The sequence below is a fragment of the Eptesicus fuscus genome, chromosome 14 (assembly GCF_027574615.1).
Source record: "Eptesicus fuscus isolate TK198812 chromosome 14, DD_ASM_mEF_20220401, whole genome shotgun sequence".
In the NCBI taxonomy this organism is placed as follows: domain Eukaryota; kingdom Metazoa; phylum Chordata; class Mammalia; order Chiroptera; family Vespertilionidae; genus Eptesicus; species Eptesicus fuscus.
In genome coordinates, this window is record NC_072486.1 from 55,151,209 (window position 1) to 55,638,795 (window position 487,587).

At 42.2% G+C, this 487,587-nt stretch overlaps 3 protein-coding genes, 1 long non-coding RNA gene, 1 other non-coding gene and 2 pseudogenes across 7 annotated transcripts; 4 read left to right on the forward strand and 3 right to left on the reverse strand.

Moving 5' to 3' along the window:
- Nucleotides 1-75,367: 75,367 nt before the first annotated feature.
- LOC129151538 (U2 spliceosomal RNA) lies at nucleotides 75,368-75,554 on the forward strand. Its single transcript, XR_008558197.1, has one exon. It is a non-coding gene; the product is annotated as a U2 spliceosomal RNA (small nuclear RNA).
- Nucleotides 75,555-100,635: 25,081 nt separating this feature from the next.
- LOC103294103 (transmembrane protein 258-like) lies at nucleotides 100,636-100,864 on the forward strand (annotated as a pseudogene).
- A 59,907-nt stretch (nucleotides 100,865-160,771) lies between these two features.
- Nucleotides 160,772-312,987, forward strand: LOC129151491 (uncharacterized). The gene is made up of 5 exons (XR_008558175.1): nucleotides 160,772-160,788; nucleotides 216,884-216,981; nucleotides 242,369-242,476; nucleotides 309,778-309,911; nucleotides 312,797-312,987. It is a non-coding gene; the product is annotated as an uncharacterized LOC129151491 (long non-coding RNA).
- Nucleotides 231,151-278,995, reverse strand: AKR1D1 (aldo-keto reductase family 1 member D1). 2 transcript variants are annotated; one of them, XM_054726587.1, is made up of 9 exons: nucleotides 278,903-278,995; nucleotides 265,165-265,332; nucleotides 256,480-256,596; nucleotides 249,916-249,993; nucleotides 246,009-246,131; nucleotides 241,720-241,829; nucleotides 240,826-240,991; nucleotides 237,644-237,726; nucleotides 231,151-231,761 (listed from the first exon to the last, which is right to left on the reverse strand). In XM_054726587.1, exons 1-9 carry the CDS (start codon nucleotides 278,993-278,995, stop codon nucleotides 231,719-231,721), a joined length of 981 nt encoding a protein of 326 aa, XP_054582562.1. In that variant the 3' UTR covers nucleotides 231,151-231,718. The 2 variants fall into 2 exon arrangements, with proteins under 2 accessions (XP_054582562.1, XP_054582564.1); XM_054726589.1 differs by lacking the exon at nucleotides 246,009-246,131.
- On the reverse strand, nucleotides 307,135-353,243 carry LOC103294105 (aldo-keto reductase family 1 member D1). 2 transcript variants are annotated; one of them, XM_008150492.3, is made up of 9 exons: nucleotides 353,099-353,243; nucleotides 339,037-339,204; nucleotides 335,638-335,754; nucleotides 329,881-329,958; nucleotides 324,507-324,629; nucleotides 314,929-315,038; nucleotides 313,321-313,486; nucleotides 310,587-310,669; nucleotides 307,137-308,155 (listed from the first exon to the last, which is right to left on the reverse strand). In XM_008150492.3, exons 1-9 carry the CDS (start codon nucleotides 353,189-353,191, stop codon nucleotides 308,113-308,115), a joined length of 981 nt encoding a protein of 326 aa, XP_008148714.3. In that variant the 5' UTR covers nucleotides 353,192-353,243; the 3' UTR covers nucleotides 307,137-308,112. The 2 variants fall into 2 exon arrangements, with proteins under 2 accessions (XP_054582561.1, XP_008148714.3); XM_054726586.1 differs by lacking the exon at nucleotides 324,507-324,629 and having other exon boundaries at nucleotides 307,135-308,155.
- LOC114234777 (small nuclear ribonucleoprotein G-like) lies at nucleotides 323,192-323,512 on the reverse strand (annotated as a pseudogene).
- A 17,095-nt stretch (nucleotides 353,244-370,338) lies between the features above and the next one.
- CREB3L2 (cAMP responsive element binding protein 3 like 2) lies at nucleotides 370,339-483,829 on the forward strand. Its single transcript, XM_008150493.3, has 12 exons — nucleotides 370,339-370,794; nucleotides 437,868-438,084; nucleotides 453,704-453,879; nucleotides 455,330-455,417; nucleotides 459,616-459,800; nucleotides 462,358-462,504; nucleotides 463,494-463,552; nucleotides 465,117-465,185; nucleotides 476,840-476,939; nucleotides 477,174-477,300; nucleotides 477,671-477,887; nucleotides 479,645-483,829. Exons 1-12 carry the CDS (start codon nucleotides 370,693-370,695, stop codon nucleotides 479,718-479,720), a joined length of 1,563 nt encoding a protein of 520 aa, XP_008148715.1. The 5' UTR covers nucleotides 370,339-370,692; the 3' UTR covers nucleotides 479,721-483,829.
- Nucleotides 483,830-487,587: the final 3,758 nt, after the last annotated feature.

Below are 487,587 nucleotides of genomic sequence, written 5' to 3' on the forward strand. Positions count from 1 at the left end.
CCGTCCCTTTGTCGGTGTGACAAGCGATGCTGCTCCACGCTCCTCTTCCTGCCAGATGATAGAAGAACGGCCATTAACCCTGACTGAGATGCTACCGAGCTCTCGGGAGAGGAACACCGGGACCCTGCGCCCGGACCAGCCCAGCCCAGCTACCAGACCCCAGAGGACAACACCACAGGAATCCCTAACTAAGCTTGTACCCGCAGCTCAGGAATTTGTGCGAGTAATAAAAAAGCTGTGTGATTTGCAGCTGCATATGTTTCATGTAGTGTAATTCCTCCGGCAGTTAATTGAATTATTTTGTGTATGCTTAAAATTTAAATTAAAGTTTCTGGTCCCGCTGGTCCTAAGCCTGCCACTTGGTCTTGCTTTCGTAGAGTAGTCTTTTCACTAGCAACTACTTGAATGTCCCACACCTGCACGGTTAAAGTTTGTCTCAAGGGACGCCTTATATTCTATCTGTGTAAACACACTCTATACATACACCCTTTCCCAGGATCTACTTGGGACATCAATGTTTCTCTCTTTCTCTTTCTCTCTCTTCCCTCTCTTCCTCCGTTCCTCCCACCCACCCCCTTCCACATGGAAAAAAATAGCCTCAACTCCTCCAGTAAGGATTTAAAATTATTATTTTTTTAATGTTGTTTTTTTCTACGTGGCCAGATCTGGCCCACAAACACCATGTTTTCACTTAGAAAAAAAGAGAAACGAAATTTTCATCAAGTACTGCGAAAGTTGAACACTCATTTCCATTGGCAATATGTTGTTACAGGGCCATACCTAGTTTTCAGGGAAGCCGGGAAATGTTCTCTTTAGTGAAGCAGTCCTGTAACCTTCTAAACTCCTCAGGACTGGAGATTCTATTAGAAAAAGGATAAGGGGAGATTGGATGGGCAGTAGGGGTGGAAATTAGTAATCTGACATATGATTGTTTTTAGCATTTTTCTTTGAAACCCTAGATTAAATTCCTAGAATTGGACTTCTTAGAGCAAGGATTGCACAATTAATATCTTCATATTTATTGCTACACTGCCCTTTAGAAATAAATTCTATTACACTCCCACCAATGTTGTATGTGAATGGCAATTTCCCTACATCTTTGCCATTATTCTGGTTAATCTTTGCTAATCTGAATGTTCTAAAAACGGTAACTCATTATTTACTTTATTTTTATTTCCTTGATTAATGCTTCGAAAGTACATATCTTCATATATTTAGAAGCATTTGCATCTTTTTCATTTGTGATGGCCTGATCATAGTCTTGGCCTACTTTTCTGTTGGGTATTCATCTTTTTTCTTACTGATTTGAAAAGGACCATTGTTTATCACACACCATATGTTGCAAAGATTTTTTCCTACGTGTCATTTGTCTTTTAATACTGGGGATTTATTTTTTCTGCTAGACAAAAGTATTCATTTATTATGTAGTCAAATTTTATCATTTTTTCTTATGGCTTTTGATTTTGTGGCATATTCAGAAATGGCTTCCATCCAAAGATGATAGAAGTATTCACCCACATTATCTTTGAAGGTATACTTTTTAATAAGTAACACATTCATGTTGTTTAAAAATAAAAAGAGCTCTGGCCGTTGTGGCTCAGTTGGTTAGAACATCATCCCATACACCAAAGTTAAACATATAATTTAAACTTTAAACAATCAGAAAGCAACTTTAAAAAGGTGTCACACCATTATGCATCTATATTTTATAATCAGTTTATCAAATTCTATTATTTAAAAAATGAAATTATGTATTTTGGACAGGAAACACATAGGCCTGATGCAAATCTCAAAAGTGTATATGTGCAGCCCTGCCAGAGTGACTCAGTGGTTAAGCGTCAACCCACGAACCAGGAGGTCATGGTTCGATTCCCAGTCAGAGTACATGCCCCGGTTGGGGGCTCCATCCCTTGTGTGGGGTATGCAGGAGGCAGCCAATCAATGATTCTCGCTCATCATTGATGTTTCCATCTTTCTTCCTCTCTAAAATCAATATAAAAAAATAGTTTTTAAATGGTATATGTGCATTCTAGAAAGCAGTACTGGCAGATGGCATGTAGATGCCAATCACTAGCAGAAAATTAATTTATGACCCTTATGTCCTTAGTCTGTGTCATGACCATTAATTCTATTTTTTGTTTCTACCTCTATTTTTCTGTCTTATTCTTATCAGAGTTAATTGTATAATAATTGTATTTCTTTCCCCAGTGAAGTGTGGGTTTGCCAGGGACAGTGTTTGTGTTCACTTCTCTTTGTCATCTGGTGCCAAGAATACAGCCCAGAGCCTTGGGACGACACGAAGGGGAGAGAAAGAGTTGATTTTGATGAGAGAGAAGGTGAGCTAGATTAAGACAGGGCTCCACTTTTTAGCTGGAAGCACTATCTGCCAATAATTCATCAAAATAACCAACAAAAGGGAAAGAGGAGAGGCACCCGCCATATTTTTTCTAGGCCTTTTAGAAAACATGGAGTTATTCCTTTGGCCACACACATGCGAATCTACAAGAAAGGTGATATTGTGGACATCAAGGGAATGGGCCCTGTTCAAAAAGGAATGCTCCACAATGTTATCATGGCAAAACTGGAGGAGTCTACAGTGTCACCCAGTATGGGGTAGGCATTGTGGTAAACAAACAAGTTACGGGCAAGCTTCTTCCCAAGAGAATTGATGTACAGACTGAGCATATTAAGCACTCTAAGAGCCCAGATAGTTTCCTGAAACCTGTGAAGGAAAATGATCACAAAAAGAAGGAAACCAAAGAGAAATCACCTGGGTTCAACTGAAGTATCTGCCTCCTCCACTCAGAGAAACACACTTTGTGAGAACCAATGGAAAGGAGCCTGAGCTGCTGGAACCAATTCCCTAGAATTCATGGCATGCTAAGTGTAAAAAAAAAACACAAAAAACACGAAAGACCTCTAGCCCTGGCAGGGTAGCTCAGTTGGATTGTCCTGATACACCAAGGTTGTGAGTTTGATAGTCAGGGCACATATAAAAATCAACCAATGAATGCATAAATAAGTGGAACAAAAATTGATGTTTTTCTCACTCTCTCCCTGCCTCTCTCACTAAAATCAATAAATAAAAATTTGACAAAAATCAAAGACCTCTGTACTGTTAAAAAAAATGACTGGATGCCAGAAGAAGCATTTATTTTGTATATTTTTGTCACTTAAATTATATAAACAATCGTCAGCCTCCTAGGAGAGACTTAATTTATACTGAGGCCAGTCATCCCTGCATTCCAGGAAATCTAATGCAATTTTGCTTTAGTCATGCAAATGCAAAGGTAAGAACTTTTTAGAATGGAGTTGAGGTCCACAAGCTAAAGTGCTCTTGGTAACTCTAAAACATTTGTTTTGATGCTGAGCAGTATTGTGTATTTGAATTTTGTGTTTCCTTAATACTCTCACTGAGTGAAAGGTTTGTTTCATAGATTGTGTATGCTCATACAGTATTACTTTGTACTCAATATACTCTTAAAAATAAAGTTACACACACACACACTCACCCTTTATCACTAAATGAAAGCTAAACAGAAAAGTACTTCAAAACATGAAAACACACACAATACAAATGTCAAACATAGCACACAATTCAGATTTGTTCTACATGATATTTTTACTAAAAGAGAATTCAAGTGAATTGGTGAGTGGGTCTTTTTCTAAAACCATCATGTCAAAATATTGCCACTTATAGAATACTAGAGGTCCAGTGCACAAAATTTGTGCATGGAGGGGGGTTGTCCCTCACCCCAGCCTGTACCCTCTCCAATCTGGGACCCCTCAAGGGATGTCCAGGACTGCTGGCTCCCCCAACTGCTTGCCTGCTTGCCTTCCTGATTGCCCCTAACCACTTCTGCCTGCCAGCCTGATCACCTCCTAACCACTCTGTTTGCCCCTGAACTTCCCTCCTCTGCCGGTCTGGTCACCCCTAACTGCCCTCTCCTGCAGGGTTGATCACCTCCAATTGCCCTCCCTTGCAGGCTTGGTCCCTCTCAACTGCCCTCCCTTGCAGGCTGGGTGCCTCCCAACTGCCCTCTCCTGCTGGCCATCTTGTGGTGGCCATCTTGTGTCCACATGGGGGCAGGATCTTTGACCACATGGGGGCAGCTATATAGTGTGTTGCAGTGATGATCAACCTGCATAGTACTCTTTTATTAGATAGGATAGAGGCCTGGTACAGGGGTGGGGGCCAGCTGGTTTGCCCTGAAGGGCATCCCAGATCAGGTGGGGTTTCCCTTGGGGTGTGGGGTGGCCTGAGCGAGGGGCCTGTGATGGTTTGCAGGCCGGCCACGCCCCCTGGCAACCCAAGCAGAGGCCCTGGTATCTGGAATTTATTTTCCTTCTACAATTGAAACTTTGTAGCCTGGAGCAGAGCCAAGCCTGGGGCTCCCTCCGAGGCCAGCAGCCATTTGTGTTGGGGTTATAATTGAGACTTTGTTGCCTTAAGCGGGTGGGCCCGGCCAGGGTGTGCGGAATGCTTTGCTTCCCCTGTTGCCGGCGGCAACCCTGGCCTGCTCTCTCAAGCTCCATTCTGCCGCCATTTGTTTGAATTTGTTTACCTTCTATAATTGAAACTTTGTAGCTTGAGTGGAGGCTTAGGCCTGGCCAGGGCAGGCGGAAAGCTTGGCTTCCTCTGTTACCTAGGAAACCATGCTCTCTGTGGCTGTAGCCATTTTGGTTTGGGTTAATTTGCATACTCGCTCTGATTGGATGGTGGGAGTGACTTGTGGGTGTGTCAGACGTATGGTCAATTTGCATATTTGTCTATTATTAGATAGGATTTATTCAAGTATGCTTTCAAGTGAAAAAACACACACATTATACTAAAAAATAAGTTTCAGGCCTGGCCAGCGTAGCTCAGTGGTTGAGCATCGACCTATAAACCAAGAGGTGATGGTTTGATTCCTGGTCAGGGCATCTGCTCAGGTTGCTGCTGGATCCCCAGTGTGAGGCGTGCAGGACGCAGCCAATCAATGATTCTGTCTAATCATTGATGTTTCTATCTCTCTCTATCTCTCCCTTCCTCTCTGAAATCAATAAAATCATATTGATTTGAGTTGTCAGAAAAGTGGTATTGTGTTAAAAAGTTGTAAATTTTAACTATGGGTTAAGAATGATAAATACAAAAAGATTTAGCCTGATGTGTTGAAAGTTCATTATAAAATCTCCAACAATTTACTGGTAATAAAGTCTGTTAAATGTTCCAGCCAAGTCTTAGCTAGCACCATTGGGAATGGAATGAAGTGTGCATGCCCATGCTTGGGAATCAAGCAACAGGACAGAAGGGGAGATTACTTATAACCTCTTAGATTAGAAGGTAATGAGACATCGTAAAAGCTTCTAAAGAGAAAACCAACGAACAGTCATATATAATGGACTAAGTGTCAGAACAGAATCAAATTTCTCCAAAGCTACAATGGGGAAAAGCCTTCAGAATTACGAGGAAAAATTATTACCAATAGTCAAAATGTTTCTTTATTATTCATTTGAATTTTTAAAAGATAACATTCCCATTATGCTGCACACCTGATACTAATACAAAATAATATTGAATATAAACTGTAATTGAACATTTTTTTTAAAGTTTAAAGCTGCTATAGAATTAAAGGAAAATATAACATTGGTTTATGGCTTTATGATTATAAGTATTCTTGACTCCTCTCCAGTCTAAAAAGTAATCTCTTAGGAACACTGTTTCTTCCTTATTTTTAATGTTATATCATAGCAAAGTGTACATACTTTAATGCCTTGATGCTTAGAAAGTTGAGGCCTTTCTTGACTAGCCCTGTTCCTCTCATACCTGCTCCCCAAGAATAATTTATTCTTCCTTGCAGAACTCCAGTGTCACTTACTTTGTATTAAGGTTTGTCTCCTCATTAGCTTGTGAGGATCAGAAGCTCAGTTTAATCATCTTATTACACCCGCTTGCCCGCACAGGACCTTGAACATGGTAGGTGCTCAATAGCTGTATGTTCAATGTCGCTACACCTTGAGTAATCTTACATCTTTGAAAATCTTTCTAAAAACTTTTCCATTATTTCAGATTGCCTCCCCAACACCACTCTTAATTCAAAGCGAAAGGAGGAAAAGTTGTTTCAAAACCATGATTTTCTATAATTTGTTGCATAGGAAAAAAATTTCATGTTGAAATAATGAGGTCCAATTACACTTCAATCCCAAGAATATTCCACTTTTCATTTAAGTATCAATCATTAAGATAAATAACAGTTTATTACACTGAATTCATTATTCATTGCTCATAAATATTTTAATTGAATCACTTCAGATGAGATTTGGTAACAAAATATGAAATTTGAAGTTTTGCTTCCTATTGAAACAGTTGAATTCAGAACATTTTAAAGCATCAAGTATGGTACTTCTCCCCCACCCCACCTCCGCCCAAATTGTACAATGAATGAATTCAGTTTTTCCCTTACACTGGTGAATATCCATTCCTTGGAAATGGAAAGCAATATACATTTAGCTCCTCTAAAAACCCGTAGTTGCTGCCTCCTATTTCTTTCTTCCCCTCCCCCTCCCCCCACTCCCTCAAATACAAGCAAAAGTTTATTTAGAAAGTCCCAGAGATAGAAGTGAGCTTTGGAAGAAGTGAGCCAGCTGGGCTGTGTGGGCTCAGGAAACAGGTTACAGAGACAAAAGAATGGCCTTGGAGCTTAGGAAAAAGAAAGGCAAAGAAAATACACCTGCGGGAAAAGAGATGGAAAAGGTGCTGGCCTGAGAGAGAGAGAAAGAGAGAGAGAGAGAGAGAGAGAGAGAGAGAGAGAGCCGGAAAGAATGGAGTAGGAAGAGGCACTGGCACACTCAAGAGAGAGAAAGAGTCTGCTCCTATTTATTTTTATAGACGCATAATATTATAAAATTATTAGTACACTGATTGGCAGGAGTATAAATCAGTTCAATTTGAAATATGTAGCAAAACCTTAATTACATTTGTGCATTTGACCCAAAAATTCTACTTCTAGGATTTTATTTAATGAAAACTAGCATGCATGAATTTAAATAATTGCATATGTACAGTTTTTTAAAATCATAGCAATAGTTATAATAGCCAAAAATGTAGAAACAATCCATAAGCCAGTACTGAATTTGCTTAAATAGTGTTATAACTATGCATTGAAATGCTATGTAGCCATTAAAAATTCTCTTGTCAGGAAAAAAAAAAAAAGGAAAATGTTTCGTGTAAGTAGGTGAAAAACCAAATTACAAAAGAATGGAAGAGGAAGTTTTAGAGATGGTCTATGCTTCCTGGGTTTTTGTCTCGCTTATAGGAATGAATTCAAACAAGAGACAGTACTAAGTAGCAGCAAAGCATGCAAGAGTTTAGTTGCAAGAAAGGAAATACAGCCCTAACCGTTTGGCTCAGTGGATAGAGCATCTGCCTGCGGACTGAAAGGTCCCAGGTTCGATTCCAGTCAAGGGTTGCAGGCACATACCCAGTAGGGAGTGTGCAGGAGGCAGCTGATCGATGTTTCTCTCTCATCGATGTTTCTAACTCTCTATCCCTCTCTCTTCCTCTCTGTAAAAAATCAATAAAATATATATTATAAAAAAGAAGAAGAAGAAAGGAAATACACTCAGATATAGTTCGAGTGAGCAAGTAGCCTAGCTGGCCGAAGGTGAACCAAGTGCCCTGCTTGTTTTGGCATTTGAAATTTTATTCCCTGGAGTTGGGTGGTGCAAAAATACCTTCTCAGGTTTCAAGGCTGCCCCACCCGGATGTTAAGCTATGTTAGACCACATCCTGGAGGAGGTTTCAAGTCTCCCCTGTTTTCACTTGGGTCTGCTAACTTTTGGTTAACTCTTATTTGTCATGTCTCCCACTTCTTCCCCCTTGAACTTAGCCATCAATCTGACTCATGTCTGTCTAGCTATCTACTCTAACAGAAGGAAGGACCTGGAAGTCTATATACCAAAAGGTTTCAGTGGTCCTTTCCTGAGTGATAGTGCAGGTGATTTTTATTTTTCATGTGTTTTTCTGCTTTTCCAGGATTGGAGACAATAACAAGTTTTTGTTTTATTAAATCAGGCAACAGATTTTAATAAAAAGTCAAAGCAACTCAGAGTCAATCCTAATATAAACTATGGACTTTAGGTGATAATGATTTGTCAATGTAGGTTCATCATTTGTAACAAATGCATCCCTCTGTTGGGGATGTTGATAATAAGGGAAGCTATGCATGTGGGAGTAGGGGGTGTAAAGGAAATCTCTGTTCTTTCTGTATTTTGCCATGAACCTAAAACTGCTAAAAAAAAAAAAAACTCTATTAAAATAAACATAGATAGACAGATAGATAGATAGATAGATAGATAGATAAGAAAGAAAGGAGGGAGATGGAATTCAAAGCATTAGTACTGGTGTTGAGCAAAGTAATAGGTTCAGTAACTAATCTCCAGATTTTGTTAATCAACTTTATCCTTCTTCTTTCTTCTTACTCTTCCACTCTCTAAATCTTCATTATAATATTAGAACTATATAAGTAGCTCACATTTATATAGCTCATTAATTTATAAAACATTTTACTATTTAAGAGCAATACAATTGTCTCAAATTTGAGAAAGAAAAAGTGGTTTAGAGTAGAAATTTTAAAAATCTTTTTTGTTGTTGAGAGTATTACAGAAATTCCCCTCTCTCTTCCCTCTCCCCATTACCCTCATCCACCTGGATCCCACCCCACCTCTCAGGCTTTCACCACCCTATTGTCTGTGTCCATGGGTAATGCATATATGTATATAAGTTCTTTGGTTAATCTCTTCCTGACCCTGAGATTCATCAGTCTGTCCCATGTTTCCATGCCTCAAGTTCCATTTTACTCATCAGCTTATTTTGTGCATTAGATTCCTGGTTTCTTTATTTTGAATTTTATACTCAATTGTTGATAAATGCTTTTGTTGTTCATATTTTTTTTCTTTTTGTTAGTCCTCACCTGAGAGTATTTTTTCCCCACTGATTTTTAGAGAGTGGAGGGAGGGGGAGAGACAGAGAGAGAGAAACATCGATATGAGAGAAACACATCACTTGGTTGCCTTATGCACATGCCTTGTTCATATTTTTAAACAGGGCTTTTTTTTTCTTTTTTTTTCTTCTTCTTCTTAAAGAAGACCCTTCAACATCCTACCTAATAAAAGGGTAACATGCTAATTGACCGTACCTTCGCTATGCCCACAGCCAATCAGGGCACTATGCAAATTAACCAAGATGGCGGCCCCCACATGCTGCCCCGCCCCCCATCGCTGAGCGGCTGACAGAACCGGGCTGGCGGGAGGGGAGGGGCCTCCCGCCGCTCCGAACCCTTAGCGGCTGACGGAACCAGGCCAGCAGGAGGCGCCCAGATCGCTGCTGGTGGAGCGGGGCGGGCAGTGCCTGCCCCGCACCGCCGCTGCCTGGGGCCAAGCCCCGACCCTGAAAGAAGGTGGAAGATGGTGGCCAGAGCCAAGGCCTGGGTCCCCCCGGTGCCAGCGGAAAACTGGTGCAGGCAGCCAGGTGAATGAATGTCTTGCACGAATCTTCGTGCAAACGGGCTTCTAGTTTCATATAATACTGGCGTGGTGATGATGAACTCCTTTAATTTTTTCTGGGAGGCTCTTTATCTGATCTTTATTTCTAAATGATAGCTTTGCTGGGTAGCGTAATCTTGGTTGTAGGTCCTTGCTTTTCATCACTTTGAATATTTCTTGCCACTCCCTTCTGGCCTGCAAAGTTGCTGTCGAGGAATCAGCTGACAGTTGTATGGGCATTCCCTTGTAGGTAACTAACTGCTTTTAAGATTCTTTCTTTGTCTTTAACCTTTGGCATTTTAGTTAAGATGTGTCTAGGTGTGGACTTCTTTGGGTTCATCTTGTTTGGGACTCTCTGTGCTTCCTGGACTTGTATGTCTATTTCTATCACCAGGGAGAGGAAGTTTTCTGTCATTATTTCTTCAAGTAGGTTTTCAATTTCTTGCTCCTTCTCTTCTCCTTCTGGCACTCCCATGATGCGAATGTTGGTACATTTGAAGTTGTTCCAAAGGCTCCTTAAACTATCTGCATAATTTTGGATTCTTTTTTCTTTTTGATCTTCTGATTGGGAGTGTTTTGCTTCCTCATATTCCAAATCGCTGATTTGATTCTCAGTGTCCTCTACTCTACTGTTGATTCCCTGTAAATTATTCTTCGTTGCAGTTAGTGTATCCTTCATTTCTAATTGGTCCTTTTTAATGTCTTTAATGGTCTCACTAAGTTCCATGAAATTCTCACTAACTTTCTTGACATTCTCACTAAGTTTCTTGAAGCTTTCATTAAGTTCCTTGAGCATCCTTATTATCATTGTTTTGAACTCTGCATCTATTAGTTTGCTTGCTTTCATTTCATTTAGTTCTTTTTCTGGAGATTTCTTCTGTTCTTTAATGTGTGACATGTTTCTTTGTCTCTGCATTAGGGCTGCTTCCCTGTGTCTGTTTCTATTTATTAGGTAGAGCTGCTAAGTCTCCCAGAATTGGTAGAGTGGCCTTGTGTAGTAGGTGTGCTGTAGGGTCTAATAGCTCAGCATTCTTATTCACTTAAGCTGGGCACTCTAGGTGCACCCCTATGTGGGCTGTGTGCATTGTCCTGTTGTAGTGGAGCCTCACTGGGAGGAATTGACTCCCAGGCCAATTAGCTGTGAGGACCAGCTGTGACTACAGTGGAAGAGCTGCTATGCAGAAGCTAACCCTATGGAGCAGGACTTGCTTCAGTGGGGCTTTGGTGTTCACCGAATCTGCCCCTTGAGTGTGTCACTTGTGGATGTGGTAGAGTTGTAATCTAGTGTGGTTTGAAGCTGTCCACTGGGTGCTCTGGGGCCTCCTGGGAGGGGCAAAGTCAGCCAATGCCTGTGCCCTGCCTAGAGCCACATGGCATGAGCTACATAACAATCTGCCGATGGTTGCTACTTGTGTTGGGCTTGGAGGTGCCCAGGAGAGGCCAAGCTCTAAACCTTAGCAAGCTGCTGCTACTGCCAGTCCTGGGACCACTTATTGAGAAGTATGGGACACATTGAGTTCAGCTTCTGCTTGTTTGAGAGATATTATGAAAATCTGAAGCCTGAGCCAGAACAGGCCGTTCATATGGAAAAGCTATAGCAAATAGCTTTGGTGGGCTGGAAATTGGGTGGGGCAGGACTCTGGGAATCACCAGGGTGGGGTGAACAATGTGGGCCAGGTTGATGGAGACTCAGATATAGTGCCTGCCAGTAAGCTCTGTGAGGGGTAGGTACCAGCACTTTTGTCTGGGAGAAAGCTGCCCCTGAGTTCTTGCCCAAATGCCAGACAATTTCGTTCCTTCCTGTATATTCCTGGATCTTTCAGGCTGCTGCCCTAGAGTTGGAGCTCAGAAGGAGTGAGTTCAAGTAAGTTCATGTGTGGGCCCTTTAAGAGGAACTGCCTGGGACTCCAGCAGGCTATGTGCCACTCAGCCACAATCCTCACTGGTTTTTATAGCCCAAAGTTATGGGGACTTTTCTTCCCAGCACTAAAACCCTGGGATTGGGGTCTGGTGTGGGACTGGGGGCCCTTGCTCCTCATGGGAAGCCTACTCAGTCAAGATATCTCTCATGATAAAAAACACACCACACATGGGTATTGGATGAGCCCATTCCGTGCCTCCTCCCCTCCCACCAATCTCAATGTGGTTTCTTCTTTAATTCTCTAGTTGCAGGGCTTCCATTCAGTTGGATTGCACGCAGTTTTTTTTTTTTTTTTTAATATATTTTATTAATTTTTTACAGAGAGGAAGAGAGAGGGATAGAGAGTCAGAAACATCGATGAGAGAGAAACATTGATCAGCTGCCTCTTGCACACCCTCTACTGTCAGGAGCCAAGAGTTGGTCAAAGGATTAACTCTGACCTTCAGTAAGTTACTGAAACTAGGCCCACTTCCTCTTGCCTGAGGACAAAGCATTCCTTCTGTAGCCGCCCTTCGACCGCCACACCCTTTATCTATAGTCCGCACCCTTTACGACTTTAGCCGATTATCTAGGTCAGCCCCCACCCCTCCTAGGCATCCACCCTTCTAGAAACCACATATAAGGAACGATGTAAAAAATAAAATTTCGAGGCTTGATCAGAAACCCCTTTGTCTTGCCTCCATTCTTTGCGTCCCTTGTCTGTCTCTCATTCTCTTAGGTGCGCCGCCTCGGTACCCCCGTTAGAAGACCCCGCTGGCCAGGGCACCCTACTGGGGATGTCCCGCAACCAAGGTACATGCCCTTGACCGGAATCGAACCTGGGACCCTTGAGTCCGCAGGCCAACGCCCCATCCACTGAGCCAAACCAGTTTTGGCTTGCAGGCAGTTTTAAATATTGGTTATTCTATGTTTTAGTTGTAATTTTGATGGGCTTGTGAGTACCTGTATTTACCTACACTGCCATCTTGGTTCCGTCTAGAAGTTTCTTTTGTTTTAATAATTAAATCACTTTCTGGGAAGGATCTAGCATTTCTGAGAAAATGTTTTGAGCAATTTTCTGGTAGACTTGGATGAAACTAAGAGCCTCTTTAGGCCATGACTCCTTGGAGAAATGACTATCTCATATTTGAGGCAGGAAATATATAAAATGATTCTAAAATATCTTGTCTTAGAAAGAAACAAAATTATGAAAGACGACTGTGGTCACATTGAAAGGATTCAGTGAGAAGGCTTAAAAGGCTAATTCCAATGTAACCCTGATATTTGGGGGGCTAATCTGAATCTGTGCTAGCAAGCCCAGTGTACATTCTTGATAACCTATAATTAAGTCACTGCCTCTTTCCCAGAAACTGGTCTTGCAAGATCTGTTACCTAAATAAAGAGGTCATAATCTATGGACAAGTGCACAGCCCTGGAGTGGGGTGGGGGTGGGGGGGAGAGGGGAGGGGGTTATTAGTGCTGGCACCAGGCCAGACCATTAGATATGGTCTCAAGATCCCCAACACCTGGGGCCTTTTTTGCAAAGCCTGCGAAAGGACCAAAAGCATAATCCATATTTGAGGGACAAAGACACCAGAAAGATATAAAAGAGAAGCTCCCTTCATGTTACTTGGCTCAGACTTGGGAAGTTATTCTGCTGAATCCACTGGTGTAATAAACTGTGTAACTCCATTTCTCTAAAGCATTGCTTGGTTTTTCTCCGGTCTTCTGCAACATCAGTAACCAACTTGAGGGGACTTTCATTGACCAAAGTGTTAATTTGGACATCAAGAAGAAGAATGATAACCATAATGAATTAAACATATCACATGTGTGAAAATTCAAGTGTCCATATATAGTCAACACAAAACTACATTGATTGTCACTGAAGGATGCCAGAGAACCAACTTATTTGCCCACTAACAAAAAGTTATTCTGCCTCTCACATAAGAACTGTACCTCGGGAAAACCATTTGGGAAAATTCTTCTTTACAAAAGAATTCTAGGTTATAAATATAAAAGAATTGATAAAATTGCAACATCACCACACATCCCTTAGTAAAATAGTAAAATTTAAGAAATGCCTGGTTGGCATGGCTCAGTGGTTGAGTGTCGACCTATGAACCAGGAGGTCATGGTTCAATTCCTGGTCAAGGCACATGCCTGGGTTTCATGCTCAATCCCCAGTGTGGGGCGCGCAGGAGGCAGCCGATCAATGATTGCCTCTCATCTTTGATATTTCTATCTTACTCCCTCTCCCTTCCTCTCTGAAATAAATAAAAATATATTTTTTAAAAAGGAAAGAAGAAAAATGATCAGCAATGGCTGCTAAAACCATTGGGTGAAAAGTTGGCAGGAAACTTTATAATGAGTGGATGAGGCCAATGGCACAGAAACCAAAGATCAATCTTACCATCAAAAAAAGAGCATTAGTTATTATAAGCCTCTTGATGCTCAAAGTCCCTTTCCTTTGTCTTGTTGCTTAGAGACATATACAATACCACCAATAAAGTATTTTAGGCGGGGGGATCAGACTTGAATCTGATTAAGCCCCTAAATCTCACTACCAGTTTATTGGAAATTCAGAAAAGTGAAGAACATGGAGGCAGGGAGAGAACATGGAAATGCAATTGGCAAAATCCAGAAAATGGGAAATTCTATACAAATACAAATAAACTGGGTGTTCCAACATCAACAACAAAATAAGGGAAAGAGAGAGGGAGAGAGAGAAAAGGAGCAAGAGAGAAACTATAAGTTAAAGCAGACTTAAGAAATATATCAAACAAATATAATGAGAAGACCTTGTTTGTATCCTATAGAACAAAACAATTGTAAAAAACAAAAATTTATGAGGTGATTGAGGAAGTTTGGACACTGACTAGATATTATATGAGTTAATAATATTAAGGAAGAATACTTTGAGCGAGAAGATGTGTTAGAAGTTCATCTTAAGGGATATCTTAGAAGGGATATGAAGTTTCTATAAGGGATGAAAAATTTCCTTTATTCTCATAAATTCTCCATCTGGTTTGCAAAATGAACTAACAGATTAAAAGGAGAAAAGGCATATAAATTCATTTGATGTTTAAAAGTTTTAAGTAGAATAAGGAGACTTCATAGAGAGAAGGAACCTCCCCCGCCCAGACCACCCCTGCCCCAAAATGGCAAGGCTCGGAGGCATTTATACCATTTTGTACAAAGTGGATACATTTAAGGAGAAGCAACAAGACCAAGAAAAGGGACTTTGAGCTTCAAAAGGTGGCCTATTAAGGGAAGGCAAATATGTGGGAAACTAGTGGTAAGTTAGAGCTAGTTAGTAAGGTTTGTTTGTACAGACTCTTTCAGTGGCATCTTGTTTGGGGTGATAAGGTTGTTATGCTCTTGCTTCAAAGGGGGAATTTATGGTATTTTCTGGAAGATAGGGGGATAGCAGCTCACTCTGTCTCTGCTTTTTCTCAATTGCCTTCAGTTCAAAATAATCTTTATGCCCCAGTGGCATATTTGGAGGTGGCATAGTCTGATCTATATATCTATAGGTGAAATCTGGAATTCACTTTAAAATAATCCAGTTTTGTAGGGGGAGTAGATAGAAGTACACACAAGTAAGAGTGATTATGTGTTGAAGCAAGGTACTGGGCCATTATACTATTCTCTTTAAATTGTATATATTTGAACCACAATAAAAATCTTTTAGCTTTTCTGCCATGTGAGGGTGGAACTAGAAGTTTGCAATTTGGAAGAGAGCCTCTCCCAAACCATGCCAGAGTAATGATTTAGGATTTACACCCTTCAGACCGTGAGAAATACTTTGCTTTTTTTCCTTTTAAAAAAAAAAATATTTTATTGATTTTTACAGAGAGGAAGAGAGAGAGATAGAGAGCTAGAAACATCGATGAGAGAGAAACATCGATCAGCTGCCTCCTGCACACCCCCCACCAGGGATGTGCCCGCAACCAAGGTACATGCCCTTGACTGGAATCAAACCTGGGACCTTTCAGTTCGCAGGCCGATGCTCTATCTACTGAGCCAAACCGGTTTTGGCGAGAAATACTTTTCTATTTTTTATAAATTAAAAAATGTTTAAGCCCTAGCTGGTTTGGCTCAGTGGATAGAGCATCGGCCTGCGGACTGAAGGGATTTGGGTTCGATTCTGGTCAAGGGCACATGCCTGGGTTGTGAGCTTGATCCCCAGTAGGGGGCGTGCAGGAGGCAGCCAATCATTGATGTTTCTATCTCTCTCCCTCTCCCTTCCTCTCTGAAATCAATAAAAATATATATATTTTAAATGTTTTAAAATAAAGAGCCTTTATAGGTATTAGATTTCCCCACATAGTCCTGCCTGGGTTGCTGAGTTGGTTAGAGCACTGTCTCTATAGCCACAGGTTGTGGGTTCAATCCCCAGTCAGGGCATATATCAATGAATGCATAAATAAGTGAAACAACAAATATCTCTCTCTCATAAATAAAAAATAATAATAATTTTAAAAAATTCTCCACATACTTTTGTGAAGACTAACTTGTACATTAGGGACCTGATAACCTGTATTCAGATATTTTTCCTTATACTTAGTCTACAAATGTTATCTAGCTACCTAGTCTTGTTTTTAAAAAACATGCCTGTGAAAGAAATCTATGAACTGACTTGCTTTAGATTCCTTTGAGCAGGATGGAAGGAAACTTTGACAATGCTTACAATAAATTGTTGCCTTGACAATTATTTTAATAACCCTGAGAGATCAGTAGTATAAGTATTAGTATTTTTTAGATGAGGAAACTGAGATTCAGAAAAGTTGACTTTCCCAAGGACAGAGAACTCTACTTGAATAATTAGAAGAATGATTAACAGAATCCAGGTAATGTAATGGGTAGCTGAGTGCTAGTTCTTTTGCACCAATTGCTTTTCTATTACCTTCTGAAAGGTGGATGGAGATGTCCAAGATTTCAAGCCCATGGAAAACAAGGTCTCTATGCTGTGTGTATTAGGCATTTTCTTTCTTACCTTGATTCTATTCATTTGACTTGAGGTGTACACAGTGAAAGAACAATCTTCCTCCTACTCTTTGTAGATAATTCTGATATATGATTATTGTATTATAATATCACACTACTAGAGCTTTATTATGGGAAAGATCACTTCATGTATGAGAGACTACTAGTATTTATTTTAAGGCCACTTAATGCTATTCATTTAGGTGAAAATAAATCTCTCAGACTGGATGTAAAAGGAACATGAAGTTCCGGCTTGTAAAATATGACATCTCTTCTTTGTCAGCCAGATCACTGATATTCCATGAACTCTGCTTGTTCCCATCCTGTAAGTCATTTTATAAATTTTAGTCTTTTTTAACTCTATCTCAGGAATATCAGGAAAGGTTTTTGTCCATTTTTGCTACAGAGAGTGTGGGAACCCTAATCAGAGTACACCGGATGGTCAAGGCCAAGTTGTCATATGCAGGTATAACAGCAAGGACACAGTAATCTTACTGTACAGGTGTACATTTCTATAACCCAAATATTGATGTCATTATTTGGCAAGAAGCCTCTTTTGTCTAAGTTGGTGTAAATAAGTGTTACTAACCAGCTGGTAGAGGGCTGCTGTGTGTACAATGGCTCCTATATTTGCTGCAGATACTTTGTGAGGCTACTTTGTACAGCTGCCTTTGTAAGATACTTTGAAAAATTGCTTTGTCTGATGGCTCCTTGTTAGCAATGGCTACTTGGTCAGCAATAAAGTTTCTCCTACATACCTACCAGTATGACTTCTCATGTCTTCTCCGTCTAATACCCAGCGTCCATGGGGGTATAGCCCCTAGCAGAGAAGAACCTGTGATCCCACAGACAGTTAATGTGGAAGCAGTGTAACCCTGTGGGTCAGGATGATGGTAACTATAACTGGAACCATAAGGAAAGTCATAACCCAAAGGGAAGCTAACACACCACTTAATTTGGCAACACCAAATTCATTAGGTAGGACATGGAGAATGAGATGACCTAGATTGTTAATAGGCTTTCTCAGTGAGCTCTTTTTAACTTAAGAAGACTAAAACATGCCATTTCTGTAGAAAGAACAATAATGGGACTTTCAATCCATCAACAAATATTTTTTGTTGACAGTATCAGGTCAATATTCTCAAATTAGATCTCTAGAAGCTGGAAGGAAACATATTAGAATAAAAGTACAGTAAAAACCTTGTTCAATTTACAAAAGATGAGGCCAAGAAAGGGAGAGCTTCAGCAAAAATGTAAAAGCCACTTCTCCACAACCAAGGCAAACAGATTATCTTCCAAATTTTAGTGCAATAATTCTGACAAGCGACTGTTGAGTTTGAAGCTGAAGCAATGGGAGAATTAGTACTTGGAAGAACTTCAAACTGAGTTAATCAGTGTTTGAAAAGATTAAGCAGTGGAGATGATGAGAGAGGGAGAAGAGTAAGTTAATAGCTCTAAATCCTCATTTATCATTACTGAAGTCACTAAGTAACATCTAAAATGGATAAATGATCAAAACATGGTATTATGAAAATAGCCAACCTATATTAAATTAAGTATTAATGTGCCAAGTATAGTTCTAAGTTCTTGACATGTAATAATTCACTTACTCTTGTCAATTATCCTATGAGGTAGATATTATTATATGTCTTTAAGCACACTATTTAAATCAATAAAGGTAACTACTAACACAAAGAGCTAAGAGTTGAAAAGTCATTTCCTCTGGAAATGGGACTAAAAGGTAGAGAAGAATGGGGACGGGTTCCACTGTTTCTCATTCAAACTTTTCTGTAGTATTTGATTTAAAAAAATATATTTTTATTGATTTCAGAGAGGAAAGGAGAGGGAGAGAGAGATATATAAACATTAATGATGAGAGAGAATCATTGATCGGCTGCCTCCTGCATGCTCCCTACTGGGACTGAGCCAGCAACCCGGTTCATAGTTTGACACTCAATCACTGAGCCACACTGACTGGGTTATACTATTTGATTTTTAAAAATTATTTCATATATATATATTCATATTGCAGGTCTGGATGAGTACCTCAGTTGGTTAGAGCATCTTCCCAATATGCCAAGGTTGTGGTTTAATCCTGGTCAGGGCACATACAAGAATCAACCAATGAATGCATAAATGAGTGGAACAAGAAATTGATGTTTCTCTCTCTCTCTCAAATGAATTTAAAAATTTTTTTTGCTCTCTGCTCCCCATGTTCATCAGATAGCTGTGTCTTCTTGCACAGTACTGTTACAGAAAACTGGAGAAGAACAAAGCAATACTTAGAGAGATGGAGTTACATTTATTACGCGTGGGTCCAGAGGAAAATGTCTCTCAAATTCTGGGCCCCAACATGAAGGAATTTTCCCTATTTATATGTTTTTACCTTCTTTGTCTCCCAAATATGGGGTGTTTCCAGCCCCTTTTGCAAGTTCTTAAAGAGCCCGTATGTACTGGGCCTTGAGACCTCAACCAGAGGCCTGGCCTGGCACCAGCACTGATAACCTTGTCTGGGGAAGGTTTAATGGCCTCTCTGAAGTGGGAGTAGTCTTAGCAAGCAAGAATTTACAGAAGCCAAATAGCACGGTTAAAATTTCAAACAGCAGTTTTTACATAAGATGGATGCTTCAGTACCACCTGCAACCTTGAGACACAATGGTGGTCAAAATTGACCATATTGGGCACCTGGTCATCAGAGCTGCTTTTAACACTGGCAAAGTGGATATTGTTGCTATCAATGACCCCTTCATTGACCTCATCTACATGGTCTGCAACAGTCAAGACTGAGAACAGGAAGCTTGTCTCACTGGAAAGTCCATCTCCATCTTCCAGGTGTGAGATCCCTCCAACATCAAATGGAATGATGCTGGTGCTGAGTATGTTGTGGAGTCCACTGGTGTTTTCACAACCATGGAGATGGCTGTGGCTCACTTGAAGAGTGGATTCAAGAAGGTCATCATTTCTGTTCTTTCTCAAAACTATAGGTTAAATCAGTGGTCGGCAAACTCATTAGTCAACAGAGCCAAATATCAACAGTACAACGATTGAAATTTCTTTTGAGAGCCAAATTTTAAAAACTTCTTCTAACGCCACTTCTTCAAAATAGACTCGCCCAGGCCATGTATTTTGTGGAAGAGCCACACTCAAGGGGCCAAAGAGCTGCATGTGGCTCGCGAGCCGCAGTTTGCCAACCACTAGGTTAAATCCTTCCTCTTTCTAGGAGAATACTCTTCCTAGTTTTTTGTGTCTCCTGGTGTTATTTGGCTTATGGCAGCCTAACTCCAATCCTCTATCTTCACATGGCAGTCTCCCTGTTTCTTCACACCATCTTCCCTGTATGTATGTGTATGTCTCTGTTTCCACATTTCCCTCTTTTTAAAAAAATATATATATTTTTTATTAATCCCACTACTAGGGATGGAGCCTGCAATCCAGGCATGTGCCCTGACCAGAAATCCAACCGTGACCTCCTGGTTCATGGGCTGACGCTGAACCACACTGGCAGGGCCCAAATTTCCCTCTTTATAAGGACACCAGTCATATTAGATTAAGTTGCACCCCATTTCTAAATAAGGTCACATTTGAGGTACTGGGGACTAGGGCTTCAACATATTTTATGAGGGGGTTGTAATTCAACCCATAAAAAATTAGTATGTCATATGTAGAAACACACAGAGAACACTATCATACATATAAACAAACTCAGGGAAGCAGCCCAAATGCAAAGACAAAGAAACATGTCACAAATGAAAGAACAGAACAAATCTCCATAAAAATAAACTAAATTAAATGGAAGTAAGCAAACTAATAGATACAGAGTTCAAAACAATGATTATAAGGATGGTCAAGGAACTTTTTAAAAATATATATTTTTATTGATCTCAGAGAGGAAGATAGAGGGAGAGAGAGATAAAAACATCAAAGATGAGAGAGAACCACTGATAGGCTACCTCTTGCATGCCCCACACTGAGGATAGAGCCCTGAACCCAGGAATGTGCCCCACCCAGAAATCAACAGTCACCTCCTTACCTCCTGACCTCCTGACCTCCTGCTTCATAGATCTAGGCTCAACTGCGGAATCACACCAGTCACACTCAAGGAACTTAATGAGAGCTTCAAGGAACTTAGAGAGAATGTCAAGGATCTTACTAAGAATTTCAGGGAACTTAGTGAGACCACCAAAGACATGAAAAAGGGCAAGTCAGAAATGAAGGATAGCCTGGCTGTTGTGGTTCAGTGGTTGAGCGTTGACCTATGAACGAGGAGGTCACAGTTTGATTCCAAGACACATCATACTTAAAATGCCAAAGGTTAAAGACAAAGAAAGAATCTTAAAAGCAGCAAGAGAAAACAGTTACCTATAAGGGAGCACCCATATGACTGTCAGCTGTTTTCTCAACAGAAACTTTGCAGATCAGAAGGGAATGGCAAGAAATATTCAAAGTGATGAAGCTGATTTCTTAACAGAAACTTTGTAGATCAGAAGGAAGTGACAAGAAATATTCAAAGTGATGAAAAACAAAGACCTACAACCAAGATTAGTCTACCCAGCAAAGCTATAATATAGAATTGAAGGTAAAACAAGAAAAAGCTAAAGGAGTTCATCACCACCAAGCCAGTATCATATGAAATGTTGAAGGGTCTTCTTTAAGAAGAGGAAGAAAAAAAAAAGAAAAAAAAAAAACTGATAAAAATATGAACAATAAAGTGGCAATAAATGCATATCTATCAATAATAGAATCTAAAAATCAAAATAAATAAATAAGAAATCCAATGAACAAAATAAACTGATGAGCCCAGCCATCATGGCTCAGGGATTGAAATTAATAAAAATATATTTTAAAAATAAACTGATGAATAAAATAGAACCAAAGGCATGGGAACATGGAACAGACTGACAAATCTCAAAGGGAAGGGGGAGAAGGGTGGGAAGAGATTAACCAAAGAATTTATAGGTATAGATTAACCAAAGAATTTATATGCATGGATACCAACAATAGGGTGGTGAAGGCCTTGGGTGGGTGGGATCTGGGTGGATGAGGGCAATGGTGAGGGGGTGGGGGAGGAAATGACATCATACTCTCAACAATAAAGAAGAAAAATAATAACAATAATAATAAAAACAAAGAAAACATAGGAGAAAAACTCTTTGACATTGGCTTTTGCAATAATTTCTGGATGTGACAGAAAAAACACAGGTAACAAAAGTGAAAATAGGAAAGTGGGATTGCACCAAACTAGACAGATTCTGCATACCAAGGAAACAAATCGTCGCAAGGATAAGGTAACCTAGACTGGGAGAAAAATATTTGCAAACCATATATCTGATAAAGTATTAACATCAAAAATTTATAAGGGATCCCTACAATTCAATAGAAAAAAACCCACACAAATTATTTGATTTAAAAAAAAGGACACAGGAACTGAACAGACATTTTTCCAAAGGAGACATACAAATGTCCAACATACAAATATGAAAGGTGATCAACTTTACTAAACGTCAGGGAAATGCAAATCAAAACCACAGTGAGATATCACCTCACACATGTTGGAACGGCTGTTATCAAAAACAAAACAAAACTGCCCAGCCAGCATAGCTCAGTGGTTGATCATTTACCTATGAATCAGAAGGTTGCGGTTCAATTCCCGGTCAGGGCACAAGCCCAGGTTGTGGGCTCAATCCCCAGTGTGGGGCGTGCAGGAGGCAGCCAAACAATGATTTTCTCTCATCATTGATGTTTCTCTCTCTCTCTCCCTCCCCTCTCCCTTCTCTCTGAAATCAAAATATTGTGGAGGATGTGATGCACAGGGAACCCTTGCACACTATTGGTAGGACTTGGTGCAGCCACTATGGAAAACTATGGTGAGTCCTGAAAAAAAAAAAAAAAGAAGTGCTAATGGAAGACAGACACACCGTTGCACCTTATAATGGCAATAAGAGCATATGGTAGCATTTGCAGGTACATATAGCAGAATCTGTAGGGTAAGCCTGCACATTGAAAGTGGCAGTAAAGCCTGGGAGCCACCAACACTGAGAGCAGAGACTTTCCACCAAAAGAGTTCCTTCTACTTAAGGAAAAGTTTTATTTGCAAAGATTTCACAAAGGATTTGTGATCACAAGAAAGATTACAGTATCTAGGGCACTTACTTTAACAAGAATAATGAAAAAAGGAAAATATGATCACAGGTATCTTAATGGACATTTCTAAGTATTCCAGGCTCATGCACTTTCCAGAAACACCCTAAGTAAAGAAAGTATAATCATAAATAATGAAATCTATTCACAGTGATGTTTTTTTTTTTACCAAACTCTATGAAGACTTTGAAAAGCCATCAGGGATTCATTGGCCCTAGAACATAGTAAAATTTGTTTTAACTTATGTTCCCTTTGGAGTTCAGCTTCCTATATTTTTACTTAAAAATATAAACTTGCCCTGGGTGGGTGGCTCAGTTGGTTGGAGCATCATCCCATACACCAAAAAAGAGTTGCAGGTTCGATTCCTGGTCAGGGCATATAACTAGGTTGCCGTTTCAATCCCTTGTCCGGTGCCTATGGAAGGTAACCAATTGATGTTTCTCTCTCACATCAATGTTTTTCTCTCTCTTCTTTCCTCTCTTTCTAAAAATCAATAAAAATAGAAACATATCCTCCAGTGAGTATTAATATATATTTGCCCCCAAAGAAAAAGCCTATCTTTTATTATAAGGATTGAAGGAATTGAAATATTCATCTGAAATAGTAATACAACAGAAAATCCTACAATAACAACCATAAAAAAAAAAAAATCTTGCTATTTGTGAAAACATGGATGGACCTTGAGGGCATTCTCCTAACTAAAATAAGTAAGGCAGAGAAAGACAAATACCTGTTAACGTAAAAACCATTGAAACCTGTAAAGAGTTTTTTGTGAGTTTATTTGAGCCAAACTGTCAACATATGCTGGGAAATGAATTGAAATAATGCTCCAGAGAATGGCGGGTTACATCTGTATTTATACATTGCCATCAAAGGAAAGGGACGTAGGTGGGTTACATGAAGTCCATTGGTGACAGACTAGAGAGGTGGGATGAAGCAAAGTTGGAGGGGGGGAGGGGCAGGGAGAGAATCCCTGGGATTGGATAAAAAGTAAAATGATGGACACATACTTAGGTGGGTGCAGGAACAATTAACATGATAATGAAGGAATTTGTGGTATCTGTACTGGCGCCCACCACTTTTGGTTGTGCCCCAGGGGGTCCAGAAAAAGGGAAGTTACAAGTTACCCAGACATTTCAAGGGTATGTTATTATAGATGCAAAAAGACAGATAGGCTCAGTTAAGGTAAAGGTTGACCTTGTCAGTGAAGATACAAGCCTAGGACGTAACTGCTCACCATAACTACTTTTAGTTAAAGTTTGATTTCAGGCCATCCTTTGTGGTTACTTTATGTCTCTGAGTCTGTAAAACTGCTATGCAGGCCTTCCCTGATCTTGTCAGGTTAGCATGTGGCCCCTTTCGTCCACATACCATGTTGCAGAAGAGCAAAGAAAACCAAGGACGCTTCAAAGAAGAGGAGGGACACTGTTTAATACACCGGCGGACTCAGGGAACAGCCGTCCAAATCTGAGTGAAGGAACATGCATGGGGCTTTCCTTTATATCTCCCTCCCTGTGGTCTTTGTCCCGCAAATATGGATTATGCTTCTGGTCCTTTTCTCGGGCCTTGCAAGAAAGCCCCCAGGTGTTGGGGGTCTCCAGGCCATATCTGATGGTCTGGCCTGGTGCCAGCCGTTAATAACCCTCCCTCTGGGGCAGTGCATGATCCACAGCCCCATGGCCTCTGAAAGCCGGTTCTGCAAGACCAGTATCTCGGAAGGAGGCAGTGACTTAATTATAGGTTATCTGGCATGGGTTCAGATCACTAGCCTCCAAATATCAGGATTACATTGGAATTAGCCCCTTTTAGCCTTCTCAACCATACGATCTCACTTTTATGTGGGATCTACTCTCCCGACCCAAAAAAAAACACAAAAAACAAAAAAAAAAAAACGGAAACCAAGGCAATAGATTCAGAGAACAGATTGGATGAAGGTTGCCAGAGATCGGATGGGGGAATGCAGCATGGGAAAAATGGGCAAAAGGTATGAATTTCCAGTTATAAAATAAATAAGTCACAGGCACGTAATGTACAGCATAGGACTATAGTTAATATTGCATTGCATATTTGAAAAATGCTAAGAGAGTAGATCTTAAAAATTCTCATTACAAGAAAAAAATGTGTAACTGTCTATGGTGGTGATGTTAACTAGGCTTATTGTTTTCGTTTTGAAATATATACAAATATCAAATAAAAATGGATTAAAAAAGAAATGTCCATTGGTCAGGTTACAAGAGATATACATAAATCTGTCCAGGCACTACTTAATTCAATAAATTTAGAATCAACTCTCTGTGAGAATCACAAATAGAAACGTTTTCGTGTTATGGAAAGAGTATGCACCTTAAGAGTCTGAAAAAATGGTTTTAATGCACTTCTAGCTTGGCAGATTGAAGCAGGAATTTTAGAGTAATATAGGCAGGCTTAGGGACTTTTTAGAATTGGGGTCCATGGAAAAAACACAGGGCCACAAACTGGGAGAAGGTACATTTCCATAACACAAGGAAGCCAGATGCAGTTACATCTCCATAAGACAAGGAAGCAGCAACAGGTATATTTCCATAAGACAAGGGAACTGGAAGTAGCCAAGAAAGGTCTATATTTACAAAATAAAGAGAAGGAAGCCCTTCACTCAGAAGGAGAAGAAGAAAGCCCAAAGGGAATAGGAAAACAATAAGGAAGGGGGGGGGAGGGAAGGTAGAAGAACCTCACATATCCCATGTGAGGTTCGACCTTTGAGCCCAGGAGTTACTACAGTAACCAGTCTAAGGGAATAATGACCAATCAGAGGGGATGTCAAGGCACCAGGATCTGCAGCCTTTATAAGCCGTAGGGAAAAGGAACTCAGTGGGACCTTTTCCCCGCTCCCTACTTGGGAGTCCATTCTGTGGGACTCTTTCCTCTCAGCACGTGGGAGTCTGCACTTGTTCTTCAATAAATCTCCACCTTTGCTATACCACTTTCTGTCCGTGGATTCATTCTTTGATTCCGGCGGACAAAGAATCCAGGTTCCAGTCCAAAAATTCGGTATCAATATCTTTTGGTAATATGATTCCTGGAGAATAACTGAGTTTCCGTTTTCTTATTTACCTTGAGAAACCAAAATATTTTCCAACTCTAAATGTCAATGATTCTAGTCATTTTAAAAATATTGCATTTGATGCTTAATTTAGAGTATGCCAGAAAGAGGTGCTCTATCTTTATCAAAGCAGATAAACTACTAAAATTGGAGTTTGTTCATGCACCCAAATGCCTCGAAACATTGAACAATTATAAAGTTTTTATAGCTGATGAATAGTAAGTGAGGGCTTTACTTCAGTAAGAAATTTTAAAAATTGCTAAATCTCTTCCTTTGTAGCTCTGATGGAATGCAGAATACAGAGTATATAATTTAATATACATAATAATCTTTTGGACAGCTGGGAAATCTAAAAGAGATTGCATTTTTATTCTTGTACATGTAATTTACTCAAGAGTGGATTATTTTTAAATTGTATGTGTTTGAAGGAATTTAGTTATATCATAAAAGATGAAACAATAACATATGCCTTGCTCTACAAGCTTTTGAAAAATACAGCAGACAATAAGACACTTTACTGCAGGATTAACAGTTCTCTTTTTTAATGCCCCACAACCATCTGTCCCATATTTTCTAGGACAGACCTGGTTTTAATATACTTACCAGTCATCTCCGTAAACTTGTATAATTCTTTAGGAAACAGAGTAACTAACAGAGGTAGAACCAATATCCTGACAAGTGGGAAATGAACAAACCAAGTTAGTATCCATTAAAATAAAAGCATACATATACATAAAAAGACAAGAAGTCAGAAGTGACAGTTACAGGTTTAGGAAACAACTTGATAGTTTACAGGAACTCATGCCTGCCTATTAAGTGCCCACATATAATACTGTTATAGATCTAGGAGCTACAGAAAATGAGCACAAATTCTATTCAGCCTCCCCAAATATCCGGACACACTTTCTCAAATAGGCATGGTTCTACCTCTGTTAGTTACTCTGTTTCCGTCCATCTGTTCTGGTAATTGCTTTTCCTTCCTCATAATTGCCAGTATCTGGACAGGCTTATCCTGTTTCCTCCGGATGGTGTTTTGTTTGGAGTCAGTTCCTGATTCCTCTTCCTGTTCCCTTTCATTTACTCTTATTTGGCTTCTCATTTGCACTACATAATTTCTGTATTATCACACACACACACACACACACAATTTCAGGAAATTGAGAACTCAGTGGATAGGGGAGTGACTGACTAAGTGCTTTAAATATATCATGGGACCCAAGTTGTTTACCTATCTACAGCAATAACAATTGATACAATTTTACCTGAAAAGTCACAAAACAGGAAAGAAATTAGCAAAATTTCAACTCACTCTAAGGAAAAAGGCGACTCATCTATAGCTCTGGGGATGGGAGGGAGGAGTCACGGTAAAAGACCAAGTCCATATAGGGGCCATTGAAAGACAAGTTGCCTGCCCTAGCTGGTGTGGCTCAGTTGGCTGAGAGTCATCCTGTGCACCGAAAGGTTGCCGGTTCATTTTCGGGTTAGGATCCATCCCTGGGGTGCAGCTCAGTCCCTGGTAGGGGGTATGCAGGAAGCAGCTGATCAATGTTTCCCTCTCATATCGATGTTTCTTTCCCTCTCCCTTCCTCTCTCTCTAAAAAAAATAAATAAATCTTTTTTTAAAAAGAAACTACACCTAGCTGGCATGGTTCAGTGGTTGAGCATGGACCTATTAACCAAGAGGTAACAGTTCGATTCCTGGTCAGGACACATACCCAGGGTTGGCTCAATTCCCAGTGTGGGGTGTGCAGGAGGCAGCTGATCAATGATTCTCTCTCATCATAGATGTTTCTATCTCTCACTCCCTCTTCCTTCCTCTTGGAAATCAATAAAAATATATTTTAAAAGATACTTGAAAAAATAAACTACTTTGGTACTAAATCAGTCAGTCTAGTTTGGGAAATCTTACTTAGCATATACCAAGGAGTTTAAAGCTTAAAAATTCATGTTTCGATGAGGATTTAGGATGTCAAGTGCTTTCAAACAAATTGCAGCCAAGGCATTGATTGTCTTCTGTTCTGAACTGTGCTTTCAAGGATGTTTGTGTAGCAATCTGCCTTGGAAGACAGAGATAGTGTCTTCCTTCAGAGCAAAGGACAAATTTGCTTACTGTTGGGTGTAGTAAAAATAACGTTTCCTTCTAGAGCACAGGCCACATGTGCTTATGCAGTTGTGACCCCTTATCCATTTTCATTTATCATGATTTCAACTACATGCAGTCTGCGTTGGTCTGAAAATATTAAATGGAAAATTAGCCAAATTCACAATTCATAAATTTGTTAATTCTCTCCCAAGAATACTTTTTCCATTGATTTTTTTTTTCTTAGAGAGAATGGAAGGGAGGGGGCGAGACAGAGAGAGAAACATCAATGTGAGAGAGACACATTGCCTGGTTGCCTTTGGCACACGCCCCAACTGGGGATTGATCCTGCAACTGAGGTAAGTACCCTTGACCATAATTGAACCTGTGACCCTTCAGTCTGCAGGCCAATGCTCTAACCACTGAGCAAACCAGCTAGGGCCAATTCATAAGTGTTAAGTTGCACAACATTCTGAGTAGCCTGATGAAATCATGCCTTTCTGCTTCATCTCACTTGGGATATGAATCATCCCTTTGTTCAGCACAGTCATGCTGTATATGCTCCCCACCCATTAGTCACTTAGCAGCCATCTTGATTATCACATGGTCTGAACACAAGCCCTAGTGATACTGGCAATTCGGATATGCCAAAGAGAAGCACAAAAATGCTTCCTCTAAGTGAAAAGGTGAAAGTTCTTGATTTAAAAAGGAGAGAGATCTGGGTCTGGGTGAAGCCGGATCCTGGGTCCGGGAGAGGCCGTGTGCCCCTGGATCTGGGTGAGGCAGGGTACCTGGTCCGGGTGAGGCCGCGCGCACCTAGGTCCGGGTGAGGCCACGCGCCCCTGGGTCTGGGAGAGGCCATGTGCCCCTGGGTCCGGGTGAGGCCTTGCGCCCCTGGGTACGGGTGAAGCCGGATCCTGGGTCCGGGTGAGGCCGTGTGCCCCTGGATCCGGGTGAGGCTGGGTCCCGGGCCTGGATGAGGCCACGCGCCCCCTGGGTCTGGGTGAGGCCATGTGCCCCTGAGTCTGGATGAAGCCGTGCCCCTGGGTCCGGCAGAGACCAAACCAGAGGGAGTCGGACCTCCGTTACCACCATTTGTCCACCATCCAGAGCTGAAAAGTCAGTGCTGACATGTACACATAAGGAACTGGTGGACATTGAAATTGGGTCTCAAAAGAACTGTTGGTCCAGAAAGAAACTCACTACAGACTGATTCATTTGCCTGTCAGCATAACTATTATTGCTCGTATAACATTCAGTTCTTATAAGTATATCTCTAGTGACACATGATCTCGCTCATCTGGGGGAAATGATGAACAACATAGACTAATGAATAAGAACAGAACCAGAAACAAGGAGGCATCGATCGGACTATCAGGCCTCAGAGGGAGGATAGGGGAGGGTCGGGGGAGGGGGGAGAGATCAACCAAAGGACTTGTGTGCATGCATATGAGCCTATCCAATGGTTAAGTTCAACAGGGGGTTGGGGCATCCGTGGGGAGGGGTGTGGGATGGAAATGGGGGGATGAGGACAAATATGTGACACCTTAATCAATAAAGAAATAAAAAATAAAATTAAAAAATTAAAATTAAAATAAATAAATAAAAAATAAAAAGGAGAGAGAGAAAAATCATATGCTGAGGTTGCTAAGGTATATGGTAAAAACAAATCTTCTGTCCATGAAATTGTGAAGGAAAAAGGAATTCATGCTAGTTTTGTTGTCACATCTCAAACTGCAAAAGTTAAGGCTACAGTGTGTGATAAGTATGTATTAAGCTGGAAAAGGCATTAATCTTTATCATAGGTAGGTATACATAAGTAAATACATAGTACATATAGGTTTTGGAACTATCCATGGTTTCAGGCATCCACTAGGGGTCTTGGAATGTATTCCCAGTGTATAAGGAGAGGATACTGTAGTATTGTCATGCATTAATTAAAAAATCCTTGTCCATCCCCTAAGCTAAAAATGCCTTTCTTATAAAGCAACCTACTACAAGTACAGGTGTAAATTGGCCCTTGTATCACCTTTGGGAAAATGGTGCAAAAATGCCGTTACTCTAGCTGCTGCTCTTGCTGTGAGTAATAAACTATCCTTCATTTCTTACAAACCATTCGCTATCTTTTACCAGTGTCATGTCTTCTATAGAATCCATGAAACCAGCATTGTAACCAAACTCAGGCTCAGCTGCGTGCTGCAACAAAAGCCATACTTGTGAGACGAGTGCTGGTGGAAAGGAAAGAGGTTTATTTGTGTGCTGGCATCTCGGAAAGATGGGGGAACTCTTGTCCTCAAAAACTCATTTTAATATCTCAGTGCAGGAAAATATTTTTGTAAGGATGGAGAGGGAAAGCAGAACAAAGGGATCAGGGAGAGGGCTATGGATGCGTTGTCTTTCCCAGAGGTAAAGGGAGGGGGAAATGAAGGGGAATTTGAACATGCTGCTTCTCCCGAGAAAGAGAAGGGGGAGTATATGGAAGGGAAGGGGCTGGTGCTATCTCTCTTAAAACAGGAATTTGTAAATTTATGGCTGATACTTGAGGGTTTTCATGGCTGATGCCAGTAGCCCTCTCCCCGAGAGCAGGTTGTTCTAATCCAGTGGTCGGCAAACTGCGGCTCGCGAACCACATGTGGCTTGCGAGCCACGGTTTGCCGCTCTGTTGACTAATGAGTTTGCCGACCACTGCTAGACTAAATGTTACCATGTACTTGGAAGCTGTGAAGATTAGGCAATTGTGGCATATTGTGTGCAAAGAGGTAAAGGGTAGTATATGACAGTGGTTGGCAAACTCATTAGTCAACAGAGCGGCAAACCGTGGCTCACGAGCCACCCACAGTTTGCTGACCACTGTTCTAATATATTGGGGGGGAAAAAAGCTAGATTAAAAGTGAAAACATAGGATTTTTATTTACACACTCTAAGGAAAGAGAGTTGGCTATAGCCTTGATAGAATCCTATCTAATAAAAGAATAGTATGCAAATTGACCATCACTCCAACACACAAGATGGCTGCCCCCATGTGGTCAAAGATGGTTGCCCCCATGTGGACACAAGATGGCCACCACAAGATGGCCAGCAGGGGACGGCAGTTGGGAGGGACCAGGCCTGAAAGGGAGGGCTGTTGTGGGCAATCAGGCCAGCAGGGGAGGGCAGTTGGGAGGGACCAGACTGGCAGAGGAGGGAAGTTGGGAGCAAACAGGCTGGCAGGGGAGCATTTAGGCATCAATCAGGCTGGCAGGGGAGTGGTTAGGGGGTGATCAGGCTGGCAGGCAGGTGAGCAGTTGGGAGCCAGTAGTCCTTGATTGTGAGAGGGATGTCCGACTGCCCGTTTAGGCCCGATCCTAGGATCGGGCCTAAACGGGCAGTCGGACCTCCCTCGAGGGGTCCCAGATTGGAAAGGGTGCAGGCTGGGCTGAGGGACACACCCCCCCATGCACAAATTTCATGCACCGGGCCTCTAGTCCTATATAATAAAAGAGAAACATGTAAATTGACCGTACCTCCGCTATGCTCACCAGCCAATCAGGCGTGTGTATGCAAATTAACCTGACAAAATTGGCAGATTAATTTGCATACACAGGCGCTGGGCAGAGAACAGAGTGGGAGAGCTGGTGGAGAGTGGAGCAGCTTGGGGGACTTGGCTCCCCAAGCCGCCAGATGGAGAGCAAAGAGCGAGAGTTGGTGGCTTGGAGAACTTGGCAGAGCAGGAGGCCGTGGGATGGAGACAGAGCAGGAAGGGAAAACCAAGAGCACGGGGAGCACCAAGAATTCTGGGAGTAGTAGTTCTGGTGGCAGCCCCAGGACTGGAAGCAGAAGCCCAGAGCGTGGGGAGCACCAGGAATGCTGGGAATCGTAGTTCTGGTGGCAGATGGATCTCCTAGACACTAGAGCAAAGTGAGCCTGGAGCAAGTTACTGTTGCATTGGGAGATGGAGGGAAAGCAAAGGTGAGAGACATAAGTAAAATCAGAGTGTCTAGGAAAAATTAAAGGGAAGATATCCTAAAACTTCCAGGAAATCTCTACCAATGAAGCAAAGAAAAAAAAAAGCCTCTATTATTCTGTGAGCAACAAAGCAAAGTGGGTTGGGGTCTCAGACAATTCACTCATATGATTGCAAAGATGGACAGAAACTCCCAGATTGGAGTGGGCTCCCAGATTGGAGAGGGTGCAGGTCAGGCTAAGGGACCCCCCCCCCCCACCCCCATGCATGAATCTTTGTGCACCAGGCTCCTAGTGTAGAATAATTGAGATATTAAATTATGGTTACAACATGTAGAAGAAAATCTCAGAATCCTCTAAAGTTCTTGATAGGGGCTCAAGCCCAGATATTAAGATTATGTGGGCCCCTGATTCAGGGGAATTGTGGTTGTGTGTGGAACTGCCAAATGCAGAGCTAAAGGATTTCAAAGTTTTTATTTCAATGCAGTCTAAGAAGAACTGTTCTTGGAGCTCAATCTCTCATGAAATGGACACACAAGACTCCAGGCAATGCCAGTCCTCTGGAGTTGGCAGGGTATGTGGCCTTGTGGTAGTGGTGGTTGGAAATCCCAGTAACCAATAAATATATGTAGAAGAGATCAGATAGCTTTGTAGGCTTCTGCGTGGAGAATTCACTGGTGTTGCTGTCCTACAGTGTCATAGAAATTCTTGGCATTTCAGTTTGTGGCCTCGGAGTGGGTCAATAATCTCCAGATTCTTCTATTTATAGCTGCATGCTCTGAGCCCTCTTGGTTTCTTAGAGAGTGGACTAAGCTGTAGATTGCTGGGTTCCTTTTTTGAATAGCAAGGATGAGGCAAGCAGCCACACAGGTCAGATACTAGAGCAGAAGTCTGAAAAAATTTTCTGAAAGGATCAGATGTTAAATATTTCAGTCTTGTGGGCCATATGATTTCTGTAGCATGTATAAAACTCTGCTATTGTGGAGCAAAGCAGGCATTGACAATACAAATGGGCATGGCTACATTCCCATACAATTTTATTTACTGAAATAGGGAGCAGCTAGATTTGAACAATGGGTGGAAGTTTGTTGAATCTTGCACTAAAATATTGTTATATGTAGGGTGACTTCATTAGTGTGTGACTTGAGCAATCACTTAAGGCCCTGAACTCAGACGAGCCCTCTACTTGGTTTGATGCTCTACTGTCAAGGTCTTCAAATTCTTAATTTTAAACAAGAGTCTCCACATTTTCCTTTTGCCCTGGGCCCCACATTACTTTGGAGCCAGTCCAGGTTATATGTAATCTTTTTGCTATTATATTGCGGCAGGCATGAACAAACCAAATCAATCTGAGATTCAGAGGATAAAACTATGAAATAAGGTTAGATGTAAGAGATCAGATAAGAGACAGAAGTACCTTAGAGATAAAATGTTTTCTGATCTAGAAGTAAAAAAAGAAGAACCTGGCTTTTATCTTATCAATAATATTGGCATGTATAAAGAAAGGATGAGTTTGTCTGAGGAATGGCTACTTAATGATCCATTAGCAGTATTATGGACTACAGTTAAGAACTGTGGTTAAGGATTTAATGTGCAGCAAGAATCTGTTGCTGAAATATCAAACCCAATGCCAACAGGTATCTAAAATGCATCACTTCTGGCCCTGAGTCTAAGTACCATAATTTTACTTATAGTTTCTTACACATTTCTCTGTAAGAATTCAACAATGAGCTGGTCAGAATAGCCAGTCCTTTTGCCAGTTAAATTTCTCATTGCAGTTAATTCCAACAGCATTGTTGTTTACATATTAATCTTTTGTTACTTCAATGAGCCCATGCTCTGGGCAAATTGATAAAATTCAAATAAAGACCCACCACAAAAATGATGACTTCAGGGATGAGGGGTAGGTGAAGGTGGACAAGGGAGGGGTAAATGGGGACATCTGTAATAGGGTCAACCATAAAAATAAAGTTTAAAAAATGATGTCTTCACCTTAGCTGGTTTGGCTCAGTGGCTAGAGCACTGACCTGCGGACTAAAGGGTCCCAGGTTCAATTCTGGTCAAGGACACATACCCGGGTTGTGGGCTCGATCCCCAGTGGGGAGCGTGCAGGAGGCAGCCAATTAATGATTCTCTCTTATCAGGGATGTTTCTATTTCTCCCTCTTCCTTCCTCTCTGAAATGATTAAAAATGTATTTTAAAAATGATGTCTTCAACAAGGCAATGTCAAAAATCAGCCATTAGTCAATATCCTCTTCTTCATTACATGGCTTCGTTTAGTTTTCACATTAGGCTTTATCTAGGCAGTGATAATGATGTTAGAAGAATTAATGAGCCAGACTTCCTAGACACAAGTGGGAAAGAGGTTCTTGCGATATCTTCAGAAAATGAATTTTCCAAGATTCGCATTAGAGGATTGGGTATGGAAGATTTTATTGGCATGGCGTTACATTTCTTGGGTTCCAAAGTACCCTGCCCCTTGAGCCAGTCCTGAAAAAGTTGCTGCTGGGAGTTTAGCAAAGCCAGAAACAAGGCCAGTGTCCAGAGTTTCTATTCCATGTTGTAGCTGGGTGTAGTTCAGCTTTTAGACCAGGTTAAAGTTTATTAGTCTAAAGCCGTGCGCCATGTGGGCACAAGAGAGTGTGCCCCTGCAACTGGAGTCACAGGAAGAATGGCTCCTTTGTCTAGAAGTTTATATATTTCAATTTTGCAAGCTTACAGTGACCATATCCATCTTGGCCAATTACTTGTTTCCAGGTGTGATTGATGGGCAAGCATTTTCCCATGCCACTCAGATCTTACTGGGCATGCATCTATCTTGTTTTTCCTTTTCTCTTTTGCAGTTAAATGATAATCAGGTGTCAGAGACAGCAAGAGCACTGCTCAGCACTGCTGCTCTGTGTTGCTCTGAGTCCCTATATTCTTCTAAATTCTTCTTGACTATGCCAGAGTAGGTTCCTTCTCAAACCCTACTCATTGCACTAACTGCTGGGTCTGAGCCCCTCTGCCTAGGGATTGGACCTTCTTGGATGCCAGGTCTTAGACAGAGAAGCCATGAGAAGTTGTGGGTATGTAAGAATGAGTATTGCAGAAGCCAGTGGCCATTTCGCCATCAGACAAAACAGTCCTTCACAGCAATCCCATCTAGGCAGCCGCACACTGGCTGGTAAATACGTATCTTTCCCACACAGTAGTAGCAGTCTCTGTGCCCACAGTTATTCTCTGAGCAGCCGCACGCTGCCCCTAGACCTATAGCTTTACATAGTAACAGTACCTGAGCTTTCCCTTAGAGCTCCAGCCTCAGTAGCCTCTGCAGCCTCTCTGGCTCAGCAGCTTCTCCTGTCTCCCCTGCCAGGCACACTGGCTGGGCTCTGTAACCTCACATAGTAACTACTTCTGAGCTTCTCTCTCAGCACACTGGCTGGTTAACATGGTAGCTATATATGAGCGCTTAGCCTTACATCATAGCAGTACCAGCTCTCGGCTCCGTCTCTTCTGTATCTCGCTTCTCCAGCACATTCTAGCTGGTCAGTACCATGTATTATACTCCTTAGACAAAGAAGGCTAGTTGCCAACAATGACACAAGTCATTTGTCTACAGAAGGGCACAGTGTACCGTGAGCTCTCTGCGGCCTGGCAGCTGTGTAGTTTTCAGACATTCTGATTATGATTCCCATGATCAGAGCGGCCTTGGCCATTCCGACATACTAACAAGGCCTTCACACTCTAAGTGGCCTTGGCTGTCTGGCAACTCTGGTATGGTTCCCACACCAGGTTATTACAACAGCATTAATAATCCATTAAAAACCTTTACACGGGGAAGTTGTATGGTTAACTCTTGATCTCCTAATAGTTTGAAAGAAGGAATGGATGTAGGCAGACAAGTGGGATTGGGGGAGGGGCGGGCAAAAAGGAAAGTAAGGAGAAAACTGAGAAAAGGGCTGATCAAAAACATTCCACCGTATCTGGATATTATAGTTTATAGGAAACCTGTAAAAGTTAGTCTTTCTATTCAGCCTAGTGGTAGAGGGTGTAGGATTACCACACGTGTACCCTTCATCTCACCAAATCATCAGAGTGTGAAGACAGGCTGAAAGTTAATTTTTTTCATATGTGGTGGGTTTTACCAAGGACAGTTAAGATTTAGAACAGTATACTTTAATTACGGGGAATGATTACTTAAAGACATTTGATTACTATTAAATACATTCCATAAGATCAATGTATAATTTAAAAAAGAAAGTGTGCTTTTGACTTTAATAGCTGCAAATTTCTGCTAAAGAAAGAAATCAGAAGAATCTACTAAAATCCAAACTTGGGTAAATAAGATATGGAAAGATGAGATACAGATTATACAACCTATGAGGGAAGGCGGGTGGTGAGGGGGTAAGAGATCAACCATAGGATTTTTATGACTGCATACGAGCAAAACCAATGAACACAGACAGTAGGGGGGTGAGGGCTTGTGCTTGGGGGAGAGGGTGGCAAGGGAGAGGTCAATCGGGGGGGGGGGGGGGGGAAAGGAGACTCATGTAATACTTTAAACAATTTTTTTTAAAGATAAGATAAAGACAGACTTATCATGCATGAAAACACATTTGCAATTTAAGTTTCTCATTTTTTTTAAAGAATAAAGGATGAATTTTATAAAAGATCAAAATTTTAAAGGCAATTTAAAAATAGCTTATAGCCTGGCTGGTGTGGCTCAGTGGTTGAGCATCGACCTATGAAGTAGGAAGTCACACTTTGATTACGGGTCAGGACACATGCCCGGGTTGCTGGCTCCATCCCCAATGTGGGGCGTGCAGGAGACAGCCAATCAATGATTCTCTCCCATCATTGATGTTTCTATCCCTCTCCCTTCCTCTCTCTGAAATCAATCTATATATATAAAACCCTAATATGCAAATAAAGCGAACGGGGGAACAACTGAACAACCGAACAACCAGTTGCTATGACGTGCGCTGACCACCAGGGGGCGTGCGCAGAACATGGCAGGCTTCTCTCTCAGCACACTGGCTGGTTAACATGGTAGCTATATATGAGTGCTATAACATGGTAGGCGGCAGAGCGTGGAACATGGTGGGCGTTGAGCGCGGCAGGATGGTGGAGCAGGTGAGGGGGGGCACCAGACTAAGGCGGGGTGCCAGTCACTGTTATTAGGACGAGATTCTGGTGGTTACTGGTACTGAAAAATCTTTGCTCCCCTGCGCCGCAGTCCTGCCTGGCACTCACACCTGCTGCCGGCGTTGGCCCCACTGACACCCGCTACTGGTGCTCAGCGCTGGGCCTGACTGCGCCATCAGAGGGTGTGAGCGGCGGCTGCCCGCCCCAATCTCCCCTCAGGGCTTCTCCACCTTCCCCTGCTCCTGAGGGGCGATTTAGGCCGGCAGCTGCTGCTCGCACCTACTGACGGCACCAGCCCGTTTGCATCTGCTGCTGGAGCTGGCCCCAGTCGCTCTGCACCATCAGTGCATGGGAGCGGCGGGAGCAGGACTGCCAGCAGAGGGGACTGGGGGCTGCAGGAGGGGCCAGCGGCAGCCTCGTGGCCCACAGTTTCTTTTAAGGTGCACAAATTTGTGCACTGGGCCCCTAGTAAAAATATAATATAAAAAAACTAAACCAAATGAATTTTACATAATACTGGACAAATACAAGTTATAAAAAACAATATTGCTGAAATTTTAGTTCTTAAACATTTTTATAAAAATACAACTAAATATTTAAAAATTGAAAAAACCTTTTTTTCTACCTTCCTATGTTCATCACTAGGATAATGCAAATTAAACTAACAAAGCACAGATTAATCGAAAAAAAGCAAGAATTTTTATTAATTTTTACATGTATGGGAGTTTGCAGGAAAGAAGTAAAACTCAAAATGTGGTTAGACTCAGGGGCTTATATACCCTTTTGATAAAAGAAAGGGGGTTGGGTTTCAAGGGATGATAAATTGTGGGGAAATGATGAGGAAATATATGGAGGAACTCATAGGAGATAAGGGTTATTTTAGTAAGGTTTGTTTATACAAACTCATCTTGGGTTTAAGTCTCTGTCTTGAATAAACGTTGTATTTGTCTCCCTGGTAAAGGTTGGGGGTGGGGCTTTCTCAAAGGGAAATTTATGCCCTCCTTTTAGACAGATGAGGGGAGGGCAGAGAAATCTCCTGCTTCTGTTGATTCTCTATTGCCTTCAACTCAAAAGAATCCTCATGCCAAAGAGGCTTATTTTGAGGTGACTCCTCAGGTCAATGCAGCCTGCCCTGATAACCAGGTTTAATATTCATGATAGGAATATTCAGAAGAAAGATCGCTCTGTAGGCTTTGCAGATACGGAAAACTTTTCCTCAGTTGTGTATTTAAGAGCATGTAACTGGGCTGGCAAAAAAATTCTTCTTGAATGGCAAGACTAATTAGTAGGTTGCATGGGATGGAGAATGCTACTAAAGCTCAGTCCAGTCTATGCTTTTTCATGTTAAAAAAAAAAAAAAAGCATAGCCCTAACCTGTTTGGCTCAGTGGATAGAGTGTCGGCCTGTGGACTGAAGGGTCCCAGGTTCGATTCCGGTCAAGGGCATGTACCTTGGTTGCGGGCACATCCCCAGTGGGGGGTGTGCAGGAGGCAGCTGATAGATGTTTCTCTCTCATCGATGTTTCTGGCTTTCTGACCCTCTCCCTTCCTCTCTGTAAAAAATCAATAAAATATAGCCGAAACCGGTTTGGCTCAGTGGATAGAGCGTCGGCCTGCGGACTCAAGGGTCCCAGGTTCAATTCCGGTCAAGGGCATGTACCTTGGTTGCGGGCACATCCCCAGTAGGGGTTGTGCAAGAGGCAGCTGATCGATGTTTCTCTCTCATCGATGTTTCTAACTCTCTATCCTTCTCTCTTCCTCTCTGTAAAATATCAATAAAATATATATTTAATATATATATATATATTTATATATATATAAATATATATATTTTTTTTTTTTTTTTTAAAAAAAACATAAAATTTATTAATTTGTCAACATCCTGTTTTGGATGATTCCTGAGAGGAAAGTGGAAATTGACTCATTCACTCTTTTTTTTTTTTTTAATATACTTTATTGACTTTTTAGAGAGAGGAAAGGAGAGGGACAGAGAGCTAGAAACATCGATGAGAGAGAAACATCGACCAGCTGCCTCTTGCACACCCCCTACCTGGGATGTGGCCTCAACCAATGTACATGCCCTTGACCGGAATCGAACCTGGGACCTTTCAGTCCGCAGACCGACGCTCTATCCACTGAGCCAAACCGGTTTCGGCTCATTCACTCTTTTTTAGAAAGTTCTTGATTATATTTTAAGCAGTTTCATTCAAATATAATTCACAAACTGTGCAGTTGACCCACTTAAAGTTACAGTTAAGTAGTTTTTAGTGTATTTACAAAGTTGTGCAACCATCACCACAATCTAAGTATAGAACACTTTTATCAAACCCAAAAGAAACCCAGTGCCTTTTATTACTGGGACCCCAATGGTATTTTTATTTTTTTATTTATTTTATTTTATTTTTTGTGTGTATGTGTGTTTTGTTTTGTTTTTTAGTCCATCTGCCTATGTGCACTGGCCCAAGAAACATACAAAGAGGTGTTTGCAGTATAGAAGGAAAAATAGTTTAATATTGAATTGGCCAATATGGAGGTGGGGAGCTTATGCCCTAAAGTCCTGCTCCCCAATGACGTGTAAGTTACAGATTATATAGGGGAAAATCACAAGACACCATGAGTTATGAGTTATGCTGGGAACTGACTGGCTGCAGATAAGGTAAAGGTAGTAAATCATTTCATCAGGTCTTGAGGACAGCTCTAAGGTCTGTTCCCACCCACCTCTGTCTGATTTCATGAGAAAGTAGCCAGGGTTGTTTTTTTTTTTTCCCCAAATTTAGGGCTCAGGAGCTAAAACATAACTAAGATTAAGATGTTGTCTTTTTTTCTGCCAGAGGTCTAGACATTGTGACCATTAGCCAGATCCCTGCTACTGTCTTCTGCTGCCATGGTGGTTGCTGACAATCTTGCAGAAAGACTAGGTCTCTGAGGGTTATATAGAGAGAGGGAAGAAGATGATTTCTGGAGCTAGAAGTTAAAACTGAATTTAATCAAAGGCATAGGGACCCTCAGTTTTACTTTTAGCAGTCACTCTTCATTTGTCCTCAATCCCACCAGACCTAGGCAATTACTAATATATTTTCTATCTTTATAGATTTGCCTATTCTGGACATCCTATTTAATAAAAGAGTAATATGCAAATCATCACTCTGCTACACTCACAAGCCACACCCACCAGCCACGCCCACTAACCAATCAGAAGCAATATGCAAATACACCCAACCAAGATGGCTGCAGCCTCGAAGAGCGGCCATGGTCAGAACTGGACGATTGGAGCTGAAGATCGGAGGGGAAGATTGGAGCCAGCTGGTGTCCCCTACAGGCTATTGGAGCCAGCTCGGGTCCCCTGCAGGCGATTGGAGCCAGCTGGCGGTCCCTGCCAAGGGCTCGAGCCTCAAACAGAGGCTTGCAGCATTGGCTGGGGGTGGGGCCGGGCCATTGGAACCAGCTGGGTCCCCTGTGGTGATCGGAGCCAGCTGGGGTCCCTGCCCAGGGCCCAAGTCTCAGCCAGAAGCTTGCAGCCTTAGCTATGGGTGGAGCCGGGCGATAGGAGACAGCTGGGGGTCACTGCCCAGAGCCCAAGCCTTGGCCAGAGGCTTGCAGCCTTGGCCGCTGGGGCAGAGCCTGGTGATCAGAGCGAGCTGGGGGGTCCCTGCCCAGAGTCCAAGCCTCGACCAGAGGCTTGCTGCCTTGGCCGTGGGTGGAACCGGGCGATTGAGCCAGCTGGGGGTCCCTGCCCAGGGCCCGAGCCTCAAACAGAGGCTTGAGGCCTTGGCCAGGGGCGAAGCCAGCTGGGGGTCCCCTGCCAAGGGCTGGAGGCTTTAGGCCTTGGCAGGGGCAGAGCCGGAGATCAGATGAGATAGGTGTGAACAACAGAGGAAACACCTTTTCTGACTGCTCATTGGCTAAGCTCCTTGTATGCCACTGGTAATATTCTTAGTAACTTGGGTATAAGAATCCAAAAAGGTGATCTAGGGCTTTTCCACCACACTCCTGGGGTAAAAAACGAAGGTCCGCTGCTGGAGGGCTAAGAAATGTCATAACCTGCCCTACACAGTTTGGCTCAGTGGATAATGCCTAGGTTTTCCAACCGCAGAGTCCAGGTTAGATTCTGATCAAGGGCATGTACCTAAGTTGCAGGCTCCTCCCTGGCTGGGGCCCAGGTCAGGGCTCATGCAGGAGGCAACCAATCAAAGTATTCCTCTCACTTTGATGTTTCTCTCCGTCTTTCCCTTTCTCTTCCACATTCTCTAAAAGTCAATGGAAACATATACTCATGTGAGGATAAAATAAAGAAAGAAAGAAAGAAAGAAAGAAAGAAAGAAAGAAAGAAAGAAAGAAAGAAAGAAAGAAAGAAAGAAAGAAAGAAATCCATATCCTATGAAAGACACATCTTGAAAATGCCTAAAGAAAGTTGTCATTTTTTTCTTGGTGAAGGGACTGGAGTCCGTGTTGATGAAAACACCTTGGTGGCTGCGGTGACTGGCAGTGGCTGCAGCAGTGGGGTGATGGGGCTGGTGCCTTTCCCTGATCAGCCCGGTTGTCTCCCACAAAGGGAGGCCAGACTGCGGCTTAGGCCCGCTCTTCCTAGGAAGAGTGGGCCTAAGCCGTCAGTAGGACATCCCTGGAGGGCTCCCAGTATGTGAGAGGTGGCAGGCTGGGCTGAGGAGACCCCCCCCCCAGTGCACAAATTTTGTACACCGGGCCCCTAGTTTTATATAAATGGAATTATATGTTACATTGTCTTTTGTGACTGGCTTCTTTTGTTGTATCGCAAATCAGCGAGCTGGACAAAACGCCTAATGAGCCAATTAGTTAGGAGTCCTCTTTATTGTGAGCAGGTTCAGAGCAGATTACCTCTGTCAAATTCTGAACAAACACAAGTAGGAGTATTTCCTTTTTATATCCTTCTAGTTCTTTGTGTAAGACAGCTTGTAACCTTGAGTATATATCATATCTAATAAACACCTGTCATATCTATACAGACAACTTGTAACCTTGAGTACATATCATATCTTTATAGACACCTATAACCTTGGATGAAAAAAAACTTGGCAGAATATGTGAATTAATATCAGTATCAGTGTATCAGCCCCTTTAGATGGCTAGCTTGCAAGATCAGACAGTTAAGTTTACCTTTTCTATTCAAACAAAAAAAAAAAACAAAGTTATTTTACAGTCTAAAAATAACAGAGTTGACCTACAGAATAAGAGACTGTCTAAGAATAACAGAGTAGTTCAAACTGCAGTTTCAAACAGCAGTTTTCCAAAGGAGGGATTACTATGCTTCACTTTTAGCATGATGTTTTCAAAGTTCATGTACACTGAAGCATATATCAGTACTTTATTTCTTCTTGTTGACAAATAATATTCCATTTTATGGATATACTATATTTAATTTATCTGTTCACCAATTGATACATGTTTGAATGGTTTCCATTTTGGCTTTTATGAATAATGATGCTATGAATAGTTATACATAAGTTTTTGTGTCGACATATGGTTTCATTTATCATGATAGATACCTAGAAATAAAATGGCCGGGTCATGTGGCAACTCTATGTTTAACAATTTGAGGAACTACTGCCAAGACCATTTCCAAAGGAAGTTGGTTATTTTACATTCTTATCAACAATGTGTGAGGGATCCAATTCCTCCACACCCTTGCCAAAACTTGTTATTATCTGTCTTTTTTTGTTATAGCCATCCTAGGGGTTTTGTGTGTCTTGGATTTGTACTTCCCTGGTAGATAATGATATTAAGCATCTTTTCATGTATTTATCGGCCATCTGTATATATTCTTTGGAAAAATATCTTTCAGGTCTTTTACCTATGTTTTAAATTGAATTATCTTTTTTTTAAATCCTCACTTGAGGATATATTTTTATTGATATTTAGAGAGAGAGGATAGGAGAGAGTGAGAGAGAGAGAGAGAAAGAGAGAGAGAAACATGGATATGAGAGAAATATCAATTGGTTGCCTCTCATATGTATCCCAACTGGGTATTGAAACTGCAACCTTGGTGTGTGCCCTGACCAAAAATTGAACCCACAACATTTTGGTGTATGTAATGATACTCTTGTATATTCTGAATACAAGGACCTTCTCTGATTTATGATTTACAAATATTTTCTCCCATTCTATGAGTCATCTTTTGTCTTTCTTGATGTGTCCATTGTAGCACAAATGTTTTTAGTTTTGATGAGATACCTATTTTTTGTTGTTGATGGTAATTTTGATGTCATACTAATACCTGAACAGCAAGCCGAGGTTCATCTCGGGATCGTGTCTCACGAATTCAAAGAATGAAATTTCGGACCAGAAGAATTAAGGAAAAGGTGTAGGATTTATTCAAGCAGATGCAGACCTCTCACATGGGAAGGGGGCCCAAGAGAGGGGTTTGCAACAAAGCACACTTGTCTAGAGGTTTTTATCCATCCTGAGCCCACTCTTTATCTGTGTCACTCTCTGATTGGTTCTTTGACTAGCAACAATTTCAAAATCCACCGGGTGTTCCCCCTTTTTCTTTCCTCTTCCTCCCCTTCTTTTGCAACATTCTGCACTTGCAAGATAAACATCCTTGTCTCATGACATCCTGTTTTTCTGCAAGACAAACATTTTGTAGTTTCAGCTAGCTCCAGCTGTCACGTCCACACTTCCTTCTTCTCTGACCCCTTATCCTGTCTGCCTAATTTATCTGTAGCTCCTCTCAATATTTATAAAGGCATTGTCTAATCCAAGGTAAAAAAATGTATCCCTATATTTTCTTCTCAGAGTTTTATAGTTTTAGGCTTTATATTTAGGCCTACAACCAAAACAGTGTGGCACTGACATGAAGATAGACATATAGATTATTGGAATAGTACTGAGAGTCTGGAAATAAACTCTTCTATTGACAGATAATTTTTAACAAGGGTTCCAAAATAATTCAATTGAGAAGATTTTTCAACAAATTGTGCTGGGACAACTGGACATTCATATATAATTGAATAAATTGAGCTTCTTTCTGATACCATATAAAATTAATTAATGCAAAATGAATTATAAATCAATAATAGTCTATTTTGTTATATGGATGTGTCATATGGTCCCTTATTATAGACACATTTTTACTACAATAAATAAAAGTATAAGTTTTTACTATTACAAGTAATGGTCTTTTATTGTGGGAACCTCTTTCACATCCCACGTGGTTCAGGGTTCAGGTTCAGGGTTCGGGTTCTGGAGAAGGCCCCACACAAATGAAAAGAGACTAGAAAACCATTAATTTGGGAAATGGGGACCAGGCGGAAGCCCAACTCTAGTGGGAGGACTATGCTTTGCTTTGGCCTTGCCATCCCTTTTATCCAGGTTTGGGATACACCCATTGCCCTTAGGCAGGCAATTACAGGAACAGGCAGATTATCTTATCAGTAAGGATTTACATGATTATTTGGTGGGGAAGTTGCCTCAGTTACCATTGTCTTAATTAGATAGGAAGTGGTTGGCTCTGACCTTTCAGAGCTTAAAGGTTGACCAGCCTTCCAGGTTCCTTGTCCACATCTTTCTATTAGTGAGACAATGATCAGTTTCTGGCATTTTATATAAACCTATGCATTCGTTTCTTTTTATTACTTGAAAACATTTTTAATAGCTAAATAATAGATGTGCCATAATCGATCATCTCTCTATTGTTGGAAAATTAGCTTGTTCCTAATTTTTTAAAAATTTATCTTTATCTTTATTGTTGAAAGTATTACAGAGGTCTGCTTCCCGCCCCCCCCCCCCCACCATTGACCCTCTCCTCCCTGCACCCACTGCTCCCAAACCTTTGCCACACTATTTTCTGTGTCCATGCTCTATGCATATATGCATATACATTCCCTAGTTAATCTCCCCCACCAGCAGCACTTCCAAAACCACCTGCCCTCAAAATTCCTCAGTTGTCCATGGTTCTATGTCTCTGGATCTATTTGGTTAATCAGTTTATTTTGTTCATTAGATTCTGCATATGAGTGAGATCATGTGATACTATCTTTCTCTGACTGGCTTATTTCACTTAGCAGAATACTCTCCAGGTCCATCCAAGCTGTTACAAAGGGTAAGAGCTCCTTTTTGTTCCATCTCCTTAACCTACCACCAATGTAACCCTCTTTACAGCTTCTCCTTTGGTTGTAATGTAAAAAATAAGCTGCAAAATTGCCCTTTTGTTGTAGAAGACCAAAGAAAACCCAAGCAACACTTTAAAGAAGAGGAGGGACACTGTTTAATACAAAGGCGGACTCAGGGAATAACTTTCCAGATCTGAGTGCAGAAACAAGCATGGGGCTTCTTTTTATATTTCCCTGTGGTCTTTGTCCCGCAAATATGGATTATGCTTCCGGTCCTTTTCTCGGGCCTTGCAAGAAGGCCCCCAGGTGTTGGGGGTCTCCAGGCCATATCTGATGGTCTGGTCTGGCGCCAGCATTCATAACCCCCCCTCCGGGGGAGTGCACTGTTCACAGTATCAGGTTCTGCAAGACCAGTATCTGGGAAGGAGGTAGTGACATCATTATAGGTTATCAAGAATGTACACTGAGCTTGCTGGCATGGGTTCAGATCATTAGCCCCCAAATATCAGAGTTACATTGGAATTAGCCCTTTTTAGCCTTCTCAATTTTATGGAGCATTTTCTTAATCTGCTGAGATTTTGCTTACTGGCAATTGTTATCAGTTTGGCTCAAATAAACTCTCATATGACTTTTTGAGGTTGAGAGTTCTCTTTTTGATAGAATGAATATTAAAGTTTTGTAGAAGATAACTTTAATTAAAAGTTTATTAGGATTACTTAAACCTCTTACCAGGAATGCTAATTTATTCCGAGAAGGAGATTTTAAAGTAGAAATTCTGGCCCGGACCCGCTTTGGGAAATTTTGTCTTTATCTCTTTCTTGTTATTTTCTCTCTATTCTCAATTAAACCTACTCAAAGGAAAACAATTCCAGGCAGAAGTCACCTACCTGAAAGGGAAATCCATCAGACTGGATTTAGATTTCTCAAGTAACATTTGATGACAAAAAATTTCAAGAAAGTGATACGAAATTTTTGGACTGGATCCTGGATTCTTTGTCCGCCGAAGTTGAAGAATGAATCCACGGATAGAAGGTGGTATAGCAAAGATGGAGATTTATTGAAGAACAAGTACAGACTCCCTTGTGGGGAGGGGGAAAGGGTCCCACAGACTTCCTGTTTCCATGGTTTATAAAGGCTGCAGTTCCTGTGTCCTGATATCCCCTCTGATTGGTCAATATTCCCTTCCGAATTGGTTATTATAGTAATTCCCAAGTCTCTCCTCCCTCATTGCCCTCCTACTCCTTCTGGGCTTTCTTCCTCCTTTATCTTGTAAATATAGACCTCTGGGCTATTTCCAGTTCCCTTATGCAAATGTAACTATTGCCTCTCCCTTGTCTTATGGAAATGTAATTGCACCTGGCTTCTTTGTGTTATGGAAATGTACCTTCTCCCAGTCTGTAGCCGCATGTTTTTTTCCATGGACCCCAATTCTAAAAATTCCCTAAGCCTGCCTATATTCCCCTAAAATTCCTGTTTCAAAAGGATTGTCTCTCCTGCTCGGTAGTATTTTGTTGTTGTTGGTTAAAGCAACAGGAGTACATTCTCTTATGTGCAAATAACCTGAAACATCTCCTAGAACCTTTCTTAAAGAAACAAACAACAAAAAATTCAACTCCATTGTATGAAAATAAATGTAAATACTTTATTTATATTGTTTATATAATAGGTTGTTTAAAATAACTTTCACTCTGCTTTTCTGAGCTCTTGGCTGAAAACCCTTGTAATAAAAGACAGATTAGCTTGGCCAGTGCGCTCAGTGGTTGAGCATTGACCTGTGAACCAAGAGGTCACAATTGGATTCCCAGTCAGGGCATATGCCTGGATTGTGGCTTGATTCCCAGTAAGGGGCATGATGGAGGCAGCTGATCTATGATTCTCTCTCATCATTGCTGTTTTCATCTCTCTCTCTGAAATTATATATCTATATATATATATTTCTTAAAACTTAAAAAAATTAAAAAGACAGATTAAAAGAGAAAAATTAGAAGTTTATTAACATGTATACATGGTTGATAGCCAGGAAAACTGAGAAACTATGAGATGGCCCCCAACATACTACCTTAAGTATCAGGTTTAGCTAAAGACAAAAGAAAGATGTTAAGGGCAGGAGATTATGAGGAAAAGCATAGTGAAGAAGGGTTAGGTTTATTATGCAGATTTACTTTTCTACTGACAAGATTCTCTTGCAATTTAGAGTCAAACTTCTCTTCCTTGTAAGAGAGGAAGACACTCACAAATGGAGATTTCCTTTATGAATGTACATTTCCCTTAGAAAAGGGTAACTTCTTTCTTTTCAGAGCTTCTCACGTGTCTGCAGTTTCTAAAAATAATTAGCTCAAAATAATTCTTATGCCAAAGAGTATCAGCATATTCTAATACTCTTCTTCACAAACCAGCCAAATTAGATAATCCAACAATAGGAAGAATAATCAAATGTAGAAAAGACATAAATGGGGAAATGAGGGACTGTGAGCAATTAATGCATTTATCCATTGAACTTTGTCTAAATAATCATAAAACCAAGTGTGTGTTTGATATTTGAAAGAAATGTGAGATGGATGAAAGTAGGTAGGGATTATCATAGACTTTGTTTACCATCATATCCTAAAAAAGATGGTATAACCAAATAAATATTTGTTGAATCAATGGAAAAATGCTACACAACATAAAATAATGGCATATAGTTATAATGAACTGAGACAAAAATTTCAGAGCATACTGAAAATGGGAGTGGTAAGAATATGTTTTTATTCTGAGGAATTGATAAATGTAGTATTTTTATGTAGCTGGTTTATTGAAAGTAACACTTAAAAAGCTTTTATGCAGAAATGGGTTTGTCCCCTTTAACAGCAGAGAAAGGTTATCTTTCTTGAAAAGAGGCTTAGAAGAATTCTGATATTAAAAATTCTCCAGCCCCACCAATATCTGCCCAAATGTCCCCATCTCATGTCTCAGGATCCTAGTCCTTCCCCATCAGTCTCCTGGCTTCTGTGGAAAGGTCTAGCACTGCAACGCTGCTACTCTTACCGTGAGTTCCTGGCTGTGGTCTTTGGCAGTAACTTGTGAAGGAGGTGGGAGACTCCTCAATGCTGTCATGGAAGCTTTCTAGTTCTATACATTCTTAGTTGCCTATGAATAGCTTTTCATTTCTCTGGCACCAAAAGATGCCAGCTGACTTCAGCATCTTTATCATCATTGTTGTTGTTATAATAACTAAGTATGTAAGCCACTAGATCTCCCAATGCCTTTCCCTTCACCTGGATTCATCCTGTTAAAAGATAAACAAAGGCAATATTAAAAATGTGAAGAATTTATTTAAGCAAAAATCGGGCAGTGCCAAATCAGCTCTCTACCCACAGGCTCCACGGAAGAGATGCATAGAGAAAAAAATGCTGAAGCAATGATACTGAAAGGAGTTTTTAGTAGTGAAATAGGCAGGTTTAGGAAATTTTAGGAATTAAGGGGTCCATGGAAAAAGCACAGGCCTACAGAGCTGCAAAGGGTACATTTCCTTATGACAAGGGAGCTGGGAGCAGCAAAGGGTACATTTCCATAAGATAAGGGAGCTGGGAGTAGCAGAAGGTACATTTCCATAAGATAAGGGAGCTGAGAGCTGCAGAAAGGTACACAATTACAGAATAAAGGGAAGGAAACCCCTCATTCGGTGAGGGAAGAAGAAAGCCCAGAGGCAATAGGGGAACAATAAGGGAGAAGAAGAGGAGAACCTCACCTACCTCACATGAGGTTTGAGCTCAGGAGTTGCTATAGTGACCAAATCAGAGTGGGATATTGACCAATCAGAGGGGATATCAAAGCACAAAGATCTGCAGCCTTTATAAACCAAAGAAAAGGGACTCAGTGGGACTCTTTCCGCTTCCCCACGTGGGAGTCTGTACTTGTTTCTCAATAAACTACCACGTTTCGTCTGTGGTTTCATTTTTCAACTCCACCAGGCAAAGAGCACCGCAACCATCCTGCCTAGGGGAACACCTCGCATTCCAGTTCAATTTTCCCGTATCAATACAAATTTATTTGATTGGCTATTTGTGATTGGCTGTCCTTAGCATTTTGATTTCACAGTCTTGAGGCATTTATAGGCTTAGATTTGGGTTTGCTTCTATAGGTTGTTCTGACATTAGATATACCTTAGTCTAATGGCCTCCTTATTTAATTTAATAATCTCAACCTATCACTGGTGATAATTTGAGTCACTGGTGCCAGGGTGATGCAGAGGAAGTGCCTGCCTGTCTGTATAGCCTGGGGATCAATAGGGAAGCACATGAAATCTTGGAAAGTTAATTGGTTAGTTTGAAGAAGCTCCTGGTTAAATCCTCAGACAAAGAGTTCCCTTGCTCTTGTTTCCCCCTTGCTCTCTCTTGTTTTCTCTTGCTCCATGACCCACACTCGTCTGTGCATTCCCCTGTTCTCTCTCCATAGCCATGTGGCCTTAAGCAGCCGCATGGTCCATGACCATGCAAACCCCACACACAATGGACTACAGTTGGAAAAGCAAGTTAAGCTAGCAAGATGTTGGACTGAACTGTACTTTAATATGAAACAGAAATTCCATAATTCTGGCCCCGCTGAAGGCAATATTGGACTTCTTCCATGGCGAGTTGGACAGAGATGGGACCTTGGAGGGGAACCCCCTTAATTTTATACCATCAGTAAAACTTTCCATAAAACTCCATCCTCCGATGGGGACCTCAGGAAATTCCTTTCCTCATGACACTCCAAGATTTTCACTTCCACCAATAGCAGTGACTCTGAGAGGAGTTAGAGATAAGCTAGGCAGATAGGGTGGGGTGTATGGGGAAGAAAATGTGGATGTGACTTCAAGGCCAAGGTTCAAACTGCCAGGATGTTTATCTTGCAAGTGCAGAATGCTGCAGAAAGTCTAAAAGAAGAGGGAAGAAGGAAGAGGGAAGAAGGAGGAGAAGCACCTACTGGGTTTTAAAGTTGTTGCTAGGTAAGGAAGATAGAAGGAGCCAATCAAAGAGTGACTCAGATAGACAAAGAGCGCTTCATGGTGGATATAAACCCCTAGGCAAATAAGCTTCAGTGCCAACCCTCTCTTGAGCCCCCTCCCCATGCAGGGAGTCTGTATCTGCTTGAATAAACCCTACACCTCTTGCTTAAATCTTATCGTCTGCAATTTTATTCTTCCACTTCATGAGACACAATCCCGGGAAGAACCTCAGCTAGTCATTTGGGTATGGGCTCTACACAAAATCTGCAGGAACCCAAGCTACTTCTACTTTTCTGTATCTAAAGGATGTCTGTGAGCTCATAATCAAAGATGAAACCCCAATAGATCCATTCATATTCTGGGCAGCAGGGTGGAGGGAGAGGGGAAGAATGGACAAAGCAGAAGTTCCAACTATCTTTTAAGGTAACCTCTTGAGAGTTGTCATTCAATACTTCTGATAATCTAGTGGCTAGAACTTAGTCACATTGTCACATCTACTTGCAAAGAACCACAAAAAATACAGATATTTTCCCCTTGTATTTTGGTTGCCTATGTGGCCAGCTGAAAATCTATGACTAAGTTAGAAGATCAGAGTGTATACTGAGAGGTAACCAGCAGTCAGTCTCAGCCACAGCCAACACTTCACATATTTCCTGGTGTAACTGAGGCAAGCTAGAAAGAAGTTAGGGAAAAATGCCAACAAGTGGAATGAGGAAGTAGGAGCCTCTCACCAGAGCCCCCACCTTCAGGTATGACAGAAGAGAAAACACTTTATGGCAGAAAACCCCTGAGGTGGTTGTAGAGGTCAACAAGAATAAGGACTGACTAGAACCAGATCATTCCAAGATGGAGGAAAAATTGACCAGAGAATGACCCCAGAGCTCATTATACCATCATTATAATGAAAACTGTCACTGGAAGTAGAAGTCTTGTTTTACCACCTGACCAACTTTACTAAGGAATTTGAGTACCTGACACAGTCCTATGACCTGACCTGGCACGACATCTATGTCCTCCTGTCCTCCTTTCTAAACCCAAGGGTAAGGAGCGCATCTGGCTAGTAGCTCAGGAGCATGCCGATACCCTCCATAGACAGGACGTGGTGGCCAACACAGTTGGCACTGATGCAGTCCTTCAAACTGACCTGAGATGGGACTATCATATTAATTCTCCATGGCACTGGATCATAGCCATATAATCATTGATCTTATTGCTGGACTCAAAAAGGCTGAACATAAGGCAGTCAACTAAGACAAACTTAATAAAATCACTCAGGGCCTTGACAAAAACACTGCTTTCTTCCTCTCCCACCTCACTAAGGCCTTACAGAAATTTACCACCTTAGACCCCACCTCCCCAGAGGGAACCTTTCTTCTGAACATCCATTTTATATCCCAATCAGTTCCCAACATATCCATAAACTTTGAAAAATAGACACAGGTCCGAAACTCCTAAAAAATACCTAGTTAACCTGGCCTTTAAGGTCTTTAAAAATAGAGATAAGGAGACCCAAATCCAAACACAAAGGTGAAAAGAAAAAAAAAAAAGTTGAGATCATGCTAAGGCTAAGGTCCAGAAGGAGGCCTTTCAGCTCCTTAGCTGCTGCTCTCACAAACCCCAGACAAAGTGCTGGTCCTCCAACCAAGGGTAAGTCAGGGGCTAAGCCTCCTCTAGGCCCATGTGTCTCATGCAACAAGGAAGCACATGGGGCCAAGTCCTACCCAAATCTGAGACCACCCCACCTGGGGCCTGCCCAAGGTACAGAAGGGAAGGCCACTGGAAATCAGACTGCAGTCTGGCCCCCCCAGATTGGACCTCAGCCAGTCTACCAAGGTCGCCCCCTGGATCCGGTTTAGAGCTTCCAAACCTCCTGGGACTGGATACTGAAGACTGAAGCTGCCCAGGCTCTGACAAGGCCCCAAAGACTTAAATCACCAGAATAGAGCCTTGGGTAATGATTGTGGTGGCAGGTAAGCTGATCTCCTTTTTTTTTTTTAATTTAATAAATCTTTATTGTTCAGATTATTACAATTGTTCCTTCCCCTCCCCCCCCACACCCATAGCTCCCCTCAACCCGGTTCCCACCCCACCCTCTGCCCTTACCTTCCCGCCACTGTCCTCATCCATAGGTGTACGATTTTTGTCCAGTTTCTTCCCGCCCCCCCCCCACCCTTTTCCCCCACCCCTTTCCCCCCTGAGAATTGTCAGTCCACTCCCTTTCTATGCCCCTGATTCTATTATATTCACCAGTTTATTCTGTTCATCAGATTTTTTATTCACTTGATTTTTAGATTCCCTTGTTGATAGATATGTATTTGTTGTTCATAATTTTTATCTTTACCTTTTTCTTCTTCATCCTCTTCTTAAAGAATACTTTTCAGCATTTCATATAATACTGGTTTGGCGGTGATGAACTCCTTTAGCTTTTTCTTATCTGTGAAACTCTTTATCTGACCTTCAATTCTGAATGATAGCTTTGCTGGGTAGAGTAATCTTGGTTGTAGGTTCTTGCTATTCATCACTTTGACTATTTCTTGCCACTCCCTTCTGGCCTGCATAGTTTTTGTTGAGAAATCAGCTGACAATCGTATGGGTGCTCCCTTGTAGATACTTAACTGTTTTTCTCTTGCTGCTTTTAATATTCTCTCTTTGTCTTTTGCTCTTGGCATTTTAATTATGATGTGTCTTAGTGTGGTCCTCTTTGGATTCCTTTTGCTTGGGGTTCTCTGCGCTTCCTGGACTTGTAAGTCTATTTCTTTCACCAGGTGGGGGAAATTTTCTGTCATTATTTCTTCAAATAGGTTTTCAGTATCTTGCTCTCTCTCGTCTTCTGGCACACCCATAATTCGGATGTTGGTATGGTTGAGGTTGTCGCAGAGGCTCCTTACACTATCTGCAAATGTTTGGATTCTTTTTGCTTTTCCGGTTGAGTGTTTTTTGCTTCTTTGTATTTCAAATCTTTGACTTGATTCTTGCGGTCCTCTAATCTGCTGTTAGGTCTCTGTATAATGTTTTTTATTTCAGTCAGTGTTTGTTTAATTTCTAGTTGGTCCTTTTTCATATCCTCCAGGGTCTCGCTAAATTTATCGGCCTTTTCTAGGAAATTCTTGAAAAACCTTATAACCGTGGTTTTGAACTCTAGATCCAGTTGTTTGCTTTCCTCCATTTCTTTCATTCGTGATCTGTTTCTTTGTCTCCGCATTTTTGCTGCTTCCCTGAGTTGGTAGAATAGCTTTGTGTGCTAGGTGTCATATAGGGCCCAGTGGCTCAGCCTCCCCAGTTACCTGTGGTGGAGACTCTTGGTGCACCCCTTTGTGGACTGTGTGCACAGCCTTGTTGTAGTTAAGTCTTAATTGTTGTTGGTATCATTGGGAGGAATTAACCTCCAGGCCAATTGGCTGTGAGGATCAGCTGTGTCTACGCTGGGAGAACTTCTGTGCTGGAGACACCCTTATGAGACAAGACTTGCAAAATTGAAAAAGCCTCTGTGCTCAGTTTGGATGGGGCGGAGTCTCAGGGCTGAGCAGACAGCCTTGGCTTCCTGTCTGCCCTGCCCTATGAGGCCTCTGGGGTCAGTGTCCCTCGGAAATCGCTGCAAACACCTCTGAGAGAAAGCCCTCCTCGAGTTTCGCCCACTGCCAGACAGTCCAGTTTCTCTCCAAATGAGTCTGGGTTCCCAGAGTCTCGCCAGAACTGGAGTTCAGCGCAGTTGGGAGCTTTCATCTCCCTTCCGCTTGAGGAAGCCAGCCGTGCAATCAGCAGTCAGTCCTCTCCGTGTGCGCGCCTCTGGACCTCTGCCTTCCACAGCTCCCCTGAGTCTCATTGTGCTTTTCTCTTTCCTGACAGTCCAGATTCCCCCCGTATGAGGCTGGGTCCCCAGGGTCTCACCTTGAACTGGAGTTCAGTGCAGTGGGGAGCTTTTGTCTCCCTCCCGCTTGAGAAAGCTGGCCACACACTCAGCCACCAGTCCTCTTAGCATGCACGTGACTCCGTACCTCAGCCTTTTGCAGCTCCTCTGAGTCTCAATGTGCTTTTCTCTTTCCTTCTAGTTGTATAATTTCCACTCAGCCAGCTTTCCTGTGGTTCTGGATGGTGTCTGTTTTGTCTTTTAGTTGTAGTTTTGAAATTGTTGTGCGAGGCAGCAGTTTAGGTGTTTACCTATGCCACCATCTTGGTTTCTCTGAGCCCCTGTTCTCCTTTTTAATTTACACTGGGGCCACTATTTCTGCCCTCCCTGAATTCATTGGGACCCTTGTCCCCTTCTTGGTTTCTATTGTGGGGATTGATGGATTAGTCTCACAGCCATTAGCTACCTCACCTCTGCACTGCTTCTTACTAGACACTCCCTTTATCCACTCTTTTCTTGTTCTACCTCGGTTCCTGACCCCCATCCTAGAGAAGGATATTCTCTCCACTGTGGTGAATTTATCACCTAAATTTCCCTTGACACTTCTTCCCATTTCAGCCTCAACCTTCCTCTTCCTGACACCCACCTTCCTCCCTAAAGCCATCCCCAAAGACTAAGGTGACCAGATTTTAACATTGGTAAAGCGGGACACCATTGACAGGGGCGGGGGGGAGGGGTATTCTTTTTTTTTAAAATATATTTTATTGATTTTTTTACAGAGAGGAAGAGAGAGGGATAGAGAGTTAGAAACATTGATGAGAGAGAAACATCGATCAGCTGCCTCTTGCTCACCCCCTACTGGGAATGTGCCCGCAACCAAGGTACATGCCCTTGACTGGAACCGAACCTGGGACCCTTGAGTCTGCAGGCTGACACTCTATCCACTGAGCCAAACCAGTTTCAGCCCCGGGGGGGGGGGGGGGGGGAGGTGGGCAGTTCTTGATTAAAAATTTGATCTATATCGTAATCGCTTTTGGTTTTTTTAATAAAAGGAAATTCACTTCTTAGATCATCGTTGAATTTGTATCCTCTTTTCTTACTCATTATGTTAAAAATCTAAAAAAAATAATTTAAAATTATATTATAAATTATTATATACATATTGCTTAAAAACAGTAAGTAGGTACATAATTACATGAACATATTTTATTGTTAGTTTATAAATTAAATTAATTTGATTGTTATAAAGTAACTATATTTTAAAAATTATTTTAATCCTATATTTCTTTCTAAATAATAACAATACTAACTTGTATTATTTTTCCTCTGAATTTGCCGTAACGTAAGTCATAAGTGTCACTTTCAAGGCCGGCGCTAGACTTTTTGCTGCCACTATAAAATATAAATAATACGAGTACTGTCTGCGAAATTCAAGAAAATTTATGTATTTATGAAATAAATAAATAAATTACTTACCTAAATTATCTGAATAGCTGATTTGTAATGACATCACTTGTTTAACTAGCTTACTAGCACGCAGTACGATGTGTATCGTCTGAGAGACAGTTACAAAATGTTTTCGTCGTTGCCAATCCCAAAAAATGCCATTGTTCATTAAGTCCAAACAATGGTGGTCGAATTCTAACAACTCATCAACAATGTGAACTTTGATAAGCAGTTCTCGATAATCAGTTCTCAACAATTATTGTTATTATTAAAGTTTAACATTATAAAATTAACAAAAAAATATAAAACTCATATCCTGGCTAAATAGCCACATGGCTGCCGAAAACCGTATATTCCCTTCCCGTTCTCCTGCCGTTCCCTAGCGTGTCGTGCATTCTTTCCAAAAATCAGGACTTTTTTAAAACGCCGCGGGACAACTGACAAATTGTTAAAAATCGGGACTGTCCCGCCAAAAGCGGGACGTCTGGTCACCTTACCCAAGACCCCTCACTGGCCGACCTTGTCATATAGAACATCTCTACTCCCTCTATCACAACTCATCACCAATTCATTTGTATTCATCACAAAGACCCTACTACTTTCCCTTACAAACCTCAATACCCAATCCCATTAGGGCAGAGGTTCTCCAGCCCATAATTAACAGAATTTGACAGTCTGACCTCCTAAAGGTCACCAATTCTCCTTACAACACTCCCCATTCTCCCTGTCTGCAAAGTGGACGGCTTGTATTGCCTAGTCTAGAATCTCTGCATCATCAATCAAGCTGTCTCCCCATACACCTGGTAGTCCCCTAACCCTTACACCCTCCTCTCTTTAATCCCCACTACCACCACCCACTATACTTTCTAGACCTCAAAGATGCCTTTTTCTGTATTCCCCTTGAAGGAGACTCCCAAAACGTATTTGCTTTCACAAGGGCAAACCCCGACACCATACATCACAGAAACTAACCAGGACTGTTCTGCTACAAAGATTTAGGGACAATCCTCATTTATTTGGTCAGGCCAGTAAGCCAGGACAAGTAGAGTAAAAAAACTGAGATAGTTAAACAGCAGTTTGAAGCCATCTAGAAAATGTAGATGCCAAGCAGTCTATAGCCAGCTAGTAAATCCCATCTTCCCTAAATTAAAGACACTTAAGAGCAAATGACTTGCACTATTACTCCCCAGCCAGAGGGTAAATAGCTTAAATCAACCTACTCAAGGAGACAGATAGCAGAAATCCAATTAGTTCCATTTACTGACAACACCCAAGGACAAATGAATTTAAGAGAATAAACCTCATTTTGGTATATTAAAACAATTTAGTAAATTATACATTTTCTTCATACCTTCTCCCTCCAGAATTTGGCAATCCTATTTTAAAAATATATATTTTTTATTGATTTCAGAGAGGAAGGGAGAGGGAGAGAGAGATAGAAATATCAATGATGAGAGAGAATTATTGATTGGCTGCCTCCTACACACCCCACACTGGGGTTTGGGGATTGAGCCCACAACCCAGGCATCTGGCCTCCTGGTCATAGGTTGAAGCTCAACCACTGAGCTACACCAGTAGGCAAGAATTTGGTAATTCTTAATGAGTGAATCATGGCAATATATTTCTTTGCTAGGCATCAATAAAACCAGCTTTCAATTATTTTATTATCCAAAATTTTGACTGGAATGTCATGTCTGAAAAAGATGTGCCTGGACTCTGGGAACCACCAGAAAGCATCCTCAAAACTGATCAAAGCTAATCAAAAGCCACTTGCAAGAAATGGCCTGGTAACTTGCATGATCATGTGGTTCTGAGGAGGAAACTGGTCTTGCAAGGCATGTCAGGCCATAAAACCTGTGAACAATGCACTGCCCTGGGGGGGAGGGGCGGGAAGAGTCATTATTGCTGGCCCCAGGACAGATCATTGGATATGGCCTGGGGACCCCCACACCTGGGGGCCTTCCTGTAAGCCCATGAAAGGGGACAGAACCATATCTGCAAGACAAAGACCCCAGAAGGTTATAAAAAGTGAAGCCCTCTGCGTGTTTCTTCACTCTGATTTGGAACTTATTCCTGGAGTCCACCAGTGTTAATTAATGGGGTCCCTCCCTTTTTCTAGGAAGCATGCTTGGTATTTCTTTGGTCTTCTGCAACAGTTCATAGCAATCTTTCCAGGTAAGGAACTAAGGTTGCTTTTCTGAGAGATGGCAAGGAAGGAAGCTCAAGACATTTTGGGGACAGGAGAAACCAAGATGGCGCCATAGGTTAAACACCTAACCCGCAGCCGGGCACAACAATTTCAAAAATACAACTAGAGGTCAGAACGGTCATCGTCCAGAACCACAGGAAAGCTGGCGGACTGAAATGCCCACAGCTGGGGAGAAGGAGAAGGCCACGGGGACAGTCGGGGGAGCCGCAAAAGCCTGAGGTATGGAGAAACGGACGGAGACACGAGCACGCGCGCCTGCGGGGAGGATGGAGCCGGAGAGGAAGGGGCGGCTGACGGCCTGGCCGGCGTTCACTGGCAGGAAGGAGATAAAGGCTCCGGATTGCGCTGAGCGCCGGCTCCGACTGCACTGAACCCCGTTCCGGGCGAAACCCTGGGAAGCCAGGCGCAGGCTGGGGGAATGAATCTGGGCTGTGGGGCGCAGGCACAGAGGTGCGGCGGAAGGCAGAGCTCCAGAGGCGCGCGCAGGAAAGGGTGCAAAGGACGGACTGTTGCCTGCGCCACTGAACTGCCCTAGCGGGAAGGAGACAAGGCCTCCGGACCGTGCTGAACCCCAGTTCCGACTGCACTGAACCCCAGTTCCGGGCGAAACCCTAGGAAGCCAGGCACATGCTGGGGGAATGAATTTGGCCTGTGGGGCAGAGGCACAGAGGAGCGGCGGCTCCAGAGGCGCACACGGGAGGGCGCGCAGAGGAGGGACTGTTGCCTGCGCCACTGAATGGCCCTGCTGGGAAGGAGACAAAGGGGCCAGACTGCGCTGAGACCTAGTTCCAACTACATTGAAACCCAGTTCCAGGCAGCGGGCGAAACTCCAGGGCGCGTTTCTCTCAGAGGTGTTTGCAAGGAATACAGAGGGACACAGACACAGGAGCCTCATGTCTCCTGCACAGCAACTCTTCCTATATAGACAAAGAGGGTCCTCATGGACAATTGGCCTGGAGGACAATTCCTCCTAGTGACACCAACAACAATCAAGACTTAACTGTAGATACTCACTCAGTTTCGCAACTGCGCCGCCCCCGCAGGCCGCCCGGCCCGGGGCACTGGGGACGCCGCGGCGGCAGCGGCGCCCGGAGCCCGGCGGCCGCCCAGCGCCCATCCCCGCCGCGAGGCCCCCGCGCGCCTGGTTCTGCGGCCGCGCGCCCCGCACACCGGACGGAGGCCCGGGCGCCCTCTCCGTGCACCTCCCGGCGCCACTAGACCTCAGTAGAGTTGACTGAATTCAAGGGATTAAGAAGAACAAATTGGGGAATTCGAAAAAGATGACGGCGGAGGTGAAGGCTGATGTGTTGCCTCACATGGCAGTTTCGGAAATACAACTGGAACATGGACTAGTGAGGGTGGCGACTGCTGCTCGCGTCTCCCCAGACCGGGCGGCTGCTCCTCTCAGTCAGCACCGCAGCCGGGGCCATGGGCTCGTGGGCGCCGCAGCAGCTGCTGTGGCGGCGGCCGCGGACTCGGCGCAGCGGCTCTCTGTGAAGGAAGAGACCATCTTTCTGCAGGAGGGGCGCATCCGCGCCACCGACCTGGCCGAACTGCGCAGTGAGATCCTCGAGGCCCCGGAGGCTGCCAACACCAATTTGGAGGATTCTTAGGAGTTCTCATCTTACATTCAAGCCCTTTAAGCCATTTTGACAGAGGAGAATCAAGAAGGCGGCTAAGTTAAACAAAGGAACTGCGAACTCCACCGCGCACAGCAATTTCAGGGGCACGAATGGAGGACAGAGCCTCTGCCATCCAGAACTACAGGAGAGATGGCTGAATGGTAGATTTATAGCTAAGAGGGAAGAGGAAACCAGCGAATCGGAGGGGATGAGGTGTGGAGGCGCGTGGGTCTGGTTGGTGGCGGGGGAAAGGGGCTTTTGTTCCAAACCTAGGGGAGATTAGCTCTCCATCACACTGAAATCCAGCTGCTGGGGACCCGTGGGAGACCCAGATGCCTGCGGGGAGAGGCGGGACTCTTGCGGAGGTGCCAAGCACCCCTGGGTCTGGGGGAGGCCGCGCTCCCCTGGGTCCGAGTGAGGCCAGGGGTCCATAGATCCAGGTGAGGCCTCGCGCATCTAGGCCCGGGTGAGCCCAAGTGGCCCTGGGTCTGGGAGAGGCCAAACATCCCTGGGTACGGGTGAGACCATGCGTCCCTGGATCCGGATGAGGCCTCGTGCACCTAGGCCCGGGTGAGCCCAAGTGGCCCTGGGTCTGGGAGAGGCCAAGCGTCCCTGGGTCCGGGTGAGACCATGTGTCCCTGGATCCGGGTGAGGCCTCGTGCACCTAGGCCCGGGTGAGCCCAAGTGGCCCTGGGTCTGGGAGAGGCCAAGCGTCCCTGGGTCCGGGTGAGACCATGTGTCCCTGGATCCAGATGAGGCCTCGTGCACCTAGGCCCGGGTGAGCCCAAGTGGCCCTGGGTCTGGGAGAGGCCAAGCGTCCCTGGGTACGGGTGCGACCATGTGTCCCTGGATCCGGATGAGGCCTCGTGCACCTCGGTCCGGGTGAGCCCAAGTGGCCCTGGGTCTGGGAGAGGCCAAGCGTCCCTGGGTCCGGGTGCGACCATGTGTCCCTGGATCCAGATGAGGCCTCGTGCACCTAGGTCCGGGTGAGCCCAAGTGGCCCTGGGTCTGGGAGAGGCCAAGCGTCCCTGGGTACGGGTGAGACCATGTGTCCCTGGATCCGGGTGAGGCCTCGTGCACCTAGGCCCGGGTGACCCCAAGTGGCCCTGGGTCTGGGAGAGGCCAAGCGTCCCTGGGTCCGGGTGCGACCATGTGTCCCTGGATCCAGATGAGGCCTCGTGCACCTAGGTCCGGGTGAGCCCAAGTGGCCCTGGGTCTGGGAGAGGCCAAGCGTCCCTGGGTCCGGGTGCGACCATGTGTCCCTGGATCCAGATGAGGCCTCGTGCACCTAGGTCCGGGTGAGCCCAAGTGGCCCTGGGTCTGGGAGAGGCCAAGCGTCCCTGGGTCCGGGTGAGACCATGTGTCCCTGGATCCAGATGAGGCCTCGTGCACCTAGGCCCGGGTGAGCCCAAGTGGCCCTGGGTCTGGGAGAGGCCAAGCGTCCCTGGGTCCGGGTGCGACCATGTGTCCCTGGATCCGGATGAGGCCTCGTGCACCTAGGCCCGGGTGAGCCCACGTGCCCCTGGGTCTGGGAGAGGCCAAGCGTCCCTGTGTCCGGGTGAGACCATGTGTCCCTGGATCCGGGTGAGGCCTCGTGCACCTAGGCCCGGGTGAGCCCAAGTGGCCCTGGGTCTGGGAGAGGCCAAGCGTCCCTGGGTCCGGGTGCGACCATGTGTCCCTGGATCCGGATGAGGCCTCGTGCACCTAGGCCCGGGTGAGCCCAAGTGGCCCTGGGTCTGGGAGAGGCCAAGCGTCCCTGTGTCCGGGTGAGACCATGTGTCCCTGGATCCGGGTGAGGCCTCGTGCACCTAGGCCCGGGTGAGCCCAAGTGGCCCTGGGTCTGGGAGAGGCCAAGCGTCCCTGGGTCCGGGTGCGACCATGTGTCCCTGGATCCGGATGAGGCCTCGTGCACCTAGGCCCGGGTGAGCCCAAGTGGCCCTGGGTCTGGGAGAGGCCAAGCGTCCCTGTGTCCGGGTGAGACCATGTGTCCCTGGATCCGGGTGAGGCCTCGTGCACCTAGGCCCGGGTGAGCCCAAGTGGCCCTGGGTCTGGGAGAGGCCAAGCGTCCCTGTGTCCGGGTGAGACCATGTGTCCCTGGATCCGGGTGAGGCCTCGTGCACCTAGGTCCGGGTGAGCCCAAGTGGCCCTGGGTCTGGGAGAGGCCAAGCGTCCCTGGGTCCGGGTGCGACCATGTGTCCCTGGATCCGGATGAGGCCTCGTGCACCTAGGTCCGGGTGAGCCCAAGTGGCCCTGGGTCTGGGAGAGGCCAAGCGTCCCTGGGTCCGGGTGCGACCATGTGTCCCTGGATCCAGATGAGGCCTCGTGCACCTAGGCCCGGGTGAGCCCAAGTGGCCCTGGGTCTGGGAGAGGCCAACTGTCCCTGGGTCCGGGTGAAGCCAGAGCCTGGGTCCGGGTGAGGCCGTGTGCCCCTGGATCCATCCGGGTGAGGCTGGGTCCCAGGCCCGGGTGAGACCACGCGCCCCTTGGGTATGGGTGAGGCCACGTGCCCCTTAGTCCGGGTGACGCCGTGCCCCTGGGTTCGGCCGAGACCAAACCAGAGGGAGTCGGACCTCCGTTACCGCCATTTGTCCACCATCCAGAGCTGGGGGGTCAGTGCTGACATGTACACATAAGGAACTACTGGACATTGAAATTGAGTCTCAAAAGAACTGTTGGTCCAGGGGGAAGCTCGCTACAGACTGATTCATTTGCCTGTCAGCATAACTATTATTGCTCGTCTCACATTCAGTGCTTATTAGTATATATCTAGTGACATATGATCTCGCTCATCTAGGGGAAATGATGAACAACATAGACTGAGGAACAAGAACAGAACCAGAAGCAAGGAGGCATCGATCGGACTATCGGGCCTCAGAGGGAGGATAGGGGAGGGTAGGGGGAGGGTGGGGGGAGGGGGAGAGTTCAACCAAAGGACCTGTATGCATGCATATAAGCCTATCCAACGGTTAAGTTCAACAGGGGATTGGGGCATGCGTGGGGAGAGGGGTGGGATGGGAATGGGGGGATGAGGACAAATATGTGACACCTTAATCAATAAAGAAATTTAAAAAAAAAAAAAAAAAAAAAAAAAAAAGACATTTTGGGATTTTCAAGAACATGAGGAATTCACCCAAGTCTATAGGTACTGCAGGTAAACCTTTTCCCCGACCTGCGGGGTCTTCTAACCGGGGGTACCGAGGCGGCGCACCTAAGAGAATGAGAAACAGACAAGGGACGCAAAGAATGGAGGCAAGACAAAAGGGATTCTGATCAAGCCTCGAAATTTTATTTTTACAGCGTTCCTTATATGTGATTTCTAGAAGGGTGGATGCCTAGGAGGGGTGGGGGCTGACCTAGATAATCGGCTAAAGTCGTAACTATAGATAAAGGGTGTGGCGGTTGAAGGGCGGCTACAGAAGAAATGCTTTGTCCTCAGGCAAGAGGAAGTGGGCCTAGTTTCAGTAACTTACTGAAGGTCAGAGTTAATCCTTTGACCGACTCTTGGTTCCTGACATCTCCTCCCTCTCTGTTTAAGAAACGGGAGTGGGCATTAATCGACCGAGGAGACATTGACCTGGTTCCTCCCGTGGGCTTTGCATACCCACCGTGTGTGGCTCTTGACATCTTTTGGGGAGGAGAGGCAGAGCCATTATTTTTATCGATGTCAACCTCTATGCAAACCAGGTATACTCTCAGGGAAATCCAGAGGAGGTTGGAAAAATATCCCAACCTTCCCTTGCAATGCTTTGCTCTGCACCCGGTTCGATACCCATACCTCTGGCTCTGGCTAGAGCGTAGGTAAGCATCCCTCTGGTTAAGATGCTGTCCCCGTAGGGAAGGAGCGAGTCTGGGTCCGGAGGTGCTCGTGCTCTTGGTAAACCGAGCCCCACCTATCAGCCATTTCCAGGCGTTGATAATGAATCTGAATGGGTTTTGCTAAAGCTGAATCTATTTGCTGATTTACGAGGTCGGTTATTTTTCTAAATGCCCAAGGGCCAAATGTAAGAATGAGGAGAAAACCAACAAGGGGACCAAGGATGGGGAGGAGGTAGGGGAGGAGTCCATTCTTGACGAGGTCTTCTTGTAGCTTCTTGATCTTGTCTCGGACGATGCCAGACTTGTTGGCGTAGAAGCAGCATGGTTCCTGTAGAGCCAAACATATCCCTCCCTGTTCTGCCGTGAGCAAATCTAACCCTCAAATGCTTTCCTTGGGGGCCTTCCACACAGTGGAAGGGATTAAATCCTTTCATGTACTTATAAATTGCTGCCAAACATTCAAAGAATTAATTTGTAAGTTTGTGATAACTGTACAATATGCTGTTGTAAAATATCAAAAATTATAATGAAATTATAAAATATCATGTAAGAATATTCTTTGTTCTAGGCCATGGCAATTCAATCTCAAACTGGCTATCAATTTCTTTTTGTATAGAAACGGTTTTAACCAGTTAAAGCCTGCTAATAATTTCTAAAAGTCATTTCTACACCTTCTGAGGCCTAATGCATTGGTTATCAATTACAATCTGTAAGATATTTGAAGGAAGCCTCTCTATTTCCTTCCAAAATAACTTTCAGGTTACAGAGTTTCATTTAAGATTCTTTGTCTTTCTTTTTATAACAAGCAATCAGTATGGTTACAGTTTGAAAGACAAGCCTCAGGCGACTAGCTAGCTACATTACAAGTACTCTTACAGTAAGGCTGACTACTAATTTACTTTCAGATTTAACATTTTAACAATAATCTTAGTTTACACTGTAAATACTAGTGAAAGAGAATTTAAAATTTTAAAATTTCTCCTTTTCATAAATTTAGAATTATATTTTTAAGGTATCCTCTTAAGACAGAGGGATCATGGGAAGGCTTCAGTAACTTTCTTAGATTTATTTAAATTGCTTACAAAGACATTGGCTTATTTAAAGAAAGGGGTTGGCCTTTGTTATTTCAAGATGGCGGGCAGTAACCACATGGCCAGAGGGGCAGGCAAGATGGCGGCTATCTCACAAGCTGCAAATGTTGCTCCTCCTCTAGCTTAATTAAGAATGCAGGCGGCAATTACTTTACATTCTTAAAAATGGCTATTGGCGGGAACTTGCCTCCCAGAATGCTGGGGGAAGGGTGACTACACCTTCCTGCATTAACAAGGGCATAGCCAGTCTTTATCTGGGCTACTTTATTTTTATATTTTTCAACAATTTTGAGTTTCAAATCCAATTACAATTGTTTTAAGGCATTTACTTTGGATAAATTTTGTCTTGAAGACCTTAAGGTTAAATTTTTATGGAAATGCCAATCTGCTGCTGGAACTAGCCTGTTTTTTCTTAGGAAAAAAGGTTCTGGGTTTTTCATTTTTGTAGCCTTTTCATGGTTAGAAAGACTTAAACTTTCAGAGCTTTAAATTTTAGGTAGCAAAATTAAATACTTAGCATTTCTCAAATCAATAATACTTTTACATTTTTAAGGAGACATTTCAAATAAAATATAAGGCATATTCAATTAATTAACTTATATCATCTAGACTTCATACTAGGCATACTCAGATCAACATTTCATTATTTTAAATTTCAATACATTTAGATCATTTAAACTTAAAAGTTTTAAATTTCTAGCCAATAGGCTTGGCACAAAGAATTTTTCCTGCTGAGGAAGTCAAGAAACAAACCCATAGCTATTCACATGTAAACTTGCTTTCTACTTCCTGGTGGTTACCTGCCTCTGGGCGGGAAATTTCAAGAGAGCCTTGGGAAGCCTGCCTATATCTCTTTCCCCGGTTCATCTCTTTCCCCGGTTCATCTCCGCCATTTTTAAGGCCAAAACAGTCTCGGGTTTTTATTCTGTACACAGCAAAGAGTTAAGTTCAGCTCAAAACTATGCGCACTCGTTTTTAAACTGGCCTTTTCCCCTTACATGTGCATAGAAATCCTGGATGCATTTATGAATTCGTAAAAGCTTTAAGTCATTAGCTGGAAAATAAATAAAGATGGCGAAGATGAGGCCTTTCAAAGTGGCTTTCTTGGGGAGTGGCGTCCATATTGGATCGCCACGTGTCTCCCTTCCCCCACCTCCTTCTTAGGGGGAAGATTCAGTAATGGTCTGGCATCTTTTTTTATTTTATTTCTTTAAAGAAAAAGATTGGCAGTTGCTGATCTTCCGGGGAGAGTTTATCATCTAAGGGGGTCTTTTTAAACCTTTAGGGATTTTCTCTGGGTCAAAAGTCTACTCTTTTCCATCGCTTTGAATCGATGGTGCCCACTAGTGGAAACCAGGGACATGTTTCATGCCTTTCTTTTTACCCTTACTCCTTGCGTCCTGAGGGACTCCTTGAGCCCACCGAGGAATTCCTTGTGAGAACAGAGAGGTGCCCATGTTGATGTGGGAGCTTCTCAATTTTTTGCCTCCTCCGCGTAAGCCTCTGGGACGTATAAACCCCGTGCCAGGTCAGCCCTGAGTTTCCGTTGCCTAGGACAGTTGTCTCGTCAACAATCTCTGTTTGCCCAAAGGCCCCTGCTCACGTATCATAGGTCGGGATGTATAAGCCCCATGCCAGGTTAGCGACCACTAAGACAAAATGAGCTCAGGGTTTGCGAAAGACGTGACGAGGAACCAACCAGAGACAAGTTACTCCTCAGGGTGATTCAGAGTTCTCGCTCAGCCAGATCGCGGTACCCTTAACACTTCCCGGATCGGCGAGACGAGTGCTTATTAGCGGACTGGAGGTTGAATCAAGAAGCTCAAAGTGTAGGAAATCCATCAAAGGGCACAAAAACTCATTCTCACAAGGAATTCACTCTTAAATCTTGTCTGAAAAAATCATCTGCAAAACTCAACTGCAATCAGATCATACTCACGGACGGGCAGCTCCGCGGCGATCAAGGGACAGAGTCTTCACTCGCGGCGTTCCGCGGCGACTCAAGAGGCGAGTCTTCACTCACGGAATTTCCGTGGCGACTCAAGAGGCGAGTCTTCACTCACGGAAGTTCCCTGGCGACTCAAGAGGCGAGTCTTCACTCACGGGAGTTCCGTGGCGACTCAAGAGGCGAGTCTTCACTCACGGGAGTTCCGTGGCGACTCAAGAGGCGAGTCTTCACTCACGGTGCATTCCGCGGCGACTCAAGAGGCGAGTCTTCACTCACGGTGCATTCCGCGGCGACTCAAGAGGCGAGTCTTCACTCATGGGAGTTCCGTGGCGACTCAAGAGGCGAGTCTTCACTCACGGAAGTTCCCTGGCGACTCAAGAGGCGAGTCTTCACTCACGGGAGTTCCGTGGCGACTCAAGAGGCGAGTCTTCACTCACGGGAGTTCCGTGGCGACTCAAGAGGCGAGTCTTCACTCACGGTGCATTCCGCGGCGACTCAAGAGGCGAGTCTTCACTCACGGTGCATTCCGCGGCGACTCAAGAGGCGAGTCTTCACTCACGGGAGTTCCGTGGCGACTCAAGAGGCGAGTCTTCACTCACGGGAGTTCCGTGGCGACTCAAGAGGCGAGTCTTCACTCACGGGAGTTCCGTGGCGACTCAAGAGGCGAGTCTTCACTCACGGGAGTTCCGTGGCGACTCAAGAGGCGAGTCTTCACTCACGGGAGTTCCGCGGCGACTCAAGAGGCGAGTCTTCACTCACGGTGCATTCCGCGGCGACTCAAGAGGCGAGTCTTCACTCACGGTGCATTCCGCGGCGACTCAAGAGGCGAGTCTTCACTCACGGTGCATTCCGCGGCGACTCAAGAGGCGAGTCTTCACTCACGGTGCATTCCGCGGCGACTCAAGAGGCGAGTCTTCACTCACGGTGCATTCCGCGGCGACTCAAGAGGCGAGTCTTCACTCACGGTGCATTCCGCGGCGACTCAAGAGGCGAGTCTTCACTCACGGTGCATTCCGCGGCGACTCAAGAGGCGAGTCTTCACTCACGGTGCATTCCGCGGCGACTCAAGAGGCGAGTCTTCACTCACGGTGCATTCCGCGGCGACTCAAGAGGCGAGTCTTCACTCACGGTGCATTCCGCGGCGACTCAAGAGGCGAGTCTTCACTCACGGTGCATTCCGCGGCGACTCAAGAGGCGAGTCTTCACTCACGGTGCATTCCGCGGCGACTCAAGAGGCGAGTCTTCACTCACGGTGCATACCGCGGCGACTCAAGAGGCGAGTCTTCACTCACGGTGCATTCCGCGGCGACTCAAGAGGCGAGTCTTCACTCACGGGAGTTCCGTGGCGACTCAAGAGGCGAGTCTTCACTCACGGGAGTTCCGTGGCGGCTCAAGAGGCGAGTCTTCACTCACGGGAGTTCCGTGGCGGCTCAAGAGGCGAGTCTTCACTCACGGGAGTTCCGTGGCGACTCAAGAGGCGAGTCTTCACTCACGGAAGTTCCGTGGCGACTCAAGAGGCGAGTCTTCACTCACGGGAGTTCCGCGGCGACTCAAGAGGCGAGTCTTCACTCACGGTGCATTCCGCGGCGACTCAAGAGGCGAGTCTTCACTCACGGGAGTTCCGTGGCGACTCAAGAGGCGAGTCTTCACTCACGGGAGTTCCGTGGCGACTCAAGAGGCGAGTCTTCACTCACGGGAGTTCCGTGGCGACTCAAGAGGCGAGTCTTCACTCACGGAATTTCCGTGGCGACTCAAGAGGCGAGTCTTCACTCACGGGAGTTCCGTGGCGACTCAAGAGGCGAGTCTTCACTCACGGAAGTTCCGTGGCAACTCAAGAGGCGAGTCTTCACTCACGGGAGTTCCGTGGCGACTCAAGAGGCGAGTTTTCACTCACGGTGCATTCCGCGGTGACTCAAGAGGCGAGTCTTCACTCACGGGAGTTCCGTGGCGACTCAAGAGGCGAGTCTTCACTCACGGGCGTTCCGCGGCGACTCAAGAGGCGAGTCTTCACTCACGGGAGTTCCGTGGCGACTCAAGGGTGTCCGGCCGGACCGATGTGCAGATGTTCCCTGGAGAGCCGACTCTCGTGCCCCATGTCTGGGCGCCATTGTTTCCCCGACCTGCGGGGTCTTCTAACCGGGGGTACCGAGGTGGCGCACCTAAGAGAATGAGAAACAGACAAGGGATGCAAAGAATGGAGGCAAGACAAAAGGGATTCTGATCAAGCCTCGAAATTTTATTTTTACAGCGTTCCTTATATGTGATTTCTAGAAGGGTGGATGCCTAGGAGGGGTGGGGGCTGACCTAGATAATCGGCTAAAGTCGTAACTATAGATAAAGGGTGTGGCTGTTGAAGGGCTGCTACAGAAGAAATGCTTTGTCCTCAGGCAAGAGGAAGTGGGCCTAGTTTCAGTAACTTACTGAAGGTCAGAGTTAATCCTTTGACCGACTCTTGGTTCCTGACAAAACCTGATGGCAACTAGGAGGCACAGCTTCTTTGCCCTGAGGGACTAATTAAAAGCTCAATCATGAGATTCCAGCAAAGCAGGTTTTTTTTAAGAACCGAATGTGAGACGAGCAACAACAGTTATGCTGACAGGCAAATGAATCAGTCTGCAGTGAGTTTCTTTCTGAACCAACAGTTCTTTTGAGACCCAATCTCAATGTCCACCAGTTCCTTATGTGTACATGTCAGCACTGAATTTTCAGCTCTGGATGGTGGACAAATGGTGGTAATGCAGGTCCGACTCCCTCTGGTTTGGTCTCGCCCGGACCCAGGGGCACGGCTTCACCCGGACTCAGGGGCGCGTGGCCTCACCCGGACCCAGGGTCGCGTGGCCTCACCCGGACCCAGGATCCAGCTTCACCCGGACCCAGGGGCGTGTAGCCTCACCCAGACCCAGGGGCGCGAGGCCTCCCCCAGACCCGGGGGGGCGGCCTCACCCGGATCCGGGACCCAGCCTCACCCCGATCCAGGGGCACACGGCCTCACCTGGACCCGGGATCCAGCTTCACCCGGACCCAGGGGCATGCGGCCTCACCCGGACCCAGGTGCGTGCGGCCTCACCCGGACCCAGGATCCAGCTTCACCCGGACCCAGGGGCGCGTAGCCTCACCCGGACCCAGGGGCGTGCGGCCTCCCCCGGACCCAGGGGGGTGGCCTCACCCGGACCAGGGACCCAGCGGGGCTTCGTCCTCTTGATCCCAATTCCTGTCAGTCAATTCCCTCGGCCATTTTCTCAGAGCTCCGGGGCGGCTGCCGTGGAACTCACTGGGCAGCGGGCTCGGCGAAGCTCCGGTGCGCCCGGTGAGTGGCGGCAGGCTGGTCCGAGGTCGTTGCGGCGGCACTCGGGTCTGCAGCGGTGGCCGGTGGCCGGGCTTGTGCACCTGGCCGCTTCCAGAGTGCTGAGATTCTCGAAGGACTCGGGGGTCAGCAAGCGCGCGGTCTCCCACCCCATGTCTCCCAGGGGCTCGTCTGTTCGTGCTCGGCAGCAAGTGGAGCCGTCCCCTCAGCTGGAGACCGCCGGGGGAACTGCGCTGAGCACGTTCCAGGCCGCCATTGTGTTGCCAGAGCCGTAGTTCTTAAAGTGTGTTCTTTGGCTCACCGGCATCAGCATCATCCCGCATACCCCTCTCTTTTATTCTAGTTGTAGAGCATCTGCTCAGCCAGCCCTCCGGTGGTTCTCAAAACAGGTTTTTAAGAGCCTATATAATCAATTGCTATTCTTATTGTGTTCATACAAACAATCAAGCCAAACTGTAAGTAGACTTCATGCAGTGAATAAATTGGTCTTAATTTGGCTCTTTAATAAAAATAAGGGTAATTTTAGGGGGAAAAATGTATTTCAATAGATTCCATATATGCAGTTATGAACATCAGAGTTTAGTTCATTATTTCAAAGTTTTATTTCTCACCCATCAACTAACCTAAACTGAGAAGGAAAACCCCTATTTTATAAAACTACTGTTTGGAATTCTCTGCTGTTGTTTTAGACAGACTCTTATTCTAAAAAAATAACTTTGATTTCTAGCCTGCTTGAATAATGAGAAAGATAAACTTAGCTGCCTGACCTTGTAGGCCAGACACTAGATATGCCCATAATCTGAATACCATGCCAGGTGTACTTTTTAATTGGATAGAACTTTGTTGTTTTCAAGGCCAGCAGCGAGATAACCATTAAGTGCACCTAATAAAAAGGGAAGTTCTGCTTGTAGCCTGGCTTAGAATTTGAATGCTCTAAGCCCACCTCGGTGAATAAAGTGCATCTCTCCAAACTCTCCTGCATTGTTTGATTGATCCAAATCTCTGTAACATAATTAGTTCCTGAATATTTTTTCTAGTTTTCTTAAATATTTGGCTACAACTCTCCAAAGTAATGTCTCTTTCCTTCCACCAGAGCATTTGTCATAATTCTTGTTGTTCTTGCTTTTGCCCCAATAATACTAAAATTTACAAAACAGTTTGTTTCCACCAGGTCACAATCCCTACTTATACTCAGGAAATACCACCCCTAGACACCATCACAACCTCATTTTGTGCCCAGGCCTCATGGTCCCTCTGACAGAAAGCAAAGATTGTTTTGCTTTGAAGGAAAATGTTGCCCCCTTTCAGCAGGAAGCAGCTATAGAAGAGATCCATGCCCCTTTTTCTCTGAAAGAATTCAGTGCCAAAAGTCCTTGAGGAGGGAAATGTTAAACAAATCCTCAGCTTACAGGGGAGAAAAAACGAGGCTGGAATGTCAGGCACATTCTGTACCTTTCCCCTGCCCTCCATTATACCCCACCTGGAGCTCTCACCCTCCCTGCATTTTTCCTGTTATTCTCATTACAGGTTTCACAAAACATGATCAATGGCTTTCAGTTTCCAGTAAACTGCCTCAGTAGACCGCTTAAATCTGGCCTCCTACCCACTAGTTACTCTGACCTTCACAGGAGGCACATAGATCCCCGCTCCCCCTTCTCAGGCCTGCTTGCACCATTTTGTGGCTCAGCCCACTTGGTTTCCAGGTGACCAACAAATTGATAATTCTTTACCACTTTTGGACTTGTGCTTTCTTCCTTTGGTGACCCTAATAACAATGATGCCAGAAGCAAGATCTCAACTGCTGCTGAGAATGATAGTTTAGCAGTTTTGTTTATGCATTTGAATTTAAGGATAGAACTAAGAAAGAATACTTGAGGTTGGGAGAAAACAAAGCAGGGATTGGATTATAGGATAGTTAATAAGATTATGTGCTTTCTTGAGGATGTTTAAACTTCTGAGGAGTCTGAAAAGAGCATTTCAAGGGTGTGTTAACCTAGATGGACATGAACAATGGACAGGGCTTGCTTAAGGCAAAGATAAACCTTTTACTGAGAAATTATATGCCTGGGGCATGACTACTCACCATGACTTGCTTAGTTAGGAATTTATGATTACATCATCCTGTGAGGTTACTTTTGGTCACTGGACTTGTCAGATTTGTTATAGAGCCCCTCCATTTAGAAAAAAAAATTTTAATTGATTTCAGAGAGAAAGGGAGAGGGAGAGAGAAACATCAACAATGAGAGAGAATCACTAATTGCCTGCCTCCTGCATGCCCCCTACTGGGTAGGGAGTGAGTCCACAACCTGGGCATGTGCTCTGACCAGGAATTGAACTGTGACTTTCTGGTTCATAGGTCCATGCTCAATCACTGAGCCACACCATCTGGGCTATAGCCCCTACCCCCCCCCCCTTTTTTTTTTTTTTGCCCACAACCTCACTACCCAGATTAGCTGAGTCAATAGATATGGGGTGGGAACTAGAATCTATATTTAAACAAGTTTTTCAGATAATTTTGATGCATATATTTATAGTTGCACTATCCAACAAAAAACTATTGTGAGCCATAGGTAATTTTAAATTTTCTAGTAGTCATTTTAAAAAATGAAAAGAAACTGGTACCATTAACTTTAATAATTTATTTTACTTAATCTAATATATCCAAAACATTATGATTTCAACATGTAATTGCTGTAGGTGTCCGGAATGGCACCAGGTTTTAGAGCGATGGGGTCAAACTAGACCTGGGTTCAGCAACCTTGGTACTTGAGTTATGGCTAGGAAAGAATTCAGAGCCAAGACTCAAACTATAAGGAGACATCTATGTATATAAAAGGCTAAGTGACCGACCGTCCATCTGACCGACCGACTGGCCGGTACATATGATGCACACTGACAATCTATATATATTAAAGGCTAATATGCTAAGTGCCCCTCTGCCCATCTGACCAGTTGCTATGACACTCATTGACCACCAGGGGGCAGACGCTCAACGCAGGAGCTGCTGAGCTGCAGTGACTTGGCAGTGGCGGTTCTCTGGTGACACACCACAAAACCAGAGTAGAGGGAGCACACTTCCTCGCGGAACCACACAATTTCACCTTCAGCTGTGGGTTATCTTATTGCTGGGGCACTGTGGGCCCTGAATCTGGTTTGCTGCACACTTGTGTTTGCATTCCACACCCTGTACGACAGCAACTTTGCAGAGTGCCCTTTCACACTCTGGGACCCCTCTGGGGATGTCAGAAAGCTGGTTTTGGCCTGATCCCTGCAGGCCAGGCCGAGGGACCCCACCTGTCAGAGGGACCCTGCTCACTCCGTAGATGACTCCCTTTGAGCCATGGTGCCACCCCAGGTGTGGCCGGCTGGGGAGGGACCGCAGGAGGTTGGCTCCAGGGCGTGTCTGGCCCATCTCGCCCAGTCCCACCCCACTGGCCACCTTCTAATTAATTTATTTTCTTTTCTTTTTTTTTTTAAAAAAATATATTTTATTGATTTTTTACAGAGAGGAAGAGAGAGGGATAGAGAGTTAGAAACATCGATGAGAGAGAAACATCGATCAGCTGCCTCTTGCACACCTCCCACTGGGGATGTGCCCACAACCAAGGTACATGCCCTTGACCGGAATCGAACCTGGGACCCTTGAGTCCGCAGGCTGACGCTCTATCCACTGAGCCAAACTGGTTTCGGCTAATTAATTTCTTTTCAATGTGCACAAATCCGTGCACCAGATCATTAGTTTAAAAATAAACATTGACTTGTGCATGTGCGATACATATAAAGTTCTCACTGGCACCAATTGCAGGCTTGTGTTTCGATCTGTCATTGTTAGTCATGAATTTGGTTGTTTTTGTTGACATTCAATGTGAATCACATGGTGATTTATTCATCAACCGTCCGACCAACCGACTAGCTGATACATATGATGCACACTGGCAATTTAAAAATAAACAGTGACTCGCTGGTGCCAAGCGCATGCATGTTTTAATTTTATAATACTATATTACATATACTATTTTGGCATGTAATTTTTTGCAGTAATGTAATTACCACACAAATCTTTCTTCTAATTTCTTGAATCTGTGCACCGGACCACTAGTTTATTTATAAAATCACAGAGGTAGAAGTAATTTGTAGAAGAAATGGGCTGAGGAAACAAGTTATAGAGGCAAAGGAAGGGGCTCTTGGAGCTTGCAAGAGAGGGAGGTAATGGTAATGTGCCTGGGAGGGGGAGAGGGGAGAGAAAGGGAAAGGGAAAGGGAAAGGGAAATGGAACTGTTTCCAGGAGGGGGAGTACACTGGTCCTCCATTCTAAGGGTTTTTTTTTTTTTTTTTTTTAATGTATTTTATTGATTTTTTACAGAGAGGAAGGGAGAGGGATAGAGAGTTAGAAACATCGATGAGAGAGAAACATCGACCAGCCGCCTCCTGCACACCCCCCACCGGGGATGTGCCTGCAACCAATGCACATGCCCTTAACCGGAATCGAACCTGGGACCTTTCAGTCCGCAGACCGACGCTCCATCCACTGAGCCACACCGGTCCCGGCCATTCTAAGGGTTTTAAAAGTGGAGATTTTAGGGAGGTCCCAGGGGAAGATCTTATTAGATCTTATTGGCAGCTTTCCAGGTGTGTCCTTTCAGGGTCTAGGTCTCCACTGACTGATTGGTTGGGGCAAGGGCAGGGGATCATTAACCATGGGGTTGCTTGTCTGGTTTTGCTGCTTTTCTGAGCCTGCAGCTGAACTACAACTGAGGCCTAGATGTTATCTCTAGGGAAGAAAGGTCAGGGGGTCCAAACCACATGACCAGTGATATGCTAGGGGAGGAAAGGTCACTTTGGGGGGTGGGGTCCCAACCTACAATTGTCCTTTGCTAGGCATCCAGGAGTTTCTTCCCTGTTGACCTTCTGTACCTGGCCCATCATCCTTGCTCTGCTCATGTCTGTCTGCCATAATCAACATAAAAATTTGTTAATTAGATATTTCGCATTTTTTTGGTACCAAGTCCTCAAAATTTTATGTGCCCTTTACACTTACGTTACATTTCAATTTGACCAGCCGCATATCAAATGCTCGATTGGCATGTGTGGCCACAGCTTTTATATTGGACTAGAGGCCCGGTGCATGAAATTTGTGCATGAGGGGAGCCCAGCCCAGCCTGCACCCTCTCCAATCCAGGACCCCTTGAGGGATGTCCAACTGCTGGTTTAGGGCCTAAACCGGCAGTCAGACATCCCTCTCATAATTCTGGACTGCTGACTCCTAATCACTCACCTGCCTGCCTGCCTGGTCGCCCCTAACTGCCCCACCCCCTGCCGGCCTGATCACCCCTTACTGCCTCTGCATGCTGGCCTAATCGCCCCTAACTGCACCCCCTGCTGCTCTGGTCGCCCCCCAACTGCCCCCCCCCCGCTGGCCTAGTCACCCCTCACTGCTCCCCCTGCCAGCCTAATCGCCCCCAACAGCCACCACCCCCCCCCCCCCCCGCCGGCTTAGTCATCCCCAACTGCCACACCTCCCCCCGCCCCCCGCTGGCTTGGTTGCCCCTCATGGCCTGTTGTTCAGTCATTTGGTCGTCCCTCACTAACCTCCCTGCTGGCCTGGTCATAGGCAGCCATCTTGTGAGGGCGTGAGGGTTAATTTGCATATTACCTCTTTATTATTTAGGATAGGGCATGTATAGAGAATTAGACAACACTAGATTGTAACTATGGAGGACAGAGACTGCATTTCATTCCTATATTTGCAAAGTCTAGCAAAGTACCCAGAATATAAACAATGTTCAAGAATATATTTGTTGGTTGGTCAGTTAGTCACTGTAGCAGGTTGGACTGTAATCATACGAAGCCTTGTACCTATGGTTGTGACTGTGGCTTGAGAAAAAGCCCTAGGTTTTTCTGAGGTATTCAGAAATCTCCTAGGGCCATTAATGGGTAATCTTTAGTATTCTATTCAGAATCACTTCAAAGGCTCCGATGGAGGAGGGACTCACTTCAAAGGCTTTAAGAGGGAGAAATAGAGCAAGTTAGGAAAGTTGGTTGCCAAGACAACCTTCTCAGGATTGAAAGAGGACAATCAAACATTGCAGACCCAAGCTTGGTATGCCTGCAATCTCTCCTTTTGTTACATACTCTCATTTTGCTAGGCTATAAGGAAGAATAGTTTTGAAATGGCTATTTAAGAGTGTAATTTGGAGCCAGAGGGTCATGTGGCACTAAAAGTGTTTTAAGTGCAAAAAGAAGGAAAGTGGATTGCTTCTCCATTTTGGCTCAGATCAAATGAAGTGTTTGTTCTTATCAGTGAATATCTGATAGGTCCTCCACCTGAGGACAACCTTTTACATGGACTTTTGGAGCAGGGAGGTGGAATAGGCGCTTGCTCAGTCCATTCCACTATTGACCCAACATTGCAATACTTTCGGGAGAGTGTGTGTGCATGCACGCGCACACACGTGCACGCGCGCACACACACACACACACACACACACACACACTCTCAGGAAAATTGGCAACCTGAACTTGTGCCCTGATCAGGAATCAAACAGGTAACCTTTTGGTGCATGGGATGATGCCTAACCAACTGAGTCACAGTGGCAAGGGCAACTTTTTCCTAGTATTTTGATATGTTGATTTTATCCTATACTAAATTCATAGATCTATTTCACCACCCTATTGTCTGTGTCTATGGGTTATGCATATATGCATATATGCATACAAGTTCTTTGGTTGATCTTTACCCATCCACCCACCCTCCCCTGACTTCTCTCTGAGATTCCACAGTCTGTTTTATGCTTCTGTTTTGTTTGTTTTTGTGGTTAATCTTCACCCGAGGATATTTTCCATTGATTTTTAAAGAGAGTAGAAAGAGGGGGAGACACAGAGAGAGAAACATTGATGTGAGAGAGAGAGCCATCAATTGGTTGCCTCCTGCACACACCCTGACAAGGGCCAGGGATCAACCCTGCAATCTAGGTATGTGCCCTTGACTGGAATTGAACCTGGGACCCTTCAGTCTGCAGGCCGACACTCTATCCACTGAGGTAAACTGGTTAGGGCTTATGCCTCTATTTTGGATATATATTCTTCATAAGTTTATTTTGTTCATTAGATTCCACATATGAGTGAGATCATGTGATACTTGTATTTCTCTGACTGGCTTATTTTACTTAGCATAATAATCTCTAGGTCCCTCCATGCTGTGTCAAAGGGTAAGAGATCCTTCTTTTTTACTGCTGCATAGTATTCCATGGGGTAAATGTATCACTGCTTTTTTTTTTAAATATATATTTTTATTGATTTCTGAGGAAGGGAGAGGAAGAGAGAGAGAGAAACATCAATGATGAAAGGGAATCATTGATTGGCTGCCTCTGGCACACCCCCCACTGGGGACCGAGCCTGCAACCTGGGCACGTGTCCTTGACCAGAATTGAATCTGGGACCCTTGAGTCCAAAGGCTGATGCTCTATACATCGAGCCAAACCGGCCAGGGCTACCACTGCTTTTTTATCCATTCATCTACAGATGGATACTTGGTCTGTTTCCAGATCTTAGCTATTGTAAATTATGCTGCTATGTACATAGGGGTGCATACATTCTTTCTGATTGGTGTTTTGGGTTTCTTAGAATATATTCCTAGAAGTGAGATGACTGGGTCAAATGGCAGTTCCATATTTAATTTTTTGAGGAAACTTTATACTGTTTTCCACAATGGCTGCACCGGTCTGCATTCCCACCAGCAGTGTACTAGGGTTTCCTTTTCTCCACATCCTCACCAGCACTTGTCATTTGTTGATTTGTTGATGGTAGCCATTCTGACAGCTGTGAGGTGATACCTCATTGTCATTTTAATTTGCATCTCTGTGATGATCAGTGACTTTGAGCATTTTTTCATGTCTCTTGGCTATCTGTAGGTCTACTTTGAAGAAATATCTATTTAGGTCTTTTGCCCATTTTCTAATTGGATTGTTTGTCTTCCTTTTGTTATGTTGTATGAGTTCCTTATATATTTTGGATATTAACCCTTTTTAAGATGTAGCATTGCCAATATGTTCTCCCATACAGTGAACTCCCTTTTCATTTTGTTGATGGTTTCTTTTGCTGTACGGAAGCTTTTTAATTTGATGTAGTCCTATTTGTTTATTTTCTCCTTAGTTTCCTTTGCCCTAAAAGACGTATCTGTAAACATATTGCTACGAGAGATGTCTGAGATTTTGCTGCCTACAGTTTCCTCTAGGATTTTTATGGTTTCATGACTTACATTTAAGTCTTTTATCCATTTTTGAGTTTATTCTTGTGTATGGTGTAATTTGGTGGTCTAGTTTCATTTTTTTGAATGTACCTGTACAATTTTCCCAACACCATGTATTGAAGAGACTATCTTGACTCCATTGTGTGTTCTTGCCTCCTTTGTCAAATACTAATAGAGCATAATGGCTTGGGTTGATTTCTGGGGTCTCTGTTCTGTTCCATTGATCAATATGCCTGCTCTTATGCCCATACCAGCTGTTTTGATTACAGTGGCTTTGTAGTATTACTTGCTATCTGGAATTGTGATCCCTCCAACTTGGTTCTTCTTTCTCAAGATTGCTGCGGCTATTCAGGGTTATTTTTGGTTCCATATAAATTTTTAGATTATTTGTTCTATATCTGTGAAATATGCATTGGTATTTCAACAGGGATTGCATTGAATGTATAGATTGCTTTGAGTAGTATGGGCATTTTAATGGTGTTAATTCTACCAATCCATGAACATGACATATTCTTGCACTTGTTTATGTCTTCCTCTATCACTTTTGTCAACATCCTGTACTTTTCAGAGTATAAGCCATTTACCTCCTTGGTTGAAGTTATTCCTAAGTATCCTAATTTTTTTGTTGTTTTAATGGTAAATGGGATTGTTTGTTTGGTTTCTCTTTCTAAGAATTCATTATTGGTGTATAAAAATGCCATCTATTTCTGGATGCTAATTTTGCATCCTGCTACATTGCCAAATTCATTGATTAAATCTAGTAGTTTTTTGGTAGAGTCTTTAGGGTTTTTTATGTACAATACCACGTCATTTGGGAATAATGACAGTTTTACTTCCTCCTTTCCAATTTGGATGCCTTTTACTTCTTCTTTTTGTCTGATCGCTGTGGCTAGGACTTCCAGTACTATGTCTAGTAAGAGTGGTGAAAGGGGACATCCCTGTTCCTGTTCTTAGGGGAAATGTTTTCATTTTTGCCCATTGAGTATGATATTGGCTGTAGGTTGGTCATATATGGCCTTTATGATATTAAGATATGATCCCTCTAGGCTGACTTTGCTAAGAATTTTTAATAAAAAATGGATATTAAGTTTTGTCGGATGCTTTTTCTGTGTCTATTGATATGATTATATGATTTTTGTACTATTTATTTATTGATTTGAAAATATTGTACCAGCCTTGCATCCCTGGAATAAATCCCACTTGGTCATGGTGTATTACCTTTTTAAAATATTGCTGGATCCAACTTGTAATGTTTTCTTGAGGATTTATCATCTATGTTCATCAGAGATATTGGCCTGTAATTCTATTTCTTTGTGTCTCACTATCTTTGTGGGGTCCTCCTATGCACGTAGTCAAACTAATTTTTCTCCTTTTAATCGGTCTAATGTTAATTTGATTATTAGATATGCCAAAGAACCTAAAAGGGTAGGAAAAATTTTTCCTTCTCTACATAGGTATCAATCTCTTATGGCTTATTTGTATGATCAGTTGATGAAAGGGTTGCAAAGAGGAAGGATGCCCTGACCGGTTTGGCTCAGTGGATACAGCATCGGCCTGCGGACTCAGGGGTCCCAGGTTCGATTCCAGTCAAGGGCATGTACCTTGGTTGCGGGCACATACCCAGTAAGGAGTGTGCAACAGGCAGCTGATCGATGTTTCTTTCTCATCGATGTTTCTAACTCGCTATCTCTCTCCCTCTCTGTAAAAAATCAATAAAAAATAATTATAATAAAAAAAAAAGCTAAGTGAGATACCACTAATGGAAAAAGTGGGGTATTGGGGCTTTTTTTTTCAGTGTCAGGTTCCCCCCCACATACACATCTCCAATTGATCTTCCCAGCATCCAGAATGATGAGAAATAAATATTTGTTGTTAAAGCCACTCAGTCTATGGTATTTTTGTTATAGTGAAGCATGGTGGCAGTCATCTTGGGTAGAAACTGCAGTTTAACTTTAACCCTGCTGTTTTGGCTTCTGTACGTATTTGCTTGCTAAAACAATAGAAAAGTTATTTTGATTTTCTGAACTTATGTATGCTATCCCAATCGATTGAATACTCCATGGATGGTGGTTTGAATATCCCATTGATTGTGGTCTCACTGGTTATCGAAGCACATTCTTCTGTACCTGGAGACCTGGACAGCACAATTACCCTAAATTGCCTCAGTGGCTCCAGATAATGTGTTTCCGTTGATTCAGTGGTTGACTCAGTGATCCCAAGACCCAAAACTATAATTAATCTTTATAGATAACTAACTTGCTCAATTTTGCTTCTGTAACTGCTTTGTGCAAACCAGGTTCCTCATTCCAAATCGATGTAATTGATACCTTTGTGATATTCTGCCTATATAAGCCTGATGTAGCCAGCATTTCGGGGTTGTGAGATTTGGAGTGCTTTTGCCCCCTCGTAACCGCTGGCTTTTGAATAAATGACTCCATAATTCGACTTGATTGAGGCATCTTTTGTGAGATTCAGGGTTACACTACAACATTAGCAGCCTGAGAAGACTAAGACAGAGAAATGGATGTGGCTGATACCACCTCTTCTCCCCTTTTCTCTTGAAACCAGAACTGATGTCTAGAGTCCTGGCAACTATTTTTATTTTTAAATTGATTTCAGAAAGGGAGGAAAAGAGAGAGAAACCTCAATGTCAGAGAGAAACATTGATTGTTGCTTCTTGTAAGCACCCTGACCAGAGATCAAACCTGCATTGAACCCACAACCTTTTGGTGTATGACAGGATGCTCCAACCAACTGAGCGACACCAGCCAGGGCCAGGCAAGTATTTTTTAACTTTGAATTATGCACAAAGAGTATTTCAGGACATTGGCCTAGACTTTAATGCCAATACTCCTTATCTCCAAAATTTTTGTGTGGAAAAAAACATCCTATTGAGTCACTGTTGGTTAAGTGTTCTATAATGTGCACCCCCAAAAATAGATAATTACTAGAGATAGTACAATACTATATAAAGCAATAATTTAAAAATACAAATCATGAATTAAACTGGTTTCCTGCCTACATAATTTCAATAGATTTTTTTAAACAGGTATTTGCAAGAGTTGATGTCCTATAAGAACAAATATAAATTGCCACTAAGATTTCACTTGAAGACTTAACTATGAAGACCTTACTTACATGGTATTGGTGGTAATAATTTTCATTGAGTTATCTGAGGTAAAATACTAAAAGGATTCACAGAGTTAAAATACAACCTCAAGAAATACTGTATTCTTGCCACTGTTAGATGGAGAATGAAACAAAATTTCTTTGAGTGTTTTTTTGAACTGGTTTCAAGTTTTAAAAGCCCTTCATCCCAAGATTATACTAAACATTTGCCTGGATTAAAAAAAACACATTTTTATTGATTTCAAAGAGGAAGGGAAAGGGAGAGAGAAACATCAATGATGAGGAAGAATCATTGATTGGCTGTCTCCTGCAAGCCCACTACTGGGGATTGAGCTGAAACCCGGGCATGTATCCTTGACTGGAATCGAACCCAGAACCCTTCAGTCCGCAGGCCGATGCTTTATTTGCTGAGCCAAACCAGCTAGGGCTGGAATTTTTCATTTTTATAGTTTTATTGTATATTTTTATGTTTACCATTTTAATCTGTCCAGAATTAATTTTTAATTGTAGTGTGAGGGTGTGAGAGAGAGAGATTAAACTTTGTTATTCCAACACAGACAGTGTCCCCAACTGCATATTGGGTTATTTATCATTTCTTCATTTGCTTGAGCTGCCACCCTTCATCACTCAATGGTCTTGTATATGTGTACATGTATACAGGATTGGGCAAAAATAGATTTACAGTTGTGAGTATGGAAAACACAGTTTATCTTGCCTTATTATTTATTAATTGTATTATTTTCCATAAGAATAACTGTAACCCTACTTTTGCCCCACCCTGTATGTTTTTTTGCTAAATTTGGAAAGTTTTCAGACATTATTTCTTTGAAAGGCAGCTATGCTCACCACTATACCACCAACGCCGACTATTATTTCTTTGAATATTTTTTTCAGCTCCTCATTCTTTCTCTTCTACTGAGGATACAGTAGTATTTGTCTCACAAGGCTCTGTTTTTTTCCTCCCTCAGTCTTTTTCTCTTTGCTGTTCAGATTAAGTAAAATCTATTGGTCAGAATTCAACTTTCTGATTCTATCCTACTATTGAACTCATCCAATAAGTTTTTATTTCAGTTATTATATTTTTCAGTTTTACAGTTTTCATTTTTAAAAAAGAAATTGGTGTCTTTTAATGTATTTTTTTAATTGAGAAAGGGAGAAGGAGATAGAAACATCAATAACAAGAGAGAATCATTGATTGGCTGCCTACAGCACAATCCTTACTGGGGATTAAACTCAAAACCCAGGCATGTGCCCTGACTGGGAATCGAACCATGACCTTTTGGTTCATGGGTTGACACTCAAACATTGAGCAACACTGGCTGGGCTCTTGGCTTATTTTTGTGGGCTGTGGTTCCAATGACTGTGAGTGTCCCCGCCACGTCCCGCGTGGTTCAGGGTTCAGGTTTAGTGTTCGGGTTCTGGAGGAGGCCACACACAAATGAAAGAGACTAAACAATAAAATATAAACTTGGGCCGAAACCGGTTTGGCTCAGTGGATAGGGCATTGGTCTGCGGACTGAAAGGTCCCAGGTTTGATTCCGGTCAAGGGCATGTACATCGGTTGTGGGCACATCCCCGGTAGGGGGTGTGCAGGAGGCAGCTGGTCGATGTTTCTCTCCCATTGATGTTTCTAGCTCTCTATCCCTCTCCCTTCCTCTCTGTAAAAAATCAATAAAATATATTAAAAATATATATATAAACTTGGGAATTGGGGGTCAGGTCGGAGCCCAGCTCAAGAGGAAGGACTCCGCTTTGCTCTGGCCTTGCTATCCCTTTTATTCACATTTTGGGATACACCCATAGCCCTTAGGCAGGCAATTCCAATAATAGCCAATCAGCAAGAATGTACATAAAACTAAAAGGTGAAAGTTGCTTCAGCTACCATTGTCTCAACTAAACAGTGGGTGCAGAGCTCTGACCTTTCAGAGCTCAAGGTCTTGTGGACGAAAGGAGCCACATGCTAACCTGACAAGCTCAGGGGAGGCCTGCATGGCAATCTTGCAAACTCAGAGACCTAAGAAAACCACAAAAGATGGTCTGAAAATTAAATATTTAACTACAAACAGGTTATAGTGGGCAGTCATGTCCTAGGCCGATATTTTCCCTGATAAGATCAACTTAGATCTTTACTGAGCCCATTTGTCTTTTTGCTTCTAAGATAACCTATCTGTGAGATTTCTGGGTAACTTGTAACTTCCCTCTTTCTGGAGCCCCTGGGGCACAACCAAATGTGGTGGGTGCCAGGACAGATACCACAAATTCCTTCATTATCATGTTAATTGTCCCTGCACTCACCTAAGTATGTGTCCATCATTTTACTTTTTATCCAATCCCAAGTGTTTCCCATCGCTTTGCTTTATCCCACCTCCTTAATCTATTACCAATGAATTTCATGTAACCCACCTATGTCCCTCCTTTGATTGCAATGTATAAATACAGATGTAACCCGCCATTCTCCGGAGCATTACCTCAATTTGTTGAGGTTCTGCTTCCCAGCATATGTCGACAGTTTGGCTCAAATAAACTCACAAAAATTCTTTACAGGTTTCAATGGGTGTTTTTTGTTAACAGTCTCCAGCCTTCTGGGTTCCTTGTCAACACCTCTCTGCTAGTGAAGACAACGGGCGACTTCCAACAAATGACAATTTAGTTTTCCGAACTCTTGCAGTGCTATTCTGGTCTCCTTAGTGAACCTGGGGCTGCTGGGACTCCTGCAGTTCTCACTGCTGCCTCCTGCTGGGACCAAATACCCTTCTCTGGTCCCAGTGTGGCTAGGAGGAGATACCAGCAGGCCCCTAATGGGGAGAGCAGTCCCTGGGTTGCCTGATGCTGGGGTGGGGGTGGGATGGTTCTGCTCAATCCTGCTGCTCCCACACACAGGTGAAGGGCACTTCTCTGGGCCTACCTTGCTTCTGGTGGGAGGCGATGAATGGCAGGACCCACTTCCACGCTCTGCGCTTCCAGATGCTGGTGGTGTTCCCACCTGATCTCCATTGTCGGTTCAGAGCCTACCCGAGTCACCATGAGCCAGGGGTGTAAAGGAGGCAATGCTTTGCCTCTATTCATCTTCGTTTTTTTAGCTGAGACTCTAACAAAAAAGCAGAATAACAAGAGAAAAACAGGTTTTTGAACTCATGCAGCCCACATCACATGAGAAACCTAAGCCAAAACTAACTCAAAATGGCAGCTTAGAATTCCAGCTTAGGTAGCATTCGCAACAAAAACAACAAAATTGTCAAGAAATGACAGGAGAGTGGAAATCAGTTCCAGGCTTCCAAGGGCCACAGCTGGGAAGCTAAATATATGGGAGGGACCTCATAGGGTGAGGTTTGTTGGGGATTCCTTTGGTGCCATCTCCAGGCTGATAAGAGTCTGTCTTCAGTAACAGGAGAATTTAAATCTTGCCTTCCCGCAGATAAGGGGGAGTTTTTTCTGCCTTTGCTGTTTCTTAATTGCCTTCAGCTCAAAATAATTTGTATGTCAATAAGGCATGTTTCAGTTTCCTTCAGGAGAAAAGAGGCCGGGAAATGCCAGGCCGAGTTGCCTTCTATTGGAAAAGGAAGAAAGGGAGATACCAGCCTTGTCCTTCAGTCCCCCCCTGACAGCCCTCATGGTGCCAGCTGGATTAAGGTGATGGGCGATCCTCCCGGCTGGGTGTCTGCTGAGCTGCCCATTCCTGGTCCTTGGGCCAGAGAGAGCATGTTTTCTTGGGGCTTCTTTTTGCTCTATGCCTGTTAGTGGTCACAGTCTCTCCAGCACTTTAGTTTGAGATATGTGGAAGACAAAAAAAGAAAACCCAGGGAACTCACTGCCTTATTGTTCCTTAGTTCTCAAGTCCCTAGCCAATGTGCCTTCTTTTCCCCATCTTTCAGAGTCCTTTTAGCATTGTCTGTTTTTATGGTTTTTGCTTAGAGGGGAGGAAGCGGTGCATCTAGGGCATATCTTCTTGAAGTTGCACCTTAGGGTTTGGCTGGTGATGCGGCTGTGAAAGAATTCACAACTGACAGAAGAGATGCAGAGAGAAAGTTTATTTTACTTTTCAAAAGAGGAAAGGGCCAGTGTATTGCTAATTTTGTAAGAAACAAAAAAAAGCAGCTTTTAAAGAGTAATGTCTGCTACATGACAAGGAAGGGAGGAGGATTTGGGGCGGAAGTTAGCAGACATCAGGGCAGGGGTCTTGAAAAGTTATAGTTTGTTTGCTTTCTAGGAGATAGTCCGGCAGATGTCCTAGGGAAGTGTTCTAACAGTATTTTCCCCAAGCCTGTAAAACATGCTTCAAGCAAAAATTGTGAAGAATTCAAAAAGGCTTGCTTGTTTGAAGGGGAGGAGGGGAGGGAACTTTGTACTAACTAGAGACTCCTTGGTGTGAATTATCCCTGAATTCTGAAAACAGCAGGGAGGAGGGGGAATGTAGCCTTGAGAGTAGCTTATCTTGTCTTGCAGTTTGAACAGAGGAGCTAACAATCTTGGGGTTTAATTACCTGGTGCTTCTTACAAATTGTGGAAGGCCAGAGTATAGAAAAAGAAAGGTCCTTTTTTCTGTCCTTACCACTTTTAAAGTCAGCTTTGATTTCTTCCAGCTCCTTCTCACCAATATTATCAACCTGTTGGATATAAATACTAACCAATGGAAACAAGGAGAGGGAGGAAACGAGGCAGATACATCCTCCCTCTGTTTACCACTGTGGACAACTCTGATGTGCAGTTTCTCTCTGCAAACCTTTTGGTCTTCCATGATCTGTGAACAAGGGCTGCCAAGCAATCTTCTGTCTTCTTGTGGCTTGTTTTGAGGCAATGGGCAGCATTGCACTAGTGGCTAGCTTCCTTTCCTTCATCTGCATTTTGCATCTACCAAAATGTTACCAGCCCTCTAATTCTTGCCTTGGATACTGTTTTGTTTGGAGGCCTTGTATTTAAGGTGTGACCTGTCATCATGGCTGCATCTCACTTTCAAGCTATGTGGAGGGTATATAGGTGTCAACTGAACTCTACATTCATTTGTGGAAGTTTTGAAAGTTTAACTTCATTTTATAATATCATGTGTCATATTCCTGTGAAGAGTCCTAGGAAGATCCTATGTTTTTGTAAAAAACACATGTTAAGCAGTATGTTAAGTGCACTGTCCCTTTCCATTCCAACTTCTGTTGTGGAATTGGCGTGGAAGAAAGGACAGCTGAACACTCAGAGGTATCAGGAAAGAGAACCTTTATTCAAAGCAGCGCTGCTGGCTCAGGGGTTTCAAAGATCCAAAGCCTGAACAACTTACACAATGAGATTTCTCCTTATATATATTCCTGAGTTTCTTTGTTTCCTAACTACCGGGCTTCTGTGGTGGACTTTCACAGCCCCACCTGAGTCCGTCAGAATGGGGAATTTAGATTGTATCTAAATGCCTAGCCTGGATGGCGCCAGTGACCTCGCTCTAGCTAAGCTGTTACATCCTTGGTTTATGGCTCTTGTAAATTGGGAGTGTTTAGGTAAATAGATCTTGCAAGACCAGATAATTAAGGAAGGGGCAGTGACTTGATTGTAGGCTAAGAAGAATGTGCATTAGGATACTGATTAACTAGGTACAGAGTCAGGCTGCTAGCCCCCTACATTCTTTCACACTTGTTTTCACAGTAGTAGCATTGGAGTGGCTGTGGGCATTTTTGGAATCTGGCCAAAAGGGAAATGAGCTGGGACTACATTTATGTTGCGTTTAATGGGATATATTTACATGTTTTGTAGTCTATTCCATGGTTATTAATCAGTACCCTGATGTAGAAGTGAATTTCAGGAATTCTGCCCACTGTGCACCCCACCTGGTCTCCTTTCTTCCACAGGTGCAGGAGCAGAGCTTGTATCACAATATGAATGTGCACAATGGGGAACAACACTGGAAACACACGGGTAGTTGAGGACAAGCAAGGTTTGAAGTGCATGGAGCCAGAAGCTAATCTCGGGAAATTATTCCAAATATCCAATGTATAAAATGATAGGTGGATAATTTAATTCTCATTAACACCTAGTCAAAACCATGAATATTTAAATAATTTTTATTAATTATGTTGGAGAAAGATCAAATTATTTTCTTTTTCTGTTGATAAAAGTTGTATCACAAAGATATTATTATAGAAAGAAGCAATTGAAACATATGCAGCCATATATATTGAGGATCTTGTGCTGGCTGGAAAATCTGGAAATAAGAAGTAATTTTATTTTTGAATGTAGCAAGTCCTGGATCCTTTTTTTCCTCACCAGGATCCTTTATATTTCTTCTCAGCATCCTTAAAAACTGAACAGTTCCCTTTTAAGCTGACCTCTTTCTAGCTGTATCTTATAGGCAGCCAATAGAAGGTAAGTGGCATTTTCAATATTCTACCTGGACATCTCCTTAGCTAGATCATAAAGTATATTAGATACATTTTCTATTTTCCACATTGTTGCAGGCAAGAGTGTGTTCAATTTTCTGCTCCTCCTCCAGCTTTCAATAGCATTTCTTCACTTCATGGGTAATAAGCCCTCACTGGCTCTTGCATCATTCACCAATCATCTCCTCAGGGATCTCCCAGCCTCCTCCTGCTGCCCAGTCTTAAAGCCAAATGCTGTGTGTTTTAGTTTTTTATTAACGACTGCACTTCATGATTGAATAAAAAAATTCGTTCTGGTGATCCATTGCTGTGTAACAAGTGAGAACTGCAAAACTCAAGGCACAGATAACTCTGTGACCCTCCCACACTCCAACTAAGAGACTTGACCCAGCTCTGCAAGGCTTCCAGCAGCCGAAGGCCTCCTCCTGTCCTTGGGATAGCCCCTTAAATGTCAGCCAGGAAAAACTCAAGGCTGCCAAAAGAATTGACTGTTTCTTCCAGCTAAAACCTGATGACTGGCACCTGTCCTTCCTCTGCTTTGCACATTTGCTTTAGAAAAGTTGCAATTGTAAATCCTTTGTCTGTCCCTTTGAATTGCACTTGTTCCTCTGCAACCCAAGAATGTCTTTCCCAAGGACTTGGGAGACATTCCTTTGAAATGCACTCATCAAGGATAGGGCCAGTGAGAAGACAGGAGGGCTCAGCTGGGTGAGTCTGGCTTGGGGTCCCTCGTAGGTTGCCCTCAGTCAGTGACTGGAGCTGGAACAGCAGGGCCTGGAGCAGGTGGGAGCTAGCCCAGCAAATCTCCTAATTCCTGCTGTCTCAGAGTCTCACTGTGCCGTCTCTCTGCATGGACTGGGCTGGTCCTCAATGCATTTGGACTGCTGTCAGGGCAGCTGCAGACTTCAAGGTCAAGTATTCCAATGAGCAGAGCAAAAGCCACAACGTCTTTTCTAATCTAGCCTTGAAAGTCAGGCCGCATCCCTTCCACTGAATTATATGTAGAGTATGACAAATGTTCCAAGTGCAAATCAGCCCAGAGTAAGGGGAAGAAAAAGCAGAAAAGCAAATGCTAGTTCATGATGGGAAGAGTGTCAAGGTCACATTGTAGATGAGCCCCAGGAATGGGAGATAATGTTGTGACCATTTTGGAGAAATACAATTTGCCACAATTATCTACTCTTAAGCATTCAGATTTAATATGCTATAGTTTTTATATCCATAAATAGAAATACTTTATTTTCTATTGGAACTTTAGATTATCTCCCTTATTTGTGGGAGCTTACAAAATTGTAGGCATTTGTCCAAGTCTATAAAGCTGGGAGAAATAGGCCTTATAGTCTTTATAAACAGTTAGAAATCTGTGCTTTTGCAACCTTTCTTACCCAATTCATGCTCTGTGCAACTACGATTGCCAAAACCACCTTCATTGTTAGTTCTACAGTCAAACCCAGGGACTTCAGCCTTCTGAGATTTTATTGTTTTTCACATTTAAAAAATTAAGTAATAAAAGTTGGTAGTAATAAAAATTAATAACATTAGCCCTGACCGATATGACTCAGTTGGTTGGGCATCTTCCCATTCTCCAAAAAATTGCCAGTTCAGTCCCCCATCAGGACACATAGCCAGTTGCAGGCTTGTGCTTTTTAAAATTGCCTTAATTGGATTTAATTTATGTATGATGTGATGGACAAAAGCCTAGAGTATCAGATGCAGCTGTCGGATCCTCATACAGGATGGAGGTCCTATCTTTTCCCATCTCCATCTGTCTGCCATACCCTAGACTCCCAGTATCTGACTTTTCTTTTTTTTCCGGCCGGGGGGGAGGGGCCCTGGGCAGTTGGCAGGCTGGCTCCACCCCCTGTTCGAACTCTGGGTCGAGGGGACAATTTGCATATTACCTTTTATTATATAGAATTATTTTTTATCTTTATTGTTGAAACTATTACATGTCCCCTTTTTTCCCCATTAACTCCCTCCAGCCTGTGCCTGCCCCCCACCTCAGGCTTTCACCACCTAATTGTTCATGTCCATGGGGGTTATGCATATATATATGTATATGTATATATGTATACATGTGTACTAGAGGCCCGGTGCATGAAATTTGTGCACGGGGGGGGGGGGGGATGGGGAAGGAGGGGCAGGTCTCTCAGCCTGGCCTGTGTCCTCTTGCAATCCAGGACCCCTCGGGGGATGTTGGGCCTAAACCGGCAGTTGAACATCCCTCTTGCAATCAGGGATGCTGCATGGACTAGTGACCATACTTTTCATACAGGTGAAAGGCATCTTGCTGTTGTATGGGCAGCTACATTTTTTTGCCCTGATTATAAAAAGTAGTACATACATGATCCTTCTGAGGCAGTAGTACCATTTTTCCCCATCTTATGGGTGGAAAAACTGAAACAGAGAGAAGTTAAGTAATTGGCTTTGTCACACAGTTATAAGTGTCAGAATCAGGGCTGACCACAAAATGTGCAAGCCAGAGTCCATGCATGTCATCGCTGCATCATCCTGTTTTTTCAGTGTTAGAGTAGCCTTGCCAGGTTTTAATTTTTAAATCTAAGAGATTGTTCCCAATATATAGAGTAGGGTCCCTAGGCCTGGCCGGCAATCAGGGCCATCTGTGTGGCGATGGGTGGGTGGGGTGATTGGGGGGGCCCCCACTGGCACCTGCCTTGGCTGGCGGCCTGGCACCACCCACTGGCCAGCCCCGCCACCTCCCCCCACCCCCATCGCCACTGCCGATCACCCCCCTCTCGGGGAGCAGACGCTCAACGCAGGAGCTGCCCCAACCTGCGTTGCACGTCTGTCCCCTGGTGGTCAGTGCACATCATAGTGACCGGTCGTTCCGCTGGTCCAGTATCTGACAGTTTTAACTTGGCACTACAGTGAGTTTTCTCTTTCCTCACTTTCTAGACTCAGGCTTAAATTCTTTTGGCAAGCACATTTTTCTCTAATCATTTTAATGCAGTGAAGAGCTAAATTTCCACTGTCTGTATTCTCTATGTTTTGACTGACACAGTTTTCTACTCTGATTTTTACACACAACAGACCTAATTTATAAATAGTTTCTGTGCAATATTCTGACCAAGAGAGTCAGTCACTATGGAATATTTGAGGTCTTTTTCTTCAAATAATTTTCTACTATAATATTCTTTACTCCATCTACAAATATGAACAGTAACATTCGGCTCTATATTTTTTTCAGTCATTTATTTCTCTGCAATTTTCTGTTTACATAATTGAGTTTATATTGCATATACTATTGTTGTAACCTGCCCTTTTCCATGTTTATATATATACTAGAGGCCCGATGCATGAAAATTCATGCAAGAGTAGGCCTTCCTTCCCCCGGCTGCCAGCACCAGCTTCCCTCCGGCACCCAGGACCAGGGCTGCTGGCACTGGCCTCCCTCCAGCACCAGGGACCCGGGCTTCCCTCCTCCGGCCGCCCGCAGGCACCCGGGACCTGGGCTGGCTTCCCTCTGGCCCTGGCTTCATCAGGAAGGACGTCCAGAAGACATCCAGTCTAATTAGCATATTAACCTTTTATTATTATAGATGTGTATATATATATATATATATGCTGACATCATATTCGTCCTAATATGAAATAGTTAGGAGTGGCCTGTCAATATCTTACTGGTAGGAGTTATTGGGAAAACTTCTCTCTAAAGTTACTTGAAACAAAGCACCAGAAACCAGGCCTTACTGATTAACATGGAAAAATAAAAAACTTCCCCTGAGTTAAGAAAGACAAACATATCTAGTTCTTGCTTTCTTCTAACAATATTTTTTTTCTCCATGCAGTTGAAAAATAAAAGGAGTAAAGACTTAGAAATGAGTGAATTGATATTCAAAAAATGTAGGTGCTTCTTTGACTTATGATATTTCAACTTATGAGTTTATTAGATATAGCACCAGTGTAAGTTGAGGAACATTTGTATATATATATGTATGTATACATATATAAATGTTATTTTCAAAAATTTCTGAGTTTGGTTCTTACTATTAAAAATTCTCTTATTGGGTTATCAGTACAGCAACTATAAAGTCACAATTAATCAAAGCAGCATAAATATTTTAAATTTTGATGAATAATTATCAAATATAAAAAGTTGGGAAGGCATCTCTTAATAAGATGAATGATGCTCCTTCCTCAATTACTTCATTTATCTGTGTCTAAACTTCTACTTATTGTTAAAATGAGTGAGGGTTCCAGCATCAATCCTAGTCCTATTTTTCATCTTTATAAAAATAGGCATTAAAAAAACCATAATTACATAAATATGTAAATGAAAATGGAAGGAGTTTTGTTATAGCAATGCCAATCAATTTTTTGGATGCTTTATGAGTTATTTTTGATAGTTATCTTTGTTAAAAATCATTTTTAATTTTGCTCAATTAAATCCCCCAATTTTATTAAGCAATAATTGTAAATCACTTGACTAGCAAAAAGATTTGTTATCTACTTATAAAGGCATTATTTTACTCAGTTATTAGTAAGTATATATATAAGAAACCTTTTTAAGAGTTATCAGTGCCCTGGCTGGTTTGGCTCAGTGGATAGAGTGTCGGCCTGCAGACTGAAGGGTCTTGGGTTCAATTCCCAATCAAGGGCACATGCCCGGGTTGTGGCTCGATCCCCAGTAGGGGGCTTGCAGGAGGCAGCCAATCCATGATTCCCTCTCATTATAGATGTTTCTATCTCTCTCTCCCTGTCCCTTCTCCTCGCTAAAAAATCAATAAAGACATATTAAAAAAAAAAAAAAGAACTATCAGTGACTAGTAACTTACACATCTGTTACTAACTTACAGATTCCTTGCTTTGGTGAGTTAAAAGGAAAAGAAACTAGGAGTAAAATGTCTATAATATTTTAAAATGTGCATTTTAGGGTTTTTTCCACCTAAGCTGTTAGTAAATTTAGGCCAAATTAAAGAATTTTTTGGTTTTCTAAAATAGTTTAGTTCTGCAAAATATGAGTGATAGACACTTGAAAAATATATTATCACCCATAATAAACATTCATATGTTCATTACAGATTTAATAATTGTTCATTTCTTGCCATATTTTCTTAATTTTAAAAAGTATTTTATAGTAAGAGGCATAATATTTACTCACCCCTAAGTATTTCATTAGGTATCTCAAAAAGAGGACATTTACTACTTAACCACAAAAACACACCTAAAAATTAATAACTTCTTAATGTAACTTAAAATCTGGTCCCATAGCTAAATTTCCCTAATTGTGTCATCTCATGTTTCTATTAAATATCTGGTTGATACATACAGTCTCAGCCAGTTACAACATAACACGAAGTGTATCTCCTTAGTGCATAACCAATGAAGATTTAGAATTATCCCTGGCTGGGTTCACTTGGCTTGCAGTCCAAAGGGTCACAGGTTCAATTTCCAGTCATGGGTATGTATCTCGGTTGCAGACTGGATCCCCAGGGCGTGTGTTTCTCTCTCTCTTCCCCCCGCCCCCCACCTCTCTCTTCCCCCCTTCCTTCTCTTCCACTCTGAAAACCAATGGAAAAATATCCTCATGTGAGGATTAAAAAAATAATAATAAATTTTAAAAAATAGTTTGTTCCTATTTTTAAAAAAAAAGATTTAGAATTAAGTACAGTGAGGATGAATTAAATTGAACTGATACAATTATCATTTTAAGTTTGAAAATTATGTATACACTATAGGCCCGGTGCACAAAATTTGTGCACAGAGGGTCCCTCAGCCCAGCCTGCACCCTCTCGCAATCCAAGACCCATTGGGGGATGTCCGACTGGCAGTTGGACATCCCTCTCGCAATCTGGGACTGGTGACTCCTAACCGCTTGCCTGCTTGCCTGATCACCCCTAACCACTCTGCCTGCCTGCCTGATCACCCCTACCCACTCACCTGCCTGCCTGATCGCCCCTAACCACTCGCCTGCCTGCTTCATCGCCCCTAACTGCTCCCCTGCCTGCCTGATCACCCTTAACCGCCTCTGCTTCGGCCCCCGCTGCCACAGCTTCGTCCAGAAGAACGTCTGGAAGGTCGTTCGGCTGTCCGGTCTAATTAGAATATTATGCTTTTATTATTATAGATATGTGTAATCACACAGGAACTTCATTTGTTTAATATAATTTTCTCCTTAATTCAGCCTAGCTTTGTCCAGTCTAATAGCACCATGACTCTCTTGCCTTCTTTTAACCAGATCTCTCCACCTTTGCACTAACTGAACATCCACTCCCTTAGTCATTAAGCCCGTAGGCCATCAGGTTCTGGTTAGCATCAAACTGTCTTAAGAAAAGGCCTTAGGTCTGTTGATTAAGGGAACAGAGATTCCATCAAACTAAAGATAACATTTTAACCTCACTTGTGATTCAGCCCTAGGCCCATGAAAGCAGACTTACCCTACCGACCACATCCTCATGAAATCAGACAGAATGATGCCATGGCTGACATCAGGATCTGATCCAATGATCAACTACTATCTACCCTAGTCCCAAACAATCAGTAGAGCACGTGATCTCCACTCCCTTAGTCACCATGACTAATGATTTTCCCCCTATACAATCTATCTCCTACAGGTCATTGGGGAGCCAGGTCTTGACCACAAACTCATCTGTATCTCCAGGCTTAGTGCCAATTGTTTAAATAAACCTCTACTTTCTTTGCTGCAAATTCCTGTTTATGTTTTATTGGGCTTTGATGCACACAGGCAAACAAGCTGTTACAAACACAGGTTGGGCTGCCTGCCATGATGAAAGCCAATACTCATGAGAGAGGTGCTGGCTAAAAGGAAAGAGGTTTATTCAGGTCCTGGCAAATTGAGAAGATGGCAGACTCCTGTCCAAAAATGATCTTAACATCTTTTGTCAAGCCAGTGACTTTTATAAAGAAAAAGAGGGGGTCTAGAAATGTGCAGGCAGTGTTCTAGCTGGTTTCATTAAAGATCTTGGCATCACTGTATTGAATTTATCTGCGACAGCTGAATTATTGTGGTCGATCAGCTCCTAATCAGACAGAAACTGGAACTGCTGGTTCCTGCAACGTACTAAAATAGAGTCTAAAGTAGAGGTTATTAGCAAAAAAATTTTTTCTGTTTCTATTTCAACATGCTTGTTAGTACATTTATTTTGGTTAGTAAAAGATTATATATTATTTATTCTCTGTTACAAAAACACTTTAGTAGGTAACATACACAGTGCTTTAATAACTTACTTGGCATATTAGAGAGCAATTTGGCATAGCAGCCTTGAGATTACAATTTAAAATGTATAATTGAGCAATTCCTTAGTATATTTAATGTAATTAGGATTCACATTCCAAATATGTAACAATTTATAATATTGGGTTTATAAATTATAGAAGTGTTTGGGAGAGCTTGTTTTCAGTAGACAATTGAAATACTTAAAAATAAAATGGAATATTTTGAATGCACAAAGACAGTTAAAATGATTACAATATTAAGTGTTTAAAGAATCAAAAAGTAATTGTTGAAATTTATACATTTAAAATTAGCCTAATAAAATTTATAAATTTAATTTGTCTAAGAAAAAACTCACTTTTGAATTTATAACTTTAATAAAGTAAGTACTGGATTTGAAAGCAAAGGTGACCCCTGTAATAATCTTTTCACAAAAGCTACCTTGAAGGACACCAAAAACATATTAACTTTTTATTAGAAATATTAATCTCATCTTTCCATAGAACACATTGCTAGGTTTCCTAATATGTTGTCAGAAAGATGGAGCTTAAGATTCTCTTTTTTGCCCTGCTGGAATGGCTCAGTTGGTTTAGCATTGTCCCATGCACCATAAGGTGGCCAGTTTGATTCCTGGTCAGGGTACATACCTGGGTTGCAAGTCCCCTTATGGGGCATGTACAGAAGGCAACCAATCAATGTTCCTCTCTCATTTTCCCTGCTCTGTCTCTAAAATTAGTAATGTGTAATTCTCTTTTTCTCTTGCTTTGATTTTGGAACTTTACCTTCAATTTTCTTCAAAATCTAATTCTGGGTTTTTCGGTGCGAACATGAAAACCCATGACTTGCTCTTTTACACCTGAATATAATACAAAAGCAAAAGGAGAATAAAAGAAACTCTGAGTATTCCATTTTCAGTGAAACTATAAGACATATTCAATCTGCATACTCCAAAATACATGTAAAGTCTTCAAATCAACTGAGTTTGGCAGAAGCCTCAGGCAAAATAGTCAAGAGAAGAAGCAGAATGAATTTCAAAAGATCCCAGTAGTGGTAGATCTCAGAATGTTCTAGCAAAAATATTATCCTAATGGTGGGAGACTCAATCTGAACTACAAATAACTGCATCCTTCATTCTCAGCCTTGAGTGAAGAAATTGGGATGAATAGGGCTGGTGGTAGAAGCCTTGAAACCAGGTTGATTAGAGAGCAGCATTCACATAGCCACCATATTTTTAGGGAACAGTGTGTCTCTGAGGGCCCAGGGAAAAGTGATTTGTGGTTGTCAGTATTCAACACAAAAAATTATTAGGTGGAATTTTCTTTTTTAAAAAATGTATTTTTATTGATTTCAAAGAAGAAGGGAGAGGGAGAGAGAGAGATAGAAACATCAATGATCAGAGGGAATCATTGATCAGCTGTCGCCTCCATGCCCCACACCTGAGACTGAGCCCAGAACTGGGGCAAGTGCTCTAACCAGAAATCAATGCTCAACCGCTGAGTTATTCTGGCTGGGCTTGAGTGGCATTTTCAAGATAACATAGAAAGAATGCATGTAAACCAAAGATGCAATCATGTTTAAATGCAATCATGTTGCGTAGCTGGTGTGGCTCAGTGGTTGAGTGTTGACCTATGAGCTAGGAATTCCTTGTTCGATTCCCAGTAGGGGCACATGCTCAGGTTGTGGGCTTAATCCCCAGTGTGGGGCATGCAGGAGGCAGCCAATCAATGATTCTCTCTGATCATTGATGTTTTTATCTCTCTCTCCCTCTCCCTTCCTCTCTGAAATCAATAAAAATATATTTTTAAAAAATGCAATCATGTTATCTTTTAAACTTAAAAGCAGAAGGTGTTTTAACACGCAATAATTTGAGAAATGTTATGCCTGTCAAACTATCTTAAGAAAATTTCCAGAAGATAAATTATAATCATACAAAATATAATTGAGGAAATAATTACAAATAGACTGGCAAGGAACATTGAATATATTCAACTCTAGAACTGAAAGTGAGAATATGAGGACTAGAGTTATAGATAAGAATTAAATAATATACACTCTAAAAACAATATAACTACCAAAAATTAGGAGGGGGAAGGGAATACAATTTCTGAGGCAGAATATAGATTAACTTATCTATATTCCCTAGGAGTCAATGCATATAATTTAAGGCTGACAAATAAAAAATTTGAATTATAAACATTTTATAAACTTAAAAAAAATCCTCACCTGAAGATATGTTTTTTTTGATTTGAGAGAGAGAGGAAGGGTGAGAGAGAGGAACATTGATTAGTTGCCTCCCATATGCACCCTCACAGGGGATTGGATCAAACCCACAACCTAGGTATGTTCACTGACAGGGAATTAAACATAAGACCCCTTGGAGTATGGATGACACTCCAATCAACTGAGCCACACTGGCCAGAGTAAAATTATAAACATCAGTTATACTAAGAGAGTAGAGAATGGATGGGAGAAGAAAAAGAGAAAAAAAACATTACATTTATTATTCCTCATTTTAGGTATATCAATCAAACCAGAAAAAGGAACCTTAATGTATATTTAAAACTGAAATGAGATAATCATTTGAAATCATGTAATATAAATAGGTGGTCAACTCATTATTTATGAGAGAAATGCAAATTTAAATCATAATGCAAGGTACTAATACCAACAAGAATGTTTACAATGAAACAGTATTGGTGAGGATGGGAAGCAATTGGAACGCTCATTCCTTTTGATGGGGTTGTAAATTGCTACAACCACTTTGGTAAAAGTGGTAATATATACTAAACTGCACATAACCACATCTGTGATTCAGCATTTGCACTCCTATTGATCTATCATCTATCTCTACATCTCTATCTCTATCTCTGTCTCTGTCTCTGTCTCTATCTCATATCTTTAGAGAAATGCATGTGTTCACCAAATGCAACATATAAGAATGTTCATAGCAGCCCTCTTTAAGCCCAAATCTGAAAACTGCTCAAATATTCATGACCCATAGAATGGATAAATAGTATATCCACACAAAGCTACACTGTACAGCAACTAGAATGAATAAACTACAAAAGGACATGGCGGGGGGAGAAACCAAGATGGCGGCATAGGTAAACACCTAAACTACTGCCTCGCACAACAATTTCAAAACTACAACTAAAAGACAAAACGAACATCATCCAGAACCACAGGAAAGCTGGCTGACTGGAAATTCTACAACTAGTAGGAAAGAGGAAAGCACACGGAGAATCAGAGGAGCTGCAAAAGGCTGAGGTACGGAGACACATGCGCGGAGAGGACAGGTGGCTGAGTGCCTGGCTGGCTTTCTCTAGCAGGAGGGAGACGGAAGCTCCCGACTGCACTGAATCTCAGTACCGGGCGAGGCTCTGGTGACCCAGGCTCATACGGGGGGAATCTGGACTGGCAGGAAAAGAGAAAGGCACATGGAAACTCAGGGGAGCCGCGAAAGGAAGAGTTCTGGAGGCGCGCGCGCGAGCACGAGCGGTGAGGACTAACTGCTGAGTGCGCCTCTGGCTTTCTCTAGCAGGAGGGAGTCAGAAGCTCCCGACTGCGCTGAACTCCAGTTCCGGGTGAGAATCTCAGAATCCAGATTCATTGGGGGAGAAACTAAACTGTCTGGCAGCGGGCGAAACTCGAGGGCAGCTTTCTCTCAGAGGTGCTTGCAGCGATTACCGAGGGACACTGAGACCCAGGGGCCTCAAAGGGCAGGGCTAACGGGAAGCCAAGACTGTCTGCTCAGCCCTGAGACTCCACCCCATCCAAGCTGAGCACAGAGGCTTTTGCAATTTTGCAAATCTTGTCTCATCAGGCTGTCTCCAGCACAGAAGTTCTCCCAGCGTAGACACAGCTGATCCTCACAGCCAAGTGGCCTGGAGGTCAATTCCTCTCAATGATACCAACAACAATCAAGATTTAACTACAACAAGGCTGTGCACACAGTCCACAAAAGGGTGCACCAAGAGTGTCCACCTCAGGTAACTGGGGAGGCTGAGCCACTGGGCCATATAGGACACTTAGCACACAAAGCTACTCTACCAACTCAGGGAAGCAGCGAAAATGTGGACACAAAGAAACAGATTACAAATGAAAGAAATGGAGGAAAGCAAATGACTAGATATAGAGTTCAAAACCACAGTTATAAGGTTTTTCAAGAATTTCCTAGAAAAGGCCGATAAATTTAGCGAGACCCTCAAGGATATGAAAAAGGACCAACTAGAAATTAAACATACACTGACTGAAATAAAAAATAATATACAGAGATCCAACAGCAGACTAGAGAATCGCAAGAATCAAGTCAAAGATTTGAAATACAAAGAAGCAAAAAACACTCAACTGGAAAAGAAAAAAGAAAAAAGAATCCAAAAATTTGAAGACAGTGTAAGGATCCTCTGGGATAACTTCAAGCGTACCAACATCCCAATTATGAGGGTGCCAGAAGAAGAGAGAGAGCAAGATACTGAAAACCTATTTGAAGAAATAATGACCGAAAACTTCCCCCACCTGGTGAAAGAAATAGATTTACAAGTCCAGGAAGCACACAGAACCCTAAACAAGAGGAATCCAAAGAGGACCACACCAAGACACATCATAATTAAAATGCCAAGAGCAAAAGACAAAGAGAGAATATTAAAAGCAGCAAGAGAAAAACAGTTAATTACCTACAAGGGAGCACCCATACGATTGTCAGCTGATTTCTCAACAAAAACTATGCAGGCCAGAAGGGAGTGGTAAGAAATATTCAAAGTGATGAATAGCAAGAACCTACAACCAAGATTACTCTACCCAGCAAAGTTATCATTCAGAATTGAAGGTCAGATAAAGAGTTTCACAGATAAGAAAAAGCTAAAGGAGTTCATCACCGCCAAACCAGTATTATATGAAATGCTGAAAGGTATTCTTTAAGAAGAGGAGGAAGAATAAAAAGGTAAAGATAAAAATTATGGACAACAAATACATATCTATCAACAAGTGAATCTAAAAATCAAGTGAATTAAAAATCTGATTAACAGAATAAACTGGTGAATATAATAGAATCAGGGGCATAGAAAGGGAGTGGACTGACAATTCTCAGGGGGAAAGGAGTGTGGGGGGTGCGGGAAGAGACTGGACAAACGTCGTACACCTATGGATGAGGACAGTGGCGGGGAGGTAAGAGCAGATGGTGGGGTGGGAACCGGGTGGAGGGGAGCTATGGGGGAAAAAAAGAGGAACAATTGTAATAATCTGAACAATAAAGATTTATTAAATTAAAAAAAAACAAAGGACATGGCAATGATAATAAATCTTACATGTATAATGTTGGGCCAAGAAGAAAGACATAAAAATTACATAAAAATACAAAATATGCAAAGCTAATTTACGACCTCAGAAGGATAATCTTGGTAGAGTTTTGACTAGAAGAGGACAAGTGGTTTCTGGGATGTTGCTCAGTTTGTAATTCTTGATCTAGATCAGGCGTCCTCAAACTACGGCCCGCGGGGCACATGCGGGTGTTTTTGCCGTTTTGTTTTTTTACTTCAAAATAAGATATGTGCAGTGTGCATAGGAATTTGTTCATAGTTTTTTTTAAAAACTATAGTCTGGCCCTCCAATGGTCTGAGGGACAGTGAACTGGCCCCCTGTTTAAAAAGTTTGAGGACCCCTGATCTAGATGATGATTTCATGGGTGTGTTTTCACTTTGTGAAAATTCATCAAGCTTAGGATTCATCAATTAGGGTTTTATACTTTTCTATATCTATGTTATACTTTATTAAAAAGTATAACAACAGCCCTAACTGGTTTGGTTCAGTGGATAGAGCATCAGCCTGTGGACTGAAGGGTCCCGGGTTCGATTCCAGTCAAGGGCACATGCCCAGGCTGTGGGCTCGATCCCCAGTAGGGGGCGTGCAGGAGGCAGCCAATCAATGATTCTCTCTCATCATTGCTGTTTCCATCTCTCTCTCCCTCTCCCTTTCTCTCTGAAATCAATAAAAATATATTTAAATTAAAAAAGTATAACAACAACAACAACAAAGTAGAAGGAAATTGATTACATAAGTGATAAAAATGTTGAGAAACCAAAGGTTGGTGAGGCAACTCAGAGATTAGCAACAGCATGAAGGAACAAAGGGGATAGTATTTGAGCCCAGTTAAGAACTTCAGTCAGGCTCCTTGGGCCCTCTACTCAATAAGGGCTAGACCTTGCCCTTCATGTCTGGCTGGCTGAGCCCCCTTTTAACAAGAATCCTGCTTAGTCAGTTCAGTGAAAATTTTGTGCCCTGGATATCTGACCAAGTTCCTCCTTCTCACCCTTATATCTAATTCCTGGGCCTGCCTTTAGTAAAAATCTTGTTAGGCCAGTTTAGCAAGAATTCCCCCTACCCTTGATGCCTAATCAAGTTCCTCTCAGTATTTTTCCATTCACTGACCCCTTCATTCTGCTTATTGGCTATAAATCCCCAGCTGTCTTTGCTGTATTGTGAGTTGAGCTCAGCTCTATACCAAGGTCTCTTTCCCCTACTGAAGTAGTTTGAATAAAATCTGTCTTGCTGGGTGGCAAAGTGGGGGATTACCTTGTGCCCAACAAAACGATGCTAAAGGTTATGAGCAGATATACCAGCCCAGTGAACCTGTCTGTCTTCCCCCATCTGAATGTGGTACTGTTTCCCATTGGCATGTTCTTTACCAGCTGGTTCTTTGTTTATGAGGTCATATCCACTAAGTACACCCAGGACATCTACAAAGAGCTCCTCATTTCCTTAGGGGCCTCACTCTTCACAGGCTTTGGGGTCCACCTTCCTGCTGCTCTGGATCAGCATCTACATATGAGCTCCCAAGAGTTCCAACCAGACAGCTTCACCAAAACTCTGTCTTTGTAATTTAATTGTTTTACTATTTCTGCAAGTATCCCATCTACTGCTCACAATAAAGGCAGATGTGTGTGGGGAAAATCTATCTTGCTATCTGGTGTGTAATTTTCCTTTTATTCTATGTGTAATAGGATAAAGTCGTCAATCTTTCTGGCTCCATCTTGTTCAAGCCTGTCCAGTTTCTATATATGTCAGTTAGCAATTTCTCTTAGTCCTATATAGCTATGTTCATTATTAAAGGAATCTTACCTATAGCCCAGGAATTACTGAAACAACCCCTCTGCTCAAAGCTACCTCCCCAAGTAGATAGGGAAAGTATGTACAAAAATAATGACTTTATCAGAAGATTTATAGGAACATTGTGACTGGGATCATGGCTATTGGAATTTATTAACCAAAAACAAAAAAGTTTCATCCTCCTCCTCAGACCCTTGCTGGCATCCAGATGTCTGCAGCCATCAATCTCCTCTTGATCTCCAAACTCTCCTGTTTCCCCTTACATAAAAGAAGCCTAAATTCTGTACTTTTTCAAGATGGTTCCTTAGGATGCTAGTCCACCATCTTCACTTGTCACTCACCTTATTGGCTGTTGAGCAGTATGAACTTTCACTCGGTTACATATGGACTGGGGTCATCCTGCAGTAGTTGCAACCACAGCAGTTGTTTGGAGACCCAGAGAAAGTGAAGTCACTGTTGAAGTTGTTGTAGTAGTAGAGGGGGAAAATTGTGGTTGCTTCATATTACTGCTTTTACCAAACTAGAACTACTTTATTCTGAGAGAAAAAAAAAAAGTATATATCTATCTGTATCTATATCTATATCTATATCTATATCTATATCTATATCTATCTATCTATCTATATATCTAAATCTACATCTACACTGAGTGGCCAGGTTATTATGATCTCTGAACGCATAATAATCTGGCCACTCAGTGTATATACATATATATTAGAGGCCCGGTACATGAATTTGTGATGGGTGGGGTCCGGCCAGCCTGGTCAGGGGGAGGGGACATGGTCCAGCCTGCCTGCTGGTCGAACTCCTGGTCAAGGGGACAATTTTCATATTAGCCTTTTATTATATAGGATATACACTGAGTGGCCAGATTATTATGCATTCAGAGATCATAATAATCTGGCCACTAAGTGTATATATATATGTTGATATACATATAGATATACAAAATCATGTTTAATAATTAAATATTGAAAGTTTTCCATTTGAAATCAAGACAAAACCAAAAAACAAACTATTAGTTCTTTTATTAAATACTAGCCATTCTAGCCAGTGCAATGGGCAATGAAAAGAAGTCAAAGGCATAAGGATAGGAGAAGAAGGTAGAGTATTATTGTTATTTGGAGATAATCTACTTGTGTGTATGAAAAGTTTAAAATTTACAGAAAAAAATACTAGGATGAATAACAAGGCTTATCAATATTGGTAAATACAAAATCAATAACCAAAATTAGTTGTATCCTATATAATAAAAGCCTAATATGCTAAGTGTCTGGTTGTCTGTTCATCCATTCAACCAATCAAAGCGTAATATGCTAATGATATGCTAAGGCCACTCAACTGTTCACTATGATGTGCACTGACCACCAGTGGGCAGACAGTCGACTGGTTGACCAGTCATTATGATGTGCACTGACCACCAGGGGGCAGACAGTTGACCAGTCGACCAGTTGCTATGATGTGCACTGACCACCAGGGGGTAGATGCTTTGACTGGTAGGTTAGATTGCTGCTGGGGGTCTGGCCATTCAGGACTGAACGAGATGGGCTGGACATGACCTGGAGCCCTCCCACGGTCCCTCCCTGGCTGGCCAACCTCCCACTTCCCTACCTGGCCCCGATTGTGCACTAATGGGTCCCTTGGCCTGGCCTGTGCCCTCTCGCAATCCAGGACCCCTTGGAGGATATCTGAGAGTTGGTTTCTGCCTGATCCCACAGGCCAGGCTGAGGGACCCCTCTGGTGCACGAATTCGTGCACCCGGCATCTAGTTTCTATATAATAGCAAAAATCAGAAAACAAAATTTGAAAAAAGATGCTTTTAATATAAAAGTATCAAAAGATATCGTGAGCTTGGCTGGTGTGGTTTGGTATTTGGGTGCTGACCTATGAACTGAGAGGTCACAGTTCAATTCCTGGTTTGGGCACATGCCCAGGTTGCAGGCTTGATTGATCCCCAGTAGGGGGCATGCAGGAGGAAGACGATCAATGATTCCCTTTCATCATTGATGTTTCTATCTCTCTCTCTCCTTCTCCCTTCCTTTTTGAAATCAATAAAAATACATTATTTAAAAAAAAAAGATATCAGGAGCCTAGGAATACTAGTAAATCTAACAAAAGATGTGCAAAAAATTCCATTGGGGCAATTGTAAAACTTTATTGAGGGGCATTAAAAAAACCTATTTGAATGATGAGATGTGTCATGTTTATGACTTAAAATACTTAATATTGTAAAAACATCTATTTTTTCCCAATTGATCTATAGATTTAATGCAATGTGTGTATATATTGACAATTTGATTCTAAGTTTTATCTAAACATGGAATGGCTAAGAATAGTTAAATCTATTTGAAAGAAGAAAAAAATGGAAAGTCTTATTCTATCACTAGATATCATTGCTTACCAGAAAACTATATTCATTATGATAGTGGTACTATTGCAAAGGTAGAGAACTTAAATAATGACATAGTGTCAGCACACAGGAATTTTATTTCTTTTATATAATTTTCTCCTTAATTCACACTAGCCTTGTCTAGTCTAATACTACTGTGACACACTGGTCTATTTTCAACCTGCATATATTTCATGTTCACTCCTTTATCATTAAGGCCTTAGCCCATCAGGTCTGGTCAGCACAAAACTGTCTTAAAAATAAAGCCTCAGGTCTGTCGACCATGAAAACATAGTTTTGTCCAAACGACAGATAACATCTCAACCTCAGTTATGTTTCACCCCCAGACCTATGAAGATGGAACAACCCTACCAACCACATCCTTACAACACTAGACAGCACAATGCCTTGCCTGACATCAGGACCCAATGCAATGATCAACTACTCCCTGCCTTAGCCTGGACCACTCAGCAGAGCCCACAACCCCATCTCCCTTAGCAACCATGATGAATGATTTTCTCCTTATATAATCTATCTGCTGGAGACCATGGGGAGCCAGGTTATAGAGCACGAGCTCACCTGCGTCTTCGGGCTTGGGGCAAATTCCCTTACTTTCTTCGTTGCAAACTGCCGTTCACTTCATATTGGGTTTTGGTGCCTGCAGGCAAATGAACCCTAGTTTGGTAACAATAGACTAGAAAGCCCATGATCAGATTCCTGCATATATAAACACTTGATTTATGAGAAAGTTTTCATTGCAACTGTTCCATTTAATAAATAGTACTGAATCAATTGAATATCCATAAAAAATAAAATAAAATTGAACTTCTACATGGCACCATACCAAAATTTAATTGTAGATGAATTATCGACCCAAATATGACAAGCAAAATGGAAAGCTTTTAGAAGGTAATATAAAAGTAAATTTTTATGAGCTCAGCATTTGGAAAGTTTTTTTTAAAAAGGAAACACTAACCATAAATGTTAAAATTGATAAATTAAGCTACATTAAAATGAAGACCTCTGTTCATAAAAACACTATAAAATAGTAAAAAAATAGACATAGGATTAGATAAAATATTTGAAAATATAACTAACAAAGTAATTGTATGTAGAAGATATAATGGCCTTCTGCAAATTATTAAGGCAAAAAACAACCCAATTAAAAAATGGGTTAAATGTTTGGACAGTTTCTTTATGAAGAAGAAATATAAATGACCAGTGAACATACGAAAATATGCTATCTCATTATTAATCAGAAAAATACAAATTAAAACTACAGGGTAATACTACTGTATACCCACTAGATTGATAAAAATTGAAAATCTTCCAATAACATGTTGGATGAGATTGTGGAGTGATTGGAACTTTCATACATTATTGATGGGAGTGTAAATTTGGAATAAACACTTTGGAAAACAATTTTGCACTACCTAGTCAAGTTGAAGATGTGCATAACTTTTGACCCAGCAATTTCACTCTTGCATATATACCCTAGAGAAATGTATACACATGTGTATAAGTATTTGTGGATGACAATGTTCATAATTGTATAATTCATAATAGCCCCCAAACTGGAAACAGCCCCAAAGTCTGTCAATTGAGTATTCATACAATGAAAATGAATTATAGCCATAGGGAATGTGGGTGAATCTTATATACATAATGCTGAGCCAAAAAAGCAAAATACAGAGGATTATAAAGAATTTACAAAAACAGTTAACAATAAGGCATGGATTTTTGGTATGGCTACTGTGGTAGGCAAATAATGGCCCTCTAAAGAAGTCCATACTCTAATCCCAGAATTTGGGAATATGTTACTTTATATGGCAAAAGGAATTTCGCAGATGTTATTGAGGTTAAAAGACCTTGAGATGGGGAAGATTATCCTGGATTATCCAAGTGGACTCAAAGTAACAACCAGGGTTCTTTGAAGCACGCATTAAGAGTCAGATAAGGATATGTGACAATAGAAGGAGGGTCAGAGAGATGCTACATTGCTCTTTTTGAAGACAGAGGAAAGGAGCCACAGCCAAGGAATTTGGGAGCCTCTAGAGTCTAGAAGCTGGAAAAAAGCCAGGAAATGGATTGGCCTCCAGAAATAAACACAACCCTGTGGACACCTTGATTTTAGCCCAGGAAGATTTGTCTTTAACTTGTAATTTACAGTACCCTAAGATAATACCTTTGTGTTGTTCCAGGGCCCCAAGGTTGTGGTAATTTGTTCCAGCAGCCATAGGAAACTAATTAGGTGGTAAAATGATAAATAAAGTAAGGAAATGATTGCCAGAAGTCATGATAGGGATCACCTCTGAGGAGGGATTGAGAGGGTGATGTGAACAGGAAAGGTCCCTTGGAAGGTTGTGGGGGCACTGGCAATGTTGTCTTTCTTGACTTGAGGTGTAGTTACATGGGGCTTTGCTTTCTAACTATTGTTGATAATTTATACATTTATATTTTGTGTCCATTTACGCCACATTTTTTTTTCCAAAGGGGAAAATTTTTTCTCTATCCTTAACAGGTAGAAAAAAGATGACTTCTGAAAATTTTGAGGATGCTTCCCATGGGACTGCTGGGAAGACAGGCATTATCATTCCATGTGCTCCTAGGTGAAAGGAAAAGTGGAGGCTGTTAATCAATTTACCCAAGTGGGTTTCTCAGTTATCTAATGACTGCTCAGTGCTTATTATTCTGTAAACCCTCTGGCCAACATTTCAGCAGATATTGGTTGATGCCACCACCTGGCTGAACATAGCTCAGATGGCCCTACTCACAATTCTTTGAACAGTTGTTTTGGCTGGTCCTTGTGATTGCTACCCGTTTTCTGTTTAAATAGACTCCACTTTGCTAACTGCTTAGATTACATAATGGTCTGCATCAGTAGTTAAGATCCATTCATTCATTTCAATAATCTCTCCTTTAGTACCCTCTCTGTTCAAGGTACCCCGCTAGGCTCTGGGATTGAGAGACAAGTAGCCCATAGTCCTTTTCTCACGGGAACTCTTAAGTCATAGGGGGATGTGTTACGAGTAGATAAATGACCACGTGAAAATATCCACATGAGCAATACCTTATGCTTATAGGAACACAGAGGAAGGAGTGCCAAATGTTACCAGGAAGTCTAAAAAAAAGGACTTTCTGTGGGAGATAAATGGAATTAAACAGTCAGCGTGGCTTGACTTAGTAAGGAAGAAGGTATTTCAGGCAAAAGGAGAGCTTGTGGTAAGTGAGAGGGGTAAGAAAGAGCATGGTCTATTCGGGGTCCTGCTTTAACTCTGTTAGCTAGAGACAATTGAGAGGCCTAGAGGAGGCTGCAGAAGGCAGACACAAAGTACAGGCAACAAGTTAGAAAGCTAGGTGTCAGTGCCAAAGCACTAGACACTGGGGAATACTGGTTAGAAGGAGAAGCTAGAAGCTAGTTACATGAATCTAAAGTCAACAGTAAAGATGTAAGACCACCAGTCCTATTGGCTTAGGGCTTCACTCTTAGGACTTCATTAAACATCATTTTTCTTCTTATGACCCTATCTCCAAATACAGTCACACTGAGGGTTAAGGCTTCAACATATGAATTATTTTGTGTGTGGCAGGGGGACACAGTGTGACTAATAGTACATACTGAATAACCATGATCTGGTTCCTGCTTGCATCTCCAATCCTGTATCTTACCTCCCTTTCTCTGTCACCACAATCTAGCTCCACAGGGACATTTAAGGCATTTTCGAGAGCCCTCACCACAAAGATGTGTTTGAATATATTCAATTCATGTTGCAACCCAGTGGTAGATTCTGATACCTTGAAGGTCAACACTTGAAGGCCAACCTGTCCTCAAACACAGACTGAAACCATGTGGTGCTTTCTGTCCTTGGCAGCTATTCCTGCTAAAGAACAACTGAGCCAGGCCATGCCTGGCCAACAGAAGTATCTCCTGGGAATAACAAATAATTTCAACAGTGCCCTATATCCCAGTAGGGATTACAAATCAAGAGCCATTAACATATCTATGTACTCTGACCCACTTTGGTGATTCCATAACTGGAATTTTATCTCAGAAAAATAATTTAAAAGAAATAAGAAGAAAGAACTATATGTACATAGCACATAATTTGAAACTGAAAAAATATGAAAAAGTATTAAACTATAAATACCCTAAGTTTTAGGGAATAGTGAAATACTTATAAATTTTAAAATATCAATGTATTGGAATATTTTATAGTTATTGAAATGAAAAGTATGATTATTGTAGAACACATAGAAAACATTTTGAAACAAGTTTAAATAAATGAGAAAATTAGAACTCAAAATTTAACCTACAATATATTTCAACTGTGTAAAAACTATTGTGGCAGAATGCACAGGAGAACAATCAGCCAGCACTCGGAGGGAGGAAAGTTTAGCCTTTATTTCGCAGATCTGCTAGTCCAGGGGAATTCGGGATCCAAAGCCTGAACTACACACATGGGGAGGCTCTGGCCTATATCTCTCCTCCTGTGGTGGGCCCCTGAGGGTCCCCGCAGTTCCACCCAAGTCAGTCTTGGTGGGGCCCTGGGGTTAGGCTCTGCAGCTCCGCCCAAGTCAGTCAGAGTGGGGAAGTAAGACTACAGTTTAACCAGATACTCAACTAGGTTGCAAGCCCCCGCCCCCTCCCCCCATTTTCCTTTTCCTATATTCATTTATAATGGCAATAATTGCATTTTATTGAGTGTCTCTTTCCCAGATCTATTCTAAGCACCTTGCCTTATCTTTAATCCTTACAAAATTTTTTCCAAATTAACATTATGGTCTCCATGTGTAATGACTGTTGTAAGTTTCTGCTATATAACCTTTAGCAAGTTAAGAATGTCTCTCCTATATTTAGTTTGCTGTTATTATTTAATTGTAAACAGGTGATGAACTTTATCAAATGCTTTCTCTTCATTAATTGAGATCATTGTATGACTCTTGTCCTTTATTAAGTAGGTGATTTCTGATGTTGAGCCAACTTGGAATTCCTGAGATAAACCCTACTTTATCAAAAGTTATTTTTTAGAATATATACCTGTTAGTTAACTCATATTTTATTTAGGATTTTTGTATCTAGATCTTAGGTAAAGTGAGCCTATTCCTTTCATTTATTGCTTTGTCCTTACTATTTTGGAATTAAGATTACACTAGTTTCATAAAATAAAAATAAAATAACAAACAAACAAAAACATTATGATTTCCAAACAACAGATGAGAGATTCAAAGAACTAGGGTTAATTGAATAAGCGAGTGGGAGAATAGAATTTAAATCCAGATTTGTCTGAATTAAAATCTTACGCATTTTCCCCTTTCAAAAGCTACCTTTCCAAACTTGTAAATGAATATAAAGAAAAAAAACACACACAAAAACTAAAACAAAAAGAATCTAGTCATATAAAGGTAGCATGATTATAAGAGAAATTTTTATTTTATATTTTTATTATATTTCAAATTTATTCAATACTTTTTCTTAAAAATGCCTAACATACAGTCTGGATCCTCACACATAACACTAACAATGATGTCCATTCACTGCTGGAAACATGCCAAGTTCAATGTGTACTTTCCTCCGCTGCATTGATATTTGAATTCACATACCAATCAGTGACCAAGAGCAACAAGTTAGGGGCATTATTGTAGAAGCACAGACCCTCTTCTGAAGACAAACCAGACTACAGCTCCAAGTTCTGTCATGCAAACTTCCAACACAGAGAGCCTTTCGGGATCTCTTTCTCCACATCAAGTCAGGGAGGGGAGGATTACTCACCCCACTGCAGGCCAACAAACGTCTTCAACAGATTATTTGGAAAATTTTCCTGCACGAAGTCAACCCATACACCACCAGCCAGCCCTAGGCAGACCTGCTAAGGGCCAGGTCCCCTTTCCGGTAACTCGGCTACCTGCTATTTTCTATTTCTGGGTCCAAGTCCCTGTGCTGTTGAGAAGGCTAAAAGGCTAATCCTTCCTATAACACTTTAAGTTGAACTTTCCCAACATTTAGAGCCTTCCCAGAGAAGTAGAACCAAACTGTATAACTGTGTTGTTAACCTAAAGCATAGTAACCTCTATTTTGCAAAATGGCTATTTGAAATTCTCTTTTTATTTTTTTAAATTATATTTTATTGATTTTTTACAGAGAGGAAGAGAGAGGGATAGAGAGCTAGAAACATCGATCAGCTGCCTCTTGCACACCCCCTACTGGGATGTGCCCGAAACCAAGGTACATACCCTTGACCGGAATCAAACCTGGGACCCTGGAGTCCGCAGGCCAACGCTCTATCCACTGAGCTAAACTGGTTTCGGCATGAAATTCTTTGCTTTTTAGATAGTCCCTTGTTCTATGAGTCAACTCTACTATTTTTAGAAGGTCCCTTATTCTGTAAATTAACTTTACTTTTTAGCTTGCTTGAATAACAGGGAAGATAAACTTAGCTGTCTGACCTTGTAAGCTAGGGACTGATACTCCCAATACTCTCATGCCAGATGTATTCTTTTAACTGAATAGAACTATGTTGTGCTCAGGGCCACAGGCTTCCAGCGAGATAAGCACACATAGGGCTCTTGAATAAAAAGAAAACTCCTGCTTGTTGCTTTGCTCAGAATTTGAAATCTTTCTCTGGGCCCACCGGCGTAATAAACAGTGTAACTCCATTTCTCTGGGTGTTGCTTGGTTTTTCTCTGGTCTTCTGTAACATCACCTCAATAGGTTGACTTAGGTCTTTTTTTTCCGGAGAGCTGAGCATAGAAATTTACCAGGTGTACAGGTTAATAATGCGGATTTTGTAATCAAAGAAAACATGATAATTTCAAGAGAAACATCAAAAGTGCTTTATTCAAAATAATGTCCATTGCTAGCTACACATTTCCCACATCTTTCAGGTAATTTGTGGATACTGTCCCAGTAGAACTTTTCTTGTTTCGAGGCAAACCATTCAGAGACCTAATTTTCCACTTCTTTGTATGTTTTGAAGTGCTGCTCAGAAAGTGCGTATGCCATCGATCAGAACAAGTGGGAATCTGAAGGAGCAAGGTCTGGTGAATACAGTGGATGGGTTAATACTTCCCAGGCAAGATCTTTTAATGTGTCTTTAACTAGTTTTGAAGTGTGTGATGATGCGTCATCATGAAGCAAAATTACTTTGCCATGTCTTCTGGCACATTCTGGTCGTTTCACGATCAAAGCGTGGTTCAAATTGATTATTTGTTGTCGGTAACGATCAGTATTAACAGTTTCACCTGTTTTTAGAAGCTCATACTACACCACACCTTCCTGATCCCACCAAACGCAGAGCATTGTCTTCTTTCCGAAGCCATTTGGCCTTGCAGTTGATGTTGATGGTTGACCTGGATCAACCCATGATTTTGTGTATTTGGGATTCTCAAAAGAAATCCACTTTTCATCACCAGTCACAATTCGATGCAAAAAAGACTTTCCTTCGTGCCGTTGAAGCAACATTTTACTGATAACTTTTCGGTTTTCCATTTGTCTTTGGTTCAGTTGATGTGGCACCCATTTTCCTTCCTTTAAAATCTTTCCCATTGCTTGTAAATGACTGGAAATTGTTTGCTGAGCAACGTTTAATCTTTCTGCAAGTTGTTTTTGAGTTTGACATGCATATTCATCCAATAATGCTTGTAATTGTTGGTCTTCAAACTTTTTAAAAAATATATATTTTATTGATTTTTTACAGAGAGGAAGGGAGGGGAGAGAGAGCTAGAAACATTGATGAGAGAGAAACATCAATCAGCCGCCTCCTGCACACCCTTACTGGGGATGTGCCCTCAACCAAGGTACATGCCCTTGACCCGAATCGAAACTGGGACCCTTGAGTCTGCAGGCTGACGCTCTATCCACTGAGCCAAACCAGCTAGGGCTGGTCTTCAAACATTTTTGGTTGACCTGGATGTTCTTTGTCTTTCACATCGAAATAATCACTTTTAAAGCATTTAAACCAGCCTTCACAAGTATCTTGAGATGGAGCATGTTCACCAAAGTATTCAGCAGCACTTTTCTTCAAAATAAAGTAATGAATTAAAACTTCCCGCAAATGTACTTTTTTTGGCACAAAATTCGACATTTTTAAGTGTAAAAATATCTATGATGTTAACACCTTCAGCAAATTTGACATACGAAGTTTTGAAGCTTGTTGTCAACACAACAATACAATAACAAATCGCATATATATCAACATATGTGTAACTCCATCTATTGAAAAAAATCTGCATTATTAACCGGTACACCTGATAATTAAGTTTTGCTTCCCTGATATGGGACTGCTTCTTGGGCCCAATCTGATTACTTTAACAGTACCAATATAGAAGAAAGGAAAATAATTGATTACTGAGTAAGCCTGATCTGATTTGCACACATATATGCTAACATGGAAGTGACTACAAAGGCTATAAAATTCATGCCGAAACCGGTGTGGCTCAGTGGATAGAGCGTTGGCCTGCGGACTGAAAGGTCCCAGGTTCGATTCCAGTCAAGGGCATGTACCTTGGTTGCGGGCACATCCCCAGTAGAGGGTGTGCAGGAGGCAGCTGGTTGATGTTTCTCTCTCATCAATGTTTCTAGCTCTCTATCCCTCTCCCTTCCTCTCTGTAAAAATCAAATAAAATATAAAAAAAAAGAACAAAGGCTATAAAATTCACACAATTTTATATACAGTTAAGTAGAAAACAACACACAATGAAAATGTCTTTTATCTCCTTAGGAGATAAATGGATGTGCTGGTGATTGTCTCCTCTATACTGCCTGAGAGATTTCTGAATTAATTTTGGAGGTGTGGTTGACAAAAGGCTCTAATTGGATTTCTGCTATCTCTCTCTCCTCTAGTAGGGTGATTTAGGGTATTTACCCTCTGGTTGGGGAAGAGAAGTGCAAACCATTTACTCTTAAGTGTCCTTAGTTTAGGAAAAACAGGATTTACTAGTTGTTGCAAACTGCTTGGCATCTAGGTTTACTAGAGGCTGCAAACTGCTGTTTAACTGCCTGTCTGTTTCCCTACTGTACTTGCCAACGAATTTTCTTAGCTTCTTGCTAATCTGCCTGAGCCAGGAAGCCAAATTAAGACAAGGCATTCAGAAGGAAGTGGGCAAAAATGTCACCACTCTTCCACTCCTTCCTCAAAATGCAGAGGTAGCTGTTTTTATCTCCCTCCCAACTGCCAATGTTGAAACCACCACCCCTGCAAGTGCAATTGATCAAGGTTTGATCATTATACAACTTTCTTAGGGTGGCAGTAACAATCAGTCCACCATCTTGCCCCCACAGTCCAGGTGTGAATGTAGCTGGAAAAGGAAGTCAGCCAACCCTGAAATAGAAAATTCCACACACCTGCATTTTTCAAAAGCTCGCCTTTTCCAAAAAGCCCACCCACGTTGTCCCCAGTTTGTAAAACTAGCCAAGCAGAGCCAGCCCCCAAACCAGTGTAGAGGCCCTTCCTTTCCTCTGTGCTGTCTCCTTTGTGCTCAAGCATCAACCTAATAAAATCTGTCTGGAGACTTTTCTGGGGTTTCCTCTCGAATTCTTTGTTGGGAAACTCAAGATCCCCAATGCCAGTGAAAGGGTTAGCTAGCTAGCTTAATTAGGCAGGCTTAGGAAGTTTTAGGAATGAAAATGGTCCATGGGAAGGAATACATAATGGAGACCTGAAGGCACCAGGGTGTTTATCTTACTTGTACAGAGCATAAAGAAATGCCACAGGCAAATAGATATCTATCTGGCCTGTGCAATTAAGACAGCCATAAACTGAGGACAGACAGGGGCATCTCTGGCCTGAGTAATTAAAGTGACCATAAATTAGGCCAAAAGTAGCCCTGACCTGACTTGCTGGGAGAGCCATAAGATAAGGCTTTCTCTCCAGCACAACTGGGAGAGCTATAAGATAAATCAAAAGTGACTCCAAAAAATAAAAATAAAAAAAAATAAAATAAAAGTGACTCCAATCAATAAGATAAGGGGAAGAAAAAATGGGGGACACCATGTAGGCTTTGAGCTTTGAAAACTAATTATATGTAGCAAAATGACCAATAAGAAGGGGTCAGGTTTAGAGAAAGAACTGCAGCCTATTGTACGCCTCAAGACAAAGAAAGCAGTGGTCACCCTTCTCAAGGGCCCCTCTGTCCATCCAGGAAGGACAGAGCCTTAGGTTTAGAGTTTAGAATTAGGGTTTAGAGGTAATGTCTGCTTGTAATAAAGTTTCTGTACTTTACACCTATCACTTTTTGGCCATGGCTTCATTCTTCCAATCCATTGGGACAAGAACCTGGGGAAACAGATCACCCTGCTCAATAAATCAACCCAAATCACCAGTAACACTATTACTGCTCAGCACAAGCTACCTGACCCAGCTTTTAGACTTCCCTTTGCTCCATATAAGGGAAAGAAGCTAGCTTAACCAATCAGCAATACCCAATATAACTTCCTTGTTCCTGTTCACCTTGGTCTATAAAAAAAATCTCTCACCTGGTACAATTCTTCAGAACTTCTTTTTTTTTTTTACATTTTATTGATTTTTTTTACAGAGAGGAAGGGAGAGGGATAGAGAGTTAGGAACATCGATGAGAGAGAAACATCAATCAGCTGCCTCCTCCACACTCCCTACTGGGGATGTGCCCACAACCAAGGTACATGCCCTTGACCAGAATCGAACCTGGGACCTTTCAGTCCGCAGGCCGATGCTCTATCCACTGAGCCAAACCGGCCAGGGCTCTTCAGAACTTCTATCTGCTATATTGGGTGCTGCCCGATTCATGAATCACTGAACAAAGACAATCAGACTTTAATCTAAAATTTACAAAATTGAATTTTGTTCTTTAATAGTATAGTAGGCTCTTTGTAGGCAGGGCTCTTTTATTCCCCCCAAACCTTTCAAATCCATCAAACTCAATGTGCTTAAACCAGAATTCACTAATTTCCTGCTTCTTCTGACCTAATCCTCCTTTAAAGCCTAAGAAGGACAACATATCCACACCTAGACACCAAAGGTAAAAACCCATGTCATCCAAGGCTAGCATCTCTTTTATTCATTGTGCATCCCCATGGAGTGATCCCCCCGCCCCGCCACACACACACCCCTATAGCCTCAGGGTCTCAGCCTCAGAAGCGCCCTCAACCTGGGCGAGTGATCCTGCCCCACTGGCAGCCTAGGGGAGTCCACCTTGGAACTTCCCTTGCCCCCAGCCGAGTGATTAGAGAGGAGGGTGTGGGCAGGGGGGGTATCTGGGCGACGCTGCCCAGCAAACCTCTCCCATTTGGTAGAAACTTCTGACCGGGTTAGGGAGGTAAATGGGTTTTGTTTAAAATCTTTACAAACCACAAAGGAAATGTCTGAGTTAAGGTTTCACATCGGAAGTGACTTACAACTAATTTCTGAAGGCAAACAGCGACATTGCAGTTACATTACTGGAGAGTACCCCGTGGTCCGGAGGTCGGGCTCTCCAGCAGCGGTGGTGGGTGCTCCCCACCCTGGTTCTTCAGCACCTTGGACAAGCCCACCCAGGAAGGCCTTCAGCTCAAGCCCACCCAGGAGGCCTTTTCCCCTCGAGTTTTCCCCAAGGCAGGGAGGTTTTGTAGACATGAATAAGAAGTGCCCACACACAAGTCCTGAAGATGCCAGGCCGGCAGAAATGACAAACAAACAGGGAAAAGAGCAAAACCAGAAACACCACCGATCCCAACATAGATCATCTTTTTCTTCAGATGACGGTGTGTTTCCCTCTTCTTCATCTTCTGGAAGTGAGACAGATTCAAGTACTGACGATTCTACCAATGGAAAAGTTAAGAGAAAAAGAGGACAGAAAAGGAATAAAAGGAGAAAATAAAGAAAGGACAAAAGATGAAACATCAAGAAAAAGAAAGAGAAGGAAAAAAGGAAGAAACAACCACATGATATCACCTTTCCAAGGTCTGATGAAATTCGTTTTTAAGGAGTTTATTTTATGACACTTTTAGTTTGGGTTTACATTTTTACTGGTTTGTCAAGACCACGGCAGGAACAATGTCTAATATGTTTTTAAAATATATATATTTTATTGATTTTTTACAGAGAGGAAGGGAGAGGGATAGAGAGCTAGAAACATTGATGAGAGAGAAACATCGATCAGCTGACTCCTGCACACTCCCCACTGGGTATGTACCTACAACCAAGGTACATGCCCTTGACCAGAATCAAACCTGGGACCCTTGAGTCTGCAGGCTGACACTCCATCCACTGAGCCAAACCAGTTAGGGCTGTCCAATATGTTAAAGAAAAAACCCTATATAATAAAGAGGGAATATGCAGGGGAGGGCATTTGGGGGTGATTGGGCCGGCAGGGGAGCAGTTAGGTGTCAATCAGGTTGGCAGGGGAGTGGTTAGAGGGTGATCAGGCTGGCAGGCAGAAGTGGTTAGGGGCAATCAGGCAGGCAAGCAGTTGTGAGCCAGCAGTCCCGGATTGTGAGAGGGATGTCCCAAGGGGTCCCAGATTGGAGAGGGTGCAGGTTGGGCTGAGGGACACATCCCCCCAGTGCATGAATTTCGTGCATCAGGCCTCTAGTATAATATATAATTACATATACACATATATAATAGATAACAAATATATTGTGTTATATTTACAGATATATAGCAAATATACATAAAATATTATACCGTATTTTCCGGCGTATAAAACGACTTTTTAACCCAGGAAAATCTTCTCAAAAGTCGGGGGTCATCTTATACGCCAGGTGTCATCTTATAGGGTGGGTATATCCCAAACTCTATATTTTAACTGGAAAAGTTGGGCGTCGTCTTATAGGCCCAGTTGTCTTATATGCCAGAAAATACGGTATATTGTATATTTGCCATATATCTGTATATATAACCCTGTTTCAGAATTTACCAGGTGACCGAAAAATACAGAGGGATTACTTGGAGATAAAGGATAAAACTATTTTATTTCAGATGTACTAGTACAATGACTCAGGGGGTCAGTTCTCCAAATCCTGAGTGAGTGAATATAGAGGAAGCTTTTCCCTTTATATCCTTTGGTTTCTTTGTTTTCTATCTGATTCCTAACTACCAGGCTTTTGTGGTGGGCTTCCACAGCCCCTCCTGAGTCAGTTAGAATGGGGGAGTTAGATTGTATCTAAATGCCTGGTCTGCTTGGTGCTAGTGACCTCCCCTCCAGCTAAGCTGTTACATTCTTTATTTATGGCCCCTTTGTAAATTGGGAGTAATTAGGAAAACAGGTCTTGCTAGACTAGATTGTTAAGAAAGGGGCAGTGACTTAATTATAGGCTATCAAGAATGTATATCAAGAAGGTTACTGGCACAGATTCAGATTGCTAGCCTCCCCAAAAATGTCTTATATTCCCCATCAACACAATTTGCCTTTAACCATTTTAAGTGTATAATTTAAAAAAAATATATGTTTTATTGAGTTTTTATAGAAACATCATGGGAAGGAATAGAGATATAGACACATCAATGAAGGAACATTGCTTCCTGCATGTCCCCCACTGGGGATGGAGCCCACAATCCTGATATATGCCTTGCGGACAAAAGGGGCCACATGCTAACCTGACAAGCTCAGGGGAGGCCTGCATGGAAGTCTTGCAAACTCAGAGACCTAAAGTAACCACAAAGGATGGTCTGAAATTAAACTTTAACTTAGAGCAGTTATGGTTAGTAGTTATGTCCTAGGCCGGTATCTTCACTGACAAGGTCAACCTTTACCTTAACTGAGCCTATCTGTCTTTTTGCATCTATGATAGCATATACTTGAAATGTCTGGGTACCTTGTAACTTCCCTTTATCTGGACCCCTTGGGGTCCTTCATTGTTTTTTTGTTTTGTTTTTTATGTGCTCTTAAATATTACTCTTTTTTAAAAAACTTACTTTAAATAAATCTTTATTGTTCAGATTATTACAGGTGTTCCTCCTTTTTCCCCCCATAGCTCCCCTCCACCTGATTCCCCACCCCACCCCATGCCCTTACCCCCTGCCACTGTCTTCATCCATAGGTGTAAGAAAGAGGACCACACCAAGACACATCATAATTAAAATGCCAAGAGCAAAAGACAAAGAGAAAATCTTGAAAGCAGCAAGAGAAAAACAGTTAGTTACCTACAAGGGAGTACCCATATGATGTCAGCTAATTTCTCAACAGAAACTAGGCAACAGTCAATAATTAACATGAAGGGAGTGGCAAGAAATATTCAAAGTGATGAACAGCAAGAACCTACAACCAAGATTACTCTACCCAGCGAAGCTATCATTCAGAATTGAAGGTCAGATAAAGAGCTTCACAGATAAGAAAAAGCTAAAGGAGTTCATCACCACCAAATCAGGATTATATTCTTTAAGAAGAGGAAGAAGAAGAAAAAGGTAAAAATAAAAATTATGAACAACAAAATGACGATAAATACATACCTACCAACAAGTGAATCTAAAAATCAAGTGAATAAAAAACCTGATGAACAGAATGGACTGATGAATATAATAGAATCAGGGAATACAAAGGGAGTGGACTGACAATTCTCAGGGGGAAGCGGGTGTGAGGGGTGTGGGAAGAGACTGGATAAAAATCTTACACCGTCATTGTTATTATCATGTTAATTGTTGACTGTTGACTATCCTGTACCCACCTAAGTATGTGTCCCACCTCTCTAATCACAAGTGGATTTCATGTAACCCACCTACGTCTCTCCCTTTGATTGCATTGTATAAAAGTAGATGAAAACCTGCCATTCTCTGGAGCATTATCTCAATCCGTTGAGGTTCTGCTTCCTGGCATTTGTCAACAGTTTGGCTCAAATAAGCTCATAAAAATTCTTTACAGGTTTCATGTTTTCAGGTTAACACCCTGACCAGGTATCAAACCGCGACCACCTAGTTCATGAGTTGACACTCAACCATTGAGCCACACCGGCTGGGTTTAAGTGTACAATTAATTACATCCACAATGTTGTTCAACAATCACCACTCTCTATTTCTAAAACTTTTACATCACCCCAAACAGGAACTCTATACCCATTAACCAATAACTCCCTATTCCCTATTCCCCCATGTCAGGAGCCAAGAGTTGGTCAAAGGATTAACTCTGACCTTACTTCAGTAAGTTACTGAAACAGAAACTCATGGAAACTAGGCCCACTTCCTCTTGCCTGAGGACAAAGCATTCCTTCTGTAGCCGCCCTTCAACCGCCACACTCTTTATCTATAGTCAGCACCCTTTACGACTTTAGCCGATTATCTAAGTCAGCCCCCACCCCTCCTAGGCATCTCCCCTTCTAGAGACCATATATAAGGAACGCTGTAAAAAATAAAATTTCGAGGCTTGATCAGAAACCCTTTTGTCTTGCCTCCATTCTTTGCATCCCTTGTCTGTCTCTCATTCTCTTAGGTGTGCCGCCTCGGTACCCCCGTTAGAAGACCCCGCTGGCCGGGGCACTCCCAGCCCTGGATAACCTCTAACCTACTTTCTATCTCTATAAATTTGACTATTCTAGATATATTTCACTTAAGTATAATCATATAATATGTTTCCTTTGCTGTCTGGCTTATTTCACTCAGCTTAATGTTTTCAAAGTTGCAATAAGCCTTTTTCTTTTATATTTTTACTTTTTTTAAAATGTGGGAGAAGCCGAAACCGGTTTGGCTCAGTGGATGGAGCGTCGGCCTTCGGACTGAAGGGTCCCGGGTTCGATTCCAGTCAAGGGCACGTGCCTTGGTTGTGGGCACATCCCCAGTGGGAGGTATGCAGGAGGCAGCTGATTATTGTTTCTAACTCTCTATCCCTCTCCCTTCCTCTCTGTAAAAAAATCAATAAAATATAATTTTAAAAAAAATGTGAGAGAAAATGTTTGGTCTGCTGACCATTTGGAAAGAAATCAGTGCAATAATGTTTTCTATTTTCATTTTTGTTTGGAATGTCTTTTCTAACAGGGATTAAATGCTTAAGAACCTAATTAGTTTTTTCTCCTTAATTTAGAGAAATTTTAATTGTTTTTTTCCTACAGGGGACTTGGTCTATATCCCACCCCCACTCCACAACTCCCTCCTGCTCCTGTGGATGTTTGTTTACACTAACCAGAGTAACAAGACTTCATGACCCTAGATCTGGAGGAATAGATGATATTGCTCATCAGGTATTCCCCAAATCTGGGAAAGGAATATCTTGAAGTTGGAGCTGAGAGATGATTTTGGATTGTCTGTGGTTCATTGCCCTCTTGTTCAATCATAATTTTTCTATCAATGGTCAAGGCCAAGATTGTGGCCATCCTCAGGTTCTTTAGTTCTTTATAAGTGTTTTATTAGCAGTTTTCATAAGCATGGCCACAGCTGGCTAGCATAGCAATGGCTAAAGTTGTTCCCGGCTCTTTCTCTTTCTCAGCTGGCTTACCTGACTCCTGCTCTAACTCCTGATGTCTTTTGGCAACATCAATGAAACAATAGTAGTGATACTTGTGTAGATAAAAACAATAATTTCTTCTCTACCATTCATTGTTCTTGTTTGAGACCCTTCCCCCTCCATAATAAAAGACAGATTAAAAGAGAGGGAAAAAAAGTTTATTAACACGTAACCTCAGGTATACATGCTTGATATCCAGGTTAATTGAGTTGTCCAAGATGGCCCCAACTCCCCACCTTAAATATATTCAGCTAAAACAAAAGAAAGATGTTGGGGGCAGGGGCAGGAGGACAGCTATGAGGGGGGCGGGGGTTAGGAGGAAAAGCACGGTGAAGAAGGATCAAGTTTTTTATGCAGATTTCCTTTTCTATTGACAAGAGTCTCCAGTAATTTAGAGTCAACCTTCTCTTCCCGGTACTGAGAGGAGGCACTTACAAATGAAGATTTCCTTCATAAACATAAATTTGCCTCACAAAGGGTAACTTCTACTCTTACTTTTAGAATGACTCTGGAGTCAGCTTGTTTTCAAAATAATCAGCTCCAAGTATACTGGGGTGGCACACTCTGCTACTTGTTAAAAAACAAAATTCAACTAAGTATACTTGAGTACCTAATTGGCCTTAGTAAGTCATTCATGAATTTGGCAGCACCCTCTTTAGCAACTTGAAGTGTTCTCTGAGGGGCTGTACAAAATGGGAGGTTTTGATAGAAAGAAGGGTGGGGCAAAGGAGCTATTAGCACATGAAAAAAAGAGGATTATTTTGGGGCTGGGACCTACTTTTCTGGAGGAAAAGGTTTTTATTATGCATATTGCCTCTTCATTCTATGGGAGAGGGCCCATGTGGCAGATCACCTTACTGGTGCTTGACCAGAAAATTCCAGACTGGTTGTTTAAGAAGATGTTTTTGGGAGAGGTTGAAACTGCAATCAGATCAGGTAGTAATCAAGGTTTGTTATCATGGCCTTTTGGTTTGATAAGATGGCCTTTTAGGCACCATCTTGGTGTTATTGGTGGGGTACCCCCACCTGACATTGGTGGAAATGGTGCTCTTGAGAGGTGCCACAGGAATAAGAATTTTCTGAGGCCCCACAGAAGGATGAGGTATTATGGAAAGTTTTATCGGTGATGTAACATTAAGGGAGTCCCTTTTCAAGGTCTCATCTTCCTACGCTTGCCATGGGAAAAGGCCCATTTTGTCTTCAGTGGAGTCAGAATTAAAGCCACTGCCCAGAGTTTCTGCTCCATGTTGAAACACAGTCCAGTCCAGCGTCTAGCTAGCTTATTTGTGCTCCCAGCTGCAGTCCATTGTGAAATAGAAATTTTTAGCGGGAAATAGGCATATTTCGAAAAATTTTAGAAATGAAGGGGCCCCATGGAAAACACACAGGGCTACAGAGTTGGGAGAAGTTACATTTCCATAGTCAAGAAAGTTGGGGGAGGCAGCAGTTACATTTCCCTAAGATAAGGGAACTGGGAGTAGCAAAAGGTCTATATTTACAAAATAAAGGAGGAAGAAAGCCCAGAGGGAATAGGAGAACAATGAGGGAGGAGGGCCTCACATGACTTATGTGAGGTTTGACCTTTGAGTTCAGGAGTTGCTATAGTGACCAAATCAAAAGGGGGTTAGTGGCCAGTCAGAGGGGATATCAAGGCACCAAGAACTGCAGCCTTTATAAACCATGGAAACAGGAACTCAGAGGGACTCTTTCCCCCTCCCCATGTGGGAGCCTGTGCTGTGAGATTCTTTCCCCTTCCCCATGTGGGAGTCTGTACTTGTTCTTCAATAAATGCCCACCTTTGCTAAACTATCTTCCATGCATGGATTTGAGAAGGCTAAAAAGGCTAATTCCAATGTAACCTTGATATTTGGGGGGCTAGCAATCTGAATCTGTGCCAGCAAGCCCAGTGTACATTCTTGATAACTTATAATTAAGTCACTGCCTCTTTCCCAGAAACTGGTCTTGCAGAACCTGTTACCTAAATGCTCACATTTCACAGAGGCCATAAACTATGAACAGTGCACAGCCCCGGAGGGGGCGTTATTAATGCTGGCGCCAGGCCAGACCATTAGATATGGCCTGGAGACCCCTAACACCTGGTGCCTTTTTTCAAAGCCCGTGAAAAGGACCAGAAGCATAATTCATATTTGAGGGACAAAGACACTGGAATGATATAAAAGGGAAGCTCCCTGCATGTTACTTTGCTCAGACTTGGAAAGTTATCCCGCTGAGCCCGCCGGCGTAATAACAGTGTAACTCCTTTTCTCTAAAGTGTTGCTTGGTTCTTCTCTGGTCTTCTGCAACAGATCTATTCTTGGACTCCGATGGTCAAAGAAACCAGGAACCATCCTGCCCAGGGGAACACCGCATGTTCCAGTCCAATTGCTTGTGGGGCCCGCTTGGCCATGGCCCAAGTGGCTTCTAAGGGCCACATGGTGAGCTAGTGCTGGTCTTGGAGCAATCGAGAAATAGGAGCACAAGAGAATAAGAAAGAGAATTCTGCATCTTGAGGATTATAACTGGGAGCTTAACCAATGAATTCTTCTGGATTTCAGGAGTTTATAATGGCTCTACCCTCTTAGCCAATGATCCTTGTTCCCCAGGCTAGACTGACAGCCAAGCTCCTTCCCTAGATCACCCTGACTTCACTACACATGCACCTATCTTCCCTTTGTTGGACCCCTTCCTCCAGTGATCTGCAGGGAAGGGACCAGTGGTTCTGTGGGGAGTGTAAAGTTCCAGCTTCCAAAGGAAGCTGCCCAGATGGCCATACTTAAAATGTCCGGCCTCCCTTTCATGTTCTTTCTATTATTAATATTAATAACTAACTAGCTGGTTACTGTAATGGGGGACTTTGGGGTATTATCTTCCCCACTGGATGCTTGGGGTAGAGTCCTTATGATATCTTGAGAAAAAGCATTTCCTGAGACTCTCATGGGAGGATGAGTGATTTTTATTTGTGTAGAATTACATCTCTGGGTTTCCAAAGTCCCATTTCCCTTAATCCAGTCCTGGAAGAAGTGTAATTGGGGTTTCAGTAGAGCTAAAATCAAAACCAGTGTCCAGAATTTCTGTTCCATGTTGCAGCGGGGTCCAGTTCAACATCAGTCTAGTGGCAGTCTATCAGTCCATTGTGTGTGGGGTCCACATGGCTATGCAGGTGAATGCAGGGGAGCCAAGAGAGTGTGCCCTGTGAACGGAAGGAGCCACATGCTAACCTGACAAGCTCAGGGGAGGCCTATGTGGCCGTCTTGCAAACTCAGAGACCTGAAATAACCACAAAGGATGGTTTGAAAATTAAATATTTAACTACAAACAGGTTATAGTGGGCAGTCATGTCCTAGGCCGATATCTTCCCTGACAAAGGTCAACTTGGATCTTTACTGAGCCCATTTGCCTTTTTGCCTCTAAGATAACATATCTGTGAGATGTCTGTGAGATGTCTGGGTAACTTGTAACTTCCTTTTTACCCCGGACCCCTCAGGGCACAACAAATGGCACCGGGACATTCCTTCATTGTTATTGTTATCAAGTTAATTGTCAATTGTTAATTACGTTAAAGTATCCTGTATCTATCTCTGTAAGAGAAGCACACGTCCATCATTTCACTTTTCACCCAATCCCAGAGGTTTCCCCGCTTTGCTTTGTCCCACCTCCCTAATCTGTCACCAATGGATTTCATGTAACTCACCTACGTCCCTTTTCTTTGATTTCAAGGTATAAATATAGATGTAACCCTGCATTCTCCGGAGCATTATCTCAATTCATTGAGGTTCTGCTTCCCGGCATATGTCGACATTTTGGCTCAAATAAACTCACAAAATTCTTTACAGGTTTCAATGGTTTTTTTTCGTTAACAGCCCCCTGCAACAAGAATCCCAAGACAACTAAGAGAGACCAAGAGAGAAAATTCTTTTTTTGTTCAGGAAATTAAGTATCCAAAATCTTCCCACGCTTGCAGTGGCCACACCCACTCTTGCCAATGACTTCTGTTCTCAGGTGTAACTGACAGAAAGCAACTTTACTGGGCCTACATCTCTCTCTCTCTTGTCCAGTCCCTTGCCCCAGTGATTTGGGGGAATGGATTAGTGGCTCCCTGGGGAGTGTAAAGCTGTAGCTTCCTGGCAAAGATGCCCAAATGACATGCCTTTAATATTTGGCCTTCCTTTTTTTTCTTTCCTTTCCACTATCTATCTATCTATCTATCTATCTATCTATCTATCTATCTATCTATCTATCTATCTATCGAGGTAGGGAAAGGGAGAGAAGGATAGAAACATCAATGATAAGAGAGAATCATTGATCAGCTGCCTCTTGCAGTCTCCTTGGTATGAGGGATCAAGCCTGCAATCCGGGTATTTGCACTAAATGGGAATCAAACCCATGACCTCTTGCTTGGTTCATGGTTCAGTGCTCAACCACTAAGCAACACTAGCCAGACTTTTTCCTATTTTTAATAACTAGAGGCCCAGTGCATGAAATTCATGCACTCAGGGGGTCCCTCAGCCCGACCTGTGCCCTCTCGCAGTCCAGGAGCCCTCAGGGGATGTCTGACTGCCACGGAGGCGGGAGATGCTCCCGCCATCGCTGCTGCACTTACCAGCCATGAGCCCGGCTCAGGGCTTCTGGCTGAGCAGTGCCCCCCCCCCCCCCCCCCCCCCCCTGCAGAAGCACACTGACCACCAGGGGGCAGCTCCTGCATTGAGCATCTATCTCCTGGTGGTCAGTGTGAGTCACAGCAACCATTTGTTCAGCTGTTCAGTCCATTTGCATATTAGTCTTTTATTACATAGGACTAGGTTAATTATAATGGTATCAATTAGGATGGTAATAATAAGACTGTGGTTTTTCTTTAGCATATCCTTCAATACCCATTAACTTTATCCTCAAACAATCTTTCAAAGTGAGAAGGCTAAAAGGCTAATTCCAATGTAACCCTGATGTTTGGGGGGCTAGCAATCTGAATCTGTGCCAGTAACCTAATGTACATTCTTTTTTTTTTAAATATATTTTTATTAATTTTTTACAGAGAGGAAGGGAGAGGGATAGAGAGCTAGAAACATCGATGAGAGAGAAACATAGACCAGCCGCCTCCTGCACACCCCCTACCGGGGATGTGCCCGCAACCAAAGTACATGCCCTTGACTGGAATCGAACCTGGGACCCCTCAGTCTGCAGGCCGACGCTCCATCCATTGAGCCAAACCGGTTTCGGCCTAATGTACATTCTTGATAACCTATAACAGTGATGGCGAACCTATAACACGCGTGTCAGCACTGACACGCGTAGCCATTTCTGACGACACGTGGCCGCTGAGGCGGCCGCATGCCGAGGATGAAACATTTGCTGCTCCTGAGGATGAAACATTTGCGAAATAATGTTTTTTCCTCAAAGTGACACACTACCCGAGTTATGCTCAGTTTTTTGGCGAAGTTTGACACACCAAGCTCAAAAGGTTGCCCATCACTGACCTATAATTAAGTCACTGCCCCTTTCTCCACAATCTGGTCTTACAAGACCTGTTACCTAAATGCTCACATTTTACAGAGGCCATAAACCATGAACAATACATAACCCTTGGAGGGGGGGTATCAGCACTGGCGCCAGTCCAGGCCCTTAGATATGATCTCAAGACCCCCATCCCAACCCACAGGGCTTTTTGCAAAGCCCACAAAAGGTGAGGAAGTCCCCATCTATATTTGGGGGACAAAGAAACCAAAAGGGGATAAAAAAAAAGGGCTTCCCCCATATTGGTTTGCTCAGACTCTGGAGGCAACTCCTCTGAGACCACCGGCATAATAAAGCTGTGTAACCCCATTTCTCTAAGCATCGCTTGGGTTTCTTCGGTCTTCTACAACAAAAGGTTACAGGATGCCGTCTATTTCTACCTTTACAAATTAAGAGACTTAAGAAATACAGAATTCAGGTCATCTGCACAAATTCATCAGGCTAATAAGTGGCAGGGCATAAACTGCAACCATGATTTATGATTGATTTCCAGGCCTCTAGGCCCTTGGGTCTTATCTCAGTTAGACAAAACAAACACTCAATAAATAGTTGTTGAATGAATGAATGAATAATATGCTTGTGTTTGCTCTTGTCTGATTGGCCATGCTGTTGGCAGGCTCAACAAAAAGCCAGCTTTTTCTTAGCATAAGTAGAACTTTCTGACCCCTACTTACTTACAGGTATCTCAGAAATGCTTATTGTTATTTGGACCAAATTTTCTATGGATAGTTTATCTTATCCAAATAGCACAAGATCCTTAATTTGTTAAAATTCTCAGAAATTTGTTAGAGGAAAATAACATCTAAAAAAGCGGAGAGTTTTGATCATTAGTCATTCACAAAAAGTGGAGAGCTTTGATCATTATTCATTCACAAAATTAGAACATTCATTCAACACATTAGAATGGAAAAGAGGAGGGATATGGGAGTTGAGTTTGAGCTTAAAGGAGAGAATAATTTTATAATTAAATAGAAGAAAGCCATTCATAGATCTATGGTGATAATGAACTATAAACTAAAGAATATGGTAAACTTTTGGCACATGAGAACCAAAGAAGAAAAAAACATTCTATATATTTTCCCCTCCTCTCCTCCATGCAATAATGGAGGAAAAAATAACAAACCATAAAAACACACACAAATGAAACAAAAACAAACAAAAAAAACTCTCTAACTCCACCTCAAAAGATGTAGTTTTTGAAGTTTACTTTTATTTTTTAAGTAGTATCCTTTTGGAGAAATGCAATCTCCAAATAGAGATAATCCTATATAATAAAAGCCTAATATGCAAATTGATTCCTTGGGTGGTCATTGGACTGAGAGTTCGACTGCTTGCTATGATGTGTGCTGACCACCAGGGGGCAGCATGGAACATGACGGGCGTCTGTGACGCGGCACTGGCAGCGGGTGGCAGTGGAGGCGCTGCTGGTCCCAACAGGCCCCCAATGAGAGCAGGACCACGGCTGGATGGTGGAGCAGGTAAGGGGGCAGCACCAGGCCAAAGCGGGGTACAAGGTGGGGCTGCAGGGCTGCGAGGCTGGGGTGTGAGCTAGGGCCTGATCTCCACAGGCCACACCAAGGGACCCCACCTGTGCACGAATTCATGCACGTGGCCTCTAGTTCTTTGTAAGAGTTGCAGTCCTAAAACACAAACCATTGTGGCAGTTGCTTGCAAATCTTTTTTTGCCACATGGGGAGTTGCTCTGAATTGTATTGACTTTGTGTGGCCTTCCTTTATCATGCAAATCAAGGCAGTCAAACTGACTGAGCTGGGTCCTCCCCAGGCCCTTGCAGATGGTCATTACTCATAGCAAATGAATGGTAGGATTATTTTGGGCTCTCTCTCTCCCTAACACTCTGGAAACCAGTAAACAGGTTCAAGGTTCCAAGATTAGACTAGCATTTGCAAAGGCTGTTTTGTCATTCTTTTTGGAATAAATTCCTACTTAAAAGCTTTAAATGTTTCCAAATCATAGGTGAGGACTGATCCAAAATATTATGTAAGAATTGGTTTAAATTTTTAAATAATTAACATGTAGCAATCAAAACAAAATGCTATTTCAATATTAGTATAAATCAAAATTCCCAAAGAGGTGCAAAAAATGAGAGATTTTATTCAGGTGAAATAGTTTGGAGAGCAGGGAAATACAGCCTTCACTGGAAACCAATAGTACATTACACGGAGACCCAGGGGACGCCCCCTTTTAAGCAGAAAGTCCCCACTCAGGTTCCCAGGCAAGTTCATTTTATGTAAATGAGGTATCCAAATTTGTATGGTTCTGATTAGTCCAAATTGCACATTTCTGGTTAGTCAGTATTACCCATTCTGGTTGGTTGTTATGGAGCAGTTCTGGTTGGACCAGGCAGGTCTCTGTCCTTTGATCACAAGACGAAATCAGGACTTCCCTGCAGTGGTTGTGTTATATAGGAAATAGACATGAGCAGCTGGGGTGGAGCCTGCCCTGCGGTCCTGAACAAAAAATTGGACCAAATTGCCTTCAGACTACCTCTCTATGGGCAGCACAGAAGACTGCCAGCAGACCATCAACAGGCAGGTTCAGAGCCAGCTGGCTCTTGGCACCAGCTCAGAGGAAAACAACATGACCTCAATGCTACCTTACCAGGATCCTTAATTATAATACAATTTGCATTTTGGTTTTGACCCCACCTTCTGTGGGTTTTTCTGTATACATTATGGATAAAGGTATGCCCAGAATAAAGATAGTTTCCGTCAATTATCCCTGAATGCAAATGAAAGACTCCACCCATAAAATCCTTCTTTCAAACCCAAGAGTATGGGACCATTCTCTCTCTCTCTCTCTCTCTCTCTCTCTCTCTCTTTCTCTCGCTCTCCTCTCTCTCCCCTCTCCCCCTCCCTCCCTTCTTCCCTCCAAGGAACACACCCATGCCATTCCCTTTCCCCTTCCCTTCTCCCACAGGCATGTCTCCCTCAACCTCTAATGGATCCCATGAGACTTGCAACCTGGGGAGAAATGGGCAGCTGCAGCTCATCCCAGGCTAAGTCACTGAACCTGTCTCCAAGGCCCCCTTTTCTCTGACTTCCCAGTGAGCTAAAGCAGCCGGCCATTGTCTCTCTCTCTCTCTCTCTGTCTCTCTCTCTCTCTCTCAACTGGCCCACTCCTTGTTTGAAATATATCTTCAATAAACCCCATTTTGCTTTACTTTTATTTTTGTTGACCTTAAAATCTTTTTGCGTTGATCAAAAGAACCGAGGTCCCAGCCAGTAACCCCAATCTCTAACAGCTGACTGACATATTAAACAAGTATAGCATAGCATGCGAAGTCAAGAGTTCAGTCTGAAGTTCTTTCTGGTATATAGAGTACATGAGGAGCCCCTGTCAGCAGATGACTGCTAGACTATTAATATTTATAAAATATGGGCCCTTTGTTGACCATGGGGAGTCCTTCTCAAAAGATAAATTCCTTCTTGGGGTTCACATCAAATCACTTAAAAAAAAAAAAGAATCTTTTTCTCGCTAGTCATGAAATAAAATAGAAAACAAAATTAATAAAGACATATTTTTCTTGAAAGCTTTTTCATGAAACATCTCCATGGTTGTATGCATTACATCAAACATGTCAAACTCGCTGCCTGCGGGCCGCATGCGGGCCACAACAAATATTTTTGCAGCCCAGCAATATAACGGTATGTAAGAAACATTTTAATAAAAATTTCATAACTTAATTTTTACAATATCCTGTTATACATAATCCTACCTAATGAAATAGTAATATGCATATTGACTGCACATTTGGTACGCCCAAGCCACGCCCACCAGCCAATCAGGGTGAGTATGCAAATTACCCAACAAAGATGGCGGTTAATTTGCATACGCTGAGGGAGGGAGGAGTGAAGACTGAAGACAACTTAGAAGGAAGAGGGAGGAAAAGCGGAAAGCAAGGTGGCTGCCAGAGGGAAAGCCTGGGCAGGGCGGAGCGGGGCGGGGCAGAGCGGGGCGGGCGGCAGTGGCACGTGGGTGCAGGCGCAGAGGCCGCAACGGCCGCGGCCGCAGCGGCTGCTTTCAGGATTCTTCCTGCAAATGGGCTACTAGTTATTAATAACTAACTACAATGTTCACTAATGACTGATTAGTGTTGCATTCATTTCCCTTTCACACCTTATGCACAGGCGCACCATTTTTCTCCACTAATACTAGCAGTGAATATTTTTGTAGCCAATTGCTACGTCATTATTCTTGGACTGACTTGTTTGGTGTGCGCAACAGGAAATATTTTGCTTTTGGAGAACAAGAAAAATAGGTTTCTTTGCATTACGCTTATTAATTTGTGCAGTTATTCAGTGTCTGGTAAGTTAATGCTCAAGGAAAAATATTAATTTTTATTAAAATGTTCTATTATTTTAAAAAATGTTCTATTATTTTATGTTAATGATCACTCATTTATTTCAGCCCTGTGTATTCAGTATGTCTCTATCGAAATAAACCTACTTTTCTATGAAAATTGAAGCTTTTGTTTTTTGTGCAGCTCACATAAACTTAAACCTGTTTATTTAGCCCATGTTAGCCTTTGAGTTTGACGTGCTTGTATTACATAATATATTCTTTGAGCCATTCCCATAAACTCATAGAGTCCTGCTTTGCTTACTGTAAGCAATCCTAACCAACCAGGTTCATTCTGATAAAAGCATTCCATAGATAAGAACTCCCTGGAGCAGCAAATAGCTTTAGCTCTTTGCTAATGAGGCAGGTTAGTAAAAAACTAGGAGAATTCCTTGGCAAGTGGAATGGGGAAACAGACAACTGGGCAAGAGCACCAGCAATTTACAAAAAGCTAATAAATCTCAAGATCTTATCTTCCCCAACAAGTACATTTAGGAGCAAATAGTTTACACATTCCAGACTGAGCCAGGGGGCAGACCATCCTCCATCTGGTCCCTGCCCAGTGACATTCTTTGAAGGTGAAATTGACCAGAAAAATAACTCTGATCCCTCTCAATGCTCATCTTGATACATTAGCATATCAAAGGACACACCTGGAAAGCTGATGAATATTCTGATAGAGACCTCCCCTAATATTACCACCTTCAGAAAACAGATAAAAACCTTTAAGACAAAGGACCAAGTGCTCTCTCTCCCTTGAACATGCAGGAGTCTTTCCACCCTTCTTTCCTCAGGCATGTATCTTTATTTCTTTCTCTTTAGCTCCAAGGGTTCCAACATGATATGCAACCAGGGAGAAGTGGGCAGATGCAGCTCATCCCAGGCTAACCCTCTCAACCTGTCTCCAAAGGCCCTCCTTTCGCCTCTGTAACTTGTTTCCCGAGTCCACACAGCCCAGCTGGCATACTTCTTCTGCCTGTGATTTTGTTTCTCTGGCCAAGGCAGCCTTACCTAGGCTCTATCCTTCCTCATGTTTCCACAGGGCCAAAGCAGCTCAGCCCAGGCTCACACCTGTTGCTATGATCTTGCCTCTTCTATCCTAAGCCCTTCCTTTGTTTCACTTCCTCAGCTTTAATAAACATATTCTCAAAATCACCTGGACTGTGTCTTGAAATCTTTCCTGCATGAAGTCAAGAACCCACACATGTCTGAGTGTGCTAGGGCAGACCCACCTTGGTTCCAGTCCCTTTCCAGCGACCGAGGAGGTATTCATTAACATTGTAACTAGGAGATTAGGCCTAGTCATCTGCCTTACTTCTGCCCCACTCTCTTTTCCTCAATCAGAGGAGAGAAGAGACTGCAGACTTACTGCTTAACTCTTTCCTTTCCTTAGACATCCCAAATATATTCACATATTCTCCTCTATTAATTTTCCCCTTGGTGTATAGGGGAAGTTGAATAGAAATCCTCCATCTTTTTAAAAAATATATATATTTTATTGATTTTTTTTACAGAGAGGAAGGGAGAGGGATAGAGAGTTAGAAACATTGATGAGAGAGAAACATCAATCAGCCGCCTCCTGCACACCCCCCACTGGGGTATGCCCGCAACCAAGGTACATTCCCTTGACCAGCATCGAACCTGGGACCCTTTAGCCCGCAGGCTGACGCTCTATCCACTGAGCCAAAGCAGTCAGGGAAGAAATCCTCCATCTTGATATAGAAATCCTCCATCCTATATAATAAAAGCCTAATATGCTAAGTGCCTGGTCATCCATTCAACCAATCAAAGCATAATATGCTAATGATATGCTAAGGCCGCTCAATCCCTCACTATGATGTGCACTGACCACCAGGGGACAGACAGTAGACCGGTTGATCAGTCACTATGACATGCACTGATCACCAGGGGGCAGATGCTCTGATCAGTAGGTTAGCTTGCTGCTGGGGTCCAGCTGATCGGGACTGAGCGAGACGGGCCAGAAACACCCTGGAGCCCTCCTGTGATCCCTTGCTGGCTGGCCAACCTCCCGCGTCCCTCCCCAGCCTCAATTGTGCACCAGTGGGGTCCCTCGGCCTGGCCTGTGCCCTCTCGTAACCTGGGACCCCTTGGGGAATGTTGGAGAGCCGGTTTCGGTCCGATCCTGCTCAATGCAGGAGCTGCCTCCTGGTGGTCAGTGCGCTCACAGAGGGGGAGTGCCACTCAGCCAGAAGCGGGCTCATGGCTGGCGAGCACAGCAGCGGTGGCGGGAGCCTCTCCTGCCTCCACGGCAACACTAAGGATGTCTGACTGCAGGCTTAGGCCTGCTCCCCATGAGCAGAAGGCCTAAGCCGTCAGTTGGACATCCCCCAAGAGCCCCTAGACTGCAAAGAGGGTGCAGGCTGGGCTGAGGGACCCCTCCCACCCCACCCGAGTGCATGAATTTCATGTACTGGGTCTCCACTCTTGATATAATTGTGTACATCAATAGTTTGCTTTATGGCTTGTACCTTTGAATTATGTTTATAAACCCCTCCTTATCTCAGGTCACAAAGATAATCTCCTTTATATTCTTCTATTTTTATTGGGTAATGTTTTCTAAATCTTCATTTCAGGGTTGGAGCATCCCTCCAAGTCCTGCTTTAAGCCCATAGCTCTGGTCCGGCTGTCTGTCCACAGGGCATGAGCTGCACTCTTTTTTGAGTGGTTGGCATCACTTTAGCCCTGAACGCTTAGGCCCATCCAGCTCCAAGAACTCTGGGAACCATTTTGGCTTCAGCCTTCTCATGATGATCAGACTTTAAATTCACTCTTTTTGACATCTTGGGTTTTGGCTTTTAGCTTGGCTATGTTCCCCCTTCCTCCCACCCCTTATTTTTGGTTTAAAGTAAAAATTTTGCAGCAATTCTATATATGCAGCCTTGGTGATAGACAACCTTTTCACATAAAACTTGCTTTTTATGTTGGTTAAGCAGTTATAATTCCTTCCCTTGTAACAAAATAGAAGAGAATCCAGTGTGAGAAACTTTGATGGAAAATAACAGAAATATCTAAAGAAGAATTTTATTAAGTTTTTGTCTAAAGTGGTATGTGATGCGAATTTTCCTTAATTAATTCCCCCACTCTAATCCTCAATAAAATATCCTTTCCTCAATAGCCTGAACTTGGATGTGGGTAAGGCCAGAGGCTGCTCATAGACTCTACTCAGGTTACAGTTTGAATTCCTCTTCTCTTAGTAGCTGTGTGACCTTGGACAAATTATATAATTTCTCAGAGTCTCCGTTTCCTTATCTCTTCAATTAGGAAAATAATATGCTCCTCATGAGATTACTGTGTAAATGAGGAAGGTCATGTATGTGCCTTTCTTTTCTCCTCTCCCTGTGGAGAAACAGAAGAGTAGATGAAAAGATTTCAGTGAGGATATGGATCTGTTTTAACTCAGACTGCAATTTTGGGCAGGTCACTTGGCCTTAACCTACTTTAGTTTCACCATCCATGAAACAGTCTCTAAAATTTATTTCAAGTCAGAAACTTTCTAATTTAGGTTTTCCAATTGAATTTAAGATAAAAGCATGACAAATCTCCTGTGTCGTTCAGTTTTTCTTTGCAAATACTTATTTACATTTGCAAATTTACTAAATGAGAGAAATGATTTGATTTATGAGTTAAATATATCACAAGGTAGGACAGAATATTTCTTAAATTCTCTGCTTTATCCTTATACACAGGCATATGTGAGAGGTGTGACAAGTAATTTGTTTTTAAAATTATTAGTTTCAGTGGTAAGTACAATAGAAAGAAAAAGGAGAGGCAGGAGAGGGGAATTAGAAATGCTGGGTGGAGGAAAAAGAAAAAAAAAAAGAAATGCTGGAGAGATTAGGGAGAGGGGGAAGGGCAAAGACTGAAAAAGCTGCTTTTAATTTGTTTTAAAGTTTATTTAAACATTTATTCCTTAAAAAACAACATTGAGACTAATTTGAGTCTCCTGGTATTAATTTGTCTAACTTGATGATCATGTGAAAATTCTAGTTACCAGTAGAAACCATTTTTTTCCCCTTCTGGCTCAAAATAACAAAGTGAGCACTCTCTATGGATGATTTTTTACTCTTTTACAATTTATCAATGTTCAATGAAATTCTTTTTCTTACAGACAATCTAAATTGATACATGGTGATTGGAAAATAACACACTATTCTTTAAACTATGAACAGGAGGATTAAAGCTGGCTCCTATTAGAAACGGTTGCAGAACATCCAAGAAAGGAGCACATGAACACACACAAAGAGGCCCCTCTCAGCCATGGAGGAGCAGCTAAACTGCATTGCTGCAGAAGGCCATTGATCACGTTTATTACAGTGCAGACAGCAGCAATTTTAAGTGAGGCTGGGTTTCCCGGATGAATTCCAATAATTCAAGTTATGATTCTTAAACTCTGTGTCAGACTAATTCAATATTACTTTTAGGCAAAAAAAGAAAAAAGTTGACTTTATTAGTCCCATAATATGGATAAATAACCTAATTTTATTACTTTAATCATTAATAAAGTAATTATAAACCACTTGGTGATTTAAAAAAAAAGAGAGAGAGGCAGCAGTATAAGTGGAAGCTACACTGACATTCTCCTAGGACCAAACTTGAAATACAAATAAAATATAGAGAAAAGAAACACTAAGAAAAATCAACTGAAGACTAGCTGGAGAGATCCCTGATAATCAAGGACGGAAAGTAGAGACTGGTAGGAAGTAGGGAGAAGGGAAAGAGCAGGCCGGGTTCCTAAAGACAGTAGCTGAAGGTCCGGAGAGATATCTCAGCTGTGGAAGATCCCTACTGAGAACTCTGGGATCTAAACCCCAAGCTGGGATACCCAGCTTAGAACACTAGAACTGAGAAAAGTGCCCACAGAACATCTGGCCGTGAAAAGCAGCAGGGTTGTTGTCTGTGCCAGTCAGAGATGACTGGAAATGCAGGCAACCTCTTAAAGGGCTAATGCACAAAATTTCATGTGCAGCCACTCACCTTGAGCTGTGGCAGAGGGAGAGCAGAGAGGACTGGAGCTGTGTGAGGAGAGTCCAGATTTTGGGGATCTATGGTTGGAGCTCAGAGGGCAGCCATCCTGGTTGCTTGTGTTGAGTCATTCCCTCATTCCCTCATGCTGTACAGGACATCTTTCACCAGAAGACTTTTGTTATACAGGTGGTTTTGGCCTGAGGAAAGGCAGTTGCCCCACCTTGTTGGAAGACATCTCAACCCACCCTATGGTCGATAGTCTGAGGCCAATCAAGTTTGAGTGTCAATTAGACTGCAGGCAGAGGCAGATCTCTGGAGGCTTTGAGTCTTTGTGTGATCTCCTTCTGGGACTGGGACTAGGAAAAGCAGACCCTGGTGCATATCTTGGTCTTTTCCAAAGGTACCCAGCCACAGCAGAGGGAGCCACAAGTGGTGGATTAATGATGGCTCCAAACAGAGTACCAGGGCCAGTTAGAAACAGTGTGGGACATTGTCCAGCACTAAGAAATTGGGAATCATACAGATCTACCTAATACATAGACACAAACCTAAACACACAGCCAAAATGGGGAGACAAAAAAACAACACCCAAATGAAAGAGAATTCTCCAGAGGAAGAGCTAAAGGGAAATGAGAAGAAATTTATCTGATATAGAGCTCAGAATAATTATGGCAAAGATGCTCAACCTCATGAGAAAAGATATAGTAACTGTGAAAAAAGACCAGTCAGAAATAAAGAATGACATAGCACTAATAAAGAACACATTGGAAGGAAAACACAGGGGATTAGGAGAAGCTGAGGATCAGATCAGTGAATTAGAAGATGTGGTAGAAAAAAAATAACAACACTTAATCAGAGAACCAAAAAGAAAAAACAATTAAAAAACAGGAGGACAGCTCAAGGGAGCTGTGAGACAACATGAAATGGCACAATATTTGCATAATATGTGTGCTAGAAGGAGGATAAATTGAGCAAGGGATAGAGAATGTATTTGAAGAAATAATGGCAGAAAACTTCCCTAACCTGGTGAAGAAAAAAGTCACACAATTCAGGAGGCACAGAGAGTCCTAAGCAAGAATAACCCAAACAGGCAAATGCTCAGACACATCATAACTAAAATGCCAAAAAATGAAGATAAAGAGAATCTTAAAAGTAACAAGAGAAAAGAAATTTGTTACCTACAAAGGAGCTCCCATTTGTTACCTACAAAAGAGCTGTTAGTGATTTCTCATCAGAAAAACCCCAAAGTTGCAGAATATACATTCTTCTCAAGTGTACATGGGTCATTCTCAAAGATAGACCACATGTTAGGACACAAATCAAGTCTCTACATGTTCAAGAAGGTTGAAATCATATCAAGAATCTTCTCAGACCACAGTGGAATAAAATTAGAAATCAACTACAGTAAAAACACCCAAAATCATTCAAACACATGGAGGCTAAATAGCATGCTATTAAATGATGAATGGGTTGCCAATGAAAGCAAGAAATAAATAAAAAAAACTTCCTGGAAACAAATGAAATGAACACACAACAACCCCAAATCTCTGGGACACAGCAAAAGCAATCCTGAGAGGGAAGTTCATAGCACTACAGGCATACCTCAAAAAAAAAAAAATTAATAATAAAATATTTAACCCTACAATTTAAAGAATTGGAAAGAAAACAACAGGAAAACCCAGAGTAAGAAGAAGGAAGGAAATAATAAAGATTAAAGCAGAAATAAATGACATAGAGACAAAACAAAACAAAACAAACAAAACAAACAAACAAAAATCAATGAAACCAAGAGCTGGTTCCTTGAAAAGATAAATGAGATTGATGAACCATTAGCCAGACTCATTAAGAGATGAAGAGAGAGGAACCAAATAAATAAAATCAGAAATGAAAACAGTAATTGTTACAGAAGACCAATGAAATACCAAGCACGCTTCGTAGAGAAAGGGTGGCACCCTGTTTATTAACACTAGTGGACTCGGGGAATAATTTCCAAATCAGAGTGAAGAAACACACAGAGAGCCTGTCTATATATATCCCGCTGGGGTCTTTGTCTTGCAGATATGCCCCTGCCCCCTTCGTGGCCCTGCAGGAAGGCCCCCAGGTGTCAGGCCACATCTGATGGTCCATCCTGGCACCAGCATACCACCCCCCCCGCCCCCAGGGCAGTACATTGTTCACAGTTCCATGGCCTCTGCATTTAGAAAACAAGTTCTGCAAGACCAGTTTCCTCCTCAGTTCCTGTTCCTGTGGAGTAGAAGACTCATACATAGCACATTCAGGGCCCTGCTCAGGCTCCCCTGTGAGCAAAGGAAGGCAGCCCTGCTTTGGGGTAGGCAGAGGTATGCACTGGGCAGTCGGGCCCTCCTGTCCTCATTTCAGCTTGGTTTCTGAATAGTATGAGACTTTTCATATGATCTCATTTGTAAAATGTATATTCTCTGCATGTTAGTACACCCTGAATTAGATTCTGCTTTATGGTGTGTTTTTGAGAGAGGGAAGGGATCATTAATTTTTTATGAAAAGCGATTTCTTTTTACAGGCCCATCCAACTGGTGGATGCTCAGAAGTATTACAACTAACATGTGATAATACATATTAAAAAATTAGTGTAATGACTACTGAGCTAGCCTCCTTTAGGCTGAGTTTAAAACACTTGATGTTTTTGAGGAATAGAGATGAAACAGATGTCTCTGTTGTTCTGAGAAGAAACTTTAAAAAATGATCATGTCTTGTAGTTGATAAAAATGATTCTAGCATTGAGATCAGTTACAGAGACAAGGGTTTGGGAGTGGTTGTCTATGCATGCTGAATTTCAAGCATGTGGTTCTCAGGAATACAGGGGGTTTTGTATGGAGCTAAATGAACCTTCCACAGTCTGAAAGCCCTCTTTGGGAAACAAATATCTGGTTGCCATGGTGATACTCAAGGTGGTTGAAGGATGGATTAATCAAAATACAGTAAATCTTTTTTACGAGCTTCCTACGAAATCTAGTGTGACATGAACCCTCTGGTCTGTCTCCTCTTATTCTTCCCTCCATCACACAGGAAATCCACCATGGATGTGCAATGACACACATTTATTGTACTGAGTTCTACATATACATTCCTGAATGACACCCTCTCTTGACTGAAAGGCATTGTCATACAAGCAGAAAGCCTCCTCAAACACTTATTTTTAAAAACTGTGTATAACATTAACATTTAAGGGGAAATTTTATCCAAGTCTCTGCAACAAAAAGAAAAGAGGATGGTTAGATGTGGCCTCAAAATTGTGATTATTAACTGAGCTACAGTTTCTGGGGAATAAAGAATATAAAATAATTTGTGCTAAGATGGAAGCTGCATTCTGCTTGAATCTAAATGCACAAATAATTTGATCATTTTAATTATTCAGTTTAGTTTCAAACCAAGTCATCTCAGTCCCAGTGTCAGTTAAATAAATAAATGAATAAATCTAAATAAATTATTAAGTTGAATAAATTAAGTGAATAAATAAATTAAATGGCTATTCCCTTCCTTCCCAACAAACTGACGGGTCAAATTAATCAAAACAGCTAATCCAATTGTGGGAGACATTTCCAGAAGCCTCCAGTAAATCATTCTTGGGCAGCCAATTCAATTTTAACCCCTAGTCTTGAATAGCCACTGCATCAAGTAGATTGGATGAGATAGCATGCAGAATCAAGCCGACGAAAGTCAGTGTTGGACACACTCCAAGAACAGAAGAAGTTTCAAAGTGAGGATGTCAGTTACTAGAGGTGAGGGGCCTACAGGAGTCCAGAGTGACCCAGAGGGTTCAGGCAGGGAGATGTTCTATACTGGCCTGCCAGTTCTGAGGTTCCACATGTTATCACAGACTGAAGGGAAGACAGAGGGTGCAAATTCCAAAGGAATTCGGCAAAGGGTGAAATAGTGGTTCTCAACTGGCAACGATTTCATTATGTCTGGGGGTAGTGAAGACTAGGGGATGGTGCTGGCATGTAGTGGGTAGAGGCCAAGAATACTGCTAAACATCCTACATGCATAGGATAGCCTCCTACAAAAAGGAGAAGTTTCAATAGTGCTGAGGTTGAGAAATATTGGTGTAGAGGAAATAAATAGTTAATAGATTCTATGCAGCACCTTGTATTAAGCACAGATTCATGGACTTAACGAGGAGAGAAAAGGCGTATAACTCCAGAGCTAAGCAATAGGGAGTCAGCTCAGAGAAACCAGGATGGCGGCATAGGTAAACACCTGAAATTGCTGCCTCGCACAATCACTTCAAAACTACAACTAAAACACAAAACGGACATCATCCAGAACCACAGAAAGGCTGGCTGAGTGGAAATTCTACAACTAGAAGGGAAGAGAAAAGCACACTGAGACTCAAAGGAAGTGTGGAAGTAAAGTGCAGAGGTACGGATGCGCGCGCGCGGGAAGGGCTGGCAACTGAGGATGCAGTTGTCTTTTTCAATCAGGAGGGAGACACAAGCTCCCGACTGCTCTGAACTCCAGTTCTGGGTAAGACTCTGGGGACCCAGACTCATACGGGGAGAAATTGGACTGTCTGGCATCGGGCAGAACTCGAGGGCGGCTTTCTTTCAGAGGTGCTTGCAGCGATTACCGTGGGACACTAAGACCAGAGGGCCTCTTAAGGCAGGGCTAAGGATCAGTCATAACTGTTTGCTCTGCCCGTAAATTCCCTGAGACCCAGCCCCACCCAAGCTGTGCGCAGAGGCTTTTGCATATGAATGGCCTGGTCCTTTGCAATCTAAAATTACCAAACAAACTGCAGCTGGGTCAGAGAGACCCAAAACATCCAAAAGAAGGCCCAAGGCCCCACAGCAGCTTGCATTGCTTCACAGCTGGGCCTCATCTGGGCACCTCCAAACCCCAAACAAAGAAGAGGAATCTGCAGATCTCTTTGTAGCTCCTGCTGGGTGGCCTCAGGCAGAGGCTAAATTAGCACCTCCTTAGAGATCCAAGAACCAGTGTACCCAGGGGGTAGGTTGGGACCATCCAGATTACAACTCCTCAGATCCATAAGGGACACACTCAGGGGGCAGACTCAGTGAGCACCAAAGCCCCACTGAAGTAAGTCCTGCCCCATAAGGGTGTTTCCAGCACAGAAGTTCTCCCATCATAGACACAGTTGATTCTCACAGCCAATTGGCCTGGAGGCCAATTCCTCCCAGTGATACCAACAACAATCAAGGCTTAACTACAACAAGACTGTGCACACAGCCCACAAAGGGGTGCACCAAGAGTGTCCACCTTAGGTAACTGGGGAGGCTGAGACACTGGGCTCTACAGGACACCTAGCACACAAAGCCACTCTATCAACTCAGGGAAGCAGCCAAAAATGCGGAGACAAAGAAACAGGTCACAAATGACAGAAATGGAGGAAAGTAAACTACTGGATATAGAGTTCAAAACCACGGTTTTTAGGTTTTTAAAGAATTTTCTAGAAACTGCTGATAAATTTAGTGAGACCCTTGAGGTTATGAAAAAGGACCAACTAGAAATTAAGCATACACTGACTGAATTAAAGAACAATATACCGAGATCCAACAGCAGACTAAAGGATCACAAGAATCAAGTCAAAGATTTGAAATACAAAGAAGCAAAAAACACCAACCCAGAAAAGCAAAAAGAAAAAAGAATCCAAAAATATGAAGATAGTGTAAGGAGCCTCTTGGGATAACTTCAAGTGTACCAACATCCGAATTATTGGGGTGCCAGAAGAAGAGAGAGAGCAAGATATTGAAAACCTATTGGAAGAAATAATGACAGAAAACTTGCCCCACCTGGTGAAAGAAATAGACTTAAAGTCCAGTTAGCACAGAGAACCCCAAACAAAAGGAATCCAAAGAGGACCACACCAAGACACATCATAATTAAAATGCCAGGAGCAAAAGACAAAGAGAGAATCTTAAAAGCAGCAAGAGAAAAATAGTTAGTTACCTACAAGGGAGTACCCATATGACTGTCAGCTGATATCTCAACAGCAACTATGCAGGCCAGAAGGGAGTGGCAAGAAATATTCAAAGTGATGAATAGCAAGAACCTACAACCAAGATTACTCTACTCAGCAAAGCTATCATTCAGAATTGAAGGTCAGATAAAGAGCTTCACAGATAAGAAAAATGTAAAGGAGTTTATCACCACCAAACCAGTATTATATGAAATGCTGAAAGATATTCTTTAACCCTTTGCACTCGCTTCCTTTTTTCTCGATTCCTTTATTCTACTCGGGATTTAATTTTTTAAATACCCCAGATTTTACAAAACGCAGCAGTAGAATAAAAAACTGGAGTTTCTTTTCATACAAACTTATTTATTTGGATTTTTTTATATTTCAAATTATTAATACATTCAAAGAGTAATTTTAATCTCTATAATTTTTCATGGTGTGATATTTTTTGAAACATTCACCCACATGAAGACCTGGTTTACATTCACATGTTTCAAAAATATAAATCGTCTCTCTTCTTTCTCCTTTGATTTTTCTGTTAGAACAAACAACACAATCTTTGTGTTTTTTGTTAGGGTGAGGTGTGATTATATGGAGCTTTCCATCTAAACGTGGCTCTAAGTTGGTGGATAATAATCTACCCCTGGAAGTTAGTGTACTGGTCTAACCTTTTTCACGTGACTGATGTGTCTTAGAAACAAATAGCCTTTGAAGATGCCATTGGTGAAGCTTAGGTGGTGGCATCAGTTGACACGGCATTTACATTTTACTTGTCCTTTCATGCTAATGAAAACAAGAAAAGATACTGGAAAAATAGACAAAAATCCCCCTTCCCCCCGCGGTGAAACTACGTGTCGAGTGTGGTTCAACATACGAGCTGCTACCGATGCTAACCGTGTCGAGTCACACTCAACATCCGAGTGCAAAAGGTTAAGAAGAGGAAGAAGAAGAAAAAGGTAAAGATAAAAACTATGAACAAATACATATCTATCAACAATTGAATCTAAAAATCAAGTGAATAAAAAATCTGATGAACAGAATAATCTGGTGAAAAAATAGAATCAGGGGCATAGAAAGGGAGTGGACTGACAATTCTCAGGGGGGAATGGGGTGTGGGGGTGCTGGAAGAGACTGGACAAAAATCGTACACCTATGGATGAGGACAGTGATGGGGGGTAAGGGCAGAGGGTGGGGTGAGAACCGGGTGGAGGGGAGCTATGGGGGGAAAAAAGAGGAACAACTGTAATAATCTGAACAATAAAGATTTATTTAAAAAAAAGTTAAAAAAAAATAGGGAGTCAGCTCTGGACTCAGAAATGGATGACCTAGATCTCAGTCCAAGCCTTGCTATTTATTCTTCATTACTGATATCATGTTAATTTGTTAAATGATGATACTAATATCAATGTACCTTATAGTAAGGATTGCGATAACTGGTGTGAAAACTTGGAACATAGAGTCAGTGTTCAGGGAATAATGACCGGAAACAAACAAGCCAATTTATTTTATCTTAATGATTTTTTTTCTGAGGCAAGCCTGGTCAACTTTGACCAATGCTGACAATAAAAAGATTTTTAAAATTGATTTGTAATATATTAATTTTTTTGGATCTTAACATACTATAGGGAAGAAAAAAGTTTTCTTCCAACCCTCTTAGGGTCCCTGGCTGGATCTGAAAATCAAACTGACATAAGATGTTAATAGGCGAAATGCATACACATTTTATTAAATAGTTACAGATACATGGGAGCGTGCACCACACAATGAAGCCCAAAGAAGTTACCAGAATAGGAAGAGTTTCTATTTTTTAGACAAAGAAACAATACATTTGTGAAGACTTGAGAAGGCAGAAAAGTTTGGACTAGGAGTAATCAGCAGAGAAGGAGTAACTAGGCAGATAAGGGTTAATTTAACAAGGTCTATCTATCATCTATCTATCTATCTATCTATCTATCTATCTATCCATCCATCCATCCATCCATCTATTAAAATATGAGAGAGGAAGTAAGAGGAAGAGAGAGAGAGAATCTGGATATGTGCCCTGACCAGGAATCGAACCTGGGACCTTTCGGTACACAGGACGAGGCTCAACCAACTGAGCCACACTGACTAGGGCTACCAAGGTTTATTTATATAAATCCATCTCTCAACCTAAAATCCCCAGTCTTTGATGATAAGACTGTTTTCTTCCCTCTTGGTACAAAGAGGGTAACTTTCAAGTGGGAGATTTATGACCTATTTTCAGGAGGAAGGATAGGGAAGTTCAGAATAACCTGCTAGCTTCTGCTCTTTTCTCAGATTTCTTCAGTTTAAGACAACCAGTATGACAAAGTGCCATATTTTGGGGTATCATGTCTTGAACTCCATCTGTATAAAATGTCCTTTCTTGGCATAGAGGCTGCTGGGTGTGAGGCTGCAGCACTGCAGAAGGCTCTATTTCTTTGCACCAGAAAAACAAAAAACTAGGGAAAGTGTTAGGAGAGCCAATGGGGAGGACCATAGCAGGGACCCTGGATGGCAAGTGCGTGGAGCAGATATCTAATGGGAAGTAAAAAATGACGCTTCGCTGTGCGCTATGCAGTGTGACCTTCTCCACTGAAGGGAAGCAGAGATTGTCAACCCCCAAATTTGTCTTTTGGGATATTGATTCTTTTTAAAAATATTTATTTTATTGATTTTTTACAGAGAGAAAGGGAGAGGGAGAGAGTTAGAAACATTGATGAGAGAGAAACATCAATCAGCTGCCTCCTGCACACCCCCTACTGGGGATGTGCCCGCAACCAAGATACATGCCCTTGACTGGAATCGAACCTGGGACCCTTGAGTCCGCAGGCCGATGCTCTATCCACTGAGCCAAACTGGTTAGGGCAGGATATTGATTCATTTAAGCTGGTTATTTTTAAGAAAGGAAAAGATTCAGGAAGAACCTTTGACCTTTCCCCACCTGCCTAAAGGAATTGAGATAGAGGATCTGCTCCAGGAAGGGAGCTATCATCATAAATAACTATAGTTTAACATGAACTAGGTGTGATAGACAGGGAGGAACCTAGCAAGTCCCCTTAGTTAAAGTCCTCTGTGTCTCATCTTTAAAGATGGCTCAGCAAACATTTCTTTACCAAACACTTGGTTTTTGATCTCCATGTGAATTGTCCCCACTTTCCCTTTGATGTCCCCAAACCACACCTTATCTTTCTCCTTAGCTCAAGATGGCCTATAAGTCTTAACTGCCTGACTTGTCCCTAGGGTTCCATATTCTTATGAAATCCCTGTATGTACATATGCAATAAACTTGATTATTTTCTTCTATTAATGTCTCATGTCAACTTGATTATTAGACCAGACAGAAGAACTTGGAAGGACAGAAAGAAAATTTTTCTCCCCCACACGATCTCTCTGCAAAATCTTTATTATAAAGTCTCCTTTATTTCTCTGTGATTTATGCATTTGGAGTTGTTTTGTTTTGTTTTTGATACAACCAAGTGTGAATCCTACGTCAATGTGAATATGCAAGGCTACCACTAGCCCAAGTAAAGAAACTTATTCCCAACTTGGATATAAGTCAAAAGGTGATTGCCCAGCTGTTGTTGCTCAGTAGTTGAACCCATGAACCAGGAGGTCATGGTTCGATCCTTGGTCAGTGCACATGCCTGAAACTATGTGTGGGGCATGCAGGAGGCAGCTGATTGATGTTTCATACACACACACACACACACACACACACACACACACACACACACACAAAGGTGATTAATGTCATGTTAAGAACACTTTCTTATATGCCCACCTAAGGATCCTAAGGATCACCTGACCCTAGAATTTTATAATTCTGAAGAGATTTTATAATACTGAAGGCTGATCTGGTGCAATAATTTTCTTTTTATTTGGTAGGAAAGATAAACCTCAAGGCTATGGTTTTATTAACTTGTAGGATTTAAGCCACTTTATCTAACATAGCAATTTTATTTCAGCATGACTTTTTCTTTCATTTATTGTAAAAATTGCAGTCTCTTATATTCTCCTTTGAAGTGGTTTTATTATCCTGCTGGTTGGCTTATTAATAGGTTTTTACAAATCTCTGACATATGCTTAATATCTATTTGTATGAAAATTATGTTTTTAATACTTGAGACTATGCTTTGACACCTATATGCAGCCTCTGTGTGAATTAGGAAAAAAGTGTCCCTTCTTCAAATAGAATTAGTTTTTTTTCCCTCAAGTATAATTTTTAGGCCATAGTATATTATTTATTTCTTAATAATAAAAATTACAGCAAGCCTGAAGTCATTCTATATAAATTCTACAAATTAAATTGTTGAACACATAACAAAGGAAGTAGAAATTTTAAGTCATAATAATACCTCTCTCAAATACTTAAAAATCAGTAGGAATAATTTATTATAAAATAGTTATATGTCTCGCTTTCATAGACACAAAATTCTTTATGACAGTTCCAATGCCTGCTTGCTTCAGTGTCTTATTTTAAAGACATGCAGTTTTTCTTGTGACATTGTATAACTTTTTTTAATTTAATAAATCTTTATTGTTCAGGTTATTACAATTGTTTCTCCTTTTTCCCCCCCATAACACCCCTCCACCCGGTTCCCACCCCACCCTCTGCCCTTACCTCTCCTCCACTGTCCTCATCCATAGGTGTACGATTTTTGTCCAGTCTCTTCCCGTAGCCCCCACACCCCTTTCCCCCTGAGAATTATTAATCCACTCCCATTCTATGCCCCTGATTCTATTATATTCACCAGTTTATTCTGTTCCTCAGATTTTTAATTCACTTGATTTTCAGATTCACTTGTTGATACATATGTATTTGTTGTTCATAATTTTTATCTTTACCTTTATCTTCTTCTTCCTCTTCTTAAAGAATACCTTTCAGCATTTTATATAATACTGGTTTGGTGGTGATGAACTCCTTTAGCTTTTTCTTATCTGTGAAGCTCTTTATCTGACCTTCAATTCTGAATGATAGCTTTGCTGGGTAGAGTAATCTTGGTTGTAGGTTCTTGCTATTCATCACTTTGACTATTTCTTGCCACTCCCGTCTGGCCTGCATAGTTTCTATTGAGAAATCAGCTGACAATCGTATGGGTGCTCCCTTGTAGGTAATTAACTGTTTTTCTCTTGCTGCTTTTAATATTCTTTCTTTGTCTTTTGCTCTTGGCATTTTAATTATGATGTGTCTTGGTGTGGTCCTCTTTGGATTCCTTTTGTTTGGGGTTCTGTGTGCTTCCTGGACTTGTAAATCTATTTCTTTCACCAGGTGGGGAAAGTTTTCAGTCATTATTTCTTCAAATATGTTTTCAGTATCTTGCTCTCTCTCTTCTTCTGGCACCCCCATAATTCTGATGTTGGTACGCTTGAAGTTGTCCCAGAGGCTTCTTACACTATCTTCAAATTTTTGGATTCTTTTTTTCTTTTTGCTTCTTTGTATTTCAAATCGTTGACTTGATTCTTGCGTTCCTCTAGTCTGCTGTTGGGTCTCTGTATAATATTTTTTATTTCAGTCAGTATATGTTTAATTTCTAGTTGGTCCTTTTTCATATCCTCGAGGGTCTTGCTAAGTTTATTGGCCTTTTCTAGGAAATTCTTGAAAAACCTTATAACCGTGGTTTTGAACTCTATATCCAGTTGTTTGTTTTCCTCCATTTCTTTCATTTGTGATCTGTTTCTTTGTCTTCACATTTTCACTGCTTCCCTGAATTGGTAGGGTGGCTTTGTGTGCTAGGTGTCCTCTATGGGCCAGTAGGTCGGCCTCCCAGTTACCTGAGGTGGACACTCTTGGTGCACCCCTTTGTGGACTGTATGTACAGCCTTGTTGTAGTTAAGTCTTGATTGTTGTTGGTGTCACTGGGAGGAATTGACCTCCAGGCCAATTGGCTGTGAGGAGCCGCTGTGTCTATAATGGAAGCACTGCTGTGCTGGAGACATGCTTATGGGGCAGGACTTGTTTCAGTGGGGCTTTGGTGCTCACTGAGTCTGCCTCTTGAATGTGTCACTTATGCATGTGAGTAGTTGAAATGTGGTGTCGTCTCACACTGACCACTAGATACACTAGCTTTTGGAACTCCAATGGGGTGCAGGTCAGCTACTGTCTGAAGCCATCCAGCAGGAGCTACAGCGAGAACTATAGTTTTCTCCTCTTTGCTTGGGGTTTGGAGGTTTTGGAGCTGTCTGACCAGAGCTGCAGTTTGTTAGGTTAAGCTGCGATAGGGCAGGCCATTTATATGCAAAAGCCACTGTGTGGAGCTTGGGTGGGTTTGTAGATTGTGCAGGGTGGGGTCCCAGGGAGTCACTAGGCTAGGGTGTGGCAAAGAGCGATGGCTGCCAGTCAGCCGTCTCTGCGTCTCCGTGTTTCCAAGTCCCCGCGTCCTGCGCCCCAATGCAGTAAACAATGATTGCTGGGCACACCTCTGCAAGAAAGTCACCCTCACTTTCCGACCCGATGGCAGACAGTCCAGTTTCTCCCCGTAGGAGTTTGGGTCCCCAGCGTCTCCCCAGAAACTGGAGTTCAGAGAAATCGGGAGCTTGTCTCCCTTCGGGCTGAAAAAAGCAGCGCACCCAGACACCGGCCGCCAGCCCAATTCGCGCACCTCCGTACCTCAGTTTTTCAGCGCTTGTGCACGTTTCAATGTTCTTTTCTCTTTCCTTCTAGTTGTAAAACTTCCACTCAGCCAGCTTTCCCGTGGTTCTGGGTGATAGATGTTTTGTCTTTTAGTTGTAGTTTGAAATTGTTGTGCGAGGCAGCAGTTTAGGTGTTTACCTATGTCACCATCTTGGTTTCTCTCTGTGACATTGTATATCTTTAATAAAATTTATTTTCCCGAAGCTATAAAATTCTCCATTGGCAATTGCTACTGCATGGTTAAATTTATCTAGTTAAATTTATTCAAAATGTTATTGGAAATGTGTCCTGTAAATTACTATTGCAAGCATATCAGAATACTTCAACTGGACTACTGTGAGTGTCTATTTTAGAAATCAACTTAGGATTTTAGTTCCTTCTACATTAAATTCCCATCAGGATCATTTTTCTTACTTTGTTCACCAGGCAATTTCAACTATTAGTGTTTCCATAGTTGCAGTAGTTTATGTTCATTGGAATTCTTTAAATTACATTTGCCATTTATAACACTGAAAGACCATTATATTCTTTCCGTATTTTAAATCTTTCCTTTAAAGATGATATTATATCTTAGTACAGGAAAAAGAAAATTGAATTTGAAATTTAGTTTTGGATCATAGATAAGATTCTCAGTTTAATTGAAACTTCTTACTCCTTTTTTGCTAGTGCCAATATTGAGTGAGTTGTCAATGTCAAGAGATCCTGTGATTTGTTTAGTATCAATATATTTTTCATAAACATTATTTCTTTGTCTTCAAGAAGAGTATTAATTCCTTTGATGTTTTTAAATGCATCATGTACACTGAATTTTTGTTCTTGCATCATTTTCCATTTAACATCAATTGTACTGAAGGTATTATGCCAAATTGGTACTGAGCAAATGTAAAAATGTAAAATGACGATTTCCAAAACCATACTTTTGTTTGTATTGCAAATATAACACTTAACATCACAATAATTTCTCTTTTGAAAAATATATTTTTTATTGCCCTAGCCAGTTTGGCTCAATGAATAGAACATCAGCCCGAGGACTGAAGGGTCCTGGGTTTGATTCCAGACAAGGGCATATACCTCCGTTGCAGGCTCAATCCCTCGGCCAGGTCAGGGCATGTGCAGGAGGCAACCAATCGATGTATCTCCCTCACTGTCTCTCCCATTCCTTCCACTCCCTCCAAAAATCAATGGGAAAATATCCTCAGGTGATGATTAAGAAAAAAAAATTAAATTGATTTTTATTTATTTGTTTGAAATGTTTTTGATTTGTTCGTGTATTTTGTTGTTGTTGAGTGGAAAGGAGGGAGGGAGACATAGAGAAACATTGATGTGAGAGACATATCAATTGATTGCCTCCCACAAATGCCCCGACCAGGGCCGGGGATTGGGTCAAGGTACGTGCCCTTGACTGGAATCGAACCTAGGACCTTTCAGTCAACAGGCAGATCCTCTATTCACTGAGCCAAACCAGTTAGAGCTTTATTGATTTTTAGAGAAAAAGAAAAGAGAGGGAGAGAGAAACATCAATGTGAGAGTGAAACATCTATAGGCTGTCTCCTGCCCGCCCTCTACCAGGCATGGTGCCTTGACTAGGAATCAAACTGAAACCAAAATGTGGGGTATTGAGCCTGAGTTTGTTGTCTTGCAAAACCAAAGAATGAACTCGTGGACAAAACTGATTAGTGGGAGCAAAGTTTATTGAGAGAAACCAGTCCTGGAAAGGGGCAGCTGCAGTTCAGGAGCAGGCCAGTGTCCAGAGCTTCCTTTTCATGTTATCCAGGTGTTAAAGTCTATTAGTCCTTGTACAGAGTCCCACATGGCCATAAGCCACAATGGCACAGGGGATGTGCTCCCCTGCCACAGGAACGTCAGGAACCCATTGTGCGTGCTGAGGGTGTGGGGTGTGGGGGGAAGCGTGAGAGGAAGTGCACTTTTTAAATTTAGGGGTGGATACAGCTAGCTCCTGATTGGTCTTTTCAAAGAATTCTGTCTTAGTAACATCCTTGGGATTGGTTATATGCCTTACTGCCTTGTGATTGGTTATCTGCAAGCTGTTTGTCTTAGCAACATTCATATATTTAAAACTTGCTTTTCTCCTGTGTGACCTTCTTTCCCCGCCTAGTTGGGTTGTCTTAGTAACTTCTGTCAGCTAGGTTCCCTGGTTCTATTTTCCCTTCCTGTGGTCCTGCCCCTATCTACCTAGCTTCCTTGATGAGTGGAAAAGAGGGAGACAGATAGAGAAACATGGATGTGAGAGACATATCAATTGGTTGCCTCCCACACATGCCTTGACCAGCAACTTTTTGGTGCATGGGATGATGTCTAACCAACTGAGCTACACCAGCCAGGGCAGCAATACAATAATTTCTAAAAACATTTCAGTCTTGTTACATGTTTTACAGGTTGTTACATGTTTTCTATCAAGTTTAAAAAAACAAGAAATATAGCTTTTTTATAATTATCTTTAGGAATTTTCTGTTGTGATGCCTTATGTTTTCCATGTGTATTTGTGGCATCGTAATATCCCAATTCATTCTGATTATTTTGTCTGGATTCAGTTTTCATGGGCATTCTACTGAGAATTGATATTATCTGTGTCAACATAGCTTAAATGTTTTTCCTCAGAAAATTCTAGCTCGAGAAGATAAGATTGCAAACCAACTAATAACCAGCATTTGCTTCAGGAAATTCCTGTAAACCAGTCTATCAAGGCAAACAGGTGCCTCAGTGTGGTAAACAGCTAGTTTTATCAAGAAAATTGTGTGCTTATCTGGAGGAACAGCTTGCTTATTAGGCCAAGAGTTTGTTTATCCATACTTGTTTCAAGATTTGCTGTGTCTACAATCCTAAACTATTATGTAACCAAACTTTGCCCAATTTCAAGCAGTTTCTTGTCTTGAAGGATTTACCTTAAATTACCTGAGGCCAGCCCTGGGTAGTGTTCTCAGTGGTTAGAGTATTGGACCATGCATCGAAAGATTGTGGATTTGATTCCTGGTCTAGGGAAAGTACATGAGTTGCAGGTTCAATCCCTGTCCTGGGTTGGGGCTCATACAGGAGGAAACTGATCGATGTGTATCCCTCACATCAATGTTTCTCTCTCCCACTCCCTCCCTTCTACTCTCTCTAAAAAAATAATAGAAAAAATATCCTCAGAGGAGGATTTAAAAAAATAATCCTATCTAATAAAAGAGTAATATGCAAATTGATTGTCACTCCAACACAAGATGGCTGCCCCCATGTGGTCAAAGATGGCTGCCCCCATGTGGACACAAGATGGCCACCACAAGATGGCCAGCGGGGGAGGGTAGTTGGGAGGGACCAGGCCTGCAAGGAAGAGCAGTTGTGGACTATCAGGCCTGCAGGGAAGGGCAGTTGGGGGGGACCCAGGCCTGCAGGGGAGAGCAATTGGGGGAGACCAGGCCTGCAGGAGAGGGCAGTTGGGAGAGACCAGGCCTGCAGGGGAGGGCAGTTGGGAGGGACCAGGCCTGCAGGATAGGGCAGTTTGGGGGGACCCAGGCCTGCAGGGGAGGGCAGTTGGGTGGGGGGACCAGACCAGCAGAGAAAAGCAGTTAGGGGCAATGAGACTGGCAGTGGAGGGCAGTTGGGGGTGACCAGGTTGGCAGGGGAGGGCAGTTAGGGGCAAACGGCTGGCAGGGGAGCAGTTAGGCATCAATCAGGTGGGCAGGGGAGTGGTTAGGAGGTGATCAGGCTGGCAGGCAGAAGCAGTTAGGGGCAATCAGGAAGGCAGGCAGGCGAGCAGTAGGGAGTCAGCAGTCCTGGATTGTGATAGGGATGTCCCAGATTGGAGAGGGTGCAGGATGGGCTGAAGGACACCACCCCACCCTTCCGTGCATGAATTTCGTGCACTGGGCCTCTAGTAATAATATAAAATCACATTTCAGCCTGACTGGTATAGCTCAGTGGTTGAGCGTCGACCTATGAATCAGGAGGTCACAGTTTGATTCCCTGTCAGGGCATATGCCCTTGACTGAAATTGAACTTGGGACCCTTCAGTCTGCAGGCTGACTCTCAATCCACTAAGCCAAACTGGCTAAGGCTAAAAATATTATTTTTGACATCTGGGAAGAAGTTACAAATAGCTTAACATTTTATCTTAGAATTTGAAACATCCTATATAATAAAAGGGTAATATGCAAATTGACCAAATGGCAGAACGACCGGAACACCTGTGGCCCCTTGCCCAGGCTAGCCCTGCCCCTGAGCGGGCCCCCTCCACCCTGATCAGGGGCGGGGCCAGCTGGCAAACCGTCCAAGGCCCCTCCACCCCAGCCAGCCCACCCTAATGTCCCCTATAGGGACTGGCTGGTTGGACCCCACCAGTGCACAAATTTGTGCACCAGGCCTCTAGTTTGAAAATAATAGGTTTGGGGAAAATAACTTTACAGTGAAGAAACCCAGCAGACAAGTGATCAAAGTTAACATCCCAATAATGAGACATATCAACATCTTGTGCCTCCTGACATGATATACTGACAGGAGGCAACATCACTTCTGTGGTATCATTACCCAAAATCCTAACCTGAATTTATCATGAGGAGACATCAGATAACCCAGCATATCACTTTCCAAAACCAATTCTGTGATACCAACTGAATGTTCTACAATTCAATTCAATTCTGACACTCACTACCTAGAGTCAGCACAGACCCTGTAGGTTAATGGGCTCATTCCCACAAGACTGTGCCCCTTTTAGACAATAGCTGCAATTCTTGGGTGTTCCCAAGGCATCACAATTCTGCCTAGCCAATCACCAATTTGGGGGTTCCCAAAATCACCCTTTCCTCCTCAGGTTTGATAATTCTCTAGAATGTCTCACAGAACTCAGGAAAGTTCTATATTTATAGTTAACAGTTTTATTTATAAAGGACAGAATTTATGAAGAGCCAAAAGAAAGAGATGTATAGGGCAAGTATTTGGTGGAGGGAGTTCAGGGGTATACAGAGCTCCCTCCACTAACAGCGAGCAATTTAACCACCCCACCATTCTTTTGACATTGATTCTATAAATGCTGACTTGGATTAATATGTAACTTGTAGACAAACAGCATGTTTGTATAACAATCCTAGGAACTAACTTCAGAAAATGTAACACTGACCTTCAGTCATCCCAGTTCCGGGAGATTTGCTGACCTTCAATCATAGAACAAGGATGATGTAGAACCAGCATGATGCATACCAAACCATCACTTGACCAGTTTGGAGATCCTCATCAGAATGGACTGTGCTGGTCTGCACGTGGAGAACTTTTCAATCTCTTCCCCTTGATCTATTAGTTCTGCTTTTCCTCTCCCTCCTTATAAAAACATCTGCCTGCATTGAGATGTGGAGATGGGCTTTGAGACGAGAATCTCCCATCTTCTCAGATAACTGGCACTTGAATAAACCTCTTTCCTTTTTCACCAGCACCTGTTTTACAAGTTTGGCTTTCCTGGCGGCAGGCAGCTAGACCTTGGTTACCGTTACACTCCCAGCACATTGATGCATTCACCAACCCAGAAACTCCCAAGGCCTTGTCATTCAAGAGTTTTTATTGTGTGCTCTCTCTCTCTCAGGAGAATGCCCACACCTTTCCCTTCCCCCTCTTTTTCCCCTTATATATGTTACCTTTGCCTTTCTCTCTCCTAAGCTCCAAGAGCCCTTCTTTCACTTCTGTAACTTATTTCCAGAGCTTGCACAGCCCAGCTGGCTCACCACGACTACCTCTGTAACTTTCTAAATAAACTTAATCTTATAATTTGAAAAAAAAGTTTTTATCAAGGTTTCATTATGTAGGAAAGGTTGATTAAATCATTAACCATTGCTTGAACTCAATCTGCAGCTACTCTCCCACCCACAGAGGCTGAAATTTCAAACCTTTTAATCACTTGGTTGGTTTTTTTGGGCAACCAACTCCCATTCTGAAGCTATCTGGGGTTAGGAATAATCTCATTAGACTAACAAAGACACTTTTATCACTCAAGAAATCCTAAGGGTTTTAGCAGCTCAGTGAGGGGAATTGGGAACAAAGACCAAACCTATTATCATATCACAACCCTCAACTGTGGGACATTCTACTGGCAAGTGCTCTTCAAAATAGTCAAAGTCCTGAAAAAGAAAAAAACAACAACACAAAAACCAGACAAACAATACTGTCCCAGATTGGAAGAGACTGAAGAGGCATGATAACTAATTCAAGGTAGGATCCTGGAGTGGATTTTTTTTTTCTTCATCAGAAAAAGTTATTAGTGTGATGACTGGTAATACTTGAGTATTTTTTAGATTAGTTAATGGTATTGTATCAATGTTAGTTTTCTGTTTTTGATAACTGTGTGCTGGTTATGTAAGGTGTTAACATTAGGAGGAGGTAGGTAAAGTGTATACAGAAAATTTTTATAGTATTTTTGCAACTTCTTTCTAAGTCTGATATTGTTACCGTATAGGAACTGGGCCTGGAGTGGTCTGCTTTGAAATGGCCTGTTGTGTTTGGGTTCTTGACTTCCTCCAGGAAAGATTTCACAATTCGAGTCCAGGTCATTATGAGATTGTGTTTATTAAAGCTGGAGACAGTGAAACAAGGAAGGGCTTAGGATAGAATAAGCAACAGGAGAGAGCCTAGGCAGGGCTGCTTTGGCTCTCTAGAAATGTTATAGGAAAGAAATGAACCTAGGTGGGGCTGCCTTGACTCACTGGGGAGTCAGAGAAAAGGGGGCCTTGGAGACAGGTTCAGGGCGTTAACCTGGGATGAACTGCTACTGCCCATTGCTCATCTGGTGGCAAGTCTCGTCCCTTTAGATTTTAGGAGATGCACACTTGAGAGGGAAGAAGAGGGGGAAGGAAAAGCATAGGCATGCTCCTGGAAGGGAGACCATCCCTGGGTTCTTTATCTTGAGGGTTTTAAAGGCTGGGAGTTTAGGGTGGTCTTAAGGGAGGAACTCAATAGAATATTCATCAGCTTTATGCTGATAAAAAGTGGGATTTATTCCCTTTGTCTATCCTTGGGTATGGTTGGCACAGATGGCACTAATTGGATTTCTGTTGTCTTCCTGAGTAGGGTGATTTTGTGAAAGAATGTAGAGGGCTAGCAGCCTGACTCTGTACCTAGTTAATTCAGTATCCTAATGTACATTCTTGTTAGCCTATAATCAAGTCACTGCCCCTTCCTTACTTACCTGGTCTTGCAAGACCTATTTACCTAAATGCTCCCAATTTACAAGGGCCATAAACCAAGGATGTAACAGCTTAGTTAGAGCAAGGTCACTAGTGCCATCCAGGTTAGGCATTTAGATACAATCTAAATTCCCCATTCTGACTGACTCAGGTGGGGCTGTGAAAGTCCACCACAGAAGCCCGGTAGTTAGGAAACAAAGAAACTCAGGAATATATATAAGGAGAAATCTCATTGTGTAAGTTGTTCAGGCTTTGGATCTTTGAATCCCCTGAGCCAGCAGCGCTGCTTTGAATAAAGGTTCTCTTTCCTGATACCTCTGAGTGTTCAGCTGTCCCTTTTTCCACGCCAATTCCACAACAATATAAACTATTTACCCTCTGGCTGGGGAAGAGAAATGTAAGCTATTTACTTTTAACCTTTTGCACTCGGATGTCGAGTGTGACTCGACACAGTTAGCATTAGAATAAAGGAATCGAGAAAAAAGCAAGCAAGTGCAAAGGGTTAAGTGTCCTTGGTTAGGGAAGATAGGATTTTGTGATTTACTAGATGGCTGTAAACTGCTTGGTCTTTAACTATCTGTCTCAGTTTCCCTATTGCTCTTGTCCTGGGTTACTAGCCTTTCTTAATATTACTTAAATATACAAATAAATTAAAAATAGAATTCATGTTTACACACTAAATCTTCATCAGTTATTTTTATACTGATAAAAAATTTCAGAATAAAGAAAATTTTTTAATACATTGTGAATAATCATTTAGTGATCTCATTATGTCTATGAAATCCTGCATTTGAATTTTTAGTGGTAAATGAGCTGTAGTTATTACGTAGTGATTCATGCCATAATGAGAGAACTTAGAGATCTAAATTGATAAATTTACACTTTTCTAGTACAATAAATAAATAGCTGATGATGTGAACTGCATTATGAAATGTCAACTTTAGCCAGTGCCCTATTACTAATAAAAATTTTGTTTTATATTTTATGATACTCCCTAATTAATATATTAGTTGGCAAAGTATATTAAAAATGTACTCTGTAAAATCAATTCAAATAATTTTAGCTTTAAAATTTTTCTGCATTATGAACAGTAATTGGTCATAGGTCAAAGAAACATTCTTTTATATTCAATTATAATTATTATACCTGAATGTTATATTTATGCCATGGCAAATTTAAATCACTGCTTCCAAGCTATGTTTTCCAGTTGTTAGGTCTAATGAAATTTCTTTATTCTTTATTGTTCAGATTATTACATTTGTTCCTCTTTTTTCCCCCCCATAGTTCCCCTCCACCCGGTTCCCATCCCACCCCATGCCTTTACCCCGCCGCCCCCACTGTCCTCATCCATAGGTATATGATTTTTGTCCAGTCTCTTCCCGCACCTCCCACACCCTTTTCCCCGAGGATTGTCAGTCCCCTCCCTTTCTATGCCCCTGATTCTATTATATTCACCAGATTATTCTGTTCATCAGATTTTTTATTCACTTGATTTTTAGATTCACTTGTTGATACATATGTATTTGTTGTTCATAATTTTTATCTTTACCTTTTTCTTCTTCTTCCTCTTCTTAAAGAATACCTTTCAGCATTTCATATAATACTGGTTTGGCGGTGATGAACTCCTTTAACCTTTTCTTATATGTGAAGCTCTTTATCTGACCTTCAATTTTGAATGATAGCTTTGCTGGGTAGAGTAATCTTGGTTGTAGGTTCTTGCTATTCATCACTTTGACTATTTCTTGCCACTCCCGTCTGGCCTGCATAGTTTCTGTTGAGAAATCAGCTGACAATTGTATGGGTGCTCCCTTGTAGATAATTAACTGTTTTTCTCTTGCTTCTTTTAATATTCTCTGTCTTTTGCTCTTGGCATTTTAATTATGATGTGTCTTGGTGTGGTCCTCTTTGGATTCCTTTTGTTTGGGGTGGTGTGTGCTTCCTAGACTTGTAAGTCTACTTCTTTCACCAGGTGGGGGAAGTTTTCTGTCATTATTTCTTCAAATAGGTTTTCAATATCTTGCTCTCTCTCTTCTTCTGGCACCCCCATAATTCAAATGTTGGTACGCTTGAAGTTGTCTCAGAGGCTCCTTACACTATCTTCATATTTTTGGATTCTTTTTTCTTTTTGCTTTTCTGGTTTGGTGTTTTTTGCTTCTTTGTATTTCAAATATTTGACTTGATTCTTATGATTCTCTAGTCTGCTGTTGGATCTCTGTATATAATTTTTAATTTCAGTCAGTGTATGCTTAATTTCTAGTTGGTCCTTTTTCATATCCTCGAGGGTCTCACTAAATTTATCGGTGGTTTCTAGAAAATTCTTTTTTAAAAAAATATATTTTATTGATTTTTTACAGAGAGGAAGAGAGAGGGATAGAGAGTTAGAAACATCAATGAGAGAGAAACATCGATCAGCTGCCTCTTGCACACCCCCCTACTGGGGATGTGCCCGCAACCAAGGTACATGCCCTTGACCGGAATCGAACCTGGGACCCTTGAGTCAGCAGGCCGACGCTCTATCCACTGAGCCAAACCGGTTTTGGCATTTCTAGAAAATTCTTGAAAAACCTTATATAACCGTGGTTTTGAACTCTATATCCAGTAGTTTGCTTTCCTCCATTTCTGTCATTTGTGATCTGTTTCTTTGTCTCTGCATTTTGGCTGCTTCTCTGAGTTGATAGAGTGGCTTTGTGTGCTAGGTGTCCTATAGGGCCCAGTGGCTCAGCCTCCCCAGTTACCTGTGGTGGACACTCTTGGTGCACCCCTTTGTGGGCTGTGTACACAGTCTTGTTGTAGTTAAGCCTTGATTGTTGTTGGTATCACTGGGAGGAATTGACCTCCTGGCCAATTGGCTGTGAGGATCAGCTGTGTCTACGATGGGAGAACTTCTGTGCTGGAAACACCCTTATGAGGCAAGACTTGCTTCAGTGGGGCTTTGGTGCTCACTGAATCTGCCCCCTGAGTGTGTTCCTTATGGATCTGAGGAGTTGTAATCTAGATGGTCCCTCTCTGACCCCTGGGTACACTGGCTCTTGGATCTCTAAGGAGGTGCTAATTTAGCCTCTGCCTGAGGCCATCCAGCAGGAGCTACAAAGAGATCTGCAGATTCCTCTTCTTGGTTTGGGGTTTGGAGGTGCCCAGATGAGGCCCAGCTGTGAAGCAATGCAAGCTGCTGTGGGGCCTTGGGCCTTCTTTTGGATGTTCTGGGTCTCTCTGACTCAGCTTCAGTTTGATAGGTAAGTTTAGATTTCAAAGGACCAGGCCATTCATATGCAAAAGCCTCTGTGCACAGCTTGGATGGGGCGGAGTCTCAGGGCGGAACAAACAGCAATGGCTTCCCATCAGCCCTGCCCTAAGAGGACCCCAGGTCTCAGTGTCCCTTGGTAATCGTTGCAAGCTCCTCTGAGAGAAAGACACCCTCGAGTTCTGCCCGCTGCCAGACAGTCCAGTTTCTCCCCGTATGAGTCTGAGTCCCCAGAGTCTGGTCCGGAACTGGAGTTCAGAGTAGTCGAGAGCTTGTTTCTCCCTGCAGATTGAAAAAGACAGCTGCGTACTCGGTTGCCAGCCCTCTCTGCGCCCACGTGCCTCCGTACCTCCGCACTTTACTTCCGCAGCTCCTCTGAGTCTCAGTGTGCTTTTCTCTTACCTTCTAGTTGTAGAATTTCCACTTAGCCAGCCTTCCTGTGGTTCTGGATGATGTCCGTTTTGTCTTTTAGTTGTAGTTTTCAAGTGGTTGTGCTAGGCGGCAAGTTCAGGTGTTTACCTATGCCGCCATCTTGATTTCTCCAGTCTAGTGAAATTTTTCAATCATCAGCTCTATGTAGTTCTCCCAAGGGCAAACTGGCTCTTTCAATGAATTTTCCAGTGGCTCTGAGACACTAGATTATCTTGAGGAGAACTCTTTGGTGAAGCAAAGTGGATTTTCTGACAAACTAGGTTGGGACATTGAGGTGTAGTCTCTGAGGATGCAGGGTTATACATAAAAGCGACTGGGAAGCATTGGGGACTGAGGTTAAGGGTTAACCTTTTGCACTCAGATGTCGAGTGTGACTTGACACAGTTAGCATTAGAATAAAGGAATCAAGAAAAAAGCAAGCGAGTGCAAAGGGTTAACATCACGGGGAACTCTGGATCCTGTCTTCAGAGCAGCTAGAAGAGGTTTATGGCACAGATTTCTCTGTCAACTGCCAGAAGACTTCTGTCTCCTCTCTCTCACATGGGTCTGCTCTTCCTTACACACCCAAGCCATACTCTACATTCAAGGTCCCTTGTGGTTAAAGTCTTTTACCGGTGACAAACTTCCTTCCATTGTGGCCAGTGTTCTTGGGTGCCTGGGTGGATGGGAGAGCCTGGGCTGGGGAACCAAGTCATTCAAGAGGCTACACTATTACTAGCAAAATAGTGTGAGTTACCCACACTCAGACGTTTCTTAATGGCCACGAGGGAGCCATAAGGAGAGCATACCCTAACATCACACTGCAACAGAAGGGGAAGGGCTGGGTTATAGTCTTAGAGCCCTAAACTATGAACAACCCAAATATCCATCCTAAATAGAAAAGATATAGAAATTGAGGTGTATTTATATATAAATTAATGAAAATGAATAAAGTTCAGATAGAGGCTAATTTAGTTTAAGCTAGCATCATAGGATTATTTGATAATTAGCATTGAGAAAACAGTTTTTAAAAAATTATAACCCATATGTCTAATAAAATTCCATGTTATACACTTTAAAAAAATAAAATACTGCTAATAAATTATAACCCATATGTCTAATAAAATTCCATGTTATACACTTTAAAAGAATAAGATACTGCTAATAAATTTTGAATCTGGCTAGATTGCAAACTCTTTGGGGTCAGGCAATGAATATTATACTTATATGATTTCCTCCTCCACCACAAAAAATGAATAGTAATGAACAAACAAGAATGAATAATGTAAAAAAAGGGGGGTGGGGGACTCTGTTTCCTCCTCATCATGGTTGTTTTCATTGTCCTGGTCTAGTTGGGGTCTTTTTAGTTTGGACAACAACTTGTAGGTACACCAACAGCCAAAGTAAGATGAGATCCAACTGTCTAAAGTTGAGCTGTTGGCTAAAATCCAGAGAGGGACTAGGGCCCCTGGGAAGTTGTACTAGATCTAATGCCCTATGTAGTGTTAAAATGTAAACATAATGGTGTTGAAACCTAAATTAAGTGACTAACAAAGGGAGAGAGCAAAGACACTGAAGACTGTCAAGCCAAAGATTTCTGGATGTCCCACTTAGGTGACAATAGGAAGATGACTTAATCTCCCTGAAGCTTTATTTCTTCATCTGTCAAATATGGTCAATAACACCATAACAGCCCTAGCCTGTTTTGCTAAGTGGTTAGAGTGTCAGCCCGCAGACTTAAGGGTTTCCGGTTGGATTCCAGTCAGAGGCACTGTCTTGGTTGCAGGCTCCATCTCCGGCAGGTCCTGCAACCAATTGATGTGTCTCTTTCACATAGACGTTTCTCTTTCTCTCTTTCTCCCCCACTCCTCCCTTCCCTTCTCTCTGGAAAAAAAAAGAAAAAGTAATAAATGGGAAAAATATGCTTGGGTGAGGATTAAGAAAAGAAGAAGAAAGAAAAAACAACAACCAAAAAAATAGTAACACTGTAACAACGAAGTTCTATTGTGAAATGGAAAAGTATATACCAAGGCCACCTGGGGCCCCAAGGTATCATACACCTGCATAAGCCGGGAGCCCATATTCTGAAAGGACCACTTCTAGGTGCTATGAAACGTCTGGTACCCCGTGTTTAGAGGAGGTTCCTACAACCAGTGTGGCCTGGTTCACAGATGGATGAATTAGGAAATATGTGTCCAGGCATGGACTTGGGTCATTGCATGTGTCTCAACTCTTTCTTTTTTCCCTCTCTAATAGTCAAATGTGAAAAGCGGGCTATCATTTTGGTAGGCTTTTAACAATGAATTAAATAAGTAGAAGAAAGTTAAATTTTCTTCCTTTAAAACCTCGAAGAGACAAGAGAAGGATTAAGACTCAGGACGGTTGATGCGAGAGAGGGAGGAGTGATGGAGAGCAGTGCACACGTAGGCTGGAGACCTGGGTGCTCAGCCAGATTCTGACCCCACCCCCCACCCCCACCACACACACACACACACACACACACACACACACACACACACAGGGTGACCTCGAACATGGCACCTCACTTCCCAGAACCTCGGCTTCCTCACCGCTAACTTCCCTTCCAGCATAAACACCCTAGACTTGAGAGTAAGGTAACTAATGGCAATTTTTAAACCTTATTCTAAACGTATTTTAACAATTTATTTTTCTCGGTATTATTTTTAAATGCTTACGGTGGGTGCAGCGTGAGTTCCGCGTGGTCCTGGTTCCTCCGTGGTGAGGAAACTGGCACTCGCCACAGCACAGGAAAAGCACCAGGAAGGAGGAGAGCAGTGCATCTCCATCGCAAGGCCGTGGGAAGGTGGAGGACGTGGTCCGGAGGCCATGACAGCTGGTAGACCAGAGAGCCGGCTCCCGGGTGGGAGGCCCCGCCCCCTCTCGCGGGAATGTCCCTTCTCGCGCACCGTCCGCAGCAGGGGCGCCGTCTTCAGGTCGCAGCCTTGAGAGAGGAGGCGGTGAGACCCCCTGGACCGGTAGTGACTGTGCCCGTGAAGGCCTCTATGTAAACTTCAGGGTTTTTAACGAGGTCGGACCTGGGCCCGTCTGTCCTAGCCACCCAGGAAGAGCCTCCGAAGTAAGTTCCTCCACCTTCCCATCTGCCTCCGTGCGTGGGGCCCGGCGGGGGACCACCACGGGACAGGACAGTCTCGTGGTGCCATCGAAAATTCAGAGGAAAACCAGGGAGTAAACGAGTGTGATATTGCGATTTATAATAAGAAATATGTATTTGGTCTTTGTCCTGTGTCTGCCACACAGCGCCTAAAACCCTAGAATTTCCTCAGTGGTCAGCTCCTTAAAGGTTGTTTTGGTGGTGGTTATGTTAATAAGGCGACTTTAAAAAAGTCCCTAGGTCACCTAAGAATGGGGTTGCCAGGGCAACCAACGATGCGACTGGAGGGTGGTACTTTCAGCCCCTGTCCCCTGACCTCAGGGAGTGGAGAGGGGCTGGAGATGGAGTTTGTCAGGGGCCAGGGATTAATCAACCATGCCTGTGTGGTGAACCTTCCATAAAACACCTGAAAAGACAGAGTGGATGGCCCAGGCTGGTTTTGCTCAGTGGATAGAGCACAGGCCCGCAGACTGAAGGGCCCCATTCCTTGGTTGCAAGCTCCATCCCCGTGCAGGAGGCAACCAATTGATGTGTCTATCTCACATCCATGTTTCTCTCTCTGACTCTTCCTCCTCCCTTCCACTCTTCCTAAAAATCAATGAAAAAATATCCTCAGGATTAACAACAAAAAGAAAAAGGCAGAGTGGACGGAGCTCCGAAAGCTTCTGCGCTGGTGAACGTGGAGAGGTGCTGGGAGACTTATCACGTGTGCTTCTGACGACCTCGGTATAGATCGCAAGTTCCCACAAGTCCAGTTAAGGACTCAGTCCTTCGCCTGTAGAATCTGATGTTACCTCTGGGTAGGTAGTGTCAGAATTGAGTTGAATTGTAGGACACCCAGCTGGTGTCAACTGCTTATTGGTGTGGGAACCCAACCACCCTCATGCCCTTACCACCCCCCCCCCACCCACACACACACACAGACACAGACACACACACAGGAATTGGGTGCAGAATCATAACTGGTTAACACGTACTGGGAATGAATGGCACAGATTGTCAATGAGGCAGATTGATGGGAGCAATGAACATAAGGGACACACTTGCCCAGTGGGAACATTGGCTGGACAGGGAGAAACTGTGTCCCGGCAGCAGGCGGGAGGTGTCTACTACAAAAGGAGTCTTACTCTGCTCCAGAACTGTGCTCCCTCCAACGACACTTGCTTAATTAGCAAATTTGCCCCCACCCTTCCTGATTACTCCAGACTAATTTTTATTTATTTACTTTTTAGTTTTTCACTAAAATCCTTTATTGTATACAGAGAAACTAGTGTCTGTAATCAGGCATGGTGCCTCCTCACCCATTCCCCTTTTCTTTTTAACTAACTGCCCAATGGTATGCTTTGATCAAATGGAGATGTGTATGTGAGGGGGAACCTGACACTGAAAAAAAAGCCCCAATACCCCACTTTTTCCATTAGTGGTATCTCACTTAGCTTTTTACTTTGTAGTTCAATGAGTTATGTTGAACTCAAAACACACACACACACACACACACACACACACACACACACGAACCAGTTATTTTATTTTATTTTATTTTATTTTTTAATTGAGGTATTATATGTGTACATATCTTACCATTACCCCCCCACCCCACACCCATACATGCCCTCACCCCCCAGAGTTTTGCATCCGTTGGTTATGCTTATATGCATGCATACAAGTCCTTCGTTTGATCTCTTATCTCCCCCACCTCTCCCTAACCTTCCCCCTGTAATTTGACAGTCTGTTTGATGCTTTACTGTCTCTGTATCTATCTTTTTGTTCATCAGTTTATAATGTTCTTTATTATCCATAAATGAGTGAGATCATGTGGTATTTTTCTTTCATTGACTGGCTTATTTCACTTAGCATAATGTTCTCCAATTCCATCCAGGTTGCTGCAAATGATGAGAATTCCTTCTTTTTTATGGCAGCATAGTATTCCATTGTGTAGATGTACCACAGTTTTCAGATCCAGTCATCTGCTGATGGGCACCTAGGCTGTTTCCAAATCTTAGCTATTGTAAATTGTGCTGCTATGAACATAGGGGTGCATATATCCTTTCTTGTTGGTGTTTCTAGTTTCTTCGGATATATTCCCAGGAGTGGGATTACTGGGTCAAATGGGAGTTCCATTTTCAGTTTTTTGAGGAAACTCCATACTGTTCTCCACAGTGGGTGAACCAGTCTGCATTCCCACCAGCAGTGCACGAGGGTTCCTTTTTCTCCGCATCCTCGCCAACACTTGTCGTTTGTTGATTTGTGGATGATAGCCATTCTGACAGGTGTGAGATGGTACTGCATTGTTGTTTTGATTTGCATCTCTCGGATAATAAGTGACTTTGAGCATGTTTTCATGTGTCTCTTGGCCTTCCTTCTGTCTTCTTTTGAAAAGATTCTGTTTAGGTCCATTGCCCATTTTTTATTGGATCATTTATCTTCCTTTTATTAAGTTGCATAAGCTGCCTGTAGGTGTTGGAGATAAACCTTTTTCAGTGATAGCATTTGCAAATATGTTCTCCCATAGAGTGGGCTTTCTTGTTGTTTTGTTGATGGTTTCTTTTACTGTAAAAAAGCTTTTTATTTTGATGTAGTCCCATTTGTTAATTTTCTCTTTAGCTTCCATTGCCCTAGGGGCAGTGTCAGTGAAGAAGTTCTTTTGGCATATATCTGAGATTTTGTTGCCTGTGAATTCCTCTAGTATTTTTATGGTTTCCCGTCTTATGTTTAAGTCCTGTGTCCATTTTGAGTTTATTTTTGTGTATGGCATAAGTTGGTGATCTAGTTTCCTTTTTTTCCATGTATCTGTCCAATTTTCCCAACACCATTTATTGAAAAGACTGTCTTTACTCCATTGTATGTTCATGCCTCTTTGTCAAATATTAATTGGGCATAGTGGTTTTGGTTGATATCTGGATTCTCTATTCTGTTCCATTGATCTATATGTCTGTTCTTGTGCCAGTACCAGGCTGTTTTGAGAACAGTGGCTTTGTAATACAGCTTGAAGTCTGGTATTGAGATCCCTCCTACTTTATTCTTCTTTCTCAGGATTGCTGTGGCTATTCGGGGTCTTTTTTTATTCCAAATGAATTTTTGGAGAGTTCTTTCTAGGTCTGTGAAATATGCTGTTGGTATTTTGATGGGGAGTGCATTGAATCTGTAGATTGCTTTGGGTAGTATGGACATTTTAATTATGTTGATTCTACCAATCCATGAACATGGTATGTTCTTCCATCTGTTTATGTCCTCCTCTATCTCTTTTTTCAGTGACCTGTAATTTTCCGTGTATAGGTCTTTTACCTCCTTAGTTAAGTTTATTCCTAGGTATCTTACTTTTCTTGGTGTGATGGTAAATGGGATTACTTTTTTAGTCTCTCTTTCTGTAAGTTCATTATTGGTGTATAGAAATGCCACAGATTTCTTGGCGTTAATTTTGTATACTGCTACATTGCCAAATTCATTTATTAAGTCTATTAGTTTTTTGATGGATTCTTTTGGTTTTTTTATGTACAATATCATGTCATCTGCAAATAAGGACAGCTTTACTTCTTCTTTCCCAATTTGGATGCCTCTTATTTCTTCTTCTTGTCTAATTGCAATAGCTAATACTTCCAGTACTATGTCAAACAGGAGTGATGAGAGTGGGCATCCCTGTCTTGTTCCTGTTCTTAGGGGAAATGGTTTTAGTTTTTGCCCATTGTTGTGGGTTTATCATATATAGCTTTTATTATGTTGAGGTATGATCCTTCTATTCCCACCTTGTTGAGAGTTTTTATCAAGAAAGGGTGTTGGATTTTGTCAAATGCTTTTTCTGCATCTATTGATATGACTATGTGATTTTTAATCACTCAATTTGTTTATGTGATGTATCACATTTATTAATTTGCGGATATTGTACTATCCTTGCATTCCTGGGATAAATCCTACTTGGTCATGATGTATGATCTTTCTGATGTACTGCTGGAGCCGATTTGCTAGAATTTTGTTGAGGATTTTGGCATCTATGTTCATGAGGGATATTGTTCTGTAATTCTCTTTCATTGTGTTGTCTTTATCTGGTTTTGATATTAGGGTGATGCTGGCTTCATAGAAGGAACCTGGAAGTGTTCCTTCCTCTTGAATTTTTTGGAATAATCTGAGGAGGATAGGTTTTAGTTCTTCCTTGAATGTTTGGTAAAACTCTCCTGTGAAGCCGTCTGGCCCCAGGCTTTTGTTTGCTGGAAGCTTTTTGATGACTGCTTCAATTTCTTCCATAGTTACTGGCCTGTTGAGCTGTTTAGATTTTTCCTGATTGAGTTTTGGAAGGTTATATTTTTCTAGGAATATGTCCATTTCCTCTAGGTTGTCCAGTTTGTTGGAATAGAGTTGTTTGTAGTATTTTGTAACAATCCTTTGTATTTCGGCGGGGTCTGTTGTTATTTCACCACTTTCATTTCTGATTTTGTTTATTTGGGTCCTCTCTCTTTGCTTCTTGGTGAGCCTGGCTAGAGGTTCATCAAACTTGTTTATCCTTTCAAAGAACCAGCTCTTGGTTTTGTTGATCTTTTGTATTGTTTCTTTGGTCTCTATGTCGTTTATCTCCGCTCTGATCTTTATTATTTCCTTCCTTCTGCTTACACTGGGCTTTTCTTGTTGCTCTCTCTCTAACTCTTTGAGTTGTTGGGTTAGGTAATTTACTACCATTGTTTCTTGTTTTTTGCAGTAGGTTTGTAGAGCTATGAACTTCCCTCTCAGGATTGCTTTCGCTGTGTCCCATAGATTTTGGATTGTTGTGTTTTCATTGTCATTTGTTGCCATGATGTTTTTTATTTCTTCCTTGATGTCTTTGGTAACCCAGTCATTGTTTAATAGCATGCTGTTTAGTCTCCATGTGTTTGATTTCTTTGGATTGTTTTTATTGTAGTTGATTTCCAGTTTTATGCCACTGTGATCTGAGAAGATACTTGATATGATTACTATCTTCTTGAATTTGGAGAGATTTTGCCTATGTCCTAACATATGGTCTATCTTTGAAAATGACCCATGTGCACTTGAGAAGAATGTATATTCTGTGGCTTTGGGGTGAAATGTTCTGAAGATGTCGAATAATTCCATCTGGTCTAGTGAGTCATTTAGGATTGATGCTTCTTTGCTGATTTTTTGTTTAGAGGATTTGTCCAATGGTGATAGTGGGGTATTAACCCTTTGCAGATTAATCCAAATCGGATGTCGAGTGTGACTCGACACGGTTAGCATTAGAATAAAGGAATTGAGAAAAAAGCAAGCAAGTGCAAAGGGTTAAAGTCTCCTACTATGATTGTATTGCTGTCAATCTCTCCTTTGATATCTTCCAGGAGTTTTTTTTTAATGTATTTTGGTGCTCCTGTATTGGGTGCATATATGTTTACCAGAGTTATTTCTTCTTGTTGGATTGCTCCCTTTAGTATTATGAAGTGGCCTTCAATATCTCTTGTTATGTCCTTTACTTTGATATCTAATCTGTCAGATATAAGTATTGCTACCCCAGCTTTTTTTTCATTTCCGTTCGCCTGGAAAACCTTTTTCCATCCCTTCACTCTCAGTCTGTATGCGTCTTTTTTTCTAAGGTGGGTTTCCTGTAGACAGCAGATATATGGGTTTTGTTTTCTTATCCAATCTGTTACCCTGTGTCTTTTGATTGGGGCATTCAATGCATTTACATTTAAAGTTATTATTGATAGGTACTTATTTGTCGCCATTTTTATTCTATACCCCTGTATTCCTTCTTTGCTTCCTATTTCTTTTTTTTACAGCAGACCCTTTAGCATTTCTTGCATTGCTGGTTTGGTGGTGATAAACTCCCTTAGTCTTTTTTTGTCTGTGAAGCTCCTGATTTCACCTTCAATTTTAATTGATAGCTTTGCTGGGTACAGTATTCTCAGATTGAGACTCTTGCTTTGCATGACTTTGTATATTTCATTCCATTCCCTTCTGGCCTGATGAGTTTCTGTTGAGAAATCAGTTGCTAGTCTGATGGGGGTTCCTTTATATGTAACTTTCTGTCTCTCTCTGGCTGCTTTTAAGAGTCTTACTTTGTTGTTGTTGTTTGCCAATTTAATTATAATGTGCCTTGGCGCCGGTCTTTTGGGGTTTATTTTGCTTGGGACTCTGTGAGCTTCTTGGATTTGTGTGGGTTTTTTCTTCCCTATATCAGGGAAGTTTCCCGTTATTATTTCTTCAAACAGGTTTTCTATTCCTTGCTCAGTTTCCTTTCCTTCTGGTACCCCTATTATTCGGATGTTGTTTTGTTTCGTGTTGTCCTGAAGTTCCTTTAGGCTCTCCTCATGCTTTCTAATTTTTTTTTCTAGAAGCTGTTCTATTTGGGTATTTTTTTCCATCTTGTCTTCTAGCTCACTTATGCGGTCCTCTGCTTCTTCTAGTCTACTCTTGATGCTTTCTATTGAGTTCTTTACAGCAGCGATGTCATTTTTCATTTCTTCTTGGTTCTTCTTCATTTCCTCTTGGTTCTTACTCATATTGTTGAATTTGTCTTCCATTATTTTCAGCCACCTTATGACCATTTCTCTGAATTCTTTCTCTGATAGGTTGCTGGCCTCTAATTCATTTATTTCCTTTTCTGGTGATGCCTGCTTTTTTTTTCTATGGGGCCGTTTCTTTGTCTCCCCATGGTCTCTCTTCTCCGGATGTCTGGTTATATAGTTCTCTCTCTCCTGCGTTGATTTAAAGGTACAAAATACAACACAACCAGGTACAACACACAAGGCACTGAACAGAGTTGTATTCACAATATTAATAACCTCCAATAAAGGTGACCACCAGAGAAAGACAAATTAGGGGATAGGAGAGGAAGAGGAAGAGTAAAAATAAAACAACAAAAGGAGTGTGAAATGAACTTGGGAAAAGAGAAAAAAAGAAAATAAAAAAAAGTAAGAGCAACAAGAACGATACTAAGAGAGAAAAGGGGAACAAACTATATATATGGGGAGTAAACTCCAATAGAACAACCACTAATCCCAGCAAATGCCAGCAAAACGAACCTGGAGATTAATACAAACGACAACACCAACTAATATCAAGTGAGGCAAGGGAAAACAGAAGCAAAAAACAAAACAAAAACAAAGCAAACAAAAGAACCAAACAAACAAAAAAAGAATAAGCAAAACAATCTCATAAAAAAGCATAAAAATTCAATCTAGTCAACATTCAAGCAAACAACAACAAAAGGCCAGAGAGAAAAACAATTTTTATTTATTTATTTTTTTTAGTTAAGGTAGCGTAGAGAGAGGTGTGTATGGACTTGGAGCAGGGGGTTGGAAATTAGATATATAAGTAGGGTGAAATTTTAGCAGAGGGTAAACCAAAAGAGTAGGGAAAATCTAAAGCCAGAAAGGGTTAAGATAAACAGGAGACCAAGAGGGGGAAGGTTAGGAAGAGAGTGATGGCATAAAGTTAGCATTGAGATAGGGTAAAACGATGTTAAAGGAAAGATGCAAATAGGATGTAGGACACTAATCCCAAAATAAAACAAAGAGAAAATCAAATGACACTTAAAAAAGAAAAAAGAAAAAAAGTAAAATAATAGTAGTAAAATGCTGATTGAAAATAAAAATGTAATAATTAAAAAAGTGAAAATCGAGTGAGAAAAAAGAAAAAAATTTAGTTTCTTAAGTAAAAGATGCAAAAAGTGAAAATAAAAATAAAACATTAAAATTAAAAAATTAAAAATTAAAAATTAAAAAAAATTAAAATAAAAAATAAGAAGAATAAAATGTGCAGTAGTGGCAGTCATTCACTTCCTCAATTGTTCTGTTTGGTACGCCTGTTTCCCAGTCCGGGCTGTATTGCAGTTCCCTTCGTTCCACTGCTCCTATGTGTTGTAAGCCAGTCCTGATTTTTAAGCCTGCAGTGTCTTAATTTCTCATATTTATTTTTGATTACACCAGAGACAATTTGTGTTTCAGCCCCTGGGTGGCAGTGTTTCTGGATTAACTTCTGGGCATCTCTAGCTTTTTTTTTTTTTCTCTATATGGCACTCACTACTGGTTTGTGGAGGTGTGCGCCTCAGAGCTGCCTCTCTGATGGTCACTCCCAGCTCCGCTCCCCAGGTTCCGGAGAAACAACTTCCCCCTGCAGTCTCTCAGGGTATTCCCCAACTGGGTTTTCCTATGTATTGGGCTTAGTAATCAGAATCGGAAAAAGCCCAAGTGTGCGGACAGTGGGTCTGCGCTCAAGACTAAGCAGCCTGCACTCCTTTGAAAATTCTTAGTCTGACCCTCCTCGTCAGATCAAAATGGGTTGCTTTTTAGAGATCCCTTCTATTAGCAGCTCAGAGGACCCCCTTCCACATTCACGGATCACAGCAGCTCCAACAGCTGCAGATTTTTCTAGGCACAGACTTCCCCGGTCCTGCAGTTCCCGCTGTTCGCGCGTTTCCCTCTCCTGCCACCAGGACGAGAAACCTCACCTTATCCCAGGCAAAATCTGCCCTTTCCTTGGTGCAGTGAAGAGTTCCTTTGAATCCGAGTGTTTGCGCCGTTTGGGGACAGGTACTCTGGTGCTCACAGCTGTTCAGTGTTTGCAGTTGTCGCGGAAAGTCAGGCTCCGATAAAATCCTCTTTCCCTTGCAAGATGGTGAGGCTTCCCCCTCTGAGCCCGCAGCTCCGGGAGGGGACCCAGCCGCTGTGGGTGCTGCATGGTCAGGGGAACCCTGCCTAGCACTCCCCCACCTTCTCCTGGAGTTTAGCTGTCCCTTAGCTTGCCAACAGACACTCACCATGCGAACCTCAGCTGTTCTTACTCTCCGCCCCAGGACCAGGCTCAGAACATGTCTCTATTCAGCCGCCATTTTTTCTGCCACAACCGAGCCAGTTATTTTATCAGCAAATAGATTTATTCAGAAATAGTAGAGGAATTGAAATTCAGAACAAACAAACTATGGTGAACAATAGGCAAGTTGGAAGAACAGAGGAGAGGGGCTTGCTTTTAGAGGGGGAGAAGGAGAAGGCTGGGAGAGGCTATTTTGTAGAGATCAGGGTAGTAACAGCTTCTCATTGGCTGAATGTGGCAGTTTCTCAATGGCTGAACCTGTAGTCAGGAGCTCAAACCTGAAGGCAACAACTAATGAGATTCAGGTGATGATTGAGGTGTTTTGCTGGGCAAGGAGAAAATTTTTCTTCCTTCTATTGTGGTGTGTCTTTCTGTTTGTGTTCCGGGTTGGCAGTGTGTGAGAACATCCCTTTCAGGGCTTCCCAACTCAAATTTGAATGAAGTTTCCTTTATTTATTTTTAGCAGTTATTTTGTAATCACTATGTAACTCAACAGTGTCAGCAGCAATCTTTGGGAAGCTTGTTTGATTGGAGAATTTACATATTATTATTGGTTACTATAAAACCAAGGACAGTGTTATTACTTCTTTTGGTATATAGCTGTTGGTAGAGCAATCTGTTGTTTGAAGGGGGGAAAATTACTTTTAAAAGAAAGGGACCTTACTACATAGGTTTTTGTTTAGGTCAGTTGTGTTAATCACACTTTTTTTGTCTAAAAAATTCTTATAAAGAAACATTAAAATGTGAATTGATGGTGTTGAACCTAAATTTTCCTTAATGTTAATTTTTGTTAGATGTTTTAAGAAAGATCTCAGTTTTTGTATTATATGATATTTGCATGGAAGAACACTCAGTTGATCTTATTTAGTTAACAATCCCTAAGAGATACCTGACTATCTGGCAGACACACCCAAAGTCTTTTTCCTGAGGTCCCTTCAAAGTAACAAGTTGGAGAAATAATTAATTTTCAAGTGTTAGTTACAAATCCAAACTGTGACTGCATGAGCACTGGGTCAAAATCAGTGATTTACTGATTTGCAGATTTTGGCCTGGATTTGCTGATTTCCAAAAGCTGAATCCATGAAAATTTTGGCATCAAAGAGTCCTGGTATCACTACACACAGTGGTTCTGTCCAAAAGTACAGTTCATTGGCATGAGTAGTCTTACATGTACGTTTTGAGGTTAAAATTTACGTGTTTATTAAGTAATTATGATAGGTTGAGAAAAAATGGCATTTTATCACTAGTATTCAGCTTAAATTCTAGTCTAAAATTTTTGTCCATAATACATGTGAAACTCAAATTATTCTGAAGCAAGATAACAACAAAGCAGGATTTTCTTTTGGTGTGATTAGGCTCTGTTAATTATTCTCTCATTCTATGTTTAGAATAGAAAGGTGGGCGTCATTATCCAAGTGCAGATGGAGTAACAATAGCCAGGCCTACAAAGGCGGGGGAGGATTTGTCTTAGCTCTTTTAGGTTCACAAGAGCTTTTGTAAGTATGCTGATCAGAACTTCTTGAACCTTGTGATGTCTCTGAGAAATAAATGATCTGTCACTCTGAAAACATTCTTGAGGTGGGTCAAGCATGACCGAATCATAACACAATGGATTCTTTTTATGAACATCAGGAGAAAACATCCATGCTCAAATGAATGCCTTGCCCTGTGTACTGCCATTTAAATTTGAAAGCCTGAGAAATTCACTACCCAGCATGTATGACTCACCCAGTTAACCAAAATAGCATGAAGCACATGCTGTTAACTGCCAAGGTCTTCTTTCCATTCATCTTTAGGGAAGGTCCAAGAGACAGTTTGCCTTTGGGATTTTTCTCTGTGTATTTGTTAAACAATCAATCATTAAGATGGATTTTGTGGACACTGTATTTTGCCATTTCCTCCTTCTCTTTTTTTCCTGTCTTATTACCTTCTTCCTCCTTCTCCTCTTTCTCCTCTCAGGAGTTTCCATTTCAATGATGTTGCTGCATTCAGTTCGATCTATTGTCCTTGGTGTGGGAATTGGATTTGGGTCACAAGTAGAGCCTTCTAGCCATGAAAAATGACAGAGAGAACATTGCACTGGAATTTAATAGACTTGGGTTGGTCTTGGTTTTTTAAGTATCTGTATTGGAAGTGGAACTCAGATTTTCCCTATGCTCTCTTAAGTCACACCTTTATTTCTTCTGTTTTTATGCTGGGATCTTTCTTTTATTTGCATATTAATTCCAACAGGTAACTAGTACCTAGCATTATGAGGATCCCACTTGGAGGAACTAGGGTAGTCCAATGGAATATACAATTTTCCTGGGACAGATGTGTTTGGGTCAGGGCATATTCAGAAGAGGTGTTTCCTGAAGCAGGTTAATTACTGAGAGAAGCCTCATTTGACTTCAGAGAAGCAGGGCTAAGGTGAAATTATTACCAAACCACTTCCGTGTCCTGGGCTGGCCCTCCCCTGCATGATCCAAGACCTTTTGCGTGTCAGGCGACCTCCACGTTCTTAATTCACTCAGGAAAATTTTCAAGTAAGAGTCAGAGTGAGAACAAAGCAAGTCTTATTCAGGTAGAGAAAAAGAAAGAGACCAGGGTGCAGGCCACTGTGAAAGAAGTGAAAAGTACAGGTCCAAGTGGACTTGGGACAACTCATGAATGAGTTGTAACATGTGGTCAGTTAGTTCTTTGGATTTTATGTGTTACCCAGGAAGAATTGTCTGCAAGCTTCGTGGCACTGAATTCTGACTTCATAATATGGTCTATTCTGGAAGTGTCATGGCATTTGTTTCCCTTGGCCCCCCACTTCTACTTGTGGTGTCAGTTTTCATTATAATCCTATTTATCTATCTCTATCTCTATCTCTATCTCTATCTCTATATCTCTATATCTATATCTATATCTATATATCTATATTTTAAAAAGATAGAGAAATATGCTAATTAACCGCAATGCCGTAACGGGTCGACCGGACAGGAGGAGGTTGCACGTGCAGCATCAGGAGTGGGGTGGCAGGGGCCTTCGTGTGCCTGCGCTGGGGGAGGGCCTGATCAGCAGTGGCCGCAGCTGCTTCAAGGGCCGGAGAGGGAGGCAGGGACGGACTGGCAACTCAAGGGTGGGTGGCACCACACTATTTTGAATTGTGCGCTGGGCTCCTAGTATAATAAAAGCCTAATATGCTAAGTGTCCAGTCATCTGGTCGGCCATTCAACCAATTAAAGTGTAATATGCTAATGATATGCTAAGGCCGCTCAACCGCTCACTATAATGTGTACTGACCACCAGGGGCAGATAGTAGACCGACCGATCGACCAGTTACTATGACGTGCACTGACCAGCAGGAGGCAGACAGTAGATCGGTCAATCAGTTGCTATGACATGTGCTGACCAGCAGGGGGAAGACGCTCCAACTGGTAGGTGAGCTTGTTGCTGGGGTCCGGCCAATTGGACTGAGCAAGATGGGCCAGACACACCCTGGAGCCCCCCTGCAGCCCCTCCCTGTCTGGTCAACCTCCCATGTCCTACCCCAGCCCCAATCGTGCACCAGTGGGGTCCCTCAGCCTTGCTTGTGCCCTCTCGCAATCCAGGACCCCTCGGGGGATGTCAGAGAGCTGGTTTTAGCCCAATCCCGCAGGCCAGGCCGAGGGACCCCACTGGTGCACGAATTCATGCACCGGGCCTCTAGTGATGGTATAATGACCTTTGGGGTTATTTTCTGGTCATTTTCCCCTCCATCTTGGATTAGTCTGGATCTAATTGGTTTTTGTTATCTACCTCCCTGACTATGGTGATTTAAGATGGCTCTTAGGCATCTTCAGTTAGGGAGGACAGGGTCTCATGATTTCTTAGCTGGCTGTTAATTGCTCAGCTGTTCTGGCTGTTTGTTCTGTTTCCTCATTCCACTTCCCAGGGAATTTTCCTAGTTTCTTACTATCCTGCCTCATAGTCTAGAGCAGGACTGGGGAACGTCCAGCCTGTGGGCCATATAAGGCCCTCAAAATCATTTGGTCTGGCCCTGCCAAGGCAATAGAGGTGAGTTAATTAAATGTTTGACCCAATATAGCAGGCTAATTTTTAAGTAGATAATTTTGTATGGCCCGAGAATGATGCTGTAAATATCCAAATGGCCCTTGGCAGAGAAAAGGCTCTCTACCCCTGGTCTAGAGGGAGAGAGAAGGAAAAACACACTAGAATAAACAGCATGATTAGCTGGGAAGGTGTTGTGGCTTGAATTGCATCCCCTTAAAAGATATATTCAAGTCCTAATCTTAGTACATGTAAATGTGATCTTATGTGAAAATAAGTGTCTTTGTAGATGTAATCAAGATAAAATGAGGTCATACTGGATTAGGGTGTGCTCAGTCTAATGACTAGTGTTCATATAAAGAGAAGGAAACTTAGACACAGAGGACACACAGAGAGGATACCATGTGATGATGCTGAAAGCAGAGGTTGGACTGATGCACCTACGAGCCAAGGAGGCCAAGAGTTTCCTGCAGCTATCAGAAACTAGGAAGATGGAGAAAAGATTCTCCTCCAGAGCCTTGCTGCACCTTGATTTAGGCCGTCTAGTCTCCTTGTTGTCTGTGAAAAAATAAATTGCTATTATTTTAAACCATCCAGTTTGTAGAACTTGTTACAGCTACTCTAGGGAAGTAATACAGAGGTTTAGAAGTAGGATGAAAAAAGTCTATGGAAGGGTTGAATGAAGTGGTTCAGACTGTGGAAGAATGAGGCTTTGGGCTGTGTTTATATTTGGATTTCTCAAATACCTTTCCTTTTTTTTTTTTGCTCTAGTTTTATTGAGATATAATTGACATATGGCATTGTAAGTTTAAAGTGTACAATGTGATGATTTGATACATGTATATATTGCAAAATGATTATCCCAATAAGGTTAGTAAACATCCATCACCTCACATAGTTGCCATTTTGTGTGTGTGTAGTGAAAACTTTTAAGATTTACTCTCTTAGCAACTTTATTAACTACAGCCACCAATGCTGTACATTAGATTCCTAGACTTTATTAACTTATAACTGGAATTTTGTATCCTTTGGCCACCTTTACCCATTTCCCCAGCCTTCTCTCCACTACCACAATAGATTTCTTTATTGACTAGCATTTTGCAACAAAACAGGAAGAAAACACTTAGATCAGGGATCTAAGATTTTCCGATAGTATGAAATCTTCCTTCTCAATAACTAACAATAAACTTAGAAAGAGGATTTTGTATCTATAAAAACAATATGAAAACATTAATTTTTAATTTTTATCAACTCAAATAAATTTAAAATATTTTAATAAAATAATAGTCATCTTCTGCCTTTTCAATTCATTCTTCTGTTGTTTAATGGTATCTCCACACTATAAAAGAACATGCATTATAATAATGCTATTTTTTGAGTTAGGAGTTTCAGGTATCCTTGATTGACCTCCTATTGTGAAAAGCAGGTGTTGGCTCTTGGAACCTTCTACCTTTTTACCCCACATGACTTTTTTCTCCATCCCTAATAATACTGCTTAGTTTCCAAAATCCTTGTCAGAAGAATAGATCTCTCAATACATTCATACACATACAAATAAGTAAGAATAAAATGACTCAGTAGAACTAAGGACAAAGGACATAAAAATAATTTCATAGAAAAGAAATATAAATGTGAAAATATCAAAATATGTTAAATTATATTTATAGTTAGATAAATGCAAATTAAAACTGAATATGCCATTTTTATTTCTCAGATAAGCAAAATCCTAAAAGACTTTACAATGCATTCCATTGGCAGAACTTTCATACATGGTTGCTGTGATTGCAAAATGTTAGAATTCCTAAGTTGGACAATTTAGTAATCCTATCTAATAAAAGAGCAATATGCAAATTAACCATCGCTCTGCTATACCCACAAGCCACACCCACCAGCCAATCAGGAGCAAATATGCAAATAAACCCAACCAAGATGGCTACAGTCACAGAGAGCAGGAGGGAGGCTTGGGTTTCCCTGACAATGGAGGAAGCCAAGCTTTCTGCCTGCCCTTGCCGGCCTAGGCCTCCACTCAAGGCTACAAAGTTTCAATGTTAGAAGATACATAAATCCAAACAGAAATGGCTGCCGCCACGGAGCAAGCAGAAGGATTGTCTCTGCTCCAGTCTACAAAGTTTCAATTGTAGAAGATAAATAAACCCCAGATACCAGGGCCTCCGCTTGGGTCGCCATGGCGTGTGGCCGGCCTAAAAACCACCACATGCCCCTCGCCCAGGCCACCCCACGCCCCAAGGGAACCCCCACCCTGATCCGGGACACCTTTCAGGGCAAACTAGCTGGCCCCCACCTGTGCACCAGGCCTCTATCCTCTTATTTAATAAAAGAATAATATGCAGATTGACCATCATTCCAACACATAAGATGGTTGCCCCCACTTGGTCAAAGATGGCTGCCCCTATGTGAACACAAGATGGCCACCACAAGATGGCCAGCAGGGGAGGGCAGTTGGGAGGGACGAGGCTTGCAAAGGAGGGCAGTTGGGGGCGATCAAGCCTGCAGCGGAGGGCAGTTGGGGGCGACCAGGCCTGCAGGGAAGGGCAGTTGGGAAGGACCCAGGCCTGCAGGGGAGAGCAGTTAGGAGGCACCAGGCCTGCAGGGGAGGGCAGTTAGGGGCAAACAGGCTGGCAGGGGAGCAGTTAGGCATCAATCAGGCTGGCAGAGGAGTGGTTAGGGAGTGATCAGGCTGGCAGGCAGAAGTGGTTACTGGCAATCAGGAAGGCAGGCAGGTGAGCAGTTGGGAGCCAGCAGTCCTGGATTGTGAGAGGGATGTCCGACTGCCTGTTTAGGCCTGATCCCGGTCTAAACGGGCAGTCGGACATCCCTCGAGGGGTCCCTGATTGGAGAGGGTGTAGGCTGGGCTGAGGGACACCCCCTTCCCCGGTGCACGAATTTCGTGCACTGGGCCTCTAGTATCTATCAAAAGTACAAATGTATTCATTCTCTCACCTGATACTCCTACTTAGAAGACTTTATCCTACAGGTATACATATATAAAATAAGGAATATAAAAAATTATGTATCACATTAAGGAACATTAAAAGGACATGTAAAAAACTAATAAAAATGGTTATGTATATGGAAGTGGAGTTCCAGATAGGGGTGGATGGAGACCTGGGGGAGAATAAGGCACTCTTTTATTCTTTGCCTTTTCAGGTTTATGAATCATGCTACTTTACTATAATCATAGGCTGCATAGCGATGTTTTGGTCAGTGACAGACCACATATATATGATGGTGGTATATTATATAACCTAGGTATGTAGTGGTTATACCATCAAGGTCTGTGTAAGTACACTTTGTGATGTTCACACATGATGAAGTCACCTAATGATGCATTTTTTAGAATGTACTCCTGTCATTATGCAGCACAACTGTATTATCTTCAGTGCAGTTTCTGCATGAGCAGAGGCAAACATGTATTTTAAGAGGTTCAGAACTGGCCTCTCCAGCACATGACACTTTGGCATGAAGATTATTTTGAACCAAAGGCAACCAAGAGCCTGTGGGATCAGGATAAACTTTTACCTCTTCTGAAAAGAATTTAAATTGAAGGCCTTGTCCATAATAAGTGTTATGACCAGAAATGAACATTTATGACCTCTCTGTATGGCAGGGCAAACAACTAATTACTGAGCATCTGCTCTTCTTATCATCCTGTCATCCTCTGAATTTCCCTCCCCTCTGAAGCCCCAAGCCCCTATCTCATTCCTTGACTAAAAATGGCATACCAGGTGTACCGGTTAATAATGCGAATTTTTTTCAATAGATGAAATTACACATATGTTGACATACTGGTATATGTGATTTGATATGTATGCTATTTTGTTGTATTGACAACAAGCTTCAAAACTTCATGTCAAATTTTCTGAAGTTGTTTGTGGGAACCCCTTTCAAGTCCCACATGGTTCAGGGTTCCGGTTCAGGGTTCGGGTTCTGGAGAAGGCCGCACACAAATGAAAGAGATTAGAAAAGTATTAATTTGGGAATATCAGGGGCCATGTGGGAGCTCACCTCTAGTGGAAGGACTACTACCTTTCTTTGGCCTTGCCATCCCTTTTATTCAGGTTTGGGATACACCCATTGCCCTTAGGCAGGTAATTCCAGTAACAGGCAGATTATCTTATCAGTAAGGATTTACATGATTATTTGGTGGGGAAGTTGCCTCAGTTACCATTGTCAATTAGATAGGGAGTGGTTGGCTCTGACCTTTCAGAGCTTCAAGGAGCCTTCCAGGTTCCTTGTCCACATCTTTCTAGTTAGTGAGACAGTGATCGGTTTCGGCAGTTGTTAACATCATAAATACTTTTATGCTTAGAAATGTCGAATTTCGTGCCAAAAAAAAAAACCAACAAAACATTTGTGGGAAATTTTAATTCATTACTGTATTTTGAAGAAAAGTGCTGCTGAAAGTTATCATATACTTCGGAAAGCTTATGGTGAACATGCTCCATCTCAAGATACTTGTGAACACTGGTTTAAATGCTTTAAAAGTGATGATTTCGATGTGAAAGACAAAGAATGTCCAGGTCAATCTGAACCACGCTTTGATTGTAAAAGGACCAGAATGAGCCAGAAGACACGGCAAAGTAATTTTGCTTCATGATAACACACCATCACACACTTCAAAACCAGTGAAAGACAGGTTAAAAGATCTTGCCTGGGAAGTATTAACCCACCCGCTATATTCACCAGACCTTGCTCCTTCAGATTACCACTTGTTTTGATCGATGGCACATGCACTGTCTGAGCAGCACTTCAAAATGTATGAAGCAATGGAAAATTTGGTCTCTGAATGGTTTGCCTCAAAACAAGAAAAGTTCCATTGGGACAGTATCCATAAATTACCTGAAAGATAAGGAAAATATGTAGTTAGCGATGGACATTGCTTTGAATAAAACACTTTTGATGTTTCTCTTGAAATTATCGTGTTTTCTTTGATTACAAAATCCGAATTATTAACTAGTACTTATTTTACCTCAATTTCCCATACATATGAAATTAAGTTAGTTTTTCTGCTGTTAATCTGTCTCATGTTGATTTGATTATTAGATGAGTCAAAAGAACCTTTGCAGGGTAGAAAGGAAATTCTCCTTAACATATTCAATTGGAAACATTTTTGCCTTACCTAGTGTTAAAAAATTATCTGTGATACTTGTGTTAAAAGATAAACTAAGGCTAATTAACATTTTAAGAGTTAATTTGAGCAAAATTAGAATCAGACAGCACCAAAACCGAAGTGGTTGGGATTTCCTCTGACAAAACCTAGTGGAAAGACGTACAGAAAGATGTGGAAGCATAGAAAATAAATTATCTGATTGGCTATAACTGAAGCTTTTGCCTATTAGGAAAAGCTTAGTTGGTTGTGGTTATTTGTCCTTAGGTTTTGATTTCTTTTTTTTTTTTAATTTTATTTTATTGTTTAAAGTATTACACATAGTAGTACACATATCTCCTTTTTTCCCCCCATTGACCTTTCCCCAGTCTCCCATAACCCCTGTCGCATGCCCTCATCCCACCCCCAGTGTCTTATGTCCATTGGTTGTGCTTATATGAATGCATACAAGTCCTTCGGTTGATCTCTTTCCCCTTCTCCTCAATACTCCCCAGCCTTCCCGCTGTAATTTGACAGTCTCTTCGATGTTTCACTGCCTCTGTATCTATCCTTTTGTTCATCAGGTTATAATGATCTTTATTTTCCATAAATGAGTGAGATCATGTGGTATTTTTCTTTCACTGACTGGCTTATTTCACTTAGCATAATGCTCTCCAGTTCCATCCATGCTGCTGCAAATGGTAAGAATTCCTTCTTTTTTATAGCAGCTTAGTATTCGATTGTGTAGATGTACCATAGTTTTCTAATCCACTCATCTGCTGATGGGCACTTAGGCTGTTTGCAAATTTTAGCTATGGTGAATTGTGCTGCTATGAACATAAGGGTGCATATATCCTTTCTGATTGGTGTTTCTAGTTTCTTGGGATATATTCCTAGAGTGGGATTACTGGGCCAAATGGGAGTTCCATTTTTAGTTTTTTGAGGAAACTCCATACTGTTCTCCACAGTGGGTTTTGATTTCTTAATCTTGAGGCATTTTAGGTTTAGGTTTAGGTTTAGGTTTTAGTTTGCTTGCATAGGCTACTAAGGAATTAAAGCCACTTCCACTTCAGTCTAATGTAAGGTGACCAGATTTTAACATTGGTAAAGCGGGACACCATTGACCGGGGGGGGGGGGGGGGCGGGGTTCTTGATTAAAAATATGGTCTATATGGAGCAACAAAAATATTCATAGAACACAAAAATAGTATTGTAATATATTTTTTAAAATTTCAACGTAAGTACAATTTACAAATATAATAAATAAAAAATTATGTATAGTATTATTTTATTCTTTGGCATATTTCTCATTTGAGTGAATTTTTTTTAGTAGATTGCTGTCGTTTAAAAGGTCATGAATTTGCCATAACGTAAGTCGTAAGTGTCACTTTCAAGGCCGGCGCTAGACTTTTTGCCGCCACTATAAAATATAAATAATATGAGTACTGTCTGCTAAATTCAAGAAAATTTATGTATTTATGAAATAAATAAATAAATTACTTACCTAAATTATCTGAATAGCTGATTTGTAATGACATCACTTGTTTAACTAGCTTACTAGCACGCAGTACGATGTGTATCGTATGAGAGACAGTTACAAAATGTTTTCGTCGTTGCCAATCCCAAAAAATGCCATTGTTCATTAAGTCCAAACAATGGTGATCGAATTCTAACAACTGATCAACAATGCGAACTTTGATAAGCAGTTCTCAATAATCAGTTCTCAACAATTATTTGTTATCATTAAAGTTTAACATTATAAAATTAACAAAAATAATATAAAACTCATATCCTGGCTAAATAGCCACATGGCCGCCGAAAACCGTCTGTTCCCTTCCCGTTCTCCCACCGTTCCCTAGCGTGTCGTGCATTCTTTCCAAAAATCGGGACTTTTTTAAAATGCCGCGGGACGTGGGACAAATTGTTAAAAATCGGGACTGTCCCGCCAAAAGCGGGACGTCTGGTCACCTTAGTCTAATGGCCTCCTTGTTTAATTAATTTAATTCCTATTAAAGATACTAAGATTTTATTCAGGACTATCCCAATCAGTATAAGGATTATGGTAACGGGATTCTGCTGTAAGGAGAGAGATTGGGCTCAGCTCTAAATACAACCAGAAAAAAATGGGCATTTATAGCAGAGAAGCAGGATGGGTGGGGTTAAGGGGGTTAGTGGATGGAAAATTATTAAGAGGCAGCAAGGTAATTCCTTACTAAACTGACCTAATAGGATTCTTGCTAATATTGGGCAATGTAAAGATGGACATAGAAGTCCAAGGTTAGCAGATGTAGTTTCGATGTAGTTGAGTAGAAGGCTTAGAGAAACCTTACTAAAGTTTAGTCAAAGAGAAAATCTTTATCACTAGTTCTTTCCTTCCTTTTTTTTTTTAAAAAAAAAAAAATGGTTATCACCAGAAGGTAAACAATATTTAGCCAATACCTTCTCATTTGTACTGAGAAAGATAATGGCTAGCTCAGCATTTTGGATTTCATAAGACTTTTTTTTAAAAAAATATATTTTATTGATTTTTACAGAGAGGAAGGGAGAGGAATAGAGAATTAGAAACATCAATGAGAAAGAATCATTGATCGGATGCCTCCTGCACACCCCCTATTGGGGATGTGCCCGCAACCAAGGTACATGCCCCTGACCAGAATCGAACCTGGGACCCTTCAGTCCGAAGGCCGACGCTCTATCCACTGAGCCAAACCGGTCAGGGCTCATAAGACTTTTTATTAAATGTTACTATAACTTACATTTCTATTATTGCCAGTCTTATGAAATCAAAGGTATCACTTTCTGATTTCCACAGAACTATGTTATTATCTGGTGTTTCCTGAAGGTTAAAGCTGTCCTTTTATAGTGTGTTTGATGGTGGTGTATGAGGAAAGCAGAATTTTCAGGTAAAGGTGGCTCTGGTATTAGGTGCTAGATGAAGGGCTAAGAAATCTCATTAATTCTTCAACTGAAAGCTGCGGGGCTGAGTCCCTGCTGCCTTTGCTTTTGTAATTTAAAACTATTCCCAAGGTATGCATGAGCCTTGCTCTCTGTTCATATCTTCTTCCTTCACTACATGGTGATACTTCACAATCCATTATCTGTTTTTGTTTGATAGAAAAATTTTTTGGTGTTATAACTTTTTGATTTTGCTTCTGTTCCATTTGTTCTGATTTCTTTGGTAATGCCTACTTTCCATTCATCTTTATCATCTCTTTTTATCTATTTTATTTAAACTGCTGTGTGGCTTATCATATTATTTCTTTTATGAAAGTCTATTCTGATTTGATAAAGGAAAACAATGCTTTACCTCACTAAGAATAAACTGCATATATTTCATTTAAAAATTCTTATGCTTTATGAAGGAACTTGATTAGAAGTGGGGTGGCATAGATTTTCTCAGGAGCCTTTGCTGTCTTGCTCTTCTATTGTTTGTAATGCTGGGTTATTTTTGGTTGCAATACGAGGCTAATTTATTTTTTATTTTATGTTTTTGTTTATTTTGTTGAAATTATTGGAATAGTTTTTTCTGGTTTTAAGGCTGGTGACTTAAAATCTATTTGACTATGGAAAGAGTTATCCAGAGATAGAGACAATATTAGAATAAATTTGGCAGTGAAAATTTGCTTTTGGGTTTTCATTCACTTTGGAGGTTTTTCTCTCACATGAGGGCATCCACAGTGTCTTCTGTGGGAGCAGTAGCCATTCAGTATTTCTTAATTCCCTTTGTAGATGCAAATTGTCAGTTCAAATCAGCTAAGCAAAGAAAAAAAAGACCTCTCCAAATCTAATCTGAGAAGAAAATCTCCTCCAGTTCAGAGAACAAAGGGAGAATAGACCAGCGGTTTATTTACCTTTCACAGCTTCAGGGCTGTGGAAGCCAGCAAGCACACAGATGAGGGGAAAAAAGAAAAAAAAAAAAAAGCAAGCTTAAGGGCTATACATTTTTTTATTCTACTCTGTTTTTCTTCTTCTTTTTGAGAAATGTGATAGACTTGTCCAGAGGCAAGGGTGTTAAGAGTTTCTAAATCTGGGCTAGGGGAAATGTGATGGTGGAATTATAAAGGCATTTTTTATTGATGAAGATCAAGGGGATGGTAAAATATAGACTCTGGTGAGGAACCCTGTGGGAATGCGACATAAGAATGCTGGGTTCAGGAAGATGAATGGTAGCTTTCCCTCTTGGTAGGATTAACAGAGAGGTCTTTTCTTTTCTTTTCTTTTCTTTTCTTTTTTTTTAATCTTTTATTTATTTTATTTTATTTTTATTTTTTTTCAGTGTTTCATTTCTTTTTTTTTTTAATGAATCTTTATTGTTCAGATTACAATTGTTTCTCCTTTTTCCCCACATATCTCCCCACCACCCAGTTCCTACCCCCCCTCCGCCCTTACCTCCCCCCCCCCCCGCTGTCCTTATCCATAGGCGTATGATTTTTGTCCAGTCTCTTCCCATACTCCCCACACAGACACCCCTTTCCCCCTGAGAATTATCAATCCACTCCCATTCTATGCCTGATTCTATTAAGTTCACCAGTTTATTCTGTTCCTCAGATTTTTAATTCACTTGACTTTTAGATTCACTTGTTGATAGATATGTATTTGTTGTTCATAATTTTTATCTTTCTTCTTCTTTTTCCTCTTTTTAAAGAATACCTTTCAGCATTTCATATAATGCTGGTTTGGTGGTGATAAACTCCTTTAGCTTTTTCTTATCTGTGAAGCTCTTTATCTGCCCTTCAATTCTGAATGATAACTTTGCTGGGTAGAGTAGTCTTGGTTGTAGGTTCCTGCTATTCATCACTTTGAATATTTCTTGCCACTCCCGTCTGGCCTGCATGGTTTCTGTTGAGAAATTAGCTGATAATCGTATGGGAGCTCCCTTGTAGGTAACTAACTGTTTTTCTCTTGCTGCTTGTAAGATTCTCTCTTTGTCTTTTGCTCTTGGCATTTTAATTATGATGTGTCTTGGTGTGGTCCTCTTTGGATTCCTTTTGTTTGGGGTTCTGTGCGCTTCCTGGACTCGTAAGTCTATTTCTTTCATCAGGTGGGGGAAGTTTTCGTTCATTATTTCTTCAAATAGGTTTTCAGCATCTTGCTCTCTCTCTTCTTCTGGTACCCCCATAATTCTGATGTTGGTTCGCTTGAAGTTGTCCCAGAGGCTTCTTACACTATCTTCAACTTTCTGAATTCTCTTCTCTTCATGCTTCTCTGGAGGAGTGTCCTTGGCCTCTTTGTATTCCAAATCTTTGAGTTGATTCTTGCAATCCTCTAGTCTGCTTTTGGGTCTCTGTATAATATTTTTTATCTCAGTCAGTGTATGTTTAATTTCTAGTTGGTCCTTTTTCATATCCTCAAGGGTCTCATTGAATTTATCGGCCTTTTCCATGAAATTCTTGAAAAACCTTATAACCTGTGGTTTTGAACTCTATGTCCAGTCGCTTGTTCTCCTCCATTTCTTTGGTTTGTGATCTGTTTCCTTGCCTTCTCATATTCTCTGCTTCCCTAAGTTGGTAGGGTAGTTTTGTGTACAAGGTGTCCTATTGGTTCAACGGGTCAGCCTCCCAGTTACTTGAGGTGGACACTCTTGGTGTACCCTTGTGTACTGTGTGTCCCCCAGCAGGAGCTACAGCAAGGGCTAGTTTTCTCCTCCTTTGCTTGGGCGGTTTTGGAGCAATCTGACTGGAGCTGCAGTTAATTTGGTTGAGCTGCCCCAGAACAGGCCATTTATATGCAAAAGCCGCTGAGTGAAGCCTGGGCGGGTTTGTAGACTGTGCAGGGCGGGGCCTCAGGGCTGGGCGGGGTCTCAGGGCGTCACTAGGCTGGGGCGTGGCCAACGGCGATGGCTGCCGTCAGCCGTCTCTGCCTTTCCACTTTTCCAAGTCCCTGCGCCCTGCACTCCAGCGCAGTAAACAATGATTGCTGGGCGCACCTCTGCAAAAAAGTCACTCTCACTTTCCGACCCGATGGCCGAGAGTCCAGCTTCTCCCCGTAGGTGCCTGGGTCCCCCGAGTGTTCCCAGAAACTGGATTTCAGAGTGATTGGGAGCTTGTCTCCCTGCGGGTTGAAGAAAATCCGCGCACCCAGCCGCCCGCTGCCGGCCCGATTCTCGTGCCTCCGTACCTCAGCTTTTCAGCGATTGTGTTCCTTTCTCTTCTTAGTTGTAAATCTTCCACTCAGCCAGCTTTCCCGTGGTTCTGGGTGGTAGAAGTTTTTGTCTTTTAGTTGTATTTTTGAAATTGTTGTGTGAGGCAGCAGATTAGTTGTTTAACTATGCCGCCATCTTGGTTCCTCCGAGAAGTCTTTTCTTAAGAGAGTTTGATAAACTGAACTTGGAACAGGATTCATCCTCAACACCCACTTCCTCTTGAGGATCCTAGACTATATTGAAAGGAAGGTGTTATTCATAAGGCAAAAGAAGACATGGCTTTCCCTAGTGGTACCCAAGCCTTAACCAGATGTCCATCTTAAAGGCAGGTGTTAGGAGTTCTAGTCAAGATGGTGGTGTATATAAATGCGGCACAATCGCATCAAAATTACAACTAAAATACAGAACAACCACCTGAAATCTAGCTGAAAGGAAATCCTACAGCTAGAGAATTAAAGAAGAAGATCCTAGAGACTGGTAGGAGGGACAGAGACTCAGGGTGTAATAGTGGAACCTGCTGATCATACACTGTGTGGGGGTTTAAAATCAGGAGGGAAATTTTGGCTGTGGAGGTTTCCCTGAGGAGGGAGGGGTCCTAGTCCCACACCAGGCCCCCCAGCCCAGGGTTCCAGTGCTGGGAAGAGAAGTCCCCACAACTTCTGGCTATAAAAAACAGTGGGATGGTTACTGAGTGACATAGATGCTGTTGGAGCCCCAGGTAGCTGCTCTTAAAGGGCCTCCACATGGATTCAGTCCCTCTGAGTTCCAGAGCTCGGGCAGCAGCTTGAACAGAACCTGGCACATTTAGGGAGGAACTAACTTGTCTGGAATGAGAGCAAGAGCTGGAGGGGCAGCTTTCTCCCAGACAGAAATGCTGACAGAGGCTATTTTTATTTTGATGGGCCTTCCCCGCCACAAAGCCAATAGGTAGTTGCCATATCTGAGTCTTTATCAACCAGGCTCACATGGTTTGCCTCACCCTGGTGCCCTGAGACACCACCCCTCCCTACTTGCATTCTTAACCAAGCCATTTCCAATTGCTTTTCCATACAACTGTCCTTTCTTGCCTCATGCTTTGGACTTTCTAAATTTCTCGAACAAGCAGCAGTTGGCCTCACTGTGCCCTGTACCTCTCAATAAATAGCCCCCAGCTTGGCCCTTGTGGCAGCCTGCTTTGATTCACAGCTTGGCCTCTCCTGGGCGCTTAGAAGCTCAACACAAGTAGCAGCCATCTGCAGATTGCTTTGCTGCTCATGCTGGGTGGCACCAGCCAGGGCACAAGGAGTGGCTAACTTTGTACCTCCTGGGAGGCATCCAGAGCCAGTGCACCTGGTGATCAGTTTCGACCATGCAAGATTATAACCCTATCACCTCCACAAGTAACACACTCAAGGGGCAGACTTGGTGAGCACCAAAGCCCCACTGAAGCAAGTCCTGCTCCATAGGGTCAGCTCCTGCACAGTAGCTCTTCTGCTGTAGTCACAGCTGATCCTCACAATCGATGGCCCTGGGGATCAATCCCTCCAAGTGATGCCAACACCAGTCAAGGCTCAACTACAATAGGACAGTGCACACAGCTCACACAGAAGCGTACCTAGAGTGCCCAGCTCAGTGACTGGGGAGGCTGGGCCTCTGGGCCCTACAGAACACTTACTACACAAGGCCACTCTACCAAGTCTGAGAGACATTGAAGCTCTACCTAGTACATAGGAACAAACACAGGGAAGCAGCCAAACTGTGGAGACAAACATGTCACAAATGAAAGAACAGGAGAAATCTCTAGAAAAAAAAAAAGAAATGAAATGGAAGCAAGAAAACTACTAGATACAGAGTTTAAAACAATGGTTGCCCTAACCGGTTTGGCTCAGTGGATAGACTGTTGGCCTGTGGACTGAAAGGTCCTGGGTTCTATTCTGGTCAAGGGCATGTACTTTGGTTGTTGGCACATCCCAGGTAGGAGGTGTGCAAGAGGCAGCTGATTGATGTTTCTAACTCTCTATCCCTCTCCCTTCCTCTCTGTAAAAAATCAATAAAATATATTTAAACAACATAAAGAACAACAAAAAACAAAAAACAATGGTTATAAAGATGCCCAAAAAACTTACTGAGAAATTCAAGGTACTTAGTGAGAACATCAACAACATAAAAAAAGGACCAGTCAGAAATGAAGGATATGCTAACTGAAAAAAAGAACAATTTACAGGGAATCTACAGTTGAGTAGAGGATGCTGAAAATCAGAAAAAGAATTTGGGCCCTAGCCAGTTTGGCTCAATGGATAGAGCGTCGACCTGAGGACTAAAGGGTCCCAGGTTTGATTCTACTCAAGGGCACATGCCTGGGTTGTGGGCTTGATTCCCAGTGGGGGGTGTGCAGGAGGCAGTCAATGATTCTCATCATTGATGTTTCTAACTCTCCCTGTTCCTTCCTCTCTCAAATTAATACAAATATATTTTTTTAAAAATAAATAAGGAATTTGGAATACGAGGTAGGAAAACCCCCCACAAAAACAGAAACCCCCCCAAAACAAAACAAAAAAACAAACCCATCATGCATCCAAACAGAACAGTAAAAAGAAAAAAATAATCCAAAAATAGGAAGATAGTGTAAGGAGCCTCTGGGACAACTTCAGGTGTACCAACATTCAAATCATGGGAGTGCAGGAAGAAGAAGAAAGGGATCTAGACATTGAAAACCTATTTGAAAAAAATGACAGAAAACTTCCCTTACCTGGTATAAGAATTTGACATACAAGTTCAGGAAGCACAGAGAATTCCAAACAAGATGAATCCAAAGAGGCCCACACCAAGACACATTATAATTAAAATGCCAAAAGTTAAAGACAAAGAATCTTAAAAGCAGCAAGTTAGAAGCAGTTACCTAAAAGGGAGCACCCATATGACTGTCAGCTGATTTCTCAACAGAAACTTAGCAGGCCAGAAGGGAGTGGCAAGAAATATTCAAAATGATGAAAACAAGGACCTATAACCAAGATTACTCTACCCAGCAAAACTCTCATTTAGAATTAAAGGACATATTAAAAGCTTCCCAGATAAGGAAAAGCTAAAGGAGTTCATCACCACCAAACCAGTAATACCTGTCTTTTTTTTTTTATTGTTGAAAGTTTTACATGTCTCCTTCCCCCGCCCCCCCAAATTTGACGCCCTTCCCCTGGCCACTCCCACCCCCGAGGGCAAGCCCCCATTGCCCCAGTGTCTGTGTCCATTGGTTATGCTAATATGCATGCATACAAGTCCTTTGGTTGATCTCTAAATGCCCCTCTCACCCCCACCCACCCGCTCCCTTGCCATTTGTCTCTGGATCTAATTCATCAGTTTATGTTGATCATTATATCCCACATAAGAGTGAGATCATGTCATATTTATCTTTCTCCAACTGGCTTATTTCGCTTAGCATAATGCTTTCCAGTTCCATACATGCTGTTGCAAATGGTAAAAGTTCCTTCTTTTTTTATAGTGGTATAGTATTCCATTGTGTAGATGTACCACAGTGTTTTAATCCACTCATCTGCTGATGGGCACTTAGGCTGTTTCCAAATCTTAGCTATTGTAAATGGTGCTGCTATGAACATAGGGGTGCATATATTCTTTCTGATTGATGTTTCTGGTTTCTTGGGATATAGTCCTAGAAGTAGGGTCAAATGGGAGTTCCATTTTTAATTTCTTGAGGAAACTCCATGCTGTTCTCCACAGTGGCTGCACCAGTCTGCATTCCCACCAGCAGTTCACGAGGGTTCCTTTTTCTCCACATCCTCCCCAGCACTTGTCGTTTGTTGATGATAGCCATTCTGACAGGTGTGAGATGGTATCTCAATACATGAAATGTTAAAGGGTCTTCTTTTAAGAACAAAAATTAATAAAAGATAAAAAAAAAAGAATAAAAAAAGAAAAAAATCAACAATAAAATGGCAATAAACACATACCCATCAACAATTGAGTATAAAAATAAAAATAAATGAACAAGCAGAGCAGAAACACACTCATAAATACAGAGAACATTTTGGCGGTTGCCAGATGGGATGGGGGTTGAAGGATGGGTGAAAATGAAGAAAGGATTTAGAAGTACAAATTAGTTACAACCCATGGTCACAGACAATAGACAGGTGAAGGACTGTTACGGGGTGGGAGGTGAGTGGAGAGGATAAAAGGGGGGAAATGGGAAACATCTGTAATACTTAACATATTAAAAAAAGGCAGGTGATAGTCTCATCTTGTGTAATGACAGAAATACGTTTCCTTAAGTCAGACTGGGAAATATAAAACAGAATATCCCTAAGAAATTGTTGTCAGAAATGGAGTTCTTGGAATGTCATGAATAAAAGACTTTCCTGATATCCCCACAGGAGGGTGAGGTTTTGTGGAAAGCTTTATTGATGATGTAAAATTAAGAGGGTTCCCCTCCAAGGTCCAATCTCTGTTTGTTTTGCCATAGAAGAAGTCCAATCTTATCTTCAGCAGGACCAGAATTAAGGCCATTACCCAAAATTTCTGTTCCACACTAAAGTCCAGGCCAGTCCAGCAACTAGCTAGTTTAACTTTTGTTCCCAGCTGCAGTCCATTGCATGTGGCATTGAAGCATCCATCTTATATAAAAACTGCTGTTTGAAATTTTAACCTTGCTATTTTGGCTTCTGTAAACTCTTGCTTGCTTAAATAATAAGGAAAATAAGACTACTCCCATTCCAGAGAGGCTGTGGACTATGCCCCAGACAGAGTTGTCAGTGCTGACACCAGGCCAGGCCTGGAGATATGTTCTCATGGCCCCTTCCCAGCATGTAGGTCTTCTTTCCCAGAAGGCCTGGAATTCTCATTCCAAAATTGGGAGACAAAAGAGCTAGGAAAAGTATAAATAGAAAAGGTTTCCTCCATGGGGGGGGCGGGGGCGGGAGCGGGGGGGGGGGGGGAGGCAGAATTTGAAAGGCACATTTTTCTCTGGCCCTGCCCTTAATAAAATGTAACTCCCTTTCTCTAAGCATGACTTGGGTTTTTTTTTTTTTTTTTTCCCAGTCTTCTGTAACAGCATCTGCACAGGAATGGGCCATGTGGCTACTTAAGGCTATGGAGAGAGAACATGCGAAGGTAGGGCTGAGTGTGGGTCATGGAGCAAGAGTGAACAAGCTCGAATAGGAGTAAGCAAACTCTTTGGGGATTTTTAACTTTCTAAATTTTTATGAGTTTATTTGAGCCAAACTGAGTACCATTGCTCGAATCAAAATCTCAACAGATTGAGAAAATGCTCCAGAGGTCCACCCCCTAGCCAGTCAATTGTTTCCTAGGCCAGACTGACAGGCAAGCACCTTTCCTTTGTCACCCTGACTTCACAGTGCATTTGCCATCCCCCTCCCTCTTTGTTCAATAGTATCCTCCAGTGATCTGCAGGCAATAGACTGGTGGTTCCTTGGGGCACTTGATGCTCTAGCTTCCTGTTGAAGCTGTCCAGGTGACTATGCTTATAATGTCTGGCCTCCCCTTTAATAACTAACTAGCTAATTATGATGATAAATCATAATTAATATAAATAACTAGCTAATTATGATGATAACAATCACCATAAACAATGGAAGTCTGTGATTAGATTATTTTACTTTAAAATGTTTCAGAATTTATGTGGTATGATGTACCTGAGTTAGTTTTACTCTTTTAGAAATAGATATTTGATATTTGAAAAACACTAATTGGAAAATATTTGAAATTCTCAATTCAGAAGCTACATTCCAGAGGAGTTAGGTTATGGCTCCAACCAACTTTATCTTCTATCTACCTTAGGGGCTTTGTTATTTAATTAGCATAATGAGATTAGAAATAACTTCTCATTGATGTGTCATCATAGAAACATCCAGCCCTGACGTGTGGCTCAGTTGGTTGGGCACTGTCCCATGCACTGCAGGTTGCTATCAGGGCACATGCCCGGGTTGCTGGATAGATCCCCGTTAGGGAGCGAGCAAGAGGCAGCTGATTGATGTTTCTCTCTCACATTGATGTGTCTCCTTTCCTTTTCTTAAAACAAACAACAAAAATTGAAAAAAAAACAAGAACATACAAAACTGTAAGAATTTTTATCAGTTTATTTGAGCCAAACTGACGACCATTGCTGGAATCAAAATCTCGATGGAGAAAATGCTCCAGAGAATGGCAGTTTTGTACCTTATTTTATACATTGCAATCAAAGGAGGAAGTGTAAGGGGGTTACATGAAATTCATTGGTCATAGATTAGGAAGATGGGGAAAAGCAAACTGGTGACAGTTTGATATTGGATAAAAAGTAAACTAGCCGAAACCGGTTTGGCTCAGTGGATAGAGCGTCGGCCTTCGGACTGAAAGGTCCCAGGTTCGATTCCGGTCAAGGGCATGTTCCTTGGTTGCAGGCACATCCCCAGTAGGGGGTGTGCAGGAGGCAGCTGATCGATGTTTCTCTCTCATCGATGTTTTTGACTCTATCCCTCTCTCTTCCTCTCTGTAAAAAATCAATAAAATATATTTTTAAAAAAAGTAAACTGAATAAACACATACCTCTTATATTGCTGGGTATAGGATAGTTAACAGTTAACAATTAACAAACACCATAACAATAACAATGAGGGAGTTTTCAGTCTCTGCTCCGGTGCAATGGTTGTGCCCTGAGAGGTCTGGGAAAAAAAAGAAAATGGATGTTCTCATAGATGCAAAAAGACAATAAACAGGCTCTGTTAAGGTAAAGATTGACTTTTGTCAGGAAAGATACAGACTTAGGACATGACTACCTACCATGACTTGCTTTTATTTATTTAGAAAAGAAACCTATTTATTTATTTATTTATTCATTCATTCATTCATTCATTCATTCATTCATTCATTTATTCATTTATTTTAATCCTCACACAAGAGAGAAGAAGGGGGAAAGATAGAGAAACATTGATGTGAGAGAGAAACATCGATCAGTTGCCTTCTGTATGCTCCCCAACTGGGGATCAAACCAGCAACCCAGGTATGTGCCATGACCAGGAATCAACCTGGCAACCTTTCAGTGCACAGAATGACACTCAACCATCTAAGCCATTCCAGATGGGCATACCTCATTTTTAGTTAGGAAGTTTTAATTTTAGAGCATCCTATGTGGTTATTTCAGGTCTCTGAGTTTATAAGGCCACCATTCAGGCCTGCCCTGAGCTTGTCGGGTTTAGTATTTGGCCCCTTTTTCATCCACAGGTGAAATGAGTTCCCATTTATGTCGATTGGCTAAAAATATTTTAGGGGTACTCTTGCCATTGCAAAAATGGGGTACAAAAATTCTAGCAAGCTTAAAAATTTATACACTTTAGATTATCTCTCCATACTTGGGAAATGAAACTGTGTCTAGGTCTATAATGGGAAGGGTTTTGTCACCGACTCTGACTTGAGAGTTAGTTTAGCTTGTTCCAAAGTTGGAACATTATTCTCTCTGCCTCTAATGCCTTGTAGGGTGCTGTTGGAACACCTTAAGGCCAGAGAGTTAAGATTTAATTAAACTCATTAAACAGGTCATATGACTTTTTTTGGGGTGGAGGGAGATATTATGAAATATTTATACCTATGATATAATGACCTCAGAATGAGGTCTAAGACTTGTTTTCATTATAATACTAGTGTCCCGGTGCATGGATTCATGCACATTGAAGGAAAATTAATTAGAAGAAATATTTTAATATCTCTATTTGCATCTTGCTAATGAAAAGAAAATAGGATTCTACCGCTTCTCCTATCTACCTACTCCAGGACTTCTGTGAGGTTCAAATGAGATGAGGCACAAGAAAATGCTTCACAAATATTTGGTTAAACTGTAAAATGTTTGCACGTGGCTATAAAGCAAGTCGGGTTCCTGGGCTAAAGAAACTCCAAGGAGGCTAGTTGCTCGGGAGAGGAAGCTAGGTATTGCTACATGACGTCATTACCTGGTGCCCACAGCCACTGTTTCTGGGCTGTGCTGTGCTGTGGGATGCATTTTGCACCATGGGGTCTTGGCAACATTGGCTGCGATTTGGTGGGGTGTCACTCTGGGGTGGTGGTGGAGCATGTGAACCACTTGGAAGCAGAGTGTTGGTTTGTTGGCATCAGGTCTGTGGTGCTGTTTATTTTTATTTATTTTAAAATATATTTTATTGATTTTTTTACAGAGAGAAAGGGAGAGGGTTAGGAGAGTTAGAAACATCGATGAGAGAGAAACATCTATCAGCTGCCTCCTGCACGCTCCCTACTGGGGATGTGCCCGCAACCAAGGTACATGCCCTTGACCGGAATCGAACCTGGGACCCTTGAGTCCGCAGGCCGACGCTCTATCCACTGAGCCAAACTGGTTAGGGCAAAGATCCCTTCACTGCTGTTTATTTTTAAACTAGAGGCCTGGTGCACGAAATTCATGCATGGGGAGCGGTGTGTCCCTCAGCCCAGCCTGTACCCTCTCCAATCTGGGACCCCTCGAGGGATGTCCGACTGCCCGTTTAGACCGGGATCAGGCCTAAACAGGCAGTCGGACATCCCTCTCACAATCCAGGACTGCTGTCTCCCAACTGCTCACCTGCCTGCCTTCCTGATTGCCCCTAACTGCTTCTGCCTGCCAGCCTGATCACCCCCTAACCACTCCTCTGCCAGCCTGATTGATGCCTAACTGCTCCCCTGCCAGCCTGATTGCCTGTAACTACCCTCCCCTGCAGGCCTGGTCACCCCTAACTGCCCTCTCCTGCAGGCTTGATCACCTCCAACTGCCCTCCCTTGCAGGCCTGGTCCCTCCCAACTGCCCTCCCCTGCTGGCCATCTTGTGGCAGCCATCTTGTGTCCACATGGGGGCAGCCATCTTGTGTGTTGGAGTGATGGTAAATTTGCATATTACTCTTTTATTAGATAGGATGGCCAGTGCGCATCATGGCAGCTCCTGCATTGAGCATCTGCCCCCTGGTGGTCAGTGTGCATTATAGCTACTGGTCAGATGGGTGGACACTTAGCCTTTTATATGTATAGATGCCCTTTGGAAATGAGATCCTGGTAGTTATCATCTTTTTATTGAATAAAGATTTGTACAACTGGTACTGTAGCTAACCAATTACATTGACACCCGGATGTAGTGAAAGAAAGTGGCATTCATTGTATAGCACTATACAATGGAGAACAGGCAGCTTGTGTTGGAAAAACCCAAAATTCCCAGTGGTTTATAGATGAGCGGTTTTATTGAGCAAAAATCATGAGTTATTATGAGTAAGGGGTTTAGGACTGTGGGCTGTGTTGATTGGTCATTCTTATGCATGTTTCAGCAATCTGATTTATTCAGCTCCTGGCAACATCCTGTCTGGATTATGTGAGTATGGTCACGTGGTCTCAAACAGAAAAAGAGGTTTGCAAGACATCTTGGAATTGTGAGAGCAGAAAGAGAACAGAGCTATACATTTCATGCTTAACAGGCCACATTCTTCTGTTACCTTAAGCAGAATATCTATATATATAAAAGCCTAAGCGACTGGATGAACAGACGACTGGATGACAGGCCAGTAGCTATGACGTGCACTGACCACCAGGAGGCAGACACTCAATGCAGGAGTGCCGCTCAGCTGACAGAGGGCCACCAGACTCCGGGCTGATGGCTGGTGAGTGTAGCTGTGGCTGCATGAGCCTCTCTCATGGACATTCCCCCTGTGCACCCAGGCTGAGGTGGCAGGGGGGCCAGGATGAGCAGGAGTGGCACCCAGCCCAGTCTTGGGCTCCTCCCCTGCCACTTGCTGCTTAGCACATTACTTCTTGCTGTGCAGGATCAACGCGGACAGTGGGCTGGAGACTGATGAATTGGCAGGTAAGGCTGGGCTGCGGTGGCCCAGAAATCCACTGATCCCTGCAAGCCAGCCCGAGGGACCCCACCAGTGCATGAATCTGTGCACTGGGCCTCTAGTACCTTCTATAACTGGCTTTACAGGAGGGCCTACAGGCCCAGGCCATGACTACATTCCAGTGCAGCTATGAATACATAACTTAATATACACTGAGTGGCCAGATTATTATGATCTCTGAATGCATAATCATCTGGCCACTCAGTATATATATATTAGAGGCCCGGTGCATGAATTTATGCATGGGTGAGGTCTGGCCAGCCTGGCCAGGAGGAGGGGACATGGGTGGTAGGCCAGCCTGCCTGCTGGTCGAACTCCTGGTTAAGGGGACAATTTGCATATTAGCCTTTTATTATATAGGATATACACTGAGTGGCCAGATTATTATGCGTTCAGAGATCAAAATAATCTGGCCACTCAGTGTATATTTTTTCAATTAAATCTTTATTGTTGAAAGTATTACATATGTCTCCTCCCTCTTCCCCGTTGACTCCTTTTAGCCAGCCCCACCTCTTACCCCAGGCCTTCACAACCCTATAGTCTTTGTCCATCGGTTATGCATACATGCATAAAAGGTCTTTGGTTGATCTCTTCCAGCCCACCCACTCTCCCCCGCCTTCCCTCTGAGATCCCAGTCTGTTCTATACTTCTATGTCACTGGATCTATTTAATTCATCAGTTTATTTTGTTTATTAGATTCCACATATGAGTGAGATCATGTGACACTTGTCTTTCTCTTACTCACTTATTTTGCTTAGCATAATATTCTCCAGGTCCCTCCATGCTGTTACAGAAAGCCGAAGAAGAACAAAGCAATACTTAGAGAGATGGAGTTACATTTATTACGCGCGGGTCCAGAGGAAAATGTCTCTCAAATTCTGGGCCCCAGCATGCAGGAATTTTCCCTATTTATATGTTTTTACCTTCTTTGTCTCCCAAATATGGTATGTTTCCAGCCCCTTTTGCAAGTTTTTAAAGAGCCCGTAAGTGCTGTGGCCTTGAGACCTTAACCAGAGGCCTGGCCTGGTGCCAGCACTGATAACCTTGTCTGGGGAAGGTTTAATGGCCTCTCTGAAGTGGGAGTAGTCTTAGCAAGCAAGAATTTACAGAAGCCAAATAGCAGGGTTAAAATTTCAAACAGCAGTTTTTATATAAGATGAATGCTTCAATGCTATCTCAAAGGGCAAGAGATCCTTCTTTTTTACTGCTTCATAGTATTCCATGGTATAAATGTACCATGGCTTTTTTTATCCACTCATCTACTGATGGGCACTTGGGCTGTTTCCAGATCTTAGTTATTGTAAATTGTGCTGCTATGAACATGGGGGTGCATACATTGTTTTTGATTGGTATTTCTTGTTTTTTAGGACATATTCATAGAAGTGAGGTCACTGAGTCAAATGGCAGTTCCATATTTAATTTTTTGAGGAAACACCATAATGTTTTCCATAATGGCTACAACCAGCCCGCATTCCCACCAGCAGTGTATGTACGAGGGTTCCCTTTTCTCCATATCCTCTCCAGCACCTGTCATTTGTTGATTTATTGTTGATAGCCATTCCGACAGATGTGAAGTGGTACTTCATTGTTATTTTAATTTGCATTTCTCTGATAATCAATGTCTTTCAACATTTTTTCAAATGTCTCTTGGCCATCTGTATGTCCACTTTGGAGAAGTGTCTCTTTAGGTCTTTTGACAATTTTTTAATTGGATTGCTTGTCTCCCTTTTGTTAAGTGTATGAGTTTCTTATATATTTTGGAAATTAACCGTTTATAAGGTGTATCATTGCCAAATATGTTCTCCTGTACAGTGGGCTTCCTGTCTATTTTGTTGATGGTTTGCTTTGCTGTGCAGAAGCTTTTTATTTTGATGTAGTTCCATTTGTTTGTTTTCTCCCTAGTTTCCTTTGCCCTAGGAGATATATCTACAAACATATTACTATAGAGAGATGTCTGAGATTTTGCTGCCTATGATTTCCTCTAGGATTTTTATGACTTCATGACTTACATTTAAGTCTTTTATCCATTTTGAGTTTATTCTTGTGTATGGTGTAAGTTGGTGGGCTAGTTTCAATTTTTTTGCATGAACCTGTCAAGTTTCTCCAACACCATTTATTGAAGAGACTGTCTTGACTCCATTGTATGTACTTGCATACTTTGTCAAAGATTAATTGAGCATAATGGCTTAGGTCGATTTCTGAGGTCTCTGTTCTGTTCCATTGATCTATATGCCTGCTCTTGTGCCAGTACCAGGCTGTTTTGAGCACAGTGGCTTTGTAGTATAACTTGATATCTGATATTGTGATCCCTCCAACTTTGTTCTTCTTTCTCAAGATTGCTATGGCTATTCAAGGTCTTTTTTTGGTTCCATATAAATTTTTGGAGTATTTTTTCTAGAGATGTGAAATATGCTGTTGTTATTTTAACAGGGATTGCATTGAATCTATAAATTACTTTGGGTAATATGGACATTTTAATTATGTTAATTCTACCAATCCATCAACACGGTATAGTCTTCCACTTGTTTTTATCTTCCTGTATCTCTTTTTTCTATGTCCTATGGTTTTCCAAGTACAAGTCTTTTACCTTCTTGGTTAAGTTTATTTCTAAGTATCTTAATTTATTTGTTGAAATGGTAAATGGGATTGTTTGTTTAGTTTCTTTTTCTGAGAGTTCATTATTGGTGTATAAAAATGCCATTGACTTCTGGCTGTTAATTTTGTATCCTGCTATATTGCCAAATTCCTTTATTAAGTCTAGTAGTTTATTGGTAGAGCCTTTAGGATTTTCTGCTAGGGTCTTTTCTGCAGGTAGGGTTTAGGAATCTGGAGAAGGGCTGCACATAAATGAATTGAGAGACTAGACAAGAAATATAAATTTGGGAGGCATGGAGGAGCCAGCTCTACTTTCTAGTGAAGCAGGCTCCTTGAATCTCTGGACCCACGGCTTTTTATTTGCTGGAAAACACATTGGCCCTTCAGGAAAGCAGATATACATATCAAAGGTAAGGTTTGGCAAACAGGAAAAAATTATCAGGTTAGGGGAAATGCCTACAGCAGTTCAGCAACAGGTAATATTATGCAGATTATCAGCCCTGCTGAAGCCCCAAGCATAATTATGACCTGCTGAAATTTGCTTCCAGCAATTTTCTATGTACAATATTATGTCATCTGCAAATAATGAGAGTTTTACTTCCTCCTTTCCAATTTGGATGCCTTTTATTTCTTCTTGTCTGATTGTTATGGCTAGGATTTCCAGTACTGTGTTGAATAAGAGTGGTGAAAGTGGGCCTCCCTGTTTTGTTCCTGTTTTTAGGGGAAATGCTTTTCATTTTTGCCCATTGAGTATGATGTTGGCTCTAGGTTTGTCATATGTGGCCTTTATTATATTGAGATATGATCATTCTATTCCCATTTTGCTGAGAGTTTTTTTTTAAATCAAATTGGGTGTTGGATTTTGTCAAATGCTTTTTCTGTGCCTATTGATATGATCATGTGATTTTTGTCTTTCTATTTGTTTATGTAAATGTATCATGTTTATTGATTTGCAAATATTGTACCAGCCTTGCATCCCTGGAATAAATCCCACTTGGTCATGGTGCATTATCTTTTTAATATATTGCTGGATCCAACTTGCAATATTTTCTTGAGGATTTTAGCATCTATGTTCATCAGGGATATTGGCCTATAATTCTCTTTGTAGTGTCTTTATCTTGTTTTGGAATCATAAAAAGAGCTTGGAAATGTTCCTTCCTCTTGGATTTTTTGGAATAGTTTGAGGAGGATAGCTGTTAGTTCTTTGAATGTTTGATAAAACTTCCCTGTAAAGCTGTCCAGACTATGGCTTTTGTTTGCAGAGAGTTTTTTTGATTACTGCTTATATTTCATCAGTTGTTATAAGCCTATTCAGGTTTCCTGATTCTTCCTAATTCAGTTTTAGGAGATTGTTTTTTTTCTAGGAATTTGTCCTTTTTATCCACATTGTCCAGCTTGTTGGCATATATAGCAGTTCATAATATTTTCTTACAATCTTTTGTATTTCTTTGGTGTCAGTTGTTACTTCTCTACTTTTGTTTCTGATTTTATTTATTTGGATTTTATCTCTTTGTTTCTTTTTTTAAAAATATATTTCATTGATTTTTTACAGAGAGGAAGAGAGAGGGATAGAGAGCCAGAAAATCGATGAGAGAGAAACATTGATCAGCTGCCTCTTGCACACCCCCTACTGGGTATGTGCCCGCAACCAAGGTACATGCCTTGACTGGAATCGAACCCAGGACCCTTGAGTCCGCAGGCCGACGCTCTATCCACTGAGCCAAAGCGGTTTCGGCTATCTCTTTGTTTCTTGATGAGTCTGGCTAAAAGTGCATCAATCCTGTTTATATTTTCAAAGAACTAGCTCTTGGTTTCATTGATTTTTTTGTATTTTTAATTTTTTTAGTCTCTATGTCATTTATTTCTGCTCTAATCTTTATTATTATTTTTCCGTCTATTTACTCTTGGATTTTCTTTCTTTTTTTTTAAAAAAAATATATTTTATTGATTTTTTTACAGAGAGGAAGGGAGAGGGACAGAGAGTTAGAAACATCGATGAGAGAGAAACATCGATCAGCCGCCTCCTGCACACCTCCCACTGGGGATGTGCCCGCAACCAAGGTATATGCCCTTGACCGGAACCGGACCCGGGACCCTTCAGTCCGCAGGCCGATGCTCTATCCACTGAGCCAAACCAGTCAGGGCTACTCTTGGATTTTCTTGTTGTTCTCTTTCTAATTCTTAAATTTGTAGGGTTAAATGGTTTACTATTAACTTTTCTTGTTTTTTGAGGTAGGCCTGTAGTGCTATGAACTTCCCTCTCAGGACTTCTTTTGCTGTGTCCAAGAGGTTTTGAATTGTTGTATTTTCATTTGTTCCCAGGAAGTTTTAAAAAATATATATATTTTTATTGATTTTAGAGAGGAAATGAGAGGGAGAGAGAGATAGAAACATTAGTGATGAGAGAGAATCATTGATTGGCTGCCTTCTGCATGCCCCACACTGGGGATCGGCCTGCAACCTGGGCATGTGCCCTTGACCGGACTCAACCCTGAGACCCTTCAGTCGGAAGGCTGACACTCTATCCACTGAGCGAAACCAGCTAGGGCCCCAGGAAGTTTTTTATTTCTTTCTTAGTCTCATTGGTAACCCATTCATTGTTTTAATAACATGCTATTTAGCCTCTGTGTTTGAATGTTTTGTTTGTTTTTATTATAGTTGATTTCTGATTTCATTCCATTGTAGTCTGAGAAGATTCTTGATATAATTTCAATCTTCTTGGACTTAGAGATGTTATGTTGTAAATCAGAAGACGCCTTAATCAATAAGCCAAATTTATTTGGAGTCTTTTTCATTTCGCTAGCGCTAGCGGGCCGAGACAAACTATTGCTTCTCAAATTCTGGGGCCCCAAATAGAGGAAGTCTTTCCTATATATACCGTTTTCAGTTCTTTGTCTTCCAAATTTGGAGTGATACTTCTGGACCTTCTGAGAAAAAGTCCTATGTGCTGGGACAGAGCTGTGAGACCATATCTCAAGGCCTGGCCTGGCGCCAATATTGACAACTCTGTCTGGGACATAGTTTATGGCCTCTCTGGAATGGGAGTAGTCTTATTTTTCCCTGTTATTTAAGCAAGCAAGCGTTTACAGAAGCCGAGAAAGCAGGGTTAAAATTTCAAACAGCAGTTTTTACCCAAGATGGAGGTTACCATGCTTCAGAGAGACTTGTTTTGTATTCTAACATGTGGTCTATCTTGGAGAATAACCCCTGTGCACTTGAGAAGAATGTATATTCTGCAGCGTTGGGGTGAAATGTTCTATAAATGTCAATTAAATCCATCTGATCCAGTGTGTTATTTGGAGTCACTGTTTCCTTGTTAATTTTTTGTCTGGAAGATCTATCCAGTGAAATCAGTGGGGTGTTAGTAAAGTCCCCTACTATGACTGTATTGCAGTCTTTCTCTCCCTAAATATCCTCTAGAATTCTTTTTAGATATTTAGGTGCTCCTATATGGGTGCATATATGTTTACCAGGGTATATCCTCTTGTTGGATTAATCCCTTTTGTTGTCTCTTATGATGTATTTCAGTTTGAAGTATGTTTTGTCAGATATGAATATTGGTACTCCAGCTTTTTTTGGTTTCCATTTGCATGGAAAAAATTTTTTTCCATCCCTTCACTCTCATCCTGTGGGGATGTTTTGTTCTGAGGTGGGTCTCTTGTAGACAGCATATAGTTGGTCATGTTTTTGTATCTATTCAGCTACCCTGTGTCTTTTGATTGGAGCATTTAATTCATTCACATTTTAGGTTATTGATAGAGACTTATTTATTGCCATCTTTATTCTGTATGCCTATGATTTTCTCTCTCTATTTCTTGTTATTATTAATGCAGTCCCTTTAGCATTTCTTATAGTGGTGGTTTGGAGTTGATAAACTTCTGTAGCCTTTTTTTTTTTTCCTTTGGTCTGGGAAGCTCTTTATTTCACCATCTCTTTTGAATGATAGCCTTGCTGGATATAGTAATCTTGGTTTCAGATCCTTGCTTTTCATTACCTTGAGTACTTCATGCCATTTCCTTCTTGCCGATAGTTTCTGATAAGGAATCAGCTAACAGCCTTTTGGGAGATCCTTCATAGGTAACAAATTTATTTTCTCTTGCTGCCTTTAAGATTCTCTCTTTGTTTTTAATTTTTGGCATTTTAATTATGATGTTTCTGGGCATGGACCTGTTTGGGTTGTTCTTGCTTGGGACTCTCTGTGCTTCCTGAACTTAGTGACTGTTTCCTTCACCAGGTTAGGGAAGTTTTTGGTCATTATTTCTTCAAACACATTCTCTATCCCTTGCTCACTTTCTTCCCCTTCTGGCTCACTTATTATGCAAATATTGTTCCATTTCATGTTGTCCCACAGCTTCCTTAAGCTGTCCTCCGTTTTTTTAATTGTTGTGTTTTTTTTTTATTCTCTGATTGAGTGATTTTTTCTACTCTGTCTTCTAATTGACTGATCCAATCATTGCTTTTCCCTAATCTGCTGTGTATTTCTTCTAATGCATTCTGTATTAGTATTATGTCATTATTTATTTTTGACTATGCTTTTTTCATAGTTACTATGTCTTTTCTCATGCTATTGAGCATCTTTGCCATCATTATTCTGGACTCTATATCAGATAAATTTCTTATCTCCATTTCCTTTAGCTCTTCCGCTGGAGAATTCTCTTATCCTTTCATTTGGGTGTTGTTTTTTGGTCTCCCTATTTTGGCTGCCTGTTTGAATTTGTATCTTGTGTATTAGGTAGATCTGCTGCTAGGACTCCAAAGCTCTAGTTCAGGACACTGTCATATGCTGTTTCAGACTGACCCTGAGTACCCTGTTTGGTGCTATTAGCAACCCACCGCTTGTGGCTCCCTCTGCTGGGGCTCTGGTTGCCTTTGGAAAGGACCAAGATGTGTACCAGGGTCAGCTTTAACTAGCCTTGGGCCCAGAAGGAGATCAAAGCCTCAAAGTCTCCAGAGATCTGCCAGTCTGATTGTTATTAGCTTTGAATGGCCTCAGGCTATGGACCATAGGGTAGAGCTGTGGTTGGCAAATTGTGGCTCGAGAGCCACATGGGCTCTTTGGCCCCTTGAGTGTGGCTCTTCCACAAAATACCACGGCCTGGGCAAATCTATTTTGAAGAAGTGGCCTTAGAAGTTTAAGTTTAAAAAATTTGGCTCTCAAAAGAAATTTCAATCGTTGTACTGTTGATATTTGGCTCTGTTGACCAATGAGTTTGCCGACCACTGGGGTAGAGGAAGAATTCTTCCAACTGGGTGTGGCAACTGCCTTTCCCCCAGGCCACAACCACCTGGCTAGCAAAAGTTAGTAGGAGAAAGATGACCTCTTCAGTGTAAGGGAATGATTCAACCCCGGAAACTGAGGTGGCTGCCCTCCAAGATTCAACCCTAGAGCTCCCAACCCTAAACTCTCCTCACACAGTTCCAGTCCACTCTACCCTCCCTCTGCCAGAGCCCAAAGTGAGTGGTTGTTGACAAAATTTTTGCATTGGCCCTTTAAGTTGTTGCCTGTATTTTCTGTTGTCTGTATCTCGCAGATAGCAACCCTGCTGCTTTTCACAGTCAAGTATTATGTGGCTAACTTTCTCAGTTCTGGTTCTCAGGTCTGGGGAGCCCAGCTTGGGGTTTAGACCCCAGAATTCTCAGTGGGAACCCCCCACAGCTGAGTTATCCCTTCGGAACTTCAGCTGCTGTGTGTGGGAGCCCAGCCACCCTTTTTGCATCTCTGTACTTCCTACCAGTCTTTGTGTAGTCTTCATTTTCCATTCTTGGTTATCAGGGTTCTCTCCAGCTAATCTTCAATTGACTTTTCATGGAGCATTTTTCTGTATTTTAGTTGTATTTCTAGTTTGGTCTCAGGAGAATGTGAGTGAAGCTTCCCCTTACTCTGTTGCCATTTTTAATCTCCTAATTTAATAATTTTAAAGCTAAATTCTAATATATCTAGTCTGTTATGATTTGCTCTTAGCTTCAACCTGCCTATAGTTATTGAAAGCATGGATAGCCACCAAAAGGCAACTAATAGCTTCGGGAGCAAATTGGCCTCAGTACATTTGAAAGAGCATTACAGCTCCTGTCCTATGTCATTCATGGTCTTTGACCACAAATTCATTCAATCTTATATAATAAAAGAGTAATATGCAAATTAACTGTCACTCTGACACAAAGATGGCAACACCCATAGCCACAAGATGGTGGCACCCAGTCCTCTCAGCCCCGCTGGAGTCCTCCAGTCCCAGGAGGTGGTCGCTGAGAGCAGGGCCTGCTTGGCCGTCACCGGTGATGACCCGGGATCGGCCAAGCAGACCCCGCAGACAGCAGAGAATCATGGGGAGTGGGCCTAAGTCGTCAGTAGGACATCCCCTGAGGGCTCCCAGATTGGAGGGGGTGCAGGTCAGGCTGAGAGACCCCCCACCCACAAATTTCGTGCACTGGGCCTCTAGTATCCAGATAATTATTCATTATGTCAGTGTTGTAAATGTCTAAATTTATTACAGAGAATTTTTATAACAGTTTATTTGAGGCAAATGTATGACAATGCCGGGAAGCAAAATCTCAAATGCTTCTGCAAAATGACAGTTGAAAAGATATTTTTTTAAATTGATTTCAGAGGAAGGAAGAGGGAGAGAGAGGGGGTAGGGGGTGAATCATGGATTGGCTGCCTCCTGCATGCCCCATACTGGGGATTGAGCCCGCAAACTGGGCATGTGCCCTGACTGAGAATTGAACCGAGACCTCCTGGTTCATAGTTAGATGCTCATCCACTGAGCCAAGCTGGCTAGGCTGCAAAATGACTGTTTTGCAGTTTCTTTCATGTATTTGAAATGAAGGAGGGAACATAAGGAAGATTATGTGAAGGTGTGAGGAAGCATGGTGGGCTTTAGATTAAAGGAGAGCTAACAAGATTATGTCCTCTCTTGACGGTGGTTTCTCTTCCAAGGTGTCTGAAATAGAGGCATTTCAAAGGTGTTTTAACCTAGATGTATAGAAACAATGGACAGGACTTACTTAAGGCAAAGATCAACCTTTTACTAAAGAAGATATATATATATATATATAGGCCTGAGGCTTGACTACCCACCATGACCTTCCCAGTTAGGAATTTATGATCAGATCACCCTGTGATGTTACTTTTGGTTAGATTTATTACAGTGCTCCTTTTTTATCCACAATTTCTTCTTTTGGTCATGAATCAGTCCGAAGGATGCATTGACGACCAACCTTTTGGTTGGATAGTATGGTGTCACAGCACTAGGAAGACACATTCCTAGGAAGTCTAAGTATCACTGTTGTCTTGTTGAAACAGTGAAGCATTGGGACTGGGGCAATACTGTAACCATGAGATGTGAGTGGAGGATGAATTATCCCAAAAAGAAAAGTCAGGTAAATGGAAGGCATTCAGGTCATATAAGCCTTCACTATATGAAACTCTGGATCAATAAACAAACAAACAAACAAACAAACAAACAAACAAGCCATCTCCAGGTGGCAGTTCACGCTCTTTAAAGTCTCTGTTTCCTGGAGCTTGCTGTGAGAGGAAGCAGTTACCAATTTGGCACTTTCTTGAAGTGACTTTATCAAACTTTAGCAATAGGTAAGACATCTCTTTCAATAATGTTAGCTCATAAGTCCAGCTTAAATGTACTATGATATATGAAAGAATATAAAAACAAAAAATAAAGGGATTTTCTAGGGAGCCATAGAGAACCAAATGGCCAACTTGGGATTCCCATTGCCCTAATTATTTGTTTAATTTACAACCATTGTTTACCTATACACTATAACATAGACATTCTTCATCACTTATTTTACAATGATTTCCATGCAATTTAACATAAAAAACAAGCCTGATTAGTTTTAATTTTCTCTGTAAGGAGAGAAAAATCTTTTTGAGGTGTTCCAGGGGCATGTTTGGAACACTGCACTGTAATTCCTACATATATTGAGATTTTAACCTTTAAAACCTCAATTTCTAATGAAAACTAAAAATAAGCTATTAGCATTCTTTAGCTTGGCAAATTCATGAAGACATTTAATAACTAGAAACATAGCTTATAGATGTCAAAAATAAATTATTAATAAGGACTTACTTTTGTAACCCAGGCAAAATATGTATAGTATATTTAATATCAACAACTCAAAAGACATGTCTATTCTATTTAAACCAACAAACTTTAACTTTTATTTACTAAAGATTAATCTGAGATAATATGAGCTTAAAAAGCAATTGGGTCAGTTTCTATATTTCTGAGAAGTTTAAAATACCCAATTCTTATTTACTTGCCTTCAAATAAATAAATTAATTTTAATTAATTTTAACATTTGGAGGTAGAAATTATCTCGTATTTACAACATGCATAGATAGGCATCTACAGAGAGACACAAACCATGAGAAAAACTCAGTAGTTCATAAAAGAACAAGTGAAACCAAAATTCTTTTTTTTTTTAATTTCTTTATTGATTAAGGTATTACATATGTGTCCTTATTCCCCCATTATCCCCCACCCCCATGAATGCCCCCACCCCCCTGTTGTCTGGGTCCATTGATTAGGCTTATATGCATGCATATAAGTCCTGGTTGATCTCTCCCCCTTACCAAAATTCTTTTTGGAGGCATTTTCAATTTACCATACTTTCTGGCGTATAAGACGACTGGGCGTATAAGATTTTCCTGGGTTAAAAAGTTCTTTTATACGCTGGAAAATATGGTATATTGGACTATATTGATGGGATTAGATATAATAGATTAGATATATTGGACTACCGTATTTCCTGGCGTATAAGACGACTTTTTAACCCAGGAAAATCTTATACGCCCAGTTGTCTTATACGCCGGAAAATACGGTTATCTTGACAAGTCAAGTTCCAAATGACTTTCCCCTTTTTATATGCAGGACAGCTGTTTTTTTTTTTTTTTCTTTCAAGAAAAACAGTTTTAAATATAGTATTGTTATATGCAATAAACATTAATATTTTAATAAAAATGATTTTAAATATAATGTTACATGCAATCAACATCAATATTTTAAGAAAAAAGATTTTAAATAATATTAATAATATTAGCAAAACTATGCTAACATAGTATAATATCACAAAAGTTGTAGGAAATATTAAAAATCTGCAAATAACAGGATTACTTCCATTATATTCTAAAAATTTTTTTTCTCTAGGACAGCTGTTTTTAATACCTCAAAGAATTGGATTGTCACCTAACCAACATCATAGGCTGATCCATTTATCTATATCTTCTTTTGAAGCTTTGAGAGACCAATTAAATATGCTTTTAATTCATTCTGTTTAGTTTTAGCTGACTTTTTCTAATTGTATACACAAAAGATGAAATTAGAAGTATCAAAGGATCCTCATTTTGGCCATCTTCCTGCAGGAGTATTAATTGGTCTCTCAAAGCTTCATTTGCACTGCCATATAAATAGGTCAAAAGAGTAATCTCTGATAATCTCATATTATGGGTAACGCCCCTAATTCAGATAGTTAAGGGGAGAGTGTAAGGTGTCAGTTGCGTTTAGCTCAAAATAACCCACATACCAGAGACACATCTTGGGGTGACTTGTTCTGAATCCCTACAGGTGTCTAAAGTTAAATGCAGATTTTTTATTGTATGGGGATTAGTATCTCTTAACTCCTGTCTTGTTTAGGGGTCAACTGTATACCATCCTGAAATTAGGAAAGGGATAGTTGTTTAGGATTGGACGTGGTTCAATTCTCAGGAAGTGAGAGGAGGAAACATGGTACATAAAGGTTGCTCTGTCAAGCAGGTAAGTCTCTCAGGTGAAAAAAACTTATCTCTGGTAGTAGTTCTCTTCCTGGTACAAGTACTCTTTCTAATAAAAATTTCCTTTATAAATATAGATTTCTCCTACAAATGGGAAAATTTATACTTTTTATAAAGTTAAGGGGGAGTTAAGAGCATTTCCTGAGTCTGATGGTTTTGATTGCCTTCAGCTCAAACTAATCCACATACCAAAGTGGCATATTTTGGGTTGGCATGTTTTGAAACTCTTTAATAGTAATAATAGCCATTTCCTTATTGCAAAATTAACTTTACCTCTCAGCATATACGTTCTACATACCTATCTAATCTAATAATAGACAAATATGCAAATTGACCATACCTCCGACACACCCACAAGCCACGCCCACAAGCCACGCCCACCATCCAATCAGAGTGAGTATGCAAATTAACCCAAACCAAGATGGCTACAGCCACAGAGAGCAAGGTTTCCTAGGTAACAGAGGAGGCCAAGCTTTCTGCCTGCCATTTCCAGGCCTAAGCCTCCACTCAAGCTACAAAGTTTCAATTATAGAAGGTAAACAAATTCAAACAAATGGCGGCAGAATAGAGCTTGAGAGAGCAGGCCAGGGTTGCCGCCGGCAACAGGGGAAGCAAAGCTTTCCACACACCCTGGCCGGGCTCACCTGCTTAAGGCAACAAAGTTTCAATTATAACCCCAACACAATGGCTTCGGCCTCGGAGGGAGCCCCAGGCTTGGCTTGGCTCCGCTCCAGGCTACAAAGTTTCAATTGTAGAAGGAAAATAAATTCCAGATACCAGGGCCTCCACTTGCGTTGCCAGGGGGCGTGGCCTGCCTGCAAACCACCACAGGCCCCTCGCTCAGGCCGCCCCACACCCCAAGGGAAACCCCACCTGATCTGGGACGCCCTTCAGGGCAAACCAGCTGGCCCCCACCCCTGTACCAGGCCTCTATCCTATCTAATAAAAGAATAATATGCAGATTGATCATCACTGCAACACACAATATAGCTGCCCCCATGTGGTCAAAGATCCTGCCCCCATGTGGACACAAGATGGCTACCACAAGATGGCCAGCAGGAGAGGGCAGTTGGGAGGCACCCAGCCTGCAAGGGAGGGCAGTTGTGAGGGATCAGCCCTGCAAGGGAGGGCAGTTGAGAGGGACCAGGCCTGCAAGAAAGAGCAGTTGGAGGTGATCAACCCTCCAGGAGAGGGCAGTTAGGAGTGACCAGGCCGGCAGAGGAGGGAAGTTGGGGGCAAACAGGCTGGCAGGGGAGCTGTTAGGCATCAATCAGGCTGGCAGCGGAGTGGTTAGGGGGTGATCAGGCTGGCAGGCAGAAGCGGTTAGGGCCAATCAGGAAGGCAGGCAGGCAAGCAGTTGGGAGCCAGCAGTCCTGGATTGTGAGAGGGATGTCCGACTGCCCGTTTAGGCCCGATCCCACTGGGATCGGGCCTAAACGGGCAGTCGGACATCCCTCAAGGGGTCTCATATTGGAGAGGGTACAGGCTGGGCTGAGGGAGAACCCCCCTCCGTGCACGAATTTCGTGCACCGGGCCTCTAGTATATATATAAAAGCCAAGTGACTGGAACGGCGGAATGACCCAAACAACCAGAACAATGGGTCGCTATGAAGTGCACTGCGACGGCCTATTGGCCAGATGGAGACCCAGATTGGCCCTCCCAAACCTCCCACGGCCCCTCCTCCTGGCTGGCCCGGGCCCCAATCGCCCCCCCTCTCCCTCCCGAACCCTGATCGGGGATGGGCAGACCAGCCAACCTCCTGCAACCCCTCCCCCAAGGCAGGCCCTGCCCCCGATTGGCCCCCCACCCCAATCAGGGCCGGGGCTGGTGGTCAACCTCCCACAGCCCCTCCCTCCTGCTGGCCCGGCCCTGATCAGCCCCCATCGGGGCGGGCTGGCTGGATGCCACTCATGCATAAATTCGTGCACTGGGCCTCTAGTATTAAAGAAATAGATATAACACTTTAAGAATCATAGAAGAAACTGATAATATTTTAATAATCCTGGGGACAGAGAAATCTTTTGAAGTATGACACAAAACCCAGAATAAAAAAAAAAAAGATTGAGAGATTTAATTAGGTAAAAGCAAAACACTGCACTATGACAAAAGATATTAGAATAAACATTATTAAAAAGCAATAATCAAGCAGAAAGTATTTACAACATGTAAAAAAATCAGAAAATAATTGCTTTCCATCACACTAATTAAATTATGAGAGAGATAATAGTTCTTAATCACTTAGAGGGTGTGTCTATCTATAATTTATCTCAATATCTTCATTTTTCCTTATTTAGTAACTTAATTTGTATCCATTTCCAAATTCTTAAGTAGGCTACTAGAATGTAATAGCTATTGCCCATAGAGTTCCACTGTGTTGAATGGGGCATGCAAGTTGCAGTTGTTACAATGGCATTGCTTTGGAGGAAGTAAGCTGAACATTTTCTCAGTGACCCTCCTCCATACTTCCTCCACTCTGTGACACCAGCTCCTTTAAACATTGGACAAATATTTATGAAGTGGAGCCAAATTATTAGCCTACATGGTTTTCTGGTGTCTCTTGATTTAGTACTGCTTACCTCTCTTAGGTTCAGTTTTATCAAAACCTTTCTTCTTTTTCTTCTTTTTCAAGCAGATGGAAAAACATGTCATAATATGAAACCAGTAAATGTGTGAAAACTCCATGACTAATTTTCTCAAATAAGCAGCTTTAACAATAAATATATATGTCATCCCTCTTGTCAATAGATATTTTCATAAAGGAACAGGAAACTGAGTTGGACCTGTAATCAAATGTACTAACTCCCCTCTCTGATACCTTTAAATAGTACTTTAACTTACAGAGATTACCAGATAAAAATAATTTTAAGAGTAGTTTCTTATTTGTAGATTTTTGTAAAAGTCTTTTTTTTTATTACAGCAAACATTAAAATTTATTAAACAGCCCTAACCGGTTTGGCTCAGTGGATAGAGTGTCGGCCTGCCGACTGAAAGGTCCCAGGTTCGATTCCTGTCAAGGGCATGTACCTTGCTTGCGGCCACATCCCCAATAGGGGGTGTGCAGGAGGCAGCTGATCGATGTTTCTCTCTCATCGATGTTTCTAATTCTCTATCCCTCTCTCTTCCTCTCTGTAAAAAATCAATAAAATATATTTTAAAAATTTATTAAACAATTAAAATGAATTAAAATTATTTTGTTTGAGCTTATTTGAAATAATTTTTTCAAATAAAATGTTAAAATTTTTACATTTGTAATGTTAATTGAAAAACAATGAGATTGATTTAATAAAATTAAAATGCATTATAAAACACAGTATTTTAACATTTTCTTAAGTTTATGGCATAGTAATAAATTCTTGTGATTTAAAAGTAGAAAACACAATGTGGAAAGAAGAAAAAATTCATTTAAAGTCTCACAACTGTTAATATTTTATTTTCTTTCACTCATTTTCTCTGCAGAGGGTCCTCTTCTTTATCCTTCATGATTTTTACATTGCATATACAATGTGAACTCTTTACTTTTCATCTTCTATATATATAAAAGGCTAAGTGTCTGCCCATCTGGCCAGTAGCTATGATGTGCACTGACCACCAGGGGGCAGATGCTCAATGCAGGAGCTGCCATGATGCACACTGGCCATTTAAAAATAAACGGCACCATGGACCTGGTGCTGACAAACCAACACTTGGCTTCCTCCAAGTGGGACACAGGCTCTGCCACCACTCCGAAGCGACGCTCCACAAAATCGCAGCCAATGCTGCAAAGACCCCATGGTGCAAAATGCGGCCCACAGACCAGTCCACAAACAGTGTCTGTGGGCACCGGGTAATAATGTCTTGTAGCAACTCCTGGCTTCTTCTCCCTAGCGACCAACCTCCTTGGAGTTTCTTCAGCCCAGGAACACGACTTGCTTTATAGCCAGGTGCAAACATTTTACAGGTCAACCAAATGTTTGTGAAGTGTTTTCAAATGCCTTATCTCATTTGATCCTCACAGAAGTCTTGGAGTAGGTAGATAGGAGACTGTAGAATCCTATTTTCTTTTCATTAGCCAGAAAACAGAGATTTAGAAAGTTTAGAAACTTGAACCAACTGAAAAGAAGTAAGAAATGGTTGGAAACTTGAAAATGACTTCAGGTTTTCTCTCTGCGCAGCATATAGTCAAACACTGCTAACAGTTAAATATTTTACCCTTTGTTCTCCCTGTGTGATCTACAATGATAATCTGCTTTGTGTTGATATTTACTGCTGTGTTGCTGACAATTATCTGAAAGAGAAGTTGGGGTGCTTCACTGGGCTGGAAAAAGTTTAGCTAAATCAGAAAGCAGGTCTAATTATGAAAGTTTATTCTATACATATAAAAGGTTAAGTTGACTCACACGATACATATAAAGCTCTCGCTGGCACAAATCGCACGTGTGTGTTTTGATCTGTCATTGTTAATCATGAATTTGATTGACACTTGTATTATAGAGAAAGGGCAAATAGCGATATTAAAATATTTCTTCTAATTAATTTCCTTTCAATGTGCACAAATTTGTGTACCAGGACACTAGTATGATGTAAAATAATGCATTTTAACAGACTTTTAATTCCATGAAAAGGATCATTCATCTAAAGAATGCACATTTAAGATGTGGCCCCTCTAATAGTCAGAAATAACATGTGCTAAAATAGATGTGTTTATAAATGAGTCCTTGTTTAGAACAGAACCTTTTTCGAATTTAGTGAAGACATTTGGATATCATTACTCATTTCAGCTCTCTTCCCAATGGCAAAGAGAATGGCTTTTGGCAGCTCAGTTTGTAATATACTGCCAATCACCAGAGGCAATGCCTGACAATTAGAAAATCTCATTGCTTTTGACTCAGAAAAGGAAAGGGATACTTCCCGGTTTATAAATATTTGGCTTATTATTGCATGGGAAACAGAAAACAGACTTTGTGAGGAGATATTATTTATGTCAAATATATTCTTAGGTTGGTGAACAGACATCTTCTGTCTATAGATCAGTGATAGTTACAGCAGACATCTCTTAGGTACAGGCGGCTGTTAAGGTCATTGTATCTACAACTAATTCAAGCATTGACTTGGGCATTTAACATTTGTTCTGAACCTTAGTCCAGAGAGGAGTCACTCACTCCATCCTGCATTTCCCTTCAAAGAAGTCTAGCCTCCCTGGAGAAAGCCTGCTATGGAAGGTGTGGCCTTCTCAAACATCAGGGCAAGGAGACTGCTTTGTGCAGCCATGATCATTGATGCACAACAAATAAAATTAATGCAACTAACCCAAATTATTACTTATTTCTGGCACTGCAATTCCATTCCCAGAAGTAGAGACCCTGACTCTGTGAAGAATGACAAGTACACCATTTCAAAGCAAAACTCACAATGTACACAAAGCACTGCTTTAGTTAAAAGATGGCAGCTGCAGAGGGGAATGGTAGCTGGTTGCCATGGTTACCAAGGCTCTGATTCAGCTCCCATATGCCACCTGGTGTTCTCAGCCTGAAAAAGCAGTTCTGTGGTGTCCTAGTTTGGAGATGGAGTTTTGACCATAGTTCCCCAGGGGAACAGTACTGGCCTTAGGTGTGAGGCAATATTTTTGCTATTTTACCTGGTGATAGAAAGAAGATTATGGAGCTACAGCCTTATCAGTTGGGGAAAGGAAACAGATACCCCTCTCCCCTTTTAAAAATTATTTTTCCCCATAGAAACACTGCTATATGAGCATTCATTCTCAAAGGTCATTCTTGATCCTGTTTTCAGGTCAAATTTGCTACCCAAATATGTTAGGTCATGCAATATTACAATAGCAGCAAACTCAAAATGTTGGGTACAATGATTCAGAATATTATATTATACCAATTCTTAGGCATCCAGAATCGTCAATATCCTTATCTCCTTCTAAAAGTGCTATATGGGCCCAGCTGGCATGGCTCAGTGGTTGAACATTGACCTATAAACTGAGAGGTCATGGTTCAATTTCCAGTCAGGGTACATGCCCGGGTTGTGAATTTGATCCCCAGTGTGGGGCATGCAGGAGGCAGCCAATCAATGATTCTCTTTCATCTTGATGTCTCTCTCTCTCCCTCTCCCTTCCTTTCCTTGAAATCAGAAAATATGTTTGAAAAAAAATAAATAAAAGTGCTATATGGCAAGTAACAGCGGTATGACTTTATTTTAATGTTGAATTGTGTCCAGATTTAAATATGTATTACAAATCTATAATAATTTTTGTACTGTTCCACAATGGAAGATAGAGATTCTGGGTACTTGCCTTGGGATTCCTTGAGCATGTTCATAGTCATTTGGTTGTTGTCATTATGCAGAAGTTAATAAAAATACACTATTCCATATGTGATGTCATATAAAAATTTTAACCCTTAATATACTTTTAGGAACTTCATGTTTGGTTTTTATATGTATGGTAAAGATACTAATAAGGTTTAGATATTGTTAGTGATTCAACTTTGAAATAAACACTTCATGTTACCTTCTCTCCATTTTTGAGAGATATTATAGTGATGACTGATTTCATACTAATGATTTCGGCATTCAAAATTATGGTATATGTTATTTTGCTGTCATTTTTAACAGTGCTTAGAAAACATCCACAAAAAATAAACAAGGTGTTAAAAATATAAGAAAAATAATTGTTACTCTTTACAACGATTCCTGTATTGTGTCAGGAGTTTTAATTTTGTGCAATTAAAAATAAATCTGATCTATATAAATCTGATTTCTATTACAGGATTGGGTAAAATAGGTTTATAGTTTTGAGTACACAGAACAGAGTTTATTCTTGTATTCTTATTTATTAATCATTGTATTATTTTTCATACAAACCACTGTAAATGTACTTTTGTCTCACTGTATTTAGTATTTTTAATTTTGGGGTTCATCAAAACAGCTTCATTGTCCAAATAATTGATTTTATAGTAAGTAAATGTTAAAAATTTGAATTTTTAAATTAAATTATGTCAATTGATATTTCTCTTATAGATTGGGGTCCCAAATGCAATTTTTTTTTTTGCCAATTGAGTTCTGTTGCTTAAAACAAGTCTAGAATCACTAGATTTAAGTCGGGGCCCTAGTCAAATACCTTTTTGAAAAGAATTGACACAGTCTTAGCGGACAAATAATTTGAGGGAATTTTAGGTAATTTAGCCTCCCTTCTGATCCAGGTAGAAGTATCAGTAGTTTTAATCACCCCAAAAGAAACTCCACTAACAGTCACTTCCCATTTCTGGATCTACCAACCCTAGGCAACCACCAATGTACTTTCTGTCTTTGGCATTTGCTATTAAGGACATTTTAAATAAATGGAATCATATAATATATGGTCTTTTGGGGGTAGCTCCAAGCATAATGTTTTTTAAAAATATATTTTTATTGATTTCATAGAGAAGGGGATAGGGAGAGAGATAAAAACATTAATGATGAGAGAGAATCATTGATTGGCTGCCTCCTGCATGACCCCCACTGGAGATGGAGCCTGCATCTCGGGCATCTGCCCTGACCAGGAATGGATCCGTGACCTCCTGATTCATAGGTTGATGCACAACCCCTGAGCCGTGCCGGCTTGGCTAAGCATAATGCTTTTAGGTTTGTTCCACGTCGTAGCATGAATCAGTACTTTATTTCTTTTTTATGGCTGATTAATATTCCCTTGTTTGGATATATCAGTGATGTACCATTCTTTGATGATGGATACTCAGGATGTATGATGGTCAGTTGTGTGAGGTTTCTCTGGAGGAGAAGAAATTCAGCCTGGGACTGCAGCATTGGTTCCCGCCAGGGAGCTCCAGCCTTTCCTCCTATGGCCTCTCCTATGACTTTTTTACTTTGCAAGCCAGCCCCATGATCAAGTAAGCCAATTCCTAGCAATAAATCTTGTCATAAACATACATACCTACATACTGGTTCAGTTTCTCCGGTAGAATTGTAAGTTATACAGATTCCCCCCACTTTCTGGCTACTCTAATGGTTGCCAAGAGCATTCATGTGAGTTTTTGTGGACACCCATTTTCATTTCTCTTGTGAATAGAATTGCTGGGTAGTATAGTAAACCTGTGTTTAATATTTTGAAGAGCTGCCAAACTGTTTCCAAAACAGCTACATTTTTATTCTATCAGTACAGAGCAGGCGTCCTCAAACTACGGCCCACGGGCCACATGCGGGTGTTTTTGACGTTTTGTTTTTTTTACTTCAAAATAAGATATGTGCAGTGTGCATAGGAATTTGTTCATAGTTTTTTTTAAACTATAGTCTGGCCCTCCAACCGTCTGAGGGACAGTGAACTGGCCCCCTGTTTAAAAAGTTTGAGGAGCCCTGGTATAGAGGGTTCTCATTGCTCCACATCTTCACCAATGTATTCTTTTCTAGTTGATACTCATTCTAGTGGTTATGAATTGGTGCCCCATTGTGGGTTTCATTCGCATTTCACTGATAACTAATGGATGTTGAGCATCTTTTTATGTGCTTATGGGCCATTTGTATATCCTCTATGGAGAACTGTCTACTCATATTGTTACAGAAGACCGGAGAAAAACCAAGCAACGCCCAGAGAAATGGAGTTACACTGTTTATTACTCCAGCAGGCTCAGAGAGAGATTTCAAATTCTAAGCAAAGCAACAAGCAGGAGTTTTCTTTTTATTAAAGAGCCCCATGTGTGCTTATCTTGCTGAAAGCCTGTGGCCTTGAGCACAACATAGTTCTATTCAGTTAAAAGAATACATCTGGCATGAGAGTATGGGAGTATCAGTCCCTCGCTTACAAGGTCAGACAGCTAAGTTTATCTTCCCTGTTATTCAAACGGGCTAAAAACCAAAGTTAATTTATAGAATAAGGGACCTTCTGAAAATAGTAGAGTTGATGAACAGAACAAGGGACTATCTAAAAAGCAGAGAATTTCAAATAGCCGTTTTACAAAATAGAGGTTACTATACTTTAGGTTAACAACACAGTTATACAGTTTGGTTCTACTTCTCTGGGAAGGCTCTAAATGTTGGGAGAGTTCAACTTAAAGTGTTATAGGAAGGATTAGCCTTTTAGACTTCTCAATATTATTTACCCTTTTTTAAAAAATTGGATTTTTGTCTTTTTATTAACTACTAATGGTTCTTTATATGTTCTAGATATGAGTCCCTTTTCAGATATATAGTTTGTAAATTTTTTCATCCATTCTGTGGGTTAGCTTTTCACTTTCTTGATGATATCCTATAAAGCATAAAGTTCATTATTTTGACGATGTTTAACTTATTAATATTTCCTTTCATTGCTTGTGCTGTAGGTTTCATATCTAAGAAATCATTGCCTTTCCTGATTGGCCTGCCTGATGGATTTTGGACTTACCTAGCCAGCCTCCACAAGCCAGCTCCCTGATACAAGGTAATACAAGATTTATACCTGTGTTTTCTTCTGTGTGTTTAATAGTTTTGGCTCTTACATTTAGGTCTTTGATATGTGTTTATTTAATTTTTATATATGACATGAAGTAGAGGTCCAGCTTCATTCTTTTGCATGTGGATATTCAGTTGTCTCAGCACTATTTGTTGAACCAAGTTTTTTCACCATTGAATTGATATTGTGTAGAAAATCAATGGGCCATAGATGTATGAAATTTTTTCTGGACTGTCAATTCTATCCCATTGATCTGTGTATGTATCTTTTTGTTGGAACACATTATCTTGGTTATTGTAGCTTTGTAGTAAGTTTTGAAGTCAGGAATTGTGAGTCCTCCAACTTCGTTCTTTTTCAAGATTATTTTGGCTATTCTGGGTCTCTTGATTTAGAATCAGCTTGTCAATTTCTTAAAAAAAGCTGTGCAACACATTTTTTAAACAGAGATTTACTGAGGCTCCTTACATTTTAACTTTTTGACTTGGTTTAACACCTCTGGGAAGGTATTTTGTAGAAAAACATGAGTGGATAGAGATATACTGGAAGTCTTTGCATGGTTCTGAAATGCACAAATTTCAGTGACCATTATTTAGTTACCACCAGTCCCCAACAACATGGTCCAAATTTCAGTTACTAACTGATTAATTTCAAAAAGTACAAACTTCGCTGCTAGTTCTTCAGTCTCCGAATCACTACTTAGGTAACAAATGTACACCAAAATCAATGATCAGTCATTTTCAATGCCAGTTACTGATTGGTCACTGTGAATCTGTTTTTCCCATCACACACAGCAGAACATGCAGTTGCAATGTTTTCTTGCCTTCCAGTGATAAACCCATACAACATTTTATAGAATTTAATAATTAAAATAGGGAATTGACCAACAAAGATGAGTAGAGAACAACAACAGCAAAAAATGACTATGCTAGAAATGAAATTTGAATCAAACATAAATGGAGTAATAAAAGAGATCACTAGCCAGGGAATGTTGACAGTTACCATTAGAGAGCCTCTTGATATGCAGCCAGAAGAACTTAGTGAAGGCAAATTTATGCATAAACAAGGACTGTGGTTGTGAGGAAAAGGGTGATGTCCCAGAGGAAATGACAAAAAGTCACATGAAAGGAACTTTCAGATATTTCATGACTTTGAAAGCATAAAGTGCCAGAAGCTAATTTCAGCATGTCATAAATGCAAGAGTTCCATCAAAAGGTTGATGGAACTTGGGGACTCAGCAAGGGCTGAATCACATATGTTATTGCCCTTTGAAGATCACCAGCCCTTTTGCATATCTGTAAACTGCCCATTTCCCCAAACCTGAAAAGGATGCATAAATGATTGCTTGCTGCCAGACAGCTAAGGGCATTTCAATCTACATGTTATTGCCTCCTGCTGGCCAAACACCTGAACAGCCATAGGCAGTTTTCCCCAAACCAACAATGGATTCTGTATACTAAACCCTGGCCTTTGATGTGTATATCTACCTTACCTTAGGAAAATTTGTGTTAATAAAAAGCAAGGGGTCCTGAGACAAGGGAGAACTTGGTTTATTTAGCCAAGCTCCTCTGGCCCCCCAAATGCCTTCCAAAATTATGTTTCGTCTCTGGACTCTTGATTAATTTACACACAGCACCTTCTCCAGATTCCTGAACCCCTTGTAGATGCCAAGAAACATACACCGGCATTAAAAAAGGGTAAAATGTTGGCATCTGATCCAAACTTATAAAGTAATATGACACTTCTCCTAAGTATAAAAAAGATGTTTGCTCTATAGTATAATTTAGGTAAGAAAAAAAGCAAAAACTGTTCAACTACTCTTGATAAGTTCCTTACAAAGAAATAAAACACTTTAGTCCTCAAGTAAAGTTTCTAAAGTTTAAAATTAAAGCATAGAAAATAAATATTAGTTCTATTTTTCTCAATTTTACTCTACATTTATAATCAAATAAGAGAATTTTTTATGTTTTGACAAAAATGTTATGTCCTCCATTAAAACTGTATAGTTTTCCTCAGACAGTTGTATTTTTTTCTGTTAATTATTAATATATCTTTGCACAGTTTTAGCTTTTTTAAAAGTCCCATGCTAAGAAGCAAAGGGAGGATTACCTAGTTCAAGCATGTCAAAATTGTGGCCCACCAGCTGTGAGTTTGACATGCTTGACCTAGTTGGTATAATATTGCTTATTGGTATAAATTTATGTGCATTTATCTTATTTAAAATAATTCAATGTTATTAATGCTTTTCCACTTTAAACTTTAAGCTTCTGTGTTGTATCTGGCCTCCTGCCTGGTCCATAGAAGTTGCTTAATTTTATATGTAGCTGATTTATTTTATATACAAATAAATAATTTATTTTTTCTAAATACCTCATTATGTTTGTATTTATGTAACTGGACAACCAATGGGTCCATGCTGCCTGTCACTACTCAAGCCAATTAAGCAGGGACAGGGTTGAATCATATATGAGCGTTTATTCCAATATTGCTGGCAGTATGGGAGAGCAGCAGGTTATCCACCAAAATCTGCTCTGCAGCCCACCATAAGCCAGTTGCTTATATAGGTAGACATACAAAGGAAAGTAGGCAAAAGGGCAAATGGGCAGTTTACAGATATGCAAAAGGGCTGGGGATCTTCAAAGGGCTTAGTGATATGCAAGGCCTGGGGTTACATGGGGAAATAGCCAAAGGGTGGGCCAAATGGGCAGTTAACAGGTAAGCAGACTGGAGATTTGCAAAGGCCTGCAGATATGCAAAAAGGGCTGGCAATTCTGGTTTCTGCAGCAAAGTTAATCTTTGCATGATAATAGGCAGCTCCAAATAGGGAGAGTGGGCTGCATTTCCAGGTGAGCTCCCAGGTCCTGAATGCAACTACCAGCCAAGTTAGCTGGTTCCCCAACATTCTATTTCTGCCCCTTACATTCACTTCAGAATAGTGTAACGCCCGGAACGCTGGCCGCACTCACAAAGCACCAAGAGACGTTCTCATGCAAAAAGCAAAGGGTTTATTGGTACAGGCATGCCCGGTCCCACAACATACTCTGAACACAGAGCAGAGGTTGTGGGCCCCGAAGCAGGGTTTGAGCACAGGTTAAATACACTTTAGGGGTCAGGGTCTTTCCATTTTACAACCCGGTAACTTTCCACTGTGGTTTTCTGCTTCCTGGAACAATTAAAACAATTAAGTCTGTTGACATACAAACATTTTTCTTTAGCTATACACAAGCTCTTGGTATCGGTTCCCCCCAGCCATAGATGGCTATCTGGTTTCTATCTCAACATTCTTGGCTGACTTGTTCTAATTGTCTTCAACTGACCTCAGGCCCTTACTGAAATGCTGGCTTTTATGATTTTACAACTCTTCAATAGAACCTTTACTTTATATACTGGTGAACTAAATGCTTTAAAAATTTTCAATTTTTAAACAGTATTAGAAACATTCTCATGTGTGTCTATAAAATAGAAATAGCTTGAATCTAAATATCCTTTTCCTCTTGCTTACTCTAAAAGAAAAGCAATTATTAATCATCTATCACCTTCTGAAAACTGAAAACTCAAGATATTCAAATTTTAAAAAATACAAATATAAAAAACAGCCTTTTGATAATAGCATCTCAATTAGAAATGGAAATTAAAATAACATTTATAGTACAAAAAATTATAAATTACCCAAGAATTAATTAAACAAGAAAGGTGGAACACTTATCTGAGGAAAACTATACAATTTTACTGGTAGATACATAAAAAAATCGGAACACAGAGACATATATGTTTCTGGGTAGGATGATTTAATGTAATAAAGCTGTCAGTGTTTCCCAAAATAATATATAAATTTTATGCAATTTCAAACAAAACCCCAATGAATCATTCATTGGGGATCTTGAAAAGTTTCTATTTTTATCTGAAGGGAAAAATATGTGATAATTACCAAGAAATTGCTGAAAAAGAATAATAGTGAGGGAGGACCTAAGAGATACCAAAATATGTTATAATGTTGCAGAAGACCAAAGAAAAACCAAGCAACGCTTTTAGAGAAAAGGAGTTACACTTTATTTTCACCAGCGACTCAGAGGAATAACTCCCCAAATTTGAGTAAAGTAACATGCAGGGGGCTTCTCTTTTATATCTTCCTGGGGTCTTTGTCCCGCAAATATGGATTATGCTTCCGGTCCTTTTTGCGGGCTTTGCAAGAAGGCCCCCAGGTGTTGGGGGTCTCCAGGCCATATCTGATGGTCTGGCCTGGTGCCAGCGTTAATAACGCTCCCTCAGGGGCAGTGCACTGTTCATAGTTTTATGGCCTCTATATTTAGATAACAGGTTCTGCAAGACCAGTTTATGGGAAAAAGGCAATGACTTAATTATAGGTTATTAAGAATGTACACTGGGCTTGCTGGCACAGATCCAGATTGCTAGCCCTCCAAATATCAGGGTTACATTGGAATTAGCCCTTTTAGCCTTCTCAATAAAGCAACACTAATTAATAGTTTTAGTGGAGGAATAAACAAAAAAGATCAGAGGAATAAAAAGAACCCAGAAATAGATTCATGTACACATGAGAGTTAAGCGTAAAATAAATGGGCATTTAAAATCAGGGAGGAGGCCGAAACTGGTTTGGCTCAGTGGATGGAGCATCGGCCTGTGGACTGAAAGGTCCCAGGTTCGATTCCAGTCAAGGGCATGTACCTTGGTTGCGGGCACATCCCCAGTGGGGAGTGTGCAGGAGGCAGCTGATTGATGTTTCTCTCTCATCGATGTTTCTAACTTTCTATCCCTCTCCCTTCCTCTCTGTAAAAAATCAATAAAATTTATAAAAAAAAAATAAAATCAGGGAGGAAAGGATGGCTCCTTGAATAAACTTCACGGGGGCAACCTGATTTCCATTAAAAATACAAAATTATGATCATATTGCATAGCAAAGGTAATTTATATAATTTTAGGATAGGATAAAAGAAGTCAGAATGTCTAAAGGAAAATACTGACATATTCAACTATATGGTATTTTATTTTATATATGTTTTTCTTAGCTGGACTTCATGTATAGGGGACTGTGTTAATCATATACCTCAGTTTATGTACTGATATTAATAGCTATGTGAGACTTTCCTTGTTTTTATATATGTACATATGTAATTATGTATTGTCACTTATCTCTTTTATTTTTTCACTTTCCTACATATGTAACTAACCATTCTAATACTTTAAATGCATATTCTTTTGTTGGTGTTGCTCTAAAATGGGTTATGTGGTTCAGAAGGCATGTCGCTGATAATGTAAATTATATTATATTATAGATCTCATTCCATTTCTTCTTTTTTAATTTTAGAGTTTCTATATATTTTTATGACTTAAAACTTTTAAATTATAGTTGACATACAGTATTATATTGGTTTTATTCCATTTCTTATTTTTTTTCATCACCATGATTTAAAAAGATCCATATTGCTATGTTTACAGTTGCTTCTCCTGGCTGCATAATACTCCATGGTGTGCATTTACTGTATTTACTCATCCTCTCCTCTGCCATGGGTACTCAGATTGCTTCTAACACTCAGTGCTTCTGTGAATAGCCTAATGCTTGCAATCTTATGGATATAGAATAGAGGGGTATTTATTTGGTATATATCCTCAGATATAGACTAGTTGGACCAGAGGGCTACACAGATTTAATCTGGAGAAGTGCCAGATTGCTCTCCAGAATGACAATACTGGCAGAATGCACTTCCATCAGCAGTTCATTAGGCTAATACCCCCTAAATTTTCTAATTTGACAGGTGTAAAGGTATGTCATTATTTTGTTTTTTAATTTATATTTGAAGTGACTTTCTTATAGATAGCATATAGTAGGGTTCTTTTTTTGTATCTAGTCTGACATGCCGAGAACCAATTCCAGCATGTAATAATTACAAGAGTTCCATCAAAAGGTTGATGGGACTTGGGCAGCTCAATAAGGGTGAGCCACATATGTAGTTTACCTGTTGGAAATGGCTAAACAGCACTTCCCAAAAACCTGAATAGGATTGTCTGCTGCCAGACAGCTCAGGGCATTTTATTGCCTCTTGTTGGCCAAATACCTGAACAGCTGTAGGCTATTCCCCAAACTAACAAGGCTTCTGTACCCTTTGAAACCTTACCCTTTTAAGTGTATATCTCCACCTTGCCTTAGGACAAATTATATTAATAAAGGCAGGGTCCTGAGACAAGGAAGGTGTCTTTTAGCTCCTTTAGCTGAAGATCCTCTGACCCCCAATGCCTTTCAAAATTATCTTCCGTCTTTGGTCTTCTTAATCATCTACACGTAGCCCCTTTCTCCAGAATGCTGAACCCTTTGTAAGGCTGGGAAAAGAAACCCGGCACTGACAGTCTGCCTTTTATTTTGAATTCTGGTAAAAATTATATTAGATGTAATTATGAATTTGATTCAGTGTGGTTCTGCTATCTTTTATTAAGCTTTCTGTTCCATCTGTTTTTTGAGCCTTTCATCTTCTTTTTCTGCCTTCTTTTGGATTAACTAAATATTGTTAAGATTTCTCCCGGGCTGGTTGGCACAGTTGGTTGGAGTGTTATCCCATACATGAAAAGGTTGTGGGTTTGATTCCCAGTAAGAGCACATACCTAGGTTGAAGGCTCAGTCCCTAGTCAGGGAGCATATAAGAAGCAACTGATCAATGTTTTCTCTCTCTCCAATCAATAAACTTATCCTTGGGTGATAATTAAATATATATATCCTATATAATAAAGAGGTAATATGTAAATTGACCATCACTGCAACACACAAGATGGCTGCCCCCATGTGGTCAAAAATGGCTGCCCCCATGTGGACATAAGATGGCCACCACAAGATGGCCGGCAGGGGAGGGCAGTAATGGGCGATCAGGCCAGCAGGGGAGGGCAGTTGGGGGGGACCAGGCCTGCAGGGGAGGGCAGTTGGGGGCAACAAGGCCTGCAGGGGAGGGCAGTTGGGGGTGACCAGGCCAGCAGGGGAGGGCAGTTAGGGGCGACTGGGGCAGCAGGGGAGGGCAGTTAGGGGTGACCAGGCCAGCAGGGGAGGGCAGTTAGGGGCAATCAGGCTGGCAGGGGAGCAGTTAGGCGTCAATCAGGCTGGCAGGGGAGTGGTTAGGAGGTGATCAGGCTGGCAGGCAGAAGCAGTTATGGGCAATCAGGCAGGCAGGCAGGCGAGCGGTTGGGAGCCAGCAGTCCTAGATTGTGAGAGGGATGTCCGACTGCCTGTTTAGGCCCTATCCCACTGAGATTGGGCCTAAACGGGCAGTCAGATATCCCTCGAGGAGTCCCAGATTGGAGAGGGTGCAGGTTGGGCTGAAGGACACCCCCCGCCCTCGCCCCCGTGCACAAATTTCGTGCACCGGGCCTCTAGTATACATAGTTAAGATTTTATTTATCTCCACTATTGTCTTATTAACTCAATTTAAAAAAATGGTTTCTCTAGCTAGAGTTTCCCTGATGCATGTTTAACTTAAAACAGGCTATTGTCAAATAACTTCATATTCACTATAAAAACCTTATCACAATGTACCTTGATTTCCCACTGGATAGTTATGTAATTATATGTAGTTAGTTATATAAATTCCTCTTTTGCACTTCCCACCTGATAAGCATCTAAAGTTGTCTCCAGTCCTAACGGGTTTGGCTCAGTGGATAGAGCATCGGCCTGCAGATTGAAAGGTCCCAGGTTCGATTCCGGTCAAGGGCATGTATCTTGGTTGTGGGCACATCCCCAGTAGGAGGTGTGCAGGAGGCAGCTGATCGGTGTTTCTCTCTCATCGATGTTTCTAACTCTCTATCCCTCTCCCTTACTCTCTGTAAAGATTAATAAAAATATATTAAAAAAAATAAAGTTGTCTCCAGTGATTAACTTTTGCCTTTCCTAGTAGAGAGGGCATGATGAACACTGCGAATTTATGTCCTCCCTTTAAGTAAATAGAGCTTTTCTTGTGATTGTTTCTTCTCAATTGCCTTCAGCTCAAAATAAGCCTTATGCCAAAGTGGCATATTTTGAGGTGGCAAATTCTGTCTCCTTCAGTCATAATACACTAGTCCTTATGTAGCCAAGGGTCTCCTTTAATACTATGTCCTCCTGCTTCCTCCTTCAATTGTCACTTCTTCTACCTTCCCCTACTCCATAGGTTTACCCCAGAAGTAAGGGCCAGAATTGCTTTGTGATTTTCTTTTTTTAATCTTGTCTTTTGTGTGGTTCTTAAGTTACTCGAGACTGTGATCTGTTTCTCAATCCAATTTCAGTATTGTGTTACCTACCCTCTTCCAGAATAATATTTCACTTTGATTAGAAAGAAGTGGTTTCTTGAATTGGTAGTACAAAATAGTCACAGGGATGTAAAGTATAACACAGGGACTATAGACCACAATATTGCAATAACTATATATGGTGCCAGGTGGGTACTAGACTTACTGGAGAAATTACTTTGTAAATTATATGTGTCTAACCACTATGTCTATACACCTGAAACCAATACAAAATAATATTGAATGTCGACTGTAATTGAAAAATTTCAAAAAGAAATTAAAAACAAGACAGAAGTGGTTTCAGCCAGAAGAACAAACATGGCTCTTGGCAGCCTCTCAGGACTGTGTGTGTGTAGGAGGGAATAGCCCTGGTGAAATGTGAGGCCATTAAAATGTCTATTTGTTTTTCTTCAATTTTTTGAACTAAAGTTTGAAGCATGTCTAAAGTTGCTATTGTGTTTTCAGCAGTTAAGGGTGAAATAGGCAGGTTTAGGGAATTTTTAAAATTAAGGTGTCCGTGGAAAAAACACAGGGCTACAGAATTGCAAAAGGGTACATTTCCATAAGACAAAGAAATTGGGAGAGGCAGCAGTTACATTTCCATAGGACAGGGAGGTTGGGAGAGGCAGCAGTTACATTTCCATAAGGTAAGGGAACTGGGAGTAGCAAAAGGTCTATATTTACAAAATAAAGAAGGAGGAAGAAAGCCCAGAGGGAATAGGAGAACAATGAGGGAGGAGAGCCTCACACGTCCCATGTGAGGTTTGATCTTTGAGCTTAGGAGTTACTATGGTGACCAAATCAAAGGGGAAGAGTGATTAATCTGAGGGGATATTGAGGCACAGAAAACTGCAGTCTTTATAAACCACGGAAAAAGGAATTCCGTGGGACTCTTTCTCCCTCCCCACATGGGAGTCTGTGCTGTGCGACTTACCCCCTCCCCACTTGGGAGTGTGTGCTTGTTCTTCAATAAATTTCCACCTTTGCTATACCATCTTCCATACATGGTTCATTCTTCAACTCCGACTGACAAAGAGCCTGGGGAAACCATCCTGCCCAGGGGAACACCACATGTACCAGTCCAAAAATCCCTATCAGTGATACTATGAGCTACAGTTTTCTACTCTTATTTCTTTGTCAATCCAATTACTTCTACTTTCTATCCTTAGGGATATTTGGTTCACTGACGTACCTTTTTTTATATTCTAGAGATGCTATGTGTTTTGATCTAATTAATTGGCTCTCTGCTTAGTTATTTCAAGAAATTTAGGACAGCCCTGACAAGTTTGGCTCAGTGGATAGAGTGTTGGCCAGCGAACTCAAGGGTCCTGGATTCGATTCCGGTCCAGGGCATGTACCTTGGTTGTGGGCACATCCCCAGTGAGGGATGTGCAGGAGGCAGCTGATTGGTGTTTCTCTCTCATCAATGTTTCTAACTCTCTCTCCCTCTCCCTTCCTCTCTGTAAAAAAATCAATAAAATATATTTTAAAAAGAAAAAGAAATTTAGGACAGGAAGGAAAGTAGATTACACCTTAATCTAACCTCTCAGACTATTTCTATCTTTCAGTAGCAGTCAGTTATTATCAGAACAATTTTCTCTTCACTGAAGAAATAATTTATCATCTCTGTTGCCTGCATTAGCTCATTTTCATAGGGACTCATTTGCACATATGCTTTAAATGAAAATACTGACAGCATGAAAACTGGTATTAGTTTAATGATCTGAGAAAATATAAAATGCATCAGAAAAAACATAGGTAAATTGTAAAGAATGGGTAGTTTACTATATATATATTGATTTCAGAGAGGAATAAAGAGGGAGAGCGAGATAGAAACATCAGTGATGAGAAAGTCATTGATCTGCTGCCTCCTGCACCTCCACACTGGGGGTCGAGCCTGCAACCCTGTGCCTACCAGGAATGGAACCTCCTGGTTCATAGGTTGACCTCCTGGTTCATAGGTTGACACTCAACCACTGAGCCACGCCAGCTGGGCATTTTAAATGGATTTTTAGTTATAAGCAACAAGCTAAGATTATGGCATTAGGAATAAGCACATTTTAACTTTTTCAAGAAAAACTCTTGCCCTGGCTGGTGTGGCTTTATTGGAGTGTCATTCCATGTACTAAAGGGTTTTGGTTCTACTCCCAGCCCTGGCACATACCCAGGTTACAGGTTCCATCCCTGGTTTGTTACAGAAGACCAAAGAAATACCAAGCACGCTTCCTAGAGAAAGGGAGGGATCCCGTTTATTGACACTAGTGGACTCCGGGAATAATTTCCAAATTAGAGTGAAGAAACATGCAGAGGGCTTCACTTTTTATAACCTTCAGGGGTCTTTGTCTTGCAGATATGGTTCCGCCCCCTTTGGTGGGCTTACAGGAAGGCCCCAGGTGTTGGGGGTCCCAGGCCATATCCGATGATCTGTCCTGGGGCCAACATAACAACGCCCCCCCCCCCCCCCCCTCCAGGGCAGTGCATTATTTACAGCTTTATGGCCTGACATGCCTTGCAAGACCAGTTTCCTCCTCTGTTAGGGTGCATGTGTGAGGCAACTGATAGATGTTTCTTTCTCACATTGATGTTTCTCTCTCTCCCTTTCCCTTCCTCAAGACATCCAGATTTAGTTGACCCCTTTTGTTCTCTCTCTCTTGCTTAGCCCCATAACTGCAGATCCGCTTGTGTAATCTTTCTTGTTACACCTGGCAATGGCAGCTTAGTGGAAATTCCCCAGCAAAACCTGTAAGCCCCAAAAATGTATAAAAGGAAAGTAAGAACCTAAGCTGGGGCTCAGCTTTGGGAACCGATTCCCCTGAACCAAAGTGTCGGTGGTAGAAATAAAGTGCCTTTTCTTAATCTTCCAAGTGCCTGGTTGTCTGTCTTCCTGCCACCTGCTAATTCTACCATAACATAATTTGGTGCATTGGCTAGGAAGGCTGTCAGCCGAGCTGGCCCTTTGAGCCACCGCTGATGAGAGCAGGAGGGTGGGCCTGCTGGACCTGGGCCCCTGTGACGAAGGAAAGGCGCCACCAGCAGTTGTCTGGGTCCCAGTCCTTGCTGGACCCAGATGGATCGCCCTGCCCCCGCCTCCCTGTGCTTCAGTGGATTCCAAGAAAGACAGAAAAGCCTTTCTGGGACCAGATGTCTGATTGGCAGGTTTTTCCAGGGAACCAGTCCGAGACCAGGCCTGCCTTTAGGAATGGAAGAGGAGATTGATTACCTTCTAGGCAGTGTTTACTGCCTCTGAGATCAGGGACTTTCCTGGGTGGAAATCAAACCCTGACTGATTGTGGTGTGACTGAGCGTGTGAGAGTCTGAGCTCCACGGTGAAAGCTACGGAGCCTAATTGAGTCCTAACCTGCAATTCCATGGTGACCTCATACAGTCTAGGGCGGTGTCGGCACTGGGTCAGGGCCTTATACTGACCCGCCATTAATGCTAAGAGGCACCCAATTCTTCGCAAGGAGAGCGGCCAGACGGACAAAGTGAAAGTTTCCCCTGTTTGTCTTGTGTCTCCATTCACCGAGAGGGACCACACACAAACATGGGAGGTAGTCCCTCTAAACCCACTGTCTTCGAATGTATGCTAAAGAATTTCAAGAAGGGATTCTCAGGGGATTATGGAGTGAAACTATTTCCCTGGAAATTAAGACATATGTGTGAACTAGACTGGCCGACCTTTGGGGTAGGATGGCCACCAGAAGGAACTTTAGATATCCCCACAGTGAAGGCTGTTTACAGAGTTGTAACGGGAGACCCAGGTCACCCTGATCAATTCTCTTACATAGATCAATGGTTAGAAATAGCCCAAGTCAGGCCTTCTTGGGCCTGGTTCTGTGTTAGCGATGAGGGACAGTGTAAGGTATTAGTCACTCAGGAGAAGAAACAGACACCTCGGAGAGACCAAAGGCCATCCATTTTTCAAGGAGATACAGAGGAGGCCCCTCCACTGAGCCTAACACAACCATATGACCCCCAAGCAGTTCCTAGTGCTCTGCCACTGGCCAGAGGGTGGGGGACCAGATACACCACCTACCTCAGTCTCGCCACCCACATCCCCAGAACTTCACCCAGAGTCGCTGGAGCTGGTTGGCCGGTGGCTTAGATCAGCCAATCAAGGGCCCAGACCACTGCCTGCAATGCAGATGCCCCTTCGTGAAACCAGGGGCCCCCAGCGAATGGCCCCAGATGGGACCTTACTAGAGGGGAGATCAGTCTTTTATTATCAGCCTTTTACAACAACTGATCACCTGAATTGGAAGCACCACACCCCAGCCTATTCTGAAAAGCCTCAGGCTATGATCGACCTTTTAGAGTCGGTCTTTCAGACCCATAAACCAACCTGGGTCGACTGCAAGCAGCTTCTCCTCACCTTCTTTATTACGGAGGAGCAGATGAGAATAGTGACAGAGCCTAGGAGGTGGCTCCAGACTCAGGCACCAGGAGGAATAATGGATACCGAGAGATGGGCAAGGGAAGCCCTACCAGATGAAGAACCTCGATGGGATCCCAATACAGAGGAAGGGAGGAACCGACTAGAGAGATACTGCTTAGCCTTCCTCCAGGGAGTTCGAGCAGGGGCTAAGAGGCCAACTAATATGACTAAGACTTCTGAGGTCTTCCAAAAACTGGAAGAAAGTCCAGCGGACTTTTATGAGAGACTGCGAGGCATTCTGGGTCTACACCCCATTTGATCCCGAGGCTCTGGAAAATCAGTGCATGGTAAATGCAGCCTTTGTAGGTCAGGCTCAACCTGACATTAGGAAGAAACTCCAGAAGCTTGAAGGATTTGCAGGCAAAAATGCAACTGAATTACTAGAAATAGCCAATAAGGTCTTTGTAAATTGGGACTGAGCGGCCAAGAAGGAGGCTGATGAGAGGCTAAAAAAGAAAGTAAACCTATTAGCAACTGCCCTAGGTTATCCACCCCCTTCACTGGGAAAGAGGGGAGAGAAAAGGGGGGCAAAGGAGGAAGACACCCCTTGGGCGTGATCAGTGTGCCTATTGCAAGAAATCTGGACACTGGAAAATGAATGCCCCAATCGCCAGAGAGGAAAGCCGGGGTCTTCCAACCTGCCCAGCCGTTACTGGCCCGAGCCACCCTAAGCAGACCTGATGGAGTTGGCGGGACCAGACTCTGATTAGGACAGACCGGGCTCTTTCCAACTATGCCCCCATGAGCCCATGGTCAAAATGAAAATTGGGGGCCAGACTGTGAACTTTATGGTCGATACGGGGGCTGAGCATTCAATTGTTACCCAAAAGGTAGCACCCTTTTTAGGATGAGAAGTCACTATCATAGGGGCTACCAAAATACTTTGAAGTGATTTGACAACAGGGATCAAGACTCAAATTTCTGTTCTTCCATTTTCATTTCTGTTCTCCTTTTTCTTCCCTCTCTTCCCAGTGCTAAATGTACAATAGGAACTTGATCAAGGTTTTTTTTCAATTGAATTGAATTCAGATGACCAGCCTGCTACCCCCATAACAAAATGGAGATCCATGTGGTGGAGTAAGTTACCATAGTTTATTAATATTTGTGAACAACATATTTTCCAGAGGACAGCATTATAAATACTAATATTGGAATCAGTGGAAATAATGAATAGAGGTCAAATGTTTTTAAAGTGATAATTTCTCAGAAGTGTATATTTTCAGGTCATTGAAGATTATCTATAAGCAATTGGTTTGGACAAATGCTTTTTATTTTATTTTTTTAAAGAACTTTGTGGACAAATACTTTTTAAAGACCTCTCTGGCTCTGTGAAAGTGACCCAATATGAATGAATAAAATATATTGCTTTAGATCAATTGAAAATAGATATATTTCTCTTGCAGAATTCTAATAATCTTCTTATTCACTTCAAAAAACTTAGAGTAAAATTACCAGTGATCTTTGGAACTTGCTACATTGAAATTGACACAATTATCACAGTAACACTTTAAAAATTTTATAAAGCTTTTTTCAGTATATTTCTGAAAGCCTTCTTTTAAAATAGTTATCTTTGGACCATCTTATAATACAGGGTTTTATTTGTGTATGTTGATAGTCTCAAGCCATTTTGCATAATGCTGGTTGTATGATACATGGGAGCAGGAGTGATAGGCAGTAAGTGTGGATCAACAGTTATGTTGAAGCTCAGGCCCTTTAAAGCGTGCAAGAGAAAACTAGCAGTTATCCATCCCTAAAGCTGGGTAAAATGAATAAAAAATGATGGAAACACACAACCACCAAATCATTATGGCTTTGCTGACAATTTAATTATTTAATTCCAAACTATTATTTCAATAGATGTAAACATTTTTTTCTTCAACATAGCTAAGTCAAAGTCACTTATACAGAAGTGAAGCCCATCACCACTTCATCTGAGGATAGTAAAACCCTTTTCCCTTCCACATGTGGGGGAAGCAACCAGCCAAAGGTCATGGTACACACACAGGGAAAAATAAGTGCAGGAGCTCTCTGAAGTCAGTAGTCATCATGGAATGGGTATTCGGGATGATCAGACCACCTGCCAAAACAAGGGAAAACCTTTCATTCCAAAGTCGCACAGCTGTATGTGTTACTGGCATCTTCTGACAATTTCACCGACCATTCCCTCCCTCTCTCTCTTAATCATTCCTTAGGTTTCTTACCCACCTCCTCCCAGTTTTCATTAAGCCAGCACTTTTACTAAAGCCCTGGAGAGCACCTGGGTCTCAGTGTGTGTGTTTGGGCATGGCGGGGGCTGGCTGCCTCTACACCAGCATTTTGCTCAGAACAAAAACACAGGAGGTGAGTGAAGCCTGCCTCTTTCCAATTCCTCCCTCCCTTCTGCTGTCCTGATAGAGGCTGCCTCCTGTGTCAATGAACCACATAGGCACTTCTCTTCACAGCTCTGTCACCAATCAAGGTCACCCCCTTCTCTGCACAGTGCTTCCTCGCCCTTCTCATTAGGCCTCCTGAGAGTTGATAGTTTGAGATCTAGAAGGTGATGACCAGCAAAGGAAGTTTCTGCTATAATGATGACAGTGATGATGATGAACCTATCTCTTAAATAGCAATGGCGAAACAGTCTTTAAAAGGATTGGTGTGTGTGTGTGTGTGTGTGTGTGTGTGTGTGTGTGTGGCACATGTCATAGAGCACATCTAAGACTCAGTTATCTACAAGTACTATGAGCTTTCAATTAAAATATACATGGACACAGACAATAGGGTGGTGAAGGCCTGGGGCAGGGGCCAGGGCAGGCTGGAAGGAGTTAATGGGGGAAAAAGGGGACATATGTAATACTTTCAACAATAAAGATTTAATTTTAAAAATTAAAATACAAATTAAATTAAAACAGGAAAAGGCTGTGAAATCCAGTTAATAATAAACTGGATGAAAACCAAAAAAGAATCATGGCCCAATGTGCCTAAATAATACTTTTTTTTTTTTTTTTTTTTTTTTTTTTTTTACCCATGAGGCCTAATATTTGCTTCTCCTTGATGATTTTTCTATTCCTGGTATGATGAGTTATTTTTTCAGTGTTTCTAGAATTAGGTATTAAACATGTGAAATGTCAAATAATTTTACCAACTAACTGTAAAAATAATCAGCACATTGGTGGACTGACTACATCCTACTATTCCTTCCTAATTTAATGATATTTATTTAATAGAAACCATTTATCTTCAAGAGCTATTAATTAACCTATATGTTTTTTATTTCCAAGTTTGTGTTTATTCTTTCATTCTTGTGGTTCGATGTCAAAATTTTTTTCCCTAGAAAATTCACATTAGGAAGCCATTTTATTCATTCAGAAATGGATTCAGAAATTTGGTATTAATGTAGTCACAGCAGTTTTTGACTCTTGAAAACTTGGGGTTCAAAGTATCCAAAGTATATGAATTATTTTTATGAGCACTTATATTGCTCACTTAAAGAGAAGATTGTAAAAAGAAGATGACTATTCAGGTGATCTGAAGAACTAGAAATATTAATAAAGAATGATTATGAGGAAAAAATTGTGTGTATGTATATATATTACATGTGTGTATATTAACTATTTATTTTCAAGGACCTATAATATTTAGAGATTAAAGGTCTACCTCATTAAATAACAGAATCTGGCAACATTTGAAGGAGTGTTAGGAATTTTACTTGTGGATGGATGGAGCTAGAATGGTGGTGCTAGAAGCTTCAAATCTTATAGGTGAGCATTCATCTAAAACTAATTTCTTGAGGTGAAGGGATTAGTCAAAGAACATATATACATAGTACATGGATACAGACAACAGTGTGGTGATGGCCAGAGCTGGGGGGCGGGGGAGGAGGCGTCTGGGGTTGGGTGGAGGTGGGTAAAGGGGGAATGGGTACATCTATAATAGTGTCAACAATAAATAAAATAAAATAAAACTAGATTCTTGGCTAATAGTGTCAACAATCTACACTAATAAAAGAGAAAGATACAAACTGACCATACCTCTGCAACACCCACAAGCCAATCAGGAGTGAGATGCAAATTAACCAAAAAGATGGTGGGTTAATTTGCATATACAAGTGCCAAGCAGGTGGGGATGGGGTGGTGCCAAGTGGCCTGGGTCCCAGACGGGCGCCAGGCCCCGCCTGCGGGGTCCCAGGTCCATTGCTGCAGGGCGAGAGCAGAGTGGGTGTCTTGGAGAACTTTGCAGAGTGGTAGGCCTCCAGAAGGAGAGCAGAGCGAGAGAGCTGGTGGCTTGGAATTAATTCACAGAAGAAAAAAAAAAGATCATGGAAAAGAAATAGGTGTGACCTGTTTAGATTAAAGTAATCAGGTACACCTTCTCGGTGATGGTGATGGTGATGGTAACATGTGAGATAGAACAGAGTGTGAAACTGCCTGGGGTCAGAACAGTATGTGGCCTCCAAGGGTGTGAGGAGTCCAGTGAGTGAGAGCAGGCAGGGAGTGGGACATAGGCGGGAAAATAGGTGAAAAATGGAGCAGAGGCCAGACATCCACCATGGTTTATTCAGATAAATCTTAAAATAATTACTTTGGCATGCCCAGCCTGCATAGCTCAGTGGTTGAGCATGGTCCTATATACAAGAAGATCGAGGTTCAATTCCCTGTCAGGACACATGCATGGGTTGCGGGATTGATCCTCGGGAGGAGGCATGTGCAGGAGACAGCTGATCAATGATTCTCTCTCATCATTGATGTTTCCAGCTCTCTCTCCCTCTCCCTTCCTCTCTGAAATCAATAAAAAAATATTTTAAAAAAATTACCTCGAAGCCTGAGTTTTCCCTAAGTCATGTTTAGTTATGTTAACCATTATCACTCCAGGATTAAGCGGTGTCTGTGAATGGGTTTAACCAGCATTCCACCCAGGTGAACACTGTACTTTGGTGATAAGAATGTAGTTACAATAGGTCGTAGTAATCTACATGACCCTTCATGTTCGCTAAGGTATGTCAGAACATTGTACTAGGGCTAAACAGTGTACTTTGCACTTAAAAAGAATGTTTTCATAATATTTTTTCAGAAAAATAATGTTTATTAATGTAAATTGTACATTTAATAATACTATACTTTGTTGTCTACGTATACACACACATACATACATAAAATTGTTATGTGGGCATAAATGAGTTGATGGAAGATAAATTAAGATGACATATGTCATTACCTAGCCCAGTCCTGGACTTATATTTAGTAAATATTAGTTTATTTCCTTCATCTTTTACATGTTAGGCACTGGATTAGATACTTTACTTGTATCTTACATAAGACAGTAAATTTATTTAGTTTTTCCTTCATCCACATAAGAATGAGGAATATAAAATTATTTTCAAGTATCACAAGTAACATTATTTTATATTATAAAGGGAAGTGTCTAAAACACCCTGGAAATGTAAGCTAAAATGAAATACATTGCAAGATTTTATAACTTTCTATAGGAACGCTATGAACAAATGTATGCCAGTAATTTAGATGACTTCCACAATTGGTATAAATTATTATACACAGTGGGGCAAAAGTAGGCTTACAGTGGTTCATATGGAAAAAGACATGCAGGTTATGATTATTACAATAGCTTTATTAACTCTGTTTTGCATACTCACAACCGTAAATCTACTTTTGCCCCACCCTATACATAGGAGGTTTTTACAACAGCCTGGTAACACAGGCAGTTTTTCCCTACCTACAACCCCTTGCCTATCACCTGAGGCAAGGGCGCTCAACCTTGGCTGCTTATGAGGATCACCCAGAGAGCTTTTAAAGTCTCCGTGACCAGGCCTCTTCTGAGATCAAACAAACTCTAATCTCAGGGGCAGGGGCCTGGCATGTCTGCCTTGAAAGCTTCCTGGGTGATTTCAGTTGGGCGGGCAAAGTTGAGAATCACTGTGCCGGGGTCCTCTGTGTAGCAATGGAGGGCTATATTAAAAAATACATGCACTTGGCTTTTCAAAAAATGTCTGTCCCTTTTCAAATCCTACTCTGCTTTCAAGTCTTCAAAGAATTTGCAGCTGCATTTTGAAGCCTTGCCATTTGACACAGCCTTTGATATTCAAACTGCTCTGTGCATAGCTTTATTATAGCTCACACAGAAATAGTCATTCCTAATGGGAGGAAAAATGAAATATTAAACTGAAGGCAAGTTCCTTGAGGGCAGGGAGACAGATGGATAGATGATAGGTAGGTAGATAGACAGATAGAGCTATCCTATATAATAAAACCCTAATATGCAAATCAACCAAACAACAGAATGACCGGTCGCTATGAGCGGCACCTAAGCTGGAAGGTGGACATCTCCTGAGGGGTCCTGGACTGAGAGAGGGTGCAGGCCAGGCTGAGGGACCCTGCCCCCCCCAGTGCACAAATGTTGTGCACCGGGCCTCTAGTCCTATCCTACCTAATAATAGACAAATATGCAAATTGATCGTACCTTCGCTATGCCCACGATTGGCCAGGAGGCGCGGAGGGGCGGGACTTGGGGTCGCAGGGGTGGCTGATTGGGCTGGCGGGACGCTGAGCTCGCATCGCCAGCGGCGGCTCGAGCTCAGCGTCTGTGCCATGGCTGTGCTGTGGCACAGAAGGGCCCTCTGGGGCAGCGAGCCCACATCCCGCCACGGACTATCAAAAGCGGGGGAGCTGGGTGCCTGTCCGCTCCGGCACCAGGCCTTTCAGAAGCCTCCGCTGTGCTGGAGGCTTCTGAAAGGCCTGGTGCACCAGCGCACAGGCCCCCAGCTCCCCCGCGATCGAAAGCGAAAGTGGGGGAGCTGGATGCCTGTCCGCTCCTGCACCAGGCCTTTCAGAAGCCTCCGCCGCGCAGGAGGCTTCTGAAAGGTCTGGTGTACCAGAGGACAGGCATCCAGCTCCCCCACTTTCGCTTTTGATCGCGGGGGAGCTGGGGGCCTGTGTGCCTGCGCCTGTGGCCTGGCCTGGGAGAGGGTCAGGCAGCATACCCTGTAGTCCCGGGCACCAGTGGCTGGGGCTGTGGCCTGGGAGAGGGCCAAGCCACACACCCCATGGTCCTGGGTGCCAGCGCCTGCGCCTGCAGCTGGGGAGAGGGACAAACTGCCCACCCTGTGGTTCCGGATGCCAGCTCCTGCGTTTGCGGCCCAGGTGAAGTTGCCTGCCCACGGTCCCCTGCGGTATTGGCTGGCCTGGGCGAAGCCAGCCTGGGTCTTGGGTGCCTGTGGCTGGCCAGAGGGAGGGAAGCCTGGGTCCTGGGTGCAGGCCAAGGCAGATGCGGTTAGGGGTGATCAGGCCAGTAGGGGAGCAGTTAGGGGCAATCAGGCAGGCAGGCAGAGGTGGTTAGGGGCGATCAGGCAGGCACGCAGGCAGGCGAGTGGTTAGGAGCCAGCGGTCCTGGATTGCGAGAGGCAGTCAGACATCCCACAAAGGGTCCTGGATTGGAGAGGGTGCAGGCCGGGTTGGGGGGAACCCCCCACTCCTCCGTGCATGAATTTCATGCTCCGGGCCTCTAGTAAATAAAATAAAATAAAACTTGATGCTCTTTCTACTACACTCCCATGTCTCTGTCCCAGGAAGTATTTTTTGTTGATGATTCATGTATCACTTTGATTTTTAGGAAGAAATACATATGGTGTTTGAATAACTGTGGTGCAATTGGATTAATTTGAATTGTATTATTTGTACACTATGACTAAGTTCTTCTTAAGGTCTTTAGCCTGCCATGCCTTAACCTGTCATGGGATGTAATATAAATGCCAGAAACCTTCTTTTAAATAAAAAAGTAGATTTGCAGGGACTTCTAGAATGAATGTAATTTACCCAGATCGATTTAATATTCAGAATATGCTGCCCAGTGGCCTTTAGCCTTGTGCTTTCTGTGGACAGAGGTCCAGGTTCATAAGAGCCCACTTGGTGATGCTTTTCCATCCAATACCACTGGGTGGTACCTGATTAAGGATCCCCCAGAACTCACATGAGGTGATCCACTAAGCGGAGATTTTTATTCAAGGTTTCGATGCTCTTCATTTCTTCCTTAGTGAGAGAAAAGTCAAAGATCTGAAATAACAGAAATGAAAGACATTTAAAATGACAGAAAATGGGTCAAGCTTGGGATTACAGAGTGGGACCAGCAATTGGAAACCTTCTAAGATTTATGAACATCTCTGAAAATGTCTAAGAGGAGTTGGACTAGTGTTGGGGATCCACCTAATGGAACTGGAACAGGAATTCTTTTCTGCACTTTGTCTTAAGATAATTCCGCTAGAGACATCTTACAAGAAATTCCAAATGCTGTGAAATAACGTATGTTCAGGACATCTGAAGAATTCTTATTTTTTCTGGATAAGATGCTGAACTTTAAAAAAAAATGTATTTTATTGATTTTTTACAGAGAGGAAGGGAGAAGGAGAGAGTTAGAAACATTGATGGGAGAGAAATATCTATCAGCTGCCTCCTGCCCACTCCCTACCGGGGATGTGCCCGCAACCAAGGTACATGCCCTTGACCGGAATCAAACCTGGGACCCTTGAGTCCGCAGGCTGACGTTCTATCCCCTGAGCCAAACTGGTTAGGGCAAGATGCTGAACTTTTGATTTTGGACTAGAGCCTGTGTGCACTTAAAAATATTCCCTTATCTCTAAATTTGCTTTTGTACTTCCAAAAAAACTTTTTTTTTTGTTTTGTCCTTTTATTCACTTCTCTCATCATTTAAAAATATTTTTATTGCCGAAACCGGTTTGGCTCAGTGGATAGAGCATCGGTCTGCGGACTGAAGGGTCCCAGGTTCGATTCCGGTCAAGGGCATGTACCTTGGTTGCGGGCACATCCCCGGTAGGGGGTGTGCAGGAGGCAGCTGGTCGATGTCTCTCTCTCATCGATGTTTCTAGCTCTCTATCTCTCTCTCTTCCTCTCTGTAAAAAAAATATCAATAAAGTATATTTAAAAAATATTTTTATTGATTTCAAAGAGGAAGGAAGGGGGACGTAGAGAAATATCAGTGATGAAAGAGACTTATTGACTGGCTGCCTCCTGCATGCTCTACAGTGGTGATTGAGCCCGCAACCCAGACATGTGCTCTGACCAGAATCAAATTGTGACCTTCTGGTTCATAGGTTGATGCTCAATCAATGAGCCACACTGGCGGGGCTGAACAGTAAAATTTTGAATCCATGAAAACTTTTGTTTCAGGTACCTCAAAATTTGTAGTTTTTTGGTTTTAGTTAATCCTCATCCGAGGATATTTTTCCACTGAATTTTAGAGAGAGTGGAAAGGAGCGGGAGAGAGAGAGAGAGAATCATCGATGTGAGAGAGACACATTGATTGGTTGCCTCCCGCATGTGCCCCTGACCAGAGCCGTGAATCAAGCCCTTGACCAGAATTGAACCTGGGACCCTTCAGTCCCCAGGCTGACGCTCTATCCATTGAGCTAAACCAGCCAGGGCAAAATTTGTAGTTGTTATTTAAAAAAATTTTTGATGAGCCTACACATTAGTCTTGCAGTGGCTCTCTCTCTTTCTTTTAAGATGGCTGAAAAGAGTGTCAATGACTTTTTACTGTGAGGTATTTGGGTAAGTGTTAAAATACTGTCAGTAGTTGATATTACTGCCTGGCATTCTTTCTTCTCTTGGCTAATAACAGAATCCCTTTTTTTCCTTTTACGAACTTCCCTTCCACCATCTAGTAGGGCTGTTTATCACATGACCTAACTCAAGCATTAGAATAGGGATGATTCTCTACTTAAGGATTAATGCAGCTGGTGACCTTAAGTTGAAGCAAATAGTCATTTACCATTCTGAAAAACTAGAATTTTAAGAATTATGCTAAATCTACTCTGCAAAAACAAATCTGGGATAACAACATGATTTGCTGAATGTTTTGAGCCCACTGTTGACATCTACTGTTCAGAAAAACAATAATTTATTTCAAAATATGACAGTGTACCCAGTCACTCAAGAACTCTGATGGAGATGTACAATGAGATTAATGTTTTCAGGTCTGCTAACACAGCATCGATTCTGCAGCTTATGGGTCCAGGAGTAATTTTGGCTTTCAAATCTTATTATTTAAGAAATAAGTTTTATAAGGCAATAGCTGCCATAGGTAGGGGTTCTTCTGATGGATCTGGGCAAAGTAAATCGAAAACCTGGGAAGGATTCACATTCTAGATGACATTAAGAACATTACTGATTCATGAGAAGAGGTCGGAATATCAACATTAACAGGAGTTTGGAAGAAATTGATTCCAACCCTAATTGATAACTTTGAGGGGTTTAAGACTTCAGTGGAGGAAGTAATCACAAATGTTGTGGAAATAGCAAGAGAACTAGAATCAGAAGTCCCCAGATGTGACTGAATTGCTGCAACCTTATGATAAAACTTGAATGAATGAGGAGTTGCTTTTTATGGATGAGCAAAGAAAGTGGTTTCTTGAGATGAAACCTACTCCTGGCAAATATGCTATCAATATTGTTGAAATGACAACAAAGGATTTAGACTATTACATAAAGTTAGTTGATATAGCAGGGCCTGAGAGGATTAACTCCAATTTTGAAAGAAGGTCTGTGGGTAAAAATGCTATCTAACAGCATCACATGTGACAGAGAAATTGTTTATGAAAGGAAGAGGTAATCAATATGGGAAATTGCCATAGCCACCCCAACCTTCAGCAACCACCAGCAGCCCATCAGCCTTGAGGCGAGACCTTCACCAGCAAAAAGATTGTGTCTCACTGAAGTCTTGAATGCTGGTTAACATTTTTTAGCAATAAAGTATTTTTAAATTAAACTGTGTACATTTTTTAGACATAATGCTACTTAATAGAGTGCAGTATAGTGTAAATAAAACTTTTATTTGTACTGGGAAAGGAAAACATTGTGTTAATTTATTGCAATTCACGCTTCATTATGGTGGTCTAGAATGGTGTACCTGTAATATTTCTGAAGTATGCCTGTAATGTACAATCAGCAAAGCAGTCCCCGAAGTGCTAGCATTTGTCTCAAGTTTAGCTAAAATTAAATGCAGACATGGGCAGAGTGGGCCAGGGAGCTGGTATAAAATAAAATATGAAGGCATTACAAGTTTCTTCTTAATCTAAACAAAATTATTTAAATAAAAAATACCCTACATTTTACATTTTTCAGAAGCAGTTCTCTTACCTGAAAGTTTTCTTTGATCCTCTTAGGGTTAAAGCTTTTAGGAATGACAACTATCCCTCGCTGGATGTTGAAACGTAAAGCAACCTGAGCTGCAGTCTTATTGTACTTTTCCCCCAATGAGTTTAGAAGTTCATCATTTAACAAAGGTTGGAAATATGTAATCACCCTTAAAAAAATAAAAACATGCATGATATTTAGCTAGAATAGATCGATGAGAAGCAGTGGTTAATCACTCCTCCTCCTCTGTCTTCCCATTCATTCACCTGGTAACCTACCAGGACATTTCAGTCATCTGTAAGCAATTTCTGTGATTGCAGAGTCCTCAATGAAGAGTTGTTCTTAGTGTGGGAAGATCAAGAGAGACAAATTTATATTGCTGCCTTTTTGAGAAAGTAAATATGTTTTGATGTGTCTTATAGAGAGGGCTGGGCTGAAAGAAGGCATATGTGAGAAGGCAGGAAGCCTGAAGTGGAAAAAGTAGAGGTACAACTCTTGGAATCATATTAGAGTAGAAAAATTTCCACTTTGGTTTGTGGAACACATCACAGTAGAAGTGTTGCCATTGAATACAGAGATTAAAAAAAATTCTAAAATTTTGGAATATGGCCATAGAGACTCTATCAAATAATACCTAAACTAACATTTATGGAGCATCACTGTGTTTTAGGCACTGTTAGGTAATTTAATACATATAGTATAATCAATTCTTATAACATCTAAGTGAGGAAGGTTTTATTAGCTCAATTTGGATATATGGAGAATGACCTGAAGAGTTTAAGTAAGTTTCTTAAGATTACACAGCCCAGTAGAATCATTTCAATAAAATAATTCACATTAGCCTCATACTCTACACCAAAGGAAACACTTCCTGAAGAGACATATAGCATTACTCACCCGCCTGGTTGCCTAGAGATCCCCAAAGGGGTATATGCAACAATGACAATGTCATGTTGTTGGCAAAATTCCAGGAGTTTCCTCTGGGTGAAATATGGATGGCACTCCACCTATGTGGTTGCATTGGAGAGCAGAGCACAAAATTAAGGCCTTGTAGATGAATGCAATTTTACGTAGTTTTAAAAAAAATACTGAAATAAACTTCATTTTAAAGTATTATGGATAGTGAGACAAATTCTAAATATTTTTTGTAACAAGGAAACTTACATTATTTATATACTGGTGAAGTTAATTACAACAAGGTTAGTAAGGGCACCATCTGTTATAAAATAATTGGGGGTAAAATTCAATTTTGTGTCCCTATCATAGTTTCAAACTTGAAATGAACAGACTCAGTTATTTATAATAAACATCCTAGAAAATACAATTTCCACAACAAACACTCTCAACACTCCCAACACTAATCTAATCAATGTTTAGATTAGTCTTCGTAAGTAGAAGTGACATGTCATAGAAGCCCTCTGTCTCTAGCTATCAAACATCAAGAATATTTTCATAAGAGGAAGAACATGTATGAAACTAAATTTAAAGATGAATTTTATTTTCTTGGATGAGAGTTCTACTTATTTTTTTATTTTTTTACATTCAGCATTGAAAACAATAAGTATACAGAGAGGACAGAAGCAGAATCTCTGGGAGCATCACTGTGGATGCTGCAAACTGTTGAAGATGGCGCTTCAGAAGGGCTGCAGTACTGGTAAGCCATCTTTGCAGTATTGCTATGCTCTGCTTTCAGACACCCTGCAACCCATGAATAGGCTCAGGCTGTGATCTTCCATGTCTTGCCTCCCTCGTCAGATATATTTGTGAAGCTGATCAACATTCTTGTGACAACAGATTAGGGCAGTGGTCGGCAAACTCATTAGTCAACAGAGCCAAATATCAACAGTACAACGATTGAAATTTGAGAGCCAAATTTTTTAAACTTAAACTTCTTCAAAATAGACTCGCCCAGGCCATGGTATTTTGTGGAAGAGCCACACTCAAGGGGCCAAAGAGCCGCATGTGGCTCTCGAGCTGCAGTTTGCCGACCACGGGATTAGGGTATTTACTCAGTAGCATGAGGAGACACATTGTCAAATTTTTACTCTCTTTTTCATTCTGAGATAAAACGTTACCATCTTTCTCTGTATATTGTAAGAAACCTATTGTCATTTCAACATTTAAATGACAAAATATTATTCTTGGGGGTGTAAGAAGGAGATGTGCTGGTGAGGGGAAAAGGAGGAATAAGGGGATGGGTTGAGGTCAGCTAGGAAGTCAAAGGTTGCTCCTCTATGTACCTGAGAGCATATTGTATAGTGTTAGCTTAGGAGTCAGTTTGGAGTTGGTACTTGTAAAATAGCAACACTTCTATTTTAGCTGTGGGCTATAATCATGACGTAGGTAATAATTCATTCTTTCTGTCATGGACTCATGCCAGACTTTTTAAGTTACTAAAAACACTGATTTCTCAATGAGCCAAATCAGAGAAAAGGGGGCTTTGGAAAAAACTCTCAGCAAAGTGGGAAGAGGGAGTATATCAGTTTCAGGGGGTTAGCCCAGGTTGAGCTGCCGCTGGCCATTGCAAGTCCCATTTTTATTTAAGGTTATTATTGATAGATACTTTTTTACTGCCATATTTATTCTGTTTGCCTAGGTTTCTCTCTCTATTTCTTCTTCTCATTTCAGCAGTCCCTTTAGAATTTCTTGCAATGCTGGTTTGGTGGTGATAAACTACTTTTTTTTGTTTTTTGTTTTTGTCTGGGAAGCTCCTTATTTCACAATATATTATGAATGATAGCCTTGCTGGATATAGTCATCTTGGTTTCAGACCTTTGCTTCTCATTACCTTGACTTCTTCATTCTAGTTCCTTCTAACTGGTAGAATTTCTGATGAGAAATCAACTGACAGCCTTATGGGAGCTCCTTTGTAGGTAACAAATTGCTTTTCTCTTGCTGCCTTTAAGATTCTCTCTTTTCCTTTAATTTTTAGCATTTTAATTATGATGTGTATGGATGTTGGGCTCTTAGGTTCTTCTTGCTTGGGACTTTCTCTGCCTCCTAATTGTGTGAATTTTTCCTTCACCAGGTTAGGGAAATATTCTGCTATTATTTGTTCAAACATGCTCTCTGTTTCTTGCTCATTTTCTTCCCCTTCTGGTACACTTATTATGCAAATATTTTTCCATTTCATGTCCCACAGCTCAGCTGTCTTCTTGTTTTTTAATTTTTTTCTTTTTGTTCTCTGTGTGATTTTTTTCTGTCCTGTCTTCTAATTCACTGATCCAATCCTCAGCTTCCCCTAATCTGCTGTGTATTTCTTCCACTGTGTTCTTTATTAGTGCTATGTCATTCTTTATTTCTGACTGTTCTTTTTCCATAGTTACTATATCTTTTCTCATGCTGTTGAGCATCTTTACCATCATTATTCTGAATTATATATCAGATAAATTTCTTGTTTCATTTATCTCTTCTGGAAAATTTTCTTGTTCTTTTATTTGGGGTTTGTTTGTTTGTTTGTTTTTTGTCTTCCCATTATTGCTACCTGTTTGGGTTTATAACTATGTATTAGGTAGATCTGCTATGATTCCCAATCTCTAGTGAAGGACAGTGTCAAATGCTGTTTCTGACTAATTAGATCAGGCAAAGTTGCAAAGCCTCCAGAGACCCATCTCTGCCTGAGACTGACTGGATTCAGTCTTGAGTAGTCCTTAGGCAATCATACACAGGTGTGGTGAGAGTTTACCAACTGGGCAATTGGAGCAATTGCTTCTTCCTATAGATCAGTGGTTCTCAACCTTTCTGATGCCGCAACCCTTTAATACAGTTCCTCATGTTGTGGTGACCCCCAACCATAAAATTATTTTCGTTGCTACTTCATAACTGTAATTTTGCTACTATTATTATTTGTAATGTAAATATCTGTGTTTTCTGATGGTCTTAGGCTCTACAGGTTGAGAACTGCTAGCAGGGTCACCTAAGACCATCGGAAAGGTTGAGAACCACTGCTGTAGATTGTTATTCTCTGTCTCTTTTTTAAAAAAATATATTTTTATTGATTTCAGAGAGAAAGGAGGAGAGAGTTAGAAACATCAGTGATGAGAGAGAACCATTGATCAGCTGCCTCCTGCATGCCCCCTACTGGGGACTGAGTCCAAAACCCAGGCATGTCCCCTTGAACAGAATTAAATCTGGGACCCTTCAATCCACAGGCCAATGCTCTATCCACTGAGCAAAACTGGCTAAGGCTATTCTCAGTTTCTTAATGGGCCTCAGAAGCTCCACAGGTTGGAGCAAAAGATTTTTCAATAGGGTGGGTCAACTGTCTCCCCCCCTCCCACCCCCCACACCGATCAAAAACCGCCTGAATATCAAAGGTCTACCTGAGAAAGATGACCTATGCAGGGTGAAGGAATGACTCAGCACAGGCAACTGGGTTGTCTGCCTTCTGAGCTAATCCAGAGCCCCCTAATCTAGCTTCTGCTCACAGAGCTTCAGTCCATTCTGCTCTCCTTCTGCTAGAGCCCAAGGTGAGTGGCTGAACGTTAAATTTTGTGCCTTGGCCCTTTAAGAGGGTGCCTGCATTTCCAGCCATCTCTGGCTGGCAGACAGCAACCCTGCTGCTTTACACAGCCAGATGTTATGTGGGCACCTTTCTTAGTTCTGGTGCTCTCTGCTGGGGGCCAAGCCTGGGGATTAGACCCCAGAGTTCTTAGTGGGAACCCCCCACAGCTGAGATATATCTCCAGAACTTCATCTGCTGTCTCTTAGAGCCCATCCAGTCCTTTCACATCTCTACCCTTCCTACCAGTCTCTATGAGGTCTCCATTTTCCATGCTTGGGTATCAGGGTTCTCTCTAGCTAGTCTTCAGTTGATTATTCAGGATGGCTTTTCTTTGTAATTTAGTTGTAATTCCAGTTTGGTCCTGGAAGTGGGTCTGTGAAGCATCCACCTACTCTGCCACCATTTTTAATCTTTTCTATTCCAATTGTCTTAATATCTGGCAGGTCTTGTTCCCATCATTATTTTTCTTCCAAAATTTTTTGGGGGTTACTTTGGTTTGGATTTAAGCTTTCAAATCTTTATTTTTTATTTTTTAAGAGACATAAGTTGAGAGAAGTTAAAAGACTTGTCCAGCATCTTTTTGTAGGGTGAGTACAAAACTTTCTGAACCTAACCCATGGTTCTTTATGTTAAGTAACTCTTGAAATTCCTTGCCACATCCCACCCTCTTGTCAGACTGTACCTGGTTGCAGACTGGCTTATATTTGAGTCCTGGTTTGTTCAGTATTTGCTCCAGCTGTCTGCGGTTAAAATCAGATACACCAAGAGATTTCACCAAGCCAGCATCTTTGCAAGCTTCCAAAGCCTGTAGAGTAAATATCATTGAATCCAGAAAGAAGCCTCAAAACAAGCAAGAATGAATGTGTAGAGGGTTAGTATAAATTCTTTTAAAAAGGAAAGACCCTGGGTATGTTAATAGTCATTCTGTGAAGAAAAAAATGTAGGGTGGACACAAGTAGGAATTGTTTGATTGAGGTATATTGTATACTATATCTTTCCCCTGTAATATATGTAACTAGAGGCCTGATGCATGAAAATTCGTGCAAGAATTGGCCTTCCTTCCCTTAGCAGCTGGCACCGCCTTTGCTCCGGGCCGGAGCCGCCTTTCCACCTTCCCACGCTGCCCAGAGGCCTGGAGTGGCTGGGGTGGTGTGGAATGCCTGCGTCATCACCATGGCGACAACACAAGCATCCCTCCCCGCCCCCTGCTGCTCAATGCCTGTGTATGCAAATTAACCCGACATCTTTGTTGGGTTAATTTGCATACTCACTCCTGATTGGCTGGTGGGTGTTGCGAAGGTACGGTCAGTTAGCATGTTACTCTTTTATTAGTGTAGATAATCTTATTTGTTTTTTGTTTGTTTATAATGATCTTATTTCTTGAAATTTGTTGAGGCTTTCTTTATGGTATGGTACCTAATCAATTTTCATAAGTGTCTTGGATATGAGAAAATGTATATTCTGCTGTTTTGGGATGCAAATCTCTCTTCTCTGTCTTTCACTCTCTCTCATACATATGTAAGCTTTTCATGGCTTCTCAATAATTTAAAAGAATATGACAATAATCTCTCACTGTAATAGTGAATTTATCAATGTCTTCATGTATTCTATTTAAAAAATGTTAAAAATATTTTTTTATTGATTTTATAGGGAAAGAGAGGGAGAAAGAAACACCAAAGATGAGAGAGGATCATTGATCAGCTGCCTCCTGAACCTCTCAGTACCCCCACTGGAGATCTAGATGGCAATCCGGGCGTGGGCCTTGAGTGGAATCAAACCTTGACCTCTTGGTTCATACTCAACCACTGAGCTTTGCCTGTCGGGCTCTACTTTAAAATGTTTTCATATAATTTTTGTTTCATATATTTGCAGATATTTTATTGGGTACATATTTGAGCCCGTATGGCTCAGTGGTTGAGTATTGATCTATGAACCAGGAGATCACAGTTCGATTGCCAGTCAGTGCACATTCCCAGATTGTGGCCTGGTCCCCTTGGGGGCATGCAGGAGGAGCTGATGGATGATTCTGTCTCGTCATTGATGCTTCTATCTCTTCCTCTCCCTTCCTCTCTCTGAAATCAATCAATCAATAAATAAAAGTAAACATGTCTTTGGGTGAAGATTAAAGAATAAAATAAAAAACTATGTTGTCTGATCCTATATAATAAAAAGCTAATATGCAAATTGTCCCCTTGGGAGTTCGACAAACCTGGAGTTGGACCACTCGATATGTATGCTGACCACCAGAGGGTGGGATGGAATGAAGGAAGGCCCTGTCTGGCAGCTGGAAGGCCCTGATCGGCCATGATCGCTGGCCAGGCATAGGGATCCTACCCATGCATGAATTTTGTACACCAGGCCTCTAGTATTAAATAACTTTTTCTGAGTATTAGACTGATAAGATTCCCCCCCCCTTTAAATTTTAATATAAAATTAGGCCCAGCCTAATTTTTCACATGTCTTTATGTTTAGATGTGCCTAATTCTAATCTGTCAGTCTTTGTCTTTTAGTAGGTGAATTTAGTTCATATTTATTGTAATTATAAATATATTTGGATTGTTTCTACCATCTTAATTTCTTACTTCAGTTTTTCCCACTTTTATCTTTCTTTTTAATACTTTCTTTTAAAAAGTTTATATCTTTTCTTTAATAAAGATAAGAACTTATATGCTCACACATTTCTTGATTTACCCCCACCCCCAACAGCTATGATATTAATAGTCTATGCAGAATTTAATTTCCTATTATTACAGGTATATTTTTCTCTTTTTACTTAATATTAGATAATTTTATAGATAATAAAAACTATATCAGGTTTGATTTGAGTACTTTCAGTTTATTAACTTCTTGGAGCATCTTTTAGATTTTTACTCTTATTTAGTAGTAGTTTTCAATGCTGGTCTTTATTTGGCAAAACTTCTGAGCAGTGTGTGGATATGAAAATATTTTCATCATGCATCATTTTTGTCTTACAGTTTGGATATAAAGTTCAAGTTCAATGTTCTTTATTCTTCAATACTTTGAAAATACTATTCTGTTATCTCTTTTGCACCCTGTGCTCCTGATAATATAACAGAACCAATCAAAACAAAACTGATACCAATCTCATTATATACTAGTATGACTGACTCTTTTATTGCCTTTCTCTTTTATGCTTCAGGTATTTTTGGAGTTTTGTTATTAGGTGCATAGATATTTAGGATTAATTACCTTTTTAGTATAAAATAAAGTTATTTATCCCTGGGAATAAAGAGCCTCTGGAATCTTTGTTGATATTAAAATAGCTACTCCAGCTTTCTTTTTATTACTGTTAGCATAGTATATTTTTCCCTGTCCTATAATTTTTTAAACCTTTGACTTTAAACATGTTTGTATAAACATTTTTATTTAAAATGGGTTTCTTGTATATAACATATAGTGGGGTTTTTCTTTTTATCCATTCTGACCTCTGCCTTTTAATTGCATTGTTTCAAATATGTATCTATACTGTGATTATTGATATCACTGAGTTTAAATCTTTCATCTTGGTATTTGTTTTTTTATTTCCTCATCTATTCATTTACCTTCTGTTTGTTTGTTTTTTGCCTTCTCTTGGATTATCTTTTATTATCACATTTTGTCCCCTTTACTGACTTGTTTGCTATACTCTGGAAGCATTAACATTTTCTCTTTATATTTGATATTCTTCAATTTCTCTATATTGTGTCTAGGTGTGGGTTTCCTTCTCTTTCATCTTTGGTAATCTATGCTCATTCAATATCTCTGTTTTGTTTTGTTTTTTCCCTTTAAATATTATCTCTTTTCCTTTTCCTTTCTTATTGTTTTTTTCTATTATGTGAGTACTGAAAATTCTAAGTACTATACATCTCTTAGCTTTTTTTTCATATTTAATTTAATTTTTTTTCTTGTCTTTTCCTACTTCATATTGGGAGATTTCCTCATTCTGATCTTTCATTTTGATCCCTTTTTCTTTATATCCATTTCACATTTATCCCATCTATTGCATTGTGTTTTAATTTTCCTAATTATTACTTAATGCTTGCTTTTTAAAAATGTTTTCTTACTTCACATTGCTAATATCTTTTCTTATCTCCTTTAATATATTAATTGGCTAATTTAAAAGTCCTTGGTTCTCTGTTCTGTTTATGTTGGGATCTGTAATTGAGATATGTTGTTTCCTTGTGAAATAAATACCTTGTTATTTTGAGCAATGAGCTTATTTTCTCCTGGGGATACTGGCTAACCTGTCAGGCAGACCCTTAGAGGGAAGCACCAGACTCCAACTCAGCTCGATGACATCAGGAGTGAGTATACTGTCTCTTGGGTAGAGAGCCCCAGGGACCAGAAAACTAGTATCTGTCTCCTCACCCCTCAAAACAACTCCACCCTTCAGGTCTTCAACTGTTACCTAGAGGGGGGCACCCATTAGAAAGCAATGTTGTACTCATTAGAGTATATTCCCAGACTTCAGAGTTTGGAATGAGAGAGTAAAGGCTGCATCTCTTCCTAAATCAAACAGGAGTAATCAGGTCACAATTCAGAAATGTAGTCTTTTAAAATAAAAGAATAAAAGGCCCACTTGAACTTACCTCCCAAGTAGCACACAGATTTGAATTGTTATATAACCAATTGCCTTTCTTATCTCTAGGATGAATTTTATCCCCAGGCTGAAAAGTAAAACAAAAACAAGTGTAATTCATTTTATTTATATCTGGGAATTGAAATGATGGAATTTGAATTGTCTTTATGCAATATACTAAGGTGACCAGACGTCCCGCTTTTGGCGGGACAGTCCCGATTTTTAACAATTTGTCCCGCCTCCGGCGGCATTTTATAAAAGTCCCGCTTTTTGAAAGAATGCACGACAAGCTAGGGAACGGCGGGAGAACGGGAAGGGAATATACAGTTTTTGGCGGCCATGTGACTATTTAGCCAGGATATAAGTTTTATATTATTTTTGTTAATTTTATAATGTTAAACTTTAATAATAACAAATAATTGTTGAGAACTGATTATCGAGAACTGCTTATCAAAGTTCGCATTGTTGATCAGTTGTTAGAATTCGACCACCATGGTTTGGACTTAATGAACAATGGCATTTTTGGGATTGGCAACGACGAAAACATTTTGTAACTGTCTCTCAGACGAGACACATCGTACTGCGTGCTAGTAAGCTAGTTAAACAAGTGATGTCATTACAAATCAGCTATTCAGATAATTTAGGTAAGTAATTTATTTATTTATTTCATAAATACATACATTTTCTTGAATTTAGCAGACAGTACTCGTATTATTTATATTTTATAGTGGCGGCAAAAAGTCTAGCGCCGGCCTTGAAAGTGACACTTACGACTTACGTTATGGCAAGTTCATGACCTTTTAAACAACGACAGCAATCTACTAAAAAAAATTCACTCAAATGAGAAATATGCCAAAGAATAAAAAATACTATACATAATTTTTATTATATTTGTAAATTGTACTTACGTTGAAATTTAAAAAAATATATTACAATACTATTTTTGCGTTCTATGAAAATTTTTGTTGCTCCATATAGACCAAATTTTTAATCAAGAACCCCCCTCCCCCGGTCAATGGTGTCCCGCTTTACCAATGTTAAAATCTGGTCACCTTACAATATACCCTAGCTCTGGGAAAGCAATTCAAGTTTATTTATATCCTATATAATAAAGCCTAATATGCAAATTGTCCCCTTGACTGGGAATTCGACCACTCTTTATGACGTGCACTGACAACCAGGGGGCGGTGCAGAACATGGTGGGTGTTGGTGGTGCAGCGCTAGCAGCTGGCAGCAGTGGAGTCCCGATGAGAGTGGGACTGCGGCAGGATGGTGGAGTAGGTGAGCGGTGGTGCCAGCAGCATTGGCAGGGGGCAGAACCGCCACCTGGCTCCCAGGCACTGAGGGAGCAGGATGGGGTGCCCGGCCCCAATCAATTGCCCTGCAGGCAGAATGGTGGAGCAGGTGATGGGGCAGCGCCAGGCCAAGGCAGGGTGCCAGGTGGGGCTGTGGAGCTGCAAGGATGGGGGTGTGAGCTGGGGCTGTGAGGCTGGGCACATGAGCTGGGGCCCGATCCCTACAAGCCACCCCAAGGGACCTCACCTGTGCAAAATTTGGGCACCGTGTCTCTAGTGTTTACATAATTATATAATAAACTATATATCTATCTATCTATATCTATCTATCTATATATATATTACTTTTATGGGACTGTCCAAAAATTCTTTCATTTTGCCAAAATATGTGACACATTAATCTCATTATCCTTTTCTGGCATTCATTTCCCCTTTATTTATCAACAGATTATTGTTCTCTTAAGCCATGAATTTTCTCCTAACGACAGAATTACTCATCAAAAAGAGTACTGGTTGAGACTCAGTGTTTTGGCAGTCTAGCCTTACCAAGGTTGAGGGGAGCACAGCATGCTACTTCTCAGTTCTGGCGGACTTGCTCACTTTTTTTTTTTCTTTCATTTTGGGGCCCTCTAGGAGTTCAGCATTTCTTTTTCCTGCTTCACACATTAGTTAGTGTCAACTCTCCTTTTCTAGTTTTTGGGTGATCCTTTTCCAACTAAGGCTAATTGGCGTGGAACATTGTCTTTCAGATTTCTCCTTTTTGGCTGTATTTAAACATGGGACTCATTTCTTATGGGCTTGAAAATGGAATAGAGAGAAATGAAAGATGATTCCTAGGCTCATGGGGTGGATGGTGGTAATCATTTCCTGAGTTTGGGTTAGCAATCAAGAGTTTTTTTTTTATGAATATTTTGAGTTTGAAATGACCAAATGTTCAAGTGGCTATTTGAGAAGGCAAGTGAACAGAGAAGTCTCAGAAAGAGGCTCAGAAAGAGGTCATGGCTGTAGATAAAATTTGGTAGCCCTTACATATAAAATAGTATTCAATTCTTGCAACTATATGAAGTCACTTATAGACACAGTGTGGCTCAGTAAGACAAGAATATTGAGAATAGAGTTACTATTCTGGGCATAACAACATTTGGAGGTTGGCAGAGAAGCTGCCAAAGAATCAAGAAAGGGTGGTATTATAGAAAGTCACAAGAAGAAAAAGTGTACAGGAAATAATGGGTCAACTGTGTTGAAAGATATCCTATATAATAAAACCCTAATATGCAAAGCAACCGAACAGCTGAAGGACCAGTTGCTATAATGTACACTGACCAGCAGGGGGCAGATGCTCAATTCAGGAGCTTCCCCCTGGTGGCCAGGCTCACTGCTGGTGAGCACAGCGGTGGTGGTGGCCAGCAGACGGACATCCCCCAAGGGGTCCCGGACTACGAGAGGGCGCAGGTTGGGCTGAGGGACCCCCTTAAGTGCACGAATTTTGTGCATGGGACCTGTAGTCAAATAATATGAGGATACAGTGTCTATTGGGTATGGTTGGGATCATAGAAGTCTTTTTAGGATAATAGGGATTTTTATTGAAAATCAAGCAATTAGACAAAATTCATTATATTACTTTTTTTTTTTCTTCTGCCATCTTGCTGGAAACTGGTCATTGTCTCACTAATTAGAAAGGTGTGGACAAGGAACCCACAAGGCTAGTCAACTTTGAAGTTCTGAATGGTCAGAGCTAACCACTCCCTATCTAATTAAGACAATGGTAGCTGAAGCAACTTCCCCACCAAATAATCACGTAAATCCTTACTGATAAGATAATCTGCCTGTTCCTGGAATTACCTGCCTAAGGGCAATGGGTGTATCCCAAACCTGAGTAAAAGGGATGGCAAGGCCAAAGCAAAGCGTAGTCCTCTCGCTAGAGGTGGGCTTCCACCTGGCCCCCGGTATTTCCAAATTAATACTTTTCTAGTCTCTTTCATTTGTGTGCGGCCTTCTCCAGAACCCGAACCCTGAACTGGAACCCTGAACCATGCGGGATGTGAAAGGGGTTCCCACACCATCTCACCTGACAAAACTTTCCCTGGGTGATAATACTTTCTTTAGCAAATATAATTTTGACTCAGTTTTCTCCTGTCTCACTTATTCCTCAATGCCACATAATCATTCATGTTAATTACCCTTTCTGTCTCTGCTTCCCAAGGTCTTTGAACTTCTCAACACTATGGCCCACATTTCCACTCCAGTCTCTCTCCTTATTTCTTACCTTTTGCATTTCCCAATTTTACTTCTGCTCAGAATGGTTTTATGCCTCTATCATACATTGTGTTAAATATTCTTTTCTTACCCTGACTTTTATTAAGTCCTTATCACTTCTGAACCCATGTTAGCTATTTCTATGATGTTCCTCTTAAGCTTCCATTGTGCCTACCTTACTCATCCCTCATTCGAATCATTCCATGGTCTTTCTCCCTCTACTCCTGCTCCTAGTGTAAGACAGTATTAGAAGAATAATTCAACCCTCTAAAAATCCATGCTATTGACTCATTCCTATTCATCTGGAACTCCATTTATCTTTTAAAAATGTCATTCCTCATTTAAAAAGCATAAGGCCGAAGGGGCTGTACAGTGTAGGAGAACAAATATGGGATTAGCATCAGGGGATCCAGGATGTGGTCTCAGTGTGATGGATTTTAAACCTGAGTTAGCTATTTCATTGCCTAGGGCCTCAAACTTTTCTTTTGTGGACTGAAGATATTTTGTATATTGGAATATATATTTCCACCTGAAAATTTTATAATACTATCTTTTATTATCTATGAAATGTCAGGCACTGTATCTGTAATTTCACATATATAATACTAATGACTCCTCACAACACTTGGCAAATGAGTTGGTATTGTCTCCAATTTACTAATAATGAAGTTGAAGGAAAGTTCAGGAATATCAAAGACACTATGCTAATAAGTAATAAAGCGGAAAGTTAGTCCCTCTTCTTTGTGACTCCAAAGTTCATACCCTTTCCACTGGACCATGTTTAGGTGATATGTAAAAGGATCAGGTAATAACTTGACCAAGTCATCTGGCTCACATGTGACAGAGCTGGAATTCAAACAAGGTGCCCTGGCTCTGAGCCCATGTTTCATACCACCATGCTTGCTAAGTGACCTCTGATTAATGAGTGCAGTGGAAACTGGTTATTTTGCTTTCTACTATCCTTATGCCTTCTTTTATAGAGAAGCTCATTCCACATTGTGTGGGCTGACCCAGCTCCCATTCTTGGCCACAGATGTTAGACACCAATGCCCTTACACAAAGATTAGTCAGCAAAAGTTACATTACTCAAGCAAGGCTGATCTGTGTTTCCTTATGAAGTTTAATGTGTAGTCTCTCTTCCTCTGAATTCTTAAGTTGTATTGATAAGAAAGGACTGGCATGTCAATGGGCATTTGCCATCATATAGAAAAAGATTTTTGAGAAAGGGCCAGATTGTAGATACATAGTTTGAACTTCTGGATCCAGTCATTGTAGAATTAGATATCCCTTGGAATTCCAACGTCAATTTGAGTTGGATTTCTGCCATTCATAACAAGAGTTCTGACTAAAACAAAGGTGTTGGGTATGGCAAGTAATGAATAAAAAGTGTGGGATTGGCTAGGTCAGTATGGGATTGTGGACAATGAGGATTCTCCAGCAGAGAATTGGATATTCTTGCTATACAATAGCAAGGCATCTTGTTAAAATGTTGCCTTGTTGTGTCTTGAGACTCTGACAATAAGCCTACTAAGGTTGGAGCTTTAGGGAACTTAGTAGGAAAACGTTGGGTGTTAGTTTGTTGGCCATATTTGCAGTCTACAGTTAGGTCCTGAAGAAATATAAATGTGTTTATTGCTACTTGGCTTGTAAGACAAGTGGTAAGATCATATTTTGCTAAAACAGGTACTTTCTGCTTCTGTATGCCTCCCCAAATGGCAGAAGTTCAGCTCTGAGCCTTCTAGAGTTAGAAAAGTCAGTGTCAGCCAAGGCAGGAAGGTAAGAATCCTAGAGGGGAAAAAAAATTGGACTTTGGGAGAATCCTTGTCCATTTCTCTCCGAAGGCAAGATCTCAGGCCAATGATGCCATATCCAACAAAGGAGCACCATCCAATGAGATGGAGACTGGGTGCAAAGAACACGTGACCTGTGCCTCCCTGTTTTGTATCATTTCAAGTCAGAAGTGGGCATTAGCTGAGGACTGATCAGATGAGGGGGAATAGGAGATTCCACAGGCTAACGACTAGATACAATAATATTTCTAGTTTTAATTATTCTTTAATGGAGCTGACTGAATGTGAATTTACTGAAACCCAAGCAAAATTTTAAGGGATATTATCTTTCCGTGAAATCCTAAACTGGCCATTGAAAGCCTTTGATTAACCAAGGCCATTGTGAAGCTGCAAACTCCTATCAAGGATGCAAAAGGGGAATCTTTCCCCAAGTCCCTCCTGCATGTGACCACAGAGAAGAGTCATCAGGGAAAGAGCTTCCAGAGAACAGAACAGGGGCAGCAGGTTGCTTGTGTAAAGGAAGTCGGGCCACCTCAATGGCAGAGAGTCCTTGTTCTTCCTGAGCAGCAGGATCTGGTTTGCCTAGCGCACAAGTGACCAGTTTCATTTTCAGTCTCTCCTTCCCTCAGAGACATTTTAAAGCAGTTACTTCTCTTCAGCAGTGTATATGGGATGTGTTGTTGGTGGTTAAATTACCACTGAGTCCATAGATTGAGAAAGTTTAAGGAAGAAGTGCATTTGAACTAGAGGAATAGCTATCACCATGATCTTGTTGCTGATCCCTCAAAAACCTGACCATTCTTGGGGTTATTTAATCCCTTTGGGGGGTGGAAGGTGAGTAAGTTTTCAGTTGTCTACATTATTTTGTGCAGGAACACTTTAATCACTATGTGAGTGGGAAGAAGGGTGTGTCTGGATGCTGGACAGGTAAAATATGGACTACTGTTTGGGGACTACTTGATGGTTTGATGGAGAGAATTTAAACTACCATTGTAAAGATGTGCTATAATAAAAAGTGCATTGGATTAGGAATCAAGAAACATGGGATCCAAGCCTGAGTCTGCTACACATAATCTTTCTGGGCAATTGTTAGGCTAGGTCAGTGCTGCCTGACCTACAGTAACAAAACAATAACATTCTGTGGTGCTAAGTAATGAACTAGCTTCATGCACATGGCTGCTGGCTCGTGGCTGCCAAAAAGCAGAGGCCAAATCTTTAGGTGTCTGAACTCACCTTAAGAGCCATGGGCATTTCAATGATGTAAAGATCAACATAATCTAGGTGGAGGAGCTGGAGTGTCTTCTGCAGGCAAGGGAGAACTCTCTCTGGGTCAAAATATGTAGCCCACAGCTGAAAGAATAAAAAGGGGATAATTAATGACATCCACTCTCTTTAAAAGAAAAGAATGCAGCTCTTTATTCTTTACAAGGCCTTTATTCATTTTATTGCATAAGAATGTTTATGCTGAAGTTTCATCTGAGTATAGGATAAGCTGATATAACTCTTGACACCCATAGTATAACTTTATCAGACTATAATACCAGAATTGCCTTAGCTTGTTTGGCTCAGTGGATAGAGTGTAAGCCTGAGGACTGAAAGATCCCGGGTTCGATTCCAGTCAAGGGCACATATTCGGGTTTCAGGCTCAATCTCCAGTGGGGGGTGTTCAGGAGGCAGCTGATCAATGATTCTCTATCATCATTGATGTTTTATCTCTCTCTCTCCCTCTTCTGTCCTCTCTGAAATCAATAAAAAAAATTTAAAAAAAAGAATATAATACCAGAATACGTATCCATATGTTCATTGCAGCATTATTTACAATAGCCAAGATATGGAAGTAACCCAAGTGCCCATCAGTATGTGAGTGGATAAGGACGTAGTGCATATATGCAATGGAATATGACTGAGCCATTAAAAAGAATGAAATCTAGCCCTAACAGCCTGTGTCCCAGGGACAGGTGTTCTTGGGACCCAGTGGATAGAGCATCGGCCTGTGGACTGAGGGGTCCCAGATTCGATTCCGGTCAAGAGCATGTACCTTGGTTGTGCGCACATCCCCAGTAGGAGGTGTGCAGGAGGCAGCTGATTGATGTTTCTCTCTCATCGATGTTTCTAACTCTCTATCCCTCTCCCTTCTTCTCTGTTAAAAAAAAAAATCAATAAAATATATTAAAAAAAAGAGAATGAAATCTTGCCATCAGCAACAGCATGGGTGGATCTACAGGATACTGTGCTGAGTGACATAAGACAAAAAGAAAAAGGCAAATGTCATGTGATTTCACTTATATGTGTAATCTAGAAAACAAAATGAATGAACAAGCTGCAACAGAAATAGACTCACAGATGCAGAGACCATTTGGATGGTTGCCAGATGGGAGGAGAGTTGGGGGGATGTGTGAAAAACATGAAGGGATTAAGAAGTACAAATTGGATTTGTAGTTACAGAATAGTCATGGGGGTGTAAAGCATAGCATAGGGAATCTATACTAATAAAAGCATATGTGGTTGTCATGCCCTCACACCATCACACCATAACAATCCATCATCAGGAGACTGCATGCGCAGCGGGTGCACGTGGGTGGGCGGGGATGTGACACTGTGTGCATGGCGCGGGGATGTGACACTGTGTGCATGGCGCGGAGGCGGGGATATGACACTGTGTGTATGGTGCACGTGGGTGGGCGGGGATGTGACACTGTGTGCGGCTCCATGTGGTGATGCCAGGGGTGGGACCGCTGGCTCTGGCCTACCTCTTTGGGGCAATGCATCGAGGAACCTTGGATGGGTGGGCAGGGCCTACCTTTTTTGGGAGATAGATCGTAGAGCTACCACACTGTGAGAGGGCACAGGCCAGGCTGGCGAACACCCCCTCCTGAGTGCACAAATTTTGTGCACCGGGCCTCTAGTATAGTCGATAATTTACACTAATAAAAGAGACATATGCAAATTGACTGTACCTCCGTGACACCCATCAGCCAATCAGGAGTGTCTATGCAAATTAACCCAACAAAATGACAGGTTAATTTGCATACGCAGGCGCAGAACAGCTGGGGGTGGGGTGGCAGCTTGTGCACATGCCAGCACCAAGCAGCCTGTATCCCAGGGACAGGTGTTCTTGGGACCCAGGCTGCTCTGAGCCTGTATCTGAGCCTGTATCTCTGCATCTGTGAGTCTGTTTCTGTTGCAGCTTGTTCATTCATTTTGTTTTCTAGATTACACATATAAGTGAAATCACATGACATTTGCCTTTTTCTTTTTGTCTTATGTCCTGGAACGACCCCCAGCCACTCCGGGCCTATGTGCACAGGCACGGAACAGCTGGGGGCGGGCGGCCACTTATGCGTGTGCTGGTGCCAAGCAGCCTGCGTCCCGGGGACAGGCATCCTCAGGAACCAGGCTGCTCTGAGCCTGTAGGTCCGCGTGTAGGCCCGGAGCAGCTGGGGTCCTAGAACAACCCCTGGCCACTCCAAGGCCTATGTGTATAGACATGGAGCAGCCAGGGGCAGGGCGGGAACATCCCCAGGACCCAGGCGCTGAGCTGGCACACGCGCAAGTGGTCAGGGGCGGGGCAGAAACATCCCCCCCCCAGTGAGCAAGCAGACAGCAGGGCCCTGCTTTCCCCTGGCCGTGGCAGCGAGGGGCAAGCAGTCCCCTGCAGGGCCCCCACAGAGAGCAGACAGCAGGGTCCTGCTTGCCCCTGGCCCCGATGGCTAAGGGCAAGCAGGCTCCCAAAGAGAGCAGACGCCAGGGCCTGTGGTGGCGTCAAGCAGGCAGGTCCCCAGAGAGCAGAGAACCACGGGGAGCAGGCCTAATCCATCAGTAGGACATACCCTGAGGGCTCCCAGATTGGAGAGGGTGCAGGTCAGGCTGAGGGACCCCCCCCCATCCCATGCACGAATTTCATGCACCGTGCCCCTAGTATTGTAATAACTATGTATGGTGTCATATGAGTCCTAGATTTATCAGGGAGAGCACTTTGTAAGTTATATAAATATCTAATCACTGGATTGTACACAAGAAGCTAATATAATATTGTACATTAACTGTTATTGAAAGATAAAAATTATTTTAAAAATAAGATGAATGGACCAGAGACTTAAAGATTCACCTGAACCACAGAGGACCTAATTTGTAGACAACACTTTCTCTGTGCAGTGCTAATTTCCTAATTGACTCTCAGTACTTAAACTTTTCCTCACTGTGTAACTAGGAAGCATGTACCTGAATAGTTGTGCTGACCTGGCCACTTTATTTTCATATAACTCTGATAAAGGATGTGCTTCATTTGAGCAAGAAATGTGGTTGTGTGAAAATCTTCACTGGATCCTTCACATTGTCACAGGCAATGCAGAAGCTGGTGAAGTTTTAAATTATTGCAAAGATTTAGATTTCCTCTTACTGCTCTTTTGTTCTCATTTGGTTGTACTCAGACCCCAGGGAAATTTTGTCAATTCCTACTAAGAAGTTACTACATGACTGTTTGAAACCATAATGTCACCAAAATGGCAGTGTATGAGACCTCAGCCTTATCCCACAAGGCCAACAATTAGACAGCTAACCATGAAAGAAAATGGGGAGATTTTGGTCAAAGGGTATAAACTTCTAGTTATGAGATGAGTAAGTTCTGGGGAGCTAATGTACAACATGGTATTTGAGGTTAATAATACTGCATTGTATACTTTAAAGTTGCTAAGAGAGTAAGTCTTAAATCTTTTCTCACCACAAAAAAAGGAATGATAATGATGTGAAGAGATGGAGGTGTTAGCTAGCAATATGTTGATAATCATTTTGCAATCTATAAGAGTTTCAAATGAACATGTTGTACACAAGTTCACATAATGTTATATGTCAATTATATCTCAACTAGAGGCCCGGTGCATGAAATTCGTGCATGGGTAGGGTCCCTAGGCCTGGCCGGCTTTCAGGGCCGATCAGGGCCTTCTGGCTGCTGGCCAGGGCCTTCCTTCCCCTGGCTGCTGGCCAGTGCCTCCCTTCATTCTGCACTGCCCCCGGGTGGTCTGTGCACATCATAGTGAGCGATCGAACTCCCAGTCTCCCGATTGAACTCCCGAGGGGACAATTTTCTTATTAGGCTTTTATATATATAGATAAGGATGGAAAAAAAATAAAGTTAATAAGATAAACTTAGATAGCTTAACAAAAAAATAAAAATAAATTACTCATTCTTGAAATAGTTAGATAATGAAAGAATAAGGCTTGGATTGTCAAGTAGGAGCATGTGTACCTTTAAAGTCTGTACAGCATGGGTTGCTGAGGGGTAGTAAGCATCTCAGGATAAATTAGTATATCTTCTTGAAGCATCAAATTTGCTGAAATATTACTGTGGGGAAAAAAGTTCTACCCTTTTTGTCACAAGTAAGGGCAAGCAAAATTAGTAAAATGTGATCTTTATCTTTTTTTTTTAATTATGTCAGGCAATAATTTTATTTTTTTTTATATTTTATTTATTTTTTACAGAGAGGAAGAGAGAGGGATAGAGAGTTAGAAACATCTATGAGAGAGAAACATCGATCAGCTGCCTCCTCCACACCTCCTACTGGGGATGTGCCCACAACCAAGGTACATGCCCTTGACCGGAATCGAACCTGGGACCTTTCAGTCTGTAGGCCGACGCTCTATCCACTGAGCCAAACCGGTCTTGGCAATAATTTTATTTTTTTAGCTTTGAAAGCACAGACAAGAGAAAACTTCAGGTGGAGAGCATAGTGGGAAAATGTTTTTTATTGTTACTGTATGCCCCTTTGGTGTTATTGCTGCCACCCCATGCCAGTGAAAATTCTGTTTTTTTATATTTTAATTAAAAAAATATATAGTACTAGCTTTATAATAGGTACTGTTTAAGTATTTTGTAAATGTTAATTCATACTAACTTAATGAAATAGTTGATTTAATTCAGTGTGCTTTTTCCAACATGATAGATATTGCAGCAGGTTTAAATGTTTACCCGAAGGAAATGTTGGGGTTCATTTTTCTTGGTGGTTATTAAAAATCTCATTATTGCATGAAACAAACAAGGATAAAATATGGAGATAATGTAGGAGTTTAAAAAATTTTAAGGTAAGTCAAAGTTTTCAAAAGTCTTTCTGGGTTTGGGCAGGTTGCTTTGGTGTAGTCCTCACAATATGAATTCAAGTTTAGCCCTCTGTGGAAACATTTGGAGAGCACCTGTTTAAGGTTTAAGGTTTTACTCTACTGAGAGACTGTAATAATACAATCTTTAGGCATCAGAATTGTAAAGCTATAATAAAGTGAAAAGCTTCAGGTTGATATTTTGGGACAGTGGCTCCATGTGGCCCCCTCGGAATCATATCCCATAAGTGGCTGGTGATTTGGGGAATTGAAAATCCCTAGAGAACTTGGAAAGAGACTGAGTGGGGAGCTGGGAGGAGGGGAGGTCTGGGGAGAGGGTCAAATCAGAAGCAGTATCTTTTTTTCTTTAGGTTCCTCAGGAGAATTGTATTATAAGTTCTCTAAAGTTCTACAGCTTTATTCCTGCACAGCTGCCTGTAAATATACATTCTTTATTCCCATTGGCTTTCATTTTAATCGTGATGCTTTATCTTTCTGAATGCTCTTCTATGAATAGTGGTATATAACACTGGAAGTTTAAATTACTCACAAGGTAGTGATCTAAACAAAAGGTAGTATATCCATACAATGGAATACTATTTGGCCATGAAAAGATACATGTTACAACTTGGATGGACCTAGAAACATTATACTAAATGAAAGAAGCTAGACCAAAAAGGCCACTTATTGTATGATTCCATTTGTATGAAATGTCCAAAATAGGAAAATGATAGAGACAGAAAGTAGGTAATGATCACAATTGACTTGAGGAAAGGGATAAATAGAAGTGATTGCTAGTGGGCATGGGGTGTTGTTTTTTTTTTTAGAGTGATGAAAATATTCTGAAATTAGGTAGTGGTTATGGTCATGCAACTTTTATGAATATCCAAATAATTACTTATTCAAAATGGTGAACTTTTGGTACGTGAATTATAGCTCAATAAAGAATTAGTGCTCTATGATAAAAGACATAAATATAAGTCATATATATATATATATATATATATATATATATATATATGCCTAAGCAACTGTTAGACCATCCAACCGGTAGCTATGACACGCAATGACCACCAGGGAGCAGATGCTCCGACTGGTAGCTATGATGCGCACTGATCACCTGGAGGCAGATGCTCAACACAGGAACTGCCAAGCAACAGCAACTTTGCAGAGTACCCTCTCGCACTCCGGGACCCCTCGAGGGATGTTGGACTGCCGGTTTGGCCCAATTCCTGCAGGCCAGACCAAGGGACCTCATCTGCTGGAGGAACCCTGCTCACTCCGCAGATACCCTTTGAGCCTCGGCACTGCCCCAGGTGCAGCTGGGCAGGGAGGGACCACGAAGGTTGGCTGGAACCATCAAAATGAAAAGGGAGCCCACAATACTTGGCAATGATATATCTTACAAAGGGTTAATATCCAAAATATATAAGGAGCCCAAGCTGGTTTGGCTCAGTGTATAAATTTTTGGCCTGCAGACTGTAGGGTCCCAGGTTTGATCCCGGTTAAGGGTACATGCCAAGGTTGCATGCTCGATCCCCAGTAGGGGACATGCAGGAGGCAGCCCATCAATGATTCTCTCTCATCATTGGTGTTTCTATCTCTCCCTTTCCCTTTCTATCTGAAAATCAATAAAAATATATTTAAAAAACAACGACAGAAAACAATATATAAGGAAGTCATACAACTTAACAAAAGGAAGAAAAACAATCCAATTAAAAAATGGGCAAAAGACCTAAATAGACACTTTCCAAAGTGGATATACACATGGCCAAGAGACATATGGAAAGGTGCTCAAAGTCACTGATCATCAGAGACATCCAAATTAAAACAACAATGAGGTATCACCTCACACTTGTCAGAATGGCTACTATCAGTAAATCAATAAATGACAAGTGATGGCGAGGATGTGGAGAAAAGGGAATCCTAATACACTGCTGGTGGGACTGTAGACTGGTGCAGCCATTATGGAAAACATTATGGAGTTTCCTCAAAAAATCAAATATGGAACTGCCTCTTGACCCAGTGGTCCCACTTCTAGGAATATATCCTAAGAAACCTGAAACACTAACCAGAAAGAATATATGCACCCCTATGTTCATAGCACAATTTATAAAAGCTAAGGTCTGGAAAAAGCCCCAGTGTCCATTAGTAGATGAGTGGATAAAAAAACTGTGGTACATTTATATCATGGAATTAGAGGCCTGGTGCAAGGATTGTGCACTGGTGGGGTCCCTAGGCATGGCCTGCAGGGATTAGGCCGAAACTGGCAGTTCAACGCCACCTGCTGCTCCTGCCTCCCGGCTCTGCTGTGCCTGCTCTGGGCTCACGCCTAGTCACTCCCAATCGGGAGAGGCTTGTGCCACTACAGCAGTGCTCACCAGCCATTAGCCTGGCGTCTGGTGCCTGGTGGTCAGCTGAGTAGCACTCCCACTGTGGGAGCACACTGACCACCAGGGGGCAGCTCCTGCATTGACCATCTGCCCCTGGTCAACAAACGGCGGCAGAATGGAGCTTGAGAGAGCAGGCCAGGGTTGTTGCCGGCAACAGGGGAAGCAAAGCTTTCTGCACACCCTGGCCGGGCCCACCCGCTTAAGGCAACAAAGTTTCAATTATAACCCCAACACAAATGGTTGCCGGCCTCGGAGGGAACCCCAGGCTTGGCTCCACTCCAGGCTACAAAGTTTCAATTGTAGAAGGAAAATAAATTCCAGATACCAGGGCCTCTGCTTGGGTTGCCAGGGGGCGTGGCAGGCCTGCAAACCACCACAGGCCCCTCGCTCAGGCCGCCCCACACCCCAAGGGAACCCCCACCTGATCCGGGATGCCCTTCAGGGCAAACCAGCTGGCCCCCACCCCTGTACCAGGCCTCTATCCTATCTAATAAAAGAGTAATGTGCAGATTGATCATCACTGCAACACACAATATAGCTGCCCCCATGTGGTCAAAGATCCTGCCCCCATGTGGAAACAAGATGGCCACCACAAGATAGCCAGCAGGAGAGGGCAGTTGGGAGGCACCCGGCCTGCAAGGGAGGGCAGTTGAGAGGGACCAAGCCTGCAAGGGAGGGCAGTTGGAGGTGATCAACCCTGCAGGAGAGGGCAGTTAAGGGTGACCAGGCCGGCAGAGGAGGGAGTTGGGGGCAAACAGGCTGGCAGCAGAGTGGTTAGGGGGTGATCAGGCTGTCAGGCAGAAGTGGTTAGGGGCAATCAGGAAGGCAGGCAGGCAAGCAGTTAGGAGCCAGCAGTCCTGGATTGTGAGAGGGATCCCAGATTGGAGAGGGTATAGGCTGGGCTGAGGGACATCCCCCCTCCGTGCACGAATTTTGTGCACTGGGCTTCTAGTATATATATATGATCCATGGACACAGACAATAGGATGGTGAAGGCCTGGGGTGGGTGTTGGAGGTGGGCTAGAAGGGCTCAATGTGGGACATATGTAATACTTTAAACAATAAAGATTTAATAAAAAAAGAATTAGTTATTTATGAACAAATAGGCACAAAAGAAGGCGGCTCATTTAAAGAAACCTTTAGCAAATGCTTCTGTAATATGAACCATCTCCTCCTTTCCCTCCACTTCCCTAAGTTTTTCTCTATAGACTTGGTTCTTTGCATATTGTTTTAAATCTGTGCCCAAGCATGAAGAAAGAGCTTTGTCCGGAGCCCACTTCAAGGGGCTTATTAGTCCCTAACATCTTGGCATGAGTAAGGAATTTGGCAGTTGAAAATTCACTCCTCTTCTAGAGTCCAACATTCTTGGGCAGAGAAAAGTGACATCAGGTCTATCATTAATATGAGGGGATGGAGGGTGAAGGGAAGCTCTCACCTTTCCGCAGTAGAAAATATCCTCTCTCCTCACCCTTCCTTCTGCTATCTTCTCTCTGATGGCCTCCCCTACTTCGTCCTCATTCTGGTAGCTGTAGGCCCCATCAATATACTGGTACCCAACATCGATGGCGAGCTTCACTGCTTCTCTACAGCTCCCCTTACTGGTCTAAAATAAAGGGTTTGAAGTTTGTCAGAAAAGGAATGAGTCTTTCATTTAGTTTAATCGGTATTAATCAGGACACTGCTGTAGAGTGAAAATGACAAATTCCCAGTTTCATGCTGTTGTGATTGGAAGATGGTATCTAGAGGCTGGAGAAACTGACCTTCTAGGGAGCATTCCATCCTCAGTGGGAGACTCAATCCATCCCAGGTCTGCCCTTAGCTTTGTGGTTTCAGAAATGTGACTTGATCAATGTTACCAGTGACAAGAATTTTCATGGTATCCATGCTATAGGATGGCACAGTTCATTGACAAAGGCTCAGTTATAAATCAAAGGTTTGGGTGAATAAACTGAGATACATCCACAGAATGGAATACTAACAGGTAGTAAAAAGGAATTAACTATTGATATACACAGCAACATGGATGAATATCAAATAAATATACTGAAGAAAAGAAGCAAGACAAAAAAGAATGGGAACAGAAGATGGTGGCTGGCAGGACTGAGGTGAGGGAGAGGGTGTGAGTGAGTGAGGGGGTGAAAAGGGAGTATGTGGATGTATATAGTGTGTGTGTGAATGAGAGAGGGACAGTTAAATCTACCAGGAGTATCAGAGGCTGACAGACCAGGCTTTCCTGGGTAGGGAGCCCCTACCACTGCTACAGGCACTCTCCAGCCTGTGGGGCTCAGGTGCGGAGCCCACGCCATCTTGAAGGGGAGAGCGGCCTCCTCTAGGAACTCATCAGCACCACCATCCAGACTGGCTTTGGACACGGCCCACGACCCTGCAGCCACACCAGCCAAAGTCCTGCTGCCCCGCCTGCAGACCTGCAGACTTGCAGACCTACAGACCCTAGGATGTCCATCTCCAAGGGTGCACGGATCCTGCAGCAGTAAGTGCAAATTCCCCTTCCCTGGCTGCTGACCTCTGGACACCAAAGTTGTGTCTTCCCAGCTTGCAGGCCTCCTGAGCCCGCTGCCTGGCTCCCGGGTGCCTCTGTGAGCCCACTCTGGGTGCACTCATATTGAAACAAGGGAACACAGCCCTGACAACAGAAACTGGGACTTCCCCCTCCCTGCCTGCCTGCCCATAGACACCACAGTCTCGTGGTTTCAGCAAGTGGGCCCCTCTGATCCTGCTGTCCCGGCAGGCGGCTCTCAGGTGCCTCTGAGAGCTGCCACTGAGTGTGCTCATATCCAACCAAGGGCACAAGGCCCTGGCAGCAGAAACTTGAGCTTCCCCCTTGTCAGCTGCTGATCTCCAGTCACAGCAGTCGCACTGATCCAGCGTGCAGGCCCCCTGAGCCCACTGCCCTAGTAGGTGGCTCTTGGGTTCTTCTCTGAGCCACTACAAGGTGTGACCCTGGCTGCTAGCATCCAGTCCCCATGGTAGCTCTGTTCCAGCACATGGGTCCCCTGAGCCCACCGCCCCAGCAGACAGCACCTGGGTGCCTCTGTAAGCCACCGCTGGGCGTGCATATCTAACCAAAGGCGCACATGTCCTGAAGCAGAAACTGGGACTTCTCCCTTCCCAGGGCTGGCAGCACACATCATCACACCGCTCCAGTGTGTAGACCCTGTGTGCACATAGCTTGGCAGACAGTTCCTGGGCCCCTCTGTGAGCTGCCACTGGGCATGTGCATCTCCAACCAAGGGCATATGGCTTCCTTAGCAGGATCCATTATATCCCCCTCCCGCTGCCTACCTCTGGACACCTTGGTGTGTCACTGAGGACTCACCTCCCCAGATAAGGTCACATTGTTTCAACCACAGACTTCAAGAGTCCTACATCCCCAGCTGCTGGCTCCTGAACACCCCCATGACTGAGAGAGGGAAATCACTTTTGCCAGAGTTACACTGCCTTAACTGCAGACAATGGGACAGCCGCTCCCCACTGTCACGGGCTCTGGGACCCTCATAGTAAGTTTCAGAGTGATGCTACCCCAGCAAGTCACACAACACTGGACAAAGTCTGAGTACCTGAGCCTCAGGCCCCGAGATGCCTTCCTCCCAGGCCATGTACTTTGGGAACTCACAGTGAACACATGCTAGTGAGACCTCAGGCAACTCTTTCCACAAGAGCAAGAACCATGATCCTATCCACAACAGCTTTCACAATGAAGCTGGGGTTGAGTCACATTGCCAATCCGTGATGGGACTTCATCCACAAATAAGAAACTAGCATTCAAGAACCAACTACAGCCGAAACCGGTTTGGCTCAGTGGATAGAGCGTCAGCCTGCGGACTCAAGGGTCCCGGGTTCAATTCCGGTCAAGGCATGTACCTTGGTTGCGGGCACATCCCCAGTAGGGGGTGTGCAAGAGGCAGCTGATCGATGTTTCTCTCTCATCGATGTTTCTAACTCTATCTCTCTCCCTTCCTCTCTGTAAAAAATCAATAAAATATATTAAAAAAAAAAAAAAAAAAAGAACCAACTACATCAAGAGAACCCAAATATCTCAAGTAGGTTCCTTTTCATGTTAGTGACATTCACATTCACCAAGCCCAGGAGGCCTGAGAGACTGCACCACTGGAACCACAAAACCAGCAACTACATTGCACCACCTCCAAAAGGACCTGCATAGAAAAGCAGTTGGATCTACGGCATGGAAACAATTAAAACGTTACAGCAAAAAATGAGGAGACCAAAAAAAATCTCCAAAGGAAAGAAAAAGAGGAATCACCAGAAAGGGACTTAAATGAAAATGGAGGCAAGTAGCAGGTCAGAGAAAAAATTCAAAGTAATAGTTATAAGATGCTCAAATGTCTAGATGAAAAATACATACAACTCAATGAGAATTATAAGGAGCTTAATGTGAATGTCACTAACATGAAAAGGAACCAAGAGGAAATAATGAATGACCTAGCTGCAATAAAGAACACAATGGAAGGCTTCAACAGTAGACTAGAAGACGCTGAGGACCACATCAGTGAATTAGAAGACAAGGTAGGAAAAAAAACACAAACACAGCAGCAACTGGAAAGAAAACTTAAAAAGAAGGAGGATACCCTAAGGGAACTTTGGGACAACATAAAACAAAACAACATCTGCATAATAGGGGTACCAGAAGGAGAGGAAGCAGAGAAAGGAATAGAAAACCTGTTTGAAGAAATAATGACAGAAAACTTTCCTGATATTTGCAAGAAAAAAACGACACAAGTCCAAGAAGCACATAGAGTCCCAAACAAGTTGAACCCAAAAAGACTGACATCAAGACACATCATAATTAAATTTGCAAACATCAGCGACAAAGTAAGAATCTTAAAGGCTGCCAGAGAGAGACAGAAAGTTACCTACAATGGATCTCCCATTAGAATAAAAACTGATTTCTCAACAGAAACACATCAGGCCAGAAGGGAATGGAATGAAATATACAAAGTGATGTAAAGCAAGGGACTGAATACAAGAATACTATACCAAGCAAGGCTATCATTCAAAATTGAAGGTGGAATCAGGAGCTTCTCAGACAAAAAAGGGCTAAGAGAGTTTATTACCACCAAGCCAGAAATGCAAGAAATGCTAAAGGGACTGCTATAAAAAGAAGAAATAGAAAGGCAAGAAGGACACAAGCATAAAGAATAAAAATGGTGATAAACAAGTGCTTATCAATAATAACATTAAATGTAAATGGATTGAATGCTCCAATCAAAAGACATAGGGTAGCAGAATGGATAAGAAAACATGACCCATATATTTGCTGTCTACAAGAGACCCACCTCAGAATAATGAATTCACACAGATTGATAGTGAAGGGATGGAAAAAAAAATTTGTAGGCAAATAAAAATGAGAAAAAAAGCTGGGATAGCAATACTTACATCTGACAAAATAGAGGCCACAACAAGAGATAAGGAGGGCAAGTTCATAATATTAAAGGGGGCAATTCAACAAGATATAACTCTGGTAAATATATATGCACCCTATACAGGAGCACCCAAATACATAAAAAAAAAACTTCTGGAAGATATCAAGGGAGAGATAGATAGCAATACAATCATAGAAGGGGACTTTAATACCCCATTGACACCACTGGATAAATCCTCTAAACAAATAATCAGCAAAGAAACAGCAATCCTAAATGATTCACTAGATCAGATGGACTTATTGACATCTTCAGAACATTTCACCCCAAAGCTACAGAATATACATTCTTCTCCAGTGCACATGGGACATTTTCAAAGATAAACCACATATTAGGACACAGGCAAGGTCTTTTCAAATTCAAGAAGATAGAAATCATACCAAGCATCTTCTCAGATCACAATGTCATACAATTAGACATCAACTACAATAAAAACAATGAAAAAAAAAAATCAAACACTTGGAGGCTAAATAGCATGCTTTTAAACAATGATTGGGTTACCAAAGAGATCAAAGAAGAAATAAAAAGCATCCTGGAAACAAATTACAATGAAAACACAAAAATCCAAAATCATTGGGACACAGTGAAAGCAGTCCTGAGAGGGAAGTTCATAGCTCTACAGGCCTACTTAAAAATAAATAAAAATAAAAAATAAATAAGGTAACAAATTATCTAACCTTGCAACTTAAAGAAAGCAACAAGATAATCCTAGAGTAACCAGAAGGAAGGAAATAATAAAGTTCAAAGCAGAAATAAATGACATAGAGACCAAAGATCAATGAAACCAAGAGCTCGTTCTTTGAAAGGATAAACAAGATTGATGAACCTCTAGCCAGGCTCATCAAGAAACAGAGAGGACCGAAATAAACAAAATCAGAAATAAAAGAGGTGAAGAAACAACCGACTCTACAGACATACAAAAGGTTTGTAAAGAACTAGGAACAACTTTACTCCAACAAACTGGACAACCTTGACGAAAAGGATATATTCCTAGAAAAATACAAGCTTCCAAAACTCAATCAGGAAGAATAAAAAAACCTGAATAGGCTGATAACTACTGATGAAATTGAAACAGTAATAAAAAATACTTCCAGCAAACCAAAGCTCTGAACTGGATGGCTTCACAGGGGAGTTTTACCAAATATTCAAAGAAGAACTAAAACCTATCCCTCTCAGACTATTCCAAAAAATTCAAGAGGAAGGCACAATTCCAAGCTCTTTCTATGAAGCCAGCATTACCCTAATCCCAAAACCAGATAAAGACACTACAAAGAAAGAGAATTACAGGCCAATGTCCCTGATGAACATAGATGCTAAAATCCTCAACAAAATTTTAACAAACTGGATCCAGCATTACATTAGAAAGATCATACACCATGACCAATTGGGATTTATTCCAGGGATGCAAAGCTGGTACAATATCCACAAATCAATAAACATGATACGTCACATAAACAAATTAAAAGACAAAAATCACATAATCATATCAATTGATGCAGAAAAGGCATTTGACAAAATCCTATATCCTTTTCTGATAAAAACTCTCAGTAAAGTGGGAATAGAGGGATCATACCTCAAGATAATAAAAGCCTTATAGCAAAAACTAAAACCATTTCCCCTTAGAACAGGAACAAGACAGGGATGACCACTTTCACTGCCTATGTTCAACATAGTACTTGAAGTGCTAGCCATAGCGATCAGATAAGAAGAAGAAATAAAAGGCATCCAAATTGGAAAAGAAGTAAAACTGTCATTATTCACAGATGTTATGATGTTGTACATCAAAAACCCTAAAGACTTGTCATCTACTACTAGACTTAATAAATGAATGTAGCACTGTAGCCAGATACAAAATGAATACCCAGAAATCTATGGCTTTTTTTATATACCAATAATGAACTCACAGAAAGAGAAACTAAAAAAAAAATTCCATTTACCATTGCAACAAAAAAAAGTAAGATACCTAGGAATAAATTTAACCAAGGATGTAAAGGACCTGTATTTAGAAAATTACAGGATGCTGAAAAAAGAGATAGAAGAAGACAAACAAATGGAAGAATATACTGTGTTCATGGATTGGTAGAATCAACATAATTAAAATGCCCATACTACCCAAAGCAATCTATAGATTCAATGCAATCCCCATTAAAATACAAACAGCATATTTCACAGACCTAGAACAAACTCTTTAAAAATTCATATGGAATAATAATTTAGAAAAAAGACCCTAATAGCTGCAGCAATCCTGAAAAGGAAGAACAATGTTGGAGGGATCACAATACCAGATATCAAGCTATATTACAAAGCCACTGTTCTCAAAACTGCCTGGTACTGTCACAAGAACAGACATATAGACCAATGGAACAGAACAGAGAACCCAGAAGTCGACACAAGCCATTATGCTCAATTAATATATTTTAAAAAATATATTTTATTGATTTTTTTACAGAGAGGAAGGGAGAGGGATAGAGAGTTAGAAACATCCATCAGCTGCCTCCTGCATACCCCCTACTGGTTATGTGCCCGCAACCAAGGTACACGCCCTTGACTGGAATCGAACCTGGGACCCTTGTGTCTGCAGGCCGACGCTCTATCCACTGAGCCAAACCAGTTAGGGCTCAATTAATATTTGACAAAGGAGACAAGAGCATACAATGGAGTCAAGACAGTCTCTTCAATAAATGGTGTTAGGGAAATTGGACAGATATTTGAAAAAAAAAAATGAAACGAGACCACCAACTTACACCATACACAAAAAGAAACTCAAAATGGATAAAAGACTTAAACGTAAGATGGGAAACCATAAAAGTTTAGAAGAAGCCATAGGCAGCAAAATAGCAGACATATGTCATAGCAATATCTTCACCAATATAGCTAGCTCCTAGGGTAATGGAAACTAAGGAGAAAATAAAATAATGAGACTACATCAAAATAAAAAGCTTCTGCACAGCAAGAGAAACAATTAACAAATGAACAAGAAAGCTCACTGCAGGGGAAAACATATTTGCCAATGTTATCTTTGATAAGGGTCTAATCTCTAAAATTTACAGGGAACTCATACAACTTAACAAAAGAAAGATAAACAATCCAATAAAAAAATGGGCAAATGACCTAAATAGACACTTTTCGAAAGAGGACATACAGAAGGCCAAGAGACATATGAAAACATGCTCAAAGTCACTAATCATCTGAGAGATGCAAATCAAACAACAATGAGGTACCATCTCATACCTGTCAGAATGGCTATCATCAACAAATCAACAAATCAACAAACTGACAAGTGCTGGCGAGGATGTGGTGAAAAAGGAACCCTCTTGCACTGCTGGTGGGAATGCAGATTGGTGCAGCCACTGTGGAGAACAGTATGGCGTTTCCCCAAAAAATTAAAAAAGGAACTTCCATTTGACCCAGTAATCCCACTTCTAGGAATGGATCCCAAGAAAACAGAAACACCATTCAGAAAGGATATATGCACCCCTATGTTCATAGCAGCACAATTCACCATAGCTAAGATTTGGAAACAGCCTAAGTGCCCATCAGCAGATGAGTGGATTAGAAAACTGTGGTACATCTACATGATGGAATTCTATGCTGCTGTCAAAAAGAAGGAATTCTTACCATTTGCAACATCATGGATGGAACTGGAGAGCATTATGCTAAACGAAATAAGCCAGTCAGAGAAAGATAAATATCACATGATCTCACTCATTGGTGGAATTGTTATTTCCTTTCTGTGTTACCATGTTACCTTGATTGCTCATGGTATTTGATGGGTTGTTCCTCTGCTGGAACATTTAAAGTAGTGAATATCTTTCTTATTTAGGTACTGTTTTGATTTTAACAATTTAGCAGGTTGATAATTAGAGGTCTTTGTTTTGTCTTCCAGTAGATGGTGCTCTAGTACAAGCTTCTGTTTTCTCTTACCAATTCTACTTGCTCCTGGGGTGGGGGGTCATCACTATGGTCAAGGGAGTTGCCACCTCTGGTGATTGTTCCGCTGTGTTTTGTTCCTCTGGGTCTGGAGGCCCCACTACTATGGTGTGAAGATGTGGTGGGTGAGGGGAGAGTTTGCTTTGTGAACCCAGTGCTAGGTTTCCCGGTTCCCTTCCTGGCTGGTGTCACTGCGCTATATATAGCTGGGAGACCAGAGACATGTCTTTGCTTTTGCTACCAGGCTCCACTGCAGTAAGCGGGGAGGAAGCAGGTTCTCAGGTGCCAATGCTGTTTCTATCCCTCTTACTCTCCACTGGGCCATAGTGTGAGGGCTCCACCTGACTCCTCCACCACTACCCCATTAGCTGGGGCCACAGGCTAGCCATGGTGGCTGTGGAACCACATCTTCAGACACCATCCCTGCTTTCTCCCTCATCTTGCCTCTTTAAGTGTTCCAGTACACCCTCCTTCAGATGTACCAGTGTGTATCTCTCAAGCTTGCTAGTGTGTTGAACAGAGTAACTTTTGTTGCATTAAAGATGTCTGATTAGTTGTAGATTTAAGGGAAGATATACATGGGTCTATATATTCCACCATGATGCTCTGTGATGACATTTTAAATATAAAAGGGTGTGTCTCAATAAACAGATGGCCAATAGATATATGAAAGGATGCTCAGTGTTACTAATCATTAGGGAACTGCTAATTAAAGCTACAATAAGATATCACCTCATACCTGTCAGAATGGCTATCATCAATCCTATATAATAAAGAGCTAATATGCTAATTAGACCGAACAGCAGAACAATCATCGGGACCACCTTCTGGACGAAACCGGGGCTGCGAGGGCTAAGCCCCTTGCACAAATTTTGTGCATTGGGCCTCTAGTAAATTAATAAACAAGTGTGCGAGACGATGTGGAGTAAAGGAAACCCTTGTGTGCTGTTGGTGGGAATGCCTATTGGTGCAGCCATTGTGGAAAGCAATATGGAGTTTCCTCAAAAAATTAAAAGTGGAGCTCTGGCCGGGTTGCTCAGTAGGTTGGAGCATTGTCCCATACACCAAAAGGTTTTGGGTTCGATTCCCAGTCAGGGCACATACCTAGGTTGTGGGTTTGTGCCTCGGTCTGCTTGCGTGCAGGAGGCAACCAATCAATATTTCTCTCTCACATCTCTCTCTCTCTCTCTCTCTCTCTCTCTCTCTCTCTCTCTCTCTCTCTCACACACACACACACACACATGCACACACACACACACACACATTCTCTTTCTTCCTCTATTTCTGTCTAAAATCAATTAATATATCCTTAGGTGAGGAAACAAAATTAAAAATGGAACTGCCTTATGAACCAGTGATTCTATTTCTGGGGATATAGCCAAAGAAACCTGAAACATTAATTGGAAAGAAGATATGTACCCCTATGTTCATTTCAGCATTATTTATAATATACAAGATTTGGAAGCAGCCCAAGTGCCCATCAGTAAATGAGTGGATAAAGAAGCTGTGATACATTTGTACAATGGACTATTACCAGGCTGTTAAAAAGAAGGAAATCTTACCCTTTGTGACAGCCTGGATGGACCTGGAAAGTATTATGCTATGTGAAATAATCCAGTCAGAGAAAGAGAAGTATCACATGATCCCACTTATATGTGGAATCTAATGAACAAAATAAACTAATAAACAAAATAAAAACAGACTTATAAATATAGAGACAAGACTGACAGCTGTCAGAGAGCACAGGGGTTGAGGGGCTGAATGAAAAAGATGAAGGGATTAAACAAAACAAAACAAGAAAACATCCTCATGGACACAGTATGGTGATTACTAGAGGGAAAGGGGGGTGGAAGGAAGTAGAAAAGGGTAAAGGGATGATAAATGGTGATGAAAGGAGGTGACTTTGGTTGATGAACAGACAATACTGATGCTGTATTATGGAATTATATACCTGAAATCTATATAATTTTGTGAACTAATGTTATCCCATAAACTCAATAAAAAAGGAAGTAAGACAAGGGCTAAGGTAGAAGTGTGATATTGACTATTAGCCTGAAGTAAATTTGGATGGTGCTTTGTTTAGTAAAGATTATGTCACAAAAAGTTATAGTAGTGAAAGTCTTTAATTATTCAGCCATCATTAAAGAGACTTTTTAAAGAACTTAATATATGTTATACTCTTTTTTTGTTAAAAATATTCTCCTTGGGAATATAAACGATCCAATCAAAAAATGGTCAAAGGATCTAAATAGACACTTTTTGAAAGAGGACATACAGAAGGCCCAGAGACATTTGAAAACATGCTCAAAGTCACTAATCATCCGAGAGATGCAAATCAAAACAACAATGAGATACCATCTCATACCTGTCAGAATGGCTATTATCAACAAATCAACAAACGACAAGTGCTGGCAAGGATGTGGAGAAAAAGGAACCCTCGTGCACTTCTGGTGGAAATGCAGACTGGTGCAGCCACTGTGGAAAAGAGTATGGCGTTGCCTCAAAAAATTAAAAATGGAACTCCCATTCGACCCAGAACTCCCATTCGACCCAGTGATCCCAGGAAACTAGAAACACCAATCAGAAAGGATATATGCACCCCTATGTTCATCGCAGCACAATTTATAATAGCTAAGATTTGGAAACAGCCTAAGTGCCCATCAGCAGATGAGTGGATTAGAAAACTGTGGTACATCTACACAATGGAATACTATGCTGCTATAAAAAAGAAGGAACTTTTACCATTTGCAACATCATGGATGGAACTGGAGAGCATTATGTTAAGCGAAATAAGCCAGTCGGAGAAAGATAAATATCACACGATCTCAATCATATATGGGATATAATGATCAACATAATTTGATGAACAAGAATAGATCAATCTAGAGACAAATGGTAGGGGAGGGGGGTTAGAGAGCAACTAAGGACTTGTATGCATGCATATTAGCATAACCAATGGACACAAACACTGGGGTGGTGGGGGCTTGCCTGAAGTGGGAATGGTCTGGCGGGAGGGGTGCGGGGAGAGGAGGGGCGGGTCAATTGGGGAAAAAGGAGACATATATAAAACTTTAGACAATAAAAATTAAAATAAAGTATTCTCCCTGCACTGGCTGGAGTGGCTCAGTTGCTTGAGCATCATCCCATGCACCAAAAGGTAACAGGTTCAATTCCAAGTCAGGGCACAAACTCAGGACGTGGGTGCATACTGGAGGCAACTGATCCATGTTCCTCTCTCTCTTTCTCCCTCTCTCTTCCTCTCTCTCTAAACTCAATAAAAACATATTTAAAACAATATTCACCCTTACATGGCAGAAACAGCAATGGGGTAAGCTATAATTACTAAATTAGTAATTCATTACTAATTAATTCTAACCAATCTGCACAAACCAGTTGGATATGTGGACATAAACAACAAACTATAATTTTAAAATGTAGCATTAGAGAATTCTATATAAATTCTAACAGCTTTGTTAGGAAAATAAATTTTAGAGAATAAAATCAGAAAGATCAAATAGAATACCATATATGGAGACTGAAATAAGTGATATGATAGGAGAATTTAAAGTGCAAAGATTTTATTTCACAATTAAGGACAATCTCAATAAAATAAAGAGTTCTGTTTCCTAAAATGGCAGTAGCACCCTTCCTCCACTTGAGACATGAGCAAGTCCTTAAGGATGAACTTTCTTTTTTTTCTTTATTGATTAAGGCATTACATATGTGTCCTTATTCCCCTATCGCCCCCCCCCACTCCCCCACTCATACCCTCACCATCAACCCCTTCCCCCCCCCCCCATTGTCTGTGTCCATTGGTTAGGCTTATATACGTGCATATAAGTCCTTTGGTTGATCTCTCCCCCTTATCCCCACCCTCCCCTATCTTCCCTCTGAGTTTTGACAGGCTGATCGATGCTTCTCTATCTCTGGATCTACAGGATATAACATATGTCTTAGGGCAACATATTTGTATGGTATTGTGCAATAAGTACAATACATGAGTCTGAAACCCAGTTGGAGTGATTCATTTTAGCATCACTCCCTTTGACCTACTTGGAAAATGTGTGCTTCACATTCCTGAATTTCAGGCTCTGTAGCTCTAAAGGTCCTAATTCAGAGGGGAAATCAGCCTCCTTATTGTAAGAGTTCAGCATTCAAGGGAAAGAATTACTATATTGGCAGGGGTAAGATACTTTATCATCACAAGGGGATAGGTGAACCAATGATATACTTATTACCAATTGTGATTGTTGATGGACAAGGCAGCAGCCATGACTTGAGAGGGTAGTTGACTAGGGATTCAGACAACTCAGGGATGAGGATTTGGGACATAATACTAGGTAAGTCACCCAGACTAGCAGAGATATTGGCTAAGGGTACAGGGAACTTAGAATGGGTATTCTGGGAGGAAGACAATAAGTAGAAGTTACAATTGAAGACCGCTTTAGTGGCAAGGGCTGTATTCATCCTGCTAACCTACCTCTTTTAAATTTTTCCCAGGAAACAGACCAAACAGAATTCTGGGAGAGCTGTTCCCAGAGGTGAACTTAGCATATAAAAGCAGTAGGTGCAATTGACAGCAGGGATAGAACATAGAACATAGAACATGTCATAATGAACGGCATGTCCTCAGTCGTCAGAAGTGTTGGCTGCTCATTACTCACATCTGGTTCCCTCTGTGGATGACACAGGTATAAAGGCCTGATGCCCTTACCTGAACTCAGCACAACTCTGTGGCACCATTGCCATTCCAGAACTCCCTGTGGTATTGCTGAGCAACTGCATCGCAGTTCAACTGTCCCCACTGCACGCACCCTTACAGGTCTGGTCTCTGAGAGTACTCTCCAATAAGCCGCCTGCGTGCGAATCTCCTTCTCGGAGTCTGTTCCCAGATTTCCCAGTTTAACACTTGGGTAGAGGAGGATATCTTAAACAAGCCACAGAAAGTACTAATGGTAAATTAAAGAGTGCTAAATGTGAGCACATTAAAATTGGGAATCTCTGTTCATCAGAAGGCACCATTAAAAGAGTGAAAAGGTAAGTGGAAGAGATATTTTCACATAGATATAACTGACGAAGAACTCATATGCAGATATTTAAAAAATCCACTATAGCAATAAGAGAAGAGAAATCCAATAAAGAAACATGCATGGAAGACACAGCCACTTTGCAAAAGATCTCCAAATGTCTAATAAAAATACGAAAAATTAATCTCGTTTAAAGGAAGTGCACATTAAAACCAGAGTTGCATAAATTTAAAACATCAGCAAGTGTTGGTGAGAATGTTCTCTCATACTGTGGGCTCCCTTTTCATTTTGTTGATGGTTACTTTTGTTGTGCAGAAGCTTATTTTGATACAGTCTTATTTATTTCCTCCGTAGTTTCCTTTGCCCTAGGAGATGTATTTGTAAACATATTGCTGCAGAGATGCATTTTAGACTGAACTAAAAGTGCTCAAATATGAACTTAAAAAAATCACAGGCCATAAACTCAGTAATTTCATGTGCTTGAGATCAATAAAATAAGAAGCACCCAGCTGAATTTTAGTAAAGAAAGCAGAAAGGTCCCATTCTCTAATCCAAGATCATTTTAAATCACAAATTGATTTAGTTTAATGTTTGGCTCAATACTCATTCAGCCAAACAATAGCCCTTGGAGGTTGCGTTCATTATTACAAAAAGTGAATCAATTAGATCCATTCAAAATGAATTATAGATTATACTTTAGAAAAGTTTCTTATATAAAAAACAACAACCAACAATACAGAAAGAGAGATAAATTTACCAATTTAGGGTTTGGGTGGGTACCAAGTCCAATGATAGGAATGCAGTTTCCATCACTTAGAGGTATGCGGTGATCTACTACAGAGAGGTCCATCCTGGAGAGCCTAGGACTTCAGATTTCTAGGAGTGATTCTGAACACTTTTGAACAGGTGTCCTAGGGCCTATTTAATCAAAGAAAGGAGGGCCAGAGGGAGGAGCAGTGGGAGGGAAGAGAGATTGACAGATCTATTTCTCAACCTGTTTTCTTCCAGGTTGTTATGGAAATACTGAAATTGTCCTTTGAACTTTATTAGAGACATAAGAATAACTCAATTGAGAGTTCATGTTTACTCCACTGCAAAGAAAAGATTGAACAACAACAACAAAAAAGGAAAGGAATCGAGCGGGATTCTATAAGTTAGGATGCTTTTGTTACCAACTAAAAGGTCTATCTCAAATTCTCTTAGAATATAAAGGAAATTTATTGGTTCATATTCCTGAAAACATCACCATTAGGACTTAGCTAAGTGGTCGGCAAACTCATTAATTAACAGAGCCAAATATCCACAGTACAATGATTGGAATTTCTTTTGAGAGCCAAATTTTTTAAACTTAAACTATATAGGTAGGTATATTGTTATTAACTTAATTAGGGTACTCCTTCAATCGCACTGTATGTGGGTGCCCGAATGTGGTATTTTGTGGAAGAGCCACACTCAAGGGGCCAAAGAGCCGCATGTGGCTTGTGAGCTGCGTTTTGCCGACCACTGGACTAGTTTAAGGTTAGACTAGAGTAGTTCCTTTCCCAGAACTTCCCTGGAGATTCTGATGCAGCAGGACTGGGCAGGGGTCTGGATTGCTACCACGTAGGTCAACTGGGAAACATTGGGCCAGAGGAACAAAGGAAAAGCCAGGAAACAGTTCACACCCTCTGCCTCCTGGCTTTCTCAGCTGACTCTGCCCTCATCATTGAAAGACCGTAATCATCCTTGAAGTGACTCAGCTCCAGCTTAAAGCCCACTAAAACAGAGAGCTTACTTCCTCCATAGCTCAACCATAACCCAGGAATGGAGTCTTTTTTGCCTCAATAGTCTTTTTTGGTTGAACCATCCATTGCTAAATCAATCATAGTGGTCAAAGGAAATAAAAGACTGATTTGATTGCCTTAAGAGAATACTAGTAGAAGCCATTTCTACATGTGGAGTTGGGGTTAATCCCTCCTGGGAAAATTCTGGATGTTGTTAATGAAAAGAAAGAAGTAGTAATTAGGGAAACAATGGTTATTTATTTTAACCTTCCTCTAAAGGACTGTGCAACAGTTCATGATGATGAGAGTGTCCTGAAGTTTGTCTAAAATTGACTTGCCCTATCTCTAGGAAATTCATTCTTGCTAATATACACACAGTCAGTGGGCACAATAATTTCCACTAGCTTAGGGCAGTGTGGAATATGGACAGTAATGGTCCTCAACATCAATTGTCAACCAGTCCATCACTCATTGCCACCTTTGTGTGCTAAGATGTTGGCTAGAATATCTCTTTATTATTGACTTTCTAACTCTGTGAATTTTAGTGCATGTACAGACTTATATAACTAACCATCACATGTAGGATACTGAAACATTCTATAACCCAAAGAATGCCTTTATGTTATTTCTTTATAATCACCCCCTCTACCACCTGCACCCCCTGGAAGTCACTACCTTTTGTTCATTCCTATTGTTTTATCTTTTGAGAATATCATATGAATGGAATCATAGAGTATATATAGTCTTTTGAAATTGCCTTCTTTCAGTCAGCATAATCTGTTTGAGATTCAATCAGGTTGTAGCTTGTATCAATAGCTTATTTAGTTTTTATTGCTGCATAGTATCCTATATAACAAAAGCGTAATGTGAAAATTGTCCCCTCAACTGGGAGTTTATCTGGGAGTTTGACCAGGGGGTTGGGCCAGCCGGGGGAAGGGAGGGAGGTCCCAGCCAGTAGCTGTGGCAGCAGCAGGTGACTGGAGGAAAGGGTGGCAGCGGTGGCAGTAGCTATAAGCGGCCGGGGAAAGAGTGGGAGTACCCAGCTGGCAGCCGCTAGGGACCCTACCAGTGCATGAATTTCCTGCACTGGGCCTCTAGTTCCATTATATATTTGTACCACAGTTTGTCTATTTGAAGGACATTTAGTTTGTTTTCAATTTTTGGTGATTGTGAATAGAACTGCTGTAAACATTTGCATACAGGTGTTTGTATGAACATTAGTTTTTATTTCTCCAGCCGTGAGGTGGTTGAATCATGTGGTGTGTTTGACTATTTAGGAAGCTGTCAAACTGCTTTTCTCAATGGTTGTAACATTTTGCATCCCCACTCACAACTGCATATGAGTTACAGTTGTTCCCCATCCTTGACACAACTTACCGTTGTTTCTATTTTTTTACTCTAGTCATTCGAGAGATTTGTCATGGCATCCCCTGGTTGTTTTAATTTTCATTTCACATGTAGATAATGATGTTGAACATTTTTTCATGTACTTGTTTGACATCTTTATTTATTCTTGGTGAAGTGTCTATTCTAGTCTTTTGACTATTTTTTAATTCGTTTGTTTGTGTTAGTGTTGAGTTTGGAGATTTCTTGGTACATTTTTGATACATGTTATTTACTGGATATGTGATTTTGCAATTTTTTCCCCCAGACTGTAGCTTGCTTTTTCACTCTTTTAATTGTGTCTTTTATGGAGCAAAAATTTTTAAATTTTGTAATGTTCATTTTTTGGTATTGTGTTTTGAATCTGACCTCCAGATTCTCAGGTCATCAGACTGCGTACGTGGTTAAGTTAGAGAGCACACTTGTATCTTACCTGTTCATTGATGAGATTAGTAGTGTTTAGTCACATCAACATGCAGTTTCGCAAAGACTAGGACTAGAGAGGACAAATGCACAGGGTAGTCTGACATTGACTCATAATGGGAGTGCTGACGTCATTAAAGCTAATGGGAATACCTTGGGATGTGGAAATTTAAGTCTTTGAGAATTTCGATAATTTTTAGTTTTAGAATTTGTTTTCTACATTTTTCTGAAGATCAAGGATAAGGATAATAGTTTTGAAAAGGCAATAGTTTTCAAAAGATAGTCTGGCGAGAAAAAGTACTATTTACCCTAAAAATAAGCAAACAATGATCAAAGTTTACAGAAAATACTGATTGAACCAACATTTGCTCTTTTTTTTTTCTTAATGAATCTTTATTGTTCAGATTACAATTGTTTCTCCTTTTTCCCCACATATCTCCCCACCACCCAGTTCTCACCCCCCTCTGCCCTTATCTCCCCCCCCCCCCACTGTCCTTATCCATAGGTGTATGATTTTTGTCCAGTCTCTTCCCATACTCCCCACACAGACACCCCTTTCCCCCTGAGAATTATCAATCCACTCCCATTCTATGCCTCTGATTCTATTAAGTTCACCAGTTTATTCTGTTCCTCAGATTTTTAATTCACTTGACTTTTAGATTCACTTGTTGATAGATATGTATTTGTTGTTCATAATTTTTATCTTTCTTCTTCTTTTTCCTCTTTTTAAAGAATACCTTTCAGCATTTCATATAATGCTGGTTTGGTGGTGATGAACTCCTTTAGCTTTTTCTTATCTGTGAAGCTCTTTATCTGCCCTTCAATTCTGAATGATAACTTTGCTGGGTAGAGTAGTCTTGGTTGTAGGTTCCTGCTATTCATCACTTTGAATATTTCTTGCCACTCCCATCTGGCCTGCATGGTTTCTGTTGAGAAATTAGCTGATAATCGTATGGGAGCTCCCTTGTAGGTAACTAACTGTTTTTCTCTTGCTGCTTTACAAGCAAGATTCTCTCTTTGTCTTTTGCTCTTGGCATTTTAATTATGATGTGTCTTGGTGTGGTCCTCTTTGGATTCCTTTTGTTTGGGGTTCTGTGCGCTTCCTGGACTTGTAAGTCTATTTCTTTCATCAGGTTGGGGAAGTTTTCGTTCATTATTTCTTCAAATAGGTTTTCAGCATCTTGCTCTCTCTCTTCTTCTGGTACCCCCATAATTCTGATGTTGGTTCGCTTGAAGTTGTCCCAGAGGCTTCTTACACTATCTTCAACTTTCTGAATTCTCTTCTCTTCATGCTTCTCTGGAGGAGTGTCCTTGGCCTCTTTGTATTCCAAATCTTTGAGTTGATTCTTGCAATCCTCTAGTCTGCTTTTGGGTCTCTGTATAATATTTTTTATCTCAGTCAGTGTATGTTTAATTTCTAGTTGGTCCTTTTTCATATCCTCGAGGGTCTCATTGAATTTATCGGCCTTTTCCATGAAATTCTTGAAAAACCTTATAACTGTGGTTTTGAACTCTATGTCCAGTCGCTTGTTCTCCTCCATTTCTTTGGTTTGTGATCTGTTTCCTTGCCTTCTCATATTCTCTGCTTCCCTGAGTTGGTAGGGTAGCTTTGTGTACTAGGTGTCCTATTGGTTCAACGGGTCAGCCTCCCAGTTACCTGAGGTGGACACTCTTGGTGTACCCTTGTGTACTGTGTGTCCCCTAGCAGGAGCTACAGCAAGAACTAGTTTTCTCCTCCTTTGCTTGGGCGGTTTTGGAGCAGTCTGACTGGAGCTGCAGTTAATTTGGTTGAGCTGCCACAGAACAGGCCATTTATATGCAAAAGCTGCTGTGTGGAGCCTGGGCGGGTTTGTAGAATGTGCGGGGTGGGGTCTCAGGGCTGGGCGGGGTCTCAGGGCGTCACTAGGCTGGGGCGTGGCCAACGGCGATGGCTGGCGTCAGCCATCTTTGCCTTTCCCGTTTCCAAGTCCCTGTGCCCCGCGCTCCAGCGCAGTAAACAATGATTGCTGGGCGCACCACCGCAAAAAAGTCACTCTCACTTTCCGACCCGATGGCCGAGAGTCCAGCCTCTCCCCGTAGGTGTCTGGGTCCCCCGAATGTCCCCAGAAACTGGATTTCACAGTGATCGGGAGCTTGTCTCCCTGCGGGTTGAAGAAAAACCGCGCACCCAGTCGCCCGCCGCCAGCCTGATTCGCGCGCCTCTGTACCTCAGCTCCCCAGCGTTTGTGCTCCTTTCTCTTCCTAGTTGTAAATCTTCCACTCAGCCAGCTTTCCCGTGGTTCTGGGTGGTAGACGCTCTGTCCCTTAGTTGTACCCTCGAAATTGTTGTGTGAGGCAGCAGATTAGCTGCTTAACTATGCCGCCATATTGGTTCCTCCCGAAGGGTATTCTTTAAGAAGAGGAGGAGGAAGAGGAGATGGAGGAGGGGGAGGGGGAAGAAGAAAGAGGAAGAAAAGTTTGAATAATAAAACAGCAGTAAATACATCTATATCAACAATTGAATCTAAAAATAAAAATTGATAAAAAAGAAATCTAATGAACAAAATAAACTGGCGAATAAACTAGAATCTAAACATGGGACAGACTGACAAATCTCACAGGGAAGGTAGGAGGGGGTATGGGAAAAGATTAACCAAAGATCTTACCTATGGACACATACAAAAAGGTGATGAAGGACTGAGGTGGAGCAGGGTGAGAACCATGTAGAGGGAGGGCAATGGGGGGACATTTGTAATACTCTCAACAATATTTTTAAAAAATAATTAAAAATAATAAAATATCAATGAATCCAATAATGGATTGGTTTTAGGCCCAGAAAAACTGTCTACTCCATTGTATGTTCTTGCCCATTTTTTCAAATATTAATTGACTGTAACAGTGTGGGTCGATTTCTGGGGTCTCTGTTCTGTTCCATTGGTCTATATGCCTGTTCTTTGCCAGGACTAGGCTGTATTTATTACAATGGCTTGCTAGTATAGTTTGATATCCAATATTGTGATTCCTCCAACTTTGTTCTTTCTCAAGATTGCTGCAACTATTTGGGATCTGTTTTGGTTTCATATACATTTTTTGGGAGTGTTAGTTCTAGATCTGTGAAGTATGCTGTTGGTATTTTAATAGGGATTGTGTTGAACCTATAGATTGGGTGGTATGGACATTTTAATGATGTTGATTCTTTTAATCCATAAATTCAGTATATTCTTCGACTTGTTTGTATCTTCTATTTCCTTTTTCAGTGTCCTATAGTTTTCTAAATACAGGTCTTTTACCTCCATGGTTAAGTTTATTCCTATGTATCTTATTTTTTTGTTGTTACAAAGGTAAATGGTAATTGTTTTTTAGTTTCTCTTTCCAAGAGTTCATTGATGTATAAAAATGTCATCAATTTCTGGATATTGATTTTGTATCCTGTTACTGTGCTGAATTAATTTATTAAATCTGTTAGTTTTGGGTAGAGTCTTTAGGGTTTTCTAAATACAGTATCATGTCATCTGTGAATAATGATAATTTTACTTCCTCCTTTCCAGTTTGGATGTCTTTTTTCTTCTTGTCTGGTCATTGTGGCTAGGATTTCTAGTAATATGTTGAATAAGAGTGTTGAAAGTGGACATTTTTGTCTTGTTCCTGATATTAAGTGAAATACTTTTAGTTTTTGCCTATTGAGTATGGTGTTGGCTGAAGGTTTGATATATATGACTTTTATTATGCTGAGGTTTGATCACTCTATTTCCACTTTGTTGAGAGTTTTTATCAAAAATAGGTTCTGTATTTTATTAAATGCTTTTTCTGCATCTATTGATATGATCATGTGATTTTTATCCTTTATTTTGTTTGTGTGATGTATCACATTTATTGGTTTACAAATATTGTACTAGCCTTGCATCCCCCGAATAAATCCCACTTAGTCATGGTATATGATCTTTTTCATTTGTTGCTGGATCTGATTTGCTAATAAGTTGCTGAGCATTTTAGCATCTATGCTCATTAGGGATATTGGCCTATAATTTTCTTTCTTTGTAGTGTTTTTATCTGGTTTGGAATTAGGATAATGCTGGCTTCATAAAAAGAACTTGAAAGTGTTCCTTCCTCTTGAATTTTTTGGAATAGTTTGAGGAGGACAGGCATTAGTTCTTTGAATGTTTGGTAAAACTCTCCTGTAAATCCATCAGATTCAGGACTTTTGTTTGTTGGGAGTTTTTTGATCACTGCTTCAATGATATTAGTTGTTATTGTCTGATTCAGGTTTTCTGATTTTTCATGATTGAGTTTTGGAAGACTGTATGTTTTTAGGAATTTGTTCATTTTACCCAGGTTGTCCAGTTTGTTGGCATATAGTTGTTCATAGTATTTTCTTACAATTCTTTTATTTCTGTGGTGTCTGCTGTTATATTGCCTCTTTCATTTCTGATTTTATTTATTTGGGTCCTCTCTGTTTCTTTAAATTTTTTTTTTTTTTAGAGAGAGTGGAAGGGAGGGAGTGGGGGGAAAGAGAGAGAGAAACATTGATGTGAGAAAGACACATTGATTGGTTGCTTCCCACAGGCGCCCTGACCCAGGCAGGGAATTTAGCATGCAACTGAAGTATGTGCCCTTGACTGGGAATAGAATCCACGACCCTTTGGTCCATAGGCTGATGCTCTAACACTGAGCCAAACCTGCTAGGGCTCTCTCTTTGTTGCTTGATGTGTCTGGCTAAAGGTTCGTCAGTCTTCTTTATCTTTTCAAAGAACCAGCTCTTGGTTTCATTGATCTTTTGCATTGTTTTTTAGTCTCCATGTCATTTATTTCTGCTCTGACCTTCCTTCCTTCCTTCCTTCCTTCCTTCCTTCCTTCCTTCCTTCCTTCCTTCCTTCCTTCCTTCCTTCCTTCCCTCCTAATTCCTCTAGGCTTTTCTTACTGTGCTCTTTCTTTTATTTTAATATGTTTTTGTTGATTTTTAGAGATAGGAAGGGAGAGGGGTAGAGAGATAAAAACATAGATGAGAAAGAAACATCATCGATCTGCTGTCTCCTGCATGCCCCCTACTGTGGTTTGACCCCACAACTGGGGCATGTGCCCTGACTAGGAATTGAACTGGTGACCTCTTGGTTCATGGGTTAACACTCAATCACTGAGACACACTGGCTGGGATCTTTCTAAATCTTTTAGTTGTAGTGTTAGATTATGTATTGGAGCTTTTTCTTGTTTCTTGAACTAGGCTTGTAATGCTATGAACTTCCCTCTCAAGACTGCCTTCACTGTGTCCTGTAGATTTGGGATTGTTGTGTGTTCATTTTCGTTTGTTCCCAGGAAGTTTTTTTTATTTATTTCTTGATCTCATTTGTAACCCATTCATTGTTTAATAACATGCTATTTAGCCTCCATGCATTTGAGTGTTTTTTAAATTGTAGTTGATAGCTAGTTTCATGCCATTGTGATCTGAGAAGATGCTTGGTATGATATCAGTCTTCTTGAACTGGTATAGACTTGTTTTGTGTACTAACATGTGGTTTATCTTTGAGAATGTTCCATGTGCACTTGAGAATAATGTATATTTTGCTGCTTTGGGATGAAATGTTCTATAAATATTATCCTATCTAGTGTGTCATTTAAGGCCGCTATTTCATTGTTGATTTCTTTGTCTGGACGATCTATCCAGTGATTTCAGTGGTATGTTTAAGTCCACTACTATGACTACGTTGCTGTCAATTTTTCCCTTAAAATCCATCAATAGTTCTTTTTATATATAGGGTGTCCCCCCAAAAAAATGTATACATACATATTGAATAATTATAAAGGCAGTGTTTATTCAAATAAATTTCATTTCATTTTCAAATTGAGCTATCAGCTGTTAAAATGTGTATACATTTTTTGGGGGGGACACCTTATATCTGGGTGCTCCTGTTTTGGGTGTGTACATGTTTACAAGGGTTATATTTTCTTGTTTGATTTATCCCTTTAGTGTTATGTAGTGACCTTCTTTGTATCTTTTATGGCCTTTGTTTTGAAATCTATTTTGTCAGTTATGACTTGCTACCCTTGCTTGTTTTCTTTACTTCCATTTGCATGGAATATTTTTTTCTATCCTTCATTTTCAATCTTATGAATCTTTTGTTTGAAGTGTGTCTCTTGTAGACAGCATGTATATGGGTCATTTTTTTTAATCCATTCAGCTATCCTCTGTCTTCTGATTGAAGCATTTAGTCCATTTATATTTAAGGTTGTTATTGATAGATACTTATTTATTGCCATTTTAATTTTTCTTGTGCCTATGTTTCTCTCTCTCTTGTTTTCTTCATTTTAAAGTAGTCCCTTTAATATTTCTTGCAATGTTGTTGGTGGTAATAATGTACTCCTTTAGCCTTTTGCGGGGGGTGGCGAGTCTGGGAAGCTCTTTATTTACTGTTGTAATGAACCAGTTATTAATAACAGAGGAGGGAAAAAAGAGATAGAGGAAGATGTAAACAGATGGAAGAAAATACCATGTTCATGGATTGGTAGAATCAACATCATTAAAATGTCCATACTACCCAAAGCAATCTATAGATTCAATGCACTCCCCATTAAAATACCAACGTCAGCAGATGACTGGATCAGAAAACTGTGGTACATCTACACAATGGAATACTATGCTGCCATAAAAAAGAAGGAATTCTCATCATTTGCAGCAACCTGGATGGAATTGGAGAACATTATGTTAAGTGAAATAAGTCTGTCAATGAAAGAAAAATACCACATGATCTCACTCATTTATGGATAATAAAGAACATTATAAACTTGAACAAAAAGACAGATACAGAGACAGTAAAGCATCAAACAGACTGTCAAATTACAGGGGGAAAGTTAGGGAGAGGTGGGGGAGATAAGAGATCAATCAAAGGACTTGTATGCATGCATATAAGCATAACCAATGGATGCAAAACTCTGGGGGGTGAGGGCATATATGGGAGTGGGGTGGGGGGTGGCAATGGTAAGATATGTACACATATAATACCTTAATAAAAAAAATTGAAAAAAAATAAATAAAAAATAAATAAATAAAATACCAACGGCATATTTCATAGACCTAGAACAAACTATCCAAAAATTCATCTAGAATAAAAAAAGACCCCAAATAGCCACAGCAATCCTGAGAAAGAAGAATAAAGTAGGAGGGGTCTCAATACCAGATTTTAATCTGTATTACAAAGCCACTGTTCTCAAAACAGCCTGGTACTGGCACAAGAACAGACGTATAGATCAATGGAATAGAATAGAGAATCCAGATATCGACCCAAATCACTATGCTCAATTAATATTTGACAAAGGAGGCATGAACATACAATGGAGTCAAGACAGTCTCTTCAATAAATGGTGTTGGGAAAATTGGACAGATACATGCAAAAAAAAATGAAACTAGATCACCAACTTACACCATACACAAAAATAAACTCAAAGTGGATACAGGACTTAAACATAAGACGGGAAACCATAAAAATACTAGAGGAATCCACAGACAGCAAAATCTCAGACATATGCCGAAAGAACTTCTTCACTGATACTGCCCCTTCTTCAGGGCAATGGAAGCTGAAGAGAAAATAAACAAATGGGACTACATCAAAATAATGAGCTTTTTTACAGCAAAAGAATCCATCAACAAAACAACAAGAAAGCCCACTGTATGGGAGAACATATTTGCAAATGTTATCACTGATAAAGGTTTAATCTCCAACATCTACAGGCAGCTTATGCAACTTAATAAAAGGAAGATAAATGATCCAATAAAAAAATGGGCAACGGACCTAAATAGAATCTTTTCAAAAGAGGACAGAAGGAAGGCCAAGAGACACATGAAAACATGCTCAAAGTCACTAATTATCTGAGAGATGCAAATCAAAATGACAATTCCATACCATCTCACACCTGTCAGAATGGCTATCATCAACAAATCAACAAACGACAAGTGTTGGCGAGGATGTGGAGAAAAAGGAACACTCGTGCACTGCTGGTGGGAATTCAGACTGGTACAGCCACTTGTGGAGAACAGTATGGAGTTTCCTCAAAAAAAACTGAAAATGGAACTCCCATTTGACCCAGTAATCCCACTCCTAGGAATATATCCTAAGAAACTAGAAACACCAATCAGAAAGGATATATGCAAACCTATGTTCATAGCAGCACAATTTATAATAGCTAAGATTTGGAAACAGCCTAAGTGCCCGTCAGCAGATGACAAAAATACCACATGATCTCACTCATTTATGGATAATAAAGAACATTATAACCTGATGAACAAAAAGATTGATACAGAGGCAGAGAAGCATCAAACAGATTGTCAAATTACAGCGGGAAGGTTAGGGAGAGGTGGGGGAGATAAGAGATCAACTGAAGGACTTGTATGCATGCATATAAGCATAACCAATGGACGCAAAACGCTAGGGGTGAGGGCATGTATGGGAGTGGGTTGGGGGGGGCAATGGTAAAATATGTACACTTATAATACCTTAATAAAAATAGAAGAAAAAAATAACAGAAGAGGGCTCTGGTCAGTGTTGCTCAGTGGTTAGAGTGTCAGCCTGTGAACCTAAAGGGTTGTGTTTCCATTCTGGTCAAGGGCACATACTTGAGTTGCAGGTTCTCTGCCCTGGTTGGGGCACATGCAGGGGGCAACCAATTGATGTGGCTTTTTCACATCGGCTTTTCTCTCTCTCCTTTCTCCCCCTTCTCCTTCCCTTCCACTCTCTCTAAAGTCAATGGAAAAAATATCCTCCAGTGAGAATTAACAACAACAACAACAAAATAACAAGAAAGGAACTAAGGGAAGGTCAGATATTATAGGTATGTCATTTGGGCAGCTTCACCAGGAAGCTACAACTTTACACTCCCTAGGTGTCCAACAAAAGGGAGATAGATACATGCCCAGTAAAGTTGGGGTGATATAGGGAAGGTGCTTGCTGTCAGACACACTTGAGAACAAAGGTCATTGTCCAGAATGGGCTTGGCTACTACAAGGGTGTGAAATTTGGGATATTTAATCTCCTGAACAAAGGAGTTCACTCTCTTGTGCTCTTACTGTTCTTGGGACTTGTGTGAGTCTGGATTTGTGGGGCTCCCCCTTGTGTTTGCCCACATGGCACATGGCCCACACACAGTGGACTAATGGACTGCAACTAGCCTGGTACTGAACTGGACCAGGCTCCAACATGGAAAGGAAACACTGAATACTGGTTTTGCCTCTGGCTCTACTGAAACCCCAGCTACACTTATTCTATGACTGGACTAAGAAATGGGACTTTGGAAACCCAGCTCCACGCAAATACAAATCACTCATTCTCTCATGTGAGTCTCAGAAAATTATTTTTCTTAAGATATTGTAAGGACTCTCCCCCCAGCACCCAGTGGGGAAAAAGACCCTCCACTTCATTGGATAACAATTCTACAAGTTGGCCTGGTCTTTTCATAAAGTCAATGCTATGAAAAAAAAAGATAGGAGAAACGAGACTAAAAACACATGACTAATAAATAGAATACATGAATGTTGATTGGATCCTGACTTAAAAAAGAAACTATGAAAGGTAGTTTGGAAAACTGCAAACATTTGAATATTAATTAGATATTTGGAAATTGTTGCTAATTTTTGTAGATGGCATTGTAGTTCCACTGGTTTGTGGCAGTGAAAAAATAAACCTTTGTGTAAAAAATAACTTTTAAATTCAGGTTAGCAAGTAACAAAATTTATATAATTCTAATGTATAAAGAAATTATTTTTTATTCAAAAGAGAAATATAGCATTTCATACTATTTTTCCTTTATTTCTTTTTTATTTTAGAAAGAGAGAGGAAAGGTGAAAGAGAAAGAGAGAAAGAGGAGAAAGAAACATCAATTTGTTGTTCCATTTACTTATGCATTCATTGGTTGCTTCTTGTATGTGCCCTGACCAGGGATTGAACTCACAGTCTTGATGTATTGGGACGTTGCTGTAAGCAACTGAGTTACCTGGCTGAGGCTTAGCATTTTATACTATTTTTTTAAAAAGAATCTTTGACTTCCCTTACCTAATATCTAATGCCTTAAAAACTGTTTTTATGTATTTTGTCTGGTTTGTCAGATTGATTCAGGAAGGAAGTTAAATAAAGTCTCTATTGTCCGGCTGGTGTGGGTCAGTGGTTGAGCTTCGATCTATGAACCAGGCTATCAGAGTTTGATTCCGAGTCAGGGCACATACCAGAGTTGGGCTCAATTCCCAGTGGCGGGCATGCGGGAGGCAGCCAATCAATGATTCTCTCTCATCATTGATGTTTCTCTTTCTCCCTCTCCTCTCTGAAATCAACCTATCCTTTTGGATGTCCAAGCTATAATGTTCTTCTACAGCCACATGGTGGCAATGTTGTAGAGATGAACAAAATTTTGTAGGCCACTTAAGTTCCTGTTCTTTGTAGTTTAGATATTTTGTTTTGTAACCCACGCCATTATTCTTTTTTATTGTTTCTGTAAATGATGACTTGTAAATTCTCATGTAGTTACTGATAAATAGGCTGTATGCTTAAAGTATTCTAGGAGCTAACCTCAAAGGATGCGGGTTCCAGCCTGCAGGCATTTTGGTTCTAGGAGATTTGTTCACCTTCCAGAAAAAAACAGACGAGGAAAAACAGACCATCACTTGACCAGCTTTGAGATGGTTATCAGAGCAGACTGTGCTGACTCGAACGCAGCACCTTTAACGAGAGCCCACAAGCCCTTCTGGTTTCCTTCCTTCTGCCTTCCCCTTCCCCTATCCTAAAACCCCTGCATGTACTGAGATGTTAAGATGGTCTTTGTGGTGAGAGTCCCCTATCTTCTCAAGCTTCCAGCTCCTGAAGTAAGCTGGTTTCCTTCCATTAGACCCTATTTCTCGAGTGTTAGCTTTCAAGAGGCAGGCAGCCGAACCTGGGTTCAGTATTAGTTTCAAATTGTATCTTCCATCCTCCTCTGGCCTCCACCACCCTCTCTCTGATGCAGCGCTAACTACATCCTAAGGTGAGGGCCCTACACTGGTCTGAGGCAAATGGTGGCTTGGCTCATATGTCCTTAAGGCTTCTAGTCCTTCTCCAGCCCTTCCTGTCATTTCCATTCCTTACTCCTTTCTGTGTCCCACTCTCTGCTCCACCCCTTCCCCACTTCTTTGGCACCTGGTGCTATTATGCTGTCAAATTCAACAACCTGAGCCTAATCTTCCATTATTGGGAGAGGTCACCTGCAGAGAAGTTTCAAAAAGAAAAGCACATTATCCCATGTCACATAATTGATAATTCTAGAAATAAATTCTGGAAATAGAGTAAATACTTATCACTTGGGTAATAAAAAGTGCTTCATCCTGTTAAATGCGAGACAACAGGTCCTAAGTGGAGCCACTGATACTGTTAGGGGCAGAAATAGAATATTGGGGACCAGCTATTACAAGAAATAATCATGGTCTGTTAACTGTGATTGTTATGTTCTGATTAAAGAAAGCACATTCTAATCTGGCTGGGAGTTGCACTGGGACCTGGGAGCTCACCATGAAATGCAGCCCATCCTCTACATCCAGGAGCTGCCTATTACCAGGGAAAGTTTAACAACCTGTTGAAGAAAACACAGGCGCCAGCCCTTTGAAAACCCCAGGCCCTTTGCATACCTGCAGCCTTTGTAAACCCTCAGCCTGCATTACCTATAAACTGTCCATTTTGCATCCCATTCTTATCCCTTTTGCCTACTTCCTCTTGTAATCTTTGTTCTTCTACCAAATATAAGCAGTTGACTTATGGTGGGAGGCAGAGCAATTTTTGTGGATGATTTGCTGCTCTCTCTTATTGCCGGCAGTATTGGAATACACACTCATATATGATTCAACTCTGTCTCTGTTAAATTGGCTCAAGTAATGATAAGCAGCCTGGACCCATTGATTGTTCGGTTACAATACTCAGCCCCACATCATAATTACAGTTTCTGCTCTCCCAGAAACAGAATTTTAAAACAGTTAATCAGGAATTTCGAATCAGCACTACTTAGATAACCTGGCTACTAGACACCTGCCATCCTCCCAAAGAAAGTAATCTTGCATATCCAGTCCCCCTTTTTTTGTGTGTAATAAAACTTCCATGTTTCTGCTCCCTTCAGCCTTAGAAAATCTTTCATTTTCTACAGCTCCTCAGAACTCTTTTCTATCTGCCAGATTGGATGCTGTCAGACGTGAATCGATTTTTGCTCAGATAAACTGTTAACATTTTTAGTATGCCTCAGTTTATTTTTTTAACAATACTTTTTCAGTCAGTCATTAACAAGAATGCATTAGCTTTATATTGTGAAGGTGTTATCAGTGGAAGTGGGATTCTGGGTGTGGCTTGAATAAGAATTTCTGGGGTCCCATGGGAGGATGAGATATTGTAGGAAGCTATATTTCTGTTGAATTCCACCCCTGAGTTTCCAAGGTCCCAAATCCCCCTTGTCCCACACAGGAAGAAGCATAGCGTCAGCCTCAAGCAGAGCTAGAATCAGAGCCAGAGTCCAGAGTTTCCTTCTCATGTCTGCACCCTCTATTACAGCATCCGGCTAGCTTAGCTTGTGTTCCCCGCTGCAGTCCATAGTCCATGTGGGGTCCTCATGGCCATGGGCCATGCAGCAATGGCGGGAACATGGGCTGGAGCAACTCCAAAGGAACCAAAGAGCCAAGAGTGAGACAAGAGCATAGAGCCAAGAGAGAGAGAACCCCTTTGTTTGGAGATTATGTATCCCCAAATTTTCACAGGTTTGCAATGCCCTGCCCCCTCCAGCCAACTATCTCTGCTCCCAGATTTGACTGACAGGCACCCTCCCTGTGTCACCCCAACTTTATTGCACATGCACCCATCTTCCCTTTGTTGGGCCCCTTCCCCCAGTGATGTGTGCATGGGGAAATCACATAGACATGATAAGCCCATGAATATCCTGGGGAGTGTAAAGTTGCAGCTTCCGGGTGAAACTGCCCAAATGACATGCCTATACTGTCTGATCTCCCTTTTGCCCCTTTCCTATTATTAATAACTAACTAATTACAAAGTAATAAAGGGACCAGAATTCTACCACCTTTGAAACTGCTTTTTTAGGATATTGATTTTGGGCTGTTTATTAGGAAACAAGACTCAGAAAGAACCTTTGACCCTTCCTTCTTTCCTGTTCAAGAGATTCCGAGAAACCTACCTCATAGCTTTAATTAAGTATGTAAACTAGAGGGCTTCAAGGAGGTACCTGCTGGCTAAGGACCCCATTGTTTCAGAGTCACTCAGCAAGGATTCTCCTGCCAGGTGTGTCCCGCTCTTCTTCAGCTACCTATAAATTACCCATTCTCACTTGTGAAACCCAATGCTTCATTTCCCCCCTTTTCCTCCTCTGTCAAAATGTCATACCCAGTGGTGCCTCACTGTCTTGGGGATATTCATGGGCTTATCATGCCTATGTGATTTCCCCATGCACATATATTAAATTTTGCTCTTTCTCCTGTTAATTTGATTATTAGCCCAGCTAGAAGAACTTAGAAGGTGGGAGAAAACTATTAATATTTTTTAGGCTGCACAATTGGAAGTCTTGAGGAATTTTCAAAATCTATTATTAAGTGAGAAAAGCAAAATTTAGGAAAGTAAGCATGTGTCCGCACACACACACACACACACACACACACACACACACACAGTGACCAGTTTTCCCTAGATGCATGCGTATCTGTATAAAGTTAAATGACGATAAAGAAAAGTGTGGAAAGGTACATCCCAAGCTATTAATTAATGCAGTTAGCTTGTGTTGGTGGCAAAAAAGGTACCAGTTGTTACCTGTGATTGGACCTCGGTTCAGCAATCTCAGATCTTGAGTTCTGGCTAAGGGAAGGATTCAGAGCCAAGACTCAAATTATAGAGAGTGTTTATTTAGAAAGTCACAGAGGTAGGAAAAATGAGACAGCTAAGAGTGGGCTTAGGAAACAAATTACAGAGGCAAAAGATGGGTTCTTGAAGCTTAGGAGAAAGAAAGCAAAGTGCACTTTAAGATTCGAGCAGGAGTACTCTAGAGAGGGAGAACGCACTGGGTGCTTGGTCTGGAGGGGTTTTTTTTCTGGAGGCTTCAGGGAAGGATTATCTGTGTGTAGAATATTCATCAGCTTTCGGGTGTGTCCATGTGGTATCTAGGTCAGGGGGTCATTCGTCAATGCAGCTGGTCCTGATGTCAGCCATGACATCACTTGTCCGGTTTTGTAGCTTTTAGTAGCCTGCAGCTTTGAAACACAACTGAGGTCTAGATGTACTTGATGAACTTAATTGTCCTGGGTGTTTAACGCTTAAGGGCTAATCTCTGACTTCCTTGTTTTGGTCCCCCTCTAAGGGGGCGGAGGGTCTAACTCACATAACTAGCAAAATGCCAAAGGAGAAAAAGGGTTGGGAAAGGTCTGAACCACATAACCACATATGAAAGGTCAGGGTTCTAAATTACATGACCAGTGATATGCTAGGGGAGGAGAGGTCAACCTGGGACCTTCTGTACCTGGCCTATTGTCCTTGCTCTGCTCATGTTTGTCTAACTGCCTGCTGTACTTTGTATGAAATGAGAGCATGGGGGAAAAGCAATGAAAAAAAACTTCACAAAAAAATGATCTAGGTTAGCCATAGCAGGTGTAGTATTTTAATTTGGAGGGGGGAGGGGCTAAGAAAAACTAATACTTTTCCTCAGACCTTCTAAGTTCTTTTAGTTGGTCTAATAATCAAATTTCAGAGACAGATTCACAGGAGAAAATAAAAATTGTAATACATGTGCATGGGGAATTCTCATCAACATGAATATCCCAAAGACAGTGAAGCAACATTGGGTATATAAGACATTATGGTCAATGGAAAAAAAGCAGGGGACGAGGGGGAGAGTGTGGAGAGACTGTAAGTGAGAATGGGCAATTTACAGAAGTTGAGGAAGAGCAGAATAAATTTAGCAGCAAAGTTCTTTCTAGGCAACCGAGAAACAAGGGACACAGGGAGTATCTAAGGGGTCTGGGTAGTGCTGGGGTGACAATTCTTAAGGTGATTAAGCCAAGGTTCCTTTACTGAATCGGGTTTTTCTGTCTAAATCTCTTGGGCAGGACAAGCAGGGAGGGTTAAAGGTTCTTTCTGAGTCTCTTCTTTCTTAATAAGCAGCTTGAAATCAATATCCCAAAAAGCAGCTTTAAGGTAGAAAATCTTGGTTCCCTTCTGTCCCATTTATATAAATTATATATTCTGTGTGGCTACATATCTCTGTGTGTATACATGTACATAGTGGATAAAAGGGCCACCTACTCAACCCGAGAAGCTCAGGGAAGGGCAGCATGATGGCTCTACCAACTCAGAGACCAAAACCATACAGGATGCTCTGAACATAGAAATTCCTAACTAAGAGCAAATTTTGGTGGGTAGTCACAACCTAGGTCTGTAACTTCCTTGACAAAGACCAATCTTTATGAGACCACAGAAACCCCCATTGTTATCTTGTTTCCTACATACCATCCCTATGTGTTGTAAATGTTAATTATTAGCTATCCAGTGTCTACCAATGTAAAAGAAGTTGTATCTCTCCGTTTCACTCCTTATTCAATCCTACAGACTTCCCAGCTTTGCTTTCTCCCTACTCCTTAATCTACCACTAATGGATTTCATGTAACCCTTTTTACATCTCCTCCTTTGATTCTAATGTGTAAAATAACCTGTAAGACTGCCATTCTCCAAAACATTTTCTCAATCTGTTGAGATTTTGCTTCCTGGCAATTGTCAGTTTGGATAAAATAAACTCATATATATGTGTTCTCCAGGTTTGGACATTTCTTACATCAACACATACATACACATCTAGTATATCTGTGTATATATAAATATAGGTTTCCCATATGTTTTTTGCCTTTTATATTATGGTTAGACCTCGCTCACAGTAAAATGATAAAATTATATTATCCTTATTTTCTAGTGTGGGGAGGGGGGCTTTATTTCATTTTACACTTATATTTTTAGTCCATCTGGAGTTTATTTCCATATAAATTGTAAGGTGGGAGGGGGGTAATAAAATATTATTTTTGAACAACTAGCCAGCCAGTAGACTGAGAAAATGAAATGTCCTCTAATGTTTTAAAAGAAGCGGTAGTGTGTTAGCAGGCTTGGTTAGTGGCACATTAGTGCGAGCATGGACTTAGAATGTGACCGTGGCACCCAAAGCAGGTAGTTCAAGCTCTTCTGCAGGCAGCAGTGGTGGAGCAGGGCCAGTGGCCTGTCTGTGCCTGCAGCTGCGCCGACCCGTGGCAATTCCTGCTGTTCACAGTGGCTCTGCCATCTCTGAATTTGCCAAGATGGGAAGAAGTTTACAGATTTTTATTAGATTTTCAAAGAATAGCCCTCTCCCTAGGCTTTCATAACCCCCTCTCTTAGAAATCTGGAGACAGACACGCTACCTTGGCTGCAGACAGAGTGGCACCATCCAGGGCCTGTCTCAGGGGCCAGTCTCCATGAACAAGCGGCGTATCTGAAGTGAAGGCGCTTGGGCCTTCCAACACCTCTAGCTCACTGTCTTCCCAGGTGGACTTCTCAGAAGTGGGCAGCAGCTCCCCTCACCCTACCCTTTGTTTGATTCTTTTTTTTCTCTTTTATAGATTTTATTTCCCTCCTATAAGTATGTGCATTTTTTGAGTTTATCACAGGGAGAGGAACATTGAAAGTGACTCTCTAATGGGAGCATTTCAAACATTGTGGTACCAGTTTTTGGTAGGATCTTCTGACTCCTCAGAACCAGTGAAAGAATGGGTTCTTCCTGGAAAATCAGAAAAGCAGGTGAGGAGACAAGGCCATCTCTTTTCATAATCAACAGAGTGGTGGTGAGGAACTTGTACCCTGAATTTAAGAATTTGGTTTCAGTGATTATGGGGCTCACAAACCCAAACTCTGTAGGGCAGTTCTACAGGCTAGAAATTCAGGAAGAGTTGATGTTGCAGTCTTGAGTCTGAATTTTGCCAGGCATTAGGTTGACATGCATGTAGGGTTTTGCCTAAAATTGGGTGTCAGAGTCCTTAGGGCCCCACATGAGTGATCACAGACCACATCTTTCCAACAGAAGTCAGAGCCATCTTCCAGCTCTCTGAAGTCCTTGACATCAAAGCCTTCTCCATGACCGCCCTAGCTGGTTTGGCTCAGAGGATAGAGCACCGCCAGCCTGTGGACCGAAGGGTCCCAGGTTCGATTCTCAGGGGCACGTACCTTGCTTGCAGGCTCCTTCCCCGCTGGGCCCTGATCAGGGCGTGCGCAAGAGGCAGCCAATTGATATGTTTCTCTCACATTGATATTTCTGTCTATCTCTGGTAGTAGCCCTCTTCCTGGTACAAGCACTTTTTCTAATAGAAATTTACTTTATAAATATAGACTTATCCTACAAATTGGGAAATTTATACTTTTTATAAAGTTAAGGGGAAGTTAAGAGCATTTCCTGAGTCTGATGGTTTTGATTGCCTTCAGCTGAATCTAACCCACATACCAAAGTGTCATATTTTGGGGTGGCCTGTTTTTAACTCATTTATAGTAATAATAAGCTTTTCCTTATTGCAAAATTTTCTCTACTTCTCAGCATATAAAGAAATACATTCTACATATATTAAAGAAGTAGGTATAGCACTTTAAAAATCATAGAAGAAAATGACAATATTTTAATAATCCTGGGGGCACAGAAGCCTTCTGAAGTATGACACAAAACCCAGAATAAAAAAAGAAAAGAAAAGATTAAGAGATTTAATTAGGTAAAAGCAAAACACTGCAGTGTGAGAAAAGATATCAGAAAAATGTTATTAAAAAGCAACAATCAAGCAGAAAATATTGGCAACATCTAAAAAAATCAGAAAGTAATTGCTTCCTATTGCACTAATTAAATTATAACAGAGACAATGCTTCTTAATCACTTAGAGGGTATATCTGTTTGTCATTTATATTAATATCTTCATTTTCCCTCATTTAGTGACATGATTTGTATCCATTTCCACATTCTTAAGTATGTTTCTAGATTGTAATTGTTAGCACCCCACAGTGTTCCACTGTGTTGAATGGGGCATGCGAGTTGCAGTTGCTTACTTCTGAACATTTTCTCAGTGACCCTCCTCCATACTTCCTCCACTCTATGATACCACCTCCTTTAAATAAACATTGGACAAATATTTATGAAGTGGATCCAAATGATTAGCCTACATGGTATAGTGGTGTCTCTTGATCTAGTACTGCTTACTTCTTTTAGTTCAGTTTTATCAAAACCTTTCTTCGTTTTCTTCTTTTTAAAGCAGATAGAAAAACATGCCATAATATGAAACCAGTAAATGTGTGAAAACGCCATGACTAATTTTCTCAAATAAGAAGCTTTCACAATAAATATATATGTCATTCCTCCTGTCAATAGATATTTTCATAAAAGGACAGGAAACTGAGTTTGACATGTAATCAAATGTACTAACTCCCCTCTTCTGATACCCTTACATAATACTTTAATTTACAGAGATTACCAGATAAAAATAATTTTAAGCGTAGTTTATTTATAGATTTTGTAAAAGTCTTTTTTATTATAGCAAACATTAAAATTTATTAAACAAATAAAATGAATTAAAATTATTTTGAGTTTATTTCAAATAATTTTTTCAAATAAAATGTTAAAATTTTTACATTTGTAACATGTTAATTAAAAAACAATGAGGTTGATTTAATGAAATTAAAATGCATTATAAAACATAATATTTTAACATTTTCTTAAGTTTATGATATGGTAATAAATTCTTGTGATTAAAAAGTAGAAAACACAATGTGGAAAGAAGAAAAATTCAGTTAGTCTCACAACTGTTAACATTTCTTATCTTTCTTTTCACTCATTTTCTCTGCAGAGGTTCCTCTTGTCTATCCTTCATGATTTTTACTTTGCATATACAATGTGAATTCTTTACTTTTCATGTGAAATAAAATAATGCATTTTAACAGAGTTTTAATTCTGTGAAAAGGATCGTTCATCTAAAGAATGCACATTTAAGATGTGGCCCCTCTAATAGTCAGAAATAACATGTGCTAAAATGGATGTGTTTATAAATGAGTCCTTGTTTAGAACAGAACCTTTTTCGAATTTAGTGAAGACATTTGGATATCATTACTCATTTCAGCTCTCTTCCCAATGGCAAAGAGAATGGCTTTTGGCAGCTCAGTTTGTAATATACTGCCAATCACCAGAGGCAATGCCTGACAATTAGAAAATCTCATTGCTTTTGACTCAGAAAAGGAAAGGGATACTTCCCGGTTTATAAATATTTGGCTTATTATTGCATGGGAAACAGAAAACAGATTTTGTGAGGAGATATTATTTATGTCAAATATATTCTTAGGTTGGTGAACAGACATCTTCTGTCTATAGATCAGTGATAGTTACAGCAGACATCTCTTAGGTACAGGCGGCTGTTAAGGTCATTGTATCTACAACTAATTCAAGCATTGACTTGGGCATTTACATTTGTTCTGAACCTTAGTCCAGAGAGGAGTCACTCACTCCATCCTGCATTTCCCTTCAAAGAAGTCTAGCCTCCCTGGAGAAAGCCTGCTATGGAAGGTGTGGCCTTCTCAAACATCAGGGCAAGGAGACTGCTTTGTGCAGCCATGATCATTGATGCACAACAAATAAAATTAATGCAACTAACCCAAATTATTACTTATTTCGGGCACTGGAATTCCCTTCCCAGAAGTAGAGACCCTGACTCTGTGAAGAATGACAAGTACATCATTTCAAAGCAAAACTCACAATGTACACAAAGCACTGCTTTAGATAAAAGATGGCAGCTGCAGAGGGAATGGTAGCTGGTTGCCATGGTTACCAAGGCTCTGATTGAGCCACCATCTGCCACCTGGTGTTCTCAGCCTGAAAAAGCAGTTCTGTGGTGTCCTAGTTTGGAGATGGAGTTTTTTTGTTTGTTTGTTTTTGGCATTTTTTTTTCTTTATTGATTAAGGTATTCCATGTGTGTCCTTATCAACCCATTGCCTCCCTACCCCCCACTCATGCCCTCACTCCCATGGTGTCTGTGTCCATTGGTTAGGCTTATATGCATGCATACAAGTCCTTTGGTTGATCTCTCCCCCTTACTCCCCCTTATCCCCCCCCCCCCCCCCAACACACACACACGCACACCTTCCCTCTGAGGTTTGAAGGTCTGATTGATGCTTCATTGTTCCCCAGGGGAACAGTACTGGCCTTAGGTGTGAGGCAGTATTTGTACTATTTTACCTGGTGATAGAAAGAAGATTATGGAGCTACAGCCTTATTCGCTGGGGAAAGGAAACAGACACCCTTCTCCCCTTTTAAAAATTATTATTTTTCTCCATAGAAACACTGCTATATGAGCATTCATTCTCAAAGGTCATTCTTTATCCTGTTTTCAGGTAAAATTTGCTACGCAAATATGTTAGGTCACGCAATATTACAATAGCAACAAACTCAAAATGTTGGGTACAGTGATTCAGAATCTTATATTATACCAATGCTCAGGCATCCAGAATCTTGAGTACTTTTATCTCCCTCTAAAGTACTATATGGCAAGTAACAGCAGTATGACTTTATTTTAATATTGAATTGTGTCCACATTTAAATATGTATTACAAATCTATATTTTTATACTGTCCCACAATGGAAAATACAGGTTCTGGGCACTTGCCTTGGGATCCTTGAGAATGTTCATAGTCATTTGGTTGTTGTCATTATGCAGAGGTAAGTAAATATACAGCATATCATATATGATATCATAAAAATTTTAGCCCTTACTGTATTTTTGGGGACTCCATGTTTGATTTTTATATTTATGGTAAAGATACCAATGAGGTTTAGATATTGCTAGTGATTCAACTTTGAAATAAACACTTCATGTTACCATTCTCTCCAATTTTGAGAGATATTAAAAAAGTGATGACTGATTTTATACTAATGATTTTGGCATTCAAAATTATGTATATGTTATTTTGCTGTAATTTTTAACAGTGCTGAGAAAATACTTATCCACATTAAATAAATAAGCTGGTTAAAATATACGAAAATAATTGTTACTCTTGACAACTATTCCAGTATTGTGTCAGAATTTTTAATATTGTACAATTAAAAATAAATATGATCTAGAGATTTCTATAATACAGGATGGGGCAAAATAGGTTTACAGTTGTGAGTATACAAAACAGTTTGTTCTTGTATTATTATTTAATAATCGTTTTATTATTTTTCATACAAATAACTGTAAACCTACTTTTAGCCCACACTGTATTGAGTATTTTTAATTTTGGTGTTCATCAAGACAGCTTCATTGTCCTAATAATTGACTTTGTAATAAGTAAATGTTACAAATTTGAATCTGTAAACTGCATTATGTCAATTGATATTTCTCTTATATATTGGGGTCCCAAATGCAATTTTTTTGCCAAATGAGTTCTGGTGCTAAAAACAAATCTGAGAATCACCAGACTTGATAACGACATTAGGAAAAAGCACATTTTAATTTTTTCAAGAAAGACTTGCCCTGCCTGGTGTGGCTTAATTGGAGTGTTGTTCCATGTCCTGAAGAGTCTTGGTTGTACTCCTGGTCAGGCACATATCCAGGTTGCAGATTCCATCCCTGGTCAGGGCGCATGTGGGAGGCAACTGATAGATGTTTCTTTCTCACATCCATGTTTCTTTCTCTCTCTGTCTCTCTCTCTCTCTCTCTCTCTCTCTCTCTCTCTCTCTCAAGGAAGACTTGTGTTAGCAGAGTTTATTGACACTTTGGCCCAGACGATAACTCTTTGTTGTGGGAGCTGTCCTATGTAGGATTTTTAGCATTATTCCTGCATTCCTGCCCTCTACCTAAGTGTCAGTATCACCTCCCCCACCTCCCACTAGTTATGACAACCCAAATGTACCCTGGGGGAGGGTAGGACAGAATGGCCCCAGTTAAGAACCACTGTTTAAAGATTGAACCACTCACCCAAAAAAGCTGTTCTAATATTAGATGATAAAAGTTTATAACATAGAATTGTAAGTCCATTATATCCAACTCAGTACTTTAAAGTAGAATGTGTCTTGTCATAATCCCAGGAAATACTAAAAACATTGATGCTATCTGAGATCGGCATGGTTAAAAGTAGAATATAAAAGCTAGGGGGCGGGGGAGGAGCTCCAACACTAAAAATTAAAATAAGACAGCAACTCTTGTAAAAGGCGAAAGATTTATGCGATCTGAAGAGAAACCGGAGTATAGCAACTCTTGTAAATAAGTATTAATCAAAGAAGAAAGCAAAACCAAAATTGAGAATGTCTAGAAAATAACAAAATTTGTTTGTGAAACAGTGCTCAGAAGAAAATTTATTATAATCAAGGTATTTATTATATTCTTAAGAAAAAAGAAAGCAAACATCAGTGGGATAGACATTAAAACTAAGAAGTTAGAAGTCTATAGAAAAACTAAGAAAAATAGGCAAGAAATAAGTAAAAGAAAACAAGATATTAATGATTTAGGAAACAGAAAGACAGCAGAACTAATCAATGATTTTTCCTCCCTTTGGGAAATTTGTTTTAAGTGAAATCCAGAAACAAGCAAAAATGACTTACTAAACCACTAATTAATTAACAGGAAAAACAACAAATAGACTTATAAAATAGGAATGAAAGGGGGGAAATAATCACAGGTTTAGGAAAATTAAAGCAATCACAAGAGTACAAGCATATAGGAGAGCTTAGAGACTTTCGTTTACTGATATATCCCAACTGCCTAGGACAGAGCCTAGCAGAGTGGCACACACACACAAAAAAACACATGTTGACTAAATGAACAAATATATTTACATTTCTTAAACTATATGATATTGATAAATTTCAAGAAGCTAAATTTGAAAAATTGATCCTAGATGAGATGGAAAGTGTACCGGCTCCCCATGGACAGAGATGAAATTCTCAGGTAAATTCCACCAACACTTAAAAAAACAAATAATTTAAATTTAATTTGTTCTAGAGTGGAGAGAGTGAAAGAGAATATTGCTCTCTCGTTTTAATAATGGAATGAGCACAATTTGATAACGAAGAAAACGACAGAATAGTCTTATATATAAATATTAATACAAAAAATGCTCTGCAGAGCATTATCAAATAGCAGCACAGTTAAAAAATATGTGCAATTATTTCTGTGTGCTCCTGGAAAGGCTGTTCCTCCCTGACCTCTGTGGCCCTCAGCAAGTCTTAAAGGGAGGTCCACCCAGCCCCCAGTCTTCTGGCAACTTTATTTCTTCCTGACCATGCACACATGCTCCTAAGGATCCCACATAGCCTTGAAGATTTGTCTACATAGGTCCATGTATTTGCTATTCCCTGCCACCATACTCTGCATCTCAGCTCTCAAACTGATTAAAACCCCAGTGCCCATGAGGAGATTATAATAAAAGTGATTATCTATTCTTCCCAACCTCATGCCTCAACCCAGAGAAGTGAGAACTTGGGGATTTGGTACATGGAGGTAGAAATGTGAAGTCTACAGTTCAGATCCAGGGAGAGTACAAGGACCAGAGCTCCACAAGGCATCCAGATTTAGTTACTAGTCTACAACTACCAGAAATGGGAGCACCAGCAGAAGCCTGAAATTGCTAGGGAATTCCAAAGAAATACTGAGCCTGAGAAATGATTTTGCTCATCCTTTATTAATTCCCAGACTGTGGTCATAAAGTATGCACATCTCAAAGTGTTGAAGGCTGCAGGCATGGGATCATTGTTTATGTCCCTCTCATGGCCGCTTCCACTGTCCGCAGTGTCATTGCCTATGGAAGACAGTGCCCAAGAGAGGTCCCCTAGGAGAATAGCCAGGAGTAGGCAAATCAAGAAACATTCTGTGGGCTGGAGCTGGAAGTCCTTGCTGCTCATGTCCCTGTGTTTTTGTCGATCAATGAGCACCATATGCTTTTGGTCTCTTCTCCTTTTCCAGGCAGCTAATGTCACTATTGACATATCTTACTCCACAGCACATCAGAGGCCTCTGATTAGACTGGAGTTTGCTTTGGGTTAATAAACATCTCTGGGATTACAAAAGTCCCCAGGAGGGTCAAAAGTATTGGTCAGCAATGCCTGAGCTCAGCAAAGCTTTGACTAAGTCGGGTGATTTTTATCACTGACTTCAGTTGGAGAGGCTGGAAATCTTGACAGAGGGATGGTGTTAGTTTGCTAGGGCTGCTGTAATAAAGTGCCACAGATTTGGAGACATACACAACAGAAATTTATTTATTTTAAAATATGTTTTATTGATTTTTTAGAGAGAAATGGGGAGAGAGAGAGATACATCAAAGTGAGAGAGAGCATTGATCGGTTGCCTCTTGCACTCATCCCGACTTGGGATTGAGCCCACAACCTGGCCATGTGTCCTGACCAGGAATCAAACTGGCAATCTTTTGGTGCACAGGATGATGCTCAACTGAGCCATACATTAAAAAAAATTATTATCTCACAATTCTGGAGGGCAGATGTCCTGCAGAGTTGATTCTTTCTAAGGGCTCTGAGGGAGAATCTGGTCCATGCCTTTGACTGAGTTTCTTGTAGGCTGCTGTAAACCTCTGAGGTTCCTTTATTGTAAAAGCATCACCCAGATCTCTGCCTTTATCTGCACATGGCATTCTTCCTGTTTGAGTATCTGTGTCCAAATTTCCCCTTTTTATAAGGATACCAGTCATATTGGGTTAGGGTCTACCCTAACAACCTCATCATCTGCAATGACCTTATTTTGAAATAAGGTCACATTCTGAGGTGCTGGGAGCTAGGACTTCAATATATAACTTTTGGGGATACAAGTCACCCCAAAATAAATGGAAGCTTGAGAGGACTGAGAGTGGAGGGAGAAGTGACATGCAGAAGCACATATCAGACCTTCAGTCTTTCCTGACTTACCTGTTTTCTGTCCCCAGCGTCTCTGTTATGACTGAGGATTCCCCTCTTCCAATCTTTAGAAATTTATATTTTTTCCCTGAGTAATGGTGGGGATATTTTTTCCAATACCTGTTTTTAAAAAATGGTTTGAGTCCTGGCTGGTATGGCTCAGTTGGTTGAGCTTTGTCCCTTGAACAAGAGGTCATCAGTTCAATTCTCTGTTGGGGCACATGCTCTGGTCACGGGCCCTCTCCCAAATTAGGGGGCATGTAGGAGGCAGCTGATCAATGTTTCATTCTCACACTGATGTTTCTCTCTCTCTCTCCCCCTCTCCCTTCCTCTCTAGAAATCAATTTAAAAAAATGATTTGATAGGTATGGTCCATCCCCCACCCCAGACCCCTCAAAATACTTTGAGGTGATTTGACAATAGAGATCAGGACTCAAATTTCTGTTCTTTTATTTTCATTTCTGTTCTCCTTTTTCATCCCTCTCTTCCCAGTGCTAAATGTGCAATAGGAACTTGATCAAGGTTTTTTCAATTGAATTGAATTCAGATGTTTAGTCCCCTACCCCCATAACAAAATGGAGACCCATATGGGGAGCAAATCATCATAGTTTATTAATTTTTGTGAACAACATATTTTCTAATGGACAGCATTATAAGTATTAATATTGGAATTAGTGGCAATAATGAATAAAAATCAATTTTTTAAAAAGGATAATTTCTCAGAAGTGTATATTTTCAGGTCATTGATGATAATCTATAAGCAATTGTTTTGAACAAATACTTTTTAAAGACCTCTCTTGCTCTGTGAAAGTGACCCAATATGAATGAGTAAAATGTATTGCTTTAGTTGAATTGAAAACAGATGTATTTCTCTTGAAGAATTCTAATAATCTTCTTATTCACTTCAAAAAACTTAGAGTAAAATTACCAGTAATATTTGGAACTTGCTACATTGAAATTGACACAATTATCCCAGTAACACTTTAAAAATTTTATAAAGCTTTTTTCAGTATATTTCTGAAAGCCTTCTTTTAAAATAGTTATCTTTGGACCATCTTATAATACAGGGTTTTATTTGTGTATGTTGATAGTCTCAAGCCATTTTGCATAATGCTGGTTGTATGATACATGGGAGCAGGAGTGATAGGCAGTAAGTGTGGATCAACAGTTATGTTGAAGCTCAGGCCCTTTAAAGCGTGCAAGAGAAAACTAGCAGTTATCCATCCCTAAAGGTGGGTAAAATGAATAAAAAATGATGGAAACACACAACCACCAAATCATTATGGCTTTGCTGACAATTTAATTATTTAATTCCAAACTATTATTTTAATAGATGTAAACATCTTTTTTTTCTTCAACATAGCTAAGTCAAAGTCACTTCTCTTATACAGAAGTGAAGCCCATCACCACTTCATCTGAGGATAGTAAAACCCTTTTCCCTTCCACATGTGGGGGAAGCAACCAGCCAAAGGTCATGGTACACACACAGGGAAAAATAAGTGCAGGAGCTCTCTGAAGTCAGTATTCATCATAGAATGGGTATTCGGGATGATCAGACCACCTGCCAAAACAAGGGAAAACCTTTCATTCCAAAGTTGAACAGCTATCTGTTTTACTAGCATCTTCTGACAATTTCACCGACCACTCCCTCCCTCTCTCTCTTAATCATTCCTTAGGTTTCTTACCCACCTCCTCCCAGTTTTCATTAAGCCAGCACTTTTACTAAAGCCCTGGAGAGCACCTGGGTCTCAGTGTGTGTGTTTGGGCATGGCGGGGGCTGGCTGCCTCTACACCAGCATTTTGCTTAGAACAAAAACACAGGAGGTGAGTGAAGCCTGCCTCTTTCCATCTCCTCCCTCCCTTCTGCTGTCCTGATAGAGGCTGCCTCCTGTGTCAATGAACCACATAGGCACTTCTCTTCACAGCTCTGTCACCAATCAAGGTCACCCCCTTCTCCGCACAGTGCTTCCTCGCCCTTCTCATTAGGCCTCCTGAGAGTTGATAGTTTGAGATCTAGAAGGTGATGACCAGCAAAGGAAGTTTCTGCTATAATGATGACAGTGATGATGATGAACCTATCTCTTAAATAGCAATGGCGAAACAGTCTTTAAAAGGATTGGTGTGTGTGTGTGTGTGTGTGTGTGTGTGTGTGTGTGTGTGTTGTGTGGGGGGGGGGTGTGTGTGCGTGCGTGCGTGTGTGCGTGTGTGTGTGTGTGTGTGTGTGCGTGCGTGTGTGTGTGTGTGGGGGGGGTTTGTGTGTGTGTGCGTGTGTGTGTGTTTGTGTGTGTGTGTGTGTGTGTGTGTGTGTGTGTGGCGCCTGTCATAGAGCACATCTAAGACTTAGTTCTTAGAGCTTTCAATTAAAATATACTAGTACATGTGCACAGACAGTAGAGTAGTGATGGGCTGGGATGGGGCCTGAGGGCCGGCTGGAAGGAGTTAATGGTGGAGAAAGGGGACATATATAATACTTTTAACAATAAAGATTTAATTAAAAAATTAAAATAAAATATAAATTAAAAGAGAAAAAGGCTGTGAAATCTAGTCAAGGATTAACTGGATAAAAAAACAAAAAGGAATCATAGCCCAAAGTGCCTAAATAATAGGCACATTTTTTTTTACTCATGAGGCCTAATTTTTGTTGTCTATTCCTGGTATGATGAGTTACTTTTTCAGTGTTTCTAGAACTCGGTATTAAGTATGTCAAATGTCAAACAAAGTATTACCAACTAACTGTCTGAAAAAAAAAATCAGTACATTGGTGGACTGACTACATCCTACTATCTCTTAATTTAATGATATTTATTCAATAGAAATCATTTATCTTCATATTTATATGTTTTTTATTTCCAAGTTTGTGTTTACTCTTTCATTCTTAAGATTAGATGGTACTTTTTGATGTCGATAATTTTTCCCCTGGAAAATTCACATTAGCAAGCTGTTTTATTCCTTCAGAAATGGTTCAGAAATTTGACATTAACACAGTCACAACAGTTTCTGACTCTTGAAATAAAGTGGGGCCCAAAGTGTCCAAACTTTAGGAACTATTTTAATGAGCATTTATCAATGCTCACTTAAAGAGAGGATTGAAAAAAGAAGATGGCTATGCAGGTGATCTGAAGAACTGGAAATACTAATAAAGAATGATACAACATGCGTGTGTATTCTCTTTTTATTTTCAAGGACCCATAATATCTGGAGAATAAAGAGCTACCTCATGAATTAGCTGAATTTGGCAACATTTGAAGGAGTGAAGGAATTTTATTTGTGGATGGATGGAGCTAGAATGGTGGAGCTAGAAGCTTCAAATTTTATAGGTGAGCATTCATCTAAAACTAATTTCTTGAGGTGAAGGGATTAGTCAAAGAATATATATACATAGCCCATGGATACAGACAACAGTGTGGTGATGGCCAGAGGGAGGGGGGGGCGGTCTGGGGCTGGGTGGGTAAAGGGGGGATAGGGGTATCTCTAATAGTGTCAACAATAAATAAAATAAAATAAAATAAAACTAGTTTCTTGGCTCTCAACTTGATGCTCTTTCTACTACACTCCCATGTCTCTGACCCAGGAATTGTCTTTTGTTGATAACTTTGCTCTAATTCCTGCATTACTTTGATTTTTGTAAAGAAATACAAATGATATGTGAATAATTGTGGTGCAATTGGATTAATTTGAATTGTATTATTTGTACACTATTACTAAATTCTTCTTAAGGTCTTTAGCCTGCTATGCCTTAACTTGTCATGGGATGTGATATAAATGCCAGAAATCTTCTTTTAAATAAACATGTAGATTTGCAGGGAGTTCCTAGAATGAATGTACTAGTAATTTACCCAGACCAATTTAATATTCAGAATATGCTGCCCAGTGGCCTTTAGCCTTGTGCTTTCTGTGAATATAGGTCCAGGTTCATAAGAGCCCTCTTGGTGACACTTGACAATCTAACACCACACTGGGTGGTACCCGATTAAGGATCCCCAAGAACTCACAAGAGCAGATCCACTAAGCGGACGTCTTTATTCAAGGCTTCGATGCTCTTCATTTCTTCTTCAGTAAGAGAAAAGTCAAAGACCTGAAATAACAGAAATAAAAGATAGACATTTATAATGATAGAAAATGGGTCAAACTTGGGATCAGGGAGTGGGGACAGCAGTTGGAATCCTTCAAAGATTTAGGAACATCTCTGCAAATGTCTAAGAGGAGTTGAATTAGCACTCGGGGTCCACCTAATGGATGTGGAGCAGAAATTCTTTTCTGTGATTTGGACATCTTGCAAGAAATTCCAAATGCTGTGAAAAAATGTTTAGGACATCTAAAATTCCAAGATTGAAGAATTCTTATTATTTCTGGATAAGATGCTGAACTTTTTGATTCTGGACTAGAGCCTGTGTACACTTAAAAAATAATCCCTTGTCTCCAAATTTGCTTTTGTACTTGTAAAAAACTTTTAATTTGCTTTGTTTTGTCCTCTCAATCATTTCTCTCATCATTAAAAAATATATATTTTTATTGATTTCAGAGAAGAATGGTGACAGAGATAGAAACATCAATTATGAGAGAGAATCATTGATTGGCTGCCTCCTGCATGCCCCCTACTGGGGATCATGCCCAAAACCCCAGGCATGAGCCCTGACCAGGAATTGAGCCATGACCTCCTGGTTCATAGGTCAACACTCAACCACTGAGCCATACTGGCCAGCCTGAACAGTAGAATTTTGAATACATGCACACATTTGTTTTAGGTACTTCAAAATTTGTTGTTTTAAAATTTTTTTTTTTGATGAGTCTACACATTAGTCATTCAGTGACTCTCTTTTTCTCGTTAGATGGCTGAAAACAGTGTCAAAGACTTTTTTACTATGAGGTATTTTTGGTAAATTAAAATACTGTCAGTAGTTGATATAACTGTCTAGCATTCTTTCCTCTCTTTGCTAATAACAGAATCCCTTTTTTTCCTTTTATGAACTTCCCTTCCATCACCTAGTAAGGCTGTTTGTCACATGACCTCAACTCCAGCATGAGAATAGGGATGACTCTCTTCTTAGGGGTTAATGCAGTTGGTGACTTTAAGTTGAAGCAAATGCTCAATTTGCCATTCTGAAAAATTAGAATTTTAAGAATTATGCTAAATAAACAACAAAGCTGGGATGACAGCATATTTGTTTACAACATGATTTGCTAAATGTTTTGAGCCCACTGTTGACATCTGTTCAGAAAAACAATAAATTTATTTCAAAATATGACAGTGTTACCCAGTCACTCAAGAACTCTGATGGAGATGTACAGTGATATTAATGTTTTCAGGCCTGCTAACACAACATCCATTCTGCAGCTTATGGGTCCAGGAGTAATTTTGACTTTCAAATCTTATTATTTGAGAAATATATTTCAGCCCTAGCTGGTTTGGCTCAGTAGATAGAGTGTCGGCTTGCAGACTAAAGGGTCCCAGGTTCGATTTCGGTAAGGGCACATGCCAAGATTGCTGGCTTGATCCCCAGTGTGGGGCATGCAGGAGACGGCCTATCAATTATTCCCTCTCATCATTGATGTTTCTATCTCTCTTTCACTCTCCTTTCTTCTCTGAAACCAATACAAATATATTTTAAAAAAATAAATATATCTTATAAGGCAATAGCTGGCATCAGTAGGGATTCTTCTGATGGATCTGGGCAAAGTAAATAGAAAACCTTCTGGAAAGGATTCACATTCTAGATGCCATTAAGAACATTCTTGATTCATGAGAAGAGGGTGAAATATAAACATTACAGGAGTTTGGAAGAAATTGATTCCAACCCTTATTGATAACTTTGAGGGGTTCAAGACTTCAGTGGAGGAAATAATCACAAATATGGTGGAAATAGCAAGAGAACTAGAATCAGAAGTGGAGACTGAATTTCTTATGAAAAAAATTGAATGAATGAGGAGTTGCTTTTTATGGATGAGCAAAGAAAGTGGTTTCTTGAGATGAAACCTACTCCTGGCGAATATGCTGTCAATATTGTTGAAATGACAACAAAGGATTTAGACTATTACATAAAGTTAGTTGATAAAGCAGGGCCTGAGAGGATTAACTCCAATTTGAAAGAAGGTCTATGGTAAAAGGTTATCAAACAGCATCACCTGTGACAGAGAAATTGTTTATGAAAGGAAGAGTTAACCATTATTAAACAAGCAAATATCATTGTTTTCTTATTTTAAGAAATTGCCACAGCCACCCCAACCTTCAGCAACCACCAGCAGCCCATCAACATTGAGGCAAGATCTTCCACCAGCAAAAAGATGGCGACTCGCTGAAAGCGCCAATGATAGTTAGCACTTTTTAGCAATAAAGTATTTTTAAAGTATGTACACTTTTTAGATATAATGCTATTGCACACTTAATAGACTGCAGTATAGTGTAAACAAAACTTGTATATGTACTGGGAAAGCAAAACATTTGTGTGACTTTATTGCAATTCATGCTTTACTGTGGTGGTCTGGAATAGTACCCACAATACTGTGTCTCTGAAGTACGTGTATAATAAAATCAGCAAAGCCATCCCCAAAATGCTAGCAATTGTCTCAAATTCAGCTAAAATTAAATGCAGACATGGGCAGGGTGGGTCAGAGAGCTGGTATAAAATAAAATATGAAGGTATTACAAGTTTCTTACTAATCTAAACAGAAAATTCTTTAAATAAAAAATACCCTACATTTTACATTTTTCAGAAGCAGTTCTCTTACCTGAAAGTTTTCTTTGATCCTCTTAGGGTTAAAGCTTTTAGGAATGACAACTATCCCTCGCTGGATGTTGAAACGTAAAGCAACCTGAGCTGCAGTCTTATTGTACTTTTCCCCCAATGAGTTTAGAAGTTCATCATTTAACAAAGGTGGGAAAGATACATTCACCCTTAAAAAAATAAAAACATGCGTGATATTTAGCTAGAATAGATCGATGAGAAGCAGTGGTTAATCACTCCTCCTCCTCTGTCTTCCCATTCATTCACCTGGTAACCTACCAGGACATTTCAGTCATCTGTAAGCAATTTCTGTGATTGCAGAGACCTCAATGAAGAGTTGTTCTTAGTGTGGGAAGATCAAGAGAGACAAATTTATATTGCTGCCTTTTTGAGAAAGTAAATACGTTTTGATGTGTCTTATAGAGAGGGCTGGGCTGAAAGAAGGCATATGTGAGAAGGCAGGAAGCCCGAAGTGGAAGAAATAGAGGTACAGCTCTTGGAATCATATTAGAGTAGAAAAATTTCCACTTTGGTCTGTGGAACACATCACAGTAGAAGTGTCGCCATTGAATATAGAAATCAAAAAATTCTAAAATTTCAGAATATGGCCATAGAGACTCTATCAAATAATACCGAAACTAACATTTATGGAGCATCTCTGTGTTTTAGGCACTGTTAGGTAATTTCATACATCCTATATAATAAAAGGCTAATATGCAAATCAACCAAATGGCAGAACGACCAGTCTCTATGACACACACTGACCATCAGGGGGCAGACGCTCAGTGCAGGAGCTGCCCCCTGGTGGTCAGTGAGCTCCCACTGGGGGAGTGCTGCTTAGCCAGAAGCTGGGCTCATGGCTGGCTAGTGCAGTGGTGGTGGCAGGAGCCTCTCCTGCCTCTGTGGCAGCGCTAAGCTGTCAGTTGGACATCCCCCAAGGGTGCAGGCCGGGCTGAGGGACACTCTCCCAGTGCACAAATTTCATGCACTGAGCCTCTAGTCCTATATAATAAAGAGGTAATATGCAAATTGACTGTCATGCCCTCACAAGATGGCAGTGCCCACAGTGGGGGTGAGGCCAGCTGCTCCGCGCGCCTGCCAACGGAGTCCCCTCAGTCCCGTCAGGGGCCTTGGGTCCTCCTGCACCCCCCACTGACTGACAGCTCGCCCAGGCTCCTCCAATGAGCTGCCCATCCCTCTCTTCCTCCCTCCCCCAAAGCTGAAGCCTGACTGTGGTGTCCAACAAATTGGAAGTTGTAACTCATGTCATTGAGAGTATCCTCCATTCCTCAGCTGGGGCCGGCTGCTCTGGATGCCTACCGTCGAAGTCCCCCTGAGGGCTCCTGGACTGTGAGAGGGGGCAGGCTGGGCTGAGGGGACCCCCCCTCCAGTGCATGAATTTTCATGCACCGGGCCTCAGGTATAGTATAATCAATTCTTATAACATCTAAGTGAGGAAGGTTTTGTTAGCTCAATTTGGATATATGGAGAATGACCTGAAGAGTTTAAGTAACTTTTTTAAAGATTACACAGTGCAATAGAGTCATTTCAATCAAATAATTCACATTAGTTTTATACTCTACATCAAAGGAAACACTTCCAGCATACTTACCACAATGGATTCCTAGCGGTCCCCAAAGGGCTATATGCAACAATGACAATGTCATGTTGTTGGCAAAATTCCAGGAGTTTCCTCTGGGTGAAATATGGATGGCACTCTACCTATGTGGTTGCATTGGAGAGCAGAGCACAAAATTAAGACCTTGAATGCAATTTTATGTAGTTTTAAAGAAATCCTGAAATGAAATTCATTTAAAAGTATTATGGATAATGAGATGAATCCTAAATATTTTTACTAACAAAGAAACTTAACACTGTTTAAATACTAGTGAGGTTAATTACAAGAAAGTTAGTGAGGGCACCATCTGTGGGTTAATTCTAAAATAATTGAGAAACAAATTCAATTTTGTGTCCCTATCATAGTTTCAAACTTGAAGTGAACAGACTCAGTTATCCTATATAATAAAAGGCTAATATGCAAATGACCAAACAGCAGAATGATCGGTCACTCTGACATGCACTGACCACCAGGGGTAAGACACTCAATGCAGGAGCTGCCCCCTGGTGGTCAGTGTGCTCCCACAGATGGAGTGCCACTCAGCCAGAAGCCGGGCTCACAGCTAGCAAGCATAGTGGCAGTGGCGGGAGCCTCTCCCGCCTCTGCGGCAACTCTAAGGATGTCTTACTGCCGGCTTAGGCCCGCTCCCTGGAAGAGGGCCTATGCCATCAGTCAGACATCCCCTGAGGGCCTCTCGCAGGCTGGACTGAGGAACCTCCACCCCCGAGTACATGAATTTCGTGCACCAGGCCTCTAGTTTATAATAAACATCCTAGCAAACACAATTTCCATAACTAACAGTTTCAGTGTTCAGATTATAGTCTTAGTAAGTAGAAGCAACATGTTACAGAAGCCCTCTGTCTCTAGATATCAAACATCTAAGAATATTTTCACAAGAGGAAGAACATGTATAAAACTAAATTTAAAGATGAATTTTATTTTCTTGGATGAAAGTTCTACTTATTTTTTTACATTCAGCATTGAAAACAATAAGTGTACAGAGAGGACAGAGGCAGAATCTCTGGGAGCATCACTGTGGATGCTGCAAACTGTTGAAGATGGCGCTTCAGAAGGGCTGCAGTACTGGTAAGCCATCTTTGCAGTATTGCTATGCTCTGCTTTCAGACACCCTGCAACCCATGAATAGGCTCAGGCTGTGATCTTCCATGTCTTGCCTCCCTCGTTGGATATATTTGTGAAGCTGATCAACATTCTTGTGCCAGCAGATTAGGGTATTTACTCAGTAGCATGAGGAGACACATTGTCAAATTTTACTCTGTTTTTCATTCTGAGATAAAACGTTACCATCTTTCTCTGTATATTTGTGAGAAACCTATTGTCATTTCAACATTTAAATGACAAAATATTATTCTTGGGGGTGTAAGAAGGAGATGTGCTGGTGAGGGGAAAAGGAGGAATAAGGGGATGGGTTGAGGTCAGCTAGGAAGTCAAAGGTTGCTCCTCTATGTACCTGAGAGCATATTGTATAGTGTTAGCTTAGGAGTCAGTTTGGAGTTGGTACTTGTAAAATAGCAACACTTCTATTTTAGCTGTGGGCTATAGTCATGACGTAGGTAATAATTCATTCTTTCTGTCATGGACTCATGCCAGACTTTTTAAGTTACTAAAAACACTGATTTCTCAATGAGCCAAACCAGAGAAAAGGGGGCTTTGGAAAAAACTCTCAGCAAAGTGGGAAGAGGGAGTAGATCAGTTTCAGGGGGTTAGCCCAGGTTGAGCTGCCGCTGGCCATTGCAAGTCTCATGGGGTGCCTTAGAAGGAGAGTTTAGGAGATGCACACCTGAGCGGGAAGAAGAAGGGGAAGGGAAATGCGCTGGCATGATCCCAGGAGGGGAAGCATGCCATCACACTTAAATTTCAATTTCTGTAATTACTAGTACAATTACACATTTCATGTGTTTACCAATCTTGCAATTTGTGTTCTGCAAATTTCTATTCATTACTTTTGCCCATTTTCCTGTTGAGCCTTAGTATTTTTTCTCACTAATTTTTTTCATTGATTTTTAAAAATTGTATCATTGTTCAAAGTATTACTTATGTTCCCCTTTTTCCCCCATTGGTTTCCTCTAGTCTGCCCCTGCTACTCACCCCAGGCCTTCACCATCCTATTGTCTGTGTCCATGGGTTATGCATATATGCATACAAGTTCCTTGGTTGATCTCTTTCCACCCACCCACCCTCCCCTGCCTTACCTCTGAGATTAAACAGTCCATTTCATGCTTCTATCTGTGTAGCCATTTTGTTAAACAGTTTATATTGTTCATTAGATTCCACATACGAGTGAGATCATGTAATACTTGTCTTTCTTTGACTGGCTTATTTTGCTTAGCATAATACTCTCTAGGTCCCTCCATGCTATCTCAAAGGGTAAGAGATGCTACTTTTTTATTGCTGTATAGTACTCCATGTATAAAAGTACCAAGATATTTTATCTGCTCATCTACTGATGTGCACTTGGGCTAGTTCCAGATCTTAGCTATTATAAATTGTGCTGTTTTGAACATAGGGGTTTATACATCCTTTCTCATTGGTGTTTCGGATTTCTTAGGATATATTCCTAGAGTGGGATCACTGGGTCAAATGGAAGTTCCACATTTTTTTTGAGGAAACTCCATACTGTTTTCCATAATGGCTTTATCAATCTGCGTTCCCACCAGCAGTGTACTAGGATTCCCTTTTCTCCACATCTTTGCCAGCACCTGTCATTTGTTGATTTGTTGATGGTAGCCATTCCGACAGGTGTGAGGTGATACCTCATTGTCATTTTAATTTGCATCTCTGATGACCAGTGACTTTGAGCATTTTTTTATACGTCTCTTGGCCATTTGTAAGACCACTTTGCAGAAGTGTCTATGTAGGTACTTTGCCCATTTTTTAAAATTGGATTGTTTGTCTTCCTTTTGTTCAGTAGTATGAGTCCCTAAATATTTGGATATTAACCCTTTATCAAATGTATCATTGCAAAATATGTTCTTTGATACTGTGGGTTCCCTTTTCATTTTGTTGATGGTTTCTTTTGCTGTGCAGAAGCTTTTTATTTTGATGTAGTCCTATTTGTTTATTTTCTCGTTAGTTTCCTTTGCCCTAGGAGATGTATCAAAAAATATATTGCTACAAGATATGTCTGAGTTTTGCTGCCTATGGTTTCTTCTAGGATTTTTATGGTTTCACCACTTACATTTAAGTCTTTTATCCATTTTGAGTTTGTTCTTGTGTATGGTGGTGGTCTAGTTTCATTTTTTTGCATGTATCTGTCCAATTTTCCCAACACCATTTATTGAAGAGACTGTCTTGACTCCATTGTATATTCCTGCATACTTTGTCAAATATTAATTGAGTGTAATGTCTTGGGTAGATTTCTGGGGTCTCTGTTCTGTTTTGTTAATCTATATGCCTGTTCTTGTGCCAGTACCTGGCTGTTTTGATTTCAGTGACTTTGTAGGATAGCTTGATATCTGGTATTGTGATCCCTCCAATTTTGTTTTTCTTTCTCAAGATTGTTGCAGCTATTCGGGGTCTTTTTGGTTCCATATAAATTTGGAGTATTTGCTCCAGATCTGTGACATATGCTATCGTATTTTAATAGGGATTGCATTGAATCTGTAGATTGCTAAGGTTTTAATTATGTTAATTCTACCAACCCATGTACATGGTATATTCTTCCACTTGTTTATATCTTCCTCTGTCTCTTTTTTTCAATGTCCTTTAGTTTTCTGAGTACAAGTCTTTTACCTCCTTGGTTAAATTTATTCTGAAGTATCTTAACTTTTTTGTTGCAAAGTAAATGAAATTGTTTGTTTAGTTTCTCTTTCTGAGAATTCATTATTAGTGTATAAAAATGCCATCGATTTCTGGGTGTTAATTTTGTACCCAGCTACATTGCCAAATTCATATATTAAATCTAGTAGTTAGTAGTTTTCAGTGGAGTCTTTAGGGTTTTCTATGTACAATAGCATGTCATCTGCAAATAATGAGAGTCCGGTTTGGATGCCTTTTATTTCTTCTTCTTGTCTTATTGCTATGGTTAGGACTTCCAGTACTATGTTGAATAAGAGTGAAAAGTGTACATTATTCATGTTCTTAGGGGAATTGGTTTTCGTTTATGCCCATTGAGTATGATTTTCTCTGTAGGTTTGTCATATATGGCCTTTATCATGTTGAGATATACTCCCTCTATTCCCACTTTGCTGAGAGTTTTTTTCAAAAATGGGTGTTGGGGTTTTGTTGAATGCTTTTTCTATGTCTGTTGATATGATCATGTGATTTTTTGTTGTTCAGTTTGTTTATGTGATATAATACATTTATCGATTTGTGAATATTATACCAGCCTTGCATCTTGGAATAAATTCCCCTTGGTCATGGTGTATGATCTTTTTAAGGTATTTCTGGATTCAACTTGCTAATATTTTGTTGAGGATTTTGGCATCTATGTTCATCAGTGATATTGACCTGTAATTCTCTTAGTCGAATCTTTATCTGGTTTTTGAATTAGAATAATGCTGGCCTCATAGAAAGAACTTAGAAGTAGTCCTTCTCTTGGATTTTTTTGAATATTTTGATGAGTATAGTTGTTAGTTCTTTGAATGATTGGTAAAACTCCCCTGTGAAGCCATCTGGACCTGGGCTTTAATTTGCTGGGAGTTTTTATTTTTTTTATTACTGTGTCTATTTCATCAGTTGTTATTGGCCTATACAAGTTTTCTGTTTCTTCCTGATTCAGTTTTGCGAGATTGTATTTTTTAGGGATTTGCCCATTTCATCCACATTGTCTAGGTTGTTGGCATATAGTTGTTCATAGTATTCTCTTACAATCCCTTGTATTTCTTTGGCGTCAGTTATTACATCTTTGTTTTAGTTTTTTACTTTTATTTATTTGTGTCCTTTCCCTTTGTTTCTTAATGAGTCTGGCTACAGATCATCCATCTTGTTCATCTTTTCAAAGAACTAGCTTTTGGTTATATTGGGGTTTTTTTGTATTATTTTTTTTAGTCTCTAAGTTATTTATTTCTGCTCTATCTTTGTTATTTCCCTCTCTCTACTTAATATGGGCTTTTTGTTGTTGTTCTCTTTCTAATTCTTTAAGTTATAGTGCTAAATAGTTCATTATTAATTTTTATTATTTTTTTAAGGTAGACCTGATTGTGCTGTGAACTTCCCTATCAGGACTACTTTTGCTGTGTCCCAGAGATTTTGGGTTGTTGTGTGTTCATTTTCACTTGTTTCCGGGAATTATTTTATTTCTTTCTTGATAACCCATTCATTTGTTTAATAACATGCTATTTAGCCTCCATGTGTTTGAGTGTTTTTACTATAGCTGATTACTAATTTCATTCCATTATGATCTGAGAAGATGCTGGATATGATTTCAATCTTTTTGAACTTGTAGAGACTTGTTTTGTGTCCTAACATGTGGTCTATCTTTGAGAATGATCCATATGCACTTGAGAAGAATGGATATTCGGCAGTTTTGAGATGAAATGTTCTATAAATGTTAATTATATCTATGTGATCTAGTGTGTCATTTAGAGTCACTGTTTCCTTGTTAATTTGTCTGAAAGATCTATCCAGTGAAGATCAGGGAATTAAAGTCCCCTACTATGCCTGTATTACTGTCTATCTCTCCTTTAAAGTTCTCTAGAAGTTTTTAATATATTTAGGTGCTCTTATATTGAGCGCATATATGTTTACCAGGGTTATATCCTCTTATTGGATTGATCCCTTTAGTAGTATGTAGTGAGCTTTGTTGTCTCTTATGATGGCCTTCATTTTGAAGTCTATTTTGTCAGATATGAGTATTGCTACTCCAGCTTTATTTTCGTTTCCATTTGCATGGGAAAACTTTTTCCATCCCTTCATTCTCATCCTCTGTGATTCTTTTGTTCTGAGATGGGTCTCTTGTAGATAGCATATAATTGGGTCATGTTTTTGTATCCATTCAGCTACCCTTTGTCTTTTGATTGGAGCATTTAATCCATTTACATTTAAGGTTATTGTTGATAGGTACTTATTTATTATTTTAAAATATTTTAAAAATACATATTTTATTTTAAAATATATTTTTATTGATTTCAGAGAGGAAGGGGGAGAGAGAGAGAGACAGATAGAAACATCAATGATGAGAGAGAATCATTGGTTGGCTTCCTCCTGCACGCCCCCCCCCCCCCCGCCCCCCGGGGATCAAGCCCGAAACCAAGGCATGTGCCCTTCACTAGAATCAAACCTGGGACCCTTCAGTCTGCAGGCTGATGCTCTATCCACTGAGCCAAACCAGCTAGGGTGATAGGTACTTATTTATTGCCATTTTAATTCTGTATGCTTATGTTTCTCTATATATTTCTTTATATATGTCTTCTTCTAATTACAGCAGTTCCTTTAACATTTCTTTTATTGCTGGTTTGGTGGTGATAAACTCTCTTAGTCTTTTTTTTTTTTTTTTTTTGTCTGGGAAGCTCTTTGTTTCACATCTCTTTTGAATGCTAGCCTTGCTGGATATAGTCATCTTGCTTTACTTTTTCTTGAATACTTCATGCCATTCCCTTCTGGCCTGTAGAGTTTCTGATGGCAAATCAGTTGCTTTATGGGAGTTTCCTTTGTAGGTAACAAATTTCTTTCTCTTGCTACCTTTAAGATTCTCTCTTTGTCTTTAATTTTTGGCATTTTAATTTTGATGTGTCTGGGCAAGGGCCTGTTTCTTCCTGCTTGGGACTCTCTGCGGCTGCTGGACATGTGTGACTTTTTCCTTCACCAGGTTAGGGAAGTTTTCTGTCATTATTCCTTCAAACATATTCTCTAACTCTTGGTCACTTTCTTCTCCTTCCAGCTCATCTATTATGCAAATATTGTTATGTTCTAAGTTGTCCCTCAACTCCCTTAAGCTGTCCTCCTGTTTTTGAAATATTTTTTCTTTTTGTTTCTCTGATTGAGTGATTTTTTTCTACCCCATCTTCTAATTCAATGATCTTGATCCTCAGCTTTCCCTAATCTGCTGTGTATTCCTTCCAGTGTGTTCTTTATTTGTGCTATGCCATTCTGTATTTGCTACTGGGTCTTTTTTCATAGTTACTATATCTTTTCTCATGCTGTTGAGCATCCTTGCCATCATTATTCTAAACTCTACATCTGATAAATTTCTCATCTCCATTTCATTTAGCTCTTCTTCTTGGAGTATTCTCTTGTCCTTTCATTTTGGGATAGTATTTTTGTCTCACCATTTGGGCTGCCTATTTCAGTTTGTGTCTATGTATTAGGTATATCTGCTATGACTCCCAATCTCTAGTGTGGGACAATGTCAGATGCTGTTTCTTACTGGCCCCGAGTCTCCTATTTGAAGCTGTCAGCAATACATAGCTTGTGGCTCCCTCTGCTGGGGCTTGGTGCCTTTGAAAAGGACCAAGTTGTGAGCCAAGCTCTGATTTTCCTAGTGTTGGGCCCAGAAATATATCACTTAAAGCCTCTAGAGACCCACCTCTGCCTGCAGTCTGATTGTTATTCTCAGTCTTAATTTGCCTCAGGCTATAGACCATAAGGTAGGGTGAGAGATCTTTCAACAGGTTTGGATAACTGCCTTCCCTCTAACTGCCTGTATAGCAAAGGTATATAGAAGAAAGATGTCCTCTGCAGTGTGAGGGAATGACTCAGCACAGGAAACCGGGGTGGCTGATCTCTGAGCTCCAACCCAGAGCTCCCAACCGTAGACTCTCCTTACATAGCTCCAGTCCACTCTGCCCTCCCTCTGTCATAGCCCAAGGTAAGTGGCTGCACACGAAATTTTGTGTGTTGGCCCTTTAAGATGTTGCCTGCATTTCCAGCCATCTCTGGCAGGCAGACAGGAGCCCTGCTGCTTTTCATAGCCAGATGTTTTGTGGGCACCTTTCTCAGTTCTGGTTCTCTGGGCTGGGGGGCCCAGCTTGGTGTTTATACCCCAGAGTTCTCAGTGGAAACTCCCCCATAGCTGAGATAGCCCTCCAGACCTTCAGCTACTGTCTGTGGGAACCCAGCCAGCCCTTTTCGCCTTCGCACTTCCTACCAGTCTCTATGAGGTCTCCACTTGCAGTCCTTGGTTATCAGGGGTCTCTCCCGCTTGTCTTCAGTTGATTTTTCAAGGTGGTGGTTCTGTATTTTAGTTGTATTTCTAGGTTGGTCCTGGGAAAGTGTCAGTGCAGCTTCTATTTACTCTGCCACCATTTTTTTTTTGATCAATACAAAAGTTTATTTAATAAAAGTTCAATGCGAAAATGAACAGGACTCTATTTTTATACTGTAGTAAAACAGGTGCTGTGGAGAGGGGACATGTGGAAGCAGTTGATTTCTCTGGTAACTACAGCCATTCTTTATACTTGTTCCAAGGCTTCTAACATGATGATACTATTTCCTTGTATTAACTACCATTCCAATACTGTTCTGTTGCCCACCAGTTGCCATCTCCACACATTCATCTATCACAAGATTCATAAAGGGATCAAATCGCCACAATATTCCTTGGACATGTCTGCCACCATTTAATTTTAATAACTTCTGGCCCATAAACTTTTAACCCAGGAGGGTGAGCTTTGCTCATAGTGTCCAAGCGAGCTCAAAGATACTTCCCTCTACTGCCATTTTTAATCTCTCATTTTTATTAGACTTTTAATTTACAAGCATATAAACTTTTTCTATTATATTTTAAAATATAATTATGTATATTTTCTTGCTCTTTGCTTCTGATATTTTTAAATTTAACTTTTTTATACTAATAAATTTAACATTTTCTTTATAAATTGTCCATGGCTTCCATTTCTGTCCATAGCTTCAGAAAACTGAAATTCTTGTGTAGTCTTACAATGACTTCCTTTTTCTCTTTAACTCAAGACCATAAGGACATTCCTTTTGGAGTATGATATGAGGCAAAGCACTATGTTGTTTCCACATAACTAGGCATTTCCCCCACACCATTTACTAAAAAAAAACCCATCCTTTGGCCATTTGTTTGTGCTACTTTATTTTACATCAAGTTTTTATTATACTTGGGCCCTATAGTTATTTTCTAATTATCTGTATTATTGGTTCTTGCACTAATCTTACATTATTGTAAATACTCTATATGTCTTAATATCTGGCAAGTCTTGTTCCTCTCATTTTTCTTCAAAAACTTTGGGGGATTATTTTTATTTTTATTTAATCTTTCAAAACTTTTTTTTTTTTTTTTTAGCCTGGCCAGAGTGGTTGAGCATCGACCTATGAACCAGGAGGTCACAGTTCCATTCCTGTTCAGGGCACATGCCCGGGTTGCAGGCTTGATCCCCAGTGTGGGGCTTGCAGGAGGCAGACGATCAATGATTCTCTCTCATCATTGATGTTTCTCTCTCTCCCTCCCTCCTTCCCTCCCTTCCTCCCTCCCTTCCTCCCTGCCTCTCTGGGATCAATACAAATATATTTGAAAAGAGACATAAGTTGAGAGAAGTTAAAAGACTTACCCAAGGTCTTATATAGAGTTACCACAAAACTTTCTGAATCTTCATGTTAAGTAACTATTGTAATCCCTTGCCACATCCCACCCTCTTGTCAGACTGTACCTGGTTGCAGACTGGCTTATATTTGAGTCCTGGTTTGTTTAGTATTAGCTCCAGCTGCCTTCGGTTAAAATTGGATACGCCAAGAGATTTCACCAAGCCAGCATCTTTGCAAGCTTCCAAAGCCTGTAGAGTAAATGCCAATGAATTAAGACGAAAGCCTCAAAACAAGTAAGAATGAATGTTTATAGGGTTAGTATAAATTATTTAAAAAGGAAGGTCCATGGGTATGTCAATAGTCATTCTGTGAAGAAAAAAAAGTGGGGGAGACAAGCAGGAATCATGTGATTGAGTTTGAGGAGCATTGTATAACATATCTTCCCTCCTGTAATGTATATAACAATCTTATTTCTTGAAATTTGTTGAGGCTTTCTTTATGTTATGGTACCTAATCAAGTTTCATTAAGTGTCTGATATGTGTTAAAATGTATATTCTCCTATTTTGGGATGCAAATCTCTCTCCTCTGTCTCTGTCTCTCTCTCATACATATATGGATGTGTACACCCACATATACATACACATTATATATAACATTAGGTCTAGCTTTTCCTGGTTTCTCAATAATTTAAAGGAATACGTCAGAAATTTCCCACTATGATAGTGGATTTATAATGTTTTCATGTATTCCTTTTTAAATGTTTTCCAAATTTTTGCTTTATATATTTTGCAGATATTTTATTGGGTACATATTTGTTTAAAGTTGATATATCTTGCCCAGCTGACATGGCTCAGTGGTTGAGCCTGGACTTATAAACCAGGAGATCACAGTTTGATTCCTGATCAGGGCATATGCCAGGGTTGTGGACTTGTTCCCCACTAGGGGGCCGCAGGAGGCAGCTGATCAATGATTCTCTCTTATCACTGATGTTTCTCTCTCTCTTTCCCTTTCCCTCTCCCTCTCCTTTCTTTTCTGAAATCAATAAAAACATATTAAAAAGTAACATTCTAAAAAAAAAAAATAGTAAATTGGTATATCTTCTTGGTAAATTTAATCTTTTATCATGATATGGGATCTTTCCATCCCTAATAATGCTTTTGGTTCTTAAGACTATGTTGTCTGCCTAGCCTGTGTGGCTCAGTGGTTGAGCACTGACCCATGAACCATGGTTTGATTCCCAGTCAGGCCACATGCCCAGATTGTGGGCTCAGTCCCACATAGGGGACATGCAGGAGGCAGCCAATCAACAATTCTCTCTCATTATTTCTCTCTCTCTCTCTCTCTCTCTCTCTCTCTCTCTCTCTCTCTCTCCCCATCTTCTCTCTAAAAATAAATAAAAATAAATGTGCTCTCGGGTAAAGATTAAAAAAATAAAACAAAAAGACTATGTTGTCAGATATTAATATAACTATACAACTTTTTCTGGTAAGTATCAGACTGATAAGATTTTCCCCATCCTTTAAATTTTAACTTTCACATGTCTTTATGCTTAGATGTGTCTAATTTTAATCTGTAAATCTTTGTATTTAGTAGTGAATTTAGTCCATACTTATTGCAACTATAAATATATTTGTACTGTTTCTACCATCTTAATTTCTTATTTCAGTTTTTCCCACTTTTGTTTCTTTTTAATACTTTCTTTTTAAAAAAAGTTTGTATCTATATCTTTCCTTTAATAAAGACAAGAACTTACATGCTCCCATATTCCTTGATTTACCCCTCCCCTAACATCTATGATGTTAATAGTCTATGTAGAATTTAACTTCCTATTATTATAGGTATATTTTTCTCTTTTTATTTAATATTAGATAATTTTATAGGTAATAAAAACTATATCGTTTGATTTGATCACTTTCACTTTGTACACTTTTTGAAGCATTTTTTAAATTTTTGCTCCTCTTATTTAGTAACTAGAGGGCCGGTGCACGAAATTCGTGTGCGGGTACAGTCCTTAGGCCTGTCCTATGATCAGAGCCATCTTCCCAGGCTGCCTGCAGCCAGCCCTGCCCCCAACTCCCAATTCTCTGTTCACCATTGGGTGATCGGAGCCTGCTGGCAGAATCGAGAGGTTGGCCGTTCTGCCCGCTCACAGGCCCCACCCCCACCGCGAGTTGCCCTCTGTGTGTGGGGTGACTGGTAGGGCAGGGTCCTTGGCCTGGCGCCACCTTCGTCTCCTGCCTCCCACCCCTGGTTCTCTGTTCACCATCGGACAATCAGAGCCTCCTGGCCAGGGAAAGGGACCAAGAGGTGGTCAGTGCACCTCATAGTGACTGGCTGAGCGGTTGTTCTTGTCATTCCGCCATTAGGGTCAATTTGCATATTACCCTTTTATTATATAGGATAGAAGCCTGGTGCATGGGTGGGGGCTGGCCAGACTGCTCTGCTGGGGGCCCTGGATCAGGATGGGGGTCCCAGCTGGGTAGTGGGGTCGGCCAGGGCAAAGGGCTGAGGTTGTTCTGGTCATTCTGATCATTCTGCTGTTTCAGTTGCTGGGCTTTTATTATATAGGATAGTTTTCAATGTTGGTCTTTATGTGACAAAACTTTTGAGCCGTGTGTGGATTAGACAATATTTTTATCATACATCATTTTTGTCTTACAGTTTGACTGGATATAAAGTTCAAGTTCAATGTTCTTTATTCTTCAATACTTTGAAAATACTATTCTTTATCTCTTTTACACCCTGTGCTGCTGCTAATAAAACAGAACCAATCAAAACAAAACTGATACCAATCTCATTATATATGATTAATTCTTTTACTGTCTTTCCCTTTCCAGATTTCTTAGTTTATGCTTTATGTATTTTTGGAGTTCTGTTATAAGGTGCATAGATGTTTAAGATTTTATTACTTTTTTATTATAAAACAAACTTCTTTATTCCTGGTAATACTCTGCTCCAAAATCTTTGTTCATATTAAAATAGCTACTCCAGCTTTCTTTTTATTTCTGTTAGCCTAGTATATTTTTTCCTGTTTTTTTTCTCTTTTTTAACCTTTGACTTTAAACATATTTATATGTTTTTATTTAAAGTGGGTTTCTTGTATATAATATATAATGGGGTTTTGCTTTTTGTCCATTCTGACAACCTTTGCCTTTAACTGTATTGTTTCAAAATGTATATATATATATTATATATACACTGTGACTATTGATACCACTGAGTTTAAATTTCCCATTTTGGTATTTGTTTTTTATTTCCCTACCTATTAATTTTTCTTCTGTTTTTCTTTTCCTGCCTTCTCTTGGATTATCTTTTATTATTCCATTTTATCTTATTTATTGGTTTACTAGAGGCCTGGTGCACAAAATTCATGCACGGGGGGAGGGTGTCCCTCAGCCCAGTCTGCACCCTCTCCAATCTGGGACCCCTAGAGGGATGTCCGACTGCTTATTTAGGCCCGATCCCACATTGGATATCCCTCTCACAACCCAGGACTGCTGGCTCCCAACTGCTCGCCTGCCTGCCTTCCTGATTGCCCCTAACGGCTTCTGCCTGCCAGCCTGATAACCCCCTAACCACTCCCCTGTCAGCCCTTTTGCCCCTAACTCCCCTCCCCTGCAGGCCTGGTCACCCCTAACTGCCCTTCCCTGCAGGCCTGGTCCCTCCCAACTGCTCTCCCCTGCAGGCCTGGGTCCACCCCAACTGCCCTTCCCTGCAAGCCTGGTCGCCCCCAACTGCCCTCCCCTGCAGGCTTGATCGCCCCCAACTGCCCTCCCTTGCAGGCCTGGTCCCTCCCAACTGCCCTCCCTTGCTGGCTATTTTGTGTCCACATGGGGTCACGGTCAGAATCTTTGACCACATAGGGGCAGCCATCTTGTGTGTTGGAGTGATGGTCAATCTGCATATTACTCTTTTATTAGATAGGATAGAGGCCTGGTACACAGGTGGGGGACGGCTGGTTTTTCTGAAGGGTGTCCCGGATCAGGGTGGGGGTTCCCTTGGGGCGTGGGGCAGCCTGGGCAAGGGGCCTGTGATGGTTTACAGGCTGGCCACACCCCCTGGCGACCCAAGCAGAGGCCCTGGTATCTGGGGTTTATTTATCTTCTACAATTGAAACTTTGTAGCCTGGAGTGGAGCCAAGCCTTCTGTTCGCTCTGTGGCAGCAGCCATTTCTGTTGGGACTTATGTATCTTCTATAATTGAAACTTTGTAGCCTTAAGTGGAGGCCTGGGCCGGCCAGGGTGTGCAGAAAGCTTGGCTTCCTCCATTGCTGGGGGCAACCCTAGCCTCCTGCTCTTTCCAGCTCCGTGGCTGCCGCCATTTCTGTTTGGATTTATGTATCTTCTATCATTGAAACTTTGTAGCCTTGAGTGGAGGCCTAGGCTGGCAAGGGCAGATGGAAAGTTTGGCTTCCTCTATTGCCGGGAAAACCCAAGCCTCCCTCCTGCTCTCTGTGGCTGCAGCCATCTTGGTTGGGTTTATTTGCATATTCACTCCTGATTGGCTGGTGGGCGTGGCTTGTGGGTGTAGTGGAGTGATGGTTAATTTGCATATTACTCTTTTATTAGATAGGATTTGCTATGCTCTGGAAGCATTTTCTCTTTATATTTGATATTCTTAAATTTCTCTAGAATGTGTCTAGGTATGGGTTTTCTTCTCTTCCCTCTTTGATAATCTATGCCTTTTCAATATCTTTGTTTTCTTCTCCTTCAAATATTTCCTTTTTTTTCTTTCTTGTTTTTCTATTATGTGAATACTGAAAATTCTAATTGTATGCTGTACATCTCTTAGTTTTTCTTTCATATTTAATTTTTTTCTTATCTTTTCCTACTTCATATTGGTAGATTTCCTCATTCTGATCTTTCAATTTGATCCCATTTTCCTTATTTATATCCATTTCACTTTTATCCCATCTATTGCATTGTGTTTTATTTTTCCTAATTATTACTTGCTTAATGCTTGTTTTTAAAAAATGTTTTCTTGTTCTTGTTTCACATTGCTAGTATCTTTTCTTATCTCTTTTAATATATTATTTGGCTAATTTAAAAGTTCTTGGTCTTCTGTTCTGTTTATGTTGGGATCTGTAATTGAGATATGTTGTTTCCTTGTGAAATAAATACCTTGTTATCTTGAGCTATGAGCTATTTTCTCCTGGGGATATTGGCTACCCTGAGAGGCAGACCCTTAGACGGAAACACCAAATCTACTCAGCTCTGATGACAACAGGAGTGAGTATATGTTCTCTCGGGTAGAGAGCTCCAGGGACCAGAAAACTAGTAGCTGCTTCCTCACCCCTCAAAACAACTCCACCCTTCAGGTCTTCAACTGTTACCTAGAGGGAAACACCCATTAGAAAGAGATACTGTACTTGTTAGAGTATATTCCCTGGGAGAGTAAAGGCTGCATCTCTTCCTACTAAATCAAATAGGAATAATCAGATCACAGTTCAAAAATGTAGTCTTTTAAAATAAAAGAATAAAAGGCCCATTTGAACTTACCTCCCAAGTGGCACACAGATTTGAATTGTGATATAACCAATTGCCATATTTATCTTTAGGATAGAATTCATCTCCAGGCTAAAAAAGAAAAAAAATAACAAAGAATAATTCCTGTTATTTATATCTGGGAATTGAAATGATGGAATTTGAATTGTAATTATGCCAATATACCCTAGCCTTGGGAAAGCAATAAAAGTTTAATTATTTGTTAGTATGTTTATATAATTATATAATACATTATATTTTTATATATTTCTCACCTTGGTAGGACTGTCAGAAATTCTTTCATTTTCCCAAAATATGTGACACAGTAATCCCATTATCCTACACTGGCATTCATTTTCCCTTTATTTATCAACAGATTATCCTTATTCTTAATCCATGAACTTTTCTCCTAATGACAGATTTACTCATCAAAAAAAGAGTAGAGGTTGAGAATTAGGACTCTGAGACTCAGTGTTTTGACAGTTGAGGAAAGCACAGCGTGTTACTTCTCAGTTCTGGCAGACTTGCTCACTGTTTTGTTTTGTTTTTCTTTCATTTTGGGGCCCTCCAGGAGTTCAGCATTTCTTTTTCCTACTTCACACATTAGTTAGTGTCAACTTTCCTCCCCTGGTTTTTGGGTGATCCTTTCCCAACTAAGGCTAACTGGCGTGGAACATTGTCTTTCAGATTTCTCCTTTTTGGCTATATCTAAACATGGGACTCATTTCTTATGGGCTTGAAAATAGAATAGAGAGAAATGAAAGATGATTCCTAGGCTCCTGGGGTGGATGGTAGTAATCATTTCCTGAGTTTGGGTTAGCAATCAAGAGGTTTTTTTAATGAATATTTTGAGTTTGAAATGACCAAATGTTCAAGTGCTTATTTGAGGAGGCAATTGAATAGGGAAGTCTCAGAAAGAGGCTCAAAAAGAGGCCATGGCTGTAGACAAAATTTGGTAGCCCTTACATATAAAATAGTATTCAACCCTTGCAACTATATGAGGTCACTCATAGACACTTAGAGTGTGGCTCAATTAGACAAGAATATTGAGAACAGAAGTACTATTCTGGGCATAACAACATTTGGAGGTTGGCAGAGAAGCTGCCAAAGATTCAAGAGAGGGTGGTATTATAGAAGTCACAATAAGAAAATGTGTACAGGAGATAGTGGTCAACTGTGTTGAAAGGTATCAAATAATATGAGGATACAGTGTCTATTGGGTATGGTTGTTAGCATACAAGTCTTTGTAGACCTTGATAATAGGAATTTTTATTGAAAATCAAGCAATTGGACAAAATTTATATATATATAATATATATAATATATATAATATATATATATTTGATTTCAGAGAGGAAGGGAGTGGGAGAGAGAGATAGAAACATTAATGATGAGAGAGAATGATTGATTGGCTGCCTCCTGCATGCTCCAACTAGGCATCGATCCTGCAACTGGGGCATGTGCCCTTGTCTGGAACCTTATGTTCAGTCTGCAAGCTACACTCTATCCACTGAGTCAAACCAGCTAAAGCAAAATTCATTATATTTAGAAAACCTTTTTTTTCGTCCACTATCTCACCTGAACAAAACTTTCTCCTGATGATAACACTTTCTTTAGCAAACACAATTTTGACTCAATTTCCTCCTGTCTCATTTACAGTAGGAAAAAGGCTCCTTAGTTCTCAATGCCACATAATCATTCATGTTAATTACCCTTTCTGTCTCTGCTTCCCAAGCTCTTTGAACTTCTCAACACTATGGCCCACATTTCCACTCCAGTCACCCTCCATATTTGTTGCCTTTTGCATTTCCCAATTTTACTTCTGTTTGGAATAGTTTTATGACTCTACATACACTGTGTTAAGTACTTTTTACTTTCTAAGACTTTAATTAAGTCCTTATCACCCCTGAACCCATGTTATCTATTTCTCTTAAGCATGTTCCTCTTTTTTTTAAAAAATATATTTTATTGATTTTTTACAGAGAGGAAGAGAGAGGGATAGAGAGTTAGAAACATCGATGAGAGAGAAACATCAATCAGCTGCCTCTTGCACACCCCCTACTGGGGATGTGCCTGCAACCAAGGTACATGCCCTTGACCGGAATTGAACCTGGGACCCTTGAGTCCGCAGGCCGACGCTCTATTCACTGAGCCAAACCGGTTTCGGAAAGCATGTTCCTCCTAAGCTTCCATTGTGCCTACTTTACTCACCCCTTATCTGAATCATTCGATGGTCTTTCTCCCTCCACTCCTGCTCCTACTGAAGACAATATTAGAAGAATAATTCAACTCTCTAAAAATCTATGCTATTGATTCTCATTCCTGTTCATCAGTAACTTCATTTATTTTTTTTTAAATGCCATTCATCATTAAAAAAAAATAAGGCAGAAGGGACTCTATATTGTCGGAGAACAAATATGGGAATGGCATCAGGGGATTTAGGATCTGATCCCAGTTCTGATGGATTTTAAACCTGAGTTAGCTATTTCATTGCCTTGGGCCTTAACTTCCTCTTTTGTGAAATGAAGATATTCTATATATTGGAATATATATTTCTACCAGATCATTTCATAATATTATCTTTTATTATAAAATGTCAGGCATTGTGTCAGTAATTTCACATTATAATTTTAATGACTCCTCACAACACTAAGCAAGTGAGTTATTATTGTCTCTAATTTACCAATAATGAAATTGAAGGAAAGTTCAGAAATATCAAAGACTCTATGCTAATCCTATATAATAAAGAGGTGATACAAATTAACCCTCACACCCTCACAAAGATGGCTGCCTACGACCAGGCCAGCAGGGGGGTTAGTGAGGGACAACCAAACGACTGAACAAGCAGCTGCGTGGGGTGACCAGGCCAGCAGGGGGGCAGTGAGAGGCGACTAGGCTGGCGGGGGTGGGGGCAGCTTGGGGCAACCAGGTTGGCAGGGGGTGTGGTAAGGGGTGACCAGGCTGGCAGGGGGGTTAGGGGGGTTAGTGAGGGATGACCAAATGACTGAACAGCAGGCTGTGTGGGGCGATCAGGCTGGAGGGGGGAGAGGCATGAGGGGCGACTAGGCCAGCAGAGGGGGCAGTTGTGTGTGACCAGGCTGGTGGGGGGTGGCAGTTAGGGGCGACCAGGCCAGCAGGGCAGTTAGGGGCAATCAGGCTGGCACACAGAAGCAGTGAGGGGCGATCAGGCCAGCAGGGGGAGGGCAGTTAGGGGCAACCAGGTGAGTGATTAGGAGCCAGCGGTCCGTGATTGTGAGAGGGATGTCCGACTGCCGGATGGGGCCTAAACCGGCAGTCGGACAATCCCCTGAGGGGTCCCCGATTGGAGAGGGTGCAGGCTGGGCTGAGGGAACCACTCCCTCCGTGCACGAATTTCGTGCACTGGGCCACTAGTAAGTAATAAAGCTGAAAGTCAGTCCCTCTTCTGTGTGATTCTGAAGTCCATACTCTTTCCGCTGGGCCATGTTGTAAAGGGATGTGTAAAGGAATCAGGTAATAACTTGACCAAGTCATCTGGCTCACATGTGACAGAGCTGGGGTTCAAACAAGGCACCTTGGTTCTGTAGCCCATGCTTCATACCACTATGCTTGCTAAGTGACCTCTGATTAATGAGTGCAGTGGGAATCTGTTATTTTGTTTCCTACCATCCTTATGCCTTCTTCTATAGAGGGGCTCATTCTACAATTACAACTCTTGACCATAGATGTCAGTCAGCCATGTCCTTACACAAAGATTAGTCAGCAAAAGTTACATGACCCAAGCAAGGCTGATCAATGTTTCTCTATGAGGTTTAATGTGTAGTCTCTCTTTCTCTGAATTCTTAAGTTGTATTATAAAGTGGGATTGGCATGTCAATGGGCATTTTGCCACCATATAGAAAGGAATTTTTGAGAATTAAGCCACCAGAACACAGGGATAGAGAAAGGGCCAGAGTGTAGATACATAATTTGAACTTATGGATCCAGTCATTCTGGAATTAGATATGCCTTGGAATTCTTAGTTCCCTTTTTTGCTAATGCCAATTTGAGTTGGGTTTCTGCCATTTATAACAGAGCCCCGACTAAAACAAAGGTGTTGGGTATGGCAAGTAATGAACAAAGAGTGTGGGATTGTCTAGGTCAGTATGGGGTTGTGGATAGTGAGGATTTTCCAGTTGAGAATTGGATATTCTTGCTATGCAATAGCAAGGCGTCTTGTTAAAATGTTGCCTTGTTGTGTCTTGAGACTCTGACAATGGGCATACTAAGATTGAAGCTTTAGGGAACTTAGTAGGAAAATGTTGGGTGTTAGAATTGGTTGGCCATTTTTGCAGTCTTCAGTCAGGTCCTGAAGAAATAGAAATGTGTTTATTGCTCCTTGGCTTGTAAGATGAGTGGTAAGATCATATTTTGCAAAAACAGGTACTTTCTGCTTCTGTATGCCTCCCCAAATGGCAGAAGTTCAGCTCTGAGCCTTCTAGAGTTAGAAAAGTCTGTGTCAGCCAAGGCAGGAAGGTAAGAATCCTAGAGGGAAATAAGAATCCTTGTCTATTTCTATCTGAAGGCAAGATCTCAGGCCAATGATGCCATACCCAACAAAGGAGCACCATCCAGTGAGATGCAGAGTGGGTGCAAAGAACGCTTTATTTGTGCCTTCCTGCTTTGTATTATTTCAAGCCAGATGGGGGCAGTAAGCTGAGGACTGAGCAGATGAGCAGAATAAGGAGGTTCTGTACTAAGATGCAGAAACCACAGCCAAGGATTAGATGTAAGAAAGCTACTCTATGAGATTTCTAGTTTTAATTACTCTTTCAGGGAGCTGACTGAATGTGAATTTACTGAAAGCCTAGGAAAATGTTAAGGGATATTTTCATGTCCGTGAAATCTCAAACTGACCATTAAAAGCCTTTGATTAACCAAGGCCATTGTGAAGCTGCAAACTCCTATCTACATGAAGTAGGATGCAAAAGGGGAATCTTTCCCCAAGTCCCTCCTGCATGTGACCACAGAGAAGAGTCATCAGGGAAAGAGCTTCCAGAGAACAGAACAGGGCTAGCAGGTTGCTTGTGTAAAGGAAGTCGGGCCACCTCAGTGGCAGAGAGTCCTTGTTCTTCCTGAGCAGCAGGATCTGGTTTGCCTCGCGCACAAGTGACCAGTTTCATTTTCAGTCTCTCCTTCCCTCAGAGACATTTTAAAGCAGTTACTTCTCTTCAGCAGTGTATATGGGATGTGTTGGTGGTGGTTAAATTACCACTGAGTCCATAGATTGAGAAAGTTTAAGGAAGAAGTGCATTTGAACTAGAGGAATAGCTATCACCATGATCTTGTTGCTGACCCCCCAAAAACCTGACCATTCTTTGGGTTATGTCCCTTGGAGCAGTGGAAGCTGAGTAAGTTTTCAGTTGTCTACATAATTTTGCATTATTTCATGCAGGCACATTTTAATCACTATGTGAGTGGGAAGAAGGGTGTGTCTGGATGCTGGACAGGTAAAATATGGACTACTGTGTGTGGACTACTTGGTGGTTTGATGGACAGCTTAAACTACAATTGTAAAGACGTGCTATAATAAAAAGTGCATTGGATTAGGAATCAAGAAACATGGGATCCAAGCCTGAGTCTGCTACACATAATCTTTCTGGGCAATTGTTAGGCTAGGTCAGTGCTGCCTGACCTACAGTAACAAAACAATAACATTCTGTGGTGCTAAGTAATGAACTAGCTTTGTGCACATGGCTGCTGGCTCGTGGCTGCCAAAGAGCAGAGGCCAAACCTTTAGGTATCTGAACTCACCTTAAAAGCCATGGGCATTTCAATGATGTAAAGATCAACATAATCTAGCTGGAGGGTCTTGAGTGTCTTCTCCAGGTATGGGCGGACCCTCTCTGGTTCAAAATGCGTAGCCCACAGCTGAAAGAATAAAAAGGGAATAGTGAACTAACATTCACGCTATTTAAAAATAATAATAATGTAGCTCTTTATTCTTTTTCATAAAATTTTTTTTATTGATTTCAGAGAGGAAGTGAGAGGGAGAGAGAGATAGAAACATCAATGATGAGAGAGCATCATTATTTGGCTGCCTCCTGCGTGCCCCCTACTGGGGATCGAGCTTGCAATTTGGGCATGTGCCCTTGACCGAATCAAACCCAGGACCCTTCAGTCTGCAGGCTCTATCCACTGGGCCAAACCAGCTAGGGTATAGCTCTATTCTTTACAAAGCCTTCATATGCATTGTATTCATTTATTTTATTGCATAAAAATATATATGCTGAATTATTATGTAGTATAGGATAAGCTGACATAACTCTTGGCACTTAGAGTATAACTTTATCAGAATATAGTACGATGATATGTATTCATATGTTCATTGCAGCTTTATTTATAACTAGTGGCCTGGTGCACAAAATTTGTGCATGGGTGGGGGGAGGGTGTCCTTCAGCCCGGCCTGCACCCTCTCTAATCTGGGACCCCTCAGGGGATGTCTGAGTGCCGGTTTAGGCCTGATCCCTATGGACATCTCTCTCACAATCTGGGACCACTGGCTCCTAACTGCTAACCTGCCTGCCTGCCTGATCACCCCTAACCACTCTGCATGCTGGCCTGATCGTCCCTAACTGCCAGCCCTTCTGGCCTGATCACCCCCAACTGCCCTCCCACCGGCCTGATCGCCCCCAACTGCATCCCCCTGCTGGCCTACTTGCCCCCAACTGCCCCCCTGCCAGCCTGCTTGCCCCCAACTGCACCCCCCTGCTGGCCTGCTCACCCCCAGCTGCCCCCTCTGCCAGTGGCTTGCCCCCAACTGCACGCCTGCCGGCCTGCTCGCCCACAACTGCCCCCCCTGCCAGCCTGATTGCTTCCAACTACCCCCCCCCCGCCAGCCTGCTTGCCCCCAACTGCTCCCCCCTGCCAGCCTGCTTGCCCACAACTGCCCCTCTTTGCCGGCCTGCTTGCCCCAAACTGCCCCCCCTTGCCACCCTGATTGCCCCTAACTGTCTCTGCCTCTGCCCACCACCATGGCTTTGTCCAGAAGGTCTCCTGGTCTAATTAGCATATTACTCTTTTATTAGTATAGACTAGTGGCCCAGTGTATGAAATTCATGCACGAGGGGGGGGGGTGGGGGAAGGGGAGTGTCCCTCAGCCAGGCCTGGACCCTCTCCAGTCTGGGGGATCGGGCCTAAACTGGCAGTCGGACATCCCTCTTGCAATCCGGGACTGCTGGCTCCTAACCACTTACCTGCCTGCCTGCATGATCACCCCTAACCACTCTGCCTGCTGGCCTGCTCGCCACTAACTGCCCCCCATTCCAGCCTGCTTACCCCCAATTGCCGCCCCCGCTGGCCTGCTCATCCCCAACTGGCCCCCCTGCCAGCCTGATCACCCCCAACTGGCCCCCCCTGCCAGCCTGCTTGTCCCCATCTGCTCCTCCCCCCCCCCCACCAGCCTGATCACCCCCAACTGCCTTCCCCTCTTGGCCTTATTGCCCCTAACTGCCTCTGCCTTGGCCCCGCCACCATGGCTTTGTCCAGAAGGACGTCCGGAAGGTCTCCTGGTCTAATTAGCATATTACCCTTTTATTAGTATAGATAGCCAAGGTATGGAAGCAACCCAAGTGCTCATCAGTAGGTGAGTGGATAAAGAAGTGGTGCATATATGCAATGGAATCTGACTCAGCCATTAAAAAGAATGAAATCTTGCTGTCTGCAACAGCATGGATAGACCTACAGGGTATTGTGCTGAGTGACATAAGACAGAAAGAGAAAGGCAAATGTTATATGATTTCACTTATATGTGTAATCTAGAAAACAAAATAAATGACAAGCAGAAATAGAAATAGACTCAGATGCAGAGAACATTTGGATGATTGCCAGAAGGGAGGAGAGTTGGGGGGGGATGCATGAAAAACATGAAGGGATTAAGAAGTACAAATTAGAATGGTAGTTACAGAATAGTCATGGGGGTGTAAATAATATCAAAGGGAATATAATCAATATGAAAACATTTGGAGAGCACCCGCTCAAGGTTTAAAGTTTTACTCTACTGAGAGACTGTTTAATAATAAAATCTTTAGGCACCATAACTGTAAAGCTATAATAAAATGAAAGCTTCAAATTGATATTTTGGGACAATGGCTCCATGTGGCCCCTCTGAATCATAACCCATAAGTGGCTGGTGATTTGAAGAGTTGCAAACCCCTGGAGAACTTGGAAGGAGACTGAGTGGGAGCTGGGAGGAGGGTGAAATCAGAAGCAGTATCTTCTTTCTTTAGGTTCCTCAGGAGAATTGTATTACAAATTCTCTAAAGTTCTACAGCTTTATTCCTGCACAGCCGCCTGTGAATATACATTCTTTATTCCCACTGGCTTTCATTTTAATCGTGATGCTTTATCTTTCTGAATGCTCTTCAATGGATAGTGGTATATAACACTGGAAGTTTAAATTACTCACAAGGTAGTTATCTAAACAAAAGGTAGTATATCCATACAACGGGATACTATTTGACCATGAAAAGATACACGTTACAACTTGGATGGATCTAGAAACATTATATTAAATGAAAGAAGCTAGACACAAAAGGCCATCTTGTACGATTCCATTTGTATGAAATGTCCAAAATAGGAAAACTATAGAGACAGAAAGTAGATAATGGTTGCTAGTGTTTGGGGAGTGGGAAAAACGGGAAGTGATTGCTAATGGGCATGGAATTTTTTTTAGAGCGATGAAAATATTCTGAAATTAGGTAGTGGTTATGGTCATGCAACTTTTGTGAATATACTGATAATTACTGATTCAAAATGGTGAACATTGTGGTACATGAATTATAGCTCAGTAAAGAATTGGTGATCTATGAATAAATAGGCACAAAAGAAAAAGAAGGCAGCTCATTTAAAGAAAACTTAAGCAAATGCTTCTGTAGTATGAACCATCTCCTCCTTTCCCTCCACTTCCCTAATTTTTGCTCCATAGGCTTGATTCTTTGCATATTGTTCTAAATCCATGCCCAAGTATGAAGAAAGAGCTTTGCCCGAAGCCTACTTCAAGGGGCTTATTAATCCCTAACATCTTGGCAAGAATAAGGAATTTGGCAGTTGAAAATTCACTCCTCTTCGTGAGTCCAACATTCTTGGGCAGAGAAAAGTGACATCAGGTCCATCATTAATATGAGGGGATGGAGGGTGAAGGGAAGCTCTCACCTTTCCGCAGTAGAAAATATCCTCTCTCTTCACCCTTCCTTCTGCTATCTTCTCTCTGATGGCCTCCCCCACTTCGTCCTCATTCCGGTAGATGTAGGCCCCATCAATGTGCTGGTACCCAACATCGATGGCCATCTTAACTGATGTCTTACAGCTCCCTTTAGAGGTCTGAAATAACAAAAGGTTGAGGTTTGGGAGAAAAGGAATTTGTCCTTAGTCCAATCATTATTAATCAAGACACTTTGCTGTACATTGTTTTAGAGTGAAAATGACAAATTCCCAGTTCCATGCTGTTGTGATTGGAAGATGGTATCTAGAGGCTGGAGAAACTGACCTTCTAGGGAGTGTCCCATCCTCAGTGGGAGACTCCATCCATCCCAGGTCTGCCCTTAGCTTTGTGGTTTCAGAAATGTGACTTGATCAATGTTACCAGTGACAAGAATTTTCATGGTATCCATGCTATAGGACGGCACAGTTCATTGAAAAAGGCTCAGTTATAAATCAAAGGTTTGGGTGAATAAACTGAGATACAGCCACAGAATGGAATACTAACAGGTGGTAAAAAGGAATGTACTATTGATACACACAGCAACCTGGATGATATCAAATAAGTATACTGAAGAAAAGCAAGACAAAAAAAGAATACTTTATGATTTCATTCCTATAAAATGCTAGAAAATGAAAACTAATCTATAGTGAGATACAGATCAGTGATTGCCTGGGGTGGGGGTTGTTGACATGGGATCACAAGGAAACTTGGCAGTGATGAATACATTCAACCATCTTGATTGTGATGATGGCTTCATGGGTGTATACATGTGCCAGATGCATCGATTGTATACTTTAAATATGTGCAGTTTTTTTTGTACGTCAATTATGCCTCAATAAAGATGGGGGAGAAAGGTTGTTGAGCAGCATCCTAGATTTTTCAGTATATATACTTATCAAATTTGGTAGCCAAAACTTTGTTCATTTTATTAATCTGCATGAAGCAAAGAGTGAGAATATCCTCTCCCCTGTACATTGACAGGAATAGAAACAAAACAAACAAAAAACACCTGAAAAATTCTTGACACTTGAGTTATAAGTTATCCATTTTTTCAGATTACACATAAATTACTGTTCTTTAGTTATGAAGACATTTTATTTATTTTTATTGAAGTAACATTGGTTAATAACATTATATAAATTTCAGGTGAATAACCTTATAATTTGGTACCTTTATACGCTATTGTGTGTTCACCACCAAAAGTCTAGTTTCCTTTCCTTATGATATATTTGACCCCTTTTCCCCATCTTCCTCTCCCCCAATCACCTTCCCTTCTGGTAACCAACCATTCTGTTGTCTGTATGTATGAGTTTGTTTTTGTTTTGTTAGTTCATTACTTTTTTTGTTTTATATTCTACATATGAGTGGTTTTGGGCCTTTTCTGTCTGACTTATTTCACTTAGCATAATACCCTTAAGATTCATTCATATTGTGACAAATGGCAATATTTCATCTTTCTTATGGCTGAGCAATATTCCTTCATGCTTATCTACTATGTCTTCTTTAGCTATTTATTCACTAATAGACACTTAGGTTGTTTCCAGTCTTGGCTATTGTAAATAATGATGCAGTTAACATATATATATATTATATATATATATATTCTTTAGATGAATACCCAAAAGAGGAATTGCTGAGTCATATGGTATTTCTATTCTTAATTTTTTGAGGAAACTCCATAGTGCTTTCATAATGGCTGCACCAATTTCCAATCCCTCCAACATTGTACAAGGGTTACATGTGAAGGGTTTTCTTCACATCCTCCTCAACACTTGTTATTTCTTGTCTTTTTGAAAACAGCCATTGAATAGGTGTGAGATGATATCTCATTGTGGTTTTGATGTGCATTTCTCTAATTAGTGTGTTGAACATTTTTGTTATTGGATCCTTTTTCATAAATTAGCTGCCCATACATCCATACATATGTGGATTTATTTCTCAGATCTCAGTTATGATCTCTTGGCCAGTTTTTTTCATTTTTAAAAATTCTCTCCTCTTCCACGTGAATCATTTCTAGATTTCTGTCTTCAGCCTCACTAATCCTCTCTTCCATGTGGTTTGTCCTTTCCTAATGCTTTCTAATGCATTCTTCACTTCATTTACTGAGTTCTTCGGCTCCAGACTTTCTGTTTGGTTATTTTTTATAGTTTAAATTTCTTTGGTAAATTACTCTTTTGGTTTGTTAATTTTACTCCTGAGCTAATTGACCTGCCTTTCTGAGTTTTCTTGTATATCACTGAGTTTCTTCATGACTGCTATTTTGAATTCTGTATTATTTAGATAACTCTATCTCCCATGACTGAGTTTGGTTTCTGGAGAATTGTGATTTTCTTTCTGTGTTACCAGGTTACCTTAATTGTTCATGGTACTCGATGGGTTGTTCCTCTGCTGGAACATTTAAAGTAGTGAATATCTTTCTTATTTAGATACTGTTTTGATTTTAACAATTTAGCAGGTTGATAGAGGTCTTTGTTTTGTCTTCCAGTAGATGGTGCTCTAGTACAAGCTTCTGTTTTCTCTTACCAATTCTACTTGCCCCTGGGGTGGGGAGTCATCACTATGGTCAAGGGAGTTGCCACCTCTGGTGATTGGTCCGCTGTGTTTTGTTCCTCTGGGTCTGGAGGCCCCACTACTATGGTGTGAAGATGTGGTGGGTGAGGGGAGAGTTTGCTTTGTGAACCCAGTGCTAGGTTTCCCGGTTCCCTTCCTGGCTGGTGTCACTGCGCTATATATAGCTGGGAGACCAGACACATGTCTTTGCTTTTGCTACCAGGCTCCACTGCAGTAAGCAGGGAGGAAGCAGGTTCTCAGGTGCCAATGCTGTTTCTATCTCTCTTACTCTCCACTGGGCCATAGTGTGAGGGCTCCACCTGACTCCTCCACCACTACCCCATTAGCTGGGGCCACAGGCTAGCCATGGTGGCTGTGGAACCACATCTTCAGACACCATCCCTGCTTTCTCCCTCATCTTGCCTCTTTAAGTGTTCCAGTACACCCTCCTCCAGATATACCAATGTGTGTATCTCTCAAGCTTGCTAGTGTGTTGAACAGAGTAACTTTTGTTGCATTAAAGATGTCTGATTAGTTGTAGATTTAAGGGAAGATATGCATGGGTCTATATATTCCACCATGATGCTCTGTGATGACATTTTAAATATTAAAAAGGTGTGTCTCAATAAACAGATGGCCGATAGATATATGAAAGGATGCTCAGTGTTACTAATCATTAGGGAACTGCAAATTAAATCACAATTAGATATCACCTTGCACCTGTCAGATTGGCTATTATTAAGAAATCAACAAACAACAAGTGTTGGCAAAGATGTGGAGTAAAGGGAACCCTCATGCATTGTTGGTGGGATTGCAAATTGGTGCAGCCACTATGGAAAACTGTGGAAGTTCCTCAATATAATAAAATAGAACTACCTTATGACCCAGTAATTCCATTTCTGGGTATGTGTCTGATGAAACCCAAAATATTGATTAAAAAAGATAAATGTAGCCCTAACCAGTTTGGCTCAGTGGATAGAGCATCGGCCTGCAGACTCAAGGGTCCCAGGTTCGATTCCAGTCAAGGGCATGTACCTTGGTTGCGGGCACATCCCCAGTAGGTGATATGCAGGAGGCAGCTGATGTTTCTTTCTCATCGATGTTTCTAATTCTCTATCTCTCTCTTTCTCTTCCTCTCTGTAAAAAATCAATAAAATATGTTTTAAAAAAAACCAAAACCAAACAAACAAAAAACCCCCACAAAAAGATAAATGTATTCTTATGTTCATTGCAGCACTATGATTCCATACCAAGATATAGAATCAACCTAGGTGTCCATCAGTAGATGACTGGATAAGGAAGATGAGGTACAAATATACAATGAAAGAATAAAAAAATCCAATAAAAAAGAATTAAATGAAAGCCATAAAAAAGAATTAAAGTATACCATCTGTGACAGCATGAATGGATCTAAAGGATATTATCCTAAGTGAAATAAGTCAGCCAGAGAAAGCCAAATACCATATGATTTCACTTATATGTGGAACCTAAAGAACAAAATAAATGAACAAATAAAATGGAAATAGACTTAGAAATACAGAGAACAAATTGATGGTTGCCAGATGGGAGGGGTTTTTGTGGGGACTGGGTGAAAAAAGTGAAGGGATTAAGTACAAATAGGCAGTACAAAATAGTCACAGGGATGTAAAATACAACAGAGGGACTATAGTCAGTAATATTGTACTAACTATGTAGGGTGCCAAGTGGGTACCCAGGTGGGTATTATTGGGGTCATCACTTCAAAAATTACATAAATGTCTAATCACTATACTATACTCTTTTTAAAAAAATATATATTTTATTGATTCCAGAGAGGAAGGGAGAGGAAGAGAGAGATAGAAACATTAATGATGAGAGAGAATCATTGATCGGCTGCCTCCTGCACCTGACACCCCCCCCACACCACACACACACACACACTGGGGATCGAGCCCTCAACCCAGGCATGTGTCCCCAGCCAGAATCGAACCTGGGACCCTTCAATCCCCAGGCCAATGCTCTATCCACTGAGCCAAACCAGCTAGGGCACTATACTATACTCTTGAAACTAATATAATATTTAATGTCAACTGTAATTGAAAAAAAAAAGTCTCTCTATATTTAGTTCCATTTTTTCTTAATGAGAAACATAATCCTTGATGGAGAGTTCTTTGAAGATAAACACATATCCTCATCAAATAAAATTTTCAAATCATATTTTAGGTTTTGTGTATGGGAGAGGTTTAATCCTATTTGTTGATTTTTACTGATCTCAAATTAAGAAGATCATTCTCATCTCTTTCACAAATATTGAGAAGTACTTGTGCTTGCTTCTAAAATTTCAATGTTCTCACCAAATGCTTGACAAATCATATCAGACCTGTGAAATCTGACTCACAGCTATTGATTTGTTGTGAAATGAGTGAGGCAAGAAATTTCTTGTATTTCTAGTGGCTTTTTAGTCCGGGGCTGACATACAAGGTCTTAGGAGCATTAATTGTATTTCCCCCTCTATTTTAGCAGAAAGTTAGTATTATTAAGAAAATAAGTGATATGAAAAATGAACAAAGTGGCTGCACAGATGGTATTAGACAAAGGATTCATAGTAACAAATATCAAGTAGTTGGAGAAAGAAACACACCTTCTAGAACCTCTTTGATTGACTGTATAATTAATAGGGCTTGAACAGAAATTGAAGCCAAAAACAGCCCCAAACTGTAAAATAAGATGTTATGAAAGACAGCCCAGAAATAAACTCATGCCTTTATGAGTCAATTAGTATTTAACAAAGGAGGCAAGAACATACAATACTCTATACAATAAATGGTGTTGGGGAAACTGGACAGATACGTGCAAAAAAATGAAAATAGACCACTAACTTACACTACACACAAGAATAAACTCCAAATAGATTAAAGACTTAAATGTTAGACTCGAAACCATAAAAATCCTAGAAGAAAACATAGGGAGGAAAATCTAAGACATTTCTCATAGCAATATTTTTTTCTGATATATCTCTTTGGGCAAGGGAAACAAAAGGAAAATAAACATATGTGACTACATCAAACTACAAAGTTTTTGCACAGCAAAGGAAACCAACAGAATGAAAAGATAACACTCTGCATGGGAGAACATATTCACCAGTGATACATCTAATCATTTGATACATCTGATAAGGGGTTATGTCTAAAATTTATAAAAAACTGAAAACTCAACACCAAAAAGCAATCCAATTAAAAAATTGGCAGAGGACCTAAATAGACACTTCTAAGGATGTACAGATAGCCAAGAGCTATATGGAAAGATAGATGCTCAACACCACTAATCATCAAAGAAATGCAAATTAAAACCACAATAAGATATCACCTCACACCTGTCAGAATGGCTATTATCAATAGGATCAAATTTTATCCTCTAGGATATAACATATATTCTAGGGCCGTGGTCAGCAAACTGCGGCTCGCGAGCCACATGCGGCTCTTTGGCCCCTTGAGTGTGGCTCTTCCACAAAATACCACGGCCTGGGCAAGTCTATTTTGAAGAAGTGGCGTTAGAAGTTTAAGTTTAAAAAGTTTGGCTTTCAAAAGAAATTTCAATCTTGTACTATTGATATTTGGCTCTGTTGACCAATGAGTTTGCCGACCACAGTTCTAGGGCAACATCTTTTGTATGGTGTTGTGCCCCCAATAAGTACAATATGTGAGTCTGAAAACCCTGTAGTGGTGATTCATCTTAGCACCACTCCCTTTTACCCACTTGGAAAATGTGTGCTTCCCATCCCTAAATTTTAGGCTCTGAGGATCTAAAGGTCCTAATTCCCAGGTGAAACCAGCCTCCTTATTGTAATGGAAAGAGTTGCCATATGGGAGGGGTAAGATACCTTATCATCACAAGGGGATAGGTGAACCAATGATACACTCATAACCAATTATGATTGTTAACGGACAAGGCAGCAGCCATGACTTGAGAGGGTAGTTGACTAGGGATTCAGACAACTCAGGGATGAGGATTTGGGACATAATACTAGGTAAGTCACCCAGACTAGCAGAGATATTGGCTAAGGGTACAGGGAACTTAGAATGGGTATTCTGGGAGGAAGACAATAAGTAGAAGTTACAATTGAAGACCGCTTTAGTGGCAAGGGCTGTATTCATCCTACTAACCTACCTCTTGTAAATCTTTCCCAGGAAACAGACCAAACAGAATTCTGGGAGAGCTGTTCCCAGAGGTGAACTTAGCATATAAAAGCAGTAGGTGCAATTGACAGCAGGGATAGAACATAGAACATAGAACATGTCATAATGAACGGCATGTCCTCAGTCGTCAGAAGTGTTGGCTGCTCATTACTCACATCTGGTTCCCTCTGTGGATGACACAGGTATAAAGGCCTGATGCCCTTACCTGAACTCAGCACAACTCTGTGGCACCATTCCCATTCCAGAACTCCCTGTGGTATTGCTGAGCAACTACATCGCAGTTCAACTGTCCCCAAGTTGAAGTCTTACAGGTCTGGTCTCTGAGAGTACTCTCCAATAAGCCTCCTGCATGCGAATCTCCTTCTCGGAGTCTCTTCCCAGATTTCCCAATTTAACACTTGGGTAGAGAAGGATATCTTAAGTCACAGAAAGTACTAATGGTAAATTAAAGAGTGCTAAATGTGAGCACATTAAAATTGGGAATGGAAATTATACGACTGCTTTGGAAATTATCTCTATTGACATTATCTACTAGGAATGAAGATACTGATACTCATTGGCATAGCATTTCCACTCCTAACAATATACCTTAGAAGAACTCTCACGCAGGTCCAGTAAGATCTGTGTGAGATCCTTTGCAGCAATATTGCCTGTAAAGTCCCAGACTGGAAGCAATACAAATGCCCACCAACAGTAAAATTGATTCTGGTAAGTTATAATTAAATATTATATAGCAATAAATATGGTCAAAGACATGATTAATAACATGGGTGAATCTTATAGCATATTTAGAAAAAGAGGCAAGACAAACAATAATGCATTCAGTATGTTTCCATTCATAGAAAGTCCAAAAATTATCAAAATTAAAATGCATTGTTAGAAATGCATATTAAAATTGTGCCACCCTTAGAAAAGAGTAAGAGAATAATTGCCATAAAAGTTACGAGAGCAATTACCTCTTGAGAAAGAGAGAGTTTTGGATTAGGAAGGGCACAAGAGAGCTTCTGGGGTTTGGGAAATTCTGATTTTGAATCTGGATTGTGATACACAAATGTTAGTTTTAAAAGTATTTGCCCCTCTCTAAGTGCATATATAATTCAAAAATTTTAATGTTAAAAAAAAGGTGGTAGATAAAAAGGGGGGGTGGGGAATTTAAAAACTTTAGATCCAAAGAATGTAGTATCCTTGGCCTGAAACATTATTTTTTTATCTTAAATATAGTACTATTCACTCTCTCTTTTGCCTGAATCCAATTGGTTGCCAAGCTTTGTAGAGTTTATTCTAATAATTTGTAGCCTTCAGCCAAGTTAGTTCTTTCCTAGGCTTCAGCCAAATTACTATCCTCCTAGCCAGCAACCAAGTTGAAGTCTTTATTTTTTGCCTGATTTATTATAGTAACCCTTTCACTTGATCTCTATATATTCTATATCTTCTCATTTTAATTTATTTTAACTTATATTTTCTTCCTGATATTGTTTCATGACTCTGTACTCCCTCCCCTCTCCCCCTCCCCGCCCCCCCAAACCACATTTTGTAGCTTGTTGGGCGGCATTCATTGCTTCCGGAGAGGAATGACATAACATGCAGAAGTCAGTTTTTGGTGTTTGATTTCTAAAAGCCAAGGCTGCCGTGGCAGGATTGTGAGTGTGAAGGGGTCCAGGTACCGGAAAGAACTCAGGATACACCCTACCCTCTAAGTAAAAATAAAACACCAACTGATTTTTTTTCTTTGTTCCTTGACCCTTAAAATATTAGATCATATTGCATTTTATAAAAATATAAATAAGTTGCCATTAGTTAAACATTACTTTACAGTATTCTCTGTAAATAAATATTTCTTGAACTAAATGGTAAGGTGCCTGGGGCAGGGAGAGGAAAGGGAAAGGGAAAAGCCCAGGTGTGCTCCCTGGAGGGAGAGCACCTGGCAGATTCTTTCAGCGATCCAACTCTAAGCAGGCTCCCTGAACTCTTCCAACATGCACTTCCATGCTCATCTCTGTATTGGCCAATTTGAGCAAAATCCTGCTAAGTCACTTTAGCAACACACCCCATCCTCCATATCTGATCACCTTGGATGTCTAATCAGGTTTCTTCCTCATCCTCCCCCATTCCCCAATGATTCTGGTCACCCAGCTTTGTCTTGAGCAAGAATCCTGTTGGGTCAGTTTAGCCAGAATCACCTTCTTACCCCTGATATTTCCTCTTAGTCATTTTCTATCCACTAACCCCCATCCTGCTTCTTGGCTATAGATTTCCACTTGCCTGTGCTGTGTTCAGAGGTGAGCCCACTGTCTCCTACTGCAAAATTCCATCACAGTAATCTCTATATCCACCAAAACAGTCCCTCTCCTGAGTCTAATCTTTCTTACCATGCTTTAACAAGTGCCATTGAATAATTATTTTCCTTTAACACCCATTCCCAGTATAAAAAAATAATACTTGACATAAGAACAACACTTTGCCTTCCCTAGCTGAAACAGGGTTCCCTGGATTGAGAGGGAGAGGAGAATTAAATGAACATTGAGGAGAACGCAAGGAATATCTAAAGGATGGCATAATTCTGAGGAGTTCTGAGCCGTGTGCCCCCTCCTCCAGCCCAGGGGCAGAATGGACTTGATGTTTTAGGTTGGTACTCATTAAGGGCTTGGACTTCATGTGCCTTTGCCCCATATGCAAAGCTTTTGGCTCTCTCTCCAGAATGTGAACACTATTTGCATATACAGGAATCTCAGCCAGGGCCAGTCAGGAAGAACTACTGGATCAATTATGACCCAATCCACCTTCCTAAGGCCACTCCTTTCCCTTAGCTTCACATTTCTTGAGCCACCCCATAACTAGATTTTTCGTTGTTACTTTTATCTTTGAACATGTGTTATTCCTCTTAAAGTGCTTCAGCTTTGTCTTCTATGTTGGTTATATGTGTATTTGTTTTTGCTGCCTTAGTCATCCATGTACAGATTTTAAATTCCTTATTTCTAGACCATTGTTTTAATTCCCGTGTTATGTACAAAAATGTCTCACATGTGGTAGGCACACAATAAATACTTATTGAACTGAATTATTGGCCATTTTCCAAAATATTTACCATTGGTTCTGGAGTTGTATCACTTGCACACCTGTTAATATTCTTGAGCTTTACTTGGAGTTTGTTTTTTTATTAATATTAGCTATTAACTCCATGAGCTGATATTGATAAAAAGTGAATTAATTTCTGCCCCATCAGAATGGCTCAGTGGTTGAACATCAACCTATGAACCAGAGGTCACAGTTGGATTCCCAGGCAGGGCACATGCCTGGGTTGCAGGCTCAATCCCCAGTGCAGGGCATGCCGGAGGCAGCTGATTGATGATTCTTTCTCATCATTGATATTTCTATCTCTCTTTCCCTCTCTGTTCCTCTCTGAAATCAATAAAAATATATATTTTTTAAAAAGTGAATTAATCTCTATCAAAGCAAAACAAAAAAAAAAAAGAAAGAAAAGAAACAAGACTCAAGACTCTTGCCTATCAGACTTACCCAGATGGAACTATGGGGAGAGAGACAGAAATAAGGGAGATTTGTTGGAGGCTGTTATAGATGATTTTACCCCTGCATAAAAGCATTCATCCCTGAATGAAAGCATTTTGGGAAGCTTTCACAGAGAAAAGTCACATAGATAATTTGTACACTTTTAGTTTTTTTTTCATTAGTGATCATCAGATGAGGTAATGCACAGAGTGCCTAGTGCCACTAAACGTTGGTTCACCTCAAATTCCCTAATCCACAGGCATGAAACAAACACCCTTAGAAGAAAGTTGGTAAGAAAAAAAATATTTGTAAGTCAGGAGAAGCTGGGCTGGTAAGCCTCACACAGCTCCATAAAACTGTCTTCCCACAGTTCCAGTGAAATGTAAACCAGGCAGAAGCTGGAGGAGACAGTGTAGGTCTTCCTTATTTTAGCCTCCCATCTCTGCTCCCACCCCATCTACCCCTGAAGACAAACCCAAATCTTTGCTGGGTTCCCTGCTGCCCTCTAACTTCTGTATCACAACTGAACAGGATCCCAGGACAAATATTGACTGGCTTGACTTTGTACACAAAACATGAATGAGTTCCAGTTAAAGAGTTACCTCACCCCAGTGTTCATTTTGTATCACTTGTGGAATGAAAGGTTTAGAAAAGGCTCTCTGGCATGTTTAATGGAGAAAGACTAAATTTTGTCATCACCTCTAGGAATAAGACTGATTTTGAAGTTAAATCTAATTTAGTACTTTCATGTCAGGGTGACTGACTTGGGGACAAATGGTTCTAAGCCTCTACCTCATCAGCCCTGGGTAGATGATAAAGGAATTTTCATTTTTTGGCTTGGAAGCCATGAGCCTGCTCTATCTGAGATACTCCGTTCTCCCCACTCCCATCTTGCCCATTAATCCCAGCTCTACCCTTTTCCTCTTCCCTAAATCTTTTGGATACATCTTGTGTATTTTTCTTCACATTAGAGTTTTTGTGAGACATACCATTAACTCTATATTATTTTAAAACCGGTAATATTTCTGATCACAAATGTGGTTTGTGCACACATGATTTTCATTTCTAGTAGTATCCCTCTTATGTAATATTCTTTAATTGGTATATGTCATACCTTGTGAAGTAACTTCCAGCTCTTTTTGGAAAATGGCACATGACTGCTTTTGAATGTCTCTAACTCATAGCATTTATATATCCTAGAATATATATTTCAGGGCATATATTCCTAGATACTTTCATATATAGAAATATACACAGCCCTGACGGGTTTGGCTCAGTGGATAGAGAATCGGCCTGCAGACTGAAGGGTCCCAGGTTCGATTCTGGTCAAGGGCATGTACTTTGGTTGCAGGCACATCCCCAGTGGGGGGTGGTGCAGGAGGCAGCTGATCGATGTTTCTCTCTCATCGATTTTTCTAACTTTCTATCCCTCTCCCTTCCTCTCCATAAAAATCAATAAAATATATTTAAAAAACTATAATTAAAAAAAGAAATATACACAGAAAGTCATAGTTAGAAATATGCAGCTTCATTGATATAAGATATATTCATAACAGGCAATATTGTATAGGGATTAGACAGAGCATACAATCTGACCCCAAACTTCATTGGTTCAAATCCCTATTCTGTTCCTTTGCATTATAAATTTGGAGCAATTTAGTTAATCTCTCAGTTTTCTCATCTATAAAATTGCGTAAACTGGTATCTCATTCATAATGTTGTGAGAATTAAATTAGAAAACGCATCTAATGTGAAGCACTTCCTGGCACATGCTTAAGTGTTCAGAAAGTTTTAGCTATTATTATTGCATCCATTTGCATCTTCATGTTCTCTGATGCTCACAGACATATGCATCCCCTTTCACAAATTCATTCCCTAATTTGACAAGCATTAGGTGAACACCTGTTACCTACTAGACACTATGCTGGGAATACAGACCTAAACAAGACAGTCTCTTTCCTAATGGGTTTCAGTCTTGTGGGAAAGATCGCAGAGAAACAATGATTACAATATTGTATGATTAGTGCTACAATAGAGTTGAGCATAAGGGGCTGTGTGAACAAGCAGGAGGGGCAAACTGTGGTGGCTGGGACATGGGATTCTAGGCTGTGTTACATTTACACAATGGAAAATTACTTGGCCATAAGAAAGAATGAAATTATGCATAAGCCTAGAGGATATTATGCTAAGTAAATAGGTCAGCAGAGAAAGACATACCATGTAATTTCACTTACCTGTGGAATGTAAAGCATAAAATAAATGAACAAACAAAACAGAAATAGACTCATAGATACAGAGCGGGGGTGGGGCTGCTGGGTGAGAAAAGTGAAGGGATTAAGAAGTATTAATCAGTAGTTATAAAATAGTCACAGGGTTATAGAGTACAGCATAGGGAATCCTATCTAATAATAGACAAATATAATAGACAAATACGCAAATTGACCGTACCTTCGCTATGCCCACGATTGGCCAGGAGGCGCGGTGGGGAGGGGAGGGGACGGGACTCGGGGTGGCTGGGGTGGCCGATTGGGCTGGCGGAACGCTGAGCTCATGTCACCAGCGGCGGCGTGAGCTCAGTGTCTGCGCCATGGCTGTGCTGTGGCACAGAAGGGGTCTCTAGGACAGCGAGCTCACGTCCCGCTGCGGACCATCAAAAGCAGGGGAGCTGGGTGCCTGTCCACTCTGGCACCAGGTGCGGTGGAGGCTTCTGAAAGGCCTGGTGCACCATTGGACAGGTACCCAGTTCCCCCGTGATCGAAAGCGAAGGCGTGTAGGGGACCCTACACGTGCATGATTTAATCATGCACTGGGCCTCTAGTATAGTCAATAATATTGTAATAACTATGTATGGTGCCAGATGGGTACTTGAAATATCAGGGAACCACTTTGTAAAGTGTATGATTATCGAACCACTATGCTATATACCTGAAAGTAATACAAAATAATATTGGATGTAAACTATAATTGAAAAAGAAAATTAAAACCAACAAAAAAAAATTTAACCATTCCCTTTCTTGTGTTTTCAGAGCAATCCTTTTTGTATTTTTAGGGTACCATTTACTCTCATCGTCATTGTCCAATAATTAATTATTAAAAAGTGTACTTTTCACCCTGGTCCTTGTGGTTGGGTGTAGTCCCATGCACCAGAGGTCACAGGTTCAATTAATAGTCAAGGTTGATGGGTTGCTGGCTTGAACCCCAGTAGGGGACATACAAGAGACAGCTGATTGATGTTTCTCTCTTATCATTTATGTTTCTATCTCTCCTTCTCCCTTCCTCTCTCTCTAAAATCAATAAAAACATATTTTAAAAATAAAAATAAAAAGTGTGTCTCTCCTGTTAGATTTTTAATTCTCAGGCAGCAAGACTATTTTCTTCATATTTGAAGTTTCTGGAGCTTAGTGCTTCATACATGGTAGGTTTTCACTGGATGTATTTTAGACTGAACTAAATGTGCTTAAATATGAACTTAAAAAAATCACAGGCCATAAACTCAGTAATTTCACGTGCCTAAGATCAATAAAATAATAAGCATCCAGCTGAATTTTAGTAAATAAAGCAGAAAGGTCCCATTCTCTAATCCAAGATCATTTTAAATCACAAATTGATTTAGTTTAATGTTTGGCTCAATACTCATTCAGCCAAACAATAGCCCTTGAAGGTTGCTTTCATTATTACAAAAAGTGAATTAATGAGATCTATTCAAAATGAATTGCAGATTATACTTTAGAAAAGTTTCTTATTAAAAAACAAAACAATACAGAAAGAGAGAGAAACTTACCAATTTAGGCTCTGAGTAAGTACCAAGCCCAATGATAGGAATACTGTTTCCATCACTTAGAGGTATGCGGTGATTTGCTGCTGTGAGGTCCATCCTGGAGAGCCTAGGACTTCAGATTTCTAGGAGTGATTCTGAACACTTTTGAACAGGTATCCTAGGGCCTATTTAATCAAAGAAATGAGGGCCAGAGGGAGGAGCAGTGGGAGGGAAGAGAGATTGACAGATCTATTTCTCAACCTGTTTTCTTCCAGGTTGTTATGGAAATACTGTGATTGTCCTTTGAACTTTACCAGAGACATAAGAATAACTCATTGAGAGTTTATGCTTACTTAAGGTGACCAGATTTTAACATTGGTAAAGCAGGACACCATTGATCGGGGGGGCGGTGGTGGTGGTGGGGGGTTCTTTTTAGATATATTTTATTGATTTTTTTACGGAGAGGAAGAGAGAGGAATAGAGAGTTAGAAACATCGATGAGAGAGAAACATCGATCAGCTGCCTCTTGCACACCCCCTACTGGGGATGTGCCCGCAACCAAGGTACATGCCCTTGACCGGAATCGAACCTGGGACCCTTGAGTCCACAGGCCGATGCTCTATCCACTGAGCCAAACCGGTTTCGGCCCGGGGGGGAGGGGGTTTTCTTGATTAAAAATTTGGTCTATATTGTAATCGCTTTTGGTTTTTTTAATAAAAGGAAATTCACTTCTTAGATCATCGTTGAATTTGCATCCTCTTTTCTTACTCATTATGTTAAAAATCTAAAAAAAATAATTTAAAATTATATTATAAATTATTATATACATATTGCTTAAAAACACAGTAAGTAGGTACATAATTACATGAACATATTTTATTGTTACTTTATAAATTAAATTAATTTGATTGTTATAAAGTAACTATATTTTAAAAATTATTTTAATCCTATATTTCTTTCTAAATAATAACAATACTCACTTGTATTATTTTTCCTCTGAATTTGCCATAACGTAAGTCATAAGTGTCACTTTCAAGGCCGGCGCTAGACTTTTTGCTGCCACTATAAAATATAAATAATACGAGTACTGTCTGCTAAATTCAAGAAAATGTATGTATTTATGAAATAAATAAATACATTACTTACCTAAATTATCTGAATAGCTGATTTGTAATGACATCACTTGTTTAACTAGCTTACTAGCACGCAGTACGATGTGTATCGTCTGAGAGACAGTTACAAAATGTTTTCGTCGTTGCCAATCCCAAAAAATGCCATTGTTCATCAAGTCCAAACAATGGTGGTCGAATTCTAACAACTGATCAACAATGCAAACTTTGATAAGCAGTTCTCAATAATCAGTTCTCAACAATTATTTGTTATTATTAAAGTTTAACATTATAAAGTTAACGAAAATAATATAAAACTCATATCCTGGCTAAATAGACACATGGCCGCCGAAAACTGTCTATTTCCTTCTTGTTCTCCCGCCGTTCCCTAGCTTGTCGTGCATTCTTTCCAAAAATAGGGACTTTTATAAAACGCCACGGGACAAGGGACAAATTGTTAAAAATCGGGACTGTCCCGCCAAAAGCGGGACGTCTGGTCACCTTATGCTTACTCCACTGCAAAGAAAAGATTGAACAACAACAACAAAAAGGGAAAGGAATCGAGCGGGGTTCTATCAGGATGCTTTTGTTACCGACTAACAGGTCTATCTCAAATTCTCTTAGAATATAAAGGAAATTTATTACTTCATATTCCTGAAAACGTCAACATTAGGACTAGCTTAAAGTGAGACTAGAGTAGTTCCTTTCCCAGAACTTCCCTGGAGATTCTGATGCAGCAGGACTGGGCAGGGGTCTGGATTGCTACCACGTAGGTCAACTGGGAAACATTGGGCCAGAGGAACAAAGGAAAAGCCAGGAAACAGTTCACACCCTCTGCCTCCTGGCTTTCTCAGCTGACTCTGCCCTCATCATTGAAAGACCGTAATCATCCTTGAAGTGACTCAGCTCCAGCTTAAAGCCCACTAAAACAGAGAGCTTACTTCCTCCATAGCTCATCTACTGATGGACATTTGGACTGCTCTCAAATCTTGGCTATTGTAAATAACACTGCAATTAACACAACCTGTCTTCTAACCATTGAGGGATTGAGCAAAAAAGAAAAAAAGAGAGAAAGAACTCATGGACACAGACAACAGTGTGGTGATTGCAGGGGGAGGGGGTGAAAGAGGGTATGGGGGGGGAGAAAAAAAATACAAACTGGAAACAGCACGAAAGTCCATCAATGGGTGGATCGATAAACAAATTGAGGCATATTCATACAAAGGAATATGTTTTGTTGCTCCTCAGCAACACAAAGAAACCAGTTCCTTAAGCAACAGCATCAATGTATCTCAAAATCATCATGCTTAAAAAAAGAAAGACACAAAAGAGCACACAGATTATAATTCCATTTACATGAAACTCTAGAAAAGACACCTCATTTACAGTGATAGGACACTGGTCAGTGATTGTCTGAGGTCGGGGGTGGAAGGTTGGAATTCACTGGGAAGGGACACAAGGAATCTTTTGAGATGATGGAAATGTCTCCTGTATCTAATTGTGGTGGTGGGATATATTTTGCCAAATATTATCTAACTATATTCTTATATGTGTACATTTTATTGTATGTAAATTATACCCCTATAGAGTTTATGTAAAATGTATTATTTGTACTTTTAACCTCTTCTCAGAGGTTTAACTTGAACTCCATTTATCACTCTCCTGAGTTTTATATCATTGCTATCATGTATTTTATACATATAGCTCCCACATTTTTTGTTCTTTTTATTTTCAGTCAATGATTATTTAGATTTACCCAAATGGTTAGTTTTGGGAAGCTCATTTCTGCCCTCCCTCCCTCCTTCCCTCCCTCCCTCCCTCCCTCCTACCTCCTTCCTTCCTTTCTTCCTTCCTTCCTTCCTTCCCTTCTTTCCTCCCTCCCTCTCTTCCTTCCTTCCTTCCTTCCTTCCTTCCTTCCCTTCCTTCCTTCCTTCCTTCCTTCCCTCCCGTCCTTCCTTCCTTCCTTCCTTCCTTCCTTCCTTCCCTTCCTTCCTTCCTTCCTTCCTTCCTTCCCTTCCTTCCTTCCTTCCCTCCCTTCCCTCCCTTCCCTCCCTCCCTTCCTTCCTTCCTTCCTTCCTTCCTTCCTTCCTTCCTTCCTTCCACCCTTCTCTTCTTTCCCTTTCCTGACTTTACCAGCATTGATTGAGTTATTCAGTTTATTTCTTTTTCCTTGCAGTGGTTGCTGACCTCTAGGCCCAACCTCAGGCTGGGTGTTTATCTTTGTCTTGGCTTTATATTACATTTAGCAAGTAAACATGAGATTGATCTGGGATAAATCTGAACCAGTTCCAGAAATCTGGGGCCAAGGTGAATCAATGAACTTTTGAAGGCTCTTTCCATAAAACCTGCTGAAAATTGCAATATTGTAGAAGGAGAAAACGCATTATTGCATAAGGCACATTATAATGTGATTATTATTGATGTATCTGTTTCTTCTAGACAATGAGCTCTTGGAGGTGGGTACTAGCATAGCATAATGTAATAGAGGCTGAAAAATGTTGTTGAAATTCAGTTTGTATGGATGGTGTAGCCTCCAGATAATGAAACCAAGAACTTCAGAGTTGGAATAAACTTTGTAAAGATACTGCAGTATTAACAGAGTAACACAGTATTAATGTCCTAACTGCACTATTTGTTTAATGTTTTGGCACCCTTATTAAAAATCAGTCGAGCATGGACACATGAATTTAATTATTTTATTTTTTTTGGAGTCTTTATTTTTTGGTTATTGAATATTGTTTAGATAGGTGAAAGTGTGACTGTAGATTTCAGGCACCAATTAATACTTTGGTACTGTTTTTGTTTGTTTGTTTGTTTTTTGCATATGGCTAGATTGGCACATACCAAGATGACATATACTCTTGTCCATAAAATGCAATTAATTTACACTGAGAAAATTTAAATTCTTTCCCTGATGATTCTGTTATTTAATATTAAAGTAATTTGTAAAGCTATTATGTGGCTTTCCATGATCATATCTTCCACAAGGCAGTTCTTCACAAAGAAACAAAGTTTTAATAACCACTTTATATGGATTGCTGTGTGAAATAAAACTCCAAATTACTATATCTTAGAACTTTGGAGTCTCTTGCAAATGCATTAGGAAAGTCATTTTTTAAAAAATTCTTTATTGTTTAAGGTATTACATATGTCTCCTTCCCCCTGATTGAGGTTTAAGGTAATACATATTTCTCCTTCTCTCCCCAGCCATTCCCCGCCTCTGCTCCCCGCAGCACATGACCTCACCCCGCTATGTCTGTGTCCATTGGTTATGCTTATATGCATGCATTCAAGTCCTTTGGTTGATCTCTTACTCCCCTATCCCTTCGCTCTTAGGTTTGATGGTCTGTTCAATGCTTCTCTGTCTCTGGATCTTTATTTTTGTTCACCAGTTTATGTTGTTCATTATATTCCACAAATGAGTGAGATCATGAGGTATTTATCTTTCTCTGACTGGCTTATTTCCCTTAGCATAATGTGCTCCAGGTCTACCCATGCTGCTGTGAATGGTAAGAGTTCTTTTTTTTCTTTTTACAGCAGTGTAGTATTCCATTCTGTAGATGTACCACGATTTAAAAAATGTATATATTTTTATTGTTTTTTTTTTTTTACAGGGAGGAAGGGAGAGGGATAGAGAGTCAGAAACATCAAGGAGAGAGAAACATTGATCAGCTGCCTCCTGCACCCCTCCTACTGGGGATGTGCCCGCAACCAAGGTACATGCCCTTGACCGGAATCAAACCTGGGACCTTTGAGTCCGCAGGCCGACGCTCTATCCACTGAGCCAAACCGGTTAGGGCTGTACCACCATTTTTTAATTCACTCATCTGCTGATGGGCACTTAGGCTGTTTCCAAATCTTAGCTATTGTAAATTGTGCTGCTATGAACATAGGGGTGCATATATCTTTTCTGATTGGTGTTTCTGATTTCTTGGGATATATTCCTAGAAGTGGGATTACTGGGTCAAATGGGAATTACATTTTTAATTGTTTGAGGAAACTCCATACTCTTTTCCACAGTGGCTGCACCAGTCTGCATTCCCACCAGCAGTGCAAGAGGGTTCCTTTTTTTCCACATCCTCCCCAGCACTTGTCATTTGTTAATTTGTTGATGATAGCCATTCTGACAGGTGTGAGATGATACCTCATTGTTATTTTGATTTGCATCTCTCGGGTGATTAGTGACTTTGAGCATGTTTTCATATATCTCTTGGCCTTTTGTATGTCCACTTTTGAAAAGTATCTATTTAGGCCCTTTACCGATTTTTTAATTGGATTGTTTATCTTCCTTTTGTTAAGATGTATGAGTTCCCTAAACATTTTGGAGATTAGACCCTTATCCGAGATAATATTGGCAAATATGTTCTTCCATGCAGTGGGCTTTCTTGTTGTTTTGTTGATGTTTTCTTTTGCTGTGCAGAAGCTTTTTATTTTGATAGTAGTCCAATTTGTTTATTTTATCCTTTGTTTCCATTGCCCTCAGAGTTGTATCGGTGAAGATATTGCTACGACATATGCCTGATATTTTGCTGCCCATGGCTTCTTCTAAACTTTTTATGGTTTCCCGTCTTACATTTAAGTCCTTGATCCATTTTGAGTTTCTTTTGGTGTATGGTGTAAGTTGGTGGTCTAGTTTCTTCTTCTTCTTTTTTTTTTTTTTTTTTTTGCAGGTATCTGTCCAATTTTCCCAACACCATTTATTGAAGAGACTCTCTTGACTCCATTGTATGATCTCGTCTCCTTTGTCAAATATTAATTGGGCATAATGGCTTGGGTTGGTTTCTGGGATCTCTGTTCTGTTCCATTGGTCTATATGTCAGTTCTTGTGCCAGTATCAGGCTGTTTTGAGAATAGTGGTATTGTAATATAGCTTGTAATATAGCTTGATATCTGGTATTGTGACTTCTACAAATTTGTTCTTCTTTGTCAGGATTGCTGCGGCTATTCGGGGTCTTTTTTTATTCCATATGAATTTTTGGAGAGTTTGTTCTAGGTCTTTGAAGCATGCCATTGGTATTTTAATGGGATTGCATTGAATCTATAGATCGCTTTGGGTAGTATGGACATTTTAATAATGTTGATTCTACAAACCCATGAACATGGTATGTTCTTCCATTTGTTTATGTCTTCCTCTATCTCTTTTTTCAGTGACCTGTAGTTTTCTGAGTATAGGTCTTTTACCTCTTTAATTAAGTTTATTCCTAGGTATCTTAATTTTTTTGTTGCAATGGTAAATGGAATTTTTTTTTTTAGTTTCTCTTTCTGTGAATTCATTATTGTTGTATAAAAAAGCTATAGGTTTCTGGGTGTTAATTTTGTATCCTGCTACATTGCCACATTCATCTATTAGTTCTAGTAGTTTTTTTGATGGAATCTTTAGGGTTTTCTATGTACAATATCATGTCATCTGTGAATAATAACAGTTTTACTTCTTCTTTTCCAATTTGGCTGCCTTTTATTTCTTCTTCTTGTCTGATTGCTATGGCTAGCACTTCCAGTACTATGTTAAACAGGAGTGGTGAAAGTGGGCATCCCTGTCTTGTTCCTGTTCTTAGGGGAAATGGTTTTAGTTTATGCCTATTGAGTATGATGTTGGCTGTAGGTTTGTCATAGAAGGCTTTTATTATGTTGTGGTATGACCCCTCTATTCCCACTTTGCTGAGAGTTTTTATCAAGAAAAGGTGTTGGATTTTGTCAAATGCTTTTTCTGCACCAATTGATATGATTATGTGATTTTTTTCTCTCAATTTGTTTGTGATGTATCATGTTTATTGATTTGTGGATATTGTACCATCCTCGCATCCCCAGAATAAATCCCACTTGGTCATGGTGTATGATCTTTCTAATGTATTGCTGAATCCGATTTGCTAGACTTTTGTTGAGGTTTTTAATCATCTATGTTCATCAGGGATATTGGCCTGTAGTTCTCTTTCTTTGTGGTGTCTTTATCTGGTTTTGGTATTAGTGTGATGCTGGCTTCATAGAAAGAGCTTGGAAATGTTCCTTCCTCTTGAATTTTTTGGAATAGTCTGAGGAGGATAGGTTTCAGTTCTTTTTTGAATGTTTGGTAAAACTCCCCTATGAAGCTGTCTGGCCCAGGGTTTTTGTTTGCTGGAAGTTTTTTGATTATTGCTTCAACTTCCTCCATAGTTATCAGCCTATTCAAGTTTTTTTACTTTTCCTGATTGATTTTTGGAAGGTCCCTTAGATGTCTGCTCCCCTGACCCCACACCTCATGTTGTAATGCTGTCAGCAGCATCCTGACTGACCTGTCGGTTCTGGAACACGCAGGTACTGCTGTGGACTCAGGCAGTCTGATCTGCCATGGGACACTTTTAATTATGAGAAAGCCTTTTATTTGTGCCATGAACTGACTTTTGCATAAATCTGTGGCATTGCAGCACACTTTGCACACAGATGCACAATTTGTTAGTAGCTACCAGGATGTAAAATGGGCATAGCTTTTGACCAGCAGTCTCCCATGAGGAATCAGTTTTGCAGACAAGTGTATAAAATAAAAGTGTGAAGATGCTAAAAAAAAAAAAAAAAAAAAAGGACTATGGTGGTTTTATCAAAGAATCACAGGTCTGTTTAGGGGCAGTAAAATGATCAAGAAAGGGATGTGCTTACACTAGGAATTCATGGGGTAATGGGTTGAGTTATGTCCCACAAAATGATACATTGAGGTCCTAAACCCCAGCACTTGAGGGAAGACTGGCAAATGGGCATTTCTGTATGCTTCCTCTGCACCAAGCACTGGTGTGAAGACCAATTAAAGCTGTTATTTTGTTTGCTACTGTCGCATTGAACGTGTGACCAAAAGGCCCAGTGGCTATTCAAGTAAGGATGTCATCAAGGGACGTGTCCTCTAGGTGGCAGCCATGGAAGCCAATGAGCTAGCCGTGTACATAAGCTCCTTACCTAGAGGCACCCGTGACCAGTGATGCAGCAGAGGAAAAGCATGAAGATGATGCCCACTGGCCTCCTCAGTCTCTGGAGAGGATTGTAGTCAGTCCCTAGATATGTTGTTTTATTAGAAGCCTGCAACTCAGGACACAGTTATGAAGGTAAGTTATAAGCCTCTTTCACAGAAAGATGGGGTATGCGTTTTAGTCTGCTGTCTACACTGTGCTGGGGGCAGGAGAGGAGAGTGAGGCTGGTTAAGGACTCTTTCTCCATTTATTACCATCCTGTGGTACCCACAAACATAAGTCCCATGGGCCACCAGAGCCAGGTGATCACAAGGTATCTTTGGGTGGCAGCCACAAAAATTGAGTTAAGTTCACAACCTCCTTTCCAGAAGATACTGGAGTGAGGCAGAGGGAGAGTGTGAAGATAGCACCTGCTGGTGTCTGTCTTTGGAGTGAATTTCAGTAGGATCCTAGATGTGTGTTAAATTAGTTGCCTGCCTCTCACTTCAAAGCTTTAAGAGAAGCAAACAGACCTATTTCACAGAATGATTGAATTCATTTCATGGACTGCCTCTTCACTGGACAGGGGCGGGGTGGGGAATAGCCAGATGAGTCCATATGAGTCCTTTAAGAACTGTTTTTTAGTTCAATATAGCCTTGTGGGTGTTGTGCACACAGCCCCATTGGCTTTCACAGCTAGATGTTTTGGGATTTCATTTCTCAGGTTCAGCTCTTAAGAACTGGGGCTCAGATATGGGATTCAATCCCTTTGTTCCTCAGGGAGAAGCATAGTATTGTGAGTTCCCTCCTGACTGTGGGTCACTATACCAGGTGTGGTGAGATTATGTGTCAGCCTCGCCTACCCGTTTTGATGTGGATTTTTTATCGTTCACCCAATGCACAGAGTCACTCAGTTCTTTCAAAGGAGGTTGTTCTGTATGTAGCTGTAGATTTGGTCTGTTGATAGAAGGAGGCCAGTTCAGGATTCTCCTATGTTGCCATCTTAAGCCAGAACCTCCCCTGCCTGCTCTTCATTAAAAAAATGGCATATGCATGATTGCAAGTCATATTTTCTCATGAAACAACAAGATATTCACCTGGCCTGTGTGGCTCAGTGGTTGAAGGTCGACCCATTAACCAAGAGGTCAACAGTTCCATTCCTGGTCAGGGCACATGCCCGGGTTGTATGCTGGATCCCCAGTAGGGGGCGTGCAGGAGGCAGCTGATTGATGTTCTCTCTATTCTTCTTCCTTCCTCTCTCTCTAAAAAATCAATAAAAACACATTTTAAAAATATTAAAAAGATATTTTTCAGATTTCTTTTGGTAATATTATTTTCTATCTTTCCATGTGCCAATCTATTTACAAATCTGCTCTAATGTTTTCTAAACCTTTGTCATAATGATTGAGACAAATTATATCCAGAATTTAGATATAATTGATAGATTCCCACAGCATAAAAACATAATCCACCTTTCAAAATGGCATGACCCTTGTGTCTGCATCCTTTCAATTTGACTATAAATATTCAATAAATATTAGCCTATTGAATTTTCCTTTTTGTGTCCTATAATTTATCTGTAAGGATTTATTAAGTACTTGGTGAATTCCAGACATACTATATCCACATTTTTCAGGTCTGAAACTCTCTTAAAGAAAGAAGTAGTCTTGCCACTCACCTTTTTCTTAGGAGGGAAAGGTCACCTTCAGTTCAAGTATGAAGATGTGAAACCCAATGGCGGAAAGTCAGATGCATTCCAGTCAGGTTCTTTGTCAGGCTTTCCTGGAGTTGGAGATTAACTTTAACCTCAAAGCTTAGCCAGTAAATATCACAGCAGCCAAGGCAATTGAAGTTGGTGGTAGAAAGATATCATCATCTTAGTTCTCCTCCCTCAACTGGAATCTTTCTTGGGGAGTCAGTCCAGCTAACCTATGAATTGAAGAAAGTGCTCAGTAGCAAGTTTATCACCTTTGTTGAAAAAGCTGTGCAAAATAATAGGCAAAAGCATGCTTAGAGTAGTATCCTGATACCAATATATGACACAAGCCTCAAAGACTTGGTCTTCCCAAGTGAAATTGTGGGTAAGAGAATATGTGTGACACTGGACAGCAGTCAGTTTATTGAATGGTGAGAATTATGTGAAGAGGAGGGGCAGGCAAGAGAGGATACAACAGATGCCTAACTCTTAGTTTCCTAGGGCTGCCGTAACAGAGTACCACAACCTGGGTGGCTTCAAACAACAGAAAATTGTCTCACAGTTCTGGTGGCCAGAGGTCTGAAATCAAGGAGTCAGCAAGGCCATGCTTTCCCTGAGGCTACAGGTAGCCTCCTTCCTTGTCTGTCCTTAGCTCCCGGTAGTGACTGTCCATACTGAATTTCCTTGGATTACAGCTACATCTGTCTTATCTCTGCCTCCATCATCACATGGCTTCCTCCTCTCAGGGACTCAAGTCTTCATATGGCATTCCCCTCTCTTTTTATGGACACCAATCACAGATCAGGCTTACAAGAAATATTAAAGGGACTTCTTTAAGCTGAAATGGGAGAGTAAAAATTAGTAACAGGAAAATCTGAAAGTATAAACCTCACTGGTAAAGGTAAATATATAGTAAAATTCAGAGTAATCTACTATTTTATAAACATAGTATGAAGTGTAAAAGTAAAAGTAGTAAGACAAACTATCACTAAAATAATTTGTTAGTGGATACCCTAGGGCTTTAATATCCTGCTTCTATCAATGGATAGACCATCAGGACAGAAAACCAATATGGAAATGCTGGCCTTAGACTGCAGATTGGATCAGACAGACTTAACAGACATATACAAAGCATTCCACCCAAAAGCAACAGGATGCACATGCTTCTCAAGCACACATGAAACATTCTCCAGGATAGACCATATGTTAGGCCACACAGTGATAATATACTTAAGAAGATTGAAATCATCAAGCATTTTTTATGACCACAATGTTATGAAACTAGACATTAACTATAAATGAAAAACTGTAAAATTCAGATATATGTGGAGATTAAACAACATGTTACTGAACGACTAACAGTCAAAGAACAAATCAAAAGAGAAATAAAAAATACCTTGAGTCAAATGAAAATGGAACTAAAACATACCAAAATTTACAGCAGCAAAAGCAGTTATAAAAGGGAAGTTCATAGTGATAAATGCCTACCTCAACCAACAAAAAAAGATTTCTACTAAGTAATCTAACTTTGCACCTTAAGGGAGAGGAAAAACAATAACAAACAAAACCCAAAGTTAGTAGGAGGAAGCAAATAACAAAGATCAGAACAGAAATAAATAAAATAGAGATTAAAAGACAATAGAAAAAAAAATCAATGAAACTAAGAGCTGTTTTGTTGTTGTTTTTTTTAAAGATAAGCAAAATCGATAGGCCTTTATCTAGACTCACCAAGAAAGTGAGGGCTAACTAAATAGAATCAGAAATGAAAGCAGAGATGTTACAACTGATACCACAGAAATACAAAAGATCATAAGAGACTACTATGAACAATTATATGCCAATAAACTGGACAACCTAGAAGAAATAAATAAATATCTAGAAACACACAATCTACCAAGATTGAATCATGAAAAAGAAAATCTGAAAGGACTGCTCACTAATGAGGAGATTTAATTAGTAATCAAAAACCTCCTAATAAAAGTCAAGGACTAGATGACTTCACAGGTGAATTCTACTAAACATTTAAATAAGAATTAGTACCAAATTCTTCTCAAACTCTTCCAAAGTATAGAAAAGGAGGTAACTCTTCCAAAATCATTTTATCAGGCCAGCATTACCCTGATACTAAAACCAAACAAGGATGTAGAGGGCCCCCTGGGAAGGCACATGGGCATTCCTTAATTATTGTCAGCTGAACCCAGTGGCGTCGGCAAAGCCACGCCCTCAGAACATGCCTTGCTAAAAGGGCAAGGGTGTTGTCAGCTTGACCTTCATTTCAGCCCGTGGTGTGGGGAAGTGCTTTTGATGTATAAATCCAGCCTAGCACCAGGAATGCTCAGGGCCTACTCAAGAATGCAAATAATCTCCTTTTGTCTTGACCTTTTGGTGAAACTTCCTGGTATTTGGGATATAAAATAAACTCGCTGTATTGGCTCTGGGTCACTGTCCCTGTCTCTCCATCAGAAGAGGACGGTGGTCCCACCCAGTCCCAGCTTTTTCCTTCTATCTCTGTGTCTTGTCTCTTTCTTTTATTTCTCAATCCCCAGCCGCCTCTACTCAGGAACTGGACCTGCTCTCTAGTCATGCTGGATGCGGAAAGAGAAAAATACCTACACAAGGAAACCACAAGAAAAGAAAATAAGCCCTGGCCAGGTAACTCAGTTGGTTAGCGCATCATCCTGATACACCACAGTTGTGGGGTTTGATCCTTCGTCAGGGCACATAGGAGAATCAACCAATGAATGCATAATTATATAAATGGAACAACAAATTGATCTCTCTCTCTCTCTCTCTCTCTCTCTCTCTCTCTCTCTCTCCAAAAAGAGAGATAATAAAAAGAAAAGGACAGGCCAGTATCCTTTATGTACTAGTATAGATGCAAAAATCCTCAACAAAATTTTAGCAAACTAAATTCATCAATATATTAAAAGGCTCATACACCATGATCAAATGGGATTTATTCCAGGGATGCAACATTGGTTCCACATCCACAAATCAATCAGTGTGATGCATCACATTAACAAAATGAAGCATAACAATCATATGTTCACCGTAGATGATTTAATGAACAAAATTCATTTGACAAAATTAAACATACTAGTACATTTATAATTAAACATACTAGTACATTTAGCAAAGTGAGCACAGAGGAAACGTACCTCAATATAATAAAGGCCATACCTGGTATATGACAAGCCCATAGCTAACATTATACTCAGTGAAATGTTGAAAGCTTTTCCTCTAAGATCAGGAATAAGACAAGGATGCCCATTCTCACCACTTTTATTCAACACAGTCTTGAAAGTCCTAGCCAGAGCAAAAGGTACATGGAAAAGAAATAAAAGACATCCAGATAAGCAAGGAAGAAATAAAACATTTGCTACTTGCAGATGAGATATTATATATAGAAAACCCTAAAAACTCCACAAAAGATTGTTAGAAATTGTATTGAACTCAGTAGAGTTGCAGAATTTAAAATCAATCTACAAAAATTTGTTGCTTTTCTATACACTAATAAAATATTTTCAAATGGAGCAGTTAAGGTTCTGGCAGGTATGGCTCAGTTGGTTGGACATCTTCCGGTGCACTGAAAGGTCACCAGTTCGATTCCAGGTCAGGGCATGTGCCTGGGTTGCAGGCTTGATCCCTGGAGGCAGCCAATCCATGTTGCGCTCTCACATTGATGTTTCTCTTTCTCCCTCTCCCTTCCTCTCTCTAAAAAACTCTTTTCCAGCTTCTCTAACATCCTTTTGCTAAGTCCCAAAAATTAGAGGAAAAGGGGGAAACTCTTAACTCAAGATGTAAAATAGGACATGAGCTAGTGAGATAAGTCTTGTATACAGTGAATGGGAGAAGGATATATGAAACAAAGGAGGTTGAAAAAAACTCACTGTTAGGGTATGTGACATTTTATTAGAGTACAGATAAATTTAATTAAACATTTAGGATACCAATTATTACAGTATTTATTTTCTGAAGGAAAGACTTAGTGGCTTAAATCAACATACATTTATTATCTTTAGTTTTTGTAGGTCAGAAATCTGGGTGAGACTTAGCTGAGTCCTCTGGTTCAGTTTCACTGAGAAGGTTGCAGTGATCTGGGGAGGGTCTGCTTCCGTATTCACTCATGTGGTTATTAGTAGGAATCAGGTGCTCCTGGGTTGTTGGACTGAGGGCCTCAGTTCCTTGCTGGCTATTGGATGGATACCTTCCTTAGTTCCTTGCTATGTAGGCCTCTCCATGGGGTCACTCACAGCAGGCAGCCTGCTTCCCTCTGAGCAAGCAAGGAAGAGAGGGAGACAACAAGCAAGTCAGCAGTGTAACTGCACAGAAACCTTATTTTCTTTAATGTCACCTTTTATTTTGATTTTTTTTCCCCCTTGACTCAAACTGGCCTCACCTAGTTCCCTGACTCATCAACTCCCTCTCCCTTGCTGAGTCATTAAGCCCTCAGGACAATGAGGTTCTGGTCAGCATCCAGTAGTTGACCATAGAGAAAGAGATCCAGTCAAATCAGAGATAACACCTAAGCCTCAGTTGTGTTTCAGCTCCAGATTGACCCCACCGACCACATCTTTTTTTTTTTTTTAATTTATTGTCTAAAGTTTTACATGTCTCCTTTTCCCCCACTTGACCCCCCACCCCCAGCCATTCCCACCCCCACCGCCCCAGTCCGACCACATCCTTATGAAACCAGATGAAGCAACCTGATGTCAGGACCAGATGCAGTGATCAGCTACTCCCTACTCTAGTACTAACCAATCAGTGAAGACCACAACCCTGGCCTTGACCCCTAACTCTCTTAGTCACTGAGATTCATTATTTTTCCCCTATGTAACCCATCTTCTTGAGGCCATCCCAGAGCCAGGTTTTTGAGCATGAGCTAGCTACCTGTGACTCTGGGCATGGTGCCATCTTTTAATAAATCCTTACTTTCTTGATTACAAACTCCTGTTTGTGTCTTATTGGGCTTTAATGCGCCCAGGCAAACGGTTCCCTTTATTCAGGAACCAGAATTCCTTTTGACAACCCATCATTTCTGCCATATTCTGTCTGGTAGAAGGAAGAACCCAGGTCTAACCAACACTCAAGGTGAGTATTAACAGGGCACAAACACCAGGGGGCAGGCTCATTGGTGCCGTCTTAAAAGCTGCCTACCACGTGCAGCATAACCAGGGACCAACTTTCAAAATCAGAAATGTTTGGCAGATAAATGTTAATATCCAATATCCAGTGGAGGTAAGTGCCCTTGAGCAGGAATGGGACCTGCGATGCTCTAACCACTGGGATACCGGCCTGACTCCTCCACTGAGACAAAAGCTCTATGAATTAAAGGCCTTTAGCTAAGGGGACAAAGTAGTATCTGCTCTAGGACCTGGAAAAGGGTGTACATTTTTTTTTTTTTTTTTTACCTCACCAGCACATATTGAGTGTTTTTAAAAATTAAATTTATTGGGCTGACATGGTCAACATGAACATATAGGTTTCAGGTGTGGGTTTCCTTGTTATAAGATCTGTATATATTGCACTGTGTGCCCACCACCCATCATTTGTATTGTGCTATGCTACAAAAAAAATGGAAAGGGTCTTTAAAAATTGAAAAGATGATCTATGAAAAGTATATGGTGAAGGAGGGAAAAGATTGTAAAATAAAAACCAAGGACAAAGAAAAGAATGAGAAAAATATCATACAAGGAAGGTGCATGACTATAGAGTAGAATTTCCACTTAAGCATTAAAATGTTCTCAAAAGACCCAGGAGATAGGATGAGACAAATGAAATAGTTGCCATGATAAATGGCTTCTTAAAAACAAGTTAACATTGTTTAATACATTTTACTGACCCATCTACCAAACAATACTTGCTAAGGGGACAAAGTAGTATCTAATACCTGAATGTGCCATTGTAAGGAACTTCTAGAGACAATTGGCCAAAGCTCCTTTATATTTCAAATGAGCAAACTGTATATTCAATAACTTTATTTTCTTAAAAGGAGGAGTCTAAATGGGAGAAGAAAAATCACAACCTTGGGGTAAATACTTTAGAAAAGGCTTTTTCCTAATCTAGGCAGGACCTGTGGTCTGGCTTCATCCTGTCTCTCAGGTCTCCTCTCTCGTCACTCACTGCTGGGCACATACTGCTTCAGCCACACTGGCCTCCAGGTCAGCAGAACACCAGTTCCTCCCCAAACCTCATTTCATCAGTTCCCGGTTCAAATGGACTTCCTTGACTGCTATCTATAATAGCAGAGACCTGCCCCTTCCTCTTACCTTGATTTTATTTTTCTTCATGGTAGTTACCACTTCCTGAAATTATATTATGCCTTTTCTTTTTGTTTTTGTTTTTTAATCATCACCCGAGGATATTTTTTCACATTGATAATTATTTACTTATTTTTAAATGTATTTTTACTAATGAGAGAGAATCATTGAGTTGGCTCCCTCCTGTATGCCTCCTACTGGGGATAGAGCCTGCAACCCAGGCATGTATCCTGACCGGATAGGGAATCAAACCGTGACCTCCTGGTTCACAGGTAGATGCTCAACCATTAGAGAGAGTGTAAGGGCGGGAGTAGGAAAGGGAGAGAGAGAGAGAGAGAGAGAGAGAGAAACATCGAGGTGAGAGAGACCCATTGATTGGTTGCCTCCCACAAAGGCAGGACCAGGGCAGGGGAGGTAAGTGCCCTTGAGCAGGAATGGGACCTGCGATGCTCTAACCACTGGGCTACCGGCTGACTCCTCCACTGAGACAAAAGCTCTATGAATTAAAGGCCTTTAGCTAAGGGGACAAAGTAGTATCTGCTCTAGGACCTGGAAAAGCAAACCATTGCCCCTGGTCAATAGTATCCTTGAGTGAATGAAAGAGAAAATATAATAAGGGAAGTCCATAAAAACATGTCAGCAGCAATGCATAACAAAAAGGGCGAAAATGTGAAGAATAAGCAGTGACAATTTGGTAGAACTGTGCTAATACAAATTCGTGTAAATGGAGAATTTTTATACTTATGTATAATACGTAATTCATTTTTAAAAAATCCTGAAAGACTCAAATGAGCGAATTTACTTGAAAATAGGACAATATACAAATCTTCCCGCAGAGCAACTCCCTTTTGCGCTAGATGCCGTGTGCTAACTTTTTGTGGAGGATTCACAGGGAGCCTGAGCTCATCCTCCTCCTTTTATAAAAAGGTATTCTTGTCGCTATTCGATTGGCTGTCCCTCCGAGAAACCCTATTTTCATTGGCCCCAACACCGGCCATCACCGACTCGAGCACTCCCTCCATTGGTTCGCTCCGCAGACAGCTGCTGCTGCCTGCTTTCCGGCTGGAGGCGTTTCCCCGATGACGTCAATGGCACCGCCCGCCCACATTCCACAGCCCGGGCCGACTGTCTGCGGCCCCAGCCTTTGGGGGCGGGACGGGCGGAGAAAAAGACTCCTGATTGGGTAGAGAAGGCGAGATGCGTATCCTATTGGTCACTGCCCTGGAGGGAGGTGGAGTCGTAGGTGGGTCCTGGAGTCGAGCTGAGGAGCTCTGGGGAGACTCAAAGTTTGTGTCTGGAGCAGGAGTGGGAAGTGGGCTTCCTGAGGAGGGGTTTTTCTGGCGTTGAGAGCCGTTCTCCTCCCCTCACTTTGGATGTACACCCAGCTTTAACCCCTGCAGCCTGCGGCCTGATCCCTCGACTGCCTGTCTCCCCCGGGGGTTTTCAGATCTCCGAGCACACGGGACGGGAGCCCCGGGCAGTCCTCTCAGGCGGGGGAGCGAACGTTTCCTTCCCCAGTGCACAAGCTACACGCACACACGCCACACGCACTCGCGCGCGCGGCGCCGGATCGCCCCCCGAGGCGCCCCAGCCAGCTCCCTCCTGCGCTCAGCATCCCCGGCCCGGCGCGCCTCGGACCACCATGGAGGTGCTGGAGAGCGGGGAGCAGAGCGCCCTGCAGTGGGACCGCAAGCTGAGCGAGCTGTCAGAGCCGGGGGACACCGAGGCTCTCATGTACCCCACGGTGAGGACGCGGCGGGGCAGGGAGGGCGGCCAAGGAGGGGGAGTGTTGTCATCGGAGGAACGAACAGCTGGGGACAGGGCACTGGGATGGACATATTTGGGAAGAGGCTTGCCCAGAATGAAGAGATCTGGGGAGAGGCGTGGTGTGTGTGTGTGTGTGTGTGTGTGTTTGTTTTGTTTGTTTGTTTAATCTGAACAGATAAAGGTGGTGGGCAGCTGGCCCTTTTAAACTTTCAATAGTAGTGATGACACTGTTGCTTTAGCAATTTGTACCCCTCCCTCCCCAGGCCTTTTCGCATCTGTAGTATCATTTCCTATTACCATCAGTATTGTAAAGCGGGAGAAGGGTAAGGCGTGTTGAGGATAATGTACCTCTGTTTCAGTTAGATTTTTGTGGGAAGGTTTTTAAAATCTGGACAAAATAAAGTAGTGTTTCCTTTCCTTCGGTGTCATATTCTCTCTTTTCCTTTACTTATTAATATTTCAACAGGTACGTGTGTGTGTGTGTGTGTGTGTGTGTGTGTGTGTGTGTGTGTGTGTTGGAAAGGCCCTTGGCATTAGGAGGAAGATTGCTTTATTTGGCTCCTGCAACTGGACAGCCAAGAACTCTGCTTCCTCCCTCTTCAGAGGGAAGATCAGCAGAGGAGTGTGGAAAGTCTGAGGCAGTGGCATATTTCAGAAAGTCTTTGGAGAAGGTGGGACAACACACCAGCTCCTGCCTCAGAGACCCCTTTGGGGATTAAGCTGTCACAGAACAAAGACATTCTTTGAAAGTTTTCAACTTTTTGGTATTAAATTTGAAAAATGAAATTTTGTTTTTAGCAGCCAACACTGGGACTTTTTGTGAGATCTTTGTTTTTTATAAACACAGAAGTTTGTAATAGAGAAGGGAGAAAGGGAGAGTGGGAGAAGGGAAGAGAAAGAGAGAGAGAGAGAGAGAGAGAGAGAGAAGAGAGAGAGAGAGAGAGAAAGGGAGAGAAAACAACACTAATGAGAAAATGAGAGGCTTGGTTATTTCCCCTTCATGATTCTTTTAATGGGGTCAGTGCCAGGATATTTGAAACTTTTGCAAAATGGCCTGTAGGCTCCACCTCTTTGGCCTTTGCCTCTGCCTGACATTATTTTGGGAAAAGGGACGAGGACTCCCTATGATTCCCACCAAAGCCTTAGTGGTGGCTGAGAATGACTTGTTTAAAAAATGCAGAGTGCAGGGCTGAGAAGGAATGGTAGCTCACAAGCCAGATGTGTAGTGTGGCCTGCCAGACCGCTCACCGAGCCTGTCCCTAGGAGACAGCGTGGGCCGCATTTGGATTGGGGGCCCAGATGTGCTTCCTGTTATCAGTACAGAACTTGGAGCACATTAGCCCTCCAAAATCTTCTGATAATTGGATGCTCCAGATGTTTCTCCTGACATGGGCTGCATTTTAACCATTTGCGGAGGGTAGCTCTTCTCTTTTGTTCTTAAACCCACTGAAAACGTCTCATCCAGCAACTATAATGCCACAGCGTCGAGATTGCCTTGAGCTGCTGGATGAATTCTGCACGGGCCTCCATATTTCCTTTCTTGGGCCCTGTGGCTTGCAATTGTGAGATCTCAGGCCAGGTTTTGAGATGCTCCCTGTGACGGTAACATTCACTCCGGGCAGCGCAGCTTAGACTGCCTCTAGCATCTTCATGCACTGTTTCAGGGACAGAGGCCCTTACATTCCTTTTGGTATTAAGGGCTCCGTTTTCCTATTCATTGTTATGAAGCAGTGATGTGTGATTATTTTTCTTCTGATTTCATTTTTTAAATGATTGGATGTCCACCACTTAAGGACACATCTCTCTTCTGGGGAGCTCACTCATATAAAATGCCACTCACGATTGCCTCAAGTCTTTGGCAACAAACCATGTATATGAATTAGTGTTGAAAGAGGTGTTGGATTTACTAGCACAGAGGACTGGATTATATTCCTTCTAAACTAAGGGGACTTTGGCAGAGATTTGAAAAGAGATAACTCCCCATCTGTTTCTTGAACTCTGTTGGGTATCCAGTTGCAGAGCTGGTTATTACGGCCATTTGTCTATAATGTGGAATGGACTGACCTCCAGGTAGAAGTAGGATGGCCTGATTATGCATTCATTCAAAGGTTTACTTGTTTTTTTAATTAACAGTTACTGAATGTCTTCTGCATGCCAACACTGTTCTAAACAGTTTCGATACATCAGTGAATAAAAGGAGGCAATAAATTACTGATCTTGAGAAGCTTACATTCCAGTGTGTGTGTGTGTGTGTGTGTGTGTGTGTGTGTGTGTGTGTGTGTGTGTAGGGGAAGATAAACAAGTGACAGACATAATAAGTAAGTGAAATAGCATGTTTGGCAATATACGTACTATGGAAAAAGTAAAAGTAGAACAAGGTGAGGGAGATGGAGGAAGGGCAAAATATGATATTGAATTGAGCAATCAGAATAAGCGTCAGATATGAGGGGATCTGAACAAAGGCTTGAAGGAGGGAGAAAGTTATTTCAGTAGGATGAAAAGCAGAGCAAGGGCCCTAAGGTGGGAGTGCATCTGGTGTGAGCTTATGGTAACATCATTTTCTATTTTAGATTCCCCCCATTTTGGTCAATTATTTTCCCTGTTAAGGGCAGGTAACTTCTGAGACACAGTGCCTGTATTTGGAGTGACCCAGTAAAACTCTTCAAGTTGAGTGGATTGGGCATTATACGTATAGGGATAGGAGAGCCTGCAGGGAGGGTAAGACACAGATATAAATTAGGAAAGTGGCAAGATATGATAATGGCTACCATCTATTGAGTATTTATTATCTGAAAGGGAGGGCTGGCTTCATGAGGCCCCTGCACCTGGTTTATGCTCTGCTGTCACTATCTTGCAGTCCTTCATAGTTTCTGAATAACTTTCCATTTTGCATTGGGTCCCACAGATCATGAAGCTGGTTCTACTGAAAGGCATTGTATGCAATGCTTTTCAAACATTATACCATTGAACCCTCTTAATGACCCAGTGAAAGAGTCATTTTTGTTATTTTCATTTCACAATAAAGAAAACTGAGGCTTAGTGAGCTTAAGCGACTTGGTGAAAGGTCCCACAGCTAATTATTGACAGACCAGAATTTCAATTCAGGTCTGCCTGCCTTCAAAGCCCAAGTTCTTGCTTACCATTTCATAGGAAGGAAGGGTCCAGAGTTAAACAGAAAGAACAGAGTCAGAGCGGTTGGGAGAAGATGCTGAGCCCAAACGCTGCTAATGTTTAACTGAGGTGTCGGTGCCAGTCACCAAGCCTTCCTAGCGTGATCACTCTATTTGCTCTAAATAGGGATTTACTTACCACATGCATGATTGCTAATGCCCTGTTTTAGCAAACCCGTGACCAATCTGATTTTAAAAACATAGAAGGTTTAAGTTGCCTGAGGCTGGGAGTTTAAGGTCTCTCGGGCCTTCTGTGAGCCATCAGAAACAATGCTTTTTCTCAATCATTTAGTCATGGAGAAGACTTCTTGGTCCAGGAAGGACAAAGGCCCAAAGTCTACAAAATAATGAAGCACGAATAGAGTGAAAATGGACTTGCTTGTTGGATCCTGAATTATTAGGGATTTGGCCTTCCTCTTAAAGCTTAAAAAATAGTTACCTATACAGATGATGAAATATAGTACTTTTATGAACGTTACTTGGGGGACCAGAGGTCAAGAGAGGGCAGGAGGGAGAAGGAGTTATGTACACTCTACCCCTTTGTACTGTTCAGATTTTTAACCCCTGAATGGATTTAGAAAAGGACAAATGACAATTAAAAGGCACTACATAAAACTGGACTAGAGGTAATTTTAGCCTGAATTTCCTTGAGGGCAGAGGGAGATCTGGTGTGGTATTTACACTCAACACCACTCCAGTTGAGGGAGGCCGTGGGTGAAGAATAGAGAAGCAGGAGTGCTTGGTGGGCTGGAGTCCTCAAGTGGGTTTGTATGATCAACTTCCTGATCTTGATAACTTTCTTATATCCAAGTTTAATGATCTGGAAACAGGAATTTTGTCAATTATTTTATTTTATTTTTTAAAGTATACAACAGGAACTACCAAGTCTTTGTAAAGATAATGACAAGTTCTGCTTGTTTTAAGTGCAAAATTCCTATGAATCCAGTTCTTCGTAAAACGATTTAGTTGTTATACTACTTAAATTTTGCATCCAATTGGATCTTAAAGGGAAATGACTGATCCCAGGCAGTGCTAGGTGGGGGGTTAAGGGGATGGTCAGCCTCCCTGGTGTCCGGATGTGAAGGTCATCTGGTTTCCACATCTATCACTGATTGCCAGGATGGAGGTGGCTCAGCTCACAGGCTGATGGTTTCCCCTTCCTCTCCGCTGGTCTGGTCCGGAGACGGATAGGGCCCCAGTGGGACACTGAAGCTTGTCATTTGTTGTTTGTCTCCTGTTGTTGGCCCCTGGCTAGGTTCTGGGGGAAACCTGGGTCCTTGTGGCTTGAGAATATCATCACTTCTGGTCACCTGACCTCCCCAAACTGAATAGAGGTAACGATTTCCAGTAGGAGACAAAACTCTGAAGTGTAATTTGTCTTCAAGGCCCTCCTTTCACCTTTTTTCACCTTCATCTCTTCTGTGTTTCCTTTGTTTCTTGGACCCCAAGTGCTCACTGTAATAATGTTCTCTTTCCAATATTTCCTCTTAATTTTGCTCTCAGGAAATATTTGATAAGCTTACACTATTTAACAATTATTACTTCAAATCAAAAGGTTGAACCTCTAAATGGAGAATTTAAGGCACTAGTCAGGTAACAGGGGAGAAATATTTGGGGAGTTGGTGACGAACCCTCACGACCCCTCTTCTATTCCATACATGAGGCTGTTATCCATAAAGTAGCCTTTCACATGTGTTGCTTATTTATCTGTGTTCTCGAGGATTTTTATTGGCTTGGTGAGAAACCTGTGACCTATTATATTATTGTCTCTGAAATTGTTCTTATGCTGTTAACACGAGTTGGGGAAAGGTGGACTTGGGCACAGTCCTGAAAGATGGGAGTATGGTACTTGCCTTCTTTCTTGAAAGATCCTGAGTGATAATATTCTATGCAGCTCTGATATGAAGTTGTTCTTGCAAGAGAAAGAAGACATTGCATGTTGATTAATAATTGAATTAAATTACAATGCTTGTAGCTGCAAGTAACTGAAAACTGATTGAGATTGCTTATATAGTAAGTAAATTATTATGTCATATTGCAAGAGGCCTAGAAGTATATCTACTTGTTTGGCCGATTCAACAACTCCTTAGTATCATCATGGACTCAGATTCCATCCATCTATATGCAAATGCCATTTTGGGGGCAACCTGAAGGCATCTCATATCCATGTAAGTTACAGGTGTTCAACTCAAAATGACAATATCCAGAGGAAAAGAGGTTGTATCTTCCTTGTGTTCCTTCTTATGGTGGAAGAAACCTTTTTCCGAAGCCCACCAGCTGATTTCTCTTTGAGCTTTATTGTCAAGGATTGGATCACATGACCATTCCTTAATCAATGACTGGAAAGGGATTTACATGATTGGCTTAGTCACATAGGGATGGAGGAGATATTGGAGGTTCAATCACCATGACCATTTTATGATGACTGTTAGTAAAATAGTCTGAGTTGGCAGTTTTTTATTTATTTATTATTAAACTAAAAGATAGTGTTTGTTTAACCAATGGCTTTTTTTATCATAAAGATGGGTAGCAAATAGAAAATATTTTAAAATCCACAATTAGCCTTAGGAGCAAATACTGTGCCACTTGCAAAGCTCTGATAACATTATTTAGCTGTGCTAATAGTATCCAATGAAAGAAGACTATAGAGAGGGCAATAGTCTCTGAAATGCATGCAAAGGTTACCCTGAAGGGAGTACTGCTGTGTTCCAATTCACTCACTAGGAAATCTAAAATTAACAATATTATCTGAACTCTCTGCATCAGAGTTAAATACCAGGGCTGGAGGCAGCTAGCTGAGCCTGTCATCGTGCTCACCATGCAAGACCAGGGTGACTTGTACTGTTCCGGGTTTACACAGGCTCACATCAGCTGGTGGAAAGCTGAGTGTCATTTTTCAAAGAAGCTGTTTTTCCAGTTGCTTATGGCTATTCAGATATTGAGAAGGGTGTGCCTCTTTGCAGGATGGCTCTGAGCTGTCTGCTGATTGCCTTGGGAAGGTGGCCCTAGGCCTTCCTGGGCAGTTAGTAGGCGAAAGGGTATGTGTGAATGATTTTGTGAATGATGGAGTAGTGTCCACAGTCCCTGCCTCTGTAGAGTTACAGTTGAAAAGAAATGATGAGACCCACCATGTTTGTGTCAACCTTGCGCCTATTGCTCCATCTCTGTGCTCACCACATGCTCACAGGCTCTTTCAAGTGAAATCCCAAGTGACCTCAAGTTTTCCCTGAGTGGAATTGTCTAGGTTATCCACAAGGTACATAGGAGGTGATGAACCGTTTTATCTATGGAAAACCTGAAGCCCAGAGCAATAAAGAGGTTTGCTCAGCTGGAACACAAGCTCTTCTAGGACAGGAGACATGACCTTGTCTTTTCTATATTCCCACAATGCTTAACCAAGCACAGGGTGCTCAGAGATATACATAACTGCTCGATGCACTTTAAGTTGAGTGAGACAGTCTTGGAAAATGGATAACCTCGATGGCCGTTTTTATTAATATCGTTTTTAAACTGCATTCTTGTAACTGTTTCTGCAAATCTGAAATTTTAGTGACTTGGGTAATTCCATGTCAGAATCTTTCCTTGTTTAGTTGAGAGAACAAGTTCTCTGATGATCTTGGGCATATTGCCTCACCACTTTGCATCTCCGTTTCTTCACATGTCACTGTCTGGCCCATAGTAGACACACTTTTCTACCCTCTCCCCCAAGTCAGGTGTCTTCTCTCTGGGACCTCAGGAGTCTGACATCATTCAGAAAGCACAGGGACCTATAATTATCCTCTCTCGTGTATCTTCATTTCCTCTCCGCCCCAACTTCTACCTTCTGCTATAAACACAGGTCTCTGCCTTGAACACATGTTTGCCAGATGCCATTACTCCTTCTTGCTCATTTTTTCTCTCTTGTTTACTGCTAGCTTCCCTCAGACAAGTGGTCAATAGCTACAGCCTTCATTTCCTCACTTTCTACTTACTCCTGCATCCTGTTTTCTGGCTTCTATTGCTGCCAGAGGTGCTCCAACTTCTCCCTAACCGCCCACTCCAGTCTTTTCTCTGTCCTTGCCTGCTAGGCCTCATGGAAATATTTGGCGATGTTGACCACCAGGTCACCTTGTAACTCATTCTTTGTCTTCCGTGACAATCTGGTGGGTTTAATTTTTCCTCCTTCACTGGCTTCCTGACCACCTGTTCAAATGTGAGCACTTGGTACTTGGCCTTCTGTAATCTCTGTACGCTCCCCTGGGCCCCTCTATCAACTTTAATACAGGTGGTTCTCAGATCTTTATATCTATTATTTTCAGTTGATGGACAGTGGGAGATCTTTGGATCCAAGATTATATGACCCAAGATTCTTCTGGGCCCTCATTAGCTGCAGAACAGCTCTGGTTGGGTAACCCTTGAAACTTCATGATGCGTCACTCAGACTAAGAAGAGCTGTGGTACACTTTGATCCTCCTTATCACTGCACCCCATCTATCTCAAGGAATGTTAAATGACTCAGCTTTCCTGCAGTGTAAACCTGTGAGGAGCTCACGGGTCATTACTGGGACACAGCTGTTTCTAGAGTCAATGTCACCCATCAGATGCAGACTGTGTTTTGTCTGGCCTTGTGCTTATTCTTCGGCTGGGGAAACCCATTGTGCTGTTCCCCAGAGGTATGTCTCATTTTTTCCCAGGACTATGAAGGTCAATGCAAAAGTCAGACATAACCTCTTAGATCATGTGCCATATATTCCTCTGGCGCGTTAACTGCTGGTGAGCTCAGTCACAATCGCCTCACTCTGAATTGCATGCATTTGAATTGCTCTATTCTGGAGTAATGTGTTAATCTAAACTTTACTGACATTACTTTCAATTTTTTTTTTTTTTAAGAATTGAGATGGGTTACTCTGAGCTACCCAAGTTTCTATGCCTGCTTCTTGTTAGTGGCTCTTGGAAGAGAGTTTTTCTTTGGAGAATAAAGCATTTTGATGTGTGAGCTCATTATAGTACAAGTTACTTCATGTCCCGGTCTCAGTGTCTCCATCTGTAAAATGCAGCATTTATATTACACAGTCCCCAAGGCCCTCTCACTCCCAGTTCCTGGTTGAGTTGTCATGCTCCTCTCCTGGAAAGTCTCTCATCTTAAAAAAAAAAAGGGCGATTTAAAACAACTGGATTCTGTTGATTGCCTATTTCATTGGGCAACTAATTGGCAGCTGTAGTTTTGCATTTTGCAGCTTCTGTTTTCTGACTTAAAACTGTGCCTCAGTAAAACCCAGACAAAATAAAGAATGGAAAAACAGAGAGGCACAGAGGTAGGAAACATATTTTTAACATCAGGAGAAAAAAAAAAAATCCCTTTTCAGACTTCTTGGCAAATAAGAGGAGTCTGTGGGGGAGGGGAGGAGGGGGGAAGTCCACAAACAGTTTCCTAGTTGTCTGAGTGGAAAATCCTGGTTTTGAATATTTCATATCTTGGAAATGTCTGAATAGTTTTTGTTTAAAGGGAAATTCCTTTTGGCTGAGAAAGAGCCTGCAGGATTCAAACTGATAGGGCGATGTTTTTAGAAAGCGTGGAGGAAATAAGGCTTTGTGGTAAAGGCTTCTCACTGGCCAATGGTATTAAACAGAAATTTAAATCCATGTTTACCAATCACAGTGTTTTAATGGTTCAGCCTTTAACTCCTGCGTTCTCGCTTCCTGTCTGTGCATTCTGGGGAAGCATCTCCCACCGCGGGTCTTTCCTCCAGTTTGAGAAACGTAATGAACGGCTTTTCCAAGCCTATACATGGTCAAGGCAGGCAAATATACATTCTTGACCTTGTGGCTCTCCCAGTGGAGTGGGAAGGAAGATATGTAAACAAGCCATTAAATTATAATCATTAAATACCTGGTATACATTTCGCATTAGAGCGGTATTCAGAGTATTTCTGGAGCACAGAGAATGGAATGACAATTCTGAAGGAGATGGAGAATTGGGGAATACTTCACAAAGGGGGTGATATTTGCAGTGGGTCCTGAAGTTTAGATAGGAGTTCTCTAGGAAGTGGGAACAGCAGGTACTGAGTAGGAATGTCTAAAACATCTTGGTTGAGTCTGGAAAAATCCAAGTAGTTTTATGCAGGTAGAGAGTAGTGTGCTCTGTGGGGAGTTTTGGGAGACAGAACAAGATCAGAAAAAGTTTGCATGCTTTGTGAACCATTTGGACATTCTTTTGTGAGAAGTAGGGTGGAAGGCTTTTAAAGGGAGCGGGATGGGAGAAGAAATAAGTTTTAGAAAGCAAACCCTAGTGGTTATGAAGGATGGATTGGAGGGCAGAATTAATGGCAACAAGATTATCTGCTGGTTGTTTCATCTGTGGAGTAGATACCAAGAAGGCCTGAACAAACAGGGAGGAGCACAGGAGCACAAGGAAGGGGTAAGGACTAGACTTGGAGGCTTAGTGACCCCAGCGGGGATGATCCAGAGATATGGGAGACTTCCTGTTTTCTGGCTTGGTAACTGAGCTGATGGTGCTGCCATAGACCTAGGGAGGAAATATTTAGAGGAGGAATGGGTTTGATGGGGGAAGATAATGAGTTCAGTTTTGGACATGGGGATTCTGATGTGTTCATCGAACATTCTGGTACCTAAAAGGCATTTGGAAATTTGTGTCTGGAGTTCTGGAGAAAGATCTGAACTGGAGATGTAGATTTGGGTGTTGCGAAGCTAATATCTCATACTAGAGGCCCGGTGCACGAAATTTGTGCACGGGCGTCCCTCAGCCCAACCAGCACCCTCTATAATCCAGGAGCTCTCAGGGGATGTCCTACTGATGGCTTAGGCCCACTCCCTGTGCTTCTCTGCTCTCTGCGGGGCCTGGGGGTTTCGCTGCAGCCATGGATATGAAGCCCCCATGCCCTGCTGTCCGCTCTCTGCCTGCCACCGCCATGCGCCATGCAAAGGAAGCCCCAATGCCCTGCAGTGTGCTCTGTCTGCCAGGCCTGGGGGCGTCGCCAACACCGACACACTAAGGAAGCCACCAAGCCCTGCTGTCTGGGCTTTGTCTGCCATGTCTGGGGACTTCCCCGCCATCACCCTGCGAACGAAGCCCCCATGCCCTCTGCTGGGCCTGGGAGTGCTCCCACCACTGCCGCGCTAAGGAATCCCCCATGCCCTGCTGTCTGGGCTCTGTCTGCCAAGCCTGGGTCTTCCCCGCCATCACCCTGCGAATGAAGCCTCCATGCCCTGCTGTCTGGGTTCTGTCTGTGGGGCCTGGGGGTGTTCCCACCGCCTCTGCGCTAAGGAAGCCCCCAAGCCCTGCTGTCCAGGCTCTGTCTGCTGGTCCTGGGTCTTTCCCGCCGCCGCCGCCGTGCTAATGAAACCCCCATGCCCGGCTCTCTGGGCTCTGTCTGCTGGGCCTGGGGGTATTCCCACTGCCTCTACACTAAAGAAGCTCCCAAGCCCTGCTGTCCGGGCTCTGACTGCCGGGCCTGTGTGTGTCTTCCCCGCTACCGCCGTGCTAAGGAATCCCCCAAGCCCTGCTGTCTGGGCTCTGTCTGCTGTGTCTGGGGGCGGTTCCAGCCTTGCTGCTTGGTCCCCACGAACCCCGGCGGGGCTGACAGGCCCAAACACTGCAGAAGTAGTGGAGCGGGGAGGCTGGATCTGCTCCAACTGGAGGCAGATCCAGCCTCGGCCTCGCTGCTCCAGAGGACAGGCCGGACACTCCAGCAGCGGGACTGAGGGGCCTGGGCGCCACCATCTTGTGGCTATGGGTGCCGCCATTTTTTGTCGTGGAGTGATGGTTAATTTGCATATTACTCTATTATTAGATAGGATAAGATGGACCTGGGAGGTCAGGTTGAGAGTGAAGAGTGTGACAGAAAGGCTGAGGATGGAGCCCTGGGGGCACTTGAGAGGTTAGCTGGGGAATTGGAATCTGCAAATGGACCTCAGAAAGAAACGGCAGGGAAGTCTGGATACTGAGATAGTATCAGGTGGACCCACTGGCCGCCAAAGATGAGTTTGATCACAGAGCCATCAACACTATTCAAATGACAGAAAAACAGGAAAAAACTTATTGGCCCTGTTTTTGTAAGACATACTAATGGGGGCAGGTAAGGACAAATAGTTGTGTAATAAGAATATGAGTCTGAGGATGTTCCAATGGAAGGAGCATTCAAATAAATGGTTTCAAAGAAAATGTGTAGCTACAAGCAGGACTTACAAAGGGGCCTCTGGTCAAGCCCCCTGCAGGCCTCCCCATGCCCCCTGCGTGCTGGGGCTGGCTTCCACCTTTGCTCTCTGCTGCCCTGTCCCTGGGATGTTGCTTTTATCTCAAGTTTGCTCTGGCCCTGGGAGGTCAGGGACGGGCATAAGAGGAGGAGCTCTGCAGCCAGGGCTGAAGTGAGGGCCTAGGAAAGGGAGCTGGAGCGTAAGGAGAATGCTGCTTCCTGCCTGCCCAGGGAGGAGGCAGCTTCACCCCTGCAGTTCAGCTGTAGTGTTGGTTTTGTGATCTCTTGGCTGCCTGGAAATTAGGTTATTTCTTATCACATTATCCTATATAATAAAAGCCTAATATGCAAATTGTCTCCTCGGGTGGTCGTTCGACCGCTCACTATGACGTGCGCTGACCACCAGGGGGTGGCGCAGAACATGGCGTGTGTCAGTGACATGCTGCGACCTCTTATTGGCTTCCTGGGGGTGGGGGTGACGGGGATGGAGGTGTGGTGAGAATGTGGGGTGTCCACCGAGCTCACTCTCACTCCCCCTGCTACCCTCCCCTGGGACGCCAGGGCTCGCGCACTGGGGAAGCCCCCGTGCTCAGGTGCCAGGTGCCCACGAGGAGCCTGCCCCGCACCCGCGCGGCCTCTTTTGGGTGAGCCGGGCCTCTGCTGCCAGGACCACAGGGGCCGGTCAGGCTCCCCCTGGGTTCGTGCAGGAGCTGGTCTGTGAGGCCAGCCGGGAGAGAGCACGCTGCCTGCCCGGCTTTCATGTGGCACCACTGGGTGGCCCAGAGGCCCATGCTGGACCCTGGCCCACAGCATCTGGCCGTGCTCACCGCATCTCTGTGTGGTGACTCGGACGCTATGACTCAGGCGGAGTGGGGCGCATGGGGACCCGGGGGCCCTGGTGCTGCCTGGGGCCCAGAGGTTAGCTGGGACCTGCCCTTCCACGCCAGATGCTCGTGCTTCGATTGCTGGCCAGGCCTCGGGACTGCACCCGTGTACCAATTTTGTGCACCGGGCCTCTAGTTTCAGTAATAAAAGGTCTTGGGAGGTTGAAGCACCTATGTTACAAGCTTATAAATAAACTAGAGGCCCAGTGCATGAAATTCGTGCACTTGGGGGATCCCTCAGCCCGGCCTGTGCCCTCTTGCAGTCCGGGAGCCCTCGGGTGATGTCCAACTGATGGCTTAGTCCAGTGGTCGGCAAACTGTGGCTTGAGAGCCACATGTAGCTCGCGAGCCGCGGTTTGCCACTCTGTTGACTAATGAGTTTGCCGACCACTGGGATAGGGGCTTAATCACAAGGAACAACAACAGCCTGTAATTATTGGAATTGAGAGTCTAGGTCAGTGGTTGGCAAACTCATTAGTCAACAGAGCGGCAAACCGCGGCTCGCGAGCTGCATGTGGCTCACGAGCCGCAGTTTGCCGACCACTGGCTTAGTCAGTCAGACATCCTTAGCGCTGTTCCAGAGGTAGGAGAGGCTCCTGCCACCACCGCTGTGCTCTCCAGCTCTGAGCCTGGCTTCTGGCTGAGCGGTGCTCCCCCTGTGGGATTGGGCCGAAACCGGCTCTCCGACATCCCCTGAGGGGTCCTGGATTTCAAGAAAGTGCAGGCCACACCGAGGGACCCCACTGGTGCATGATCAGAGCCAGGGAGAGACATGGCAGGTTGGCCAGCTGCGGAGGCATTGTGGTAGGGCTCCAGGGCGTGTCCAGCCCGCTTCGCTCAGTCCTGATCGGCGGACCCCAGCCGTAAGCTAACCTACCAGTTGGAGCGTCTGCCCCGTGGTGGTCAGTGCACATCATAGCGACTAGTGGACCTGTGGACTATCTGCCCCCATTGAGCGGCCTTAGCATATCATTAGCATATTACACTTTGTTTGGTTGAACGGCCGACCGGTTGACTGGACACTTAACATATTAGACTTTTATTATATAGGATAGACTTAATTTTTTAGAACAGTGTTAGGTTCACAGTGTTAGGTTAGAGCAGAATGGACAGAAAGTGTTCCCACGCACTCCTTGTTCTCTCCTCTCCATGCACAGCCTCCTCCACCAGCTACATGCCACTGTTATAAACTTTTGAGTTGTGGATTCATCAACTGGGGTTACCTGTGGCAGCTTTTGGTTTTAACTTTGCTTTTAAAAATTAGTCACAGACAAGCTTCCTTTTGTAGTCCAAGAAGACAAATTGGCCCACCAGTCTTAAACATATGTTTGTGTGTATAGGATTTTTTTTGTCTTGTTTTAATAAAAACTTATTTAAAACAATTTAGGAGCAGACCTATAGATTTCAGTAGAATACCATTAAAATGTTGAAATTTGGTGTAACTACCCCTCCCCCTTGCTTTCCATTTACAAATGGCTTAGGCACTGGGCACTGTCCTTGGAAAGGAATGGATCAAGGGAGGGAAACGCTATATTTTTTGTAATCAAAGAACCCAAAGCCCATCTCTGTAGCTAGGACTTTTAACTTCCCAGCCTGAGACTGTATTCATTTCTGAGGCACTGCCAGGAGTTGTTTTTCTGGTTCTGCTCTGGATTTGCAAGTTTTCTTTCCAGGGTTCTCCTACAGCCCTGACCTACATTTGGGAGCAGCTGGAAAGCCTGGAGCTGCTGCGGGGCTGAGGGGGCCCCCCTGAGGAAACCACAACCATACTCAGAGGGAGTCAAACCCACAGGGCTTGGGCTCCAGGACATCGTGTCCTAACATGAGGCACCCAGTGACCCCGAGAATCAGTGCATTTTCATGTGTGATGGGTAAGACCCTGAGAATCAGTACATTTTCATGTGTGATGGGTAAGAGAGGCAGAAAAAAAGCAGCAAGTAAACCATTTGGTCTTTCAGCTGTGTTTACACAATAGAAACTTGAGGTGGGTTGAGACCAGTGTTTGCTTTTGATTTAAATACAGACTTCTAGGAGGAAACTGAAATTAAGCCAGGCCCAGCTGAGAGGTGGGTTGGTTGAGTGGATTGAGCATGATGAGTGTTTATCTTTCTTATTCCGACCCTTCCTATTTCTGGTGTGGGAATCTGAATGCCCTGTGGTCTGCTGATGGCTCACTCACTGGGGGAGAGGGTTGGTAGTGAAAGGAATTTTAGAGACAAAAGAGGCAGCTTTAGGGAGTCTTAGAAATAAAGAGGGTCCATGGGAAAGAACAGGTTTTTCCTATTTGGAGGCCCCTTTCCAGGGGTCCCGTTTGGGGACACCCTGCCCAGATGGAGTTTGTATATGCTTCCAATAAGCGTCTACATTTTTATTAAAGAAATCTGTTAGTCCACGAATTTATTCTTCATCTTCCTTGGACAAGGACCCACGAGAAGAAGTCTGCACCCCCAAACCCTACGTTTCGGTAGGAAAGGCAGGCATTTTGGAGTCAGCACAAACTTCATAGGCCTTATTACTACTGGCACATTATTTGTTCAGTGCTTTCCCAGCTCTGTCGGCATGGCACTCTTAGCAAATAATGATGTCTGCCTGGTGCACTGAAGTAACGGATGAGGCTGATCACAGCTCAGGGGCCCCGTTGGCTCCAGCCTCCACTGGGAGCACCCCATAGGCACACCCGGAAAGCTACCAGAAAAGTGCCATGCACATCATAAGTATCCAATAAAATATTTGATGTATGGCCCAGCCAGCGTGGCTCAGTGGTTGAGCGCCTACCTATGAACCTGGAGGTCACAGTTCGATTCCGTGATCAAGGCACATGCCTGGGTTGTAGGCTCGATCTCCAATATGGGGCCTGCAGGAGGCAGCTGATCAATGATTCTCTCTCATCGTTGATATTTCTACCTCTCTCTCCCTCTCCTTCTCTGAAATCTATCTATCTATCTATCTATCTATCTATCTATCTATCTATATTTTAATTTGATGAATGAATGGATGAATGGAACTCTGGGTTTACAATATGGTTCTGGCACTCCCTACTCTGGGTATCTTTCTGAGACTATTTCACAAGGCTGTGATAGAGGGCGAGTGACATGATGTAAATAGAGTGTCTGTCTCCATGCCTTGTCTATGGTCACTACCTAGGCGATATTAGGTCACTGCCCTCCGTTTTTCTACATCAGTAATTTCAGGGAAGCATATGAAGAAAATCCTTGCTGGATTCTAAACTTCAAGAAAAAAATTAGTGCTAGAATAAAGCCTCTCTAATTGTTTGTATTTATTTATTTTCTCCTGTTTTATTGAGATATAATTAACATATATCACAAATGGACAACATAATGATTTGATATTTGTGTATATTGTAAAATGATCACCACAATAAGTTTAGTTAATATCCACCACCTCACATAGTTATAATTTTTTCCTTATGATGAGAATTTTTAAGATCTATTGTCTTAGAAGCTTCTAAATATGCAACACAGTGTTGTTAACCATAGTCATCATGTTGTACATTTCATCCATAGGACTGATTTATCTTATAACTGGAAGTTTGTACCTTTTGACCACCCTAATTGTGACCAGACATTTAGGAGGGAAAATACCCCAAAAGTTCCCTTAGTTCCTCCCTGAATCTTTTTAGGTTTAAGGCCCGGTATTGATTTGCATGACCGGATTCACACTTCCATGTTTCAGGCACCTGCTTCTGCAGAATTGACATTCTTTGTAGGTTTTGACGGGGTGGGTCGGTGGCAGGTGTCACCAAGTCACAAGAGGGAAGGCAAAAAGAGGCAGCCCTTTCCCTGACCCTGTCATTCCCCGAAATAACCACGTATGACTGGACATTGAGATCATTTACAGTGTTGTTCTAATATACATAGTGTTTCTGGGGGTGACTGTGATAGGACTCCATTAACGCAGGGGAGTGGGGAAGGAACTGTAAGTGAGGCCAGGACCAGCCCCAGTGGGCCCTCCCCACAGCATCCGGGAGAAGCGAGGAGGGCTCACTCTCGTCTGCTGTGACGCTCCTGTCCCCTGGGCCTTTCCAGCAGAGTAGCGTTGAGTGCTATTGATAGGCTGAAGCAAAAGGCACTTAACCCACAACACCCTCTCCTTCTGACCCATTCCCTGAACTACATTCAGCTTTTGACTTTCCAAAGTAGTCGATGTAAGTAGAGTTCAGTGAGACAACTACCCTGAGTCTGCTTTCTTGGGAAGCAGGGTTCTAAGTTGGTCTTCTCTGCCTTCCTTTTATCTGGACCAACCAGCATTCTATCTGCAGAAATTCCAGGAGTTCTGGCATGAGAATGGACCCCCTCCCATAATGCCTTCTGATTATTTTGGCAATTTCAGTTGGGGTTTGGGAGGGCACTGCTAGAAACCTGTGCCCAAATCTCCATCTTCTCCAGAAGTTGTGCATTATATTTCAAACAACAACAACAACAAATCATCATTGCTGATAATAGGATTGATTGTGAAAGAGATCTCCTTAGTGACAGAGGCTAACAAATTTGAATGTGTTACCCGGTCCTTCTCTATTAGGTACATTACTGCAAAACAGCTGGCTGCTCGGGGGACTGGTTAGCCCTTCATTGGTTTTTCATGAAATGCAGACGACTTCCCATGAAGTTTGTTCTATGATATTTGCCAACCAAAATAAAAGTATCCTGGTGGGTAGATTTTTTTTTTTCTTCTCATTGCCCTTTTGAGAAACTGTTACCTGAACCAAATATGCTATTAGGAAAAAAAAAAATCAAAACAAAACCAAAAACAAGAGTTTCAAGATTGCAGGTGTATATGTCACTTAACTTGAAGTACAGTAATGGAAGCATTTAAGGACCTCCTTATCTTCTGAACCAAGAAGTCCTGAGCGGGGCCTCCCAAGACTGGTGTAGTGGCTGAACAGTGCCAGTGGGGCCCAGGATTGTCCCACCTTTTCATTCTGCCATCTTTAGCAGGTAGACCCTTGTCCTCATGGGCATTGCCTCATGACTGCAAAATGACTGCTTCACCTCCAGCATAACATCAGACTCCCCGGTACAAAGAAAGTGGGAGGGCAAAGCAGAGGGGGGGTGGTACCTGTATTAGGAAAGCCAAGGCTTGCTCTGAGGTCCCCAGCAGAATTCCCCGTAGGTTTCACTGCTCACCCCTTGCCCCAAGAGAGGCCAGGAAGGCAGGTGTTTTAGCTGGATACTCTGCTACCCTGAACAAGATTGGCATATCTGAGAGTGAGGAGGGAGGGCAAGATGAATATGGAGTGGTCAAGCAGCAGTGTCTGCCACATTACAGAATACCATTTTCCCAAACTGGGAGAGTCATAGGTCAGGTGAGGACCTCAGAGATGGCCAAGCACAACCCATTCATATCACAGATAAGGGAACTATTTATTTCTTTTTACTTCTGCGCAGTGTGTCAAAACCCCAGTTGTACTTTTCAGCACTCCGGGGCTGGGCTGCTCATCCCCTGTGCCTGGAATGTGAGTGGGTTATAAGGAGGTCCCTTTCATTGGGGAGGAGAGTGGCAGGGACACAGGTGCTGTGTATATGGGAATCAAAAGGTCTGATTATGCTTTCTCAGGAAAAGCCGCTGGCCAACAATAATTCCTGGGCCGCCTCTGAGTTCAGAACCTGGAATCCGGCCTCCTGGAATGATCACAAAGGCTGTAGAAGGAAAACAGCCCTGCCCTTGAGGAGCCAAGCCTGGCAGGGCTGCCAGGACAATCGCATGCGCGAGACAAAGCCGAGCCGCACGCAAACGGTGAAGAACGTCCAGGGCAGGCCGAGGAGCCAGGCTTGGAGGAATTGGCTTTGAGCAGGGATTTGTGAAGGTCTGTTATTTGGTGGAGAGCGATGGTGTTTAAAAGTTTGAGAGTAAGCAGCTTTGCCTGGTTGGAGCCGTTTAATAACACTGCCCTGAAACCTGGCGTGTTTTCTGTAGAAGAGCAGCCTAGAGCCGACCGTGTTAATGGACTCCTTGCTGTGTGCAGTGGAGGTATTACGTGAGCTGGCGTTCCTGGAACATGCCTGGACGACCACCAGCTCTGCACCAGCTTTCCCTTTGACCTTTTGATTTCAATCCTCTTATCCCCTCCCCACATGTTCTAGGGCTGCCTGGAGCCCCGACATTTTGTTTCTGTCCTTGCTTCTCGATCCTTCATTGGGGGTCCAGCGGTCTCCTCAGTGCTGGCCCTGTGTGCCCGATAGCACTCTGAGGGCATTCTCCATCCTTGCCTCCGGGCCATGTGGTAGAAGAGGCAAAATTGAGGGGACCCTTGTCTCAGAGGCTCTTATACCTCCCAGTGGACCAGGTGGAGATGTTTGATGGTGACAGTATCTAGGTGGCTTGGTTGGCTTGGGCTGCTTTCACAAAATATAAATTGGGTGGCCTAACAACAGACTTCTATTCCTCAGAGTCTGGAGACTGGGAAGTCCAAGAACAAAGTGCGGCAAATTCTGTTCCTGATGAGAGAGCTCTTCCTGGCTTCTTGCTGTGTCCTCACATTGTGAGAAGAGAAAGAATGAGAGTGAGAGCAAGAGCAAGAGAGGACAAGCATGCTCTGGTCTCTCTTCCTCTTCCATTAAGGGCACTAATCCTATCATGAGGGTCCCACCCTTGTGACCTCATCTAATCCTAATGACCTCCCAAAGGTCCCATCTTTAAATACCATCCCATTGGGGATTAGGATATTAACATATTTATTTTGGGGTGACACAATTCAGTTCATATCACTGGTTGTTCACTAGAGTTTCATGAGGCTTTCAAGGGACAAGTGGTAGTGGCCAGGGCAGTGTGCTTTCTTTTTTTTTTTTTTTTTTTTTAAAGATAGACTCTATTTAATATATTTTATTGAATTTTTTACAGAGAGGAAGGGAGAGGGACAGAGAGTTAGAAACATTGATGAGAAAGAAACATTGATCAGCTGCCTCTTGCACCCTCCCCACTGGGGATGTGCCCGCAACCAAGGTACATGCCCTTGACTGTAATCGAACCTGGGACCCTTCAGTCCGCAGGCTGACACTCTATCCACTGAGCCAAACCGGTCAGGGCAGGGCAGTGTGCTTTCTGCTGGAAGAAACTGTGAGACTTGGAACCCTGTAGAGTGGTAGCTCTTAAGCTGGGTCCTTGGATTCACGGGGGTCTGGGAACCTCCTGAAATGCTGTCCAGTATACTGACATGCACAGCATGTGTGCATTTTCCTTACATTTTCAAAAGCTATTCATGGCCCCGAAGTGTTAAGTGGTAATGTCCTGGAGAGTGAACTTGTAACGTGGAGGCTGAGAGGGATCAGGTCTGTGCACAGCGGTGTCCACTGTGCGCATGAACAAGAACCCCCACCGGGGTGCTGTCCAACCCCCAGAGCAATCCAGAGAAGGCCTGCTGCTCCCTCCTGCCACTAGGCACTAACTACCCCCTGACCACTGACAGGTGAGCTTACACCTCCAAACTAAAGGGAGGGCTTCACTGGGATGCTGCCCCATGTGTCTCATAAACCTTTGTCTTTGTGTGTTTGTTTGTTTTTTAAACAAACGCCTATTTTGGAGAATGCATAAAAAATGAGTGGCTTACATCATAAGTCAAGAAACCATCTTGCTTATTAAAGACATTTCACAGTATTCTCAAGATTCTTATTCAAAGTAGGAAAAAGTTAAAGCCGTCTTCTCTTATCATTAGTGGAGGGCTCTGGTCCTCATGTTCATTCATAATAACAGCCAGGACTAAAGGGAAGCTCTCGCCCTGATTTTTCTATTACCTGGTCCTCCCATGCCAAGCGTTTTGCTCTCCATCCAGTTTGAATTTTCTTTGACCTTTAAATCATTTTTGAAACGTAGAAAATATAAATTTTAAAAACATTGACCCTCCTAGAATCTGGGCTTAGCCTAGAGCTGGCCCTCTCCTGACCCAGGCCCAGTCCCTAAAGGACCCAGAGCCATTTGCCAGGGTTCCGTTCCACTTTCCCACCGGGCCTTCCTTCTGGTCTTTTTCCTTTCCCTCCTTTTCCGTTCTGTCTTTTCACTCTCCTTCATCCTTCTTCTCGCCTGGGCCTTTCCCTTCCTCTCTGGCTGTGCTCTAACTCTGCCACTCTTTCTAGAGCTTTGCTCAGCCCTCAGTGTGAAGACCTAGACTCAGGGTTTGGAATCTGTTCTTAGATTCTCCTGCCTCTTTGCAAGGACTTGAGGTCCCCAGCCAATGATGGCATCCTGGAGGATGTCATATTAGGAGTGTGTGTTGCTAAGGGTCTTGGGGGGAGGGGGAGGGTTGGAAACTGCAGAATTTACTTTCCAAATGTAGGGAGTAGCTGGGGACTGAGGAGCATTCCCATTGGGCCAGCATCAAACACTGAGGACTTCTAGCCTCTTGTTTTACCAGTTCTGGAGTCTGCATGAGCCTGGTCCACTGGTTGGGGAAATCTAGATCTAGGTTTGTATGTACAGGTGTCTGTGATGCTTGGGGTAAGCCCTGGGCACCAGCAACCCTTCCCGCCCCCTTTCTGCAGTCATGTTTCTCCAGAACTAGGGGTGTGACCCACCAGCCTGAGACTGTAACTGGGCATCTGGTCCCCTTCTTGGCTGACCCCAACCTCGAGTTGCTTTGGGCCAGATGAAACTCCTGGTACTCTGAAGGCACCTGCTGTGACCATCCCCAATGCTAAGAGCAATGGTTCTTAATCTTGGCTGCACATTATAATTACCTGGGAGCATAAGAAATATTGCTGCCTGGGTCCCAGCCCAAGAGGTTCTGATCTAATTGGTTCTGGGATGAGGGCTGGGCAGCAGGAATTTTTAAAAGCTCCCCTAGTAACTCTAAAATGAAAACAAGCAGTGGGGGAATGAGGGGGGGGCAATCAGGAGATAAGGACATGTGTAATACCTAATCAATAAATAAAAAAAATAAAATGAAAACAAGCTTGAAAACTACTGGCTTGGAGCTTTGCTACTCAGAGTGTGGTCCATGGACTGGCAACATCAGCATGCCTGGGAGTTGGTCACCGATGCAGAATCTCAGGCCCTACTCTCTCCAGACTATCTGAATAACAATCTGAAGATTAATAGCTCCCCCGCTGATTCCCAGGCACATTAAAGTTTGAGAAACACTGGTTGGGTGTCCTAGTGCCCATCCCATGAGGCTGATAGGACCCAATCCTGTCACACCTCACCAAGCACTGATGCCAGGTCAAGCTAGATGGAGCCCAAGAATCTGACTTAGCCCATGAATCCTTCTTGGAGGCCAGTTCTACATCTGATTAGGCTCCCTGCTCCCTCCCATTTTGGACTAATCCCTCTAATATCTGACTCGGAAGTCCCAGCATGTTTCGATGCCAGGATGTAAGGATCTGGGCAACCATCCTATTCTGTAAGCAGTGGCACTGGCAACAACCTGTGCTTTGGGATATCTTGGCCTGATGGCCTGACCTCATAGTGCTTTGCCTAATCTTGACCCTGCAGTGTGGAAGTAGGAAAATCAGCTTAAAAACAAATTGTCATGAAAGATAGTTAATAAAACATGCTAGAGCTGGAACGCCTGGACCAGAGATGACAGGTGCCGAGCGTGGTGGTGTTCCTCCCTGCCCTCACCTGTAGCAGACACCTCACTTTGAACCCAGCTCTCTCACCTTCTGAGCTCACACTGGACCCTGCTTCCTCCCCCAATAGGGCACTCCAGGCAGACATTGCCAACTTGCTCAGCCTTTGTGCTTAAAGTACAACTTTTTTTTTTAAAATTTTCTTTTTTCCAGAGTAGCATCAGTTACTACTCATATTGTGATTCTAAAATTTTGTCGCAAAATTTCTGAGTTACCAAATAACTTCTGAGATGCCATCAGTGACATTGACCTCATTTCCCACTCTTGTACCTTTCGGCCCTCACAGGAACTGGTGAAATGAGCACACATGTCGCTGAGATTGTTATGCATTCTCCATGCCACAGGGAGTTCTCGAGCGACTTTAGGGGTCACAAACTGAGTGGGGACCCAGGCCCCTGCCTCCACTGATTCACCCCTGCTGCCCATCACTCAATGGCAATAATACTGGAGTAATTCAGCTTCCTGTTCCCCAGTGTCACTGCCTGACCAGTGTCCTACACTCTTTTCCACTCTCCCTTATTTGAAAACAATGTGACCTGATTTACTATCTTAATGTAGCATCATGGCTGACCACTACCACCTTCCTAGACCACCTGCCTTCATGGCGACTTGAGCTCAGGGGTCAGGCAGGTAAACCGTAGGGAGGAGGAGGGACTGGAGAGACTGGGAGAGGTCAGGACCTGATTAGAGGAAGTAGCAGCCACTTGCTCAGCTGCAACAGACTCACCAAACAGGGATCTGACCCAGTGTTGGCAGATGATCTGGCTTTGAAAGAAGAAATACAGATTTTGGTGTCGATCTCTTGCTTTTAAAAGTTGCCTCCTAATGCCCCACCAATAAATTAAAGAATTAAAACATAAAGTTAGGTATCTTTATTTATAGCTAAATCGTGCTGTCCCCATATTCACAGAAATCCAACAAATGCTCCAACCTACATAAGCTGTGCTGAGATTGTCCAGACTGAGGCATGGCTTTTCCGGGTTGTAGTTTATCTCTGTTTCATAACAACACAGTGCTGTTTCTCCACCCGTCTGAAATGCTTCTGGAATTAGAACCAGAAATGGCACCAGGACATTTTTTTGCTTTGTCCTGACTGCTTTACAAGCTCATCTTTTCCATTGTTTAGTCAGTGTGAAGAGAGATTCTTCTCTCCAGCTTTGATGCCAGCTGTGAAGTGCTGCCTGATTATAAAAATGTGACCAGAACATAGGTCATTTACATTCTTGGGGTTCCTTGAGCACAATGGTCTCTGATTTAAGTTTATGTACCCTGGCCTCATTTGCTTCATTTGTAAAGTGGAATGATAATACTCGTTGATTTCAAGGAGTTAGTATGAGGGTTAAATGAGGTTATTTATGTGGAATCACTTTAGAGAAAGTCAAGGGTCCTCCCTAATTGTAAAGTGTTAAGTTCAAATTAAAAGGCACTGCTGGCCACTTCTTCTACATTTCTTAAAGAAAACAAAACAAGGTTTATTAGTGTTATTTCATATCATCTATCTCTCTATCTATCTATCTATCTATCTATCTATCTATCTATCTATCTATCATCTATCATCTTCAGCAAGAAATTAATACCCAGGCTTTTCTAATACTGATCCTAATTATTTGATTAGATACCCAGTGAGTCATTCCAAGGTTCTTCCCATAGTCACTATTTGCCATTCTTTTTCTGAACTGTAGGTGTTATCTGTCCCCACAACTTTATTTTGAAATTGTTGTGTTGTTGCATAACCATGTCATGTGTGTGCTCTGGGTCTCTGTGGGAACGGAAATGGACATGCTGCTGCCACTGACACATTTTGCTTCTGGATCTTCTGCCTTGAAAAACCTAGGCCAGGTTTATTGCTAATCCTCCTCTTGCTAGGTTTGAGAAGACCGGCGAGGCCATTTCAGTGCAGCGTTCCACAGGAGATTGGAGGCAGTGTCATGGGGAGAAGGGAACTGAAGAGGATGGAGGGAGGCAGCTGGGCAGGGCCATGGACCAGTGTGTAAGCTCAGGGAGTGTCTAGATCTGAATCTCCCCTGCTGCAGCCTCGGTTCTGAAGGAATGAAGGCAAATCTTTCCAAGACCCGCCCCGCATCCTTTGCCCTTTGTGTTTGTGGGTGGTTGGTTGTGTGTTGGTATGCCTGCTGCATAGCTGTGGCATTCTTGCGTCTCCACCTTCTGACCTCTCCCACTCCCATTGGTCAGGGCTCTGGGAAGGAGGTGTATTCTCACCTATCCCTTTGCCTACACATTTGAATTACCTGCAGAGGCTTTTTAAAAGTACTGATGCTTGAGTCCCAGTCAAGACTGATTAAATCAAGATTTCTGGAGGTGGGGCAGAAGAATTTTTAAAATAGTCACCAGATCAGATTTGTACTTATAGGCTAGGTCTGGAATTTACTATGTAACACCTAAAAAAATAACACGGAGTAATGGATGGTTCGGAAGATGGATGGCTTTGTGACAAGGCAAGAACAGTAGAATGGTAATGGTAGAATCGAGGTGGTTGGCATATAGTATTCATTATACTGTTCATCTTTGCTTTGATTTACATTTTTCAAATTAAAATGTTGGCCACAAAACCCACACACACTTCTCCAGATGATTAATTTGGGGCTGACGCCATCTAAGGCTTAATGGTAGAGATGAATGGAGAGAGATGGCATCTGTACGGGAAAAGAGTGTCAGGTCAGCAGGTTTTAGCACATGCCTGGTGGCTGGGTGGCCATTGTATATTTAGGAAAAGGGGCCCCAAGAAGGCCCCAGAGAGAACGTGGGTGAGAGCAAACTCGTGGCTGATGAAATATCCACGTTAAACCCAAAACGTGATTAATTGGAATTCTGAATGCCATTGCTGTACATATTAGCACAGAAAAAAAAAAATAGATGTTTTTGAAAGACTGATTCTTTTGGAGAAACATCTGGTTATGACACATGGGAGCAGAATCTTGGGGCTGGAGAAACCACCGAGGGTCATCCAGTGCAGCCTCCCACTCATTGTCTTTCCCAGTGGCCTGCGCGAAGCTGTGCTTGATTTGTGCAGCTGGACAGAATGAGTCTAAGGTCACTGTTTTGAGGGTGACATCACTTTTCATTCCAGCTCATGAAGGGGTTTCCTAAGAGCAAAAAAAAAAGAAAAAAAAAGCTTGTTTGTGCAAGGCTTGATTGCCTTTCTTTTTCCTGCTATTTTAGAACGGGGTGTTGAGGCAATGGGCGATGAGGAGTGAGTGCTTCAAGTAGTGTGTTGTATAGTCCTTACGCTTTCACTTCTCACTGAGCCACGCGGGTGTTGGTCCTGCCCGAAATGTGCAGAATGAAGTCTCTTTCTAACTTTCCTGCTCCCCAAAGTCTGTCTTGCTTTTAAGGAGTACCGAAGCAAAGAGCCTTCTGTCCTGCTTGCAGCTCTGGGGAACAAACGACAAAGGCCCTTTAAGGGAGGAAGAAGGATCAAGAGTCCTGCAGATGTGAGGTTCCAGTGTGTCAGCCAGGCCCCTGGGAGCTGCAGCCGGCTTGCTGCAGAGGCCTCGGCACAGGACTCATTTGTGGGTTCTCAAAAGGAAATACCCCGATTATGAGTAACTCTAAGCCCACTTCCCGGAGCCTCTTGGGCTCACAGAGAACTTACACAGTCTGTTCTTCTGAGTTTTTGGAGCTTTGATATAGATTAAACTTTTGCCTATTCTTTTCTCTTAAAACTAATACCCTTGTTGATCTTGATCTGCAACTTTTCTTTCAGTTTCTACATCTATAAAATGTGGAGAACTATCTCAGCCATTTCAGCTCTTATAATAACTGATTTATATAGTACTTTGCAGTTAACAAATTCCACTCATATTCATTATCTCCTTTGAGTTATACAATCTGAAAGGGTTTGAATATCTCAGGGCTGGATGCTGAAATGTCATCTCTTCTCATTCTGTAACCTTTCCTTGGGCAACTTCCTATAACTTCAATTACCATCTGTATTATGATAGGCCTATAATTTATATCTTTAGCCTGCATCCCTCTCAAAAACCTGATTATCCAGTTGCCATCTTGCTATCTCAATGAAATATATCAATGACTGAGCTTGTGATGTTTCTCTCTCCCAGGATCCACCCCAAACCTGTTCCCTCTCTCAGCGAATGGTGCAGTCATCCATCTATCCGGCCAGGTCAGGCACCTAGGAGCCATTCTTGACATCATCTTCTCCTTAAACTCTCATGTCTAATAAGTCACTCAGTCTTATGGACCTTTCTGCCTAAATATCTTGATTCTACCTACTTCTTTCCATCTTCTTGGCTGCCTCATTAGGACAAAGCTACCCCCATCTTTTGCCAGGACTACTGCAGTAACCTCCATCTCTTTTGTCCTCTTTCTCCTTACCATCATTCTCAAATTTGGGAGAAATCTTTTCAAAGTGCAAATCTGATTAGTTTAAATATCTCAATGACTTTATATTGTTGTTATGAGAAAAACAGTCTCTGACAAGACCTACAGCTCCCCCTCTGGTTTGATCTTTATATCTGCTTCATCCATAAGAACTCCTTTTCCCTTTTATAAGGTCTTTAAATATATTCCTTCCTGCCACAGGGCCTTTGCATATGCTATTCCCTCTATCTGGAACTCGTTTCTTCCCCTCTCTCCTTTGTTGCTTACCCTTTAGATTGACTCAAGCCTTAAGGAAACTCTTCTTGCTCTTAGAAATCTGGGTACTTTTATTTCAGAGGGGTTATAACATTTTATATTTTATGTTTATTATTTTGTTTGATGGACATTTTCTTTCCCTGTTAGTGTAAGTTCCAACTGAGCAAGGATCTGCTTTTCACTACCGTTGTACCCCAGTACCCAGCACTCAGAAAAATTTGTTCCATGAATTAACCCAATGGGGTTTGGCAGGACTAGTCTTTTTATTCACTTTTTTTTTTTTTTTTTTACACAAGGATATTTTTATTTTAGGAAGGCAGATACTTGACATGATTTATTCATAATTTTGTACTGCAGATATTTCTCCCTCTAATTAGTTCCTTCTTTCACCATTTCTCATTCCCAATTGATTCCAACTTTGCAGCCAGAGTTAATAGCAGATGTTCTATAGTCAAGAAAGTAGTAGCATAGGCCCATTTGGCACCAGATATATTACTATGTCCGGAGGCTCAATATGATATACCTGAGACACCAGAATTGTCCGGTTATTTTTCCTAAAGCCATGCAGACAAAAAGTGAGAATGGCAAGACCCACATTCATTGTTAATCAATTATTCATACAGAGCTTCTAATTAATGACTCTTCTATCCATATACACAGTTAAACTCTCCAGTAGTTAACTATGCAAGTTTTCACAAGATTTCTAGCAATATAAAAACATTTAATGAGCTGGCATTATATGTTTGAAGGAGCACATTGACTGTGCTGTCTAAAACTATTTACACAAGAGGTGCACACACACACACACACACACACACACACACACACACACACCAACAGAAAACTGAAGAAACAGGCTAGTATGAAAGACTAAGATGGTTTGAAATCCCTCAGTTAATGAGGGACTCAGTCATAGAGATCCCTCTTCTCATTCATTTGTGTGTAGAAGACTTGGATTCTAAGGGGTGGAGACCCTGGCTGTTTGCATCCACAAGCTCCCAGTGGGTGCATGCTCCAAGTTGATAAGCTTTGACTAATCAGTTAATACTACTGCAAGGGACAGACAACACTTTCCTAGACAGTGACCCACAGGTGCCTATTCTCTTTACCACAGTGGATATCCATGTGTCCCTTGGGAGCTAGAAGGAAGCACAGCTAGACTACGTTAGTTGACTGCATTCCCCAGAGCAAATAAGCAGCCAGAGGTCCTGGATCCAGCCTCTGTCCTTTGTTGGTATTTGGGGTCGTTCCCCAAATCAAACAGGAGGACTCTGTTGCCAGAGTATCCATATGGGAGCGAGGTGGTGTAAAAACACTCCCTGTGTTGGCTGAGCCACAATGTATTTATTGATGAATGTTACGATACCTGGTTTTTAGTTCCCTTAGATGACTATGGAATTCAGAACAAGAAATCTGCTCTTATTCTAGATTCATTGTTTGTTTTCTTATTAAGAAAAAAACTGTTATTACAAAATTGTTCATTACAAGAAGAATATTATCCCATTACAGAAACTGAAAAACTCACTATAACTGTTGTTAATTCCTGTTGCATTAGCATATACTTTTCTATGAAATTTCTTTTATTAGCCATCATTCATAGTTTTTATATCTTTTATGATAGACATTTTTTTCTTATTTTAATACTTATCTATTACTTTTTAATGCCAATACATTATTCATTTTGTGTATGTTTTATATGTCTTAACTAATATCCAAGTGTTAGAATTTTAGGTTATATTCCTTTTCTCTTTTAAATTGGTTGGCTTAAGTTTTAATTAATAATTTTAGAAAGGTAAAAAGAGCCAGAATATGCATAATAAGCATTCTGTGGCTCTTTGTGACAATCCAGGGAAGTCCAGATGAAGAGCAGAGGAACATATGATAAGCTGGTCTGCAATGGGAAGGAAGGAGACCTGAAGCAAGGTATTCTTATCAGAGAGACAGGCCTTGAGTTCTGTGAACATCCACTGGTGACAGCATTGCCACAGAGAGCGAGCTCCACGCGTCCACAGTCCCCTTATGCTCCTTGTAACAACTTATATGTTTTCCTTTAATTTTTTTATCTGTTAGTCAAATTCTGGGAATAAGTGGGCAACTTTAGGCTGTGTAGACTTGATTATTTTCTTTTAAATTTGTGTGCGTCACAGTGTTCCTGTTAATGTAATTCAGGAGCCACGATCATGCTGATATTAGAAGCATGCCATCCATGAGACTTTTGAAAGAGTATAAAGTAAGGGCAGTGTAGGTAGATGCATAACAGGTCTCCTATAAGCTGGAGAAATAGCCAGAGGAGGAATCTGTTCTTAGAACAAGGCACATGCTGCTGCTTCCAGACATTCTTTCTTGCTGGAGGATACAAAAGTGGTGTTTAACGGCCGCTGGCCCCACGCCTGCTCTCCAGCCTGTGGAATGTGCTCTGTCTGGGCCACACTCCCAGTCTTCAAGGCACTTACTGTGGGGAGGGGAGAAGCCAGCCCTCCAGGTCCTTGGCCGGAGCTTTTCCTGCCAGAAGAAGGAGTCTGTTTTGACTTTGGACTTCTTACCGAGCCCTACCCAGCTCCGTGAACTGTCCTGCTTACAGAAGGAGGCTCATTTCTTTCTTACAGTTGCTGTTTCTTCTTTGAAAGTGCTTCGGCCTGAGTGTGAAGTTAAGAAAACAGAGTTTATTTATAAGAAACTTTGTTTGATGGAGAGGCATCACCCTGTCCTCCTGTTAAAGATGTGATGTGTATGGATTAGTTTCAATTTCTGTGGTTTCTGGCACATGCCAGCTGAGGTTGCCTCTCTGTGTTTTACGTAAGAAGAAGAGAGAAAAAAATTTTTAGAACAAAATATCTTACATTTTGGGATTCTATTTGGGCAGTTGAAGTGGGAATGTGTTCTTCTGTCCTCATATCAATACTACTACTACTAATAATAATAATAACTTTTGTGAATTGTTCCCTTTAACCCTCTGAGTTAGGTACTGTGCTATCTTTGGCCCCATTTTGCAGGTAAGGAAACTGAGCTTGAAGGTGTTAAGTAACTTGTTCTGTTCATCAGTGATAGATGTCCCAGCGAAGGCAGCCTGAATCCAGAGCTGGATGAGCCTTTAATGCCCACATGAGAGTGCCTTCAGGGGCAGTTGGAGGAACTTATTAGGTAAATGGGGATGTCCAAAGGTTTATGGGCATTTTACTTCTTAGGTTGTGGCTAGTTTGTAATCCCCCCCACCCCCCTGCCAACCTTTTTCTTTTGAAAAATTTCAGACCTGGAAGAAGTTGTAAAAGTAGTATAATGAAGACATATCCTTCATCGAAATTCACCAATTGTTAATATTTTACCATATTAGCTTATTTCTCTCTTTCTGTGTGTGTTTTGTTTTGCTGACCCTTTAAAAGTTAGTCGAGACATGACATTTAATCTCTAAACACTTTAGCTAGTATCCTTGAAGAATAAATACATAATCCTGAATGACCTCAATAAAAGTCATATTGCTCAAAAATATTTAACATTGATGCACTGCTATTTTCGAATATGTCCCTGTTCAAATTGCCCCAGTTGTCCCTAAAATGCCCTTTGTAGCCGTATTTTAAAAAATCCAGTATCCGGTGAAAGAGCAAACATTGTTTTTACGATTTGGGATCATGATAGCATGCACATTCTCTCTCAGACTAAGAACAGTTTGCTTTGGCTTAACAAGGAAGACCAGGGATCTTGCTGTGGTTCCAGATTTTCCTTTCCCTCCTCACTAAGCAGCCCCACAAATGTCCTTATTTGACACATTGTTTTACCGGGCACCGTATAGTCTTTCTTCCTTCTCACTCTTCCACTCTACTTTTTTCTTGTTTCTTGTTTCTCCTTTTTTCTTTCCTCATTCTCTTTTTTCCCTTCTCCTTTCTCCCTACTCCCCCCTCCCCCCCCCAACTGTCTCCCTGTAATATACACAGGCATGTTCTCATACACGGTAATTATTTTATGCTTTAACTTGGAAACCGATGGTATGGCAGGTGGCAGCTGCCAGGTTGGATTCATTTATGGGTTGGGACAGAGACCATGTGATGGGGTTGAGAGGGATGTATGGGGGGGACTGACCTAATGTAAATCCTGTTGAAGGAGGCTCAGAGAAACCAATAAATTTCTGTTGTTTATAAGCTACTCTATGTTATTTTTTTATCGCTGCCCAAGTGGACTGAGACCATGCTAAAGGTTAAGACTTCCTGCCCTAGGCTAGGAGGCTAGATTCAGTGGCTTGATCTCCCAATTGGCAATTTGGCATAAATATCAGCACTTTCCAGGAATATGTTTCTGCTGAAAATAGATTGTGATAAATTCTTATTTTGCTCTTCCTCAGATCAGACCATGTTAAGTGGAATGAGACTTATGGTCAGTTCACTTGACCTTAGAAGAGAGCAGACTTGTGCCCAGGCTTCGCATCTTTCAGATGGGAACCCCTGGCTTCCTGCTCTGCTCTTTGCTCCTGGTATGGGCCATGCTCCATCTCTAAGACTGTTTAATCTGTGCTTTCTGGGGCCAGGGTTCTTTGTATGGTGGCCTAAGGAAGTATTCCAGAAGAACCACTAACCTTGGCCTCATGGATGTTTAGTCTCAATCCACCTGTGGGTTTGTTACAGGTACAATGTTCTTGTGCCTGATGCTTCAGAAGAAAGTTCAGTATTCAGTACGTCAGAGTTTGGCCCAAGGGAAGGTTTATTGATCAAGAAGGCCCAGCTTGAGAAGACAGGAGACCTAATCCTCCAATGTATCTTAAGAGAGTCTGGAATTCAGGTGTCTTTTATTGTCAAGGGAAGGGAGAAGGGACAAGGCAAGGGATGGGTGTGAGCCTAAGACAGGTAGGTGTCAGAAAGAGATTCAAGCTGGAATTTCTAAATCCCTTTGTTCTTGGTTGGTCCTTGACCCCTGATGATCTGAGTTCAGTTCTGGAGACTCCTGTAAATCTTTGAAAAACAGCCATTACTTTGTGCATGTTTCCCCACCTCTTTGCTGACAAGGGCTGCTCAAGCTCAAGCAAAATTTCTCTAGTTAATTAGCATATCTATAGCAGGAGGTATCTGTTGCAGGCTATCAGAAAAAAGCATTTCTATTACAGGTTCTCTTAATATCTTAATAATAATAATATCCTAATAGTTCAGAAGTAGATCCCAAAGCCTCAAAGTTAGGTGGCTTTGATAATTGATTTCATTTAATTTTTCTAGAGGGGGGAAATCAAATGCTTAAACTGGCAGAATTCCACATTTTCTCTCTTTTTTAGCTTTTGTCTCTTGTAATGAGTGTAAGTAGGTTTGTGTGCGTGTGTGTGTGTATGATGTGTGTTTGAGAGAGAGAGGGAGGAGAATGGAATTTCTACTTATAGGAAAACTGTTAGTTACTTGAAGGAGGGGTGATTACTGCAGTTGGCAGCTGTTTGAATAGTTGTGGGTACTGCCCACCACTGTGCTCCTTGACCTAACTGGTTTTGGAGATCTCTGGATTTCGAGCGTCTTTACATGGGCAGTTTCCTCATCTATCTTATTTCCCCCACTGGACAGTCTCTGTAGTAGACATAGACCTGTAGTGGAACTAAAATCACTAGTGGTTTGTGATTTTCTATGATCTGAAGACAAGGGTAGGATTTGAAGAATTTGGAAGCAGTTTGTCCAGAGAATTCAGAGTCTGGCTACTTTGCACATCACAGCTGTCAACCTCCTTCCCTCCCTGCAGGCAGGAAGCTCAGAGAAAACCTTTACCCAAGTGATCTGGTTTTTCTTGATGGCTTAAAATTCTTGTATTTGATGGATCCATAGCCTCAGGTGCTTCAGACGTGTGCTGAGTGTGGGAAAGTAAACATCTGAGGAAAACATTCCCCTCTCAAAATGCATGATTGATTTGTTGTGACAAGTGTTTGGGAAGCCAGGGTATAGATTTGTTGGTAGATTAAGTGAAGGTTGTTTTTTTTTAACTAGAGGCCCGGTGCACAAAATTTGTGCACGGGGATGGGGGGGGGGGGGGGCGGGTGTGTCTCTCAGCCCAGCCTGCACCCTTTCCAATGTGGGACCCCTCGGGGGATGTCTGACTGCTGGTTTAGTCTCACAATCTGGGACTGCTGGCTCATAACCGCTAGCCTGCCTGCCTGCCTCATTGCCCCTAACTGCTTCTGCCTGCTAGCCTGATCACCCCCTAACCACTCCCCTGCCAGCCTGATCGATGCCTAACTGCTCCCCTGCCAGCCCGATTGCCCCTAACTGCCCTCCCCTGCCGGCCTGGTCGCCCCCAACTGCGCTCCCCTGCAGGCCTGGTCACCCCACAACTGTCCTCCCCTGAAGGCCTGGTCACCCCAACTGTCCTCTTCTGCTGGCCTGGTCACCCCTAACTGCCCTCCCCTGCTGGCCATCCTGTGGTGGCCAACTTGTGTCCACATGGGGGCGGCCATCTTGTGACCACATGGGGGCGGCCATCTTGTGTGTTGGAGTGACGGTCAATTCGCATATTACCTCTTTATTATATAGGATATTGTAATTTTAAAGGGGATAAGTGGGACTATGTTTCTGCTGAAAATAGATTGTGATAAGTTCTTATTTTGGTGTTGTCATCATTTTTCTTTCCTTTTGTTTCTTCAACAGATATGCCAAACACTGAATAAAATAGGCTTAAAAAAACAAACCAAACAAAATAACCCCAAAACACCAAGGGTTATAAAACAAATCAAGTAACACCTAAACATAATTATTCTTGTATCAGAAATTTAGGTAGGAGGATTTTAAATGATCCAGGGAAAAATCTAGGTAAGCTCCATGGCCAAAGACTCTAATATAAATACAGGGGTGGGCAAAAGTAGATTTCCAATTGTAAGTATGTGAAACATTGAATTTATCCTTGTATTATTATTTATTAATTACTGTATTATTTTCCATATGAACAACTATAAACCTACTTTCGCCCACCTCTGTGTAGTTCATGAAGCAGGAAGTTAGGAAAAAAAATAAATTCAATCTATAAAGAACAGGAAAAATAACACAAAGATAGGGAAAGCAACACCAGAGAGTGACTGGAAAATTCTCTGGTATGCTCAGATTTCAAAAGAATGTATCCGATGATAGAAGGATTGATACTTATTGTAAGACAAGTACAAAAAGTCTCATGAGTTGTTAAAGTATAAGGAATATCAAAGTGAAGTATGGGTTACCAGAAAAGTAGAGTGAGGTGAGTACAGTATAGATATTTGAAAAGTGAAAAATTTTACACGAATACCTGGTAAATGTCTAGAAGTGATTATTAAACACATCCTTTTTGGGAGGAAGCAAGCAGTGCTGGCTAAGTGGTAGCATGGGTTTGCCAAGACGTAGACAAGACAATGTGAGTCTGGCTTAGAGCCAAAGGGGAGGGCAGGCTTTAGGAGGGCTGTATCTGTCATCTTTCTTATCAGCAAATTGGAAGGTGACATGGACCATGTACGCACCAAGGCTTTTGTTGGGGTGGAAAGTTCTGGATTAAGAAGGAGAGTAAAGGAGGTGGTGGTGTGAAAGGGGCAGGAAGGAAAAAGAAATGGAGGAATTGAAGATTCAAGGCTGAGTGGGGGGGCATTCATATGTCAGAATTAGTCTTCAAATCCCCTTGCTAGCTAGGAACGCTAGGTGAGAGCATATATGTAATGTATGTGAGTGCTGGTGGATGTTGAGGGTGGAAGGGGGTGAGAATTCACTTATTGAATAGATATTTATGGAGTACCTGCTTTGTGCCAGGTTCTATATTTTGGGTGCTGGAGCTGACATGCTGGTGAGGGAGATGGAAAACAAACACACATGGATGAAATTTCTCAGGAGATGACTGTTATAGAGAGAGCAGTAAAACCGGTGGATGGCTCAAGGACTTAGGATGGTCAGGGAAGTCCTTTGCTGTTGTGGCATTTACGCGTGAAGGCAGTGTAGGTGACGGAGCACTCACCCAGATGTGTGTGTGTGTGTGGGGTGTGGGGGTGGGAGGGGGAAGTGACTCCGGAAGGTGTGTGCTGGTGCATGGGGAGCAGTAGGAGGCCAGGAGTGCCTCATGCCTGGAGCAGAATGAGCGAGGGGAAGAGGGGACACATGAAGCTAGAAGAAGGTCGAGGGTAGAGGGCAGAGCAAGGAGGGTCTGGGAGCCAGCTGCTCACCGGATGAGATTCGGGATTTTAAGCAGAGGAGCAACATGATCTGAGAATACTCAAGGTCCTTCTTTATGGCAGTCTTCAGAGAAGTTCCAGAGTCAGTACCGCAGTCATCCAGCCAAAGTGATAAGGGGACAGCTTGTAGTATCCCTATGTTGAGCCTAGTTTTGAATTTTAAAACCTTCAAGTTCCCTTTCAATGTGGGCATTCTCTGATTCTCCCCCCTGGGAGGACAAGAGTTTCCTGACTTGGGCCCTGACTCTCGGTGGGATGGCAGATGGGGAAAGAGAGCAGGGTGTGGATGTGGGTGGGGGCAACAGGGAGGACAAATGGAGGGCTGGAGGCAGGTTCACAGAGACATGGGAACAGTTTGAGTTCCCAGGAAAGGGATTCTGTGGTTCAGAAAAGTTAGGGAGTCAGGCATAGAGGGGAGGGCCAGCTGAGCAGTGGGGGCAGGAGGAGGGTAGCATCATAAGATCAGGTGACAGAGTCTTGAACAGTGTACTGGGGAAGTGGAAGTTGGGAGGGCGTCCTTTAGCAAAGGCTGAGCCTGAGAATTTCCAGCGACAGAGTGGAGACAGTGGTCAAGGTGATCATTGACAGGCCTGTGAAGTGTGCCCCTGGGCAAGATAAGAAAGAGCTTCATTTCTCCAGGGACCAGCATACCCAGGGGTCTGGTGCAGCGAGGGGGAGATGTGGTGATGGGACTGGGGAGTGACTTAGGAACACCATAGCAAGAGTGGGGGCGAGCTTCCCAGAAAGGGGTGCCCTGAGTGTCCTGTTAGTGTGGAGGGGGGAAGAAAGGACCTCCCCCAGAGCGGGCAAAGAGGGGAAAGGCTGAGATTCCTCCAGCTTTGGGGCCCATGGGTGAGGGAATGACAGTTGACTCAACCAGAGAAAATCAGACTCAGCTTTGCTTTGGCTGTAAGGGAGGGTCCCCGTGGGGTGTTTCCCCTGGTTGTAATTCACAGAACACGCACTTTCCCCCAGATTGCTGCTTCCTGATACCCTGGCCTGATCTCAAAGACACTGCACTCATTCATTTAAACTCTGAACACTGGAGTCCAAATTTTAAAAATGTCTTATCTCTCCTCTCCAGTTTATAAATAATTTGGAAGAAGGAAGTGAATTTAATACAGAACATAAAGATTTAATGTAAAAATGGAAGTTTCTTACGAGTTAAAACAGATTTTAAGGCCACATTTTTTTTTTGAGTAAAAGAAAAAATTCAAGTTTAGGTTTAAAATAATTAATAAGATTATATTTATTGTTAATTTGAATAGAACACATTTGACTTTAGTAGAGGTTGTGTTGTGGTAAAACTCTTTGCAAGTATACACAATTAGCCCATGGCACTTTTGTGAATTTCAGATGGTTCCCCTCCGAATGTCTTCAGGTGTGCTTCAGGGTTAGAGATAATTGGTCCAATTATGACTTTTATTGGATAATTCCAGGCTAATATACCACTAATCCTAAGCATCTTATATTCCTGCTTCTCTCTTCTTCCACTACGTCATGGAAAAGCTTTGGCCAAAATTAATAAAATTCCAGTTTTTTGGGCAGACTTGCAAGTTTGCACAACTCTCTTTTATTCTTTTTCACACACTGTCCCCCCCATACGTATGTATATTTATTTATATCCACTGTATTTTAAGCTTGCAATCTCATGAGAAGTCTATGTTATGAGCTCAGCACTTATTATTCTATTTCATAGAGACAGTGCTATGTAATGGGAAATTCATAAACTTATGTGATCACACCGATGGTGGTTTAAATTCTAGCTCCAGCACCTTCAAATCATGTGACCTTGGCAAGTTACTTAACCTCTCTGAGCCTCAGTGTACTGCTGTATAAAATGGGTCTAATCATAGTCACTAATGTGGTTGGAGAATTTACAATATAATGTGTATAAAGAACCTGGTAAAGTGCCTTTACAAGTGGAGGTTCATCTTCCTGTTGTTTTTGTTAGAGAACTACAATGGGGATATGAAATAATGGGAATTTTAAAAACTAGGGAAGAGGAACATGGAAGAGAAAGAAAGAGAAGGGAGTTAAAGTGAAAAATTATTGAACTAAGTGAGTATTTTATCATTCAATTTTCTGTTGTGTGATAAAATATTGGCAAGCTTGGTAATAAAATTTCTTTAAATTTTCTAAATATCATACTCTCTTTCCTCATTGGATGGTAAAGGATGTAATTTACCTAGAATAATTTAAGTTGGTCTTTATGACTTTGATTTTCATCATGATTTCATTTACCTTACTTAGTTTGTAGACTGTTTGAGAAATCATTGGTCTAATTCCCTGTCTTCAAGGAATTAAATGTCATTCAGACATATGATCACCAAAAAGTTTTTGAAAATGTTGTATGAGTTTTTGCTGACAAATTACTGACTTTAATTAAAACATACAACCATTTATTTATTTATGTAGCCCACAATTCTATGGACCAGCAATGTGAAAGCAGCTCAGATGGATCCTACTTCTGCTGGGTTCACTCATGAGTCTGTGGCCAGTTGTTGGTTAGCTAGAAAGCTCTTCTTCTGGAGGATGGCTGGCGATCAGCTGGAGTGAAAGAGGAAGGGAGTGGTTGGGGTGCTGGACCTCGGGTCTCTCATCATCCAACAGGCCAGCCCTGGCTTGTTCACAGAGTAGCTCAAGTTTCTCAGAGGAAGATTGGAAGTGCCAGACTCTTGAGTCAAGTCCATTTTCAGAACTTGGACAGTGTCACCTCCACCACATTCTCTTGGTCAAAGCAACTCAAAAGGCCATTCCAGAATCTGAGAGCAGAGAATTGGAGACCATCTCTTCATGGGAGGAACTGCATAGTACTTAGGACATTTTTTGCAACCTTCCCAGATAAGGACTATACAATCTTCATTGATAAGTCAATTCTAGTTCTTGAAGTCTAGTTCCTTTCTCAAGTCTGCCATAGTGCTTTAATTTTGTCCCCATCACCCGCCCATGAATTGCTGTTCTGAAGACTGAAAAGAGGTGTTCAAGGTATTACTTCCATTATATTGTAGCCAGAGCTCAAGTTTGTAAAGTGCAGGCACTAAAAGTTAACCCTGACCTGCTGGACTTTCCTTGGATTTCACCCCTGACCAGATCCACTCACCCATATCTAAGCAGTGGCCAGGCAGAGTGGGGAAGTGTCAGCTGGATGACCTTGCTGGAGGCTGCTCAGGTGGCCTCGGCTCAAGAGCTGCTCTTTTATTGTCATCTGACACAGAAGGTGTGTGGGAAAAAGAGCCCCCCTCCTCCCCCCCTTAATTAACTGGATCACTTGGAACATTGCATTGTAGCACATGCTAAGCAGAAGAGTTAGTTCCTTAAATACAATTATTTTGTACTCTTTTTAGTCCATCAGATGGTCTCAAGCTGCTGGGTTTGTTTAAGTAGCTAAGGATTTTTTTCTGATCATTTTGAGGGAGTGGAAATTTCAATCATTTCCCCCAGATACCAGATTTGAGATCTCAGTGGTTTGTCTCTAAGTCCCAAACTCAATGGGATTCTTTTTTAAAAAACATGCATGCTCTTCTAGCTGTTAGTCTGTTAGCCATACCCTTGGCCTTGTATGCCTGGGTAACAGGAACTCCCTGAAGTGTCTTTTGGCCTATAAATTCTAAACTCAACTATATTCCCACGAACCCCAGGGAACTGCATGAGCAAGGAAGGAAGAGGAGGGGTCAGGGAACTGCCTACTTCCCTTAGTGACCATGGAGGGTAGGTACAGTGATGGCCTGGATTTAGGAAAAAACTAGAAAGTGATTGTCCAATTTAACAGACCTCAAAACTTCAGTGAGTCAGGGCTAGTATGCAAGATGCTAACATGATGCCTCCACCTTCGGGGAGGAGATGCTGTACTATGATGATTATTTCACCCCAGGTGACAGCAAAAATCAGTAAGGGCTTATCTGAAGTATTTTTGCTTATTGACAAATTAATACCTTGGCAGAGTCAAGAGAAACAGGCCCCTGCATTTACCACTCTTCTTTTACACCTGATCGTCTTTCTACAGGTGCGTTCTTGGAGAAAACTTGAGGAACAGGTAAATTGAATGGAGGGAGTAGGAATTATTTGGATTAGCAAAATATTCTTCACTTCATAAAAATGAAGAAAAAATATCCATCTTCTCTTGAGTCTAAGGGTTCTTTATTAGTTGAGGGAATGGCTTGGCTGTTTCGGTTGCAGGTGCTGTATTTTTTTCTGGTGGGAGGTAGTCAGCGCTGAATTGAGATTTCAGTGTGAAGGGCGACCTGCAGTCCTGTAACTAGGCAGCCCTGTGGATGGACAGGATACTATGCAGAGGGCAGAGAAAGCGACGGGGCGTGCCTTTCACATATATGTATACAGCATAGATTCGGCTTCTGCAGTGTCTAGGTACTGTATTAAATCGTGTGTCACATCCCTGAAGAGCAGGAATTAGACAGATAAAAATGCACCAAGTAAGTGATAAAGGCAGTCATAGAAGTAATAATCAGGGGCTCTGGGTGCATTTTGGGTATATAGCGAGTGAGATGACTTGCTAGGTGAGTGGGAAAAGGCCCGATAGGAAGTTTTCTAGGTGGAGAAGGCAGAAAAATGGAATTCTGGGCTGCAAGCCTCTTGTGTCTAAAGAGAGGGAGGTGTGATGAGCACTGTCTGCTTGGGGAAGTCCACGTGGCTATGTCTGGCTAGACAACAGTCAGAGCTGTGTGAGGGCAGAGGGAGGAAGAAAGGAAGACAGGACATTTTGAGAATTTTAATGTACATCAGGGGGCACTGGATTAAATTCACACACTGTGTTTTGAGAACGGCCTCTGTTTTACAAATGAAGCGTTGTTCATAAAACAGCTTTTCACAACTGGGTTAATTGAAATTTGTCATTTTCCTGCAAACCACAGATTCCTTTTCCTAGAAAAAGGTGAACAGATTCACTGAGCCCCGGGGAATGTTGTTCCACCTGTTTGAATGGTCTGGCTTTTCAGGTGAAACACTTCTGTGTGTACGGATCATAACATTCAGAATCTGGATTGTGAGATGCTGGTTAAAATAAAATACTAGCATGGTTATTTGGGGCTGTTTCAATATGGCATTTCTGGGCTTTGGCTTCTCAAAAAATATTCAGCCCGACACTCTGATGGATTCTCAGGACCCCAGAGATGGAAAATGTAGAGTGAAATGGCAGTCGGAAAGGGGCGAGGTGGGCTTGAGAGAGCTCAGTTTTGATTTGGAGGGAATTTGAAAGATGTTTTATATGAAAAACTAGAGGCCCGATGCTTGAAATTTGTGCAAGAGTAGCCCTTCCTTCCCCCGGTTGCCGGCACCGGCTTCCCTCACAGCCCCGGCTTCGTCCGGAAGGTTGTCCAGAAGGATGTTCGGTCTAATTAGCATATTATGCTTTTATCATTATAGATTATAATAGATGTCAGTAATATAGAAATTGTACTCTACTAGTTACACATTACACATTTGACACAATCACTGCCTTTTAATTTCATTTCCACTTACTTACAAGCAGGAAACAACTGCTTATAAAATAATTATAAGGCCTTTTGGGTCTTTTCTGATTCAAGTTTTACATTCCCAAGGGGAATTGACTATTCAGTCTTGCCACCAAATATATGACATCTGTTAGCATTTGGTGGCAGCAGAATCTGAGTTCTGGAATCATGTGTTTGGTTAGTGTTTTAAGTATCAAATGAGGAATGATTTCAAGTGGACTCTAAGGAACCCAGTGAAAGAAGAGAAATTTTACTTGCAACAAGAATAACTAAGATTTCAATTCCTAGAAACACTCCCTGTGTGACCTTGGGGGTGTTATTTAATCTTTCTGAGATTTCAGTTTCTACCTTCCTCTGGTACCTGCCGCTTTGAGTGGGGTTTCAGTTTTATCTGTCACATTTCAGTTCTTTTTTTGAAAATCTGAGGCCAACATAGCAGGTTTACATTGTAAGAGTCTGGGTCGTGGGCTCAGGGCTATCTGTTAAATTATATTCTGAATTAATCTTTAGTTCAGATGTTTTCCAATTAGAACAACTTTTTCTTTTGTTAATTCTTACCCAAGGATATTTTTTCCATTGATATTTAGAGAGAGTGGAAGGGAGGAAGGGAGGGGGAGAGATGTGAGAGACACATGGATTGATTGCCTTCTGCTTGCACCCCAACCTGGGCCAGGGATTGAACCTGCAACCCAGGTACAGGCCCTTAACCAGGAATTGAAGCCTTGACTCGTTGGTGGGTGGGCCCGTGCTGTAACCACTGACCAAGACCGGCCAGGGCTAGAACAACATTTTAATCACAACTTATAACAAAGGGCCAGGTGCCCTTACACAGATTTCTGGGCTCGGTGAGTATTTTTGAACCTGATGTTTGTGTTGGCTTGAGGGGCTCAATGGGAAATGAGTGAGGTGGCAGTACTAAGAACGAGTCATAGACTCACCATTGTCACTCTTATCCTGTGGTCCTTAGCAAACGAGGCTTCAACCTGTTTCTCTCCGCCAGACCTCTGCTGCTTGCTTCTGAAAGGAAATGTCTGTGAAAGCACGCTTTTTCCATGGCTGTCTGATGGCTTCCTACTCTGTGAAGGTGGAAAATGGGCAGGGACTTCTAGAGGATTTCTAATGATGGAGGGGCAGTGTGAGTGCCAGTCTCTTACAAAAGGCTCTGCTGCGACAGTAGAGGTAGGAAGGCGATTTATTATGGCCATCGATTATGTTCCTGTAAATGTAGGTGAAAACGCTGGAGGAATGGTGTCTCTGCCCGTGGCTGTGTCAGAAGAAGGCTGCGTTTTAGGGTTCTTTTTATGTGAAACAAGAGCCCAGGTCCCAGTGGAGAGAGCAGGGTGGGAGGCTCCACATCACCGTTTGCTGGCTCACTGCAGTTTTAGAGCGGGACACCTCGGAGCAGGGTTGCCAAGTCTGGACTCTCCGTGACTAAGTGTTGACTGACTAAGTATGCCTGTGCTTAGGCAATGTCTGCAATTTTCTTCCTCCTCTTTTGTAGGTTGAGCAATAGTCCTGGCCTGCTTAAGACTGAGGTGTTTTTCTAAATGCAGGACTTTCAGTGCTAAAACATCCGAGGCAAACTGGGGCAGTTGGTCCGCCCGTTCCAGCCCCACTGCCTGTCTCTTCTCTCTCTTGCCTCCTCCCACAGCCAGGTGCACATCCCAAACTCCTTTATTCACGGTTCCAGGTAAACCCTACTTGGTGGATCTGGGAGCTTGGCAAAACAAAATAATCGGGTTCTAAGGATAGGGGTGCTCCTTAAGTAGCTCAGACCTGAGGTATAACTGTCCTTGTAGAGGGTGACACCACCCTGCAAGGCCCCTGATTATTCCCTTTGCTGAACGTTTGTGAGACTAGAAAGGAGGGGCATTGCAGTTAGAACAGGGAGTAAAGAGGCACCTCTGAGATGACGGAGCCACAGCCCCTCCTGGCTCCACTCCCACTTCCCCTGGGTAGCTGGGCTGTTCTACCTGGAGGAGCAGGCATCTTGTGAACTGTGGATTATGCTCCTTGATTGATTACTGGTCTTTTCAGGAAAAATGACATACGATTGTAGTAAAATGAAATAAACATGGAAATCTTACACTTTCATCCCCAGTGATCCTTAAATGCTATGAGTCATTTCACAATTTTAGTTATCGTGGTCAACATAAGAAACATCCAAAATCTGTAGATAATTGTTATATATATATATATATATATATATATATATATATATATAATATACTAAGTGTCCGACCGGTCGCTATGATGCGCACTGACCACCGGGAGCAGATGCTCAACGCAGGAGCTGCCGTGAAGTATACTGGCCATTTACAGAGAAACGGCACCACAGACCTGGTACCCACAAAGCAACATTTGGCTTCCCCCAGGTGGGACACAGGCCCTGCCACCACCCTGGAGCGACACCCCACCAAATTGCAGGTGATGCTGATGCTGCTGAGACCCCATTGCACAAAATGTGGCCCACAGCCCAGCCCAGCCCAGCCCGGAAACGGTCGCTGTGGGTGCTGGTAATGATGCCTAGCGACTAGCCTCCTTGGAGTTTCTTCAGCCCAGGAACACGACTTGCTTTATAGCCAGGTGCAAACATTTCACACTTTAACCAAATGTCTGTGAAGCATTTTCCCATGCCTCATCTCATTTGATCCTCACAGAAGTCCTGGAGTTGGTAGATAGGAGACTCAGTGGAATCCTATTTTCTTTTCATTAGCTGGAAAATGCAGATTTAGAAAGTTTAGAAACTTGACCCGACTGAAAAGAACTAAGAAATGGTGGACCTTGAAAATGACTTCAGGTTTTCTCACTGCGCAGAATATAGTCAAACACAGCTGCAGTTAAATATTTTACCCTTTGTTCTCCCTGCGTGAGCTACAATAAAATGTGCTTTGTTTTGATATTTACTGCTGTGTTGCTGACAATTACCTGAAAGAGAAGTTGGGGTGCTTCACTGGGCTGGAAAAAGTTTAGCTAAATCAGAAAGCAGGTCTAATTAAGCAAGTTTATCTCTATATATAAAGCTCTTGCTGGTGTCAATTGCACGCGTGTGTTTCCATCTGTCATTGTTGATCGTGAATTTGGTTGACACTTCTATTATGGAGAAAGGGTGAATAGTGATATTAAAATATTTCTTCTAATTAATTTCCTTTCAATGTGCACATATTTGTGCACCGGGCCTCTAGTAGGATTATAAGAGTTTATTTGAGCCAAACTGGTGAGATTGCTGGAATAACAGTTTTGCAGTTTCTGTTAAGCATTTGGAATTGAAGATGGAATTATGGAAGATTACATGAAGGTGGGAGAAAACAAGGCAGGGATTGGATTACAGGAAAGTTAACAAGATTATGTTTTTGTTTTAAATTATCTTTATTCTTTCATGTGCTTTTTTGAGGGTGGTTATACCTTTGAGGGGTATTACTTCTGGCATTTCAAAGGTATGTCTAACCTAGATGCACAAGAGCAATAGACAGGGCTGGCTTAAAAACCTTTCACTAACGAAGTTATAGGTCTGGGGCTTGACCACCCACCATGATCTGACCAGGGAGGAATTTATGATCAGATCATGCTGTGAAGTTACTTTCCCTAGAACTCCTTTTTGTCCACATCGGTTTAGTTATCCCTCATGCACAGCGAGAACAAATCCAACTTGTATCTCAAGATCAAAGGGCAGAATTCCAGGTATGCCTGTGGAACTTCAGAATCCCAGACAGAACCCTGTGCCAGGGCCAGGGTTTTGATTTTCTATCTATTAAGAGTAATTAGATTTTTTTTCTCCTTACGATTCATCATAAAAAGTTTCATTTATTCTTCCCTCTTTGCTGTTCACAAGCCCCTGCTCCTTTTCCTCCGGGCAAAGTTACAAGACTGTGTGATATTGCTGGGCTGTGTGAAAACTCATGATCATATCAGCATCAAGGGGTTGCCTGGAAACCATCATGAAAACAGGATTAAGTAAAGCATGTTTTTCTCTATTACAGCTGCTTTCTAATGAAGACGTGACGTTAGAAATAGCTCAGTGTCCTTCATGGCTTAAAACACACAGGTGAAGAAAGCATTTTACAACAGAGAGAAAATGATTTCTCCATAGTCACTTTTCCAGATGGTCATCACCAACCCAAATGTCTGCTCCTCCATAGCTGCACACACCTCCCTTTCAGGAGGGTCATGTGTTGGGGATTTCTGGCCCTTTTAAAGAACATTAACATAAACCAACAGCAAACCTCAGACATTATTATTCATCCATCAATCCAGGAGGACTTCAGCGAGACTGGAGTGTGTGTAAAGAAGTTAGAAGACTGTCGCAGTAATTTGGTCATGAAGAAGGAATGTGGAGTTGCAATTAGCTAAGTGATAAGCAGGTTTCCAACAAAACACCACTAGGGCTAGTCTCACTGTCAATCAACTGCAGTGAGTTCCAGAAAACTAAATCTCTAATTCTGAACCTTGTTGTCTCCCAGAAATATATCAGGATGGAGTCATCAAGAAGTATAAATTGTGCCCTAGTCAGTTTGGCTTAGTGGGTAGAGTGTCAGCCTGTGGACTGAAGGGTTCTGGGTTTGATTCTGGTCAAGGGCACATGCCCGGATTGCCGGCTCGATTCCTAGTAGGGGGTGTGCAGGAGGCAGCCAATCAATGATTCTCTCTCATCATTGATGTTTCTATCTCTCTCCCTCTCCCTTCCTCTCTGAAATCAATAAAAATATATTTTAAAAAAAGTACAAATTGAGAGGACATATTCCATGATTGACATATTATTAAATTCCTCCTAGAATAAGACAGATAGGTAAATGAGTGATTATGGCTGGTTTGGGGCCAGAGGAGAAAAAGGAATCAGGAAAACCTAAGAGTCAGTAAGTCAGCAAAAATACTTATTGACTATTTAGGCCTTCTAGGTGTGGTGGTGGGCGGGGTGGGGTGAGGTGGCTGTGGAACAATGAGCCAGATGACAGTCCCAGTATAGTCCAGTGAGGGGGCCAGAGGTCAGGCAATTAAAGGTGGAACAGATAAATAATTTCAGATAATAGTAAATGCCATGAAGGTTATAAAACAGGGTCCATGACTAGAGTTGGAAACATAGGCACTGCCTTTCTGAGGTGAGGGGCTGAGAATCGGAGGGCCTGGGAGTGACGTCATACCAGTCTTGGGGAAGTAGGGGAAGGAGGCTGAGTACATGATAGTGGAAATCAAAACAGGAAAGGACCTTTAGTGTTGGATGGTACATCAGATCCATATTAGGGAGTTCACTTTCAAGTTTCTCAGAAAAGTGAATCAAACCTCATTAGTCCTCCCGATAGTTTTAATTACCTTTGGGCTGGTTGCCAACATAGCTTTAGTCATAAAGTTGACAAGAAGGACTTTATGAATGGTAGCAGTTATTTTCCATTTAAAGTTGTATTTTTAAACCATGAAAATACATTACCTGCGTTGGAGAAATACAAAAACTTCTGTATTTTCACTAACCCAGAGACACTATTATCTATTTTGTATATTCCTTCCAACCCTCTTTCATGTATGTGGTTTTAGACAGTTAACAGGTAGTTCTTTAAATGCATAACAGGTATTTTCCCACACTTCCTGAAATTTATATTTTGTACTTACAAATTTTAGTGACTAAACATAATCAGTTCTCTGTTTGGAGATAGCTATGTCCTATAAAGTTCCGTGAACACTGAATTAGTTAATACTGAATCATTGCCCATAGGGGAAGCAGGTTCCTGTGGGCCTCTGGTCACAACATTTGCATCAACCAATCAATACACAACCTTGTTTTATGTGTGTTTCTGCTTAAAGACACCTTATTTAACATATTTTGTTGATTTATTGACATTGAACTCATGCCAACATCCCTATAGCTCATGCCTGAACCAAACTTACCTAACACAGATTTTCTCCATGGGGCACAGTACAGTTTTCTTGCGCTTAAGAGTGCTAGCCAGCCCTTCAGCACAATGCTTGGGGGTCATTTTAAACAGCAAAATCACCAACACCAAGTGCAAAAATGTGAAAAATGTGGCAGTAAATGGATCATGAAGAGGACCCTTGTTTGCAATAGGAGGTCTGGAACAAGAAGGCAGAGGGTCACCTCCTTCAAGCTCAGCTGAGAGCCTGCACTTCAGGAAACTCAGAGTTTTGTTGCTCTGCGTATTTGCGAGTGACTCAGAAAGCATCGCAAGTATTGATATCGAGGTTACAAACATAACAAGTAGGTGAATTTGCACATAGGGAATCCACATATAATGAGAATTGGCTATTCTATTGCTCTTCTCCTGGCTGGCTAGGCCATGATGAACTGAGCCCTGAGTGGCTCACTTTGGAAGGGGACACAGACACATTTCTACTCTGGTGTCTGTGGAACCTCCACTGTTCATCTTCACTCCCCACCCCAAACAAACAATCCTGAAAAAAGCACTCCCTTTTTGTGGTGACATTTGAGGTGAGGAAATAGCCCAGAAGCCGGGGAGGTGAGAAACAGCCCTGTGGGTCTCAGTCATCTCAGTTGGGGATCAGGGTAATGATCCCACCTTATGTTTATAAGGGCTTTAGCATTTGCAAAGTTCTTCGATATGGTCTATGTCATCTGATCTTTATAATGACCCAGTGAAGGAGATGGACTTGTTACCTTCATTCTACCAGAAAAAGACACAAATATGAATTGAGGGTAAGCTTATCTGACCTTACCTATCTTTCTGAAATGACTATCAGGTATTTTTGACCCCAGCAGAGGCCCAGAGAGTGAGTCTTGGTTTTCTCTTTGATGAATGAGAACAGATGTTCATTGGAAAACACAGAACCTCTCATATACCCACATACATGACATCAGTCACCCACATTTTAACCATGAAGGTTCAAGGGGCCTATGGCTTTCACAGTCAGAGGGACTCATTTTAATTTTGTGGCTCTGTTTCTCCCTCAGCTGTGCAACTTCGGCTAAGTTATAGAACTCTGAGCCTGCAATTTTTCATTGGTATAATGGGGATAATAATATGACTTAATACATATATTTGTTGTGAAGATTTCATGAAACAATATCCTTAGCTACTTCCCTCATTCTACCTCTGATGATAAGAACTATGTTGATAAGGAGGTTATCAATAGGTTCTTAGAGAAAAATCAATAAGTAATCTTGTTAGTGACCTTTGTTTCCTAGCAACTCTGCCTGGAGATGACCCCCTCTGCCCCAATACCACCATTATCGAATAAACGGTGTGCATCGGCTTCTGCATCAGTGAGTGTCTAAGCGAATGTCACGGTTTATTTCAGTTTTCCATTAGCACATTATTTACCCCTAGTGGAAAAAAACATAAATGTTTCAAAATAAACATTAATGACGTCTCCTTTAGATCCCCCCCCCCCCCAATCTTGGCTGGGATGTTGACAAACTTTATGTACACGTTAGCTGTTGAATAAAGTGATGGGAGAGACTTGCTATACAGACCCAGGTCAAATAAGTGGTGTGGAAGAGGCCAGTATGACACTGGTACCCATTTTACTGATGGGAAAAGTGAAATATAAGGAAATGACTTGTACAATAAGATCCCCAAACTAGATATAGCCTTCCCAAGCAGCTAACCTTTGAATTACTAGGGCTGGAGGAAGTATGAAAAGGTTCCTTTTCTCCTGATAATTTTGCAATTAAAGGAGAATATGTGGGTCCTTTATCAAATGATTTGAGATTCAGTTTATGCCTACACAATAAAGTTTCCAGCATGTTTTTTTTTTTTTTTTTAAACAGATGACATTAGCAGATGATACCCAACTGCTAGAGTGCTCTTAGAGGGTCACTGTGAACCTCACAGTGGCAGGGATGATGGGGTCAGTAATCTGAACGTTAAACTTCAGGTCCAACTGTTTCTTTCTGAGCTTTCTTTCTGACTGTTTCCTTCTGAACTTTGATAGCTGGTATCTGCTTGAAGGAAAACAACATCTGTTTTTGTTGGGTTGGCCTTTGAGATTACTCTGAGACTAGTGACCTCTGGACCCTGATGTGGGCGATAGGTCCAGTTCTCAACTAGAAAAAGGGATGCCTTTATGTATAACTTGCTTGGGACTTTTCCCATTCTCATGTGAATGTTCCATTATATTTCTAATGACTCATACACTGCCATCCTTAACAAAACTGACATGGGCAATTCCCAGGGGTCGTCGATGGCTTTCATTGTCATCACCAGAACTCATTTGAGTGGCCACTCGCCCATCATGTTGCGCCGATCTCAGAACAAAGGCGACAACATGCATCTAGAATATCTCCTAGGAGCTTGTGGTTTAAGACAGATGATGGATGGGGATGGTCAACTTATTTTCACGAGGCTATTTTTCAGTAAAACACTAAAACCTATGCTTGTGGATTTAATAGGAAAATTCAAACGGGAGAATTCTTGTGTTGAGCCCAGCACACATTTGAATAGCCAGGGGACCCCCCTAAGAGGTTAATATTTACCTCTACTGATTCATGTTGGCCAAGGCAAATCAATATTTGATTTCCTCCTTTCACTTGCCAAGGGTATCTGATAGTGAGAAGTCAATAGGGAGATGGCACTTAGACACTGAATTCTATGACATTTGTTTTTCCCCAACTTTATAGAGTATACTTACAGGAAATAGGAAAGGAGCAGGTCAGTTTTGGACCCCACCATGGTGCTACTTTGGCTATTAGCTAGATGAAGCTTAGACACTAGCTGAGAAAAATAGGTTGACCATGAATTGAGTTTTGGAATAATATATCAATAACATATACCATTATATTATATAATATATTATAATAAACATCATATTTATATAATATACTACTAATATTAGTAAAATAATTTAGTACCGCCTCAATAATGGACTAATAAGCATGTTTTAGGCAGTCCCAGGAGGCCATGAGCTTCTTACAGCCTCTCTGTGTCTCTGGAATTCAGCAGTTTTCTGACACATAGTGAATTCTTAATATCTTACGTGAGTCAAAGCCCAGGAGATCAGAGAACATGAGTAAGACACAGGAGCACAGAGGCCTAAAGACAGTGAAGGAAGCAAAAAGTGTTGTCTTGTAAGGCCCCCGTTATGAGGCCTGGGAGAGGAACTTTTGAGGTTGGATAGGGGGGTACCTTGTTCATCCACTCAGCTAGAAACCAGAGCAGGAGGACCTGGAGGGAGGCTCCAGGGCCAGAAAGGTGCCAACTCAAATGCAAGTGGTGCCAGAGGGAGACTGGCACAGTGTGAACCTCCTGCAGAGACAGGGCCGGGAAGGAAGCGGATGTGGAGAGCAGTGTTCCAGGAGCGGCACCAGCCAAGCCAGGCTGTGACTGGCCTTTAGTTAAGTCAGAATGTGTCCTATGTAAATGCATCGGCCTTCATTCCAAAAAGTGCTCCTCCTTCTTCCCCTTAGTTTTCTTGTAAAAGTTTCTTAAAAAAAAAAAAAAAAAAAAATCAACTTGGTCTTGGCCAGACTATCAGGAAAAAGATTTATGCAAACATAGATCTGTGCTCTGGGAAGCCAGGTGTGAAGTCACAGCTGCCATCTTAGCTCCACTTCCCAGGAGTGAATAGAGGAAGGTGAGGCCAAGCATCAGGTTTAAGAAACAGGTGGAATGCCTCAGATACATCGGGGGTGGGGGTAGGAGGGGTGGGTGGTCAGGACCACACTTCCATGTTTGAGACTGATTACAAGGCTCACAGACTCTCCAGATCTACATCTATCCTCAGGATTAATTTTCCCTCCACATTAGCATCCTCAGTGTGGACAAGAAGAGTGTGGGCAAGAGAATGGGCAGATGCATGGCCAGTTTGTGGGTATATTAGTTTCCTGTTGCATCAATTACCACAACTGAGTGGCATCAAACAAGAACCTCTCTGACATCTAGTGGCATCAGACCCACTCAGGATAATCTCCCTTTTGATGAATTCCAAGTGAATGCACTTGGGATCTCAATGCATTATCTCACAGTGTCCCTGGGTCAGGAATCTGGCCACAGCTTACCTGGCTCCTCTGCTCAGGGTCTCCGTCACCGCCCTGCAGTCAGGTGTCAGGCTCACAGAGTTGGCAGAATTCAGTTTCTGTAGAATGCTGGGGGGCCTGCTTCTTCCAGCAGACAGGAGGAGAATCTCTCTGACGTCTAGATCTTCTGTGAAAGGGCTCACCCGATTAGATCAGACCCACTCAGGATAATCTCCTTTTCGATGAACTCAAAGTCAATGGAGTTGGGACCTTAATTATTTCTGTAAGATTGCCTTCATCAAAATATAATCTGGCACTCATCGGAATGCAGCCATGGTCCTAGGTCGTACAGGTCACACTCAAGGGGATCTTAGGGTATGTCCCCATCATGCCGACAACCAAAACTGCTACCATATGTTTCTAAAAGCAAAAGAAGCCAACTTTCAGTACGAAGACGCGGCTGGATCATGAGGAATCTTGATGACCACCTGGAATCTTGGGGTCATCTTAGAATTCAGCTTACTACAGTGGGTGAGAGAAAGCGAGTGGCTGGTGCTAGTCTGTTCGCTCCGTTTAACAGGCTGTAATTTCGGAAGGGAGCAGGGGAGTTGGAGTGCAGGATCAAAGGTATTATTTTACGTATTTGTGGCTGGTGGCCCCAAGTCATGAGAGACCAGCAACCACCCCTGAATATAATCTAAGGATAAAAGCATAATTGTAGTGGTCAAGGACGGAAATTCTGATTTATAAAGAAAAAGCGTTATTGATCGTGCAGTTGTTGGGAGACCAGTCAGGGCCCACCCTTGTGGGGAGAGGGTGAAGGAAGGGGAGATTGTTTCTAGCATTTTCAATTCTATTGCGTCCGGAGTTCCTGACTGAAACTGTTTGTGAAGACAAACCCTGCCCGTCCACTGGCAGCTACCTGGCTTGCTGGAGGAAGGCCCAGGTGACGTGGGTCCTAATTGCTGTCAACGTGGAGGACAAAATGAGAGAGGTGATTTCTGTCCATTTAACATTTAAAGCTTCAGGGGAAAATGGGGTGTAATTGTCCTGCGAAACCTGTCTTTAAGCCTGCACCTGCCCATAGATTATTATTATGTATTTGTGTTTTGTGTGTTTTTTAATTATCATGAGTGAAAAATAGAATATCCATCTTATGGGCAGAAAATGTCTCTATTCAGCAATCCTCACTGTTCTTTGTTCCCTGGGGACTATGTAAACCAGATCTCACTTAATTTGATTAAATGGAGTCTGTGTTTTTTTTTAAAAAAAAAACACACAAAAAACAACAAGTGCTTCTCTTCCCCTCTCCCGCCCCCCCATTATAAACCTGTAGGTTTTTATTGTAGAAAATATTAATAAGAAGAATAAAAAAACACACCTGTTACACTATGAAGAAGTGCTATAAACCCCTTTTTTTTGCTAGATATCTCTATAAATTTCTACGTAATAGCATTTGTAGACAGTTCTTTACTTGATAATTGAAAATATAGGGAATTCAGTTTTTATAATATATTTCCACTTTGATATAGAATGTGAAAATTTTATTGTGATGTCTATTGTGAACATTGATTAACAAATAGCTTTCTACCATAACATTTTAAATAGCTACTTGCTTAGGTATACTGTAATTTATGGAGATTATCTTATATGGGCTATTTTAAGTTTCAAATAGATAAACAACAGCTATCAAGTCAGGGTGATCCACCTTCAATCAGTAAATTTTTCTAAGTACTAGCCATGATCTTGTTGTTTTCACCCACTGCTCACTTCATTTATCTCCATCTGTCTGGTGCTGTAATGTCGTCGGTGCAGTGTTTGCTGCCTGCACAGGCAAAACTTGTGCTTTCTGTTTACTTTTCCCCTGGTCTGTTCCCAAGGCTACGTGTAAGAGTTTTTAAATACCTCTTTTGTGAGCTAGAAGCCCTCACAAACAAACCGCTTCGTTGAGACTGGAGTATTAGCACTGGCACAATTTACTAATTTTACTGCGCGTTACAGACATCACGAGTCGGCTCAGCGAGGTGGTCCAGCTGCCCCTTCGTTTTCCACACAGACTCTGTGTACGGCTTTGTGAGTTGCTGTTTTTCTTTCCCTTTCCCTTCTAAATGGGCTGCTGGTGGCAAAAATCTGTTTAAACAAAGGCGAGGAAAGGATCACTTTATTACAAGCCCAGAACTTTAAAAGTTAGTTAGAGGTTTAACCTATGAGAAACCCAAGCTTTGCAAATGTTGAAAGTATTAGGATTAATGGGGAAAGGGGCACTCAGATATTGGTGGATCTTAGGCAGTGGAGGGGATATAATTCAGTGACTCAGGTGGCCACTAAGAGAATTTTTTGACAGTGCCGTGTTTCTCACGAATAATGAAAACAGACCCATGGAAAGAACCTGAGTTAACATAGAGATCCCTCACGATCCAGCCGAGTCTACTTATTGAAAGTTAGCTTCTTTTGCTTTTAGAAACACATGGTAGCATTTTTGGTTGTCGGCGTGATAGGGAGGGGAAACTACAAGCATTTAGTGCACAGGATCCTGTAGTGGGCAGGACAATCCCAATCAATGAAGAAGCTTTTTACCTACAATGATCATCTTTTTACCCCAACCCACATGGTCTGGTTGAGACTTTTTAACCACTTCAGAACTGTTGGTTTCTTCTAAGGAATGAAGCAGAAAACATGAAACTATGGCCAGGAATTTTTCTGGGCCTTCATGGAATTGTCTACTAGTAGTCCCCTCTCTCTCTCTCCTCCATTTCTCGTGGAGATTCTGCACAGCTAAGGCTAGAAGGATTTGGGTCCATGTAAGTGGTACAGATCAGGGGAAAACACATAACACTTTTTAAGTCTGATATTTCTCTCCATCTATACTTGGCCTGCAAAATTGAGTCTTCTCCCTCTCTTCCCATAAAATCCTGTCAGGTTGTTTGTCTCATAGACCAGCTGTTGAAAGGCAGAAACCAGCCAGTACTATCCAGCTGTTAGCTCAGCCACCCTTAGGGGAATTAGTTCTTTGCCAAAAGAGCCTCAGAAAAGGCTAGAGAGGGAGTTTCAGGGAACATTGACTCAGGCTTAAGATTTGTTTTCAGGCTATTTTATTCCCTTAGGCTTCCTACATGATAACTGGTCTCAGAATGTCAGAGCTGTAGTGGCCTTGGGAGACCAACTGGTTCTACTCTTCTATTTTATATTCTAAGGAGAGAGACTCGGGTTCCATGACTTGCCCAAGGTTACAGAGCCAAGTGTGAAAGAGGTAGGTCCTAATCCAAACCTTTTTCTTTCCAAATAGAGCATTCTTTCTACTACAATAGCAGCTGCCCTGTTGACTTCTTATTTATTAATGAAGCTTTGCTGACTTTCTTTCCAAAATATTCCCCACCCACACCAAGGCATTGCATCATTATTATATTCAAACCGTATGTAATTTCTGAGACCATTGGCTTCATGGGTAACTGAAAAGAATCTTTTATGACCAGAAGGCAACTGCTCCATATTTATGACGCAATTAGCAGTTATCCACACTGTCTAATCATAAAAAAAAAAGTAGAAGCATTGTTCTAAGTTGTTTTTTGGGAGAAAAAAATGCCCAATTAAGCTGTTTGGTAACAAGTTGTAACAGGTGGTGTTTGCACCTGTTTCTCAGAGGGACTGCAGAATAGTTTCAGTTTGCTTATTTATTCTCATAACAGCTCTGAGGTCACTGGGTTCTATTTATGGTCTTTTGCAGAAAGAGAAGATTATGGCCTCTTTTTTTCACCTTTCTTAGACATTCTCCAACTCTTCCAAGTTCAAATGAAGAGGAAGGGCAGGGATGTAGCTAGATGATAGGGACTGTCTGGTGGCAAAAACACCGAGAGATATACCTTTTGGAGCACCTGGGCTCCACTTCCAGAGCAAGACTTGAGAACCTGAAAATGTTCATCAATTGGGGAAAATTTTCCTGGCTGCTGCTTAGTTAGAGTCAGGAATCCTTGAGCATGTCCAGGACATTCTCTCACAACCACACTGCTCAATTTTTCTTCCTTTCTGTTGGTGCTCTGTCATGAACTCTCAACTGCTACTGGGTGATGATCTCATTCTTCTTACCTTGGATTTTCTGTTTTTTTGTTTGTGTTTTGTCAAGGGTGCCACCAAAGTGGAAAATTGGTAATCCAGTTTGGCTGTGACCAGTTATCTTATAAAAATTTGAGTGAGAGGTTTTCATAAAAATTATTATTGCTGGTCAAACTGAAAGGGCACTGAGAAACATATGGATATGATGGTGGTAATAATCTGTGGAGGACTTGCAGGGAATAGGAGAGGTGTCTTGAGACTGGAGATGTGGGCCTGGTTTTCAGAAGGGGAAAAGGGAGATTTATCAATTATGAACTGATGAACTGAACATTGAGCCCTTTGGTAAGCAAATGGGCAAACTAGAATCTAGCAAGAGATCACTAAGAATAAAAGGCATTTAATGAGCCTCATTTTCCTGTGTAGTGTTACTAGGCTGAAAGATCAGAGAAATGCTTAATAATTTGCCCCAGTTTCAGCTAGGCATGTAGTAATAACAGTAAAACAGCTAACATTTATTCCTCTCTTAGTGAAAGGAATTGTTTTAAGTGAATAGAGATCAGACTATCTATGTATTCATTTTATCTTCACAACAGCTTTGAAGGCAGATTGTGTTTTTCCTAATTTCAGATGGAGTGGAGAGTGTGAGTGATTTGCCCAAGGTTACTGCTAATAGTTACAGAGCTGATCCAGAACATACATCTTCTAACTAATGAATCCAGTGCATAAAACACTCCTTCAGGTGGTTCAGGTCCTCTGGTGTGTTTGAGCAGGCCAGTGTTCCAGAGGGGTGGGGCATGCATGTGAGATCTTACAGAGCAAAAGTCTAGGTGGCTTTAAGCCAGAACCTGACAGGATGAATGGCATAGGGTTTTGCAATCTGTGGGATCCCTGTTGCTCTTATCTAAGGGTGAAAGGGTGCCTCCTGGCAGTGAGTCACTCCCTGTTAATTTAAACAACAAGGCAGACAGAGCCTGGCCCGGTGTAAAGCACTCTTCCTTTTCCCTGGAAGATGAGGTTATCTCAGTAATAATGATGACATAGCTGGCTCGTAAATAAAGGAAGGGTTTTGAGGGAGTATGCCATTTTTTGTTCCTGAAAACTTTATGGCTCCTATAATTTTTTTTATTTGTTATACCTGACATCTTGTACATCGGGTCTTGACTTGGAGATAGGATTGTTGTACATTGCAGAACATATGTCCTATTCAGGGAGTTCTGTGGAGGAAACCCTCCGTTTGGTGATCTTTATGTTTGGTCACCATCTTTGTTGTTACAGAATCTACAGTGTAAAGCGGTTATCCCTCAGCTCTTTGATTTCACGGACTGTCCTGGACCTTGGTTTCCTCAAATTAGAATGACCGGGTAGGCCCACATGATGCCCAACGTTTCTTCAGGTTTCACCAGTCTGTGGTTGGGAGCCTGTTATTGTAATCAGAAGTATAATCAGAAGTTTTCTCAGAATGGCAAAATACCCCTTTTCAGTTATTTTAGGGGACAAACAAAGACGACCTTAGCTCATGCCTTCCTTGAAGGATATGAGGGCATGCCCTGATTGTCTCCTGGGTGCTTCTTCCTTAATCTCATGACTGATTTGTTTGCATGACACAAAACAAGGAATTTTTAAAAATACCAAATGTTAAGCTAAGAAGAACTGCTATAGACCATTCAGAATTAGATTGCATTTAGGGAAAGTGTATTGTTACCTGTTTCAATGATGAAAAAGTATGTCATTTAAAGGGAATTAGTATTGGTGCATTTCCTGTGAACAAAATGTCATATGTAAAAATTCCTATTTACATAAATAAATTAGGGGTGACTCTTTTTACAACAAATATACCCTAGCAGTGGAATTATAATAGGGGTTCCTTTAAATAAGCATCCCCCAATGCCATTATAATTTGATCAGCCTATTTCACATACTTCTTTTACAAAGAAAGGTGCATCTAGATACCACAAAGCATGTATGTTTTGAAATAGGGCTCTTTAAAAAACAATTTCTGCTACTGCTTGTGAAATTTCAGTAAAGCAAGTATCACTTAAAAAACAAAACACAAAACCCTCCAAACCTCTTGTGTAATGGAGTTCCCAGCTTCTGCCCCAAATTTCTTTATTTAGAGAAATATGTAATGCACCTATATTTTGGTACTAGAAACAAATTAGGTCTCCTTGAAATTTTACTGTAATTGGGTTTGACTTTGAGCCATTTTTTTTTCTTGTGGTTTTGACAAAGCCACCATTTCCCTCCTGGTGGGCACCTGGCCATTTTCTGTGTGTAAGTGTGTAGGGCACATGCACGCAGGGCACATATAAGGTGGAAGAACCCCTTCAGTCTAAGCTGCCCTCTCCTTGAAGGGAGACCTCATTCCTTTCTCCTCCCTCTTTCCTCCTCTTCCTTCTTCCTCCCACCTCCCTCCTTCCTCCTTCCTCCTTCTTCCTCCCTCTTGCCTAATACAGACAAGCTGTTTTTTGCTGGAGGGAAACCTTGGTTTCTAAAGTGAATTTGAGGCCTGCCCTCTAAATTATTTCTCTGCATTTCTTTGTGGCTTTAGGGGTGGTCAGCTTATCCCTACCACATCCCCTCCCTCCATGACTCCAGTCTCTGGAGTGTTCTGTGCTCTGGGCAAGGCTCCTAGCTGCGATTTTTCACTAAAAACCTCCTTCCCTTCTGCCTGAGAGCGAAGCATCAGCCAGAGGCCAGCAGCCAAGGCAGCCGTTTCCAGGCAGCGGGCCTAGAGAATGGGGTCTTTGTGGGGCGCAGACAGCGGAGCCTGGCAGGCCTTGGGTCCCCACTCTTGCAGGGGGTCCCCTGGCTCTGCTTTCTGAACCCCTCACCTCCTGCCCTCAGCCTGCTTCACTGCTGGGCAGAGTAGCAGGGGACAAAGCTAAAAACCCCAAGAAGCAGCAAGAGGGCGTTTCCCCCTGCTTTTCCAAAGTTGGAAAGCTTTCCCATGTTACATTGCTTGCAACATTTCAGAAAATTATAGGGTGTGAGAGCTGAATGGGTTGTTAGCAGTGACCTATCACTATTTGTGTGTTATTACTATTCCCCCTGCGGGGAGTATTTAACTGGGGATCCATGGAATCCTCCTCTGCTGACCACGGGCAGGCTTCAGGGAGTGGGTGAGCCGCCTGGAAGCCAGCCCGTGTTTGTGTGTAGTGCCTGTGGGTACATTTTGGGTGGAAACGTTCTTTAGATTCTCAAAAGGGTCCACATTAAAAAAAAAAAAAGGTGAGAAACTACTGATCAAGTCTAAAGTATACACTACAGAAGAGGTGGAGTGACAGCGCGTGAAGGGCAGGACCCGGATTCGCTCTCCCGTCCTTGCTCTGGTCCAGCACTCTTCACTTAGCTCCAGCACAAAAGATGCCTGTGGGCCCACCCTGGGAGGGCAAAATGGCTTTGAACATGCTCTATGACAGTGATGGGCAACCTTTTGAGCTTGGTGTGTCAAACTTCGCCAAAAAACTGAGCATAACTCGGGTAGTGTGTCACTTGGAGGAAAAAACATTACTTCGCGATATTTATAGTTTAAATAACATAAATGTATAATTGTTATATGTAATTGTATTTAATAAACCAAAAACTAAATACTTAACTTACCTGCTTAGTCTCTTTTTTATTTTTTTAATATATTTTACTGATTTTTTTACAGAGAGGAAGGGAGAGGGATAGAGAGTTAGAAACATCGATGAGAGAGAAACATCGATCAGCTGCCTCCTGCACATCCCCCACTGGGGATATGCCTGCAACCAAGGTATATGCCCTTGGCCGGAATCGAACCTGGGACCCTTTAGTCTACAGGCTGACGCTCTATCCACTGAGCCAAACCGGTTAGGGCTTAGTGACTTCTTTGTTCATCCGTCAGTCGGTTTCTTTTGTTGGTCTTGATATTATTTAGTTTGTGTGGGGTGCCGTGAACTAAGATAAGTGAGGGGGAGAGGGAATTCTTTAACTAACCTGCCTATTAGTGACTTTTTTGTTGCTGAATTTCATTGGCTAAATCTTCAATTGAAGGTTGGTATTTTGTACACTTCAGGCCCAAGCAAGCACTACTAACTTCATCTGTCAATCTGTTTCTTTTGTTGGGTTTTGATATTATTTAACGCTGAGAATAAGGCCTCACAAAAGTATGTAGAGGGAAAAATTGTGAGTAAAGCCATTGCTATATTTTTCAGGGTGCTAAAAGTGTCTGGTAGTCGGTTCCAGGCACTCCAAATTTCCTGTTCGTAGCGGTACGCCTCTTGATTCTCCAAGCGGCACCTTTCCAGATTCTCAAGCTTTGACCTCAAGTCGACAAACACCTGAGCCCAGATACTGTCTTGAAATTCTACAAGTTGCATCCCCAAATCATCAATTTGCATCCATTGGAAACCATTTAATTCCAAACTACTATAGACTACTACATCAGGATACTTAATTATTTTCATGGTCTGTTCTAGACTTCTAAATTGACTAAATCTATCACTAAACTGGTCAAGTAACGAGTCTAAAACATGCTGGTACTTCATATGCAAGAGTTCCATTTCATTTTGTACAGCTGCACTGGCCTTCTCAAAATACTTTGTTACTCGAGGAAAATACTTATAAGTTTTAGTTTCTACATCTCGCTTGAAAATTTTAACTTTACTTTCAAAAGCTTTTATGTATCCAAACATAACGTCAATACTTTTGCCAAAACCTTGTAACTTTAAGTTCAGTTCATTAATATGAACAGACAGATCTGTAAAAAACATCAGGGTGTTGACCCACTTATCATCATTAAGCTGAGGAAAGTTTCCCAGATCCTTATCGTCAAGAAATACCTTAATTTCTTCAAAGCACTCCACAAAGCGCTCAAGAACTTTGCCTTGGCTCAGCCATATTACATTATTGTACATCAGCAGTCCACTGTAGGTGGAATCAACCTCCAGTAAAAGTGCCGAAAATTCTCGCTTGTGAAGGGGGCGAGCAGCTATTAAATTAACTATTTTTGTAACAACTGACATTAAGTCATTTAAGTCGGTGAATCCTGCCTTGGCATATAAAGCCTCCTGATGGATAATACAATGAAAAGGCACAATCAGATGTCCAATAGCTTCTGTAAGCAATTTGACAAATCCGACTTTTTCCCCCACCATATTTGGTGCCCCATCTGTCGTCACTGACACAACTTTAGAGATATCAATGCTTAGGTCACGAAACGTTTGTATAACAACCTTACATATTTCGCTTCCTGATTTACTTGTTGACACTGATACTAACTTTATCAACTCTTCTCTCATTGTGAGACCATCAGAATATCGACCAATAATGGCCAACTGAGCATGTGATGTGACATCAGTAGTTTCATCAAGAGAGATCGAAAAATATTTACACTTCCTTATGTCTCTCTTTAATTGATGTTGTACGTTTGTGTTCAGTCTCATTATTCAGTCTTTTATGATATTTCTACTGAGTGGTAACTCAGATATTCTCTTAATAATTGCATCTTTATTCTGCATATCGTGAAATAGAACTGGTGCACATCTTAGGAGAGTTTCTTTAATAAATTCTCCCTCACTGAGCGCTTTTCCATGCTGAGCTATAGAGTGAGCAATGCTCAAACTTGCAGATGTTAAATTTGTAGAGCCTTTCATAAATTTAAGGATGGAATTAGATTGGCTCTTATAAAGGTGTAGCTGCCTGGAAATGTATTCCTTCCTTTCATCCTCACTTTTTTCCAAGATCTGGGAATGATTAGTTTCAAAATGTCTATTTCTATTCCACGTTCTGCTTACTACCGTTTCAGTACATAGAACGCAAAATGATCTGCCATTTTTTTCTATAAAGCCATACATCTCGGTCCATGTCTCTTGAAAGGGTTGGCCACTGCTACTGCCACTTCCTTTACTTAACCTTAGTTTTTTATTTTTTGGGTTCTCCATCAGGGGGGCAGTGACAGAAGATAGAATTATAGATAGCTTGTTAGGCCTGCAGGCAATTAGGGGTTAACTAGCCTAACTAACCACAAAATGGTGCATATAACTGTCTTTTAGGAAAGGGCAGGGTTAATAAGCAGAAATAGGGGTTAATAAGTATGCACAACAGTAATAGTGGTGAAATGGGGTCTGCATTATGGAGCAAGATGGTGTTCCTTATGTGAATTAAAATGGCTGCCGCTATTTCTAATGGTGGGAAATGGCACCCATAGCACGCCACAAACCCTCGCCTCTCCCAGCCTCCCCCTCACTTATCTCAGTAATGATGGATTAGAAATCCATGACACCCCAGAACAGTAGATAATGGTTGCTGTGGTTAACTGTTATTTGGTTACTGGTAATGGCAGGGCCCCCAGAGATGCGTCCCCCGCTGCGTTCCGCTGCTCCCTGCTCTGCTGGCGGAAGTGAGGGCAAAGATCCCGGCTTAACCGCAAGTCCCAGAACTAGATGCTCTGTGCCGGACTTCTGTTGTTTTGGCCTACAGACCTCCAGCACAGAGTGTCTAATAGGGGAGGAGGAAACATTTTCAACTAAAGTCTTGGAGTTAACTCCAAGACTCTAGTGGCAAATGTTTCATCCTCAGGAGCAGCAAATGTTTCATCCTCGGCATGCGGCCGCCTCAGCGGCTGCGTGTCATCAGAAATGGCTACGCGTGTCAGTGCTGACACGCGTGTCATAGGTTCGCCGTTACTGCTCTATGAGCACGTTGGTCCATAGGGGAACAGGACATCCCTTTCAGGTAACTCATAGAGCACAGTGCCTTGCTTGGAGTAGCTGCTCACTACACGTGTTGAGTGAGCGGACCTCAGGAGCAGAACAAGGAAGAGAGCTTAGTAACTTCATGCAACCAGTTGTTCGAACTCAGGAATTATGAAGCCTTCATTTTCCTGCTACTTTATTTCCCCTGCCTTACCCCCATGGCCTGTGTTCTTGGGCCAACTGTTAGCAGCAGGCGGCGGCCCAGAACATACACCACTCTTTCCTTGCAAGCTCCTCTGGCAGCTAGTTAATGAGCTTCAAGCACAAGTGTAAATGCTTCAGAGCCATGGCGGTTTGTTATGAAGGAACTTATGTGAGGTTAGCAATGTCTCCTACTCATCTATCTGATTTGTAGATTTGGATATACACTGTAGACAACTGATAGCACTTATTTATCATTGTTGGGAGGCCCAGGCTCTAATTCCCATTTGTTTTCTGTTTGGCTGGGATGCTGTAGAATGATAATGGAAACAAGATAGTTGATGAGCACAGACCATCTATGATCTGTGCCAGGCTCAGAGGGGGTGGGGAAAATGTTGACATCTGGGTTATAGTTTATAAGGCCTGATGACAAAAGATTTTAGTTGGTTATGAAAGGAACATCAAGGAAAAGTAAAAACATCAAATTAAGTAACTCTTCTTTGAAGGGCTGGAGTTGGTCAGGGAAGTAAAAGATCAATTAAATGTGTCTGTCTAGGATGACTGAAAAGAAATAGATTTGTTGGTCTGATCGATGTTTCTCTGTCTCTGGATCTGTTTTTGTTCATCGGTTTATGTTGTTCATTATATTCCATAAATGAGTGAGATCATGTGATATTTATCTTTCTCTGACTGGCTTAAATCAAACCTCAGAGGGAAGGTAGGGGAGGGTGGGGGTAACGGGGAGAGATCAACCAAAGGACTTGTATGCATGCATATAAGCCTAACCAATGGACACAGACAACAGGGGGGTGAGGGCATGAGTGCAGGTAATGGGGGAATAAGGACACATATGTAACACCTTAATAAATAAAGAAATTTTTAAAAAAAGAAATAGATTTGTTTTGTTTTAGTTTCCTGATGGGTAGAAAGGAAAATGAAAGGATGTTCTAGGAAGAACAGTGTGCAGGTAGAAAATGCCAACATTTCATTGCTTTAATTGTGACAGGGTTTTGTGTTTTTAAAGAGCTTTTTAAAATGATTGCTGTGTCAGTGAAGTGTTAATTGCATTACATGTTATTTAATTTAATCCTCACAGCAGGAAGCTGGTGCTATTGTTATCCTCACTTTACAGGGAGGGATTATCTGAGGTTTTGAGAACTGAAGGCGATTGTGCAGGTCTGCACAGGGCTGTCTGGTTCCACAACTATATTGTCACACTGTCATAAGGAACTCCATTAGGGTTGGAATGAAAGTATCATGTATGAGAATACAGTAAAGGGAGACAAGACTTTGCAGGACATTTGGGGCCAGGTTGGAGGGTGTTATATGTTGGGTATTTTGTAATTGGGAGACAAGACCTCGACACAGATTCTTTTTTTTTTTTCTTTTCTTTTTATTAATCCTCACGCAAGGATATTTTCCCATTGATTTATAGAAAGAGTGAAAGAGAGAGGGAAAGAGAGAGAGAAACATTGATGTTAGAGAAACACATCAATTTGTTGCCTCCTGTGCGCACCCCGGCCAGGGTCCAGGCCGGGGAGGACCCTGCAACCAAGGTATGTGCCCTTGACCGGAATTGAACCTGGGAACCTTTGGTCTGAAGGCCAATGCTCTATCCACTGAGCCAGTCTGGCCAGGGCTCGACACAGATTCTTAAAGGAAGTTGCCAAACATCTTCCCTGCGGTGGGGGAGGAACATTCATGTCAGGCAGAGGTTTAACCCTGTCAGGAGGTTTCTTTCAACCTGGAGATTCTGTACCATTACTTTGAACCCTTTGGCAGACCCGTGCACTAGGGGCAAGTAAAGATTTTCATCCTTGTTTGCCAATGTTCCATGGAAGTGATACCAGGAGCCTCTCCATCTAACACCCCTCTGGCGTGTTTCTACACTTTGAATGTGGAAGACTGTGTGGATGAGTGCGTGGATGGGTTGTCAATAAGTCCTTCTTCTTTTTCTTTTTCTTTTGTTAATCCTCACCTGAAGATGTTTTTTCCATTGATTTTTAGAGAGAGTGGAAGGGAGGAGGGAGGAGAGGGAGAGGGAGAAGGAGGAGAGAGAGAGAGAGAGAGAGACAGAGAGAGAGAGAGAGAGAGAGAGAGATCAAAGTGAGAAAGACACATCAATCGGTTGCCTCCTGCATGTGCCCCAACTGGGGCTGGGGCTCAAACCTGCAGCTCAGGTACGTGCCCTTGACCAGAATTGAACCTGTGACCCTTCAATGCATGGGCAGATGTTCTAACCATGTAGCAACACTGGCCATGGCTTTTTTTTTTTTTTTAACTCTAGTGTCCACTGTGCGTCAACTTTAGAACTTGACTTAAATGAAGCAGCATGCTGTGGTAGACAGTGCATGGGCTTTGGAATCGGCTAGACTTGGGGTGGAATCTCAACAGTTGTGCAACCCCAACCCTGGGCAATGTACCTATCTACTCTGAGCCCCAGTTTCCCCATATATAAATGGGACATATCTACCTTATAGGAAAGTACCTAGCTCATTTTCTGAGAGTCTAACATGTTCAAGCATTTAGTTCATCAGGTGAGTCCAGCACCCGATTCTATCAAGATCATCAAAGACTAGCATCATGGTTTATACTTGTTAGAACATCTCCATGCATTTGGATTGTGAAGCTCAAATACTTCTTTCTTAGAGAAGCAATGTGAAAAAGTTCAGTCAATCTGAAATAAGTGGACCATTGTTCAAGGTCTGTCTCTCTCTCTCTTTTTTTTTTTTTTTACAATATTTTTTATTGATTTCAAAAAGGAAGGGAGAGGGAGAGAGAGATAGAAATGTCAATGATGAGTGAGAATCATCGATCAGCCGCCTCCTGCACACCCCCCGCTGGGGATCAAGCCCACAACCCAGGCATGTTCCCTTGATCAGAATCGAACCCGTGACCCTTCAGTCTGCAGGCCGATGTTCTATCCACTGAGCCAAACCAGCTAGGGCCAAGGTCTGTCTCTTAATAGTAGGTGACAGAGATCTTGGACAATGGTATTGTTGTGAGCATTAATAGGTGGAAAAGCTAAGAAATTAAAGTGAACATTAGATTCACTGGTGGTGGTGCCTTAATATACTAGATGCCTTTGGCCAACTAAATCAACCTTTAAAACTTGTAACACTGTAAAACTTGACTATTAGGCAGAATGCTGAAATGCTATTGTGGCCATGTTCTTGAAAGAGCAACTAAAATTGCTTAGCCCTTGGGTTCACATGAGTAATCCTTTGCTAACATGTGTTCACTTTGCTCCTTTCTCTGGTGTTTGGGCTCCAAGACCATATGCCCCTCTCTCACTGGCTGACATTAAGGATGGGCCAGTTCTGGCCTGCCCTGCACCAGCAGTGGGATGTTGACCTGTCTGCTGAGCCCTGGAGCCCGCAGCTGTCAAGGAGACCCAGCTGAGGCTAGTTGCTGGGCCCAGTCACCGCATCTGGTTGGGACAAGTTTGGCATATCTTTTTCCATCACCACTGTCTCCCTGGGAACTACTCAGTGCTCACCATTTTGCCAAGTTCCTAGGTGTGGAGGGTGGTTAGGCACAGCTGGTCCTTTCTTCTGAGGAGGTTCTTTAACAGAGGAGAGTTTATCAGAATGCATTTGATAACAACTCTGAGTTCTTTAGGATTGATCATCATTTAGGGCTAAATGGTTTGGTAAGATGATAATTACTACAAAATCCAAAGTAGGGGATTCAGGGATGGTTGGCAGAGTTTGAGAAGGTTTATTATTGGTTATCCAGGGATGTTCATGGAAACATTCATTAGTGCTGCACCCGAGAAAGAAAACAGTGTCAGCAGATTAGCCCAACCTGGCAACTTCCATGGGAAAGCGGGCCATCAAAGGGAGCCTTGCCTCAGGACAGAGTGGATTCCAGAGGTGTAGCAGGGCCAACACAGCTGGCCAGAGTCGACATTGCAGCTCAAGGGACAGAACTGTGGTTTGGAAATGCAGGGACTGTGAGTTCAACTCTTGCTTTTGCATTTTACATTCTACGATTTATTTCTCTTTCATTACCTTAACTTTGGTCTTGAAAGGAACTCCGTCAGGTACTTGCAGAATATTTACCATCAGGCCACCAGTAAATTTGTCTTTGGGGAGCTGTTTAGGGAATCAGAACAGGTTATCCTGGAGTCAAGGAAACCTGGGTTCTGATCTTAGCCTGAAGCTGTTCTGCTCCTCGCTACAGCCTATCAGCATCCCGGGGGGCTTCTTAGAAATGCAGAACCTCAGGCCCACTAGACTTGGGAGTCTGCATCTATGTCTTAAGATCCCTGGGCGATTCATAGCACATAATGTTGGTGAGCTCAGGGAAGGCATGGGCTTTTTGTATCTTCTTATTTGTTGTTTTGTATCTCCAGTGTCTATTTAAAGTCTAGCATGTGTAGCTGCTAAATACATGACTCTTCCTCTGACTTGGGCACATCTGAACTTCTAGGGACTTTGTAAACTTCTAGGAACTTCACTGTACAGTGCGGTGGGGAGTGGGGAGTAGAGGTGGGGCCGACCTTTAGTGGTTCAGAAGTTGAAATGAGCATTAGAATCACTGGTGGTGGTGCCTTAATATAGATGCCTTTGGCCAACTAAGTAAAAATCTCTGAAGGTGGGTCACAGGATTGGTACTTTAAAAAAATTTCCCTTCCTGTTCAAGAATGTTTACTACAGTATCATATAGAATAATAAAATCTTTACATACTCCTTAAGAAGAAATGGGTAGATACAATGGAATACAATTCAGAGGTTTAAATGAATGAAATAGAACTACATGTATAAACATGAATAAATCTAAAAAAAGTTTTTGGAGAGAATAAAGTTGCAGAAGGATGTGTGAAGTACAGTACTACTTATTAAAGTTCAAAAAAGTTCATATGTGCACAATGGAAACATATACATGCAGTAAAAGTGTGGATGGGAATGATAAACACCAAGTTTATGGTAGTAGTTAACTTTGAGAGGGAAGAAGAGGATTGAGTGGGAGTTTTATAGTCCTTTCATGTTTTATTTCTTTAAAAAAAGAGTGAAGAAAAAAGGTTGCAGCAGCAAACATGAAAAAATAAGGTGTTCCCCCCACCCCCAAAGGAATGAATACCTGGTTATTTGTGGTATTAGGCTCTACAGCAGCGGTTCTCAACCTGTGGGTCGTGACCCACAGGTTGAGAACCGCTAGCAGGGTCGCCTAAGACCATCGGAAAACACAGATATTTACATTACAATTCATAACAGTAGCAAAATTACAGTTGTGAAGTAGCAACGAAAATAATTTTATGGTTGGGGGTCACCACAACATGAGGAACTGTATTAAAGGGTCGCGGCATTAAAAAGGTTGAGAACCACTGGTCTAGAAGGACGTGCAGAAGGACATCTGGTCTAATTAGCATATTACACATTTATTATTATAGATTATTTCTGTATCATCTTCATGGTATGGTGGGGGCTAGACAGTTGGTGGTGTTGGAAATGGGGGATAAAAATAAATTAAGGAAAAAATGTAGAGGAACAAAGCCCAGGTGGTGGGGAGAATAGAGGGGAGCTGTCTTTGATGCCTTTGAACTTGGCACTTCGCTATTCATAACAGGATAGCTATTTTAAAATCTTCCCAATGCAGATCGTGGTAGGGAGTTACAGTGATGGCCCCTGTGAGTCATGCTGACACTCTCTTGCAGTGTGACTTTGCCATTCCTTCATTGAGAGGTGGAATCTATTTTCCTACCCTCTGAATCTGGGCTGGCCGTGTCACTCGCCTTTACCAAAAGAATGTGGAGGGAGGGATGATGTGTGACTTCTGAGGTCATTCAGCTTTGTTTTGCTCCCTCCTGGAACATTTCTACCACCATGTGAGCAATTCCAGCCTGAGAAAGCCTCTTTGAGCAAAAAGCCCAGGTGTCCACTGTCCTGGCCCAGCCCAGCCCCCAGCCAACCTTCTAGCTCACTATGGTTCTATCACGGAACCCAGAAGAAATCAGCTCACCCACCCAGTCGACTCACCAAGTGAGGAGAAATAATAAACTGTGGCATTTTAAGCCACTGAACTTTGGTGTAGTATGCTGTGCAGCCATAGATAACTGGACATTGTATCGCAGTGACTTCGATGAAAGCTCTGGATGATATATTTGCTTTCAAATTCGTGTGTAAATATCAGATCATGGTACAGAGAAACTGAGTTCTTCCTCCTGTGTTTCTTGCAGCACTTCTCAGAACTTCTGGATGAGTTTTCCCAGAACGTCTTGGGTCAGCTGCTGAACGACCCTTTCCTCTCAGAGAAGAGTGTGTCGATGGAGGTGGAGCCGTCGCCAACATCCCCAGCACCTCTCATCCAGGCCGAGCACAGCTATTCTCTGAGTGAGGAGCCGCGGGCCCAGTCACCGTTCACCCACGTTACCAACAGCGACAGCTTCAATGATGGTAAACTCAGAGCAGGGGCCTTGGCACCTTAGACTCGGAGCAACTTGAGGGTGTGGAGTGTGGGTTATAGTGCCGTCAGCACCCGCGGCAGCCACGTCTTACTCTGTGTGCAGCTTTGTGCTTGGGTTGTGGGGAAATGCAGAGAGACACAGGGCACATTTCTCTACCCCTGCCTGTGTTCTCTGGGAACGTGCTATAACTAAATGATAGGAATTGCTTTCTGTGATCCTGTGGATTGGGCAGCAAAGCATCCTTTTACAAACCAGGATGGCCTATCTGGTTGATAATTCCATTGTTTCAAGAGTCCAAGGCCTTTCTAAAGTTTTACATATGTCTCCTTTTCCCCTGCTTGACGCGCCCCCACCCCCCCCGCCCCGCCCCAGCCATTCCCACCCCAGGCAAGCTCCCACTCCCCCAGTGTCTGTGTCCATTAGTTATGCTAATATGCATGCAGACAAGTCCTTTGGTTGCTCTCTAACTGCCCCCCTCCCCTGCTATTTGTCTCTGGATCTATTCTTGATCATCAAATTATGTTGATCATTATATCCCACATATGAGTGAAATCATGTGATATTTATCTTTCTCCGACTGGCTTATTTCGCTTAGCATAATGCTCCATGTCATTCTTTTATGAGAAAGAGTTTTTATGACTACTCTTCTCCATAGAAGCTTCTTGGGCATCCTCTTCGTCCACTTCCAGCATGTTCTTTTGAGCCCCATGTATATGAGATCTTGGTGATCATTCCTAGACTTCCTTGATGGTGACCCTTTCATGTCCATCATCCATGCCGTTGGGATGGTCTTTGTTGAAGGTCTTGTTTTTCTGGTCTCATAGTAAGAAGACCATTACTCTATAGGCCTTTAATTGGTACATGCCTTATCTTCCAGACTCTCTAAGGTATATATACCTTTTATAATTAATTTTCTATGTTTTGTTTTCTCAGAAGTATAACCAGCTATTTCAGTACCTTAAGTAAGTTTTAAAAACTGTATTCTCTAATCCTAGTTCAGCATATACCCTCTTTTCACGGGAGGATGGTGTGGAGGGGAATGCTTACTAACTCCACCTCCTCTGGCTTGACCTTGACCTGGGGTTCCTCCCCTCCTCATACCACTGAACATATGGCAGAATCTTTGGAAAGTGACTCCCTACAGAATAAGTTCCCCCATGCTCCCCTTTGGTTAAAGGCAAATACCTGTATCTACTTCTTCAAATAGGGGGTTACCTTTGTGGCAAAATCCTTCCTCCAGGAGGGGTTCCGAGATCTACCACTGGCCTCTGGAAGAACCAATGCTGGGCAGTAAAACATGATTTCTCGGGATAGAGAATGCTGTAGGTTTTTTCTTTTTCATCGAAGATACGTTCTTCCTTTGACTAGAGGTGTACTGATTAGCAGTCTAGGAAATCTGACTTTATGTCCTCAGGGAAGGGAATGCCCCAAATCTGTGAGTGGATTCTTTCTTGGCTGGACCCTGCTGGAACCTTGACTATGTGCTCAGATTTTTCATGAAAAGAGGTTAGGTGCATGATGACTTAATCCTTCTCTGTAGTTGTGTACTTTCAGGAGAATGGGGTGAGGAGAAGTCTCTTGCGAGGTGGGGGAGGAAGAAATAGAACTAAAATAATTTGAGATGTGGAGTTGTGGTGAGGGTAAAATGAGCTGATGTATTTAAAGAACTTAGGACAATGCCTACCACATAGCATTTCAGTTAATCAATATTTTCTTTTTTTTTTTTTTAATATATTTTATTGATTTTTTACAGAGAGGAAGAGAGAGGGATAGAGAGTTAGAAACATCGATGAGAGAGAATCATCGATCAGCTGCCTCCTGCACACCCCCTACTGGGGAATGTGCCCGCAACCAAGGTACATGCCCTTGACCGGAATCGAACCCGGGACCTTTCAGTCCGCAGGCCGACGCTCTATCCACTGAGCCAAACCAGTTTTGGCTTAATCAATATTTTCCTTCCTTCTCTCCTCTTTCTTCTGTTGTAGAGTTGCTATAATTCTTCTTTCTTCTTTTTCCTTCTTTTCCTCCTTCTTCTGCTTCTTTTGCTTCTCCTCTTTTTCCTCCCTTTCTCCTGCTCTCTCTCTTCCTCCTCCCTCAATTCTTATTAAATCACTTTAAGGAGTGACCTGAATTCAGACTCAGGAATGTGCTTGGTCTCTGTTGTGACTGAATACTCCTCATTTGTATCACTACATGGAGGAGAATTATAGGGAGTCAACCTTCTCCTGAGTTTCAGTTTAGATAAATTCATGCAATGCTTGCCTTCGTTTTATTATTTTAAGAATGAACTTTAACATTAGATGAAAGGTACGAATGTCCTTTAGATTTGTTCCCATCCTGAGGTTCTGTGTGGGTGTGGTTCCATTCGTACCTGCCTTTGCTCATGGTTTCTCCCCATACTTGCTTTTCTGCTTTGCCTGTTATTTCTACAATCTTTTTAAGCCTCTGTTTCAAGCCCTACTTCCTTTGTGGAAGTCATTTCCATGACCTCTTGTATTAGTTATTTATTGCTGTGTAATAAACCTCCCAATATTAATGGCTGAAAACAATAATTATCATTTATTGCCTCTCATGATTTCTGTGGATTTTAGAATTCAGGAGTGGCTCACTTAGGTAGTTCTCATTCAGGATCACCCATGAGTTTGAAATTAGATGTTGGCCAAGGCTTCAGCCATCTGAAGAGTTCTCCAGGTTTAGAAGGTCTACTTCCAAGGAGGCTCACTCACATAGCTGGCAGTTTGATGCTGGTGAATTGGTTCCTGTCCCTGGGTTTCTTGAGAGTCATCACAGCATGACAGCTGGCTTCCCAAAGAATGAGGGATGCACTGGTGGTCTAGTGGGGAGCACAGCTACCTTCCCAAGAGTGAGGAATCCGAGAGACCAAGGCTGGAGCTGAGATACCTTTTCTGACCTAGCCCTGGAAATTTTCTGTCAGCTCCATAGGGCAGTCCTGATTCATTGTGGCAGGAGGCCACACAGGATGTGAATGCCAGAAGGGTAGGAAACCTAGGGGATATCTCAGAAGCTGACTACCACACTTCTCTCAGTGATGTCTGTAAAGTGATTTCTTCTGGGTCTGAACTCCTTTAGCACATATTATCTGTGCCTTACAGTGTAGCTTTTCATCCCTCTAGTGGTTCTGAACTTGTTAAGGGCAAAGGTATGCAAGACTGGAAGCAGGGCCCTAACCTTTGGTGATGGCCTCAGAGGAGACACCTGCTCTGCTCTCTCATGCACTGCTTGCTCCCTGACTGTGCAGACCCACTGGGCTACATGTATTTGATTAGGTGCAGTGTCTTCAACAGAATCAGTGCCAGGTAGAGGTGGGTGTTTTATTAATGCTTTATGATTCATTTTTAAATTTCACTCCAAAGCTATTTATTGAGTATCTATCTTGTGTTTAACCTGCCAGGGACTTTTCTAAGCATTAGCGAGTAAAGGAGTAAATATAATTTACTAGTATAAAGATCTCTGCTCCATAGAATTTACATTCTATGCTGTGAGGTGAGGAATAGAGAATAAGAAAAATTAAAAGTAAGACATACAGTATAATAGATGATGATCAGTGATATCCAGAAAAACAATTTGGAGAAAGGGATAGGTAGTTCCTGTGTTGGGGGTGTATATGTCTTAGTCCATTCAAGCTGCTATAACAAAATACCACAGCCTGGGTGCCTATAAACAATAGAAATTTATTTCTCACTGTTCTGGAGGCTGGAGGTCTGAGGTCAGGGTTTCAGGAGGGTTGGGTGAGGGCCCTCTTCTGGTTGCAGACTTCAAATTCTATTCTCACTTGGCAGAAGGAGCTCGGGAGCTCTGTGGGTCTCTTTCTTAAGGCACTAATCTCATTCTGACCCTCACGACCTAAGCAGCTCCCAAAGGCCCCACTTCCTGCTACCATCACCTTGGTGGTTATGATTTCAATATATTAATTTTGAGGGACACAAACATTCAAATGATAGCAGGGGTGTGTTGAAATTTTAAATAGGATAATTGGGGAAGGTCTTTCTTGGAAGGTAACATTTGAGCAAAGATCAGCAGGAGATGCAGGAAAGAACTAAACGTGAGGCTCAAGGAAAGGCCTCTTGGCAAAGGAAACAGCAAGTACAATACTTAAATTGTATTCAGATAATTAACATCTGTGTAATTAGCCACTCTGCAGCCCTTGCCATTCTGGAATATGCAGATTAGAGATGACCTAACCGATCTAGCAAACTAACTATCCCCTTCAAGTCTACATGCTTGTTGAACACCTACTGTGTGTCAGGTACCAACCTAGATTCTTATGGGATGCAACAGTAACATTTAGATCTTCCCTGTGTGTAGCTCAGAGCCTCATGGAAATGCCAGGTACCCACACACTTAATCAGATGTGAATAATGTCCCAGGAGGAAATGAAGCTTTGAAAATTGAGAGGAGAGAGCACATTGAAGTTGCCTAAATGAGGCAGAATTTATCTGGGCCTTGAAGTGGTGAGTAGAGTTAAAACCCTGGTGATGGTAAAAGATCCCTGGTGAAATGAATGAAAATAAGCAGATTTCTAAAAGTTCAGGGTCCCTTTCTCTTCTGTGATAACACTATTATTATTATTATTATTATTATTATTATTATTCTGTGGCAATATCACAAGCTTTAATGCAGTGAAGGGTTTGGAGAATATAATTTAAATTTTTATTTTTATTTTTCAGTTATAGTTGATATACAATATAATATGAGTTTCAGGTGGACTATCTCTTTGTTTTTAAATTCTAATCAATATAAATGCAAGGTAATGGAACTCTGCGTGCCACCTTTGTGAACGGCTTAGTGTGAGGAGAAATAATCAGCCCATCTTTTCCAGGAAGCCTGTCTAATCATTAGGCCAAAGCACACATCCTTCAGTTCCACCAATCAGCCCCATGCTCTATTTATAGATCCAGTGTTGCAATAGGTTGTGCTAGTACTTTGCTGAGAACAGGTACAGCATGTCAGATATATTTTGTACAGTTTCTGACCCCCAGTTCGTCTTCATTATTTGCCAGTTTCCCTCTGAGAAACCTACCTTCCTATGCCAGCAAAAGCACTTTTATTAGTAGGGATAACAACCATGGAAAGGAACCATTTGGGTGCGTGAGTCAGGCAGTGGGCATGATTGGATGGGGAACTTGCTCAGGACAGCTTGGTCTAGGTCTTAGCTTCAGTTGTTTTTCAGCGTTTTGTGGATGGCCAAATTTTTGGGAACCCAATTATTTTATTCATTTGAACCCCATTCTACATCCCCCTTAAGGGAGGATCAGTCCACAAGGATCCCTCTCGATCCAAGTGCTCTGTCAGGCAGATCACTTACCTGTTGGAGGAGGAGGATGGTTCCTTAGGCAACACTTAAAAACTGCTGTTCCCACTGAAGTTCACATTCTTCACCTCTTGCATTGGGAAAACAGCTTAAGCAAAACTAGGAGTTCTTGTTTCTAGTGATGATAGTGCGTATTTCATCACAACTAGGAAAGCCTGTGAATCAGATCATCTTGTCCAATTTTACTTAGATTAAAGGCAATCTATATATATAAAAGCCTAATATGCAAAGTGTCTCCTCAGGAGTTCCACCGACCAGGAGTTCGAGCACTCGCTATGACATGTGCTGACCACCAGGGGGTGGTGTGGAATGAAGGAAGGCCCTGGCTGGCAGCTGGCAGGGGCTAGGACCTTACCCGTGCACGAATTTCATGCATTGGGCCTCTACTTCTTTTATAATTGCTTCTAAGCCTGAAGCAAAGTGATAAGATAACGTTTGAGTAGAGACTCTCTCCAAGTTGATAAGGATTTTTCTCTTTCTTTTTCTCCCTCTTCCTCCTCTTTCCACCCTGTCTTTCTCTCTCCCACTCTAACCATTCTTTCTTTCCTTTCTTCCTTCATTGTTCTTTCTCTGCTAACTCTCCCTTCTTCCTCTCCCTCCCTCCTTGAACCCTAAGCCATTTATACAGGGCATTAAATATATGAGATGTTCATACCCTACTATCTCATCATGGACACCAGATGGACTGTAGACCCCTAAAATAGTATATAAAATTTTGGGCAATCAACATGTATCAGTTTTTCTGTTGAGAACATATTATAACTTTTTTTTTAGATCTCAAAAAAGTCTGTGAACAAACAAACAAAAAAAAGCTGGGAAACACTGGTCTAAGATTACATAGGAGTCATCTGTCTTCAGAGCTAAATTTGTAGACTTTTCTGAAACACTCGAGCTAAAGAACTTCATGTGGTTCAGCAACCACAGGAGCCAGTCCTAGGAATGTGGGCCCAGCCTTCAAAAGTACCAGGAAGACACCCTGCATCCAGCCCAACCCTTTCTCCCCGTGATTATGGCTGTTAACCAGATGCTAGGCAGGGTTTTCTGTTGGGGGGAAAAAAGGAAGTTATAAAGAGATAAGCAGAAATATCCAAGTAAAATGTAAAATGTCTGTGGCTATTTCTATGCTTTGATTGAGGAATACAAGCTTATATTTGAATGACCAAGTCTTGCGTCTCACCACGAGTTACTCTATCTTACTCATGTTTCTTTGTAATTAAATAGGGAGGCTAGGTATTCATTTGCCTTGCTCCTTAACTGCAGTCTTCTTTCTAAGGAGAAAACGTAGTAGTGCTGGACTAAGGCTGTTTGGAGAGAACTAGACATGGTCCCTATCCTCCCAGATGATACAAGAACAAAGTTAGAAAATATATAAAGTATCAACAGACTCAGCATAACATATACTAATACAGAAGTGGTCTAGTACAGTATTTGTACCATGCACAAGTCAAGGTAACTTTATTTGGGGTGGGATAAGGGACTGTAACTGTGGCTGTTTCAGGTCTAAAGAGGTAGGATCAGGGACATAAATAATCACCATCTTCCTTCTGATTAAGCTAGTCAGGTTTCTAGCAGGGGCTATGGGTGGCGGGGTAGGCTGGCTTAGTATAGATAAACTAAATTTATGGGGCTATTTTCACATGTGGGAATGAAAACAGACTACTGTGCGCTACAGATGAGCTATGCTGCTGGTATGAGGTAGCCTGGGGGAAATGGGATCGTCTGCTGGAGGCAGTGAGTGACTCAACGTTGGTTGGGCAACAAGGCCTTAGGACAGTGGGATGAAGGTTTTGGGAGACTAGAAAACAATGTCTCCCGGCTGATGATGGTAGAGCAGGGGACGTGTACATGGCTGTAGTAATGCCAGGGAAAATGGGAAGGTGTATAGCATGCGTGACAAAGAAAACAGTGGGTTTTGAAATGTTTAAATGAAACCCAGGGCAGAATTTGCACATGATAGAGTATGCTGAGGACGGGTAGAGGTGAGTCATAATGACATAGGTTTCCAGTCTGCAGTGTTGGAGATGCTTGATGTTGAAATGTCCCAAGGAAGTGGGACCCAAGGGACAGTCAAAGAGGAGTGATGAAGGGCTGTATCTTCATCGTGTTTAGTTTGAGCCACTGACAAGAGCATTAGTCTGAGCCATCTTAGTTAGAGGAGGTAGATTCGGCACGGGGGTGGTGGGGTGGGGGGGGTGGGAGTGGGGGTGGGGGAAGCTGTCGGAGGGGGCGGGGAGAAAGATGTGCAAGTCCTTTGCTTATAGAGAGTACTGGGTCCTCTGACACGGATGGCTGAAGAAAGAACCTGTTGGGTTAAACAGCCCAAGCTTGTGATATATGGTTTTTTTTGTTATCCACCATTTTGGCGTTGCCTTTTATTTTCTTTTTCCAGTAGGTAAAAAGGATAATAATGCTTCTCCTTTTAAAAAAGAAATGAAATGACTTCTTTGTCTGCCTAGCCATTGCAATGCTGGACTAGTATAAGAAAGCAATGTTTTCATCTATCTAGCAATTAAAATTACTTTGGAAATTCATGAGTGAGAATCATAACTTCAGAAAAAAATGTTTATTGCTAAATAAATCTTTTGAAGTCAATCCTCTGCCCCACAGATATTTAATTCATACTCTAACCACTGTATCTGCAGGAGGGCCTGAGGTGCTAAAAGCAGAGCATGGTCAGAATATAGCGGTTCATCTCTAGAGTTAAATTGCCTGGATTTGAATCTGGGCTCTGCCTCTTAGGAATGGTGGGATCTTGGGCAAGTTGCTTAACTCTTGTGCCTCGCTTTTCTAATCTTTAAAATGGGAATAACACTTACCTCATACTGTTGTAGAAATTAATAATTAATAGTTAATAACATGTATTAAGTAAGCATTTAGAAGAGTGACTGGCAATTAGTAAGCACTAAATAAATATTAGATATGTTTTGTTATGCTGCAGAATATTAGAAATTTGTTTATTGTGCCATGAGAGGAAAAAGGTTGACAATCGCTGGTCTAATACATGGAAACATTTAGAATGGGCTGGGCATAGTGAGCACTCAGAATGTTTTAGCTATTATTGGTTTATCTTAACCTGGAGTTTTTCACCTTGTGGAGATTAGATTAGAAATCTATATAAAATAAGGTAAGCAGCATCAAAAGAACCAATATTTCACCTTTTGTAGTGGCTAATTATGGGCTCAAGATAACATTAGTGGAAGAATAATCACTCTTGGTTACAGCTGTATTTAACCATTGACATCTTCCTGAAAAGCAATATACTAGAGCGGCCACGAGCACAGGCTGTACATGTGGTTTGCCTTAGTGTGAATTCAGGGCTGCCATGTACCAGCTGCATAACTTTGGGTGAGTTATTTAATCTCTTCGTTGTCTGTAAAGTGGGGGTAATAGTAGCACCTGCTTTACACCGTTACTCTTAGGATCAAATGAATTAAAATATGTAAAGCACTTAGAACAATATTTAGCACCTAGTAAATACTCACAGTTAAGTATTTACTATTTTTACCCTGTCCTGCCACTCACGGCTGAAGGTTATTTCAGTGTTCAGTCACCCAAGGAGGGGACTACAGAGAGACAGGCCTCTAACTTCCATTTGAATGTGTAGTGGGCTGTAGTTTCATATGTTTCCGACACATTCCGCTGAATTCTTGCCCTCTTCCAGCCTCTAGAACCCAGCCTTACCATTTTTCCTTGAAGAGATTTTTACATCAAAAACTGATCAAGATTTGCTGACTCCTTTGAAAAATTTCAAAGAGCAAACAGTTATCAAATGCTGAGGGACTTAGATGAGACATATTTGTTTAATTTATAAAAAGTTTCTTTTCACTTTAGACATGTTATATAAATAGCAAATGGATATTTATGTGTGTATATCTTATAAGTGGTACTTATCACATGTGATTTCTCTTTTTTTAGAATGCACACACACTATACGTATATACATATGTATACGCGCGCACATGTATATACACGTATCCTAATATATAAAATCCCAGGGTCCATAACGTCCAAAACGACTGAAGGCTCAACCAACCGGAAGTCAGTCCTACAGTCAGTGCTGGGTTGCTGTGGCAACCCAGCACTGACTACCGATGCTGTGGGCGCAGAGACCCAGCACTGACTGCCAAGGGGGCTGCGGATCAGGACTGGAGAGAGGCCTGGGGAGAGAGAGGCAGGGTCTGATTTTCAGCCTCTGTGGCAGCTGTTGATCTTTCTCTCTGGACTTCACCAGCAGCCCTGCCTCTGTTTCTCTCCGGGCCTCTGCTGGGGCTGCTGATCAGTCCTGCCTCTCTGATGAGGCCCAGAGATAGGCCCAGAGACGCTGACTGGCATGGAAACCAACCAATCAGAACCAAATATGGGTGAACTGCAAGGAGCCAATGGCTTCCTAGGAGGCGGATGTTTTGACACTGTCTGGCATGGAAACCAACCAATCAAAACCAAATCTGGGTGAAGTGCAAGGAGCTAATGGCTGCCTAGGAGGCAGAGCTTTTGACACTGACTGGCATAGAAACCAACCAATCAGAACCTAATCTAGGCAGAACCTAAGGTGGGGCTGAGGAGAGGTTTTAAGGGCAACAGCTGTTTGGTGTAAGGTGTAAGAAAGCAGTTCAATTTTTTAATGACCAGTTTGGCAGTATAGTGCATATGGCTGGCTATCAGTCCAGATATAGGGATTATGTATTTTTGTCTGCCAAGAGCCTGTCCTCCTGCTGAAAAAGCCGCCCCCCCCCCCCCCATTTAAGCAATCCCATTCCATATCATCTATCTATACTAGTAAAAGGGTAATATGATAATTAGACCGGGTCAACCAGCCATCTTCTGGACCCGTCTGACTTCCTTCCAGACAAAGCCATGGTGGTGAGGACCAAGGCAGAGAGGGCAGTTGGGGGCGAGATCAGGCTGGCAGGGGAGGGCAGTTAGGGGCAATCAGGCAGGCAGGCAGAGGGGATAGGGGCAATCAGGCAGGCAGGCAGAGGGGATGGGGGCAATCAGGCAGGCAGGCAGAGAAGGTTAGGGGTGATCAGGCAGGCAGGCAGAGAGGTTAGGGGTGATCAGGCAGGCAGGCAGAGAGGCAGTTAGGGGCAATCAGGCAGGCAGGCAGAGAGGTTAGGGGTGATCAGGCAGGCAGGCAGAGAGGCAGTTAGGGGCAATCAGGCAGGCAGGCAGGTGAGCGGTTAGGAGCCAGTGGTCCCAGATTGCGAGAGGGTTGTCCGACTGTCCCCCAAGGGGTCCCTGATTGGAGAGGGTGCAGGCTGGGCTGATGGACCACCCCCCCCCCCCCACACACACACACACACACACACATCTGTGCATGAATTTTGTGCACTGGGCCACTAGTATACACATAATAACATACATATATAGTATAACATTTATACATATACCATGTGTTCCTAATTTAGAGTTGCATCTTTTTTCCCCCTCTTCTTATTTATGCAGAACAAATGGAAATGATTGAGGACTTGCATTTTGGTGTTGCCTCCACATTGGCTTAGATTTCATGTCTTCTTCAGCTCTTCTACTCACCCTGCTGTGTGAATGCCCCTGGCGTCCAGCCCCATGGCTCACGCTGCTCCATTTTGTCCTTGGTTGTGGAGGACTTGCTCATCATCATGTGACAGTGGCTTGTTTTTATTATCTTGCTGATAGCTGAGTGGTGATGCTGAGGAAATGTGCCGGCTGATTCTGACCTCTGACAGGAAGCTGTTTAAATGAAATCAGATGACAGGCAGGGGTTCTTCTTACTCCCCACTGTGTGCACTACTGACCTTATTGGGTGATATTCTCCTTCTGCAATGAAACTTAAAAGGCGTGTAAACACAACTTAGAAGAAAAATTTTTAACTCAATATCTGAGCTTCAAGCTTTAGAAATTAGAGGGTGTAGTATATGTGTTGACACTTGCTTTTGTAGTTTAGCAAATAACCGAAACCTCTAAGGATAAGTCCAATTCTAAGCCATGGTGGTCTTGCTGATCTTTTTTGCCAAAAAATAAAAATAAGTTTGGGTGGAAAATTATAATACATGTTCTACTCATTCGCTTTTACTCTATCCTTTGTTAACCTCATACCTCATAGGTTACATTTGTCATGTTGTTTTCTCTGATTTGATATTTATTTCCACTGAGGGACAGAGTACAAGCCAACACCCAGTAGTTCAGAATGAAAGCGCTTTTCTCCAATTCCAACTGCCACTGGAATGCTGAGGGATTTAGATGAGGCATACTTATTTAATTTACAAAAAGTTTGTTCTCACCAGGTTTCTTACTGGCTGATTTTCTTCTCATTTGTTCTGTGACATAACGGGTAAGCCTAATGAGTCAGTCGAAAAATATGAATTGATATGGTTCACAATTGATGGTTTAGAGGAATTATTATGGAAATGAGGTATAATTATTTGGTTGCAATAGGTTCTGATGTAATGATTTAATTTCTTGTATATATATTCAATTATATTGTATCAGCTAGCTATGTTACTTCATAATAAAAAATGCAAACCGTACTCGCTTTAACAACAATCACTTATTATTATAGCTCACATGTCTGAGCCTTGGCTGGAGGCTGGCTGATTTGGTGGTGGTGAGGGGCAACTGAGTGATTTTGCTGGATGTACTCACATGTCTAACGCCAGCTGAGAGTTGGCTGATTTTAGCCAGGCTTATTTGGGGGGAACTCTCTTTTGTGTGTCTGTCATCCTCCTGGGATCAATAGATTTTTCTAACACATCCTTCTCATATGATGGCAAAAGTACAAGTGTATAACTCCAGCTGTGCAAATGCATTTGTTGTTGTTATTATTGTTGTTGTTGTTGTTGTTATTATTATTTTGTTAATCCTTATCTGAGGATATTTTTTCCATTGATTTTTGGAGTGGGAGAAAGGGAGGGAAGGAGAGCGACTGAGAGAGAGAGAGGGAAACCATCAATGTGAGAGAGACACATCGATTGGTTGGTTGCCTTCTGCACATGCCCCTACTGGGGCTGGGGATCGAACTTGCAACCCAGGTATAGGCTGTTGACCAGGAATGACTCTTTTGTGTGTGGGCTGACACTCTATCCACTGAGACACACTGGCCAGGGCTATAAATGCATTGTAAGGCCTCACTTGTGTTAGGAAGCTAATGTCCCATTGGCCAAATCAAATTGCATGGCCAGTCCCAAGATGGGTATTAGTCCACAGTAGGAGGGGACTACAAAATACATGGCAAAGGACATGGATAGCTGGAGGATTGAAGAACTGGAGCCACTATTGCAATTTATTACATATATATTACAAGGTACTCATTGACTCTTGTTAATTCAAAAGATGCTGAATGGACCTTGAGCCACTGGGGCTTCTATCTAATAATTACCATCCTAAGGCATAAAGTAGTACAGGAAGAAGCAGGCCATCCCCATGTGTGAACATCCACATACAATGTATTCTCAGTATAGGCAATTTAGAAACAGCATAAAATTTAAAGACAAAAATGTCACATGTGTTCTGAATTATTCTCCAGAGATATGCTTTCGGCATATTTCCTTTAGTCTTTTTTTCTATTATTTTATTCATTAATAGTATAGAAATTAATATCCAGGTTTGTTTCTTAATATTTTATTATAAATCTTTGCCATGTTATTAAAAAGGTTTGATGTATGTAATGTTATTGGATATATAAATATTCCATTGTATGGGTGTTCCATAATTTGTTAACCTTGCCCTTGCTCTTTAATGTTTTGGTCATTTTCAGTGTTTTGTAATTAAAAATAATGCTGTCGTGAGCCTATTTGTGCACAAATATTTGTCTGCATGTTTAGCTGTTTCCTTAATGGCAAGAGTACTGGTTGGGTGTGCAGAGATCTGGGTCCCGCATAATTTGCACTGTGTTTGCATGTCAGTTTCCTCACCTATAAAGTGATATATTTGCACTTGATGGTCATAAACTTCTAACTCAAAAAGTGTCTTTCAAGTAGAGGCCTAAATTACTCTAGCGGAGTGGAGGCATGAAGGCAGTGCCAGTTGTTTGTCCTCAAAAAAGCTCAGGGGAGGAGAGGCAGCTTCCTCTGCTTCTCCCTGGAGAGAGTTCAGTTGTGTTTGAGGAAGTTTTGTTTTTTAGTTCAAGTATCATGATTTGTCCTTCACTCTCCATCTCTGATAGAGCAATGACTTTATGTAGATAAATTTATTTTAAAACAAGGGTACAAGCCACTGAACGCTGAGAATGTAAACTATCTTGACCGATTTTACGAATGTGTGCACTTTGAGAATGGCTTAGTGAGATTGGAGGAACCAATTTCATTACCTGTCGTCATTTTGTCATAACTTGGTATTTGCTTTTTTGTGTTTATTTTTGCCTTTTCTCATGTTTGCCTTGTGACTTAACTTTCATCACAGTTATCATAACTTCATGGCCTGGGGATCTGGCCTTGCCATACAATTTCCTGGTAATTGCATGGGACCTTTTTCTCAGGGATGTCACCTGACTGTTAATTTTAATATACACTGAGGCTATATATTTCATTATACTGTCTCTTTCAGCTAAATATTGCTCAGTGTGGACAGAGGAGACACCCACATGCTGAATGGAGAAAGTGTGATCTCTGCTCTCTCTCCGTCTCTCCCACCCTTCCCCACATCTGTCTTCACTGTCTCTTTCCTGCAGGTGACAGTCTCCTTCCTAAGCTCCTTTTGGGAGAGGCGTTGGAGTCTGCTCTTGGCTCCTCATGCAGCTGCTTCTCTGAGCTGAGCTGGGCGCCCATCTGGCCAGCAGAAATCTGTGTCAAGTACAGTGTGGTCTCCCTCCTCGGGCTGCCATCAAAGGCCCTTTGTTCCCTCCCCTCCCCCTCTGCCAGGATGTGGCACTCACCCCAGAAAGATGGAAATTCCCCCATCACTCCACCGCACTCAGCAGCATTCTAGAGCTAGCCCTGAAAGCAAAACATCTTCTTGCCCTCTTCATTTTACTCCAGGAACTAAATTGGGGCTGGGATAATTAAGTCAATTATAATTTGGCTTTAGGGGGCAGATCATTTTCCTTTGTGAATGGGAATCTCACTCTTTCCTGTGTTGGAAGGAAGTTGCTTATGAAATACCATTTCATAATTGTGAACTTTAGTTTTTAGCTTCGGTGCCCGCTCTTCCCACCCCTGGCAGTAGTGGGTGATTTCCTTGTGCTTTTTCACGAGAAAACTTGAGTCTAGTTCTTGAGTATAAGATCATTTCATAATGTGAGCCCTGAACGGTCACATTATGTTGTGTAAGTGTTTAAATACTTCATGAAGCCAGGAGCATATCTCTGCTTTATTTTCTCCTCATTTTAGTAAAACTGGGATTAGGTAAGGAATGCTGATTCTGGAGAATCCCTCACTTGTTTTTTCTTGTTCTGCGCCTGTTTGCAATCTCCTTGTCGTTCCTTTCCTGCTCTCCCAGGGCTGTGCTGAGGCAGGCGGTAGGTCTGAAACACGGTGCTGTGCGGGGTCCTCGGAGCGTGGGGGTTAAGTGGGAGAGGAGCTTCTGTCTGCTCTGTCGTGCTGCTTTGTTGCTACCTCCAGGCCTTGTCATGATCATGAAAGCCAGTAGCAAGCCAAGACTCAAGACTCGCCAAGACCCAACCCTTTTGTCTGGATGCGTATGTACTCCGTTTCGGCAAGGGCCAGGCATTTGTGACTCACTCTGGTTTCCCAGAGGGCTAGTAAAGTTCTGGACGTCTAAGTCTGGTTTAAAGCATAAGTGGGGTTGTGGGAAAACAAAAGACAGAGACTGAGAAGGAAATAAAAAAGAAAAAAGAAGAAAACAAATAACTGTCCATTGGGAGAAGGCTAGAGATACTCCTGACCATTGTCTGCAGTCCTCTCTCTTGAGACCCTGGTGGCCAACCATTTGCCTCTTTTTATTATTGTTTTTAAATGTGCTTATTTATTTATTTTTTAAATAGATAACACATTAACTTGGTTTGAAAACCAAAAATTATAAAACATAGCACATTGAAATTCCCCCTCCTATTCTCTTTCCCATCCCCCCAGCTTCCTTCCTGCCTGTACAGGTAGCCAAGATTCTTTCTTAGGCGTATGACACTCACGTGAATGCAAGTATGGATTCTTACTTTGCCATTGGTTGCTCTATCCATGTATTTTCTCTCTCACGCTCTTATTGTATTTCCTTTTATTCTACTCTCAATCATTCTTTGTTGGAGCCTTTTTTTTTTTTTTTTTTTGAGGAGAAAAATGAGTGGTCCTTTGTTTTACTTATGCCTGATGCCCTGAGCCAGTTCACAGGTGTGCTTGTCTTTTCCCCACAGATGAAGTGGAGAGTGAGAAATGGTACCTGTCTGCCGAATTTCCTTCAACCACCATCAAGACCGAGCCGATTACGGAGGAGTCACCCCCAGGACTTGTCCCCTCTGTCACTCTGACCATCACAGCCATCTCCACCCCGTTTGAAAAGGAGGAACCTCCTCAGGAAATGAATACTGGGGTATACTCAATTGTCTTCCATATAAACAAATGAGATCAAAAGACTTAGCTTCTCATTCTCTAATAAGGCATTTAATCTGTTTGGAGCTAGTGGCTGTATATGTCTAAGGATAGCTAACTATGTCTGTCTGTCTGTATGTATGTATCAAGGATATGTTGATTTGGTGTCAGCATTGATTATATAATTTCCTTTAAAGGCATTGTCCAGAAAAATGGGTAGCAAGTATGATTTATTTTTTCTATGATTGCTATTATAAAATAAACCAACAGATGGATATCCATGGTAAATAAAGGAAATTCTCCATGTATTGATTTTTAAGGCAGTGGAAAGGTCCTGGTTAAGATGATGGGGCAATTCGTGGCTTACAGAGCCATGGTGATTGGGAATGCTAGTGCCTGTGTAATATTTTACTTTCCTACTGCAATGCTGAGTTGCAATGGCTCAATTCTTGGATCGCACACCTACCAATTCTTATGGTGTTGCCCATGGAAAGCCTAAGAAATTGGGAATTTCTTCCTTGCTCGATTCATGCCGACAGCAGGTAGAATTTTACCTTCTCCCTGGGTATTTCCAGTGTCTGCCAATAGACCAGAATCATAACTTGTGCATCTTCTTACAGATGTTAGAGCAAGTCCTAACTTTCCTTAATTTAAAGTCTCAGGTGAAAAACAATGACTCCACTGACATTCTTTAAGTTAGGTCTCCTCTGAGCAAGGTGTAGTCATTTACCTGTTCAGGACAAGGTGGGACAGAGCAGTAGCGCCACCCCCACTTGGCTGCCCGCTCATTCTCAGTGCGCTTTACACTCCATGTATGAGAAGACGGGGAGTAGGCAGAGTATCTGCAACTGCCCTCGAGAGCTCCTTGCTCAGTAGCTACCTGGAGTCTCCTCACTGGATGGGGCTCCTGGCTGTAGACTTTAGTTCAGTTGGTTTCAAGTAGCTAGAAAGGTCAGGGTCATGGCCTTGCTCCCTGTGCATAGACCAGATACCTTTTCTCTTTTCCTACAGAATAGTTCATGGGTAGATGTCGCCAGTCAGCAGGCAGCGTGGAGAGAATGAATGAGGGTGGTTCACCCAGCGCTTACTCTGCATGAACTGGTGCAGGCCTGTGGCTCGTTAAAAATTTCTCAGACTATTTTGTGATAAGATGCATTTTTAGTCCCATAAAAACAGTAGAAAAGGGACTAGTAAGTGAGCCCTGGGCTTTTAATTTAAGGATTCTGAGGGTTCCATCTGCTGGAATGCCAGGTTTGGCAGTGAGGGCGGGGGGTGGGGTGGGGGAGTGTTAAGGCTAAACCAGCTCCCTGGCAAAGTCACCTGTGTTCAGCCGGCTCCGGAGATGCGGGGCTGCCCCTCAGAGAAAGACGCAGATGACAAATAGCTCCCTTGGGTGTTTCATCGAGGTTGTTACTGGTTTTTAAAAACTGTGTTTGAAATTCTTCCTTTAGGTTGATTCCTCGTGCCAGACAGTCATCCCTAAGATTAAGCTGGAGCCTCACGAAGTGGATCAGTTCCTAAACTTCTCTCCCAAAGAAGGTCTGTCTCCTCTCCCGGGTCCCTTCGGTTTGCTGCAGGTCGGAAGAGAATGTGGGAGCAAGTGCTGGGGCCAGTCGGTCCCAAAGCCATAGCTTGCTTCATGAACTAGCTTTGTTCTTAAAAACCTTGAATCTAAATACAAATTTTGAAAGCTGTATTTTATTTTTTTCATATATGTACAGGCTTCACTTCCCCCTAAATCTTTTACGGTACTTGGACTCCTCGGGTACTTGGACTACTCGCCAGGGTGAATTTTCAAAACCTCTCTAGCCGGCTGTGACTTGGATGGAGAGGAACGAGAGCCCGGGGGCCTCCAGCCGTCCTGGTGGCAACCTGTGCACACAGCCAGCTCCCGTGGGGAGTGGTGATCATAGAGACAGAGAAGCAGACATCCCACAGTCACCCACCGACACAGCTCTAGCCAAAACGCTTCGTGGAGTGAATTCACAGTGTGTCTGTCGGATCAATCACTGTCTTCAAGGTGGCTTTGGGATGACAGCAGTTGCACGGAGCCTGCTCACTGTCTGTAATGGTCGTGCACCTCATGGGCTTCTTGTCACCTATTCAGAACTTAGCATCACACTTGACGTTGTCATAGTTTCACGTTTTTCTGCCCCTATGTCAGTTTCTTTCTGAGGTCCCCCTCTTGTTCCCACAGGAAGCCCACAGTTAGGAATCCTGGCCGCAGGCCCTGAGTCGCATCGAGATTAGTGAAGGTCTCTCTGACTTGTTTATTCAGACCCTCCTGCAGGTCCTGCTCTTCTTAATTCTGGGCCTCCAGCCATGCTGTGACCTCCTTTTTATTATTCAAGGCTAGTGCATCAGTGTGGTCAGCAGATAAGCAATTCGTATATGCGCTTGCCATAGAAGAAGTATGCGTGCTGTGGCACATATATAATGTGTAGATGAGCAGTTCTCATGGACACACAGTCCTCCCTCATTCCACTAGAAACTAAGGAATTGATTTCAACCATTTAATCAGGGTAATAATGCGTTTGCCTTTATTATCAATTTAAAAAAAAGATTAAATTTTAAAACATAATAATGTTGGCTAGAGTCCATATTGAGACAGTATTTCTTTGCACCGGGTGATATACTAGTACATTTGTGCCTTTCAGCTTTAGATACGGCTGTTTTCTTGATTTTCATGATTCCGATTATTATTATCAAATATATGTTGCTGTTTTCATTTCTGTTGCAGTCTGCTTCAGAAAGTGTGGTAACTACGAGCGCGTCCCAGGGTGGCCTCGGAATCCGGGTCACTGGAGGAGAGGTGTCTCGAGAGTAAATAGCAGCCCTTCCTCGTTAGCCTGACAAACAGATCAGGAAATCCAATATCCTTGAAGGCCTCCCAGCTTCTAGGCAGAGCCGCTGATGCCCCAGCCGTTTCAGTAACCTGAGAGCTGCATTTCAAATGGTATTTAGAAACCTGATACTAAGGCACCTCTGGCCAAGTCAGTAACTCTTCACGGGTAGGAAAGAGGAAATTCACGTTTGCTTCCCTTTTCCTGTCTTGTTTTGTTTGTTTGTTTGTTTGTGGGGCACCCTCAGTTTAGAAAGGAGAAAAGTATTAGAATAATTTGGGCTGTGCCAAGTGAAAGGGACAGTTAGCACGGGGAACTCCTGGCTGGCCCTCCAGAATGTCACACACAGCCCCTCGTCTGCTCTGGTTGTTGTTGTTTGTTTGTTTGCTTACAGGCACGTTACAGTGCTTCTTTAGATACATTATTGAAAGCTGAACTGAGGCATATTGTGCATTTTGAGTTTATTTTGAGTAAAGTTGATGGGCCCGGGCAGCACCAAACCGGAAGCGGTCAGAAGTGCTCCACGAACGAGCTGGGAGAGACTCACAGCGAAGGGGCAGAGCGAAGGGCTGAGCAGGTTCTTGCCGGCTGTAGCGTGCAGCCTCGTTGGCTGTTTGTGGTGGGTGTCCCCAGGTTTCAGTTTGGTAACCTTGAAGCGTTTGCGGGCTTGGCTCTGGGTTGCTTACGTAGGCCGCAGGCCGCCACAGCACTGGAGGCACCTCGGAATAATGGCCTCCTTGTTGAGTTCATTTAACACCATCAAGTGCCATGGGTATTCAAGGCGCTGGGGAAACCATGGCTCACACACTCAGGACTCCTTTCTGGGTGAGCACATGGTGAAGGTGCATACCTACCCTCCTTAGCTGCCTGGAACTGTTGGCGGGGGAGTTGGCAATAGAGGTATGTAGGCTTGTTCTAGAATATTCTTTAGCTCTAAGAGCGCCTATAGACACTAAAAAGCCCAGGGAGCTCTTTGGCAGAGAAAAAGGGAAGCATCTAGCAAAAAGTAGCGTGTTAGAAAAAGAGAAAAGAAGGGTTAGGATGAGAGAGAGAATAAGAGAGAGAAAAAAATGTGGGCCGTGAATGGAGATGGGACCCCTTGGCCGAAAGGGGTGTCTGAGTGGGCCCTGACTTAAGCCTCTCCCTCAGACATTCAGGTATTTCAGTGGGAGAATGAGCCGCCGGTTGCTGCTTGCCACTCCAAAGGGTGGGGCTGCCCTTTCCACGGACAGTGCATCAGGCCTTCTCTATTTGAAGAGGAGGAGAAGGCTGAGGCCTTCCCATGGCCCTGGTGATGTAAGAAATGTCCAAACTGTGAAGAATTTTTGTAAGGTGTTTTTTTTTTTTTGAGCCAAACTGATGACAATTGCCAGGAAGGAAATCTCAACAGATTGAGAAAATGCTCCAGAGAATTGCACCTTATTTTATACATTAGAATGAAAGGAGGAGACGGAAGGAGGGTTACATGAAACCCATTGCTGCTAGACTAAGGCAGTGGGAAAAAGCGAAGCGGGGAAATCTCTGGGATTTGATCAAAGGCAACGTGGAGGAACTCACTTCTTTTCCATTGGTGGGTACAGGGTGGTTAATAATTAACGTACGGGGGGAACAAGATAGCACTGAGGGTTCTGTGGTCTTGGCTCTGGTGTGGGTGGTTGTGCCCTCAAGGCGTGAGCAAAGGAGATTACGCTGACATTTCAAAGATATGTTATCCGAGCTGCATAAGAACAGTGGGCAGAGCTCCCTTAAGATAAAGACTGACCTTTGCTAAGGAAGCTGTAGGCCTGGGAGGTGAAGGCGTACCAGGCCCGCCCAGTCAGGAATGTACGGTCAGACCATCCTGTGCGGTTACTTTTGGTCACTGGGCTGGGCAGGCCTGCCACGTGGCCCCCGAGCTTGCCGGGTTTATTGCACGTCCCCTTTTTGTTTACAGCCCCTGGCAGTCCTCTGGCCAAGCCAGCCTCAGTGTGTGTGAGGCACCCAGCACCGGGCGGGGTTCAGAGCCCCTGTGCTAGGGACGGTGGTGGCCCCAGGAGGGGTGTGAGGTGACAGGCTGACCAAGGTTGTGTCCCTTGGCTCAATAACTGCGGCTGGCACAGCGGGAAGGTCCGCCATTCAGACAAAGGAGGGAGACCCCAGAGCTCGCCTGTCAGGTTGCACTGAGAGTGGATTCTCTCTTCCCGAGCCCATCCATCTGATACTGACCCAGGCTCCCGGGCCCCAGGAGGGTGTGTGTGCCTCCTTGAAGATGGGCAAAGGATGGACTCAAAGATGGGGGACTTTGCAGGAGAAAGCCCCTCCGCCCCATTTATTTTCCAGTGCCTACCTGTCCACAGATGGATTTAGTACTTTCGAATGAAGAGTGCCTGGCATCTCACCTGCGGGCCTACTGTGCACATTCCTCTAGAGACAAATGAGCTTTCCTCAAACCCTCATGGGCTCCCAGGGTTTGCTCTTTAAAAAAAAAAAAAAAAAAAAGATTATAATACATTTACAAGGTTTACAAATCCAACTATAAAAATGATACAAAATGAATACAGCGAAAAATTATGCCAGCGCTTTCCCCATCACCCCTGCCATGAGGTCATCATTCATTTAGTTTCTTCTTTATTTTCCAGTGTTTCTTTATGCAGATACAGCAATTATAACTCTGTATTCTCTTTTCTCCTTTTTCATATGAAAGGAGGGCTACTTTATATACCCTTTGCACCTTGGTTTCCCCCCCACCCCCTTGAACAATACATCTTGGAGATCTTTCTATATCAACTCGTGCAGATCCTCGTTGCTTTGTTCAGTCGCCCCACGTCCCGCTGTGCGGATGTGTAGGTTGTTTAGCTGCCGAAAATCCTGCTTGACTGCTGTCTGATGTGTGGAACCTGCTTTCCGTTCCTCAGCCTCCGTGGACCACCTGCACCTGCCGCCCACCCCTCCCAGCAGCCACAGCAGTGACTCAGAGGGCAGCCTGAGCCCCAACCCGCGCCTGCACCCCTTCGGCCTGCCTCAGACCCACAGCCCAGCCAGAGCGGTGCCGCGGGCCCCCTCGGCCCTCTCCAGTTCCCCGCTTCTCACAGCGCCTCATGTAAGTCTTCGCCCGTCTTGGGACACGAGCTCTTTGCATTCGGTCACCTTGCCCTTCACCCAGAGTGGCTGCCATTTGAGGCCACGTGATTATTATTTCTGGTAAGAAAGTTCTAGGTCTAAAGCAGGGTGATAATCTTACAGAACATTTTAAGGAACGGCTCGTCATCTTACCTGGTTCTCTTCCTGTGCACGCCTCCCATTTTGTTCCTGTGTTTATTTTACACTAGAGGCCCAGTGCACAAAATTTGTGCACTCGGGGGGGGGGGTCCCTCAGCCTGGCCTGCGCCCTTGCCCATTCCGGGAGCCCTTGGGGGATGTCCAACTGACGGCTGGCAGTCGGACATCCTTAGCACTGCTGTGGAGGCAGAAGAGGCTCACCGGCTGTGAGCCCAGCTCAGGCCTTCTGGCTGAGAGGCACTCCCCCTGTGGGAGTGCACTGACCACCAGGGTGCAGCTCCTGCATTGAGTGTCTGCCCCCTGGTGGTCAGTGCACATCATAGTGACAGGTCATTCTGCCATTCGGTCAATTTGCATATTAGCCTTTTATTATATAGGATGGCGATGGCATGAGGAAAACAAGTGCGTTGTTTTTCTCCTCCGAATCATCTCACACATGTTTACATCCATGTAGGTGATCCTTACGACCTGCAGTAGGAAATGCCCTTGTTTTTAAATAAGCAATCTTTGGTGAACTTAAAAATCTCTCAGGGATTAAATGCTTTGGTGTCTAAAGCTTAAAAAGGTAGTTTAACCTTTTTCCCCCCTCTGGCACTCCTTTTAACCCAGAGACAAGTTAGAAGTCATGGCACCATTCATCCTTAGTATGTATAAGGGTGCCATTTTCCAAATAAAAAATGGGGGTATATCATTAACTTCTTATTGTACTGAGGAATTAATTGGTTTCCATTAATTCTTAAACATTATCATCAGTTTATTGAACTTATAATATCAAATAAAGAAATTTGAATGAAATCGGATAATTAAAAATTCTGTAAAAATTGCCTATCAACATAATTTTGAAAATTTGCACTTAGTCCCAGTAAGTTCTCTGGCCGGCCACATCCTCTTATATCACCATCACTGAGGACAAGGGAATGAGCTCTTTCCACTCTGTCTTGACGTTCTCAACTCTAAGCTGACCCCTTCGGTTACAAGCACAGCTTGCACCCTCTGTACTGTGTCCCCCCACAGCCTGTCCATTCTTCACGTTCATGGAGGAGACCCTCCAGTGCCCTCTCCACACCAGGTGTGTTTCCCTGTTGCTGTCAAGCCCTCTGCGTTAGCTCCACCCTCTGCAGTTGCAAGAGCTCCTTTCCCACTCTAGGCAGAGGAGCATCATTACTTTTCAAAGTACTGCCTTTTGCTTGGACCGGCCCCGTCTCTTGAGACATCACCCCTTACCTTCAGGAGGCCCAATTCAAGGGGGCCCAATTCCCTCCCACCCTATGCCTTCCCTTATCATGCAAACTCATATAAGTTATATTTCTCCCACCCTATGCCCAATTCCCTCCCACCCTATGCCTTCCCTTATCATGCAAACTCCTATAAGTTATATTTCTCCAACGTTTTTAATTTTTCTTGAGTTAGTTTTACAGTTCAGCATTGAACCGCTCTCATCCTTTCCTGTGTATCAGTGCAGTCTCAGTCTTGATCCGAAGCTCCTGGAGAGATGGAGTTGTCTTGAGTCCTCCGTGGCATTTAACACGGAGCAAGCACATAGAGACTCAGTTTGACTAATTATAAACACGTTGTTCTATTATGGGTTAAATGAGATGAGCGACAGTTCTCATCCTCAACTGATGGACCATCTGGGACTGTAACTGAAGTCAGAAACTTCATGGAACGTGCCCATGGGTGTAGCCCCGGAGCCCGGCCCCTTAGCAGTGAGCGGAGGACTAGAAGCGGCCCCTGGTGTGTAGAGAGCATCTCAGAGAACTGCATCTTCAGGAGCACAGCAAAACTCTCCCACAAGTAGCTCCACGCGCATCCTCGTCACCTCAAGGCCGAGCAATCTCCAGGGATGTGTGAAATGAATCCTGTCCTTTACTTTGGACATTGTAGCTGGTGGGGTGCTTTCTGGGAAATACTGGGGGAGGTCTCCTGACCTTTCCCTTGAATTATAATCCTTGGGTTATAACACTCAGACGAGTCTACTCCATTTCTTTCTTTCTTCTTCTTCTTATTCTTCTTATTTTTAAAAATGATTTTAGAGAGGAAGGGAGAGAGAGAGAGAGACAAATCAATGATGAGAGAGAATCATGGATCGGCTCCCTCCTGCATGCCCCACACTGGGGATTGAGCCAGCAACCTGGGCATGTGCCCTGACCAGGAATTGAGCTGTGACCTCCTGGTTCATAGGTCGATGCTCAACCACTGAGCCACGCCAGCCTGGCTCTTCTCCATTTCTGCTACGACTTCAAAGTACCTGCTCCTCACCAAGAGCAGATGGGGCAGCCTTTTCTCTCGGCTGTTCGAGAGGATCTTATAACAGCCTTCTCACCCCTCTGTGCCCAGCTGTCCCTCTCTGACCCTCTTCTGCTCCTGGGTTTGCGCAGAAACTGCAGGGCTCAGGCCCCTTGGTCCTGACAGAGGAGGAGAAGAGGACACTGGTCGCCGAGGGCTATCCCATCCCCACCAAGCTGCCCCTGACAAAATCAGAGGAGAAGGCCCTGAAGAAAATCCGGAGGAAAATCAAGAACAAGGTGAGCCCTTCAGATCTAGGTACTTCCGTGAGCAAAGACCAGAAGCAGAATCGAGCCCACGTGCCTTCCCTCCCTCCCTCCCATCGCCAGCACTGGCCCATCCCATTGTGGGGCCGAGACTCAGCCTTCCCTTCCCTGGGCCAGGAGCAGTGGGAGCGTGGTAACCTCCTGCCCCTGTCTTCCCCCAGCCCCGCCCTCCATCCTCTGGGTCAATGGACTCCCCATTCGGGCGTGCACATGCTTGGTGCCCAAGATGATTCATTCAGGGGTGGGAGGAAATTGTTAGAACATGAATGTAAATCATTTTTAAAAAATCAGCCTTTGAAATGTCTGTTTTATGATGTACACAATATTTCCCTCTAGTAGGCCTGTCTGTAATTTATTTATTTATAATAAAATTTTATTTTTCAGTTACAGTTTATATTCCATAATATTTTGTATTATTTTCAGGTGTATAGCATAGTGGTTAGACCAGTGGTTGGCAAACTCATTAGTCAACAGAGCGGCAAACCGTGGCTTGCGAGCTGCAGTTTGCTGACCACGGGGTTAGACAATCAGACACTTTACAAAGTATTTCCTCCAATATTTCCAGTACCCACCTGGCACCATACATAGTTGTTACCCTGTTATTGATTATCTTTCCTGGGCCTTACTTTACCAGTATATCCCCATGACTGTTTATAGCTACCAATCTGTACTCATCAATTACTTCACCTATTTCACCCAGTCTGTCTATGATTTATAAATAAATATAAATACTCATGGGTACTTACTTAATCTTCTTTTAAATATTGTGGTTGTTTTTTGTTTGTTTTTTTTAATTAAAAAAATTCTGCGGACCATGGTTCTGTGTTAAAGGAATGAGGGGTGGCCACAAAAGTGAGCAGGGCTTTCGTGATTTCTGTGCTAGCAGCCTCCTCTCTTCCTTTGACACGACTGGCTTTCTGATATAACTGGAGCTTAATCCTTTCCCCCCCTTTATGTCCTAGATTTCTGCGCAGGAGAGTAGGAGGAAGAAGAAGGAGTACATGGACAGCCTGGAGAAAAAGTAGGTCCCTGCCAGACTGTTGCGTCTCTTGGGCAGTGTGCACAGAGGAGTGGGGGTGTGCAGGGCTGAGTCCTGCCCACTGCCAGTGGGAACTCCTTGCTTCATCAGCTGGGTTTCGCCTGACACCTAGTGGTTTTCAAAGGCAAAGCTTATATAATGGCAAGAAGCAAAAGTACACTCAATCTTTTATTTAAATTAAATTTATTGGGGTGACATTGGTTAATAAGATTATGTTTCCAGTATACAATTCAACAATACATATCTGTACATTGCATTGTGTGCCCACCATCCAAAGTCCAATCCTCTTCCATCACTATTTGTTTAAAGCGCTCTCCCCTTTACGAACCCCCCACCCCCTTCCCTCTGGGAACCACCATACTGTGGGCTGTGTCTGTGGTTTTTTGTTTGTTTGTTTTTCTTGTGCTCATTTGTTGCTTTCAGTTTTGTATCCCACAGAGGAGTGAAGTCACACAGTTCTTAACTTTTTCTGTCGGACTTATTTCACTTACCATGATATTCTCAAGGTTCGTCCAGGCACGCGATCTTAGTAGGATTTGGACCACATCCATTTCCAACCAAAGATCTTTGCATCCCTGAAGGCTTCCTTTTAAATAAGTACAAATATTCACAGTCATGCCCCCTAGAACAGCTGAAGGGAGCAGAGCTGATTAATCAGAGCCACGCCCCAGGGAAAGCAGGAGATGGAACGTCTGGTTGGCCTTGTTATTTCCTGCCCACTGTATGTCAGGCGACAGGCAAGAGAATTTTCACACTTGAAGGCAGCCTTTGCTCTTCTGAAAAGCCTGGAATTTCAGAAGGGCTGTTAGAAAGTATGATTGAATACAATTCTGCACTGGCCCTAGAAAACAGTTCTCTAGCCAACAAGCTAACCTCGCTTTTAGATGGGAATGGGGCCCCAGACCCAGAAACGAATCTTCATGTGTACCTGGGGGAAGGAGTGGCCAGTGAATCCTGGCTGGTTCTTGAAGTTTCTACTGAAAGTTAGTTTTCCTTAAGTAGTCCCATTCTGTCCCATCATTTCTGTAGGCATCCAGAGGCAAGAAGTTTGTATGAAAATCTCTTTTTTGTCTCTTTGGGGCACGCGTGCTCCAGCGCCCGGATTCCTTTTCTTGAGGTCCTGGGTTCCTCTCCTCCCCTTTGGCCCTGCCCTAAGCCTGTCGGCTTCCGATGAGTCCTTCTGGCCAGGAGTACAGCTGACAGCACCCAGAGCCCTTAGTCCAGAGAGAAGTGTGATGGGCACTGAGAGTGGTAGGGAAGAGGTGAGAGAAAACAAGGTTGCAGTACCCGAGGAGAAGTTCACATTTTGTACCATCCTGTTCATTTTTTATTACTGAGGCACTTGTTACTAAACTCTTTCTATTTTTTTTTCTTCTGTCTTCTCACCCTTCTTCCCAGTTCAGGTTGTCCATGCTCTTTCCCTCACCTTCCTGGGGTAGCTGGTACTCCATCTTCTTTCTCTGCTCCCAGTTACCTCCACCTGAGCTCCTGGCTCAGCGTTGCTCTACTGATCAAATGAATTTGCTTCTTTCTGTTCCCTGTTCAGGGTGGAGTCTTGTTCAACAGAGAACTTGGAGCTTCGGAAGAAGGTCGAAGTTCTGGAGAACACCAACAGGTAAGTGTGCTGGAGTGAGGAGCTAGTTGAACTGCCTGATGGAAAGTGGGCAGAAGGGAGCAGATAGATCCAGGACCAGGGCTGGAAGGAAAGTGGAGGAGATCACATTGAAGGTATAGTTGTATCAGGATGCTCAGGACGCTGTACCCTACCACACATAGAGTCATATGTATACATGAAATGCACACACGTGTGTGGGGGGTGTTTCTCTCTTTTCCGCGTCCAGCACGGAAAAGGAAACAGGTCAGGTTCCTGAGTGGAGGAGCTGGGGATTAAGAAATTAAAGAAAGAAAGAGACCAAGATGCAGAAATAGATTCATAAAGCTGGGAGCTAGGTGGGACGCCATCCTCTCTGATGGAGAGGCAGCGAGCACCCTGAGCCACGCAGCAGGTTTATTTTATAGGATCAAAGCAGCTTATTTGCATTCTTAAGTAGGCCCTAGCATTACTGGATTTACATATCTAGACCAGCCCCTGATGACACCTGGACAAAGATAAGAAGTCAGAACTGAATAACACCCTCCGCCTTCTTGGGGAGGGGGGCGGCGGTAACCAGGGACACGACTCTGCCAGTGCCTCGGGCTCAGCTGACAATTTAAATAAATGTCCCTGTGCCTTCATGTGCCTTCCCAGGGGGCCCTCTACACACGTGCACACATACATACATACAATCATACATGCAGAGACACACATGTGCATGCACAAGTAACACATGCACCACATACATTAATACATATATGTGCACACATACATGAGATCGTATACAAATAAACATGCACACATGTGCACACACCCATGCACCTGCATGTTCTTTACCTTTTCTAAAACACGTGGGACTGATGAAGACACTGATTCTGACAAGGGCTATGATTAAGGGGTTAAGGAGAGGCTTGGAGGAGAATAGTCAATAAGCTTGATTCTCCTGAAAAGGTCATCAAACTTTAGAGGTGGACAAAGAGGCACTGGCCATTTCATTGTCACCCAAATTTAGTAATAAATGGTCTTTATTATTGAGGGTGGGAGGAGGAGATCAAATTTGTTTTTTAATTACTGTTTTAAAAATTAATTATCTAACTAATTACATTTCAAGCCCATTTTGAAATATAACTAAAGGACAGAATGAGTTAATGGGTTTCTCTAGGACTCCCTGTGCCAGGCGTACTTTCAGCACTTTATAGATATTAACTCATTTAACCTTCCAACAGCCCCATAGGTCCTATTACTATCATGATACAGAGGAGGTAACTCAGAAAGGTTAGGTGATTTGCTCATGGTCACCCAGTAAATGCTAGAGCTGCATTTGAATGCCGACAATCTGACGCTGACGTAGGAGGACCACACTGAGCTTTAGCCCTGGGTCATATGCATGAAAAAAGGGGCTGAAGTCTAGGTTTAAGAAATGGACAGTTGGGGCGTTTCAAACAGAATGCGTGTTTGTGTGTGTACATTGTGTACATTTGAGAGTAAGGGGATTCGTTACAGAATCCTGTTGATCTTTGTTGTTAAAGAGCTGACAATTCAAGCAGAGAAAAATTGACTTTTAGGTAAGCAACGTGTTAATCATTTTAAGGCTTAGCATTAATGCCTTCTAACAATTTAGCAAATGCTAAAGGATCAGGTTAAATCTACATGCCTGTCATTTGACAATAGCATCAAGTCATGGTTTGTTGCTCAAACAGCAGGCTGATTAATCGTAAGTTAAAATTACCAGGAGGGGGAATAATGGACACTGAACCCACTGAACTTCCCTCTGTATTTCTGGGAACGCACACTCATATGGCAGAGCAGGGCAGTGGCCTCAAGTGCTCTGTAGACAGACGGCAGAAGTAACTAACCGTCACTGGCTCCGCTCACTGGCTCCTCGTGGCTCACCTTGACGCCCTGAGGCAAAGGAGATGCTCCAATACCACTTTAGTTTCACCGTCACTATCACCATTGGCCATTAGTCTCCTGAGGCTTCATCCTTTCTTTTCTCCACCCTCACTCCTGCTGGAGTTGTTCTCTGGATCCTGACCCCCCCTACCAGGGTCTGTATCCAACTCTTTAGCATCAGGAGCAGGTAGGAATCCACACGCCCGCCCTGTCCTAGCACTTCCTGTCATGGAAGTCTGGTATTTCTGAGTGGGACAAGTCCAGGCCATGAACTTGTGAAAGAGGACGAGGGATCTATATAAGATAACCTTGGCGTTTGTCTGGGGGCTTCGCATATTATATCTTCTAACAGCCACACGGGGGCAGCAGAGGCACAGCACGAGCTGTGCTGCGAGCAGAGCAGTGGGTTTTTGTGATAAAGGGTCATCTCTCCTTTCCTCTCCAGGCTGACCGTAAATGAACAAAACCACACCTGGCCATCGTAGAAAAAAACAAGAAAATGTAGTCAATTGTTTTATTACAACCTTTTTACCCAAACATATATTTACGTTTTGGAATATTTTATACATTTTATAAATTTGCAATATTTTATACATGGATGCATTTCTATTGTACACACTCTTTTGTTAAGAAGATTTTCCATTTAACAAAATGTGATTGCCATATTTTTAAATCAATGAACATATTTCTACAGAATCCTTATTCCTATCAGATTTGGTAAAGAGCTACCATCTGAGGAATGTTCGCACATCTGATTCCATGGAACAGCAACCTGCGTTTTGCCAATTGTTTTTAAATAATGGTTGAAGCTATGTTTATATGATATTAAAGATCACATAACATGAGGTATGGGAACTTATGGCATATTTGAGCATGGGGTCTGCATAGCTCATGTTATTCTCTGAGAGTCAGCGATGGGTTTCCTTCTGTCTTCTTTACTGGGTGGAGCCTTTCTGAGCCATTCAGCCTGCTGGGCCCTCCCCTGGGAAAACCACCCCCTGTCCATGGTCTCTGCTCTGACTCGAAGGAGCCTTCACTGGGACTCCCCACACCTAGGCCCTGTGTGCGCTCCTTGCATGTCTTCTCCCCACAAGACTTACCTTTCCTGGTAGACAAACCTTTTATGGTGATGACGGCTGACAGCTGATTGATCTGCCGTCTTCCCACAGATAATCTTGCCAGGGAGCTCCTAGGGTTGTCGTTTCTAAGTCCAGCAGCTTACAATGTGTTTTGACTCAAGAGGTCAGGAAATGAAAGCAGAGCTGCTCTTGATGCCACAGGGATGCGGGCCTGCGTTCCCTCTGACTTCTCTCCCATTTCCCCGCTCCCCGCCAAGGCCTCCCTTGCTCCAAGGGCACTGCACTAGCCAGTGTGACTGTGATGTGAACCGTGACAGTCTCCTGCCCTCCACCAGGCCTGCGGAGTTGGTGTTTTGGGTGTGTGGTAAGGGGAGACTTTTGGACCCTTTCCTCACGTCACATCGTGTGGGTGACCCTGTGTTTGGAATAAGTACAGGGCTGGGCCTCATGAACACACACCTGTGTTTGCGTTCTGTGTATGCTTCTTGTGGCGTTGTCCTTTGGAGGTAGCTGGACTGAAGTAGAGGTGACTGCTGAGTGACTGGGAACCTGGGTCACCAGAAGTGGGATGGGACACCTTGGGTGCCATTGTTTCCTGTGATAGGACATGGTGGGAAAGGTGAATGAGAATTTCATCATTGACCAAATTAAAGAAAAAATTATACCTCTTTCATGATACGGAAACCAGACAACCAATGGGTCTGGGCTGCCTGTCACTGTTTGAGCCAATTCAGCAGAGACAGGGTTGAATCATATATGAGCGTTTATTCCAGTAATGCCCGCAGGATGGGAGAGCAGCAGGTCATCCACAAAAATCCGCTCTCCCCTCTCTCCGCCCTCCCCCGCCCCAATAAGCCAGCTGCTTATATTGGGTAGAAGGACAAAGATTACATGGGGAAGTGGGCAAAAGGAATAGGAATGGGCATGCAAAATGGGTGTGATGGTTACAGTTTTACAGGCAATGTGGGCTGGGGTTTTGCAAAGGGCTTGGAGTTTGCAAAGGGCTGGCACCTCTGGTTTCTGCAACCAGGTTGTTAATCTTTCCATGATAATAGGCAGCTCCCTATGGGGAGGAGGGGCAGCATTTCCAAGTGAGCTCCCAGGTCCCGAATACAACTCCCAGCCAGGTTACACCGTGCTTTCTTAAATCAGAACAAAACACTCAGGCTTAACAGGGCATGGTTAATATTTCTTATTTTATTTCTTCTTTTTTAAATTTCTTTATTGATTAAGGTATCACATATTTGTCCTCATCCCCCCCCCATTCCCATCCCAAACCCCTCCTTACGTATGCCCCCACCCCCCTGTTGTCCATGACGTTGGTTAGGCTTATATGCATGCATACAAGTCCTTTGGTTGACCTCTCCCCTTTTCCCCCACCCTCCCCTACCTTCCCTCTGAGGTTTGACAGTTTATTTTATTTCTTATAACTGATAGCTAGTCCCCACTATTCTATTTCTGCCTCTAACGTTACTATTTCTGTGCTGCACTCCACAAGGGACTTTTCCATCCAGATGAAAATGAGTGCTCAGATTAGAGTCGGCTCTGAACCTTTTGGTTTATACCGTCCTCAGCAGCAGCCACCTAGCATAGTATAGGTTTCTAGGTGAAAAGGCTCTATTAGCTGAGCTCAGAACCGGGTGAGGATGGGGACAGAGAGGAGATGAGGTCCTCTAAACCCTTCTGCAGCCTTCCCCCCGGGGCCTCTGGAGCCGAGCTGAGACGGTGTGGAAGCACCTTCGCACTTCTGCTGAGGCGGTCCAGTAATTGCGCGTCCTCGGGAAATGTGTGAGATGAGAGAGCGTTTCCCAGGGGGCCTCCTTCCCACGCTCAATCAGGAAATGCATTTTCACTTACAAAGTGCAGGCGAGACCCGTGTATATCACTCCCCAGCTCCAAGTTGCAGGCTCTCTGGCCCTGCCCTGGTCTCATTCCTGAGAAATCCTGTGTTTCCCCTTTGTATTCTTCTGCACAAGTGATACACACACACCGCCCAGCCCAGCAGTTTTCGGGATTTGTGACTCAGTTTGTTCTATTCGTTTTTTATTTTGCTGGGAGTCCCCCTCCTGGAGCCCTGGTTTGTAGAATCACAGGAGCTTAGATTTCAGTTGTAGTTTAGAGATCATCTTATTTAACTTCTAATCACTTCATTTCTCAGAAGGGGAAACTGAGGCCCCGTGAGGTTAAGGCCATCCAGACATTTAGAGGTAGAATGGGGTTCACTCAGCTACTTACCTTGGTTTCTGGTCTGCTGTGCCCCTTTCTCCTATGAGGACACTGCCCTTCCGAAGCACAGGGCCAAGTTTAGACCTGAACAAGAGGGCCTTGCTTTCGAGGACCCTGTCTCTCCTCTAGCCACACCCCTCTGACAGGATGAGTGGTCAGCAGGACCAAGGGGATGTGTCTATCCAGAGCTGTACCCCTTCAGACCATACCCTGGTACCTGGGACCCTGCAATTCCCTGCTCCAAGGGTCTTAGTCCGTTTCCAGGGCCTGTGTGGATCTCTCCTCAAACAAAATCTGTTCTATGAAGGGTTGACCAGGACATCAGAGGGTGATGTCCATTAAGCCAATGGGTGACTAAATGCCACTCTTTGTGAGCACTGAGTATGGAGTTTGAACCTTGGCAGTGTGTGCCTGGAATCCTGCACTGTGTGTCAGGTCTGGGGTTGCATTTGGTCTGATTTACAGAAGTCATGAGATTCCTGGGTCAGAGACAAAGGACTTTATTACTCCTAGCATAGCAGCAGCATGAGCATCAATTCTCCTTGCCCCCGCGTTCCACGATGAATCTGGGTAGATGCAGTGTTCTCAGCGGGTTTCTGTACACAGCTAAGAAACTCTGAGCTTGGGGAATCCACTGCTTTTATAGCAGGCAGTAAATAAGCCCACTTTTCTGCTCAGGGGGAGGCATTACCTCATCTCTCAAGGTTACCAGCTTCATAAATAACCCATGTTGTGTCCCATGGAAAAGCACAGTCAGGGCCTTACAGTCATGGCATAGTCAGTACAACATGTAGGAGCAGGAGAGACCCAAGGAAGACTATGTCTCCTGGCTGTTGTGGGGCACAACCAGAGATGAGAAGTGGAGGGGAGCAGGCTGTAACCAGGAGTGTTCTGCCCTTACCACTGCTTTTTGGCAAGGAACCCTGGGAGCCCAAGAATTCTAAACCTGGCCTTGGAGGGAGCTAGAAGAAGCAGGTGTTGGGGGCACCTGAAGGCAGAGTTTGCCTGGCTTGGGGTAGGTTGGATGAGTCTCATTTCTACCCTTTCCCCAGACCTCATGGGAACCCTACTTGTCCTGACATATATCTCTGTTGTTATCAGAAATAAGAATTCCTCAATTTTTCCTTGTGACCTTCATACTAGGTCTAGTCCTCTCTGTCTAACGCTACTTTTCTTGTTCTTTAAAAGTATGTCTATGAAGAGGGCCTAGTCTGAAGCTCCCAGCACAGCAAGTAATTGGGAACTACCAGTTCATTCTTCTTCCCCTGTCTTGGTTTCTGACTCCAGTGGGAAATTAGGCACTTGAACGTTCAAAGTATAATGTACAAAAACGTTATGACTGTTCTCTCTCTCTGTAAGTTAAGGAAGCAGAAAAAAAACAAAATTAAATCAAATACAAAGAAAATACATGAGTCTGTTGATACATTTCCCAGTTATTATAAGATTGTGTCTCACACTGTCGCTACTTTTGAATGTTTTGCCCAGTTTCCTTTGATACGCCCCCCCAAGATACAGGGTGATGCTTTATTTTGGGCAAGACTGGCATCTTCTTTCAACTGCTCTTTTGCAAGAAACTGTATGAGGACAGCCTCTAGGCTTATTTTTACACCTCATCACAGGACAAAAATCCACATTTTCGGTTTGCGTGTTGGACACTCCGATTTAACAAGTCGTGTGAAATCTCTTGGCCCAGATAAACGTTTGCTAAGAGTACTCCTTTCTCTAAATTAAGACCTTACTCCCAGAAGCCCACGAATTCATTAAGCCATAATTAGCCATGATCACCGATGATACGGAATATAGTGATCCAGGAGAAGTTATATTGAGCTTTGGGACACACTCTTGGGTCTGCCCTCTGGTTTGTTTTATAGCTTTTTGTTTTAAAATAGATCTTTCATTCATCTGGTGGCTGCGGTTTCTCTATCTAGCCCTTCCTGCAAGCAGGGTCCCCGTGTCACCTGTGCTGGTTGTGGCCCTGTCCCGGGGACTTCTGGGAGAGTGCCACCTACCCCAGAGCACGCCGGTTAGGAGGGCCCAGGCGTTCCCGTAAAGAGGCCCGGCTTCGTCTGTCACCATGGAGAGACACTGCAAGCACTCTTCAAAGGGGTGCTGCTTCAGCACACCCAGGGTCCCCCAGAAGGGCTCCTCTCACCACTCTGTCAGCTGATGAAGTCAAGGGAATTAACTTCGACCAGCGGCCTAAACGTGGGACTTTCATGGTTACCAGAGGAAAGGCACAGAGCAGTGGCACTGAGATCTAAGCTCAGGTTCCTTTGCTGTGGGAGCCTATTCCCCCCCCCCCCCCCCACACACACACACACACACAGTGACTGTACCAGCTTAGCCATCCTGAAGCCATCACATCAGCTCTTCCGGGGGCCACAGAGAGATGGGTCGTCTAGTTTCCGTTTCCGTCAACGAAGCCCAGGTTTGAGTCCCAGACGCCGGAGGTAGGGCGTGGAGGCAGGGCGTGGAGCACCGGGGAGACTTACCTGTCTCTTGCATCTTATCTTGGTCCATCCAGACAAGTGCCTCGAAGTGTGTCGTGGGCCCTTGTTGTTTATATTTGTGTCATGGTCACTGGAACTTGGTTAGTCCATGTCTCATTGCCACGGGCTGGGCTTTAATGTGGCTCTTCTAAGTGCGGCTTGGTCCCTGTTGATAGTAACCTTCCGTTATCTATCGGCGGACTCATCTCTTGGTTGGGCTCTTGTTGATATGATATTAATATCACTGGATTTAGGGAAATCTACTTAGCTAATAAGTATTTTGGAGGCTAATTTTATGAGGTTCTAGATTGGGGTACCAAGTTGTTGGAAGCACACGGGGTGTGGAGTCAGGTTTTGGTTTCCATCTTAGGTCTTCCATTTACTAGTTCTGTGTCTTTGAGACAATTGCTTGGTATCTACGCCTGTGAAGTTTCCAGAACTCCTTCGCTGTTGGTTTTCTCTCCTTATGACAAAAATGAGTGTTGTATGAATGGATATGAATTTCCTTGACTTTATCAGACCACAGAAGTCTACCTAGATTTTCGGGGTGGGTGAGCTAACCCACTTTCCTTGGGGGGAACCACTCCTGGCTGCTGATGGGTGTGGCCTTCGCAGCCCATCACTTCCACCATCCGTCCGGGTCACCCTCGCCAGTCGCAGTGAGGAGCAGCAGCAAACAGCCGTTATAAGTCACTGTTGCTCTCCACCAAAATTTCAAACTAAAGTATCTCTTTTAAACCACGTGTTTGCTCATCTTAAAGAGTTGGATTATAAACTGCCAGGGACCACTATCCACCCAGTCTCACTGGCAGTGGATTTGAGTCTGGAGAGGACGTGCTGACAGATGCCAAGAAGGGGGCAACCCAAACCGTGGGCAGGCGCCTTCTCTGCTGGCCCAGCCAGCCTGAGCCGATCCTTCTCCCCAACCTGCAGCACGTGGCCTAGGCATTGTGCCATTGTGGTTCAGGCGTGTCTGGCCTGCGAGCCGTCTGTTTGTAGGGGGGACCGTGGAGCCTCCTGGAAGACTCTTCCTTCTAGGCCTCATGATCTCAGCCAGAAATGGAAAGGGAAGCGTGATTTCGAGGATTGGATAGACTTGGTTTTCTCGGTGGTTCACATTCTGAAGTCTGGGCAGGAGCAGGGGATGGGCAGGGAGGAGGTGTGGGAAGATTGTGGGTGAATAGGGACAATTGGTAAAAACAGAAATGGTGGTTTCACTTTAAAAACACCTTAAGACTTTAGAGCAAAGTAAATGGCTTCGGCACTACCGGGAAAGCTGCTGTCGTACAGAAGCCTGGATGGAGAAACGTCCCCCACTGTGCGCAGAGCACAGCTGAATTTGGGCGCCTCGGCTGCCAGCAGGAGCACCTGTGGAGCGGAGGTGCCCAGCAAAGGTGGCATCCGTCACTCACAGAAGTGGCTCGTCAGCAGGCAGCCCAGGAAACAGGGAGGCCCCTTGCCATAGTTTAGCTGGCAACAACCACCTTATTACCTGGTGCCACGGGAGGTGCTGGAATACCAAAGAAAAAAAAAAAAGAGGGTTTGTGCACGTGGGCCATCCGGGTCTTTTCTGTGTGCTCACCTGTCTGTCTGCCCCAGGACTTCCAGAAAACATCAGAGAGAACCCAGCGGGGCTTTGGGGCTGGCACAGATGGTGGTTACTAACATGCGTGCTCCTGCGGCCCCAGCTCAGCTCTGCAAAGGAGAGCTCGCCAGGAAGTGGGTGTGCAGTCGGTCACTCAGCTCTCAGTTTAGGGAAGGCAGCCGCGCAGGGGAAAGAGTGGGCACTCTTGGGAGGTGCTGGGAGAAGAGAGAAAAAGGGCGGTGAGGAAAAATACTTGCTGCGTCCTGTGATCATTTAGTTGCAAATGTTTTCTTTCTTCCAGCCTTACGAGGTATAGTTAACACATAAAATTGTAAGATATTTAAAGAGCACAGCGTGATGATTTGAAATACATAAACACTGTGAAAGGAATTCCCACACTGAGTTAATACATCTAATACCTCACATATTTACCTTTTTATTTTTAATTTTTTTGGTCAGAACATTAAAGTTTTCCTCTCGTAGCAAATTTCAATTACACAATACAGTGTTATCACTGTAGTCACCATGCTGGACATTAGATCCTTAGACCTTATTAATCTTACAGCTGGTAGTTTGTACCCTTTTACCAACCTCTCCCTGTTCTCTCCACCTCCTAGCCCCAGACAACCACTTTTCACTTTCCTACTCTGTTTTTCTGAGTTTGACTTTTTAAAAAATGTTATTTTACATATTCCTGGTATTTGTCTTTCTCCGCCTGGCTTATTTCACTTAGCACAGTGCCCTCCAAGGTCACTTATGTTGTCACAAACGACAGGATATCTTTAAGTAGAATTTAAGGCAATCACGCTACCAGTATTTCTCAGCTGTGAGTAACGTACAAAACACTTCCAAAGACTGAATCAGGTCTCAACTACGTGTGATTATATTTCTAGAAAACCACAAAGCAACAAATTTACAGCTAAGTCCTTAAAAATGTCCACATAAAAGAATTTCAATGAATGATATTAATGAATGGGATGAATGACTTTGTTTTGCTTGAGTCAAAATCATGGCACAGGGTAAAAGTACAGTGTCGTTGGGACCACACACAGATATTTGGGTTCAGCAAGCCGCCCCCGCATGTGCTCAGGGTGGCTCCCATCTGCCGCCACTCTTAGCCATTTAACTGCGGAAAGCAGTATTGCCCTACAGCCAGCTCGTTCTTACCTGGTGTACACCCAGGAGACACCTTTCAGTGGCACTTGCCGGGAGATGCTGCAACCCCTGGGCCCCCGGCCTGCCCTTCAGGCCCCTGGAAGTTATTCAGGAGATAGACGGCACCGAGAGGCAACTTAGCTGTGAAGGCTTAGTGTTTCCCGGTGAACTCGTCTGGCTTTCTCAAGTCACATCACAGCGTGAAACTCTTTGAGACTCAAGGAAAAGCATCTGCTTGTAAAATCTTTCCACTTTGCCTTGCGCATTGGGCTTGGGGAAGAGGGGAAGAGCTCATGTAAAATTCATCTCTGAGACTCTGATTCAGGAGGGTGTGTTGTGAACTCCTTGCCTGCGGCGTGCCGTGTTCGGGGTTTGCCAGGAATTTCACCACCTGCTCTCTCTGTGATCCGAAGGTACTCAGAGCAGAACAGACGATTCTCATCCCAAGCCCTCCCCTTTAGTAAGATTATGCACGGTCCAGTTTTGGGGGTAGGACACTCCTTTTGCTCCTGCTCCCTGTCTCTTCCGAGAGAAAGATCAGAGCCCGTGTCGGAGGCTGGTTCCGAGAGCCTGGCTCTGAGCCGTGGGCCGGGGAGCAGGCTGCTTGACTCTCATGCTCTGGCTTCCCCTTCGGCTGTGGCGGTGCCCCGAGCCTCCAGAGGCCTCGGGCTGCAGGTGCGTGCTGTGTGCCTCCCCGCCGTGCTGGTTTGCCCTCGTTCTCTCTTTCTTCAAGTCTCCACCGAGGGCGGCTCTGTGAGAGCTGTGTCCTCTCCAGTCAGGGCCGCCGCCTCTGCTCACTCCTCCCATGTTCTCTGCTGGGCATTTCCCTCCTCTCTTTGCTTTTCTCCTTTCTCACACCTCTTCGGTGTTTCTCTTCTTTGGGCAGATGAATTCCCTGTGTCACCATCACCAGCCGGTCAGAATGGTCTTTCTGCTTTTCCCCCAATGGCTGACCCACAAGTCCTGAGGCATCAGGGATGATTTGGGGGGGGGGGGAGGGAGTGTTCACCTCTTAGAACAGCCCAGAACTGGGCAGCTGTGGAAGCGACTGATTTGAGCCCCAGGAGGCGCTGTAGCAGCGGCCCTGGAAGGCACTGGTGTCCCCTGTTCTTCCATGGGGGGCTGTCCCTGCGCTCTTTCTTCCAATTCGGACACGAAGCCACGGCGCCTGCCCTGGAGCTGGGGGCAGACCCCCCATGGCCTGTGTCATCTCTGAGACCCCTCGTGGTTCTGTTCCTTTACCCGCAGGGCTCTCCTCCAGCAACTGCAGAAGCTGCAGACTCTGGTGATGGGCAAGGTTTCTCGCACTTGCAAGTTGGCCGGCACGCAGACGGGCACCTGCCTCATGGTGAGTTTCCCGAAGGGACACGCCATAACCGCCCGCCCACTCCCCGGTCTCCGCCTCTCCCCAGCCTGCCAGGTCCAGGGGCCGTGGGGCCGGACGAACCGCGCAGCGCGGGCCTGGTCCGGCTGCTGGCCGGGGGAGGGGAGGCTCTCTCCCTGGGCCTCCCCGTGCTGCGGACGGAAAGGCGTGCTCGGTGGACCTTGGAGTTGACACCCCCGTGTTCTCCCTCACCTGCAGGTGGTTGTGCTGTGCTTTGCCGTGGCGTTCGGCAGCTTCTTTCAGGGCTATGGGCCCTATCCTTCTGCCACCAAGATGGCCCTGCCCAGCCAGCATTCCATGCCGGAGCCGTACACCGCCTCCGTGGGTAAGGCCGCACTCAGCATGCGGGGAGGGTCTCCGTTTCATTCCTCTGGAGCTTTCTGGAAGCTCACCTTTCTGAAGGGGGTCTTATCTGAACGTCTGATTTTAAAAACGTGATGAAAGTGTAGCTTCTCCATTGAAGAGCGGGAAGGGGTGGGGGGCAGGGGTCATGCCCCCTTGCTGGGTTTCCCCTTGTGCCCCTCCCCCATTGGGCTGAGGCACCGCTGGGAATTCTGTACAACTCAGCGGAGCACACATTACAACCACGGCTCACGACTATGTTCCCTGGCAAATTGTCAGCTGCCCCAGCCCAGGGGGACGTGCTGTGCCCTCGTGGTGTCTCCCTAACACCTGGTACTTTGCTTTGCCCTCAGTGAGATCCAGGAACCTGCTCATCTACGAGGAGCATTCTCCCCTGGAGGAGCCGTCCAGCCCGGCCTCGGCCGGGGAGCTTGGCCGCTGGGACAGAGGCTCCTCCCTGCTCAGGGCGTCGGGGCTGGAGTCCAGGCCGGACGTGGATCTTCCCCATTTCATTATCTCGAACGAGAGCAGCCTGGAGAAGTCAGTGCTGTGGGAGCTCCAGCAGCACCTGTGAGTCCGGGACACAGACCGCTCTCCTCCGCTGCACTGGTCAGGGTCAGGGGTCAGCAGCCTCGACTGCGGGCTGAGACTCTCTCATAGGCCTAGTCAGTCCTTCTGCTCTTTCAGGACCGATTTCTGGAGGGTGTACTATTTGCCATTAACTGCCCTTGGTAGAGATGGGAAAAGACGCCCCTGTCTGCTATGTCACTGGGGAGCTGGCAGCGCAGGCTCCATGATGTGGGGGAAGGGCTTGCGCCCCTTCCTCACTCTCTCCTCGTCCCCCCAAAGCCGCGTGAGTAAACACACAGTCAGTCCCAGAAGGATGCTTGCCATGCAAATGCAGCCTAAGACACCTTCTCTAGCTTCCTTCCAGCTAACATATATGTTACGCTATATGTCATTATGTAAGTAAACATGCATGAGTTGTAATTACATATTTCTGTTGAGGGCACCATTGAAGAGACGCTGCATGTTCGTGCTTCCGTATTGAAAGTAGCACATTTGGCTCCGGTTCTCCATGAGTTGTTGCCCTTAGTCACGGAGAAACGTCCCTTTGTAAACGTAAAGGCTCACAGGGGTGCCAGGTGTTGTTGTGTGAGGGGCGGTGCCTGGGATGGCAGACGGCACAGGAGGGGTCTGCATGCGCACTCCGGGTTGCGGGTTGCGCGGTGTGGTTGGGGAAGGAGCTGAATGGCCTCTGCCCCGCGCCTCCCAGAAATGACGCTATTCCAATGGGTGCGGAGAGATTCCGTTTCTAATTCTTCAGCTTTCTCCCCCTAACGCTGCGGGAAGGTTCCTGATGACATATACCTTTCCAGATTTACATCACACCTGCATATTTAACGTGTCCTGGCACTTAACCATTTAAGCACTAAGCAAATATGATACATAAATCTCATTAATTACTTTAAGAGGTTATTATTATTCCACTATAGAGAAATTGTAGGGCTGTGGAGACTCAACTGCTTGAGCATTTAGTTCCTGACACAAGTCGCCTTGCCTCTTAGCTCAGCTATCCAGGCCCAATTGAAATATGCTTGTTTGGGATGTCACCTGGGCATGGGCCTGCCTATTCCTCCTTCGAGTGCCTAGGACTCTCCAGGCTGTTACACAATCCTATATAATAAAGAGCTAATATGCTAATTAGACTGGGCGGTGGAACGACCTTCCAGAATGACCAGTAGGGGGGGAAGGGGATGGGGCCATGGGGCAGCAAGGCAGCCTGGGCTGTGAGGGCTGAGCCCCTTGCATGGATTTCGTGCATCGGGCCTCTAGTTTAATAATAATGTAGTTATTTTCTGTTGTATATTTATTATTTCCAGTTACTTATTTGGGGGCTTTAGGGGAGCTTTATTGGGATTATTTGCTATGCTAGAACAGGGATCAGCTTTATCCTTCTGTTTTGCCCTCCCCAGGGTCTAGCTATCCTCAGTCAATACAGTACTTTAAAGCACCCTCAGTAAATACAGTACTTTAAAGGGCCCTCAATAAATGCAGCACTTTAAAGCAGTGTACACCAGATCAGTCTGAAACTGCCATCTTTAGTCTCTGGGCGGGGGTCTCTCCCCTTGGGTGGGGATGGGTGAAGGTGGTGACGAGGACAGTGGCCAGGCTGGTAGTGGGAGACTTTGGGAACGGAGAGTTGCTGCTGGGTGGGAAGGAACCGGGGCCACGCTTGGGCCAGCCTGCAAAGTCGTAGTCAGGGACTGATCCTGTCTCCAACCCAGTGTGGCTGAGACTGCTTTTTCCTCTCGATGCCTTCACAGGGTCAGCGCCAAACTGGAGGGGAACGAAACACTAAAAGTGGTCGAACTCGACAGGAGAGTGAACGCCACCTTCTGAGAGGCGTCTCCACCACCCTCCCTCTCTTGGCTCTGCTTTTACTTCCCAAACCACCTTTGTTTTAAGCTTTTCCTTATTCCCACCCAACACGGATGAAGACATGGACGAGCAGTCGTGGCTTTGGCTGGGAGGACAGCCTGCGATTTCCACCTGCGGTGAGAGCCCTCCCCCTGCAGCCCCGAGGCCCTCCCTGCAAGGGGAGCCGGCATCTCCCCCTCCCTTTCGCTCCCTGCCTTAGGAAATTACGGTGGGGTCAGGCGTGGGAAGGTGGGCTTGTATCTACCGGGAGTGCTGAAAATCGACAGCCTGCTTCTCACCTGGGGGTGTGACCACCTCTTGGAAGAAGACGACTCTTCTTCATTGGAGACCCCACGCTCTGGCCACAAAGAGCTCAGGATGCCTGTTGGGATCTGGCGAAGCAGTGACTGATGTCCCGCCCCCCTCAGCCTGGTCTCCCGTGTGTCCGCCCCGTCAGCCCTGGAAGTGCCAGTGTGTCCAGTGAGCGCCCCGCCACTCTGCTCTGTCCAAGCCCTCCAGCCCTTGCCTGTGGTCCTCGCTCTGGGCCAGGGCCCCTCACATTCTCAGGCCGCAAGTGCAATGCCTGAAGGAATCAGGCTTCTCTACTCCAGGCGAACCTGCCCGTCTTGTTGCTTGTAGGACTTCTCCATGACCTGTGTCCCCTCACCCATAGATCCGCCTCCTGGCTTCTCCTCCCCGTTTGTAAATAGTATTTATTAGCTTGCGAGGCTTCCCGCTAGCAACCGCTGAAGAGATCCTCCCGCCAAGCCTGCAAAGTCTTGGGTTGGACTTGGGCGCGAGGAGGGCAGCCTAGACTCTGGGGTTCCCAGTCCTCCAGGCCCTGTTTCATTTCCTTTTCTTCTCCTTGTCCCTGGAGGCCTGTCACTGTGGGTGGGAAATCCCTGTAAGCATGTTCTCCCTAAGAATGGACTCCGAGGAAAGATGGCTCGAGCTTGTGATCTGTGGCCAGACGCTTTGTTGTCCTGTGCCCAGAGCAGAGCAGGGAGGGCCTGTCCGGACAACAGGCGTGTCGGACAACCTTGCTAGCATGTCTCTCCACACCTGCTCCTGGTCCCTCCTCCCCACCTCCCCCTACCCCCACTTTTACCCCCCTCTTCTGCCTCAACACAGGGGTTGGGCCTGAGGTCTGCTCCTGGGGTCGGAGCAGGTGACATTGTTATCTACAGTCTTACCTTTTATAGTCAGGTTTGGCTACTTCGCAGCTCACCCAAAGAGACGTAACCCCCACAACCTACTTTTATTTTATTTTTTAATGATTAAAGTAACTTTTGTAGTTTTTAAAATCTCTCCTCTTTCATACAGATAAGACAAGAAGTTGCCTTTTTATTGTATAATGTAGAAAGTTTGCCTTAAGTGTTTTTCCCTACTTGTAAAAGAATTAGCTTACATTTTGTATTTTGTTTTTAGTAGAAGCTGAAGGGCCTTTAGCTTTAACTCCTCTCTCTCTCTCTCTCTCTCTCTCTCTCTCTCTCTCTCTCTCTCTCTCTCTCTCTTCCACATTGTCATTGGAACCTGTGCTTAAGAGGGATCAAGCCCACAGCTGGGCCTTTTCCCTATCCCGTACAGGATTTGGTGTCGTTAGCATTGGCCATCATATCTCATAAGCAGATCTGTTTGTCCAGGTACATCTGGGGCTCAGTGCCAGGGACTCCTGAGTGTCCCTGCTGTGATGGAGAGTGTTCCAGACTGGGGGATGGCCAAGTTCATCTCCGCAGTGTGTGAATGCAGGGTCACGACTGCAGTGGTCCTGGTGGCCTTCTCGCTGCCCCTTACACTGGCCAGGGAGGGCTGGGACCCTCTGGGCTGTGCCTCCGGCTCCAGCTTCTCTCCTTTTCTTCTGCTCTGGATCCTCCGGGCCTGGATGGTGTCTGGTAACTGTGGCCCACCACCTACCCATCCCTCTCTGTAAAATGTCATGTAATGATCAGGCATAGGCAGCCTGGCCGAGGGGGGGGGGGGAGGGAAAAGGATTAACTCAAATAGTATTTGGATGATGCAAAAGGAAAGGTTCATAGTTGAGGTCAGAAGTGTGAGAATGGCTCAGCCCACCCACCTCTTGCACCAGCACCAGATGGGGTTTTAAGGCTCCTAAAGTAGCCAGCGTGGGGCACCTGCTTGTGTGAGAGAGGAGGGCGAGGGGAAGGGGCAGCACACTGGGAGCCTGCCCTGAGAGCCTCGAGGATTTCATTCTCTCCCTTGCCCACCCCTGCTTGACATCACTCTCGCCAGTGCATAGGTCATGCGTCACAGGGATGTAACTTGAAACCTATGCGATCTGATTAACCAATGTCACCCCAACAAATTTAATAAAAATAAATGAAAACAAATGGCTACACACTCTCCCCAAACCTCTGTCCAGCAGGGTATTCTCTCTGAGAAACCGTTCTTCTGATGAGAATCTGTATCTAGAGACAGGGGACATCAGCTGAGAGCTCAAATGGCCATTTTAAGGGGCTCCAAGAACTAATATTGCTGTTGTGTTGAGAAAAACCTCTGCCGTCCACTCCCTGCTTTGGGGAGTAAAGGAAATGAAACATGCTTTTAGGAGGATGTAATGGGGTCAGGAGACAAGAGGAGTTGGATAATAGTGGATGGGTCCCAAATAATTCATGGATGTGTGCACGTTTCTGTCCCGGGTTAAGCCCAGTTGTTTCCCCCTACAGAGTGGTCCGCAGACTGGTCAGTCAGTCCCTGGTGAGCCCTGGCGATTTCAAATAGTGGCAAGCGTTGGCTTCCAAATTCCAGTTTTGGAAAACAGGACACTGTTAGTGCAACCATAAACCACAGAGAGCAAATACCTCACTTGTCTAGATGTTAATTCTATTTCTCATCATGCAAGCAGCTTTTCCTCTTCCCTTTCTTTGATCACCCCCATTGAAGGAGATTGTTACAAACAATCAGAGAACAAGTACCTGTTTCCTGGATGAGGCCCCGATGACCCACACTCCCCAGCGTGGTTCTCTACTTTGCACTCAGAAGCGGAGACCGGAAATGAGAGGCCTGGGTGCGGGTTTGGGGAAGGAATCCCTGTGGAGTGCTGAGACCCGGGGCCTCATGCACACGAAATGTTCTAGGAACGTCTCACAGCTGAGCTGCGTTGCTCCTTCAGGGCAGCCGGCGGGGTGAGGGTCGGCCCCAGTGCAGGCACAATGAGGTGACCTGTTGGTTTATACCAGTGGCTTCAGTTTGGAGACCTGGTTTGTGGATTGTCAAAGCAGCTTTTAGCTCAAGTTACTTACCAGCCAATTATAAATACCGTGTTTTTTAATTCCTAAATCTCTCAGTGTAGCCTGGATGCCAAAAGAGGGCCGTGACTCTCCTGTGCCCATGGAATAGGAGTATTGATTGGTTCGTCTCTATTCAGGCAGCAAGTCGGAATCCAGAATTTTTGTCCCAAGTGTTTTATGAAGAACTGTCAGCACTACATGGCTCCTTCCTCTCATGTCCTCAGACCGAGCAAAACCACAAAGACTGGACCCGCCTCTCAGGGCCCGCTCCTCTGAACACACCTGTCCCGTGAGCGTGCGCTTGAGCACGCTGCACAAAGAGACATCCTGAGAGGAGGTGGACCATCCACGCTGGCCTTGCCGACATGGGGAGGCTGGAGATGGGGAGGAGGCTTGCAGCCTCCCCTGGCGGCCAGAAGGCACTCACTTGGTTCTGTTGAGCCCGGTCTTTGAGAACCTCTATTAGACACCAGCATGCCTGCTTGCAGAGCCTGCAGCCCCAGTGACAGTCATTTTATTTGAATGCTTTTTAGTGGAGACAATTAGGAAAAATATGATAGGATACCCCCGGCCCCCGAGGGCAGTATAGGAGAGAGCAGGGGGGCTGTGAAATGGGGGCAGTGAAGGAGCCAGAGACAGATTTTAGACTTTTCATTCATTCATTCATTCATTCATTCATTCATTCATTCATCATTCCTTCCTTCCTGAAGAACAGAGCTGCATGAGGCCCTGGGGAGTGAGGGAGGCTAGGAAAGATCATTAATCAGTAGCTATTCAAACACACAAGTGCTAGGATTCTTATTCTCTCTGTCTCTCTCTCTCTTTGTCTCTCTCTCTCTCTCTCTCACACACACACACACACACACACACACACACACACACACACATTCCTTCCTTGTCTTAAGACACTCATTTGTGCCTTACACGTGCCTTATAGATGAGCCCAGGATTACTGAGGACTCTCATCCTTGGGAGATTTTATATATAGCTTTGTAGTATTAGATTGAAGTGTGGGTGGGAGAAATAACTTTTTCTAAAGGCTCAAAAAGGGTTTCCTAAAAGTGAGCAATAACCAGATTTGTACATCAGCAGAAAAGAGGCAGAGTTATGTCCATTAGAAAATCCCATTTTGTAGAGGTGCAATTATATCCAAAAATGGGCAGCCGGGATTAAAGGTATTATAAATCCATATAGCAGAACATTTTTCTCGATGCGAAGGAACCTGGCCCATTTGGGGATTAATGCACGATGCCTCCACGGCCAAAGGGTCAGCACTTAGCGCAGGCAAAATCCACGTGTTGTTTCCTTTGGTCATTTTGGGCGGCCTGAACTTCAGGAATGCTTTCTTTTCTCTTGGATTTGAGAAGGAAGGGAAAAAATATTTCTTGAGCACTTAACAAGTGCTGGGTGCTGTGCTAAATAAGCTTTAAGTCTTTTCATTTTATAGACGGACTAAACAAGGGCAACTGGTTACTCTGAGCCGGATAAACAGCTAAGGGGTATTGGAAGTGCCACAGTTTGAGCACATTCCGTGGTGTGAACATTGTAAACATGGACCTTCAACCTACACTGCTTAGGAAATATCTCTTTCGGATAAAACGCTTTGCGAGTCTGTGGAAAACACCAGCACTCTGACAAATTGTGAGTGACCCTTTTTAAACGACGCTGAGCAGACCCTGAACTGTATAGCTTTCATGTCTGTGCTGACAGCTGGGCTTCTCTCGTTTGTAACAGGTTATAAGACCAGCGGTGTTCAAGTCTAAAGACATTGCAAGTCTATTATCTGTTGTATCGTGCTGTTCTTTTCAATGACTTTTTATTCTTTATCATAGCTAAGTAAATACCAAAAAATATAAATGCTTTGTAACTTGTACTTAGTTTGGGGGAAAAAAACGAATTGAAATTGTTATGCTTTTTGTATTTCCATTTCTTGCAAATAAAAATATTTTTTTTCTTACATAGTAAATTGTTGTCCAGTCTCTAAGACCCCGGTAATCTGGTTTTAAGAGCAGTGGTTTGGGTGAGCGTGGATTTGCATGTGTGTGCCCACCCATTCTTTTCTGCTGATCTAGTTGAGCTGAAAGAAGCCTCGAGCAGCATTCTGAATGGGGTCTAGTGCTGAATCCAAAGCTCCGTTGGAGGCATATGGAGAAACGCAATTGTTTTCTCAGCCAGTCACAGGAAGAAAAACAGGATTCTCTAGAGATGTCTAGCCTGAGTGCTATTTCCGTTGTCTCCTCTTAGCTATTCCCTAACCAGGTTCCAGAAGCCTGTGCATCGGAATATGCTTTCCCGGTTCAGATACTTGAGAATGAGGGCGTGGACTTGAGCCAGAAGAGAAGGGCCCTTCATCATACGAACTTGAAGAGGATGCCTGCCACAGATTCATGCTCCAGAAATTCTGATGAAATGGTGGGTAAAGGTCAGAGTACTCAAGCAAAATCATCTTATCCCGCTGCAATCTGTGCTTTTACTATTGGGTTTAATCTTCTCCACTCAGAGGGAGTGGGGCTCCATCTAGCCTCAGGAAGGGTACCCAGGATGTCAGAGACCAAAGCCATGGACCGCGTTTACCTGGAAACAACAGAAAAACCAACAACATTTTTTTTTTGTTTCTGAGCAGCATGCCTAACCCTGCTTTGGGCTCCCGGGGCATTAGTTTCCCCGCTGCCTTTCCCCTCTGAGCACCTTGACCTTTTCTTCTTCTGTTCCTACACAGGGGCCTTTCCTTGCGGAGGCGTTAGTAAGACGTCCATCTCATTCTTTCCTACATTGGGAGCCCATTATGGAAGCCTCCCCCTTGTCATGCTGATATCTATCCAGTGATGTGTGGAGGGGGCAAATACTGCCAAATACTCTGTATTAGTCATGCCTTTATATTTCCTGTATTTCTGCTCCTTTGGCATCTGGGGCCTTGATGATCCAGGAAGGACTGTCCCTCTAGCCAGTTCCTAGAGAGAACAAAGGACTTGCCTAGAAGCATACCTTTCATCTGCAAACCAACCAATCCAGGGCCCCTACCCAGCCCCCTCCTCTAAGCTCTTACAGGGGCCACTATCACTCTGTCCTCATCACCCAGGGTCAGGTACGAGACAACCAGAGGCAATCCCTATGCCCCAGAACCTACTGCAATAATCCCAAGCAGCCAATCCTAAACCTGCTTACCTCACCTCTCCTTCCCACCTCTGGAAACCACAATAAAGGCTCTTGCCTACTTTTTCCTCTCCTCGCTCTGCTTCCTGACAGACCCTGGTGCTTTCCTGGGTGGCCCTACGTGGTGTAGCCTGCTCCCTCCTCTTGCAAACTGTGAGTAACAAACTATTTTTTCAAAGGCAATTGTCTCTTGATCTGTTGGCTTCACCATATCTGAATAATAATAAAACCTACATTTTAAAACACATGCCAAATCAGAGGCTGATCCAAGACTCCTGGGTATTTGGGGTTTCATGGGTGGGCCCACTAGGATTTAGGGGAACATGATGCAGATTTATTGTCTCCTTACACACTGGCTGCCACTTTTGTTTCAGAGAAGAAATTGTGAACTATAGAGGGCGAGGGGGCTTGTTCATGGGGACAAAGGTAAATCTGAAGGGAGGTGTCTAAGGCATAGTCCTGTGCTCAGGTTCCAGGGTAAATCAGACCTCGTGCCTCTGAAAATAAGAGCAATAGCAAGGAAACACTGGGATACAGTGAGGATGAGAACCCAGCCAGAGTCAGGGTTATGGGTTCTTGAGTTATACCATGAACTTGCTAGATTTGAGGGAAAGGAGACACTTATTGCCTATTACGTAACATGTGATTTTCATGTATGATCTTGTTTATTTCCTCCAAGATCTTTATGGAGGGTATATAGTTACCCCCTTTCACAGTTGATGAAACTGGAGTTCAGACAGAGCAAGAAACTTACTATGGTCACACACAGCAAATTACAGATGAGAGAGTTGGACCCTGGTCCTCACTCCAGGTCTATGGTCTTTAAACTACACTATACCGTTTTTAGGGTGTGAGCATATTTACTTGTAAAAATACAGGGTTAGTCCAGATCAGTTTCCAAACCCTTAGCTCAGGCACAAGGTTTCTGATTTGGTCCCAAGGTATTTCGAACAGTTAAAAATAATTGGATAACCTTCCAACATTTCAAAGATTTCTCAGAAAACTCCAGATTTCCATCTCCTCTTGAGACACTGGAAGACCCAGCAAGTTCAAAAGCTGAGTAATGGTAGCCCCTTAGATGGTGTAGGTCATCTTTGGGTGCCCATATATTCCCATTTATGTCACTTACCTGGTCTTTCTGTCATCTGAATTGATGGCTTCTATGTTAGATGGTGGCCGACTTTCTGAGGTTCACAAGAAATGGAATAAGTGGAAAATACTGTATTAGTTATGGGACTAGGACTTGGGGAGGGTGGTTAGTTTCACACCGCCCCCCCCCCCCCCCCCAGGAACAAGAAATGAGAGGCCTGAGTAGGGAGGTCTGGGCTGTGATCAGTGGAGGAGTCTGCACACTCCCTTCTTTGCACTACACACACACACACACACACACACACACACACACACACACACACACTGCAGTCTTGGTTCTGTTCTTCTTAGTTCCAGAG

Bases quoted from the DNA above. Each gene is read 5' to 3' on its own strand.
- LOC103294105 (XM_008150492.3), bottom strand. From the start codon at position 353,191: ATGGACCTCACAGCAGCAAATCACCGCATACCTCTAAGTGATGGAAAC. The intron at 310,670-313,320 runs GTAAGAGAACTG...CTGTTATTTCAG, and splicing joins GGATCAAAGAAAACTTTCAG to GTCTTTGACTTTTCTCTTAC. The intron at 308,156-310,586 runs GTGAGTTCTTGG...TTGTTTTGGCAG, and splicing joins CGCTTAGTGGATCTGCTCTT to GTGGTCTGATCATCCCGAAT.
- AKR1D1 (XM_054726587.1), bottom strand. From the start codon at position 278,995: ATGGACCTCTCTGTAGTAGATCACCGCATACCTCTAAGTGATGGAAAC. The intron at 237,727-240,825 runs GTAAGAGAACTG...CTGTTATTTCAG, and splicing joins GGATCAAAGAAAACTTTCAG to ATCTTTGACTTTTCTCTCAC. The intron at 231,762-237,643 runs GTGAGTTCTGGG...TTGTTTTGGCAG, and splicing joins CGCTTAGTGGATCACCTCAT to GTGGTCTGATCATCCCGAAT.
- CREB3L2 (XM_008150493.3), top strand. From the start codon at position 370,693: ATGGAGGTGCTGGAGAGCGGGGAGCAGAGCGCCCTGCAGTGGGACCGC. The intron at 455,418-459,615 runs GTCTGTCTCCTC...TCCGTTCCTCAG, and splicing joins AAACTTCTCTCCCAAAGAAG to CCTCCGTGGACCACCTGCAC. The intron at 462,505-463,493 runs GTGAGCCCTTCA...TTTATGTCCTAG, and splicing joins GGAGGAAAATCAAGAACAAG to ATTTCTGCGCAGGAGAGTAG.